The sequence below is a fragment of the Agelaius tricolor genome, unplaced genomic scaffold, assembly GCF_023055355.1.
Source record: "Agelaius tricolor isolate 1412-34295 unplaced genomic scaffold, bAgeTri1.0.p SCAF_8, whole genome shotgun sequence".
In the NCBI taxonomy this organism is placed as follows: Eukaryota; Metazoa; Chordata; class Aves; order Passeriformes; family Icteridae; genus Agelaius; species Agelaius tricolor.
Genome location: NW_027269268.1, coordinates 46,057,599 through 46,634,314, shown reverse-complemented (window position 1 = coordinate 46,634,314; position 576,716 = coordinate 46,057,599). Strand labels below are relative to the sequence as shown.

Sequence of the window (576,716 nt, the reverse complement as noted above, 5' to 3'; positions counted from 1 at the left end):
TTGAGCTACTTGGTTGAAAGGACCATGTTGGTTGTACACTCCCAGAACAATCCATGTACTGAGTCACCTCCAACAGGTGGAGCACAGCTGAGCAGAGAGGAGCCTGCCTAACTGTGCTGGTGTCAGCTGGGAAAGTCCAGGCCTAAATTAGTCCTCTAAGGACTTCACCTAAGATCAGAAAAATAGTGTGTAGCAAAGAGAAGGAATCAACCCTGAGCCTTTTTTTTCTTCACTTACAGCAAATTAACTCCTTGTTTTATATGGCTTTGTGTAAGCTTCTCTGAAGTTTTCTGATTGTACTGATGAGCAATGTCTGAATGTCAGTGTTTTGTTTACTGTTAATATGCATAAGTTTCAATAAAATTAATTTAGCTAAGAATAAAAATACCTTTCATACAAGATCTCACAGGTTTTGGCAATGTATTGATTTAATGTACTTAGTTCAGTGAAAAATCTGTTGATTTAAGCTATCTGCCATTAGTTTCAATTAAAATATATTGATCTGGGTAAATGTTGGTTAGTTAGTTTTGCCTGACTGTGAAAAAATATTTGCTTAAGCAAAAATTGTATGAGTATTTAGACATGTATTTTAGGTTGGGGACTCTCCTAGCACCAGTGGAACTGTTCAAGTATCAATAAATTTCTCTAAATATAAATGAAAATATTTTTTCTGAAATGAAAAAAGCTGATTACAGTAATATTGGGACTGGTATGCATATTAATTCAAGTAAACTTGCTTTTGAAAGAGTAAGCATTCAGTCAAGGATACTGTAACATGAAAACACTGAAAACTCAAGCTCTCTGTGAGGAAACCAGGCTTTCACATGGAAAGCCAGGCTTTCTTCTTTAACCACAAAGCCAAATAACCACAAAACAATAATAAAACAATTTTGGTAGGCATAGGTAGTAGGAAAACATGGATGCAGGCTAGGAAATGCAGCTGTTTTAAAGTACTATGTGCACATAACTCGTGGGATTAATTTTAATCCAAACCATCCAAAAATATACATAGAAATAAAAAAGTGTACAAGCAATAAGGCTGATACACCAGTCCTTTATTAGTTCTATAAAGACTGGAAGCCTTTGGGACTCTGGTCTGCAAGCAGGAGAGTATCCTCACTTTGGGATAAAAGATGGACATGCCTGCCTGACTCTGTCCTCAGCTACCTGCACTCACACAGATGATAACTACCCAGCACTGCCAGCCAGAGAGCAGGTTAAATCTATCCCACAAGGTTTGCTCAGAGCCTTGCAGCAATTCAGCTCTAGGGTTCAGATTAAAAACTCAGGAGACCCGGAATGCTAGCTGTATGTTATTCTTCAGAGAATACATATGTGCTGCCTATTTGTTAGCTCCTTACACTAGGGCTGTTTATTTTAGAGATGTTCCTGGTTTTAATATCATCTATTCAAGTTTAAAAAAAAATAAATTCCTGGATAGAAAGTAGCAGTTTTTTATCTTTTTGGGTTTGTCTGGGGGAACAGTACTTCCAAGTTTACCTCTATTTTCCTCGTATGGGTGTGTGCAGAGAAGAAATAATGTATTCATAGGTTTTTGTACCTACCACCCATCCTGTATTTCAATGTCACACTTTGTCTGGTAGACCTGCCTTGCCTGGGACAGTGTATCTGTGTATACACTCCTTTCACAAGCAGGAGACTGACAAAAGCACCAGCACCACTGTGAGGCACTCTCTGGATGGCAAGGTCAGTTGCCACTGCCACAACAGCACAAAGGAATGGCTCAGTGTTCATTGGTATCACACTTCAGGTAGGCACACACTCTCCTTTCTTATTTTATCACTCTCATTTCCTCAGTCTTTTTTTTTTTTTCTCATTAATTGGAAGCTTGAAAATAAAAATCTCTTTAACTGTGTGGTTACAGTTGCTGGCCAGAGGCTCCTGTAATTTTGGCTAGCTCTTTCCATAAAGTTGTGGTTTTAAATGAAGAATCCCTACTCATTGCCTTCTACATATTGTTCTTTTTTAAAATCCTGTCATAACAATAGTTAAACCCCACTACTATAGAAATTCATACCTGAAAACGTGATGCATATAACTTTCACATTGGGATAGACCTCTAGGACTGTAAGTCACATAGCAATTACAACAGCCATTACCCTGCAAAAGAAAAAAACTATGCAAGTGGGAAAATGAGAGATGAAAGCTGTAGGGAGACAGAACATAAGAAAATAAAGGTAGTATAGAATGTAATCTTACCCCATTAAGGAGTTGCAGCTGAGCCAATTATTAGAGATTGGGAACAGGTGTGACTTTAACAGGCCACAGCTGTAGCCAATGAGAAGAGTGTTATAAAAGAGTGGATTGGTTGGTTGAGGGGAGCTGGAGTCAGTTGGCTGCTGTGAGGACAAGAGTCAGTGCCTAGAGGAGCTGCCTACAAGAAACATCAAGGAGGTATGAAACTCTGGCAATATGGAACCCTTGCAATGTAATGACAATAGAACTCTTGCAATATAATGATAACAGAAATTCAGGTACATTCCTACAATGAAATGTATGGCTCAGTAAACAAGTCTTGGGGCAGGACAGGGCAGGAAAATCAGCCATAACACTGAGCAGTCAGCATCAGGCACAATATTTGATTACCAGCTGTTAAATGAGAGTAAGTTGAGAGCTTCATAAACAAAGTAAAATACAGATAAAAAGCTGTACCAAGGCACCCTATGATCCAACAATTTTTCTAGGGCTGGGACACTAACAAAAACCTTTGTTGATTTCCTTCAACTCTAATTTTAATTCATCATCACAGAGTGGAAAAGAAGGAAGGATCATTTTCTTCCTTGATGTTCATGTTTGCTTTTATTTCTTAATGTTCTTAGACATTGCCAGTATTGCTGAACTGGCAGAGGGATTTGCATCAGAACAAATCTCAGCTGGCTTTTTAACCCAATAATGTTAAGAGATTGCTTCTTTCCCATTTATGTGCCTATTTACCCAGAGCAAGTTAACACTGCAAAACCAGAAATCTTTCAAACAGGCATTTCTGATTTAAAATATACAGGGACCGTCACTCTCGCTCCCCCATTCATCTCAGTGGGAGTTTCTGACTGAATAATTAAAGACAAAGTTATCTTCAGAGGTTGAAGAATTAAGTCTGCTCTTGAAAGAATGAGATAATGGGTACCCAGGAAGCAGAGAACAAAGTTGCTTACAGCATGATCCCAGTCACTTAGGGGGTAAGCCTCAGAGACACAGAAGCACTCTCAACCAAAGCCAGCCCCAGCATCCAAAATCCCAGCAAAACACAGATGACAGAGCAGAATACAGAAAAGCAAGAATACTTACATTATAGGATTTACTTTAATCCATATCAAAAAACTAGGTCAGATGACTATCTGAACAGGTAAGGATGAAATGAAGAACAATAAGTGCAATAAATAAGAAAGAAAAGTTAAGGTGAAAGAGCAAGGCAAAGAAAATACTGCACTAGGCCTAAACACAGCAAAACACATCCACACTGCTGGTGGAAGTTTAATATGCAGTACTACATGTGAGCATAGAACTCAAGGAAGGTGTCCCTTGAGGTAGTAGAGGTGGCATTTATGTGACAGATTTATTGTATTTATTTTTTTCATGCTCACAGTAATAATACTTTGATGCCATCTATACTAGTTGCAGACCAGGAATACTGTATTTCCTGACACTATTCCAGGTAATTAATGGATTGTGTTTTGCCCAGCCAGCTGAGGTGATGTAGAGGGTCCTATTTGCTGAGCCAAGGTTCAGGCACAGAAGTTCTGCAAGGTAAATGAGTGGTGGGATCATCCTGCCTGTGTCCATGAAGGGTATGTATTTTATGACAACTCCAGACTTTATTAATTTGCACATGCTATTATTTTTTTTCCTAAAATTTCAAGTTCCAGGAAAGTTTTTACAAAAATTGAGAGAGCAAAGACTGGGCAAACATTCATGAGAAAGGAAAAAAATTATATACAGCAAAGCTGAACTTTGTCAGATAAGTGACTACTCTAATAAATGTTTGACTTTTCTCACCCACTTTCTGGAGAGAGATTCAGGCTTAAGAAATAAAGTCTCTAAATTAAGAAGCTTAATAATTTGTGCATTTAAGATGACTTGGTGGCTTGTGGGAGTGCTTAAGGTTTATGCTAGAAATTCCCTTGCATCCCAGGGATCAAGAGGAGGAGCTGATAAGATAACTCGAGGCACAGGAGCAGCATGTCTCACTCCACTGGCTCTGTCTTCAGAGAACATTAGCAGCTGGCATAAGGATGAGCCTAGCTCTCTCTGAAAATCATAAAAGAAAGCAGACAGCTACACTATACTGCCTCTAGTTACCACCACACACTTCCCCTATGCACTGAAACTTATTTCCATTGCTCCAGTGGCTGTTTTCAGGATTTCTCATCATGGTAGATTCATTGTCAGACCAGGAAAAGGAAAAAAACTGTCCTAATTAGTATCGATCATCAAATAACATACCTGAGATGGAATCACAGATGCCACACTGGGAACTGGAAAAGCCCTGAAGGCTTTCTAGAGGGGGTATAAGTGTATTTGATCTTCCTGGCTTTCTGTGCTCATTCTTGACAAGCAGTGACAAGTGACCAGGAGGCAGTAATTGGCTTCAAGACAGTTTCACTGTGACTGAGTAAGGAAGTGGGATCACATTTTTGCTGTGCAAACCCAACCTAAGGAGCAGCCCAACTGAAGAGACATTTTCTGAGGGCAAAATTCACCTGTTCTATAGATGATAGCTTGGTATGATACTCTAATAATATAACTACACTGACTTGTATTATTCTTTTCATCAATTTTAACCCCTAAATCCTTTCTAAAAGGACAAGTAAACAAGAAACTCCCATACCATTATCCCTTCTGTTTTAGGATTTCTTTTTCAAAGATGGGAGAAGAGGGACAGGAGATTTCAAAGGCTTCTTGCACCTGTTAGACCACACTGCATTGCACCTGTGAAGCTGCTTTTTTTTCTCTCTCCCTACCTGTGGAAGGAACATGCTAAGTGCAGCACAGCAATGTGTATTATACAGCTCAGTTACTTAGATACTGCATTTAACTAGAGACACTTATTCCCATCAATTAATGGTTAGCCAGTGTGACTGAACACCGGAAAATGCTCTCTATGAACATTTGTTTCAGTTCCTAGTGAAATTTGCCTGCAATCACATTCCTTCTGCCTACACTTCTCACAAATGAGCTATTCATTAGTTTTATGCTAGGCCAGGAATATGCACTGAAAGTGGAGCTACTCAAAACAATTTCCAGTTCAACATTGAAAAAAAAAAAAAGGAAAGGGTGGGTGGAAATTTAGTCTGTGTTCTCAGACGTGAAAAGGAGTGAGAAATAAAAATTGAAAGTGATTTTGAAATTTGTAACTAGGGCAATGGCAAGTTTCTAAATGGCACAGACTGTGAGCAAGTAACACTGTCCTTTGTGCTCCACTGAAGTAGGGGCATCATTGCTGGAATTAACAAACTGGCCCCAAAAGGTGTCTGAGGCCATCCAGGTGTTACAGGTTCAAGGCAATGGCTTGAAGTTCTAAGGTGAACCACAGGCATGCCAAAAAGGAAATACAGAAGTTATGTTCCCTACTGTCTTCCATCCTCTTCTGCCTTCAGACTGTAAGTGCTTCAGGACATAACTGTACATATACATGTTCTCAGATAAAAGCAGCAGAGGCAGGCAAAAATTATAGCGTGGATGAAAATAGTTGATCAAAATGTTTGAACAAATACACTTACAAGAGTATCTTTATCTTCAAATTATTCATAAAATGTCTGGCAAGAAACTTCAAGTTCCTTTCAGGAGGTTTTGCAGCCAAAATTTACCTTGAGAGCTGGGAATAATGTGTCAAGAGGAAGAGCTGTAGGAGGAGCATGGTAGCAGACCAAGGGTTAAGACAGCTGCAAGAAAACATCCAGGAAGATGGTAACACAGCAAACACCTACTCAGCAGAGTGTTTAATGCCAAAGACCAAGTTATGGCATGTAGCTGGTGATATTGCTGAGGTCAAGAGGCTGCAAACTCTTTTATGATGTTTATCTCTATCTTTCAGCTTCCTATATTTTGACTTTATACTCCATTTTTCTTTCCCCAGGCCTCACAGTAAGTGCCTAGTTGATGGCTATTCTGCTTAGCCTTTAAGAAATAAGGGCCAGCATTTCTGTGGTTTCTGTTTCCTGTGTCAGCAAATAACTCTGAGTAACAAACGCATTCTTGAAAATCAGGGTCTGTTCATGGACAATTTGCAAACATAAGAAGACTCAAAAATTCAATTAATAGCTGACTTGTTATGAACTATTATCTCCACCTCTTCTGTTTGCTGCTCAGCAGCTGTGTGTGGCCAGTTAGGGCAACACATGCCCCCAAAAACATGAGACACATTACTTCTGACCTTGTTCCTCCTATGACCTTATGGCACTGGCTTGCAGAAAGAATATGTGTGTACAAATATCCTGGCGTAACTTCAAGAGCGGTTCAGTAAGTAGTTCACAACTGCTGACCATCTGGCTGTTAGATCTAAGAGGGATCTATTAATGTTAGAGCTAGAACAGTGCCAAGCTGCAGCAGAAACTGCATGCCCAAAGTGCATGCAGGCTGCCCCGAAACCCTGACAGAAATCACTGCAATTGTTTTATCCACCCATTTACTCAAGTAATGTCACATTAGTGCTCATGCTGTCGTGTCCAGAAACACTTCACAGGAAGGAGCTCCATTATTTGATGGTACAATAATAGGCAGCCTCTAACAGCTTTAAATCTGGCTTTATGTCTTCATGATATACTGGAAAAGACAAATTTTTGTGCATTCTCTTGCTCCTTCCTGCCCTCTGAGATGATCAAAAGCAATGGAATAGATAGACATAGGTGCTGTTAACACAGTGACAAGCCTCAGGTGGAGGCAACATAAATTAAACGGAGCTCTGCATTGTAGGATGGTTTTACTGTGCCCTTGCTCAGCTTTAAAGGCTGGCGGAATAAGTCTGTGTCATCCACCAGTTTTGCTGCATTGGCAAAATATACAATAAGCAAAGAACAAAGGGTGGGGTGGGGTGTGGAGATACATGAATATATACAGTTTATGGGTGGATTTATGCATCATGGAAGCTGATGTACAAAGTCTATACTCAGACATCTCTCCACACTTCCATTTTGCTTGTGTCACAAAAGAAATGATCCTGAGGGATTTGCCAGTGTCATCATGCACGTCAGTTTACAAAGGTCTTTTCATTTACTGGAAGCAACCAGGAGTAAAAGCTGTGAGGAGGTTAAAAAAAAAGTATTGTATTGACATTGCTGTCAATTTTGCAAAACAGTAAGTAGTAATTTTGGAAACAATAAGATTTAATAATAAACTTTGCATTTTTTCTTTAAAGAATGTTTGGAAAACTGTCCAAACACACATTCTTTCTCTTATAGATACACTTAAATGTATTTGGAATGTGTATTGAGTCTCAGAGACAAGGCTAAATTTCATTTTCTAAAAATTTTCTGGTTTTTATTAATGAGTTGATTGGTCTAACTTAAAATATTACGTGTAGGTATTTTTCCCTCCTGTGTATGCTTCCAAAGAGCAGATCAGCCTATGAAATTTAGGAAGTTGATCTGAACTAAATCTGGTATAAAAACCTTTTGAAGTTTGCCCATCACTGCTTACAATGCTGTTTTGAAAAATAACCTCAAGGCTATTTAATTAATGGTTCATTCTTCTAGTCTTGCGGCCCAGGTAGATTAATACCTATGCTGCCCATGGATCAATGAGTTCTGGAGTTTCCTACAGATTAGCACATCTGTAGTTTAAAGCCATTTTGCCTTAGAAGGAAAGAAAGAAAGAACAAACATATTCCCATGAGGAACCTTTCAGGGATCAATTCATAAGCAAAGGAAAACATGCTATTCTCAGCAAGGAAACAATGTATTTTTTGTCTGCTACAGTGATTAATAACATTCCAGAGCTAGAGCCTATTTAAAGGGCTCCATCAATCCATGTAGGCCAAAAGCTGACCCATTTTAAATCCTTAAAATGCAATGAGAGTTGCCCTCAACATTTTTTTAAAATTATAGGAGTAAGTGGAACCTATAGAATTGCCACCAATTTCCTTCATCAAGAAAGCTTAGTATCACTGTTGAGAGCATTCAGAAATAGTGGCAGAAATCCTAGAGCTCTAGGGAAGCAGCTTAAAAATCTCTAAATCTCAGGGTAGATAGGGACCACAAAGTATCATGCTATTGGGTTCTTTATGCATACAACAATTCAGAAGAAAGATTTTTTTTTTTTCCCCAGTCCTAATTTCAAAATCCCCAACAAGGTTCTGCCTGTCTTCTAGCTTCAAGGTTCATAATCAGATAAAAAAAGCAAAGTTATGTCTGCCTCTTTCTGTGTAGCAGAGGTGGTAATGTTTTTCTGGAACCGATGAAATAAATTCAATATCTATAGGCATTTAGGAGCTCAGAGATTACATTTTAGGCTTAAAGTTAGTAGACTCAATCTTCAGCCTTAAGACTTCCCTCTTCCACATTAGCTGGAGATGAATATTTGCTGATCTTTGCTGGGTCATGGCTCTGAAAAGGACCAAATCCCTGCAGGTGATGTTTAGTCAGTAGCCCAGAGACTGCTTGATTGTCACAGATCAGACCCCTGAGCTCTCCTTCAGCAAGGTACACATTTAGCTTCTCAGATGGTGAGTAATCTTGCTGATATTAGTAAAACTACTCAATATGCAAAGTCACTTTGGGATTTTATTGGGTAGGGGACCTTCCGAATAAATAAATTCATAAATCCTCAAAGAACAAGAAGGCTGAAAAAATAATTTTTAAAAAATCATCAAAATCTTCAGTCAAAATAGATAAGAATCTCATTTTTTTGTATCTAGTGAAAAAGTGCATTTTACTGAAGACAAAAACTGAATTATTAATATACAGCCAATAGCCAAACATAAGATAGAGTGTATGCTAATTTCAGAGTTCAAATAGGCATTTATGATCCTAAATTTAGCCTCCCATTAAAAAAAGTACCTTGCCCAAGCTGTTTAAAAACACATCAAACCCTCTAAGAGTGAAGCAGAAAAAAACAGTGTAGTGTCTTCAGCCTCAGAAAACCAGGCAGCAAAAGAGCAAGTGGGCAGTGCCTGCACCCTCAGCATTGCATGGGCAGCCTTGCAGCAGGAGCTGGGAACCACCCATCCCACCTGATGGGACGACTGACAAATAAAGCCAGCAGGGCTGATGACAAAACAAAATCCTTGGTATAATATGGAACAGATGAATAATGAGACAAATTCTTGGGGTCCAAAATCAGGCCAAGATATTCTGCCATGAAAAAGGATGTGAACTAATGGGTGGGGAAGTGCAGCCCAGCTCTGCAGCCTGTGTGTGCATCTGGGCTGTAGCTCTTGCTGTCAGACTGGGGCTGAAGGAGGGGCAGCAAGCAAGGCAGCCAACAAGGGCTGCTTGTTCCTGTGCTCCAGCATGCATCAGGCTGGTCCCTTTGATTCATGAGTGCCTCAGATTTGTGTTTTCCACCCTCTTGGGAACAAAGGCTCCATGTTCCCTTTGCTCTCTTTTTCATGTGTAACTCATGTGGTGCTGTAGGACTCTGTCTTCAAAGGGTTTACAGCATCTATATGTCAGGCCCACAGCACTTTGAAAATTGGGGAGCTTAGGCTTATATGGCTTTAATGTTCCCCCTAGATATGGTCCTACACTGGCAAAATGCACTGAGGTTGACATCAACTGCCTGTAGTAACATAATGAAATTCATACTTGAATGGCAAGTACTTAAAGTGCTTTTTCTGTAGTATATCACCAATGAGTTTCTCACTCTAGTTATTACTTATTTCTAAAACCTTCATTACAGAAGCGGTTAAAAAATAACTTTCTCCTTTTAAAATGTTGATTTGTTTTTCTTGCAGAGAATGTGTTGCAAAATGTCAAGGTAAGCATTAGTTAAAGGGCTACTACACCATGCCAGCAGGAGCAATTTGCTTCTTATGCATATATTCCTGAATATTATTTTGTTCCCTTTCTTGTTGTGAATGGGAACCACTTCCTTACAGCAGCCAGGGGCTTTCCTCCCCCCTCTCCTGCCCTTTCTTCACCAGCTCAACAGCAGGGGCACAGTGAGGGCATGGGCAGTGGAGGCACTTGTAGCAGATCTGTACATTAAGATACAGTTGCTCTGAATAAATGCAGTCAGCAGGCATCATTTCAGTCTGAAAACTCAACATTTTCTGTGTGTTAAAACTATATTAAGCCATTTAATTGTTTTGTGATTACCAGAACACTTACCTTGTGAGGATATTAATTATCTGAGCATAAAAAGACCAAGTTTTTCTGTAAGGATAAAGCCATTCTTTTTTCTTTTTTTTTTCTTTTTTTTCTTTTTTTTTTTTTAAGTTATTCAAGTTTATTTTACTCATTCCAGCTAAATAGATCTTGCCTGGGAAAGAGGAAAAAAAAGAATGGGTCTAAATGCAAATTAACATTGCTGTTTAAATATCACAGACCATTTTCTCTGAGCCCAGTTACAATAACTAGTAATTATAAAAATTGCTTGCCTTGGGCTTCTGGCTAAGCCAATGCTAAACTTGTCCTTTTATTAGATCTGTCAGACTGAGTTAATTATCTTTATGATAATAGATGTGCCTTACCTCAAACAAAACAAATACCCTTATAATTAGCTTTTTAGTTAGAATTTTAATTTATTTATAAAGACTGTTTGTTTTGTTTCTTTTTTTCCTTTTACAAAGAAGTTTTGAGCTTTAACAGGTTACTAGTCAGCTTAGTAGTATTTAAGAAAAAACAAAATTACCAAAATGTTTTGGGGTTAACATTGTTCCCACGTAGCCACTGTGGAATCTGTTGGGTTATGTGAACATACAGGTGTATATTTGTGCAGAAGACAAGGGAGAGAGGAAGAAACAAGGCATGTTCATTTATTCCAGAGAAAGTTTTCTCTGAGCTGATTTTTGAAACAGCACATTAACCAAATTTAATAGTGAGGCAAGCTAGCAAACACTAATCCAGGCTGCATGTTTTCTTTTGAATCCTTTTTCTGAAGTCAGAGATGAACTTTTGTTAGACTACTGAAAATAGAAAGCACAGTCTGGTTTAATATATCTCTGTCTCCACAAAATCCCTTTCAATCTCTCTCTCTTTCTCTCTTCTTTTTTTCCTTCTTATCTTCCTCATATATTCTCTGAACTGATCCTGCAAGCCCTCCAAGCAGAACTCCTGGTAAGAATTGAGGGCTTGCAGAATGGCGTCTGTACTTTATTCAGCGTTTCAGATGCATTTATTCCATTAAATAAAAAAATAAAAAGTGTTCCTTGTGCATCAGGGCTATCTATTTTCAAAAAAAAAAAAAAAAAGAAAATGTTTTGAATTCGGGATTAGTGGAAAATGCAGTCTACAGATTAATGAATTAAAGAACATGGTTAGGAAACAAGTGCCTTGTGTATTATTTTAGCTCTGTCACACTGATAGGATCCAGATTAGATTTGTCAGAGGAAGCCTGTTTAAATTAGAGTCATAGTGTAACTTCTCTTGATCTGATTGTCCCCATGGGAGCAAGGCAGTCCTATCTGACAACATTGTCAAGGTCTCAGGTCATTAATATTTCTGTCAGAATTTGAGATCCAAGGATTAGTTGAGGTTAACCAATACTGTTTTATCATCTTATTCCCTCTCTATCGTATCTTGTTCCCTCTCTACTGAAGTAGCGGAACAGGCTTGATATGCAACAAATGTAAGGGGAATGTGGATAAAAATGGCAATTACAGTAGGAGGAGACATTACCAATATTTACTAGTTTTTCAATTAATAAAGTAATTTGAAAAGTAAACAGCTTTGCAACCAAATGAACGCAAATGCAGCTGTTTGGTAATGAAAAAACCCAAACCATTACTATGCACCTTGTGTAAGCATGCAAAAGGAAAAAAGGACCCACTTGAAATCAACAGACATATCTTTCTTCTCTCTATAACTTCTATATAATATATTGTTTCTATATAACTAACTTATAAGCACCTCAGAATTACAGGAAATACTACTAAACAATGAAAATGTACTATTAAATAAAAAATTAGTGATAAGCTAGCATTAAAAGCAACCCAATATCAATATATTTCTGTTTGTGATTAAAAAGACTTTATTTTTTTGTAAGTTAAAGTTTTTTGCTGAAAACATATATTTCAGTGGCTAATAATTAAAACTATTGTGACAGAAGGTTATGTTTTCCTAACTTTCTACAGTCTATTTGACTCTTCTAAATCACCATCAGGCTTATGTTTATTCTGTATTGTTGAAAGATGGCAAGAGAAATGGGAAAAGGAGACAAGAAATCAAAATAGAAATGGAAATGTTTTAAGTGTAAGAGTGGGTGAAATATAACCTCCCTCCAACAGGCACTGTCAGAAGTGAGGTCCTGTTGCCAGCCATGTTTGCTTGTACTTGTAGAAGAGGTGTTAAATCTACTGTTTAGGAAGACCAAGTTTATAATTTTTTGAGTCCTTCTTTAGTCTTTCACCAGCCCCCTTGCAATTTAGAGGGCTATGTGGCCACTTCTTCTTCTGGCCAAGGAGACAGGCAAGGAGAGACCCATGTCAGCTTTCTGGAGAAGCCAGAGCCCCTGGAGCCAGGTCTGTGCTGATTTCCCTGGCTGGCTGACAGCACTGGGGCAGGGTTTCTGCACACAAAGTCCCAGTGATCCTCCTCAAAACCGAATATAATTTGTTTTTCAGCACTTGTATTGCAGCTAGAAAAAGGTATTAGAGCTATAGATAACCTCTCCTCCCAGCCCCCAGTCATACCCAAAGGTGGCATTGTGTTCTTGGCAATGGTGAAAAAGGATTCTGATTCGGTGCTCCTACTGGAGTCCCAGAACCCTCTGCTGCTGAAAATAAAAAACCGATCTCTGTTTTTTTTCTTAGGAAGTCAAAGTGCAGTACCACACCAACATTAGCAAAAGTAGGTTGATGCTTCTTCAGTCACCCCTCATTCCCGGCTCAGTTTCCTGGTCCTTTGCAGCAGTCCTGGTGCCTGTCTGAGCCTTTACTGAGATGGTTCACAGAGCTGAACTAGCAGTAACTCATTGTCTGATTTAGTCTTAATTTCTGATTTTTAGCAGTAGCATGTGTTTCTGATTTTCAGTGACTCTCTGACCCAGCTCCCTGTGGCATCAGGTGAGTGCTGGTTGCAGGACAGGTGGGACCATGGGGCTGGAGGCAAACTTTGAATCGCTGCTGCTCACAGGTCTGTGACGCCAGGCATTGCTGCCACAGCTATGCACCAGCTGGGGCTTTCAGTCATTGCTGGGATCCTCTTTACCCAAGCCAATATTTTATCTTTCCTGAGTAGTTTCTTAAGAAAATCATTTTGATCTATCTCTCTGTCAAGCAACATAACACAAAAAAATACCTCACATAACACAAAACACTCTAGATAGATCCCAGCTTTCTGTACATTTTCGGTAGGTTTTTGCTTTCGTTTATTTTATTTCAGATGTCCTGGTTAGACTGGGAGAACACATTGTATGCAGGTAGAGAAACTGGGGTTAAATTACACTGTTGGCACTATTGGTTTTGCTTGTACTAGAGCAAAATTCTCTATTTTCTGTGGTCATATTTGTTCTTTCTTGTACAAAAATTATAACAGCTTCTATTCAAGCAATGATATTTTTCAAGGAGATGCTATACTTCAGTACTATCTAAGATTTAGATATTTTATACATAACCCATAGTAATAATAGAGATTATAATATGCAGTCTTTTTCTAATAGTCCTAGGGGACTCCACATGAACAGAAAAATATGTTGTGAAATCTATCAACATAAACAAATTCTTCTTTCTCTGCAAAATTTTTCGAAATTCTCATTAGTCATGATCACATTTGAAGATTCTGATTGAAATTGAAAGAATTTAATTTCCCTACAAATTAATGCACAATGCCCTAGAATCATCTGTTCTTACAATTATGTGATCAGTTATATAAATACAGAAAGCTTCTTACCATTGAGCAGACATCTTCAGGAAAAGGCATAGCTGTACTTGAGTCTGCTCTGCTCTTTTATGGGTCTGATGCTCTGTCACCATCCTGCAAGGACAAATACAGCTCAACATGGGCATGGCAGGGTTAGCTCTTAAAAATACTTTAGAATGGCACTTTAATATTTTAGTATTTTGAAGTGAACTTCCAAATGGAATGCATTTGTTGCATATTTGCTTTACAACTGATGAATTAATCCCTCCAAATATGAGTGTTCACTAAAGCAACGGAAAAAGCATATTACTGAGTTTGCAAATTCAAGTCTTCCAATGTTAGGAAATGTCACAGTTAAGGCTGCAACTTCAACTCCACCCCCTTGGACCAATGCATCATGATACAAGTTTTAATTAGTTTCCAATCTCTACTTTTCCACAGTACTACTGCTTTACTAGATGGAACACAGTATGCATCCCTTCTGGCTGCCCATAAAATATAAAATTATGAAAAACAGTGTTACACCGGCCAAATATTATTACTAAAATATCTTAGTGGAAGGTAACTGGTGTACATAAATTCTTTGCATTTGTATGTACTGTACATTATTGTGAAAGTTACTCTTCTCATGAGAATAATAGTGTCAATTAGGCTGTCAAGGATGAGCGAGCCCATCATGTGAGCTTTGACAGAATGCTTGGGTTGATTAGCTTCATGCAGTTATCATAGCTTAATATTTACATTTGAGTAGCTGAAATTTTACAAGGTCTCTCTGAATCTTTGCTGCTTACAGAACTGCATTCATAAATATTATTTGTCTTGAAAAAGAAACATCATCACATACTGTACATCACTTAAATATGTTCATTTAAATTGGTTGCAGGCATAGTTATCAAATCAAGATTAAAGCACCATTTTTCCTTATTATATGAACAGGCAAAAAATGAAGCAAGTCACACTGCTTAGGATTGTTGAACACAAGGCTGGATTTCTCATTCCTGTGTTTAGTTTCTAGGACTTGTCAAAAATGAGTGATATTTACTGCTTACACCACTGGGAAAAGTAAAATCTACCTGTGGAAGGAAAAAAGGCAGACTAGACTAGTCCTGTAGGCTAGAGTGCATATCAGGCTCAGCACTTGGCTTAATCCTTACAAGAAAAGGAAGGATTTACTAACCTATCTCTTGGACACCATGTCTCTTTTCTTGGGGTACCCTTCCTTCCAAGCAGACATCTTTCAGCTGGGGAACTGGACTTGGGAACTGATCTTCCCCTTCATGTAGCAATAATGGAATAAGGTGGACACACAAGGAGGTGTGTTATATACAGAGCTGGCAGCATAGCTCCTGCTTTGCTCTGCAGTCCAAAGGCAGAGCAGGGACCAGCAGGATCTGGAGTAATTTTCCCAATTCATAAAAGAGATCTTAATTTTTTTAAATGATAATACAAGGTGTCAAAGACAGATTTCCTTCAGAATGTCATATATCGCTCTCAGCAGGGCTTTTAGTTTTCAGTGACTTCTGTTATATATGCCATCTGCTTTCAGTTGCAGCCTTACCAAATCTCCTCCTGGATGCTATTTCAGGGCTGCATATCTTGGACATTGCAAGGTCAGAATTCTAGGCAATACTATCTCTGTGCCAAAAGATAAACACCTTCTCAATTTTCATTTGGTCTCTAGTCAAATTAACCTCTCATTGACTTCAACTCAGGACTCTGGAATTTCGCCCAAAATAATAGTTCTAATGAAATGAAAGAATATCCAGTATGAAAGATGATTCACAGATGGAAGCACAAAGGTATGCAATGTTTTAAAACATTGAATAAAACATATCTTGTCCCACGTGCCTCTTCCACATGGTGGCAAATGCACAGACTAGGTTTTCTATTTTGTATCAAGAGTTTTCTGAATTCTTTCTTCTGTTTGGGTCTTGTGTGTTCTCCATTGAGACTGCAGAGGATGGATGCTGAGCACCTAAGTGCCAGGCTGTTATAATCTCAGTGTCAGCTTTAGTCTTTCCTTACCTGGTTTGTCCATAGCATGAGTGAGGACTGCCAATGGACTAATCTAAAGCAAAGTAGTAAGTCATTCTCCCTCATACTGTGACATTGAGGGAGGTGTCATGGGCTCACTAACTGAAGGGTAGAGAAGGCTAGTAGCTCCTATGTTGGGTTTCCACCACATGAAATCCTGCTGTGTCAGGGATACTAGATCACTGTTATGGGAATTAGTAACTATGGGGAAAAAGACAGGAAGGAGAAGTGTATTTTAAAAGAAGGCTGAAAGAAACACCAAAAGAGCAAATGAATAAAACATGACAGAAGCAATCAGAGAGGTAAAGGAGACAAAGGAAGCATTAAGGTGAAAATATTAAGTGAATGATAGGGAGGAAAAGATGCATGGAAAGTAAAAATGGAGATCTGGGATAAGGTTAGGTTGTTAGGGACTTGGCCTGTTCAAGTCACCAGCTTGAATTTCCTCATTTCACATTTGCATTGCAGCCATGTCAGGAGCCCAGACAGCGAGCAGGAAGGTGGCACATGACAAAACACAGCATTTGGAAGTGAAAGAAAGAATAGATTTGTCTGGCACCTTTAGAAAAAACAGTCAGGAGAGCACTCTCTGATAAACTGTTCTTGAATATACTGCCAGAAATGTAAACATAGCAGAGATTGATCTGAACTCCTCATTTTTCACACAAAACCTCTTTCCACTTCTCAGCGATTAGGGTCACTAGAGAAATGGTGGAGGAGAGAGAGAAAGGCTGACATTAATTGCAGATTTACTATGTCAACTTCATTATAATATGTAAGAACAAAAGCCAGTGCTGTAAGACAAGTAGGGAAAGCACATATAAAAACTGGATAGGTCTGAGAAGGCACCTCTCAAACTCCACATCCCTTCCTGCTCCCTTCACCAAACAGTGACTAGGACAAAGCTCTTATTCCCTGTAGCTGGGAATAAGAAATTAGGGAACAGAGTTCTCTCCTCTCTTATTCAATATTGTGGACCATGCTAAAGTAGAAAATAACCAGAAGGGGATCATGGTAAAGAACAATAGCTGCATTAAACTCACCCATACCTTCCCAGGTCTGGCAATGTGGCCAACCTGATATGGGTACAAGGGATATATTAGTGGATGTAAAGATCTCTTAGTGGATGTTAAGATTAGTGGATGTTAAGATCTCCTTGTTCAATTCCCAAGACAAAAAATTACCTGCAATTCACAAATTACTTGAGCCCATCTTTACAGATGAAGGATATTTTCCAGAGGGGGGGAAAAAAAAAAAAAGTCACTGGATTATAGTTATCACAAAGCCAGAGGGGAAAATTGCACAGTAAAGCAGTATATTTATATCTACAGAACCGTAGAGAGCAAGCAAAACAAAATAAAAATAAAATACTCCTAAGCAGCCTAAATAGCATTGCAAATAAAACTTTATATTAAGAGATACATTTGCATAGCAGAAAAATTAGATGTGAAACTTGCAGTAACCACAGATCAAACCATTAAAAGTAAAAAGGGGTCTGCAGAAATCTTGATGGGTGATGAATTAAAAAATAATTAAGGACTTCAAAATTTGACCTAATAATAGGATTTGCATGTCCAGTTTTAAAATGAAACCCCATGGAAGCCATTTTCCCTTGATACATAGGCATATTTCAGTTTAACAGTAAAGGAAGAAATGTGAACACATTAAGGATGGAGTATACCATGTTAGAATCCCAGAAGGACTTAACTGAGTTTAATTTAGATTAATAGGATACTATATAAATACTTCTTGCCTGTTAAGTACTTTTTATTAAAATATAACCAATTTCTAATAATTTTCCATCATTCACACTCCAAAAGCATAAAGAGAATAACAATTTCAAAAGTAATGAAATTCTGTTTTCAGAAAACCAAGACATTCAAAGCTGGGCTTGTTTTTAAGAGTGTAGAAATGTCATTCATTCCTAATTTTAGTTCCTGAAAGGAAAGTTTAATCTTGTAGTTTAATCTAGCCTTAACTAGATGTCTGTGTTTCCTCTGCAGTCAGTGGAGAGCAACAAATACCTCCAACAAACAGTTCATCCATTGTAGAAGAGGAGACTGGAGTAAGTGGATTATGTCACTCTCTGATAGTGTTTATGAATTTCTCCTCATTAGCACTGATGTCATCCAGATGAAAATCTGTAACCAGGCTTGTACATTTACACACCTTAAAGGAAGTTAGGTGATCCTCAGCTCACAATGGAGTTTTCAAAATCTCCAATCTCACATTACCAATTATTTCAAAATTGTAGGCACATATGCCCTCAAGCACTTTTGGATGGGACACTGGTTCTCTTAAACCATCTAATTGGTTTAGATTGTGCATTTTCTACTGTTTAGAAAAATTATTAAATCAGCATGAGGACTGGAGGATATTTGGGAAAGAAAATCAGGCCCTAACTTATCACTGTTTTATGTTAAAAGAAAAGTAATAGCAGACTCCATTTTGCCAATTATTGTGACAAGATATATGTGATTTTTACTCTAGAGAAAGAGTACACTCTTCTTCTTTACCCTCAGCTGTGAGAAGTACTCATCACTGCCCTTTGAAAATAGTGAAAGCTACACATAGTGGGATCCAAGTTTCATATTGTATCTCATGGATATTCAGGAAATAGCAACTATGAACTACAGCAGACAGATGATAAAAGATAGAAGGAAAACCACAGATATTTAAGTACAGGGAGAAATGTAAAGGAACAGTGATCACTAGTGGCAGAGAGAACTATTTGCATGTACATTTTTCCCTTCAAAAACTTTTGTATCTGTACATTTTTTTCATAATTAAGTGGTATATCTTACACAGTATTCTGGGATGAGAACTATTATTTTCACAGTGAAAAGTGAGATTCAGAGAGATTAGAGACCTCAGCCAGAAAAACATTAATTAGTGTGCTAGACTTTACTGTCAATAGGAACCGTAAGCTTGACACATGCCTGGAGTTTTACTCAATCCAGACCATAATTCTCTTCTCAGTTCTTCAAGGTAGCTAGTAACTAAGATGGATAAAGATTGTTATTTAACTGTGTACAAATTATAGCATTTCCATAGAACTAGATTTATTATGTATATAATCCGATTGATTTCATCTTTATTTAACTCCCTTAGAATGCTATTGAGAATTAAATAATTCAAACCCAGTTTATTCTTGCATTTAAAATCCACACTGTAAGAGATTATTTTTGACACTTATGTGTGATAAAGATTTTAAGATGCACCTTTTAATAGCTCCATAGTTACCTGTTGTCAGCTTGAACGGAAAGAACAGAAAACAAACCATCATCACAATATTTCTGACAAAGCAAAAAGTCAGTGAATTTTCACTCTTGTCCTTTTCCAAATCCCCTGCTCCCAAAACAGAACTTAGAAACTGCTAAAACATCTGTTAGATGACAGATATTTCCTATGCAACTGTGAAAAGAGTCTGGTTACCTAATTGGAAATATATGATGTTTATTTTGCCTGTTGTTACTGATCCATAAGTGAAGTATCCAATAAACCTGTTAGAGGGAAACATCATCAAACTACTTACAACCACTGAGTCTCAGTAGCTGGCAAGTTCCAGTCTTGCCAAATGTAAATATTTTTGGAAGAGGATCCACACATCTGGACAATTAAATAATTTAAACCTCACCTATTACTCATTTCTTATCTTTGTATTTCTTCTTCATTGTGTTGTTGGGGGCTTTTCTTGAAGCAATGAAAATTCTCAAGGCAAAAGGGGATCTTTCTAATTAGTAGGCTAAGAGTAAGCATTTCATTAAAAAAGGACACTTTATCTGAAATATAGAAATATGGGGTAAAATTCTGATTTCAGAAAGGGAAGTAGTGTATAACTACCCATGAGCCTGATGTAATCAGTATGAACAAAATAAAATCTTCATTGTTTTGTACAGTTCCAAATACCATGGCTTCCCTTTTCACATGTATCCACCTATATTTAGGCACAACCCTCTTGCTTAATGTTAAGGGATTTTAACCAATGAGTTTTGGGGATCTCCCTCCAGTTGAGCAAATATCACTGATTACAGTAAACAGAATATGATGAAAGGGAAAGGTTTTTGCATCATTTGCAATCTTCAACAACAAAATATTGCTATCACTGTTTTTCCTAAGGCTCATTCTCCTGCTCAATATCTTAATGGCATGTGTTTTAATCCTAGCATTTTCAGTTTGTGACAGGGTTCAGCTAACCACAGTATCCTCAATTCAACACCACCCACGGTTTCTATCCATTTTGTACTGTCAGAAGCACATCAAGCAGCCTCTGAGAGTAATCACATCAAAATTGATTTTCATGGCTGAGAGAAAAATAATGGAAATTTCTCTAATGTAGAAAATGTATGTGTTCCTTTTGGTTAACCAAAATAGACTATGTATCAGGACTGTCAAAATTAAGTTTTCTTAATTCAATGCTCTTCTCCAGACTTGTGTACAAATTACAAGCCCTCACTACAGAATGTCTTTAAAATGATACTCTGTTGGACTGCCTCAATGTGGTTCCCAGAAAATGAACAGTCTACCCAAGTGATGGACTACAGATCATTCTCCATAGTAGATCTACAAGCAAATTAATCAAGGGATTATAGAAAGAGCCCCAGAACCTATATGAAATGGCCAGCCAGGACTCTATACCTGCACGGAGCCTCATGATGTTATCAACTGCTGCACAAAGCCAACAGCAGGGTATAGAGGCCACATATTACATCATGGGTCAGTTCTGTGCTTCTAAAACCCCCCAAGAAATGTGAGATTCAATGCACTATCATGCAAGCAAAGCTCAATAAAATTTTCCAAAAGAATACTTCAACAAGGATATTCTCTAAAGGAACAAGAACCTCTTAAATGTAACAATCATTTTTAATTGTTTGACAGCATTGTTGGAAAATCATGTTCAAAAGTTAGTTAGCAGTTCTGAATATGCTGCTTGTCTGTGACTGCTCTAAACCAGTTGTGCAATATTATGTTCCAGAGTTGGGTTTGCTTACCTCCTTTAAGTGGATTTGAAATGTTGAAGTGGATGTTCATGAGCTTACTCGTAGAGATTCTGGTAGGAGCCATAAAGAGAGAAAAGGCTAAAATAGCTCGTGTTATTTCCTGAGGTTATCTTAGAACTAGGTGCTAGAGAAGAGACTGGCAGCAGTAATAGCCAGGCACATGTATTTGGGATCCAGCAAAGGCATTTTCTGTGGAAATGCATGAGAATTTTCTGAAGGTAATTACAGATTGCCATAAATATTTATTAAAATTTGAAAATGGATATGGTAGTGACCTACATTCTTAAAACAGGATTAGCTCATTAATCTGAAAAGTGTTTTTAGTGGTGCATATGGAAAAAAAATAGGAGTGGCAAACTCTGATTTAGAAAGGCTTTTGTTGCTTTGCTAAGGAGACAGTCCAAATGAAACTATGATGTTATAAGTGAAAACTTGGGTTAAAGAACTTTATCCAGAAAGTAGTTCTCAGATGACATTCTGCAACACTCTATTCTGGATTTTGTCCATTGTCACTAACAAGTCAGACAATGGGATAGAAAACATGTTTATTAAATCTGCAGCTCATGTAAAGCTGGGAGGGATCACACACACATTTAAGGACAGAATTAGAAATCAAGATGGTTTTCATGAATTGAATAAATAGTCTGAAAAATATATGGTGCTGTTTGGTAAGTGGGAAGGATTAATGACAAGTCAGAATGAGCAGCTGATCAGTTCAGGAACTGAGGTCATAGAGGGTTAAAGGGTGAACATGGATAGTAACACCAAGCTGATGTGACAAAAGTTAATGTCACTTTAGGACACATAAACAAAAGTTTAACAGTAAGGGATATAGTATGGTTCTTCCTGCACACCTCCTCCTAGTCAGGCTGAGTTAAAATAACACCTCCAAATTTGGGTGATGTGCTTCAGCAAGAAGAGAGACTTGGAGAGGTGTCCAGAGCAGAGCCATCAGAATGAGCAGAGCCCTAGGAAACATGATCTAACAGAAAAGATTGAAAGTCTGAGTTATTAAAGTTAAGAAAAACTGTCAGGAGACCTGACAGGGCTGTTGCACAGTGGAATGGAACAATAAATTCTCCATGATATCTCACAGGCTAAGAAGAGGCGATCGTAAATTACAACACTGAAGACTCAAGTTACAATTTAGAAGTGATTTTCTAAATATGAAGCAGTGAGGAGATGACTGAGCTTTCACTGTCAGGGACCTTTAAGAACAGGCTGAGCAAGAATGGCAGAGGTTTAACAGATCTCACCCATAACCAAAGGGGTGGACCGGAGGAAGCTATTTCCAGCTCTATTTTTATATGAGCTGATGACTGTGCACTTAAGCGTCTGTGCACAAGTACTTGGACAGGTCTAACCAATTAACTTGGTCATGATGGTATGCAGCATCTCTTAGTGACAGAAACACCTGAAAAAAACATCAGGTGGTGTTGTCAGCTCCTGCAGTCTTACATTGGCTCAGCTCCTGAACTCATATAATAACAAGAAAACCTTTCTTCTCACAGAGAGGAAAAAAAAAAGTAAATTTCTAATCTTGCCTTTGTGAAGAAGAACTTGAAAACTTGTCTCCAAATAGCTTAAAAAATCAGATGACAAAGAAAAAGGGACAATGTTTCTACACCATTAAATTCTCATGGTTTTGGGGGGGCCTGACTCGCGGTTTTTCAAAGGAGTTGGCATTAATGGTAATGGGCTAATTTGAATAGACAAATTTAGAAATTGATATTCCTGAACTTCCTATTATAGAGAAGGCAATACTGCCTGAACAGCAGGTCTATTTCAGGAAATTAAAACCTCCCCATATCCTTTCAGATGACTTGATCGTTTCTACATTTCAGTCAATGTTACACAGGGGACATTGCACAATGCTTAACATGGTGGCAGAAAATTCACCTAGCAGAGAATTGTGAAGGCACAGTCTGCTGAAAGACTCTCCAGCTGGGAACAGACATAATAGGGGCACAAGGAATTAATTTTTGGGCAATCTCTGTTTGGAAGTTGTTGTCTCATTAACGGTACTTCTTCTACAGGGTGGGTCTAGGTAGAAACTGCATTCAGAGGAGCAGCTCTCTTTTGTACCAAGCAGGTCCAGACATCTGCATTCTCAAAAGACATATGAGTTAAAACATATTACAGGTGTCAAATGTGAGATTTGTTTAAGTGAGTGTTTAAGTGTTTCTTCCCCCAGAAACACAGAGCTCAGGATAATGTTTAAAAACCTAAATCAACCAACATTCAAGATCTTTTTCTCTTGAATAGTTGTGATCTTCATTATAGATTTTATTTTCTTTCTTCCACCATATATCCTTGCTGACTGTTTCTATTTCTACTTTCCTGGAAAATTGATAATTTCTGTCATCCCTTCCCCCCTCACAGGCAGAGAGAGGTGGGAAAACCAGTGCTGTGACAGATCCCTTTCACAGGATGAAAATAAAAATAGTAGAAAAGACCTTTCTGATTAAGTACTCAATCTCTTGCAGCACTTCCTTCATTATGGCTTGGAATAAATGTCATGCATGTTCTACAAGGCTCTGATTATTTTGTTACCATGATTGGGGCATTTTAAAATGCTACTTAGGCTCCACTGGACTTGGTCAGTCCTTACCTTATCAAAGCTATGGGATCTCCTCTTTCCACTTTCACAAACTTCTGTGAGGCTAAAGATGCAGACACACCACAGAGATGTCTTGACTGCTGCCAGCTTCTACCTCCTGAGAGTTGATTTTTTTTCTGTACTTTTATCTCTACATTTAAAAGGTCTTCCTGTATCACATATCTTCCCCAGGCATTGCTAATCAACTTGTCCTTTGGCTTCTTCTCTGCTAAGATGAAAAAATGAGTGCTGCAATTCTCTCTAAGTGAGCAGTATTTTTCACACTCTGAAGCATTTTCTGTAGCTCTTTTTTTGAATTCTCACCCAATTTTTATCATCCTTCTGAAAACTCAGACTTCTCAGGAGACTCCAGCTGAGACAGCCATTCCATTTTGCTCCTCTTTCTCCAACTACCATCAATAAGGCCAGAAGCCACTGAAACTCCCCTGACAAGCAATAGCTGTCCTGCTGCTTCCACTGCAATTGCTTGTTTCTTGAACTTTTCAGTTCACCAAAGAAAAGCAAGAGGATCTCTGGAGCATTCAGAAATGCAAAAAAAGGGAAAGAGAGATGTTCTTCCTTTGGTGGGGCAGGGAAGCTGTGTACACCCACATCATCTCTAAGCTTAGTATCTTCTTAGAAACAGCTGTGATCTGAAACCCTGACAGAAAAAGTACAACAGTGGGAATTTGGGCTCCACAACTGCAGGAGGGAGGAATTCTTCCTGGAAATCCTTGGAGCACAGCATTTTTCTCCCAGAGCTGGATTTACCCACTGAATGCAAATATGCCCTTAAGTTACATCTAAAAATGAGGATTCTCCTTGCAAATGTTAAGCACAGTTGTAATGATTCGTACATAAAGACTAGAGACCACAGAGAAACATCTATTATTGTTGCTGCAAAACACAGTAGCAACTCATGAGAGTTTTACTTTTATTATTCATGTTGCTATTAGGAGTTGCATTATTACTAGATCCTAGCTGGCACAGATGGCTGCTGTGCTTTGAGGTCTGCTTTAGTCATGTTTTTAGCTGCTTTTTTCTGCAGATTTTATAGGGTTTGGGCTGATTTTAGCTTCCTTCATTTGCTTGATAATTGTTTTGGGTTTTGTTTCAGTTTTTTTCTTAATTAGCGGGAATATGTTTATGTTTATAGTGTGCTTTATTCACTCTTTTTGAACTTGTGGTAACCAGAATCAGCGATGCAATTATGCCTTCTGTTGTTTGTGTGGGACTGGCTCAGGGCAGATGCTTTGAGGGGGGCAGCAGTTTTCCTGGAAGGTCAGTATCAATTTGCTGGCACTGCTGGACTGGTGTTTCTCACCTGTTGGTAAATCTCCACCTTGTAAATCACCTTTCCCAGCATCACTTCTCTTTACTGCTAGAGCAGGAGGGAACCTCTCACCCAAATGTTTCCACTCCCCTGGGACCCTCTGTCAAATCCCTACCTGAGCACTGGTGAGGTTTCACACTTGCTCAGCCATCACCTCCACTGCTGCTGTATTTTGCTTGCCTAACAGGTCATCTGCATGCAGCACCTTCTGGTTCCTCTTTCCTCCCAGCTGTTGCCTTAGGAATAAGGAGAAACATCAGGAGAGGGTTACTTGCTCTGCTGTACATGGTCAGCTCTCGTTGTGGGTGCCACCGAGCAGAACCTACTAGTAAATGTTTATGGTCTGTTAGGCAGAAATTCAGGCTCAGTCATAAACAGCTGTGCCTGCACTGCAGTTTGCTTTGGCTGCATCATCACAGCTCAGTGGTAAGAGATCTGTGTGCAAGTTCCATCATTCCTCTGAAAGGGAACATGTGAGCTAGGGAACGAGGTGCAGTGTGCTCCTATTTGCCTCCTGCTCTGCAGGGTCAGTATGTGACCCTCAAAGTCAGACCCAGACTGACTTCTAGACCTGAAATACATTGTTTAGTCATCATCATGTAACATTTCCACACACTTGCATGCCATACTGTAGTCTTCAGTTATTTCCCATAGTCTTGTTCTTTGCTAAATGTGTAAGGAGGATTCACAAAAAGCTTCAAATACTGTCCATGGTTGCACTACTTCTCTTGATTCCTCTGAAGGTCACCACCCCTTTTTGATAGGTAAAGAAAGGGTTTAAAATTCAAAGTTTGGAAGTAAAATGTTTGATTTTTTTTTGAAAAATGAGAGCTTTTCAGGAGTATGTGGTAAAAATTAGTTTTGAAAATGTGAGTGTCTCTCCAACTGCAGGAGGCAAGAAACTAATTACTAGTGTCATAGAATAGTTTTCAGTGTTATGACCAAAGGGAAAATAGCTCACTTAGGATGCACTAATTTACAGTAATTGGCTCCTAATCTTTTTCTATAGGATTTGAGTAACTCATCTTTAAAGTCCATGGCAGTGGTATGTATGCTGTGGCAGGGGGCTGGGTCTCTTAGCTTTTACCTGCTCTTCACACTAGCCTGACTAGAGTCTGTGAGCCAAAACTATAATCCCAGTTCCAGATGCCCCCATAATTTGGATCTGGATAAGAATTTAGCAGATCGGGCCATCTCTAATTAGATCAGACAAATTATTGGATAATTTCTTCTGCTTTATCTTTGCAATTCACTGGAGCAGTTAATTTCTCCAAAAGCAGGCACATCCTTTCTCATTAGGAATCCCTTTTTGGCCTTTTTCGTGTGAGTTTCCTATATTAAAAAAAACCACATGCACGCACACACACACGCACGCACGCACACACACAGTGTTTTGCTTTTATTATATTAATGTTACCTAAGAGAATATGACATGCTTAACAGAAAGTTGGCTTTAGGCATTAGGTAATCTGCCACTTCATAGAAGAGGAGGAATTACATTAGTCCATATGTTTTCATAGGACAGAGCTGGTGGGCAGCAAGGAAGAGCTGGAAGAGGAGAGGACTGATGCCAACTGATTTGAGTATTCATTTTGTGGTGTCATGGACCACAAAGTTCTGGCTTCTGTTTTTGAAGTTTCCGTTTCTCTCTTGCCTATGATGGAAGTGAAACAATCATTGGTTTCTAACTCTGATATTTATATTACCTTCTCTTTCTCTTTTGTATATTTTTGTCCACTAAAGGTATACCCCAAGTCATTATTTTGAAGACCTTAGCTGAAACGTATTTCAGCCATCCCTAAGGGTACCAAGAGATGCTTAAGATACAGAGAGGTCACAGTCTGATATAGACTAAACAAAAACAGGAGCAGGATGTTTGTGCCAGGTGGAAGTCCCAGGCTGTGGTTCTATGGTCACCCAGAGGCATGGTCAGACATAAAGCTCTGGATCCTGCTTCTTTTCAGTGCTCTCTTGCTCTCTTTCCTCCTATCCCTATAAAAAAAATCTACTGGAAAAGAAATCATGTTTTCACAAAATATCCCGGACAAAAGAAATCTTAAATACTTAACCTTAATACCTAAAACCTTAATACCTATTCTGCTTTGCTTTATTTATTGAATGAAAAATTGCATTTTTCATTTTGAAATGGGCAACCCCAGGGGTTTAGTCTGAGACTTCTGGGGGACTAATAATGACACCTATACATTTTGAAGCTGTTGATTGTGATTTTCTAGTTTCAAGTGTTAAATCAGCATTATTACTTAGGAAGTTCTGGCCTCTTGACTGAGCTGCAGAAATGTATGCCTCTCCATTGCATAATATTTTGGAAATGCATGCTTCATTGAAGTGTCATTGATTTTCAACTTAAGTGAAAATACCCTCATTTAATGCTTTCTTAAGAGAATTACAAAGGAGGCTGGAGAGGGTTTGGACAAAGTCATTATTAATTGCACATCACAAAATTTGGATTTATGTATTTTTAATGCAGAAATTCTTCACAGCTCCTAAATAAAAATGCTGTTCTAAAATTATATCTAATTTTATAAATGGAAAGACCCTATTTTGTTCAAGACTTTCAAATTCCTTTGCTTTGTTCAACAAACCCCTATACTTGCTGTGAGGGAATTGCTGATTGCTTTGTCAGCAAGACCAATGATATTCAATCTTTGATTTCTGATTCATTTGCTTCTTCCTTCCCTTTGATGATGAGAATAAACGTCTGGCTTTTCCTCTCCTTTCAAAAAAATTTCTCTCGCCTCTCACTTCCTTAGTAGTGAGAGCGTTTTATGTGAAGCATTCTGCCTGCCTTTTGGACTATCTCCTCCTCTTCACTGAGCTCAGAGCTGGGTAAGTACTTTACAGTCTTTCATTAGAGAAAACAGATTTTTTCCTTTTTCTGTCATTGGCTCTGATGTCAGGATGTCAGCTTTGCCTCTGACCACAATGCTCCCTGGCTTCCCTTTGGCTGTTTCCTTGAGCTCTTGCCTTGTCATTTCTCCCTGAGGTGTCCCAGTCCACTGCTGTTCTGGTGGGCAATGGGTAAGAAGTTCTGAAACAGGTTGAACGTGAAGGAGGCTGTGAGATTATGGAGGGAATCTTGGAGCAGGGCCCAGCAGTTGCTGTAATTTACACCTGTTGACCTTGGTGTTGGCATATAAATTTCTGCTAGTTCCACAGGGCAAGGCCACAGCTTAGTTATGAGCACAGAGGAGCACCTTTAGTGTAAAGCTCACCAAACACTGTGGAAGTGGTGACAGCACCCTCAAGAGGGGTATGTGGTGAGCAAAAGCAGCAGTCTGTTGTCAGATGTGGCAGCAACTTGACAAAAGCCAAGCAAGAGCAGGCTGGTTTCTACCTGCTACAATGAGTGTCAGCAGTCAGAGAGCCTGGGGATCCCCCAGCTTGGCCCTGGGAGCACCCACCATGTGTCCCCACCTCTACACTGCCCTCCGTGGCTTTCCCCCCACAGGAAGGTGGTCAAAGGGCTGGAGACCCTGCCCCATGAGAAAGCGTTGAAGGAGTCAGGTCCTTTCCCACTGTAAAAGAGAGAGATCATCACAATATTCATACAGTTCAAGGCCAGCTAAAAGGAGAGCAGAGGCTCCCTTTTCACAGGGAACAAAATGGAGAAGACAAGAGGCAATGGGTACAAATTGCACCAGGAGAGGATTTATCTTGACACAAGAAAGGAATTTTTTATGGTAAGAACAGCCCTTCACTGGAATGGCCTCCCCAGAGTTCTTGAAGGCTTCAAGATGTAATTAGACAGACTGTTAGACATAATCACCTAGGCTGCATTTCCCACAGGATGATTTTTTGAGCTCCTTTCCACCCTCTGCTATTCTATAGTTCTTTGTCATGGAAAAGTGACAAGGCACTGGCTCAGGGTGCCCAGAGAAGCTGTAGCATATTCTTCTCCATTCCTGGAAGAGTTCTAGATCAGGTTTAAGGTGTCTTAAAGAAACTCTGTCTGACAGGAGGTCTCTCTGTCCATTGCAGAGGGAGATGATCTTTAAGGTGCTTTCCCACCAAACTATTCTATGAGTCTATGAATCTATGATAAGTGATTGATTACCTTTATCTATCAATGAAGTGTTTTGGTGTCTCAGTCTGTGTAGTCTCCACTCTGTCATTTGGTCTTAACTCTGACTCAGGCTCCTGAAGTTATATCTTATTAACATTTGAGAAAATTCTAGAAACACCATCAAACTCAGTGCCAAACAAACACGTCAAAAGCCAGTTCTTGTCTTCCTGGCTATGATTTAAATCAAAACAACAGAGATACTAAATGGGGGAAATGCATTACCAGCATCTCTGATTAAAGGTAGAGAGGGGGGGCTCTGTGAAATCTTGGAATCATTTAGATTGGAAAAGACCTCTGATATCATCAAATCTAACCTTTGAATGATCAACACATTGCCAGCTAGGCCATGGCTCAAAGTGTCAAGTCCAGCTGTTTCTTGAACACCTCCAGGAATGGTGCCTTCATCAATGTTTAACAATCCTTTCCATGAAGAAATTCCTGCTGATGTCCAGCTTGAACTTCCTCTGGTGTAGCATGTCCTCTCATCCTGTCAGTAATTGCTTCAGAGAAGAGGCCAAACCCCATCTTGCTACAATTTCCTTTCAGGCAGTTGTAGAGAGTGATAAGGTCCCCCTGAGCCTCCTTTTCTCCAGTATACAAAGTCCCAGCTCCTTCAGTCTCTTCTCATATGACTTCATCTTTAGAACCTTCACTACTTTCATTACTCTTGTCTGGACACACTCCAGCACCTCAATGTCTTTTTGAAGTGAAGGGCCCAAAATGTACACAGGATTTGTGGTGCATCCTTGCCAGTTTGGGGAACAGAGGGCAAACTTTTCAAGGGCTGGGTAGCATGTCTGAGAAAAGAGTTAAAGCACAATGATGGGATAACAACCCTCTTATGATGTTAGAATTGTTAAAGCTTGTCATATTTGGCTAAAATGTTAAAAGCAGAGTTCACATGATGTGTAAAAATGTTACGCTATATTGTAGCTAATATGAATTATCAGATACTAATGGTTTAGCTAATAATAAGATCTTTGACCTGGGAAGTCTTGCCCACTATGCTTAATTGCTTTGAAAGCGTATGGGGTGCTTCCTCTGAAACACTGAGTACAGCTATGCTCTACCCACCTCAGTAACTACTGCCTCAAACTGAAATAAAAGCATGCCTCATTTCAGAGAGAACATCTTGCCAGATTTGGATTTGCTCCATCTCTGGACAATGAAGAGCTGTGAAGGTTTCCTTTTTGTCATGCACCTCACGGGACAACACAAATAACAAGATTTAGGCACAATTCTTGCACCAGGATTGATTAGCTGTGCTCCTAGAAAACCTGCTGATTTCATTCAGTCTGTAGAAGTATGAATATGTACACAGAGGTCTGCAGGTGAGGCCAAGATCAAGGGTGTACCATAACTGATATGTTTTATAAAAATCTCTGCAGTGTGAGGAAGAAAAATCTAAATATTGATTGCAAGGTTTGATCAGTTGAGCTTTTCAGAGGAAACTTCAATCTGATTTGTCATGATATTGATTTTTTTTCTTGCTTTTTGAGTAATTATTTTCAGTTATTCTTAGCTGATTGCCTCACCTTGAACTAGTATCAGATATCAGATTTAGGGGATTTTATTTAAATGTGAGAAAATATTCAATTTAAGAAGGATTATAAACTCAGATCTGAAAGTGAAAGCTTGTATGTGTCCTTCCAGGAAAAAAAGAAAACAGGAGCCACTTTCTGCTTTCCCGTATGGCAAGTAAGGCCATTCAAAAGTGTGGAAAAAGTTGAACATGTTTTATTGTGTTCAAAGGTGCAAGATAGCTTATCAAATCTGTAATTCATCCCACACTTTAAGTGCTATTTACCTAGAAATCATTTCCAAATATAGCCAGAACATTTGTAAATATGTAATGACATATCTTTATTGCAATAAGTATTCTGCATGATTCAGCAGGATATTGGGTAGAATATTCAAAGTTTGCAGCTATATCAGTAACAGTTGGTAAGTCTGGACAGATGACATTCTGCTCCTTACTATCTTCATATCCTGTTCTTTTTTTTTTTCTTTTCTTCAAACAGAGTGCATAAATTATCTTAAATGCCTCCTGAATCTTGCCCTCTTAAAAAGGACTTGTTCTGAAATTTGTGTCTATTTCCTCTTGTGCCATACTACTCCTATAAGAAGAGCCTGGCTCCATCTTCTCTACAAGGCATGTAAGGCCAACAGAAAGGTGTCCCCTTGTCTTCACTTCTTAAGGCTGAACAGCCCAAGTTCCCAGTGTTTGCATCAAAACCCTCAGCTCCCTGAGTAATTTGACTTTAGAACTTCTCAGGGTTATAAGGACAAAATATGATAAATTTATTTTTCATGATGATATAACTAGGATTTCTTAAATGATGCTACAGAAACTGATAAACATGATTGTGTTAAGAGAATTGAAAAAAAAAACCCCTTATATTATGCTCCTCTGATTAATTACAGAACTGAGAAAAATAGCATTTTAAAAAAGATTTAAGGTATTTGCTTGCAAAAGCATTACTCAGAGCCAGCTTTATTTTTTAAGTATGCAATTTTTCTGTCAGTCTATTATGTGGTACTGTGACTGGGTAATATATCTTGAGGCTTTAAAGACTCTTGGCATGACATACTCTTTGAGACAGTAGATCTTAATAGATCCTTCTGCATTAATCCTGACTAATGAAAAGATGAATAGTTAATTAAAAAAGCTTCACACAGACTTTGACACAGTAGACCATTTCAGCTTCACTGTGTTTTTTGCTTTGTCATAGATGAACACAACCTAACTTTTATTTTTCCATTAGCTCACCATGGTTGAAAAAGTTCCATTACAGTTTACCAGATCACTGATCTATGAACTAAACAGTATTTAAATATTTCCAGATTTGATTTAATATGGTGTATGATCTCCTGTGCCTTCACTGAAACCATATAGTAAAAGAGCCATTATGTGATATCTTCAGTCACTGATCTAGCAGATCATTAAGAAGTTTTTCCTTCTGTATGCATTAGGCTTTATGGGCTTGATTTTTTTCCTAGCATTCTGAGGGTGCTCTGCATGAGGGGAAGCACTTTGACATGGGTGGTTCTTCAAGTGCAATATGTACGGCTTGAATCTATATGAGCAGCCCATATTAAGTTAAAATAGGGTCTTTTCTGTCCAAAGAGAATCCCGCTTTTATCTCCTGAATTATGCAGCTTCTGATGACACTGCACATTTAAAAAGCACTGGCAGATGTAAAAGAAATTACAAGAGATTTGAGTCATGAGAATGTAGCCCTCCACTCCTTACTGAAGTCTCTCTCAATAAGCTTCACTTGTGGGGCAAACTCCTGCTAATGACCCATAGAAAATCAGGAAAGAACTTAAATAGCAAGGGTAATGTGACTGGTCTCAGACATCTAAAGAATTTGGATTCAATCACATCAAGATCTCAGTCATTGTAAGACTAATTTTTTGCAACTTAGTATTTAAGACATTTGTATATGTGTGCAGAATTTCTGTGCACAAATTCTGCACACGAATACATATAAGCAAGCATTATTATTATTATTATTAAACTATCAATATTGTATTGCAAAAATTGCATCAAGCTACTATCCTTGGTCAAGTCAATCACTTGGGATAAGATCATTTGCCACAAAAATGCAAAATGCCATTTGCCAAAAGTAGTGACCAGTTCCAGTGTTCATGGTTTTGAACAAACATTCAACCAAACATTTTTCCCTTCAAAATTTTGTATGGCTAGAAAATTTACCAGGTTCTCAAAGGAAACTGTAGGAAATCACAAAGAGGATGACGGAGGGAAAACATACCCATACTAAAAATTCTTTTTATAAAACATTGCTTAGATCAAATATGTAGATTAAGGGCCAAAATTTACTTCCTTTTTGGCTTAAAGATGTCTTCTATCTAGAATAACAGTAGTGTGTGGAATAGCTTTCTATACATCCGATGCTTCTCAGTGGAAACAAATGCCCAGGTTAGATTGGGTGAGAGTTTCTTGCGATATATTTGAGCAACTGTAAAAACATTCTAGGCAGAATTACCAAACTGGTAGAAATTACAAAGAAATCAGTTGTGGTAATTCACTTCCTCCAGAACTCCTGTGTGTCAGAACCTAGATGTTACTCCTTCATAGATTTACCTCAGCTATAATATTCTACCTATGGCTGATAGAAACAAATGCTCTGTTAGTAAAGCAGAACTTTTATAAATATGATAAAGATGATGCTCAAGAGAGCTGAACACCCACTAGGACTGATTGTTGTACTGCTTTGATCCCCAACTTTAAGGCTGCCTATACAGCTACATTTCACTTTATTTTGAAACTCATTAAGAAAAAGAAAAATGTCTTACCAGCAAGAGGTATTATTTTCCTTCCAGTAATGAAAAAATGCTACACTGGAAAACTACAGGGACACTGACCAATAAAGAAAGATCAGGAGAACTTCTGAAACATTAATGATGTCCTTCTGCCAAAGCTTGTAAAAATGTGCTAGAACTTTGAGTATTCATGAACATGGCAGCTTGAGATTTACCTCATCTCATCAACTCCCTGGGCTAAGTTTTCACTTACCCAATATTTTTCCCAGACAGGATCTCGGTGGGATTATGAGAGATAAGAGGGAAAGACAAGCATTCCTTAGCCAAGAGATAATTAAACAGAGTCATCAAGGCCAGACCTCTGACTGGGCTGTGAAATCTACTGCCAGATGTTGCAGATACATCTGTCTAAGTACTAACAGGATCCCTTTTATCACAATATCGAAACATTTCACAAATATTAATGGATTTTCTCTCTGGGAAAGGACTGTTTTTCCCTACTAGCATAGGACAGGACAGAGATGAACAAATAACAGTCACAAAGTGGGTATTTTTTGAGTTTTGCATTTTGCTTTATAACTTCTTCTATTTTTTTATACATAAGGGAAAAAACCACCTCAAACTCTATGAAACTTGAAAATCTAGAGACACATAGTTGCTTTCACATAGCAGACTCTTTCCTCCATTATTCTTAGCTATTAAACAATAGAGCATTGGCAAATGGTGCACCATGTATTGATCATTCACTTCAATATACTTTCAGGTCTACAAGTCTTACATAGTGTAGTGGTAGATAGATGTGGCCTAAAGACTGAAAAACTGAAAGAAAAATTTAAAGATCTTCTATACACATGTGCATACATACATACATACATATTTACAAGAATAAACAAAAAGATAGCAACTACAATTAAGTTGTGTATTAAAAATTAAATGCATATGCAAGTTTATGTTTTTGTATAATTTAAAATATGGCTGTATGTACTTATGATTACACACATAGGTACCTTTTATTCCATCTATTTCATAGCACATGGGAGTTGTCTCATATATTTTGAATAGCTTGGGTTTTCCAACCTGAACTTCCTGCACTAAACTGAATATGATGTGCGAGAGAGAAACTTCTGCTTCTTACATTACTTCAGCTTTTATGTATTGCTGTGGGTTATCATGTGCACAGGGACAAAGATAATAGGAAAGGAAAGGTAGGGAAATAGCTTTGTATCTTATACATTGTGTCAGAAAATTGTACTCTTCTCCACAAAGATCCAAGCGGGCTTTTCTTGCCTCCCAGACCAGTGGAGAAGAACTTGTAAGCATATATGAAAGCAAAAATAGGACACTTCCATCAGGTTTGGCATTAAATAACCAATAACTGAAATAACACCTGTAGGAGATCCGTAAATATAAACAGCCAGGTTCTGCACCAAAATGTGAAATCATTTGTTTAAATGTTTGCAACACTGCATTTCAGTAAACAAGTACATCATAATTAGAGATTTTCACTGAGATTGTACCAAGAAATGTGCTAGTAAGTGGTCTCTGAAGTTCATTCTTACTGACAGTGGAAGGTGTCCAGGTTGCACTAGTTGCTACTGTGAATAAAATGTGTGTGTTTTCTGTCACCTTCTGGTGTCCACAAAGAAGTACATTTTATTGCATTTACTGAGTTAAATCCACTTTAGACTCCACTTCAGACATGGCAGCCTTCTCCAACAGCTAAAAAGAGAATCCAAATGATCATATAACAGGGCACAGGTTGTCTTTAAAAGCTAAAGAGGACAGGTAGGGAAACTTCCCTGATTCAATAAAATCTGAATTGAAAACCCTCTGAGGAGAAGTCAGAGCAACTTTCTGCTCTCCTTGGGAGCAGGGGGAGTCTCTCTGTCCTTGGGTCTCCCATGAAGGTGCTGAGGTCATGTGTGTGGTGGATGATTGGGACATCTCCCCACTGACAGCTGTGGCAGTTGTCAATCTCTGCAGGGAGGGTCAGGTTACAGTGCATGAAGACTTGACTGAAGTACAGTAACCCATCCTGTGTTTTCTTAAGGATTGCATGCCACATTCAATGAAAGCATCACATGTGTCACATACAGGCAACTGCTACTGACTGAGTTGGCATTTCTACTGCTAGCTAAAGGTGGAAGTTCACATCTTAATTAATGATGCAACCCTTGCTCCACAAACACTTTTGGTTTAATAAAATTGTTACAGCTACATTCAGAGTTAGGATAAAATTTTGAAGATTCTAGATAAATTAAAGGGTTTTATTAATAATTTGTTAGGTACACACTGTATATAACCATGTGCATAGTTATTATATTCTAGATGAGCTCTAGATTTTGCCACTCTGTTCTTATTAATAAAATAAACTATTTGCTTTTTTGATCTTGTACTAAGAGTTTGGTTAGACCCTCTTGGGACTTAGACTATTGAAAATAAGGGGTTTCTTTGCACATTTGAGTACAAGTTTTACCTTAAGTGCATTTTTAAAAAATTCACTTTAGAATATTAATTAGTTTCTGGCCAGTAAATACATTAACACTTGCTAAGCATTTCCCTAACAACTGGGAAAAAAACCCCTGCTTTGGGTCCATTTAGCTGTCAGTAAACTCGGATGCTGACATGAGAATAATAGTGATATACTTGTGATGCTGATGCATTTGAAAAGTATATGTACTTTGGACCTTGTGGCTTTTTAAAATACACTTCCCAAGATTAGCTAAGTGTTTCCTCTGATGATGTATAATAAAATTGATGTTTAAAACTACTTTACCAGGTCTTTTGGGCACTGCAAATACTTTTAGCACCGGTATTTTCTGACTGTGTGCTGCCTCTGTGCTCTCTAGTCTTTTCAAATCAGAAGAGGAAAAACAGCCCAAGAAGAGCTGCATGTTCTGGGAATTACATAAAAGCCATGCTCATTGTACTCTTGGAGGCAGAGGTAGAATATTGTTTAGTGTATGCAGACTAAGTTGTCAATTCTTTATTTAAAACTTTTAATTGGTGCCAGAGAGGTTGAAGGCCTTGGCTACATTCTTCAGCAAAGCAAACACATAAAACAAAATAAGTGTGGTTTGAAGAATATTCAGTGCTTTGCATAGAAATATGCCCTAGTTTAGTCCTGATCTTTGATTCCCAAAGCTGTCCAGTTCCAAGAGGATCAGAAGATTGCCCACATATCAGGCTGTTAACTATTCTTTAGGTTTTTATCCTATTTTTTTCTCTATCTTTCCAGTTATTTACTGATTAAAGAATTCATACATTCCTCTTAAATGCAAATATTTTAAGACCTGTGTTAGACCTAACCCTCCACTGTGTTCCCATGGCTTTGACTTGTTAGAAGCCAAATCACATCAATTTGCTGGAGCAATGCACCAGAAGATCTGAATTGCTGTAAATATTTCTTTACCCAGATATAGTGCTCCAAACTGAACGGTATAGATTAGTTTCCAAAAAATGCATGCAGTACTTACTTGTTCACTTCTTAACATTCTCTTCATTCTTGTGCAAAGAAAACTCAGACAAATCAGAGGTTTCACTAATATTTTCTTCATTCAAAAAAATTCTAGATGGGATTTAAAAAGCATTTTATCAGCTAAATTAGACTTTGCCAGGGACACATGACTTCCATGACTTCCTTCCACTTCTTCTGCACAGTCAATAATGGGGCTTTTATTATGTTCCTTGGGAAAATTTGTAACAATTTTGTGTTTTATCACTAACAAACTTGTTGTTCTTGTCTAGATTATTTTTTCATTCAGTTACCCTTAGTTGTATCTTCCTACATTTTACTAAACACTTTTTTCTACCCTTTATAAATATTTCTAAAAATCACTTAGAAATATTTTTCAAAATAGTTTAAACATATTTTAAATAAAACAGATGGGTCTCAAGAAGTCATCTTTCACATCTCTTAGCCATATGTTTTCATAAAATTTTCTGTATTAAACAGATCTGCTACTCACCAAATATGCTCTGTTCTCCTTTTCAAATTGCTCCATCTTTGCAGACAGAAGATGCATTAATTTCAGCTCAGAGTAGTCATCAATGAAAAGTCATTATTCTTATGAAGTTCCTTTTATCTGTGTATCCCAGAGTTTATGATAGATATTATACCATCAATTCCTCCTGTGCCTCACTGGCAAAGGTGTGTAGGCCCCACTGGTAAAGCTGGAAAACAAAGCATCCTTTAGGACTATAAAGTACTATTCTGACTTGAATTTGGTCAGTTTGAAAATCCTTGAAAACCAGGCCACATTGTTTTCAAGCAGGATATCAAAAATGCAGGTCAAGGAAAAGAATTTTACAGCTGGGCTGCATTCTTCTCTTATACTTCCAGATTTAAAATCAGGTAGGCCCATACTTACACGTAAAAAAGTGTTCAAAACCCATGGTGTCAACAGGACACAAACACGTAAACACATTTATGAAGTAAAAGTACATTAGAGCCACAGATTGAATGGTTTGGAAAAGACCTCTAAGATCATGGAGTCCAGCCACTAACCCAGCACTGCCTAGCCCATGACTAAACTGTGCCCATAACTGCCACATCTACGTGCCTTTTAAATACCACCAGAAATGGTGACTCAACCAATCCCTGCCTGCACAGGAATACTCACTGGGTACTTACTATACCAATTCACTCATTTTTGCCACATGAATAAAATTATAACATTGTTTGTTCACAGAAATGTGAGTATCCCTTCATTTCTAGTTTTAGAGAGGAATTGAAAGGGATCAAGAACAATGGCCAGAAGACTCATTACAAATGGATTTTTCATTCATAATTTAAGTGAGCCAGAACTCTGAAAGCAAGCATTGAGAACAAAGTGGTCAAGGTTTCAAGGCTAACTACATTAATCCTTGGTGAATGACAAGCATAAATTCTCATCACTTCTAGCTGACAAACGAGAGAAATTAGGGTGATCCATCTCTTACTTTGAGCAAGCATTCCTCACCATCATAATTGATGTCCTGTGGTTATTATTGTACGTATTTTAAGAAATACCCCTTAATTAATTAAATTTTGCAGATGTTGCTTACTTTCACTGCAATAATTCATTCTCAAACAGGCTATGGATTTTTGACAATGTAAATCAAAAACCTAAAAATGACAATTCCCTTTCCTAGCTGTCCTGAAGAATTAAACAAAAAGAATTAAGCAAAATACAAAGTCCTGTCCTGAGCTCGCAATTCCTGCAATTGCTTCCCCATTTAAGCAGAGGTCTGTTTGCAGGGGAGCAGGCTAGAAAGTCACAGTCACCTCCTGCCTGTTCATCCATTAGGTCACAGGCTTATATGTCTCATGATTTTGGACCACGGGCCATCCTTGAAGAGCCTTAGCTAGAGTGTGACCGTGAGCTGTTCTGAGAAACTAAGGCATTTGTGAGAGAAGCAGGGCTTTATAAATGAGTTCATGTAGCAGCAGTTATGCCATACATTTAAAACTACACTAAAAGACACTAAAATACATGTTTGCAGAAGTCGTATAGATATACTATTGGCTGCTATAGAAGTGGAAGAAGACAGTTTTGAGACACATTTCCAGAACTACATCTAGCATCTGGCACACTAAACTATTCATTATCTAAAGATTATTTTGTCCCATGGATTTATCATAGGCTGAAGACTGGCTTATAAACAGCTAATATAAACAGCTAATATAAATATAAATGTACCATATACATACCGAGCAGTCAGTGAGCATGTTCTTAAGCAGCATTTAAACATTATTTATGTGGTTTTAATTGACTGAATTATAACTCTGTACATGGCTTTCAGCCATGACAGTGAACATTCCTTCAAAAAAACAAGATACAACCTAGCTGTCTCATAAAGATAGGGCTACCTGCTCCTTTATTCATTTCATGCCTCTGAAGATATTATTAGAAAAACATTATTCCTCCCTTTTTGTAGACGTGCACAGCAGAAGTCAAACAAGACCTAAGCTAACTTTTCATTTCTAAACCAACTGAAACAGAGAAACCAGCAGAATCTCTTCCAGGCTGGTATCACAAAATCTCCAATGTGACAGGACAAGATAAATAACAGGAGCCAAAGATGCCGTCTTGAGAAAACAGAGCACAAAGACTGTCTTTTAAATATATATGCCTTTATACTTCATTCAAATCATATCTTTGTTTTTAACTGAATCATACTTACCATTTGTCTCATCTTATTTGTTTACTTCGCTTTTGTATTAGAGTTGTTAAAATGGTTCATTATTTTAATAGCCTGACCTTGCAGTGTCTAAACACATTAACAGATTACCTTATTTTCATAGTGTTATAATAGAAAGCAAAATTGCCCTTTCTGGGTAAAAATCTGCATGTACAATCTTGCCCACAATTCATTCACTTCTGCCATGCAGCAAAAGTTCTAATTAACCAGGCCTCTCAGGGGCCTGGTTAACTTCTACTTGCACAGCTATATTGCTGAAAACTGTAATATGGTCAACAACTCCCTAAAAAGAAGAGGCTTTGCACTTTCTGGAATGAGAGAAGAAATGGTTTTGCATGGATCAGTAAAGATAGCAATAATTGCCATAAGGCTTACTGCAATTTATGCAGAAGAAGTCTCTCAATTGTTCATAGTGGACTGTCAGATGTGAGACAGCATGCAAATGGAGCAGATCATAAAAATAATTTCTAGCTTGGATTCTTAGAACAAAACTCTTGAAACCTTCTTTTATTGCTAAGAAAAGTAGGAATAGAGGAAACAATGTGATTGCTGGAAACACAGCAGAAGTGCATATTTTATTATTCATACTTTTTTAGAGAGCTACAACAAGCTAAATAATACAGTTTCCCAAGATTTATGCACAGCTATATCTTGGTAGAACAAAAGGTTCATAAATTGCCAGCACTGTATTATTCTTCTTTCAGTTTAGAAACAATTAAAATCTTTGTTGAAAGGTTATATATTTTTCTGTGTCCACTTGTGTTTAAAGACATGGAAATACAGAAAAGATTCTGCCCATTGTTGGATACTATATAGTTAAGTATCTTAATGACTTATTAGGGATTGTCTGTTTGATTAATTTCAAGACAGCAATGAAATTACCAATGACATTAGGAATATTTGGAAAAGGAAAAGGAAAAATATACTGAAATAAGAGAGTCTAAACTTTGGCAGTTATGGTAGTTATGCTATCATACAATTTTTGCAAAGCAGGGAATACTTGCTCAAGTATTCTCTTGAGCAGCCAATTGTTACAGCTCTTTCACTGAGCACCTCAGCAGAGTATGGTACATATAATATTGAATATAGCATTTCAAGCACTATCAGTCATTTTGTGTCACCTTCCCAATGGTATTCAGTTTTCCAAGACATAGGTCACTTAGGTAATTTTGAACATGTAGAAGTACTGAAGCATATCCTCCCAAGATGGCTACCTCCTACCTGGAATCTGAAAATATCTTTAAGTATTTTTTTAGCTACCAGCGTTTATCTATATGCATTAGATGTAGGACTCATCTCACCGAAGTTTAATAGTATGAAAACAACGATTTCTAATCCAGACTAGTTGCCTAATGCAAATATCTTAGAAAATCATCATCTTCCATCTGTCAGAGAACAGTTTATTCCTCATGCTTAGAGTATCTAACATGGCTTTGAAGTGGAAAAAAACCATGAAGGAATAAAGATTGTGTTAGTGTAAAGTTCCAGCACTTCCTGACACTGATAGTTTTACAGCATCTCTGAACCTTTTCCTCAGCAGTTTATAGGCTCTCAGAATCTTACTTCGCTCAAAGACCCTATTTTCTTTGTGAATGCAGTACAGGCTGCCTTCACAAGTTTCTAATCTCAGAATTTTGCTTAGGGACTTGGTATGTCCAAAACAGAAAGGCAGACACCTCTGGATGGACTGACTGCAGGCATTCTAGACATGCCTCATGGGTACCTCACTGAGACACCTAAATATGATGGATGATAAAAGGCTGGTGTCTTCCATTGCCCATGTTCTTATAAAGGCCTGCAACTGAGAGTGAAGGAGAAGGCACTGTGCCTAAAAAGGAGGGCTCCAAAATGTACACCTGCTAGTGACCTATCTTTTTTTTTAACCTGTGTTACGGAGCTACAGTAGACATCCCTCTTTCTTTTTCTTTTAGGAAAATAGTACTGCTTCACCTGTTCCTCATCTTGTCTTACTTTACTTATCTTTGGGAGGTATGCCTTGGAGGGATTTTCTGTGCTATTGAGTTCTTGACTGCTGAAGATCAGCAGCTTTAACATTTGCCTGTCAATGGCAGTTTTTGTAATCTCATGTTCCATACTCCGGAGTGCTGGACGTTACAGCCTTGACATTTGGCCTAAGATTGAGGACTTGCTATTAGTATTTCCCCAGGAAACTGACACTTGATGGACAGGTTACATAATCCATGCTTGGATACATTTCTTAGTGAATTGATCTCCATTTCAAATTGACATGGGCAAAGACACAAATGTAGTACATCACCATCTATTCCCCACCCATAGTGTATTTTAATAAAATGCAACATGCATCACAGCATAAGCTATGAAGCAAATAAATCTGCAACATGAAGTTTGAAACTTGCTTACAAAATACCATAAATGCCTTCCACATTTCCCTTGTGTTTGTTTACTTATGCAGGAAGTCTAGAAAAATATTTTGATGTATTGCATGCCATAATTTTTAACATTACTCAAAATGTTCCAGAAGACTTTTAGTGAAAGTTAACCCACATCAATCATGACCTTGACATGAAAAATTACTGCCAACCTTTAAATAAAAGAAGAAGGAACAAGCACTCTAATACTCCTGGCTGATGCTGAACTGCTGAAAACATTTAAAGTGTTATGCACATTTTCTGTCTACAGTGGAACAATATAAAAGGGAGCCAATCATTTATTACCTTGGCAAACATAATTAAAGATCTTTTATCTTCTCAACTTATATGATCCCAGAATGTGCACTTTATATAGTGAGAATTATATTTAGTAACTATTGTATTAGTAACTATAGTAACTCTTTCTACTTTAGATTAACATAGATTCCAATGAATTCCCTGGGAGCTTTTCAAAGTTAGTAAAAATGTGCATTCGGGCCATGACTTTGTCTCATACGTTGCACCTTCCCTATTGTATTTCCCCAGCTGAAGTTATCCAAACAAAAGGTGATACTAGACTAAGGAGGTTGACCTGATTTTCTGGTGTTCCAATTTATGAGGGAGCAACAAGGAATACACGCCAAGATCTGGTTGTCTCACTGGATCTGAATACAGAGATCTTTTTATCCACGGAAAGCACAAACAGCATGGTCTCCATCTCTGTGCCAAAAATTCAATAATGTGCCTACCAAGGTGGCATATGTCCTGTAGATCCTCCAAGAAAAGTGAGCTTTATCAGAAGTCTGAGACTTACATCATTGTGTCAAATTCCCGGTATCTCTGGAGAGTTTGGGTCAATCTGATATCTTTGGACACAGAATTACATATTATTCAAATGAGGAAATGTTTCTTTCCTCTGTTATTATGGAAAACTTCAGCCTTGAGATATTTTAGCTGTACGTTCCTCTAGACTGTATTCTTTATAAAACCTTGTTATTACAAATCCAGCTTATTTCAAAGCCTTGATTCGCAAAGCCTCTTTATATACAGATTCTGGTGGTTTTTTGAAGCACATCTAAATCATATCATCTAATTTATTCAAAGTTCTGACTGTGGTTTTCAGTCTCTTGCAGCATTTCAACAAGTTTTGCAAACTATGACATTTTATGAAAATATGGCATTTACCTGAGGATATGAAAACTGCTCTGCTGCTTCATCTGACTTGTTATTCTACTCTTGCAGTGGTCAGATTCACCTATAAATGTTCTATCACACTTTTAAATCATGCAGTTCTATATCTCTTAGGGAAATACATGAAGGCAATTTCCTTCTGCTCACAGTGGTAGCTTTACAGGCTTAGCTTGGACTCTCACTGTCAATGAACTAAAGGCATTTTAACTGAGCTAGTAAAAAGACAAACTGAAAATTCCCAGGATTTTTGAAATAGCTACCCCACAGTAGGAATCAATTGTATTGTTAATTTGAGAAAATCAGTTTCCAGAAAGTATGAACAATGGTCACAAATAAGAAAATAAATGTAACCAAAAGCAGATGAAATTAATCAAGGAGTTCTTTTCTGGGATGTCTTCTTACTGCCTGAGACATAAATGTAAATTTAGTATATGTCAGATGTGTAAATTAAAAGCACAAGGGTGAGTTTGTAACTATGAAACTTCAATACAATTAGCAAATTGAAAATGTTAAAGGAAAAACCTTATGAAGGAGAAGATGAGATCTGTGTAAGCATATTTCTCTTTATCTTATTTCTCACCAGCAGTTGCTAGTTCGACCAGAAAGCTACTGCTTGCCAGCATCTTAAAGAATTGGTCAGCCTTACAGCTCAGTTTTTCAAAGGAAAGGACTGGTAGCACAGTCACTAACCATTTTCAATCCCTCTTAGAGTTGATCAGCTTTGTTTTAAAGAACTTCAAAGTCTCTAAAGAGTTTTAGTTTTTTAATTTGTCTTCTTTTGTGGAAGATGCTTGCGCTGGTTTTGACTGGGATAGGTAATTTTTTTCATAGTAGCTGGTATGAGGATATATTTTGGATTTGGGCTGAAAAGTATTGATAGTGTGGAGGTGTTTTTGTTACTGCTCAGCAGTGCTGACACAGAGTTAAGGTCTATTCTGACTCTCCCCACCACCACCACCAGTGAGGAAGCTGAGGGTGCACAAGGAGTTTGAGGGGGGACGCAGCCTGGACAGGGGACCCCAACTGACCCTGGGATATTCCATATCCCACTGCACCATGCTCAGCACATACAGCTGGAGGAAGAAGGAAGAAAGGGGAAATGTTTCAAGTGGTGACATTTCTCTTCCCAAAACACTGTTACATGTGGCAGGGCCCTGCTCTCCTGGAGATGGCTGCAGCCCTGCCTGCCCATGGAAAGGGGTGAATGGCTACCTTGTTTTGCTTTCCTTGTGTAAGCAGCTTTTGCTTTACCTGTTAAACTGTCTTTATCTCAACCACACTTTCTCCAGCTTTTTCTCTTCCAATTCTTTCCCTCATCCCATTGTAGGGGGACTGAGAGAGAGAGTGTGGGACTTGGCTGCTGGCTGGGATTTAACAAAGACAATGCTGAAAGAATCTCTTCTCTCTTCTGCTTGTTCTCAGCAATTGCCTTGTAATGGCAAGGAGCACTTCAGGAGAATCTATTGGCCATGTTAGGTTATGTCTGACCACTAGACTGATGCTCTGAAGTCTATAACTCATGGGATTCTGTGCCATAATTTTTATTCCACTTCATTTACAATATTCCTATTTTTAGTATCAATGTGAGACAGACACAATTATACTTGAAGTTCAGCAGCATGTAATAGGTGTCTGAATTTGACTCTTGAATTATTCTAATCATCATTTTCACAATTTAACATCATTTACACAATGCTATTTGGTTTTAAACATCCTGGACTCGCAGTCCCATGTTTAAAATCAGGTATTTTGAAAAAAAAAACCCAACATAAATTACAAGGAAATGCACTATAGTCAAGTATATGTGATATGCTATGTTTAGCAAATACAGAGTAGCATGTGAGATTATATTTTTAGCAGCTGTATTCTCCATTAATATTTTTTTCTGAATGCTGAGAACAACCATCCAGAGTGAACTTGCACTCTTTATGGTTGTGGAAATTCGAAAAAGCTGCTGTAAATTTGAGTTTTCCTTTCCTAGCTGTATTTTAACCCAATTTCTACCAGTGTTTCATCACATTTCTATTGGGTCCTGTCCTTCAACAGCAATCTCTAGTCTCTCTGCAGCTGAGCTCCTCAACATTCCAACTGCAAACAGGTGGGGACCTGGAACCCTGAGTTTTTTCTGACAAGTTCTTTCATGATAACTAGCAGCAGTCAGTTTGAATTATTACTGAATTATTTTGCAGACGCTAAGTATCTGTCTGAAACTCAGTCTTCTAAGTACAGGTCTTCCAGTTTTTGTCTGGGATTTACTGCAGAGAAGAACCTTCATGTGTGGTGAAGTTAATCAGATGCCACTATAAGATAACTTTGACCATTTGGGGACTGGTTGTATTTATTTTGTTGTATATGCATAAAACAGCTGTGCAGTGAAAAATACAGTGAGTCTCTCAGAAACCCCTGTGAAATTTGCAGACACCTGGTAACCCTATAGGGCTGAGTGCTGTTATGCATATGGAGCTAGCCAGGCTAGAAGGTGTCAGCAAATCTCAGACATTCACTGCAGATATGTGCCTGGAGTTACAGGCATTCAACAGCCAGACTCAGGCTGCTACATATGTTCAGTAGCAAACTCACAATGGTGTGATAGCATAATGGGCAAAAAATATTCTATGAAAGCAAACAGGGACTCCTCAGATAGGTTTTCATCTGTTTAAATAAATAATAGACAAATTATAACACAAAACACATCCAAAAAATCCTCACCAAAATACTGATACATTCAATCAACTTTAGTTAGGCAAGCTACTGGGAGCAGGAGCAACCCAGAGGAGTGGAGATGGCCCCACCAAGTCGTGCTTTGCATAAGATTTACAGGTAGCACATTTTACAAGAATTTCCATTCTAAAAGTATTTTTAGCTTAGAGCCTTCTGGACCCCTTTGGAGTGCAACTTTGGAGGTCTTAACTGAGTCATAACTAGAATTGTATCTAAAACATACTCCAAGAGACTAAAATGTCACTGCTTCTTTCAAGTACAGATATGGAAAACATCACTACTATTATCCTCACAAAACCTCATGGTAAATTTTGACTTGCATATGTGTATCCAAGTACTGTATACATATATCCCATTGATGTCAGTAGCATATCACAGCTGAGACCTGCTGTGCATATCTGAGAGGAAATTTTTGTAGCTGAAAAGATTTCTTAGCGCCTAAAAGATAAAAAATTGTGATGAGATTTGGTCATTGTTCCCAGAGCTGTATAATTAGGCTTAAATGTTCTAGTTACAGTCTTGCTGTGGATTTGCATGTGTAACTCCTGGTGATTAAAGCGAAACATGAAGAGCAGAACTAAGCTTTTGCTCTTTGGGATGCAATATATGAAACTTTGCCCACTGAAATCACTAGGAGTATTTTCTTTTCTTTGCTGGGTCAGGATTTTCTGCCATGTCTGGCTAAGTGCTCAATAGATTCATTTTCAGAGACTCTATTCCCTCTCCCTTTTCTCCTGGTTAGATAAGATAAAGTATTTTCAAGAAAAAAGTAAAAAGAGAACTAACCCAAATAAATGCATAACCTCGATATCCTACTTCTCCCTGGTATAAAAGGAGAAAAAGAGGGTTTATGTTCCTAATGTAGTTTTATTCTAAATCCAATGTAAATATAGAATGAAATGTAAATCCACTGGGTTTTTGTGTGGTGAATTTTACAACATTTTTAATATTGATTCAACTATATGCTGGAAAGTGTCTTTCATTAAAAAATCCATAAGCATTTGAGGAAGGAGTTGAGGTGATGTCTTTGTGTCTGCTAAAGTTTAAGCCCCTCTTGTATATAGCCAGGTGAAATCCAGAAGTGGGCAAAATGACGTAAACCATGTCCTTCTCTGATCTCCAAGACTTTATTACATGCTTGCCTTTACACTTGTAACTCCTTGGTTATAGTTCAATTGAGTTCTGCCTCACTGTGTCACTGACTTAAGTATTTTTCACTTTTCTAATGTCAATAGCTCTTCTGTTGAGAGGACACAACAGGAAGTGGATGCAGGCAGTTTGAGCTCTGATGAGATCCTTTAATCCACCCCTAATCCCCCTCAATTAAAACTCCATTGATGACAGAAAAATCATTAAGTGCTGAAGAACAGGAAAATGAGTGAAAACAACCCTGCATGAGAAATTAGATACACAGCTTTTAGTAGGGACGTCCTGCTCTTTTCCCAGCACACCTCCTTTCTGTGCCATCCCTGGCAAGCCAAGCTCTTAACTCCTGCAGCTGAGCAGGTAAAAACCTATAAAGGACTATACCCTGGCTGGCAGCTTAAGTAATGCAGCGCTCACTGTTCAGGCACAGTTATGCACAGAATACCCAACCACACATCCCACTGCTGGACAACTTCAGGGGTTCTGGAGGCTTAAGTGAAAGGTCCATTCAGTGACTCTTCTCTTCTCTAAACACATAGCTCTAGTAAACTGTGCATTCTACTGATGCACTGCTGCTTACCTGAGTATTTCTGTAAATAATTTCTTGTGACAAAGTTTGTAGAGATAGAAGGAAAACTACAAGTAAAAATATTTTTTAAAAAATCACTTTGTCTATAAGTAAGTTTTAATAGTATTCTTTCCTATTCTCTACTGTAAACTACAAAGGGGTTTTATTGCTTGATATTTTTACAATTAGTGTGTCCATTTTCTGGTTTACATATTTTCTAGTGAAGTGGGGGGAAAATTAGGCCAAGAAAGCAATATTTAGTGTTAACTCTTCCCTTTGCACAACCCTCTCCTCCAAAACTTTCAGATGGTTTGTAGGTCATAGTGAAAGAGGAATCATAGTAGAAGGTGTACAAAGAACTAACAAGCAGCAGGTCTGAATGATATTTTCCTCTGGGAAACCCTGGAACCATATGCTGTAAATGTTGAGTACAGTTAATGTGGCTTGAAGCAGCATTAAATCCATTTACCCTGCATGAGCCCCCTCTCCCCAGAGTGCACACATGGGTCATGGAGCCAAAAGCAGTACAGAAACCAGCTGGACTTTGTTAAAGGTTCTGGTGGTAGCCAAAGGAAAGCTTTTGATAAAGGCTTTTTTGCAAGTCTATGTTGAGAATCTATAGCGTCGCAGTCTTGATTTCTCATGGATTCCCAGCCTTGATTTTCTTCCTTTCTTGGTTGGAAATTACCCTTTTTGGAATCTCAGATAACCTCAGAGACAGCAGAAGGGTATGAGGTAATTCATAGAAACTTAAGACCCAAACAACTGTGGTCTCCTTGGACTTATTTTGTTCCCCTGTGTGATTTTACACTGCAAGGGAGTATGTAAACTTCCATCTTTCTTCATCACTGCTTAAAAATGGAATGGCCTGGTACTTTTCCAGGCAATCTGTGTGTACCTATAAACTGAAATGCAGCTCATAAACATTAACCATGTTGAAACAATACATTCGCTGTTTGCAATCACATTATAAACAACTTAGATGTAAGACACAATTTGTAGGCATCTGTGATGTCCCAGCACATGGAAACCCAACCTCCACACCTAAACCACAGAGAAATTATCACATATATATTTTGCCCTGCACAAAAACTTTCAACCAATATGTATATCATCCCTATGACACTGTTTTTAATAAGTACTTCTTTATGAAATATTTGTGGTATTAAACCTCTGACCACTTTTACACTCCTTTAATGCCTCTTCTCTCTATTTCCTTGGTACACACTTACTGCTGTCTACTTCAAACTGCAGATTTTCATAACATCTTTGCTACGTGTTTAAGTGCCTTGTATTCTAATTCCCATGTAGTGCCCCTAGGGGTTGCAGTAAAAACAATAATTCACAGGTCCTGATCCTTCAGATACTTTCTAGTACAAGTAATATCCACTAATGCTGGTAAGCATGTCCAAGAACAGGCTGATGATTTGTGCACTTGGCAAACAGAGGCTCAAGAGATTCTTTAGAGGTTTCACTTGATAAACAGGAGAATGTTGCCAGGCATGTATTCCCTGACATTTATTTTGATACAACAAAAAGCTTTTGAAAGATAGGCAGTTTCCAAGTATTGAAGTACCTTGCAAGTTGCTCCCTTGGACAGCTGGGAGTCATCCCACTTGCTCTGCAGCCACCAGAGTCAGCTGCCAGTCATCAGCTGCAGCTGGAAAATTATGGGATCTGCAAATCTTCCACAACTCCTCCAAGCTCTATTTATAGAAATTTACTGGGATCTACACTCAGTGGTTCTGGTGCCATTGATAATTTTAGAGGGGACTTGGCTGGCTTCTTCTACTTCTTATTTGGAACAATTTTGATACAAGTAAACATAAGGTCAGAGTCAAGACTGTGCAGAAAAATTCTCTATTTTATTACACTGCAAATTTGTATGTTTTAGCACTTAGTGCTGTTGCACAGTAGTCCACTAGCAGACACTCTCTGTCAGTTTATTTTTGCATAGTGAAATAAATAAAAAAGGCAACGCTGCTGGTGTTTCACGGGAGAAAATGCTACATAACTTGATTAATACTCTAGACTGATTTATTTTCTTTAAGTCAGACAGAGAATTTAGTTACACAGTCCTTCTCAGGAGTCAGAGAACACATATGGGGAATGTGATGCTCAAATGGGTGCCTGAGGTGTCAGTTCCTTTATCAGCTCTATTACAGATATCCTGCTTCCTCTCCTCTCAGTTTTCCAATCTGTTAGACATGGTTGAAGTTCCTGATCAGTTGTATGAAGACACTGAGGTCTATAGGTAGTCAGGCTACTTGCCCAGATAAATTATGGTCAGACTTCACCCTGCAAAAGATCCATTTGCCTGATGGCAAGAGGATATTAGTCTTGATGTGTAGAATACCCACATAGTGTTCCTTTTCAATAATACAAATCTAAATAGCCTTAAAGAGTAAGCCTAGATCTCTAAAATGAGATGTGTTCATCTATTCAGCATCTGCTGTTCCTAGATACCAGGATCTTTTCACTGATTACAGGTTGGTGTCTTTCTTCCAACAGTTTTTGGATTTTTTTGTGAAGAACGATTTTGCTAAAGTCAGCATTTCTAGCATCAGGCATTTGTGACCAGCCCGAACTAGGAAAGCATCTACACAATTCCTTGACTGTGAAAAACACTACTGAAGGGAGAAGGAAGAGGTGTGTACTTGAGAGACGGGCACTGTGACAGATCAGAAGGCTGTAGGAAAGCCAGAACAGCAGGCACAAAAATAAAACATTAATCAGAAAGTCAAAAAAGTTAAAATTCAGGTCCTGTCTAGTGTCTTCATGGAAGAAAACAGCACCTTTTCCAGAAACAGTTGATCAGGCACATTTGACTCTATTTTCTGAGCTAAGGAAGACAGCCCAGCACTCCTTGCTGATGGGCAGCACAGTGGCAGGCTACCAAAGTCCCAGGTGCTTTTCTCCCTGTCACTGTAGATGTAAGATTGGAAGTGATCTAGACAAAATTTTGAGATACTACCATTCACACTTAATGAAATTAAAATGGTTTAAACTGTTCCTAAAATATATTCACTTGCTGAGAATAGAAACACTGGGTCACTTTTGCCTATGTTTGTTCTCATTTCATGCAAAGTTAGCACTGCAAGCCTCACAGACCCTGTACTCATTGAGCTGTGAGGAAGCAAGACCACAGTCTCAATCTAGCACCAACATCCTAAGTGAGATGTACTCCTTTATACCTATCTTGGTTTCCAAACCTTGTTTAACTCAGGTGAAATACAGAACTGTAACACTGCCCTACTTGTATTCACTGATTTCCAGCAAATTGGTCCTGTGAAATTTAGCTTGACCAGAGAGCAGAAGCTTTGGAGAAAGATCTTTCCCAGTACTTTGAGTTGAACCTTCCTTCAGGTCTACTTGATGAAATATAAATTCCACTGAAAATGTGAATCCTTCCAAGAACATCTTACATAGAAAAAAAATTTAATTGATATAATTCAAGAGGTTGCTGCCAAATGTGACTTGTTACTGCAGAAACATCCAGAACAGTTACTTAGAGACTGCTACTGAGTTTTCATGCAAATTCCCAGCTCCAAGTTTTATAGAAAAAAAAATCACTAAAAATAATTTTGCAGATTGTATGGCATCATTATTGTGAAAATATTCATTTTGTTTGGACTTGAAATATCAGAGTTGAGTGACGTAAAAACAAAATACATCAAAGAGCTTTGGATACTCTCTTTGTATACTAATTTGGAAAAGTAATTTTCATATTTCTTTTTTCTTCTGGAGCTCACATTCTTCTGAGAAAACTAATGTAAGTCAAAATTTTCTTGCCAAAAAATGTGGGGTTTTTTTAAGTATGCTCTTAGAAAATATTTTGTATTTTTTTCTGAAAAAATGTATTCACTGCCAATAACATTTAAATGGTGTCCAGCTATTAAGAAAGAAAATTATAAGCATCTTTCTAATATAAAGTCAGATACAAAGACTAAAGGGGGAAAAAAAATCACAAAATCATACATATAAAAACAGCATTAAAAAAAAAAAAGAATAGCTGCTTTATTTGTTCTTATGGATTGTGCAACTTGGCTCTTTATGAGTTGTTGAATGACAACTTAATTTGCAAGTGGGAGAGCAAAGAGAATAACGTGATAATTTATCTCCAAATGAAGATAGAGCAGTAGCATATACAAAATGTATCAACCCCCTTCACAGACATATTTTTTAAAGTCTCCCAGTAAAAAGTATTTTAGCATTTTTTAAAAAACAGTTGCATCCAACTGAAATGAATTTCACTTGTGCTTTTAAAAGCCTTTTACATGGGAAACTAATGCACAACTTGCTACTTGGTAGGGCAGAGTATGGGTGTATTTAAGTTTGAGAGGAGAAGGGGGTGTATGCAAGTCTAATAGTGCTATTGGGTTTTCAAGAATCAGAATGATCTAATTGCCTCCTAAAGCACATCTAAATATTCTGGTATTCAGAGACATGTTGTGTATTGTTAAATTTTTTCAGTAATATATAACAAGAACACAATAGCTCCAGTAAATCAAACTAAAATGAGTGATTAAGTACCTGATTTAATACTGTGCATTAATTTTAGTTCAGATGGTCCTTGCTTTGTTTTATAATACAATTGCATTCAAGACTACATCATTTGCATGCTACTGAAAGGTAAATTAAAAAATAATCTTAAATTATCAGGAATGAAAGTGAACAATTGTTAGGATACAGTGCCCATATATCAAAGACAAGTCTTTAATGAGCTTCTCAAATCTTATTTAAGAACACGTACTTCATTGCCTTAGAATTCTTGTTTTTTCCTAAAATCCAGTCCAGTTGCTTCCCTTCAATTTTCTAGACTCTTAGCCATTACTGCTGCTCCTGCAAACTCTCTGTAACCTCTTACTTAGCAAGTTTTAAATTCTCCTGCATCTATCTCAAAACTACAGGTGTACTGTATCATATCTTTCCAAAGGGTTCAGAGCCAAAAGGAGAATTTCATTCTAAATTACTTCTTTAAAGTTCTGTAGATCCACTCACCTATCTGCAAGGTCTTCTATCTCCATTCAAGTGATTATTCCACCTCTCAGGCTTTTATCTTGGCTCCTAGTTGTCCATTGCTCCATCTGAAACCCACAAGTGGCTTCAGAAGTAAGGCAAAGAGTTCAGAGGTAAACACATGGTGTATTAGTTATACTGGTTATAAAGAAAACAAAAATGGCCTATTAGAAAGAGGGCTGATGTAATCTTTCTGAGTGTTATGGCCGTGTCTCCACAGGGAGTGTGTCTGTGGTCCTGCCTCCCTCTGGTCCTGCTGCTGCACAGGCTAACGTGAGCAGAACGTGACAGCAAGTGCACCATCCATCAAGAAGAGTTTCACCATTATTGAAAAGAACCTGACCTGGGTTTTCAATAAGCCATCTAAGGCCCTTTCACTGTGGATTTCTTGAGCTGCATTTAGTTTTTTCCCAATGCTGGAAAAGGCAATAAAAGCCCCTTTTCATTGAGACAGTGGAAGGGCTCCTCCTGAAGCCTGAGGGTCCCTTCAGTGCCCCAAGGAATAACCACTCAGCTTGGTAAGAGCTGCTGCCCTCCACCTGCTGCTTCAGCATGATCCTTGAAATGCAGCAGAAAGGCAAATGCATTGGGCTGTTAAGCTGAGAAAAGAAGGGCCTTGTTGATCCAGTCTGAGTGCATGGGCCAGTAAGTCAGTACATATGTTCCTGTCTCTGTGTCGAGGAGAAAATTCTCAGTGAGTGCCAGTGATGGCTCTGGGGAGCAGCTGATTGCAGGGCAATCCATAATATGGTATAAAATGGAAACAATGCAGTCATGGGAGGTATATGAACCCTTAAAAATTTTGCAAAGAAAGATGCATAGAGATATATTGTTTGATGCTTATTAAGCTATATAAAAATTAACTACCTATTAACAGTTTTATTTAGAGTAGTACTGAGCAAACAGATTAGGAAAATATTCATATTCATCACAACTCATCATCCTCTGTGTATGGTCATCATCCTCCCTCTTCTAGGTAAAAAATATTCCTAGAGCAAAGCAGAAAAGAGAACAGTCCAGCACTCACAGAAACATGTCTCATCAGACTGGGGGAGAACACTGCTTCATGCATGGATCTACTTCCTATAAACACAAGGATATTAACACAAAAACACTGATGGCCTAATTCTACTGTTGGCTGTATTATAATAGAGACAACAATCTATACTGATACACCAGATCAAGAACTTCAGCTCTAAAACATGAGGCTTCCTTACTCTTGTAACTCTTTGGTAGTAAGGCAGCAAAACCTAAATGTTGTTCCTGTTCATATGGATCCCAAATGCCTTTTCAATCCTCCCAAGGGGTTTATTTCAGCCCTGTCCAGAGTGGTGTTTCTGCCACTGGCTGGTTGCACACTTCATACATGCATCCTTCTGCCTGAGCTTGGCAGCAGTAGCAGTCACCTGGTACTCACCAGTTTCCAAATCAGAGGAGGAAGGTGTCTCATTTGTGGAGATCCCCAGGTCCTACTGTGTTCAACTGGAGCCATGGGGTGCTGAGACTATCTGTAAGTCAGCCTCTAAGTGGAATGGCCATTGATTGATAAAATATTAAAAGCCTATATAATTAGTGCATAAATTTTAGGTATTTCCTGACAGTTCCTCCAGTCAAACAACATAAACTTTTGAAATTTATCCATAACTGTGGATATATATTTAGACATCCTTAGATGTTTCTTACACTTTATGTATCTATATTTGTGTAATGACAATTACTAAAGAAATAATATCTAGCAGTGGATACTATTGAGTCTGTTTCATAGAAGCAGCTACGTCCCTGTAAAGAAGCTGCCAATTTAGCTAATAGAAAGCTCTCTCATTAGCTTGTTTTCAGTACTTCTTGCTTGAGAAACTTCCTTTGTTCTCATCAATGTGACTTTGAAATGAGACTAAAGGGAAAGAAGCTGGCTGGAACAGAAAATTCTTACACTACTCTAAGCCTTCATAGAAGAATTTTTAAAGAAGACTGCAGTCTTAAAAATCACCAGTGTAGCTGAATGGTTTCCTATAGATGCCAAATGTTCAAAGTACCATAAATTTAAAGGTCATACCTTAAAAAACACGCAAGCCTCTAACCTCCTTAAAACTGTGATGTACTTTACTTTAAATTAAGGATTTTCTTTTTTTTTTTGTAAAACGTATCCCATATGACTTTTGCCAAGTTGAAACTTATTTTGCCACTCTTTAGCCTCTTGAGATTCCAATTCTCCTAATTTAATAAAACCTGTGAATGCAATCAGCAGGCTACTCTTCTGCTCCTACATCTCTAATAAAAGATGTTGTAGGAGTCTATATCCAGCAAAGATCCTTGTATCACACTTCTTGAGACCTCCTATACTGTTATCTTGCATAATGTGGCAACAAAAAAATGCTGCATACTTCTCTCTCCTGCACATGGAAAAACAAATTGGAGGTGTATGTGTGTAAATTCCTTATCTGACCTATATTAGAGAGGGAAGTAACAAAAAAGCTAGAACTGGTTTCCCTCTTTTTCTTGCTGTTGTAAATAAGCCTGTTGTTATTTATGTGTGTTTTCCAGCACTCATTTTCCTGTATCAGTTTCCAGTAAACCCACTAGAGATCCTCTAGCATCCGTCTTTGTTTCTCTCATGTTTATATATTAATCATTTCATATGACAATGCAAAATATTTCAGCAACAATAAAAGCTGACTGGGAAGCAGCTAGAGCAAGCATAAAGGACCAAATTCTAATCCAGTAATATTAATGAGCTGCATGCTCCTGTCCAGCAGGACTCTCTTTTAGCTTGGTGTACTGCCTTATAGACTTTAGCAACAGAATAAATGGTGTGAAGTTTCTTCTTTGTTTATGTGAGTCTCTCTTAGTGCAAGTTCATGACATCTAGCAAGAAAGAAATATGCCAGAGCACCTCAAAGGTCTTGTAGCACCTCAAAAGTCTCATTTGAAGACTGCCTGCTGAAGGAGGGAACAGGCTCCATATCCTATGGCAAAAGTCCTGAGAAATTAATGTCCCAAGCTAAAGCTGGCCTCTTTATCCAATCAATTCTCTAAGAAAAGCTGAAAGTAACATGACCTTCCTCTCCAAGGACATACCAGACCCTCTAGGGAGTCACAGATTTGTTTGGTGGAAGAAAGTCACACCCCAGCAAGGGGTCTGCATCCTCTCTGCTAAATGGTAAGTTAAAATCCATCAGTCATTTTAAATGTGTCATACACAGAACTCTACCCTACAGCATTAAAATAAACAGCATGATACTGGTTTTGTGTTATTTTTCTTTCATGTACTAAATAGTTTCTCTTAGGCACTCCTATACTACAGTAATGGGTTCTGCATAGTAACTTAAACTCAGTTAGACTTAAACCATATTGCAGTGCTTGTCCTTAAAATACCACAGCACCACGGCATTTTTCAGCAAAACACAAGGGAAAAAAGTGAGAATGAAAAAATATGGTTGCATCATGTTAGGAAACAATAAGCTAAATGCCAATCTTCAGGCATTTCTAAGTGATATCCTTGTGTTTATACTATTAGTTCAACCAACATTACTGTGCTTCAAACTGAAATAATAACAAGAACAGAACCGTTTGTTCAGCCTGACTGCTGGAAAAGGAAAATGACGTTGTGTGTAGAACTGCAGGAAATTATGTTGACTGATAACAAATATAATTATTTCTGAATTATTATGATTGTGTCACAATCATTCCATGAATGCAAAAGATTTTTTTCTTCACTCCTCCTTTTCCCCCTACAGCACAACTCCTTATCTTCCCTCTTTGTTCCTACCTTCTGCAGCAGTTGCAACACTGGCACTGTGCCCCAGCACATGAAAGCTATAGTATTGTGGATTATCAGACTTTTTGCCTGGAATAAGATGGATGCAGAAACACTCAGTTTAATAAAGATCCCATGTTATCTTTGCCCAGGCTTCTTCCCCCTGCTCTTTGAAGCTTTACTTGAGTATATTGTGTCACAGGGCAGCATAAAGGGTAGCTGCTTCCTGAGATGGTTTACAGGCTGCAGAATTAGTTTGGTTTTAAGAAAACCAACCTTAAAACAATAATTCACAACAGTGTCACTGTAAAAAGGCTAGTGATTAGGGGCTGAGGTGTCAGTTGGCTGGATGTAAAGGTTCATTAAATGGATTCTAACAGGAAAAGAGTAGAATATGCAACAGATTGGAGAAAGCCCCCAAATTGGTAAGCTATTTTAGGAGACCATAGCTGGTGATGTACACTATAGCAACTGAAGAGAGAGGAGATAGATTGTGAAAAGTAGACCTCAATGAGAAGAACTGAAAAAAAAAAAAAAAAAAAGCAAACTATAACTGATTTACAACAGCCTGTTAAATAATTTTAGAAAATGTTACCCAAAATGGGGGAATACTTCAGATGCTGAATTATGGTTTTGCATTAACTGAACCATAGGAAAATTTTTTGGACGAGCAATTATCATGACCTGAGATCTATTCCAAATATACTGGTGGAAAAAAAAAAAGTGACAGCTTCAGTTGTTAAAATCCACAGGCTATTGTAGAGAAAGCCTCAAACCCACTGCACAACAAGCTTTTAGCAGCACCTGGACTAAATACCAGAATCTAGAAAATACCCCAAAGTGAAAAAATATCCAAAAACACTGCTAAGATTTTGATAGATTCATCTGCAATGACTAAGCAGCAACAAATAGGGCAGGTTTACAGTGAAAAATTGCAGCGTGTGTCAAAGCAGAGTACCAGCTTCTGTGTGAAAAAGACCATTAGTTGGTAGCAGAGTCCAATGTCCCACAACATGACGTGTTCTAGTAGTCCCCAGCCACCCTTTTGCTGTGCTGTGAGCTGCAGGAGCTGGAGGATAGGAGGCAGATTGGTTTATTCAATTGCTGAGCTGCAGAAGGCTGGCAGTGAGCTGCTGCACCGGGGGGTGGTCACTCAGAGCTGTGAAAAGTCTTTCTGAAAAAGGCAGTCACGAGTGTCTGCACCACACAGTGTAACCAGTCACATCTCATCAGAGATGTCTGATGCCCTAATGATGTCTGCACTTCTTATTGACTGTGCACAAGAGAAAAAACTGCCTTAGACAAGGAGACTTTGTCCCAAGCACCAGCTCTGGACTGAGTCTACTTAAACAGGGTTTAAACAAACTCTTGTGAATTGTGGCTCTGCTGTTTTGAAAAGGGCTGTGTTTATCCTGGGCACTTGAGTGTCACATCTGTGTCTTTTCTTTGACTGCCAGGATCTGGAAGCTTGGGATCATAGCAGCAGCTCCTAATCAGGCTTTCCTACGTGGTGAATCTCTTTTTGATCTAACCCTGTTAAAAGGAGGGTTTCAGACAAAGTATGAGGCACAAGTCCAGCCACCATCTTTGAGACCCTGTTTTTTGTGGAAAAATTAAAAATTTCTGTATTTGCCTGGGATATAGATCTGCTTTGTAATAACTATTTCAGAAGGGGATGTGTTACAAAACTCCCATGTTTGACCTCTCAGGTTGTCACACAGAAGGGGAGCAACCACTGTCTGATCATCCCTTTCATTCCACAGACTAGTAGAATAACACAGACATTTTACATGAATTTTACATGAATCCATTAGGTCTCTGACCAGGCTTCACATCCATTCCTCCATTTATAATGCTTCAGCTACAAATATCCTGGCAACATTCTGCTCTTCCTATCTTCATAAAGATACATGGCAAATCTACTTTTCTCTCTCTTGCCTCTGTAACAGAGTGAAGCCTACAGTAGTGTACCCAAATTGCCTTGCTGCTTTGATTCCTTAGGCTACATTTTAGAATATAAATATCTTGCAGCTCACAAGATGAGCATGGGATTTCCAGTATGTATAAGCTATTAGAAGTGAAACAATATAAAACATTCTGAAACTCTTGCTCCAGAAAGTGATGTATTAAAACTATCTTAGCTGCAACTTGACAGTGTAGAAATTATCACAGGGCCTTATATAGGGAAACTGCTTGTAAGCAACATTAAGGGAGATGGGCCACTAACTCCTCAAATAACAATGTCTTAAAATAATGAAAGTGGAAAAGAAGAAACTTGAGGCATCCAAAACCTGCAAGCTTATCTTAGTAGATAAACTACTGTTACTAGCTACCTATTGAGCCAGCTAATGTTTAATTTCACTAACCTTGAGTGAAGGCCTGTGTAAGAGGCACAATCAGACAATAGGCGCAAAGGAAGAGATAAGGAAAAATGTAGAAAGATTAGCAAGGAGAAAGGCTAGTAGGAGATTTTGTCTGCTACAAAAAGAATTAGGTTCTTATTGGGGGGAATAAGACATAAAAGAAAGGACATTAGAACACACTAAAGACAAGAGATCTGAGCTTTACAAAGAGTACTCTGCAAAAGAAGTCATTAATATATATTTAAATATAAATATATATACACATATATACATTTTGCAGAGATATGAAAAGCTTTATGGCTTGAATTGTGTTCCAACCATATTTTCACTTTCTGAAATATGCATATTTTGATGTTGGCAATGGGATAACACTATTTGTGTTCTATTTATCCATATGCATAAAACTGTGTAAGATATATATTATGCTACAGCTAAGGCTTTGATACACAGGAATATTCCCTCTTTTAAATTATTACCATTTCTTTTTACCCATCAGGAGCTTCATCACAGCTACCTGCCTCGAAGAGACCACATTTATTCAAAACATCCTTATGCTTTATATTGATGTTCCAGGCAATTCAGAAGTGGGACATCTGTCTGTGAGCACCTGGCAATAGTTTGCTGACAAGAGTAAAGAACATAAAGGAACATTGTTCTAGACCCCATCAGAAGAGCCAAGTAACAGAAGTGGAAAGAGACTGGTTCAGGCTTCCTTTCTCAGCTGTAAAACACACAGAATAGGCAGTCACGGCTGCATTGCTGGCTAGTAATGAAAGCTTTGGGCTGCTACAGCAAGTTTTGATGTATCAGCCATCTCTGAAGCAAATCAGTAGCTCAGGCAATTTCTGGACTCTTTGAAGGAAATCTAAAGTTAGAATTTCTGACTGCCTGGATATTTCTTAATACCTGAGGCTGGTTAGTGGAAAACACGAGGCATTTGGAGTTTACTGGAATTTTCAGCATCTGAATATGGTCCTATCTGATAAATCCTCAAAGTGCTGAAAGCATACAGAAGGAAAGACTTAAAACAGTGGATTTCTTTTTGTCCAAATTGCATCAGCCATTGCTGTGGCAGAGAGCAAAAGGAGCTATAATGCCTAAGGAACACTTCATTATATTGTGCACACTCACATTTTGTCCTACATGTAAGGACCACAAGGCATGTTCTGATCCTAGTACATATATCTGTGTTTATATACTTCTCTATGTATGTAATATATTATTTGTATTTTATATAATGTTTTGAGTAAACTTGTGTACCACATAACAATTCTACTGCTGACATGCATGTATATACTAAAACAGAGATACAAGATAACGTTAATGTGTGTAATGACCAAGAACAGTTGTAGTAGTAGTAGTAGAGTCAGTAGAGCTAGGGAATTTTTTATAAGTTTTAGACTAAAGGAGTATGTGAAGAAAAGGCAACAATGAAGTATTCTAAAGGAGCACACTGTATGTGGGACACTCAAGCCAAGTATCATGAGTTTAACAATTGAAGCATTTAAAGTTGTTGGGTTGTTTGAGGATTTTACAGTCAAGTGAGTTTCAACCTGGACTGATTCCTTCATCTGTTTGAAAATCTAGCATAAACACCTGTGCTGAAAGAGAAGGAAGAGCAGGCATGGGGTGGGAAAGAGCAGTCTAGGGAGGAGGAACTCCTTCTTCCAGCTCTGCTTTGAAATTCCAGCCCTGGCAGCACCTGGGAGTTCTGTGCAGACAGATTATAAGAAATCACTTCTGTTGCTGCATACAACCAGAGCCATATGTGCATATCAGAGCATTATAAATAATGCATTCTTTGAATCTTGTTACCAAAACAAACAGACCATTGTTGAAACACCCTGCCAGCATCTATCTCTTGTTTCCACTAAAAATTTTCCTTGAACTTTCAACTTGTAACTGTCAGCCTTATAAAGAAAAAGGAAAAGGCAAAGGTCTCTGACAACTTGTTAAGGAAAAAACTTTAGTGGAAACTTCAGGGTAAAACATGTTTTAAAACCTCACCTGTTCAAATCATCCTTTTCTTGTATTTCAGGGTGTTTTACTATTAGCCCACTGGCTAATAATAACTTCCTGTGTGTTTATTGGAAGATGAATGTGTTTTATTTGCCTGTTTAAGTTCCAGAAATCTGCTCTATTTCAACCACATATGAAGATAAAATATATTGGTTGGTGAGGTATGAGCAGGTATCAGCAAGGGCATAGTCTGCTGGGATGAGACATTCATTCTTCCCTTAAGGGGATATATCCAGTACCTTCCAAGTTTCCACAGGTGCTTATGTTGTAATGAAGACAGATATTTCAATTTATCCAAGTTTTAACGAGGGGAAAATAGAAGTATTATGGTTAAAGACCCTTTCTGAAATTTGTATATTAGTTTTGGGCAAAGCCTTTAAGTCTGAGCCTAAGGTTAAATCATCATAAATGGATATGCTCAGGGAGTGGAAAAAAAAAAAAGAAAAAAAAAAAAAGCTGATTTAAAGAGAACACTGGTCATAGAGGACACATAGAGGAAAAGCAGGAAGGTAAGAAGACTCATCACCCCTCTTTCACTTGAAGCACATGTTGTGAAGCCTTGTGGGCAGCCATCCAAATTACTACTGACAGTATCCACTCTTCCATAGAGATGATCTGGGGGTGACAGAGGAGTGTCCCCCTTTCTCATTGCCACTGCCACCTCTGCAGATGTACAAGGTTTTCTCCTCAGGTGTGCAGTGCTAGCTGCAATTTCAATATGGTCTTATGTTACTCCCAGGGCCAGATAATATTCCCCAAACCAGTTATAGCTGCTTTGTTGCTGTTGGTTTATACTGCAGTATAAACAGTAGTGCCTCACTGTTGCAAGTATTTATATAGTCCCTATCATTGCTGAGCCCAAGTCCTTCCCAATGTTAAATGTGTTTATTCTCACAACAGCATTGTGAGGGCAGTGCTGTTAGCCCATCCAGGAGTAGGAATTCAGGACACAGGACAATCAAGGTCTGAACAAAAGCATGCAAACATCTGACTGCACTGATTCCAGTAGCGTTTATACATCTAACCAGAACTTCATGTCCATGCCTATACAGCCAGCACACCACCCCTACACAGTCAGCACACCATCCCTACACAGTCAGCACACCATCCCTTGACAAGTTATGGAGCAGGGAATTCAAGTCAGCTCCCACCACCTAGCAGATGTCTTTCTTTTCCACGAGGAATGTGTCTGGTGAAACACGGGAATAACACTGCATAACAAGGACACTGCCTGCCCTGAGGGGTAAATACTGTGGTCCCTTATTGCTGTGTAGATGATTTTCAGAGATGGAAGTGGAAGAACACTAAGGTAATGTAAAAGAGAAGTCATTGTGGAGTGAAAAGTTAATCACTTCTTCCCACAGTCTCAGAAATATCTTTGTAAAGTTACACCTCCTAGAGGCAACTTTTCCCCTGGTAGGAATCCTGGTAGGAGAGTTACAGATGAGTGATGGAGTTTTCCTGCTGTGCTGTGGGTTTTCTTGCTCTGGACAGTCTGTGGTTCTGAATTTTTCCTACCTAATGACTACAGGATTTGGTCTTTTAATTGGTTTCTGTGTATTAATTGCATATGAAAAGCTAAGGTATTTATCTTTGTAAAGCAGTCCTGAATGCTGAATAACCAACTATTTTTCACAAGGAGTTTTACTATGCAGCCTGAAAGGGAATGCAGATTTATACGATAAATACAACTGCTCCAAAAGAGATGAGATTTATCTTAGCAACTGGCTAAGTCTCTCTAGGATTCATCCCCAGCCACAGTCTATCAGTCAGTGTATCTCTCTTCTAAGATTTCAATGCAATAAACCATACTCTTTTATAAATGATAAAAGTTTTATTTTTTCAGAGACATGAGGAATTCCTTCATGTGAGAGTTCTTTATCCCTTAATGAATCACATTAATAGCAGTAATATTAATAATTTACTTTATATCCTAATCAGGATTATATCCAAATTATTAGGCACAGCCTTGAGCATAAATGAACTAGGGCAGGGGTAGTTTAGGGTTACAAGGCTAATATAGTCTCTAGACCCAAATAAATAAATAAAAATCTTACCAAGAAACAGCAGAATTTTAACAATTGCCGAGCCAGCAGGATGCTGGAATCTTTGCGAGTTCACCCTTTATGGCCCAGGAAAAATACATTGTTAAGCAATTTTGTTGTTCCTACCAGCAGACCTTGAAGTGGAAATTAACGAGTGGTGGTATTCTCTCACACCCAATCCCCTGTACATTTGCATTCATTTGCATATGAATGCCCAGCTAATTGTTTTGAAGTAACAATTAAGAGAACAATAGAGGAAAGAAAAGGGACTCCAGGCAGCAACTGACACCTGGGACTCTGTATTAAGAAAAGCTTTTACATATTTGAATTAAAAATAGACAAAGGAACAGAAACAGGCAGGCATAAAATTCATTACTGTAAGGAAAGTAGCACATCACATCCGCGCACGCTACCATGCTCCAGAATATGTTTCACACTCATCCAGCCAAGAGATGTACAATATACTGGATGGTCGAGGAGGTTTTTCCTCCTGGTGTGCATTTTAGAAAAAAGTTGTTTGCTCACATTCCCCATATGCCTAAACCAAAGAGTTTGAGTTCAGAAGGAAAGGATTATTTTGCCAATTTGGCATCAATTTCAAAGTGGATTAACCTTTCCTGAGAAGTTCAGATGTGCATGGATTCAGCAGTACCTTCAAACCATTTGCCTGCAGTTAGAACTGGATCCATTGGAATATGATAATAGAGGTTTCATTTCTGTATAACACCATCAGTGCCATCTGAAATTATTACTCAGGCTGCATTTCCAGTAGGGATCCAATTATCCGATTGTTGGTGCAATGTGATTTGTTAGAGGCAGTCCTCCCTCCTGGTAATGATGATGTAGCTTTTTTTATCTGGAGCAATTGCTGTTGTTAACTGCATCGCTGGCAAATGCTCAGGCTCTGCTGTCCCCTCCTGCAAAGAGAAGCTTGGGGTTGGGAAGTAGGCTAGGAATGGAGCTAGGCACAGTAATAACCCCTGCTACTAAAGAGGTTTATTGACTTCAAATTACTGATCACTAAAACCACTTTTGTACCCAGTAGGATCATCCGAGCCCTCCTGTAGAGAAAAATGCCAGCACACAGCAGAACAGAAGGAAGTTTGAGGCCACAAGAAAGGTCCACATCAGCTAAAGAACTGGGGAGCAGTGGGGCTGGAGAATGGAATAAAGCTCTGGATGAAGAATCTGCAGCAGTGGCTTCTCTTGGGGACACGAGCAAAATCCTGATAAGAGCTGCAGCCCAGGAATGGCTCACACAGGACACTATTTTTAACCTGAAGCTCCTTTCAACGAATTTTCTTTTATGGAGCAAAGAGGAGATAAGTTGTATACTGTTATAAATGATCAAATCGTGAGCCAAACTTATAAGAAAATTTAGCAAAGATTTATTAATTTGTCTGTGAGAACAAAGCTCGGTCGTCAAAACCACCAGAGCCGAGGGTCAGTGTCGAGCCCGGGATTGGCACTGGGTGAACCTGGATCTGACCTCCGAATGTCAGAGTCTCCCCCTGTTCAGGAATGCTGCCTTGCGCAGTGAGTTCTTATACAGTTTATTCTGCCCGAGGCAGAGATGATCAAATGTTCTTTGTGTCTCTTCACATGCATAACCGTGGCTTTACATGTGCAGGGGTAGACAAAGACTCAGTCCAGGCGTCCAGATGTTGTCAGAGAACTTCGGGGTAGTCAGCATTCACATGCATCAGGGTGGTGCCATCGATCATCTCATCGTGGTAGATGTAATCATCGAGGTGATAATCACTCTTGAGTGGTCCCTGCAACCCGGGGAAGCCAGGATTATCGCCCTGGAAGCTTCTATTCTTACGTTAAAAACCCCGATGTTATCTCAATGAACTAAATATATATGAATAAGACACTGCTCCTGGCCAGGGTGGTCAAAAGACACAGTTTGGATCTTACAATATTTTATACATTAATAGCATGAATTATCTCTATCATATACTACATATACTGAGTACACTTCAAGAAATTAAAACAAACAAACAAAAAATAAAAAACACAACCCCCCAAAAACATATAGATTAACTCTGAAAACCCAGGCTCATGACCAGCTATTTCTGATCCAGGTAAGACCATAGTCTGCAAAGGATGTCTGGGAGACACTCTTAATGCAAAGGTGAAAATTGTAATCTGATCATAAAGTACATTTCTCAAAAAGCAAAATTACTTTGCCTTGAATAGTTGTGAGCTATTCTGCAGGTAATAGCATCTTGGTACTCTGGTGGTCATGGGTGGCAAAACTCACTAAATGCACCAGGCCTTTTTAAGTGAGAGGTCTTATTATCCAGAACAGTGAAAACTTCCTCTTTTGCAATTAAATTATTAATTTTAAAAAGAAGATACGTACAATCACAGGAGCAAGTTATCTAGCTTTTTTATTGTCCTTCCTTAAATATCTGTAATTTCTGGTTTGTTTTGATAAAAATTATCGTGAGATAACACACATTATACAATTGTATATATCACACCACAGCTAAGGCATGTGAATGTACTGCATCATGTTTGAAGATGATCCTAATAATGAAATGAAATATTTATATCACATTCTTTAGTATTGTCATGTTCAAGTTGCCTGAATTGCTGGGAAATAAATGTCATATCTATACAGGACTACAATGGCTTTTCTCTTACTTGATCACAAAGATAAGTAAGATAGAGCCTTTGAAAGGCACATAGAACTTTCACTATAAGGGATTTGAAAAATATGGAATAATCCATCTCTACATTATTTTTTTAAATGCTCATCCTCTTTTAACTTTTCCTGTTTTCACTTTTCCTCTTTTCCCATTCTTTTCATGTACTTCTAATACATTAAATAGAATGTTATGGATTGAAAAATAAAGGTCTCTGTTAGGGATGAATTATTTTTTTCTATCAAGTCGTCTGAAGGTTAGACAGTCAACACCTACAAATTACACAGATGTGTCATATTCCTAAATGAATTGTATTATGCTGGCACACCTATGAATACTAAAAGAGATCTGCCACAAATCTCAGTATAAAATGCACCCCTCTAATTCATCTGGGAGTATACTGAATACAAGAATATTGTACCACTCTAAAAAGCAACAACATGCTGTGGGTGATGTTCTTAGCAATTAGTTCTTCATCTCTTTGTTGGAATAACAGCTCTCTTTCCAAATTTGCAAACAAGGGAGTCACTATGAATTGGTGACATTGTTACACAGCTTTCATATTAAAAGCCATCCTCATGTGTGGTGTATGAAATAAGTGAGAAAGGGAGATACTAGCAAGAGGAGGGACAACTGCCTCAAAATGTAATGCTAGATGTTTATTTTCAAAAAGTCCGCCTTAAAATATGATCTAATCCCTTATCATTTCCTGTGAACAATGTGCTAGGAAGGAGAGAAAGAGTTGCCATTTTACAGCAGCAATAAATGATAACACCTTGTGCAAGGGAACCAACTCTGGGACTGTTGACTGAGGAGCCAAGATAAGTGGCAGTGTGTTGATCAGCCAAAACTACAATGGGGACAAAGGGAAGAGAGTAGCTCAGCAGCCTCAAAATTTTCCTTCAAGCCTGGTGAGAGCAGCAGTGGACAATGTTCCACCAAAACCAAGGACATTGGTTGTTGGGATTGATTTAATGGAGGAACGATAGGGAATGCTGAGGTGTGTGAACTAGCAGGTCCAGAACCAGGACGCTTCTTTTGACATTATGGGAAGATAAGATGAAGAACAGATTGAAAATAATATTTTAGGAGTATTTACTGGAACAGGTGGGTAATGGAACACCTGGAGGTGGTAGAGTTTTAAGGGTGATTAGAAGGATTTTGGAAATTGATCAAGACTGGTGCTTAGGCAGGGCAGGAGAACATGATACCGTTATGACTGGGGGTTTTTCTAAAACAGAGTTATTTCAGAAGAGGATAGCTTAATCTCCTAATTTTATGCCATTTTAACTTGTTAATTTAGTATTCAGCATGCTATGAATTGACCTTCTATTTCATATTTATTGGTGAAGGCTAACCTAAATTGTCACAAGTTGTAATTTTGTGGTGGACCTGGTGAAAAGTAGATTCTATTTTCAACATTCAGCTCCAATGGCAGTACAGTAGTAAAATAATTAGAATGTATACATGAAAGCTGAAATAAAATTATACCCAGAGGGCCAGTGCTAATGCATATGGTACTATAGTAGAAATACGTAAAGAAAGATTATACACTAGGTAGTCCAAAGAGATTCTAGTCAATCTATCATGAACAAGAATCATAATTGCCATAAACCACAGTAAAAAGTGCACCTAGTCAGAGGTCACTTTGTAGCATGAGGAGGACAAAGATAATGAAGTGTGGTCAAATAGTAGAATCCACCCTGCAGGGCTTTGATTAGGGCACTTGCTAATTCTTTAATCTTTAATTGTGCATGTGTAAGGTGTGTGCTCTGCCAAGACAATTCAAAGTTGCATTTTCTTCTGTGTGAATGTGTGAATCAATATTAGTGATTGAGTGAGACAAGCTCATCTGTTCACTCTGTCTTGAAACATGACTTATGTGGTGAGACTACATCTAGTGGGAGGGCAACTGAAATGCTTATAGCCAAATGAGTGAGAGCTTGCCAAACAGGTTTTCTGATCTGTAACAAAAGCATCTGGACAAGAGCTAGTGCTAAAATTGTCATTTAGTTTGGGATCAAAGAGGTCTGCATTTACCATAGCTTCTGCTATTTTTGTTGCCTCAACTGCCTTGTAAAGTGAAAATCAGCTGTGTCCATATGTCTTCCTGTTGTAGAGCCATGGAAGCAACAGTTTAATGTTTTAAATGTTTCTAGACACCTGTGGGTTGTTGCTTACACATTTCAAAGAGAAAAGCAGGTATAATACAAGACTTAAAGAGAGTAGTTTAATACCCAAAGTTTATGAAGTTGGTATTTTCTGTTCTTACTCAAACTGATTTCCAGCGCTTCATATTTAACAGACAAATATGCAGCTGTGCAGAGCAAATGCTTAGCCATCCTCTGGACAATCTTGTAACTATTCCAGACTCTCAGATTCTGAAGAAGAAGAATAATTATTTTCTGTTAGCGGATGCTTTGCTAAATTATGCCCTGATTTACAGAGAAGGAGCAGAGGCAATCCCCCCAAAACCAAAGACAAAGTCAAACTCAGAGGGTGTATGGGTAAGAGGAGAACTACAAAAAGTCATTAAGTATGGTAGATTAAACGTTAACACAGCATATGAAACTCTCAGTCACTTTATATTAATTGACAGTTATTTGTCCATTTTATTTATGCCTGTAAGGCCATCCACTTGAATCATGGCATACAGAAAATCTGTTCTCTGAAGGCATGCTTTCTACTCCTGATGCTGCTGTGGTTTCTTTTTTTGCTTAGAAGAGAATACATGACTGATGATTGTGAATTAAATGTAAGCCAGTGAGTTGTCAGTGACAAATATGAATTACGTGCACTAGTACTAGTCCAGATGTCATTGCTACACTCTACTATTTTTCCTTTAGGAGCTTACAGCCCATAATTAAGGTTTAACTTTCTTTTTAACACTTTCAGATCCCAAAGTCCCACATAATAAAGTGAGTTATTTGTACATTAAAGTTAATTATTTGAGAAGAAAGAGGATGTAGAGACACTGATAAGTATGCAATAATTTTGAAAAAAATACTATTTTTTAATAAATGGAAACAGTAATTTTGATGAGTATAATAAAAAAGGAAAGGAATGCCACCTCTCAAGACATGACAGATTGTCCAGATTGTCATTTGTTTTCTTTTCAAAATGTTTATGGGGTGAAAATCTAAGAGTAATCTATAGCCACAAGCACTACTCTCTAGATGCATCCACTTCTGCTCTAGCAGCTTCTTTTTCACCTATTTTTAAACCGAGTTTCTTGAATCTATAGTATTAACCCCTATGTTTCCCAAATTGCACACAGCACTCTAACAACATGACTCCCACTGACTTTAATGAATCTTGCTGCTGAGGATTATGCAGTTGACTGATGGCTGCAGTCGCCATGTAGGGTATGCAGTCACAGATCATTACACTGCCTTGTCTCTCTTGCAAGCCATAAGCAGTAGCTATAGTCTCTAGGCAATCAGCTTAATTTGCAATGGGCTTAATACAAAATAGCATGAAACTGGAAGGGAACATTATACTTCCCCACCCCATGCTGAAAGGAGAAGACCTGATTTCATGTTATCTATCAGAATAAAGTTACCTTCCCTCAAGAAAAAAATAGTACTTGTTTGCTTTTGAGAAAAAGCTGAAATTTTAGCTAGCCCAGCTCCCTAGGGCTATTCCTCTTTCTGTGTTCACATGTTTAATTTTTCAAGTGAAAAGTTTTCAATTCCAGTCTAATCCACTATCAAAGAGTAATGTATTAAGAGAAAATGTATCAGACTTGTATGGGTTCTCATATTTTCCTGTCAAAAATGGGTAGGAAAGGGGCAATTGGTCTGCCTGCCCCCACTGTCACCTTGGAGGAGGAAGGGGAAGCAGTGAGTACATCTGGAAAACAACCCCATGTTCTCAGACAGAAAGCCTAACACGTGGCTGTCCGGGGACTCTGTGAGACCACCAAACTACAATGATGGTCCTTCCCTTTCTCTTTTCTTTTTTCATCCTAGTGTTTTTCTGCCATGTCTTGAAAAGAAAGTCTGTCTGGCAGCAACACTCTTCTCTTCTTTGTTCGCTCTGACAGGAGAGGAAAAGTATCAAGTAATGAATGAGGGCTGCAGTCATTTGTAGTTGGTGCATTAAATTCATAAAATGAATCCAGAACAAGTGTCCTGCTTGATCCTGACATTTTCACCTTGACATGGCTTAGTTGCTTCAGTAAAAGCACCTGAAGATTTGTATCTTCAGCGCAAGTCTGTGTTCTCATAGGGGGCTTTACCTTACCAAACATCTCCTGGAAATGCAATACAGCAGAGGAGAGTCTAGGAGGTTCTTGTGTGGCAGAGAATTTTCTGACAGAGCTGGTAGAGACCCAGCAAAGGGAGATGTCCTGCTGAACTGCTGTTTGTGAGCAAAGAAGGACTGGTGGGTAATGTGGTGGCTGGAGGCCATCTGGAGCCTGGCAGTCATGAAATAATACAAGTTTTTGATTCTCTGAGAAGGAAGGGGTTCAGCAGAACCCTTTGGCCTGTTTAGGAGGCTGGTTCAGACTGTCCCTTCAGGAGGCAATCCTGAGGAGTCCAGGAAGGCTGGACATTGCTCGAGAAAGAAATACTGAAGGCACAGGAGCAGGCTATCCCAATGTGCTCTAAGATGAGCCAGATAGGAAGAAGATTTGTCTGGCTGAACAGAGAGATTTAACTGGAACCTGGGATAAAAAGTAGAGTTTATGACCTTCAGAAGAAGGGCAGGCAACTTAGGAGGATAAAAAGGATGTCATGAAATTGTGCAGAGAAAAACAGAAGGACCAGAGTCTGACTAGAACTTCATCTAGCAACTGTCATGAAAGAAAATATAAATTCCTTCTATAAATACATCAGCAACAAAAGGAGCGTTAAGGAGAATCTCTAGCCTTTTATGGATGTGGGGAAACACATGGTGATAAAGGATGAGGAAAAGACTGGAGTATTTAATGCCTTCTTTGCCTCTAATAGAAAGACCATTTGCTCTCCAGGTACCCATGTCCTGAGCTGGAAGACAGGGATGGGGAGAAGAATGAGGCCTCCATAATCCAAGGGAAAATGGTAAGTGACCTGCTACACTACTTAGACACGCACAAGTCTATGGGGATGTGCAGGAATACACAATGGTACTGAAGGAGCTTTCAGAAGTGCTCACTGAGCCACCTTCCATCATTTACCAGCAGTCCTGGTTATCTGGGGGGGTCCCAGGTGACTGGAAGTTAGTGAATGTAACACCCATCTACAAGAAGGGATGGAAGGAGGATCCATGGAACTACAGGCATGTCAGCCTGACCTCAGTACCAGGGAAGGTTGGACTCCATGATCTCAAAGGACAACCTAATGGTTAGATGATTCTGTGTTTCTAAGCTGCTGTTAGATTTGAAAAGAGAATCAAAGTTTTTATTTCCCTTCTTTGTGTCGAACTCTTCTCAAATAATGAAACACCTTTCTTCAGATTGTAGTCTAAATCTCTTGCATTCTGGTCTCACATATAGGTTCACCAGCAGGAATAAAACAAGTGTAATAGGAGGCAGCAATATCCTTGTGCAGCAATATTAGCAATTTATTTAATTTTTAATTCAAAGTTGTAAAGAAATAGAAAAATCAATGTTATTATTGCTCCTAATGAATGATATGTGAGAAGTATAAGTTTCTGTTGTACAAAACAGAATGATCTTTAATTGGGATATCCTGTGAAAGCCTTGCAAGAAGGATGTAACTTTGGTTTCTGGCAATGAAATAGTACCAAATTGATCCAAAATATATTTAACATGAGTGTATGAGTTATTATTGGACATTATAGAAAAATTTGCAGAGAAGATCTGATAAATTAATAAAATTCTATGTGGTTTTTAATTTAAAAGGGCAGATAGGTGGTAAATACATACATATATGGTCATATCCCTCATGAACATAAAATGCTAATTCATGTGGTTTGTATATAAATAATGAGTAATGATTATAATAAGCTGCTAATGAGAATATGATTAAACTTTGCTCCTGCAAATAATATTATGTAATTAATTGGATGTTATTTAAGCATTAACGTCAAGACATATTCACACAAAAAAGTAAATGTCTGCAGGCATGTGTAGGCTTGGTGTGTATATGTCCAACCTTACCACATTTCAGAGCACTCTTGTAATTAGTGTGCACCAGACAGCACTGGGCTAGGTAAGTGCAATTGCACACACACATAGACATGCTTTAAGAATTGGATATGGCTCACAGTGTGAGGAACTGGAATTCACACAGCAAGTCTGTGCTGGAACAGTGAATTAAAGGCAGCTCTCCTGGATCTCTGGCTGGAGCTCTAGCCTTGGTAAGATCCTTTCAGACCAGGAAACACCTAGAAATATTTATGAAATTATAGTAGTTATAAATGAACAAATTGATTTTGGATCTTGCACAGTATAATTTTTCCAGCTGTTATAAATATTGTCTCGTCTATAATGACTGAAGAAATGTAAGAAGAAAATACTGGCCAATAAGAGTAAGTAGCTGTTAAGATTGTTCATGGGATTATAAGGAATGGATTAGAAAATATGCAAGACTGTTTTATGCAATACTCTGTACAACACAGAGCTTCTCAGGATTGCATTTAGGAAAATGATGATGATGATTAGGAAGACAAAACCCTTGGCACTAGATTGTCAGGAAAATCCTTCTGTCCAGTTGGTTTAAATGTGTGCTTGGGTCAACTTGCTTGTCTCCTGGAGTCACTTTTCTGGACATCACATCTTCAGGTTTTGCCTCTGGAGTCTTAGGGGTGTGCTCCTGTCATTTGGCAGCTTTCAGCACTGCCTTTCTATGGTGTCCTGTTGTACTTAGGCAGAATTCTCCCTTGCACTCAAAAAACTGTTTTAAAGCAGGAAATTAACCCAGCACTTCCTTTTAAATCTGATGTATCATTTCCCTGTGTCTGTCAGGGCTCTGTTACTGTGGGCTTTGCAAAAAGCCCCTTTGGCTTCTCCTGAGGTATCATGCACCTCCAGCTGTTGCATAAATACCTTAGCACCTTAAAGCTTGTGCTTGCTTATAGATTTATTTATTCTTTCAACTCACTTGAGATTCTCCTGCAAGTCCCATGCTGCATCACTGAGGTCTGTTTTAAGGTTTCAGAAGTATCTCAAGGCAGAAGGCAAAAAATTACTGAAAGTTTTGCAATTTTTCCATCATGTCTGCCAGCCTGGGCAGTAAGTGGCAATAGATACTGACTTCTTTAAAGTGCTCTGCTCAATGATTTCAGCTCAGAACAGATCCTGGGTTTGCCTGAAGACTCTCTGACTACTTTTCAGCTGCTGATTTACTCTGTCTTAGTTTCAATGAGCATAATAACACCTCTTGTTTGCAGCCTTGTCAGCTTTTTCTTCACCAGCCTCATCACAGCTAATGGCACTTTGCATTTCAGTAGTTCTACCTTGACTTTGCCCTCAGAGTGTTCTAAAATACGTCCTTAGGTTTCAGTTCTTCACAGACCCTGAGATGAATGCTCTGTTTTTCTCTATATGTTGTAAGTCTGTACTCTTATGAGGCTACTATCTATTGCCCAGAGGGGTGATAGATGTGCCACCCCTGGAAACAGTCCAGATCAGGCTGGATGGGGCTCTGAGAAACCTGATATGGTTGAAGATGTCTCTGCTCATTGCAGGGGGGTTGAACTAGATGATCTTTAAAGGTCCCTTCCATTCCAAACTATTCTGTGAGTCTATGATATTATGACTCTATGAGTTGCTCTGCCTTGTTGCTTAAGAAGCCACTGATATCCTTTTTTGTCAACAGCTATATACTCCAAGTAATAGCATGGCCTGCATCAGGATTTTTCTTATTGACAGCCTGCATGCCTCTAGTGCCTTAGGAAGCTCCTACTAAATATAATCAGTCCTTTGTCACATTCCTTAAGTCTGATATTAGCACTCAGATGCAATGCTGGAGCTGTGCTGCAGTTGGCTCCACAATTCAGCTGGACTATTGAACAGCAATAGGTTGCTGATTATTTGGTAACCCAATCAATATGGCAGCTTTCAGTTGGCAGCCTTCTTCTGCTGTGTGTTTATATATTTGAATCAGCACATAACTTTGAATTTGCCAAAGTCACTTTGCAGATGGTCTTCTCTGTATTGGAAATCACTGTTCTCAGTCACTGCATGCACTGCCATTTTCATTTTCTCTGGTAACAGTGAGATTAGGACTTTTTTTTCCCCACTTCTCTTGAGTGAATTCTTATAAGGCTGAACATTTTTATTTGTGTATTTGTACCCACTTTACAGAAAAATTATGCTGTTTCTAGACCATTGCACTCAAAATCCTTTCTCTTTTTTCTTTTAAGGTTATTTGAAGCAATATGCTTGTTCTGTGCAATCAGCTATCACTGTTTTGACACTAGGCATTTCAACAGTCCATGTTTTTTGGAGAAAGTCCTCTAGGATTCAGAACTTCTTCCACCACTGTCTCCCAGGGTCTCAGCCTGCCACAGGAGAACCTGGTTTTCTTCCAGAGACAAGAGTAACTCAGCCACAGAACAAGAGTTCCCAGATCTGCTATTTAAATGTTTATCTTCCTTGAGATTTCTCAGATTCAGGTAAAGAACTTACTCTGTCACTCCATACAGGAAATATATTACCTACCAAAACTCGCCACTGATTCATGTTTAATGTATTTTTCCATCGTGACAGTGTGATTACAACATGCTGACATCTGGGTAGAGACTCAATTCCCACTTCCAGTATTTTCATTCTTGTGTAAAGTCATTGTAGAAAGCAGCAATTTTATGGGAGGGCGTTTCTGGTGCTACTGTCATGCTGCCTCTTTGGTTTTGTTTTTATCCCATGTTTGCCTGCACACCAGACAGTTTGTTGCTGTGAGACTCTGTGGCCTGACTGTTGCCAGCATGTCTCACACACTGCCTGCTGAGTCAAATCATGGAGCCTTCCAAGTTTCCTACCTCACCATGACAAGTCGTGTCCACAGAGATGCTACAAACACAGCCAGAACTTCAGGCTGGGCTTCCCTGAGACACTCCTAAAATTCCTCACACCAGCTGCTTAGAGTATTTCTTCTTAGGACCATGACATTTACCACAGGCAGATGCTGACAAGTAGATTTTTCTGTAATGCTACTCCAAATATAATTATCTTACTTGAGAGATGAGTAATACAGAGCTATTTGGTCAAAAAGATCCAGCAGCTCAAACCACAAGTACTGGAGTGGAGAGAGTTGAAATCTCTTTTACAACTCGAGCTTCTATAAACTGAGATGAAAAGAGATTTCTTTTACTCAGACTCCCAAGGAGGTCAGAGAATGTGGATATTTGTGTCTATCAGTTTGTATCTCTCTGCTAATAACTTGTGACCTCATTAGTTAATTTCAGTCAAATTTGACTGAAGGGTACCTTTACCCTTCATTTTTGAAAATAATTAAATCTGCATTTTAAAATAATTAATTAATATAATTAGGTGATAATTAATGAAATAATAAATCTATATGTTTTATGAAATTGTGTAACCAGAAAGGGGAAAAAAGCACTCCAGCATTCTCCACATGGGAAAGAATTCCCATGTGAGCATGAATATCTTTTGCAAGCTTTAGACTAACAAATCTGCAAATAAGAAATACAATTTATCAATTATAAGCATTTTAAAATATATATACAATTAAGGCAAGACAAAAACTGGTGGGAAAACATGTTTCTTGACATGACTCACAATAGTATTGGTAAATATTGTCCTCTTCCTTTCAGCACTCTTTCCAGGTTTATCTACATGAGGGACTTGGGGACTGCTTGGACAAGTTAGCATATTAGTGACAGTATTCAGCTGCAAATGATGTAGAAAGGACAAGTGCAACCATTAGAGTACGAAAAATCTTAATTGCAGCTGGAGGACTTCTGTGTTATGTCCTCAGTCTTCTGTCCATCTTAGAGCATCTGAAAAAGGATTCATTTTCTCATTTTTGCCTAATAGAGAGCAGATGCACTGATATGGGATATCTTTTTCAGTGCTCTTATGCTCCCATTCCCAGTGACCGTGACTAACTGACACAAAATCAAACGGGCTTTGTTTATGCCAAAGACTTTTTGTCTATTCAGGCTGTTAAACCATGCTTAATGTCAATGCAACTTCACTAATCTTTTAACATGATGCCATACACTAGAAAAGGCTGCTTTCCTAATAGTATTTACAATAGATAATAATTCTCAGTAATTCATCTCACATAAAACTGGGCTGTGAATGGAACATATTGAATACAGAAAAACCCCAAAAAACACCCATACCTCGAAGAATATTTGGTGATGAGATTCACACTGACTGTTTTGAAGAAGGAGACAGTCAAAACAGCAACAAACATAGACCACCTATTTCAAGTCTGCAGAGCTGCTGAATCTGCTTTGATTTTCCATTTCTTGCCTCAGAATAACATACTGGAGTTTAACCTTCATTATATGATTATGTCTGTACTTCTCATGGTAATTAAGTGACCTTCCAGAACAGTGAACAAAACTTTCAGGCTGAGAGATTAATTCTGAGAGGTGTGAACTTTTCTGTTCATCCCAATCGATGTTAACTCTGGAGCCTTACAGATAGCTTACGTTTCAGTCTCATTAACTATTTCACTGCTGATCACTTTGCATGAAAGGCTCACTAATAAAATTGAGCCACAAATGAAGCTTCTCCCAAACGACTGAGAGCTCCAGACCCACCACATCCTCTTATCTGCAGCATATGTAACAGTAGTTTGGCACCAGAATGGGAATCTGCAGCATACTGAAGACCAAGACCAAAAAGGTGGTCTTCACCAAAATGTGAGGAAACAACAATAAATAAAATTTCATATTAAAATAAATAAAACAGGAGTCTCTGTCCTGAAATTATTATTCATGCTCATATTTAATTCAAGAAATACCTTTCTTAAATGTTAAGGAAGCTGTTATAGAATTTCTAAGCTCGCTCTATGGGTATGCAAGAGAAGCCAAAAACACTGCAGCACAGCATGGGTCCAGCTGGAAAAAGCATACATTGAGCCCTGATCTTAGCTAAGCAGATTAGTACCAAGATAGAGCCAAATCACTTTTACATGTTATTCTGATTAGAAGCTACTCAGAAAAGTAAGAAGGTGACTTTGTTCCCCACATGTATTGGGTTGAGCACGTTTAACTCTTGGAACTACTCAGCACTTCATAGCAGTAGTCCCTCAGTTACTTTTGGTGCCTCACTTACTAGGGCTGTCTCTGCTTTTAAATGATGCCAGGGTGCAGTTGAAGAGGAATGTGAAGCATCTGAAACAGCTCTTCTGTAACCCCTCTTGGTCAGAGGCACTCTGGCACTATTAGACACCCCCCAAAGCTCTCCCTTGGCAGCGCTGCCGTGCCCAGCGCTCACCCCTGACATGCCCCAGTGCCAAGGGCCGCAGGGCAGAGGTTTGGGACACTGACTGAAGTGTTTGGAGGTGCCCAGCCCAACATCACCTCAGCCAGGAAACTGGTGGGGCTAACCACCCAAACATTCCTTCCAGCTTGAGAAGAGTGCAGGGTGCTCATGGCTGGGATAAGGTCAGGCTGAGCAGTTCTCAGGTGGAAAGAAGTGGACGTGCTGAAATCTACGCACGGGCTTATGAAATTTCTGTTGGTGCTGCTGGAGTTAGTCAGCGTTATATAGCCCCTGGATCATCAGGGACTTTATGACCTGTCTTAGTCTATTTGTGTGCTAACAATAACTTCAGCTGCTAGTTTCATGAGCTCTGCTCTTTGCAGGAAACAGTAAACTGTGCCTGAAAATCAGTATGTAAAATACATTGTAAGGGAAGGGAATAAAACAGGGCCACACGCAAAAAACATGAAGTGACAAAAGGCTGTAGGAGATTAATAAAATTTAACTGGCTTACAAATAGAAAGAAATAGAATTGTTAAAATAAAACTTAACTGAAATGAGTTTTTTAAAAATTTTCATATCTCAGATCTGCAAGGTTGTTTTTGCTGACAAGTCTGTAGCTTGTTATTTTTATACTTTCGGGTTTCCATCTCTTTATATCAATCTAGTGAAAGCTTATTAAACCCTTATTTGAATTTTTGTATCTTTTTCTGCCTAAACCTTTACAGTGACTCACATAAAAAAGCAATATTTTAAAAATCTTTATATAAAAGCTAGAATAGTAACCCAAGTTTTAGGAATATATTTTGATTTTATCAGGCCTTGCTAAGCAAATGATTGGGAAATAAAGTGCTATTTCTCCTTGAATATTTAGACGAAGTGAATATATTTTGTGGCTTGTGTGGAGAAAAGAAGACTCTACTGACACTCCAGCCTGAGAAGTCTGCTTTGCACTTGGGTTCTTTTGGAGATAAGTTGTTCTAATTAACTGTTCCTGCATAACTCAGCTGCTTGTCAAATGTTGTTCTTTTCCAGTCTTCTTCATCAAATCTCAATGGAACAGATACTTCATCATCGTACATGTCCATATTTGTTGTTTTGTACTCACAGTGAGTAAATGTATTCAAAGGTTTTGTGAAATATTAGTCTATTCATTCTGTAACATCTGAATGAGGCACACCAGTTCAGCACAGGTAACTTGTTTTCACGTGCAGATTTTATAATGGGAAAGTGCTTGAGAAAATTTACCTTTTTCGCAGTTGTACGGTTGGCTTAGGCAAAGGTGTCTCATTTTTTTTTCCATTTTTTTTTTCATCCATCTCATGATTTAATACTTCACCTGCTGATCATGATCATGCTAAAATACTTGGGTGTTATTGAGATTAGGATTCCATGGGAATATTTCTCCATTAAAGAATGATTTCTATGTTTCTTAACTTTCTTTACTAAAATCTTACCAATGTCACACTGAGACTTTGTCATTTGTCTAGCAGCACTGGAATGACGTTGCAGTATAGAAAAATTCACTTTCTTTGGCATATTCTAGAAATTCATGAAAAGTGATGTAAATTTCATTACCTTAAAGCCAATTAGTTGGGATGGTAAAATGGGAGAAATGCCAATTATTTGGGGTGGTCACAGTGATATCCAGTGAATTTCCTGATTTCCAAGAGGCTAAAAAGTGTTCAGTGCTAATAAGATTCATACTTTGGTCAAAAGGCCTATCTCTGCATTTCTTCACAGTTCTTCAAGAATTCTGCAGATTTATATTAAATTTTTCTTTGGCATTTGGGCTGCCATTCAAACAGGTGTATCAATTATTATTTGTGGTGTCTGACCATTATTTGAAACAGCCTTTTCTTGTTCCATATTAGCTTCATAGCATTTCAGCTCTGGACAGTCTGAAACATGACATGGCTGCCTTTATGTGTGACATTATCTGGTGTCTTCTACAAATTAGTTACAGTGTGCTTCAAAGGAAAATGGACTGTCCTTCCAAAAGGACATACATGAGCATCTGTTTTTGTGAATTTCTTACAAGTTGTCTAATATTTCATCATAGGTTCTTTTTAGCCTCTGCTCTTAAACTGGCATAGAGGTAACTTAGTTGATGCTGGCTGTCATTTCTAAATTGCTGTGAGGTCAAGATTCTCATGTTCTCTGTCCTGTCAGGCTGTTCCAGATAGAAAATTTACTAAGTACATATTGATCATTTTCTTGTAGTATTCATCTAAAATATAACACTGAAGCTTCAACAGAAAGTACCAGATATGTCAAAAAGCTGTTAACAGAATTGTGTAGAATGCTGTGCAGTGGGCATTTTCCATACTGGGTTTTCTAGCTTTGAAAAACAGATTAAAATTTTCCCCATTTAAGGGCAATTGGAAGTAATTCCTTTTCCTATCAAATACATTTGCATGGGTCTGCTATTTGGTGTGACTGTCACAAATTTAGCTGATGACAATTTTTACCAGAATGCTTTGATTTTCAAAATATCCTGTGTGCACTTAAATTACCAGATAATACTGCTTCTTCAGGTTTCTTTAAGAGAGATTATTTAAAAAAAGGAAGTGGACATGAAGTTTTTAAATTACATTGCTACATTTTCCAGAAGTACTCAATATTGAACATGATTTTAAAAAAATTACAGTTGGCTGAGATATGGGTTTTATTGGTAAACTGTCCTTTTGGATAAACATATTTTTCTGTAGTTGCATCACTGGTATATGATGCTACTACATTTTAGTGTTATATGCCTAAATATGTATTAATAATAATAATCAGCAGCAGCATAATCATTTTTTTATGTATTTGACACTACGGTGTTTTATTGTTATATGCAGAATAATAATAATAATAATAATAATAATAATAATAATAATAATAATAATAATAATAATAATAATAATAATAATTATTATTATTATTATTATTATTATTATTATTATTTAAAATTGTATTAATAAAATACCTGTATTAATGAAGGAATTGAAGTACTTTTAAAATCCCAGTTATTTCTGTCTCACACCCTCATACAGAATTACACAGAATTACATAAGGGTTGAGATGGGGAACCACCTCTAGAGATCTAGTCCAACTCCCTGCTCAAACTAAGGTCAAATAGAGAAGGTTTATCTGGGCTGTGCCCAGTTGAGTTTCTACTATCTCCAGGAAAATAGACTCCAAAGCCTCTCTGTATAACTTCACTTGTTGTTTGACTATCCTTGTTAGAATATTATTAGAATTAGAATCATTATTCTTATTAGAATATCTTATATAGAAATATTTCTGTGGACCCCTCTGGGCCCATGAATGTGTATATGTACAGTTTGTTTGAATGTTCCCCAAACTGAGCCCCCCACAGCAAAGGTAAGTCTTCCTTGCTCCTGACCAGCTCTCCCTGGTGTCATGGACCTGGGATTGCTGAAGATCAGTTTTCCATTTGGGACTGAGGGAAGGAATGCCTCGTCCTCCCTCCTATCCCCTGGTACCCTGCCCTACTCAGCCAGCATGCTGAGCTACATGTTCCACTGTGTTCCTTTTGCAGCTGGTTGATCTGTGCAAACCCTTCTTGTTACTCTTTGTACCCCTTGCCAGATTCAGCTTTGAGTGTGCTTTTGTTTTTCTAACCCCATCCCTGTACACAGAGCCTCTCCAGTCAACTCCCTCAGGGCAGCTGCAGTACATGGGCTGCATATCTGTCCTTCTTTGTGAGACTTAAGCAGCCTTTTCAAGTCTGGTTTTCTTGATACACTCACCCCTTGAGAATCCCATGATATGTCGCTTCCAATTATAGAGGAGGAATACCATGATTTCTTTTCAAAGGATGAAACAGTGTCTCTAACATATTTGAGGGAACTGGCCACCAGAGAAGTTAAGACATTCTGTGGAGCATAATGTGCCTTCCAATAGGGTTCAGGGAATTTCACATTTTCTGCTAAAAGCAATGAGTGCATGGAGAGGTTTGTTTTCTTGGAAAATATAATCACCTCATTCGTCAATGAAAAATGAGGGGTTTGGAAAAATTGCATTTATTGTGAATGCAATGCCCTGAAATTAAGAACACTAACATCCAGCTTCAAGGGACTGGCAGCAAAGTGTGTTCCTTTCACAATGTAAAGTATAGCCCTTGGACAAGCTGCATTTCTACAGAATGTAAAACGAGCCTCCTACAGCACCTTGCTTCTGAGGTCACTTGTTCTTTTCACATGAAGATGCCACCCTGTAAGCTTGGGAAATCCTGTGTCACAAAATAGCTGTGGGCTGGCCAGAGACTATAAATTATGTTTTGGAATTTGGGGTGTTATCCAATATGAATGAGACCATTCCTTTTATATAAACAACTTTCTATTTTTTCCTGTCCATTATGCTGGAGCTAAATATAACATACTAATGGGCTCTGTAGGCTTGCAGTGGATTTCCTCTTGTGACTCAATACTTTTCTATTAATTTATTTTTTATGTGTTTCCACTCCTATTCCTAGCAGCACAGCATGTATCCTCACTCTAAGAAAGAGAGAAAGATAAAGAAAAAAAAAAAGAAAAAATAAAAAAAGAAAAAGAGAAAAAGAAAAAGAGGAAAAAAAGAGGAAAAAAAGAGGAAAAAAGAGGAAAAAAGAGGAAAAAAAGAAAAAGAAAAAAAGATAAAGAAAGATTGCAAACCATGATTTATCTTGTCTTTGAAAAAAACATCTGCAGAATAAAATGAGCCTCTTGATGCCGGAATTGTCATCAATGATGACTTTGACAAAATGAGCAATACATAATTTGCTAGCTCCCTTGCGAAGCTGAAACAGATTGTCGAATAAAACACTGGAGGAGATGCATATGGGGTGAGTAGACCAGCTTTGAATATGAACACATGCAGGTGGTCATTTAGTAGTGGTTCTAAGAGGCAGGACATCCCTAATTTGGAGGGTCATTTGCATTTGGAAATGCTCACTGATAAATAGTGATGTATTTCCCATAGTAAAGCAGGACTGATACTGCCAAAACTACAGCTATTTCTGTTCCAGTGTAACTTGAACAAACCAGATAGCCCAAGGCAAAGTAAAGAGTGGTTTACACTCCAGCAAACCTGCCATTAGTGGTGGGTTTGCAGAATACAGATAGTAAGATTTGAAAAATGCTCTCAAAAAAATAGAAAAATAGAACTTCACTCTCTGGTAAGAAATTATGGTTTTCTTGTAAGGCAAATAGAGCAGCTGTATTGACTGAAATGTTGTGTAAAATAGTCAACCTTCAAAAACGTTTTATCACAACCTCCAATTTTGCCACTACTCTGAATTCTCAAATTGCACATTCCACCATCAGTCACTTGACAGAATATGTATGTTCCTGTATCTCTCTTACTCCTTTTCTTGACTATGTGCCTGTGTATACTGTTAGATCATGAAAGATACTATTTTAAGATCATCTTTAAGAAATGTCGTGCTTACCATGTATAAACTTATGCTTGTTTGAATAAGGGTAGCATATGTTCATTTTGACTAGCATTTCATTGCGTTCTTAGTACTTGCCTGTGTCAGCCAAATAAATCAAAATGTTCCATTAAGGAATTATTAATCTACAATTCAAGAAAAGTTTCTCTGAGATGAACAGTTTTTGCTGTTCCTTCAAAAATCTTTTCTTTGTTTGAAGCCCCGCCCCCCCAAGTTGTTCTGCTTGCCTTCAATCCCAAGGAGATTAGGTGACACTGTGAGATTTTCAGCATGGAGGACATTCTTCCACTTTGGACAGAGGGTGATATCCAAAGGCCCTACTTCTGACTAGGACCTTCAGATATTAGTATGCTATAAATAACTAATGATGATGTCAGCTTGGGGACACTTAGCAATGTGTGAGAGCATGCTGCTCCTTCAGCAATAGTTCTGTAATCTCAGCCTTTTAGCATATTACCTCTAAAAGAACATAACTTCCTCTGGAACCTTCATTTCCATTTAACCAGCCTTGTCCTTTTCTTCAGCTATACTCCCCTTGACATGTGTAAAAGAAATACCCGAATGAAAACTTGTTCAGAACTGTTAATTACTTTTGACCAGACTCCTTCCTCCGTACCTTGGTTAATAGTGTAGATTGGAAAAAATAATGGCCAGATCTGTTATCCCAGCAATTATTGAGAAACGAAAGTGACAATTTGCTTACTTGCCTGAAAGATCAAACAGTAAAACCCTAATTTCAGTCACTTGGCACTGGATTTTATATATTGAAACTGGCAGGCACACTTTATGCAATGTCCAAGCAGAAATGACCTCAGGCTTTTATGGACTACAGCACAATGTTCTCAGAATCACTGTGCCTACTGACTGCCTGGCTTTTAGGGGACTCCTTTCTCTTTTTTTTCTTTTTTTTCTTTTTTTTTCTTTTTTTTCCTTTTTTTTTTGTGTGTTTTTTTGGTTGTTTGGTTTTGTTTGTTGTTGTTGATGATGGTGTGATGGTGGTGGTGGTTATTTGTTTGGGTTTTTGTTTTGTTGTGTTTTCTGGGGGTTTTGGAGGGGTTTTGAGTGCATCTTAACCATACATATATATAATCAGAAATAAAATTTGAAAAAAAGTGACCTAATGAATCATACATCATACAAATACACTGTAGTGTGCCTTGACACTGAGTGTTTAATAACCCCTCCTTAGAGACAGTAGAAAACTGCAGTAATTGAAGAAGGAAGAATATTTGACTCTTGAGTATGACTTTATGAACACTATAAAGTTCATAGTACACTAGGGATATTTTAAGTGCAGACCATTGGTGTACAGTAAGTTTACCTCTTTGACAAATGATTATTTTACCACATACTCATATAAGAATATTTTACTACTGCAGATGAATGAAGATAAAAAGCTGCAGAGTATTCTCATTCCCTTTTTTTTTGTGTTTCCTTCTTTCTTAAATGTATTCTACATGATGTCCTTCAGGTCAGGAAAAAAAAAGTTTCAGGACTAGTGTGAGTCATTTCAGTTTGCTAAAATCAGTATAATCAGATTTTCTTTGGTATAACATGGTGGTTGCTTTACACATACCTGCCTTTCCTCCACTGATCTGCACTCTGAAGTTGAAGAGCAGATCACTCACTAGTAAATTAACTAAAGACTTCACTAATCTTATCCTATAACTCCTACCTATGGGAGAGGTTCTTAGTTCATTGAACCTACATGAATATTGAACAATTTTTGGCTACAAACATCTGTGCACAGCTCTATATGGCTAGCTAAATGCTAAAATTAGAAATCTTTACCTCAGAAAGAAACAGAAATCTGAATGCATTAAGGAGTTCTTCTGCAGAAAAAATGGATCTGTACTTAAGCTTTGCACAATGCAGTCTCTTTGGAAGTCAAGTGATTCACAAGGCTATATATACATAACTAAAAAAGTTCTCTGCAGATTTTATCACATGGAAATCATAGTACAGTCCATTAATTGCCCTCTCTGATGAAAGGAAGGGTGAGATTTGTTATAGAATCAGACCACAAGATAGAGAATCCCAGGCATCCATTATATAATTTAGTCCTGGCATAGCACATTAAATTCTGGGAAAGGAAGACCATTTTACTGTAAAGTCAGCAAAATGCCACCGAACTAAAACCCTGCTGCCTGCATACCACTAACCATATCTGCAGTGAATAACTACTCTAATGATCACATTGGTATTAATGCTGCAAGAATTTTACAGTGGTCTGTGCTTTCACTCCAGCCTCATATAGGCATTTCTGTTGCTCCAGCAGACATTTTAAGCTTTGACATTTTGGTGAAATATTAAACCTCCTATTTACACCATCACGCCTTTTCAATCTGCAGCCTGGTACACCAAAGGCACACACACCTGTTGAATTAACATGCCCTCCTGCTACCCTTTCCCAAATCTGTTTGCCAACCAGGGGAACAAACATACCAGGGCAGAATTTCCAGGAGCTGGCTAGTGGTGAGGCTGTGGCTTTGGGCTCAGCCCTGAGCTAACAGCCCTGCCTGGCCTGGGCTGGGCCACCAGTGGCCTGGGACACAGTGTCACTCACAGGTGTTGGAAGAGGGCAATTTCTAAAGCTCAGCACTGACCACATGCCTTCAGCCAGAAAACAAGGGGACAAAACCAAAGTCCTGTCTTTTCCTTGCCCCCAGACAGGAAAGAAAGGTGAAGTTGAGCCATCCCTAAATGCATGGCAGAGCAACATGAAATTACATATTTTTTTACTGACTTCAGTGAGAAATTTAATACCTTTTTTGTTTTATCACCTGGTATCTAAGTCCTAGTGCTCAAAGATGGCATCACAGGAGATGAAGACATGCCCTGGCTCCTTTCACAGTCCAAATCAAGGTGTAGCCAGAGTCAGAAAGTAGAACACTATTTGGTTTACTGTGTGCAATTAATTCATTTCTGCAGTGACGTCTAGAATGGATTTAATGATTTTTGCCATGTTAATAAACTGCCTGAGAACATGCTGGGTGCTTTGGTCACCCCTTGAGCTTTTGGACTCACAGCCTTTGCTATACTTAGGCTGTATTTTCCCCCTCACAGCTGGCTGCACAGTGTGGAGCAGCTCAAACAGACTGCATTCAGCTGGGTATTTACTTAATTTACTTTTTCATACAAGCTCTGATTTAAGTAAAATTATGAATAAATTAGAAAGCTACCACATGGCTTTCTCACCAGGACAGCCCACGTTCTGCTGCTATTTCAAAGCCAGTGCTGTGTTTCTGTGCTAAGGTTCACAGGGAGGCATTGCTGTCTGACAGTGGGTCAGCTCAAAGTTCAAAGATCAAAACCAGAGCGTGTGTGGGTCGCTTTGAGAACAAATGCAGTACAGTAATGGGGACAGTACATCCTAAGACAACAAAGAGAATATTTGTTTTCAGCAGGCTATTTGCTGAGCAAGGTTTTATCCAAATCCATTAAAGAGCACAGCTAACAGCACTGCTGTGGCTGTGAACACCCTTATGTGAGTCCACTTCATTACGTGTTAGCCCTAAGAGGCCTCAGTAGACTAAACAAGTACAGCTATACTGGGGGATGAAAGGATCAGAGATCAATTTATAGGAAAAACAAACTCTCCCTGAGCCTCCTCCTTCTCAGAAGCCGGTGATTAGGCGCTGTGTAAGGCACTTCAGCAGTGATGCCAGCCAACATCAGCATCCTGCCCTACTCCCCCTCCGTGCATCCCATCCTTTGGAATGGCAGCAACAGGAATCCATCATTTCCCAGCAGCAGACAAGGCTCCCCTTGTTTGTGACTAGTAGACTGGGGGGGTAAAAAGATGCTTCATAACAGTGTTATTTTCTCTGTATCACAAAAATTTGCATGATTAAAACCCTCCTTAGCTCAAGCATCTACCCTGACAGCCTCCACATTATACATCTTTCTTCTTTTTTAGTAGGAAGAAAAGTCTGTAAGCTCGAGGTAATAGAGGAGCTGGATGTCTCAGAACAGACCTTTTTGTTCCCATCCAAAAGCACACACCTTAAACCTCTGTCATGCATTTGGAGAGTTTCCTGCTTTTTAAAGTGTTCAGTTTCTCAATGTGTTTTTTCAACAGACTGTTTCCTTGTAGAGGTTTTCCTTGTTTTCTATTTGAAAAAGTTGATCTTTTCTGCTTCTACTAGATTTTTTTAATTAAAACATCAACCATGTAAAAAAAACAAAAGAGAAAAAGAGAGTCAGAAAAGAGAGATGCCAAATGCTTGTAAGCATCTAACTGCAGCACTCTCTGCCAATAATAAAGGTATATTTTCCTTAAGAGTTCTAGGAGAAAGTTATTTTTGAAATACCTTTTTACAACACAACCTGCAGTGAAAGCCTTGTGAATTTATCACTCAAATTTTTTTTTTTTACAGGGCTGTGTCTAACCAAAATTCTTAAAAACATCTGAGTAACAAGCTATCAAGGTTGTTCATGTTAACAGCACACATAAAAATTCTTGACTGGATGCTTGCAAGAGATGTATTCGATTTAGTAGCTTATGCTCAGCATGGAAAAGGTAAGGTCTGTGTTACAAACCAGAGTGTTGCTTGTGTCCTCTCCCCTTGGCTGCTACCTTGAGAAGAATACCCCATGAAAGTGTAAGGAAGGCATTTGTTATGCTCAGAAAAAATTGGTTTTTCCCATGGTAAAAATCAAGGTTGGTGAGGACAATATGTCCTATCATACTTTGGTTTCTGGAACTTACCCAAGAAAATAACCACATATATTGTCTCCAAATGCATTACACAAGGTTCAGGAAAGTCTTATCAAAACCCAGATGTTCTCATGAGGCTTAAAATCTTAGTGCTAGTCCTATCTTGTGACAGAGTTGTCATTGCTTCATAGTGGAAATTGAAGTAAGCTTTGGGGCATCTCCCTTAGTCAGTGAATGTGAGCAGATTCACAATAGCTGAGAGGCTGAAAAATCAGTGTTACTGGTGTATTCCATAAGCACCACACATAGTGGTGATTGACCTACTTCAGTGCTTCTGTGAATATGAATGAAGCATTCTCAAATCCTTAAAATGCTGCCAAACATATCTGTGACGGGGTATATCCCTTTCATTCTGTGCCAGGATAGCAACCTTGATCCTTGGGACTTAAAAAATAACCTCCAGGACTTCTACATGCACTCCTATGAGTGAATTTTATCACAACCATCATGGTTATGTCATTATTAATATTAATATATTTTATTTTAAAATATTTTCATAACAGTAATTATTTAGGAGCTACAAGAAGTGGGGGAGTATTAGACAGGTTGTAGTGTTCACCTCTAAGTAAATATCCCTTTATAAATGAGTGTTAATACTCTAAAACATGACTACTCTCAAACACACTATGAAAACATCTTAAAACCAACAGCTCTTCTTTCACCTATATCTCAGAGTTGCCCTTTGAAATCATCCCTCATGGGAAGCTATTATGCTGCAGAAACCTTCCTGAAAGCTGCTCCCACACAAGAGGAAAAGCTAAATACATTGTGTAATACAACAGTGCAATTACACGAAAAGCAAACAGAGACTCTGGCACTCTCCTGCATGTTGCAGCCCCTGAGCGCTCTGTTCTGTGACGTGGGCACCTACCTGTTGCTGGCATGTCTTGACCCCTGCCTGTTTTCAGGGGAAATACAGTTGCTGAACCAACAAACAACCCTGCATGGCACAGCCCTGCGGGCAGGGTTCACCACGGCTTCAGCCAACATCAGTCATGTGGGCTATCCAGCCAGCAGGGCTCTGCCTCTGCCTTTGAACAGCCAGTTTGATCCCAGAAGCAAAGCTACCTTTATGAAGCCACCATTTTGCCAATTTTGTTGGAAAACCTTTGAGTGCAGCTTGTCAGACATTGGGAAAGGGGTCTTGATGTCGGGGATATATATTAAAAGATTTTTCTAATCAATGACTTCTACCACGATTCAGTTTGGTTTGTTGTTTGCTGAAACACAAAAAGAAGAAATATATATTTTTAGTCAAAAAAGGAACTAATTGGCTGCTTTAATGCAAAATCAAACACCTTTTATAATTGCTTTATGTACACATAAAAGTTCCCTACTAGCTCTGCCAGTGAAGCCTGTATTTTATCTGCATCATCTGCTTCTTTTGAGATCAGAGGATTTCTGACTCAAAACCACATACCCTCTTTCTCAGTATCTCTCTGTACATATATTACTATTTCCTCTTTCATATAATCTAACAATCCTCTGAAGATGTTATAATTGTACCTTAAGCATCTACATTATCTGAGTGGAAAAACCCTGTAAAAAATGGGGGAGGGTGGAAACATTTAATTTCAAAACCATGTTCCACAAAGCTCGGTTAATTTATGTTTCTGAAGGTTTCTTCTTTCTCACCTTCATATATGGGCATCTTGGTCTATTTAGCCCTTCTGAAATAACACAGTGGGTTTCCATTATGGTAGCTTGCAAACACTTTAGACTCTTTGTTTATGCTTGAACACCATTAGGAGGAAAGAAAGCCTTACTCTGTCTGATGCATTACTCTGACTAACATCTGGAACGTGAATGCTGCATGTTTTGCCAGTCTCATTTGGTATAATCCTAGTTGTAAATGTGCTAGATGTACACCTTTATATTTCCTTTCATGGAAATAGAAAGCCTATCCTTGTTTCAGCTGAAGAACTAGGCATCATTTGGCCCAAACATCTGTGAAGAGCTGGCCACATTAAAGATACACAACAGTCATTCAGTACAGTTGTACTACTAATCCACTGTTTTCCAACTAGGGATTTTCTGTTTATTATAAGGAAACAAAAACTATTTGCTCTGTCTCCTAGTTTCTAGGCTACCATAAGAAGTTAAAATGGGGTGTTCTGTAGAGGCAGTCACAGGGTGGCAGTGATCACAAGATGACAGCCATTAAACTGATGTATGGAGTGGCCAGAGATGACTGGAGTTGATCCTAGCAAATGGTACAAAGGAGGAAAAGAAGTGCAGTGCACAGCACTACGTTTTATTGGCTTTACAAGTCCTAGGATCTATGTCACATGGAAGAAGGAGTGGGCAAGCCAGGTGGAGTACTGAGGCATTGTCCAAGCCTGCAGGGAAGCAATTAGGAAGGCCAAAGCTCAGCTGAAGTTGAAACTAGTAAGTGATCTGAAAGATGAGAAGGAAAGCTTCTACAGCACATTATCAGCAAAAGTAAAGCAAAGGAAAACAGGAGCAAGCTGTGGTGCTGGGGCCCTAGTGACAGGAGAAAAAAAAAAAAAGACATAGTGCTTTCTCTGCCTCAGCTTTACTAATAAAATGTGCACATGCACAGCTTCTTAAGCCTTGTGTAAGACCTCAGCAGTGAGGCATGGCATGAAATACAGAGAGGTAATGACCACTTTAACAAATTGGATGGGAGGGGATACAGCAGGTGCCAGTGGTGCCATGGGAATTGGCCAATGTCATTGCAAGGTCACTCTGCCATCTTTGGAAGGTTATGGCACTCAGAGGAAGTTCCTAATGTCTGGAATAAGGCCAACACTGTACATCTATTTTACAAGGGCAAGGAGGAGACTCTGAGGAACAAGAGAATAGTCATCCTAACCTTGTGTAACACAACAGGGCTTAGGAAAGTAGTGGGAGCAAATTGTCCTGGGAGCTATATCCAAACACACAGAGGACCACAAAGTGAGCGGGAAGAGCCAACATGGATTTACCAGGTGCAGCTCATGCCTGACCAACACCAGAAGGACTAATTGCAATGTTGCAGTGTTGCAGTGTTGTGCAGATGTGGTTATACTGCTGCATACTGAGGGTTGAAGCACTTGACACCATTTCAGGGAAATGTGTACAGTGTGCTCCAGGGTACAGTGTGTATAAAACAGTGAGTGCCTTAGACTTCCCTGGTTTGTAGTCAGCTGGAACTATGAAGGACAGTGATCCCTGCCTATGCGTACTTGTCTGGCAAACCCTATAAAACATGGTTTAGAAAACCCCAGTTTTTCAAAATGGGGCTGGTACTTGGTTGTGCTTAGTTTAGCTTCTTATGTTTTGTTTCAATAGAAGTTGTAAATCTATTCTGCATATTTGGTAAATTTATTCCAGTTTTTTAATATGGTATGTCCAGGCAAAACAACAATATCTAAGTACTTCACATGTCCCTCTATACTCAATATGGTTTCCAGTTTTGGTTCCCTTACATTTTCAAATGCATGCAGTAGGGTTCATATCCACACCTGGATTAATTGTTGTGCAATGAAGTTGAAGAGGCTAACCCCAGCCTTGCTATCTGGTGGTAGTGCCCAAAAAAAGAAGATGGAATTTTACACTTCTAAGCAAAACAAAAGGCAAAGGCCAGGCTGGCTGTTCCTTCCCTTGCAAAGACTTCCTTTGTAGGTCTCTTCAGCCTGGGTGTCTCCAGCTGGTTCACACATCTTAGCAGCTACTCCCAGTTCCTCCTCCGCACCCTATTGGTGTACCTGTGCCCTTACAGTCCTGGTCTCATAATTAAGTGCTCTGGGAAGATGTACAGTTGGAGAGCTGCTGGAAAGCCTGGAAACAATGGCTGTTTTCCACTAGCCTTTGGAAATTTTTTCTTTACTCAGTGAAAGTTAATTACTTTGGCATTTTCAGATTTTTCTTCAATGTTTTGTAACTCTTCTTTTCTTATCAACAGTCACAAATTTGCAGACATTGGTTAATGCAAAATGCAGTTAGAAAAATATTCAGACAGATCTTAAACAATTCCCAACTTATGAAATGGATTAACTCTATTACACAGTATGAAATCTAACACCTTTCTGGTTCTCCAAATGATGAAACAAGACTGTTATATTTAGTATATTCATATGGCTGTGCTCAAAATGTTTCTACAGAAATTAGGGAATGATTTGCAATAATATCAATACAGTAAATGCAAAGATACATTATAATCTTCCGTTTCTAGATCTTCATTCCTGACCAGCATGCCACGGCAAATTACAATCGATACAGAGCTAAACTTAGCACTGTTGTGTCTGCCAAGTAGATGGCCAGATGCAGGGGCAGACCTTTCCAATTTAGGGACTCTCCATTCTAGAGATACAACTCTGTGTGTGTTCATCCTCTGCATTCCTGCAGGAGCAGCTCAAACCAGAGCTGTCAGCTGACTCAGCTCTGCTCTTCCTTGCTGCCAAGGAGAGTCACTAATTTCAAAGAGGACATGTTTGAAGCTTAAATATGAGTGGGGAAAAAAATCAAGGTTGAATTTTCTGAGAAACAGCAGAGATAATTCTATTCTCAAAACATAAAGTCATAAGGTATGTAACTACAAATTCCTGAGGGGATGAAAACTAGGAGGGATCAGGCCCTCTCTGAAGAAATTCCTGTACCAGAATCCAATATGACTTATTTTGCTAGTGTCAAGATCTCAGAGATGTATATTTCAGGGTGACACAGAAAAACTGTCAGTTCATGACCCAAATTAATAAAACCGATTGAAATTTGCTGTTTTCTAATGGCTATGCCCTAGAGGCCTTGTCTAAACACTTAACTAGTGCAAGTCAGTATAATTTTTGAAGCCAATAAAGTCTATAATGATTTATACTAGTGAAAGATTAGGGTTATGATCATTAGTACTTAAAAGGCATTCGTTTTAAAAATGCCAAAAAAAGATTTAGTATTTTGAGTGGCTGAAGAGGCTTTTCCATTCTTATGCAAGAAACTTTAGAATAGGGAGAGAGTAACTGAAACCTTCATTGCCATATCTCTTATATGAGATTACAGTGTCTTCATCTATCAGAGGTGTCACTGCTACTCCACCAAAGAAATTCAGGATTCATTCACCTTCAAAAATAAGCCTTATCCAGCAAGATGCTTACATTACACAAAATTAAAATGTCTTCTACTAACTGGGTCACTGTACAGGAGAAACCAATACAATGACTATAAAAAGGGGTCTTTGTGTACTGAGCAGAGCTAGCAAAGGTAAGAGACATGACAGCAGCATTCATAAATGTCTTAAGTCACTGAAGAGCTTTATCAGTGAAATCAGTTAACAAATGACATAGTACATAACTCCTGAAGATGTAAAGCATGCAGTTCCTTCTCCAAGTCGGGCTCATAAAACATGGAACTGCTCAGTGATATTTCTCCACTGGTTAAAGGACAATGGCACGGAGCTCTGCTATCCTGAGAAGCAAAATAAGAATACATGTGTGAGTAGAAAAGGAACAAAGCAGCTCTCCTGTGTGGTGGAGCATGCCCTAAGGCTATTGACACTACCAGAGGAATACTGAGCACCTGAACTTCTGCAGGAAGGACAGAGAGGAAAGCTCATTTCTTTTTTCTTTTTAATTCTGTAGAAAAAAACAGGAGTTGGGACTTATCTTTCTCTGTCCTGACTTCACAGGTCCATTTATATGCAATGAGAGGGAAGAATGGGGACAAAGTGCCTAAATTCATTTAGCAGTATGTTGAACCATTTTTTATAGCTAGAAGTAATTTTACACAGTCCTATGCAATGGCAGCAAACCACTAGAGTAAGATCATGATTTCTTTGTTGGAAAGTGTTGGTTGCCTCCCCATTAACAGATTCAGCACCTTGCAATGTTCAGGTCCAGTGTTAACATGAATTGTGAATGAAAATATTGACTTAGCTCCAAAATGTTTCCAGTTGCATTGGAGAAGGATGTCTTACAGCTGCCAGAAGAAATCCTGTGAGAGCCAGGAAGGAGTTTTGATAAATTAGCAAAGTCAGTTTTTAGCATTTCTGTTTTAACTCGAAAAAGGTTTGCTGCCATATGCATTTGTACTTTGGCAATGCTTGCTGACAGAACAGAGGCTGTCTTGGCATATTACTTGTCAGAGCAAAATAGATTTGGCTGTCATTTCCATAATAAGTATAATTCATATTGCAGCATCTAAAAAACATATGGAAAGAGATGAATTTGCCTGAAAAGAGCTTGCAGGGGACTCACAATTAAACAGGTACAAGGCCAGATGAAGTTATAATATGAAAAACTCCTCCTCCCATCATAATTATATTTCTTTTGTTTTCATTTGATGAATGGGTTAGCTAAGTATGCTACTTCAAATACGTAGGGCCCAGTTTACCCATCCTTGCAAAGCTCATACTCCTGTCATGCAATTCACCTAAGCAACTCATATCAAAGACAGAGCTATAAAAATGAATAGCAGAGCCTTCTGTGCAGATAAGACATGATGTTTATTTATTCCTAGTGTGTGCATGCAGTATTTTGCCAGTGGTTTCAGCCAGTCTGTCCAGTAGCTATTGTTAGAAAAACACCAAAGCCAACTTTATACAGCCTACTTTTGACTAGAGGTGGGAAGCTGATTCTTCATGCTATGCAACTCAAGTTTGTTCTTCTCCCACTTAAAATTGAGGAAGAATAAAGTGAACAATGTATGAAAGAGTTCTTACCTGACTACAAAGTACCTTGTAGACAACTTCTGATATAAGAAAGTATATGGTCCCTTTGTATATTTTATAGGGGCTTACAGACCTAAATCTCTTTTATATTTGTGTCAACAACTGGTGTTAATTGTTACACTGATACAAATAATTGCACTGATAAAAAAACCCGAAAACCATAATCCCACAGCTGGCAGTGGCATCGGGCCAGGCTCATACAAGTTTTCAGTGACACAGAACTTACTGCAAAATGCTCTCGCACATAGTTGAGAGCCATATTTCTCTGCCACTATAAACAAAAGAGGGTACAAATGAGAACCAGGCCCACACACAGAGATACAAATTTACAATTTCTTCATTGTCTTTTGCTTCTTCTGCTCTTTAATCTAACTGGTTTTGCAATGTACAAGGATTTATAATACAAAGAAATGGGGACAGATGACATTCCACAGTGCTGATATCTGGTATACTAAGATTATGTATTTCAATAAAACGGAATAGCTGGTTTTCAAAAGGCACAGGTAGATAAATAAAATGTGATCCCTATATCCCAACTTCCAAACGTTAGAAATGTTATTCAGCTTTTACACAGAGGCTAGAAATCAAACAAGTTGGATTTGTGCTATAACTGTGCTATAAATTCTTTCATTTTTAAGTTTATACATAGACTATGATAAGTATAAGGGGCAGTTGAAGGAAAAAAATAAATCACATTTCAAAAGTGTGTGAATTAGAAAACTTGGGTCCACCTTCAGAAGGAATGAATCTCACCTACCTGCTGTGCAAGCTAATTATGTCTTTAAGAGTTTCCGTGATACCGTTTCCATTGCTAAAGATACAGAGGAGTACTTGGAAGAATTCTTAAAATGCCTCGGTATGAAAATCCCTTAACATTGTCAACATTTAAATCCCTTTAAAGATCTGCCCAAGTCACTTCAGAAGATGCAACAAACACCCAAATTATGTAGGACTTATTCTATAACAGGTTTTGTAGCCTTTAGTTTTCAGCTGTTACTTCGAAGTTCCCTGTAAAACATAAAGGAATAAATGTTACACCAGCCTGCTCAGTTCCATCAGGCTGTCCAAACCATCGTTTATATCAAGGAAAAGTAAAATCTAAGGTCTAGCTGCCTGAGTACTTTGGTGTACGATTCTAGGATGATGGAAGTTGATGATCTCCACTTCAATCCTCAGGTATAGGCACTTTCATTGCATTAAATATCTAATTCCTCTCAGAGCAACTATTTCACAATTCCACTACAAGTGCATAGAGGCAACCTCACTGTTCCCTCACTGTCTTTCTCCCTCTCAATTAGCACACTGCACTTGAATGAAAGAATAATTAGGACACTTGCAAACAGAAATGAAGAATGTCAAGATAGCCTAACAAGGTAGAGATGAATAACATGAGAAGTTTTTCAAGAGAGCATCATATTAGAAAAAGCAATTTTGTGAAATGCAAATTTTCATTCTAAAATGGAATTTAAATACTGTTCAAGTTGTTTATGTTTCTACACAGTGGAAACTGTAAGTTTTGATCAGGCTGTTAAGACCTTACTTTTAAGGTCTGTCCTCTAAAAGAACTCTTATATTTTGCAAAAGTATCATGTAGAAGGTGAAAAAGAACCACTCATTGATTTAAAAAAGCCACATTCATCCTGCAACACCTTAATGGTGGTTGAAGGCTTCCGTGCAAGCTCTAAAGCAGTATAATCCTCATTAATATGTAAAAACTTTTCTTCCCAGAGATATATTATTTTAGGTCAGGAAAAAAAAAATTTAAAAAATTCTACCAAACAAGAAAATCAGGCATCTAAAAATAGGTATCTAAAAAAACCCTGAAATCTGAAACTTTTCTTAAACTAAAAGTATTGAGGATAATGCTTTGCAGAGTGTAAGAGCAAATTAGCTTCCACTTTGCATAAAGATACAATGCATAAGTTTTATACTTGAGTTTGCAACATTCAGCAAAGGGACCACTTAGCCTAATTTTGACATTCTATAGAATAACAATGGCAAGAAGAAGTAACAAAAACTATCTGAAGGTTCCTGCAGGTGGATATCCACTTCATAAATGCCACAAATAATAAAACCAGAAGTGCTTGCAGAACTTTCACACAGCCCTGAATCAGTGCAATGAAAATTGATGCTCTCTTACTCTTCTGTTTTTGTTTACCTGCATTGTAAAGCAATGTTAACCACCATCCTGAGTGTACAGACTCCTTACTGAGTGGAAAAAGAGTATTAATTTGAGCTAGTTATATTACCTGTAGGAAGTTTGAAATTCACTGCTATCAAAATTTCAGCTTCAAAAAATGTAACTCTCATGCCTGTGTATGAAATTAGCATAAATATCTAATTTTAGTAATTTTAAAACCTTAGTTTCCTTTGATGAATGCAAAATAAATCAATATGATTTCCATAATGATGGGTGTGAGAAAAAGCAGTCTTCCTAGTCAATATATCTGACAAAACATGATCTCCTCTACAAGATATTGTTCTATGTCTAATGACTCTCAGTCTTAGGATTTGTCCAAAATCCAGAAAAGCCAGTTATCTACAACAACTTCACCAGTTCCCAGTGACCAGCAAGGGACTGCAAAGTCAGCTTTTCATCAACTTGCTCTACCTCAAATATTTCAAAGTGTTTGGCAGATATCTGTCTACTCCCATGCCAAAATTCCCTGCTTCCAGCACCAGGCCATTTTGTTCTTTCCCTCCCCTCTTTTTTAGTGCAAGGAGAAATAAACCCAGAAGAGATGAGTTATCTGCAGACCAGTTCTTGTTAGACCTCTGCATTGCAAATTAATTGTTTTGGTGCAGCCATGCACTGTTAAATAGAACAGGACAGCAGCCTGAGGTCAATCTTCAAATTGAGGTCAATCGCACTCCTGTGGGGCAACCTGAGGTCAGTCTCAAAAGTGACTTTAAAATATCCATACTGGCTTACTCATGGTACAAGAAAAATTCTTTTTTTGCCTCCCAGCCATCCAGTTTATTTTACTTCAAAAAAATCAGATATTTGATATTTCTTGGAATCAGTAATATTGTTTCACTGTCAGGACCAACATTAATGCTGAGAAAATAACTTAGATTAGACACAAATCAATTACAGAAGGGTAAGTTTTAATATTGTCAGTCACAGCAGCCTTCTGGGGTTTTTCCTTAGTAAATTAAAAGGCTTTCCTTTTCCTCTAGAACCTTCTTATCACTCATTTCACTATCAGAAAAACACTCTGAAGATAATAGCAAGAGATTCTTTTAAAGGAAAATATATCTAGTTTAATTTCATCTCCATTTTAAGAGGGAGGATTGTTCTATATTATTAGTTATTTGGGTTCATGTCTGTCCATGCATACACAAGTGATAACAGCAACATTTATATAAGGTGAATTGCCTGAGAACTGTGATTTCACTTACTATGCTCAACTAAGACTGTCCCAAAGAAAGGACTATTCTTTACAGCTGTGCTTACATTGCTTGTGTTTTGTATGATGTTTGCTTGTAAACTGGCAATTCACTCCTGCCCTGTCTCGTAACTCTTTATTCCCAGGCTCTACCCTTTCTTCAGGATTTGGCAACGTTCATCATTTTGATTATGTCATCCATTTGCTCAGCAAGTAATTCACTATCTTCCTTTAAGAATCAGGATACCATTTCAGGGGTAACTTCTAACATTTAAGGCACTTAAGGTGCCAGGTCCAAATTACTTACTGCTAATGATTGATGTCTACTTTCTCTCTTGACTCAAGTCTGGACTCCTCTGTGTCTGTTCCCACTGTGCCTTGTGTGCAGTGTGGATGTGAGAATTTCCCAAATGCAGTAGTACCCCTAAACAGATCCCCAGCTTTCATTGTATTTCATTCAAACAGAGAAATTCAAAATGCTCTCATCAGCTCTATCATCTCTGTGTGGGTTTGATTTCTCAGCTTCAGCTCATTTTCAAAATATAACGAGGCATTGATTTTGCAAGCCTGTTTTGTAACAGTCCCAAGATGCTGCAATCAGACATTTTTCTATCCTATAATCAGAAGAGAGGATCTAATCTAATTCACCTTCTTTGCCTTATAATACCTGACCACATACCTGTTGAGTCTTCACAGCAAGGTAAGGCACCAGAGCAGGGGTGCAGCTGTGGAGCAGGGTCCTGCCAGCCTGGTTCCCTGCTTCCAGCTGAGGGTGCTGAGGGTGGAGGACCCCCAGGCAGGGTGTCATGCAGGGTGAGCACAGCCTGCCTCTCCCACAGCACTCACTCACCTCTGGAATCCTCAGCAAGGGTCAATCCTACACCTGATGTAGCTTTTCTCTCACCCACAGCACAAGTCTCTTCCAAGTGCTTCCCCAATCTTCTCTTGAGGCTACTGAGGCACACAGCATTGTTCACTGAGGAGCTTTACAGGTCTGTTACCTACAGGTGAAAGCATGTCACGGTCCCTTGATCCCTGTAGAGGAAGAGAGAGTGAGCACTCAATTCCTGCCTGTACCTTTCCTACAGCATTCATGAACTTTCAAGGTGCCTCTTTCCCCACATGCAGGTCCTCTCTTTTCAGTAAGAAGACCACTCTGTTTTACTTTTCCTGGTACAGACCCTGCCACACAACACTTGTGACTCATAATTCCCTTCTTCAGATTTTTCTCTGTCTCACCATACATTTCTGGAAGAAGAGAACAAGAATGATGCAGAGTACTCAGGGGGCAGTTGGACCATTACCACAGAACTGTAGTGTTGTTTTCCTGTTTGCTTTTCATTTCTTTTCTAATTTCCCCTTGAAATCCATCCTTTTTCTCTGACAGTTGCTGAGCAGTGAGCTGGTGTTTTTCTGGAACTCTCTGTGACAAGACCCAAGGTCTCATTCTTTAGTAATAATAGGCATGTCAGAGGATATTATTTAGTATGCAAATTTAGGATTATTATTTTCTCTCTGCTCCACTTTATCTGTATAGAATTTTTACTTCCATCTTGCTTTCTAGTCTCCTAAGGCCATTCTGCAATTTTTTAGAGTCAGCCTGGACACTGACTCCCTCAGCTCAGCTATTTTTGTCACCTCTATGTTTGCTGTGCCAGGTCACTTACAGACATGTTGTATAGCACAGTTCTTAGAAGAGCCCTCATTTCATTCCTGAAAACCAAAGATTTAGTCCTGCCTTCTGTTTATGTTTCTGTGATTAGTATCCATCCAAGATAGGACCTTGTCTCTTATGCCATGGCAATTTCATTCTTTAAAATTCTATGATGAGGGACTTCGTCCAAAAATCTCCTTTGTCCAAAAATTCAGGGTCATCCTTAATGATTTGCTCATTGTCCTCTCAAGTGTTTTCCATTGTGTTTAAAGGCCAGGACTAGCCTTTATGGAAACTATACTCTTTCTTTCCAGTAAGTCACATCCTGATTTCCACTAATTCCATCTTTGATCATGTCTTCTGCTAATTTATCAAGTGCAGATGTCAAGCTCACAGGGTTGGAGATCTTCCCTAGAAACATCTTTAAAATTTTGTGCCACATTTACCACTCTCCCCATCTCAAAAATGAGTGAAACCTTAGGGTAAAGTTTACACACCACCATCAATAATTCAACTATTTCATCCTTTAATTCTCTAAAGGCTCTTGGGGGAATATCATACAGTCTCAGTGATTTCTTAGTGTTTATTCTAACTCTTTATTGAATTACTTCTTCCACAGTTTCTTCTGTTTCAGGCAATCTCTTGCTGAGTCCTCTCAAAGGGTTTAGGGCTCCCCTCAGTCTTCCTACAGTGAGCATCAGAGCAAAACACTTATTTACCATCTCTGCCACAACCTTGTCCTTCTGAGCTCTCCTCAAATAATGCCATCACCAGCTGACCTGCAGAGCTGGCAGTGTTTCCTTCTGCTCTGCTGGGAGAAGGATTTAGACCTGCCTTGATGTAGAGAGAAGCATATTGCCTATAGATCCTATGCATATTTGCTCAAAAAAGTGGTTACTTGGGCAAGGATTTCAGGAAGAGAAAGGTGGTCTCCAGTTAAGACAATGGAAGAATGGTCTGGAAAGCTGGATTTATGTCACTGTCATATGAAGTGAGCAAGTGATTTATTCCAGCCCTCTGTTTGCGTTATTTGTGTGCTCCTGATTTCTCGAGTGACTGATTTGATAACTCTCGTACACAAGCAGTGCAGTGCAATTTAGAATGTATAAAGTGGCACACCAAAAATTCAGAACTCATAACCTCAAATCTTAGAGGACTGGGGGGATTATTTTCAACTCTCTGTGTCTCAGTTCAGCACACGCAAAATGGAATAATGCTACTCCTCACCTCAGAGGGGTTTTGTGCATATAAATTCATTAAAGTTTGTAAAACGTTCAGGTACTATAGCAACGGCACCATAATAAAACCTGGAAGGGACACAGTAATTATCTTCATAGCAAGGTTTGGATACTGTGCAGTAAATAAGGCATGGGGGACATATTGAGCAATAGGAAGAGAACTAAAATTGAATATTTGCTTTTCAGTTAAGCTCCTTCTGTCCTATGCACAGACTGAAGCACAAATAGTTTAGAACAAAATTCAAATGTGACTGTATAATTAGACAATGTCATAATACTCACACCCACTGGGGCATATTTAGGGCCATCCAAGGCAATTCTTAGGGTTTGGCAAAGACACCAGCCATTAAAAATAGGGTTTTACATTAGACAAAAGGTCAGGAAACTGTAATGAAAGGCAGTCCAATTCTCTTCTGCTACTCCACTGAATTGCAATTTGGAGGGGTAATAAATATTGCATACAATTTTCAAAAGTACTTTAGAGATTTGAGAGCCTAAACTCTATGAGTGTCATCATAAACCTAAGCTGCTATTACTCCTGCTAGAGGAAGCTCTGCTCGTTCCAGAAATGGATGCATTAGGATGATATGTCAGCATGGCTCTCCATGTGGAGAGAAACACCATGAGAGGAAGCACGTCGTAAATTGTCCTTAGCCAACGTGTTTGGGCTAGTACCCTTGCATACTGAGCAACTCAGTGTAAACAAGTAAGGTATTGACACAAATTTGATTAATATAATTGAGTTTGACAGAAGTTGCTGCAGATTTACAGCCAATTTTTGCTAACTTTACTCAAACTGATTCTCAGATTACACCAACAGCTCTCCTGCTTAAATTGGTAAGGTTGCTAACAGTGAATAACATTCAGTGTAAGGGGTTCACACTCTCTACATTGCAGAGAGAGGGGAATAGAGAGGAGTGAGCATACAGGGGAATTACAAGGAATTACATTCTTTAATTGTGCTATTTAACTAAGTTGAGCAAATTCCTTCTCAAAAAACTGAGCAACTGTTAAAACATTAAATTGCATACAGAAAAGTAAAATTTCTTTATTTTAAAGTCCTATATGAAATGTCTATTTATATGTATGATGCTGTGGTTGACAGTAAAGACTCCATCGATTACCACAGGGCCTAACTTTCACCCATAAACAGCTTAATCTACCTTGAAATTATGAACTCAGCTGACCCTGCCAAAATTTCATCATGGAGTTCAAGGAAGGCAGGCATTTTGAGAATGTAGGAGGCAGCAACTTTTGCTAGCAATCTAAGCAGGAGACATAATTTGTATTTTTAAGAATATTTGCTATAAATAATAGCAAACCATTTTTTATTTGTCAGAATTATCCTTATGATTTATTTACTTTTGTTATTGTGTTGTTAATTATTTAATGTTTAAGGCTTTAAAAACCTACAGCAAATAGAAAACAACTCACCATCCTAGTAAACCTCATTAGAGTTCTGGAATCCACTTTTTTTTTTTCCTATAGGACTGCATTTGTTCTACCAGCATGCACATATAGTTGATTTTTATGGCACAATCTGATTTGGGCATTTGTTATTGACACACACACAATCATTTTAAGTGCAGTTAAGTACACCATCTGCCTTTTCTTTCTGCCTGTGTCTGTGTAGCCATACACAGGGATCTGCTATTCCAGGGGTGTCTGGTGCCTGTTATACCTGCACCAGTTGCACTACAATCAGCTGAGTAGGCATTTCCCTTATGAACCCTGATTTTCAGTGTTTAAAAACTAATTTGAAATTGCATAAAGCTCAAACATGGCATGCACATTTGCAAACCAGATGTGTTTCCGTTTATTCTTTTACTTTTAAATGCCAAAAATGGCAGGGTTTAAAGAGTCCATCCAAATAATGTAACATTTACAATCAGCAAAGCAGATCTGCTCTCAGTTTGGGGGATGTGGTTGAAAGATGTTTGGAAGGGGTCTTACTTAGCCTTTTGGTCATTATTTGTATCTCTCTTCCCTCAGCTAACTGCTACCAGTACACAGCATGAACTGCAAGCCACATTTAATGAAGGGGCTTAGGCAGGTCTGTGACAAACCACTGGCTTTTGGCAGAGAGGGAAATTGTTCTGATTTACCCAGCAGCTAGACAGGCTTGATTCTATTAATCCCAGGGTAGAAGTTAAAACAGTCTTTATGTTTCTCTCTGAATCTGAGAAACCTAAGGAGAGAGATAGAGAAACCCTCCAGAGACAAATTCTGAGAAAGAATTCAAATTCATAAGAAGATGTAAAAAGGAAAGAAGAAGAGGGGGGAATGAATTAAAAACGTTTTCATTTAAACAAAGTTTTCCAGTTTTTCTGACCATCTGAACTTTATGTTTGGAAGATCCACTGCAACAACATCTTTAAATTAGGTGCTCTAAACCTACCAAAGGTCTACTGAAGAATTATCAGTCATATCCCCACTTCATCTGCAAGTTCCCAAGGCATTTCTTTTCCCAGGTTCTCTTGTAAGTGCTTGTCCTGGGGCAATGAATGCTTATCTCCTATCAAATACTCCACTGCAGTCCAAGGCACCAGCTATACCCACCTCTCCTTAGGAAGTCCTGTTTGCAAACCAGTCCACTGGTTAAAGCACTCAGCACTCAGCCAGGTTCCTGCGCACAGCACAGTGGGGAGGGCAGCCCACACCACCTTTGGTAAGTGTGATACAGAGTTTCAGCCAAACCCTGAAGTTCTAAAAGAATTTCAAGAGGCTTCTTTGCACATTCCCCTCTAATTAGAGAGAGGTGTGTTTGAACCACTTCATGCTGAGGAAGGTATTGAGCCTGGGGATCTTGTTTCCTCAGAGAGTGCTCTGATCTTTAACAGGAATTGAGGAAACCACCTCTCCCTGCCTGAACATTAAGGGAAAGAGAGACCTGGGTCAATTCTTTGAAGAAATAGTTACAGAAGACTTCTGTCAGGAGAGGATTCCAGATTTGTGATCCCCAGTTCAAGAAGACACTTGGCCATTACTTGGAGTGAAGCTGTGGGTGCCACAGGAGGGAAGTGGTCACACTCCCAGGTGTCACCTCCTACCTGCTTCAGCTTGGCTTAATCAAGAACAACAAGAAATTCAGATAAATGTGAGGGGCGGTTAGGCTCTGCTCAGATGTCAGGCATCATCTATAGATATTTTTATTACTGAAAATAGTCAGTTTTTCAGTTTTGTTCTATTTTCCCCTTCCTCTTCTGCTATTCCCTGGCTCCAGTGTGATGCTGCTGCATCTTCAGCCAAGGGCTGCCGATCCAGCTGTTGGCCTGGTTCCCACAAAGGTCAAATGCTGGGTGATTTTTGTGTGATTTGTGGGTCACCAGTGTTTACCCTGGTAAGCAATATTATAGGTCTCACATCTGAGGCAGTACCTTAATGTAAGGTGAAAAGTGTTCTAAGAACATTTTTCCTGAAAATATATCTTCAGTAGGGGAGAATATAAGCATGTGATTAATCTTGAACACATTAGTAGGTCTAATGAAGTCAGTAGGGCTACTCATTGACATGAAATTAATACATAAAGTCTTCATAGGATGAGAGTATATATATGAGGAAAATTGCTTTCTCATCTCATTTCACAGGCATCCAGGACCAGTTCTTGCTCTTGTGATGCCTTCTTCTCACATCAGCTGCTCAACCAACCTCTTACTTTCCAGCTGGTCTGCTTATACCCTTCTATAATCTCTTGTGCTCTCTCTCCACAAGTGCCCAAGGTGCTAAAAGGGTCCTTTTTCATTTCTACATTGGTCACTTATTTCTTCTAAAAGATGTGGTCAGAGAGATTGTTAATAGTTCTTGACATTGACATAGAAACATGAAGAAAAAGCAGCAACATGTTTAATTCATGTTAACTGAGGTCAGAAGTAAGAAAGGGACAGGTGAGTTCAGACTCCAGTGGGCCACTCTCCAGCCTTTTTGCTTTATGAGTCTGGACTCTTTTGATTTTATTTATGGACTAATCTTTATCAATATAATCAGTATTGGCTCCTCAAGGACATACCTGTTACTCACATGAGACTTAACTACTGTTTAATAGAGTGTGGGGTGCTTAGGGGGAGAGATGTACAGGAATGTCTCCTCATTGTGTTACTCAGCACTGAGTATATAAAGCAGAGGCTTACTGAAAACAAAGAATGTGGAAATGAGGAGAAATTAGGAAAGCAAGAGCAAATAAAAGCAGCTGAGATGCAGGAAATCTGGAAAAGGCACAGTATCATAAAAGATGGATGGAAAAATGACTTAATATTGTTGCCTGCCTTAAATCTTCCACCACCATGGTGATTGCCATAAATCCCATCCTTGGAGCCTAACTGCATTGTTTAGTCTATAAGGAACATCAATGCCTATTACCAGGAATTCTGCTCCTTTGTGCTGGAATTCTGGCTGTTGCACAACTAAGCCTTGCACTTTGTCAAGTAGCCTGAGACTTTCTTAATACAGAGAAAAAATCATGCTACAAATGACACAAGCATTGAAAAATTATCAGCATTGTTGGGAATGTTAGGACACTTCCTGCAATGAAAAATAAAATTGATATTCATATCCCAATCATATAAGTGAGCAGTTTCAGCCATTTTTGACTGATATTGCAGAGAGAATTTAATTCTGAAGTGTATGTATATATATATGTATATATATATATATGATTTATATATAAAAATATATCTATATCTTATATATATATATAAGATTTTCATTCAGAAATTGATAATCTACTTGGAAACATTTTTTAAAAAATATTTTGGAAAAGCAGTGTGAAAATTTAACAGTATTGTGAAAACTATGTCTGGAAAAGGTACATGTGGGCTTTAAGCTACAATGTGATAAGTCAAGGTACATCCCAATTCCTTCTCCAGCAACTGTTCCTTAGGTAATTTTCAAAAGTCTTTGCCGTACATAAAATTGTGTCTTATAAGTTCACATTTCTGGGCTGCAGCAACAGCTCTCCTTGAAAATTGCATTACCTATTCATGTCTATCTTTTCACAGTAAAAAAGGAAAAGGTAGATGGCCATAACAATATAATTTAAAGAGAGGAAGTATTTGTTCCTGTTATGGAAACCGTTTTATTTCGAATTGGTTTGAGCTAAAGGCAGCAACAAGATTGCTTAGTATGGTAAAGCCTACCTATGTTTATTTTCTTTTCAAAACCCTTTATTCTTCAATTCTATGAACAGTTTAAAACTATTTTAGAACATAAGTTAACAATATTGGCAAATAAAATATCATTATGATGTACTCACCTACAAATCTCTCTTTATCAGTTTCTCTAATGACCCACATTCCAACCATTTCTTTGTAGGATTAGACTGCAAAATGGATATCATTCAAATATGTGAAGAGTATAAATGTTCTCAAGGAAAATATGGTTCTTGCTGTGCAAAGACTGCAATGTTTAGATACTCCTTACATTAATGTGAATCATTTGGCCCCATTAAGCTGTACCTCTACTTCACAATTAGTGGAACAATAAAAAAAAACTAAAGAGGACTCAAGCTGATAATGAAAAAAAAAACCCAGAATGTTTGGAGAAGTAACAAATAGAGCCAAATGTGCTGTCGGTGTTCCATATATTCCATGTACAATGTTTCCTAAGACGTTGCCCACCTTGAGGAATGATAACAATTGCTGAAGCTCATTGTATCACTGTCTCCAGATTTCAGCACTGTTCCCCTGAAAATGTTATTAGGTCTGAAAGTGCATAAGTGGACAAAAAAGGAGGAAATCAGTGTTTTTAAAACTAAATAAGAAAGTTTTATCATTATGGTGTGCAATAAATAAACAAGAACAAGATCCAGTCATCACACATTCTACACCCATATATAACAAGACTCCATACTTTATTTACCAGAAGTTGGACCTCATATCTAATTCCCCACCAAAAAGGTTGTTTTCATTTTCAATTTAGTTTCAATCAGGTGAGAACATACACATTTTCTGTGAACATCAACTTGGATTTCATCACAGTGGTTTCACACATGTGCACAGGTTTTCAGTTGAGCTCACACGGGCACAGTAGCAGATAAGCTTAGCCCTGAGATCAACGAAAGAAAATTCATGTTGAGTATTACAGGATAGCCAAAGGAAGCAGCTCTCAGATTTGTTAATATAACACTATGTATCAGAAATGGGATTCAAAGGGTGCTGTGTGTCCAGTCACTTCGGGAGCAGAACAGATCCTCTGATTTCTGCGCTCAATTAGAAAAAGCTCATTTGTCAAATGAATTGCTTTTCCACAGTGTACTTGAGGACTGAGACAGAGGAAATGAAATATTCACAGAAATGCAGACAATTCATGAAAAGTCTTTTACTTTCGGATCCTGCAGTCCATTTTGGAAAGGAGCAAGAAATGTAAACCATGCTATTGTGTGGCTCCTGTGTAAATTAGCTCTATGGGAATCCAAAATAGAGCAGAATTTATGCTAACAACAGGCTGAGGGAGATTACTTGCAAACAACAAAGGCAGCCTGGCCAGCAGTTTAGGCCTTCTCTTGTTAAGAAAATTTTCCCATCTGTAGCTAAATCAATTAGTTATACCAGTGCAAACCCCTGATAGAGACATGCTGCACCAGCATGAATTGGGGCTTAAAGCCATTTAGGTTAATTCAATAAATCCTTGTCAGCATTGCTTTGAAGCAAAGGATACCATAGAAGCAAAAGTTTGTTTGGGGTAAAGAGACTGAGTGACATGTAGGTAGGTATCAAGCTGTCATTCCTCTGGCTCCAAGCATGTGCAGCTGAGTGAATACATGTGGCAGGTTGGATTTGGATCTCATCTCAAGCCTATGTAATGAAGAATGACGCTTTTTCCCTTGCAGCCTTTTCTATTTAATAACTGGTCTTTAACTAATTTTCAAATGCTTTAATCATGAGATGCAAGAAGACAATTACACACGCTGACCCTCAGCGCCCCACGCCTCCTGGAATAACACCAGACTGTCGTCTTCCTCTCCAGCTCTCTCCTCCCAGCCCTCCCCATTTCCATGTGCCATGGTGGCCCAGTCTACCACTTGCTTTCTCATCTGCAGGAGCACAGTGTCTGAGGAAATTATCTGGGACTGCAATCCCCAGAAATGCTGCATGAGTTAATAGCTTGCATATTCAGAGGTGTGCTCTGGGGAGGTCATCCACGCTGCTACAAGAAGAAAGAGCAGCTACAGCCAGGCATGCTGCAGTCTCCCCCTCATTAGTGCTGACACTGGTCACTGGCTGGGGCTGGGAGAGAGGCAGCAGGGTGTCAGAATCAGATCAAGAGATCTCATTTTCTCTAAGCTCTATTGTTCTTCCTTCCCAGCTGTAGAAGAGAGTTTGTTTAAATTGACTGATTGTCCAGATTTCCTAAACATCTGATGTTGTAGGGAAAAAATAATTCAGAAGTGAATGGATTATAGAAAATTATTGCATCAATATTTACGTGTGTTACCTATAAACCATATATTAAACTTTTCATCTGGTTCTCACAAAGTCAGTTCTTGTTCCCTGGACTTCATAAAACAATGTCTGCAGAAAAATATATGTATTTGAAAGCAAAAAACTATTCTAAATTTTTAAAGCACAAATGCTCTTTTTAGGTACTTGTTACAGGCCAGTCCTCTGCATGTTGCCTACATCAGATACTTGCTGCTGCCCTGGAACATAAGAGTGAAAGCCTCCTAAGACACAGTTCATGTCCCTGCTATTACAGGCTTCATAGCAAACAATTTTTCATAGCAAATCAATCTCCAGTCTGACAATAACAGATATTTTTTCCCATCAGACAGATGGTTCTGGAATAGAGCCCCCAACTTAGTGACCTGGTACCTCTTCCACTTTGCATTAATCTTTCTCAAGCATGTTTTACCAGGGCTGTGCACACACCCGCCATGACATGGCCTCCATATATGCACTGACATTTTGCAATTACTTCACCTCAAACAGCTTCCAACTCTTTTCCTCACATACTTTTCAGAGTGTTCCTGTTGAGTGATCCTGCTGCATCCCTACCAGAGAGAAAGCAGTAATCTGTGGTGTGGAGACAGGAATGTGTGCCTTGTGAGACATGGGAAAAGAGGGACAGAAAGAGGAATTACTAACAAACAAAACACAGAAGGAATTTCATTTTCCTACTCACCAGTAGCCAGAGAATAGCCCCAAGTCTTTTCCTTCTCTTCAGTTGTTTCCAAAATATAGGCTGACAGTCCTTGGCAGAAATTCCTGTTGGGCTGTGACTGCATGACCTTGAACTTTTTGCTATTAAATTTTTTCCATTACTTTTTACTTCAGTCGTTAGTTATCCATCTCATTCACATGATATTTTGATCCTCCTCTACACAGGCAGTGCCACCCAGCATTGTGTCACCAGCATAATTTTTAGTTCACTGCCACTTTTGATCCGCAATTTCGAAGTAAAAATACTAAATAAATACAGAGCCTTGTTTTTTTTAGCCACATAACCTTCCAGAAGTAACCTCACTCCTTCCTGCCAGTACCTCTTCAACACTCAGTAGGGACATATTCACTTCCGTCAATTTTTACCTTTTGTGTAAACTCGGCTCCTTCCCCTAGTTTGACTGATCATTAGTCAGTGAGAATGCAGAAAAAAAATTAGTTGGATAGCTACCAGCTGTTAGATGGGTCTTTACAATACACAGTTTTTGAACAACATTTAAAGTAAAAATAATTGATGGTGAGGAAATAAATATATTTATAAAGAGATTAAATGCATCTTCAGCCAAGGGAGATTCCTCCAAATTCATTTGACTCTGCTCTTCAGTGTAATTTTTTTTTTTTCCAGGAAAAGAACCCCAAACAATCAACGTCATTGGCCTGGGCTTCAGTAACAGGACAGCTAGTGAAGACAACTTAGCCTGTGGAGTTTAGGCAGGGAAAGGGCAGAGAGAGTTAGCATAACTTCATACCAGTTAAAAATAACTGTTGGAACTGAGAGTGATTGCTTTGTTGAGTGATGCCATTTACCACAGCTTTAAATTACTGTGGAATGGTTTAGGCATTAGTTAACTGTCTGCCATGAATCCCATAATGGATCTCTTAAGTCAGGGTTAAGGAATGGTTAACCATAGCCTAGTTAATGTTTATACAAGGTGTTCTTCATGTCTGATTAGTTTTTTATCTTTCCATTATTGTAATTGTGTGATAATTAATTTAATTAATTTACTTCCTTTTTATTTTTTTTTTATTTATGTATTTTGTGATTTTAGGACTAACAGGTTTTTCCTGGGAAAAACTCTTCTGTTGCAGAGCATTCCACCATTTCAATCAATTGGCTGCTTCTGTAGAGCTTATATTCTCAAATTTTCAACCCAAAAATAATGTGTACTTAAACTTTTCCACTGGAATAAAGTACAATGACAGAATAGAGACAGTGCTTGATTGATTGGATTTACCAAGCAGCAATAAACCGTTAAAGAAATATACCACTGAATGTTGATTTAAAAGAGAGGACCACAACTCCTTGAAAGATAATCATATTTACTGAGACATTAAGCATTAAAGAAGATTGTACGAGACAACTGGAAATATTGATAAACACAAAACAAACAACTGCTTGTAAAAGGTAAAGCTTTACAGATGGTATGGATGCTGTTTGGTATTTTGGTAATGTTTTGCACTGTCAAGCCTGCAGGGAACATCATGACCTTGTGCCATGCACCCTGCTCTTTTAATCACTTTCTTAGGAAATGGCAGAACATGACAACCCCACTGAGAAATATGAACACAGAAATCACGGACCAGCAGAAATCACAAACTACCAGAGATCTGTGTTTTACTGCATGAACCCATGCACAAACTCTGAGTTTGTTTCTTGGAGAAAGAAGGAACAAAACCTGGAGAGGAAGATTGTGTTGAATAAATATCTTCATAGACTGAGATGTACTTCAGAACTGCCATAAAGAAAGACACAAAGTCAAAAATAGGAAACTTTTCATGGTTTAAAGTTGTTTCCTTATTTTATGCAAACTGTAATTCTGGAAAATTGTCACCCAGAATGTGAGGTACATTTCAAGACACCCATTGTCAAGAAAATAAGGTTGTATAGCAACAGGTGCAGAAAAGAGTCACATCATCACATCAGGGGACTGGGATGATTCATTCTCATTGGTGTGCCAAAGTGAGTGCTTTATTTATTTATTTGTGGTAAAGCAACAACATATACTAAAAAATCACATAACATTATGAATTAAAAATGTAAATGAAACGTCCACTATATGTATACCCAAATGGCTGCACCAATCCATCAAAAAAGAAGTTAAAAGATTTTAAGGCATCTCTTATTGCATGAAAAGTGTTTTCACCTCTTAGCAGGCATCAGATTTACTATCACGGGAAAGTAGAAAGAGCAAGTCTGTGAACAGGAGCTGATACTCTTATTCATTTGGGGATTTTTAGTGCAAAATTCAGATAAAAAATATTAATAAATACAAATTTCACCTGATATGCATTTATCCAGAGGTAAAATTTCATGGATAAGACTGTTCCTCTTCTGCCCGCTTAAAAAAGTTCCAACAGTGAATCTTTAGTCTGGCAGATCTAATGAGCTCCTTCAGCTCATGGATTTGAGCAGCCATTTGAGTGCTTTATAACAAGCTGCCTGTAAGTGTTCTTAGCATGTGATGCTAAGCTATGTGGGTGCAGGAGCAGCATCAACTGTATCATCCAGCTTGCATGGCATGGTGATAATCCAACAGCCCTAGTGCTCCCCTGGGAAGCAATACCAACAAGCCACTACCACAAGCAGGCTATGAACTTTAACTATAATGTTGAGCAAGAAAATATTTCAAATAATCGTCACAGAAAATCACTGAGCCTCAATTCTGGTGCAGCATATAGGGTAAATTGCAGGAGCTTTTGCTGTATTGCAAATTTTGCTATATTGATATATTGCTTTTGCTATATTGCAAATTACACAGGGTACAGCTCGTTGGAATAGTGTTAGACAGACTCTCAACGTATGACCAGCAGAAAGGGGAGATCCTCCCTAGACACACACACACCCCCTTTCTGTCTTGAGGCTCCTGGCTGTGTGTGGCCAGCATTTACCACCAGAGCTTGTCTGAACAGACTCAGCTCACTAGAAGACTAAGTAATGGAGTTATCTGCCTTACCTGTTAGTGGATGAATCCATCCACGGGAAAGACCAAAACCCACCTGACCCAGTGGAAGGGAGAGGTCAGGATGAATGCAGCTGGGTACAGAAGAGGGACAAGGAGACAAAAGAGAGAACGATCGAGAGCTCTTGTAGCCCTACATGGTTAGGCTCACATCTGTTGGCATCATTGTAAGCTAAAACCATAATAATTATTTACCTCAGATTACTAACACCAATATTGAAAGAAATGACTGGTTATATGAAAATCTACCATGGTATTAGGTGGAATTCAAACAATCTTTTGGTCATTGGTTGAACTTTCAAGACTATTTTAAGAGAGCCTGTGAGTCTGTAAATGTCAAAAGCTCTGGACTTCAAAACTCAGCAGATCTGAAAGCTGGACATCTGCAGTACAGTTTGTTGCCTTATACTACCAGGGGAGAAACAAGTTCTATTTTTAGTTCACCTTGTGCAAGAAGTGAAGTTATTACAAAGATGAAAGAATTGGTCTTACTAAAAATAGTATGCAAATGAAGCAATGCTTCCTACTAGCTTATCTTTTCCTTTCACACTCGTAGCTGTGGTCAGTAGCAAACACTTTTCCTGAAAATAGCCATGGCATAGACACAAGTATTGTTAGTGTTCTCTGCACTCAAGAGGAGGAAAAAGGGAAAAAAAACAAAATGACAAAGCAGTGTGCAATGGAAAATACAAATTACATACATATTTATTTAAATGAAAGATAAAATACATCTGCAGCTTCAAATAGTCTCTTACTTTGTAGACCAAGGTCAAAATAAACATTCTGAAGAAAAATCATTCTTTCAGACATGAGAAGGACTACCTTGGTTTCCAGCATATTGTATCAAAACACGAGTTAAATACTTACATGGTCTCTTATGCTCTTTCTTGTCTCTTTCTACCTGAGGAGGAATAACCAGCAATATGGAATTTTCAACCTCAGCGCTTTTTAACCTATTGATTGTCCATCTTTTAAAAGAGATTGAGAAAAAAAAGCATATTTTTAGAGAAAATTAGTGTCAGGATGGAGAATAATTGTATTTAGCTTCATCTTGATTATACAAATTAGAATGGTCTTGTTACAAACATCTACTAATAAAACAGTGTTTGGCATAGAAATATTGACACACGCTTGACTATAGTTCTGCTGGCAGTGCCATTATAATAAAAGACTAGGATACAATGCAAAAATGGAAAAGAAAATTCAGCATAGGCAATTTCTGTTGTGTTGGTTGGCTGCTGAATAGCTGCTTTAGAGATTGACAGAACAAGATGGGGCTTTTAAATGGGACAAAGACTTAATTCAATAGAGAAGCAATACAATACAAAACAAAAAATGGAATTCTGTTCATTTACATGCAAGCTAGTAAGTGGATGAAATATTAATCTTCTTTCCTTAAATTTACAGCTTTACAGAGAAATTTTGGGTTTGCAGTGTTTTTTCAAGTTGCTATCATATTCTACTTTTTCTTTGAGATTCAGAATTTTTCCCACTTCATTTAGAGACCAAACAAACTGCCTGAAATTGTGAGCTGTTACGTGCCCAAGCTTTATCAATCCTCCTCCATTATTCTTTCTGAACTCAGCTGAGTCAAGAAATGAGTCATGGTTTTGTCATATGGCTCAGCTACTTCTGAGGACATCTCAGTTCCAGAAAGAAATACAAATTGCCCTTGACATTCACAAGCCAAAGAGAATACTGAAATGTGGAGAAACTCTTCATCCCACCAGTGTTTCACTGAGAACACTTCCTAGGAAATCAATATATACCTACACTGCAAAACTTCAGTTTTCTCCATAGTTATCTACTCTTCTTGGGACTTCCTTTTAAATTTGTAATCTGGCATCTTGAATTATTTCTTCCAAAAGTTTGGCCATTCCTGTTCCCTGTTTTCTAACTTTAGTTATTTAGCAGATTCTGTGCACTAATGAAATAATTGAATTTTGTCTCTGATACCAACAGCAAAGGAGTCAGGCCTTCAGTGAAGTGAACCACTCTAAATTCACTTGCTTGAGTTGTCACCAGTGCTGATACATGTAATGCTGAGTTAGATTAGAAGAAGAGATTGAAGTAAGTAAGGGGAAAGAAATATACAGAAAATTATGTATTTCTAGGACTAGGAAGCAGGCAATTTTCATTTTCAATGAGAACATCAGGAAAGAAATGGGTGTTGTCACTGTAATAAATGTAGCACATAGCCCCTCACAAGGTTTCAGGTCTTTGTGAGACAGATCTGCATGATCAAATAGAGTGATTTTCCAGGTATAAACCTATGCCCTTCACACTTGCATTCAAGCTTACATCATTATCAAAAGAGATAAGGCAGCAGCAAAGGAAACAGGATTAACCATGAAAGTCATTAGGTTTTAAATTACTGAAGTAAATAAACTTCCCGCACTGTGACCCAGAATATCTAACTTTTCCTTAAAAACTGTTACCACAGAAAACTTATCAGTCATTTTAATACTTTCTTCCATCAGGCCTAGAGTAAACACCAAGTGTAACAGCCTGGTACCTACAGCTGTGATTCAGAGACTCATTCTCATATATATATATATATATATATTTATATATATATATTTTTATATATATATATATATATTTATATATATATATTTATATATATAAATATATATATAAATCTGCACAGTTGTCACTGTGTCGTTCCATTCAGTCTGGAAGAGAAGAGAAGTGGCCCATTCCATGGGAAAAAGGAGGACTGCATGCTGCAGTCAGTGACCAGAATGATCGTGGATGAATCTGCACCCTTGCACTCATGCATGTCTCACCAGCAGCCCTACCCACCCCCAGTCCCTCACTGTGGGACAGGACACACAAGGACTCACATCCATCACACAGCTGACACACATGGCCCCCCGACCCCCCTCATGTCATATAGCCTGGTACATCCAAGTTGTTCTGCATTATCAAATAGCCCCGTGTCCTGGGATTCTAGTTCAGAGATATAAGAGGGCATACTGAGTGTGTCCAGCCTTTCCTTCATGTCCAGCATGTTCTTGTAGGTGGTCTCTGGTTTCTGAGCTCAGATGAGTCAATCTTTTCCTGCATCAGCGTTCCTTGAGCTCAAGAGCATAACATTCATTCTCTCACAGCCACTGCTATATTAGTACAATGCTGCTATATTTCCATTTTTATTTCTATCCCCTTTGGGCTTTCAGTTCCCTGCAAGCATATGAAAACATTAAGAATGATAAAGCTAGTTCTTATATATCATTTTCCATGTTTAAGCATAGAAACTAATGATGCCGTAAGTCCCTACAACAGTGCTTTTTAGAGAGTAGTAAGGCAAGAACACCTTATTGGAGAACCAAGAAGGTGTGAAATGACATTTAGTTAAGAGACTGTAGTGTAGATTAAAGAGACATTAAAGTGCTGGTTTTCAGCTAAGAGCAGAATCTAAATTAAAATCCCAAGTTTGCAGGGGAGAAAACAGCACTAATTTGATATATATAAATGTAACTATAAAACCAATCCACTAGGTACTTATAGCAACACTGCAGTCAAGACAGTAGTTGGAATGTGGCAGAAGGAATAAAAGACTTAGCATTTATATTGTTAAGAAATGAACTCAAATGGTTTTTTATGAAGCTCATCCAGTCACTTCATTGGATTCTACTGGTCTGCTACGATGTACCTCCAAGTTGGGTCTCTGGATTTGTAAGCTTTCCTTTGTGCCTGGATTGCCTCCAGCCATCATTTCTGGGTCTAATTCATTCTGTTAAATAGAATATTATGGGTTTCTTGCTTTACTTGAAAATAGGAGACAGTATTAAAAAAGAGAGCTCCTAAACTGATTAAAAACCTCCCTTCCCATACCTTTGTTCTTGAAGGTCATTTCACTTTTAGTCTAAAGACTTCAAGCTATTGGAAGCAAATAGACAGTACTCACCACATGATTTTTATGTATTTTACACAGACCAAGAGATGCATAGCTTTATGCAAAACATTCAACATCTCTACCCTCTTCCTCAGAATCCCAAAAATCTTACTTACCTTTGAGTTCCAGGTTTCTCTTGCTGGAATGCATTACCCAGAGCGAGTCTTTTAAATGCTGTGCTTTATTTCTTTCACTTTCTCCAGTGTTTCTGTTATCTTGGAAGTCCTTAACTAAATCTATTCCTGTGTGATTCCCTGCTTCTCAAGCCTTTTTTTTTTAACTTAACCTTGCCTTCAAATATTCTCTTTCTTTGTTTCAAGCTCCTTAAAACTCTAGATTGTCATCTGCAGACAACTAGAGAAAACCTGTTTTGCTGTGATGAACCCATGGCATGGTTTAGGTTGGAAAAGAGTAATTTTTAATAACACTTTTAATGTTCATATTCAAACTTACTATCCTGCCTCCTTGATCCCAAGGAGGAAGCAGAAATGGTATTTTAAACAATGGTGCAAATATGTTGCAAGACCACAGACCAGGACAGGATTTATAAATGCAGAGACAAATTACCAAATAAAAGTAATATTATTATTCACTGTGGTCATTCTGAAACAGGAGGTGCTCTGTAGTACTAGGTATTCAATTGTTTTCTTTCACTGGATTTTTTGTTAATTGACAACAATGATGATTAATAACAGCCTGGCCAATAGTGTACTTACACTCCAGAAGATTAAGTGCCACAACATCTAGCAAAAGAGAACAAAACAAAAACACAGACATATGGGTTGTTAAAATGGTATTTTATTCAACAGTTCTGATACTTTAACAAGAAGTACATCCTCTGCTTGTAATGGATAGTCAGATGGTTGAAACAATTAATCTGGGTTCCCTGTATAAAAATGAAAGAGCCTGATGCACCAGAAATCATTAGGATTTAAAGTAAGTAGAACCTTCTCTGTTTCAGATTTCAAAGGACGAGGTTGTTTTTCAAGCTGCTAAAATAGCATGGATTGTTATTACTGCTAAAGACAGTCATCAGCCTTCTTGTTCCTTCTAAGCTAAAACACACATTTCCCGCTTCGTTTCAGACAAAGTTTCATGAGTTTCTATTTTTCTGGGAACTTAAGATAACTCTTCTGGAACTCAATTTAATTTTGACATCCTATTCATCTTCCCGCTTATTTCCCATCACTGACCCTGATCTTATTAAAAAACCTCAGAGAATGTCAGCAATTGCAGGGTGCGGTTTTTTGACAAGTTACTCTGGAATGTGTTTAATGCCTTAAAATTGTCATTGATTGAAACTAGCAATTCTAAATGAGCAATTGAAAACTAATTTCCCTCTATTATTTATTTCTGTTTCTCTCCAGCCATATATTTGGCACTCCTGGGATGATTTCAAGACGGAGAGCCCAATGCCCATTAGGGACACATCTTTCTTTATCCTAGTGCCTGATTTAGCCTCTTTCAGATTATAAGATCAGTGGATGCTTCCATGGCACAATGGACCAACTAGGGCCAACTGAAAAGACTGAGCACAGCTCCTGTTCCATGGAATAAGGGCACTACAAAGAAACACAGAGCTGATCACATCCTCTGCATATGTGTGTGCCCTGGGTGTAATATATAATATAAAACCTAGTGAGGAGTGTCAGGACAGGATAAGCTAAATACAAATATCTAGACAGTGGTGTTTCCCTGTGGTAAAGTCATTCACCTTCTAGTGACCTGCAGCTTGGACTTTTCAAGACTACTCTGGATGATTTCTTTCCATAAGTTTGTCAGGTGCTTTCTGAAAATATGCAAAATTTGGCAGTAACCACATGGACCACCTATGACAATGAAGTCCATAGTTTGACTGTTCACAGCATCCCAACATTTCCTCTTTTTGTGTCTGAGACATCCTAGACAGTTGGATTTTATGTCCTTTATTTTGGTATTATATTACTCAGTGAATAATAATTTTCTACCTGTCTCCTCTTTCCATTTATTTTTCTTCATATCCATCACATCTGTCCTCATTAGGTCTCCAGGCTAAACTGTTATTGCCAATTTTAGCCATTTTTCATGCAGACATTGGTTGTCCCATAATCTTTTCTTTTTCCATCCTTTTTAATATTTTCAAAACTGAGGCCAGAGAACAGTGTGTAATATTAAAGCTGTGGTCACAGTAGTTTAAACAATGATATAAAGAAGTTTGCTGCTACTGTCTTCCTTTTAGTGCTTCCTGCCATCCATCTCATTTGTTCAACCAGCACAGAGAATTGAGCTAACATTATGAATATAATGTCTAGATATTTTTTGAAACACATGTCAAATTGCATTTATAAACTTCAAATATATCTGTAATTTTATTGCTGGGTGGAATTGACTCAGTAGAATCCCTTGGCAACAGTCTGCCATTATTCTGGTCTTCCTTAAACTGAATAGCTTAAAATCCTCAGCAAATTTAAGTTAATTTCTAGAGCTTTTTATGCATAAGCTATGAATCATAGGCAATTTTCCCTTTTTGACACGGATTCACTTGTGAACCCTGATTTTTTCTTATTTCTCTTTGTTTCTCAGTCTATGGAAGGACTATGAAATGTCTGTGAGCATAAAGATGGTGTTAGGAAAGTCAAAGCTCACCTGGAGCCAATGCTTACAAGTGCAGGAAGAGTTCCTAATGCTGCATTCATGGTTAAAATAGGAAAAGGCTAAATGAGAAAAATGTGAGGTTTCCACCTTTAAGTATTCACTTTTAATATTCACTTTCTGTTGCATTTTGCAGTTCAAATGAGGTTTTTGAATATAGGTACGTTAGAGGCTTCTGTGCTGGTTTACTGGTAGCAAAATTTTGAACCAGATCTTCTGGTAGTACAGAGCTGCTTTTCTCCTCTGGGATGTCTGGCTTTCTCTCAACTAACAATCATTCATTACATCAAAAAACTTAACCTTGGCATCATATTGTGTCTGTGACATCTTAATTTACATCCTAATTTACTACTGAAGTATCCTCTCATAATAGCCTCTTGGATCTTGCTGTTTGTCACAATGAGGTATTATAACTAACTTGAACAGGTGGCTGATGTCAACAGGCAGTGCAGGCATTTTTCTGTGCTGGTGCAGGGTAAATATCTGCACAGAATCCATACTATCTGTTGATAAGCTTAAATTAATCAAAAAATTTAACTCTTTTGAATGCTGTCACATGCTGTACCACTACTTGCTCTCCAGAAAATGCTTTATCTTTCCTGCAGACTTTGCCCCCTGACAATACATAGTTGGAGCACAAGTCTTATGAGGAGCAGCTGAGGGATTTGGGTTTGTTTAGGCTGGAGAAAAGGAGGCTCAGGGAAGACCTTATCACTCTCTACAACTACCTGAAGGGAGGTTTTAGCCAGGTGGGGGTGAGTCTCTGCTCCCAGGTAACAACAGGATGAGAGGAAATGGCCTCAGATTGCACCAGGGGAGGTTTAGATTGGACATCAGGCAAAATTGCTTCATGGAAAGGGTCAACAAACATTGGATCAGGCTGCCCAGGGAAGTGGTTGAGTCACCACTGCTAGAGATATTTAAAAGACATGTAGGTGTGGAACTTGGGGAAACATCTAGCAGTGGGCCTGGCAGTGTTGGGTTTACAGTTGGACTCAATGATGCTAAAAGTATTTTTCAATCTAAATGAGTCCATGATGCTAAAATTCTAATTATCATTCTTCTATAAAGTTTATGATATGCCAAATTCATGTTTGAAGCAACAAACTCCTCTTTTTTGGCTTCTAGTATTTGTAAGGCAGTGACAGTCCTTAGTTCAGTTGCCACTTTTCTGGGATTTATTTAAGTAGGAAATAATTTGCTCACCTGACCTTACTATTAGCTAGTTTACTTTTTTTTTTAGCTTTTAATATATTCTAGCTTTAAGATTACAGCATGTCTATGATTTCAACTGGAAGAACATGTCCAGAAACCTGTGATTTTCTACAACTTTTACAATTTTTTTGTCTTTATTTTAAAGACAAAAATAAAGTCATCTTTCTAATTTTAAATGCCATTTCACTGTTTCAATTTTATTTTTAATGAAGTCGTTATTGCTTCCAAAATCTTAGTTATTCAGTGGATATGTGCAGAATGATAATATTTTTTACCAGTGGTGAGTCCATATGCTTGCATGGTTCCCAATTAGAAAATAAAGAGCAGCTAACTTAGAAACACAGCTGCAGAGGAGTAGCCATGTAGTATCTGCTTTCCCTTATTCAAAGAATGACATGCTGCCAAAAGGAGACTGAGGACGATAAACATTCAAAATAATGGAGAGAAAAATTTAAAAAAAATAGCAAATTGAAATACTTACCTGTAAATTTCATACTGATTCCTTGTGGCTTTTATGTAGTCAAAATCCTCAAAAAGACTTTTCTCTTTCAATAGCTTATTGAGTTTTCTGACAGGGCAGGAGGGTTTCATCTGAAGTGCTAGTAGAAATGTGAGTTCTACTACAGCAGTTTTCTGGTTCTTTTGCCTTACAGAAACCCAGCCAAAATCAAGAAATGTGTCTAAATCATTCCCAAACTTCAATAAAGGTTTGTTTCCATTTTCCTTCTTACAATGTGCAAGAAATTCTTTTGTCTGGACTGCTTTTTCTATCCCGGATTTTCACTATATCTACCTTTGAACAGAATATTTTGGATCTGCATGAATTACTACATTCTCTTTATAATTTGTACAGACTTTTCTCATGGTATTAGGTAGCAAATGCAAAAGCATCAGAGAGAACATCTTATTAGGAGCTAAACTTTAATCCTCTGTAAATAGTTAACCGCAGAGCTGTGTGTATTATTTTGACAGATACATATACTAGGCCTCAAAGCCACGTTAGTTGAAAAATAGTAACATAAATCCATCCCTCTGAATACTTCCCATATTATTTACAGCTTAATACAATACCCAAATGCATTCTGTGAAGTAGGTCCATGCTGTAGCTAAGGTTTATTATTACAGATATACCACACAGGCATACCCCAGCTATCTTTCAGGTGGGGAAGATTCAGCAGAAAATACGTGGGCAGGGGTTCAAGGAAACAAGTATCTGAGGATGTATTTTGACAGTAAAATGGCATTGATGCAGCTGGACTGCTAGGCAGATTCTGCAGTTAAAGGTAGACTGGGTAGGTTATATATTAATGTCAGTGCAGATAAACACTAAGAAATGAAAATAAAAGGGAGGAAAGAGAAGGATTACCTAGTGTGGTAGCTCTTAATATTTTTTTTTTCATTAGAGATGCATTGATATTCAGAAATATCCAAGGACTGGCTTACAGGCTGCTAGTGGCACCTGCCAACAAGCAATGACAAGAATTGCTTGTATGGACCACCAAGAGCTTACAGACCAGTAGCTAAATAGCAGTGAACACATGCTGAATCAGGAATAAGTCCAAGGTCTGGAGCTTCATCTTTAGCCAATGCTTTCTGTTCTTCATGTTCATATCTCCTTCAAAGCTGTTGAGGGAAGCTTTTCCAACCCTTTTATTTCCTCTTACTTTTTCCTCTTGAAATAAAAATATTGGTCCTTTCAGCATGGGCTACAGATTCTGTGTCCTTAAAATGACCCATTGCATCAGAAGCTCCCCCAGTAGTGCCACAGGATGCCAAAGATAAATAATTCTCAAAGATACCAAAGATAAATAAATAAAGGCAAACATAGCATATCACTACACAAGGAAAGGAGAGGCTGTGAAGGGACATTATCTAAAATACATTAAAGAATGTGTGCACATAGATGTTAAGAGGAAAAAGAGGGGCTTCCTCAGCTATCCTGTACCAGCCATTCTAATGATCCATTGTTCTGGCCTTTCCTTTAAACATTTAGTTAATTAACAGCTGAGTCCTTTGGTTGGTTTTTTGGGTTTTTGGATAGTCTTGTGTTGGGCAAACTCTAAATGTTGCAGCTAAAAATGTTGCATCATACAAAGACAGATGAGAGCAAGCTAGAGCAAAGCTAAAAGTACTGGGAAGATCAAAGGAAGTAATAAAATGGAATATTTATCTTTTTTTTAAATATTCACTTGGGGCCAAATAGAATGATATTCCACATACATAAATTCACTGTTGAATCAATGCCATGATGAAGCAAAACTGTCTGATGCTTGTATCTCTTCACAAGCTTGGTATATACCACACTGTCACTTGAAATGTTGACATCAAGGACTTTAAAGGTGGATTGATAGTCAAGATAGAGACTTCTCTAAAGATTAGTGACCTTTCCACCAAACCCTCCCTTTCACAATATGACCTAGAGCACTCATAAGAGCAGAACTCTGCTTTGTGCATGAAAATTTTATAAATCAGATCTAAACTAACTCCTACGTTCATTTGGAAGTAGCTACATAGCCAGTGCTATATGGCTGCCTCCAAGACTGAAATTCATGGATGGGAAGGGGTGCTGGTCAATAGCAAAATTCCTTAAAGGTCAGTTGAAATGTTATTATGTGATGCAGACCTATGACAGAAGTTGACTGCTCTGATTTTGCAAGATTTTTCCAGCTATGAATATTTATCACTAAAGGTTCTATTCTAAGCCCATAAGGTCTCTTAGGTCGTAAGCTGTGGCTTTCCCTTTGGCAGGGGGTAAGATAAAGGAGAAAAGAAATGCCTGAATGCATTATAGGAACATTAAAAGATGTATTTATGAGTTATAATTAATAATTATTATTTTGAGTGTTGGGAGTAAACACTCTTTTAAATGCCACTAAACCCACATTTGCAGGATGTAATTCTGGTCTGATTTGCACTATTCAACTTTAATTTAACAGAACAAAGTTACTGTCATGTACACAAGAGCAAAAGTGCAACTACCTCTTTATTCCTTAAAAAATCCTCCCTGCAGGGAGATACTTTCACAATAAAGCAAATTGGTATGTCCATTTGTGTCTGTATCATAGGTGATCTGTTTATCAAAAAATGAAAGAACATTTCCTTCCAATTTCTGTTTTCCTTGTGATTGATATTAATTAGGTTTTCTGCAAAGCACAGCTTATCTTGAACTGAACCCAAAGTACATGAATATGTTTCTGTGCAGTAAGATTTTCTTTTCTTGAAATGAAGAATGGGATGAAGATGCTTATCTGAGATCAAACAGGCTTCAGGTAGAGTTTACATCAGCAGCACTTTGAAATTCATTGTTAGAGTATAGTTGGTATCAATAAGGAATGAAAATGGTATCCTGGATTGTGACTGCATTTATTAACTTATTTCCAGCAACTAAAAAGGGAAAACTGTCACGTACCTGCAGTCATAGTCTTTTCTTCATGAGATGAAAGAGGCAAGTACAGTTCATAATGAAAATTAATGGAATTCCTGAGAAAAAAAAAATCACAGTTAAAAATAAAAGCTTGTGAATTTGAGGTCTAATGTTAGTAACAGAGTTGAACAGAAGTTTGCAGTGTAAGGGCTGAGAGTTTACTCCACTGCCCTCTTTGCCTCCTGTCTGTATGCCATGGGCAGCTGTTCTGTAGGAATGCCCAGGAGATCACCCTGGCTGCACCACTCAGGTGCTGAATGCCATGCCTGTGCATCCCACTGCCAAGCTACCAAGTCCCATTTCTCAAAGTGGAGCACCACACTTAAGACCTTTCCAGTACTTCATAGAGCCTGTTAATACCTAATATTATAGTAGAGTCTTACTCTGAGCCTCATGTTTTAGGAAGGTTCTAGGTACAGATACTAAATCTCTCTTTTCCATAGGACTTACTCACCAATATCCTCTGATGGAGTATTGTGAAATAGATTCAGTGACTTAATTTAATCTCTCTTTACACCACCCTGATGTAGGTTCCTTTTTTCCCCTTCAGCTTCCCTCTAATCCCCTGTTTAGTGGTTCTGCATCTCCCTTCACCCCTCACTGAGCTCGTTGTGCCCACACAGCCCATCCAGCTATTCCCTCTCCTTCCCATGCTCCTGTGCAAGCCTTGGTATTCTCAAATCACTTCTCTGCTACAGCTTCACCACTCTACCACTGGCAAAATAGTTTACACTACTCTGTTGTGTACAAGTGAAGCTTATCCCAGTAGTGACAGGTTTAAATCCCAGGACAGTTAAACCCTTCAATAGTGTGGTCATGTATGACATGTAACTAGATGGATGCATTACCCAGCAAGCATTTCTCCTGCTCCAGGATTCAGAGAGAAAAGCTTTTGCCAGCTTCCAATATCATTGCTTTTCTCCTTTGACATATTTTTCCCCCTTCTCTTTTTAGCAGCATCCATTTGTTCCATGTACCAGTATTTTCACCATCACTCTGCCAGTTATGGTAGTTACTAATTTCTTAATAAAAGAGAATAGCTGCAAATTAGGGCTGCCATATGGCTTTTATTACTAGAGAATGAGTCTTTTCCTATCCCTTGTTTTTATTGTACTGAAGAAATGCTGAAAAAAAGAAACAATATGGTTTGTGTATTTTTTTTGGTCGCAGAGTCCCAGAAAGGGCCGCTCCACTTTACAGATGAAAGAAGTGATTTAGTTTCCATGCTAAATCACTCTTCAACTTCTCCTAAGCATAGACAGCCAATTGTGCCTAATCGTGTGTGGTAGTTCAGTGATATGGACTACTGTTCATTGGGGATTGAGCTGCTCATTTTAGTTAGGACCACAAATTGAACTCAAACCAAGGTCCCAAAGAATAAAGCATGTGTTTTATACATTAAGTCATTCCTCCTTTCTTACTTGGCCCGTGAAATGAATCAGGGAAAGATTATTTTCTGGGTAAATTGGTAGTAAAACCCTGATGCAGACAGTTCCACAATTTGATTGCAGCCTGACTTCCACTTATTGAATATCACATCAGGCAGTGGTTCAAGGGTTTCATATGACAGCTTTAAAATCTGCAAAGTTTTCAGAGGTACTTACTACATTGTGATCAGGTCACAGATCTAAATGTCAGTATTGTATGCCTGATTTGCACATTTCAAAACGATTTAGTAATTTTTTCATTTTATCTGCATGCATGAAGTGATTTGGAATACAGAAACAATTTGGAATCATATTTAGTTTGTAACAGTTCAATTAACGTAAGTGCTGAAACATGCTTCTTTCTTAGTAACTAGTTTAATTGGTTACTATTGCAAGAATAGGTTTTGAAAGAATGCCTAAAAGGCCAGGGGCAAAGTAAAGCCCACTCTAGAGAATCCATGTTCCTGCATAGGCATGTGTGAAAAAGAAATAGCAAACAGTCTTTGGGGCCACAGTGCAGTCTGTGATTGCCAGTGGGAAAAGGACACGTAGCCTGAGCAAGAAATGGGCCTCTCAGCAACTGTTTTTCTTTGACATAGTTACCAGCATAACCTCAGCTCCCTTTGGCTAATTTTATTACTGTTTAATAAGCAAGAATGGTAGAGCACAACAAGGTTACAAAATCTTAATGGTTCATTATATAAATCATATATTTAAACCTTGATCCAAGAAGTAAGTACAAAGATAAGGTAAAATAATAGAGTAGTGTGATTTATAGGACGTTGCCATGTGCCAATGTCAGGAAGTGTTTGTCCAATTAATTTAAGGAAACATCTGCTTTTCTTTTGAAAGTCTGACTTTTATTTTGCTAGAGCCAGGGATCTATTTTTTTAAAGGATTTGCACTTTGAAGCTTTTTTTTGCTTAGGTTTAAAAATAAAAAGGACATGACTCTTCAGAGATAGTAAATCACTATGAACATTAATTCTCTTCTGTTACAGTTGAATAAGGAAAAGAAACTGCATGGAAACCTCTCTATCACTGCAAAGGAGTGCTTGGGATTTTGGTGAGATTTTAAAACTTTCTTTCTTTCTCTCACAAACCTGCATCATAGCTCAGTGCAATGAAATAATGAATGTCTGTGCTGGATTCTGGGCAGAGGAGAGGACTTGGGGCTGCATTTCTATATCTCAAACTCTTTCAGCCACAAGGTTTTTGCTGCAGTAATCCAGCTGCAGTTTGCTCAGAGCACTGACTGTGCCCACATTGCTACAAGGAAGAAGTGATGTCATTCCTCCCTGAGATCCTGGGAAGGAGGAAAAAGAATAATGTCCTTCTCTGTGGGGTGGGAACTCTACAGATCAAAACTTCCTTTGCTACTTTAAGAATGGGCAAATTACTGAGTGCCATTTATTCAGCACACAGAGGGCTTATACATATGTTTATTAAATAAATGAGCATGTGCTCTCCACTTTAGGTAATGACAAACACAGCTATTGCCAGGGGCTGAGGTAAGGTACACCACAGGAGCAGGTGCCATTACATCTGATTTCATCCATCCAAATTTTAGGTCTCTAAATCAGCCCCTGTCCTTCCTGCATAATAATGAAATCAGTGCCTCAAGTGACAACCATTCCCCCCTAACCACTGTAAAACTGCATGGGCTGTGAGAGCTGGGAAATGGCACAGAAAGTCCCCTGGCTGGGGGCAAGTTTGGAACCCAGCTAGACTAGTTCTTGTACAGCCAGTGTACAGCTATACATTCTGGAAGTGTGTAGGCTATACACTCTGCAAGTATACAGCCAGTCATTCCTTTAAGTGAGAGGATATCTTGACAAAAAAAGGAACCAATATTGTTACTATAATCAAAAGTTAGGTATACTCTAGGCTTTCAGATAGTATGTTAATAGATGACAATGATGTAATGTTGTGAAGATGTAGTACAATAAATGATGCAGGATAAACTCAAATCTCTACTAAATAAACTTGGAAAATGAGGATTATATAGTATGTATATTTAATTCACTAAATTCAATAAATGTGTATTACAGTTTCTTAATTCAAGAAAATTAATTAAGAAACTTTATTGCAAATAGGTATTAGCTGTAGGTTGCACCTACATCAGATGAATTTAACTAAAATAGTAGTAACACAATTTTGGATATTGTTTTATAGATTATTTCTCTTTTTATTCATTAAAGAAAAAGTTGAGATGACTCTCAAGGAAAGGATGAAAGTTTACTTTTTTTAAATTTTTTCTTCTGTGGTAAGAGACAGGTTCAAGAAATCTGTTGGTGGGCTGCCTTTAGGTGATGGTTTAGACCATAAGACTGGAGAGAAGTGGGCTTCTGGTAACTGGAGCTGCAGGGCTGGGGAGGAGCAGAGATGGGGCCATGGGTCCATTAGCAATGATGGGAGCTTCTTCTTCTTCTTGGGGAGACTTTGCATAACTGTCAACACAGATATACCCAAATGCACAAGCTCACACTGAAAACTTTCTTCTATCAATGTTATCAGTTCAGTTCCTGGCTCAAGCACAAAATGAATCCAGAAGTCAACTAATCCAGGAGCAGTGACCTAACTTGGACCAGACTGAAAAATCTGTCCATTTTTCAAGAGAAGTAACCCCACCTGTTTCATCAGGAGCTGTATTACGAGATGGGTCAAAAGAGAACCATTAAATGAGAGCAACAAAGTGCCTGTAGATAAATCCAGGCAAATACCTGATGAATAAGAAGCTCTTGTGACCCCAAAGATGAAGACAGATGTCATACTGGAAACAAAAGACAAGGAGAAAGTAAGGAAGAAATGAACAGAGCTTTCTCAGCCTGTGGTCCTGGAGCCTCTCAAGTTACTTTCACCAGAACTCTGGGGGATAATTAAGGATATTAAGTATGTGTGTAGTGGGTTACATTTAGTTACAGAGGTGCCCACACCTCCACTGGAAAATTCTTAGGGACTGAAAGTCAGCAAAAGCTAAAAAAATTGCTTTAATGAATTATGTTCCAGCAGCCTGCTTTCTCCCATAGCTGAACCCAAGTTTTGATTGTGCTCCTTGGCCTAATATTTGGCCTTTGTTTTCTTATGTAAATCAGGATGTTTAGTACAAATTAGCATTATTGAAAAACAATTGCCATCCAAATTAAAATTCTGCCTTTCATTTTACACCAAACCTGCTGGGCTTTTTTAGATAAACCCTGCATCAACTTAGCTATAGTGTTTATGACTAAATGGATTCATTTTTTTGGCACAGTAGCCCTGTTTCTCCAATTGCATAATGCCATTTGCAATTCTTATCTATCAGACCATCCCGAAGGGTCATCTGGGGTTGTTCCTGTGAAAGGTATTAAGCAGCTCCTTTCAGAATTTGTTCTTCTTATTCAAGCTGGGAATATTTTCAATATTTACAAATATTTTCAATTTACAAATACTTGCACATATATTCAAACATATGCATGTGTTTATATATACCTATGTGAGTGTGTGTATATATTTACATACTGTTAGTATGTCCCACTAGACACTACTAGTTTTATTCTTATTTACTTTGTTAATTGCCTCCATTTATACACCTGCAATTTACCCAGATATTATTTGAAGCGAGCACTGCATAATAAGGAAAGTACAAAGAGAGGGAAAGTAAAAAAATGTATTGTTTTATAAACAATATAAACAATGTTACATAAAACAATACAAAAGGATGCCAAAAATAAATCCAGAAGAGGTTTTTAATTTCAGATATCCAGCCAAAATGGGCTGGCTGGAGACTGTGCTTTGCCCCAGTACATAATTGCTATGAAGTTCAATGAGGAGTCAGGAAAAGTCCTTTGTTACATATGCCCTAGGAAAGTATGTTTTAAAAAACTATATAAATTTTGTCTTTTCAAAGTAATATGATGAAAATGATGATATTGTAACTCTGAAGACTTCTGATGAACATTTTATCCTCAAAGAGCACTTAATTCACAAAGGAACATCTCTCTAGCAAAGTAACCCAAAGCCTTGAAAAACAATATGAGCATTTGCAAAGATTTTGTAGTATCATCAGAGAGGTCTAAATTTGTAGACTGCAAAGCATGAACATCTTTGGAACAAACTTGTCTTTGGGATCTCAGATAAAGCACTTTCCTAGAGCCTGTTTTTCAGCGATTTCATCAAGGAGGTGATTTCATCAAAAGCTGAAGGAAAGCTAGTGCAATGCTGAAGTAATAAAAATACAAGGAAGAAATTGTAAAGCCATTGAAGAGTGCAGCAGGGGTATCTTCAAATCTTTAAATACTTTCTTCCTTAATAATAGAAAATCAGTAGAACTGAGCAATTATCTCCCTTTACAAATCTGAATAAAAAGATTTCTTAAATGGAAGTAGATCGATCTTATTAAATAAATAGTATAGTGTCACATATTGTAAATGCAAAGTCAAACATCAACAGAAATGACATATGCTACTTACCCCTGAAGGGCCTGGTACTAACACCCAAAAATAAACAGGGAATTTTCAGTGCAGAGCCTGTATGCAACACAGTACAAACCTGGACTCTAGAGCAAGCGTTAGTAAGTGTTACTGTGGGTGTCCTGGGCACTCCTGCACGACCCAACCATGGTGCTCCCACCATTTTCTCCAAAGCTGTAGTAATTTAAGGTGACCTAGGAAGGCTGTGCTGAGAACCCACCCAGTGTTGCTACATGTAACATGAACTATTTCAGTTTAGAGACACTATTGAAAACAAACAATCAAACAAATAAATACATTCTTAAATAAAGGAGATGAAAAAAGTCTTAAAATGTCATCACTTTTAACTGAATGGGTTGAAGGAGACCATGTACTGGTTTAAGACCAGGGACTGGAAATGGCATTTAAAATATTGCAGCCAGCTATAAATTTAATCACAAAGTGAACATGTGAAAATGGGGGGAAAAAAAATCAACCCCATTTTCAGTTGTCAGATATGAATGGAGAAAGGGGTTCATAGCAATTTGTTAGTTAAAAGTTCCGCTTACCAGTTCACATATCTTAGACTGGCTGATGCACCATCTTGGATTTAAGGAAATGACAATTTCCTTCATGTTGAAGTAGTCCCTGTCTATACCAGCATGTTGCCAAGCCTGGGACTTTTGGATCTCCAGGCCAGTTTCCATTCCTCAGAAGAAGCCAAGATGGTGTAGAAGTGCTTTGGACTCTACAGCCTTGGGGACTAAGGATATTTGCAGAGTAATTTCAGTGGATGCTAGTTCAGTGTGAGTGAAACCAGGCACTGCTGCTTTCCATCTTTTAGCTGGCCATGGGTTCATTGGGTTAAACTCAGGGGGTCTCAGTCTGCCCATTACTAATAGTTCAAAGAACACACAAATCTGTTTTCTAAATAGCATCTTAAAGAACAATTATTTCTTTTTCAGGCAGTCCTGAATTCAGTTACTGTAACTGCAAAGCTACAGAAAACTGGTTTGAGACAAATGATTAGAAATGCTCAAATTACCCCGAGCTAAGTCAGTACTGTGTATTTCCTAGCAGTTTATGGTGTGAACACAGTGAAGAGCCATGACCACAGAGCCCAAGGCATTCCCTTTGGCTCCACTCATGATGGTAGCCCAGTCAGGAAGGCTTTTTGCAACACTCTCAGGCAGAGCACAAGTGAAATCAGAACTTCTCGCTGGCCTGCAGGAAGATTCTTCTGCAACATAAGGATGTAGATATAGCCTAGTCCTTGTTTGGAAAGAAAACTATTATTGCAGTCCATGCAGTCTATGTTTTATGGCTTGTAGGTGGCAAATCCCAGATGAGGGGGTCTACATGCATATATATATTTTATATATCAGGGTAATTATATGTATATGTGCATATATATAATCCTGCTTATTTGATATGTATGCAGGCATGTGCATATATTGGCTGAAGAGCAGGCATGACAGAAGGCTTCTGAAGATTAAACACACCTTAAAAGATTAAATGTTAAACAAGTCTTACAGTCCTTGTAAAGGAACCAAAGATCCATAAGACTTTCAGTTTGACCAAAGGAATATTTTCCTTGGCATTACCCCAACCTGTGTGAGCAAAATGGAACAATGAAAATATTGCTCAATGTTTCCCTCTGCACACAAGAAATAAATAGTTTCAAGGACTAGATACTGCCCTTGGCAGTATAATATAATAGAGGCAGATATAACCAGGAGAGAGAGAGAAAACATCTTCTGTTCCTCTGAGAAGAGCGACTTTAAGAGGACTTTACAATCCACTTTCCCACATTCAGAGGTGCTTGAATTGACAATATTACCTTTCTGTGGCAAAGGACATAAACTCTGGCACTGACCATCCTCCTGCTTCACTATGTCCTCATTATCATCAAAAGCTATGACTGATTCCTTTAGCTATTCCACTATCCAGCATAATAACAGATGCATTTCCATGCTCTCCATTACTCTGCATCTTTCAGAGATTCAGATTATTGCCTTGACCAGTTAAACCCAACTTTTTTTTTTTTTTCTCTATCATAAGCATTTTGGAGTGTTGAACATACTGATTTCCTGTCTTGTAGAACTGTCCCATGCACACTGTGTCAGAGAAAAAAAACCCAACCCTAAATCTAAAGAAGAATAATGAAATCCTTTAATTAACATTACTATTAGAGAATAAGAATAGCATCTGTGTTAGATACGATAAATGCAAATAAGTCAGAAGAATCTCCAGTCTCATATTAAGATGTAAATCATCTATTTATTACTTTGTGTATAAATGTTCCATTGCTATTTGCACAGTGATTAAGAGTAGTTTTCAGAAAATAAATCTTTTTCTTAATAGTGCAAAGAATGAGAAGAATGGAGAATAAATGGGAGTTTAAGGGGATGCTAAAGTTCTCCCATGAGCTTGGATGAGATTTATGTGCATTATGAATAAAAAATGTATAGGACAGCACAGGATTCACTTTATTGTGGGTTCCTATTCCATTTGTCTAGTCTAACTGTATTCTTTGCCTCCCAGACATATAGTGGGTCTGGCATTGTTGAGCAAGTGAGGGAATAAACTGCCAGTCAGCAGCTATTGGAGGCAGCTTAACCCCATGCAATCTCATCCGACAAGACCAGTGCCATGAGACCTGGAGTAAAAGCACAAATGCTACCTGCAAAGCTGTTTCTGCAAGGAAGAGGCATTCTAGGAGTCTCACTACTTTATTGAGCACTTTTTATTGGTATGCCTTTTCCATTCTCAAATGAGTATGTAATTTCTTCAATTATATATCAGCTTCTGTACAATGTCAACAGCTAAGTACCAGAACAAGCAAGAGCCAATGGGATTGTGATACATGTCTGATATGGCTCTCCATGCAGTTTCAGAGCTGTGAGACTTCATGCTTGATGTCCATTCTCTATCTACTCTCATTAATGTTTCCACATAAATCTCTCTACAGTTGCCCAGCTGCAAATATGCAAAGGTCCAAATCTGAAACTACTGACTCTGCATTTGTTCGACAAACAATATCTGAGGGCTAGGAAATAATACCAATACTATTGAGCCATCACAGTGGAGGTTTTTTCTCTCATTTCCGGAGAGGATGGACACTCAGGTGCTTCTGCTTCCTGCCTGTGTTGTTTCCTCCTGGCCCCCATTCTCCAGTGTTGTCTGACCATGTTAACCCACTTAAAGCAAAGTTTGGTAGCAGGGTAGAAGACTTCAGCATAGACCGATCTAGCACAGCACATTTTATTTCAGGAAATCAAGGGAAGAGGCAGAGGCAGAAGCACTCTCCATTATTGCTGCTACAAAACCACCTCAGATTATTACAGAGCAGAGGATCCACACAGGATAGTGCTGCAGTAAATGAGCCTGCACATGATCTACTTTTCAAGGAACTACTTGTGGAAGAAAAATAGTATTTTTTAGCCACAGAATTATTTCAGCTGTTCATTGGGCATAGAACAGCCATTATTCCATGGTGTCCTCTATAGTTGTATGGCCACCCTCCTGCCAGGGTACTGGGCACACTCCACCAGGCCCCTGGAAACCCACAAGTGCTTCATAGTTGCCTTGTGCTCCCTGAAAAGAAAAATCTCATGGGCTGCTGCAGCCAGATTTGCCATGTTGTCGTGGCACAAAGATGCAAACCCAGGACTTTCTATCCTCTCTAGAGCAAGAAAAGGCCTATTGCCTACCCAACCCCATGTCACCCTAACCCTCTAGCACCTCAAATTTCCACAGCTTGGTTTATGAGCTTGATCAGCAGGGCCTTAGTATCACACAGAAAAAAATAATAGAGATCCTGCCTGGACAGTCAAATGACTCCGTCAGAGACCAGGAAGGACTAGATGTCACTGCTCTGCCAGCTGTGGCCCCAAGAACCCTGGGACAGCTGTGGCCAAACACTTCTTTTCCAGATAGCTGGAGCTGGGAAAACCTAGATAATTTTCTTTTCCCCCCTAGGATTCAGAAGAGCTGTGGCTCTAGGTTTTAGAACAGTACTTCTGAATGCTCTTCTTCCTTGGACCACACAAAGTATGGCAAAACTTTGATTCCATGTGCACCCTTCCTAAGTGAGAGAGCCACAAACACAGGCAGGGATACTCACTCCATACAGCAAGTGAACTCCTCACCTTGCAGGGAGGAACCCAAGAGGGTGGACAGGTGTCAGCAAACAATCCCACTCCTACAGTCCACACACAGTGGGAGCCAAGTTCCTCACAGAGTTTGCCAGCAGGTTGTCACAAGACAACTCTGAAGTTGAGACTGGAGGTTCCTGAAGAAGCCATCACACTATTTTCATCCAAAATGTCAGCACTGCAGAAGAGCAATGGCAGCACTTCAGCGCTGCAGTGACGTTTTGTACCCTCTGGCACACAAGGTATGTAAATAAATGGGTTTCTGTCTAAATTCCATTGTGTGCAGATTTGTACCAAAGAATTGTTGTGATGTGCATCATTATGTCTCATTATGTGATTGCAAGTAACCTTTTGTATAGCAGACACAATCCACGTAACATGCTGTGTGACCAGTTTACAAAGCAGGGCTCCTTCAGAAGGGCGAGTAATTAATCATTATTCAGCAACAGCACTCACCACTCCACACTTGCTGGCAGGAGTGTATAACCCAGGGCATGCTTAGCTATGACAATAAATTATTCATGCAATAGAAAACTAGTTAGCTGTGGTATTGTTCCAGTAAATGGTTAAAACAAGAAAGCACTCCGTTAGTTTTCAAGTGTGGGGCTGATTTTTTTTTTTTAAATAAATTTACTGCAAACACATTGCATAAACAAGCATAGGCCTGAGTTGCAAATGCAGCAGGAAAGAATTAGTATAAAACACCAATGTGTGTTTTTCACAATGCCAAAGTCAATAATCTGAGGATGAGAAGATCTCTTGAAGGTATAGTGCAGTAACTTTATGGCTGTAATAATTTTATTACTTTATCAAGTACTAATTTAGTAGAGAATGAAACACAGATTGTCAAAAATAAACTGCAGCAAATATTTTATTTGATGAAAAGTCTTAAGAGAAATTTGCATATTCTGCTCTTTAGGACATGTTTTACTTCATACTTAGCTTTGGCTTTCATTTACATTACACCTGGCGGACAATCTACCATGACGCAAATAAGGCACATGAGATTATTTACCTTCGATCACTGCCCACTATTTACATAAGCCAGGGTTAATGCAAAAGGCTGATGAGGGTTAGAGTTTAATCACTGATTTTGGAGAGACTGGATAGTACCTGTTTTCTCTTCTGTTGCCTTTTCTCAGGGCAGCTCAGTTCCTTTCTACTAGCAAATAGCAGAAGTCAGTATGAAAGCAAAAACCCTTCTATCCTCCTGTACTTCAACATGCACGCCTATCAAAGGTGCATTTCATCTCAGATCTCACTGTTTACCAAACCTGTGAGCATAATTTTTTCAACTGAATCATTGGTAATTTTTTACAAAAATATTCCCCTTTATATGAGAGTATTTTTCTCCCAATTAATTCCATTTGAATTAGGAAGAGCTTAATTCACCAGGTCCAGTCACATCATAAAGATTATAGACTTTTTTATAAAAAAGAATCAGAAATGCCTTTGCAAAATTATTATTCCAGAAGACTCTTGAAAGGAAGCTGCAATAATTCAAAGGAATCTCAAAATCTAAACATGTTTTGAGGAATATGTTTCCAGCTGCAGAATAAGTATGTGTAACTTCAAAATTTGTCATTGAAGAAAACAACCTTTCACTTTGCTTTGTGTTCATAGGCTGCTAAGATTTTGGGTTGAGGTTGTTTGACAATAAGAGCATCATTTGAGGAATGAACACCAATCAAGAGCAACATTTAAGATTTATATATGTATTCCAGCTGGTTTCCATAATTGCATTGCACAGACACCAGCCGTTCAGCAGAGCACATCATGTAGCAAAGGATGAGTTGGCTTTCTCTTTTTCCCAGCAGAGCCATGTGAGGGGAGCAAGCGATGGGAAGCAGGGGACAGACTCACTTCCTCTCATGGAGGATTTCATTTTCTTCTTTGCTGAGATGACTAGTCTCCTTTGCCCTGAACAAATATACCAGCTCCCAATGAAGACAGGCTGCCCTATATCTATCAATAGAATCTATATAGAATCTTTTCCCTTAGGGATTAATTCAACTTTTGATTCAATCTTTCTGAGCTTTAAATTATGATGTTACAAACCTCCAAGGAACTACTGTACTATTTGTGACCTTCTTTATTACTTTCTGCTGTTTGATAAAGTAGAGAAAATTGATTTATAGATTAGTTTGCTTGTGAACATTGAATATCAATGGTGAGAACATGATTTGCAGAAAAGCAGGAGAAGTTGGCATTGGTTAAAGTTTAATATAGCAATTTATTAATTAATGGTGAAGGACAATAGAATAACTGCACATTAATCTTCAAAGAGATCCTGGAAGCGCAATGTGAAATAATAGCTATGAATCAAGGCATCTTGCAAGAGTTGAATTTAAAGTTTTCAAAACATTTTCCTCAAGGAATAATTTTGTCCATTGCTTCCACTTCTCTCCCCTAAAACTCTCTCTCTTCCCCTTAAGACCTGATGGCCGTTTTTGTGTTTTCTGTAAGCATTAAAGGTTAAAGGTGGTAGGAGAGGCAGTTTTCCAAATGGAGCCTAAAATTAGGTGTTAGTTTCTGTATTTGGAATCTTAGGCCCCAATCCAAGAGTCTATTTTTATTCAAAGCAGCCGAGCACTTGACTTCAATGGATCTAAAAACACTCATGCTTATGTGCTTTGCTGAATCAGGACAGACTTAAGCACAAATGTAAACGCTGTGCTGAATTGGGGCTCTATATATGTGGCTTGATTTTTAAAAGTGCTGAGAGACAGCAGGTCTAATTGAAGTCGATGGGAGCTGCAAGATGCTCAGCGTTTCTGAAAATCAGGCCACTCATTGAGGTGCCTGAATCTGATTTCAGGTGCTCAGCTTGCAATATTCACTGTGGGGAAAAATGGTGACCCAGGATAACAGGCAATGGAAAGCCCTGATTTTACGCAATAGACTTTAATAATGTAAAAAGAGATGGGAGGCAATAGTTTCCTGGAAATCTAATGTGGAGTGCTTTTTTTGGCAAGCGTCAAAAGTGCTATGCAAAAATATGAAATGAATAAACAAATGAAATTAGAAAGCCTAGTAACTGGAGAAATACTGGGCTAAATTCATTCCTTGAGGAACAGCAGCAAGACTGATGAAATACATCAGGAATGATTTGGCCTACTACGTTTTGAGCATTAATTTGATCAGAGAGTCAACAACGCAAATCCCGCAGGGTGAGGAACTTCACTCTACCACCCTTGCGAGAGCCAAGCAGAACAGTTTGGATTAGCAAATGGTAAAAATGCAAAAGCTAAACATTTTTGCAAGTTACAGAGCATAAATTAAATAGCAATGCTAGGAAGAGAGATGAGGTGGAGGCTGGTTGTTTTGAGAAAAGCAATTTTTTCAAGTGAATTCAGTAGTCATCTCCTTAAAAAGCACAGCCAGGCTGTCCAGCAGCTGCTCCTCACATGGCAGCTGGGTCCCTGCTGAGGTGACATTCGATGAGAAGACTCAGCCCCAGGTGCTGTGCTGTGTGCCCCCAGAGAAGGATGCTGTCGCAGCAGAACAGGCCTGCAGCTGTAAAATGGCTACCTGTGAATGAGCCCTGGGCAAACCAAACAAAAGCCATTCTTCCCCTATTTCTGTGCATGTAAAGGAGAGGGGTATGAATATCCTCTGCCATCCTTGGGCCTACCAGTTGCCTGCCCAGTGGCAATGCTGCCGTGGAAACCCATATGGTGCACACTGTATCATCCTCAAAGGAGTCAGGACAGCCACACTTGTCACCTACCTGTCTGGTCCTCCTGATCTGTCTGCTGAGACAGGGGCCGGTGAAAAACTCTCCTGACAGGCTTATTTCCAGAACAGGTGTCTATCATCTCAGGATAGAAGATGCCAACCATTTTTGCACTTCTCAGTCCCTACTACCTGCACTGGGATCCAGCATGGACAGACAGAAAAGTCCTTACATTCCCCACCCCCTTCTAACTCAAACCACAACTCTTAAACTCACTGAGAATGTTTTGAAAGTTTTCTTACATGGTTTATGGCACAGGTCTTCAATAGACTTGGGTACTCATGGCAGAAAGGTACCACTTTCTGCCATTAAATATATCAAAATGTGTGATGCTGTGCCCTGTACAAAGTGCAGTAATGCAGGCATGCTCTGGCCAATAATCTGAAGTCCACTAGAAAGAATAACAGAAAACCCACTACACAACCAGTTGTGGGGGAAAAAAGCCTGTAATAAGAATGAGAAACAGAAATGGATTTGAAACATTCGTTTCCCTTTATTTTCTCAGTGAGGCTGATGTGTACTGCACATTAAAAAAAAGGAAAAAAATCACAGGAATTTTCATACAATGATTTAAACCACAAAAGTACATGTAGAATCGGCAGGTGGAAAATAGCCCAGCTTGGGCTTAACTACTATCTCACTTCCCCTGTTCAGCATAGTCCAACCCACAACTTTACATGTTCACCTACTGTACAAATCTTACAGTAGCTCCATCAGGTCAGTGGTTCACATTATTGAAAATGTCTGTCACATAGGTACAAATTTAGAATGATCACATTATATTACATGGCTATTCTAGTTCATTTATAGATCAGATCTTATACTATAGTGATTGAAGTTCTCATTACAGCCATTAAGGACACATAATCATTACCTACTGTAGGCTTACATCTAAAGGGATGAGAAGGAGGTGCAGTTGTGTTTGTTCTTTTTTTTTTCAACTGACCCAAGTATTATTACCCCAGAGGCACAAACTTTCCTCTCAGTGCTGCTCTTGGTGATGGCAGCCCAACCGCTTTTCAGAGTAGTTTAGCACAGATGTCTTTCTTTAACTTTAGGTTCCCTCTGTTTGGATTAGTATTTAGATAATTTTCCATTCTGTAGGAATTACTGAGTTACAGCTCTAGGAAAGACCACAGTTCCTAAGTACCAGTTCTGTTACCTGTATTGTGGATGTGGTACTTACCACAGCATGAAAACAACAGTACAGTCTTCTTATAAAAAACACACAGAGCTATACTGCAATTTGCCTCTGGTGACAATGTGGTACATGTGCTAATTTGAAATGTTCTAGGGGAAGAAAAAAAGAAAAGTAAACACTGAGTTTATATTTTGATGGATTTCCTACTACAGTGTCTATGAAAGATCCAAATAGCTTTATTCAGCAATCCTAGCTCTATTAATTTCATATGTAATTTGTAAATCCACAGAGGAAAGCCATCTTCAAGATGAAAATGTTTGCCAGGCCAGTGAAAAAAAAAATTGACTCACTTCATTATGCCTGCTTGGTGAAAAATAAATAATGCCCCCACACAAACCCCACACCAATTTCTTAATGTCAGCAATCTAGGGCAAAAGAGAACGTTTTAAAATTTAATGACAGAAATGTAAAGGCAAAATAGGCAATGCATCTGGTCCTTGAACACATAATATGATATACTAAATATTGATTTCTTAAAAATAATTTATTGCTTTTAATATTTTTCTTTACAACAGAAGATACTCAAAATCCAGAAAGGAAAATTGTAAACTTTTAGTTTGGCATTCACACAAAGTTAAAATACCTGCATTTTTAACCTACAGAGCAACAACAAGAATTATGCAGAGTAAAGGATGTTACATTTGTAACACAGAACTTCCAGAAAAGTTCTTTTCTCTTTTTTTTTTTGTTTTATTGCTATCTATCTACTGAGAAATAAGAAGCCAAAAAATCAAGCAAGCATCCGACAGGACAGACAGTGGAATCTCTCAGAACACAATATGCTGGTGATAAAATGAATGCAGCCATCAGAATCAACTGCACTGGTATGGGGGTAGAATCAGTTTTCTAAGATTTGGAGTGGGAAGGTAGATTAAATAGTTAGGTGTGCCATACCTTTAAGAGGAGTCATGAATGCCAAAGAGTAATAGAATAAGAAATCTATACATTCACAAGCAAATTCCAAACTTTGCTGATTCAGTAGAGACTCCGAGTTCAGATGAAATTCTGATGCTCAGAATAGCAGTAGTTTATACTCTTGTGGTTTTTTTCTTTCCTGAAATTTCTATTTAATTTAACAGAAGCAATGTCATTAGCAACAATGTCATGGGCACATTTGAGGCCATGCTAGTGCATAGTAAAAAAAAAGGAAAAAAACCAAAACCAACCCACTGCTTCTGCAAAAGCGGAATTTCCAAACAAAGCACTTGCTTACTCCAAACTGACAACCATCATGCATCCTAGGTATAAAATTTCCACTGGCCTTTTTATTCTTTTAGTCATCTCATAATTTATAATAAATAGGATAATTATAACTGATAAATATGTCTCTTTAGTAAACAAAGGAATGAAGGATTGGTATTTATACAGGATGCATAACTGTAAAAAATATAGATAAATACCATCATTAAACTCTGCCAATGAAAATATTACTGGCTTCAAGAACAGTGTTTAGACACAGAATTACAGTAAAAATCATACTGTACTTAGTACCTCAGCATATTTTTATCAAACTAAAATCACAAAAATTAAAACAAAATAGTATTTTAAAAAGATTTTTGACCTCTAGTTCCAAAACTACTGTTGATACATAAAATAAAAACATTTCTTAATGATTACCCATTTGAGAGACTTTACATAAAATTATGATATTTTCTAGAAAAATTTAGATGAGAAAATTTCATTCCCCTAACAAATTCAGTGTATAAAACTGCAAAAGAAAATCAAGCAATGAGAAAAATGTGGAAAAATACTGCAGAAGGTGGTTAATATCTTTTGGGCTAGGATAATTCTTGACAAAATTCTTATATAAGCTCACCAAAGAAGGGATGAATGTGTATAATGCATTTTTGCACTCAGACACACATGCACACATATGCACACTCACACCCTCACCCACACGCTTTTCTCTTTTTCTTTACAATCAAATATATATAAGCGTAAGTTCAGCTTTCTACATATGTTAGTGTACAATAATTGTTTCACCTCATATAATTACATTTGAGTATTCTTGATTAAGAAAAATTCAGCAGTTTTTGAAAAGAAGGCTGCATTTACAGTGCATAGCTGTAACAAAAAAGAACATCGTCATACAGTATGTACACAAATAAAAATACTCCATTTAACATTTGTGTATACTCAACTACTTTAGAGAATGTAGCAAATAAACTATCTGTGCACACACCCAGATAGTTATATCCAATTCTCATTAATAATGTAACACCACGTCCGCTCATTAGAATAAATCGCTGAACAAGCTGCACATTTGACCATTAACAAGGCTTTGAAAATTTTGCTGTGGAAGATCAATGTTGTAGACATTTACATGGGTGTCAGAATTAAAAGATGAAACTTCAAAATGTTAGGGAAGCTTGAGCCTTTTAATTTTCTTTTCTGCAAAAAAAAAAAACCCACAAAAAAACCCAAAAAACAAACCAACCAAAAAAAGAACAATCTTAAAACAAAGCTAAGACAGATTGCAGGCTTCTGGGACCTGTGGTTTCTTCTGGATTGTCATATTATCACCATGAGAAGAAGCTTCTTTACAAAAAAAAAAATATGCAGTGTCTGATCCCCAGACATCAGCAGCCATAGTTCTCACACTGGGGTTTTTTTCTCTGTTTGTTTTTGTTCTTTTTTTGTTAAAATGCACTATGTACAGATTTTGCAGTTCATCGTTGTACGTGTATCTCTGTGGAACTGCTGCCATGTCTCGTGATTTGCATTGAACTCGCCAGGAACGCCCGGCTCCCCCGCCACCGCTTGCCCACCAGAGCGCAGCTGACACCCATGGCCATGCGTGTGCTTGCTGGGCAGCACCCTGCCCCTCCACTCCTCGAGCAGCTGTGTTCATGTAAACCATGGTTTTGAACAGAGAGTGTAAAGTAGGAGAAATTCCTAAGTACGACTTTTCAGTTGTCCATTATTGAAGGACGTGATGTCCGTGAGGTATTCGCCATCCCTTTGTTTTCCTCGGATGACATGCTTGTTACCTACGCAGGCTCCGCTGTGCCTCTTTGAGTAAACTATCAAAATCCATGGAGTCATACTTGCTTTTAGTAGAAGCAGGATCAAAATCATCTGAGTTTGAATCTGAAACCCAAAAGATGCAAGTTTAGGTAAGAGGCAAGAACTACTTATTTTCTCTGTGTATCAGTACAAACAAGATGCTAAAGAAACAATACACTTACAACCACAATTTTAGGGGATGACAAAAGCATAGCAATGACCATTACAGAAGCTTTAGGCATTCCTGGTAAGAAGCAGCACCTAACAAAAGTGGTACACATCATCAGCAGTGGGGAAGAAGCACTAATTGCATATACATTTAGAGCAGGTTAACTCAAAACAGTTTCCTCAAGGACTTGAGCACCAAGACACTCATGTATATGTCTCTAAGTAGTCCAGATAATCTTGACAGATACCTTAACCAAAACTCCACCTTTGTCTTGCAACTGCAGTTTCATAACATGTCCAAGACTTAATTTTCCTTAAGGTTCTGAAGAATGCCAAAGCAGTCTATGAGCAGCATACAGAGGACAGAGCCCACCTTGCCTTGGGGTCTTGTGGAATTCTTTACACCTGCCAGAATATGTGGGTTTGCTTCAATTTATCTTTTTGGGTTTGCTTGTTTAGAGTGTGAGCAATTCTGGGCAGGGCCTCTGCAGGGCTGCATGAGCAGTCTCAGGTGGGCTCCTCAGCTTTCTGCATCACATGTGATAAGCCACAGCAGCAACAACAGCTCAGCCCCTGCAGCCTGGGATACCTGTTCCAGCCTTGTCAGCTGCTCAGGCACGGACATCAGTCTGTTCCCAGCACAGAGGAGGAATTGTACATTTGTGGCCACACAACTCCAGTACAATTATTGACATGGCTGCAAGCAATGAATTTCCTTTTGGAGTCAACCCTGCTTAACACTGACTCCCACCAGTTCCTGTGTCACAGCTCCTTTATGTGAGTGCCCTTTTCTTGCCATTTCTTGTGTTGAATTAATCAGAACTCCCCATCTACCACTATAAGACACACTGCGCATTAAATGTTCATTACAAGTTCTGCTAAGACAATATCTTCTCACAGAGGAGAGGTGTTAAACTTCTGACTACTATTTCAAGTGTTTTCTTTCTTCTGTATCAACCCAAAGCTGATTAATTCTCTCTGTCCTGGTACCAGCTCATGAATTTTAAAGTTCATCCTGCCATTTCCTTATGTTGCTCTATCAGATACTCTGCAAAATACAGGGAATGCAGTCTGAAGTACAGAAGCTCAAGCTGTCAGCAGGACGAAGTGAAAACAGTCTGCTCACAGATACTCTGGGAATCCCTCTCACAATGGAGAGAGTTGACAGGGAATACTCCCAGTGATGAATAATGTTCAAGAGGGTTCCCTTCAGACAACTTACTTTAAACCCCAGATTTTCTGAGATACAGAGATGACCTTGGCTTCCATTGCTGAAGATAAGTCAAATCAAGGCAAGACTTTAATCTGGTTTTACTGTTTTTATCAGCCTACATTTCAACAAATGCCTTGCTACCTTTTATATTTTCTACATCAACCCTGTATCTCTTCAACAGTCAATTGCCTTTTCTTAGCTTTACATTATCTGTTTAGCCACTGAAGTGAATTATAGCATATTCATTGTGAACAATGCATATAATCTTCATAATTTATTTTGAAAAGACATCAATTGCTTAGAAAAAATATATCTGTATTCACTTCCTGCATTGTACAAAGCTGAGGGCAGCACATACAAGATTTCATTAGCACTGTGTTACAGGGTTATGAGAGATTTTAATGACTGTGGTCATTTATTCATAACAAAATCTACAATATCTGATTAATATAGATTCAACAGCAAAAATGTGCCTTGCTATGTAATTCAGAAAAGAGTATTTTCCATGCCTTTAGTCTATTTATACAGGCATTAGGAAAGGTTTAACATTAAATGAATACTTTACATTTTAAAAGGTAATTAAATAAGAGGTGAGTTTATCCTATATTGTAATATTACAGAGGCTGTTTTAGTAGTCTCTTTACACATATACTTAACATTAGTATTCCTGCTGGAAGACTTTGAACTTCTCCAAAAATCCTTGCAAGGGGAAGCACCACACCCTGACTTGGAGCATAGGACAGAATCATAGACTTTTGCCCAGGCAAGACTCAGACAGACCCAAGTGTGTTGTCACAGCCAGCATGCACACTTGGGACTAGAGTTATCACAGCATACTGGGGGCTGGACACTGCTATGCATAAAGCCCCACATCAGTGGAACTTCAAACACCAAGAGAATTGCTAAGCTTTCCACAGGCTGGAGCCTCTGACATCACAACTGGAAGGCCCTGCAAGGAGACACCTTCATACACATAGATGCTTATGCATAATTTTAGAATCACCAGTTGAGATCAGTGGTTTTTGCCACACTAAGGGGTCAGATTTGGCCACAAGCTCTTCTAGCTTTCAAACTTGAGCAACTATGAATTGTGTTTAATGAGTGCCCCTGGCAAACTCTGCCTATCTACAACAGAACTCATAGCAAAGTAAGAATCATAATGAAGTTTTTGGGTTGGGGCATCTACTTTGTCCTCTATTTATCTCTTATATACATAAGTGAAGTACTGGAATCAAACAGTTACAGCAATAAACAGTAAAGCATATGGGAGGTTTCTGTAGTGCTATCTTTTCAACTTAGAAGTGTATTATTGAATATTGGGCACTTATTTTTGATAATGATAGAAATGGGCTTTAAAAGAATATTCACAGTTTGGAATATTTGAAAGAAGCCAGCTCAGATTAGTAGACTTTTAAACTTCTTACAGCAGTTGAAAACCACTTTCTTCAACACCCCTCCAATCATTTAAAGGGTATCAGCAGTAAAGAAAAAAGAAGCAAACCCTAAATTCTCATGAGTTACAAGATTCCTGTTAAGTACTTCAATTCACATAGAGCAAAATACCTACCTAGGTCTGCATAGTTAGACTTGCAAAACTGCTTGCGTCCACAGAAGTACAGCTCAAAATCAGGCTCATTTGACCTGCGTAAAGTGTATCCATTCTCAAGAGCAGCGAAGGCGTCACAAGTATAGCGGTAGGTGATGAAACCATAGCTGTCTCTGCCATTGAAAAATACAGTTGTGAACAGAAGCTGAGAAGAGTTAACACACATTAGTGTAACCCCTTCCTGAAAGCAAGAACTTGCCGGAGACCCAGCAGCCGAAATGCCAGAAATACTGCATCCATTTATCAGCATGATTGTCCTGTCATGCAGCTAAATACTTATTTCTGGGACAGGAAATTTTAACTAGCAAGATTAATAAATAAGGATGAAAGAAAATAAGTAAGGTTTTGAACTCAGCATGTCATCTGTCACAGGACTTATACTGGTAACTCCCATACCAGTAATCTCACTGCCAAAATTTTTTACATATGGCAGCTCTCAAACAAGAAGTAATCTCAAAAGTTCCTACCCATCATCCTGCAAATTTACTGTGCACTCCTCAATTTCACCAAAAACTTCAAACCGGTCCCTCAGTTCAGTTCGGGTTGTGTCAGGTCTGATTTTACCCAGATAAATCACACGACGTTCTTCCTGTTGATAAAGAGCAACCGGGAAGGTGTTCTTTTAACAAATGTGTAATAGAGATGAACCTTTACATTCATGCATGCAAAGACACACACAGATGTGCAGAGGATGCATAATTATAGAAGCACTCTTTTGTGGAAGGCCTACTGCATCTTGCACGTACATGAAATAGTTCTCTCCTGGAAAGCATCTAAGGTATTTAAGTGACCCTACATTTGTCAGGTGGTGTGCTCCTGGAAGGGCTCACTGATTGCTGTTACTGTTCTGTACACTGACAGATGCTTCCCTTTGTATCCTACTGCACCTTCTTCCCTCTCACCTTTTCTACCTGCTCCCCTCAAGGACTGCAAACTCTTCCAAACTAGGAACTCCCTTTCTCTTGCCATGTACAGAATACCAAGCAAAACTCATCTTACTTGAAGAGTAGCATAAAGTAACACAATAATTGCATAAGTGTACCACAGACATAACAAAATGTATTACAAGCATAACATTATAAGCTCATATGACTCATTAGCTGATTCATCCTGCAATCCTGTTTCACCATAATCCATACTTTTAAACAGAGGGAAAACTTTTTAAGATTGTCACCCCAGCCAAAAACTAAGTACTACACAGACCGTAGCTCATTCCCTGCTCGTTGGTGTGATGGGGAGAAAAAATAGAAAAAGGTGAAACACCTGTATTAAGATCAGCTTAATAAAAGAAACAAAGAAAGATATAATAATAGCAATAATTTTAATGACAGTGGTTGTAATGAAAAAGGGAGACAGAGGAATAAAACCCAAAAGAAACAAGTGCAGCACCTGCTGACCAACACCCAGCCTGTCCACGAGCAGTGCTCTGCCTCTCCCAGCCAACTCCTCCTGGTTTATATACTGGGCATGATGCCATATGGTATGCAATATCCCTTTGGCCACCTCAGGTCAGCTGTCCTGGCCATACTCCCTGCAAGCATCTCGTGCACCTGCTCCCTGGCAGAGCATGGGAAACTGGAAAGTCCTTCATCCAGAGTAAGCACTACTTAACAACAATTAAAACATCAATGTCTTATCAACATTAATACTAAATCCAAAACACTGTGCTGTACCTACTGTAGCTACGAAGAAGAAAATTAACTCTATGCCAGCAGAAACCAGGACTGGGTCCAAAATATGCCTTTTATTAAAATAAATATTTCAGGGGGAATGGCAGGAAGTAAAATATATCCCACAGTCACCACTGCCTTTTGGTTTAGTCAGAATAAAAACCACCTGACTGAAGACCCCCTAGGGTCTTCTACATGTTCTTTCAGCACTTGGAGCAAAGCATCAGATATTTTTATAACAATCAAACCATGGTTGTATCATTCCCTCCTTAGTGCAAATGCTCAGCCGAATGAGGGAAGGACCAGAAAACCCTTTAAGAGTCACTTCATGAATTTTAGGATAAACACTTTTCTGAGGGCAGAGCCATTTAATGAGCTGCAAGAAAAGAAAATGGAAAAAGAAGATCTTTAAAACACTGACCTTAAGGTAACCAGGGCAAAGAAGCACCAGCTATACATGGCTTGGGTGCTCAGCCTTCCTGTCTCCAATTGCCTCTGGCCTGGCACTACTGGCCCTGCTGCTCATCCCTTCCACACCCACACAGCAGCCCCATAAATCCACCACCACCACATTCTCAGCTGGCGTAAATCTGTCAGTCAGCGCAGCAATGTCAGTTTAAACCATCAACTTTGGCACCTGAGACTTGTGCAGAATTTAGGTGCCGAATGCCGAAGGAGCTACACTGACTGCTGAGAATTCATGACTATCGTAACCTGGAGGTGCCTAAAGGCTAATGGCACCTCAACTGTGCAACGCAAAAGGCACTAGGGACCTAAATATAGACTTGCATTCCTGCTCAGAAACATTCTAGCCTGAAGAGACAGGTAGTTTATAGTGTTACAATTCAGATATAGCATGAAATGTATCTTTTCCATGAGTCCCTACAGAGGCATAAAGCACCACTCACTCTTGGACCATGGACAATACAACTGAGATCAGACCAAAACACAGTTAAACCAGAAATTATATTGATGTCGCTTCTTTACTTGTTTGAGTATTCATTTGAGATAAAGAGACCATCAGAATTCTTAGTTTGGGGTGCTGGAAATCTTGTCTTCCTGTTCCCAGGAGAGCACTTTGCTCTCAGGAACTATTTAATGCAAAATAAATAAACAATTCCTGCATCAGGAAGCCAACACTAAAATATCTGTCTCCCAACAGAAACTCTTACTAGCACATTCAGTAAACTATTTTCCCTGACTCTTTTCCTGGCCTCACAAATCTCAGGGGCTAAGATCCAGTTAATCAAAGCTCCTGAGAAATGAAAGTTTAAAACTGCAGAAAACAGAGATTCAAGAATCAAACATTCCTACCCAAAAGCCCTACCCACTAAGGAATGGCACAAGAATTACTTGTGTCCCTAATAGGTCCCTGGTCAGCCCAGTGGAGTCCTTGGTTGCTCTACCAAAGTATATATCAGCTCTCCTCAATCAGGGGGACCTGGTAAGGATCTAATTTAGACACTTGAAACTACTGCTTCTTTTGATTATGTAAGGAACCAAGGTGAGTGCCTTGATAGTCCTCTGTAACCATGCTGGGACGGACACATCCACTTTTAAATGTCACACCTTCCAAAACACAGGGTCCAAAAGCTGCCCTTGTTCTCTGCCACAGCAGTGCAGTTTGGAGAAGCTGGCACAGCTAAAAGAAGCACTTGTGCTCATGGGCAGCCATACATTTAGGGCACAAGTGTACTTTCCAGACAGCTGCTGCTTTTTATCTCTGTCTCCACTGTGTCCCAGTCCACAGCCCTGACCTTCCTGACAGAGGAGTTTGGGCAGGGCTTCTGTGAACCAGGGACTGTGGAGTGCAAGCTACAGAAATCTGCATTTCTTCCATTTCCACATTCTAATTCTGCTTACTTTCACTATGGTTGGGTGCCATACACTTCAAAACCAGGAAAATCTGCATATGCAGAGTAATTACTTTTTCAGACTGTTTTACCAAATCAAGGATTTAACCGCACTGAAACACTTGATAAGAAACAATTCCATTGATACTTGCTATTGAACCTAAATGACTGACCAGATGGAGCAGAACATAACACAGCAGACAGCCTAATATACTTTAGCTGAGATAATACATCTCAACTGAAAAAAAACATAATGTTTCACTCACTGACATGGAGATTATTATATTACAGTGTGATGGAAATATCTATTGCACACTCTTCCATAAGTCTGTCTGCATGCCTGTGCAATTTTTCCTTCTTCTATCCCTCTAATAACCTTTATATCTCTAATATCCCTTTAAGACAACTGTAATAAACCAAAAGTGAACAATTAAAAAAAAAAAAAACTGTTAAAGTACTGTTAAGGGAATAAGTTAAACCTGCAAAATCAAGGAAATTCAGATTTAAAGCTGAAATGCACCATATGTCCTCCAGTGTGCACATATGAGGAGATGGGTTCAAGTATTTTTTTAAGCAGAATGCCATGATGGAATAAGATACCCAAGAATACAGGATTCACACAGATTTGTCTTTGCCTTGGTTAACTTTGGATTATTTAAAGCAACTATGAACATTAATATTCACAGAGATGCCTTCCTTTTATTCCCATTAATAATAAGAGCTATAGAAGCCTAACAAGATTGCAGCACACCCCTAAATGTTAAGGACCTTTTTTAATAATAAATTACATGTGTAAGTCTATATGGGCATATTAAGTAAAATGTTTACTGCAGTTGTTAGAGGATATGATTGATGACTTGGAAACCTAGAGAAGGGCAGAGAAAAGCTTTTATTTTCAATTTAATATGGGCAGAGGGGACCTGCAGGAAACACCAGAAGCTACTTGTTCATATTTCCCTCCCAAAAGTGTGCATGATTTATTTTGTATCATAAGCATTAAGTGTGGCTCCTTGATCTGCCAGGTTAGAAAAAAGAGAATAGTCCAGCCAACTCCTTCAGGCCTAACATCTCTGTCTTCTTTCATAATCTTGCTCGTTCTTCATGGCAGCAAAAACATTTGAATAGAAAGCTGTGGCAGAAAATCTTGGACTGACAAGCAGTATTTTAAGTCTCAGATGAAAATCCTAAAGCATTAGAATAACAAAATATGAGAAAACAAGACTGGGATACACCTTACACATCTAAGGGTCAATACAGGGACTGCTCATCCTCTAAATATTGACTGATGCTAAGGATCTTTTTGTCTTGCAAAAGATTCCTCCAAAACTTTATTTTCTTTGTGCTTCCTTATTCCTAAGTCTTTATTTCATCTTTATTTCACTAAACACAGACCATTAGATGCATTACTTTTCCCTTGGGTTTTTTTGCTTCTTCCCCCAGCAGTTGTTATCTTTGCCTGCCTGTGCTGCTGTTCCCATTTTTCCTACCACTTTTTGCCTGCATGTCTGTGGGGCACACCTAGTTCTCCAAGAGCCAGGTAATGCTTTATGTGAAGCTGAGAAAAGAAATCCAGGAGCATTTGAAAGCTGGGTTCTGTTATGGGCTTGTAAAGGCTCTGCTGCACAGGTGTCTGGCTGGGTACACACTCCATGTCTGTGCTGCCTCCCATGCCAAATGACTTCTCTGCCAGTAGAGACTTTAAGCCATGAAGACTTTTATCCTTAGAGCTGAAGGCCAAATACCATTTTGAAAACATAATGGGATTGGTTGGACAGAGTTCCAAAACCAGAAATGTTATGGGTGGAGATAAGCCATTAAAGCCTAAGCTTCTGATGTAATAATAATGAGAAAAAAAATTCTTTAGACTGAGTAAAGAAAAATTAGTATTGCCTGTAAGTATGAATGGCAAAAGTAAAAATCACAAAATCTGGGGAAAAAAACCCAAACAAGATTATTATCTTGTTCAGAACAGTTCAGAGAAACTCCATGGTGACTGCTAGAAAAATAATGATGGACCAGTAAAACTCAAACTTTAGGTAGAAACATATACAGTAAAATTAGAGTATCTGGGATCTAGGCCATCAAGATGAGCAACAACAAAAAAAATCCAAACTAAATATACAACATACATTGAATCCTTCATAAGTGGAAATGCATTCTATTACAGGCTAACTCTGATTTTAGACTTTCGAGAAGGCAGGCACTCATTTATGAAACCACCTTTCTCCTGCCTTCCTGTTTTAGAGCAATTTATTTTCTTTGAAACCATGTGTTTCTTTCTGATACAGTGGCCTCATAGCACATTTATCTTTTTATGTCTGTAAGCTCCCTGGGACTGCAACTCTCGATACTTGTCTCATAAAGGCTGCCAGCATTTAGGAATGAAAATTGGTAACATTAATTGTAATTTTCTACTTGAGTATAACCTGATTTTGCTCTACCTCTTGGCAGTAGCCAGTGCACACAGTAGATGAGCTCGTGAAGGATGTGACTGTAAGTCAGTAGCATGAATAGAGTGGCAGAGTAGCAGAGAGCCACAACACCAAGCTGCTCATCAGACAGCTTAACCTCCAGCCCTGGTGCACCTTATCAATGAGGAATCACCAGCTAGTGACTCCAGAACTGGAATGTGCTAACTATTTCAGGTGGCATGCTTCAAAAAGTATTTGCCACATGATCTAATGAACTGCAGGAGTAAAAGCCCACACGACTCAGAAATTTCCTGGAGTGTATCAGAGGAAAAACGGGGTCCAGAGGCCTCTTAGCAAATCACTGTGGTCTGCCTTGGTTGGGGGTCAGATCCCAGTTTCTACAAAGCACTAAGCAGACTCTGCTGTCCTGCAATGCTCCTGAAGTCATAGTCCATGTGTCTCCACTATGATCTGGCTCACATGGTTAAGCAAGTCTTGGTGGCAGACCATTCTTATGTTCAGTGAGGATCCATTCTAAAAAAAACCCCATGACCCAGTGAAATAAAACAAAAAAAGATCAAACTAAACTGTGCTAACATCTGGTCAGTTAGGAAAGGAATCACAAGCAAAAGTATAAATCAGTCAATGAATGAATGACTGACAAAAGTATTTTTTTTAACTCTCTAAGTACCTTGTACACTCAGCCCATATTTTTCAGGCATGCCAGCTCAAAAATTAAGACCTCAATCCACAAAAAAGGCACTGAATCTCCAGTAACTGGAAGGGGGCGAGGGGGAGGAGAAGAAAAAGAAGACGAGAAGACTATCACAGCACCTTTTGAAGTCAAACCACCTGTACACAGTTTTAAGTCTGGACAGGAATTCAGGAATCTATACAGAAAAATACTATCCCAGGCTTCTAGCTCTGAATATTCTATGGCGAAGGTGGTGCATGCAAGATTGAAGGGGCAGTGTTCAAACATGCATGTGCCATACAGCATGAGCATAGGCTTCTAAAACCTAAGCCTGTGCTTCTAACCCTCCCCAGCATTCTGTCAATATGTCTTCACATCTGCCAAAATACAAGCTGCCTGCACAATCAGAGGGCACTGCTTCACATATGGTTTTGACAGATTAAAAGATGTTAAAATATTATTTTTATTTTTCTCATTTCTTTTTCGTAGGTTTCCCATTCCTGTTGTCCCACAGAGACTAATTCTAGATACTGCTTCCACAATACCTAATGACTTTTGGCTCTGTCACAACTTCTGCTCCTTTTTTACTGTGCATCCTTTCTACAACTAACTCTAGAGATCTCAGAGCAGTTCTTCTCATGAAGAAAGTCACCTGCCCTGTGTAATAACTGAGGCATTAGTAGTGCCCAATCTTTGGGCCACTCTTCTAACAGTATCTGCAAGTATGTGGCCATAAATCATATCTGGCAGCATGAGAATGGGCTAGAAAGAAAATAAAAAATTCCCCAATACAGAGAGCAAAGAAATCTAAATTTATGGGACTGTAGAAAGAGCTCAAGAAAAGAAAGAGAGGACATTCTTGTGGCTGAACAATAAATGAGTTGAGTCCCTCAAGACTGAACACAAAAGAGACCCATAAACCAAAAGGCATAAGAAAAAGAGCAGAGAATGCTAGAAATTATAGATACAAATTTTGTCACTGAATTCATGAGATCAGAGATCCCCTTTCTCTGCTGTCTCCTAATCCTTACCTGTTTTCACAGGGTATAAAATGGCACAATTCAATACAAACTTTTAAAATAAAAGTGCTGATAGACTTTGGATAAAGGAGTTAATAGGACTTAATCTACAATTCCTGCAGAACTCACACAGATGACTGGATTTTAGATTTTTTTGCCGTGTTCTCTTTATTGATATTTATTTTTAGTTTTGATTTATTTATGCCTATTAATAAATAATTCAATTAATTAAGTTAATTAAAATCAAAATGATCACTTTAGAAAGAAAATAAATTCAACCTTGGCTTTGAATTCTCTAGAATTTTTAATGCAGCATGATGCAGCATATCTGGAGCTTTTTAAATTTCTTTTCTTTCCTTTTTCCTTTTCTCTTGATTAGCTACTTGCCAAATATTTGTTTGTTTTAAACTAAATCAAATTTTCTACCTCCTCAGCAGGATTCATGTTTATTTATATGGGTAAGGTACAGTAATTGAGAAGTAGCAAGATACACCCATGACAGAAGTCTACTTGAATCTCTAATTTGTGGTAGCTCTAAGAGAGAACAGCAAGTGTAAGTTACGATTGCTGGAAGGTAGCGTTCATCTCTAAGCAGATGGAAGCCAGATATTTTAAAACTAACTGCAACAATTGACTTAAATATGGCCCTGTCTGAAGCCAAACAAAATTATTCCACTGCCATCACAGCATTTCACAGCAGAGCATGTTATAGCTCTAAATCTTGTGCTTTACAAAATACACTGATCACCCACACTTTGTAGATAGGACACCTGAAATGGAGAAAAGTGAAATGATTTGCTGAAGCTCACTAAGAACAACAGCAGCAGAGACATAAAGCAGACCATAAAGTTGTCTGTTCACTCCCAGAACTCCTCATTGCTGTAGACTATGCCAGTCTCTGTCAATCTCTACACACTCCTGCTTCTGTAGGTGCATTAGGAGAAATGCTGCCAAACGTGTGACAAATCACCTTTTGCTACAAAGTCCACTAATGTCACTGGGAAAAAGACCTATTAATTTTGGTGACCTCTGGACAGAGCACTAATGGAAAACCTGGGAACGAAGATGAAGTATCCTGGTCTGTACCAGGTCATGCAAGAGCCAGAGCACAGCCAGAAGAGCTGTGTAGGTACAACCCAATGGAAAGAGCAGGACACAGAAAATCAAAATGTTAAGGTGAGACACCAAATGGGCTTAGCAACTTTTACAGCAACAGATTTACAGCAGCTCCCAGTTTAATTTATCAAAATGCAGTTGCCACTGGGGAACTCAAAAGGGGAAAAAGCCACCCATCCATTTAACAGCCATTCTTCCTTCTGTTCTACTGCTACAGCAGCCAAGATAGTTGCTTATCCCCACATGGGTTATTTTCTTTGCTTCAGGTATTTTAGCTGTTTCATAGAGAACACTGATAAAATAATTAAATAATACATATTCATTACGAGAGGGCCAGTGCTAAGTGACATTTTTAAATTGCATCTTGTCTTCAGACTATTTTGCTAAAAATAACTTAAAAAATTAACAAAATCACAGACACTGAAAAAATTATAATTCAAGACAAGTCTTTGGATCCCAGTTTTGAGTTCTGTTGTCTGCACCCTCTGTATAGACAATTACAGCCACTCTGAGAGTTCAGCAATTGGTACATCACCTGACTCCTTATTTCGTGTATGTCTGGTAGGTGAAATACAGTATAAAAGGCAGGTTCACTCATATATCTGTATAAGAAATAGATTAGTTCTCTTCTATTAGTGTCCTGTCTGGGATGACCCCTTTGTCTAGTAAGTTCTCTTATCTGTTCAGCGTGAAAAACTTGGAGAGTTGCAATTTACAGAACCTGAAAAAATTAGTAGTGTGACACCAAAGCAGAAATTATTATGAAAATACATATTTGCTTAAAATGAAAAATATTAAGAAATACACGTAAGCAAATTTTTGTATTTTTATAAAAGAGAAATAAAGTCTGAATTCTAGCATTAGAATCCATGAAAAGAAACAGAGATCTATTTCAACATGAAAGTTATCTTTACAGTGCTTACAATTGCTTTCTGCCTCTGTCTCTCCCTTTGCTTGGCCCTTTCAGATTCCCGTTTTTCATACTCTTTGCGGTATTCTTCCCTCTTCAGCCTTTCATGCTGATATTCCTCATAGCTGTCATATCTAGGAAACACAACTTAGTCATCAAATCAAGCACCTGTATTTGTGAATGTAAAATTAGAAATACAATTTCTGGAATGCTTTACTATTCGAGGCAGTTAGAGAAAGGACAAGAGGAAATGGCCTCAAACTCCACCAGAGGTAGTTCAGGTGGGACACCAGGAAGAATTTCTTTGCTGGGAGGGTTGTTAGGGATTGGAATGAGCTGCCCAGGGAAGTGGTGGAGTCACCATCCCTGGAAGTGATCAAGAAATGAGTGGACGTGCTACGGTTTAGGTGATGTGGTGGTGTTTAGCCAAAGGCTGGACTCAAAAAACTCAGAGGTCTATTCCAGCCTTAGTGATTCTATGATTCTACAATTATCTCCTGAGGAGCAGCTGCAAAGCACACCAAATGCAGGCCGAAGGCACTACCTGGGTCTGCGACTGCACGGCGATCTGGACCGCGATCTTCCACCTAAGGGAGAACTTCTGTGTGCTCGGTGTCTACAGTGGCTGGACTCACAATAGCAACAAGATCTGCAGGAAGAAACACATTCACCTCTGTCATTCCATTTGAGTCTATTGACACCATTTCCTACCTCTTCCCTGAATTAACAATTTCTTCAAAGCTACCAGTGGGATTTTCCAGTGACAGTTTGCAATCTCCTAGTCAACTAAGGGGCCTCAAGTGATTTCTCCCCTCCTGGCCCTTCAGTAATTTTCCTTATTGAGGCTAACACAGAGCAGACAGTCAGCCATTGTCAAGTCCATCTGATAGAGGCTGTAGCAAGATTGGCGCCAGGCAGCTCACAGATAATGGGGAAGGTTAGTTGTGTACATCTCTCACCAATTGCTCTGCCTCTGACCTGACTGCCTCCACTCAGAAGGTGTAAACCTGGCAAATTCAACGGATATTGGAAAAAAGTGTTTCTGCAGCAAACCTGTAACCTTCAGAGTTAATCAGCTCAGGAGCAATAGAATGAGTTGCACTGGATTAAGTTATTTCTTGCTTTTTTTTCTTTCTTTTTGGTAAGTTTCTTATTGTTTTTCCTGTTTGTCTTATTAGCTACAATGATCATACATGAATCTGCTGTACCATACCTTGAAGAGGATCTACTACAGGGTGACCTTGATCTCGATCGGGAATATGGAGAACGGGAACAAGACCTGCGTTGAGGAAAGGACCTTGATCTAGACCGTGTCCTTTGGGATCTTTGAGAAAATAAGGATTTGGGTGGAGACACTGAATCTCTGCATGGAGAGTTAAAAGAAGAGCAAGAAGGTGATACATCAAATAATGAATAGGCTTGTGTCCCATCCCAAGGGTAGCATAGTTTATCACTTTCATCTTCACTGTCATCAAACAGACCATCCATTGCTAGTCCTGAATTTATAAACATAGGTAGTTTGGAGAATTGTTCATTACTGTAATCACTGTCCTTTAGTTCTCTGCTCTTATCTGCTTCTTCATCAAAAACAGCTTGGCTGGGGTGACCAAAATGCTTATTCAGTTCAGCCCGAATTTCCTGGTCTTGGAGCTGTTTTCTGTTATTACCATGGGATCCCTGCTTATTTGTCTGTAAAGTCTCTTTCTTGAAATACTGGTCTTGTTCTAAAGAAGAACAAATCTGACACTGCCACCCAGGTGAAGAATCCTTAAATTCTGGTTGTCTGGAGTCCTGAAGTTCCTGGGATATTTTAATGTGTATTTCCGACTTTGAATTCACAGATTGACAGTAGTCATGGTCACCAAACAGCCGCAAACTGGGCCGTTTTGTCTTTCTCTCCTCATGTCCACTGCACGGTACGGTAGTCTTGTTAAACTGTGTGTACAGCTCAGACTGGTCTGGACCCTTCTTGGTTGGGTTATTTCCTGGAGAACCGGAAGACTCACTACAGCGGGGCTTTTTTGAAGGTGGTACAACAGTCTTGCATGATGACTTCAGTTTAGGTGAAGTCCTAAAAGGATTATCTTGGTTGGCTTTATGAGGAGGGGTCGTAGGTGGAGTTAGGCCTACAGGGAGTAAAAGGAGGTACAGAATGATTTTAAGCACACATACAATGTTTATAAAGGTGGCTCATATGCTTCTTAAAATAGATACAAAGCAAGACCCATTTTATATCGCTTCAACACTGCCAGTACTGAGAATAAAACTACCAAAGGTCTGGTAACAACAATAGCAACAATACTAATGCATCGCCATCAGTCTTCAGCATAATTTCTGTCCCTCCCCTTCCTCTACGACATCCGCCCCTCTCTCTGTAGGTTTTGATAGAAAAGATCAAGAGATAAAATTCCAAAGACGTTTTTGTTAAATACAAAACAGATTTTGATGTAAAAATGAAAAGTCAAAAGACTGTCACCATCAAAAACATAAAGAACCTAGCAAAGAAGAACCTGGATAAAAGCACAGCCAAGAGAAATAAATGAGTGGTACCAAAGGATGCAGAACTTAAATGCAATGAAATAGAGCCATCCTAACTCAGTGGCAATGACTCTTTGTTTCCAGAGTTCATTAACCATTGAGAATGTATGTCTAACACACTCGTTGAGGGTAATTAATACATTTTGCCTGAAATCTGGTTCTGCAACTGAAACCCAAATGCACAATAATACAACCACAAGTGTACTGAACCTTCGCATTTAGAACTAAATCATGGTGAGAATCATGCAGTAGGGAGTCAAAATGAAACAGGTAAGTCTTGGTATTAGTTATTAGGTTAGTATTAGTATTAGATTAGTATTCAAGGACTAAATATTCTGCTAACTAACAGGATTATTTATGTAACTGTAATAGATTGTATCACTGTGATGAGACAAAATTGCAGGAAGAACTACAGCACATTCCAGTAATGCCTGGGAACTGAAGCAGCATCTTCCCATTATTTTTATAAGGGTAGAATATAACTTTCAATATTTTCTATAGAAATCATAGAATTTCTTTAGACTTTACCGAAGCATAATCCCAGACATCAGGGCAGAGTAACAGCAAAAAGCAGACACTGTTCAGGAAATCATTTCTCCTCAGGAAGGTACTTAGTATGTTAGGTTTCAAAAATTTGCTTCTGTCCAATTGACACTAATATAATTTAGTAACATATGCTTAAAATGTAACAAAATAAACGGAGATTAGGGAGTTCTCCAAGGTAATCCAGACCATCCCTAAGCAATCCAGATGCCTCATGCTGTCCAAGAATACTTTTAGCCCAAGCAATGAGCTTTCCATTAGTTCTTAAGCAAGAATGAAAAGAGAGGGCAGACAGAGTTACAGGAAATGTGTGTTTCAAACATGGTTATAGAGCTCTGGTTTGTATTTTTAAACATGCAACACAGCTCGGCAGATCAATGCAAATGGAACATGTTTTATAGTGTTTTGCTGTAAAGAAGGAAAAGTGTCCATCAATGGACAGTGCTCCCTAAGGAGCATAAATGGAGACTGGGAGTCCCACTGCATTATCTGCAATGAATTTCTTTCAGAAAACAAGCAAATAGAAGTACCAAGGCATGAATACTTAATGTGAGAGACACACTTGATTTTGTCTGTTTGGAAAAAATGGTTATGAGCTACCCATGGCTATGCAAAGACTTTGCCTAATGCCACAAAATTCAAGGAAACTGAGGCAAAGTTTATGGCACCTAAAATATTAGTTACCCCAAATTTAAATTTAATACTAAAAAAAAATTGTGCAGTCATCACTGGTAAATTATTTCCTCTAAGCCCTCAATTTTTTTTTCTTCTTCCCAAAACTTCACTTGAGACAGCCCTAACTACTTCTTAACTTATGCACCTCCTCACTGACAAATATATTTGACTACCAAGTGAACTTTTGCTAAAATTAAGAGAACAGTCCTATTCAAAAATCTGCAGTAATAATTTCAAAGTTAAAGCTTCAGGCTCAGATTGAACAAATACTTCAGTAAACAACTTTCTAGAAACAAAATTTTAAAATGACACTTTTACTTGTGAAATTATACAGTCTATAAGAAATTCTGGGGTTAGTTACTAGGTTTTTTGATGTAGTTTTAAAGAAAGAATTAAACAAAAATACAAACACTCCACAATGAACATGTATATTTAAGAATTTCAGGTAAAGAAACCTCAGAGATAATCCAATATTCAAAATAAAATCTTATTTCAAATTTCACTTCTTTAAAGCTTGTCCTGGAAATAAGCAAGTAAAACATATAGTATAACATTTCCAGAAACCTGACAAAGAGCCCAATAAACTTCAGAAAAGGGGGGGGGGGGGGGGGGAAGTACCAAAAAAACCCTCACGAAAGTACAGCCTGAGCTAAATTTACTGGCACTTCTCTTGCTGGCAGAACAGGGCTGGGACAGCCTAAGAAAGGGCTTCCTCATGGCATTCTGGCTTTTTTCCTGGGTTTCAGCAGAAGCAGGAAGTGCACAGGCAAGTAGAAACAGATAAAAGATGGAAAATGTTCATTTAACCTTTGAACAAACCTACACTGGGGGATGGAGGAGGGAGTGAAGTTTTGAATACACGTCACCACTCCAAGTGCACCTCCAGAGTGCCCCCTGACCCATCTCCAAATGGTGAATTCTGAGAAAACCAGCTGGCTGCACACTTGTTCATCTTCACCCTAATCTGTGGTAATCTTCACTGAGGGCTATGATCCCACATCAGTGGCATTACAATATTCTGTAACCACTGGATTATTTCACACGCACTGATTTCTCCCCAATGTGTACATTTAGGCACTGACAGTACAAGGTATATTCTGTACTCTCTCTTGAACTTAGCAGGTTTTGACAGATTTATGGAAGGACAGATGGCCATTACAGGCTGAAGGCTGACAAGAGGCAGTTCAGAGCATTGTTAACACACTTGCACAAACTCTCAGCAGTGCAGCACTGTGCAGAATGTAATTCAGACTATAGCTTTTTTATTGCTGCCTATTTTCTTTTGTCAAAAGAGCCTGCTGTGCACAGCAACAAATGGCTGCCATTACCCAGAATGTAATGGGTGTCAGACAAATCACGTAACACAAACAATCAAGAGTATGTAGGTCATATTTCAACAGAGCACAACCTTAGCAATATTTATGATTACTGCATTGAAATGTGCTCTATAATAAACAAGTACCTCTACATCACTCACACTTATGTACTTCTGCACAGCAAATCTGTTAGAAGTGGTACATACTCTACAATCATCCCCCTTAAACAGTCTTTTTTCTTTTTAAAGTAAAAGGCAAGTATTTTTTCATGACATGCTATAAAACCATTTTCTTTGTAGGGACTTTTCCTTAATTGAATAGCTTTGGTAAATGGTACGTTTGCACTTTGCCTTGCTCTGTCTATATACTACCAACTCACTCCGTGATCTTGTGCTAGAAAACAGCATATATCAAATTGCCAGCACTGCTGCCAAAGCAGCACCATCCTCCCTGTGTCTGTGCAACAAAAGCTGTTTGCATATGTGCCAACTCTGCCACCTTGGCCAAGCAACTTCTTTCCAGAAAGTCTCTGGGAGGGTGAAACTACTTTCGATACATTCCAAAACTCCACTTTAAAGAAAACTTGTAAAAAAAAGTGTTACTCATTTAGCTCAGCTAGGTTGATAAGTAGAAATTTGGGGGGGTGCCTTTGCATTAAAAGTGACATCTGGAATTCTTAGGACTGATTTTCACTACTGTTTTACATAGACACCGATATTTCTAAATCTCTACGGTATCTCAGCATTCCAATGTTTGATGATGTTTGCTGTGTTTTGAGGGGGCTGATAATTAATGTCTTTTGGGGAAGACAGCCGTGGAACCTTTCTACATGTGCACTGGGCTTTTGGGAGGCATTGAAAATTAATTCTTTCATACCTATGAGTTTGAAAATGGATTGTCAAGGGAAACATTATTTAAGGCCACTTTAAAAACTGACCACACGATAACAGCTCCATTCAGTAGAAGAAGAGCGTTGGTATGGCACTAGATTGCAGAAGCTAGGAATATGTAATAAAATTAAACCGTCATCATATAATAAAAAACTACATGCTTGTTGAATATTCAGTTTAATCCTGTTGTCAGTGCTGGAGAGAATAAACACAGATGCCTGAAAACATCAAATAATTCACTAGATTTTATTCCTTCTGGACAACTCTCTCCATCTCACATCTCATTTTATCGGAAATCATTCTGAGGTCAAAGAAGTTCTTAGATGACAGATTTTTAAGTATTTTTTCTGACAAGTAAGAGGTAACACAAATCTAGAGGTGGGCAAATAGCAGGTTATCAGTATCCTCAATGATGGTCACAAATTCCAAATCACTCTTCAACTTGATTGTGCACATCAGCTTTTCTGATGAAAGAAAATATAGCTTTTTCTGCCATTTTTCAGAAAAATCAAGTTTTTCCCCCAAGACCAGTGAGCAGTTTTACACTACAATAAATTATAGGGATCTGTATCAAATTAGAGACTTTTCACCAAGAGGGTGGAAATAGCCCTCTAGTTACTGAGTGAGCCATAAGCACTTAAACCAACTTCATGTACTTAAATGGTGGCTTTGAGTATTTAGGTGTGAAAGTTTAAGACACAGGGAACAGAGAGAGATTAATTAGATGATAAACATGCTATCTAACATCTGGCATTCAGACGTTTGTCTAAGACAATCAAAAGTCTAAAACAATGGGGAGCCCTTGACTGCCAAGAGAAACACTGCCACCTCCAGAAGGTGAGTCATCCTGGTGAGTCTGTTTGCACAGTCCGTCCATCCCTGCCCCACCCTCCCCCCTGATTCTGACTGCTAACAAAGAGAAAAGAGGTGACACAGAGCCATCCCAGATTTCTGGAAGACACTGGAGAGGTTCAAGCCCACAGCCTCTTTAAGCAGGGCACTGGCAATGCAGATGGCTGTGGAAACAGAGATGCGCCTCTTCTGAGTCCCTCACTCAGAAGACTCATCTAACACAGGAATTTCATTCACTGCATTATCATTTCCTAGGACTCCCTCCATACCATGATGTTCTGGTCCAGCTTCCTCAGAATAACACTAGAATAATCAACTTCAAGAGATAGGACTTTATACAACAATGGACTTCGGACACTTACAGTGTATTGAAAGAATTCTTATGTGTGGCATGAAAACACTTCAAAGAATATTTGTTCCTTGTAATTTGACAAATCAATGTTTTGACAGTTTTAGGGAGGACAAAGTTACACTCATGACTACTAACAAATCTGTTGTAAAGCAAGATATAGCACTGGCAAGGGAATGGCTTCAGTTTGACTTTAGATACATGAATCCAAAATGTGTGTGTGACGAAGATTGATGGCTCATGTGGGAAATGTTTTTATTTATTTATTTTTCTGGTCTATAGTTAATTCATCAGTGAGGGAAGCAATGTTGTTTTCAGCAGAGAGATCAAGGGAGTTGCTATTTATATTAAAATACTTTGTGCTTCGATAGTGCAAGCAGCACTGCTAATGGTCTTTTCAATTCAGTAGTGAGATCAAGGTAACTCCTATTTAAATTATAATAAATAGTGCTTTTATGGTGCAAGCTGCCCTATATAAGGACAATGAGCAATGCGGTTATCTGGATATAATTTGGAGTTGCCAGGGTTCTCACTAAAGAACTTAAAGGTATTATTAATCACTACTGCCACTACTTTTTTCCTTATTTTATTTTTGGTTGTTTTTTAAACTGAAGTTTTAAAAATTGGGTCCCAATTCTTTCTTTTCCCAATCCCATGATTTACACACACATGCACACACACAACATGCTGTAAGTTCTTCAGTACTCCAGGCTGTTTCTATTATGTACTTTGCTTCCAGCACAAGCAGACTCAGGACACAAAACTACTGCAGTACAAATTACTTAAAAAGCAAGACATGCATATTTTTATAGGTTTACATACATACATGAATATAAAAATAAAAACTAATACACATAGGCAGAGATTAAAAGAGCTACTGCATGTTCTCCTGAAATCTTGTGAAGTGCAACATGAAGTCCAAGAGCCACCATTATGTACACTGCTTGGTAACACTGCCCAGCTCCCTGGCCACACAACACTCCAATTCTTATTATTCCTGAATATCATCAGGTTATTTCCTAGCTAACTTCTTTTACTTTTAGAGGGGAAAAGAAATCACAGAATCATAGTAGAGCATTCCTGTTACATATGTGGCCAGTTGTGCTGTTTCCCAGCTTCTGCTGCTTTTTTTTAATGCACCAGTTCTCCTGATTACATTTTCCAAGCATCTACAGAGCTGTTTTGTTTCCTCCTCTGTGCACGGCTGATGGAGCGGAATGAATCTGGTAATACCAAGACCATTCCTGTTGCCACTATGGACAAAATACCAGAGGACTATCCAGGGGTCAGACTGACTCCCAATTTCTGTCTAGTCAGCTGATGGAAAAGCAGGCTGCTGACTTTTTGGCTGGGAGAAAACACTGCTTCCTTCAGTGATTTCAACGGCTGCTTGTACCACTCTGCTGTAGTCACCTCATCTGCCCCTTTCTGTTGGCAGCACTAAGCACTGACTTATCCATGTGCTTACAAATGGGCACCCTCGTGCAGACTTCTTGTCCAGTAGTGATGGAAGAGGCTTCTCCATGCTTCACTTCGTTTCACTTCACTCCACTTCACTTATTGGCACTGAACAGGATTATCCTCCTGCATACAGTGAATTTTGCCATGTTTATGTTGGTCTTGCAAAATGAAGATGTATAGGAAGAACGCTTCCTTTTGCTGTGAGAGGAATGACTAAGACTGCAGGCTTCCAGGAGACAGCAGGGAAAAGTGTTCATGTTTTAGTGCTGAACTAAAACATGAATGAAAAAATTACCAAAAAAGTACAATGATGGTTGTAGGAAGGTGATAGCCCAGTGTACCTACCCAAACCCAGCCTGGGCCTGCTGCCACTCAATTCAGGAGCACCAAGCTAATTTGTGGTACCTGAAGACCTTTTTTGCAATACACCCCTTCCCCCTCAATGCTAGAGATCAGATAGTTTACAACCTACTGCTATCCTGAGAGAAGCACATGCCAAGTACATCTCTTATTTTTCAATATTACACAACCGAGAAAGAAAATGGTCTTGGCAATAGCTCAGGTGGAGCTCAATGTGTTCTTTTGTGCTCAGCTCAGGACACTTGAAGAAAACAGAGGCAAAAAAGAGTTCAGAGGAATGCCATAAAACAGATCTGAGTTCTGAAGGAATTGACTTCAGCAGAATGAAGAGCAGACGAATTAAACGAATGATTAAATGGGTGATGCACGAACTAAACCACTACATGATAAAAAAATCCTACAAATCTTCAAAAGGTACAAATCCAGGGATCAGAAAGGAGGAGGAAGATAAAGGGAGGTTGTGTGAAGTGTGTTAATGGAAGAAAAAGAAAAAGCAGGAATACAAAATGAATACCACTTTTAAAAATTACCTCTAAGCTATGGGACAATTAGTTGTTCAGTGGTAGAGGAGAAAGGTGTTATTTGTGATGTATCAATCTAGAAATGACAAAGCACTGAAACATGCAGTCATGTACAGCCCTAGACCGGCCTGGAGACAGACTGAATGACATAACTTTTACATCTGTAACATCTATTACACTGTGCTGTGGGGTTTGTCTTTGAAAGATGGTGCTCAGCAGTACACAAATCTATGGGGAAATGGAGAAATATAACAGATAAATGGTTTCATTCATATTTTCTCAGAAATTATGCTCTCCTGTGTAGGTTTGGAACCATATTTTCAAACATGATTCTTCTCAGGTAGCTGGATAAAAATGAAATGCTGAACTGCACTGAAGTGAATCTACTGGAGACTTCTGTGAGATCTCAGCATATCTGTGCTATATTAAAGTAAACACACACAAGCCATGCTTTAAGGAAGAGCCATCATTTTGCATTTCTCACCTGCAGTTCCAGAGAGTTCCACACTTAAGGTTTGTTCAATAGTCTTGTTCTCAAATGGGGAACCCTTGGGATCACTGGAAGACAGGGCACATTTATAAAAACAAGCTGAAATGGAGTTGCTGTAGCCAAAATTTACTGAACCCCCCTCCCTTTTATAAATGTTTGCACTTTTTAGTACTTACTTTGGTGACTCGGGTGTCAATGGAAGTGATAAACTTGTTGGTTTGGCTAAAGGAAAAAAGAAAACAATTATGCAATATTTAAACACTCTGTAAAGTATACTGCAAACATTTCTTTATACTTTGGCATTGGAATCATGTGGTAGTCGGTTAGGGCCAAGCTCTAATAGTTCAATTGCCATTTCAGTGTATCTCAGATAGATAAATAAAGAGACTCATCCTGATTCCTTATTTACTAGCACCAAAGGGGCACCTAAATTTCAACATTTACATCAATTACTGTACCTCTGAAATACACTACACAACCCAAATGACAAGAACCTTTCAGAAGAAGAGTGGTACATGTTAAAAATCAATGAAGAACTCTACAGGATACACTGTGAAAATGTTACTTCTCTCAGTGTTAATTTAGACTACAATTCACGTTTTATTTGGAAACAGGAGCAGCAGAATAACTACAAAGTAACAGAACGTTATGAATATTCAGTTAATTTTACTTCTACAAGATACAATTTTATATACAGCACTGAGAATAGGTTGTTTCTATGAGGCCAGAGTCCAACCAGTTACAGTCCAAATTTTTGCAAATTATGCTGCAAACTATGACAAACCATGGACATAGTCACAGATGGTTAAAAATGGGGTTGAAGCTCTCAGCACTACAACACCAACATACGCAAAAAACAAAGCTCTGGCTATAAAAATGTAAGTCTTTGCAGCTTTTACTCATGCAAAATTGTATTTTCTCAGAGCAAGCCAAGAACCAGGATGTTGTAATACAACTAAGATGCCTTTAAAATTAAAAATTATAGTACTTGCAAATTTTACTTTACAGAAGTTAGATTGATGTTTTAAACACAGAGAGCATTGTAGCAAGAACAACAGCAGGGGATCTCTTCTGCAGATTAATTACTTAAGACAAAATGTTCCCCTTGAACACTCCTGCACTGCAGATCTTTTGTCCAGAGTGTCACTACTGCATATTTCATATTCATTACAGGCTTGGAGCTCCCATCAACGTTAAGGGATTTTATATGCAAATTGATTACTTTTATATGCTCTAGAGCATTCCTGAAGTAATATAACATTTTAAAAAATTAATTCTGAAAAGCTGCATATTGTTTCTTCTCCTCCCCATATGAGAAAAGGAAGCTCAGGTGTTCACCTCAGGTTCACCTTCCTCAGAAGTCACTGCTGGAGTGAGGAGATGCACCTCAACGAGTTATTTGTCTGGTCCAGCACAGCCACTGATCTGTGCATTACACCAGGTGCAGTAAAACTGAATGCAACCTGACACATCTTTGTGTGCAATTTATATACATCTAGGAATACTAATGTTTGCCTGTGGCTACCTAGAGGTAAAATTGGCTTAAAAAAAGCAGATCTTGCAGTAAGGTTCTGGAATAAAGTTTTATACAAAGGCTTTCCTTTTTTTTTTTTTTTTTCTTTTTCATTTTTCTTTTTTTTTGGAAATAAAAATCTGCACGCTCTTAACCAATTTAGGCTAAGGAAGCTGAATGTGTAAGAGCTATTTACATCTCTAAAAAGTCTCCATCTAGCTCTTATTAGTCCCACATATTAAATTCTGAAGCACTGAGGCACAGTGCAAATCTGCCAGAGCTGGGCACAGAACCAAGGCATTGTCTCACACTCCCATGTATTAATTTTAGGCAGATATCACTGAGCTCTCCCACTGAGAAGTTCGCATACCAAAACCCATCAGTTTTCTTATTGCTAGGCAAGAACTTGACCAAACACTCTTTCTGCAAAGGATTCATACTCACATACAGCTATTGATAGTGTAAATATTTAGCCAAGACACTGCATTTTACATGGTGCCTGTTTATTAGAGTTTCAAGGTCTACTGTAGTGTGGGTTTTTGGTTTTTTTTTTGGTTAAAAAGAGTTCACATCAAGTTGCTTGTCCCTGTAAATTGAAAACATTCAGGTTCAAAAGAACTACGTTTCCTCATGGGCAAATTTCAGTGCAAAACCACAGATGATCTTTGGCATGAATGCGTTTGTGGACATTCCCGTGGGTTTGCAATATGTTTGCAACAGTAACCCTAAAGGAAAATAACATTTGACTTATCCTTTGTGAGCTTTCCCTAACTCTGAAAGAAAATCTCAGACTGTGATAGTTTTTTAAAACAGAAGGAGCCAATTTTCTTGTACCTTTGATTAAATGTATGAACCAATGACTGCAGGTCTGCAAATATCAGTTAAATTTGCAAGGTTGATTCTGCATGAATTGACTGTCCAAGCTGAAAGCATTATATTCTTGTATTTGCATTATATGCAAATCCATTGATATTGAAGTTATATATTGGTGTATGAGGCAAATTTGCTGAAAAAACATTGCAGAAGCCTGTAAATTAAAGCACAGGAAAATTAAAGAAGGTAATTTCTCTGTGCCTGCAAATTCACCTGCAAAACCACTAAAACTACAGTCATCTGTTAAGCACAGTTGTTAGCTATATGTCCCTTTGGACTTTCCTAATCTCTCCTCTGTGCTGTTTCCACAGCTCAGTGTGCCCTGGCTCTTTGAACTGAATCTACACAATTGCTCAGCTGGGGGGAAAAAAACCAGCTCTGGTCTGAATAAAAAGACTTTATAATCTGTATGTATGCTTGTGTGCACATACATCTCTGTATGGGTATAACATACATGTGCATAAAGCATGTTATATATGATGCACCTTATCACCTACCACCTTAACATCCAACAGTGTTAATAAAGCCCCCTGTAACTTCTGGCAATTCTGTTTTTCAGTACCATTTTAGTAACAGACCCAGGTTTGACATGTAGAGTTCAGTCTGGATTCTGCTGTGAAAGCAGACTGCTGAAGCCGTGCAGAAGTGGCAGTTGGCATAAAGAAGCTGTAGGAGCAGTTGGATTTCCTTCATATGAGAAATGTTTCATTTCAAACATATGAAATTGTTCAGATAATTTGAGCCCATCATGGAGAAAACCCTTACTTAGGATGTCAGAATGTACAGCTGCAAGAACAATATTAAGTGACAGGAACGGAAGATTATTCTTATTAAGTTTGCTTATACTTTCTAGTGCAGAATGAGAAAACAGATTTGATAGAGGCTGAAATGCAAGAAAAAGGGAGGGGAAAAGAGGAAAGAATATACAGTTTACAACTGTTGCTTTGAAAATACCAAACAACACATTTAGGGTCACATCCTGATCTCTGTTGCAGACAAGTAACTTCCACTGACTTTAGTGGAGGTATCCAGGATTGGCACTGATGTGTCTGAGATAGGCACAAAGCCTTTCAGATGCCAGGCCAACATCAATACATAGATGTATTTTAAAGTAGCAATAATTTTAAAAAGCTCCCTTTGGGTTCGTAAGCTTTTACAGCTTTCCTTTATCATGGGAAAACAGACAGGGAAAGAGAGGGACAAAAAGTGAGAGAGGAGGCTTAAAGTTCTTGCATCTCTGTCACAGAAGCTACTTGTGATATAGGCCAGTTTTTTACTCATCAGGGGATACTAAAAGTCAATACAAGTGTTTAGTTTTGACCATAAAAAATCCAAAAACAAGAGAAAAAGATCAGAATAGCATCTAAACTTTCAACTATTTACAAAATAAAATTACAAACCAGCATTCCAGCTTTAACAGGAATGACACATTTATTGTTTTCTCTGTAGCAGTGAGAGCACTATTTATTGTCTCTTAAGGGCTATGTGGCAGGTTAACAATGCCCTCAGTTTTACTCCAGCAAAAGAGAAAGAAGCTCACTAATGAACTGGCCTGCCGAACTTGTTTAGGGGTATAATGATTTCTTAGTGCTACACTTCTCTGTGAATAAGTATCTCCAGCTAGCTTGGTATACTGCCATGTGGTATTTGTTAAACTTTTCCTGAGATCCTTTTCTGAGGCTTGGGGCAATAAATAAAATGATAAATATGTCTAAAAGCTAAATCTAGCTAACTAATTTTAACTTCATTATAATGTTTACAAATTCTCTTTAAACAGAAGTGATGTTGGATTTCCAATACTAATCCAAAGGACAGAAGAAGTGCTGAGGGTATTCCAAACCATGGTACTTCAGCTTCCCAGGGTTACTGCTGGTACCAAAGCTGTGCTCTGCAGTCCCACACCTACCCTGCAGATGATTTGTCTGAGACTGCAGATGGGGCTTCCTTTTGGAGGTGCATTTCTCTTTGCTGCTGTTCCTGTTCTCTGCTGGTTTGGTCTGAGGAGGATCATCATTCGTAGTCAGATATTTGAGAAGTTCAGAGCAGGGGCGTCTCTGAGGCTTTTGCTGTTGACAAATGCTCTTCGCTTTACTGCTCCATGAATTCTCAGTCTTAAAACAGGGTGAAATAAAATAAAATAATAAAATAAAATAAAATAAAGTAAAGCTAAAATTAGTGAGCTGAACCTTATCAGAATGGATATAGGTTTTCTGAAGAGATGAGATTTTCAATGAAGTGTTCAGCCTAAGTGTACTAGATCTATGAGCTGTGAATAACTGTTTGCAGAACAAGGAAAGAAAATTACATTTAAAATTCCTAAATGACATTTATGCAGCTTTTTATTTCATTTCTCCTACATTGCAATGTTCCTATTCAGCAACATGTAACTAACAAGACCCTACAGCGCCTTTAGTGTGAACAAAAAAATAAGCTGGTTTAAACCTTAATTTGCTGCTGATTGCTTGGGCCCAGTATTCACAACTCTCTTAAGTACTCCTAAATGGCCCGTTTTCAGTTACACTGAACGGCAAGACAAACATTGTTTAATACTGCCTGCTAACAGAATTATGTCCAAGCCCCCCGCCCCCGTTCCATCCAATCAATGTCTAATATACATCTTTTGCCAAGAATCCAGTGTCATTTGTCTTAGCTCAGACAGCTGGGAAAATGGCAGTCCCACATCCTGGAGTCACCCATAAACAACACCAGACCATCAGCAAATTTTATCACATCCCATCCTACTGACACTGTGTATCAGTAAAGTAGGTAAGGTAACTGACGGTGTGACTACAACGGAATTCTGCCAAGAGAAGGGACATAAATGAAATATTCAGAGCATAAAAAAGCTCAGATGATTTTCTGGAACCCAGTCTACAACTCACATTTTTTAAAAATTAGTTAGAAGATAGTAAGCACATACAATACATTCAGATCTACTGCTTGCTTGATTGCTAAAAGCATAAAAGACCTTGTAACATTTTCTTTTTTTTCCCTTATTATAAAAATTAAGTTTGTACCTTAACAACCACAGGGCTTGTTCTGATCCTGTGATTAGTGTTTGCATGGTTTTGTGTGCTGAGACCACTGCATTCATTGTAATTTAGCTGAGTGTTGGCTGGAGCCAGCAAGAGCTTCTTAAGCTACAAACACATCAAGGAAAGGGAAGTGGAAGGAAAAGAGTAAAGTTACACATCTTTATCAATTAAAGTATCTACATTTTTGCACAGTTACTTTAAGTTAGTTATATCAATTTCAGCAAGCAAAGTACAATAAAACAAAAAGCAGGACTTGATATTCCTCAGAGTAAACAGATTTCATTTCCTTCTGGCTTGGCAGCACATTTCTGCTCCCTTTACTGCAGTATACTGAGGGGCAAGCAGAACTGACAGGGATCTTGGGTCTCTGAATCCAGGGCAAAATGAAATTCTCAGCGATCTGTTTGACATGAAGAGGCCTCTGATCTATACAGAGACATAAACTTTAACAGAGTAATGGATATAGTGTCAAGATTCAGGTATCTGGCTCTGCTCCCACTGAAGCCAGTGATAAGAGGCTTTCAGCAGAAACAAAATCACATCACAGACCAGATTTACTAAGCAAAATGCATATAATGTTTCACCCACATCCTCATCCAAGATTCAGTTTTGCCCTGGTTAGCAGTAAGCTGGTGCTTACTGGTCAAATCAATGTTAAAGACACAAAATCAGCCCTGCACCGCAACAGACTCATTGGGCCTTTCTTCAGAGATCACCAAAAATGATGTCTAAACACACCCAACAAAAAGAGCCCCGAGAAATGAAATATGAGTTAAGAACCATTACCCTGACTTATCTGAACAGAATGATAAGCAAAAGTGTCAGCCCCATTAGGTTAACAGTTTCAATAACAACCTTTTCAACAACTTTTTAATAGACTGCCATATTAATCATCCTATGGCTATTTGGTGGGGAGGGGGGGGGGGGGGTTTCCCCCGCTTAATTCTCAGTTCTTTACTTGATTTTCCTCTCCAGTCTAAATGAAAAGCCCAGACCTTACTGTGACTACATCATACCCATGCAGCGGGTGGCCAGAGGCACATCCAATTCCTGTTAAACAGTAGGAAGGGTTCTTACTAGAGACGGCTCTTCTGCCTCCTGGGTCGGAGGGGCGCCGTCGGGCACTGGGGAGGGGCTAGCGGCATTTTCGTTGGTCACATCTCCGTCTGTCAGTGCATCAAAGGAAGGCAAGCCATCTTCATCCACAGGGATGCTGTCCAGTGTTTCTGTGAGAACAGCTAGCAAGTTTGCCTCGCTCTCTTCATCTAGTTTCTGTGGGAGAGGACGAAACAAAAAGAGGAACCAGGTGAGAAAAGGAACAAAACGATGCCTCTGTGTGTGAAGAAGCAGACAACAAGTAGTTAAACTGGCCCTTGGAACAGCAACCTGCAACAGAATCTCAGACAATGTAATTAGGTACAATAAAATGATCAATTTCTGTTCAAAAGAAATCTCTTCGCACCCGTGGGGTATTGCTAGTTTACTTTTCTTCCACAATTCTTTCTTTTGTCAGGTGTTAAGAATGATAAGTGATCACTCAGGGATTGTATTACAGGATGAGCCTAAGATGCTGACACCTAATGATGGTGTCAGCCCAGGCTGTCCCTTTCTTTTGCTCTTCAACACTGAACACCAGCTAATTGACGTGCCAAAATTACAGGAATCAGACAGCTAATCAGGACACCAGAAAAACGAATCACCAGAAAAATACTGAAAACTTCATTCACATAGATGGTCCAGTGTAAGCAAGAAAGGATTTCCCTTCCACACTTCTGCAAATCCTTGCTCCAAAACAAAATAGCTTATTCCTGAGTATTCTGGTGTAAGAATAGCCAGCAGCACTCATATGGTAAATGACAGGTTGTTTGGGTTTCTTTTAAAGAAACATATTAGGCAGGTTGCCTTTGAAGTTGTCCTTTCAAATCGTGTCTTTTGAGTGCTCAATACACTATTGTATGCATTTATCAAATTCTGACTGCAATTATAAAAAGTAGATTAATTTCTAATCAGAAGTGCCTGTAATGTTAATTTATATCTTATTTCAGCAGCAAGAGTTCTTTTTGTCAAATTGAGTAAATTTAAGTGCCTCCTGATTTTTAATGAAATATAGTCCCTACTGTATATTAAGATACAGATTTTTTGAGTGCTGAGAGTTAGAACTGAGAAATAGAACTGTAAAAATCATTATATTTATTTTTCAGAGAGATTGGAAATTGATCTTGACAGATCAATTATCTAGGACTCCTAGGCTGATCCTAGTGCTATTGAAGTAAATGAAAAGCCTTTCACTGATTCAAGTGATATCAAATTGGGAGTTTCTCCACCAGCTTCAGAGCAGCTCATCATGCTCCAGGTCCCCACTGTGAAAAAATTTCAGCTAAGTTCAAATCTCAAAGTAAAAAAGTGAACTAGCAGGACAAATAATACCAGCAAGACAAACAAACAAGCAAAAAAAGAGAAGTTAATAAAAGCAACAGCAAAACATTGCCAAGTTACACTTTGGAAAAAAAATAATCAAGTGAACCTGGGTATCCCCTTAGCATGACTTTTTTCAGTAATACTTTTATCTAGCAGACTCTGAACAGAGATGATCATAAACCACGCAGATAATTGCTCCTGCTAGGCTTCTCTGCCAAATCACACCTCACAGCTTCTAACATAAAAGCTGTCTTTGAGCTAGAAAGCTAAGGCAGACCACTGTTCTGGTGCTTATGGCATCATCTCCAAGAAACAAATAAATACTCAGCTAATGCTAAGGAGAAGCATTTACTTGAAAGGCCAAAAGGCACTTATCCACTGAGAAAAAGTATCTAAATTTTGGTATCAGGTGATTACCACCATACTAGGGAGACATATGCACACAGCTGTGATAATTCAGTGTGTAGAGAATGAAATAGGCAGAAGGGAGCCAAATGAAACCATGCTCCGAATACAGCTTTTCACAGCCACTTTCTGAGAGGAAAAGAGAAAAATTACTGTGTCACTTGTAGAATAGTAAGAAAAGGCATATTGGTCAAGAAAGTGTGTACCAGTGTTTTTTCCCAATGGCATTTCAAGTCCCTCACAGGTGGTGGGATGAATGGTGTGAGAGCCAGCCCTCGAGCCTACGGTGTTGTCCATGGGCTGGTTTGGCTGCCTGACCCCAGCCCTACACCAGGAACGTTTTCAGCAAGTCCATCTGGTGGGGCACACTGCTGAGCCTTGCGGCTCATAAAGCTGACAATGAAGCTGGAAGTGTTGCTATTTCTAACAGGGAATGCCTCCTTTAATAATAGCATGCCAGAAGAAAACCTGATATTTGCTGTTAGCTGCTCCACTCTCATGCTTTAAACAGACATTCAAGTGCACTGACATTCAAGAACAGAAAGTTGAGCGGACACCGGTCCTCATCACAGCAATTTCAATTAGTTTTGTACAAGTTTCAACATTCAAACACCCCAGAGAAAGCAGAGGATGTGACAAAGAGGACTCTGTTAAACAATTAATGTCACTTTCCATTATTGCTTCAGTCCCAATTTACAGAGCAAATAAATCAAAGTCACCACAGATGAAGCACACTAGCTGGCTAACACATGTCTATTCACAAACGACATGGCAGCAGGAACACATTAGTCAAGAAAATGACATTGCTAGATAACCTCTTAAAGGTTTAACTATGCTATTGCTAAATAATTGTCCTAAATCATTGTTTATAAAGAAACACAATTATTAGATACAGCAGAAATTGTGCTGAGGAGAGATGCAGAGGGAGAAATGGTTGGGTACATCAATGTCTGAACAATAATCACTGAAGCAGCAGCTTCCTCTTTTGCTGTTGCAGTCTGAGTCTTGGTGTTGACAGCACTGGGGAGAAGCAACACCATGGCCAAATGCAGGCTCTTTCACAGTTTCAGCAGTGTCACTTCAGAAGTTCACATTTCAGACTGGCATTCAACCTGCTCACCACACGGGCTCGGTGGAACAGGAGGAGCTGAGCACCCCCCACCTCTGCCAAGGCCTGAGGATGTGCTGTGTGCTCTCTGGAACTGACTCCACCATGTCCCTAACTTCAAGCAGGATCTTACAAGAAGGATTTGCTTCTCTTTATAGGAGCAGATCCTAGGTATTTAGACCACCTAAATGAACTACAGTAAGAAGAAGAACCAGAGGATAATCTCAAATGTAAAGCCGCATGGCAAATGCAATTATTAAACTGTTTTGAAAACAATTCATAATGACTCCATGTTGCTAACTTGCCTTTTTAATGCAGAAGCAGTTATGCATCACTTCCAAATCATGCTGTTATGTTAGCATAAAGACATTGGGGCCAGATATGTTTTGATCCCTATAATTTTCACCCAGACGAAGGAGGCAAAGAACACAGGTATGCCAATGAATGCACGTACTTCTGTGTTTCTGACAACAGAAATTTCCAGCATATCCAGAATGCCATTAGCTCTGAAAGGAAATAAAATCTGGCATTTATGTCACTCTTTATGGGTGAATGCAACAGAGGTAAACTGCCAGAACATCAACCAATCCTCAAACATGAGTCCATCTAGGAGTCCAAAGACCATGGAAAGTTTTTAACTGTGCTCTTCTATGCTTTTACATGTTTTGCTCTAATATTTTAATACTTCTACAGCACTAAAAATAATTCTCTGTCTGAAAACACTGTAATAGTTGTGTAACATCTAATTGCATTTCTGCCTTCAGTAAAATGTCTCCAGAGATATTCTCTCTTTGGTCAGTGAAATGAGTTGATAATTTACCCACGCAAAGGTATTTAAATCCTCTACCCCTGATGGCTCCTTCTCTTCTGCTTATTCTGACTATTGATGGAGCTGGGCTCACCCTGTGGTTAGCATTTTATGCCTGTAATACCTGTTACTTGTCAGCAATCCACAGAGGCCAAAGATTGAGCTGTAACAGAAGTTTGTCCATGCTGTCACTCACAGGCATCCCTTTAGGGTGTGTATAGGGAGCAATGCTGTAATTAATCCTTAAATTTTCTTCCTTTAAAAAAATCATGCAACATTTTAAAATCTCTGTCATTACCATCAGATTGGGTTAGGGAAAACCTAGGAAAACTTGAAATCCACAAGTCCAGGGGCCCTGACAGAACACATCAACGAATGCTGGAGAGAACTATGTCGTCTCAGTATGAGAGCATCATAGTAAGGCTGCTTCGTGGTCATATTTGAAAGGTCGTGGAGATCAGGAGAGGTGTCTGAGGGCCGCAAGAAAGCAAATGTCACCCCAGTCTTCAAAAATGGCAAGGAGTCATGAGTGGCATCATGAGTGGTGTTCCACAAGGTTCAATATGGGGCCCAGTATTGGCCCACTCAACAACAACGAGGCCAGTCAGCCTCACCTCGATCCCTAAGAAGGTGATGGAGCACCTCATTCTGGAGGCCACCTATATCCACATGGATGACACAAAGGCAAGCAGAGGTAATCAAGCATGGTTTCACTAAATATAAGTAAATCGTGATTGACCAACCTGACTTCCTTCCATGATGGAAAAACTACCTGGATGGATAAGGGGAGAGCAGTGGATATTGTCTACCTTGACTTCAGCAAGGCTTTTGACACTGTCTCTCACAACATCCTCATAGGCAAACTTGGGAAGTGTGGGCTGGACGAGCGGACAACGAGGTGGACTGAGAACTGGCTGAATAGCGGAACCCAGAGGGTGGTAATCAGTGGCATGGGCTCTAGTTTGAGGCCTGTCACAAGTGGTGTCCCCCAAGGTTCAATACTGGGTCCAGTACTGTTTAATTTATTCATCAGTGACTTGGATGAATGTTCAGATGCCTCCTCAGCAAGTTCATGGATGACATAAAGTGGGTAGAAGCTTTGGACTGATCTCCCAGAGTGCTGTGCAGCCTTTCAGGAGGACCTGGGCAGGTTGGAGAGACGGGCAGGAAGGGACCATTTGAAATTCAACAAAGGCAAATGCAGGATCTTGCACCTGGGGAAGAGTAACCCCAGGGACCAGCACACACTTGGGGCCAAACTGCTGGAAAGCAGCTCTGCAAAGAAGGACCTGGTGGATACCAAGTGTCCATGAGCCAGCAGTGCCCTTGTGGCCAGGAGGGCCAGTGATACCCTGGGGTGCATTAGGGAGAGCATTGCCAGCAGGCTGAGGGAGGTGATCCTGCCCCTCTACTCAGCCCTGGTGAAGCTCATCTGGAGTTCTGTGTCCAGTTGTGGGCTCCTCAGTACAAGAGAGACATGGAGCTCCTGGAACAGGCCCAGAAGAGGGTGACAAAGATGCTGAAGGGATTGGAACATCTCTGTTACAAGGACAGGCTGAGGGAGCTGGGCCTGTTCAGCCTTGAGAAGACACAACTGGGAGGGGAGCTCATCAATGTCTGTCAGTACCCCAAGGGAGGGTGGCAGGAGGATGGAGCCAGGCTCTGCTCAGTGGAGCCAAGCAACAGGACCAGAGACAGTGGGCAGAAACTGATGCCCAAAACTTTCTACCTGAACATGAGGAAGAACTTTACTCTGTGAAGGACAGAGTACTGGAACAGGTTGCCCAGAGAGGCTGTGTAGTTTAGTTTCTGTCACTGGAGACATTCAAGAACTGTCTGGACACAATCCTGTGCCACATGCTCCAGGATGGAGCAGGGAGATTGAGCAGGGAGATTGGTCCAGCTGACCTACTGTGGTCCCTTCCAACCCATCTATCTGTGTTTCTGTGATCCCTTCTTGAAAACCCTGAAGCCAGTGTGCAGATGTCCTGAGTCAGGATTATCCTGTAGCTCTTTTCATCAGCACAGATATGCTGATCCATTCCAGAAGAGGATCAAGCCCATCTTTTAGAAAATATTTTCAACATATTAATAGTATCTCCAACATCTTCCCTTTGGGTGACTTCTCCTCTCCCTTTCAATTGTGATTAGTGCATGCACAACTTTTGCTGACTTTATCTCAAGGAATGAAATCAGCTAATGAATGATGATGCTCTGAAGCTTCTTTACTGACAATTTGAATAGCACATGGGCCCACTGTGATTCATACCGAAAGATCAGGGTTGAAGCTGCATTATTAATCCACAGCCCCAAGGAGCTGGGAGCAGTGGCAGCTGGCCACATCTTTGTAAAAAGCCCAGGAAACTTTGGGACAGATCCACAGCTGGCAGAAGCTGTCACCACTCCAGCAGCCCTGCTTGGTAAGCAATTCAGAGCAGCCAGGTGTACACCAGAACTCACAAGGGATCACCATTTCAACATATCTACTCATTTCTCCTCATCAGCCTAAGATCTATTCATAGCACAATTAACAAAGAAAATAAAATATTTTCCTCCAGCTGAAAATATGAGTGATCTAAAAATACTAATACATTATGGCTCTATCTTCAAACAAACAAAATTGACTTGTGAGCACATCAGGGACTTCCAACAGAACTTAATTCCTTAATTACAAATTTTGGAGTAAGGATGTCCTTAAGATTGTTTTTTCCTTAAGAAACAAGGGGTACAGATTCACCCTTTTTTACACGTAAGGACGCAGAGGCACTGAAAAGCTCATTAACACCACTCAGGCCCTGAGCACCTCCCGTCAACAAACATGCAGGAGTAGGGGCAGATGCTGTCTCAGCCCCACAAACCAAGCTTTGCCACAAGAGGATAAGGAGCCACAGGCTGGACAGAAGCACTGGGAGAGTAGGAGGTGTACAAGGATTCGGATGCAGGCTGGTTGGTATTCCTTCTCCTGACAGAGAAAAATGAGAACTGTAGTCAAGGACCATGAAATGGAAGAACTACAGCCCAAGTTTCCCCTCTTCTGGTACAGAAGCAGTCAACCTGCCATGGCATGGCACAGACAGAGCTCTCATGTTGATTTTGCTGCCTTTTCCATGCGTTGTCCAAGGCAAGCGTCTCCTTTCCCTCAACTTAGAGCCAGCTGTACCCAGGGCCAAAGATGAATTAGCGGTCCAAGTGGTGAATCACTTGTTCCACCTTACCTGCTCACAATCAGTCCCATGCCCTTATATATTTGAAGAACTTTCTAAGCTTTTATTTTACTGTTCAACTGCTTTGCAAATCCTTAGGCATCCTGTATTGTCTTACAGTAAAAATTCACATGATGCATTTGCATTAGAACATTTTTCCAAGGTCTGTTAGTCTGGTCCCCAAGAGACACTCCCATAATTGAAATGCTTAAGTCCAGAGCTATCAATTATCTTTAAAAACAAAATGGAGTCCCACTAGGAGAAAATTACAGCCAGATTTCTTTATATGAAGTAGAAATATGGGGATTAATTATCACCACCCCTGTGCAAATGCCTTTAGGGTATGGAAAGGAAACAAGATATTTTCTTTTCTTGAAGGAGACAGCTATATTCATACTCCTCACATGCACCTGCAGGCAAAGACCACTTGAATCCAGAGCTTGCCTTCTGCTTTCAGCAGCCCCACCACCCTTCATAAGGAATGTGGATATACCTCAATTGTAAGACCAACCATTTGCTCATATTTAGGTAAAAGCTTCACTCCAGTTGGATTTCTCCAGATACAGACTTGAAGTAATGTGCTGTACAACCCCAAATTGAATATTGTGATTCCAGGTATTATATATATATATATATATATATATAAAATATTATGATTCAGGTACTGCAATGCCTAATTTCCAGAGCTAGGTCCCAGAGAGGCACAAATCCCCAGCATCACTCCCAGGAACATTAGGCCACCACTGGAGGGACCTGCTAAATGTCCACAGGCTGAAGGAGATGGGAGCACCAGCAGCATCCATTTTCCCGCTCCCCTCTTCAGGGTGTAACAACATTAAAATAAAATTACATAAAATAACATAAAATAATAAATAAAATAAAATAAAATAAAATAAAATAAAATAAAATAAAATAAAATAAAATAAAATAATTTTTATCATCATCATTATCACCATTTTGCTTATATCTCAGAAAGTTCTTATGTGCAACTTGGTAACTGAACTCAGATTGCTTTCTCTCTGTGAGATGCTCTCCTGACACTGTAAAACTGTGTCAAGCACTTGGTATTAAAGCATCACAACTCAAAACCACAGCACAGACCACTTGCAAATAGGCTTTTCTTTAAGATCATGCCCTTGGATCACTGGAAGTAATGCTGCCATAGCTCCTGTGAGATAACTACCTTTACAAGTGAAAAATCTAACCTTTCTGCTCTAACCTAAACATGTCAGTTTAAAAAAGCCTTCTGAATATTCCTCTACCACAATGTCACCTTTTTTTATTACTTGTAACAAGTTCTTGCAGTTCAGGAGTTTCCATTACAGCCTGGAAATTAGGTTTATAATAAATTGAAGAGCTACTAATTGACTTACTCATCTCATGAACTTGAGGATCAAGCTAGCAACCCATGCTTTACATCTTTTGACCAAAATTCATCCACATTTTGTAAGCCATTTCAATTTGATTTGTGTAAACTGCATCCTTCCCCTCCATCATAGTAATCTTTGATTCTGGAGAAAAGATAAAACAAAAGCAATCTGCAAGCATGCTGTTGTGCTATTGACTGTATTAGGGGGACAAGATATTATGCTGGATTCCATTTCAGTGGTATCCCAAATATCAAAAATGTATAGTAAGTGAAACCACAGAATCTTTGCAAACACAGTCAATTTAATTCAGTATCTATTTAATTTAATTCACTCTATTTAATTTATACTTGATCCTGAGCACAATATTGAGAAAACACTTGAAAACAAATCATCTTATCATCAGTTTGGACCTCAACATTTGCTGACTATATAGACCAATTTGCTGATTACTAAATAAATGCTCTAACCATGTTTCTTACTGGGTTAGCTCATCAGGGGGGCTTTTTAACTTCTACAGGACTTGACACTGTAAAGGACCTGCACGTCTGTAGTACTGAGGCACACCATGGACTTACTATTGTGCTGCTTTGCCCAGTGCTAACAAAGTCCACCTGGTCTTCATGGGTGGGGAACTGCAGCAGGAGAACATCTGGCATGTCTTGTCCAGCCCTCAACGGGCTAGGTTTGGGCTGAGCTCCACCATGAAGCACAAAACTCTCTGTGTTTCTGGTGGGTAAACCAAGAGCAGGGAAAGTGCAGAAGTGCAAAGGAAAGAAAGCACCTGATGAAGAGCCACAATAAAAAGAAAAGCTGTAAGTTTTTCTTCACTGTGCAAGACTGAAGCCAGGGAAGCTGGGCTGGAGGTGAAGTTTCCTGTCTGCCAGAACTGCTGGGGCAGCACGGGTGGGCAGAGGAGCAAGTGACCTGGATAAGGGGATGCAGGACAGGTAGCCTGACCTGCATGAGTAGCTCAGCCCAGCATGCAAGAGGTTGGGCAGGCTGTCTCTGAGCTCAGCACTCAGAAACTTCGCTACTTGGAGCAGCAAATGGCACCTCTTACCCATCCTCCCTTCCCCACACAGAGACAGTGGCTCATGCTTGTAACAAGGTCCTGAGCAACAACCCAGACAGGGATTTTTAATTATTATTATGCACCTAAATAATATAGAGGAGGGTAGAGAGCTAAAGATTCTGGGGCCCCAGTCTGGACAAGCTCTAATACGGAATGGGTACTGTAGAAAGAAGGAAGAAGAGGAAGGCAGGGTACAGCACAAGGTAGGGAAGGCATTTGAGACTCTCCTGTTGCAGAGCTTTCAACAACAGTGTCAGCAATATTTCAGTCCAAATAGTCAAGCACTGCTTGCTCAGATTTATTTATGTACTTGATTTATAATCCATGCCCACACTAATCTCTCTATGCACTGACATAAGATTTTTCAACATTCATATACCTTTGTAAGGCAGCATAGCATATCCTGGAGGAAAAAAAAAAGCTATATATATTTTGCAGTGATGATTTCACACATGTAATTGATGTAAAAACTTGTTTGCCCTCTTTATCATGACAAATATCTCTAAAAACTGCACTTGAGTGTCAGTGTGTACTCTTCCTTTGCCAACAAGAAGCACTATCTTGTTGCTTTTGTTCATTCTTTATCACAATGTTGCATTTCCTTTAGTTTTAATTATATTGGATATGTCAGGATGTCTATTATCATCCCTACTTCTATCTTGAGATTTAGGACTCTAAAGAGATACAAATTTAAAGGTAAAATTGTACATAATATAGCAGAGAAGAGTTTACACTCTTTAAGATTTTTAAATTCGTTAAAAATGAGATTTTTAAATTTCATTCATTTACGGGGAGACTAGTTTTGTTCAAATGAAACGCACAGTAAAAAATTCATTTTTAAGCTACAAAATAAGACACTTCTATCTGGTGCTTTTACTGTTAGAAAATTGGAATTTAATTTGACCAGGAAATTAGCATTTGTAAAGTATCAAATTCATTAAACGCTTTTTATGATGTTTTAATTTCTCAGCGTGTTCAGCTTCATCAAGCCTAACACATGCCCATTGAACAGGTATGATAAACACAAGTCACGTCTCACAGGAAGAAAAGCACTGGTTTTCCTTACAGTTGAATCATGAGTGGATGAGTACATCATTAATACATCTGGACCGCCCATCATACTTTATTGGAATTTAACTGGATGGCAGCTATCTGGTTTGAGATGGTCAAAAGAGTTTACTCAGATACAACACAAAAACTTGTTTACAAGCCTAAAGATTAATTTTCTCTGTGTATTTTACCTGTGTAGCTCTACATTATTTTTAGGTGGCACAGCAATGTCCTTCAGTGTCCTCCTTGTTTGTATATACTAGCAGACATGTTGACTGACACACACACGGCATTTAGAGAGGTGTTTTAGATAGATAAAATAAACCTCAGGTACCTGTACTCTAAGTGTCCTAGGCTGAAAGCAATAAAGACTCCTTTATAATGAAATACCAAATGAGAATGTGCAGATCCCACAGTAAGAAACACACTAGCAGGTATAGGGATAACAGCACAGACAACAGGTGACTTTTGTCAGGCTCTTCAGAGCGCCTTCACAGTCCCACAAAAATAAAAAGAAAGCCTCTCCCAACAAGCAAATAAGTCCTCAGCTCAAAAAAGCAGTGATTGAACAGTGCAACCTGGTAAACCTCTACAACCACCAAAAATACCCTTCAGGATGAGGAGATGCGTCTGAATTTTCCACTGGTTAAACACTTGGCTATGTTACATATCAGTTACATATCTCCTCAATTTTTCATTCAGTGCTAAGTCTTTATTGTTCTTTTAACCCAATTTTGTATATGCAAATAGAATTGTAAAGTAGAGATGGATTTTTAAAACAGAAAACATTAAAAAAAAAAAAATCACAGAAGAGCTATCTGTTGCAGTCTCCTCTAGGGCATGTCCACTGTTGGCTTATTTCTAAGTTTCCTGGACTAAGTTTCCTAAGTTTCCTGACGAGTCTTCACACATCCTATTAATAAAATGGGGTTGACAAATGTAAAACTAATTTGCTTGTTTACATTACCATGTCCATTTCCCCCAGCCAGTCTGGCAGAGTTATGTAGTGCATGCATACTGTGGTGCATACTACAGTTCCCACTGCAGTTGCCTCTCCTCTATTTACTCCTTAGTCAATCCTGAATTTATTGCTCATTCTCTGCTGGTTTTTTAAAAGTCTGCATGCCCCTGATCATGAGCTCTCCACCTGTGTGATGTAAAAGACTGCAATTTTTTTTAAGTGAGGCACTCATGTTATCCAGTCCCTTTTCCACCAGAAATGGCAAAAATCAAACTGGGCATATTTTTTTTATCCTCTTAAAAGATGACACTTGGCAGTCAAGTCCAGATGTACTTACTTACCAATGCACTACATAGCATTATTAATTAGGCCATAAGTTACTTTAGACAGGACTTTTTGTTATTTCTTCACACAATCTCTTTCATAACCATGTCCTGTTTTACCACTGGGCTTTGAGATGCTGCCACAGCACCTACAATAAATAATTTGGGGTACTTCTATTTAATCCTGCTGGTAACCAAAAGACAAAGAACTTAGACCCAGATGTTCAGCTGCAGTAAATTAAGGCCTCTCCACAGGTTTCAACAGAGCTATGCAGATTTATGCTAGCTAGGGACCTGGTCCTCTGCTCTTAGTGTATTTTGATGCTTAAGCTGTGAACAGCAGCTCCTACATAGTGTGTCTCCACCACCCTGTCCCAGGACTAAGAGCAGTCCAGCAACAGCCCAGCAAGGGCTAATTCTTTCTCCTTACCAAGTGAGTTTTGCAGCTGAACATGACATTGCTATGACTAAGACACTGTTTAAAAGTGGCTTGGGCTCATCTTGCCTACAATGTGGTACATGCTGGCCTTGCATTCCCTACTGGAAATACACTGACATTATTTGTTCATGTCAAGTGTATCTTCAGTTTAAAAGTTATCCTTGCTGAAGTTAACACTTAAGTTATAACTTGAGCCTATGTAGTGGCTAGATGCACAGCCAAAATCCCACAGGATGTACCTAAAACAAGAATAATAAGAAAATTGAAACCATTTGAATACTAAACCAGAGATGGGACCCTGCAGATCACTGGGTTCAACACAGTCTACATTCTCCTGGCTGAGATAGCCTCCCTTTGTACTGAGATATTTTTCAGCACCCAAACTGATTTGGGAATAAAGAGGGGAAGGGAGCTGTGGATTGGAAAGAGGCCAAGATGAGAGTGTCTAAGCCTTGCTCAGCTGGCTGAGAGGAGCGGGTGGGACCACTCATGTTTAGGAAGCCATGAAATCCTGTTTTGTAAAGGTACATGAGGATTACACACACCACCGGGGGTAAGGAGGGGAAAGAAGGGGAGAGAGGAAGAGAAAACAGGGAGACAAGAAAGTAAACATGGTTGCACTTGATTCTACACATGAAGGAGTAGGGGAAAGAACACTCCACCACAAAGTATTTTAAGTACAAAAGAGCTAGCTACCTGTAAATGAGCAATACTGCCAAGTCTTATTCACCTGAAGCACCAAAACACCAGAGTGCAATGAGCACCACAATGTTTACAACTGCATCTGGCCTTGCCCCGTTTTGATGGCAAAGAGTGCCATAAATCCAAGTGCTGGGGGCACAGGGAGCACAACACCAACTCCAGCTTGGCTTCCCTTGGAATCGAGCAGGACAAACCAAGCATCACCTGGCAAAGCTGGTGGAGTTAAACAAGGACAGATTAAGTGTAAGTGAGAAGGAAATCAGGCTCTTTATTTCTGCCCCTCCTTCCTTGAGAAAAATTACATACATTCCTTTTTCTTCAGACACATCAATAGCAATAGCTTAAACTGCCCTAATCAGGTTTCACCATTGGCAATGCGGAAATGTTTATTTCCATTAGGCTGAGTCTATAAAATCTTCCTTTCATTCCTGTGCTTCTACCATTCCCAAACAGGAAAGCCTGACAATTTAAGTCTCTGACAAGCAAGCTTAATACTGAGACGTTTGGAAAAAAAAAAAAAATCCATACAAAGAAAGCTCTTAAGACAAGATAGGCTGAGTGTTTGCACCACAAATGGTTTGTTTCAGCTATCTCTTTGCCTCCTGTAAGGCGGAAATCAGACAGCTTACTGGCTTAGCTTGTTAGGCCAGGTTAAAGGGATGCAACGCTGAAAGGCTCTTACAGAAGCTTACCCTTGGACCAAAAATAGCAGGCACTAGAGAATTATCTTAAATACTACCAAACTTGTTCTGCACTGTGAATGCAGATAACTGTAATATGTTTCCATTTTTGGTAGTTTTAGAGCTTTTTTAAGTTATGCTCGCTTTAGCTGACTATTTAATTAGTTTCTGATTCTATTTGCTACTTTTTCTCTCAGAGATATAGCCTGAGGGGTACTTTGCCTATGAATCCTTTGTATTTAGCAGTGTTGCTATTGTTAACATCTAATGAGCTGTTGGATTTGCCAAACACCCAGTATAGGTACAAACGCTTCTTTGAAATAAAAAAGTTTAACACATAGCAAATAGCAAATCAAAAGATACTCTAACGTAGCATCCTCGCTCTCTCATTGCGTGTCTCATCAAAAGAGAATAAAAATAAAAATCTCCTTTATTACATTTAATTCTGAAATTCAAAAATGCATATTTGAGTGAGACAGTTTTAGCTCCTTGTCCGTGACTTTAGAAGAAAACTAAATGATTTTTAGTACCATAAGAAGACTTGGGCATATGACTAAAGCTCCACAGTCTGACAGGGATCCCCACCAGCTGAACTGTGGAGTTAGCAGTATTTTCTTTGGAGTAAAACTGCAAGATCCTACAATTTTTAATGAAGCCACCTCATCTTTAAAACACAAAAATTGATATTTTGGTATGTTTTTTAGGCTACAAGCAGTTTCTTTTTAAGGTCTGTTAAGCATTCTGTCTGTTATTCATGTGCTCCTCACTGAAAACCATGACAAGATATCAAAAAAAAAAAAAAAGAAACTCCAAAGCAAAGCACAAATGTTCTCTGTCCTTACATACATCTCACTCGTGCTGCAGCCAGTCTGAAAGACATCACCACAGAAACCAGTCATGCGGTGTAACACCCCTGCTGCTGCTGTTGCCTCAACTTTGCACTTCTGCAGATAACACCATTGTGGGTACTCGCTGTACGAGCTCAGATCAGAACATCACAGGATTGAAGCAGCAAGGGCCTCTGCACACTGATTCCTGCCCACTGCCTTCCACATGATGCCCCCAGTACTATGCCAGTCTTGGCATCCAGATGATTGCTGTAACAGGAGCACCAAATGGAAACTGATTCAGACACACATTTTAGTATGTTTTCCAGTACTTCTTCCCTCCCTTACAGCTCTTTAGTACAAGTAATTTTTAACATAATTTAAAAATCTCAGCTTGAGTGAGGCCATCTTCTAGATAGAAACTCTGGGCATGGTCAGGCTAAAAGCCATCCATGCAGCTGAACAGAAGTTCAGCTTCCCTTACTGGGCAGACATCACATCTGACTGCCTTGGAGCTGTAGAGCCTGTCCCCTCAGACACAATTTTTCTTTGACTTGCTTTTCAGGGTTGAGGAATGTTTTTACTTTTAAATAGTGGTGGCATTCACAGATTCCCTCACCAGATATACACCCTGTGTCTTTATAAGCTCACACATAGTGGCATAACCCAGCCACATGTCTTGCAACAGCCATTAAAACCCTCTATATGTCTGCATTTGAGAAGCAAGTTTTCTTTTTGAGTAAAGAGTTAAGTTCACAGCCTCTCTGTCAAATAAACAACATGTCTGTTGTCACCTGGCTACTGAGCAACTCCTGTCTTTGAAAGTGTGCACTCGGTGATTTTAGAGATCTACCTCTCAGCCTTTCCTTCTGCCGTCATGCAGCAAAAATCATGCTCCATCTTCATGATGATGATTAACACTACTATCCAGCTCCTGCAATTTGAATTTTTAAGTAGTAGTCTAGCACTACCAAGGAAACACCCCCATTGCACTGAATGATCTCCAGTGACATATCAAGGGAAAGTATCTGCAGAAAGTACTCACAGTTCAAACAGACAAGATCAAGAAAGGAGGATTATAACCCTTGCTTTATAGAAGGGGATTTGATGCTCACAGATTAGGCAACTTCTCCAGGCCAGAGTGCCTGTAGGCCGTAGTCATGGTGGGAGAGCAACACCACCACTCCCTTCCAAGCAGGGGACATTTCACCAACAACAGTGCACACATTCCCCATCCCTAAGTACTTTCAGCTGAACTTCTAGTTGTCAGAAGAAGACTGAAAAACTGGTTGTCAAGAGTGTTGGAGTCACAGCCCACAGCTAAGAAGTTTATTTTGTACATTCACAGAACTTGGTGAGTTTGCCATTTTTTGTACAGAAAATGACACTATAATATTTGCTCACTTAACACTAGCATTCCAGAATGGAAATTTCCAGACAAAGTTGACACAGAGAGAGTAGTGAACAGACACACAGAAAAAGGCTGGTGTGTAAGATATAACTCTGTTACCAGAAAGACAATGGTATCTCTGTGATGCAGTGGATGTGAGGGAGAACATCAGGGCTACAGCAAAAGAGTCAAGTTTGGACCACTGGAAAAGACACAGTCATGACTGAGTTCAAAAGTGAGCATGAAGGCCATCCATTTTAACATGAAGAGCCAGACCAATCCCCTAAAATGCAGGAGGAAGAGGTTATAATGGAACAGCAGCTCAGTAAGTTTCTTGGAAAAACAAACGGCCCACAAAACATACTGCTGAGTGGGGCCTTCTCTTTGCATAACTAACTTTGGGGATATAAAAACCAGAAAACATCCAAAGCCTGTAAGGTAAGTCTTTACCTGTAAAGATAATCACACAGACTTGTTTGTCCCAAGGAAAGATATGAAGGAGAAAGTGAACTGATGATTTGGCAGAGCTTTCATCTTGGAAGATTCTTAAATTACTACAGAGCTATGTAGGAAAATATTTTACTTTAGACTTGGATGGCCCTTGGAATCAAAAATAATCACAAAATCAGTCCTTGTTGATCCCCACCAGGCCGCCATGATGGCAGTTGTACTGAATAAGGCTCCCAAGCTGTAGAGCCTACAGGAGGGCAGAGCATGGAGTGTCTGCAATGTGGGAGGGGAGGGGAGAGGGGAGGGGAGGGGAGAGGGGAGGGGAGGGGAGAGGGGAGGGGAGGGGAGGGGAGGGGAGGGGAGGGGAGGGGAGGGGAGAGGAGAGGAGAGGAGAGGAGAGGAGAGGAGAGGAGAGGAGAGGAGAGGAGAGGAGAGGAGAGGAGAGGAGAGGAGAGGAGAGGAGAGGAGAGGAGAGGAGAGGAGAGGAGAGGAGAGGAGAGGAGAGGAGAGGAGAGGAGAGGAGAGGAGAGGAGAGGAGAGGAGAGGAGAGGAGAGGAGAGGAAAGGAAAGGAAAGGAAAGGAAAGGAAAGGAAAGGAAAGGAAAGGAAAGGAAAGGAAAGGAAAGGAAAGGAAAGGAAAGGAAGCTGTTGTGTTACTGCCTTGTTTTTTACTGTATATTCTTTCCATTCTTCTCTTTGCTAGTAAAGAGACGACACTTTCTTGCTACAGCAGTAGCTCAAGATGAGGGATCTGCTGCCAGGAACCTTTGGAGCTGACAGCCTGGGATGTGGCACTCCTTTACAGACTTTTGTATGTAAGCCTGTGTCATCTACCACAGCCTGCAAAAGGTCATTATGAAGTCCAAAGAAAGTCAAACAGCAGTGACGAAGGAAGAAAGTGTCTTTGGCACAGTATCAGGGATAAAATGCCTTTCTCAAAGGTATTTGTGGGATATCAGGCAGAGTGAATTGGAATTAGGATGAGGAATTGTGCCATTAACACCAGCAACAGATTAAATGGTGATGATTTTCCTTGTGTATAAGGTGTAAGAAGACAAGTTAGATATTGTGTGTTTATTGAAGCAAGAAGGTTAGAGATAAGATATAATCTAACCAAATCATGGAATGCAATATGGGAAGATAGTCAAGAGTCCCCGAGTCTGAATCAGTGGGTTTGTCTAATATTTCTAGGTACAATTACCCCCGATGCAAAACAATTACTGGATTTCAGAGGAGAAGACCAGGTGAAGTGGCCCTGATCCTTCACTAGCTGAGTATCTTTAAAACTGGAAAGGACACCTGCACATATCCAAAGCATTCAAGCAGCAGGAGGAAGACATCTCCAGGAATTTTGGAGTGTACAATTTGGGCACCAGGAATTGCATTTTCTTTGCACAGAAACAATTCAAATGGATTCAAACATTTAAATATTTTCTATGTTTCCATTCTAAGTCTATGAGCATTTTCACTCCTTTGCTATTTAAAAAAGCATGTTATTATACTACAGTACTGTCTGTGAAATGCAGAAGTTTGTAATGAAATCTGTTTTTCTCTTTAGAGGTCACTCACACTCAACTCTTATGAGTTGACTCTCTAGGGACAACAGTAGTGAAGACTAATGTGGACTACCTCCAAATCTCTACAACTTCGATTTTCACAAAGATTTAAATTTTTTTATTTATTTACTTTTTTTATTTGGAATACACCAGCATTGTTGAGGGCAGTCCTAAAGAAATAACAGCACATTATGAGCCTGAATCAGAAATGACTAGAGAATATAATGGAGTTCTGCACAATACATTTGAGGGATGTCTTTGTAAGAGTTCTTTTAAAGACAGATTTTGGGGAGGAATTGGGAAAACCTAGCCACTCTGTTGAAAGGGATAGAAGGGCAATGAATTCTACTGTAGGATCTCTTGCTGACTCAGTGAAGACACATTTGTCATTCAAAGACAAATTAGAAAAGGGCATGGATCATGCTACATAGATGCTTCCTCTCAGTTATCAGCCACGTACAGGCAGCTTCCAACACATCTACCTCCAAGTGCATCTGAAAAAAAGCCATCTCTTCTGGTGGATGTGGACAGAACGCCTTTGTCAAAATATGAGTTTGAGCAAATACGGCAAAGCGGTTTAGCACAGGGAGGATTTGTCCCTGCAGAAATTGACACAAATTCCTTTAGGACAGGGGCAGCCACCCCGACCACATAGCTGGGATTGCCAGCAGATAGAATTAGGGAAACTGGAAGGTAACACAGTGGCCTAATGTAAACTCTTAAATCTGCTGTAAACATAGCAGTAACATTGGCACACAATAAAACTGGTATCTGTCACTGCACTCCCAGAAGCAGATGTAGAGAAGGACAAGACACATGAGTGGATTTTTGCCATCTCTGTGAATGTGGTTTGAGGAAAAATCCAAGCTGACAGAAACTGTGGCAAACAGGTAGCATTCTAGTGATGGAGGGTAGCTGGAGTGATCATGCAGGAGAGAATAATGGGAGATCAAGAGGAAAGGTCCAGTTTGAAGTTCCTGCTATGTGTATAGTGCAACTTGGAGTAGCAGCCCTGAGAAGGCAGCATTCCTGGATGTTTCAAGCTGGAAAGACCAATACCCACAAGAGCAATTTATTAGTAGGTTTCTGACATGCGTATCTTTAAGAACATGCATCCATCACTTTCAAAGAAATGGTTTAGGAAATGGGAGCTATTACAGGCTTAAGTTTAGGGGCATGTCTCTTTCCTTCTTTAGCTGTGGGTTTAAAAATCAAAGCTTCACAAGTCTAATCTTGTGAGAGATCCTGAAAGAGAAAACCTCTCTGCACATCATGGGGCTTCCCATAACAAACCCTCTTGGGTCTAGATGGAGCCCAGAAATGCAGCTCAAGTACATCTGGACAGTGTTCACAGAGCTGCACATGCCAGGAGCAGTTCTGTAAAGTGATGCTGATGGTCCAGCAGAGAATTAGCCCCCTGTGGTCCATTACCTCTGATCATACTGGACTTGAACTGACCAATGTGGAGACCCTGGAGACCCTGACATGATTCCAGTTACAGTGGAGTGCAGATTCCTGGAAATCATTTGTGTCTGTACAGGATATAGCCAAATAATCCTTCCAGCCCAGCTCTGAAAACACAATACAGATATGCTAACTAACTCTGCAGGAACCTCTTTGGTACAGTACAGTCATCTTCAGCCAGAGCTCATAGCCCAGTACAATCCCAGCTCACTCTTCCAGATCTGCTCCAGTATCCCTTCATCACTTTCTCTGTGTGCCTGTGTTCCTCTGAGAGAGAGGTTTGCTCTCTCTCAGAAGAGAGCCTAGGAGGAACTTTAATATTGAGTGAAAGCTAATAAATCCCACCCCCCGCCCCCCCAGCACTCACCAGCACAATACAGAGGCATCCATATGGCCTTGCAAGAGCTCACCCTGATCTGGGTGAAGAGCACTCTATCAGAGCTAACACACCCTCTCAGACCAGTAACAAAGGGACTAGAGCATCTTCCAAATGATAGCATTTCTTAGCTTCCTGGTCTTCTGTCTGGCTTTTGTCCAGTTGAGTTTTTTAAAATTTTTTAAATTTACTTTTCTTCTTCATCTCAGGTTTGGAGATAAATAAGTCTCCATGTTGGGACATACTATTTAAGGAAGCTTCTCCTTGTGTTTGGTAGTTCCACATGACATTGGCACAACTGCAGCTCTGAATCTGTGTTGTTTCCTGGACTAGGCAAGCTCAGCAGGCTGTAGCTGCCTCCAGCTGCCTGGGAGGAAGAGGAGTCTGGTTAAAGAGCAGTGCTCACAGACCTCCAAAGGAAAAGTAAGTTGGGTTTACCTTCACTCACAAACCCCAAGGACCAGCTCTTTTCTTCTTTCACTACCTTTGCTCCTTCCAAGGACTTCAAAGTGCACACCATAAAACTGGGATGGGCTGGCCACTAGTACACACAGACTCTCCCCCTACTACAGGCTTTTTAGACATTATCACAAAACTAGTAAATAAACACTGTGTTTAATAACTGAAGGGAAAAAAAAGAGTATGTCCCAGCATCACAACCAAGGAACTTCCCATGCCAGCTACTAAAAGGCCACATGAAAGTACTGAAATTACCCTTAATTCATGATATGAGACTTTCAGGAGGGTTAGGTATCCAGTGACAATGTTTAAAAAGTAAACGCACAAAGAAATAATATGCCTCCAGAACTGTCACAAAAAGATTGCATAGAAAGTTATGCATTATGGATGATTTAGCAATATCATAGATAGCAAAGGCTCCAGCAGAAAGAGTGAAATCATCCCTATCTTTCCATTTGTCGGCAGAATTTTAACAAGGGGCTCCTGGGAGCTCTTGGGGGCTCCTCCATGGCTCAACAGACAAATTAACTCATCAAAGGGAAGGTAGGGATGATTAACTAACAAGAGCCCCCTCCAGCCCATCACTGGTACATGGTTATTTCACCCAGATGGTGTTCACCTACCTGAAACTGGTAATGACAGTCTCAGACCGGATTTACAGAAAAACATAGATAATAAGGTGCCGCAAGAGTGACATGATAGGAGTTATTGGTCTGTGATGCTCCAGACTGCGCCAGAGGCAGCAGAGCTGGCTTGCAATGTTAGTCTCTGTTTTGTAACATTATCCTCTCCACCCAAGAGATTACCTGCTGCAAATGGGAGACTTGGTCTTCAGAGAAGCATTTGACCTGACCCTTCCTATAGGAGAGCGGGATCAACAGCAAAGAAAATGACAAGATGCAGCAACACTCCCATCACATACAAGCAGAAGCACTTTGACACCCTTTCATTGGAAATGGATGAATGTTTCTGCAGTGCTAAGGGAAAAAATCCACAAGTTTTTTTGGCTTTTTCCCAGATGCAATTGTTGTGACAATTGCCAATGTTTTGCCTGATATCTTCATACTAATGTGAAGAGTGATTGTTGGGCTTTTAAGGACAGTCAATACAGCCAAGAAAATCCACACCAGTCCTGGTGAGAGAAAAAACAGCAAAGCAAACACAAAGCCAGAAAAAGAATTTCAAAAATGCATATGTTTCCCCCAGACAAGTGAAAATAAAAGCCTATTGCTCCTTTGTGTACGCCTGGAGGGTCAAATGCCTAACAGAGCACTTCCAAGCAGAGGTCAGGAAGCATGCACTTATGTTTTGTTTATGAAAATAATTGCATATGCATCCATTTCAACCTGACAACCTTACAGTTCCACTAGTCCAACAATAAGCCCATGAAAATGGACAAGTTCAGTACCTGTGGAAACTAAGATTAGGCCAAGTAGGTTTCCTTATATGAAAATTTGTCATGAAAACCAAGGCCAGACTTCGAACCTTTAACTGCCACCCATCTTCCTCTGAAAACTAGCATTTGGCAATAACAAGCTTCTAGCTATATAGAGGCATGTCTCAAAGAAATTCCATAGTTGCTTAGGACTACAAGCTAAGATTTTCAAAACGGGATCAGAAATTCCTTACCAGTACTAATAAAGTAATTTCAAGGAGGGAAGAAACAGCAGCAGAGGAACACAGAAATATTTCCTCAGCTTCTTGTTCCATGTTGCTCCTGAACGGGCTGGGTTGGGCCAAATGGCCTCGAGATCCCTTCCCACTTCATCCACTCTGATTCTGCAAAGGCCTCCCCTGCTCTAAGTTCATTCTTGATCCTTTACCACCTACAATGTCACCTGCACTACCTGGCTGCCTATGCCTCAACCAGAAGCCCTCTTAAAGTGGATACCAACAGACTAAAGATCCTGTTCATTGGTCTCAACACACACGGCCTGGTAGAGTGGAGAATAACACTACTAGATCTACCTAGCCAAGTGATACATATTTACAAGCAAAATAACCCCAAAAAACAGCCCCTAATACTAGAAGAGTTCTAAAACTCTTGTAATACCTGTTTTTCACGTCTGATCACTGACTGCCCTGTGGAAATGTGCAAACCTGAAGCATTCTCACCAAAGCACAAATTCCAGTGAGATGTCTCACTTCCATAACATTTATTACCTAAGGTCTCCGATGCACTTCCTGAGTCATTATGTAATTGCTTATACAGCAACATGGGAGAAGAAAAACTGGATTTTTGCAAAGGTTTTGGAGTACTTTGAGAAAGAATTTTCTGTCTCCAGGACAGAATACTTGTTTGTCCTCCAGGAGAAACTACCATTCTAGGAGAAAACTCCCATTGTTTCTTTTAGCAGCTTATGTGGAAGTTCCTCTGACCAACCCAATCCTCCAGATAGCCCTTACCACCACCTCCCTAACAAGAGGCGAGAAATTTTTTACCCAATTTCTCTATTTTTATTCAAGTCTATCTCCTGTAGGAGAGATCTGCAGTCCCTCACACTGTTTGATGGCGGCCCCTCCAAATCCTGATATGATTTTGTATCATTGAGCCTTCAAGCAGCAGATATGGCAACAGCCAGAAGCAGAAGTTCTCGCTGCCCATTTGACACCTCCAGCCCTATAATATGCCTGGAAGGGATGATCCTCCTAAACTCTGTGTGATAAGCTGGATGGCTGCGAGCATTTCAGGCAACTAAAACCTGTCATAAATCAACAAGGCAACAACACTTGCCAGAGGCTGCCACCGTGGCTCCTCACTGAAAATACTCTTCTTCTGATTATCGTCTTAGTGATTAGAAGTACCCATTATGGACCAGCACCCCATTGTGTTACTCACAGTAAAGCACAAAAGCACAGATGTGTGTGAGGAAATGGAAGTATTATTCTAGTGCATCACACAGCTCACGCTTCATGACAACACCAAAATCTCAATAGGTTTTGGGTTTGTGCTTTCATAAACAAAACCCAGTGATTACTGCATGTGGTAAAAAGCAAACTCCAATCATGGCCCTTCAGACTCATCACCGCCACAAAGTGCTAATTAATTTCTCAATCATTACGAAGCAAGACTGTTGCTCCGTTGTGTCAGAATGGAAAATTCAGCCAGAGCAACCAGCTATGCGTTGCAAAGGGGATGATTTCCACCGAGACCTGAACCCATCCTCCACGGCTGAGTGTGCCTGCACACACAGTCAGAGCTCCATGCCTGCCAAGGCTGCAGCCCCACTTACAAAGGAACCAGGATCCTGTAAGCACCTGCACAAAGCTACCTAAATAAAAATTAGACACTGGAGAACAAGAGGCCTATAAAGCTGGCAGGGGGCACTCCTCCAGAAAGGCTGCAAATTTCCAGTGCATCTGAGGATTACCCACAGTAGTACAACAAAAGCTACAAATAGGTAAGTTTTCACAGACACGCATAAACTCTTCTTTGTATTTTTTCCCTGTTCACAGGAAAAAAAAACAGTTCATCATGATTCAATACCAAAACTTTCTCCCTGCACCAAATATGCTCTGTGCAATTTCCTCCTCCTGACCTACACATGCACAATAGGTTAGTGGCACTAAGGAAAAGAATTCCTAAATGAAGACTTGTGATAATTTTATCCTTCTGTAATGGCATGGGCCAGAGTTAATATTAAGTGGGATGGGGCAGCAGGGAAAGAGCACGCCAGGGTTAAGATAGACCATTTAGTAGCAATTAGCAATGATGCATTGAGCAAAAATAGCAACAATGGAAAAAAAAAGAAAAGAAGTTACACTAGAAACACAACCATTAACGGAAATAAATTTAATTTAACCAGTTAGCATTTGTCTATGAAAGGCAAACTTTCTGTTGCTGTTGGTAAGCCAAGGGGGAATTAAAAAAAACCAGAAGAATCTTATCAGAAATATTTACTTCCCACTAGCAATAACTCTGAGATTGTTTTTTTAACAAAAGACAGAGCTACTGTCCCACATTTTCGTGACCCTCTCTGCAGTTCCAGGGAGAAAATATTTAGTTCAACATTATCGTAAGCTAGAATATGGCTCTATTTATGTGACAAGTTGACAACATACAATTTCATGCTTGTTGAACTGATCTGTGTTATATATTCACTGTGAATATTATGAAGCCTCACCATTATAAATATGAAACAGTATACACTTATTCAAAATAACCCCAGCAGTAGCAATTTATAGCTCGGTTGTTTGTGCGCTTATGAAGTCCACACGCCACCTTAAGAAGCTGCATCTCACTAAAACAGATGTGGAGTGTGACTGTGACCAAAGTGGATTTAAGATGACCTCTGTGAAAGGAGGCTATTACATTTTTGTTTGTATGGCAGCTGACACCAGTTCATATTTAGCTCTGCAGCCAGTGGGAACACAGTGTAACACAGTGTCCTCAAGGGCTGGTTTTAACACAGGCCAAGACATCCATCTAATGACCTAATTAGCTCACTACTGTTCTGGTGAGTGCTAGTCTTCCCTCTTAGAAAAGGCACAGGTGCTCTACAGAGCAGCAGCACAGTGAGCATCTCAAGCCATGGCTGCTCTACGTGAAATGTCTCCTTAATGGGACCATGAAGTGGATCAGTCACATTTTCTTGATTGCACGCCTGGGGAACAGCCTTGGTGGCCACACACATCATACAATAAACTCTCAGAGCAATTGGTTTTTTGCTCATTCGGGACTTTGTTCCTGCCTGAAGGCTTCAACCAACATGCCAGGTGGTTCTTGCATTAAAGCATTGTAGTTTGTCCAAGCAGGAAAGAAAAAAGGAGCAGCAGCACACCTTGGTAACACTAGATACAGAGAATTTGCATAAACTCTTTCCAATTACATAGCAGCTGGTTCGAGTAAAATAAATTCCACTTACTGCTTGAGCCTTATTAAATGTCAGCATAGCTAATCATAGATTATCGTTTACATACATCATCCCACATAGACAGGATGTTATTGTGCTGGTCTCCTCTTTAGCAGATGTAGAGCTCTGAGTCAGGGCACAGACACTGGTAAAGGTAATGCATTCAAACACACAAGAAATGTGACACTGCTCCATTAGGAATATAAAAAGTCCATCACTTTTGTCAAGTGTCTGCTATTTTCTTTCCCTGGAAATGAGGGTCGTGTTTCACAAGTAGGCTTTATGATACATTGTTACCTTTTATCATCCTTATAAAGTTCCCTAACCCAAATCTGCATCTTTTGCCTTTTATGTTTATCGTTGTATTAAACCTATGACGTTGTCTGTTTCACTACTAAATCTATCCCATAATCACATAGTGTACACTCATTTCTCCAGCACCTCAGTAGCTCTTATCTGTTCTTTTTTATGATCTCTTATGAACTCTTAGGAATAGCAACTTGCAGGAATGTTTGTAAAGTCATCTCAGACTGAACTCAGCCTTCCCCTTTTTCACCATACAATGATACTCTCTGCAATGAAATCCAATTTGCCATAAAAGCAGCTCATTACAGGTTGCATTTTAGAAGGACACAAGTTCCCAAATACCCAAATGCATGTGCTTATCATGTAAAACATTTAATCTGCATGAATCTGAATTTCAAAAAAGCCTATTTATTAGAGCAGGAAAGCACATGTTGATACGACTTGGTCTTGTGCTGCTTCCAGATTCACCAGTATGCTCTACACCACTGCCCAGAGCTATTTTGTTCATGCCCTCTGGGGCCTCAGACAGGCTGATATGTGGTGCACACAATCACAATCCTTTCAAGCACTTTGATAAGTTTTATTCTGCCATTATGCCATCTAGAACATTAAACACAATGTTTAAGTTCTATGTTAAATCATGATCAGCTCCTATTAACTGTTCCAAGCTCCTCATTTTTATCAACAGTTACTTTATTAAATCCTTAATAATATAGATGGAACAGTTAGTTAATTTGTGTGTTGAGCCATGGATGTTAATTTGTAAACATAATAACATACTGCAATCATTTGCATAATAGCATTTTAATCTTTTTAGTAAAAGCTGTAATTCCCTACAAAGTACGCTGCAGTAGAAACTAAGTGACTATTGGTAATAATAAAAAAGGCCTTAAAATTCTGATCCTATTATAGTGTTGGAACATACCCAAACTGCTACCATAATCTCTGAAATGTTACTGTTCTCTGATTTAGGTGTCTGTGTCAAGAATAAAAATGAAGTATAACTGGTAGCAGTAGACTATTTCCTAAATGTAATTTAGTATTCACTAAGCACCAGCACTTTGCAAATAGCTCTGAGGCTTTCCTTCAAAGTTCAGAGCTCTAGTTATGCATATTGTGTGAGGTACACCATGCAGCTCACCTCCAGCCTCTGTTGTGCTGAATAGATGGCTATGATAAATCATGCTGATTTGGCACTGAAGGGCATCAGCCATCAAGGATTTGACTACTACGTCTTTTCTTTCCCTGAGATTGTATCTCCTTGAACTGCCTGCCCTGGGCTACTAGTTTTGGAGAAAATTAAAAAGTGGAAAAAATGCTAGGGAAGGCTACTACAGAAAGTCTATATAGACTCAGTTCTCTGGAACCCATTAACACCAGTCACAAGACTGGCAAAGAAAACATTGGTGGTTGTTTAAAAGTCAGGCCAAGTCATTTTACGCAAGATCTGGTAATTCATTAATCAATCTGGCTGCAAACCTTGAATGAATAACCTGCAATGGTGAAAGAGACTGGCAGCACCACAGAACATGAGGGATTTTATAATCTGAACCAATGCAAATTACCTTGGTGATGTTTAAGCTTCCCTCAACACTCATCATCTCCCTGATACAACCTCTTCCAAATAAATAAGAAATCATTTATCTCCATGCATTTCCCCTGCTGCCAGGGGAAAGACAGTCTGCATTTCATTGTGTATTTCTTTCTCTCCTCACATTCTCATTCCTTGTAATACAGCCCTCTTTGGCAGTCTACAATAAAATGTAGTTATCTTTTTAGGCTTTCCAAATTTGTGACACATAGAATGGCCTTGAGAAGTAATGTGGGATACACCTATATAAAACAATTAAAAACTAAGTCATCAAACACTGTAAGCATTGCTTTGGAACGTAGATTTATGTAAATAAATTAAATCTGCATTAGGGCAAGCAATGTGGGTTTTCTGAAGTCTTTTTGAAGGCTAAAAAAAGTGTTTTGACAAATACGAGATTTATGTTTTTACACAGGTTCATTGTAGTTTAACAGGTTATTGCCTATCTACAGGCTGAATTTTCTCTTCCCATCAGCTGAGTTATTTGTAAAAAATACCAACAAAGAGAAACACCCACTGTAGATATCTTCCCTCTCCATAATGCTAGGCATGGATCATAAATAATTTTAAATATGACTAATCTTACATGATATGGTACAGTATATTTCAAGAAGCCTCAAGGGACAACAGTTTTCATGAACAAAAAGCCTTCTCACTCATGACACATCAAGTTGTGTGTTTGTTCACAATTTCACATAGCATTGGCTTTGAGAATGAAAATTTAACCATTTTGATTTTCTGAAAGTAGCCAAATTAAATTTTTTGCAAACACAAATTTTTAAAGTGTAATTCTTCACAGAAACAAATCATAAAAGTGAATGGTCCAGCAAACCATCTAAATAACTGGTCTTGGGTGACTTGTTAACTATTTACTTACATGAACTTGTGTCAATAGCAGCCTGAGGGGCAAAAACTTCTTTATTTTATCATTTCAAGCAACAAGCAAACAAAATTAGGGGAAAAACAGAAGTGATTGAGCTGCGAATACAAAAAAATCACCCAATTCATAATGTACCTAAGTACAAACACTGGTAAGGAGAGCCTCTGTGCTGGGGCAGTGCAGGCTTGACTGGGGACTCGTATCGGTGACACTGGCATGTGAGCAGAAGGATGCAGTGATGAATTAGGTGTGTCTGCAAAATATTGGTGTGTTCTAATCCTCCAGTGAAGGCCAGGATCTCATCACACCTAAGCGGATGAGAGCAGGGATTTATACTTAACACTTACATACTATCTGGACTAATTGGACCTTTATCTCACTTGGCTCCTGGTTGCTACCATAACTATTAATAATTTCTAGTCTGTGAGACTCCCAGTGCCACTAAGCTTGTGGGTGCTCAGCTCAAGTGAGCTTTCAGGAACATGATTTGCAGAAAGATTGAAAATTCACTTTATGAAATACAAACTTTTCTTAAAAAAAAGTGCATCCGAGATACTCAGGAACTTTGTAAAGGGTTTTTGGACACTGTCCCTCACGTAGACAATGCCCCATGTACTGCATTAATACCTCAAAGGAGAGTGTGTTTCATTCAAGGCTAGATTTGGCGATGTACTGTACAGCTTGTGCAGGTAATGCTGCTCGTGTACTTCCCATCATTTGCTGGTCATTCTGGTTCCTTCCTTTCCACCCCAAATAGGCTGCATTTCTATTTTTGTACGACAATGCCTCATCTGGAAGCTTAAGTCAGATAAAACATACTACTCCCACAATGACAAGAGAGAAAAAAAAAAGTAAAAAAAAAAAAAAAAAAAGGTAAAAAAAGACATTATTTTCTTTTTTATAAAGCTATTGGGGATCAATATGGAAAATTATACTGATTATCAAATGAGAAACTGCAAAAAACTTCCATTCTCTCAGCTAAAACAAATAGTTCCTCACAGAGTATGTGAGATAGTCTCTGGAGGAAGAAGACATCTTCTTCTGATCTTGAGCACCCCCAGTTGTCACATTACTGAGCGGCAGAGGCAAGAAATAGTGCAAAGTATCCAGCTGCACAGTGGAAAATGGGGACAGGGTTAATGCACAGGAGGAGAAAATAACTGTTTCATTCCCATCTTCCTGGGCCAAGCAACCAAGAAATGTAAATACAACACTCTAAGAAGCTGAAAATAGTCTAATTTTGCACTGCAGTATTGTAAAATACCATTAGGGCACAATTTGTCCCTACAGGTAAGTATGGGCCAAGCTGTGATGAGACAGCAATGCAGCCTGCAGCTGAAGTCAATGAGTGTGAGGAGAGAAAACAACAGAATTTGTGTGTCAGGAAAGAAGTAGCATATTTAATTTCCAAATTATTATTTCTGACCTATTACTTGCTGTGTAGATTCATTCCCCCAGCAGCATTGCCCCTGTCTCTCCACACATATTCCCCTGTTTCTTCACACTGGGGCAGCTCATCCTCAGACAGACCCAAACTTGCCCATGAGATGTTGCTCCTGTCACCATCTCCCAGTGAGGTTAACTACCAGCCTATCTGGTCATCCTGCAGTTTGCAACATGCTTCGATTTTCAGCACAGGAATTGTTTCCTACACAAGGTGTGTAGGGGAACGGTCTCTACCTATCTGGGACAACTTTATACTGAGCAGCTGTGGCCATCAGAGCAGACAGGCAGTAACACATGGGACAAGAAATGAAGCCAAGTTCCACTGGTTTTACTGAAATAATTTGTATGCTTACATTTGGTAAATACGTAATCGCATTACTTATCTGGAATCTGGAATTACTTACACTTTGAAAGTCTGCATCTTCAACTGACTTTTTCTAAAGGAAAATGCTTCTGCATTTGGTTTTTGATGAACGTGGAAAAAATATGCATCCTCAGTTATAAAAAAAGCAAAACAAGTCTCCATCACAGTTGCTGCAAATGTGGACCCTGCCCCCCTGCCGCCACCAACATGCCCTACCCTGCCTGAGGCAGTACAACTGCAATTCAAGAGCCAGACAGGATTTGGAAACTTTGTAAAACAAAGTGTGGAACATTATACAACTAAAGAAAAAAAAGAGGTCCTGAGCACAAGGCTTTGCAGAGCTGATTGGATTAAAATAAAATTAATTCCAAATTACTTGGATTTAAATTACAGAAACTAAACAGAGAAGACCAGTTTCTGCTATCAGTTACACTGGTTTAAATCCAGAGCAATTAATCTACATCATGGAGATCACTGAGTTTAGAGGTGTATATAAAAAAAGGAGAATTTTATTCAGGACATCACATCCTAGGTAAGCATTTTACTATACCATTTCAGTTAATTTTTTCCAGCCTTTAAAATTCTACCATGATAATCTGGGGCTTTCCGGAACCAGCGAGCTAGCTGTACTTCCTGGAGCTGTGCTACTTGGTGTGTGAGAAACAGCACCCATAGCTTGCTTTTGTACAAGGTCTTCCTGCCAGCTAATCAATTTACTGTTCAATTTCCCAGTCAGTGAACGATCTATGGCCTCTCCTATCAACAAGGAGGGAAGGAGGTTAGAGTTTAGGAGGGGCATGGCTGCCTGAAACCACAAGGTGGAGAATTATGAAGGCTTTACACAACAAAAGAAAGAAGACCCGAGACAGAGATAAAGAGACAGTAACCCTCCTCTCGTACACCCTAACCCTTCCCAGTGCACAATTGGAAAGAAAACAATTAAATCTCTCCTATCACCCTCTGACTTTTACTTTTAGATTGCTCTTCACCAGGAGATCTATGAAATATCAGAACCCTGAGCTGGTCCCTGAGCTACTGACAGCCCTCACTGCCTTCTCTGCCACACTCAGCCTTCCTCTGCCCTGAACATAAACAAACTGCAGATCTCTCAATTTGTGTGCAAAGTAACTTGCACAGTAAGGCTCTGAGTGGTAAAAATCTTTACTAGAGATGTTCCAGCTACTCATCAGCTAGCTGCTGTGCAGCACTCTGCTTCTTGCCGAGGAATTCAAGTGCAAGACAACAAACAAGCTTCAACTCCTGTTTTGCGCTGTAGCTGACAACAGTGCAACTCCTCATCATGACACCACAGGGCAGTGTGCCCTAGGTACTCTTTAGCTGTTTCCTCTCAAAGATCACAAGTTTCATTTAAATCCTTTTAAGGCTTTCCCCCACACACCCTTCAGATCGCAGGTCTGGTTTTGATCATGATGATTAATGGAACCAGTCAGAATCTGTAATACACCAGCAGTTTTCTTGTCTCTTAATGGTGGAAAAATAGTAAACTGTTGTCCACCAGGCTAATAAAAAAAAAAGAAAAAAAACCAAACCAGAAAAAAAAGCAAGCAAGGACTTTGCAACATGCACTTGCATCATCTTGCCTTACCTCGAATATATTGGCGGGTTCATTGCTGTACTGGTTGGAGATGATCTCTGACTGGTCGCTGTACCACTTGAGTCCCCCCAGAAAGCTGTCTGCATCCAGGTCATTCACATCTAGTTCAGAGAGGTCAAGTTCTGGGAGATCTGGGCAAAGAGGCTGGTCTTCACCAACCAGAGCAGCACACTGCAGGATACAGCAACACAGAAATAGTTTCATTAATTACCGGGAATCTATTAACTAATATCATGTAATAAGAATTAAGCCTCAATTAAGCTATGGCACAGGGTCACTAGGATTGACTTTGTTTTCTGAAAAAAGAAACACATAGTATTTGGTCACTGTTAGCTCTAACATAGGTATGTAAAGGGGCAGAGAAAACAGCAGGGCATAAGCTGCCTTCTCTATCGCATCTCTGTCCAGGAAAGATGACCTTCCTTCTCCCTATACCCTCCCATTTGATAATTATCATATTCAAAGCTTTAAATCCAATAGCAGAGGCCAAAGCATGGCCTTGTTCTCCTTTCAGAGTGAACCAGTGCAGGTAGAAGTTACAGATGAATACCTCTGGGCAAGGTCTGTCACGCATTTCCTGATACATTCAGGTTAAAAGAGGCACAGCCTGTTACAACCTTCAGCCCTGGAGGCTAGCTCAAGCTGGAGACAGTCACACTTTCACTTCTACAGAACATTACTGTAATCCTTACAGCCACTCATGACAGTGGCTACCATATGGGCATAAAAAAGTATGGGTTAGTGATGCTGCTGTGCTCTTTTCCTGATGCACAAACCACAGCCACCCAGTTTTGCATTAGGTCCTGGCAACCAAAGTATGGCTTGAAGTATCCCTATATTCTCCTCTCAGTGATGGGCATAGTTAGTTCATGCAGCCTTTCACCTGCTTGGTGTGAACACATCAATTATCCTGGCTGGATTCCTAAATATCCCCAGAAAGAAGCTGTACTCAGAGAACCAAATGGATTTTCCTCTTCTAGCAGCCTCTGATTCAGTAATCCTAAAAGAGGGTCTGTGAAACATTTTGGTTGAGGCCGTAAACAAAGTCTAGTCTGCAGGAATCCTCTTCAGCAGTACAAAATGTTTTTGTCTGCACAACTTAGGAAGAGAGTGAGGATAAATAAAAACAAACCTAGAGTAAGCATCCTTTTATATGCCAGTATGAAGCTAAGATAGGGTATTGACTGACCTACTAAGGAAGAAAAAATTAATAACATACATCCACTTCAACACAGCAATTGAAATGTTAAGAGTATCCACCAAAACCATTTCCTAATTATAGAAAACATGTAGTAACAGTTTGGCAAATAGCTGAGTCCCATATGTCAATGCTGCTCAATTAAGCAATTCCTACTGCACTGCTCCGTGGATCCTTGTAACTCATCCCCGAACATCTACGTCGATACGGGCACACTGCAAAGCACACGTGGAGCTGCAGAGGCACCTGAATGCTTAAAAGCCATCTAAAGTCAACTGAGTCTAAGGGCATCTACCGTATTTCTAGCACTGCGTTAAGGATGGCCAACAGCAGGATCCTGTCAGCTCCGCAGCTCCTGTCAGTGACTGGGTGGTTTGAATGATTTCCCAACTTCTGTTTGGACCGAAGTCAATGGAGAAAGCGCCGATCTCCGAAGGCAGATGTCTGCAGGGCACTAACAGTGCCCATGGATGTGAGTCGCTCAATGCTGGTTATGTCACTCTCGCAAGGACCGCCTTGAACAACAATGCAAGCAAGAGCTGCTGAAGGTGCACTTCATTGATGGTTTTGTCCCTGGAATCTCCGTGTGTCTGCAGTGCACGGGCTGGATGCAGCAGCGCAGCCGTGAGCAAAGATTTTGTCTATTGGCACAAAGACTCGGTGCAGCTGGTGCGAGCTATAATTTATCAGACAACTTCTACGTCTACCAGGACACTACAAGATAATCATAGAGTAGGCCAAGGGGCAAGGAAGCTGAGAGGCTGCAAAACGAGGCTCTGAAACAGCAGTTGTTTTTCTTCCTATTATTTACGGGGCCGTAGAACTATAAGAAGTTAAAATCCCACATAAGTAATGGTAACTTTTTTTTTTTTTAAATATGAATTTTTTTACCATTATTTTGAGTGTAAGACAAGAAAAAACCAACCAAAACTAGAGAGTTTCCTCTTCTTTAGTGCGAGACACAACCTTCTGGCAGCAATCTTATAATACGGAGATGACCTTTTTTGATGCTTGGCCGAAATCTCTGATCTCATTAAAGGATAATCTAGTTTTTGACTGAAAAGATAGATTCTCAGCATCATTCTCAGGTTTGTGTTCTGGAGGTCAGTAGCTTATAACTGATGCCATAGACTTCTAAAGTATCCTGCTGATCTGTTACTGCTTTCATTTATAAAAATAGCTTCACCCTGTGAACCACCTACTTAAACATGTTTACTTTTGCTAATCTGCATTTTTAAGTTCCTACAGTGGGCTTTTGAAGCAACATAAACAATGGTATTAAAAGAAATCCTGCTTATCGCAGCCTCCATTTACCTATAGAGACTGCAATGTCACCTAAAAATGTAACTGCTGAAATGAAGTATATATGCCTTGCCAATGTTGACATGATAATAAAATCAATGTTTCTGAATATGACATTATGCTTCTGAGCACACAGAGCACATTAATCTGAGACACATTAGCAGCAAGTGCTCCTGTTATTAATTTATATTTGGCCTTTGGATGATGCCAGATTTAACACTCCCAAGTCCTAAAACTGTCCTCATCTGACACGCTGATATTTGCTGTTTGCCTATACATCTGTAACAGGTGCACCTGCATTGCTAGCACACATTTTACTGTCTTCCCACTGTTATTTGATATGATAGTTATTCCATAACTATAGCCCTAATTTTACAGTAACATTTAGGAGGATAAAGCAGTCACTAAACACAAAAGGCTAATTACTGTGTGTTATTTCACTCCAACAGACCTTTTTTCTCTTAGTTCAGACGCAAACAGTAAATTAGCTTAACTGCACTGATGGTAATGAATCATTATAATTAAGTATAATTCTCCATTAACCTTTTGGCTGTTTTTGTGCCTTTGAAGGTAAATTAAAAAAAAAAAGAAGAAGAAGACTGGACTTATGCCATATTAATTATATTAATGAAAATATAATCTTTGTTTTATTTTTAACAAGTTTTTCCAAGTGTCAAGGGGATGAACTCAGGAAAGAGAGACTTGACAAAATGTGTGTCATGTGGATTCTCTCTATCAATCTTCCCAACCTTACTGTACATCACCTTCATTAAGCTGTGAAGCACTGGGGACGCTGATCAGCTACAGTGATGCAGGCCTTTATTAAACAACACGCCGTCCTGTCATTATGTGAGCGAGAATATAATACATTTAACATTGACAGCAAATATTAATGATTCAAAGAATGAAAGCTGCCTCCAGTGCTTGCTGCCTGCATTATTTTAGCTCAGTATAGGTGATCCCCTGAGCCAAAGCAGCACGCAGACGCTAGTGTTGCTACAGGAAGTGCAATGCAGGAGCACACTGGCAAAATCCTACCCACAGTTAATCTATCCACCACACAATTAACACTGAGATCAAACTCTTTTTTGGTTCTTTTTTTTTTCTCTCCGCACTATGAAGAAGTCATTGACATAAATTATCTATTCTGTTACTAGCTTGAAATTACTGCAGGAACTAGCGATTAAAATAAATCTTCAGTATTTCCTTATAAGCTGGTTCCTCAATCAGTTCCTAGCAGCATTAAGAATAATACACGATGGAAAAATGAAGCTATGGCAGCTGAGACCCCATGCTACAAGCCAGACAACAACCCACAGGATACTCCAGCTACTCAGAAACAATTAGGACTTTGGAGCCAGAAAGTCATCCACTTACTGCCTTGACTCATAATAGCTACAGGACATATGAATTATCCATATCTATTCCACTTTACCAAGAAATCAAAACAAGATAAGACCAATTACAATATGCAAACACAAATCTGTGGATACAATGGCAAGCTGCAAATATTTAAAACATGACAAAATGACTTGAGAATCCACACACATGCTCCGCCAGATAGGAAAAATTTACTGGAGAACATGGAAACGGTTCACTTTAGATGGGTAGCTCAGCTCTCTACAGCATGAACATCTTATTTAAAAAGCATTGCCTGTAACCTGTTTTTCCCTCCCCCATTGCCCAAGGGAAGCATTTTAAGCACTTATTCCAAGCCTGAATCCAGAGGATTAGTTCCTTTGAGCAGGTCTGTATTTGGGATTCCTCTTCATGGGGTCCAAAGAAAGTTTGCCTCGCTTCGCAAGTTGCCCAAACTTTCAGGTAATGCTCCATTTTGCTGAATGCAAATATGCAGAAATCCTCAAACCTCACATTATACTCCAGAGATTACCACGGGGCTGCTTGCCTTTTTTATTTTTTCCTTTATGAATTGTAGCCAGCAGAAGCTGTGGATTTGATGTATTGCCGTCTATTTTTACACAAGCAGCAGCAGCGGCGGCAGCAGCAGCAGTTCACAGTCCTGCATAAACTCTATTCTCATGGTTCATCCTGTTGTCTCTGCTGTACAGTGGGATTTAACCATTTCTTGGACTACTCAGATTGACTGCAAACCCTGCTCTACGGGGCATTAGCTACAGCGTCAGTATTCCAACACCACAAGTAGCAGGGAAACGTCTCCTTCCAGAAATCTCTTTTAAAAGCATCTAAAGCCAAACAACAGGGTATTCACTCCTGTGTGCGTGTTTGCATTCTGCAGCTGATAAACAAAGAAAAAACCTTCGACAGAGCACAGTGAAACAAGGAATTAAAATATGAATCCATGAGTTAATTAAAACTTTTTTTTTTCTTTAAGAAATATTCATCTTATTCTAAATAAACATGGCATTTTTCCAACCAGGCCACTGAACGCCAATGGAAACGCCACTTCAGACACCGATTCATATCAATATCTTAGAGCATAAATATTGCATATGACAGGAAAGCGAGCCAGAGGCACATGAAAATAGTTTCCAACTGCAGGAGATACTATACTGATGACAGGAGCTCAGCTTTGATTTGCTCAAGGCATCGCAGAGTAACCTTAAAATAGCAAACTTAGTGGAGTTAAGATAAGATAGGGACTTGTTTGCAAAGTGCGCTGCCTCGGCCGTCCTGCCGGTGCCCCGCCGAGCCCACGGCCCCGCCGGCTGCCGGCACCCACGGCCGCCCACGCCGCGCTCTGCTCACCTCGAGATCGCTCCATACAGAGTCCTGGTTGCACATGTCCCACGCCATCCAGCTGCGGAGCGACGGCAGGAAAGCTGGCAAACTACAGTCCAGAGGCAGGCAGGCAGGCAGCAGACACTCATGCAGGCAACGAGACCCTCTCTGAGAGTGAAGCGAAGGCACCTGTCTTACTACTGTTCCCCGTCACATGACAAAGCTATTAAAAAGTAGGCTGGGCTGTCACTCACCCAGCCTTCTGGAGCCGCTGCTCCAGCCCGTGACGTCAGCCAGGGGCAGACCCAGCCTGAAGTGAAGTAAATCTTCGCAAAACCCGCTCAGACCAAGGCGGCCGCGGCAACACGCTGCGATTCAAAGCAGATCTCCACGCCACACCCCCGGAACGCTGCTCCTGCCGTAGCACAGCTCCTATCCCTCCCCATCTCTTTTAATTTCTTAGCTTGCTTCCTTTGTCTTCCCCCCACAGCCCAGCACACAATAGGCAGAGCTGCGCTTATAAGAAGGAAAAAGTGAAGGGACTCCCAGCCGAGCCACAGCCTGCGTGCTCTGAGCAGCCCGAGCACCTCTCCCGAGCCTGCACCGCTCCCCCGCCTCTGCTGGGAGAGGCTGTCCCAGAGTTCGGCAAAAGTTACACCACCTCCCAACATTTTATTTTTTTGCACTCGAGGATTTTGCACCTCCCCGAGTATTTTGGTTAGCTTATGGTTTCTCATGGACAATTGCAACTCAAGTTAGTTTTTGCACGGTAAATATCTCGGCAACCCCACCCCCCACACACACCCCCCAGCCCAGCATTTCTCTGACATGGACTCAGCATCTATAAAAAATGTGGCTACAGTTATCTCACCTGCTCCGAGGGGGAAGCCTGATCCTGTTCCCAGATGGATTACAGTACTTGGAGCTGCTCTTTAATCACTGCCCTGTCTCCGTGCATTCCCCACCAAACCATGGCTGTGACAAGGAGCTGCCTCCGTCCTGCCCACCGCCGCCGCGACCCCCGCCCGCCTCTGTGAGCTGCCTCGGGGCGCACTGCTGCACCCGCCCGACCTGAACACAGTGTTTATTCACTGAAAAGAAATTCATTAAAAATCTCTTGTCGTGTGAAAATCCAGACGCACTGCTAACACCTGTCTCCCCGTCAGAGCCCTTCCCAGACAATAGGGGCTGCTGCAGGTGCAACTGGTTTACGATGCTCCTTTGCATTGCGTACACAACAAATTCCATGTATAAAGCTGAACTGTAAATTGTTGTCCAAAATAGGGAAAGAAAACCCAAAAATAAAGGTCTTGTTTAACTATCCCCACCTGCCTGCTTACTGTCTTAAGCTGCAGTTCTTTATATTATCTGGGTGCAAAAATTCTCGTGAAATGTAAATGCTGGCTTCCTTGTGCTGGGCTACCAGTGAAAGTTACAAAACTATAGCTTATCATCCTCCATGCCATGAAATATTCATTTTCATTGTTATTTGCAAACTTGAGTATTCTAAAGACTAAATGAATTCAATTATTATACAAGGCTATGGCAATTTTGCTGAGAGGAAAAAAAATAAATAAGAAGTACAATTCTTGAAATAGCCTTTTCCCCACAGACACTGGAACCTTCAGAAATGGTAGGAGGTCTCAGATATATTCTTAGCTTATTTATGCTTCCTTGTAATTCATTATTGCCAGTCCTGATAAAATGTACATTTTTCTGAGTTTGTGCTTAAGTTGCAAATCATATCACACTGTCATATTTTCACCAAGAACTGATGACAAAAATGGCATTGTTTTTACTTTACTTAATTAAAATAAAAAACACCAAAGCAAAATACCAAATAACTAAAGAAATCCTTTCCTACAAATAATTAAATTAACGGTATTGCTTTGCTCTTAACAAAAAAAAAAAAAAACCCAAACTAATTTCCTTCCCAATTATATGCTGATTTAATGATAAAACTGCAGTAAATTATTAAGATCTGTGGCAAAGGTGAGTACCTCTACCCCCTGAACAGTCAACTGTGAAATAATACTGGGCACCTGCCTGCCTGGAGTACAGTTGGTTCTTATTAATTATTATCTGTGGATCCATGGTTGGTGGAATCCTCTCCTTCAATACCTACTTATAATTGTGTTCATTGACTGTGCCGAATCCATCATCTGGGTTTGTTTTTTTTTTTAAGTTTCATTCACACCTTTTATAGAAATGTATTTACACTGGAACATTTCATATTGCTGTTTTGGATATTGTGACCTGCTCATGTTGTTTCTATTTTCTACATTTCCACTTGAATGCTTTCCCTTCAAATTAGCAAGTTAACTGATAAATATAAACTGTGACCTTAGTGGTGCTCTCACCATACAAGCTTTAGAGATTAAAGAACTTTTCTAGTGCACTATAGATGGAGCAACCAAAAGTAATAATTACAGAGCCCCAGAGCTTTTCTACGGCCCTGTCCACATTATAGCTTGAACTTTGCTGGCAGTTTCAGCGTTACCTGGAAGAGACAAAGCAAAACTCCAACTTAAAAAGACTGAGATTTCAACAAAGGTTCCACATTGGTTGGGAAGAATTTTACTTATTTTTAACTGAAGTGTGTAACCCCAGCCATAGTATAAACTTACCCGCTAGGATCTTTTTTCCCCATGTTTTACTGTGGGTTTTGAGCACAGTGCCCCAAGGAGGAGAAAAGCAAGGAAGACAGCTGCAGTGGTGGTGTAGTTTGGAAGCACACAGCCTCCACATATGCAAATGAAGCCTGTGAAACCCAGCCAGCACCTAAGCTGCTTCCTCAAAGGAAACCTTGTCTTCTGAACATTCCCTAGAAGCTTTAGCAATGCTCTTCCCTCTGTTTTGACAACACTAAAGAATTGCACAAACATCTTTTGTGGGGCAATATCTGAGCGCATACACACACGATATTTGGTTCCATAACAAACACACAAAGAAACCCTCCTTCAGCTGACAAAGTCTGCAGGTCTGTTGGACACAAACTGCCCTGGTGAAATGTCCTTTATCAGACCACCTCTTCACACACTGCATTTCCCCTGTTTTCAGGTTAGTCTTTACCAGGTCTCAGCAATCCCCAAATTTTGCCTTTTCTTCTTTAAGGGCCATGATTCAAGAAAGTTCTGGTATGCCTTCCAACAACATTTGGGCACTAGTTCCCAAATTCTGATACGTTTCTAACAGGACTGGAAGGTATGGCTGCCTGCAACAACAGGAAATACAAATCAAAGACCAAAACCTTCAAGCCCTCTGTCCTTGACTTTTTCCTAGATTCAGCAATCATTTTATCCTCCTCTTTCACCCACATTTTTTAGCTATGGGTCAGGTTTTTATTCCCTGTAATTTAGGTTTCTCAAAGAAGTTACTGATTTTGGAGACCTTGTGACCAAAAATTAGTCCCTTAATTATGGCACTGAGGAAGAAATATTTTCTTTCCTTGCCCCCAAGACTGTGGTATTCACTGATTTTTGGATAAGTTTACTACTTTCCTAGGGGAGTAAGGAAAAGCAAACTTGTACATAAAAATAGTACTGGAGTTTCAGACAGATGAGGTTGGCAAATCAGTTCTCACATCAACTCAACCCTTTCTGCTCAACTCTCCAAGAGTTACAGCAAAAGATCAGCCAATGCTGTATACAAAAGAGCAAATTGCACTCCAAAGATATGTTGGTGTGAATGGTGTTCTATATAAAGTATGTGTACTCTATTAATTTTTTATTAAAAATCTTCCTTCTGTGCATCTTTACTCTTAATTTTTGCGCAGTCCTGTATTTGTTCTCCAGTCCATTGTCTCTGTTCCACTTCTATACTATTTGTTTGGTCTTTTTTCCCTCCTTTCTTATCTTCTTTTCCTTATTTATCCAGTTCATCCTACCCAGAATACACCCTCAATAGCATAAGCCAGTGAATCAAACTCCTTGAACTTCTGGGTTCATTGATGCAGTAATTCTACACTGGAATAAAGCCATCTGCCCTCTCTAGTTTTATTAGGGCAGTTACGATCTGGGGGTTTTTTAACAGAGAAAACCAGGATAGGTCTCTGTACAAGCTCTCTGAAAAACTCAAGGGCCAAGTTCATTCCTGGCCCAGCTCTGGGTCATGGACTGCTGTCTGAGGAGCTGTATATTCGAGAGTCCAAAATAACTTTCTCCAAACAGCAATGCGTTACTGACATTACTGACACCAGGCTGAATTCTGCCACACCTGCCTCCACAGACTGAGGGCTCAAATAAAGAGCACTGAATGCCAGGGGAAATCACTTGCTTGTTCATGTGGCTGGACCTGACTATGGCTATTTACTATCAGTGCAGATTACCTGATTATCAGCGTTAACCAGGCTTGCAGACATGCGACTCTTTGTAACTGGGAGTTTGTAGTGAAACCTTCCAGCAGTGTTCAAGTGAAGCAGGAGGATCACAGGCACCCAATACAAGAAAATTTATAATTCTTCTTATACCTCCCTGAACATCAGTCTCTTTATAAGCATGTTTCACTTACTCATTATAAACAAGAAAAACTAACCCGCTCCAGCTGATTATGTAAAAAATATATTTGTCACTTGTTTCCCTCCAACATTTGAAGCATTCTCCAGAACCCTCATTTGCTATGATTTGCAGGAAAATCCAGCTTGTCAGGCTTGCTAAAAGGAATATGAACAATGTCTTTCACTTGGGTGTTCCTGTTTTTCAGAAGGGCTGATCTGTAAAAGAGTATCTACCTTTAAATTTATGACCTCTATATGTTTGAGAAACGGAGCCATGTAAACACATCCGTTTCCTGGGGAGGCTGTGCTGCTGTCTGAGCACAGACACCCAGGCAAGCCAAGGAGACAGATTCCAGTTTTGCACTGTCTTGCAGGTTGGCAGAGCAGGCAGGACCACATCAAAATCGCAGACCGTTGCAGATCTTCATCATCTCTCCTTTACTCACCTCACTGCTGATATTTCCTTGGAACAAAAGAAGCCATAAAGTTCTTATTATTCCCTTATCCTTCCACACATTCAAGTCCCTGGGAAGAGACCAAAACCTGCTCATATCTGATGTTATCAGACCAAGGAACTGGTTTTGGACATTCCTGTTCAGGGCTCTGGAACATCTGCCCCCACTCAGAAGTTGTGCCCTTCCTCTCCTGCCTTGCTGGGATTCTCATGCCCTTCTGACGACTGGCAATTGTCTTCCTCAGCTTCAGCCACACAGGGGAAGCTTCAGGAACACCCCTTGTATTTGGAACACTCTGCAGAGCTCTGGAACACCCCACCCAGACCTTTTTCATTACACATATTATCAGCCACCTGGCACCCTTTCCCCTAAGCACCAAGAGAATGACCCTGGAGCTTTTCTTCCCTGACTTGTTCATAGAATGCCAATCTAGTTTTTACTGACTTTTTCTGAGAGGGAGCTGGAGAGGATGATTCTATAAACTACCACCAAGGATTTGTTATCTTAGGGTACAGAAAAGATTCCTTGGTACAACCAATAAGGAAGTTCATGGAAGCTACCAGCCTGCAAAACTACCAGCCTCCACTGAGGTGGCCACCCAGCTGCCACATTGCATTTGGGGTTTGCTTTGCCATCTGGCCACTTAGGCACCCAGACAGGGCCTCCCAGCCTGAAGGGGAGCTGTGATGCCCTGGCTGCCACAGCAGTGCAGAGAGGTTAGTGTGCTCTGCCACGCTGAGGCTCACAGTAGCTAGAGGAAGGAAAAAAATCTCTCATTTTCATAACATAGGCTATCTCCCCTCTAAAATGGCTGGTAAGGCAACTGCAGTGGAGCACACAAGGCTGCAGCACAACACTGGAGAGAACAGTAACCTTTAAATACTCTAAAATCAAATCTTGTTTTACACAAAACCGCTGTGGTAAAGTCGATGTGAATGAAGCACCTTTGAGTGAAGGAACAGAGGGAAAGGCAGTGGACAGTTTTAGTGCCTCCTAGCAATTCTTTTTAATAAACTAGAGATGACAGACAGCCTTACCAACACATCTCTCATCTTCAAATATGACTTTCTTCAGACAGAGCTCAGTGGAACTGAGTCAGCCTTTTTTCTTGGGCCTAGCTCTTGGCATTTTTCATATTAAAACAAAGTCTAATGCAGAAATAATTCTGGACTGTAGTAATCTGATGGGATTTCAGTAGCACAGGCCACAGATTTGCTCTGCAACAATTTTAGGCAAACAAAATAAAATTAAGATATCCCACAAAACACCTAGTGTGTGGGATTTTTTTTAAATACACTTACAGATCAAGTTACCTGTTATAGGGTTATGCCTGCCTGTGGAAGAGTGTGAGCCTTTGTGGAAACTCCTATCAGTGGAGAGCATAGCTCTACTCATGCACCAGCCAGCACTCACTGCATGGCCTCTGAAGCTGCCAGGCTTCAGCAAAGGTCCCCTTCCCCGGTCCCCACAGCCCCTGCACCCCGTTTTCCTCAGTCAGCCAAGGACAAGCCAAGCAGAGATGGCATCACCTCGTTGCAACACCCCACAGTCTCATGCAGACCAGGCTTCTGAAGGATCAGCTTTGCCTGACCTCTTAACTAGTAGTTCCTGCCAGCCAAAATTGAGCCCTGGAGTTATTTTTAGCCAGAACCCTTCATGAATTGCAGTTAACTTGCGATATGCAAACTAGTGACTACTGCTAGAGGAATCCCTATGGGTTTCATGGTTCCACTCACTTCTCAAAAGCCCAATTAATCATTTTTCTTGGAGCTGCAATATTAATCTAAAAAAGTTGCACAAATGGCAGGAGATGTCATCCTCCCTCCATCCCCAGTTCAGATAACTGAAATAAAGGAAGATAAGCATTTAGCCCAGGGCTTATTAGCTATACAAAGTGCAGCTGTAAACCTTTAGAGGCTGACCCTCCTCCAGCGATGCTTTTGACAAGAAATTTGTCAGTACTTTCACCTCTGACTCAGGGCCAAACATGCCAGTGCAGAGATGGAATGAGAGAACTAGCCACAGAAAGGTATGGGCGAGTTACTATTTTATTTTAATTTAATTTTATTTTATTCTATCCAAATCACTCGCCTCAATACCTGTATGAGAAAATGCAGTAAAGTAAAAGGGGGGGTTGAAGTGGCTGGAAGGGGTGACTGCTCTAAATCCTTTGGAAGGGAATGGAAATCTTTAAATGGATTTAGGCAGGCTTTGAATCAGACCTTATCACAGATGGTGGGACCAAGACAGTTCAAAGCGAAAACTCCTCCACCTTTTTTTTGTTTAATTTTCATACTATTCAGGCTTCCCTAACTTTCCCCTGTGAATACAACAGGAATAAAGCACATAGATTGCATCAGCTATCACCATGTTAGACATCTTTGTTCCCAAGAAATTTAGTATTTGCTGAACATCTTTGCCCTGGGACACTGATTATAAATTATTTTGTGAGGGGGTACCAGGAAGATTCATGCTTCCTCCCCAAAAGAGCTATAACTGTACTTTCATTACTTCATGTCTATGAACAAATAAGGCAAGTTTGCTACTTCTATGTTTGTCCCAAATGGATCTCTACCATTGTAAAACTCCCCAACAATCTGGCTCAATTAAACACTATTTGTTGTTTCTGCTCTTTTGAACTCCACATGTGGAAGTGCAAGTCAGGGCAATGCATTTAACCAAAAGCATTGAAAGGACTGTGTAGGATTCACACTGAAACAGAGACTTCATCAGAGTCCACCATTCCCTTCTGCCCACTCCAGCCTCCCCCTTCTCTCTGAGAAACAAAGAACCAAGTAAAAACAGGAAACTGTCAGAATGGAAGATTATTTTAATTTCTGTTGCAAGTTGTTATGTAAAAAAAGACTTCTGATAAAAGAGCAAACCCACACCAAAGAGCACTTCATCACAATATTATTACCAATTTATTAAACCAAGATTGCACAGACTGGAGAAATGAGTGCGACACATCCCCAGGGGTTTTCTGGAGGTAGACCTCCAGCTGTTTCATTCTCACATGAACTCTGGTTTACAGGGACATGGAAAAATATTTGCACTTCAGTTCAATGCAGCACAATTTTATATTGTTTGCAGGTTTTCTTTAAGGAAGGGTAGAAGCATGCACAGCAAGCTGGAGATGTACACTTTGGGAGATAGGGCTAACCATCTTCCAGGGACAGTGGGGGAAAACACATGGTAGTTGTTAATTTATATCCTGGACAATGCTGTAAATCGAAGCATCGCTGACAATTCCTGCCCAGTAAACATGCTCAATTTCATCTCCCGTAAAAAGGCGAGCAGGCACTAAATAGCAACACATTTTGATTTTCATTTAGCCACTTTAATGATAGGTGATGTTAGTGGAAAAGATCATTTATCTTCAGATTTATTTTATATGAGATAAAAGGCCTTGCCAATTTTTTAAAATTCATTTACACAAGTGAATAAATCTTCCCAAACAATAAGTAGGAAAGTCATATTTCTTTAACTTTGCTAAAATTTGAAAATGCTGATCTTGGAGTGAAATAGACAGCACTGGCATTTTAATCAAGAACATAAAGACTCCTCTTCTAAACAAGAAGCACAGCTATACTTCAGAAAAAAATCTCTGATTCAGAGGACAGCCTTTTTTAATGCATTTTGTCAAAAATCTCTGATAAATCAGGAGAGTGCAATTTTTATGTCCTCTTCATTTTTAGATCAGTTCCAATGTGAAGGCTACCTAAAAATAGACAGAACCTAACCTTTCAAATATCTATACTGCTGCATACCACAAACACAAGCTTTCAGTGCCTCTCATGGCTTTCAGGAGCCTTGTGCTGTGCCTGTCTTCTCCTCTAGCACATTATCCCATGTTGCCTACTGCACCCAGGCATGAGACAAGCTGCAAGTTGCAATGTGCAGTGCACTGCAATATGTGGTATGCAACCATTTGAGACACACAAGCAGAAAGATCATGGAAACCAGCCTCCCCTTTTGGCTATTGGATTTTTGCCACAAAAAGGACACTGACAACATTGAACCTAGGAAGTGGGGATGTGAAAATGAAGCTGTGCCGGCTGCCCTGGCAGCTCTGTTCAGAAAGCACAGGCTGTCTGGTTTGCAGAACACCACTCTTAAAAATATGAAAGGGAACAATAAGCTCTTTTATTGTTTTCTACAGTGCTTGCAGACACAGTTCTACCCATCTAAAGAAGAGATTTTGCAACAGTGCACTGAAGTGAGTGACTGGTGTAGAATTACAAGAAAACAGAATACTCGGTAACTATTTCTTTGCATTACACTTTCAAAACTGTGATTCTGCTTGGCCTTAACAGCGTAGGTCAAATTCATCCCAAGCACAATCCCAGCAATTTCAGGTCAGTGGTACCTGAAAAATCAATAGCATTTAAGTTGATGAAGTTATATCAAGGGGAATTTTGGCCCAGGCTGTACAAATACTTACTTTTATTGTATATATTCTTCACTTGGTATTATGCTATATTTCACTGTTCTCTAATGGTACACACTTTACTGAGCGGGTCCTAAAGCCACACTAGGAGCTGGAAAAGGAGAAAGCTGTACTAAAATCCAGTTGTGGGGCTGCCTTGGAGGCTTTGAGTGACTATGACTTTTGCTTACATGAAATAGAAAATCACCCTTGTACCAGTTGTTAGCTAGCTACTCCTAGCAGGAACGAGCTCGTAAGGACTCGCTTTTCTTTGTTTACTGTCATGCTCTGCCCTGATGGAGTCAGAAGTTTGTCAAAGCATTTTACTCTGTCAAAAAATGAATAAAATAACTTACACTGATAAAATAATGAAATAAAGCAGCATCAGACTAAAGGAATTCCTTCAAAGAATTTTGGATGGAAAATGTCTTACCTGCTGACAGGAAGGCAAGAATAGCAAACAAAGGCATAGGAATAAAAGCTATTCAATAAAATATCGATTTCATTATCACCACCTATTCAACTTAATTTTCTTGGCATCCATATCCCTAATGCAGGTTTGTGATAGATCGTACAATCACTTTTTAATTAAGCCCTACTGTGCCTTGTATTAAGAACAAGACAGTATACATTATGGCACAATATAGCTACCAAAATATTTAATGCTCATCCTTTTCATTTTGGTATTTAAAAGTTGTTCTCTTAGGAGGTGGTATCAGTATTTAACAACATTCTTGACAGTAAGTATAAAAACAAAAAGCTTCATACTTAATCTAGCCATGTCAAAACTGAAACTCCTTAAAATAATTGCTTTCTGAATATATAGTATTTCTATTGCATTATTTTATTATTTCTCAGCTTTCAACATCTTAAGATGCAAAACTTGTTCCTTCAACATACTGATGAGATGGGAAGTGGCACAAGGATAGAAAATTCACATTTGACCAGTTGAATGGTACATGAAACAGATGCTATAATATTACAAGAGATATTTAATAAGAAGCTGTAAAAGACTGGCAGCTTTCTGGGTTGGTAGTATTTTTTGTTTCAGGTCTCTTTTGATGTGTTGCAGTTCTGCTGCTTGTGCTGGGGCAGATCCTCTGTAAGAACACTCATCTTCCACTGGGGTACTGGCACTTTCCAGAGGGCAACATTCACATTAATTACTAAAATGTACCCACCTTCTTCCGAGTAAGAAAAAGCTGTTGTTGCATGTGGTTTTAGTTTTTAATGCCAAAAATGAATCAGTAAACATATTTACATTATGGTATAGTACTTCTTATTCTGTACCCGTAGTAACCAAATTAATCTCAAGGCACTGCTGGCATTAATTCAATCTGAAGCTCATACTTGGGATTTCACATAGGTGCCTTCATCCTATTCTTCTTCTCAACTAATAAAATGTTAATATATGGCAAAATATTTATTTCTGGTTCAGTTCAAGTTGAGGTGTGCAGTACTTTGCAGAAACCTAATTAATATGAATCATACATTAGAACACTCTGTTTAGTATACAAAAAAAATGGTGCTAGCACATGAGGATGGAACAGAAGCATTCATTTCTAGCTGTAACTTCTCTGTCTCTAGCATAGGGAAGGCCAGTTTTCCTTACCCTTCAATCTCTATTAAAAAAAAAAAATCCCTAAGATACAGTGTAGTTCTTCACTGAAGAACTACACTAAACAAATCACAAATTATTAAAAATAAAAAAAGCATTAAGGAGATCTTGGAAGATGAGATACTGACATCTCCCCCTGTACCACCATGAGTTTGGTGCACACTAGCAATGAGCTAGTTCCCACAGTAATCCAGAAGTACTGTCTTCAGCAACACCCACTGATACAAGTTTTCCCACTGGAACAGCCTTCAGCTGAAAATACCCATCCAGCTGATAGGGAAAACTATCTCCACACGCCGGGAATTGTGCCTGAACTGCTCAGGAGACATAAGCATCTCAACAGCTGTGGTGCTGTCTAGATCTTCTCTAGGCCTCAGCAAGAAGAAATCCACTTCTTTTGTCAGAACTTAATTTGGGCAGTCTGATACCCCAGGCAGGCTACTATCCCAAAATCTGCTCTTTTACTTAGGTTTTGCAGCAACAGTTCACATTACTTGGAGCCTTTTTTACCTAGCTGTTCCCAGCCCCATGAATTCCTAGGAACCCTAGTGTCCCCAAGTATTTTGGTGTTTTCAAAATGCCCAGCTAAGAGAAATTACTGCACTAAATGGTGCCCAACTTGATCCAACCACTGACAGAGCAACAGGGCCACATTCTACCATCCTTATTCACCACATACAACAAGCAGTCCCATCAGAAGGGTGAGCTGATGTGAGGAGCTAAGGCAATGCTTATGGACGAGCAGAGGGAGTGTGGGTGAGCTGTGGCTCACCAGGTGCAGATCCCCACTCTGAAAAGAGTCACCATCATGCCAGTGCTGCTCTCCATGCAAGGTCAGCCCCACACCCACCACTGCAGTTCACAGAAGACCCTGTGGGTCTCCACAACAGGCACATCACTCAAGGCTGTATGAAGAGAAGCCCAAGCCTGGCCTTTGCAGAAGGACCCACCTCAAACAAACCTCCACAACAGGACCGCATTGAACGCTGGAGTTCAAAGAGCTCCCCTCACCATTTCAGGTTCTTGCCTTGGTAACTGAGCAGCAAAACTCTCAGGGGGGCCCTAGTGTGCCCCTGGGCACTCCCACAGGGCTCCCACTGGCCTTGAGCCCTGCCTGCATACTGCATCCAAGGGCACAATGCAGTCCTTCACTTTTACCGACTGCTACAGAGTAAGAATTCCTAGAATGGCTCAAACACATAGCAGTTCAAATATGGGTACTTTCAGACTTCTTTTCTATTCCAAATTATGTGCTTTGCCAACTTCAAAAAAACAGATGGAAAATACGTCCCTAAATGTGCACCCTTGTGATCATTCCAAAAGGAAAGCAGCACCAAGTAGCTTAAAACGTTTGCTAGAAAAAATCTTTTCCATATCATGCAAATAGCAGACAAAAATAACTGCTAGGCAATTTATATACATACAAATATTGGTTATTTTAAACAGTAATTTGTTATTGAGGACATCTCACTGAAATATTATAATATTCAATTTCCTCTGCATTTGCATGGAAAAGGAGCTGGAGAGCACATGATCATTCATTTAACTATTACATAAATACGTCTATCATAAGATCACACGGATTTCAAGCCAGAGTTCAAATACATGTTTAATGCATGAGAGTATGATGAAGAAACTTGTGAACTCACAGGTCTCGTAGCACAATCTCAATCAGATACAAGCTTGGTGTAAATGTGTACAGTATCGTGTGCTTTCCAATAGCACCATGTCTCCAGGCAGCAGTCTGACATCAGCAAAGGAGACAGGTGGTTCCCTTTCCAACCCCGGAGGGGTGAAAAAAATGAGTTAAGACACTGTGTAAATATAGCAATATTTTTTCCTCAGTGTTTTGCTACAGTTTTCAACCCTTAATGAAACTGCAGTGCATGAACAATTCTCATAACATCTTTGCTACAAATCAGTGAGTGGATGTCATGTCCTAAGATATTTATAGCCTTAAAGGTAGTGGTAAGTGATACTGTTTGGCAGCCTTGGTTTAGAAGTGCTGAAGTTATTTGCCTTTTGGTTGCGTAAGAAAGGAGCTTGAAAAAGCCACAAAAACCCAGTTTCCTTGCTCTAAATGTATCCCTTTCCTATAGCAGATCACTGTTAATAATAATGCCTGTAAGAGTGACAAGCAACAGTCAATCACAAGCACAGAGCAGGTCACAACTGCTTTTAGCTAGCTCAACTTTGTAAACTCCAACAGAGTAAGATATGCTAAACCCTGCACAATCCCTAAACCCTCACATTACAAGAGTTTACACGTGTGGTAACCTGCATATAGAATAACCCAATTTGGCCTTTTTTTTCCTATCTGTACATAAATAGATACTTTTTTTTACACAGTGACAGCCTCTGCCTCTTAAACCATTTTCTTTTGTTGCATTTCCTTAGAAACACAAATCTTGTTCCTTGGCAGCAGTCGCTGTAAGTGCTGTACCACATGCCCAAACTAGTTCTCACTCACAGCTTTAATTCACAGTAAGTGGCATGAAAGGAGGTCAACACTTCTCAGAAACCACTTTCAGTTCTTTGCTGCTTCAGTATCTATTCTATAAAACCATCCGCCCTAACAGAAAGAAAGTTGTTTCTTTTATTGTGTCCCTTGCTTTTTTATTATTGTCATCTTTATGGAATGGGCTGCAGAATATATCTGATGGAATAAAAGAAGTTTATTCCTGAAACCACATTCCTTGTCTCCCTTTTGCAAGATCCTAAAAACATAAGTAAAAAAAAAAAACCAAACCAAAACAAAACTTTCTGCTGCAAAAACAAAATGGCCCTTTCTTTTTCTGTGCAAAAAGACTTTAAACGAATGGCATCTTGCAATTCAGTGTCAATCACCAGGTCTTACTTTCAGTTCAATTTACTTGCTTACAGAATGATTATTTTTTTATCAATCCAACCAAGACATCATGGAGGTTGAAAATCAAACAGCCTTCTTTTTGCTATGATGCATCACTGGCAAGAGGAACGGCCTTGCTGACAATATTTTCCTGTCACATTTGCCTCTACAGCTTCACTGCCTTCTCTGTGATCAATGAAAACAGATTTTGACCTCATCTATTTCATTTCAGACCATATTCTGCCCTGAGGCACACGAGTACAACCTATCATAGTTATAGTGGCAATTGGGGCAGAATTTGTTCCTTTCCTGACAATTCAATATGTGATTCATGAACCAGAATTGAATCCAGTTCTCCTTTCCTAGAGCTCCTCTGGTTTTTGGCATCAGTAAAAAAAGCAGCAAAGATGAATTTATGTTGGTCATATCAGCAGAACTGGCTGGGTAGTCAATAATCTGACTGCACAGCAAGATGGTACCTGACCAAAAGTTTGTTACTGTATTTTATTTACACATTTTATTCTGTAGTCTGCTTGCTTGCTTCACTTCTCCCTCTGTTGTTTAACTGGGATTAAACTGTTGTTTAAGTGGGATCATAAGATTTGGAGAAACACCTCCTAGTTTTGACCATTTCTGATTGGCTTAATAAAGCAAACCTAAAAAAAGATAATCCTCTCCACAACCATCACCTTAAAAAACACACCCCTGCTGCTAGACATGGAATACATGCTGTATTCACAGGGTATGCAGTTGCAGGCAATAACTGGATGATCAAGTTTCTCATCAATCCCCAAGACCATGGACCACTTTTGAAACTACAGGCTCCATTTCTATTCACACATGACTCTATGTGCCAACACCTGCATGTGCTTTTTCACACAACACGCTGCACAGCTGAGGCGAGGACACTTCAGGGGACACAGTGTCACACAGACACACAGCAATGGCATCTGAGATGGGCAGCACCCCAGCACACCTCTGCTCTGGGGCACTCCCTCTGCACCACCCACACAGTAGGAGAGTCTGTTCTAGACCACTCTGGGAGTACTGGCACTCCAGAGCCAATACCAGGAGCTCTTTTTGAACCCTGAAGTCCCCAGCATCTCAGTGTCTCACTCAGGACAACAGGCATTGCATGCATAGATTGTATAATGATTTTCTGTAGGACTCAGTTCTCAAGCAGAGGCAAGATTTACATCACTTTGAAAACCACATGCAAGACATCTAATGAATTGCATACAGGAGCCTAATCTGTAGTAAATTTGATGTACAGTAAAAATAAACTCCTTAATAGAACAAAAGCACTAATCAACATATTGCATATTAGGCCTGCAAAGCACCAATTATGTGATGAAGAGAAGTAATACTACATAGTTCCAGTTTCCTCAGTTATTTAACTATTTATGCTAATGGAAATCAAGGAAAACAATGCCTATGGAACCATACATGAAAACACACATGAAGGATTTCAGCCAACATTTCAGTTTAGATTTGAATGTAAGGAGAAAAAAATTATTCAACAACAAAATAACAAAAATATAGCTCGGGACCTCCAAGTCCTGCTGCATACTGCTCTTGTATTGGTTATGAGAAAACAATTTTTGGAAGCAAATTATTTTAATTTCCCTTACCATTTAAGAAAAATGCATTCAAAGCAAAACAAAGAGCCTGATCCTGCCCTTCTGCAACTCCATCAATAGCAGCCTTACCACAAACTCCAGTGAAGCAGGATTTATCCTTTCCCATGGGCCATGCTCTGAGTCCTTAATTCAACACCTTATTCACCAACTTGTTCCATGAGATTAGCTGTGGTTTCAAGTGTTGTTCATTCAGAGCAATGGGTCTACAAACACTCTCTTTCTCTGTATTGCCAAATTGAAGAAGATATGAACAATTTGGGGAACATTACCAAAGACTCAGAGAGAACGTCAGTATCTTCTGTGGGGTTTTCTTTGGAATGAGAGAGCTTCCTGAGTTTGAAAATCAGGCTTGTAATGAAATAAATAGAACTCCCTTCTCTTCCTTGTTTTTTTTTAGGTAACATGACCTAAAAAAGGATTTGCAGATACACTGGGAGAGGAGAGAGCAATCTTGCAGTTATTGGATTTTTGTTTATTTTCTGCATTTATTTCAGAGAGTTTCTCAAAATTTTCAAACATCTGTCAATCTTATAAGGTTCACCTTTTCCAAGTGCAATGTGTCTAGCTTAATTTTCTTTTATTTCTAAGCATATTTATTGCACTTACTAATAATCACCTGAATGCCCACACAGTGCTTTAAATGGGGCTGCAAATATCCCCTTGATCACAATCAGCAAAAAGCTTCTCCTCCTAGGGGGAAATAACACCCAGCACAACTTTTCGATCTGCTGTTTGCTGTTTTTTAAAACTGCAGGAAAACTTGTGCCTGCAGGGCTGAGCCCTGTTCCAGGGCAGCCAGGCAGACCAGGAGGGGTCTGTGTGCCGCACCGGAGTCACGCTCAGAGGCAGAGCACCAGCCTGCCAGAAGTGCTGATTCACTGCAGCCACTGAAGAGGTGGCTCAGTAGCTAAGCTGGGGGGGAGAAATATGGCACAAGAGCAGGGGGGGCATCTCCATTGGTACAAAGAAATAAACAGGAGAGAATGCCAAAGCTGTTGCAGAGCCTGGATTCCTTGAGATTTCTGCTTAATACGCCCGTGTTAGTTCATTTATTGGAACAAAACCTGTTAATACAGCTCTAGCCATAGGGGGACAAAAATACTTGCAAATGCACAGAAGTCATGTAAATCAGAACTGCTGCTCTATTTTACAAGGAATTTTCTCCATTAATTAATTTCATGACTTAGAGCAAATGAGCATGGTTGGAAACAGGGGACCCTGCTGATACCAATCTCACAGCATAGGATACTTTCCTTTCCCTCTCTCAGATATATAGCAGATGTACACCCTGGCTCAGATCCAGGTGTGGCTGGGTACTTTTGTGCCTAAAACACCACCTTCTAATCTGGTTAAGTCTTACTAGTAACTTTTTCTGGTTTGGAGTTAGAAAATATCTCATAAATCCACCAGGATTTTAAAATCCAAATTCTCGGAGTTGTCACATTTATAATTAGAACGATCTGATACGACTGGCATTAGTGTGAGGTAGGAACATATCACAGAGGGCCAAGCAGACAAACTAAAATATTTCTCACCATTAAAAAGGGAATTCTTCCAAGTAGAAATGTCAGTTGAGTCACAAGGGCTCTGTGCAAAAGTAGCACCTCTTCATTCTCATACCTACTCTTAGAAAGTCCTGTACTGCTGCCTAACTTAGCCCAACAGACCACACCACCTACCAAAGCCCTGTCAACAGCTCTGGCTCCCTGTGCTAACCCCAGAAGAAGATTCTTCCAAGAAGATTACTTTTCTGTAAGTGCAGGTTGTTTCAGAGCTACCTGTAACACCCCCAAGCCCTAAAGACAGCATCTCTTGATACTGCACACAAGAAGATATGCCTCCACACTGAAAAAAATTATGTTTGATAAAACACTTTGTCACAGTATTCCTGGATGCAGAACTTGTTGCAAGAGTAACCTTCCTGCGTGCTGATGAAAGTACTTTTCAAGTTGTTTACCCCCATACTGGAGAATGAGAAAGTAGGAAAGAAAGGGAAGAAAGGAGAGAATGAGGAAAGGATGGAGAGTACACTGTTGTAGTTACTGAATCAGCAAACAAGCCAGCAACAGACAAAATGAGAACAGCTGTAAGGAACCTAGCAGCCACCAGCATTTTGAGGGAAACAATAAAGAGGAGCCTGGAAGACAAGAAAAAGCCTGGATGCAGATACTAACTTTTTCTTTTTTTTCCTGGAAGAGGATTTATGATGCTAGATTTTGGTTGACTGCTAATACCCACACCTGGATAAATACAAATGAAATTAATTTTACAGCTGCAATCTTTCCACATTTTGAACATGGTGATTTGCAGTACGAAACCCTATCATGAGGTGTCAAAAAGGAACATAAAACATAACATGCAATATTTTTTGAGAGACATCAGTTGTAATTACATGAAACCAAAGCAAGCTGCTCCAGGGAGAGGTGGAAGGAGTCACACAGCAGAGTGCCTGGCCTGCGGTGCAGATGGCAAAGCTCAGGCCAGGCAAATACAGTGGGAAGGCCACAGGAGCTCACATGTATCAAATAATAACAGGAATGTGTCTTCCTTCTGCCACCCGGTCACTGAAATCAGTGGGAAAGCAGAACAGAGATGAAAATGCTGTGGTCAGGTATTAGGTTAGACCTTCCTACATGACCTGAGATTACAACCATCATCCCTCATCCCTCTTACTTCCACATGACAACCCCCATTCCTCATCCCTCTTATATCCTAAACTAAGTCACTGGTCTCAAAAGTTTTACTAGCACAGTATGGCCAGTCTTCATTCTAATGTATTTAATTTTTTCTGAAAATCAGTAGTAACTGATCTGTAACACAGACTTGGCATTAAAACACACCACTGATGTGTGAAGAGATGGTGATACTCCTCAAAGAAAATAGGAAAAATTTCAGAATACTATGTCTGAGAAACAAGGTGTGATACTTATTTCAGAATTAGGTCAGGAGCAGTTTATCTGCTCACAGTCCTTCCTCTCTTACCCCATGACCAGCCTGGCATATTTTCCTGTTTCAGTGCTTGGGAGAACCCAAAATGTTGCTGTCCTTTAGTCTCTGTACCACACCTACAAAATACATCTCCAGGAACGTAATATTTTCCTTGTTGGCTTCTGCTGATGAGGGTCATATTATTAATGTATTTGGCTGACCTTCGTGCAGCCAGACTTTCCCACAACAGGTGTGGAGACCTACAAACTGGTCACATTTGTACCAAAAAAGTATCAGGTCCTTTACAGCATGAAATCCATGATTTCATAAAATGGGTCAGTGCTGAAGAAAAGTCTCTTTTCTGGGAATTAAAATAGGCAATTTGCTTTCTGGTATTTCACCTGCCTCCCATATTATCACAAGCATGACAAATTAATGGATATAGCTATATTATAGCACCACTATGCTCTACACTGCCATGAACACTTGGAAGGATATTGCCCCTCTGAGAAGGCAAACCACTGCACCAGCTTTCCTGGATAAACTAGGGGTAAACAGATGCCTTTCAAACTACGAAGAACGGCAACCAATTTTTACAAATACACTGAGGAAAACTCTTGGTAAGGTTTGGGTTTTTTCTTGCTGTGGTTTTCAGTGTTAACAGTTTGGGCACCTGGTATTAATCCCTCCCATGTTTCTCAGCTCTGTGTAGAAAGCAGAGTGCAGTGCTACAGCTGCAGCATTTTGAAGTCTGCACAACACGCTGTACATGCCATTGCTTGACATTTTATTGACAACAAAGGCCCGCAGCACAGCAGAGCTTTTGGAGATGGGATTAACATAATGAACTCCATCTTCATGGCTTTTTCATGGCATTTCTTTATGAGAAAGAGTGAAAAAAGACCCAAACCAGAAACAAACAATTTTTTTAGTCTTTTAGGACACAGTCCGCTCTGAAATGATTGTATAGTCCTGAAGGACAGAAAAGTCTGCAAGCGAAGGAGCACATTTGTACTTGTAAAGAGAATACAACTGCTGAAGAACTAGGGTGAAAAAAAGATACTGACCTTTCTATAGGTCTAGAAGAGCTCAAATGTGGAGCCTGGACTAGTACAACACCATAGCTGATCGAGTAAGCCCCATCATGAGATAGTAACATGAACAATACTGAGCCTTCCACATGGGACCTTCTACTACTCAGGAGTGAGCTGAAAGGGTCTTTCAGCAATGCAAACACCAAGATTTTAAAAGCCCTAAAAGTACATGTACAAACCCCAGCAGATAATGCTTATTTCAGTCTCAAGTCAAATGGTCCTCATGCATAAGTAGTCCAGACAAACACAGCCTCTGAACCCAGCCTATATTTACCAGCTGTCCAGCCCATATTTGCAAGATGGCCCTAAATGCAGGAAAGAGAGTAGCACACTCTGAGCAGGAATCAGCAATTTTGTCTGCAAACTCTGATCTTCCTTTCTTAAAGCTTCAAGAAAACTCTTCAATGAAAAAGTGCTTGGCAGAGTTTCCATCTGTTCTTGGCTGGACTCGCTAGCCAAGTCTGAAGCACACAGAGCTTTGCTTTAATTTTTTCCTGGTATGTAAGTAAAACTCTACAATATTGCTTCTTTTTACAGAGTGAAGTAGAGCAATCACACAGCCATCAGTCCAGCCTAACTGAAGCTGCTAAAAAATTAATTTAGAAAATTAGGAATTATAGTTTCTGATTTTTGCAAATTTTCTTTCTCTCCTTTCTTTCTTTCTTTCTTTCTTTCTTTCTTTCTTTCTTTCTTTCTTTCTTTCTTTCTTTCTTTCCTTCTTTCCTTTCTTTCTCCCTCTCCTTCTTTCTCTCCTTTCTCTCTCCCTCTCTTTCTTTCATTCTGTCTTTCCTTTTGGTCTGTTCCTTTTTTGAAGTGCTATATCCCAGCCTTCCTTTTTGTAGCCTTCTACAAACACCTAAAAAACCTACCTAAGTATCTACATGAGTAACTTATTCAGAACCTTTTCCAGGCAACAACAAAAGAACACAGCAATTTGGTATGACCTCAAACAACAACTTAATCAAATTAATGTTGCAAAGGTGCCTTAGCAAGAGATCAAAGAAAAAAGATCACAATAGTCACCAAATAACCTGTCTGCAACTGAATTCTTGGCTTTAAGCTAACACATTATATCCACTCAGAAATTAAAAGCTGCAACCTCAACATGCCCAAAAATGAGGCAAATTACTCTGGTCACTGATGAAATAATGGGTATTGAGCACCTGCCCTAAAAGTTCTGTCAATTTGCAGAATCATAACTCAATTTCCCTAGGAAGTTCTGAGATGCTTTCTGAAAACCAAACTCCACCCTGGTTCACAACCTTTGTTTAAGGAAGACAAGTAATTTACATTGTGAAAAAAGGCTGTGTTCATTTTCCTGCTGTACTTTTCTGTGACCTGAACCCTCAGTTATGTAAGAGTGGGAAGCATGGACAATTCATTCTTAATGCTAGCTCAGTCCTGGCCTCTCCTGGGCACTGGCTGAAAAGAATACTAAACCCTGCTGAATCATTTACAGTAGCTTTATGATGTGGATTATCATTCAGCAAGGACTGACCTGACCCCATCACACTCATTTCATGCAGCAACACAGACTGGACTCCAGAATCTAACAAATGCCACCCACACTGGCACCAACACAAGTCATGCATTCATGCAGAAGGCTCACCCTAGAATAAAGTTGCTTTAAATTTATCCTGGTACTATGCCTTTAGTAATTGTCATATCCCTGCCTCTTCTGTCAGCATAGGCAGTGATTTAGAACTATAAGCTATCAGACATATATGCAGTTTTTTATTTCAAGCAGTTTCCCCACTCTTACTTTCAGAAGGGTAAAATGAGAAAATATAAGAAAAATTATGAGAAAATATTTTGTTAATCAATGCTTCCAGCATTTACACAGATTTCTAATGCCTCTGCTAAAATAATGGTCCTTTATTCTGCTTCTTCCTCCAGACAGAGATTCTGGTCACAAGGCATGGGAACAATTTACCTTCTCTTGGACACACGAGATACTGGGCTACAGTGCAATGCAAAAATGTGAGCTCCTCAGTCATGCAGGACCTGGTCATATGGCTGCCCACTGAATTCCTTCTCTTGCCACCATCATAAAAGGGAGTACAAGATGCTGTTGCCATTTATATTCCACTGATTACACAAGCTATTTTCATGGCAGGACTCTGCTACTGCATTCCATCTCACAGGCTGAACAGATTGAGCTTTTTTAGTGGATTCTATTAAAATAGATGTTCGTTCCAATAGGACAAATTCATCAGGTAGGGAGCTTTTACAATGAGTCATTTTAAGGTAATCTTTGTACACATCCTTTTCAAATAGCCTGAGCTCTTTGAATGATAAAAGTGCACAAAAACAATAGTGGCTGTGAGTGGAGAAGAAACGTTTTAAAAGCTGGGTTTGTTAAATGTTAACCCAGAAAACAAAACTCTGTCTGATTTTAGATTGGATCTTTCTATGTGTATTCCCATCCCTACTGTTTTCTTTCTACTTTTAAACTAAGGGAAACAAAGGGTTTAATTGCATTTTTACTCATAAACTGTCATTATCAATCATTTATGTTGTCTAGTGAACTTTTACACTAAATAAAAAGAGAATATAAGAATAAATCTTTTAAAAGGAATCAATTTTCTGCACATCAATCCCTGCAGGCCATGTGCTCATTAGTCAATAGTTTAAAATGAAAACATCTGATCAAGGTAATACACCTGTTAAAGGAGCATAAAATTCCAAACCCAGTGGTAAAATATAAAGATTATGAACCCTCTTAAAGGAGCCATCAAAGTAAACTATTACACAGATACATCTGCTTCATACCAGCACCCGTTCCATCAGTGCCAGTCACGATAAATGAGCATTAGGACAAACGTTTCATAGAGCATCTGCAGAAAAATAGGTTTTTTTCCAAAAGTGAGTAATTCAGCTCAAGAAAAGAAACAGATAATGATTTAGCCTTGTGTGCACTTTCTAATAGAGAATCTCCAAGCAATGCAAACTATTACTGATCTGAGCTCATCACAAATCTGCACATTAGCAATTTATCAATCATGTTTTACAGACCAAGCAACCCCCATACCTGATAGGCAAGGTGAAGTGACCAGCATGCCTGAGTGTGTTCAGACATGAGCTCAAGCATTGACTAAAGCTCACAGGGAATCAGCACTGTCATTGCTACTATGATTATTGTTGTTACACAGTTCAACCACTTGTTTCCTAACTCCGGTGGCTCTGTCTCTTGCAGCTTTGCTGGAAGAGGGAACAAAGGCCCTCATCAGCACAGGCATTCCTGCACTTTCACAGTGTGTCATTCTGCCTACCTCTCAAGCAATACAAATCCCACATGGATGCTCTCTGCCAACATACTCACTTGTGCATGTGCTGTTGGTAGAGCCAAGGTGATTTTTTGTTTCTCTTTTATTTGCCTCTTTTTTTTTTTTTCTTTCTTTTAGTTTTTAATTCAAAAAAAGGGTGCTCAGGGCCCCATCTAAAGGATTTTTTTTAACCCCCTTCCAAAAGCTTATAGGCCTTTTAAGTCTCAGTTGTAATTAGTCTCCACCATGTTTGGTAGTGCTTGTGATCACACTTGGGTTTGGTGAAATGGAGGGAAGGGTTGCTACCTGATATTCCTGCTCCAGACTTTCTCCACCTTTTTCCCTTTTTTCTTCCCAAGGTTTTGCAGACAGGAGAGGAAGAGAAATATGGTTTCATGCACAGGGCCAGGGGAGCAGCATGATTTCTTCTTCACACAATACCTTTCTGTTGGCCTTCCTCCTGGCTCCCAACCAAACCAGCAGCCAAACTTCCTCTGGCTTCACAGCCCTGGGAAAGGCTTTCACAATGCTGAAATCACACACTGATTTCATAATCCCCCATCTTCCCTTTGTGCAAAAGAAAGCTGATACATTTATGCCACCCTGCTCATGAGTCCTGCTGGAGGGGCACAGGGTGGCTGCAGGCAGCTCCCAAAGGGGGACAGCGAGTGTCTCATGCCCAGCAGCGCCTGGGCCCACGTGGGGAGGTCACTGTGAACCCCATCCCACCAATGTTTCCCTTTTTACTCCAGAAGCTGCTGGTGTAATGTTACACTCTGTGTTACTGCATAAGTAATGCCACTCATTTGACCAGGATTTCCAGGTGTGGAATTTAAATTTTTCACACCTTTGATGTTACTTCATGAGGGGGACACAGCAGGCCCCAGTCCCCACCAGGAGCCCAAGCTTTTTAACCCAGGATCCTCACAACACAGCTTTCAACACATCTCTGAAGTGGCTGAACAGTCAGGGCCAGTCATGCTTTATATAACACTGCATTTTTTGCATTGTTTTTGAAATGCCTGGTGCAGGTGTCAGCCTGTTTAAAGGGTACAGTCTGTGTGCACACCTCGCCTTCACCGCGAGCGCATGAATTGTTACCGCTCGAAACGCATTGCCTTGGCGCTGCTGACATTTATGTAGAACGGTGAGGTCTATTTTGCCAGCTATGACTTCAGCGTCATTCTTAATACCTTTAAAGATCAACCATAACAAAACAAAAAGGCTTCTGAATTTTACTGGCACGTGCTGACACAGGAAATATGAAATACAGGTACCTGTCATAACTGATCCTTCATATTCTGAAAAAAAAAAGGAGAAAAAACCAAACAAAATAAAATTTTAAAAAATATAATAAAAGAGCAACCGTAGAGAACTGCTCTGAACTGCAAGGCCACATTGAAATAGAGGAATGATTCAAAAATAGCCTTGTCTGAAATAGAGCACCCAAGGTAAGTGTGGCAAGGGAGCGCTCCCAGGCAGGGCAGGGCAGGTGCCTGCTGCAGGTGTCACTCACAGGGTGAGAGAGCTGCTCTGGAAAGAAGGGGTTAATATTAGCCATGTGTTATACTCAGCGATGCCTTAAATAATCATCACATGGCTCCTGTAATCTGTTCCATGCTGTCAGCACTGGGTTAGTCATAATAATATCAGATAAGAGCTGTTCAAAGTGACATACTAACCAACATGAGAGCCACATGACTTTCCAGCTACATGGCTGCCCTTCACCTGAACTTTGGCTCAGATAGTTTTATACCAGCACAAGGTGTGCTGGCATCAGAGCCCCTTCCCTGCATGGGCAGGGGAAACCACCTGCCCCCCAAGCACCCCACAGCCATCCCTGCAGAGGGGATGTTCTCCTGCTGGGACACCCTCTGGATATCCTCCTTCATTTTTTCTAAGCTGGCTGCAGAGTAAGAGAAGCACTTTTGGCACGGGGCATGCAGGGTGACTTTTCCTTTTTTTAACAGTACTTCCTGCCTCTCCCCTGCCTACTTTGTTGTAGGCAGCCAAGCAGAGGAGCAGAGAGGCACAGCAGCAGGAGGGACCCGAGCTGGGGAGGAGGAAGGAGGCAAGAGCAGGGGAGAGGAATATGGAGGGGTGCAGGTGGCACAAAGAAAAGCAGCAAGGCTGTAAGGCTCTGCAGCAGGGAGGGCAAAAGGGGGCAAACTGCAGCAGTCAAAAGAGGGAAAGAAAATATTAGAAGCAGAGAAATTGGTGTGAGAAATTGTGTTAAAAAAAAAAAACGACAGAATGACAGAACGCAGAACTGGTTGTTGTATGCCTTTAAAGACATACCAACAAAAAAAAAAAAAAAAAAAAAGAAAATGCAAGAGCATTCCAGCACTGAAAAGGTGCCCACGGCCAGCCCCAGAGATATAGAGACAGCGAACAACTTCCTCTGTACCTTATGAACCAGCTCCTACTCATCACTTAGCTGCCACGTCAGCCCAGGGGGAGTTAATGTGATCTCTCCAAATAGCTGTCTGCTGTTTTCTTTTTTAGGCAAGAGAGTTGCCTTTTTTGTTTGTGGGTGTAAAGTTTCCTGCACAATCATGCCTTGGTATTCCAGAAGGCTAAATAAGTACAAATAATTAATAACAGCAAGCCCAATCCAGCAGCAGGCTATAAACTGGTGCTGAGCAAACCAGGGAAATGGTACAAATACCCTGTTTATAGAAGAGATGAAGGGAAATCCATCGCAGCATTACAAGAGATGTGAAAACATCTTTCTTGAAAGTATCACGTGCCAGAGCTCCAGTGGCACAAGACTGCTCGTGTCCTACGGCTCCACTCTCAGGCTCTACTAGGGTGCATCTCAGTAAACAGCAAAGCTCCAGCAGCTGCCAGCCTGGCCACAGAGTGTGGAGCAGCTCTCTGGAGAAGGCAAGGGGGACAGCTGCACCACCAAGAAATGAGAGGAGCTGAGCAGGCTAGTGCAGAGGATCAGCCTGGGGAAAGGGCAATGGGAGGAAAAGAAAATGTAGAAAGGAACTGCTGTGTGAAGAAAGGGAATTCTGGGGAAAAAAGGTAAAATGAGTGAAAAAAACTGGGTGAAGAAAAAAAGAGAGGAAAGCACAGTGTTAGAGAGAGGCTAAAAGAAAAGGGGAAAATAGCGTCAAAATGTATTTTGCTTTATTTTCCTGAATTATATCTTCCTTTATAAATTGCCTCACACTCTACCTGTATGCCCTAAACCAGCAAGTTTTGCCCCCTGAGGAGGAGATCTGGATTTTGAATCTTACTGCCAAGTGTCCAGTAAGTGTTCATCTCTAACATTAAACTGCCCTGAGCCCCCAACACACTCCCAATAAACCCATTTAAGCCAAAAAAGGATGGTGTCAAACAAGCTTGGTGAAGCTAGGGCATTCCAAACAGAAGAGAGAAAAAGGCAAGTGTTTGGTGCCCATGTGCCTACAGTCAGCTCAGGCCAGCTGCAGAGGCTGCTCATACAGATCTTGTCCTGAAGACAAGGGGTGGCTGGATTAGGCCCTGGCTTGCCAAGAATGATGATCAGTCTCTCACCCATCCAGCGAGACACCTTCAGCAGAGAGAAAAACTGCATAACAGAAAGACATTCTTTCCCTGGCACTTGCAAATCTCTTGAGCATTACGTAAATACCTGCTCTCCTGGGTACTGGAGTTAAGGAAAAGGGGCATTCATATTAAGACTTACATACCGAGGCTGGGTTGCATACAGTCAGTGGACATAAACTGGCACCTCTTGGCTCAGTTAAAACTTGAATCACTTTATGGACGTATCTGTCTTGTTCTCTTCTCTGCACAGGGAACAAAAACCAACTGTGCTCTTAAATCCTTAAAATAAATTGAACAAATCTAGGGCCATAAATTTGTTTCCTAAGGTTAGGTGGCCTCAGTTCCCACATTGTTTTTGTGAACAATCTCCTCTAGGATACAGTCTGGGTACCGTGGGGAGTCTTGCTGGTGTCATCTCCGAAGCCAGCACTCTTTATTTTCCTACCTAACTGAAACCTGTATGTGTTTTCTCTTCTGCTAATGCAGGTCAAAACCACTGTTACACAACAGTGAAATGGCTGGAAACAGCTCCCTGCTTTAAGACCTCTAACCCTAGGCAGGGTGCTAGGATGCACTCACATCTCCCTTCATGAGAGGTAGAAGGTATGTTTGCCCACTTCTCTTACTGAGCTGTGCAGAATTTTGTTCCAAATGATGCCATTTATTATTCATTATTATTTAATGGGACCAAAGAATGCAATATGTGTAACCAAGAAATGTGCCAAGTAATGTTCTTTCTTTTAATGGCTAGATCAAAAGGAAGTTTATGAGGCTGGTGCTGTCTAAGACGGTAGTCGCATTTGCCCCTAGTCCTCTGCAGCACACCTTACTCAACCACACATTCTAAATCTTTAAAATCAGGGACCAAAAGGTGTGCTAGACATCTTAAGTTCACTTGCCTTTATTCCCTTTTTTCCCTTTTCAAATAAATGCTTTTGGAAGACATTTCTCTAAGCCAACTTGCAGTTGAGTGCTTAACATAGCATCTCGAGTACTCAAACAGTCCTTGGAGAACACTCTTCCTACTCTCACTCTAAATGCATGCAGTGGGTGATGGAAAGGCTCTTAGACATGCCAGAAAAGGGATGGTTTTCTGATTTTTCTCTTTTCTCCCTGAGTTACCAGCTGCATTGTCAACAGCCAGATATCCCCCGCTCCCCTCCCTGCCTTGCCCCCAGTAAGATTTGTAAATGTCTCTAGAAAAGTTGTAAAACTAGCTCTAGCAGGATATGCATTCACACTAATGCTGAGGACTCTCAACTGTGATAATTTAGCAGATCATTAATCCCACTCTCTAAAGGAGGCTGTAAAGCAGAACTAAATATGCAAATCCTCTTGTGCTTTAAACCTGCATCTGTCTGTCCGTCCATCCAACTATCTATCTATTGTAGTGAATTCTCCTAAGATCACGCTGTATTCTAATCCATTAATGTAGCTCAACTGGAGCATACAAGATTAAATAATAATTTTTAAAAAAAGATATAAAAATAACAGAGAGGCCTCTGTACAGTGGGCAATCTCTCAGACTTTATGATCTCCACTGCACGAGCAGAAAGGGGGTGCACCCAGTGCTGGGGGTGAGTAAATTAGCCTTTTATCACCACCCACTGACATTCAAGCACCTATTACTGTAAGGCACAAGTGCAAATGAGGTGGGTGGCCTCTTTCTAGTCCACTTCACTGCACTGCAACACAATCTGGCATGACCTCCAATTCCTATTCAGGACAGAGAAGGCTGTGGTATCAGGGGGTTTGGGTATTCTGGCATGACTGCAGGTGGTATGCTTGCACAGTAACTACCTGCACAGTGCCTGGGGCTAGACATTTTGCTCACATGAGCAATAAACTCTCTCAATCAAATGTAACTAAGTGTATAATTTACTATTTGCAGCTATTCTAGCATGGAACTATTCCTGCTTTAACTTAGATTCTTTTAGGTTTTTCTTCTGGCTTTAAATCAGAATCCTAAATGAACATTTAAAAATGTAATGATCTTTGCTCCTTAAAAATTGCAGTATCAACGTCTATGGGGCACCTTCACAGCGAGCACTGCAGTGACTTTTAAGATGCAGCACAAATAAGACTGCTAAAAATGCAAAGCAACATTGCAGGTGAGAACTCAACAAGCAGTCCTGGACCCTACCACACGTATGCCACGTCCAGGTGGTAAGAGCATCCCCCATCTCCTGAGCAGGTCTGCAGAGCAAAATAGAGGGAAAAGAATACGCAAAGCTCACAGAACCTAACCCAGTGGAAAATACCAGTTCCTGCTTGAACCACAGGAGCTCTGGAAGGCAAGAGATGCCTTATTTGTGTTCAGGGGAAAAAGGGGCACTGTGCAGATGGGGAAGACCCAGCTTCAGCAGTTTGTGTCAGAGAATAACAGATTTATTCTTGGTTGGAAAGCCCTGTGGGGAGTTGCAGCAATCTTAAGGCTGGAACTAACACTATCTCTCCAACAGCCACAGGACTCCACTGCTGTCTGGAAGTGCAGCTGATGCTCCCATATGGGATTTAGCTGCTGGCAGAGAAACTCTCTGATTTGCTACAGAAATCTCCACTCTCCTCCCTCAGCCCCTTCAGTGAGGAGAGCTACTCATCTAGGGAGACCTAATGGACTGTATCTGCCTCTTACACCTTTATAACTCTCCAAATTCCCTCACTGAAAAGCTCATGTCTGGAATATTCCTGAGAGGCTTTTGGTCTAAGGAACTACTTGGGCCTACAGAAGGTCCACTTCTGGCTCCCCACTGCTCCAGCAGAATCTGGCACAGTGCTATACAGAGCTTGCCACTGGACTGGATACATCAGAATCCAACAGAATAATGGCTGAGAACTGTGGATATACCCTGATGTCTTGAACACAGAAGAAATTACCCACACATGCCGTGGGGCATTTGTGTGCATGTGGGCACACGAGAACTTCTGTATTTTCTTATATATACAATAAACCTGCAAGCACTCCAGAAACCAAGCAACATAATCTGAAATACCATCTAGACTTTTTTCCTTCTCTCCAGCCTGCTACAGGCAATTTCCTCTTCCCACTGTTCATGCCAGATCCCCTGGGTTCAGCTGAGCTATTTGAGCTAGACCAGGAGCACAATTTGCTGTGCCCACTGGATGGTCCAGTGACCACTAGGCAATGGAAGTAATGCAACACTTGAATCATTTCATGTCAGACAGACAGGACAACACAAGCAATTGCTTTACAGTGCCATATAAAGGTAAACAAACAAATGCAAATGGCTATTGCTTTTGCTACTGAAACCACAGATTAAAGTAATACACAAATATGGGCCTTTGGCATATTGTCACTTCTAACTAATGAAGCGGGACATGACTTTTGTTGGAAATGTTTGATAAGACAGGAGAAGAAAAAAATGTATATAAATGTGTGTGTATATATATATATATATATATAAAAATCTAAAAATACACAAGACACAGCTAGATTCACAGGTAAGAAAAGGAATAGTAGAAGCAAGCACTATAATTAGTTTTGAAATTCATTTCAATATAGAATGACAATAATGCTAAACCAGCTCCTTAACCTCTGCTCCAAACAATGTGGCTATTGTCTCATGGTAATCCCATGGCTCAGGTCAGGAAGCACTGGGCTTTGTCAGCAGTGATGTATGAGCTCACATGGAGTTTTGTATCTTTGCACCTTGTATCTATATACACACAAAGCAAATAATATCATTTGTTTACTAAATGCTTCATACTGGGAAGGAGATTGGTACTGGAGAGGGAGATAGAGAGGCAGAGGGGAAGGGAAGGGAAGGGAAGGGAAGGGAAGGGAAGGGAAGGGAAGGGAAGGGAAGGGAAGGGAAGGGAAGGGAAGGGAAGGGAAGGGAAGGGAAGGGAAGGGAAGGGAAGGGAAGGGAAGGGAAGGGTCTGATACATATGTGTGCATATATTTTCTCCTACCAACTAAAATCACAATAGAAATCCAACCAAAGTTGCAATTTTTCAATGTTTAAACATTATTGTTGTTTCCCATTGTGCCTGGGTCTATTCCAATATGAAACAGCTCAGAAATTAAAAATAGGAACAATGGGGACTTAAAAAATTAAATCCTCACTCACAATGCACACAAACACATTAAGCTATTTATTTTTATGATATGTGTCAGCTCTGCATTGAGATAATTTCACAAATAACTCTGAATGTGTCCCATGCTCTATTTCATGCATGGGGTATTCAGAAGAACAAGAGTTTACTAACCAGACACCATTATAACCACAAGAAATTATAGTGTGTTTTGGGGTTTTTTTCCTGCAATAGTTCAACATGATTTTAATTATATATGAAGTAAAATTTGAATAATTAGCTTTATAAAAAGCTGCCATTTACTTCAGTAAGTGTTTAGCTCTTTTCCTCAGAAAATGAATCACATCCATCCAAAATTCACACTCACAACAATGAGCTGCTCAAGAACACAATGCAACCTATTCTGAAAGCATCTTCTCATTGCTGAAGACAAGGAGTTTACAAAGGGGACAGTAGAAGTAAGCAAGCAGTCTTACTTGGTCTGCTATCTAAAGGATCAGCCCCAAATCCATCTACTTGGTGCTTGTGTGCCACAAGCATTATATTGAGGGGGCATTTTATAGATTACTACAACATACTGCAGAGAGCTGCATGCAGTATGGCTGAAAGCAAAGTAGAAGAGCTAATAATTCTGCTCTTATAACACCAGCATAAAATGTACCCCTGCAAAGGGAAAGATTAGCATTAATTGCCTGTTGTCAAATTTATCATTTCTCACAATTTATTAGAAGTTTTGTGCATTGCAGCACCACCAGAACAACTTTGTGAATACTGCAATACACCAATCTTTATTCTCCCTTTGGCAAATTAATGCAGATATTTTGCCTTATGATAATTCCTAATTAATAAGTGGTTTAGGAAAAAGTCCCACTCATTTGGAGCTCCAGTGCTACTATCATTCATTTGAAATTCAACTCTTAAGTTAAAAAAAATAAAATATATGCAGCTCTCTTTACCACATCCCATTTATTGCAAGAATACTTAATATTAGTAAATTGGTCCCTTTGGGAATCTAAATGTAGGCACATATAATAATACAAGTTGAAAACCATAATTCTATCATAATCATTTCTCATTCTGCGTTGTTGGTTTTAGGTTTGGGGGGGAGGTTTTTTTGGAGGGGAAGAGTTGTTAATTCAAAAAGGAGACTTTTGCACTGAGGATGTACAGTAAGATTTGCCTATTTACATAAACAGTTTAAGTTTGAAGTGCAAGCTCATTCATGCACAAATAACCCTTTCACATATTAAATTCTTACATGTAAAGCTAGAGAGTTAAAAAATCTTCTGCACTACAGATTCAATTCAGGTAGTCTGTACAATTTTCTGCATAAAAGACCTTTAGGTCAGCCTGAAAACCACTTGTGAATGATTTAAAATATAGAAAAAATAACACAAGCCTGTAGATCAAAGCCCGGGGCTATATTTTCAAAGGGTGTTTAGTGTAGGTGACTCATGTGCACAGTACGTTCTTCCAGTGGTAAAAACAGGCAATTTTAACTCATTCTGAGTCTGCCACTTAAATGAAAAAAAATTATGAGGTGGATTCCAGAGTCAGCTAAAGCTTCCCACATAGCGCACTCCAGTGAGCAGGAGAGAAGGGGATGCGCAGAGGAAGAACGACAACCGTGAAGAGGCTTAACCTGATTTCCTGGTTTGTATTTCCAGCCCTGCTGACGCACGCCCGAGAGGGCTGCTCGCAGGGATCTGCGAGGTGTCACTGCAGGGATCTGTCCCCTGCCACCCACTCCTGCACCCTCAGCAGCACAGGGAGCATCTCCAGCCTGTGGCCACCAACGGGGGCTGCAAACCACCGCTGAAACCAGAGCGCAGGGACGGCAGCTGGCCCGATGCGCTCCTCGCAGGCACTCGGCGCTCACACTTTAAAATAGCCAGGTTTTCCACAGGAGGAAAGGAGGGGAGGAGAGAGTATTGTCTTTCTTTAAAAGGATAGTACATTAGTGACGATGTTTTTTTGTTAGATCCCGGTTTGTCTAGTTGGGGAATTTATGGACTTTTAAAAATAGATTTTGCCAAACAATTGTGTGGGCAACTGCTGACTTGCAGTCTGCAAGATATCTTTCCGTCAGCCTCAGGAAGATTAAAGCAGGTTCTATTTTCATCACAAGGGAGCTAAGGATGTAGGCACAAAGGAGAAATTCACTTTTTGTCCACATCAAGCTGAGCCTCTTGCCAGACGATGCAGCATTCACTGCAACAATTGCCAACATAATGTGTTGCCTTCTATAGCTCCTTCAGGTTGAAGAATAGCCTTGTACTGCTACATGTAGAGAGCAGGAGAATTTCCCAGTCCCTGGGTCTATAGTTTAACACCAGGACAATTTCTTTCCTAATTTTGCATGCCAAAAAGCTGACAGAAAAGTAACATTGGCATACAAAGGAGGAACATCTCCCTGCATCACATGTGTGCAAGAAAGGAAATAGAGATGAAAATAAAACATCCTCTGAAAGATCACAGCATTATGTATTTTTGTATATTCATTCATTTAAGTCCTGATTCTAATCTCAGCAGTATGATGCTCAGAGAGAAAAGCAAGACACAGCCTGGTATCTACCCCTCTTAGATGGAAAAGGGGGAAAGGAGCCCTGCCAGCATATCTGTACAAGACAAACCTTGCACTAAATAGGGCAACAGGGATTCAGGAATGAAAATGATCTTCTCAGTCATCAAATCCAGACCCCTGGTGTCACAGGCTACAATGTGATGCATTCCCTCTTGGAAAGCAATCACCAGCTTCCATAAAAAAAATCCCCTGCTACCATCAGCAGCAAGCTCTTCCAGAACTTCACTGTTCATGGTCTGAACTTTCTCCAATTTTCAACCTGCCTTTACTCATGGCTAGTTTATACCCTTTTATTCTTGTGGCAACATTGTTTTGTAGCTTGAACAGTCCTTTCCCTCCCTGGTGTTTATCCTTCTGAAGTATTTATGGTAAGCAATCAGATCCTCTCTTTGCCTTTGTTTTGCTAGGCTATCTGAGCCAAGCTCTTTAAGTCTCCTCTCACAAGACAGGCTCTCCATTCCTCTGATCTTCTTGGTACCCATTCTAAACCAAATTTATCATTTGTGCACAAAAAAGACCTGAATTGTACATAGTATTTTTGATGGGGTCACATCATGAAATAAGCCATGGAAATAACATAAGAAGAGATATTGTACCAGATCTCTAGGATGTGTCCTGTTATTCTTGATTACATAGACTCATAAATGTATTTGGCATTTACTGCCTGAAAATCAAGACATAAATATATTAAAACACAAGTATTTAAACAAGCAAAACCAGGAAGATTTTCCTTTGCTTAGCAAGGAAAAAGCCATTATTTTACCCTGAACCAAAATGAAATTTCAGAGAAAAAAAGTTTACTGTGCAGTCTACTGAACTTAAACCACAGCTGTGCACCCATGAAATATCATCCCCCTGTTTATAACAAAGTAAGGGCTCTGTGCCACAGTTCCTATTTCAAGCCCTGATATATTTTGCATGAAGTGCAAAATGTAAAAGCAAACTTGGGGAGAAGACCAGCATCTCTATGTCAGCAGCTGTATCTTTTTCAGTTTGATCTGACCTGTTCTGCTGCTGCAAGAGCAGCACAGAGACCAAAAAGCAGAGCAACTCGCCAAATTCCTGATGAGGCAACTGAACCTCCCTCACTTGCAAGAACATGAGAAACAGGTAAATTTAAGAGTCTATTACTAAGGGCCCCAAGCACAAAACTAAAGTAAAACCAGGCAGTACCATACAGGTGGGAATCAAGGTATGCCAAAAGTCAGCAGGATTTCAGTAACATCATACATATGGCTGCAAACACTCATGCCAGTTAATTAGCAGTGGCATTAAACGAGAAAATGGACACTGAGCAGGGCATTGGGGTTAACCTTACCCTATGTGATCTGTGCCATATGATCTTTTATTCCATCTGCTATCAACATACTTCAAGAGATTAATCCAATACTCATAATTTTGAATGAGCAGATACCATTTTGTTACTCCATATCATACTTCACAAGTCTCAAATATTCAGTGTCTGATTGACAGCTTGAAGAGGTGCCACAAGGTTAAATGATAGCCTATCAATTTTTCAAGGGCAAGAAACCCTTTATGAGACATTCAGAGGCTTTTCCTTCTAGCATTTTTCCATTGTTTGCCTAACCTAAACCTCAAGCGTACACCAGAGTTTAAGGACATGCTGCTGTAACGGAAACCATCAGTCAACAATAAAAAACCATCTCAGAAAGATATACCAAGTGCCCATTCTGAAAACACACATCAATTATGGTAGTCATACGAGATCCTGTAGGCTCTGTTTCTGTGGCAGAGCCACTGCCGTTAGTTACACCATGCCCAATGTTGGCACCACTCCTGAACTCAAGCACAGCCCTCCCAGCAGTTCTAGAGGGGACTTCCATGGGCACCACTCACCACAAAGGTACCTTGCTGCTCTACAAAAAGCTTTACACCACACCAAGGACAGCCAAGAGAACTGATGGCTTTGCTGGCCACGACAATGCAAGGGGAAGATGAAGCTATGACAACCCCTGTGCTCAAGGAGCCACTCTACTGGACTGTGAGCAAGGGGAGCCAGACAGAAACACACAGCCAGGCACGAAGCAGTGCTACTTTTCCTTATAGGAGGAGACAAGTGATTTCCTGGCATATGTGCAAGTGCCTTGGAAAGTACCAGCAGGAATGTATGAACATGCCTGGTAGCTGGCAATGGCTGTGGGCGTGGGACCCCACTGGAAGGGAAGCTGGATGGTGCCCCTTGTCCACCCAAGTGGGAGTCACTTCTGGCATGCTGGGCACTGCTTCCTGCCTCCTCCTGCCTGGCACCCAGACCATATGGGGCAGGAGCTGGGCAAACATCAACAGCAGCTTTTTATCAGCCACTGGAAATAGGGCCAGTTAGTATCAGCAAGTCATTAATCTGGTGTTATGGTGTAGGTCAAAATGTCCTTCTGTTTAGACCTTATTGTCAAAGTCTTCTGCTTCTTCAGCAGCATGATTTAGTGTTTGGAGCGATGTAACTTCATGTCACTGTCACTTTTGCTGCATGTGTTCTGCTCTTTGCCTCTGAGACATCTTGACACATTGATATACAAACCAGAGATGCAAAGATGGTTGTAAATACTGCGCTAGGATCCATTCCTAGAAAGTTGAAGAGAATCTAACACAACTAATTGCACACGTACAAGGAAGAGATTGATGTGAGAAATTCATAAAGAAAAAATATTGCATTAATAAATTAAGAGCTGCAATGTGTCTAAAGTTCAGCTGTATTGACTGCTAGAACATCTGAATGATTGCTACCATTACTGTAGATACCAGTGCCACTTTGCAATATGGCCTCTCGTGTGTGCATTGTCTTTCCCATCTCTGCAGCAGCATTACAGCTTCAAATGCAACTGTTGCTGAATTGAAGCCAGAGTGCCTGGAAGGCAAGTGCTGTATTTTATACTGCTATGCTTCTGGTGCTTAATTGGGTCCTAAACTAAATATGCTGAATATATACTTAATTAAATGTGCTAAAGAAATATTCTAGGTGCATTTAGAAAAGATTTGTTTGGTCAACTAAGATGTTTTGCAACTGTAATTGCATTATTGTTATTGGCATTTCTAAATCACTCTCTGCATTTCCTTTGGAATAAATGTCTTAGTAGCTCAACAGTATAATGTATTGCTGTGCTACATAACTGGAGGAACACATTATATATTCATGTACACTTGGCTTTAACCACTTACAGTATAAAAATGAAGTAAAGATTATTATGCAGTAAGTTTGCTGAACCATCATCCTTTTAAACCATAAATATACTTGGCATATACCACAACATCCACCCAGTAAGAAATTGGGTAAACAGAACTCGCTTATATTTTGAAATTGAATGGACAGTTAAAACTGAATTAACTGGGCAAATAATAGCATTTCAAAAATATAAAGTATAGTTCACAAACTATGGTATAACACAGCCTATTTCTCTTGCAGTACAGGCAAGAGAGAGTTAGTATAATGTTAATACTACATGTTTCTTACACCTATACATTGATTCAAAAATCAGGTTTTGATAGTGGACTTAAATAGCTAAAATTATAAAAATATATAAACTCCCTTTATATTAAATTTTCTCAAACATCATCAACATTGCAGCAGAGCAAGGAAAATCCAAATCCATTTTATCAGCTTCTAAATGTAACATATGTTATCTCTGTGATAATATCTTCTGTCAAACTGTATCCAGGACGTTTACCTCCTCAAAAACCACGATCAAAAACAAAACCAAGGAACACAGGGCATTAGAACAGAAAAGGGATGGCCTTTAGAACAAACTGACTGTACTTAATGCGGATGGGGGAAAAAAAAGCATGTTTAAATTTGGCACTCTAGCAGCTTTGTAATGTACAGGGATTTTTCACTGTTTCTGTGTATTGCAGTCTTGGTAATAGGCAAATCCCAGGCATATGCTTGCATAACATAAAACATATTTGGTTTTAACATTAATAATTTCTTTAATTACTTTTCATCACTTGTGTCATATTTGAAATTTTCCCTTATATCATTCACATTTTATAATTTTTAATCTCTTGAGAACCTTCTCTTCAATAATTCGGGGTATTTCACATGACATGAAATACAAATAGCTACAATATCAATTAGTTGGCAAGATTCAAGTTCAGAAGACACAGGAAGCAATCCTGCTGGATGTGGTACATCTCTTGACAACTGATCTGATTTTGTATGGTGTCTGAGGGAGGGGGACAGGCCATGCCCCAGCCTAGCAAAGCTTTTAAGCACACACTTAACTTTGAGCATATGATTACTTTAAAGTACTTCAACAGGATTATTCACATACTTAAATGCTCTTCTAGATGTCAGACCTTATGCATGGCACACAGTCTGTCTCTGCAGGGGCTCCCAAAATCCAGAGGGTATGTGGGAGAGGAGGATGAGGCACCTATAGGTATTTTCAGGACCTCATACAGCACCTAGGTGAGACAATGTAAAGATGTCTTTTAATATCAGTTGGAAGCTGCAGCTGCTTTCCATTGCCGTGATGGGTGCCTCCAGGGTGTTTTTTTTAAAGCCTATTAAAAATGTATTCATAGAAAGCCATTCTTTTGTATAAATAGAGTTATTGATCAGAAATCTCTCTTTTCAACACACATTTTATCCAGACAAAACCTATTCTTCTTATGAAGCTACTCACTTCATTGTTTGGTACTGGATGCTTTTCAATAATTTTGGGATGGGGAGGCGGTACTTTGCCAAGAAAAGAAAAAAAAAAGTCCATCAGCTGTATAGAGGAAAACCTTGCCTGTGTTATGATTTGCAGGACTTAAAAGTATTAAAAAACAAAAGAAAAAGACTTTTTTTTTTCTCTTTTGCTTAGGACAGGACTATCAACTCCATAATATTTCATGGCCAGCTTTTGATTCCTGATTGTTCACAGCTTCTCTGTTACATACCTGTGCAGACCTTGGCAGACCAAAGGCTGGCTGGAGCTGGGAAAGGGAGCTGCCCTTTAAATAGACAGCACAACTGCATGTAGGTTGTTCAGGGATTTACTTAGCAACGCCTGTAACTATATTAATGGGAATTTAAGGTGTAAAGGGATACCAGCAATCCAAAGGGGGGGAAAATATCTTTGGTGTTTCTTCGGCATCAGGATCAACACAGAACAGCATGTACACAGTGGCTTTCACAAGTAGAATGAAATATAAAGTCCTTTTATCTTAACATTCTTAATTTCTCCCAATGAGAACTACCATATTGAAGATGGTTCTAAAAAAACAAAGACATGTAGCCATTGTTGGTCAAGGTAGTTTAAAATTAGGCCTTATTCGTCTGTGTCAACATTTTAAAGTAGAGTATGAAGGCATTTGTTAATTTTGTACTACTGAAGATTCCTGAAACCTGCAAGGATCTGTAAGTTCCTTCATTCTGTACAGAATGTGCCAAAAGACCATGTTGTATTCCCAACACTGAGACACAATCCGAGTTTTGCTGCAGTCTTGGTACTTTCACTGTGTGTCACTGTGCATCAGCATTAGCTGGGGAACCGAGAGCAAGGCTAACGGCAGAGAGAAAAGCAGAATCAGTGATTTTTTTTTTCTGAAACATTACATCTCTTTTCCATATATTAGGAAAAGGTTATGCTCCTTTTGCTCGTAATTATAAAACAAGAATGTTAATACTACAAAGGTTCAGCATAAATCAATTTCAAACTGCTAAATTTATTAGGCAGTGCTTGTAATGAATTATATGAAATGGGTAACAAATCCAAGGCTAGGATTTTTTGCTGATGCTTTCTAATTGTATCAAAAACACTAGATAACATTTATGTTTCTGTTAAGAACTGCTAATTTTTTTGCACCTTACAACCCTTGGAAATACATTTTCTTATCTGAGTGAATACTAAACAAAACTGATTTATACAACTAAAATTGTGTTTAAAATTAATAAAAATTACTTATGATGGCATTAAAATCTCAAACTACCTTATATTTAGAATTTTTAAATGTTCAGAGGAGTTATTTTAAAGGCTATCCTAGATTAACAGTTGTTACTACTCCTGTTCTCATAATTATTGTTGCTATTAATATTAGTAGCATCATCACAATAATAAAAAAGAAGGGCTAAAAAAAAAAAGAAAACAAACCCAGAAATCCTTGAAGTTTTCTTGTTTAGGGTCTAATTAATGCTAATTAATGCCTACTAAGGGGGTCTCAACAAATTAATTAATACACTGTTAAGAATGAATCAAAAGAGCGTGGTGATTTATTTACTATAAATTATAAATTCTGTAAATACTATAAACTCTACAATGATATTTTAAAGAATACTGATATACTTATATTATACAAATACATACGTGTGTATATATATATATATATATATATGCATTTCTAGTTTAGAATTAACACTTGAATACAGCAGTTCACAGAAAATCCCTTTAATTAACAGATAGTCCAGCATGCTGGTAGGCTTTCCTATCTGAAGCAGATGGGAAGGCAGTCCTTTATAAGAAAGAAAGGAGGGGTAGGAAGAAAAATGTTCTATCTGATGTCATGTTTTACTGCAATACTTTCATTCATATGTGGCTATTTAAAATATATTTTAAAAGATAGAGGATATTTCTGCTAAAATGCAAAGGTCTAGGTATTTTTAGCTTGATGCACAGGAGTTGTGCAGAAACCTCAGGAGCTCTAATGAGAAGATACCTAACCAGTTTGTTTCAGGGATGTGTCCAAAACCCAAAACTGCTGTAGCTTGTGTCCCATTATTGGCAGTTATCAGTTGGGCAGACTGACAGGAAGAAAATATGCAATATGAAGAAGTCTTCCTTCTCTGTTTGATCAGAGAAGAAACGTAAATAAATGGCACCATGGTGATTGAAAGGGTGGTATCACACACCATGTGGTCACACAGAATGAATTCTGCAGAGAGTGAGAAGCTCCTCTTTTTTACAATGAACTAGGCAAGCAAATGATGGGACACCTGGTCATTTAAAATGCAGCAGGATTGGAATGTCAGGCCCATTCGCCAAATTGCTGCTGCAGTTTGGAGCCAGAAGAAGTAAAATGTGTTTCCCTTATGCATTTCAGCTGTTGTGCTGTATCAGAAGGCACTCTGGGCTGGAATGTGAAAACAAAGCATTGCACTGGATTGTTTTCCCACAGTTCCTACCAGCTTTCACACTGCAAAAACCCATCTGACAAATACTGCCATTAGTGCATTACCTTCGAATTAGGACTAATAAAGTCCTGTCCCAGCTTGATATAAAACAACACCTACTTTTTTTGTTATTGCATAAAGTACAGTGTTAATTCCAGCAATTGCAGGGACAGATGACAGAATTGTGGGTCTGGTTAAGTACATCCAGCATGTTAAGTCCAGCATGTACTGGTAATGAAGAAAAGCTTGCAGTTTTTCTTTGTTTGCCCCAACTCACATCAGCAGTATGCATCACCCATACAAGTCACTTCCTGCCCTTTTTTTCAGCAATTGTTTCAAGTCCTCAAAGCTGACCATATGAAGAGTGCCTGACAGAGACCACTAGCACCTCACACAACTTTCTCATTACTCCTTATCCTCCAGTCAGAACCACTGCATGACACGTTGGTGCCCTTGGCATCTTCCACCCCATGCTTGATCTGTCTGGGCTGCTCCCATCTCCTGCAGCACCTCTCACCTGGCCCTGTGGCATCATCCTGTGTACTCCTGGTGCCCCACTCAGCTTACACTTCATATGGCTCTGCCATGTCTCACCAACACCTGGTTGCACTTAAGATCAGAAAGTACCAGTTAAGTCTCTTTCCATACACAGACACTGCTCACACACTTTTTGTAGAGAAAACCTCTTCACTATTCAGCTGCATGTTCTACAGGCGAATATCCAAATGCAGGGGCATTCATCAGAGGGAGTTACGGGAAACATTTGCACTAATTATGCTTCTGTCTAAATTAGTTACTAGTCTTAGATTATAGTTAAACTACCAGAAGGATTTCTAAAACAATAGATTTTTTTTGCTACTTAGTGGTTTTTATCAGACAGATAATGGGAGACAAGAAATAAATAAACTCAGGGAGGTACAATTACATCATCTTACTCTTTCAGCATGATAAAGAAAATGGTATTCACTTCCCTCCCCAGAGTGCTATGAGGCTTATTCCATTAAGGTTTGTCAAGTGCTTGGTTGGAAGGCCTTGTAAGTGCATGGTGTTATTAGTAAATATTAAGCAGAAAAACCAGATTCTAATTATCAGGATAAACAAGCTAAGTTCTGCTTGGCTAAATGCACCTGGGAGAGGAACCCAAGACCACCAGCATGCTGTAGTACTGTGCATCCTTATCAGATCCAACTCCTTTCAGCCTCCAAAGGATCAGGTTTGCTCAGGTGCAAACCCACCAGAACTAAAATTCATCATCCCTATCTCTCCCCAAACACTGAATAAAAACTTCACTCCCACTTCAGGGTGTATTATGAACGTTAGACTGATGTAATTTATTTTTCAGGCATCTCCATACCTGCTGATCACCCCGTACAGCTGGGACAGAAACAGAGCACATAGGTAAAGCACACAGGACTCTGCTCCTTCACATGGTGGGGATCTCTGCCTCTCTGAGTACAAGGTTCACAGTCTTATCTGTCACTAGGCTTGCCCCTTACATCCCAGCACCAGAAGAAAATTCCTGTTTTATGGTCTTTCTGTCTTTTGTCACATGAGAGAGAGAAAAAAAATATCACCCTGTAAACATTTCACTACAAATAAAAGAGACATATAAAGCATTTGTGTTACACTGCATGAATGAAGCATAATTAGAGATTAAAGTGCCCTCAATATCATGTGTGGGTAAAGGTCTAAAATATTTTTTGCATTGATCACTCATGATTAAAACTAATGTCATCTGGTAGCTTTGTAAGTGGGTTTTTTTTTTAGCTTTGCTGTCAAGTCAAGCCTGTGCTGGGCACAGCCATCAGGGGTTTTACATCTTCCAGAGCATGCTATGCAGTCTGATGGCATCTCTTGCATAAAAGGCAAAGACTGACAGGGATTCTAAGACAATTGCTGCAGTAAAGAAGCTTCTTTCACATCAGGAGGAAAAGGTGGGGATGGATAAAGCTCTGGAAAGTAACAGTTCTGGTGGACAGAATAGGAATCCTAGTAAAGATAGAAGGTTTTTCACAAATTGGGTCATCCAGATTTTGGGGAGTGATAATTTTGCCAGCTTGAAATGACCTTTAAAGGGAGCCAGACAACCTGTGCCTACAGAACTTCTCCCAAAGACTGCACACAATACAGAGCCCCCAAACTGCAGGTGAGGTGTATTAGCCAGTTCCTAGCCATGCATTTTGTTTGAAAGGAAAACTGCCTTCATTGTGCTCAACACTAGCAATTTCACCACTGCAAAGGTAAAAAGTTTTTTCCTACCCACAGTAAGATCAGAGATATTTTGAAAATGTAACTTTTGTATTACAGTGGCCTCTCCATTGTGGGACTACTTACTGAAAAGCAACATTTGCAAGACTGATGGTTTGGGCTTTCATACAAAAATTCCCAACTAGAAACTGGACTTGAAACACCAGCAAAACAACTGGAAACAACTGGAAGCACAAAACATTAAGCGTGATAGTTTGCAACCTTTCTACCTCTCTTCCCCCAAATCTATAACAACAGTCTGAATTCAAACAAACAAACACTCTGTGAAGATGTAACATCAGACTCCATCAATAATCTGCACTGAGTAATTCTCAGAATGGAAGACTTTCAGCCTTTCCAAGTGAGACGGAGGGAGACTGGAAAGTCTGTTTCAGGCACACCCTGGTAGCCAAGCTGCATAGAGAGCTTGGTTTTAAGAGAGAAATTGCCCATTTATTATGTTCTCTATTCATATAGTAGCTATAGATTCACTACAGCCCTTGCAAGCAAGCCCTTGTTCTACAGCTACAACGTGGTTAGGCATGAGCTGAGGCATCCTGAAATGGTGGCACCATCTCCTGCTTTTCAGAAACCACCTTCCAACACTAAGCAGCCTGAATTGGGAGTATGGACTGAATTGGAACCATGCAATTTTTAATGCGTCTACTTATTGAATTTTTAATCTGCAGATTATTGACTGTATGGACTGTAATGGCTTTGAACAACAGGGTGAGTGTGTATGCCAGACATCTGAAGTAATTCTATGTGAAAAGAGATGGCAAATTGCTGGAGCCTTTAATTACACAATTATTTAATAGTATTAAGGGCGGGTCTGAAAAAACAGAATACTCTCCCCCTGCACATTTATCTACATCTCAATAAAATGAAATGCGATTTGTGTGAGGGGAAGGAGCAGTGGCTCTGAATATATATTCTGGTATGCAACATCTCAAATGGGTTGGTATGAAAAGATGCATCATTAAGAAGTGATGGTTTCAGTCCATAGGATTTTAACACTTTTTACTTCTGTTCTCCTATAAACCCTCAAAATCAAGAAGCCATTAAATGAAAAGTGCTTAGTTTTCTGACCTGCCTTTTTCTACACATATGAGGATCATAAAAAGAATGATGCTGTCACTGATCCCCACATCTGTCTGCATATTGTGTGCTTTATAGATATAGGGCCTGCTATCCCTGCAGAAATGGGAACTCCTAGGTTTTTTTGGGCAGGCTCCTGACAGCACATTGAGCACACAAATCAGTTCTCAGCAAAGCAGCAGCAGCAGCCATGGGCTGGCCTCTTCGCTACAGCCAGCCTGTGTCATGCCAGGCACTCCTTCTCTCCCTGGCAGCAGGGCACTGCTCTTCTTTCCTGTCTTCGTGATTTTATTTGGAAACAAAAAGAAACAACATCCTGTCATCAAACATCAGTAAGCCATAATTATTTTACCTATGTTTAACTTACCACAGTGAATGTTATTACTATGTGAGGATCACAAATATCAAGGCTCCAGGAATGTCACATGAGAATGTCATAAGTAAGCCTATGTCTAAAATAAACACTCAGAAGAACCCTTCTCAAAATCACTCTGTGTACATACATGCAAATGCATGTTACTAAGGGCTGTTCTTTACAAGATTAGAGAAATAACTTGTAGAAGAAGTCTTTTATTTCAAAGGCAAAAACAGCAACTGTGCAGAGCTAATATTTTATCATGACTTCTCTCACTCAGACTGGTGCTGTTGGAAGAAGCCCTGAATACCGGCAGGCTACAGCTCAGCTGAAAGCCACTGCAGCTGCTCAGGACGTGCTGCCACCAGAAACAGGGCTGAGGCCTGGCTCTTCTCTCTTTCATGCCACCGGCGACGAGCCTGACTCGTATTTCTGCTGCCCTTTGCCAACAGCCTCATCTCAGGCAGGGAACTCAAAGCTCCGTGATAAAAAGCACCTTTGCTAAAATTTAAATAAACTGTGCCCAGCAAATGAATTTAAAATGAGTGAGTGTCAGTGGCTGTTTTAGATAGACACATTTTTACTCACTGCTGACCAGCTCATGCATTTAGGTCCAGCAGTGTTGAAAGAAGACACAGGAATATATACCTCACTGGAAACAGAAATGGCACGCAGCAGGACAGGGCTTGTCACTGCCAGGATGAGCCAGGGAAGGGAATTTTACAAATTCCTTTCAATGTCAGGTCCTTAACTTTGCAGTGTCAGTTCTGTATGCTGAAGTTTTGTTTCATGCCCTATATATATTCCCCTTTCATAGAGAGAAGGCTGGTGACTGTGCTTACTATTCTTGGAGTGCTGTCGTGAATGGGTGGAATACTAAGAGAACCACATCTGAAAATGTACGCTCACAACGTCTTATCAGTATTGGACATACATAATTTTTTCTTGCAAAGTTTTTGCTATGAAATTGGTTGTCACACAAATTCATGTGCTTCTCCTTGCTGTTTTTTTTTTTTTTTAAGCCTGCTACATTACTATATTTTTTGATGTCCATTTTAATGTTCCTTAAAGATAAAGCCAACCGTCTATACTAAAATTTCATGCACCCTTTTCTTTGGTCGAACAGAACCGCATTCTCACTACACAGTAGTATTTCACATACATTTCGATAACGGGGTACACTCCACACGGTTGAAAATATCTACCTGTAAGCATGCAATATTTCTGCCTTAATTGAATGTAAATGCAACCTTCCCCAACACTCCTTCTCTAGGTGAAAAGAAGTGTGTAAATGTAAATATAAAGCACCACTGTATAATTTGCTACCGTGAGAAGTAAGGATGGTTTAGTCGAATAACTGAAACACTGGCCCTCACTTTGGTCTACCCTTGGAAAACAAATCTAAGAGTTTCTCTCAGTGAAAGTTATTGATGAATTGTAATTTATTGAGATAATAATAGCAGCATTTATCTATTTGATACAGAGACTTCATGTAATTGTTTACAGGAACAGAATGTACAGAAGTTCGAAGTGTTCATGGAGAAACACAACCTGGAAACTCGCACTGATGGCCCACAAACCATACTGTTCTTTTAGTGAACTCCATTTTTCAGCTGAAAATCACTACAGATTTTCAACCCACTATAAGTGAGACAAAGGCCACATTAGTTTGCAGTTTTGTTTGAAGACATGAACTGTTATCGATTACATGTAGAAATGCTGAACAATGAACCAATAACTTTGATCAACAGCATTTTAATCTCTTGAGTTGAGCAAGGTGCTCAACCAAGCCTTTGCTTGCTCTTTGCAAGACTCACTTGGAAGCAACTGGCTCACAGTGCAAAGAGCTGCAGCCCTCAGAGCTGAGATCTAGATGAGCAATGCAGAAGAAACCACCAAAAATATCCCTATTTAGTGTGCTGAGGGTCTGAAAATGAGGATTGTTTTGAGCATTGTTCATATTAAAGTTCTTTGTGGAGGCTGGCTGGGATCACACCAGCTTTGATAAAGCAGGGCTAAGAAAAGATGTACAGGCTTCAGTCACAGAGGAGCAAAACACAGATGCCTTCCAGAAAAAATTTTGAAGTACACAACTTGGAGTAGAGCTGGCCACCACTAGGACCCAGAATGACAATGATGGTGATGATGATGACAAGGATGATACTAATAACAGTAGCATCACCACCTGCAAATTCTTTATTACAGAATAAATACTAAAGTAACTAAAGCCATCTAACATACAAGTGCAAGTTGTTTTCTTTAAAAGCAAAGAAGGGGAGAGCTACCTCTGCATCACGATATAGCTACTCTGATTTCAGAAAATAGCTACATTGGACACAGCAGTCAGCAAAGCACCTGAGAGAAATCATGAGAAACCAAAGAATTAAGACAGCTGAAGCACAATGGAAAGATACAGTGCTCTATTAATAATGCTTACCTTCAAAGAAGCATGATAGGACCGTGGCATTTAATATCAGTGCTTATCACAAGCATCTCAAGAGATTTCAGCTCTTTTAATGTATGTCTTACAAAAGAAACACAACTAAAGAGTGCTGACTTCAATGTTTTCCTACTGCTAACAACTGCCTTTCAGGCAAGATCCCATGAAGCTTTCCTCTTCCACATTTAACTGACTGTGGATTTCCACGTTTAATTGAATGGGATTCAATAGCAGGAGCAGAGAGAGTTCAAATTTTCCCTTTGGGGATTCGCTCAAGAGAAATTACTCATTCATGCCATGACATTTTGAGGGAATATCATAATGTCGTTTTGGATGCAATGTCATAACTTAGAAGAACAGAAGAATAAGATGGAAACATCAATTACAATAAAAGAAAGGGTCTAAAAATTCATGGCTTGCCTTGTGCCCCTGCTTCCACAGGGAAGTCCCAGTCTAAAAATGGCTGCTGTGCACCTGAAGTCACTACATGCATCCACTGGGTCAGCACCATCACCTGTGACATGGTCACCCGCAGGCTGTGCACTGCTGACTCCTGTTCCCGCCAGCCACTCCAAAATCCTGGGGGGCAGGACAGAGAGCAGCAGTGCTATGGAGACCAGTATGGCAGGAGACTGGTATTGGCCAGGTATAGCCCTTTTCCACAGCACATTGTAAAACAGAACTGATGTGGACATGGTGGGTAGAGAGGTATGATGCTATCATGGGGTGCAACTAGAATGCAAAACCTTTCTATACACAGAAACACGTGAATAACTACATGTGTACATATACATGTTTGTATGCACAAAGGGCACAGACAGCTATTTTTCTGGTTCTACATCATGTGCTGATACTGCTGATACATTAGTAATACCATTCTACAGTATAACATTGCATCCTAAAAACACAAAATATAATTGTGAAAAATAAGGCAGATGCAGAGTTGTCATGGGAAGACTTGGAGTTTGAGGCCTTTAATACAGGGATACAACATCTTAGAGACAACCCACTAAGTCCTCTATGTCCTTTGTGAAGACAAAGGCTTGAAACCCCTTCCAGAAATACTCCTTGCATAGCTGATAAGCTGGGACATAAAAGGGCAGAGGAATGTCCTATAGGTTATGCATGGCTTGATGAAAAAGTTGACTCAACACTAGCCTGAATGTAGAAGACTGTATCATAACCCTCTCTCTCTCTGTGTCTTTAACCTGCTATCTGACTTAATTAAGTATAAATACAAATAAGAATAAATTGTTTTCATCATGATTAAATATGTTAAAATGAATTCATCTGGTTATGTGGTAATGAAACTTCAAGGAACAAGAGTTTAAGTTTGTAAAAATTTAAACCAGTGCTAAGTGATGCCTTTATGTTTGGTGTCGGATTTTAAATTACTGATTCTTTTTTCATACATTATTTCACCTACCATGTAAATTTTCACTTTTCATGTACTACAGCTTCTATGCCAACATTAAAAAGGCACTAAGCATTTTGCCACAGTGTACTGAATGGCATCAATTAGAAAAATTTCAATGAATATTTGTAGAAAGGCTCTTTCCAGGTTGAATGGACTGCCCAGTCCCACAGCTACCTGTCCTGACTGCCCCACTGGCAAGCCAAGCAGTGGGAACCACCTGAGGAAGAACATGCTCCTGACCTCCACGAGCAGCTCTTTGCAAAGAGCTTAACCAGGAAAGTAAACTTTCCCACTAGGATTTTGTCTTCAGGATATTATAATTATTCAGTTTTTCAGTTACTGCTGCCACTTCAATCTATTTAGCAGTAGGCTTTTTAGATTACAGTCCATTTATTATCAATGTGTTTTTTGCACAGAAGGTTACAGCAGTTTATTAATCCATCAATGGGCTCCCTAAAAGTATGATCAATGATGCTGTACGAAATGCCATTCTTTATACACTTTAGGAGGTTTGGCAATTAGCACTTCAAAACATTTTGACTGTATTGAAGGTTTAAAAAATACTTGTGGAGGAAAAAACCCAGAATCATATCCCTGAAGAATTTCTGCTGAATTAGAACAAAACATTGTAAATCTTACCACCTGACAGCACTACTTTTATGAAATTATTCAAAAATGCATGTTATTTGCAAAAGTTATAAAAAAAGCGTTAGAGTTAGGATTTGATTAATGAGAATGTGTCTAGAGCAACTCCATACTGCTGTGGCTTCTGAGAGTCATGTTTCAGACGTACCTAAATGCTGGGAAGCACTGCTATTTTCCAAAGCATCTTTTTAAAAGAAAACAATCTGACAGGGCTGCTTGCTCAATACAGTGTGGCTGTGAACTGGGAGAGGCTATGGAACACATTATGGTTCACTTTTCTTGGATGAAGAGAGGCTCTTCAATTATAGAAGTGTAAATGGGTGAAGATTGAATCACGGCGGTGAAAGTCCCATAAATACATGTCTCATCACTCACTGCACACACTGTGCAGATACAGCAGCAAGCAACACCTTGCTGCAAGGTGAGAGAGAGTTAATGTTATCCACCCTCCTGCACAGCATTCACGTTACATTCGAAGGACAACACACTCCTCTGAGCCTTCTTTTAAGAATAACACTTACTGTAGCACCGTGCCAAATATTTTGGTTGATATTTAAATAATTCATGAATGCTAAACTCATCTCTTTTTTTTAATAGAAGAATAAAACCGTCATATTCAGAAGCTGACCTTTTTAATCTGCTATATACACCCATTAACAATACAGAAAAACATATCCCCAACATAAAAAGCTTTGAAATATCAATTTAAAGACTACTTTCTGCTATATCCTTTATTGTAAATGCTACCAAGAAAAAAGCAGAAACCAAAAATCAATTTTTAATATAATTCTTCCTACCACAGGGCATCGGAAATATTAATGGTTTCTATATCTACATGGCTACTCTTACAAGCTCTGCTCTTCCCACATTCACCTTTAAAACATGATTAATGTATGTTTGCATATATATTTGAAGTACTTCTGGATGTAAATTAATTAACAATAACACAATATAAACAAATTTCCCATTGTTTGATTACCCAGAATAACAGTTTGATATTTATATAGCTGATGCAACTTCGACAAGAGAAAATGTTGCACATTTTTGATTAGCTAACTGGATTGCAAACAAACCAGGAATCCAGGCAGGAACCAGACTTTTGAAGCTGAGTTTTGAAGCCACTGTTGTTCTGCAGAACTCAAGTACCTCTAGTACTACTTTTTGGGAAATTTTTCTGCCTTTAAACTTCCAATGGTCAAGGAACAACTCATTAAGCTGAAGAAGTTCCACTGAAAATATGCATCACAATAAAATTATCAAGCAGTAGCTAAACTGAAGGAGTGCATATGAGCAATGATTATGAACAGCCTTGTGCAATCTGAGTGTAGAAAAACTCCCTTTCTTTTTTCTGGTATTTCTGAAAAGCCTCCCCTTTCCATCATAAACCCATACGCACAGACACATCTGCATAATTTTTATGTTCCATATTCTAAATCAAATTTCATTTCATTGCTCCTAGTTACTCCAGTTTCCAGGCTTTCTTCACCACTATTGCTCAACCCACTCCATCATGTTTTTGGAGATGAGGGTGGAAATTTTCTCTGTAATCAACAAAGAGAAGTAGATGCCTTTGAAAGCCTTCACAGGGGGAGGCCTGGATTAGGAATCTAATTAATTAGGGATTAGGAACCTAAATTACATGGACTTCTATTCTGTTCATAATGCATGTATTTACTTCAGGAGGACTAGTTCACTGTGTGCTTAAATCATGAGGGCAAGATATAATCTAGATATTCTCCCTAGGTTCACATCATGTCCTCTATCACAGTTTTCATGAGACATTTTTCTTCCTCTCTTTCCAGATCAGCACTATGGTATATATGTGTGTGTTATTAAAATTATACCACATGCATATCAGTAAAATCAACCTCAGCCTAGAAATAGCCCACTGGACTGAAAAGCAGAAAAGACAACTGGAGAACACTGAGGGGCTGTGAAACCATTGCAGAAAATCATTAACCCATGTTTGCTTGGGCTTTGGGTTTTTTCCTTTCCCCTTTTTTTTGAAATAGCATCCACCTTTTCATATTGTCCCACACTCAGAAGTCTTGGTCAATCTACTTGGCTTGTGGGAAAGACCAACCCCAGTATTATTGGAAAGATCTATGTGAAAGTATCAGCATTTCATAAATATACCATGGTATTGTTACAGTAATACTGCAATATTACAGAAGCATTAAAGAAAATTCTCTTTTTGCCTGTAAACACATCATTTAAAATCCACAATGCAAAAGCCTCTTTTCCAATCAACTAGAACAGACTTGGCTCCACAAATGCAAACTGGATAACTATTACTCTTAACATATAAAAAAGAATCAATGACATAATGAATTTTTAATATCATATGAAAATCATGAAAGCATGTCATGTCATTTTAAAGTGATCTTTTCAGTTTTGAAACCAACAGCAGAAACCTACACAGCCATGAAAAGTGGTTTTGTTCCTTTTTAGAGATGGAAAAGAGTAATCCCAGGGATTTACAACTAATTGTATAGTTTCAGCACTGAATAATTGGAGTAAGTAAAAGTCTATTTGAACTATCTCACATTTGTCAGGTCAGTGCTGTCAGCTGCAAACTCCACTCACAGGGTATCACAGTTGCTTTCTAAATACTGCTGCATACTGCAAATACTATTGGAACACCTTGGTGCATCATGCTAAGTTAAGAACAGACTTGTCTCCAGTTTTAATGATAATCAAAATGTAGATTTTATTTTTGCCATGATTCCTGTCAAGCTGCAGGCATGGGAATATGCCTCTGGGAAATGCTACTGAGCCCCTGTAACAGAGACCTATCTCAGACAGTAAGGGAGGGAGCAAAGTGTTCCTAAAACAATGTGGAAAATGTGAATTCTCTCAAGAGAAAAAAGATTTAATTCACTTTTTCATGTTAATCATTGCTACCTATTGATGTCCTAAACCTGCTGCTGAATATTAGGGAATCAGACTAAAAAACCATAAGGTAAAGCTTTCACCAGCATGTACGTGAGCATTAATTGAAATGCCTTAAGGCAGAGGAAAACTGCTTCTGAAACATTTACATGAGATGAATAGAGCTTGGATAAGGGAAAAAAAGGGGCATTCACAATAGTTTTCCTTATAGCTATCCCCATCAGTTAGTCTTTAAACACGATGACTTTTTTTTACTTAAATTCTCAGAACTAAAGCCCTTTGTAAAGAACTGCAAGATCTGAGAAAATATAGCTGGATGAAATACCCCAGAACTATTTTTAACAAAATAGTGCTTATAGGATTGGTCTTTTTAATGGCAGGGTTAAAAGGCACTGGTTTGGGTTTTTTTCTATTGGAGGCTCTCACAGAGTGTTTGTCAGGGAGCCTTTGGGGATATGTAATTTAGGTACATCATCCTCTGTGTACAGTACACAACACCAAACATGCAATTATGACTGAATCTTAATCCTCCTTCCACTCTGTCTTCTGAATAATAACCTGTGTTATTATAGAAAACCATTTTTTACTGCAAATGAGGTCACATGCCAGGATAACCTCCCCTCATTCCATTTTGTCTGCAGTCCTGGTGAGCCACATCAAGCCCCAGGTGACACGGGAGACACAGCATGGGAAGCCTGCCCTCAGGTCCCCGTGGGGCACGGGGCAGATGCCTTGCTGCTCAGCAGGGAAGGGTGGTGAGGGACTGGCTGGAAAGCACTAACCCCCACCCCATCCAAGCAGTCTTTGGGGAGGAAATTCTAATTCTGGAGGAAATTCTAATTTTCTTTTTTTCAGAAGTGATGTGTCAGTCACTGAAGCGTAGTAACTGCTATCTGCTGGCCTCTGATAACAGGCAGATTTTGGGACCATTAAGCTTTGGGCAGCCTAGCATAGGTTGGTCTCACCCATATGCTTTTTAAGTCTGCTTTTCTAGTTACTCCCTGTCACCTGTTGTGTCACTAGCATGTGCCACATACACCCCCATGTCCATGGCACAGCTGATGGGAATAGCACTTCCTGTGGCTGGAAGCTGCAAGGCCAAAACTGATAAAACTTCTTGGGGGCAAACTTCTGATTACACAAAGCTTTCCATAGGTCCTGGCACCAGGATCCCAGCAGGGTCCTCTGCCCCCTGGGGAAACAAGGCTCTGAAGTTGTAATCTGACTAAAAAGCTCCCAGCAGGGAACTCATTCCTCTCCCAACCATTGCCCTCCCATTGTCACAGAAGTTGGGATTTGACTCCTGAGGGAGAGTGGCCAATTTCTTCTCTGAATTTGTTGGGATCACTTTTTAACCCTGGCATCTCAGCTTGCCTTTTTCACCTCGATTAAGGAGCTATCCCTATCGAAGGCATCGTCGTCAGGTAATACCTTGTAGACCATCATCACACCATCTCACATCCTCCTCTTGGACAAAGTAAGTAGATTGAGCTTCTTAAGTCTGTAATTGTAGGACCTATTTTCCAGAGATTGAGTGAATTTGCTACCAACTTTAATGCTGTCAGGATTTACTCTCAGAGCCTCAGCTGGGGTAAGTTCTGTGCTCAGAGGTCAGAAGAAAATGTAGCTAAACCATTGCTGAGATTTTCTGATTCCAAATATCTCCTGCAAATCTCTCCCTGTACACTTACTATTTTGCAATCTGCTTTAATTAAGGCTTAGCAATCAGAAGGAAAAAATCTTTGAAGTTTAACAATTCAATAATGTGTGAAAATGTTAAATGCTAAGCCCTTTTGTATAAGCCTTATTCTCTTCGTTAACAAATTTTCAATATATGAAACAGTTTGTTCAAAGCAAATAAAGAAAAAAAGACTGGTGGGGATAATACCTTGTGGCTAGCACACTTCTTAAATTCAGTTATTTACCAAATGTTATGTTGGTGACAGTGGAGTGCCTGGCAAAAGCAGCAGAGTAAATCATATAAAATTATACTCCCATGCAACCTTAAATTTTGCATTTTAATTGTCTTTAAACAGATCCTGCCAGTGTTATAGCCTAAAATATGCAATATAGTTCTAGATAACAGGAAAACAAACAGAGATCAGAAAAGAGCAATAAGAATTATGGTAGGATTTGTTTCCTCCCAGGGCAGTGCATTTTATGCCTCTGAAATAGTGAGTGGGCAAAGTGGAGCCTCTCTGTACCCCCAGCTGGACTGGTCCCTAAGTACAATTCCTGTCTGGAGTGGCTCCTGGCAGGGAAGGACATGCAGGAGTCTATATAATGGATAACATCATGGCTGAAGAACTCCAAGTTTTATAGGCATGTGACAAGGCAAACCAAAGATCTTAATAATTGAGAATATTTAAGGGGCTGCTTTATTTCCCCAAAAGTTGGGCATAGAGCTGTAACAATATAGTACACCTAAAGCATATGGAAGGAAGTACAGTGCACTAACTGTGGGCTACATTTATAAGGATATTTTGGGACTTAACTTTTTTTTTCATGTTTTGGTCTGTTTTTGTGGGTAAGAAGGTACTTGTGCAATCCTGCCTGGGTCCTCATGAAACATATGCTACCCAGTCTAGTTTTCTAGAGCACCTGAGTACTCTCACAACCAACTGAATTTGATACATTGGAAGAAAAAACTTCAATACAAATGCTATCTTGTGTATCCTAAAAGTTTTACTGCTGAGAGACAGGTGTTTGGTTTCATTGTTCATCAAATTTGTATTGATAACTATTTAAGCTATACTAATGACTCCCACATATAACTTTCCTAATAATCTACAAAAAGGCATGAAATGTACTATTTGTGGTAGGACCCACCCATGAAATCAGGCATGAAATCCAGAATTTTTTAAGTAATACTATCATAAATATAATAGTAAAGTAGGCAATATAAATGCAATTGTACCATAATACTCACAGAGTATATATTAATGCAACCACTAAACAGAATAGTACTGCCACAACATTAATACATTCTAGATGGTAGTAGCAGAATTAATACACATTAGGTTGCAACATTTTCCTACAGTAATTACTGTAATACTACATTATCTATAAGAAACTGCCATCTGCCTTCAAGAACCCAATCTATCCACCCTTCAGAGCAGCAGGAGCACAGCTGGCTTCTCTGGAGACAGAGCTCCAGCTGAGGAGCAGCAATAGGCATTCCAAGAAGAGCCAGAGGTTCACAGGCCAGTGTTTTGGTGATCCTGACTCTTTGGAGCTGTGTAGGTACCACTGACATGGGAAGCTCTTTGGGAAATGTTTGCTGCTGAAGCAGTCTCTCCTGGGAGCTGTGGATGCCTGGGACTTTTATATTCTCTAAGTTCTGTTCTCAGCCAAAAAAGTCTGATGAAAATGCTGGAGGACAGGACAGGAGGAGTTTTGCTTTGTGATGGTGAGAGGCTAAGGCGTTTTCAGATTAATTTACCTGATTAATGTTGATCCTGATCAATGAAGATGATGAAAGGCCATAAACTCCTCCAGAGATACTCAGGGCTTTTCAGCTTACAGAAAAAGCATAAATATTCATTTTCCTAATAATGTAAACTGAAAATCTTCATTTGACCAGTTTTAAGGGCTGCCCTAAGTCCTGGCCAGAAGCAACCCTCATTCCCTTTGAATTCCAGTTCTCAGGAAAAATGAAATGACAGCCTGATGGATCTGATGAATCAGCCCTTTTGGGACTGAACTGAATATCTCTTGCTGCCAAACAGAGGGTCTTTGTTTCTCACTGCATGAAATGGAGAATCTCAATCCCACAGAGAGTATGTTCACAATGGAATAGAACTGCTAATTAAATGGATTTCTGATAACCCCAACTGGAAAAGTAAAAAACATTTTTCACAAAACTACAGGAAAAATACCCTTTTCAATATAAAATACTTTCTACTTGCAGAAAGTGTGCAGAACATGAAGAGACACTGGGACAAGGCACACAAAAAATCTAGGAAGGTAAGAAATGTGTTACATGACCTGGAGAGACAGGTTCTCCATTCTAGCATGTCACATTCCCATGTGTGATTCCAGTTATTTTTATGTCCCTCATTTGTAACACATCCAAATCAGTAACTCAGGATTTTTAGTGCCTGCAAAATCTTGTGTGATATTAAAATGCTAGACATGTGCAAATACCATTAATTACTAACTGAAGTAATTTTTCTTCTGGGTCTCTCAGAAAATCTTTCTACTTCTATTTTCTAGATGAGTACTTCTTAAATGGGCACTGCATTTCCAGAGCAGAAACGTGATGGGGCTGGGTCAGCTCAGGCATGGGAAGGGCTGTAGAGAAACCTTTATGATGGAGGACAAAGCTTTGCTACATCCCTGATTTACCCCTTGCACTGACATGTCCTTCTCCACTTCCAAAAGGACCCTGAAACACATCTCATTTCTTTCTCCTATGAAGAGGCAAGTGACAGAAGCAGCTAAGTTGAGTTCAGGGATGAGGATAATATGAAGTCAGTTTGCCCTTTCCTTCTCTTCTCAGTGCTCCCTGCTAACTACTGTGGAGTGTTCGCTGTGTCCCAGCCACATCCAAAGGATGCCTCTTGGCAGGGAAACTACTGAGAGAAAGTGCAAGCAGGTGAGCATTAGGAAGTGACTGAGTTAGGAATGAAGTTGCAAAGGCAACTAAGTCCCTCTGGACTCAGGTGGCATCTCTCCACTCCATCCCTGCTCCATATCCTATTGTAAAACTGGTTCTCAAAGGAGAGAAGCAGAGACAGCATGGCAAAAGAGAGAAAGACATCAACTAAAGCAACTCTGAACAGTATCTGCTCCAAGAGAATTCTGCCCCTAAAACTATCACTGGCAAGCCTGTAAAGCATAAAAGAGTCCCAGGATGCAAACTGTGTCCTTCGTACCAAGGAACAATGCTGGCTGTTACTCAGTTGATAACAACACATCCCAATATGCAAGGAGAGCTCATACTCTGAAATAAAACGTGCACCTGAACTAGAGTAGCTCCCTACCATGGTACAAAAACACTCAGGAAGGCTCAGGACACTTAAAACTGTACAGGATGCTGAGCTGCTCCAGGCAGCCAGTGGGACAATCCCACATGCCTCATGCTGCACAGCGCTGCAAGGATCCCCATGTGGAGTGCCCCTGTACTATCCAAGTTTATCTTGTCCTTGGGAGATGAGGTGAAGCACACACCCATACCTAGCTCAGGAAGCTCCAAGTCACCCCTTGTTTTCCCCTCTACTTAAAGTGCTTATCAGAATCGCAGAATATTCTGAGTTGGAAGGGATCCTCAAGGATCATCAAAGTCCAGCTCTTGGGCCTGCACAGGACAGCCTCAAAGATTATGCCCTGTGCCTGAGAGAGTGGTCAAACACTTCTTGAGCCCTGTCAGGCTTCCCTTGGGAGACTGTTCCAGTGCCCCTCTACTGTTTTTCTAATATGCAATCTAAACCTGCCCTGAACAGCTCTATGTCATTACCTCGGATCCTGTCAGTGGCCACCCCAGAGCAGAGATCAGTGCCTGCCCCCCTCTTCCCCTCATGAGGAAGTTGTAACTGCACTCAGGTCTCCCTTCAGTCTCCTCTTCCTCAGGCTGAGCAAGCTGAGTGACCTCAGCCATTCCTCATAGCACTTCCCCTCAAGGCTCTTCACCATCTTTGTTGCCCTGCTTTGGACACTGTCTAAGAGCTTCCTATCTTTCTTATTTTGCAGTGCCCAAAACTGCACACACAGGACTGGAGGTGAGGCTGCCCCAGCTCAGAGCAGAGCAGGACAATCCCCTCCCTTGCCCAGCTGGCCATGCTGTGCCTGATGCCCCCCAGGACAGCACTGGCCCTCCTGGCTGCCAGGACACTGCTGACTCACGTCCAACTTGCCATGGATCAGGACCCTCACATCCCTTTCTGCTGCACTGTTTTCCAGCATCTCATTCCCCAGTCTGTACATAGATCCAGGGTCACCCCATGCCAGGTACAGAATCCAACACTTTCACTTGATGAACTTTATGTGGTTGATGATTGCTCAGCCCTTTGATTTGTTGAGGACTCTCTGTAGGACCTCCCTACCTTTGAGGGAGTCAATAGCTCCTCCCAGCTTTCCATCATTTGCAAACTTGCTTAGTATACCTCCCAGTCCTGCACTGAAGTCCTTTATGAAGATGTTGAAGAGCACAGGGCTGAGGATGGAGCAGGGATGTGGAGCCCCACTAGTGACAGGTCACCACTCTGATGTCACCCCATTCACTGTAACCCTTTGTCCCTGACCCATGACCCAGCTTCTCACCCTTCACACCATGATGTGTTTATCCACCTGTGTTGGACATTTTGTCCAGAAGGATCCTGTGAGCAACAGTATCAAAAGCTGTATTGAAATCCAAAAAGATTGCATCAACTGGCTTCCCTCGATCAGCTAGGTGGGTTACCTTGTCATAAAAGGAAATCAGATTTGACAGATTTGAAGATGGGAAGCTTCCAGGTGACCTACAGCCAGTCACATCCACAACACACAAAGACCCCACTTCACCAGCTCCTTCTGAAGAGAGAAAAAAATCAGAGGAGAGAGAAGGTGGGCCCATTTAACAGACAGATATAATTAACCATTCCAACAATTTATCAAGGTTTCTCAGGCATTTCCAACCATGGCAATTTTAAATCAAGGTTGGATGCTTTATTTCTGAAATAAATGCTCTTGTTCAAACAAGAATTATTTCAGGGAAGTTTGATAGTATATGTTGTAAGACGAGGTCAGGCTAGATTATCACAGTATTCCCTTCTGGCATTATAATCTATGAATCTATAAAAGAGAAAGGATTTAATTGATGAAGTTTAGCCCCATTAGCCCCTCATTACCGGATGACATTCTCATCATTACTCTCTGACTCCAAATGATTATAGATCCAAATTCAACCTTTTCTCTCCCATTTTATATACATTTTATATCTATGATATACACACATGGTTTCAAGGGATTATAAAATCCACCCTTTACCCATCCCCTGCATTAAGTACATGGAAAACATTACACATTTCAAAATTATCCTATTTGCAGGGCTCTGACACGTTTCTTTTTCCTCAAAAGAAGGGGGTTTTGTTCAGTAGATTTCCAAAGCAAAAGGAAGGAAAATTGATTCAGACTGGACAAAGATATCCAGGAATTGCTGTAATCTGGGGGTTTATGGTAAATCAGCTGCAAATGCCATGCCCAGGTAGATGATATAAGTTACTTTTTTTTAGCTCAGTGATAACCTTAAGCAGACATCCTCATCTGGATATGGAGATGACCATAACACTGCTACCAGGGAATAATGATTTACAAGTCATGGTTGAAGCCTGGCTTACATTGTTTGCATTTCATTGTTGAAGTCTGGTTTGGGATATCATGTAAATTCTCATCAACAACTTTCTTATATCCATTTTTAATCCCCTCTCCCCCTCCAAGTTTGCAAAAGAAACCAGGAATAATGGAAAGTCTTCAGACAGTCCATTAATTTTATACCCATTTGTATCAAGTAATTACAATTAATTTCTCTGGCATTTACATCACTTTTTAACTACTTCTCCTTTCCAAATTCCATCCTCAGGTAAGAAAGAGTACTTAAGAAACTGGAGGAGGTTTAGTGGAGGAGATTTTCATCTGGCATCATTACAGGCAACAAAAGAAAACAATCTGTTGAGTTCACTTCTGTTTGGATTGGCCTGCTGCTGAATAACTACTGTAATTTAAGGATATCTGAGACACTGAATATTATAGATAAAGAAAATGCAGATGAAATATTGAGTTGACAGAAGTCAATGGCAAAGCTGTTAAATTTTATTTCATTCCAAGCACAGTCTTTAGCCCACCCCTTCTCTTTATTTCATAGTGCTATTTTTATTTTTAGTAAATAAGAATTATTAGGAGCAAGTGTGCAATATATATTTTTAAATGCTAAAACAAAGGTGTGTGGAGACAATTCCTTCAGGTACAGATGGAACTGTCTTCAACCTTTGGAAACAGAGGCTGAACCTTCCTGATGCTCAAGAACAGTCAGCACTAGGTGCCTCATGCCCATGGCTGCCTGGGGGTTAAAAAGGCAAAAGGCAGCTCTACAACAGGATGCATTCACCAATTGGAGGGCACACACCAAAAGCCTTGTCTTTATTTTTCTCTTTTCCAAATTAGAAGTGTTCTTTCTCTCTTTCTCAAATGGGCAACTGAAGAATGAATCCTTGCTCCATTTTCAACAGTTTGCTTCTCAGAAGAACAAAGCAAAGAAAGATATTTATAGCTCAAATCTAAAGTAAACCATACCTGAGAAGCCGGATTAGACAAAAAGTCCTTTTTTATCTGAGGTTTTTGCTACAGATTAGGGAGGATTAAGAAAGCACCCTGCTCTCACTGTCATGTGAATGACTGCAGCAAAGTGGAAGTTTTAGCAGGCTCCCATTAACACTAAAGGCCAGGAATGCTTAACGGTAGGCACGAAAGAAGTTTTTCTACCAGGCTGTGTCACTTCCCAAGAGCTGACAACAGAGAGAGTTCAAAACAAGTAGTTTGGGTTAATAGTGTACTTGCATGTAAATACATAAAAGCTTCAGTGCCGTAAAGCTAATTTAAAAAAGGATATTTCTCTTTATAGTTCCCCTGAGTATAATAGAAGCTATGATATTCTTTCTACCATAATGTACATTTCATTAAAGAGCTGGAGCTATAATTGTCTACATCAGTACATGGCGGCAGACTGGATAAATTGTCCACATAAATTGCTTAATACAACTCTGAGCCCTGTTCCAGAGCACTGGTGGCTCCTACAACTGCATCAGAGAGTCCTACCTGAGGTTATGCCTCCACCTGCATCTCCACAAGGCCTCAGGTGGACTGAGAACAGCCTCTAACCCCTAAAACCACCTGGTGCTGAACTCCACAAATAACACCACATTAAACATTAAAACTCACTCCCTATGTTCCACAATGGACATGACTGCATGCCAGTAATATTGCAGATTTATGTGACAATTATGTATATGAAGTGATATGCAGGCTATAATCATTCTTAATAAATCAATAAAGCCAACTGAAAAATTAAACTGAGCATGTGTGGGACATCTGACAGCAAATATATTTCAGTCTCTTAAGAGCTGTCATTTCCATTGCAATTTACTGCCTAACCTACAAGAGGGTTAAATCAGAAAAGTGAACAAAGCAAGAGAAGAGGTCCCAGAAAAGGAAGTACAGTCATTGAATTGCAATTCACCAGGAAATCAGCATGGGAGGAGGGAATTTTTTTCCTAACACGGCTGTTACTTTCTTTTAAAGCCAGTTTTGTCTTTAACTTGAAGCTAACATTCATTGATGGCAATTTTAGGACTGTATGAAAATATAAAACATACTACAATTGTAGACATGTAATTTTATTGGTTTAAGTTTTCTGTGCACTATTCCTCATAAAATATGAATGCATTCTACCCAACTTAGTGGGTAGGATGCAAAAAATCTCATTTTAAAGCCAAAGAGAAAAGAGGGAAATCTTAGAGACAATGTGTAGACTCAGCACTATCACAACTGAGTTTTTTCATCTTAACCACATTTTGACATTCTACAACATGTCTCTGCATGAAAGACATAGGTTGTCCATTTTCCATGGAAACAAAACCGAGAGTAGAATCATTTAGAATGCATGGTCTTTCCAATCCTACACAAATGCAGCAATGAACAGTGGGTACACATACACAGTACTTACATAAACATATTTATAGGAATGCTACCTCAGATAAACACCTCTAGCGAACATGTCAAAGTTTGCTGTTGTTAATTCACAGTGTTTTAAGCCAGAGAGCAGTAACAAAGTAGGCAGCATATGTACCACATTCACATGTACCAGGATATGAAATGCTGCGTCGGGAGCACCTTTATGAGGCTCTGTATTCCCTGCCCTCTTTTGTGGAAGTTATCGCTGTATTAGATGTTGTTGAACATATTTGATATGAAAGCATTGTCTGTTTGCTACCAGTATCTAACAAGTATCTCCCCTAGAGTTACCAGCAAGGTGCTGATTAATTAACTGAAGTAGTGAAGCTGAATCGTACAACAGCTGTTTGGAGAATTGTCATTACCTCAGTCTCTTTCCCCATCTATTCATTCCCTTGTAGTGCTACTATGAAATTGTAAATTTGGGAAACGTTCTGTTGTTCCTACCTTCACTCGTCCACGCTCCATACCAAAGGGAGAGGCAGCTGGTCAAGGCTTATTTATAAAAAGAGAAGAGAAGAAAAAAAGAAGGGAAAAGAAGAAGATAAACTTCCTGTAAGTCACAGCTTGCTGTCACTTGTCAATAGCAGCTGACAATAGATGGTCCTCCAGGCAGAATGTCAAAACAGGAATCACATATATCCTCTGCTGATTGAGAAGTTCAGTGATCTGACAGCCCTTCCCTGGGACTGCTGTGCATCCCAGGGAGGCAGCTCAGCTCTCTGGGCCAGCAGTGGCTCAGATAAGGGTGGCTCAGTAGCCACAGCCCACTCCCATGGCGTAATGGCACTTGGCAGAGGATCCCAACCTGCGGACCTCAGCTGCCCCGCCGAATAAAGATGATTATTCAGGAGAGTATAAGCGGTATTAAGTGGCAGACGGAGGGGTGGGGGAAAGTGTTGATAAGACACACATTTCTTGTTGAAACACACAGGATAAGCTTTCTGCACTTGGAGCAGCTGCAGATTCCAAAGGAGAAGGTGTGATGACCATTTTTTTCATTATAGCCTGAGAGAAATTAATGCAAGGCAAGGTTTGGCACACTCTCCTTGGGCTGATCACCTGATCAAGCTTGGCTTATTCCACTTGACATGCTCAGCCGTGACATGCTAGAGATCGAAACGTTAACACCAGCTGCATCTCTAACTGCTACTCTCTGCAATTTAATTTAATATTATGCTTCTTTACATAGGCCTTGCTTTATTATGCTTGAGAATTATGAAGACTAGAAATTACACATGTGATTAAACACCATCTAATCACTCCGTGTACTAAATAAGCCAAACTGCATTGGAAAATACATCAGGTACAATTTTGGTGTGAAACAAATGAATGCAGGAATGTACTGCATTGATATAGATGGAGCATCTGCCTCGTGATAAAATTAAGTCTTGTGACAGAAATAAATCACTGTAGGGGAGAATGCAAACCATTATCCAATAGGATTTTCTCTTTTCTTCTTATGTGACAGGAGTTATTGGATTCCCCGATGTTACACAGCCAAGTGCATCCATGATATGATGATAAATCACGAAGGCTACACAATTTGAAATTTAACAGCTACTTATTTTTGAGATGTTAAGATAAAGGAAAAAAAATACTTTGATTCCTGCAAGTAACTATTAAATTGGGAATCTCCTTTTCTGATAATCTGATACTCTGTTACTCTGTCATATCATCAAACAATGCCAGCAACCAACAGTGGGTAGAATAGATTTTGGACTAAGATGAATACAGGAACCACTTATCTTTCTTTTTTTTTTCTTTTCCAGTATTCACAGTTTTATCTAAAGAACACCATTTAAAGGTTACTGTTGACATAAGAATGTACTGTTCTTATTACATTTTCATTTTTGCATGAATATGTACTTGAATGCGGGGGGGGGGAAAGGGTTTTGCTGCTACTTTCCACATTTGAATGAAAAAATCCATACCCTATGTTAAAAATACAGAATAAATAATGGAACTTCAACATGTATAGTGGTTGATAAATGTGATTCACAAAACATACCTTCATGTTTTAATAGCTTTCCATTGTTAGAAGCATGCTATTAATTAGTGGAAAAATGGATTCATCTATCCAGGATGTACTTGTATTTCTTGCCTTTAACCCTTTTTTCACTGTCTTGACTTAAGGCTGTTATCACAAAACATTACCAAGTGCTGGAAGGGATGTGACTGAGGGAAAACAACTAAGAAGGATGCATTCTTAAGCAAATCTGTGAGGAATGCCACTTAAAACAAGGATCACAATTACATAAAGCATGAGTTTATGATTACTATACAAATGAACAGATGAAGGTAAGGAGTATCAGTATGGCACTAAGCAAAGTGCCAGTTCAGTTGCCTTAGATGGAAACACAGCAATAACCTAAACCCAATGGTCTCACAGGTGGGCAGTCGTGTCACCCTTTGGGCACAGTGTCTGAGCTGAGCGTGGCTGTCACTGCACTTTCTCCAAGCAGCCTCTCTGCAGCCTGACCTGAGACAAGCCGTGCTGGGAGGGAGGGAGGGAGGGTGGAGGGGAGAAAGCACTCAATGTTGATCACTTGTAATTATGGTAATCTCCATCAGAAGCTTTAACTGCTCTAAACTCTGGCTGTCTTCAGACAGACCTAGCTCCATGAGACAACACCATAAAAGCCTTTACAGAAGTGCAAACTGCTCTGGTTTAATGAGCCTGTGGCACACAATCACGGGCACTTCAGGCCAGGGAAGGAGGTGCCATAACTCTACTATGAGCTGAGGGAAGTCAGACCATCAGCAGACCCCTTCCTGCCACAACACAGAGCAAGCCTCAAATCACAGGCTAACCTAGGGCATTTCCTCACAGAGGAAGCAAGGAAAAACCAAGATGTTTATAATTACCTGTCCCACACTGTCTGAGAAGCACCATGATGCAGAAGTGAAAGCTACTTATTATTTGACATCCTTTGGCTGACAGGGACATGATAACTGGCACTTGCTGATGTACCTCTGGGCAGGGAAGGCATCAGAGCAGACAGTTAAGCATTCCTGCAACATTCTATGCTAAGAAACCCCAATACACACTGATTTCTGCAAGAGACGTGGAGGAGGAAGACAGAAGCAAGAACACCAGCCATCCAAGGCTTAGTCTGGCCATGAGGAGTTTGCAGCCAGGAAGAGAGTTTTGCCCAATTTTCCAGCACACAAGCAAATTCAGAGTAAGGCAGTGAGCCCATGCTGTAAGGCTACCCTGCATCCAGCCTGACAGGACACAAATCTACTCTCTTGGTCAACAGCTCCATACAGTATGTCGTTCCAGACACATGGCATAGGCAAAAGCAGGTTGTTTAGATCATGTACCATAGCTAAAAGCTGTGATTACTATTCCCAAGAAGAAGTGGAATTTCTCCAGCCATGTCTGCAACCTTTTCTTTTACCTCTTTAGCAGGGAAGTTTGACAGTTGTGTTCAGAAAGAGTGGGTTTAAAGTGACCAGAGTGCAGTAGATGATCCTATTTGTATCACTACAGGTGTAAACCTTCCAATAACCTCACAAGGTAACTTATTTTTAACCCTGAAATAGTGGCATAGCCCTAAAAGCCAAGTTTCTTAGAGTTGCAACACCAAAGCCATCAAGAGTTTCAGACCTGACAGAGCAAGAGCAACGCCTGATGTAAGTGTAATTATCTGTCTAAAACACACACAACTCCCAAAAACGTTGTTTGTGTTGTTGTAGCACAAATATTGAAATCAAGCACTCAGAAAAGCAGGGAACACAAAGCTTGAATATATTCTTCAACCTTACTTTTGTCTGTGCTTATGCCTTTCAATAATTTGTATTTCTTTAATTAAACTAATAAACACCATTAAGAAATCTCAACAGGAAATATCATAGGCTGACACAAGAACATTATTATCATGCAGGGTTTTGCACAGAAAGAAACCACAACAGAAAACACTGAGATTTTTAACTAATGCTTGCTGAGTATTATTCAATCTCTTGGGGGGTTTTGTGTGTTTTGATTGTGGTTCTTCAGCTCTCTGCACTGACTACCCCTTGCAGTCACCTCCCACGGCTGCACCACTATGAGCCCTGGTGAGTGCCCCAAATTAGCCATGGCTGCAGAGAGATGGAATTGTGCTGCCATGGATGGAGTCATGCTGCAGTGACGCTGTGGTGGAGCCATGGCTGCAGTCACCCTGCAATGGAGCCATGGCTGCAGTCACGCTGCAATGGAGCCATGGCCGCAGTCACGCTGTGGTGGAGCCATGGCCGCAGTCACGCTGTGGTGGAGCCATGGCCGCAGTCACCCTGCCGCGGAGCCATGGCCGCAGTCACGCTGCAATGGAGCCATGGCTGCAGTCACGCTGCAATGGAGCCATGGCTGCAGTCACGCTGCAATGGAGCCATGGCTGCAGTCACGCTGCAATGGAGCCATGGCTGCAGTCACGCTGCAATGGAGCCATGGCCGCAGTCACGCTGTGGTGGAGCCATGGCCGCAGTCACGCTGTGGTGGAGCCATGGCCGCAGTCACCCTGCTGTGGAGCCATGGCTGCAGTCACGCTGCCACGGAGCCATGGCCGCAGTCACGCTGCCACGGAGCCATGGCTGCAGTCACGCTGCCACGGAGCCATGGCTGCAGTCACGCTGCCACGGAGCCATGGCTGCAGTCACGCTGCCACGGAGCCATGGCTGCAGTCACGCTGCCACGGAGCCATGGCTGCAGTCACGCTGCAATGGAGCCATGGCTGCAGTCATGCTGCCACGGAGCCATGGCTGCAGTCACGCTGCCACGGAGCCATGGCCGCAGTCACGCTGCCACGGAGCCATGGCCGCAGTCACACTGCAATGGAGCCATGGGTGCAGTCACGCTGTGATGTCATTTGGTCCCTGGGATCCCCCCCATTCTGACTCCCCTTACCATGGGCGAGTTTCCATGAATGCAAAGCCAGCTAAATTAGAGTCACCTCAAAGCTTAGTCCCACCTCAGAATGGGGGAAGTAGTGTCAACCACTGAAGTGTTTGGACTTCCAACATGACTCTAAAACCTGGGATAGCAGGATATTGTGTTCGCAGGCAGCCTACAAGCCCTATACCAAAGTAACTCAGTTCCAAGACCACTCTTACATCTACTAAATTTAGGCCACTAGCTCAGGAGCAAAGATGTGTTTTCTTGCAGATCCTTCATTTAGATAGCTTAGAGTAAGCTCAGCTGGAAGACTGGATGGTAAGATGGGCCATGGTGGAAATTGGTGTGAGATAACCTTTTTAATCTACTATAATCAATATATCAATGGAAAAATCTGAAGAGCAAGAGGAGAGAAGATGAATACATGCATAGCAAATTGCATTTGAAATTATTTCCACAGAAAGTTTAAGACTAAATTTGTTTTAACACCCATCTATAAAATCAGGGCATAAAGCAACCAGTATTTTATCACCAAGAGCATTCAAGTTTGGTTGCCCTTCAGAAATGAGGAAGATCAGACTATAATAGCTTTATATGTGAAAACAGTCTTTGATTGACAGAATCTAATCATTTGAAGGGCAGCAAACCCACATTAGGAAAGCAGAATTCTCTGTTCAAGTTCTGGCTTGCAACATCTATTAGCATCTTACCATTTGTCGGTATGAGTTTTTGCTAACTGAACATATTATTATTCCGTTACTGTGGTAGAAAAATAGCAACCTTTCTTTTCTATGATAAAAAATATGTGGGTACTTTTTCTGTAGTTTATATATCTTACACTATAGGTCATTTTTAAAGGGTTCTCTTTTTTAGGTCCACCATTTATCTTTCTATTCTGAGAAAAAGCTAGTTTGTTTAGCACAACAAGACCTTCACATAACTTTCTGGTATCAATTATTACAGCAACACAGCAACTCCCATGTGAAAGGTTTCCTGTAATGTGTCTTGTGCAGACAAATAAACACAGGGAAAAAAAAAAGACAAGGTACATATAACCTTCTTGCTGTCTATCTTACAGAAATACCTACAAGCAAAGAGAATTAACAGGAAGTTTGATTGTAGAAACAAAGCCTCGTAGTGGCAACCCAGCATTAACATTATAAAACTGCATACCAAAAAAATCTGAAACAAAAACCATGATGAAGCATGTTTTTCAAAAAAGGATTTTGGGTAGGGTGTGGGGGTTTTCTACTAAATGTGTATAGGAATAATAAGAGTTGAAGGAGCCTACACAGAATCTGGTGTACATGAAGAGATGTTGAGACTGGGAAGAGGCTGTTTCTTGTGGTGTGTGTTTCTGTTGTTGGCTTTCTGCTGGTGTCCCCCACAAACAAAGCAAAACCAAGCACAAGTGTCTCATTCTGGGAGGACAAAGGATTTAGGTTGACTGCGTGGAGTAAGACTCTGTTTTAAATCTAGCAATTACCCCAGGATACGAGCCCCTCCAGGCTGACACATTGTCCATACATCAGGACCCATCAAGAGGAAACCAAAGAAAGGTGAGGGCATCTGCCACAGGCCAAGTTGGAAGAAGCACAGAGACTTCTAGCACAGGAGAATACAAGAAGACAATACATACTGGTTTTGTGAAATAGTACTGGGACACTGCAGGTTTGGGGCAACAGCTTGAAATTCCAGTATTGCTGAGCACACAGGTTACACAGGAACTTGGAGCCTGAGCAACTGGGCTGGCTTTGTGGCATACATTTCATGTGAAACACGCTGCAAACTCTACCTTTTAGAACAATTATTGCCTTTTTAAGGACAATTATGTATTATGTACGATGTATAATTTATTCCGGAGGTTACTGGTTTATAAAAGAGTCGTGGGCAAACTGCCAAGTTATCGTCTGAACTGTAGTTATGAGTAATAACAAGGGTTATAATTTACATTCCTACTCTGTTTTTAAGTTAATGAGCTATCCAGTATGAAACCCAGCACTTGGCTTTTTGTTTCTGTGCTTTCTTATATTCATGAATCCAGCTTAGTTTTATAATTTGCCTCTTAAATTTGTGGCATCCTAAATACCCTTGACTAAACTGTCAGGGGAGTGACCATTTCTGTGAACAGAGACACCACTGTGTGCTGACCCATGGCTCTTACACAAAGACCTCGACATTTGTACTTGCTCTGGTCAAAAACAAAATACTACCAAGACAACAGGAATATGCCGTCTTCTTTAGCATAAAAAAGTAAAAGTTCTTCTCTGGAATATTTCCACTTCCACTTGGCCACTAGCCACCAGGACAAGGTGCTTCAATGCAGCATTTCATCCACAGTGCTGTTCCTCAAGTAGCCTGGCACTCAGCTGCAGCACTGGGGATGAGCCATGTCCTGGTACAGGGCTAATGGAAGTACAACCTTCTGGCCTAGGGGAAAGGATGCCAGTGACAGAGCCACATTGTCACTGGACTCAATTTTCCCAGCTGACCAGATAGCTCTTTTATATTAAAAACATGGAATACAGGTTTTCAACCTGCAGTGAGAGACTGCAATAACACACCTGGTGCACCATCTTTTTCTTTCTGGCAATGGAGCAAAAAATACAGTTGAACAACAAAGACGAGACTGAATTCAAGGAAATAACAAACTCACTGAACCCAGCTGAGAAAGAGCTACCAAGATGTCCTGGCAAAACATTAAGAGATAGAATTGATATGAAGGACAAGAACAGAAGGGCAGAAAATGCATAAAGGCTTGTTGTTAACAGGGCCACTTATGTCTGTCACCAGAGAATAATATCTATAAATCCTGAGCCAGACTTTGTTGAATGTAAGCCTGGCAGGATCACCAAGCTAATTTGTCCTTCATACCCACGGCACTGCTAACAGTAGCCCAGTGGTACGTCTGCTTCCCATAAGAAACTCATAATCGCTTCCTCTTCCCCTAGAAGAAGTAACAAATTATTAAGTCCTTGGCACATACAAAAGAAGGAGTAATTAGATGATGCCAGGCTAGACTTTTCATCAGTGATCTTCCAGTCATGGTTCTAAAGTGCTACTGCAGAGCCAAGTATTAATTATCTGAAAATTAGTGCTTGGTGATGGACCAAGTCTTTTCTCATCCTAACTCAGCACCACCAGTGTATGAAAGAAATGAGACCAAATACTAGTCAAGAAAAGGAGGGCAGTCAATGGAAGTTGGTTCACTTGATTTTTGCTTATTCCTCTCTCTGAGGCTTTGCTTTATCCTCTCAATCCAAGGACTCAGCTGACCTACCTGAGTCAGGATGGGGGCAGCTGGAGGATCCCACTAAGTTAAGGAGAGCCAACTGCAGGGTGTGATTCTTTCCAACTGAAGACCTAAAGACAGCTCTGCAGGTGCCACATTCTTTCCACTGAATGGGACTTCCTTCCTACTCAGAGACTCAAAGACTGCTCTGTGGTGGAATGGACCCAGGTTTGCAGCCTTCCCTTTCAAACCTGTTGAAGCCATTGTCTCCAAGTTAGAGGTAAAAACTGTATCTCAGTCATTGCTGACACTAAAGCAAGAAAATAACTTCTTCAGGGGAAGAGACAGATGAATGCTAGAAGTGGAATTCACCTCTATAGAAAAACAGGCTTTCTTCTCCAGCTTTCCCAGTGCTGTGGTAGCCCTGTGGACCCATGGCAAGCCTGAAGGCAAGCCTGGCCTCAATCCTCCTATTGTTTTACATTTTCACAACACAAGGTGAATGAAGGAAGCTGGATGCTTTCTTCTGCAAAATCTGTGTTCCAGATGTTACACAGTTAGTGGATTACCCACTGTCCTTTTTGTCATTTTGCTTTAAAAGATTTGCTAGTCGCTATTGCTGAATTTCCATGGGACAAAACCTTCTCTTTCTATGCAGCCTTTTGCAAGCAAAGCAGTCATTTTAGAGTCCTACAACCCAGGCACAAGAAAACAAGAAAAAAGGATTTTCATGAAGAAATGAAGGATCACAAGCCTTCCAGAAGATGAGGTCAAGAGCTTTAGGTTTAAAGAACTCACTAAAAAAAGTACCAAATCCAGAATATTTTTCTCTGCTTGCTAGGTTTTGAATAGAGACTCTAAGGCTTTGGAGGTTTCTCAAGAAACCTCCACACACAGTCAAACATCATTAAATACTCACTAGAAACCTGGAAAACCCTTCCAGACTGGAACCTCAACTCTTACACCATGCTTGTAAAACAGCACAGTGATGAGGAAGATCTACCACAAAAAGAAAGAGCTGCCACATCCTCTGGCTTCATCACCACCAAGGGAGATGCAGGAGCTGGTCAGCTGATGCTCCCTGAGGCTTTCAGCCTCCCAGCCCAGTCCTGTTTGTTAGGTGCTCACTGTGGGTGCTGCTGTGGGCTCCTCCAGAGAGTCATTTACAAGAGGACACACTACACCTGGCAATAAGCATATGAAAGGCACAGGTGACACAGTCTGTATTAGGCTAACATCTCTGATGAACCCCAACTGCTTCAAGGGAAACAAGGACACTTTGACATGATGGAAAGATGGATGAAATATGGCAGCAGCAAGAGCAGGAAATCATGGGAATGAGGGAGGAGAAGGGTGCCCCTGCATTTTGCAAACTGATGATGTCCACTAGGAGTGCAGCTGGCGGCTCCTTCATCAGAGAAACCCTGAAGCTACTATCATTTATTTGGTTTCCTAAGCAGTAATTGCTTGAGAAGCAAGTTGTCATAAATAGCTCCCTGATGGTCCTCCCACTTCGTGCTGGCTACTGCTGGAGCAACAGAGAATCCTGTCCTGTACTCCTGATGTTTACTTTTAAAAGATAAGAGCAACAGAAACACCCAAACCATTCATGTTGGCAAAAAAAGGTTACTAAAATGTTAACAGGTGCTTTTAAAACATAAATATAGAAATATTTATAGATTATAAAGATATAAATACAATCTATATTAAACTGAACTGCTTAGCTTTTGTTCCTCAGCACAAAAGAAGCCTGTATTCATACACACATGTGGCAATATATGATACTGAAAATTAAATTAAAAATATAAACTTAAATTCCTCCCATGATAATTGGATAGTACAGATGTATTAGAACCCATCTTATCCCCAGTCTGCTTAGCTATAAAAGCAATGCAGTTCATTAGGCACTCTTCTATGTTACTCAAATTACAATATGGGAATTTTTATGTCACTTATATCACTCCTCTTTAGATAGGTTTAGTAGGAGGCTGCCTAAATATTAATGTTCTCCACTGATGTTCTTTATTATCCTAAACCAGCTTCAGTGCCTGACTGCAACAATCACCCCCAAAAGCAGGACCAGCTGCAGAGTGATGCCACTCTTTTAGAAACTCATTTCAAACTACTACCAAACATTTTGCCACTTTTCAGCCTAGGCAACTACTTGGGATTTTGCTTTTCATTACCCAGGATGTCTGGATCAAGCCCTTTGTTAATGGCTTACATGACTAATTTAAGTTGGCTTGGGGGTCAAAGAAAGAAGATACTTGGAGACCAGCTGTAAAACCTAACAAGGAAGCAGATGGAGTTTCTGTAACTAGGAGTACCCTGATACTGCAGGTCAGACTTCGCTGGAATAAAGAAACACAGTTAGGGGTAAATGCAGACTTTACATCCAGCTGTTGTGGCACAAGTAAGCAGGGGTAACTTTGGTAGCTTTATCACTCATATCATGGTACTGCCATTGCAGGGGTAGTGTCCCCACACTCTTAGAACAGACAAAGATATTAGTAAAGAAAACACAGGAAGGTGAATGCTTTCCAAGTGAAGGTAGTGGCACAGTGTCTCAGTGGTGCTCACTGAATGCCCTTTGCTGCTGCCAGTATTGCCCACCCATGCAGCCGCTCCTGACCTTGTCCCTGGCATCAGCCTGGCTGCCTGCTTACATCTGGGACAAAGATAAAACATGCTGCCCTGGTCTTACAGAGTAGCAGCTTGTTAAGCAGTGCTCATAGACTACCCCAAATTTCCCTGACTTCAATAATTCTGTGCAATTGTGTTTGAACTGCTGGGAAAAATATCTGAAATGAAACCATTTCAAGTTCTCTACCCCCACCCCCCCCCCCCCCTTCCAGCAGTGCAGCTCTGTATCCATGCCTCTATAGATGTAGAACAAAACAAGATTCAGCAAAGTGTTTAAAATGTCACAGGTTACTTCTTTCATATTTCTACACAGATGTGAATGCTTTGCAAGATGTAACCAGGCTTCTCCTTCACACCAATTTATGAAAACTTCAATTTAAAAAGAGGGGAAGGAAATCATGCCTTATGCTGCCCCTAAATGTCAGTCAACCTTAAGACTAGGGAACCGGTCTCTGCTTTTCAAATGTCAGTAAGACTTCTCATAAAAAAAACATGGTTGAGATGTCTGTATAGTTCACATGCTGTATGATCTCATTTTCAAATATTTCTGATCTTTCCATTCTTTCACGGTTTGGCTGTCAGAGTAAACCAATTCACAGTTCCCTCCCATCTGCAGTTCCATCATAGAAACAGTCATGTGCCCCCTGATATCTCAGTCTTCTAACACTGGCTTTTTTTTCCTCTCCCCTTTTCCCCCTGTTTTAAACAATACCCTAAATTTAGCTTTTACACCTCAAAAAGAATGCTATAAAAATAAACAAAAGATCCAGGACAAAAATTGAACATAAAAGTGGTTGAAGATATTGTTTCTTGACAAATAGCCTCTCTAAACATTGTAAATTGTCCAAAACATCTTAAACCTTTGCTCTATATCTTCCACATAGGACTGCAAATGAATACAACCAAAGAACTTCAGGCTAATTGAAAAAATCATTCACTTGAGATACAGTAAGTTTCACACTCCAGTTCTATGAAAATATACAGAAACTTGACACAAGTGACATCCTCCATGAACTAAGCAACTGACTAATCAGCAAACTCAAAAGGAAAATAATCTGGTTTTTCCTCCTTTACATTGCTGAAATTAATAATTCACATGAGATTAAAAACCAAAACCAAAAAAAGGTCAAGATATACTGATGTAAAGAGTGACACTGATTCCTTCTCTGCCTCCAATACTGTTGCTTCTCAAAAAGAAAACTACAGTATTGACTGGTAAAGCTGGTATAAGGACCCAGGAGCTGCTATTTCTAAACCCCTATTATTCAAAGATTGTTATCACAGTTTTCCATTAGCAGAAGTAAGTAAAAGCTTTGCTGTATAACTGACAATGTTATTTTGAGGGGAAGGGGAAAGAAGGTTCAGTATTGTACTGCAAGACGTATCCTATAGATCTTGACTTTTTGTAAGATTTTTGGGCCTTTTTTCTTGAGGCCATTTAGCATTGACTTTGCCTATTACTAATTTTACAGCCAGTTGGAGCTTCTGGATTTTACAGGTTACTGTTATTTACATGATATTTTTAATATTATGCACTCTGTCCTCCCAGATCCTATTTAATAGATTTAGTATATCCTTCAAAAATGTCAGACACTCACATTTCAAGCCCTGTCCTTCCACTGCTTCATGATACAGTGAAAACAGGCCACTATGCTGTGATTCCCAAAAGTCTGTTCTATGCTCTAACAGCATTTACTTTCAGACTCTCCTTTTATGCCTCAGTAACTGAATTTTTCACTGTCACTGGTTGCCTCATCCTTCTACTCCCTTTGAAGCAGTAGGTGAGTACACATATGCTTGGGCATGTTTTTCTCTGCCTCATATTGAGATACTATAAATGTAGTCATACAGAGAAGTACATCACACTGTCCATTTTGAAATCCCTAAGAAAATAATATCAGAGATACTGACATCATCTTCAGAAGATCCCTCCATTATCTCTTTTCGATGAACACAGCGTGGGTCATCCTCTCAGCACAGCAACAAGCTGCTAACGTGACAAGACAAAATATCTCATTTTTGAAGGTTTAGAATCAACTATTGATGAAGTAATTCCAGTTAAAGCTCAGTGTATCTTGTGTTTTGCACTTAAAAATACATATAAAAATGTACATCAAAACTCTATTAAATAGCCAGTAAAAAAAATCTACTTGGACAACCTCCAGAAAAAGAATACTGAATACAGACATAGCTCAAGCAAACAAACAAAAGAAGGCTCAACAGAAAAATTCTATTAAAAGTACCAATTTATATAATGGAACATTATACCACTTTTTAGATATAGCATGAGTCAGGAAAGGAGATGGATAAAAAAGGAAGCAGAGGGAAGAACTGGATGGATGAGGGATATGTAACACATGGTCCAGGAAGGGAGATGCCAGATCATGGTCACAGACAGACTGCAGGAACTTGGGAAGAGGATTGACTCCAGCTTGAAATCAACTCTTTCCAGGTACATGGAAAAAAAAGCCCCTGAACTTTCCACAGCATAAAGCAAGAAGGGCAGTCCTGCAGCTCCTGTAAGAAAATCCTTATGCAGCTCAGATGTATTTATTGTTTACTTAGGCAATCCGACATTTCCTCCCTGGAAACGTTTCTAGAGATTCCGCAGTTGCCACCTCTGTAATCAGGCAAGGCCCTTGAAACAGGGCTTTCCAAGCTCTGGTCCACAGATTCTTCAGCATCTCCATTTCTAAGGACGTTATGAATGATTATTACCAAAGCTGAGACTACCAGCTGTGGTCTTAATGTTTCTATGCAGAGGTCAGTATGTCCAACAGAAGTATTTCAGAGGTATTGGTATCAAGGATGACCAAAGCCTATCAGGGTCTAGAATTCACAAATTTGTTTACTCATTCATTTTGCCTTGCAAAAATTTGTCCAAATACAGCACCTGAAATTATATTCTCATTTCACTGGAATATCAGTTGCTAAATAATTTCTTGCTTTTTTCTTCATTAGGTATATTTCCTCCCCTTTTTCAAGCCATGACCCTGCAACTATGCCTGTGAATTTGGTGCTCTTGGACTCCAAAGAATTTCTCATATATCACAAAGGTTTCACAGCACTGGCTCTGACATCCTGTGATTATTTTGCTGTGCCAGACACCAGAAAAAATGTTGGCTTAATAAAATAGCTATTTATTATTGTAACTGTTGAATGTTGAAACAACAGCAGCTGGGGTACATTTGGGCTTCTGAAAAAGTTTCAACAGATGTCAAAAACTGCACCTCCAAAAATACAGGCCATTTCTAAAATAATGAAGTCTAGCCTTCTGTGCACTGTTTTGCATAAGCTAGTAATACAAAAACTTCTGTAAGGCATTTTGAAATTAATGAATGGAAAAAGAGACATAGTCCAAATTTTAAACTGTGTATTTCATGATGAGCAACCATCATCATCTTACACAGGAGAAACCCTGAGAAACAAAACAAAGGGAAAAGACATCACGACCTCCAAGCCCTGTTCTAGCTTATCTGTGTCTCACTGCACCAATGCTCTCAGGATGCATCTTCCCAGCAGGAGACACCCAACTCCCAGGGAGCAATAGGAGAATCCATCCCTGCTGTCTCCAAGCTGACCAGTTTTCATACTCAGCTACTGAGACTAACAGACTGTATTTGTCCTTTTTTTTTCTGATGTCATTAAAAATGAAGAAAAATCAATACAATTAAATACAAAAATACAGAGAAGGAAATTACAAAATATAATGCTAAATATTTAAATAGAGTTGACCGCTAAGATCTTGAAGGTTTTATTACTCCCAGCTGAGTGTAAATGGATCAGTTACTTGCACAAGATAAGTAACAAAATTGTCTTAACTTGGCAATGTAAACTGGTAAGTACAAACAAAACAACAACAGTAACTGAATCATATCCTAATTCATCCTTATGCTTCCTTCTGATTCACAGCTTTTCAGCTGCAGCAGTTTCCAACCTGAATATTCAAATGGAAATAATACACCACAAATTGTGGTTTATTAAGATTCCATTTTGCTTGGGCCATCTCTTACCCCAGGTGACCTAAAGAAGTTAAACACGTGTGTCCCCAGCCTTCCCAGGTATGTGCTGTAGTGGGCTACATGTAGCATAAACCAAGGACAGAGAAACACTGCCAAATATTTGTTATGCCTAATATTCATGTACGTTTATTAATCTCCTATATAATACAGGCCAACAGAACAAACAGGCCAGCTGAAGCTAATCTGTGTATGTTCTTAGTATATGTAAATAGTCTTTTTCTCAGTTTGTTTCCTTAAAGTATGGAGCCTGCAATTATCTCACACAGGGACAAAGGCATAACATGTTACTTAGTACTTTTAATAATGACAAATTCAGTCCTGGTGACAAGGGAGTTTAAACCTGCCTGGCTATAAGCTGCAGAGTAAGATTTTCCAACAGACCCCAAGAGAAATCTTGTCCTATGGGCTCACTCATTTTAAACCTCTCTACTTGTTCTGTCCTGGCCCCCCTCAAAAACAGAATTCCTTCTGCAGTCATTCATTAAATCACTTTCTGAAGACTGTTCTTCAGGTATTAAATCAGATAAATTAATTCCACTATTAGAAACACTAAATGTGAAAACTGGGACTTGAGGAGAGAACAAAAACAAACCAAAATAAAAACCCAAAAACTAAACCAAAAACCTACAAGGCACATCTCTGCATTTCATTAACATTAAACTTCAAATAAACATCTGCGAAACTGTTGATACAGTCGATTGCACATCATCATCTTCATGTCATGGTTAAATCATTGTATTTTGAGAGTACAGCAGCTATCTAACTAGAATGGGAGATTCTGAGATTAAACAGCCTTTTTCTTCTACTCCTTCTCTAACAATTTTTCATGTTTTGACAAGAATAAAATGTCACCCAGATTTTCCTGGGACTTTTTTTTGTCTAATCTTCTCTGTTTAACTTAATTTGACATGCCTGTAATACCTATTTAAAACTGTCTCTCCCTCTGTCTAATACCTCAGCCTTTAACAGATGGATATTTTCTCCTGCACCTAGTTACAGGCAGAGCATCTAAGAAAAATACAGTGCATATGGTACAGGGTGAAGTAGTGGTTGAAGCAGTGGTTCAGCAAAATCAGAGAGCAAAACTAACTAGTCACAAAAATGCTTTAAGAATAAAAAAGGAAATGGGAAGGAAAACCTGGGATTAGGATGCTTCAGATGGCATGGAGAGCTTATTGGATTTATTAGCTATCTGGGCTATGTCTGTATGCTGAAGGTCAAACTGGGTGCTTGACAATCACGTCTGAGCTCCATAGCACAGCTCTAGCATGACCCCTCCAGCTGCAAGCTATTTTGATGTACTTTGATGCTCCAAACTTCTGCTCATGGCTATATGGAAACACACCTCATTGTTTTTTGTGCCAAGACACAGCAAAGCTCTTTCCCCAGATGACTGTGTCCACCATGAAACAAATTGCATGTCCCCCAGGAAAATGGTGGCAGTAGATCTGGGGACTTGTTAGTCCTCAAGGGATGTGGCTGGCCCTGCATGGCAAAGCAGGCAACTTCTGCTTAGAACCCAACCCTCAGCTGGACATCTATCCCACATTTGCAGCTGGGCAGACCTTCTCCTGTGAGGGTGGAAAGACAGTATGTTGAAAAGCAGAACAAGAGTAAGGACTAACAAAGCAGGGTGAAGAACCAAGGGCTGTGTAATATTTGCATTTACCTAACCTAGCACAGCTAATTTGGCTTACAAGGGTAAGCCATTACTGGTACAGTTGCTGTGCTGTGGAAATGCTGTGGTATGAGCAATACCTGTTAGAGTGTCAGCCTCTGAACCTCTCTCATCTGTGGTCTGTCCTTTTAAATATTCATGGCTTGCTTGCTCCAAACATACATGCTAGTCCAAATAACATTCATGTGATTGATGTAATCTCCAAAATTAAAAGGCATCTATTCACTGTGGCATGTGCTGCATCTAACTTTTACCCAGGATGTGACTATTTGCTCTCACATGAATTTCAGCAGGAGATAAAACTGAAAGCAATAAATAGCTAGAGATGGAGCCCTGAAGAGCCCACAATTGGCAAAGCAATGTCCTGCCAGGATATTGACCTTTTATTTTTTGTAATGAAAATAAAATAAAACGGCACTAAAAAAATGTGAAACTGTCATTTTAAAAGCATTTAATGTCTCTAATCTCAATCTCTAGCTGTACCACCCAGTGTTTTGAAAATTTTTTGGCAATCATCCCCAGTGCCATTTCAACCCGTCCCATGAGGTCTCACAGCTTTCTGGCTCCCTGTGGGAATGGCAATCCTAGGTCTCACAACCAAATGTACCCAGGAAACCTATGCAGAACTAATCCTTCCTCTCTCTGTGCCTGTGGACAATGTCCCCGCTGCAAGGGGGGAAGTTCAGCCACATCCCTGTTTCACACTAAACATCCCTTCAGAGGCTGCTGCTGAAGGCTCTTTTGTTAGTGCTACAAGCACAGGAGGAAATGGACTTCATATCACAACTTCATTGTATCCAAACGGCCACAAAGCCACTGGATCATGGAAACTTAGCTTAAATTCAGACAAGGAACCTCAGGCTGAAAGTTTGTGCAGCCCCTTGCTGCTCCTCATACCAACCCCAGTTGGCTTTCGACACCCGTATTTCTTGCACAGTGTTATTTGAATTTGTTCCTTTGTAAATCATCTGCTTTATGCTTACATAATCACAATAGCAGCACTATCATTATCAAGCTGAATTTCATGTGGTACACAGGGAATTTTATGGCTGTTTTAATAAACATTATGCTGGTTGGAAATTCCATGAAGAAAACCATTTTTCAAGTTAAATACCCCTTTCTTAAGTGCCAGGCTGCTAAGAGGGGCAAGCACACAGAAGCCTCACTACAGATCTGATTGCCATGAAGGGTGCCTCACTACCCCCTGGAAAGGCAGGTGAGCATTAATTCAAGCTGCAGAGGAAGCACCAACATCCAGAGCTGTGCTACAGAGGAGCCCTGGGTCACTCTTTGTCCCTCCAAGGACCAGTACCTTTCCATGTGGGGTCCTTCTCTACCTCTGTCCCTGGCCAGTTTCCAGCATGGAGCAAGTCGTTCATTGCTCACTAACAATTCCAGCAACAAAGCCAACTGGAAAGGGTCAGTCCTAAGGGAAATGCTGAAGCCATACTGCCTCTAAATCACACCAGCTAAATTTAGTTTGAATATTTGTTCTAATACAAAGATAAAGCAGCAAAGAATGTGATACCTTTCTGTTGTGAAGCTTTCCAGGCATGATTCATCATTAATTTCTGACAGCATTTAAATGTCCTTTCTTCTCCTGCTAAGTAATATTATATATAATGCTCATTTGATACTTAGAGATTTATAGGTTCATGCATAATGACATTTTTTCCAAAGTCTTACAAAGCCCTTAATTCTCTCTAGTCTTAACCAGGCCCTTCCCAATACAGCAAATTCAACCTGCCTAACCCATTCTTCATGTTCTAGTCCAAAACTGACAAGACAAATGGAAAACAGAAGAAAGAACAGTGAAAAAGAGCCCTTCTGGATATCACTGGGAGCACCCCCTCCTGTAGTAAAGCAGAAGAAAGTGAGACAAGGCATGCAGCTTTTATTCACTCTTGCAGAAAACCCTGCCCACAAGCAGACTGCCATTTAGCACTGGAAGCATTGTCTTCTACTGAACAATTACTGGAGACAGAGCTGCCATGGATGATATTCCCCAAAAGACATATTAACCTGTAAAGCACAAGTGGAGCCAAAAAAACCAAATAATCCAGGTTCCATTTCTCCTCCTGAGATACTAATAGTTCATATTTACTTTAATAGAAAGTGAGATTAAAAATCAAGAGAGAGGTATTCATGTCAAGCAGGAAGTGAATCAGACCCTCAGATTATCCTATTAAACACAAAAACCCGGGAAAATGCTGTCAGGAAACAGCATAATACAGGAGGTAAATATAGCATGTTGGGCTTGCATTGAAAGGGAGGCTTGTAAAATAAAACCAGCATTGCACAAAGATCTGATTAGTTCTCTAGCTTCTATTCTTAGACAATCAAGGCACAGATATGACCAAGGCAATGTGTTCCGTACAGTCTGAAGACGCCATCTTTCAAATATTCAACTTTACTATCATCATTCACTAAGGTGACTTTTTATGAATGACTAAAAAAAGCAGGTCCTACACACTTGGATAATTTGCATATGCTAATGTACTGTATTTAGAGATGCTGCAGGAAATTTCAAAGAGTTGATGCACCGGTCAGAGTAAACACCTGAGCTACAGCTGCAGATTTGGCATCATTATTGTGGGTCACAATGTTTCTCCTTGCTGGGGAGTTGACGCAGTTTTCCTGCACTGAGTGCTTCATGCTGGAGGATGCGTCAGCCCACCAGGAGAGCCAAGGCCACGGGCTCACCAGTGCCAGCACCAGGCCTACTGCTACCACCAAAGGGAGGGGGGATACAGCCCCACGGGCTCCCTGCTAAATCCCTCCTTTAGCCTTTCAGTGTATGGCACACAGAGAGCAGAATTCCTTTCTTTTGTTAAATTAGGAGGTTTCAACTAGGTCGAGCCGGTTCCTGTGAGTTCTGGCACGTGGCACCCCAGGCTGCAAAGCCTCTGCCACCAAGAGTCACCAGCACCCACCACTGGGACCACCCACCCCTGCTGTCTGCCCCAGGGTCACCCTCCTCCTTTGCAGCCAAGGGAAAACTGGGTTTAATGGAGATTAACCTTCCCACTACTGCCACTGAGCAGTTTGCCCACCGCTCACACACAGTGAGTCAAACAGGTGAGTCTGGTCACTTTTAACTCCCCCAGTACTCTATCCCCTTCCCAAACAGCTGGTGCAGGATACAGGGTCACATCTGGACATACTGACCAGACATTTTGCTGCCATTGCATGTGAGCAAAAAAAACAGCCTTTCTCTGATATCAAATCCCAGTATTACTGAGGGAAAGTTTCCTGTGAATATTATTAAAAGTAGGGTCTTGCTTTAACAAAAAAGCAAATAAAACCCAGACATGAAGAATTATTCCATATTTTCTACAAAAAATGAGCAGTTAACTGCCCATTTTCCTGCTTTGTTTCCTATTTTACAATTTTCTTTACAATCTTTTTTGTTATGAGAGGGGAAGGGAAGGCAAAGCCCAAAGAATAAAAGCTGAAATACTTTATTTGGGGTTGCCAATTCAAGGGACTTAATAGGTTAATATTTTCATGAAGTATTTTTTTTAATGAGGCATTAAAAATGTATTTATCAGAACTATCAATTTTCAGGCACAGAATATGATGTGTGGTTTTCAACCTATGTAGTCATGACTCAGGGATTATCAATGGAAGAGACTGTTAAACCATTGAGTCTTAAGTACAATTAACAACAAATGACCAAACTGTAACTAAAAAACTCCTCCATATTCTCTTTGTACAAGTATTACAGCTTCAGTTCAGCATAGACAAGGTTTCTGGTGGGTTCTTTTATTCCATGGTCCCTCAGTAAAATTCAATCCTCACTTTACTGCATACCAGGCAAAATCTGTTTGCTGATCTTCAGGGTATTATGCAAAGCATTTGGAGAGAATGACAGGAGAGAGAGACTGAATTTTGAGGCATTTGTTTGATCTATTGCTTTGATGATTTAGGCTGATTTGTATGATGGGTTTGGGTTGCGTGCTATGGTTTGCATTTTACGCAGTACTTTTCTACAGCTGGATTCTCAGTGATGTTCAGTGTCCTGTATCTCTTAGTATGACACACAGATTTCAAATGAATGAAAAATTCCAATATTTAGCACCTGCTCTCTGGCAACTCATACCAGAATTTAAATAAGAACTGAACTGGCTGCATTTGAGGGTACTGACCACTTCAAAATCTGGTCTTAAGTTCGGCTTTATGCGAATTTAAGCATCAAACCAACATTCTGAATCCCATCTGGGGAATCCAAAAGAAGACAGAATAGTTTTCCATGTGTGCCTGCTATGTGGTCTCAGGAATTGCTCTTCTATGAATAGAGAACGAAAAGTCTTGGCCTATCTATTTTAAACAGCTGATAAATAAAGAAAGGGCATAAAAAAATAGAAATGCTTTCAAGATTGATTCTCTGACTCTTGCAAAAAACCCTCGCTTCTTATTTTCCACATTTATTTTTTATAACAACTTCTTTTCTTCTTTGCCTTCTGTTCCATAATATTAAGTCAGAAGCAAAATGTTCTTTTGGTCAAAAGCTATTGTTAGCATGAATTCTACAAATCTAAACAGATGGGATGAAGGAGTCTTCTTTTTGGAGAACTGATTTACTGCTGGATCACTGAGAAGGAGCATCTCTATTCAAAGAGCTGCACTTCTAAGTCAATGCCAGGCTTCATTACTAAATTCCATGTTTAGCTTAAGAGGTTTCCACATAGTCATATCCCAGCAGAAGCACATCTCTCATGCTGCTAAAAGCAGCAAAATAAGAGAAAAATCTGCTAATCACCTGAAAATGAGAGACATCAATCTATGCAACTTAGTTTACAAGGCTTTTGCAAAAGAAAGCAGTCACCAGAGTAAACATCTGTGATCAAACACTAATTTAGCACCAACAGAAAATTGACTTCAAATCATCTCTTTGCCACTGTAATTGATTAAAAGTCAAATGAAAATTGATAACATGATTTTCTATTTGTGAGTGTGTATGTGGCACAAACTCTCAAGAGCTCTATTGGCTTCATATATTGACTTTTTTCCAAATAAAGCCTCTTAAGAGTACATTAGTCAGGCCACTACTAAACTTAAAACGCAGCCTAATTACAACAACACATGGCATTAAAACACTCTTGAGACTGTTGAACTCTGGTGTAAAAACTAAATTATGAGGAGAACTTTGAACTCAAGTAAAGCAACAAAATGCATGAACTATTCCATTCTTGCTGAGGTTTTTGATGATGAAGGAAGCTGAGCGTTTCACTCTTATTTTACTTTTCATGTAAAACTTCCTTAACATTTTATTAATTCTTCTCCAGTCTGAGTGCCACATACTACTGCTCTTTCCTAGTGTAAAGGTGCTTTTTTTTGCAGGTTACAGATATATGTATCTTTTTTTCTTTAACAGATTATTTTCTGCATCACAGAGCAAATGCCACTTTGTATCGACCCTTGAAGAGAATGTAGCTAACAGAGAACTAAAATGTTATTTCATCTACTCTATGGACAGTGATTTTTTTAATATCACATGTAAATCCAACAAAAAAAGTGTTCTGTCCCAGAAATATGTTTGCTTTATTATTGCATATTCCTAACTGGACTGAAAATGGGAGCAGAAATGTCTTGCGAAGAACATCAATTACATTAATTCAAATTTTCAATTTCTTCTCTATTGATGGGACTATGAATAGGTAAGAGAAGTAGAGAAAAAAGCATATGAGAGATGTGAAGAAAGAAAATTTGATCCCTAAGTAAGCCATAATACAAGAAAAACAAAACAAAACAAACCATAGTAAAAAGCTCTTTAAAAAAAAAAACATTTTCAAGGCCTTCCAAATGCCTTTATTTTACAGTCCAGATCTGTTACACCACCACAGTCATGCCACTGGCCAGGGATCCACATGTAGGTCAAACAAACCTATAGCAGAGAGGTCCTCTGCCTTTGCCTCAGAAGATGAGGGAGGACAACAGGAGGACTAAAATCTCCAACTGCAGATTTGAGTTTTGGCTGCTAGCACTGATCAGAAGAGAAATGGGGAATCCACAGATCAAAGAGATCCCATACCAGATGGCAGCAGTAAATCAGTAAATAGCTCAGAAAGAGCTGAAACAGGAGGAGGAGGCTTTGACAGCTTTTGAGGTGGACTGGCTAAACTTAGAAGAAACTTGAGGTTTGAAGAAAGAGCCAACGTGGTGCTGCTGAGTGCAATGGTCAGCTACAGTCTGTGAATGATGCTGTCATTGCAGCAATTTTTACTTTAATCCTAAAAAGATGGAAAGAAATATGACCATTTGATAACAGAAAAACAAAAAAAAACCCTAAAAAACAAAAACAAACAAAAAAAACCCAACAAAAACCCCCAGACAAAATCAAAACAAACAAACAAACAAAAACCAACCAAAAAAGAACAAAAACTAAAACACTGAACAAAAAACCCCACAAAACCACAGCTCATCACTAATGTTGAGGAGTTTTGCACAGTTAAAGTTCCAAAAAAAGCATCAATGGAGATTCAGTCAGCAATGAGTTCCATCACAACAGTACCACTTAAAACTCTCCATGAGTATGATGCCTACAAAAAACTGGCAGAGTTAAGCTGCTGGTGAACTGGTACTGTATCCATCATGCTTCCCAACATGCTTATTGCTTCCCCACATTTAGAGCTTCCTCATACTTCCACCCTAACCTTCTCTGGGCTTGTCTCCTCTGGCTACCGAGGCAAAGGCTGTCCCAGGGCCTATGGGCACAGAAAGGACCATAGAGGCATTCAGTCCCTGGGGTGCCTTGGCAGCCCAACTCTCCAACATGAGCTCAAAGAGAATCTCAAAGTGACTGAACAGAAGAGCAGATCTCCCCCAGTCCCTGTGTCCAGCACTGAACCCCACAAACACCCTGGCTGCAGCAGCAAGGCTCTTTGATCACTACACCACAGCACTTGCAAAACTTGCAGAATTCAGGAGGGGCTCTATGAGAAATCACATGCAGGTTTTTCCAAAGTATCCACATATATCAGAAAAGCACAAGCTGGGCAATGGATAGCTGAATTCAACACTGATTTGGGCTGCATGGTTATTTTCAACAAAAACGTGCTGTGCCTAAACTGCAATGTGCCACCAAAACCTGCAGAAGGTTTTGAAGGTTGGACAAACTGTTGTGAGTAGGATAGAGGTTTTGTATTCCATATAGGTAGAGCTTAAGGCAATGAAAATATAATAAAGTGTCTTAAAGGTTGTAACTTCCATGGCTACAAGGCATATTCCATTAGTCCCAAGCAGGACCAGCAGGAATTTGAGTTTATAGCATGTCCTGGACCCTTCATTCCTCACCTCTGCAAACAGCTGCCCTGCCCTCTGCTCCCACTACCTACACAGGCAAGTAAGCACATTAGCTGATAATTTCAGAGGTAAGAACAAGTTTGCACATGCAAATGTTATCACCTGTCTATTCAAGTAGGGCAACTCACACAGACTTGAATGCCTGTGTATGCTTTCACATTTGCACCATCGTTTACCTTGGCTCTCAACAATTATTATTCAGCATTTCAAGTGCCATCTGTGCTGCTGGATAAGTTAATGCCTTCAAGTATATTGAAAACTGATTTTCTGAAGTTTTACCTTGTACCAGGCACAGTCAGAATCAGAAAGATGTTCTCTACAGATGCTGACATGTATTTAGCTATTTTTCCATAGGGATTGGTGTATTTAAATTTGAAATATGTATATCCAAGTTACCAAACAGCAAACAGGCACAGATAATGAAGGGAAATCACTGCATCACAAAAAGAACTTGTTCTCTGTGGATTAAATTCAAATCCACACACAAGGGAAACATTCACTTGCTCAAGGAGTAATTTAGTCTTATAATAGTTAACTGTATCTTGAGACAAAACCCTATTAAATAAGAGAAAATATCCCTAAGTTTAATGTGCAAATGCCTCAACACTTCTTGACATCTACATCAGTCATCATTAAAATGAAAATGTGAACTATAATGACTGATATCCGCAAGACACATGAAGCTGACTATTCTAAGATGCTTGGTGACAGTTTAAACTAGTCAAAGTGACACATGGGAACAGATCCAGACTAACAAGTCTCTGCCCAACGTCTTAGTGTAAATGTCAGCATGGAAGTAGAGTCTGCGAAAAAATATTTTTAAAAGACTTTTTTCTCTCCTTTAAAAATCAATCATTAACCACTGTTTGCTACTAAGTCATGTTTTCAACTAAAATCATAGCTGGTTGTATCTTAGGGGGATAAAGCCATACAAGCACATAAAAAACGCCTAACCTAAGTTGCAAACATAGGTAAATACTATACAGCAAGTTTTCTAAACCAAAAAAAAAAAAATAAACTGAAGGGAAACCACAACACATGGACAGCTCTGAAGTATTTCAAGTCACTGAATAGATAGACCATGATAAAGCAACAAAGTGGGACTCCCCTTCAGTTTCCTCTCCTGATGCTGAAGAGCATTCCTGTTCCTGACTGCAGTGACATTATTTCTATGACAGTCAGGCCTGACAATGCAAGGCACTGCCAAAGTCACTCGGACAAAGCCAGAAATCCATGGACTGGGCACCCGAAAGGTTTAGTGAATGAGAGAGGTGGGTTAATGCAGCCTCAGCACCAAAGCCAACAACACACACTCTAGGACCTGGGCAGATCTGAGGCTGTCTGGAGCCTGTAAAAGACTTGAAGTAAGAAGTAAAGTGAGAGAGAAACATTCCAACCCACCCCGCATGGCAGGATGCCTTTCCCAGTGGATATCCACCACTAGCACATCTCAGCAGCTGCTCTTCCCCAGGATGGAGGAGAGGAGCTGAGAGGCTGCAGGGAAGGCCCTACCATGTCCCCCATTGTCCTTCTTCTCCCCACTCACCTCGAGCCAGAGCTCTGCACAGTTTAATAACAAACCACACACATGTGCAATTCTATTAGCCAGCCTAAAGCACTGGCATTAGATAAGCTTGTGCTCTGAATCCAGTCACTAAGACACTGCCAACAAGCTCAGAGGTTCAGAGCCTCTTTTCTATGCAGGTCCATTTGGCCTGGAAATAGCATACATATACACTGACTTGAGCTTAACAAAGAATGTTAATTTGGGTCAGTGAACTACCACTAATTGAATTCTAATAGATGTCACCATAACTCAAGTGCTCCAGCTCTCTCAAGCAAAATGGCAGAAGACTGAAGCAGGCACTTCTGCAGCACCAGGAGAGAGAAAGTCTGTCCTTCAGCTGCTTGGTTTCTTCCCTTTCCAGTTTTAACTACTGCTCAGATGTAATAAAGAGTAAACGAGATGCTGGTTTGACAGCTCCCTCAAAAGATCTTCAAGAGCACATTTTAGGTTTTAAAGGTGATGCTTGTTCTTTCCAAAACTCAACAAATCTTGAGCTACTCCATAGACAGACATAGCTGCCAGGATTTTGAATACACTTTAAAAGCATAACACACCAGTTCCCAGACCCTCTTTCTCAAGATTACTTATTTGAAACCCACTGTTTTGAATTCTTTTTGCTAAAAGCCAGCATCCCTGCAGTGTGTAGGAGTAGTAACCCCCAAAGCACAATTTTTCTAAGGCTTGTGGATCCTGGCAGTGTGGAGATGCTACTGGCCAAGCTGCACAGAGACAAACACCCAGCCACTAGGAGGGCTGTATTGAGAAGGAAAAAAGGAGTTTATTTTAGCTGAGGTAAGCTTAGTGTGATTCACACTAGCTTAACCATGGCAATGCTCCTTCTTACAAGGCTCATCTAAAAGTAGGAGATTTACAGTCACCAGACTGTGAGGGTGCTGGTTTGTGCCTTGGTTAAGATAGAGCAGAGAACACAAGGTAAATTTTCCACTGGCTTGCATCCTCTATAGTCAGTCATCCCTGTGCAAAATGGATGTGAAACTGCTGCAGAAGGACAATGGTGGCAGTTTGCACAGCTACAAGTAGTGACACAAGAGGCAAGCTGGTGGAAAATCAGACCCTGTGAATTCTGTCCTCTAGGCGGGTCTGTGGTAGCAGCTGGTCACACTAGTGATGCTCACCAAAAATATTATGCAATGGCCAGACTCCAAATGTAAAAAAACTCCAAAACTGAAATGTCAATCTAAATTCACTTTGCATGGTCCTACAGGACAGGGAGTTAGACCTCCAAGCACTTAGCTGAACCTCAAAAGCATAGGAGCCAAATGAGCACAGAAAATATTTGAGTGGGTGGGAGGGGAAGAAAAGAACTTCTATTTTATTTGCTGAGCAGAAAAGAAAAATCAGCAGATTAAAGATACACAGCTTCAAACAGGCACTGCAGAATCTTTTCAGAAAACCATCCTTTCTCATTCCTCTGCCCTTTAGCCACATGTTACCACATGGCATCACAGAGAGAAACAAAGCAGAGAGGCAAATCTGACAAATTAATTCTCAATTTGGAGCAGTAGGTAAAAGCACTAAACCTATATTCAGTGGGACACATGCATGCACACAAAGACCATTGCTATAAAAAAGGCTTCCAGGAAGGACAAAGTTGTATGGGGGGTGCATGACAAAGTTTTTGTAGCGAGGAGGGGCTACAGGGATGTCTGTTCTGAAATGCAGCCAGAAGCTTCCCCCACATCAGACAGAGCCAGTGCCTGCTGGCTCCAGGAGGGACCCTCTGCTGACCAGAGACAAGCCTGGCAGCCACAGCTGTAGCATCTTTGGGATAACATAGTTAAGAAGGAGATAAAAACTGCTGTGCAACAGCAATGGAAGAGAAGTGAGAATGCAGAATGAGAGAAAGAGTTCTGCAGACACCCAGGTCAGTGAAGGAGTGGGAGGAGGAGCTCCAGGTGCCAGAGAAGATTCTCCTGCAGCCCATGGTGAAGCAGCTGTGCCCTGGAGGCCCATTGAGATCTCCAGGGGTGCAGAGAGTGCCCTGCAGTCCCTGGAGGAGCCCACAATGGAGAGGGTAGATGCCCAAAGGAGGCTGCAAACCTTTGGAAAGCCCACCCTGGAGCAGGTTCTGGCAGGACCTGTGGAAGAGTGGAGAGAGCAGCTCATGCTGGAGCAGGTTTGTGGGCAGGACTTGGGAGATCCCTGCAGGAGCAGCCTCTTCCTGAAGGACTGCACACCATGGAAGGGACCAAAGCTGAAACAATTTGTGAAGAATTGCAGCCCAGAATTTTGAGAAGTTCATGGAGGACTGTTTCCCATAAGAGGGACCTCAACTGGAGTAGGGTGGAGGGTGAGGAATCTTCCCTCTGAAGAGGAAAGAGCAGCAGAAAAATGTCTGATGAGCTCACCACAACCCCAATTCCCTGCCCCCTGTGCCACTGTGGGGGTGAGGTAGAGAATCTGGGACTGAATGTGGCCCCAGGAAGAAGTAAGGGATAGGGAAAAGTTGGTTTTAAGATTTGCTTTTACTTCACATTATCCTACTCTGAAAGATTTGGTAATAAATTGAGCTAATTTCCCCACTTTGAGTCTGTTTTGCCCTTGACAGTAATTGGTGAGTGATTTCTACCTGTTCTTATCTTGACCCAGGAGTCTTGTTATATTCCTGTTCCCTGTCCAGCTGAGGAGGAAAGTGATACCTGGCATCCAGCCACAGCCAACCCTCAACAAACGTGATGCCTGGAAAGGCTCTGTGTCATTCCCAATTAGAGAGCCATCCCTTGGTGGGACACATGCAACTGGCTGTCACCTAGGCAATGACCTGATTTTGCAGTTTGCATCAGGGGTATCAGACATGGACCCTGCAAAGATTTCTGGTTCCCCAGAGAGCAGGATGAGCACCCTGCACACAGGCCCCTCTAAGTCCTTAGTTCCTGTTGCTCCTTAGCATCTGGAGATCACCTTAGCACACGGGTGTTAGAGCTGGCAAGCACTGTGAGTGCAGGTCCCCCCATCCCACTGGGAGCACTGTGCCACCAGCCCTCTGTGATGGCATAGGACCATCAGAAAATAACACAACACTGGCTTCTGAGGACACACAGCCTGCAGTGTGTCTCCACTGTAAGACACAAACATAGCAAAGGCCATTAAATCAAAACCTGGGTCCACCTTTGGAATACTGCCTAGAGTTAGCAGGACAGAGACAGTATTCTTCCAAATTCTGCTTTGCCTTTCTGATATGCCACAATTTAAAGAATATTTACTGGAAAACATGCACATGGTAAGCAACACCAGAGCCATTATAGAAATTAACCCTGAACGCTCCCACACTGTTACCTTTCTTGTGTTATTAATCCCATACCATCCTGTTCTTCTACTCTGTTATCCCTTATATTTTCCATGCTACAGTTCCATATTTTCTTCTTCATGTCTCCCTTTTGGCCAGATCCCACAGCCATCAGTTCAAGTGTCTTCCCTTCCCATCACCCATTTCATACACCCTCCAGTTAAACTTCCCTACCCATGTGAAAATGAATAGCCCTCAACTAACTACAGATAATGTTCTTTAATGAACAGGTCATATAAATTTGTTTATTCCAGTAAAAAACTCATGGCTTTTCCCAACTGTCTCACACAATGAGCTCTTCTGCAGCCAGTGTCCACCAGCAGTCAGTGGGTTCATCTCTGCATTACTGCAGTAAAGACAGATGTAAAACTAAGATCTCAATCATCTGCAGCTTAAAAAAAAAAAAAAGTTCTGGCAGTTTTCATCAGAAGAACAGTTTTAAGCAGCCCTGCTGCATAAATGCTGGCTTCCCTTAACTTTTACTGCCATTTCAAGGGGACCTGTAATATTTTGTCCTGAGCTGTTACACATCACTGCAGAGTTCAGCTGAATAGCTGTCATATTCTGCACCAACACAGGAGGTGTCTCCGTGGAGAATAAGATAATCCTTGTGTCGCTTCTATATTAATTTATATAATTTGTAAAGCTCTTTGGGACTCTGTAAGATGAAAGAAGCTACATAAATGTAAAATATATCACCATTATTGCTGTTTTCCAACCAGCATCTCCCATTATATAGTTGGTATTTTTCTCCCATAGTGTATGACCTTGTATTTTATCTAAATTAAATCTCATCTTGTTAATTTTTGCACAGTTCTTTAAACTCTCAATACCCTTTTGTTATCTCTTTCTCTCTCTGTGCCTTCCACTGTGTTTATGATCCCTCTTAATTTGGCATCATCTGCAAATTGTATTGCTCTATATATTGTTTAGGAAAGTATTAAACAATATTGTGATCAGCACTGACCCTTGTGAAACCTCCCCTGATATTTTTCCTAAATTGACATTTTAACATTTATAATTAGGTACAAGAGGACACAAGAAGAAGTAACAAGCAGCAATTAAGGAAAGGAAACTACAAACTGTCACAAAAAAACTCTGACAGTGAAATCTATCAGAATGTACAACAGCTTCACAAAAGAAGTGTTGAAAATCCCAATATTTACTAAAAATACATTAATAGTAAATAAAACACTAAATAATAAAAACACTTAGCACGTGGTGTATATACTGCTTGTCAGGTTCAAGCCTATTCACCAAAAATAGCTAGTTTGGGGAAATGGTGAAAATTCTAGAAGACAAAGCACCCAAGTATATTTTCTTTTCCTTTTTGCATATGTAACAGCCTCTCCCCAAGCAGCGTGACTCAGGGACAAAGCATTCCTGCAAATAAACCTGCACTACCAAGGGGATTCGTGTGTGCCTGAGAAGAGGACGGGATGACCTAGCACTTTTCATTTTCTCTGCTGCTGTACCCTACGCATCCCACTATACACACTCTATGGGATAAGCTCTCAGTCACCAAAACCCACCTTTACAAATCCCTGTTCTCTTGAATGTTTTTTATTCTTTTTCTTTCACTGGGTTGTTTTGGTTTTTTTTTTTTTATACAATAAACATAGAGGGTAATTTCAACCTGCTGGCAAAAGATAGGACTAAATCCCTTGTGAAGTCAGCCTTGAGAATCGACATTTTGAGACTCAACAACTGCCAGGAAGACTCCTCTTAAAAGTGTTAGTTAATCCATTTATTCTCTCCAGCCAGCGAGGAAAGAATGAAAGCAGGGCAAGTCGCAAACCTGTGCCTGTATTCAGGAGAGATCTCAGGACCAAATCCACCGGGATGAGGGGAACTCTAAGCCTGCTAATGGGTATACTACACCAACATCTGCCCCCCCATCCTTTGACTGAAGCAATTAAGAGAGATCTTGGACCAAAGAACTGGGCACTGGGTAGCATAAAGATTTCTGCTACAGCATCTTCCAGGGGTGGATGAGTACTCTTCCATTTCAGCCCTCGCATCTCGGCCCTTTCACCTGGGATGATCACCTTGTTCTCAGGCAGCAGCAATTCCAGAAAGCACACCCACATAATCCAGCAGCCAGTCTGCAAATACACTCAAGCAGAGACAACCAACCCTTCAAATTAAATTCTCACTCCCACATTCTGCAAACGGCCAGAAACAGAAGTACTCCACCCCAACAAAAGTCTTTCGTTTAGTTAGACGATATTTCAGTTATCTCACTTCCTACTCCATTAGAGCTTTCCACCTAGGAGTGTAAGTAGCTCAGATGCTCCACCAAGCCATGGGCAGCTTAGAATATGATGAAGTTAAGTGTATTACTAGTATAGACCATCTCCACTCAATTGCTAGCATACTTAAAATTAAGCATATGGCCCAGTGTTTGCCACTGCTCACAGCCTGAGCACTTAATCTCTTCAGAAGTTATGGCAGCCACTTGGTAGCTTGATACCTACATTGCACTATGTGGTATCAATGGAGTTTATTTCTGGGTTTACTAGAAAAATCTGTTCCACAAATAAGTAAAACTGTAGCAAAAAGTCTTATGCATTTCCAGTCCTTTCAAAGATTTAGTAATAAACACCTGTTGTTGCTCTTGAATTATAAAAGTTCCATACCTTCTTGGTGATTTCTCATGGGCATCTCCTCACAGCACTAATTCCTTCTTCACCGTACAGACAACAAACTCCAACCCCCTTCACAGCACAACCAACAAACTTCAGCTCTCTCCTCAAGCAGCTAACCCACTCTTTTGTGGCACTCATTGGACACAGCTGTGGCCTATTAAGGGCAGGCCTGTTCCTAATATTTGGGGATTAGTACAGCTGCAACTCCTCAGGTGTGAGACTACCTTCTGCACTATTTTTATTTTCTTACATTCTATCCTTCCACAATCTGTAAAGCAGGATTTATGTTCTAGGTGCACTTATGCAGATAGAGAAAAATAAGCAGGCTACAGGTGGGAACAAAGAAACCTAGAACCACAGCATATGAGGAGCAAAAACAGAGAAAGAAAGGAGAGCCTAGCATGGGGCACAGCTACATGCCAGTATAGTTTGGATGATTAAAGAACAGAAAGAAGACTGAATACTCCAGGTACTACCCATCTCACTTGAAAAAAAAAAAAAAGGATAAGAGTCATGTTCCTACTCCTGCAACCAGGGAGAATTTCCATGAAGCTCTCAAAAAATGGACAAAAAAGGGGATGTAAAAATGGCTGGTCCAGGCATTCTGATGGAAGAATAAAGCTAGAAAATGGTAGAACTAGAAGGCAGGGGCGAAAAGCTGAAAAATAGAAGTATTTTGAGATATGCCACGGACCTACTACACTGCTTGGCACTCCTTGTAAACTCTGTCTTTGCTAAAAAAGGGTTGGCAAACATACACCATTCTACCCTAGACACTACAGGCACTCAAGTGAGAGCAGATGAATGCTTGTGCTTTCTGAAGCCATGTTATACTTTGATTTCCAGAGAATGAGCTAAGGGATGGAAGATTTCAGTGTTCTGGAAGACTGATCTGAACAGCCGCAGCCATGCAACCTCACTGACCTCTCCTGGAGTTCATGTGGGGTGAGAAATAGGTCCTGGTCACTGAGGAAAGAGGACAGTCATCATGGCATCTTGAAATCTTGCTGTCCTTGCAAGGCTGTAAGGCTGGGCTAGGCATAATGAATGGGTGCAATGCCTTTTCTGCTGCAGAAATCAAGTCAGCAAATTACAGGTCGTGGTTACACTTCCAGATCTTTTGCAATCCTTACAGTGCTGCCATCTTGTGTTTCCACCTGTGCCTCCCCATCTAAACCCCTGCTTTATTTAGTTCTGAATAGCTTTTCTACTCAGTGATGTAACAGGCACCACTAATGTTTCAGAAGCCACTTACTCTGCAAGTCTTTTTAAAAAGAAGATATTTTTTTCACTTCCATATATTACCTCAGGTTCCGTAGAAGTATATGTGATAAATGTGCTGAATTTAAGAACTAATGCCACATTAGAAGGCATTGATTTTCTTTACAGTAAGATGAGCATCTTTGGGAGCTGGATGGAGGTAGTGAACTGAGCAGACACAGCATGATTCTGGCAAGGCGGAGCATTTGGGGAATTGCTCCCACAATAGGAAAAATTTGTTTTAATTAGGTTGGTTGGTGGTTCCCAAAGCAACGTGCTGTGAGTGGGAAGGAGAAATGAGGATGGGACTGTAAACAGCTTGTTGTGCTCTCAGCATCTGAGTCACAGCGCAGAGAGAGAACTTGTGCTCCTGGCTTGGAGGCCAGAATAGTCTTAGGAGTGTGAGGAGGTACAAGGGAGGTGATGTGTAGAAGTCCTTTTCCTTTTACTTTACTCCTCAATTGCTTATAAAAGCAGATGAGGTTTTGTTTTCCTGGACAAGGGAAAAGATTCGAGGAAGAATATAATAACAAGCAATTAAGGCAGCAAAAATATCCAGGAACAAAACTGACCAAAAATAATAAAATTAAAAAGTGAGTGAGGGAGATTTTGTCATTCTGTCTTAAATTATGTTGAGGAGGCTGAACTCAATTTTATTGAGAAATCAATTCTAATTTGGCACTCCACATGCTATCTGGCAGAGGACGCAGGTAACATTCTCCATTGAAATCTGCCAGCTAATTTACTTCTGCTGACTTTACACTAGCAAACAGAAGCAGGAAAAAATCGTGTCGTAGAGATGACATTTCCCACTAAATATCTCATACTAATATGCATTCTGAGTCCTCCTACGCTTGCTTTAGAAACCCATCACCTTGCAATGGGAGACAACAAGCAATAAAAACCTCCCCTGGAGAAAATGGTCAGAGCACTTGGCTAAAGGTCCTGCACATATCCTGCCGACTGGGCTTGCATCTCATAAGTTTATCTGGAAGGAAGGGCTTGGGGACATATCAGCTGCTGTAGGAGATCAGCATCATCTGTCCTCCAATTAAACTGACCGTGGAAGTCCAGTACCAGCAACTTTTATAGACACTGTGTCCTGCTATTGATTGTCAAAAGGCAAAAAAAGCTTTTAAAGGATTGTGAATTATTGACAAAAATGTGTCCATAGGTATTTCAGAAATGTACTGCATAAAATTTATCATGGGTTGCGTGTCTGGGAACACAAAATGTGCTGTTTAATGCTATGCTTTACTGACCTTTAAGCAGTGGCAGCTATCCTAACTGTATTCACAGCTTCTGTGTATTCACTCAGCATTTATATAAAATATCATTTATTTTTACGAGGTTTATGTCACTGAAAATTTTACTTGCACTGAGAAAACTATTGCTGAGTGGATTGTTCATAGCATTGTTTCCAAACATCAATATAAGCAAGAGGTGTGATGTTCTTGAACTGCATGCTTAGTAGCACCTCCTTAGTTTATTTTCTGAAGTAGTTCTTACTTGTGAACAGAATTAAATGGAAGGGGAAAAGAAGGAAAAAAGAAAACATTTTTATTCTTTTGTTTGTTTATTGCTTTTAGTTTCATTTCTAATGAAACCCGAGCATTCCTACCTGCCCTGCACAATTGCATTTTCTTTTTCAGGAAAGGTTTCTGTCTTTAGTTAAGTAATATCCATACAAAAGTCCCAAATTTAGAAGTGCACAATGACTTACATTTCCTCACTCCATTTATAAACCAGGTTCAGTGCTCCATAAGGACCCAATCTCATCCCCTCCCTCTCAGTAACATTCTTTAAGTCTTTACAAAGATCCATTTTCCCTTTCTTATTCCCAGAAGCCTGTTAAAACTAGGGCAAGATGGCCTAAAATTACTATTTTCCTCAAAGTCCCAGAAAACCTAAGGCCACGGGCACCTCTCCTGTCCAGCAGAGCTGCAGCTGGGTGAGAACACAGGAGCGATGCTGGGAGCACTCAGGCACCCCCTCATCTCCACCCACCTCTGGAGAACCTCTGCCTCATCCTTTCAAGGACATGCTCCCACTTAGTCTCACCACCTGGTTCATCAGGAAGCTGTGGACTTTTGACCCAAGCAGGCATTTCATGCTTCCAGAACCTGATGCTGTAAAGACTGAACTTTGCCTCTGAGAAAAGAAATAGGGTAAAAAATGAATATAATGACATTGTTCTAAATAATTGATGTTGCAATCTCATGCTATTTCCTTTCGTATCACTGCAATCTTCTTAAAAAGATATTCTCAAGCTGTTTATTATAGCAATAACTATAATTTTCCCTTCTCTTTTAGCAACAGTGCTTTACCCATAATGTCGCCTACTGATAATGTATTAAAGATATAAATAAAATAACACAGTATAGGTGGTACAGCAACATACAGGTTGTTAACCAGCCAAACAAAATGGTTTAGAACTGGATTAGTTAGATCTGAATATTTGAGTGCTTGTTGTCTTTTGATTTATCCACTGTTGGCTTTCTGTCTATCTCTATCTGCATTTGCTCTGACATTGCAACAATGCTGTACATAAAACCTAAACAACATTCACACTTTTCATTCATTCACCTCACCAGAAGGAAGAAAGGAGATGCAGCAAACAGCATTGAATGACCAGAATATAGAAATCCAGTCCCCAGATTTAAACACCCTCTTGTCTCCCAGTTTTTGTCACAGCTGGGAAGTTTTTCCAGAAAGCTGTAATTTCCTTAAATACAAAAATCCATTTTAAAAATTTCTCAGTCTCTTCTAGGGTGGACTAAAAATAACCCTGAGTGCAACTATTACCCTCTAACCCCTAGCTTTGGTTCAACTGCATATGCCACCTCAGGAAAATGGCCAGCAGCAATCAGCACTGTTATTTGTATTACAGCAGCATCTCTAAACCCTTGCCAAGAGTAAGTCCCAGTGAGATCATTTCTTACATGAATTTAATGCAACAGATAGGCCCCATCCCAAAGACTTTAAATGGAAAAAGAGATTTTCACATGTTTATGCCCACATCTCCACCCAAGCAGGGAAGCACACCCAGCTGATTAGGATGAGACCATTCACAAGCCCTCCACTCAGCCTAGGTGACCAGTTTGTATCAGCTCCCTAAAACTCTGCAAACAGCACCTCCTTCACATGGTGATGGTGCAGGCTGCCTGGCAAGAGTCCCTACCTGGAGACACTATCCCCATTAAATTTCTGTATCTGCAATTCTGAAGTGTATTTTAAGACAAATGCTGTCCTAATTTGCTGTAGGCACTGAAGACCAACATGCATTTTAGTGGAGAAAGTTATATGTTTTAATTGCTTTATGAAGACAAAGCATATGCCATGACACAGTTAAATGATTAACAGATTCCTACGAATGCCTTTGGCATAGAATATCTATACATTCATTAGCTGGAACAATTCATCTTCTTGATAAAACTAAAATTAGTTATACAGCAGGTTTACTTTTTATGATTAATAAATGATAAAAATCTAAATTATCCATCTGAAATTACTGTTTTCTTAGCTATTAATCTCACATTTATCAGCTCCTATAATTTATGTTACTAGTTGAAAAATCTATATCCAAAATATTTTTAATTTCCTACAAAAACCAAAATGTGGAATATGAAGTTTTACCTCTTTCATGTTGTTATTTTGAAATGAATTCTACATAAGGTACAAAAAGATGTACTATTTGATGACTTTATGATAAAAATCAAATCAAGAAAATATACAAGTGCACCTATACAGTGAACATACCAAAAAAAAAAAATTTGCTTGGTAATAATGTAGTTCTAACAAAAGATGTATCAGCTCATTTGGATTTTCCAGCTCTCTATAGTTATTTTTGCCAAGAAGCAAAATCCATCTCATTTTCCAGAAAACCAGCTTAGGGCAAAGCAGAGCGGATAATATGGTAAAAGTTCAAAAGTACAGCACTGTCTGTGTCCTGGAGACAGATTTGACACATCACAGGTTTAGCTAGAGGGAAGGGGTTGAGAACATATACTTCTGTCAGCTGTTTAAAATGTTGAAGACCTCCTGTCCTCCAATTAAAGTGATCAAGGAAGTCTGCAACAGCTTGTGTAGAACAACTGTGCAGCATTCCTATTGAGGACCAAGTTCAGTCATGTAATTTGCGGTGTCAAACAATGAGCGTTCCTAAGTCCAGTAATATTAGAAGAGAGGATTCTTCTCAGAATCAGAAAAGCTAAGTTTACCATTTTTTACTATCTGGCAGCAAGTGGGTGGGGAGAAAGAAGAATGAAATGGAGGCATCTGGAGGAGTGCCCAGATAGGTATGGCCTTGTGTGGCACTGCCTGCCCACAGCCCCCTGGGGTGGGTGAGGGCTGGGAGTCAGCTGAGAGCAGTGTGCCAGGATCTGCTGGAAGGAGCAGCAGATGCCAATGATAACTTGCTGACCAACTGCCCTCCTTCCCAGCTCAGCTTGAGATTCAGGGCCTGTGAAAATCCCCCAGCAAAACAAAAATGATGAGCCAACAGCCACAGCAAGAGGAGTGCTGAATTCCATGCCACAATGTTGTGGGAGATAGGATTGAGAGAGATGTATGATTCATCAGTCAGAACTATTTAGGGGGAAAAAACTCAACTGCAATTTTTTGTAAGGACATGCACAAATTCCAGAAGTTTCATGAACTCTGAACTGCACGTTGGCCACACATCCCCATCTGAAATACACTGGAACATATTTTAAAGACCAGTCACACAACCAAAAATGTTTTATTTTCCTTTGAAGATAATTTGTTCACCTCTTTCAGGCATGCCTGGCAGTAATTTTCTATGCAAGTAAAAGACTAAATTAGCAAAGAAATGTAAACAGGTTAAACTCTGCCTGGGATAACCTGGAAGAGGGAGGTGAAAGTTTCTTCTAAGGCGCCAACTATCTGCCTCCAGAGCTGGCATATAATTGCCCTGAGTCTGACAAAAAGCAGACCAGCCACAGTGCAGAGCTCTCAGGGAACATTTAAAATGTGATAACACCAGAGAAGTGAGTACGTGATGGCAACTAGTGCTTTCTTATGAATTAAAATATAATTCATAGAAATTAAATATAGTTTATATGTAAAATGGAAATAAATATGGTTTGTATGCCTGAGAAATACTTCTTTAATACAGATGTTTCCTTATAGATTTTGAGAGAATAATAAACAGAGAAGTTATTCATATAGCACAGTCAAAAATATTACTTGATTGTTTTTGTCAGTTGTCAAAAAGCCCCTTGCCAGGAATAAAAATTTTTAGAAGATCTGAGTAGGTACAGAACAAAACCTCCAGCACAGCATGAGCCAGGAAGCCCCCAGGTTTCTATCAGCAAACCAGCAGCTCATTGCTCTTTACAGCTTCCTGAAGAGGGGAGGTGAAGAGAGCTGTGCTGATCTCTTCTCCCTGAGATCCAGGCCAGAACCTGAGGGATTGGTTCAAAGCTGTGGTAGGGGAAATTTTGACTGGACATTAAGAAGCATTTCTTTACCAAGAGGGTGGTCAAACACTGGAATAGCTTTCCTGGGGAGGTGGTTAATGCCCCAGGCCCAGCAGTGTTTGGGAGGCACTTGGACAATGCCCTTGGTAACACACTTTGAATTGTGCTCAGCCCTGAACTGGTCACGTAGCTCAACTAGATGGACATTGTAGGCCCCATCCAACTGAGTCTTTATTCTATTCTATTCTATTCTACTCTATTCTATATTCTATTCATCCCATTCCACCCTGTATTTCTATCAAGCTAGAAAGTTAATAAAGGTTTTTCTTACACCCATGCTTAAGTGGTTCATTACACAGGGATGGATTTAATCCTGCCTCCCTCCAAGGCTTTGCAGAAACAGTGCCACCCATGTACAGATTTTTCTGAAACAACACTGGTATTAAAAGATGAAAGTATAAAAGGTGGCTCTGGATACTCATCCTAGTAGTTTAAGGGGAAAACGCAAAGCCTGAATGATTCTAAGAACAAACCCAGTGAAAAAAGCTGGCAGTTTAATTAATGTTATTCTGAGACCCAGATGTCTGCCCATCAGCACACTTCACATTCATACCTCAGGATAGCACAGCCTTCTATTAGCATGTTTAAAAGAAGCTAAGTGGTGTCCTGGAAAACCAAAATGTAGAGTTTGTATCATTTACAGGAATACACACATGCACATTTTTAATAAAAATATGTCACAGAACAAATAATCTTCAAATGAAATGTTCAGTTTTACTATCAAATGTCTTTAATGTTAGAAAAACATAAACTGAGCTTATAAATAAAACTGCATAAATGCCTTGGTACCAGCAATAAATTGAGAATAATTGACCTTGTCCTATCAAAGGATGAGTGTATCTTTAGATCTTAAGTGCTGTGAATGGTTATGAACAGGCGTAAAGTACTGAGCAATGGCAAGCTAAGCACGACACACACAGTGCATTTCCCAGGGTATTAAATGGCCAAGGTTGGTAGAACCTCTCCCTTGGTTTAGTCTTAGGGTGTTTGATTTCTAAAACTACAGTCCATACAATATCACACATTAGTCCTATCTCTCTTTACACTAATTACGTATTTTATTATCAAAAAGACACCTCGTACTATCCTGGTGCGTATATGTCTCTTTTCTTATGGCTACGAGCCTGATACCAGCTTTTAGAAGGACTGGCACTGTCTTGCCTCACGAGGAAATATTCCCCTTCTGCTCCACTTGGTGATGAGCACCAAGGACAGAACACTTCCTGTGGCGTGAGGAAAATAAGACAAATCATTTTGGCCTCATGGCAGAAGCCCTAGCCCTCATCCCTGCCAGCAGCCTGGAGTGGGATCAGCCTATCCACCGCTGCCAAAGGCCAGTGGCTCATGGCAAACCAACATGGCCTGGGAAGGTCAGAGGTTGCCCATGTAACATCACAGTCAGTCAAATACCAGCACCAGAGCCTAATGACCCCAAGACACAACTGCACTGCCAATGACTAACAGCCTCCACCTTAGGTATAAGACTCATTTTCTCACAAATACTCCTAGATAACAGTTCCCTTCATCAGTATCACCCTTGAAGTATGATGTATATATTTTACATATATGAAACCAAATAAAGCAAATGCCAAAACAGCAACTGTGGGCAGAAATGATAAAGAATTTCCAGTTTATATGCTTCTGCTCAGTTGCCAATCATGTTGTGAAGCCTCCACAATATCTTTTGTCATGGTAACCCATGTGGATGGAGGGGTTGGAAGTCTATCCAGCCCACCCACCCCTGGACCCTGGGGCTTGCAGCCATGGACCTTAAGTATCACAACAGGCAATAAAATACACACACTTAATCCAGCAGTAGACCTTTTTACAATGATTGCCTTGTAAACTCAATATTCACTAGAATAATAAAAACTTAAGTTTCAGAATTTAGTGGTTTAAGATAACTGGATCATGTCCATTCCTCATTTGTGTAAACCCAAAAGAACCCAAATCAACCAAAAATAAACCCAAACAAAGCAAAACAACAACAACAAAACCCCAAACACATACACAAAAAAATTTAATCCACTTCACCATTTGAAGGTATTTCGTTTTCACAGCAAACATAGCACAATGGTGCTATTGGGTACACTACACCTGAATCTTGCATTCTTTGAGCAACCAAGATTGATTTTCCAGTACTTTCACATCCATTATCATGGAGGAACACAGGGAAGACTTGTGAAATAATACAAGAAGTAGCAGATTATATTCCATGCTAGAATCACCAGGTGTTTAATAGTGCTGCTTTGGCAGCAACAACTACCAACACAGAACAACAGTGCCACTGTGATCAGTAAAAATTAAAATAAAAAAGAAAGAATCTGCAGGTTCTTTTGCTTGTGTTTCTATCATCACAGAATGGCATTTATGTCCTCGTGAAACAAGGAAGAAGTAAAACACAAACATTTTGATGGCTTAACGTTTTGTATTGTTTTAGTTGATCTGAGAGAGCAAATACTCATGAAACTATTGAATTAGGAACTGGAAATTTTACAAGGTTTAAGAAAGGCTACTCTAGACAGAACATGAAGTAATATGAAATTTTTACATATTACTTCACAGAGGGATATCTAAATCTCCTTTTCCAAAACATTCACTCTTCAGCACTGCCATACCTTGAAGATTTGAACACACTACATGGACATGCCCATGCAGATGGACAGATGCACACCTGCACATATAATCCACACACATGTACAGTGATTACCCAGTATTCTTTTCCAATTAATATTAATTTTATGGGCCATACTGAAAAGGAGAAGAGAGGTTATTGTGTCTCTTGCACTTTATACCATGTGTTGCTCTGTTCCCAGCCTTCCAAAAGCCTGAAAAGCTCTCATTTCATACAAATTACTCCTGCTCTCCACAAATGTTTATGAGAACTAAAAATTGAATGAAAATGGCAAGAGATGTCTGCTTTTATTATTCCATAGGAAACGATCATCAAACTGCTGAAGGCTCTGAAAAAATGTCTGTTTTCCATCAACTGCATGCCTATCTTGATGAAAGATCCCAAATTATTCTGGAATGACTTACATCTTTCTTTCTCTGTACCCCTCCTTCTGCAATACAGACAGCATATTTTAGGCTATATAGTAACTCAGCACATCAAGGACAAAGCTTAATGTAAGCTTGAGACAGAGGCCATACTCTGATTGAGCCATCAATTAGGAAGAAAACTGTGGCTTTCAAGATCTCAGTATGTCAGCAGAAGGATTCGTAGCTCTGATAAGTTGCTGGGATCGGTGCACTGTTCCTTTCTCAGAACATTTGGATTACTGTTTGCTCTGCCTTGCAGAAGAAAAATTTGCTTTTAAACTAACTGGAGTTACTCTGTCATCTCAGAGAGCACAACTTTCCCTGGATGGGTAAATGTGAAGGAAAATCCATTTGTTTCTATAAATATGCAGGACTTTTTTCTTCAAATATTGACATCTAGACCCTTATAGATTTCTTAACCTTTAGTCTATCAGCACAGCTGCGGTCACCCAAATATGTGCCTGGTCTGTGGTAAAACTCTGCTAGCTTTGTGACAGCTATAGATCTGTCAGATGTCAGAAGCTGTTCCCAAGGAAACATCAGGAAAAGGGGTTATGGGAAGTGTTGAAAACCTGTTCTGAAGGTCTGCTAAGAGGAGCAAGAAAGCCCACCTCTCTCCATGAAAAAATCAAAAATAGATATAGACCACTATAGCAAAGTCCAAGATGATGAGAACAACAGAAGACAAAAATTAGAAGTTCAGTGACAAAAACAGAATTATCATTTTAGCAACGTTTGGTTTTTTTTCACTTAAGAGAAAACTCTCTTTTTGCAGAGAGAGAATGTGATCGATTTCCAAACTGTATATCCCCTTGAAAGAAAAACTGTAAGCTTCTTCCTTCTTTTACTAGTAAGCTGATGTTTATTCATGTGCATGGAGCTACCGCACAGACCTCTCACAGCATGACGAGTGTGCTGGCTGAAAGGTATGATAGATGACGACTATCACCAGAATTTTTAAAGCAGGATGCTCAAGCTTGGCTGCTTAACCTATATTTAGCCTGCTAAATAAGCGGCCTGATTTTTCAAAGTGCAAAGTGAGAATTGCCATGTCTGTCACTTCCAGAGGGAGACTGGCACACTGGCCACTCCACGGTGCTTGCCATGTGACACCACAGCCTGCCTCTGACCCCAGGACCGTGCCGCAGGTACCCACCACCACACACTCTGACGCACAGGTCTCACATGCTGAAGCCCAAGAAAACTGAAATGTCTGTTGGCTTCCCAGGATACTCAGCACTTCAGAAAACCAGGACACTTATTTAGGAGACTAAATATGGATATAAGACCCTAGTGCTAAAAAAAATTGGCCCATTTAAGAAGAAAGGATGTACGCCATCACCTTGGAGCTCCCCAGCAGACAGGACTGAAGAGAAGCTCTGGCTCTTGCAGCACTCACTCTAAAATCAGCTCCTTTCAAGACTGATGCTCTGCCCTACCCTGGGACTTCTGAAGACCTTACAGCGTGAAGAAGTATGGGATGAGTTACAATCAGAGTGAGAATTGGATAACCCTTTCCCAGGGGCCTCTCTAACATCTCACTCAGGTGTATCAGAATTGCAGTCCCTGAGCCAAACATCTACTACAGCTGCCATCCCTGTGCCCCTGCTGAAGGGAAGCTGATCAAATCAGCATTTCTGCCTGGAAGAGAGAGGGACATTTAAGCACCCATGCAGGGGTAGCAGGGCACATTGTCTCCTAAGAGATAAGGTTCCACTTTTGTCCATCTCACAGCTGTAGGTATGGCACCTACAGCACACGAGTCCTTCCCTCACGTGCTGCCACCACAACAGGTGCTTCCTGACCCAAAAAGGAGGCAGAACCACCTGACTAGAAATTAATTCTCACCATGGCATGCTTGGTTTGTAGCCAGGTATCAGAGGAAAATTACTTCCATATTTTCCCAACTCACTCTTCACTCATCTGACCCAACAGAAACAGCACAAACCAGGAAAACAGGACAGATTTGCAGATCATTTAGAGGTGTACATAAGTTAGCTGCAGGTACCTCCAACACGTCAGATCTCTTCCTGCTTTCCCCTCATTGCCTGCAGGTCTTCCACTCCCTCACCCACTTGTGGAGCCCAATCCTTTGGGGCAGTGGCAGTCTCCCATGCTGTGCCCACACTGTGACCCTCTCCTCTCCTTTACCTCCACACACCTGCTTTCCCAGCTTTACAGAGAAAAGGGATCATTTGGCTTTGATATTCACAACATCCTGATTTTATACTTCATTTTGCCAGTGATGCAGAGAGATAATCAGAAAGGCACCATGACACAAGCCACAAGCAGCACTGCACAGAGTATACTCTCCTCTGAAAAGATATTTGTATTTCCTACTCTAGAACAAAGTCATAGGAAGGGGAGCAAACTAAATCAGCTTTTCTTCCAGGGTAAGGGAGCACACTTTGTAGCATTTAGACTGCTGCAGTAACTCTTACCAAGCTGAGACTCTTGCACAGCTTCACCTGATAAGAAAAGCTCAAAGCACCACTTTTTCTGAATTTGGTATGATCGCATAACCAAAACATAGTCATAAGTAACAACAACAACAACACATCTTTTAAAGCTCCTTGTAAGAAGCAGAAAGGGAAAAAAATCATTTGGTTACACAACTCTTGAATATTGTTGACTGACTAATTAAAATGCAATAGAGCAGAAAAAAGTGCACAGACGATGTTAGGATGCAATGTAGAGAGCAATCACAACCACTCAGTGGGGCTTAGCAGGTCTGAAACAGTATCTAATTCTGCAAACTCCAGAAAGGTACTGCATAATGTAAACCCTATTGCTCACTCTAATGAAAAATGCCTGCTTTTGGATTGAATTGCATACACATCTATTGTGAGTCCAGCATGATAAAGAAAACAAGCATTGTGCACTTAAAGATGTTGCCTCATTAAAAGAAGCTGAAAGAAATCCATTGTTACAGTTTCTATGACAGAATTAAGAAACAGGGTGACAGGTGGCCTATTATTATTTTTAGATGGACTAAACTTGCATATATACAGACACAAGGCACATATTTCCTTTGATATTACAGTAGGCACCTGCAACTTGTTATTGCAAGGATCTTTATTAAGCAAATGTTCATTTAGTAATGCCTGCAGATTTATAAAACTATTTACTTGCCCTACAATTTGGAATACATAGCTTTGGAATCTTACAACTATTCTTTCTCAGAAAATAAGAAGATAAAGATAACTGGTAGGAATATGCTTTCAGGCATTGTTACAAATAAACATACACGTTTCACCTACACTTACGTTAAAAAGTTCAGAGATTTTTAGTGCTGAGATTTAATCCACTTGCAAGCACACATCTTTGTATCACTAACCTGCCAGCTAGCTTCCCGTCGCAGCCCTTTTATCCAGCTTTCTTCTAAGTCCTTATTCTCTCTCGTGGATGTTTCATCCATAGCTGGTGGAGGTTGCACAAACTCGATTGGCCACTGGCTGTTACACTCTCTTTGTAAGCCTTTACCGAGGCAGCAGCAAGTGCAGTTCGGTGACAGACTGTCATGAAGAAAATGTCACACCACGGGTGGGGGGAAGCAAGGGGGGAGAGGGAATGGGAGGGGAGTGAAAGGGTCGACACGAAGGATCCACACGTGAAAGGATCTGGGGGAGTGTGGCCGCGGTCTGACACATCCCCGCCAGTCCGGCAAAGGCATCGCTGCAGCCAGGGAGTTCATAGGCTAATGACAGAGGGTTGGTGACATTGTGGAACAGCCCTAATTAGATGTAAAGTATAGCAGAACTGCTAATACTATCCAAAGCCTTTCCCAAAAGTGTCTTTTTCGTGTATTGCAATAATTGTCTCATTTGGTGTCACTATAATTAAGACTGCATTGGGGGGTGTGGATTCAGGCGAAGGAAATACAAATAGCTGCTGGGTCTGTTTAAAAGAAAATATTTCAGTGTGTCTGTTTGAAAAGTGCTTCCTGAACTGCTCTGCAGCCAATAAACATGAATAATAATACAGGCCATTTTGATAGAAATGGGTTCATTACCATACTGGCTGCTGAGCTCTTTCAGAGCGCAGGTTCAGCAATGCAGAAATGGGTTCAGCAGGACACAAGTATTTCAACCCCAAACCAGAAAAAATTAGTCCCAACGTAAGCTATTTAAAAAAACCTGCTTGCCCTTGCTCTCTGTGCATCACACTAAGAGATGCCTGCCACATAACCTGAACACAGCCAGGCTCTCCTTATGATGTTCTTTATCAGTCCTTCACCAAGCACCCCCATCTTTCATCAAGAGACAGCTTAGTCTCCCCATCAACTCCTTAAAACATCCTCTAGGATTTTTTTACCAAACTAAAAAAACAAAAACAACAACAAAAAAAAAACCCAGAGTTTTTTTTCTTGCTACTTCATTATAGCATTATCACAGATTAACTGAAAACATTGAGCTCACTGCACGTGAAAATCAAGGTTTCAGTCAGTGACAAGGAACAAACTCTTGTTTGGAAGTACTGCTTCGGTACAAAATCAAATATTAATTTTTAATTATGGTTTTAGCTGAAACAACTCTTTCCTGTAGAAAAAAATACACTGTGATAACTTTAAAATTCATAAAGCTTATGACTATTAGGATGAGATTTTCTTTTTAGAATGTTGACTCTCTGTCATTCACATTGTTTATTTACTAAGCAGACAAAAAAATTGATTAATTTTTAGATTCATATTTTCTCCTGGGGATTTTCATTTGCAGATCCCAGCCATCCTCCCTGGGCTGAGCCAGACCTTTGCACAGGGCTGCTGAAATACAAACAATAGCCCCTCCCTTTACACATTTCTTCTAGGCTGCCGGAAAACATTTCCATTTTTCTCAGGCTTCACATACACCACTTGTTCAAAATTTGGGGTCTTCCACAGCTTTACAATGTCTTTTCCATAAAGCTAAGTGTGCCAAACAGTACTTAGCCTATGCTGCTCCATACTGTGGCAACGTCCTTGAGCCTTCTTCTTGTATCTCCCAATTTCTCCTCTGTTGTTTTCTTTTTCCTCTCCTTTCTCCTGTTAGTTAAACATTCAGAGAAGCTTGGGCAGTGCGGGTTTCTGCTGCATTCAGTGTGACTTTTGGAATTGTGTTACCGGAAGTGTGCCTGGACACCAGCTCCTCTTACACATATGGATTTTATTTTTAGATCCAGCAGCACAAGGTAAAGCAGTGCAAACACCAGAAGGAGCCAGATGCTTGCACAGACACAGAGGTAGCATCAGGCTGGCAAGCAAAGAGATGCAAAGGGACTTTTCATTCATAAATTATTAGAAATGTGCTGTCTGGTGCAAAAAAACATTAATTTTACCTAATAAAACAGAGACACCAGGCAAAGAAAACCCAAAGCCACTGACCTGGCCCTGGTGGAACCCTGTGCCTAACACTAACCACCCTGTTCAGCAGCAAAAGAGTGCTTGATCCACATGAGCAGGGTGACAAAGGGCCCGCAGTACTGGTCATGCCAAAACCTTCCTCCCAGATGATAACAAAATATAACAACACAGATAACAAATCCTTGAGATTTTTAAAGAGTGCTGGCATTTGTGAAAGGCAGCATCTAAGCAACAGCTGGTCTGATTTTGGAGAGGTACAATAAAAAAATTAAAAAACAAAGCAGGAGGAATTCTTGTTGTACTCTGCATATGGCACAGACAGATGCAAACCAACATACCGACATCCTCATACTGGGCCAGAAGCATAATTCTAAATCTAAGATGGATAGAGCACAGAAAGGGCTTGGTGATAATTGTAAATATTAGCAGTGCTCCCAGTCTAAGCTCCTCTGGACTGCAATGAATTATTTCATGCTTTTCCCTTGTCTTTTTTACCACCATGTAATAGCCAAAATTGCACATGAGCTGCAAAAATAATGAAGACGTTTATTGATGGAAATCAAACTACCTTTTTCACCCACAGTGTCTTTGATATGTTAGAGCCTGAAGCAAAGAAAATATAATAAAAACAATATATAGATGAGAACTTCAATTTTTCGCCACGTATGAATCTGTCACTTATTTGCTAGGAATCAAATCTAACTCCACACAGTTAAAGAAGCTCCATACATCATTCTCCATAATCCAGTACTCAGCTCAAATGTACCTTGCTTGAAGTTCATACAACACACTTGATTTTACACTAAACAAAACATCTCTGGATATTACAGCTTTGAGTCTAAAAGACTTTTGCTGCAATTCTATCTCCAATAGTAAGAAACAGTGTGAGAACAGATTTATCAGAACAAGATGACAGGAATGCTTCAGAAATCCATCCTGAGGATTGGGTTTGACTCTTAACAACAGGCTAATTTTTTTTTCAGATATCCCCAATTTATCACTGTGATACCACTATACAGCTGGCAGCTGCATGAAGAAACAAAAGTGAGAAAAACATGAAGGTGTTTTTGAATACTGAACTGCTACCCAAGCGTATCCCGTTTTTTCAAAACACTTGAACTGTGAAATGGGTGCTGCTTCTGGGCAAGGACTGGCTTCTCACCCTCACACAGCCCTTCCCTGCCTAGCAGCCAAGCACAGTAGCACAACCTGTGTTGGATATAGTCAGGATGGTGCATCTCCACCACACCAAGGTTGGCTGGAGATCTCCAATGGTATAATCAGGAATTAAGGAAAGGATTTGGGTGCCTCCTGGTGATATCAGGGCTATGAAAGGTCTTTAGTGGAGAACTGAACTCCACTCTTAGGAGATGCAGCATCATGCTGGATACCATTATTGATACCGATACTGATACAGTTATTGGAGAGATGCAAGGACAAACACAAGCTCCCTCAAAAACTATGGTGAGGTCATCTCAGACACAGCACAGAATGGGTTCACAACATTTCAACAGATTTCTTTAAAAGTATTATGTTCTCCTTACAGTCCTAAATATGCCCACCTTTCATTTCCTTCTCCCTAAGCAAACATTGTCCTCTGATCTCTGTTACCAGTTCCACATGAATTAAACCCTGAATTTTACTACCTGGTATGCATGAAGATCTAGCTACAGTTTTGCTTTCCTGCCATGCATACCCATTGCAGCCTCAGAATAATCCTCATTTTTGAGTTTTCTCATCAGAGGATGATGAAGTGAACTAGTGAACTTACTAAGGGATCCCTGGGATACCTCAGTGCAGAACACTTCCATGCATTTCTGCCTCTTGGATCACAAGTTTTCAGCACAGAGCATGCTGTCAGTGCCAGACTCGAGGCTGGCACCTTAACTCATGGAGGCATGAGATTTAAACTAAAGAGACCCCTCTAGCACTTTCTAGGAAACTGAGAAGGAAGAATTGATAAATGTCTTGAAGTATGACTCCAATCAAGGAGCAATGCATGGTAATATATGAAAGGGAAAAATCCTGAAGTACATCTTAACTTTTAAGTGGTTTGTGAGGGTAAAATATAAGTAAAATCCAAGCCATAGCTACATAATTTCCTCCACAGCCTGTATTAAAGCTACTCACACAGTGCTCTTACTCATCAGCCAGGCTACCCTTAAGATGTCGGCAGAACAGCCCAGAGACAGTAAAGAGCATTCCACAGGGAACTGTTGTGAAACTTGCAGTACTCAGAGGTTATGTCCCAAAAAGAGCAGGGACAGTTTCTGAAAATGATATTCATCTCTACTGCATTGTGGAACGTAAATGCCACCTGTCCATACCTGATTAAGGTCTCTTTACTAAAGGTGAGAGAACAAAGGCACCTATGGAGAGCAGGTCACCTGACTTTAGCTCAGGCTGACATAAACCACCCCCCATGGACATGCCTTTGCCAACAGTGGGAGAAACTGAGGGGACTCCCAGACCTGCACACCTAATGCCCAAGTGGCCCAGTTGGTGCAGTAGAATCTCCAACTCTAGGCTCCATGCAGAATTGGTATCTTTGTGGATAGTTTACAGTCACCTTGTCTCTCTAAACACCATGCCCATGTACTGTGCAGTGCGTATGGCCAAGACTGAGACGCACACACACACTTACAAAAGTGTGCAACACCTTTCTGGCTATCAGTGCAAAGCACAGCATTGTGTGAGGGCTGCTATGGGACAATGAACTCCATCTCAGCCAGACTCAATTCAGAATCTCCTAGGTACTCAGAGCTCTACCATTCCCACTTTCCTCCTGGCCCCTGCTACAAAGGACTCAAGCTTCTTCTCCCACATATCTGAGATCACACAAAGCTCATATCTCACTCCCAAACTTAAAACTTAGCTTAGAAAGTGAAAAAGGAGACTTGATTCATTCCCCTTCAGTGAAACTTGGGCTCATGAAATCCCCATATCACTTCTAGAAGTATAGGTTAGACAATTACCCCCAGCAGAGGTTTCAGGTGCCAGTTGCTGAAGGCAACTCCCTCCTGATGGAGCCCTGCACGCTGCTGCAGCGGCAGAACTGCAGCACCTGGCACAATGATGGTGTGGCAGATCAGCACAGCTTAGACCTACCTGTTCTCACATTTATTGCTGCATGTGCTGCCTAATTTGATTACCTGTTGACAAGCTAAAAATAAAGTTGCCATCAGAGCACCACACTGTGTGGCATTCCACAGGCTGACAAAGAACTGCATTTTCCCTAACTTAACCTAAGTGTCCTTCGAGTGGAGGAGCTTGCTTTGTCTGCTAACCACTCAAGGAGGAGCTTCTTTCTCTGTCTTGCCTATCTTGCAACTTTCAAGCTCCTGCCTGAAAGAATTACTCATTTGTTAGTGCCAGACTGTCATCTCTTTGAAAGCAGAGCCATGAGATCTTAACAGACTGGATGTACATGGCTGTTAAATTTATTAGTTAAGAAAAACAGCAAATGACAAGTGAATAAAGCACTCCTTGGGACATTCGGACTACGGATTTCGTATAAATCAATACCAAGTGTTATAAAATGTCAGAAAATACCAAATGAGGAGAAAGGAATCAATAGATACCTTCTAGATTAAATGAGTGATGAATATTCTTTACCAACAAAAATAAATTAAACTACAAAAACCCCTATGCTAAAGCATTATCCAGCCTCTTATTTGAAACCCCAATGGAAGTTAATTCAGGGATAAGGCTGAAAACTGCCCTTAAACAGCACCACTGAGGGAAAGGGGGACAGAAAGAAGGAGCAGGAAGAGAACAACTAAATTGCTTTGACACAAGTTGAAAATGAAATATTGAGTCAAACATGTTCCTATTCATCCTGAATTCCCTTCATTTTGCTGGGCTTGAGTCACAAAGACAGTGGCCATCTCATTGTAATGTGTCTGCACTACGCTCTGACTCTGATTCCAATACCTGATTTCTGATGTCCATACAATATTATAGTCCTGAACAGTTTAATGATTTTTTTAGATATTTTGCCTTTGTGGTTCTGGATCCCACCTCTATAGCAGGCTCTGGAGCCCAGCTGCTGTAGCATCCTAGGCCAGGCACCCAATGGAAACCCTGCTGTACAGTCAGAATAGTAAAATAGAAAACAGAAGACTTGGGTTCACACACAAAGGGTTTTTTTTAGCAGCTGTGGGTCTGCCCTCAACACAGGGCATCACTTCATCAAGGTACAAATTTCTGCTTCTAACAGGGCTCTGTTTACAAAAGCCCCGTGTTGCACACAAATCATGACCTGCCATAAATGAATGCATTAACTTTTTCTTTTAATAGTGGAAGTAGAATGCACACAGAAAAAATCTGGTATTACATATAATGGAAATACACTTATATATGTCTTCCAGACTTCTGCTGAAGACTATATTACCACATACTCCTCACTCCACTTTGCAGAAGTAGGTCGAAGAAGGTCAATGAAAATAGAACATGGAAAATCCCTCCTATGAAAATTGTCAGAAAAGAAAAGGTTGTTTTTTTCATTTCAGTTTCAGGAAGAAAAATGATTAGCGCCCAACACGATACAATTTTCTAGAGAAGGGAATGGTAAAAGGAGCGGGTCCATTCTTTCTGATTGTCAAAAGAAGGCAAGGACATAGAACAAAAGCCAAAGGTGGCAGATTCAAATAAACAAAATCAAAGGTTTTTTTCAGAAATATCTAATTAAAGATTGGAACTCAATACTCAAAGTAGTGCCTGAGGGAAAGAATGTATCAACTTTCCACAAGTGTTAATGCAACTGTAATACTAAGCAATTCAAACAACACAGACACCACTAACAAAGCTAAGTTCTTCACAGTACATGCCAACCTGGAAAGCTGGAGGTTCACATCAGGACCAATGCAGGATGACATGTCTGACCACCCTGATGATAACCCAACCCTTGTCCTTCCTTGGCTGAAAACAGCTGGTGCTGGCCCAAGCTCCATCTACTCCAGGTGTACTGGAGGGCTGAAGAGGTTTTGCAATCCCCATGGTCTTACGGATCAACCCTGGGTCCTGTTGCTTTATGGGTAGGCAGCTATTGTACTTGGTGCAGGCTACCCTGGAGATGTCTGCTCAGGGTGTTCTCAGGGTTGACAGCTTTATCGAATTTGTAATCCTCAGTGCAAAGAGACCCAAAGGTAAACATCAGAAATCAATCGCATTTCTCTGTAGCCTTCTCACCTAAACACCTGTTCATTATCTGCCACTTAAATCTTTCCAACCTGCAAGCAAGACAGGTCCCAAAATCTCAGGTATGGTCAAAAGAGGCTGAACAAGTCCACGCAATTGCCTTCAAGCTTGTGATCCTGCTCTGGTAAGACCTGAAGGACTCTGTAAGGAACAGCAGAGCTAATGTGAGCAACTCTCCCACTCCAGGGAGCAGAAGGCAATGTTTTCAATTAGTAGAAAGAGGAACCCTTCATCATCTGAGGGGAACAGGAGCATGAGCATCTATCACACTGCAGTGGGCTTTGGGAGATCTGCCTTCCTTTGCCTGGGCAGATGGATCAAGCCAAAGATGCTGCCTCATTTCTCAGTAAATCAGAACCAGTAGAGAGAATACAAAAGAGGATGCTGGCACATATTTCTGCATTGAGAACGCTTATCAGCATTTCTCATAGAAGTCTAGCAAAGCAGATTTGTCATCAAGATTTAGGAGAGGCTGACCAAATGCAGGAGCATTCAACTCCCCATTCCTGCCATCCTAGCACAGCCACAGATTCCAGCTAATGCAGCAAAATGGCCTAAATTTCACTCTGCCCTTTCCTGACCTTTCTCAGGAGATCTCCTCTGCCACTGAAAGAATTTCTGGACAATGCTAATACTTCCCACTGCATGGGCTTTGCGTGGCAAGGTTTTGGTCGTGGAGGGACAACAGGTGTGGCTGCTGTAAAAAGCAGACAGAAGCTTCCCCTGTGTCTGCCAGAGCTAATGCAGCTGGCTCCAGGATGGACCTGCTGCTGGTCAAAGCCAAGCCCATCAGCAATGGTGGTACCACCTTTGGGATAACATGGTTAAGAAGGGGGCAAACACTCCTGTGAAATTGATGCCTAAGCTTTTAATATATTTTTCATATATTTGTAGTTTTGTGGATTTCTAAAACATGGATGTAACTCCCAATACTTTCCTACCCCTTTTCCCCTACATTCCAGAAGAATAAGCTAGCCTTCTAACACATATTATGCTACATTTCTGAAATATTATTTAATCTTGCCTCTTTAGCCAAGGACATCTTATTTTCTTTTACCTTGTATCCTAGGCATAATAATTATGGGGCTAGAAACTCAGGGGGAGTGCCTCCAAATGGGGCAGAACCAAAAGGGGGGATTACTTAACTAACTGCTCTTCTATTAGACACTATTGTCAAATATTATAATTTGTTAAGCTTATAAAATTGTAGAAGTCATCTATCATGAGTGTATTTTGCCATATTTGCACCTGGAGGCCTCCAATTAAAGACCTGCTTTTACATTACTTCCTATATTAATATTGTGTCAAAAGAATCTTGTTTTGTTTCTAGATTTTGAAAGGCATCACAACAATGACCAGAAGAACCTATGGGAGGAACAGCCCTGCAGACACCCAGGTGACTGAAGAAGGAGGGCAGGGAGGCACCTGAGCAGAGATTCTCCTGCAGCCCATGGTCCAGAGCACAGTGAGAAAGGATGTGCCCCTGCAGCCCCTGGAGCTCCACAGTGGAGCAGAGATCCACCTGCAGCCCATGGAGCACCCCGTGCCAGAGAAGGTGTAAGGAGTCTGTGATCCTGTGAAAAGCCCAGGATGGAGCAGGCTCCTGGCAGGACCTGTGGAACAGTAGAGAAGTTCACTCTGGAGCAAGTTTGCTGTAGGACCTTTTACCACTTGGCCATCCATGCAGGAGCAGCCTGTTCCTGAAGGATTGCACCCTGTGGAAGGAACCCACCCTGGAGCAGTTAGTGTGAACTTGAAGCAGGTCACAGAAGACTGTTCCCCATGGGAGGGACCCCATGCTGGAGCAGGGGAAGAGCAAGAAAAGGAGGAAGCAGCAGAGCTGAAGTGTGATGGACTGACCACAACCACCCTCATACCCCATCTCCCTGTGACTCTGAGAGGAGAAGGGTTATATTTCCCCTCCTCCCAGTTCGGCTGAGGATGGGGGTGATGGAGGAGCTTGGTAGGCACCTGGCATCCAGTCAACCCCCCAAGATTACAGCTGGCTTCACACACATGCTCTCTTAATCCCCTGTGACACTATTCCAGTGCTGCACATATAGTAGCCCAAATCCTTTGCTGAAGCCTCCTTAGTCCTCCTAAAGCACCTACAGGGAGACTTTTGCAGATGATCCCTGAGCAGCTGGAATAAGAGACCTATTTTGTTCAAGCCCTACCTGTTGTTTGTTATTGCAATAAGCCTTCTCAGTGGAAGCTGAACTGAAAGCACGCCAGCTCACTGGTGCTGCTTGCTATTTCAGGCAGTGTCATGAGCCATACAGTCTGCTGGTATTTGTGCTTCAGTTTCACTGCATGACTCCAGCCACTCAGGATCTTTATGAAAGTAATACATTCCAGCCTAATCTACAACTAAATTAATGTCAGAAGTAAGACAGTGCCCAAGTGATCAATAAATGGAATTTTCCCTATAGAAATATTAGAAGCAACTCACATCAATAAGCCTCAAATTTATGGGGCAATTCAGCTCTTCCATTTACAGCTTGAATAACTGGCCTTTGTATAAGATATTACATTACTAAATAACGTGAGCTAAAAGGACCTTCTCTGGTGCAGTCCCTGCCCTGCAGCAGCCACAGATTTCAGGGGACATCAGCAGATGTAGTGAAGTGTCCATCTGAACCACACTCCCTTCAAAACCAGGACAAAATTATTTCTAAATGCATTATACTCAGACCCACTTTAGTTGCACTATAGGCAACTAAATGCATTATACTGAGACCCACTTCTGGATTTAAACAAAGAGTGTTGATGCTGAGACCTTTGAAAGACAAATGAATGACACTAACTTTGATCTTACAACCATCTATATGGTCATCTTTAAAATGATGTATCAGAGACAATATCCTCTTGAATATTCTTGTTCTTATCAAGAGAGTCATATAAAACTAATCTACAAGAAGAATGGTGTCTATGAGAAAAGAAGAATCCTTCACTAGAAGGACTAAGAGCATTCTATAATTTCTAATTTTTATGATTGATTTTGTACAAATTAGAAGACCTGATAGAAGACCTGAGTGCAAGAATCTGCTTGGCTAAAAGTAAGAAAGTACAGAAAAACCCTTCAGGGCTTTTCTCCCCATGATATAATTTTAGGTGATACAGCTACTGAGAAGAGAGAAAACAAGCTGAAAATGCTATGGCAAGCCATTCATTACAAACCCCCACACCCACATCCACATAAACAAAACTCCACATACAGTCCTCTAAACCCTTCTTATGCAGTCCCCGTTCCCTCTTGCAAACCTAACAAGCATGCTGCTCAGATTTAACAAGTAAATAATTACTGACTGTGGTGAAGGGAAGCATGGGTTGGTGTGCCTGGTGCTCAGTGGAAGCCCACTAGGCTGACACTGCCAGGGCAACAAGCAAACTCAACCCTTCCAAAGGAGGACAGCCCCTCCTCAACCACCCTGCAACTGCCATGGGATCCATGGGGAAAAGGGCTGGGAGTTTTCCAAAAAATGCTCTTCAATCTGTAAGTTTTATTTTCTTGGAGGCAAATACCAATTCATTATCACTAGCCAAGTATTCCAGCTTTATTTTGATCAGATCCACCTATTCTGTTTCATTCTCTGGGGTAAGTTCACCATTTTCTGCTACATCTCTCTGGAGATCATAAAGCTTCTTGGGAATCACAGTACAGCTATTTTCTCCTCTTCTTTTCCCCAAATAGATGGCTGAACTTAAGACTCCTCGTAAATTCTTTGAAAATTATTCTTCAAAATAAAAGTTAATAGTAATTAAGGAAGGTGTTTGACTCCAACACAATGGCTTTCTGCTTAGGAAACTTGAGGAGCTCAGTAAGGTCACCAGTGGCTGTTTTTCATTTCCCATTTATTAAAGGGCAACAACTGCTGTGCCTTGCTCAAGGTAGAGATTTGTCTTTCACACATTCTATTCTTCTCTCTCATTTAATATGCTGCTTTTATTTAGGCATTATAATAAAAAGCAGGCAGTCCTGCAAACTAATAATCTTCAGTTGCTCCACCTGATCAATGCTGATGTGGTGGAGAACTTCCAAGTGTCTTCAGATTAATTTCTCACACACCATCACGGACACTTGAGCAACAAATAGCCTGCTCTATTCTTGATAATAGAAGATTAGTAACACTAAAACATACAGAACAGAGGAAGGGAAAATGGTAGAAAATTTCCAAGTCCTAGCTTGGATCAAATCTTGAGGCAGGTTTCCTTGTGACAGGTGAAAGTTCCTGCAGCCTTTGTGTATGGCTGCAGGAGACACCCTCACTTTGTGAAAAGGAAAGAGAACAAAAATCAAATTCTTTGTCATTTTCCTCTCGCGTCCTCTTTAGAGAGGAACTGGAATGAAATTTGCCTGCTTTTCTCCCCTAAGTAGGCCTCTGTGCAAGCACTGCCAGCACATTTCCATGTGACACCAGCCCTCAATGTGATGACTATTGTGGCAGTGTCAGGGTCTGCAGGAATTTGGCTGCAATTGAAAATTACTCCTTTTTTACTTATTTGAGGATGCAAATGCTCCAAAAAAAACAAATAAAAAAGGAATCCTGACTTGTCCCTTTTCCACCAAAGGGTTATTGGGAAATCCAGCTAACAGTACACAAACTTTGACTGGTCTCTGTGGTTTCTTTGCCTCTCCTTTCACTGCAAGACATGTAAAAATAAGTGGCCATAACAGTAGTATTCATCTTAATCACATAAAGCTTTCCTCCTTTCCACATGAATGTGTCTGGAATCTTCAATCTTTAGTATACCCCAACCTTATATTGTAGTGCTATTAAGAACTATTAAAAAAGACAAGTTTTAAAATTACAGTTTTAATGATAGAAGGATGGACTAACAAGCCCCATGTCAAGAAAGTTACCAGGATTCTGCCAAATGACAGAGGATAAAAATTCTGAAGAGAAAATGGTAAGACAAAAAGATTTGAGTGAGATTGCTTTGATTTCTTAATTCACCTAAATCAGATATGCTGCTTACTTACAGCTAGAGGTAACCCCTAAGTAGCTTCCCACCCTGTCTTTCTCCATTAGCCATCAGGTCTCATCTTTCACCTTGCAAGGGGATGTCACTAAAACAGTCTTCTACTTTAGGCATCAGGAGTGGCTCAGATCTTCTGCCTCACACAGAGTTTTGTTCTATAAAGGTTCTTATAGATATGAACCCCTTATGCTAAAACCTTTTTCAGGACTGTGCCTGGATTTGTTATAAAGCAATATTGCTTTTATATATATATATATGAGAAATATATATGCTTATATATATAAGCTCTTTCTAATACGCTTGCACATCTTCTGGAGATGCTTATCACCCTCTGTGGCTTCAGGAATGCTGGGAATCCATCAGAACAAGGGTGTGAAGGTAATGTGTGAAGCACATCTCAAATATGGAGTAGCAGTGTCTTAAGCAAGGCTTCTTCATTTTTGTTTATCACAGAAGAGGCAGCACTGGTCAATCTAGATGGGAAGCCAGGTAAGCAGGCTGGCAAAGTGAAAAGATTAAGCATTTTTTATCATCAGTGCAACATGGAGAATGCATGCACAGTGCAGAGGGAGAAGAGAGGATGAAACCTTGTCATAGCTCCCTCTTCACACAGCTGCATTTCAGATGGAAGAAAGAAGACTCAGATTGTTTATTCCACATGTTCCAGCAACCCTCAAACCCATGACTTTAATCTCCTTAAGGCATCACTACAACATCATCTTCCTTGTTCTCCTTCATCTATGCGAATCTGAGCAAATAGACACTTCTGAAAGAAAAGCCAGGGGATGCTCATCAATTCCTCACTTTTATCTGCTCCTCTCATTTCTTCCTTTATTTGAAATACTCAATTTTGCTTTGTCTGAGTGAAGTCAAATTGTCCTTACCTTCCAGGCCTGTTCCTTCTGTCCTGTTTTTTTTGGTACCTTTTCCTGCAAAGGCAGCAGGCATGCAGCTGAGAGCACACACACGTGTGCACACTGACAGCAAAGTGGCCTCATTGAGTTGGGCAGCACTTTCTGATCCTGCTCCAGGAAAAGCATGTCAGCTGTACCTGGGCTTTTGGCACAATGACAGTATCAGACACCACCAGCCACCTCCTATGGCCTCACTGCAAACACCCTTCACTGCTGACACTAACCCACTGAACCATTCCCTGAAGTCCATTTTCTTTATGCTTTCTTTTACGTCTATGTCCCTTCAGCCTCCTCATCTCTCTTTATCCTTATAGCCACATATCCTCCCTCCCCCATCTTCTCCCCAAAACTTCTCAAAATAAAACAAGTAAAAGAAGAAAACTAACAGAAAAGGAAGGTAGTTTTGATCTACTTTCTAAAAAACATCAATTTATTTGTTTTGCCTGCATGCTTTCCTGCCACCCCCTCCCAGTCTGCCCTGTCTGTTTAAACAGAACACTTTTTAGAAGAGATTACTTATGAATTCCTATCACTGCAAGGAATAATTCAGTAGGGCCATCATTTCAGACATGGTTTGTAGTTGCTTTTTGTAGTTGCTGCAGTTAGATGATACTATGTCCACTGCAACTATAAGGAGAAGATAAAAAGGCACAACTATAGCAAATGAGTGGAGAAAGGATGAGAAAAATGGATAGGCAGCATCTAGTTCAACCACTAGATTTTTATAAATCCTTTGAAAGTAACTATTTGACCCACAGAAAATCCCTGGAATTATTCATTCATCACCTGATAAATAACTAGGATTATAATAATTATGTGACTATCATAAAGTTATCCCTCAGCATCTAAGGGACTCTAAAGAACCCTCAGGTGGCATACTGGGGAAGAAAAACCTACAAAGAGAGCAGGTGGGCTGCTTTTGGGATTCACTGAACTGATCCAGCCTTCTTGGTAAGCTACTGTCCATACCTATCATGAACCACATAAAGCACATTCAGAAGCGCTAAGGTGCCAACAGAGATACCCCACCAGTGGAATGGCTGTACAAAGAACTGTGAGCAGAAGAATGGATGTTTCATTACTGAAGAGCCCTGCAGGTACTCACACTTTAGCACCAGGCTGAGCACAGGATGCCTGGGTGGCCCAGCTCCAGGGCAGCTGTGTGCAGAGCTGCCTGTACAGACTCACAGCCCCAGTGCTGCCTGTACAGACTCACAGCCCCAGTGCAGCTGTGTGCAGAGCTGCCTGTACAGACCCACAGCCCCAGTGCTGCCTGTACAGACTCACAGCCCCAGTGCTGCCTGTACAGACTCACAGCCCCAGTGCTGCCTGTACAGACTCACAGCCCCAGTGCTGCCTGTACAGACTCACAGCCCCAGTGCTGCCTGTACAGACCCACAGCCCCAGTGCTGCCTGTACAGACCCACAGCCCCAGTGCTGCCTGTACAGACTCACAGCCCCAGAGCTGCCTGTACAGACCCACAGCCCCAGTGCTGCCTGTACAGACTCACAGCCCCAGAGCTGCCTGTACAGACTCACAGCCCCAGTGCTGCCTGTACAGACTCACAGCCCCAGTGCTGCCTGTACAGACCCACAGCCCCAGTGCTGCCTGTACAGACCCACAGCCCCAGTGCTGCCTGTACAGACTCACAGCCCCAGTGCTGCCTGTACAGACTCACAGCCCCAGTGCAGCTGTGTGCAGAGCTGCCTGTACAGACCCACAGCCCCAGTGCTGCCTGTACAGACTCACAGCCCCAGAGCTGCCTGTACAGACTCACAGCCCCAGTGCAGCTGTGTGCAGAGCTGCCTGTACAGACTCACAGCCCCATGCTGCCTGTACAGACTCACAGCCCCAGAGCTGCCCGTACAGACTCACAGCCCCAGAGCTGCCTGTACAGACTCACAGCCCCAGTGCTGCCTGTACAGACTCACAGCCCCAGTGCTGCCTGTACAGACTCACAGCCCCAGTGCTCCCTGTACAGACTCACAGCCCCATGCTGCCTGTACAGACTCACAGCCCCAGTGCTCCCTGTACAGACTCACAGCCCCAGTGCTCCCTGTACAGACTCACAGCCCCATGCTGCCTGTACAGACTCACAGCCCCAGAGCTCCCTGTACAGACTCACAGCCCCATGCTGCCTGTACAGACTCACAGCCCCAGTGCTGCCTGTACAGACTCACAGCCCCAGAGCTGCCTGTACAGACTCACAGCCCCAGAGCTGCCTGTACAGACTCACAGCCCCATGCTGCCTGTACAGACTCACAGCCCCAGTGCTGCCTGTACAGACTCACAGCCCCATGCTGCCTGTACAGACTCACAGCCGTGCGTGTGCGTGGCCAGCAGGGACTGCGCTGCCAGGGCACCCGGTGAGCACCAGCCCAAGGAACTTTGTCAGCTGTGCAGCAGCAGCGACAGGGACCAGCAGCAGCAGGGGAACTGACTGCTGGCATCTGGTCTGTGTCAGCAGCAGCAGGGGACCGGCTGGAGGGCAGCAGGAACTGGGGGATTTGATTTTATTCTGGGGCTGCTTGAGTGCCTGGGAGGGAACAGCAGCAGCGCCAGCCTGGGGAAGAATCCTGCCCCCACAGAGTGACTTTCTCCCGAGACTGACAATCCAGGGACTCTCCTTTTGTTCTCATTTACTTGCAAATAATGGTTTCCTTGCACGCCTACCAAACAATATTTACGCAGGACTGGATATATAGCTCTCATTAGAGCAAATGCTACTACCTAAATAGGGCTATTTGTGACTCTGCACCTCGAGTTTCACTCATCCCTGGTTTGAAGTGCACTAAAAGCACATTATTACTGCTTAAGATGCAAACTACTATGCTGAAAAATATCACGTTTTACCTTCAGTGAAGGAAGTTAAAAATTAATGGTTAGTTGAAACTAAAGTGAACAGTAAACAGAAACTCCTTGTGACCATGTGCAAGCTATTCCCAATCTATAATGAGGTTATACTTACTATATAGATTAATTATTCTTTTTCTTCTATCTTAATTTATTTTATGCTTTAGGAAACCAACATGTCCACTAACCACTCTGTATGTGATAAAGAAACACAATAAAAGCAATTTCTCTCCTAACCCCCCCCAAAAAACCTTCTCAGTAATGCTTTTTTGAATCCACCATACCTTCTCCTAATGAGGTTTCAGTATGCCATAAATAACACTAATGAGACTTTGTCTTGCCCATGTAATATATTTCCTTAATATAGCTTTAGATTTTCTTATGTTACATGGAAAACTAACAGTCATGGAAAGAAATGTCCTCCAACAGCACATTAAAACCAAAAGTACAATTAAATATAAATGAATTCAGTAATTTAATTGCACTATTGTCATTTTTAAAAATTTAGAAGAAAACTAATGGTTCAATTTTTTCTATTGGTAAATAATAAAAGTGCTGAGGGAATCGGATCATAATTAAATAAACATTATAGTGACTATACATGATACAAAGACACCTTTTATTGCCAGGTAAACTCTGGGCTAATGAAGATGGAGTTCAAAGAATTTAGCTTTGCAAGCTGAGGCACAAGTCCTGCAAGTGTTATGCAAGCAGTCCCAGGTAAAAGACATAAGACTTGACCCCAGTTTTACAGAGCTTATAGTCTAAGTGCCTATTTCCAGCCTCTAAAATGCAGATGCTTTAAATATCATCTGCAAAATTCAGCCTGCTAAGCAGAGGTTTACATTGAAACAATCTTTAGGTTGATAAGCAGTATGTATTTATGCCATCTGCTGCTCCCATCATTCCCATACAAGCAGACCAACATTGTCTAGCTTGATTTTTTTCTCCTCCAAAAATAACAGCTCACAGGGTTTTGCCCCTAAAAAAAGACAAAGTGTATTACTGCAGAAAAATTGAATTTTTATTTGGGGCAGTATAAATTCGAAGCATATTCTGTTTTCAAATATAAACACATCTGTCACCTGTTTTCCCTCAGAAAGCATTACAGGACTTGTGCAAAATTTCAGTGGGAAAGAACTAGCATACCAAATTATAGACCAAGCATCTGAACAAATGATTAAACCAGGATGGAACTATATGGCTAAAGATTAGTGATAAAATTACTTACATACTTCAGGAAGGGAAAGAGATTCATGCAAACATCAGCCTATTCATCTCATTTTACTAGCATGTAAGGCTTTAGAACAACTCTTTCAGAAAGAAATACCTGAAAGAAGTGTAAACAAATGGCAAATGGCATGAAAATCAAAGATTTATCAAGAGAAGACTAAACCTAACTAAAGCTTCCTTTGGTGTGATTAATTCTTAAAAGAGTATAATGACCTTATCTCTCTGGACTCCAGAAAAGCGATTTTTATGTATATGGGAAATACTTAGTTAAAACAGAGAAGATGAATTTAAAACAGTAACTGTAAGGTAAACAAGAGCAAAAGGGAAGGGCAAGAAGACACACACACACAGCTGGGGCAAGGCCTTCTCTGGGAGCCCAAGCACAGCTTCAGCTTCTGGCTCCTGAGAGGGATACAAACCTCACTAGGTGCAGAAAAGGATTTTTCAGAGAATGCTAATATGCAGAAAATAAATGTTTTCTCAAATAAGGAAATTCTTCTAGACTGAGACACACTTAATGTGAGCTTATTCTTCTTTTTATATGCAAGAGAGTTTTTCTGCTTTTTCCTAGCTAAATCTGTCGATTGAACAAAAGAATATTAATCCTCCACACAAATGTTGCCTCATTTTTTTAGCTTTTCCCAGTTTAGTCTGTGTTAAACAGCAAAACTCCAACTGTTTATGGCACACCTATGTGGTCTATTTTAATGGGAATGCATAAAAGACCCCCGCAAGGTCTTGCTTTTGCACATCTCCTAAAAATTCAGAAAGTTTTATGAAATCACAACAAAATGTTGGGACATCAAGCTCTGAAAGCTTCATGTTTCTTTCTAAACTTCTTTAGTGCCTGAGCTCACATTCCACAGTTTTGAACCAAGAGCCTTGCTGGATAAGTGTGTTTTTCCCATGTGTTTTTTCTGAAGAAGAAAAATTACTCCTGACAGATCCTCATGAATGCTTGCTCAAAATCACATTTTATTTCTACAGGTACAGGCAAGAATCAGGCTATCAGAAAAATCCCACAAAATTGCAAAACATGGGTCAAAATAGAGCTATGCTGTTCTCAGAAGAACTTTTTACCCTCTTTAAGACCTTAAGCAGACAAAGCTATAACTGTAATATGAACTACATTTTTTTCAAGACTCAGCAGTCTGGTGCCAGTGGGTGCTTCCAGCTAAGGAAGAGGGATTTTGTGATCATAAAGTCATAGTAAAATACTGAATTTACCCTGTAAGACCAAATTGCAATCCATGAAATCAAGTAAGAGAGAAAAGCCAACTCTAAGGGCAGCTAAGAGAAATGACAAAGGGAACAAGGCTGATCAATATTAGGATTTTGATCTAGCTCTAGATTGATAGAGAGATCATTCCCCCTTGTCCCTTTCTGGCAGGCAATATTAGCAGAAGTGATGTCAAATATTGTCATTTCATATCCAGACAATTGGCATTACTACCTCATTCTCAAAGCATCATCTTGGAGAGGCATGCCTGGACATACTTTGGGCCACAAATCCAACAGGACTTCTCTGAACTGAGAGATGCAGCTGCACTTTGTCAAACTATTTTGACTCACTTCCAGTTGGAATCAGACTCAGGATAATGGTCCTTGTACTTCATCGAGATTATTTATGATGCATCTCTTTTTATTTTCCCCCACAAGATATTGTCTTTATTTTTTATTTTTGCATCACTGCTGTCTTTCAAAGAGCGACTTCTGAAAAAAGATTAATGAGCCTTACTACTGACTTTGCTGGAACTGGGCTACAGTTTAGCTACAGCCAGACTCAGGGCACCCCAATAACACCAGCAACCAGGAAGAAATTAGCCTCCACATGCATTTAACATGATGACAGTGACAGAAACCAGACAGTTTGATATTCCCAGTAAAAATACATCATCTCTTCTGCAAGGACTACACCGGTATAAAATGTCCATAAGGGACCCTCTTAACCCAGGGCTCTACACAGCGGAGAATCTTTTACCAATATACAAGGTTCAGATTGCAAAGGGGCACTGAAGACCACAGAAATCCAGAATAAGTGCTGTGTTTCATTGGTTGATGCTTACAATAGTCCAAGTGCTCAAAAGTTGAAGGTCCTCTTCACACTTTCAAGACTACACAGTTTTTCAGCTGTGTTCACATCTCTGCCCTGTTAAATTCAAACCAAGCCAGCTACAAACCATGCTGCTCCAGCAGTCTGTGCTGAAGACCCAACAGCAGACCAGCCTTCACCATCAGAACCCAACATCCACAGCACCTCAGGATTTTGACCCCATCTAGGACATGGCTTTGTGCTAAACCTGCACCTCCCAGGGTCAAGTGCCTTGGAGTTTGACCTGCCCTTTGCACATAAACCCTAGACACACCACTTATCTGAAAACTGGCCAAATTCTCTTTCCCAGGTCAGAGGCTGATATTGCTTCAGCAACCACTGACAAATATGGGGTATGTCAATAACAGAACTCTGACCCCACAAACACACACAATTTCATGTGGCAGATTAAATGGAAGTCCTGCCAACATAGTATGTTTTCATTCAGTTCTGTTTCCTAACATGCCAGGAATACTGGCTCCTAATATAAATAATAGCCACTTGATGTACAAATATCCAGGATGAACAAGAAAGTCATATTTATCCTGCCCTTGGTGGAAGACATCTCCTGTGTAGCAGCAGTGATGGCCTATCAGGGGCAAAACCTTCTACGGTCAGTGTGTGTCTTTGTCAGGCACTCGTTTATGAAGAATTCAATTGCATGCTGCTTCAACTTAAATAGATGCATACAGTACATATTTTAATTTAAGTGTCATAAAATCTTTTAGGCTGGCTTTAGTCTCGTAACAGGATCATTAGATAATACTTTCTTCAGTAAAGATTATGGCAGATTTATTTCTGCAGCAGTATTTGTGGGCATGCCCTCCCTATATTTTTGACCATCAGATATTCCTTTTCCTGAAAGAAAAAAATCTGTTGCAAAATGTTCTCAGAACCTTAGAAGTTCAGCATACCCCTTAGCTCATCACTGTAATATCTCCAATACAAATAAGACATTACCTATGACACTGAATTTAATGCATCCACAAATGTGATAACATACTAACTTTCTTGTGCCAGACTCTGGGCAAATTTAGGAGGAGTCCTGCAGATTCACTGAAAAAAGAACAGACAGTGCTGCACTTCCAGAATTTTAACAACCAGTTTATTCTTCTGCTTTTGCACTCAACCGTCTGTTATTTCAGACAAACATGAGGACCTAAAATTACTTACACCCTTAAAACAAAATGCTTTAGGAAGTTGAAGAAGAAAAAACCATATTGAGAAGATAAATAACCATATTGAGAGAAGTGCAGAGAAGAGCAGCTCCAGAGTGCAGAACTCAGCTTGGGTTTGGTCACCAGTCACCACAGAATCCAAACACCATCTGAGAGTAGGAAACCCTCTGAATCCATGTAAACTTAAGGGAAATCTCCTGAGACTGTTCTCGTTCTAATGCTTACATTACTCTGCTTCCATTTTTCTCAGAAATATCATGAATAAAGTCTTTTTCAAGGTGCTGACTAACCCAAGGGTCACAACAGAAATCCTGACAAAGATATGGGGGTTAAAAGGGAACAAAACCAGGTATTTTAGAATTTTGCATGAAAGTTTAGAAAAGTCCTAGCATCAAATTTTGCATATTCCTTTTTTTATTATTTATACAATTTCTTCCTTTCCACCAATGGTTCCAGATAAAGCATTATACTGTAAAGATACCAATACAGTCTTCAGTTTTTTGTCAGATCTCTCATAGCATTATGATTTTGGAGAAGATGAAAAATTTACAATGTCCATCTCTCATTTAAGCAGTTTCATATAAGCATAATATATACATAATCCACCAAATTGATGGCAGGTTTTTTAAGGTCCAGATTTTGAGCCACATCTGCTATTCGCATCGTCAAGAAAATTTAAATCAGTGCATCTCTAGTATTTCTGCTGGGTGTGCTTGTGACACATTGCAAACATGCCCTTATCTGAATGTGAAATGCCTGTTATCTGGTAGACAACATGTATTTTATCATGTTGGATCAGAGCCTGCTCTGTGAAGTAGAACCCCCATTTTGTAAGAGCACATTTCTGCTTCCTACAGATAAGAGAGAAATCACGAATTATGTTTTTTCCTGTGCTCTGGCAAGTAGCTCCATTGCCTCTTAATGGTTCTCCACACAGAAACCAACAGGCAGGACTAATGCTTGGGATTTTTATTACCAAAGGCAAAAGAAGATGGAAAAATTGTAGAAGAGAATCAGGTTGTGGGGACAGGAAAGACTTATAACCAGAGGCCATTAACCTTCCAAAGGAGAGAAAAGGAAAGTCACGGATCCAAGACAAAGGAAGACTCATTACTCTCTAGGATCCTGTACCACTTGTATGTGTTGGGTAAGAAATTACAGGGGCTTTTTTAATTTCCTTTTTGCTCATGTTGTCCTTGAAGGAGACCACTGCTCTGCAGCTGAAGCAGACAGAGCTTGGGAGGTGGGGCACTGGGCACCCAGATTACAAGAGCTCTTTTGTTTAGGAAGGGCACCAGTGTCCTTTATCTATGATACACCCAAGAGACTTTCTGCTGGACAAAGTAACACAACAATGCACTGGGAATGCCAAATATACTAAAACTTTCTTCCTGAAATTACTTGACTATATGAAATTCTTTATGTTCCTACCCTGAAAGAAATCCAGCCTCTGGTTTTACTGAATCATTAAATTTTCCTTTGTCCTTGATGATACCAAAATTCTTCAGTCCTTCGGGATAATAGTTGTTAGTTATCCTAACAGGGAAGAACTTCCAGATCTCAAAACAGTTGTCTGTTTAGTGCCAATCAATCAACTACATATCCACAGGGCTCTACAACTAACATTTTACAAATTCAAGTTATTAGTACTTGCATTTAGCTTCAGTGTACTTAGAAATAATTAATCTTTTCAACAACACTTTGATTTAAGCATGTTGTATTATTCACCCTATTTTGCAGGCTGGAAATGAAAATGCTACAGTCTCCAAGGATGCCACAGGCAAAGCTGGGAATGAAGCTTGAGTAGCTACTCCTCACCCACCCACCATCTCACTTTTAAAAAAACAGAAACCTGACTGCCCACTCCCTTGAATCTTAAGTTTTGCACCCATCCTGCAAGCAACCATACATTATGCAAAGCAGGCAAGAACTCAGCTCCGGACTTTTAATTTTCCTCCATCTGGGGACCAGTCCTGCTTTTCTGCAATCTCAATGCAAATCAGAAGTGTATCCATTGGAGTCATTAGCATTGCATCAGTCAAATCACCGCCAGCAATATCAAAACTACAGTGTTTTATTTAAATAATGAGGAAATACAAGCATTTTGGAATAGGCTATCATATGCGTGCAATCAGAGGAAGACTTTCAAGGATTTTTAGTGGAGAAATGGGATCATCACTTATCAGTGCTAGAGTCAGCCTTTTTCTTCAAAAAAATCTAAGGGTGCAGAAATATAATCAATTCAAATTAGTATTGATTTCTAAATAATGTGGAATTAAGTTAGACATTTACAAACTGTAAATCACTGTTATTTAGTAAGAATCAGCAACATATGTTACATAGCAATAGACAGAACCACTGATAGATTGGAGACAGGAAATGTGCTTCCATAAACTTGACTATGGCACTGACATTGTAACCAAGTTCATGTCTTACATTTGAAATAAAAGGATCTGAGAAGAAAGTGAGGTCTAAGCCAAAACTGACTGCTTCTCATAATCTTCTCTAAACAAAATTAGAACTATATCAAAAACCAAACAGAAAATCCAGACAAACTCCCAAGAGGTCAGGCAAAATACTGTGGATTTATTTCAGCTTAATTGAGAGCAAAATTTTGCATCATGCCTGTGATGTACTCATATGGGAGTCTCCAGGGAGATGAAGGGAATAATATCCAATCAGGAAATGGTGGTATAGAGGTGTAAATTGGTGACCTCTACAGGGCTACACTGCTTGACTGTTACTAAGCTGAAAGTAGAACACAAATCACTGGGACTTTTATTTTCAAGACAATGATGTCTCATGTATTCAGAGAAGGCCTCTTACAATAACTAAATCTAGAGGATTGCAACTATTGTCATTTTACACTTTTTATGTGCCTCTGTGATGTCTGCTTTCCAAAGCTGATTTCACTTCCTTTTAAAAATTTATGTTGAGAAATACCACTTATAGGTAGCTCCTGTGAAATTGTATAATACGGTACAAAGCTTTGTCCAAATACTGAGGGTGATTTAAGGTTCCTCTTGGAACCATCCAAACAGCATGTGAAATCCAAGCCACTTCCAAAACATCTGCTTTTTTGTGGAAGAGGAATAAGAATAACAGTCTTTTCGATGAAATATGCAACCAAGAATCATGAAACAGAGGCTCTGAGTGTGTTATCAGCAGTGCTGTAATACAGTGCTAGGTGCTACACTTTCCACAGAAAAAATACTCAGTATTTCTATGGGAAACTCATTCAAGGCAAGCTTTTCAGGAGCAACTGAAGAATGTGCCTCCAGTTTCCAAAACAAATGCAATTTTCCAAGAGTTTGTTGTTTATCTTTGGCTAAAACATGGAGAAAAGTGTTTTCAATCACCTGTGTGACAGCTTCTTCTGCCCTGGTTTTCCTGTCCCTGAACAAAAGCAGGATACCACTATATGGTCGTCAACGCATTTCATTAATTCCTACCTAAAAAGGACTTTGGATTTAGGATGCTGGAGAACTACACAGAACCTTCATAAAGCAGGGGGTAAGTGAAGAAACAGAGCTGCTTATGTATTCATTTCACTGCTTGAAAACTACTGTTAAGGGACAACAGTCATGTCAAACACACATCAAGAGTTGTTATGAAACATCGGGAGGCAAAACTCCGCACTCACTGTGGGGATTTAGGTTTGTCCCAAATTCCAGCTCAGTGACAGTATCTGCAATCCCAGACTGTGTCACAGATCCTCCCCACTTCATAAACTCCTGCCGTACATATGCATGCAAACGTGTGCCTGCATATGAATTACGCACACAGTCCTGTGCTCAGTTTATATAAGTAAAAAGTGAGCTGGGAGCAATTTGCAGGGGACAAACCTCCCTTCCCCTGCTGCCTCTTAGAGAGATTCTCACAGAGCAAGTGAGCACTAGGGAAACTAGTGCAAAATATGTTCTGCCTCTGAGCATTTGGCTACTCTCATCTCTTTCTGGAATTAGAGTTATGACCATCTCAAATATCCAGATGAGAGGCCACGGAAAATGTTTTAAAGAAACACAGAGTTATCACTACTTACACATTCCAGACTTCTGTTCAGCTGCAAATACATTAATGCAAGCAAGAAAAGAAGAGTGTGATGTGGGAATGGAGACTGTCTACAATTTATCACTGCTGTGCAGACATGCCCTAAGAAGAGAGCTGTGCTGAAAACCCAAATATAGGAACATCTATATTAGCAGCAGTTATTTCTGATTTGGTCTGAGGGACTTTCCAAACTCAAGGGGCTCACAATGAAGGACTGGCCAGCCATGAAGAGCCTGCAGTAAAGCTGAAAGGACATGTAAATTGCTCTGATATCCCAACAGACTTCTGCTGTTTCAGGGATGCTATTCTAATCCCAAGAAGCAAGGAGTCCCATTTTCTGCTTTGCTCATTATTGCAGCAGGTTCCTATTTGGGCTTTATCAGGGGATTTTTATCTGCCAAATTACAGCTGATAATTCAATTTGATGCAATTTCCTAAAAATGCTGAGTCTGAAATGGATCAGATTCTCAGCTGGGAAAAGTCACTACTTCTGAGTAAGATCCAAGCATGAAATGGGTTAAAATTCATAAAAAATAAGAGTATATTCTGTATTTTATTAGGGCATTAATAAAGAAAGGCATACAAAAATTATAGTTTTCTAAAAGGTCAAAAGACAGCTCTCTGCTCCTTAGAACATATTTTGCACAATATTGAAAAATGATGAATAACTTGGGGAAATAACTCAACCGTATCTTCTTCGATGCCTAAAAGACTACCTTTGAGCTGTTTGGGAATTAAACATTTAACAGTAAAAAATGAAAAAGCCTGTCAATACTTTGTGAACCAGCCAAACGAGCAAAAGCTGTCGAAACTGGCTCTCTGAAATTGCTCCCACTAAGTGTTTCACAATTTTCCTTCAAGGTTTTCTTATGTACAAGTAATTCAAAGCAGTTTTTCTAAAATCAGGTTCTGTCTTGCAATACTGTACTTATAAGTCTTTAGTCTTAAGTAACTGTTTTATATTACATATATATATTTTTAAAAATTGTGGAGTTTTTCAAACTCTGTCTTTTCCTCTGCATTCAACTTTGGTTTACAGGACTGGTTTACAGGATTCTCTCTGCTTTACAGGACTTTTCTCCAGCTCTAAAACCAATGCATTTTTCCCCATCTAGTCTCAGCATTTTTTTCCAGCCACAGAGTATCTCTTCCCAACTGATCATAGGAGCAACTCCAGCCTAGTGCTCCAAGGGCCAACATTCAGCCTTAGAAGTGGAAAGAAAAAAGACATACACTTTCCACAAGTGAAAAAAAAAAATCCAAAAGCAAGCTCTAATCTCACTATCTCCAGTTGTTCCCAGTCTGTAGTTTAATTTACTGCTGGGTTAGCAGGGTGTTCCACAATGCCTCTCATAATTACTTTCTCGAGGCTCTAATTCAGCTGCAATTACCCACTGCGGAAGTTAACAGAATTGGATCACAGCTCTGCTAAGATCCAACTAAAGCACCTGAGCGAGCAGCTGGCCAGCCCCCAGAGCTTCTGCCCTCACTAAGGTGAATCCAGACCTTACTGATCCATGTGGGGGGACAATCTCCCAAGGGACTCTCCGCCTACCCATCCCAGACATCTTGCCTCCAAGTCCAAAGAATCATTTTTGCAAGAAAGGAAATATTTATGTATAGTTTTTAGTGTGGACTAAAGAGTTACACTAACAAAGCAATCCGGCAGAGCTTCCTTTCACACCCACAGCTGACCAGCTGGGTTCATGGCTCACAGCTGGCCAAATGATCTAGATAATTAAAGAAGAAAAAAAACCTCTCTTTGTTGTTCAGGGATTTCAAGTCTGTTTCATCAAGAACATTATGTCCTTGATCTATCTCTGCTCTTTTTTGACTTTTTTTTTTTTTTTTTTAAACTGCCAGATTTAAAGGCCGCTATGACTCTATGGAAACTGCCTATCAGCCATCACGGGCCATACCTACATAAAAGAAATGTCAAGACAGGAGGCTCTCTAACAAATGCTCACTAGAGTTCCCTTTACAAAAGGCCATATACTGTATAGGGCAAACGTTTATGGGCAGCTCTGAAATGCCCACTCTGGGAAAGGAGGGGTAACAAAGCAGCAAGTGCACTCTGCATTCAAATAGCCCATTGCTCGGCCCTGCTCAACCTGAAGTATATGGATCACTGCATCCACACCACACCCTCTAATGTGCTTTCTGCACCACATGTGGGGGTCTGGCCATGCAGTCAGAGCCATCACAGTCTCCACAGATCCTATGGAATTCAGCAGTGTCAACACCAGTGTCTGCTGAAGCAGCTACTTGTCGGCAAAGGACTGAAAAAGGCAATGGTACGGATTAATTTATCTCTGCAATCTGCTTTGACTGTCACTTTGCTTAATACCCAGAACCCCACACAACTTTCAGTACAGGCCCAGGCTTACTGCATTTCAGGAGGACACAAGCTTATGGCACAAAAATGTATTTACTAGATGATTTAGCAAAACCCTCTTCACACATTTTGACTGCAGAAGCAACATCCAAAAATGTATGCTCTGCTGGCAAACAAGAGGAAACCTGCGCACATTAAAAAGATTTCAATTACAGAGCAATTGCAGGGGGAGGGGAGGAAGAAACTGACTTATGAATTTCAGTGTGAAAAATGGCTTGTAGCAGGATGACTTTGCCAGGACAACATTCCCTGTAGCATATCTCCATAGTTAAGTGGTGCAGAATTGTCAAGTAATACAGCGCTGCTAACAATGCTGTCATACAGACACTGTTTAGTCAGCAGCTGCACCTCTGTGACACTCCACACTTGGTGAATGCTTAGGTTCCCAAATGAAATGCGATCCCTTGCTAATGCAAAAGACAGCCTAAACCACATTACCCCCCACACACACCCTACTGACCTTAAATTCAGTGCCTTTCACGATTAACCTTCCTGCAATTGAAAGATTTACCATAATCCCACTTAGCTATTTTCAAAGTGTACAAACTCTCTGTGTCGGCGCTGTTACTGCAGCTGACTGCACAATTTCTTCCAGTTTTCAGAAAGCAAACAATACAGTTTCAGACGCACTTGGCTTCCATCTCCACCACTTGACCTCCCTAATTTAGAGCACAAGCCCCCAGTGTGGCAGTGGTGGTGTCTTTGTTGAGCTGCTGCTCCGTGATAGCTATATACATGCATACATTACTGCTGACATTTAAAAACATTCCAAACAGTTTGTGTGAGTACATGGTAAACAGATGCTATGGGACTTTTTACCCATTATCAGTCATCTCTGAAGACTGCAGTGAAGTGACAGGCTGTTTGAGACTCTTCGGTCTAACAGTGAAAGATTTATTTTTAATAGAATATTGATATTATGGCACAAAACACCAATTGGTGTTTACTTTTTTTCCCTCCTAGAGCTGCAGTTTATGGGTTTTTTAAGCTTTTGCAAGCCTCTGTTATATCTACTACTCTATTTTTAATGAAAAAAAGTTAGAGACTTTTATGAACTCTCTGATTAAAGTACCTCCATCTGAATGTAGATTAAAAGTTCCAACACCTGAGAGCATTAAAACCAATGAATATTTATACAGAAAAACAGCAGATGAATGCACTTTAAATCTTCAATGCAAGTCTAGTCATGGGGTTTATCTTATTTTAGGGCTTACTTTTTATTAAAATGAACTCTTGCATATTTACACTACAGAAATAAATTTTATTTGCAAGCACAATACAGTAAGACTCTTACAAATTGATGGCCTTGGTGAAAAGAAAATGTACTCCTCAAACTTATCAAGCATATATTTAAGAGGACTTTTGTTGTATGCTGCTAACACAATTTAGTAGGTGCGTCCATTGGATCTGGTTCTGATCTCACACTTGTTTAAGTCAAGCAGTGTCCATGGAGCTCTATTAACCACATCAGTGTAACACAGTGCTCTTTTGACAACGACCATTGCTTATTGTTATCCCTGGACTTCAATATTTGTGTTCTACCACATGCACTTGGTTGCTACAACTACAACCAACTCACACTGTACCTTGCAGTTGCCGTCTTCCCTGACAGAAGAAAACCAAAGTGAGTAGGAACCAATCACCAAACCAGTTTTTCCCAGCAATGGTATGGGACTGCAAGGTCACCCTAAACCCTACAGCCTCCATGAGCACTGACTCCAAACCTGCCTCACTCAGCACATGTAGTAAAAGTCAACATCATCACTGACCCAAGTCCCATGGCAAGCAAACTACCTACAGAAAGGGTGCAGCAGTGCAAATGAAGGTGAACAGAGACCTCTGCTCTGCACAGAAAGGAGCTCCTAGGCTCTCTGCATCCTTCTAGCGGCAAAAATCCCACTCACTTACTCAGAGATTTGTTCCTTATTTGAATGGGAAGAAATACATGGTTTCAGGGAGCTGCAGCACAACTGAAAATGAAATCTTGATGCAGCCCAAGTACCTTTCAGCAAACCCCTTTTCTCTTCAGATCTTGTGCTTTGTAAGAAGATTTGTTACACTGTCTCCAAGCCTATGCTATTCTATTTTGATTTTAAATGTAACCTTAGAAATAAATGTTTACAAATCAGCTCATTGTGTCTTTGTTTTGAAGCTTAAAGCTTCACTTTGATTGCTGCCTTTTTGACATTTTGCATAGGAAATATGTTTGCATGTTCACAGCACTATTGAAACAGCAATTAGATCACCATATTCCAGCTGTTACAAGGTTTTGTAATGCATTTTCCAATAAACATTTTGAAGAAAACAGAACTATTTTAGTATGTCAAGCAGATACGTTCAGGGTTTTCTGTTTAGCTTTCTTCTGTCTTATGTTTTTTTGCATGTTACCATACTTTTTTACATTCTTCTATTTCACTTCCTTTTAATTCACCCAAATAAGAAGGGTCAGGTTTTCAAGAGTGGTAGGTGGTTGGAGGAGTTCTGATTTTGGGGACCTGGGAAGCTGAGCCAAGAAAATTTTCAGAAAATCAATCTTTTTGTCTTATGATACCAAGCACTCCAACTGGGACAGCTTTTAAAACACTTGCTATTAATTCTCTGATCTTCTTTAAGCATTTTTATCATTTCCAAGAACTGCCTACCTACACAGTTTCCTTCCGTCCTTCCTCAATAATTTTTTTCCCTTCAAAAAAGAAAAAATACACTTTTCTTCCCCTGCCTGTTAAAATGAAATGTCCAACTCCCATGCCACTGAAATGATTTCCAGCCATGCAAGAGAACATGTGCATTGCACAGCAAGGCAAACAGCATCCAGGCACAAGGGGCAAAGGCAATGGGCCCTGAGCCTTGGTGGCCAAATAGATCAGACTGAGCCTCAGTTGTGAAAACCTTGGTCACCTTTTCTATCTCAGTTCATGCCAGTCAATAAACAAACTCATGATGTACACCAGGCAGCAGCAGTTACCTTGCTGAAAGGCAAACAAGATCTGCAACCTCTTGCTTTATGCTTAGGATCAGATAACAATTAAGGAATTTTTTTCCTTCTTACCTGGTGTTTAATACTTGGTGGTATAGATGATTAAGCCCAAGAAATTCTCATTTGGATTTTTTTTTTTTCTGATTCCTGACCTCACATGTCACAATTTTTGCCTTCTCATTTTCTTACACAAGAATTGCTCTGAAAATTTTCATACTTATTGCTCCATGCAATAAAAAGAAAGTCTTGTTCTAAATTTAGTCAACTAATTGCAACTGAGATGGCTGATTTATCCTCTGTTGTTTTCAACTGATCACTTTGAATTTGATATACTCTAAGGAGATTGATACATCGATTACATTTTTTGGGTGTTGTATATAGTTTTCAGGGTGTAACTGGACTCCCTTACCTGATGGTAAAACTTTGGATAAGTACTGAGAGGAAGTACCAAAAGATTTGCCAAAAGACTGTGCAGCTATGGTGGGAAAAAATCCTCCTCAACCAATTCCAGTATTTCAGAGTTGGTAGTCAACTATTTTTGTTGATGGCAAATGTAATAGTAGCATTAGGACAATGAAGACTTGCAAACCTCTTGGGAAGTTGACCTCCAGATAACTTCCACACTTGCACAGATGCTGGCAGTGATTCCACCCACACAAGAGGCTGGTACATACAGCCCAAAAAAAGCAAAGCCTAGGTCTGCATAGGCCAGAGTTTATGACTGCCCACTGCTTTGAGAGATTGTGATTGCTCCATCCTATTCTCTCAATTAGAAGTGCAAACATACGAGAGCTGCAGCAGGAGAGTTTATTTTAAGTTTCCCTCTCATCTTTAAGGAAAATGAGTGATTATAAATTCTGCAGCTGCCTGTCTATCACTGGTGGGACAGCACTGAGTTGGGGCCATTTCAACCTCCCTCGGGTTTCAAAATAATTATGCATGATTTTGTCACATCAAGATGAGTTTATTTGCAATTCCCAAGTGTCATGCATGTCCAATGCAACCTTGCAGAGCACTCCAGTGCTGATAACCTAAAAATACTCCTTGTAAAAAAGGTTTGCTCTTCATATATTTCACCCAGTTTGAAACTAGTACCTTAGCTGCCAGTTAAACAAAAGTATTGATTTTTAAATTGCTCTTTTAACCTACAAGGTACTTCATGGCTTCTGTTCAGTGTCCCTTAACTTTATGTTCTTGGATGTACACTTGAATCTGCTGAGGGAAATCTATCACTTGTCCTAAGTCTCACTGGCAAGTGTTAGGAAGTGACAGCTTTTCCTTAGGAATTCTGTCCTGGAAATGTAACAGGTAACAGTAAAAAAAGTTAAAGCAGTCTAACAGTATGTGTTTTACAGTAGATTACAAGGCTCTTTTTATTGCTCTTACTGTGACAACTCCTATTTACAATAATGTTTTATTATCAATTAGTTATGTAAAACACTCAAAGACATGCAGAACAAATGACAATATAACCTAGCAAATGCATAGTAGTGAAGAGACTTTAACTCTTGCATCCCAATTAAGGGAATCAAAATGGTTTCTGTGGCTGACAGGTTCTCCAGGTTGTATTTTCAATAGCCTGACTATCAGAGTAAAGTGGGAAAAAGTCTGGAGGGAAAAAAAGCAAATCTGAAAGGTAACCCATGCACCATTTTAACCTCACAGGAACCAGTATCTTTCAGTTGAATAACACAGAAGAGTAGCTATTAAATTATTTAGGCCATCTTCTGGTCTAAAGGACTACTCTAGATCTACTGAAACAATTCTTTGTGTCATCTCAACAACAGTCCCTGAATGCTGGGACAGAGCAGAACACAGCGTTCTCTTGGTTAAAAAAGGGATGAGAAACCTGAACTTGATTATGAAATCCAGACAAAGATGATCCATGTAATACAGTCAGTTCAATTCCTTCTCTTCCCATGTCCTACACCTGTACATACTCTTGCAATTTTACTTTTCTGAGCCTTAATATTTAATTAAAAAGAATTGGAGATAGACACCTATCAGGAAGATATCTGTAGAGAAGCTTAACAATCCCAGAAAAGGACCTGAAACTCTGAGAGAAATTGTCAGGACCAGGCTCTAGCAAAATACTGCATCATTAGCCAGGACAGTCTATATAAATGATCAATAATATATTCAGCCCTTTTACTTTCTGAAATTATTGAGAATGAAACATGACCCCTGGAATTTGTACATCCCTAGTCATTGATGCACTGATTGTTGGAACAACAGCGACAAGGAAGCATCACCTGGTGACTAACGCGTTCATCGGGAAAGAAAGCAAGCTGCTGCCATTTAACACTCAGAACAAGACAGGCTTTTGGTTTTTCTTTGGATGTGCTAGAACTAGAAAATGCTGAGCCAGGAAACTATGAGACAGCTCAAGAGAGAAAAGACATTAGAGGACCAGAGGAATTTGACAGAAAATGGGTCCCTTGCTCTTGCGTGCTACTACATGAACATTACACCAGCAGGGCAGCCTCTAAAAGGTGAACTATTTCCATTCAAAATATTTAAGATTAATACCAGTCTAGTGTAGAGGGATAAGTTGCATAAATGGAATTCAGGAACCTCCAAGGCAAGGATTGATGGGTAAAAAGGTATGAGAAAGGAGCAGATGGACCAATAGATGTGAAACTAAGTTAGTTACAAGCAAATACAAAAGTGAAGTGTGTGAACATTTCTGAAGCCTTCAAATGGAGGAGGTGAATCACACAGACCTTAAAGCCATCATAACGAATTAGTCTGTCCCAAAAGTGAGGAAATTACTTGATAGCAAATTACCTGAAATAATGAAAAGGGATAAGAAGTGAAGTCACCTATGGGAACAAAACAAAAACCATTTCTAATATCCTTGACACTCCTCTCTTACTGAGATCTCATCTCCACATCAGGTTCAAGCAATTCATCTTCACTTCAGAAGCTTTGCAGTTTTGACCCTGCCTGCATTTTGATGTCCTGATTGCTGGTCAGGACATCTTCCTGCTGCCTTGGCTAGCCCATGTTCTCTATCAATGTCCCTTCATGTCTCCCCCTCTTCCCCTCCTTCAGAAGCAGCACACCTTCCCCCTCTTTTGTGCCACACTCCTCCTCAAAGTCATTCAACAAAACACAGTAGGAAGCTTTTTCATAACACACCAGAAGAAGACAAAAATCCAGAAAAAAAACTGAACTACCTTTAGACCAAATCTTTGTCTAATCAACTAACACCTTGTAAAGATACAGGACAACCTCCTGCTGTGGGGTATCAAGCTCAGTGCCTGCCAGGATTAGGTCCTTTAACTGAAATTTGTCATGTGCTCAGGGATGGGGAAAAGGAAGTTCTGAGCTCTGAGGGGCTCAGGAATCCATATGTCTCACTATTAATCTCTCAGTACACTTTCCTATAAAAAACAAAAAAGCAAATATTCCAGCCAGATCCAAAACACTCCACAGAAGAAAGGAATGGTTTAATTTAGTACTTTCCATTGTACAAAATGAAAAATTCCAATAGAATGCTGCTACAAGAAAGCATTTGCTAATAATGCTTCTTACTCACTTGTTTAGAGAAAAAAATTGGCTGTTATTAGAAGAGTTTCAGAGACATGGAACTGCAGTCATATGAATGCAGAGGCTGGAACCTGGCATTAATTTCAGTTTGCTGGTTTACTGCATCTTGTAAGTATCTACAAGAGAGCTGTATTTCTACACTCACTATTAGAAAACCTATTACAGAAAAGTCATTTAGGATGAACACCCCGCACTCATAGCCATAGGTGTCTTCTTCAGCTAAATTAAAAACCATAGTCTTTTCAGGTCATAAAAATCATCAAAATTTTAGTTACAAATTACACCATAGTAAGTGTCAGCATCTTTTCCACAGATTTAGCATTGTTTGAAGATAAACTGAAACAGATCGGTGCAATACTTAATTGACCTCTCAACAGCATCATTGATAAAAGAGTATTAGTAGTCTTTGGCAGAGACTTTATTGATAGCTACTAAGATGCCATCCAGCAATGCTTCTAAACAGAGTGGATCAAATTTTCTCTGGTGCCCTAAGGCCTTTTCTATTGCTCTTGTGGCATAAAGAGGCTTAAAGACAGCAGACCTCAACCTCAGGGATATTTCCCGCGTAACAAGATTTCTCAGGTAATAAATAGCTGCAACTACCTCTGTTCCTCAGCATATTAAATACATGAAAGAAGAATGATGCTCTACTCTGTGTCTCTCCTGCCAACAGCTCCTAAGGTAAGGGTTCAAGCAAAATTCAGATAGTCGGATGGTCTCAGCCTCTGGCCAAGCAGAGAAGCTACCCCAATCAAAAGAAAATCAGAAAAACACAGATAGGGGCATATTTGTTGCTGCTTCTTTTTGTGTACAAAGGGATGGACAAATCAAGTAGTGAAGCTGCAGTCACAACCTAAAGCTCTGCTGTGTCAAAACTGTGTTGTCTGGACAGATTAGGTTGCTAGATACTACTTTGATCCTAAGCCCTCTTGAACACAGTAGGGCCAACAAGAATTGTTTAAGTTCCTAACAGAGGATGAAAATGACCCCAGTGATGTTACTGCTCTCAACAGAACAAGGGCTAAACAGGATGATGAATACCTCATACCTTTGTTTTTTTCCATAAGACCTGGTATTTTGATTTTTGCAGGAAGTCTATTAAAGCCATACAATAGATGTAAAAGATGTTTATGCATTCAACAGAAACATACCTGCATCTGAATCTATTCCTGCATGTTTTAACAGAAAAATCTGATGGTACAATACTAGCATTCAGTTGTAATTCACTGATTCCCAGCAGGATGAATGAATATCTTTCAAGAAAGCCCTTGGAAATGCTGATGACTAGTGACTATTGGTACAAACCAGTTTTACAGATCATAGAAAATCAGTTACTCATAGAAAGCATGACAGATACAGAATATTCCTACTGTAGATGGGGAAAAAATTGTGCGCTATGATCCGTAAATCGATAAATATCCAACAAATCAGCAACACAAACAAGATGAGAGAACTTTATTTCATCTTCAATCAGAGAGTAAGATATATATACACTGGGTGAGATAGCAATAAAATAGCTACCATGCTAATTTTCCACCCATCTAGTAATATAGATCCTTTACATTCCAATACATTTTTTTCTCTCCTTTGTGATCATATTTGCATCTGCAGAGCTTTCGAGCCCAGGACACAAGCTGTGCAATATGTTAAACTGGTGCTGGGTTTGTTTTTTAATAAAACAGAAAAATAACAACATAATGCTTTAAAAATCAATATGATCTTTTACATTTAAAGTACCTTAGGATAATATTTTAAAACCAAAATAACAGCAAAAAATGGGCTGGATTCAAGTGATAGAAAGCAAATGCAGAGGCATACTAAAGAAGCCTACGCATACATACAGCCCTCTACCTACAAAAAGGACATGGATAGGGTTTTATGCAGTAGGGATTTAAGGAGCACTTCTGCAAGAATTGGGCTTTTTTTTTCACATCCACAATTTAACCTTCATCTAAGAGCTGTCATGTGTCCCAGCTTCCCCAGGCATGACCTCTTTTTCCTGAAAGTTTATTTCCAAGTGACAAAAGAGGAATTTGGCCAGATGCCTTGGACATACAAATCTCTACAGACACAGATGCAGATGTCAGAAGTCCCAAGCAAATGGTTTCAGAGCATGTGTAGGCCACCTGTATAGGCCCCTGTGCCCATTACTCTATCCAAAAAATGATACATAAAACTAGGGTAAACCCTGCTCCCTTACTCCACAGGGAAAAAAAATACAAAAGCAAAACCTATTTGTATCTGGACCCACAGCAGCAAAATTCAAAACTTTTGTTGTGTGCCAGCCATATAAAAATGCAAGTTTGAGGGGAAGAGACAGAAATACATGCATAATTTCCAGATCAGAAGGGGCAATATAGGAACCTTTAGTAGGCAGATGCAGGATGTCATTTATAGCCCTCCCCTATGACAGCAGACAGCACTGCTTTACTGTGTGAGAGTCTCTGGTGCCTTCTGCTTCAATCACCCTTCCAGAGTATGTAATACACACATCTGGAGACTTAGAAACCCTCCTGCCCAGCCAGCAGCCATCTTCCAGCACTGGGATGGCTACAGATCAGCTATTCCAGTGGCAGAAACAATGAGAGCATTTTTATCTTCAGTACTTATTTTTAAATTACATTATTAACTTGTCTAGACATTATTACATTATTATCTGTGCCTTTGCCAAGACAAGTTGGAGAGCACAACATCTTTGAGGGCCCTTTCAGCATGGTGTTCTACAGGCTACAGTTCTGTAATCTGTACAGCATCCTAAAAGTAGTGAAAAATCTCAAACTCTTTACAATTTGGAGCAACATAAAATGATTGACATGCTTATCAAAACAACCAGCTCAAGATTTTACATTTGCTTTCTAGTTGCTCAAGTATTTCTACAGACACTACTTAGGAAATAGCATATGTTTTGAGAAAGTCATTTTCCCACTGTATGCTAGCTTGCATGCGTTACCATTTGTGCTTTTCTTTAAAAAGAAATGGGAGACTACTGAGATATTATTGTACTCCACATTTACCCAGCTACCCTTTTGTAACCAGACAAATTTGTCATTCTGTTGGAAAAATAAGTGTTTGATACTTATCATAGGCTTGCAGACTTCAGCCACAGTTACTATTTAAAAATGCAGGGTAGCTGAAGAGCCCTTTATTATTTATGTTTGCTGTGTCTTCACTCATACTCTACTCCTTGCTAAGGGGATAAGACCAATGGAAATAAGGGCCAAACTCTTAGACTGATAAACACAGTATTTTCCAAGCCTCTTGCATAGCTGACTGCTGGGCCTGCCTGTGTAACCACAGTGAACTCGTCATTTGTGAGCTGCTGGGAAAGCAGGACATTCCTGCTGGGACACCCAGAGCACACTTCCCTCTGACATCCTGGCTCCATGCACAGCTGGGACCTACCCAGAGGATGGTGGTGGTACCTGCTCAATGTGGGAAGAGCCTGACACTGGTGCAACAGCCTGCAAGGAGCATTGCTTCACCTGACACAGCAAAAAAGCAGCCTGTGCTGGCGTGGTGGCAGCTGCCTACAGCCCTGCTGAAACAGATCTTGATCCCCTCCCTCCCAGTGAGCTGGGGGAGGAGCATGGGATAAGGCAGTTTTCAGTGCAAGGTTCTGATTTGGTCTATTCCTCAGTGTTATACAGAACAAACAGAAAGGGTTTATCTGTTTCTGCATTTGATAAAGTTGACTAAGTTCTTGGTTATAAGTTTACATCAGAGGAAAGAAAAGTGCCAGGAGGCTATGTAGAAAGACTTAAAAAAATATTAGACATCTCATAAAATAGGTCTGTTTCAGGAGAAAGATGCATCCATCATGTGTCTGCATATGGTGCTCAACACGAGAGCCTAGATCAACCAGAGCTGCCTGGTCCATGACAGCCCCCCACAATTCTTCCAACCTGATTCAAGAAGATCAAAATAGAAGTCCAGAGTGACATAGATCATGTAAAATTGCTTCAATGTTTTTTAGATAAAAAAGAGGAATGCTGGGGGGATCTAGATCTCCTGCCTTCAGCTAGCTGTAGCATGGGCTGACAGCTGTAAGCAGAAGATGAAGATTTTCTTTTGGGTGGTTGCCCAGCTGCAAACACTCACTGACAGAGGTGAAAGGCCCCTGACTCACATATTTCCAGGTCTTCAAAATAAGCATTTGTCAAAAAGTGGCATATTAATTACCATGCTCCTTGTTCAAGGCAAACACTGCATTCCTTGTCCTCCAAAGTCCCTTCCAATCCCCACTTCCACAGCATCTCCCAGTGATTAAGTTGGGAAGTAGGGAAAGCACTCATGGTGCTACCAAACTTTCATTTGCTGCAGATAGAGCAAAGGGCAGACAAAACTTTCCTGCTGAACCATGCCCCCACAGAATCCACCCTCCCCTCTGCCTCCATACCATTCCAGCCATCCTAAACACACAATTTCTCTTCCAGCTCCAGAGCAGGCAGCACATCTGCCCCCACCCAGCTTCCTCTGCCTACTGCCTGCTCCTCCTTCTCCCAACAAGGGCAGCCCAGCCAACATGGATGTGCTGCTTCCTGCTGGGAGGAAAGGAGGTATCCCTGAGAAGTCCCTCGTGGCACCAGCATGTGCCATGTGCACTGGGGAGCTGGGTTATCTTATAGTTCATATCTCTTATATGGCTCTACCTGGAGCACCCCCCAACTTCCTTATGCTTAGCCAGAAAATATCACTACTCTTTGTGACTCCCTACAGCTCTTCAGTCACATGCCAGGGAGAGCCTTATCCCTCCTTGCTCTGTTTTACTGCTCAGGGGCCTGCTATCTTCTGCTGTGGCTAACTCCACCAAGCTGCCAGCAAGGAAGGATCCCAAAAACACTGCTTACCTCAACCTGCAAGCTCCCAAATGAACAACTTTTGCAAGGGGCACTGCTAATGTCCAGAACCATCTCTATTGTGGCTGGCCTTGAATCAGTTTAGGAGAAAGGACTCATGAAAAACAGTATCCATCACTCCTGGAAACTGCCTGGCACAGTGTGATGAGTTCAACTGCAGACCACATGCATTTTCTGGCTTTGAACAAATAGCACAAGTCAATTCTCTATAAATTCAAAATGCATATTAGAACAGGGAAACATATTTTAAGTGGGTTTCACATCCTTCCTCTCTTTTTCACCCTAACTGCTGGAGATTAAGCCTGCCACTTCACTGTTTCATTCTTTTGCCACATAACGAGACATGAAGAGAGTTCATTGCCTTTTGTCTCCCCCGAATCACCTGGATGTGACATGAGGAAAAAAACCTGTGCCTGAGCTGGGATTTTTGAGAACTAAGGGATGGCAGCAGGGAGGGGGCATATTGGGAAACAGCTTTTTAATTGCTCTTCCTGAAAAATGCTGCTGTAGAGAAAATGACTGGTGGAGAAAGTAAGACAGCCACCATACTGCAACCCACTCAGGGAGCTGAAGAAATAAGTGGCATTTTTGTACTCTGAGTGGCCTAAACAAATAAATTACAGTCTTGATAACCTTTTATTTCAGAGCTGTGCCATTTGTGCTACTCCAGTTGGACTGTGTCATTCCCAGGATAAATCCTCAATTGCAAGGGCTTTAAAATTGAGCTATAAAAATTTCCTCTGGGCAGAAATCTGGCAAAATGTAGCACAATGAAAAAAAGAAGCAAAGGGAATCAGTCTAAAAATAGAAGTGAGTAAAAGAACTTGGGAACCTTTAGGTGGACAACAATTTGTCAAACTTTTCTCCCTTGCACTCTGGTAAGCAAAAGAGAGGGTGGAGGCCACACTGGAGAGACATGACAGCTTGCCTGCAGCTCCTGAGAGAAGCATTTCACTGCCAAGGTTTGGGAAAACAGGACAGTGGCCAACATGTCCCTGTGCATGAAGGAGGTCTCAGACTGGGGAGGATAAGGCAGGCTGAAATATGCAACATAGCTGCTCAGCCCCAGGTGATTACCCTATCCAAAAGCAACCCCAGAAGCTGAGTGACCCTCCTAAACTTAAACTCAGCCTGCCTAAATCTCACCTACATTCCTGTTGCTTCATACTTGCTGCCTCCACATTTAAACCTTGCTGTGGTTCTCTCTATCCCTGCTGAGATGCCTTCAGAGACACCCTGCTTGGAAGCACTAGGCATGAGGCTGACTCTGTGCTTTATTACCTCATAAAAGCTTAGTTTCTCTCCATAGCTTAGTTTTTATGTGCAAATTAAAATAACTTTTGTTTAAGTTTGCTGCTACCAGAACAATACAGACATGGCTGGGAGAGCAGATTCACAACTAGGGGGAAGTAAGTCCACTGAGCGTTCACCCCATGACAGCACCCAGGGCAATGCCTAAATTATCTGTATTTACAAGAATAGAAATAATGCCTTAAACGTACCAGAATAGGTGGCAGCACTGAAGAAGGGTGGAAATTACAGTGAAAAGTGAAAACAAAAGAAAAGCCAAACCTATAAAAGCCTGTTCCTCCTGCAAAGCTGGGCAAACTGTCCTTGAAATGGAAGAGCTGCTTGGAAAACGTCACAGAGCCCCACAGCATCTCACATACCACAGCACCACACAGCCATGAGGGGGCTGAAGGTGACACTGTCCAGCCTTGCTGATATCCATCCTATTTTTAAAACTGCCACCAGAGCTCAGGTTGGCTTATGACCTCCAGTCCTCCCATGGCTCCTGAGGAACCATGCACACAGGAGGGACAGACACAGTGGCAATAGCTCTGCCTGCATGCAGAGGCAGCAAGGCACGGGCCAAACGTGGTGCTGTGTCTGTCCAGATGTGCTGTCACAGTGTTAGGCTCTGACTAATTTTCACAACAGCTTCTTAGTATGCCCACAACCTGATGGAAATGCAATTTCTGGTAATGCAACAAGAAGAGCTGCAGGAGCAGGAGCTTGCTTGACCATGCACACCACCTCTGAGCAGCGTTTCAGCTTCTTTTGGGGTATAACATGAAAAAAATTAGGAGCTGAGCTACAGTCAGTGTTTAAAAATAAACAAATTGCCAATGTCAAAGCCTCTGCAATACTGCAAGCCCAAGGTAATGTTTTTAATAAAGGGGAAAACAACATTCAGATTTAAAACACGTTTTGGTTCTAATAACTTAAGGTGTCATTATTAGCATATGCAAAGAATATGAAACAAACAAACATTTTCTTATCTTCAAAGCATTCCTCTAATAATATAATGTTTCCTGCACGTGAGGAATAACACATTTAGGTGTTGGCCGCCAGAGTTAATGACATCAGGCACTGATGAAATGTCTCGGCGTGCCCCAAAGTTACGCAAAATAAAGAACTACTGATTTGAATTGCATCCAACTCTGCAACTCTCTATCTTCAGGGCAATCCAAAAGTAGATTTTCTTGAATGTTTTTCATTAAATGCCATCGTGCCATACTAGATAAGAGATTCTATTTGGACTAGCAGCTACTTCCAATTTTCGCCCCAAAATAAAAGAGGGTTTATCAATTCCAATCAGTTTTATCCAGAATTAGTTGTCAAGTTTCAATAGCTGGCATGCATCTGAAAACATAAATTCAGCACCAGTGTCAAATGACTAATGCAACGTTATAGAAGAGGCCTGAATGCATAGTCCTGCTGGGATTGACCAACTGCATTTAAAATATCAGCACTTTTATGTTATAATAGCTCCTATTAACAACAGTTGGCTGACATTAGATATATTCAAGCTAAGCATCAATTAAAAAATTGCTTATCTGTTTGAAAATCTGGGAAGTGGGTATGGGCTCTCACATGGGCAGAAAGTAATACAAACGAAATAATTGCTGTGGTGTCCTGGGACTGCATCACTTTGACTAACAGACATTGCTATTTTTCTGCCTTCTTCAAAACAAGTTCTTACATATATATGTGTGTCCCTGTCATGCTAAGCTGCATTTCTTAACCATCATCTTTCATTTTTAAAATAGCATCACTTAGAGGCCCTACAGAAAGCCAGGGGCAGAGGGTATTACACAAACAAAACGTACTAAAATGATTGTCCCATATAGTTCACAGTGCACACAGACATGAAAGGTATTCTGCAATCACCATCTTTATGGGAAACTGAGGCACCACTACACTCAGGGTATTGCCCAAGGTCACAAAACCAGCCACTCACCTCTCCTGAACCCAGGACCATAAAGCTACACTAGCAATAAGTGCTGATATCCAAGAGAACTCATTAGGGACTCATAAACGAGCTCAAATAAGTGCCAACCAGTTTAAATGTTAAATAGGTCATTGCTAACTCTGATCAAAATGCTTTATTCTTCATTGTATCTGAGAGTGATCTAAATTAGAAATACAGACATATTCCTGAGAGCAAGAACACATGGTTCCCTACCCAGCCGCCCTAATCACTGCCCGCCTTTACACTCCACTGGATGTCTGCCCAGCTCTGGCAAAGTTTTGGGCAGCACTTTAACTCAGAGAGGTGAGAAAGGTGTGGAAGATATCCTGCTTCCTCCCCACCTGCCCCCCAAAGCCAACCTTCAGCACACCACTGCAGCCACACTCTTGAGGGTGGGCATGCAGGTGGAAAACCATACAAGAAAAAAGACAAATCAAACTCTCAAACACCTCCATGGTCAATTTTTCTGACCAGTCAGCTACATTGTAGAAGTGGAGATGAGTTTTTTTCAGGCATCCTTTAAAATTAAAAAAAGCCAGTCCCAGCTAATTTGTCCAAGGATATTGAAGAGGTTTTGAGGAGAGTGCAAAGGGCTCTCTCAAGTGGATCAAGCCACTTCCCTGTAATTATTCAGTAAATATTCTGGAATGCAAAGTTAAGGAAATAATTATTCTTCTCTACATCTCATATTGGTTTCCACCTTCAAGCAAGACATCAGTCTTACAATACCAAGGCAATACCAAGGAAGTCCATATACCTGATAGACATCCCTAGGTTCAAATTTAGGGCCTTAGAGTTGGCCACACTGCCTCCTTAACCATTGTCAGCACACTGTAGTCAGTGGGAGCTAAGACTAACAAGGACCTGACACACTTTACCAGCAGTCTCTGGCAATTCCTAGGACAGTCCATGTAGAGCAAAATCCTCTCTTTGTCAGCCAGGAGAGGTGTCCAAAAATAGTAGTCAACCACTAGCCTCAGTTGCACCATTGTGTGTGAGGAGCCTAGTTTCTGGTTGTCTGGTTGAATCTCACATTGTTCAATCCATTGCACACATTTCTCATTCATTAATGTAAGAACAACAAGCTCACAGCAATAGGATCTTGCCGCTAGAAGATGATTTCTTGCTTTCAAAAATAACTATCTTAGTTTCACCTTCACATTGTTTTTATAATACAGTAGGAGATCTTCATCCTGTCAAGGTTTATTTTCATCCTGCTGACATTATTTCTTAATTAAAAGAAAAGATAAGTAAATGGATTCAACCAGGTGCTATGACTGATATGAAGCACAGTTCCTCAGGAAAATAAAAGGAATCAAGTCAGAGAAGAAGGGAGTCTGCCTGGCAGTCATTTCATATAGCCAGCCATGAGCAGTGGTAGGTGGCCTTAACTGGCTCTCCTGGTTGTTTGTTCTGCAGTTTTGCAATGTCTTCCAGCTGTCTTTTCATTTTCTTTATTGTTGTATTTATTTTTTAATGATTCTTCACTGAGGAGTTTCAGCTAAGAGAACAGAGAACCAGCGGCAGCAAAGCATCATTTCCCTCCTCCCCATGCGCGGGGCAAGTGAGGATTTTGCATTTCATACATCATTTACAACTTGTGGATGTGAGGCTGCCACCAAGCCCATCGTGGCACAGACAGCATTCCAGCACCAAAAACCTCAGCTGGCAGCCAGAATTTTACTGAAAAACACTGTGGGGAAAAGTATGTTATAAAGAACTGCTGCTTTCGTAAAGTCTCACTCATAGCAGAAATAAAACATTTTTAGTTTGTATGAATATTCTCTTTCATAACAAATCAGTGTATGCCAAAATGCTCTATGTCTTAAAGGAAATGTAAAATGCATAATGCTTTGCTCCTCCAGAAATAACTTACATTTTGAATGTGTTTGAAGTGTAACTCTTCCTCCTGGAGACCAATATAAGCACAGCATCGTACAGTACCATTTCAAGACAACTGAAGAAGTATTATAAACATGCTGCTTAGCTGGACAGACAGAGGCCAGCAACAAAATCAACCAAGGAAGAATAAACTACAAAAGTGAAATAAGTTCTACATTTACAGAGTTTCCTCTAACAGAGAGACATTAATGAGCAGCTGAAGACTATAAACAGCACAGGGAGAAATTAACAGGTTTTGTTAATTGACTAAAAGAAGGAGCTTCTCTGGTTTCTGGGAGCCAGAGTTTGGGGCATGGACTCCTGGGTGCTCACAACAGTAGGCAGTGGAACTGTCAGCTGAAACTCTCATTGTGCTGGCATCACTAAGAAACCACATTGAAGGTGCACTCCAGGAAGAATAAAATGTGTCAAATAAGAGAGTTTAGGGGGAAAATCTACTCAGGGAAGAACGTAAGGGAAGAAAAAAGCCTGTTAAGGAAACTACAAACTTTCATGGAGGTGGTGATTATTTTGCTTTAATTCAGGCCACAGAAATGTTTGATCCTCTATATAAATGTAAAGCCTTGAAACGATCTGTCCTGCAAGGCAAATCTACTAAATAATGCAGAGTTCCCAATGGAAAAGAAACCTTCTTCCATCTACAGAGGGATTTTTAAAGGGCCACATCAGAGATCTGAGCTTTTAATTGTATCTTGCATTTAAATTTAACAACAGACCTATTGTTTTCTTTCAATAGATTAAGAAAAAAGGCACAATGACTAACAGCATTCAAAATGAAGGCAGGATAACAAGGAAGACAAAATTAGAGGCAAAAGCACTTTCAAACTGCATATCCTTAACTCTTCTTACTGTGCAGGCAGGATCTCACCCTTAGATGCTGGGTCGCTGATGGTCTTAGAAAGAGCAAGACCACTTAGGTTAATAGCTGAAAATGGAGCAGATCAGTGACTATGCAAGAAACCCAAGCATGTCAAAGACTTCTCTTAGTACAGCACAAAAGACACAACTCCTCCTGTTTCCTGGGGATAGCTGGAAACAAGGGATGCCACCATTCAGTGAGAGAACCACTCGGAGAGCAAGGACAGGTTGGATGCTAGCTGGCACTTCTAGGATGTGGGCAGGCAGACACCCAGGGGGTGCTCTGAGCAGAGAGGCAGGAAGCAGAGCTGCCCCATTGTCATCCCTTGGGCAATCAAAGCAGGCAGGCTGACCCTCTGAGTCTGCCCTGCCTGTTAGGGATCCCCAGAGCAGCAAGGGTGGCGTTTGTGGAAGGCCAGTGGTGCCCAGCACGGCTGTTAGTCACATATTGTGTCCTACCAGGTGATGCACAAGCAGCCCCAGCAACAGCAGCAGCACAGACCTCTCCAGGCCCAGCAATTCACCACTCTGTCTCCTCTAACATCTGCTCATGGAAAGGAGAGAGGGAAGAAGCAGGATAAAATTATTTCACTTTTGCTTTCTGCCTTTTTCCTTCTATGATATGAATAGCAAGGCCATGGTTTGCAAAATTGTATATTATTTTGTCCTCCAGTTAACCTATATACCAGCAAGCGTGGGAAATCCATTATGAGAATTAAGGAGTTTAAAGAAATAAAATGAGAAATTTAAAAACAGTGTTGAAATATGTTTCCACACTCAGAGTTTGTGTTAGTATGTAATAAAATTTATTATATACTAAAATTTCGGCACAGAAGACTTTGCAGGATGAAAGGAACCTAGCATTCAAATAATTCATTTCATCTGATACTCATAGCTCTTTGATTAACATCACTTCAACTGGAAGAGAAAAATTCCATCTTTTTTCTTCTTCTCTCTTTTTATAGTATTTTGCACTTCTTTTTATGCAACAAAGTCAGCTACCCTTTTATTTACAATCAGATCCACTTCCATGTTGAAAATCCTTTCTGTCTGAAACTGCATGTCTTTTAAGAATACAGGAGAAGCAGGGAGGAGGGACAGTTATGTTGGTTCTTCTGAAAAACATCCATAAAAGGATGTATTTGGCAGTCAGAAAAAGAGCTGTGGGGAAATCACTGCTGGGACATGGGAGCAAAAGGGGACACAAAGGCACTGGGGGCACTGCTGGGGCAGGGAAGAGGAAACAGAGCTGGTGCCTGGCATATACTGATGGTGGGAGGACCTCTGACAGCTGTTGCTGGGGAACCCCACAGGCTGGGGCCATATTTTCTGTAGGGCTGTTCAGAGAGTCACTGTCCTGGTGCTTGACTGATTTTATATGGGAACTCAACAATTAATTATAAGAAACAAAATTAAGTGAGAAGATAATTCGTCAAGGTTTCAGTTTGCTAGGTGCACCATAAGCACTAGACACAACAGGCTTCCCAAAATTGCTTCTTTCATATGGTTTTCTTCAGGCTGATATTGCTGGACTCAGGCTCCCCATCTGAGCCAGGCCAGCTCAGTCCTTCCCTTCCCAGAAGGCTTGGGAAGAGCTGTGTCCCCAGCCTCTGCCCAGAGAGAAGGTGCCCATCACTCTGGCCACTGAACCTGGCAGATGCACCAGACACTGCCCTGGGATGGCTGCCAGGATTCCAGTGAGTTCCTCAGGACTGTGAGTTACATCAGGCTGCTTTTGGCTCCCAGGATCCAGAGCACCTAAGAGGTGACTCAGTGCCACCTTCCTCTCCAAGCCATGTACAGAGATACAGGACAGAAGGAATGTTTTTTAATGAGCCAGTAATAGACTGGTCACAATTAAAAAGCAGCTATGTTTGAGTTTGTGTGTACATATATATATATACACACATATATACATACATAGAGACATACATACCTACATCTATCTGCAGAGGAACCCTTAATAAGATCAATACTCTTATTGAACGTATTTACCTCTGTGTGTGCTTAGCCTTTCCAATAAAAACATTCATATAAAACACATTGAGTTAAACTGTGCACTCAACACACTATTTTGGATAGTGTATTGAGTGCACAGCACCCCTTCAGACATCCTCCTCATACCTGAAAGGTCAGGCTATAGCATACTTCTTCATTTTCACATCTGAGTCACCAAATGAGAATCACCTCCTGTATGAGAAGATGTACATTTCAGGTTTGTCACCCTCCAGATTACAGAAAATGGCTCCTTAAATGTAGCTGGCACAAGGCAATCTGTCACAAAATTCTTATGATATTTCCTTCCTCCTTTTTATCTGCAGAAGTGATTAAATGCAAACTAAACTTTTTCTGGTAAATCTTATCCTTCCTACGAGTGGAACTCCTTTTCATTGGTTCTTCTTAGATTTGATTTAGGAAAATATCTGGGGGGTTTGTTTGTATAATCTTGCTCTTGTCAGACAAGGCCAGCCTGCCTGTGATACCAGAGCTCTCGTCTGTCTGCCACTCTCACTTCTCTTTCACAGACACTTCATCCCATTGGAATCAATAGGTAAGAATCAATAAAATGCAAATGCTGCACTTTATCCTGGCTGCTCCAGACTGTCCTCCTTCAGCCCTGGAAATGCTGTGGCTCTCCCTTCAGCCAACATAAGGCAGTGTAAGGGAAGAGGAAAGAAAGGTCCCAGGTAGCCCATGGCCAAGAAAAGCATCAAGGCTTGCTCAGCTCTCAGCCAGCATCAATTGGCACCCAGGTATCTTTTTTTGCTGGTACTCCACTGTTTCAGGAACCAGCTGTGCACTGCAACAGCCTCCCAGGGAGTGGCTTTGCCAGACATCAGCAAGAGCAAGGGCACTGGTGTACTTTCAGAAAAGCAAACCCTGGGAACTGCTTCTCTAAGCTCAGCAGACTTCAACCCTTGCCCAGGCCAGATGGTTTAAACCAGTCATTGCTTCACCACTGCCATGAGGCCAAAAGCTGTACTCATCCATCACCACATCCTTAACCCCAGCTCCCTCCTCAGTCTATTTTTGACAGACTGCTGCCTCTGACAGCTTCACCTTCTGCAATTTTCAGGCCCCACAAATCACTACTGGCAGAGCAGAAGCTCAGTAAAACAACCCAGTTGTACAATTCCCTCTCTAAACTTGACACCAACTGTACGGACACCTAAATAAGCCAGTCCTTCAGCCTAGGATTTCTGGAGAGATCACCACCCACAAATCATGCAGGGCATGATGGACTGTGGCAGGGGGCTATGGCAAGGCTGTGGGCAGCATTTCTTGCCACAAGACAAATCGGTTTGAATACTCACTCCTATTATTCCAGTACTTGTTTACCATTAACTTAGCCTGGTTTATTTCAAACAATAATATAATTTGTATGGGCATGGTGCATTTTACTTCACTGAGAAGTTAAGGTCTCCAGAGACTCCACTAAAATCATACTGATATTGTCAGCAATGTAATTGCCACATGGTCTCCACAGACTTCTATTGAAATTGCTTTCCTCTCCTAATCTCAAGCAGTAGGAACAACATCCCAACAGAGACTCCAAAGACTTGCAATGGAGTCATGTTCCATCATAAATGGTCTCATAATGATCCTCTTTAGACATCCTTTGAAACTGCCAGGAGATTGGTGCTGCACAGTATTTATTTTCCACGACGTTCTGGAAAGGACATTAATGTTCTCCCCCTTGAATCCTGGAACTCACGTCCTATTAAAAAACTTTATGAGCAGTAACTACTGCTTCACTGCAGTCCCCCACAGAGCCTTCAGTATATATATTATTATTTCACAAACTGCACTACTGAGTTGCAACTGAATTAGGAAACATACCCTTTACCCAACAGACTGGAACAGATCCCAAGGATTTGTTTTGCTCTACAAGGCAATGACAAGAGGAGGGGAGAAGGAAAAATATATTCTTTCACCCAGAAAACAGACTATCTCCTTGGGAGACACATTGGCCCATGCGCAACAGCCCTAACAAAAGGGTTAGCAGCACACACAGTGATAAAAGTTGCTGGATTTGTACACTGAAGGCTGCAAAGGTTATTTTCCCCCTTGTTTCCTTTGGTTATATAATACAGACAGCAGGCCAAACACACCTGAAGCACTGTGATGCTAAGAGAGGGGATTTAAACCCCGCAGGGTATAGGAGGAGGCTAAAACTGCACGATGGAAGAGAGAACCTAAATCTGGTCCACCTCTCTTTATCTTTGACCCCTCTTCAACTCAGAGAATAAGAAATCAAAGTTTCTGAGCTTCTGGATAAAGTTCTTTTTCAACAGGAAAGCTGAACATATGCTCAGGTTGCAGCACAAAGCAAATTCTGCAATTAGTTTTTGAAGTTCTTTGTCTCAACAGGTTTGGTGTGCGAGTATCAGCAAGGTTTTCAATGCTCTACTGGGGTATTTCATATTTCAGAGAAAGGAACACACAGAATCATTAAGTTGTAATAGAATCATTAAGTTGGAGAAGACCTTTAAGATCAACAGGTCCAACCATTATCCAGCACTGCCACTAAATCATCTCCTTACACACTACATCTTTTAAATTACTTCCAGGGATAGTGACTCAGCCACCTCCCTGGACAGCCTGTTCTAATGCTTGATAACCCTTTCATTGAACACTTTTTCCTAATATTCAATCTAAACCTCCCCTGGCACAACCTGAGGATGTTTCTCTCATCCTATCACTTGTTACCTGGCAATAAGGTGAGAGCAATCCTCACCTTACTACAACCTCCTTAGGTCATGGAGAAAGGAGGAGGACCAGAGATGAGGCTTAAGGGACAGAACACTTAGATTCCTGTCTTGTCTCTGCTTGTTCTAGGATTCATGTGGTGCTAGTACTTGATGGCTTTCAGAAAGCCATCTCAGGTGCCTCTGACTGCCCTTTTACAAAAGTGTTCAAGGATAACCACCTGGCACATATGACACAGGAGATGAAGCTTTAATAACACAAAGGAAACTAAGAACACAGAACAAATTATTCTACCTTCTGGGATATCAAACTATTCCTATATAGCAGAAAATGGAAGAAAAATCCTTTAGTCAGTTTATACTTACCCCAGCTATTCTACTCTAGCAGTCATGTGCTGGAAATCTCATATAAATGTCATCTCTAGCCTTTGGCAGCATTTGCCATGATATTAGATGGTACAGAGGCATTTCATACTGAAAAAAAGATTTTTCTGAGTTAAAAATAAGGCTGATCAGGTCATTGTGAAAAAACCCACCATTATAAAATTCCATTGCATCCATGTCACAAACATGAGATACCCTCTGAGTCAAAGGATCTTCTGGGAGAGTAGCAAGGACAGGATTTTTTCCTTTGCTTGGTATGTAGTATAAGAAACTTATTAAAATATAGCTGCATGTAAATGTAAGATATAATTACTACTAATAACAATTATTCGAGCTCTGGGGAGAAATGGATCAATGGTCTTACCCTGGTCTTGTCAGCACCTGATCTTTACCATGAAAACTTATGAGGCAATCTACATTGTGAATTAACTGAGTCACAGCTTATATTCACTAGAGAAAGAGTCCTGATCTGCTGCCATTTCACAGTGCAGATCTTAAAATCAGCAAGCATTTTAGTTTTATGGCTGAATAAGATCTACTGCTCAGCACTATATGCTTGTATAATACTGAATATTGTAAACTATACTCTGGCTTACACTGGTCCACTGCAGGGTAAAAAAAATATTGGCTACACCTAAAATTTTACAGTCCTAAGGCTTTGGTACAAGCCATTTTGAAATAATAGAATATTTTTGTCACGAAATAGTTTATTGTTTTATTTTTCATTCCTAGTCAAAATTGCATCTTTTCTAGCTGTTAATGAACCCTGCCTAAAGTAGACATTTACATTCAGCCTATTTACCTGATGCATAATGCTTTATGAAAAAATCAGCTCTAAATGATACAGCTAGAATTTTATTACAGACTTTTGGTGCAAATAATAAAGTTGTTCTACAGCTAATGAACTGCCCAACAAAGCAAGTCTGTTAGTTAGTAAAAATAAATGCTTTTAAAAACAATCAAGATATTAGAAAAATATGGGTTTCAAAGAAGATTTGTTTGTACATTTTATATTAATTGACATATATTACTTTCAGATTTTCTGCAATTCTAATAGCATGGAAATAAGCAGCAGGAATGATGACTTTCAGGATAACTAATTTATATTAAAAAAACAGTCACAGGGCTCAAACAAAGGCAGAGTTTGCTTTCCTGGGTTAAGGGTTTCCACCAGTAATTCATATTTGAAAATACAGCACAGTTTCTTCTCCTGTAATCTCCTGCACTCACTTAAGAAGCTCCCCTGGTCTTTCCACTTCCTACTCTGCTAACAAGGATCATGCCAAGGAGGATTGCTCACATGCATGTGTGTGTCCAGCCAGGTATGATCCACAAGATTAAGCTTTTGGGGGTCATGGCCTCTCTGTAAGTACTTTAAGAGATGTATGCTTATAGACCAGTTAATAATAACATGAAGATTTAACTTTCTAATTATCTGTAAGAGAATAGTTTTCCTTGTTTCTAGACAGAACAGACCATGAGATTATGCTACGCAATTTCTGTTAACCACAGACTATCACATTTCACACAGATACTCTACATTCAACCCAAAATTTCAGGTAAATTACACTAGTTCAGCTCTCAGATGACCAGAATTTAACGTTTGATAAACAGAAACTGAAGCTCAGTCAAATACCAAAGACCTTGTGCAAATAGGAGGAAATCAGGTTAGAGCCTGGGAGCAGAAAAAGAACTCAAGAAAGGTGACAACACATTCACATCTGTCTGATCTGACAGACTCCTTCCAGTCTTCCCATGATGATACACAAGACTGTGTCCACGTCAGTCAAACACAAACAACGAGGCTTGGGAATGAAAACTGCTACCTCCTGTTTCAAAGCCCCACCTGCAAGTGTGGACTACATCAGGCTTCAGAGATAGACAGTTATTAAAACATTAACAAATCCAATTAATTGTGTGAGGAGGAAAAAAAAGTCCAGCTTCTTGCAGGGGACCGGCTGAAGTCCTGACGCACAAGACTTTATTATAACCACTTTCCCGAGGTGGGACTTCAAGGGTGATGGATGTGCTGAAAGCAGCGAAGGTGACCCATTTCTGCCCACAGCATCCAAAAGAAAAAGAGAAAGAAGTGCTCCCAGCACAGAGCTTAAGGAAAAAACACCCATACCTCACCGTGGTTCCAAAGGACCGTAGGTACTCTGCTCCAGAAGGAAATAATTTCTTGCAAAAGGACATTCCAACTTCATCTCAAAAAACACAAGTCATGGAAAGCCCTGCACCTCACAGCAAACTGCTCTCATCCCTCTCAATAAATGTGTATTATTCAAGGCTGAGTTAGTCATAGTTCAAATTTCAGGCCCTGGATTTCTTTGTGTTTTTGCAGGCACACCGAAAAGTTGCTACCCCTGATTTCCAGCTGGTATTGCTTTCCAGTGCATGCTTCCCCATTCTTTTTCCAGCTGTATGCAAGCTGCTCCTTATCCTTACTTGGAGATCAATTACATGCACAAACCTCAAAGTTATACACAGCTCACCCTGAAGAGACCAGGAGCTTTGCAGTCAAGGACTGCAAGTCCAGATGTGACTTAGATGAGACTTAAGGTGATTTGCAGGGCAAAATCCAGGGGACAATGACCACTGACTTCTGAAGGGCCAGGATTTATCCAGGCTAGTAGTCTTAATAGAAAATTTTCAAGAGTGGGTATTTCAATCAGCATCTTGGCAAATTTTCAGCTCAGGTAATTATGTTCTGCTCTCTTAAAACTCCTTTGAAGTTTCACTTGGTGACCTTAAACCTCCATGTCCTTTCCTGGACCTGCAAAGACATGAAACTATGAGGGCCTATCCCAGAAGCAGCAGCATCTCAGGGATGCACCAAGGGCTTCTCCCTGGGCCGATTTTGAGGCACTCTGAGATCAGAGGGAGGAAATGTTAGCTCAGAGACAGAGCAAACTGCAGAGATGTTCTTAAAAAGGAAACTACAATAAGCTTAACAAGAGATTTGTGAACAAAATACATTCAAAACCTAACTTCTTTCCCTGGAAAGACAAGTGTTAGCAGGTTTCCCTTCCCATTAACAAAGCAGAAGTCTTCAGGTTGTATTTGCACAGTAACCTTCAGAAATCTTCACAAAGAGCAGGAGATTAGCACCACTCACACACAGATTGCTCAGCTGTAAGATGGCAGCACCTTATGTCCTCGGCTGGGAAATTACGGCGCTCTGTGCGTACACAATTGATGCCTAAGTGCAGTTCTTTTTCAAGGGCAGTAAAACCTGAGAGTTGCACGATGAGCAAAATGAGAGATGTAGCAATGTAAAAACATCCAAAGGCTTTGCATAGCTTTTTCAGAATTAATGTGTACAGTATAAATTTATTGATGCTTACTGCTGTTTTGAACTAATAAAACATTTCTTTAAGAGCTGTATATTTTCATTCTAAATATCTTTTCTCAGAGTAGTTAAAAGTATTCTGTAAGAAAATATACTCTTCAGTGCATAATCAATCACCTCATTTCATGCAATCATCAAGGAATGTCTCAATTATTAATAATAATACAGAACAGATTCTATTGTAATATTCATAAATGCAACACTTTTTGCTGGACCACCACTAAAAAGTTCAAGCAGAAAATGAGTCCATTTAAAAAAAATGAGGTATACTTTTATTTTATTCCTGGTGTTAAATTTACCTTAAAAAAAAAAGTCACTTTAACTATCCTGTGTTCAAAACATCCTCAAAGTGCGTCTACAGAGAAAACTGTTTTTGCAGTGCAGCAAAAAATCTCCTGAACACTTCTGGTGATTTTTTTCATGTATATCAGTTGTCACAGCCTCAGTTTGGCATCAAAGACTAGTGACAAGTATGTCCTGAAGACACCCCTCTCTCCTTCCCCAATGACATAGTGCCTAAACAGTTGGCTTATCACAAACAGCTGTCTCATAGATGGTTAAAGGCATGTGAAGTTAATGCTATCCTAAAAACTAAACTCCCTTCCCATGCTATGATTCGGAAAGAATAAACACTTCTTACTATTTAATGTTTATTACCTAGGGAAGCCCACCATAGTGTGTTTAAATTAAAAAAACCAAACCAACACACAAACCACGAAATTTTCAAATGAAGACTCCCTCAATTTCAACAGCTTTGGTCTGCACAGTTCCCTGGAGGTGTTTTTTTTTCCCCAAAGCAGTAAAATATGCCCTTAAGCCAGTAAACGGTTCACTGCCTATCTGGGGAGAGAGATTTCATGTAGATTTGGGGTTGCAGCAAAATCAGATCCAAATGAAATGTTAACTTGGGCAGAACCCTGATATGCACTTCTGAGCTGCTCGTCTACCATCATTTTCATCCTCTGCAGCTGCTTGACTGTTCTGGGCTGAGATGACAGTAGGAACCCCAAATTCAGAGGGAGAGACAGGAATCACTTTTGGCATTCTATCCCTTTCCTCACCCTTTCTGCTGGGAAGCAAAAAAAAGGAAAAAGCAAGTTGATATGAGAGTGAATTCTACTATTGTAGCCAGGATTCAGAATTCATATTCATCTCTGAAGCTTGATTCAAGAGGAAGTATCTTGAAGCAAGAAGCCTCCAGTGTACAAGTGTTTTAAAAGATGTGCTCAGTAGTTTTGTGTATTTTTTACTGCTGCCTCAGAAGAAACTCCTGCCAAGACAGTACACTTTTAAAGAAAATGCAATATCTTCCCTTAGTAACTCTCACTCCAGTGGTCTTCTGCTCTCACACCCAATCTCATCCTGCCAAAACATGAAAAGAGCACACAGGACATACAGTCCTTAAATAACAAAGATCATGAGCAACTCACAGTGTAAGTCCCACAGGGCAAATCCAGGTGGCCTAAACATGGACATAAGTCATACATTTTGGGCCTCACATCCATTGCAGGGCCAGGAAGAAAAGCAAGTCACTTGAGGGACTGCCAAGTGCACACAAATGCTCCACATCCATTATGTGAATTTGCACACCCTGCTCCTTGCTGCACCTCCAGGCACTGTCTGAAGACACAGCAGCACAGTAAGTCTTGCTCTCAGGAGATGATTGAGAGAAAGGTCAGCAGCACTTCTGAGTCACACCTGTGGCCTGACCCATTCCAGCCCAATGCTTCCCACATCTCCAACTGCTGTTCACCTTTGCCTGCCATTATCACAGCCCATCTTAGCTGGGAAAAGGAGCAGGATCCTATTCTCTTAGCCTGCAGTAAGGGCCCCACTCCCCCTCACCACCATGTAAAGAATGGTCAATAGGAATAAATCTTCCCCCAGAAATGAGACTGCCATCACCAATGAGCCATACCTCTAACCAGATCCTCAAAAAATAAACTTACAATCCCTTCAGTTCCTTTTACACGACTGAGCCATCTTCCTGGTTAGCAAATAAAGATTAAAAGCCTTCAGTTCTGCAGGGGTATGCACCAGGAGAAATAAATATGTTGCCACTAGAGAAACTCTGACCCTTTTGGAGCACTATTAGGCTCATTGCTAGCATCCATAATAAATACAGTGCTCCTAAATTTTAAAGGCCCATTTAAAATATTCCTAGACACAGTGACCATTTAACAAGTTTATACTGAATAGCGTAAAAGAAAACAGAACAATTTGGTTTCCAAACACCCAGCACTGATACTATTGACATTTAGCTCCCCCCCAGCCTTAACCTTATCTTCTTTGTCCTTGTCTCTCCCATTATTCTTCCTTTCTTTGTTTACTTGATCTTACTTTTCTCATCCTGTCATTTACACAGTAACATTATTTTAACGAGTACATTTGAACAGGAACTACACCAATTACTACATCATCCATTTTTGCTTAGCCTTTATAAAGAAAAGGAGAGGAAGGAAAGTAAAAAGATTAAACCGAATGCAATAGTTTCGAGTTCCTTGCAAAGTGCCACCGCATCTCAAGTTAAGCCTGCTCTGCAGTGAATGTATAAAATATATTCAGTGCTGTATAAGTAATGACATATCAATTAACTGTGTCACAAGGTCTAAAAATATGCAAATTACTGTACTTCAATTAGAAAAATCTACATCCTTGGAGAATATTGTAAATCAGGAAATTTGGGAGACATTAAGAGTAATCAGTGAAGGAAAGCATGCACTTTCCCCTGTATCCTATTTTTATACATACATAATGAAATAATTATAGCTACACTGTATTTATGCCTCTGCAAAAATATTAAAATCTTAAGATCTTTACAATGATAAATTTAATCCACATTACGTTTGCAGACAACATTAATTATATGAAAAAGAAATCTATTATCATTCAATATAACTAAGTTGAAACTAATTTGGACATGTAAATTAGACATACGATTTTTCCATAGTAGCAGTATATTAGAAAACAGACTTTTTAAAAAGAGATATATTAATTGAAGAGGTCACATGTGTGAAAAAGGCAAGCATGTTTCATTTGAATCTATGACAAAAAATACATATTGAGAAAGAAATGTTTATACTCATTTTGAGAAAAAGAAAGTTTTAATGTTCTAACAGCAGCTCTTCAATGACTATTTTTCTGTTAGGAATGCTACATCATACCCAAAGCCTATCAGTCTAGGGTGTGCACCTGCAAATGTGTATGGCAGTGTCAGTTTTCAAAGAATGGGTCGTTCACCACTGTAGCAGCTGTGGTGATATCTTTTGTTTGAAATTCAATTTGCATCTGTTTCAGAAATGCCATAAGAACGCTTATAAGGAGCAAGCACATGACCTGGATCTGCAGTGGCTCCATTCCCCACATACCACTGTAGTCTTCCAAGGACTGTATAGATGAGCAGGAGACAAATCCCAGGACTGCTGCAGCAGAGAAGGAAAGGGCTGTCCTTGCCTACATGTTGGAGAGCCTCTTGAGAAGGATATTTGTTCTCTCTTGTTCACCATGGAATTTCTCCATCTCCCAAAAGTGCTGATGGTGACCACCACATGATGAGGACCCTCTGAGGCATTCAGTGTCTTTTGGGACAATGCTGAAGTCCACCATGCCTGGGTCACCTCCCAGTGAAGGCTTGCTGCCCAGGTGGCAAGCGTTGGGAGAGCAGGGTGGGAGCTGCCAGACATGGCTGGGACACGTGCAAGGTGCAGCTACACAAGCACGTGGGCTTCTCTGTAGACACAATCACACAGGGAACAGGCACACAAAGGCAGCCAAATTCATGCATGTATCAATTGCAAAGATGAAGCAGTCCAATGTTCCAACACTGAAAGAGTGGGGTTTTAAACACCACAATTATGGTCTTGCATTTATCTGAGGAATAGGGGCACCCAGTGGCCAGTGCAATCAGTCAGAGGTAAACAGGCAAGATTGGGAAAGACCCAAGAACAGAACTGAGTCCTCTAACAACCTCTGACTTGGGAGCTGAGGCCACCAAACCCTGACAAAAGGTGCTCAGAGTACTGTACTTTGTAAATGTCAGAGGACTACAGAGCTCCAGAAGGCTCAAGGCTATGTGGGATTATTCCTGAGGTTCTCCACAAGTCACTCAGGAATCAATTCTCCTCTTAATGAAGGTGACATATTTCATCATTGACTTTGAAGAAAACAGGGACCAGCCCTCCAAGAAACCCATCTTAAACAGCTGCTACTGACCTGTGCACACCACCAATAATAAAATAGTATCACACACCTGTCTAGCTCTCATCAAAATCAGAGCTATAAATGGATCTTAAAAATGTATATAGGCCAGTTTTACTTAAGCAAAGAAGATTTCCGATAAACATGCAAATAGGAATTTAAACAGCAATTTAAAGACCACGAATTCAATTCTCATTACTTATGCAAACTATCATGGTCTTGTCATGCTTTATTTCTCTGCCTTATCATTTTATCCATGGTATTTCCCCTCTGTTGCTGTATTTTCTTTTTTCCCTGTCATCTACATTTTCTGGATGCATTTTTAATGTCCTCACCTCCATATTTTAACCTTTCAGGTAATACAGGATTTACAGCAGCAGACAGGGTACAGGCATTCATATGTAAGGAACGGCACCTCCTGTAATTCCTTGATACATAATTGCAGGAAACAGAAAACTTAATGATATTATCGGACAAGTAGTTTATCATTTGAACCTAAGGGCGTTTATAGGCTGCAAGCAGAAAACAGATAAGACAGATTTACAATTGCATTTCTACATCTTAAAACTTAAAAAAACTTTAGGTGGTTATTTATAGGGAATAGCTGTATCTCCTCTAAAAAAATATTTTATTTAGTTCAATCTGTGTTAGATTTATTTGCCATATTTCTGTTTGTCATTATAATTGAGGAAAATGCCAGAATAACCATCCTTCCTGAACTGTAGGACAGCTATCAGATAAGGATCAGAACAAATTCTAAAAAAAACCCCTCACGAGTTATGATTAACTCTATGTAAAAAGAGGACAGGCAAGGGGAAAAAAATACAAGGAAAAGAAAACCATAATCACCAACTACCATTCCTATGGGAAGGGAAGGGGAGGAAAAAACCAAAGAAAAAAAGCAGAACGAGCGAGAGACAGAAGTATATGCTGTAAATCTAGCACACATTTTATTACCACCTATGTGCTGCTACACCCCAAGACCTTGCAATTTAGTTGCCTATTATTTGCCTTTAAACATTAGCAGAAGAGATCTACCATTTTTGAAAGGTAATTATACTGTAATGCAGATGGCAGTAAAACAATTACACAAGATAAGCCCTTGCAATGATCTTTACAAAGCAGACCAAAAGTAGCACTGAATCATAAAGGACCCAACGTGGAGAAGGCTGCATTGCAGCACTCCCGCTCTGCTACAGGCTCCCCTGCAAAAGTGGCAGTGCAATATTGCAAACAGCAGAAGGAGCAGACACAGTGAAGGTTAAGCACTTTGTAAGTTTAAAGGATTCTTAATCCCAGACTAATCCTTTACAGTCTCTATTTGGTGTAGATCCTAAAATACTCCAAGTGCTACAGAAACACTTGTTTGGGTGGTTTTTTTCCTCCAGTATAGAGTTTAACTTTTACACCCTCCTGCTATCTACAAGCTCTGTTGGCACACTGTCTTTTTAACAGGATTTTTCCTGCCTTCTGAAAGTTGTTGAGAAACATGAGTGAATGCAACTGCTGAAGAATCATTAATTACTATTAATAGATGTCTCTGGAGATGAAACAAACTATAACAAGTAGTTTGTTTGACTGTCACATCAATGCACCTGGTATTTTTATGACTTGTTAGTGACTCAATAGAGATTTGAGATGGCAAAAGGTGTGCCTCATCAACCCATGTTGACTGAGATTGCCTACCAGTTCCAAACAGATCCTTCTTTTAAACTTTGACCAGCTACTCAACAGATCAGGGCACTCTCCAGTGATACATTACAGATAGGAGCTAGCATCAGACATGCACAGAAGAGAGGACACAGAGGAGATAGGATCTGATCTTTGCTATTTCTCAGTGCATAAAATAACAGCCTATCACCTACCTTTTGCAGGTCATTTTTATCAAGTTGCAGGCCAAAATGAAATTTGACCTCCATTTTCCAGCTAGCCCAGAGATGATAAATGTAATGCAGACAGTGTAAATGAATGGGTCTCTACTAGGGAAAAGTTGGATTGGTGAGAATTATTAGTGGTGAAGTTTCTGCCCCTGTGCTTTCCATTTAATTTTTCTCCTACAGTTTTTGTCATCCTTTTCCTGTACTTTTCTTCCTCTTTCACCATGGTGTGACCCCTTTTCCATCAGGAAGGATAACATTTACTGCAGCCATGCTCTGGTCACTGCAACCATTCTTCTCCCTCTGGATAATTAAGAGTGCAGGGCAGCAGGGGGCTGAGTCTGCAACCTCACCCAAAGGACTCAAAGGGACAACTTGTATGTTTCAAGAGAAGCTAAGCCAGGCTAAAGCCAGCAGATACTTACTTAGAGCTTTATAGCACCACACTTGTATTATTTCTGTATTTCTTGAGGAAAAACACCAAAATAAAACATATGCAAAGTTATGCCCACTGAGGACAATCTCCTAAACCCACATGTATCTTTACTCACACACAGCATCAGGGCTTGGGCTACAACCTCTTCAGAGCAATCTGCTTTCCATTACAGGTTAGTAGAGAAGAGGTCCCTGGCCAGAAGTGTTGGCTACAACCATGACTGCAAAATAAACTTCATCAGTTTGTAACAGATTGTTTTAAACCCTGACCTGCCTTCCAACAAAGGCTGTTCCACTTTGCTAGCTGAGTGTGAGTCAAGGCTGACAGTCCTCTCCCATTAATTGCTTTGATGAAGGAAAGAAATGAAAACTAATGGTGGACCTGGTGGACCCCTCCATGTGGCTGCAGTTCCCATGCACAGTCACCTGTCCCAGAAAATCTTACTATTATCTTGGATATCCCTCTCCATGCTATTTGAAAATAGTGACTTACTGCCAATGTAAATCTGATATTCCCTTGCTTAAGAAAATGTGGTTTTATTATTAAAGCAAGATGCTTCACTGGAGAAAATTTAGCACCACAGAGAACAGCAATGGATATATTTCATTATTATTATTGTATACAGGGTGCACTGGTTGTAAGAGGAACATCTGTGCTCCTAATTTTATTATAACTTCCAGTATTTACGATATCCAGTGAGGCAAGCAGAACACACCATGTGTGCATCTAAAAGACAGAGACAATAATAGATACATGACAAACTCCTGAAACTCTGCACAGCTCTACCTTTTTCTCTGTGACACACAAGGAGTCACTACACACAATGGGGCCATAAAAACCTGAAGGAAACCACAGCTGAATTCACTGGGCCAAAGACCTTGCATTTCCAATGGTCTCCCCCTCTGGAATTCACCCTGAGTGAGGAGATGAGATTGAGCACAAATACTAAAACTATCAAGGCTGCAATTCAAAGCTGGCAGTGGATCTTCTACATCACTAAGTGCTGAACAGTGGAATGGCCCCAGGAGTGTAATCCTGAATTAAACTACACAAATTCAAGTACCCATAAGCAAAAGATGTATAACTGAAGCAGAGGGAATTAGAACTAGTTCTTCCTCTTGAAGGGACCAGATGCTTTACAGGGATATTGTAGTACCTCTCTACCATGGTGACAGATGCCTTTGTGGTTCCTGTAACTGGTGGCAATGACAGTGAAAAAGGTATGCTACTTTTATCCCACTGGACTGAAAAATACTATCTTTGAATCCTAAGGTCTGGAAAAAGGGGAGAAAGTTGGATACCAGTTATGTGACAAGCAAACACGTAAAGTAAAATGCCATGGAAAAAGAACAACATATTAAAAAAAATCCTTTCCCACTACTGCAGGAAAATGAGGAGTTATTGTGGGAGGGAGGGAAAAAATCCTGTAAATACAGTTTTAACAAGTCCTTGAGGTTGGCCTGTTCCTCCACGTCCTGTCCCAGAAATGTATCATACAGCTGTTTGCACACCCACTGATCTGAAGCATATTCCTCACCTCTCACATCCCAAAGGAGGCAAGGCAGGTCAGAAAAGTGTACATTTTAAACAGCAGTTGGAAAATTTTTCCCACAAGTACACACTCCATTTATCTGCTACTGAATCCCACAGCCTGTGTGCTTCCCAGGCACATTCCTAGCTCCCTAACACTCATCCAAAAGATGCCCAGGAGCTGGGGTGGATAGAGAGGAGAAGAATGGTTGGCCAGGCTCCTATCCAAATCCTTGCAGTATCTCCTTTAGCCACAGTCAGAGGCAGTCTCTTGTGCTGGGCAGCCCACATATCTGACCTGTAGAGCATTTCTTGTGCTCTTATGTAGTATACCAACCTCCCCAAGGAAATTCCCACTGGGTCTTCTAACACAAACACTACACTCACAGGAATATCTTGCAGTCACATATTCGAGCTGCAACCTGATTTTCAAAGTGTAATTGTTTGCCCAAGAGCTTCTATACTGCAATTATTCAGATAGAACAGCAGCCAAAGAGAAAGTAGAGCCATATTAAAATATAACATTAGCTGAGAAAGTGGAGTTAAACTCCACCTAGGTAAAGGCATCAGGGCAGGTGAAAAGAGGGAGGAGGGCATCCAGGCAAGGACCAAGGCCAAGCCCTTGTCTGCTGCTGCACTGACACCTCTGTGGTGAGGTCCATGGGGTTACCCCATGCAGTCAGAGGGCGACTCTGACAGCAGCTGCTCATTCCTTTGGAAATGGAAAGGGAAAGAACACTGTACACTGGAAAAGAAAAACAGAAAATGGAAAAATTTAGAAGCAATGTCTATGAAAGGAGACAAGACTCTGTAATAAGTTGGGTGGCTCAAATTGTGCTCTGACTGTGCCTTTGGTGCCAGTGAAGGTCCCACGGTACCAGGATGAAGCGGGAACAAGGTCCCCCCAAGGCACACGGGGTCTCAGTGAGGTGAATGATCCCTGACCAGCACAGCTATGCAGGTAAGGGCAGCAGCACAGAGCACTGATGCTGCCAGAGGTGTGCTTCAGCTGCTGCTGCTCCTTCTGCAGGGACAGGCAGGCACTGCTGTAATAAGCTACCTTGTCAAAAAGCGCTGTTCTGCCAGGACAAGCTATTTCCAGCAGTCCACCCAGGGCTGCTTTGCTGTTGCAGTGTGTGGGTATAGCTGTATCAGCAGCCTGCTCCTAATGGAGACAGAGCTTCAAGGCTGCTTTCCACATGGAAAAGGGCAGAACACAGGGCAGACATCTTGGCACTTCACCACCTCCTAGTCCTACACCCCATAATGCAAAGGAACCAGTTTCCCAGTCATTTTCTGATGTTTCTGGCAGAAACAGGTCATATCAGGCATATGGCTGTGAGACATATGGATCAGGATTTCAGGCGTTCTCTGACACAGAAAGAGAGAGCAGAAAGTGTCAGTGCAACATTTAATACATCCGTGGAACTGCCCGGTGCATGACATTGCTCAGGGAAAAAAAGTGAGACAGAAAGCTGATGTCTTTCAATAAAGATTGATTTGAGGAGAATCACAGAGAGCACATCAAAACTGCAGAGTTGTTTTACAGCTGCAAAGAAAGACCAGGGATTTACAAAGCTGCTGGCCTTGACCATTGCTGGTTAAAATCCACCATTGCAGAGAAGGCAAGTGACTGTTCCTCTGTTTCCATTTGTGTATTTTTATTTTTTAAAAAAATGCATTCCAGGTATGTGTTGCACAATGCAAACTTTACTAACACCAACTCCACAGATCCAAACAGCTGCATTCAACACATGGAAGTACAGTGTGTCCAACACCTTTTCTCTTGCAGGCTTGCCCCATCATCTGCCTAATATAGCCCTACAATCCAACTGCAACAAACAATATGAAGATAAAATTAGCTATGATCTCTGTATTGTATGATTCATCACAAGTCTGCTATCATCATAGAACAGCTGGAACAATTTGAAGCTAAGCACTTCAGCAACAGCCTACAGCCTTGCTTATATCAGGATTTTCCAATGCAGACTAGATCAAAACTTTCTGATCTGGCTATTTTAAAAATATTTCTGAACAGAAAAGTTGCAAACTTAGTTTCCTGCACACATGAAGAAAAGAAAATAAATACATTATTCCATGTCCTTTACAGTCTACAAACTTTATTGAGAAATGTCCTCAACAATTTGAGACACATTCCTCTACAGGAGTATTTTGAGATAGGAACAGAAAGAAAAGCAGGTTAATCCCTCCCTTTGAATTTTTACAGATCATGCAGATGCTAATATCACACTTACAAGGTCCAAGCATTTCTAGTATTAAGAAAATACCATTTTTTTCACCTGGTGGTATTTTGCAAGTAAGAAAGGGCATCAGTGGAACCACTGCAAAACACTGCCCAAGTGGCACTGAACAGACTGAGCTGTTTCCTTTTAGGCTCAGATTGGCATTGCCCCTGAGCAGCTGTGATGCAGAGACTTCTGCTGCCCTCCCAGACAGCCCCCACACATTTGCTGTCCAGAACTGGTGAGTGTTAAAAAAAGACTCATCAGATCTGGCAAAATCCCCAGGAAATTTTGAGGCTGGCTCCTAAAAGGGCAATAAGACAACTTGGTGAGTGGAGAATTGAGTAAGATCAAGACTTGGAGAGAAACAGCAGGAAACAAGTGACTGATCCTGCTGGGGGCTAAAGTGCCCTCTAAACTTAACAACTTCCAAAGGATCAGCACGTTGTGAGAAGGGCGTCACTTCACAGATCAACCTCCTCGGCAGGATTTGTGGGTGCTACTATTCTTGGCACTCTCATGGCTTCATGTATAATTTTGTGTAAGTACATTAACCTTGTTGTGGCTGAATCCACCCTCTGTGCTTTTCCCTCCCTCTCCCTCAAAGAGCTTTCTGATCTTCGGAAAAGTCAATATGGGTTGTAAGATATCTCATTATCACTGGATGAAAAATGGAGGGCAAGATTCTGCCATCCCTCCTCATTCAAACATCCCCAGTTCTTTCAGCTGTGTTAGTAAATGCTACTGGCCATGAATAAAATGCTACAAGGTAGAACCTTTAGCAGAGGGAAAAAAGGATACTAAATGTCAATGCTAGAAACTTCCCACATCTTAAAGAAGCGAGGAATATTTAGAAATGGAATTATGCATTGAGTATACAATTCTTAAAAATATCTAGAAGTCACATTCCCATTAAAATACTGCAACACACACAGAGAGACAAGAAAAAAATCACTCTCTGTTAGAAAGAATGCTCTTCAGGCAATAAAATCAAGGCTCCAACATTAAGCAATGAAAGAATTATGGTTGCTGATGCAAACTTAATTTGGTATCCTTTGCGTATACATTATCATACACTCTAATTTTGTTAACATTTTTTTAAGTGCACTTCTCCTTCACAGCACAGGATGGATGGTGCTGAATTAATAAAGCAAGTATTCAATATTTTGTCTTATCATTGTTCAGGGTACGGCCTTATGGCTTGTTTCCTGCTAGCTATTCAAATAGAGCTCTGAAGACAAAATTATTAATTTCCTTATGGGCTTTTCTATAGCACTCATCACTAAAATAAGTGAGGGTTTCACAGCCACTTCACTAATCTTCACCAAATCCCTGAGAGTTGAAGGAACTATTATTCTGCTTTATACATTGGAAGCTTAGGCACAGATAAATTAAAACCAGACGTACCCACTAATTTAGGAAAGTCTGCCTTAAGATGTCCAGGCCATGATTTTTCAGAATCTTTAACATTATGCAGTGCTTTGTATCTTCAAAGTGTGAGTCTCACTGCTTTCAGTCACAGCTTCGTTCTTCTGCAAACCAGGCCCTAGGGCTGAGGTTGGGCTTCCAGAAAAATGTGAAACTTGCAAAAGTCTGATTTATGGGGTTTAGCATCTCTGAGAAAGCTGTGATAGGAGAGACTACCCAGTTCCAACAGAACCCAGTTCCAGAGGCCCAGTAGCTGAACAGTAGGCAAACCAGCTCCCTGTTATCACTGCCATTCACCACCAACTTCTTGTACCTAATTCAAGGGACAACAGTCAGGTTCACAGCAATCCTGGCTTGTACACCTACCTTTATCTGCCTTGAACAATTAATGATGCTTAAACCATGGGGAAACAATGGGGAACCATGGGGAAACAATGTGTCATTATGGGAACATTATCATTACAATGTGTAAGGGGATAACAAATATGGCATTAATAACTTTGGCTGATGCATTTCTTAATTCTAAAACTTATTGTTTTGTTGCAGATTGTAGATGCATTTTTTTTGTCCCCCAAAAAGCAGAAAACACCAGAACTGCAGCATCAAGTGGCTATCCTCCCACTTACTCAATTTGGGTTTTAAGTTTCAAGTTCTACCACTTGGATTTGTGCAGCTTCTAGGGTAACTGACAGCAATAATATATTATCCTCACTGATGTGGACAAACACTTGAAAATGGATGACAAATACTCTTACAAGGAGAATTTAGAGGTATTTGGGAACAGCAAAAGACAGATGAGCATGACCTTCCCAGTTTCTATTCCTTATGATTCTCAAAGGGATCCCAGACTCCTTCCTCGGACTAATCACTCTCTTTGTCATCACTTTCCAACCCATAATGGTTTTACATCCAGTTAACTGTCTCTTCCCTTTCCCCCTTACTCATCCTTTTTACCTCACCAAACCCTGCTGTGTCCTCCCAAGACACTGGCTCTCCTTTCTCCCTTTTAACACTTATCCCAGTCACAGAATCTCCCCGTTTCAGCCTCTCACACATTCCTCTCCCATGCTTTTTAACACATTAACACAACCTCCTTCCTTGCATCAGGCTCTAGTCCAAATGATCTCTTTACCTTCTCCAGTTTCCTTTTCCAGCCAGTTCCAGTCATGCACAATCCTTTTAGAGAAAAGGTAGTTCCCCATTTATCCACACAGTGTTACTGGACTATCAATTTGAGTTTCAGGTGTAACTTTTTCTTTAGATACAGGATTTCCCATTCTTGCCCAACATCCCCAACTATTAGTCTCTCTCTTCTAGTTGTTTTTTAGGGTCTTCATCAAGTCACTCCTCCAACTCCATACTATGTTTCTCTCTTTTTCTTCCAGCCCCATTCTGCCCAATTCCCTGGCCAGTTACCCTACCTTCCCATCCTCCACCCATTTACTGAGGTCTAGTTTTCCCCTCTTTAGCACTTCCTGTTTTATTTTCTGTATTACCTCACATAGTCAACTTGTCTTTTTTCAACTTTGAAGCCTGGGGACGGGTGCAGCCCTAACAGGTAAGGTCCACCTGAGACACCCTTGTCCTCACCAGTTCCACATTCACGACACTTCATGCAGACACAACGGCTTTTACCAAGCCCAAGCACAGGCAGAGAGATTCAGCTGCAATGTAAAGAAAACCCTAACAGAATCTTCAAAGGATGTATTCCAGTCTTTTTCTTCTTTAGGATTAAAAAACTGATTAAAAATGGACCTGAATTCATGAGGACTAAAGGAATATCCTTGATAAAGGAGACTACCTCCCTGTCTGTTATCAAACCCCTGCTCTGAAGCACAAGCTGCTTGGAAAGTCCAAAGTGTTTCTTAAAAAGAGTAGAATAGCATGGTTTTCAGCACTTCAAAAAGTTGTTCACTTTATACAGTACTTGCAAGGAAATTTTGCCAGAAAGTGTTTTGGTAAAATGGTTGAAGTTCCAAGCAGTGGAAAAAGGGATCCTTAAGGACATAATACACAGCCTTAAAAACCACCTGTCCTGTCACATTTCTGCCCTCCTTAGAATAAATCCAATAACTTCTCATTTCAACCAAGGGAAGCAAAGCCGGGAAAGAAGCCAGAGATATACTTTGATGCAAATAGGGTCAGGAGACCTTCTTGGACAAAATCCTCTTTCTTCCATTTTCCTGAAGATGACCTGAAAGTCACCAATGCTAATTCTGCTCATTCTACCTACAGATGCAAGATGAAAGGCATCAGCATTTGTTGTTTTGACTAAAGCAATTAACTAATATTCAGGATTCGGCTGCAGCTTCCATTCAAAAATATATTGCTCAGGGAATTGTGTTTGGCTTGAAGGCAATTCTGTTTCATCAAGGGTACTGTACAAGATACTCCTTAGTAACAACAAGCAAGAATTAAACGTTTTCCTACTTCTGTAGCCCAGCACCTTCCTTTGGGCCTTCGATCATGCTAACAAGTGCTTTGTTTCTGTGGGCTGGAGTTTTTTTAAGCTTTCCATCATAATTACATTCTAAATGGGGCTACTCCTGTTGCCCTGCCTTGTCACCAATGCCTTGTTATGCCTCAGGTGCTTTTGCTCATGTCAGCTCATGCACTTGTGAACACACAACACACACACTCTACCACACCAGACCAGCAAAACAGCACAGACCCAATTTCGTTTGCACTTCACTACAAACACTGTGTATTTTTCAGGAGGCTCTGACTCAGACTATGATAAGAACCTTCTAAAAACTTTCTTTTCCTTGACTGAAAAAAGTGTCACCACATCCACCAGCTCCCTCCCTCCAGGATTTATCACAAGCCTGGCATAAAATAACATCAGACTGGGCCCTGTTTAGCCATACAGAACACAGGTAATTCCAAAAAGGCTACAGGCAATGTGACTTACCCAAAACAGCCCAAGTTTCTCATCTGAGCCTCTACCCTAAAGATGCCCATGTTGTACTTACAGACATTTATATCACAGATATGCTGCTATGTGCTTCTTTTAGACACAGTAACACTGAAGACATGCAGTCAGAAAAAAAAAATCTGTTAAGTGACTATTCCCAGTATTTTTAAAGTCTTAAAAAAAAACCAAAAAAACAAACAAAAAACAAAAGCAAAGAAGAAAAGCTTTTAGTTCTATTTAAACATGTAGATGACAAATATGTTAAATAAAGGAATAAGGCCATGCTCTGAACAGACTCGCAGCCATTTGGCTGCAGTGATCTGTCTGTGGGTGCCAGCAGCACTCCGCCAGCCCCAGGCAGGAGCCTCAACTTTGCTGCAACCTCCAGCCTGGTGTGAGCTCCTTGCATGACTCCAGCCTGCTTAAAACAAAGCTAGCAAGGATCAGAGGTGCAGCAGAAACTGCCCTGACACCGTGGCCTTTTCCTGATCGCCAGAAGCACAAAAAGGGTCGCATTTTGTCAGGCTGTGGTATGAGGCTGGGAGGTTAACAAGAGAAGCAGGGGAGGGAGAGTGCGGGCACAGGTGGGCATGTGGATGGCACTGGGTGCTTCAGAGCTTCCTTAACTTAGCACCTCACAGCGAATTTTCATTTGAACAATTCAGTGAATTAGAAATATGTCTTTCTTTAGAGTCTTTCTTTTTTTCTATGCCTCAGAGTATCCAGTAGCAGAGTGGAGAAAACACTGACATACAGCCTAGAAACTTCCTTTTAGTGGGTTTGATACGAAGAAAATACAAAATACAGACCTGCAGAGCTATGTGACTGAACATAAAAAGGAGCAGCTCACTGAACACTGTAGCTATCTAGAAAACACGCATAAAAATTCAGAGAAGAACCGAATGAGAAGCAATAGCACAATTTACTTACAATCTGGAATATCAGCAGGATTTTAGTTTGTTTTTTGTGGGTTGCTGGGGTATATGGTACATTACAGTAGAGCATCAGCACTAATTCTACATGGCAGCTCCTCAGAATACCATCTGCTTCCCCGGTAACTGTTAATATAGTTGTAATTATCTACTTCTAAGCACTTTATTGGGAATATCATTTGCAAATTAATCAACTACAGACCGGTAAAACAAATGACATGCTTGTCTGAAAACAACAGCATTATTTCAAATTATTTTCCTGAGGGTTGGGAAATACCAGCCATAGCCAAAACTGGAAACAGGGCAAGGAAAGGTCTATGTTCAGCTTAAAAACACTCATTCTAGCTACATTCACCATGAATTTGTGGGTATATGAACAGATGACTGGTTGTCAGGATCACCTCACTTCTGAGTCTCTTTCTCACTGCTTCATACAATCCAAGTTCTTCCAGGACTTTTCTTTCTCTGCCTTGGCATCTTTCCTTGATTCAGGCTACTCCAGCCTCTTTGCCCTTGATCTCTTCCCTTCTGCCACTTTTGCACAGCTCATACATCTCACTGCTGGCTTCTATATCATTGCTTGCTTTCTTCAGCAAGGAATTTTTAGCTCTGAGTACCCCATCATCCTAAGATAATGTCCAATCAAAGATCTGAGATATAAAGTCAGCATGGGGTTTGTTCCTCCAAATCCCAGTTACACACTCACCATATTGCAAAACTGAAGGCTGCAAAATGCCAGTAAATACCAGGCTGAGCTGCACCTTCCCATAGAATGAAGTAACCTTAATTATTTGAAAGATGTTTGTATGAGGTATTATTAGAACCACACAAAAGCACTGTCCCCACTGAAGTTTCCAATAAGCTATTAGGAAAATGAATTTAGAGGAGCACAATAAGCAACCATGCTGCTATCAGTTTACTCATGCAGCTACCATAAATAGCCCTTTCATGATAATGCTGTTGAGCCAGAGATTTTTTAAATCACTTAACTTGTAATTCTTGAAATATTAGAAGCCTTGCAAAGTTAATGCAATATTGTAGCTCAATGAACAAGCAATACGTAAGGCATGTTTTTTGTGGCATCTGTTTGCAGTGTCCTTTGTTTGACAGGAGGTCTAAGTGAAGCACTGTCAAATGGCAGACAGTGGGGTAAGCTGATCGATAATTGTGGAGTGCCATTTCTACATTCATGGTTGAAAGCCCACAAATAAAAGCAAACAGGTTATCTGCTCTGTGATATAAGTGTCCTCAGATCACTGTATTCAGCATCTCAGCACTTTTCTTAGGCTTTTCCCATCAGTGCCTCTATCATCTATTAATGCAACAATCAAGGTTAAAAGCAAAAAGAAAGTAGATTGTTTGGGGAGAAAAATTAAATTAATTTCTTTGGAGTGATAACTTCTGTGTATTGCTTCAGCATGCATAGAAACAGCTCCCCAAGCAAAAATCCTGGTTTTTGACTTAAGAATTATGGACCTATTTTATGTTTCTTCAGCTGTACACTATTCAAGGACACAAATGTAACTTTATTAAATAACAGTTCAAAGTAATAAGAGTTTATGTCTTAAAAAAATTGAAGTCCTTGAACAGAAACCCACTCAAGAATTGAAGCAGCAGACAAACAACTCAGCTGGTAAACCTCTGCAGCTAAAAGGGTTTCTGTTCCTCCTCATCACTGTTCCAGTGAGCAAGAGAGTTGTCACCGACCATCAAGGCTGAACAGCTACTGCTAACTGCTACTTTTGTGCATGATGAACCTTTTCTTAAGGGTTACAGATACTTGACTCCAACAGTAGGCATTTCATAGTAACTGTAATAAAATGGTATTCTACCTGTGGCAGTCCATTCATAATGAACTGGAACTTTGTGTATGATTCATCACCTCTGCTTTCACTATTTCATTTAACTTCATAAAATAGTCTGGAAAATTGGTGTGAAACTCCATCCAAACCTTTAAAATTTTTACATTGTTTTACAGACATACTTACAAAATGCATTCGATTTTATTCATAGAAGGCTACGTTCTTTAATGTATGATAAACACCTTGAAAAAACCTAACTTTTTTAACAAATCATGCAGCTCCTCTTGTAGATAGCAGGCTTCTGTGAATGTCAGCTAAAGAAAAATTTTTGGCCAGGTCCATGAATAAATGGCTCAAAAGTTACCATCTGCAAAGAGCGCACAACAAAGATCTTTGTCTTTAGCAAAAATGGATGGTTAGAGTATGTGTTCCTTATAGTATATAAAATTTTACATTTTGGGGGGAACTCACAGCACTCTATAGAATAAAACAGAACAAAGTCAGATCTTTATTATTTTCAAGGGCCTATGTCAGTAAAAATTAATTAATATTATATCAATTAACTATTTTTCACATATTGCTGAGACTGAAGCTCTAGCTTTTAAGCACAGACTGCTGAAGAATAGCATTTCTAAGTTAAAGACTTCTGTGCAGAAGTCTAAATCACATCTTATGTCACTTACATGTGAAATCTTCCGCTCATTACATGTGAATTAGCAACCTCAGTGATACCTCTATTTCTTGCATTAAATATGTCTTCCCAGCTATTGTGCATCACAACCTTCTTTTCTCTCATCCTAAATGAACTCTACTACTTATTACATCCTCACTTTTCTTCCTCTATTTAGTGCTGTGCTGAGGCACTAAACAGCACTGCATGCCAGCAAGCAATTCTTGACCTTCTTTCTCTTACCCAAAGTAGCACAGCGGTTAGGAAAACACCTCCCTAGGGAGTCAAAATTCCATACAAACTTAGCAATTCTTTTTCTGATATATTTATTCATAGGAAACAGGTCATTTAATAATATGAATGTGGTTCTCAAGCAACCCAACTCTGAAAATTCTAATTAAAATCTTCAACCTAAATGGGCATTGGAAAGAAAGGAAAGGGTGTCCCTATTTTCTTGTTATTTCTAAAGCATCAACAAAAATAAACAAGCAAAAGAAACTGGAAGAAATGTGAGAACACTGGAGATCTGACACCAGCCCAGCAGAACAATTCAGAGCTAAGATAAATGCTCTAACCTTAATGCACCTTCACGGTGCCTAGTCATCTGCAGAGATCTTTGAACAACAAGTGCTTCTGCATAACAAGCGAACAGAAATACCTTGAGTGGATGTAATAAGGCCAATCAAAGTTGCAAAGGCAGCTTGAGCTCAGCGTGCTTGGGGTTTTGTCCAGTGAACATTCAAGATCCCTTTCCTGTGCAGGGTTAATTTTGCAGAGGGATGCTGTGGGAGCATCCAGGGGCACAGCCCACAGAAGGAGCTGAGAGGACGGCAGCTTGCCCAGTCTGCTTGGCCAATCCATCCTGCGCCCATTTCCAAACCTTTTGCTTGTGAGAAGCACCAATGTGAATTGGGATTTGCCACACTGAGCTCACAGGAGTTCAGGTGGCAGAAATAGGCACATTATTTCTAAGCTTAACGTGAATCAGTTCTGAAAAATCCTCCTAGTGGTATTCTCTAATATTTCTTTGCTAGTAGCTGGGATTTTCTGCTGCATAGGACATCTCTTCTGTTCTCTTGAGCTTCTGCTCACTTTATAGCAATCCCTTGAAGGCTCCCTGAGGTTGCTCTTTGTGAGACAAGACATTCTGAGTGGGCACAGACATCTTTGCTAGCTCTCACACTGCATCTTACTCATTTCCTTGCTCCACTGTGGTTCTAACCTTCTTTCAGATTAAGTGCAATTTACATCTCTTTAACTAGACATATTGGTGTTATTACTATTGCAGTCCTATTGATTGCAATGCTACACTTAGCATCACTGTTCCAATTTTATCATCCTTAGTCATTCTTGCATGACTGTGTATTTATGTACAAGTTCTATTATTTAAATTAGTATATAACATTAGAAAGGAAGCATGACAGAATTAAAACAAACTGAAAAGCACAAAAGAATGATACCAACATGCCGAAAATAACACCCTCCTTTTCTTGGATATATCAGCACTCAGTTATTTGGATTTCTCTTTCAGGAAGAGAAATCTTTATTGGTTACTTTAAGATATTATAGCCATAAAACAAGGTAATCAACCTTGAAAACAGGGAAATGGTTATTTTTAAGTTTCATATTCTGTTCTACAGTACAAAAAGGCAAAGAAAATGTTCTGAGTAGATGCATCTTTAAAGTACTACAAAGATTTGTGACAGCCAGTGTTTACCAGTGACAGAGTAAAGCAAACACTGCTTAAAACAAAAAACATTGCTTCTGCCATTAACTAAGAAATCATGAACTTATAATCTGGAAAAATAGTCTAGAACTTCCGTGGACTATGCAAGATAGCAATAATGTGTCATGGCATCAATCAGACTCCATCACCCCATTAGGTATATACAATACAGGGGAGCAAAGACAATCCGTACTCTGAGCCAGAGGCCAGAGGTTTCATACAATTCCCGAAGTACAACAAAACAGATTTTTCTAAATTTGTGACGTGCCAGCTTAAGCCTGCTCCCACCTTTGCCTCAACTCTGTCTACACCATTCTCATTCCTCCTTTTACAATAAAATTCCAAAACTATATGTCACAAAACACTGACTGAACCTTTTCCAGGAACCCTGATCCTGACATGGTTGCTACTACTTTTAACTGCCCTGCAAAGCTAAAGAAAAAGCTTATGACACACAGGTTTGTTGACCAGTTTTAATAACAGTACCTGTGTCCCTCACAGAATTGTCTCAGTAGAGCTCATGAAGAACCAAGCAGAGACTACTCCTATTCCTGTAACCTAATACACTCATAATTCCTTTACTCCCTTGAAAATACATACCCAGCTTTCCACTGAGGCCCACAGTGACTTATCTTAAAACAGTGCCAGTCATTCAAAGAAGAAGCAGAAATACTTTGCCTTTTGGAATTGTTTTTTTTTAAATGGTCATTGAATATTTGATAGTCCAAATAAGAACATGCAGATATGGCAGACAAAAATTCAGTAACTGCTATAATCAATAAACAGGTCATTCAGCAAATCCACTCTCATTAATTAAGAGAAGGAACTGTTACTTCTTAAGACAGATGCAAAATTACAGTCACATGTACTTACTTCCTGTTGACATCTTGATCCAAGCTGCATAAAAATAGTATGTCTCATCTCTTTTAAACAAACATAAGCCCCACTTATGATCAGTAGGTGGTCTGACAGCATTTTAATGTTAATGAAAAATGTGCTTTCACAGCCAACAAGGCCAACCAAAGTCAGTCCATGAGTAGTCTCAAGACTGGCTTTTGCTTTAAAGCCCTGCCATTCATTTCAACGTGGACAGTTAGAAAGCTTATGCTCATTATTGCTTATTGCTCACAGTGGGGCTGGGGCCTAACAAATGCTTGGGATTTCCATTTACAGCCAGAAGGGAAACAACATATCAGCCTTTTTAAGCTGTAATAGGTGGTTTTGTAAGGCACCAACTGGAAAGAGAAACTGAGATGTCCAGAAGGTTAATTACCAGCTAGCTGCCTGCGTACTTAGAAGTTTTCTAAGTACACTAAGACCTGACAAACCACTACAAAAAGGAATAATGAATAGATGTATAACTACAGAAGTATAAGAGATCAGACCCTCCTCCTCATGTTGTCTATCGCTCTACTAATTTTCTCATTCCCAAAGCACATGTTTTTCACAGAACCATAAGGAACTACCACTTGAAAGCATCTTCACCAAGATACAATGAAAAGCCTAAACAATCATCCAATGACCTACTCAGCCTCTCCTAGCATCTACCACATCCTTGCACTGCTCTTCCTAGCAGTGGCTTGGGACATTTGACATCAGGCTCATCCAGATGGGGTGCACACCTCTGGAGAGGCAGTTCATATCTGCCTCTTGGCATGAAGAGTTACGAGATGCCCATGCACATCCCATCAACTCTTCCCAAGCTTGCCAGGACCATGAGTAGGACTGTGGGGAGCAAAAAGCACCAGCTGCAACAAGTGGAAGAGACATTACAACACCTTATTCCACCACTGTCAGCTTTGAAAAGAAAGCCTTGTTCTGGAAAAGAGATAAAATGTTCTCAGAGAAACTTGTTTCAGTCCCTGATAATATTTGTAAACTTATCCTTTCAATTCCCTCTAGGCAAAACAAAACAAAGTAACTCCTAACTCCCCCAAAAAGAAAGAGAGTCATAATCCCATTTTTTAATAGCTCAACAGGGAGAGCCTTTCAAAATGGAGACACACTCAGGAGATGAATTCAAACAGATCTAACCTAGATGCCGCCCATGACAGTCCAAAATCTGGCCTGACATAGGAATGATGTAGGTAGCATTTAATAGTTTGGTAAATCAGAAAGACAGCAAAGAGCCGATCCATCCAATCCAATGAATGTCAGGATCGGGATTTAAAACTCAGTCCAGCACATAAATAAAAGACAGTGTAATGACAGAAGTAGCAGAGGAATATGTTCTCCACAAAGCTAGTACAGGTTAGCACCTTAGCTGTGCAATTATCCTCTAAGCTATTCATACTTTGAGAAATTCATCAAAAAAAAAAGCACATGACAACTACAGAGGGTGTTCACTAGTTTAGGACATAAGCAGGACGAGTATCTGCAGGCACAATGCAGGACAACCTATCCAGGTCTTGATTTTAGAAAGACATTCATGTCTGCACAACAGACAGCAAGATTAGTTAATAAAAATATATCTCATCATACAGCAGGTCAAAATGACTGATGTATGACAAAACAGATTTGATAAACAGAGTTAGTAATCTTCACAAAGTTAATTTGGCATTCATAACAACTCAGAATTTTTATTTGCACTACCTGATGGAGAGCAGTTTGTACTATTATTATTAACAAAATACCAACAACCAATTCAGCCTCCAAGTCAATTCTATTTACAGTTTGTCATTCCATTATAGCAAAGCAGCACTGGCAGAGACACAAGAAAAAGACTTCATAAAGACCATTTTTTACACACAAGCACAGACAGGCAAACACAAACACATTTTTTAATATACAAAGGAGGTACTACAAATTAAAGAAATATTGGACAGCTAAAATGGAGAATTATATAGTTTTACACTAATTCAAACAGGGCATCAAAGTGTGCACTGTAGAAGTACAGTCTAGACATTGAAGAAAATGGACTCCATGCCATCACAACCTCATCCAACACAGCAGACAGTCCCAATGAGGCACTTTTCTGGGCTATCTGCAGACACCTAACAGCAGAGTAAGAGGTGAAGTATTTTCCTATAAAGGTAAGACATTGGATTTTCTATCCACAACCTTTTAACATGTTAATAAGACATCAGGTATTAAAGTAGGAGAAAATGTGCAGTGGGATCCAATTCCATAACCTTTCACTAGTAAGTCATATTGCATGCCATCCAGAATCTTCCCAGAGGAAGGTTAACACTCCAAGAGTCCAATTAGTTAAGGAAATATGCTTAAGTTGTGTTTTGCCACTGAAATACAGCCACTTTCATTGCACAGACAGTAGCTAGAAGGGTAGCACTTTTCTGCCATATGCATAGCATATGCCTCTGTTAAGACTCAGTGAAGCACTTGGGTTTGTCTTTTCTTTTACAAGAATCACAAACCAAAATCCACTAATAAAAGAGCAAAATTTAAGGTTTAGTATTAATCTTATTCAGAACTGTAACTTGGAGGCTCCAACAACTCTTCTTCAGCAGGGAATCAATTCAGGATTTACGCAAGCAACGGTTTTGGCAAAGCCTCACAGAGTACAGTGTACGGAAGGTACTCTTCACAGACTATCAGGAGATCATGATGCCCTTGGGAGTCTCTCTAATTAACAATAAACTGCTTTTACAATTGAAAATGCACCCTCAAAGGCTGGTGACACTATGGATACGTCAATTCCTGATCCACATGCTTCATTGTTTGCAATGTCTTTGGAAATCAAGGGCAACAACAACCTAGAAAATATTTTTCAACATTTGGACTGTTGCCACCAAATCAATAATGGTGGAACAAAATGAATTACAAGATTCCACAGCTTCAATCACAGAAGAAGTAGAGAGTAAGCCAAAAGGAGAAACCACAACTTGCATTGAGAGACTAGTTGGACAGAATTGTATGTAGACTTGGATCTAATTAAATGAGACTAAGGACAAAAGGGAGGCAAAATCATTTGATAGCCTGCATGGAATTGGTCAACACAAAAGAGTACTCAGCTCCTGAAATATATAAGTAATTTCTCTTGATCGAGCCAGAGGATTTACACAACCTCCATCCTGAAGGACAGACAATGAATGACACAAGGAGAGGAGAATGCTTAACTCTCAAGATTATTACAATTTTCTTGAAAAGCTTTTCCACAGAACTCGGGTTTTCAACACTCCAGGAACGCATATTCAAAATTATTTAGGGAAAACTCAAATTGGAGAAGGCTGTGAAATACGTATGTGAAACACAGCAGTTTTCTCCAAAAAGAAATGATGTGCACTGTTTTGATATGTCTGCACTAAACATTTCTGCCTTGTCAAGCCTCAGCTTCGTCAGCAGCCAGCTTCTCTTACTTGCTCTCCACTAGCTTCCCCCTGCAGCAACAACAAGCTTGGAATAAGCAAGAATACCATATTGGACAGCAGCATGCTTGGCTCAGGTCAGAGGGGAGGAGCCCACATGCTGGAGATCCTGTGGGGGGCAAGAAACTTGTACAGATCCCAGGGTTGTCTAGCAGAGAACTGGATAGCTTTCTCTGTTCACAGACACGGCCCTAAAAAAGATCAATGCAGCAAAATGGATTTACGAAATGGCTGGATTTGTTCCCCAAGTATCTTTAAGCCATCCCTAGAACTACATACTCTGACTTAAATTCTATGGTCAGCTTTAGCATCAGCTATGGCCTTAAAATACTGCATTTTTCCAGTGCTCTCTAAAACTTTTTAAGCGGTGGTGTTGAGGATAGAGCGCTCGTTTTACTATTGATGCTGCTACTGTAACCAAACCTATGTCTGGAATAAGGAAGTGCAGCACCACTGCTGACCTGACGCTTGTGGGAATGATGACTTGTGCTTACACCTGTATAACTACCGGGTACACTGGAGAATGTTACATTAAACTTTCATGGCTGGTGCTCAGGGCAAAGAAACCACAGCAAGCTACAATACAATCTGCTGCTTTTTCATGAATGCAGGGGAGCCAGGCAAGCTCATTACCACTCACAAACACAGACAAAAAATTCTTATAAGTGATACTGGACCATTTGAAACACACTTCCAACCAGTGTGTTTCAAATGGTCCAGTATCACTTATACAACAACAGCTGGGGACAGCAATTTTAACCTTGCATTACTGAGTTGTGATTTCCAAACATGATTTTCCATCTTCTGCTTCCATCTTTTCCCTACAAAAAGAATAAACTGTCTAAACAAGGTTGGCAGCTTTAAAATCAAAAGTAACAAGCAAAGTAGTACCTTATAGACCAAACTAAATCCATGACTCTCCAAATATCCTTTACTCTTTCCAGCTGCATTCATTGAAGGATACAGCTAGCTCTAATACAGGAAATTAAAGACCTCCAGTAAGAAATGTATGTCAGGTGCCAAAAGCATTTAAATTCTATCTTTTTCCAATTCATGAAGCTCACTGTAGCATTGTATTGTTGCATTATTAGATTTATGCATTTAGCAAGCAAGCATATTATAAGAGTGGCTGTAAGTAATTACTCTTTTCTAACAGCAGGAAACATAGTATTGTCCATGCTATGTCATTTTTATGAGAAAAATAGTCAGTTTTTTAAAAAATACTTCAATGCATATAAAAACATTCAAACATCTCATTTATTAATAAAACATAGTCCTAACTTGTGGGAAGAGCAAGGCAGACAGACTGAAGGTAAGTGACATAACTCATTCATTACAGCATATTGATTGTCAGACGTCATCCAGAAAAGCTTATTTTTGTACTGATGTCACATTCATTTGGGGATTATGTCTTGTAGGACACATTTTTTAATGACATTTTGTAAACTGGGACATTCAAAGATAATTTCTTATACTTTGTAACTTTTTGCTTTGCCCTCTTGAACTGGTCACCATATGTATGGTACGTTCTGTCAGGAAATTATGGTCACAGAAGATTTGATTAGTCTAATTGCTTAATGGTTGTACCAGTATGCTAAACTTTCCATGTGGAATCTTGCAGAGAATGTTCTCAATCCCAAAATCCTTCTTTCAGGACATCTACCAAATGCTCCTTGTTGGAAGTGTCCCTGCACTGGGAGTGCTGGCACTCACTCTACAGAGCTCTGCACTCAGTAGGTGGCTCTGGTCTTTCTACAGACAGCTTCATACAGATCAGAAAGAGCTTTGCATATGAAAGATGTCTGGGATAGAGCCTTACACGTACTATATGAACCTAAGTACCTAATCCATCTGCTTCTCACATTCATGACTCTCTGTAAACATTTTAAAGATGGTACCATCAACCTACGATGCTCTTTTTACTCACTGTACAAACAAAGCTAAATAAACTTTATGAGTTACCTGTATTTGGCATGGTGCAACTAGATCCCCAGGAAATTTTTATACATTTTCTAGTTTAAATACAAAGTTTAAACCCAGTTACTAATGCAATGGCACTTGTGGTATTTGAAACACAGGAAGGGACTCCCTTCAATTTTAGACAAAATAATGTCTATTTAAATAGTCAAACCCTTGCTCACTTTTCTCATGCAAGAACCTCACTGGATGTAAGCAGGTTATGAAAGAATGTCAAGACTGAGTGTATCCAGGCTTGCCTCCCCAGGACATTAGACTTTATCAGCTTCATAACAACAGCTTAACACAAAATGGTGCAGAACTGCAGCCACATGCTGCTTATCTCTCAATGCTACAAATTCTGAACTCTACAAAAACTCTGGTGCGATTTCCATCAGCTGATCTCTGAATCCAATGAGCAGATCCTAAAGTCTGTAAAGTCTACTGTGGTCTGCTGGAATGGAAGTCACCACCAACATATGGCATGATTATTAGTGTTTCACACAGAAAAAATTCCTCAGGAGACAACTGAGTAAATGTTTCTTTTTTCATTTAATTATCTGATCCTCATTTGATTCACTCTCCTGTCAGCAGTGAAGAGCAGCATGAAAGCAAGACACCCCAGAAACACCCCATTGGCAAGGCTAAAGAGCAGCAAAAAGAGGACAGAAAGTTGTGTGTGATGACACTCTGCTTTTACAGATGCTGCTGAAATGCTATTGCTAAATACCTGGGCAGTTTATAAATAAACCCTTCCAAAAGCCTGTTTTACACAATCACAAAATAAATTAAACTATCCAAAATTCATGCTGCTAATTAAAATAGTCCCTGTAGGAGGCCAAAGTAGCTACAAGGCTGAGGTAAACATGATGCTTTTTTTATTGAACAGCAGTTGATTAATTTTATATCCTATTTACATATACTTGCTAGTGTCATCAAAATCTGGTAAAACCCACAATTTTGTACTCATCAGTTAAAGACCCCAAACAGATACTAGTCCATCTTTTAGGACACCAGCAAGCTCTCTTGCTTTTATAGAAAGCCAGTAGCATTACACTTCAATTCTAAAAAAATCTGCCAGCATAGGAAACTAGAAGTAAGACATATGCAGTCCTTTACATATCTGGACCAGAACATTTTATGCCAGTCATAAAATTAGAATTATAAGACTTATGAGATACCTAGAAGGGCCTATAAAGGGTTAAATGGACATTATATTACATGGTCTCCTAATAGAAAAGTGGTATTCATGAGAGAAATAAACTGAGCACTTACCATGGTGCCAGGAGCAAGTCACTTAAAAGTCACTTTTATTCAGAAATGATCATTTAAATTTTAATAGAGGATAGAGTTTCATTTTAACCAGCTGTTGAAGATAAATTTTGCTCCTGACAATACAATTTAGAAAAAACTCAATACTTAACATCCAAGTCACCTAAAAAGTCAATCTAAATACACCTCCTGACAAGTGACAACCTTGTCATGGTTGGTTACACAGCTTGTATCACAACCTTCTGAGTTCATGGAAGCCCATGAACTGATTGAGCTTACCTGGCCTAAAAAATGAGCTATGGATACAGAGAACTCTTTTTTTTGTGCCTTTATAACAAGAATCAGAGTGAAAAATTAAAATCTGGACCATGCAGACCTCCCCACCTTGCATTGGCAGTCAGCACGCAAGGCACTGGTGCATTTCAAGGTCTTGCAAGTACAAGGTCTCATTAGATACAACATCTTTAATAAAGTAGCAGCAAACCACTCTCAAGATTGTCTTTTACTCTATATTCCAAATAGCAACTGAAAGCAGTCACAATGCCCTTATTTCCTCTTGGGTGAGCAAAATGAATTGGACCCTGGGAAGATGTCTGCAGTGTAGACCCCTGACCACAAAATTTTTTGCTGATGCTTTTTTACTTTAACCTATGGTTCAGCTTTTCCACCATAACTTAATTATTTCATTTCCCTTTCTACTCTGGACAGAAGTATTTATCAGACTGACATCTGGCAGGGAGGTTGCATCTGCTCACTGGTCCTTTCTTTTTTTAAAGAGATGAATGAAGTGCACCAACACTTGGAGCAGTGCTTGCTGCTTAGTAAACACTAAAACAACTGTGCAGGAGAATCTCCCATTACTTTTTCAAGCCTGCAATGTGCTGCAAAGACTTCACCATTCTTCTTTCCTTTTTGCTCACTTACTGGCTTGTTTGCAGAAGTCAGTGGTTTCCTCTCCCTACCTCTGGGCTGCCCCTTCCCTTGGTTCCACTGGCTGATGGAGAACCTGAGGATGTACCTGGCATCATTTTATGAATACTTAGCTGCTGGAGTGATTACCACAGGTTCTGGTACACTGCCTGTCATGGGCAGTTTCAGTATCCAATATTTTCCTTAAGAGAGAGGCTCTAGCACAACGATGAGTTGGTTCTGGTGAGCTCGTGTAGTATGCAATGTTACAGATCAAAGCAGGTGGCCAACAGTGGTCCTTCCAGGCACTACCAGCACAGACATACATGCAAATTTCCCTCCAAAACTATGTGCTCTCACACTTCAAGGAGAGCAAGAATAAAACCTTCAAGAGATGACAGTGCCTGAAACCTGTAGCATTTTATCAACACAGATTTTGCCCTTATCCTTTGCTGAATTCCTTTAACAAGCAGAAATTCCTGTGGATGAGCAGTGGAGGTGAAGTGACTCCCTGACAAGAGGTCTGACAATGGGTCTTGTGCACTAAAACCCAGCACCAGGAACTCAGTAATGCTGAGCCAGCCCTCTCCACACCCCCAGCTTTCCACAGCCAGGTCCAGACTGTGCCTCACTTCCTGATATTCAGTTACATCCTGTCAGCTCTGGAGTGAGGCCAGGATTCTCCAAAAGAATAAAGAGCAACTGAAAGTTAGAAATAGAAAATGTATAAAGTTCAGCAGCTGGATCACATTACATATTAAGCAATCCCCAAGCCAGCACAAGAGGCTGCATCTAGTCAGCTTCCCATGGTCAGCTCACTCAGGTAAAGGTTTACTCCATTCAGGAGCAGGTAGTGAATGCACACCCAGGGGACCAAATGATGTTCCCCCCTGTGCTGCAATGGCAGTGCAACCCTCATGAATAAAGAAATTGCTCTCTTACTTCAGGGTAGATCACATAAAAAGGACTTGCATCATGTGAACAGAGACTGTGGCATTGCATGACATGGAGACTACTAATTTCAGGAGCTTTTGGAATGTGACATTTCTCTACAGCACACTGAGTCCATATCGTCTCAACAGCACATGATCCAACACCCTTTAGCTTTACCCCTCCATGGTTCAGCTGCCACAGTGGAACACATAGTAGGGCTGGATTTTAAATGATGTGAAGGCAGTCCTTAGGTAAATTTTTCAGTGCATTTTCAGAAACTCTGTTTTTTACACCCCAGTTTTAACTGTGACCATCTATTCCAGTAGTGTGGACAGCACCGGCCGCAGCGGAGCGTGAGACGAGGGTGCCCTGCTGCCCACCCCACTTGCACTACTCAGCTCATGGAGGCCAGCCCTGAGGTGTCTGGAGAAACCTGCACAGCCAACTTCAGGGCATCAAAAGGTACTTGACAAACACAGGAAGAAATGTTTTAGGGGCAATGCTTGCCAACTCAAACTATGGCAGGCACTGCCTGGCCAGCAGGCCACAGGTGGTCAGCAGTTCACCACAAGGATACTCCAGGCACACAGACAGGTAGAAGCATGGCTGGGTCTCAGTCCTGAATGCTGTAAACCAGCCAACAGAACCTCCCTCAAATCAAAACACATGGTTACAGCAAATCTGAAAGGGACAGAAGCTTTAGCTCCCACCAATGTGATCACAGATTTTGCCTAGAAAGGCTTTGTGCACACTTTCTCAGCCAAAATCCCTCTAAAATCTTGTGGCCAGAAGGCAAGTGGTGAAGGTATGCTGAGTTACAGACAAGCTTTTGGACAAGAGAGAGCATATCTGGAAGGCATGCATGGTCTCTCTTCCACTTTGGATTGCACTGCACTCACAGCAAACCATTTTAAGGAGGTGTCACTTTACTAGAAATCTATGGGATGGTGATTGCCCCAATTAATCTTCCTGACTCTAGCATAGATTAACTTTTAAGATCAGTTCTCAATATAGGCAATTACAGTTCACCAATTAGGCAGTAACACACAACAGTGCATTCTGAGCAGTTAGAGCACAGACCAGTACTACAACGTGCAGTCCTTCAGGACAACCAATTGTAACTGAACTATGAGCACAATTATCTTTTACTTGATTCTTATCATAGCTGCTATTAAACAGAGTTTTTAAATACAAATAAAGAAGTCAGCTATACCCCTACATTGTTCAGACTTTGTGACTCATTCCGAGAAAAAACCATCATAGCCTTACCATAACTGCAATATTGCAAAGATTAAGAACCAGCCTTTTGCCTGAAAAAAAGAACTATGACAGGAAGCATATTATTGGTAGACATAAGAACTACAACAAGAAGCATATTATTGGTAGACATATCCTATCACTGCCAGCCAAAAGGAAAGCTCAAATAAATTTTGTGAATCCACTTCATAAAGACACCAAAAATGCCCAGCTCATGTTCCCATACATGAAATACATTTAGCTTTACCTCTAGAGACTATCACTGTTCATCTAAACCCTGGTGCAAAAATTGGTTCCCAAAATACATCCCAATAGTGACCACTCAGATTTAAGTGCCCTTTGAGGAATTCACAGGACAGGATAATAGCTACATTTTCACTCTTCAGATACGACAGGAGGCAATCGGACAATCTCTCACTCCCCATCCCCACCAAACCATACCAGCAGGACACAGCCAAGCCACCACACATTTTCTAATCTCTCTAAAGGCTTGACATTTCTGACACTGGACTTTGGAAAGCAACAGCTCAAAAAACATGTTAGAGGGATCTCCCTAATAAGAAGGTGAGGGAAAAAAAATGGAAAATATACAGGCATGCAAATTGCATTGCCTTCTTTACTTTTCTGCCTTTTTTTTTCTTCAGCTGGTGCAGGAGTCTGCATAAACAAGAGCCAGTATACCATGATGCTCAGCAGCCTGATTATCATTACAAAACCTTCTCTCCTCTGTAGCACTGCATCCTCATATTAAAAATAATGTTCCTATGCTTAGACTTCTTATTTTTAGTGTACTAGAAACACATAATCTGTGAGCTGTATGTATATTCAATAGCACTGTCAAATAAATTATTATGGCATGTGTACTTTTCCCTCCTTTTCTGATTTATAATGGATTTTAGCATTGTTAAAACTGCAGTTAGTCTGTCTATAGTCTCATAATTCTTCTCTCAGTCAAATGAAACTACAGTCTTGCAATTTTTAAACCAAATTACTGCTAAAATGTGTAGAAATAGGAATTTTAATAAGACTTCTATGTTACCAACATTTTAGCTCAGAAATATTTGGAGTCAGTCTGTGAATAGGATTAGCTTCTCCATATTTTTCTTCTAATTTTACATATAAATGAAATACAGATCTCTCATCATAATTAAATTTGAACTATTCAAGATTATGACTGTGAAAGTACTCTACATGCACATCTACACAGATTATTCAAAAGTCAGTAGATTCTGTAGCCTACAAATAGAAGATGCCAATCTCAAAGTCTACAGTTCTTCAAACCCCGACTCCCAGAAAAACTAAAACACAAGCAAGGCAACTGCTGGGCCAGGGAGAAACTCAGAACACAAGCTTGTGCTTGGAGGCTTGGGATTGTGCACATTGTGTGTCAGCAGGTAAACTAAAAAGTATGCTGGGTTGTGATGGATTTTCAGATCATTTCATTAATAATGATGATCTGATTGATTAGGATAAGCAAGACTTGGGATTTTTCCTGCATCACTAAGGTCAGTAATAGATCTGCCATTGATTTTAATTAAAAATGAGATGAGGTCTATGCCACTGATGAAGTGCAATAAATGAAGGCAAGCCCATCAGAGTGGAAAGACACAAGAGCAGAAGCTTGAGTGGAACAAAAGCATTGAAAGATAAATTGAGAGTAAAATCAGAAACAACATTACTTGTCACCAATGCCATTACTTGTCACCATCTGCTCTGCAAAAAAACAAATAGTTCTTTATCTCAACATAGCACTTCATGTTGGCCTTTATGTTCATATAGTTAAACAGGAAAAGACACAGATTTTCATCAGGATGGTACATACCTAATCACTTGGACACTGTTACAGCTAAGATGGCCTCATTTCATTCCTCCTAAATCTAATTCCTAGTCCTTTACTTTTTCACTAGATATGTATCTTACACAAAACAGCCCCAAACAACCTAAAAGCCAGATAATTCCTTCTGTACTCATACATATAAACTTCAAAAATGCTTCACAGATTCAGGTTCTAGAAGCCTCAAGGACTTCATGTCCATGATTATCTTTCCTGATGACATTGCCCAGCACTGGATCCAGCTGTTTTTCCACTCTATCTGCTACTGTTTGCAGCTAACAAACCAGCCTTGTATAATGCAGAATATCACACCACGACTGCCCAAATGGAAATCTAGCAATAAAACTGGGATTACTACCACTGTCTCACATAGATAGTAGTCACCTGAACAGAGACTGTTGTATCTAAGTGTCTGTCTCTGTAGTACTAATTACTCAAGTTTCTGCTGTCATCGGCAATGGGAAATCAGGTTCTAAGAAAATTTCCACCCCTGAAAGTGACTCATTAGCTTGAATTTCAGCTTCTAGCAAGTTCTGGGCTTAGCAAAAGACAGGTGGCATCTATCCAAACAAACAGCAGTGGGAGAAAGAATCTTTGTTTTAGCAAAGCAAAACATGGTTGTAAGATACCTGCTCATCCAAAACGTGCATCTTAGGCCAACTCCTACAAAGCTTCCACTCCCTGCAGCAAGCCATTTTCACCCAGATTGGGAAGGGCCCCTGTAGGAGAATCCTGCCTGGGACGTGATACGTTTGTATCTCATCATAGTCACAGTGCCAAACTGTGCGCTTCAAGCACAGCAACTCCCATATTGTGACAAGGAAATAAAGTTCCCTATTATGGAAATCCTATATTGTATTTAATTATGTAATTATATTTTATTGTATTAGCGAGTGGTTGGGCACAAGAGCAACTGCTGGGATTCTTGCAAATTAGGAGCACAGAATTCATTCTTTCCAACAGCTGATTATTTTTTATGATTCTAAAGGGTTTTTTCCTAAGCTATGGAAATGTTTCTGGTTTTGGCTTATTTCTCTTAAACATTCCCCAGCAAGAGTGATCCCCACTCTTGAGACCAAAACTCACAAGCACACAAAATTTCATCTTAGTAGAGTCACCAGGCCAAATTAAACCCTTGCATACACCCTAGTAATTTATGCAAATGAAGGGTGGTGATGTTTACATCTAAGTTCCATTTGACCCCCACCAAAGTACCACACCTAGGGTTTTGTTTCATTTTTGCACCCAGTAAAGTGTCCACTGCACTGCAAAGTGCTTCGATTCAGTGCCTGCACTCAGAAGACAGTATAAAACTTCTAAGCATCAAACACAAACTCCTCCTGAACAAAATGGTACTACATCTCCATGCCCTCATGGCTGGCAAGTAGCACATGCCACCATCCTCCCTTTTAGCCTGGGGCAGGCTTTTCCTGACAGTCCCTGACTTGAGCTCACACCTGGCACTGAGATGGGAAGGGAATGCAGGCAGAGATGAACAGCACCTCCTTATTACCTTACCTGCTGCTTTCTCCTGTGGCCAGCACTTACATGCCAGAAATGGGGAATTAATTTCAGCCAGGAACTGTTTAATAGCAGGGCACATGGAAAAACAGAGATGTTAAGGCTGCTTGAATTCAGGAAGGAAAATGGGAACTAGATCTGTGACGCACAACCTACAGTAAATACACTCAGCCCCACTTTGTTCCACTTCCAGAAAAACTTCCTCTGACATCAGGAACACACACATGCTTCAGGGCTACAGGAGAGCTACAGAAATATGATCTTACAATAAACATAAAGACATTTATATGCATACAAAACAAAATACTGACCTGATAAAACAAACAGTAAATAATCTTTTACTCATTCTCCTTTTTCATGACTTAGCATAAGTCTGTGTTACCGTCAACTCTAAAAACAAAAAATGGAATGCATAACTGTTTACAAGATAAAACATGTAGAGTCCTTCCTTTTCCTGAAATTGTTCATGAATGTGAACACAAGTAGAGGGGTGCAGTGAAATAGGGCTTCATAGGAAAATTCTATCTTCAGAATGAGAGATACTGACCAGCTAGAGAAGATCATGACCAACATTTTCAGCATGGAAATGAATGGGATGCTTCTATAGCTCAGAAGCTATGAAATCCTGGCAGCTAGTTATGTGCTTCAGTGTGGCTACTCCAACTTATTTCACTCATCCACCATCTTTACCTTAGAGACCTTCCAAACACACTGTGTTTGGCCCTGTGCTCATTTGCTACATGTTTTTTAGCACTCCTGGTGAAAACATGGGTAAGATTCAAATGCTCTGTATTGTAATAATAAACACTACTTAATTGTCAAGTTAATTTCCACAAGAAATATAATATTATTAATTATCCTACTTCTCTCTCTCACCTCCTTTGTTCTGGAGTGAGCCTCACAATGAAATTCTTGACTTCTGTTCACCTTTTGACCACTGTCTGACTCACATTTACACTGCTTAAAGAGCTCATGTAAATCTGGACACACTCTGCCTATCAGGTGGGTATGCTTTTCATTATTACAGCCTAACAATCAATTAAAATCACAAAAATAGCAACTTCACTTTGCCTACCCTAACACAGATTTCCTACAGCCATAACACATTTGGCTAACATTTGTCTTCAGCTTAGCATTCAGCAAGCAATTCATCTGCTGACTTTTTTTGTTAAGCAATCTATCAGTGGGTGCCTGGAGTTGCTTTTCTTTATCTCCATGACATGATGATATAGACAGAAATTACTGGATTAGGAAATATTTCATTCCTGAAATGAAGTTAGAGGGTCAGTGTCTAAAATTAGTCATTATAGATCTCTGCTAGGAGATTAAATATTATCAACCAACTGAAAACCATTGATATAAAATATGCAATTATTCTGCAGTATGTGATTACAGTATATTCTTCACATCACTTATTTTCACTCTGTAAGTGCTACCAACCTTTTTATAAACTGAAAACTAGCAGAAGAGGTACCTAAACTAGAAAATATGCCACAAGAAGCGAACTCACAATGGGATTACACTGGGGATTTTCCATCTCGAGGTTTCTGGTGTGAAAAAGGGGGAGCATGTAAGGATCTTATGTAAAACTCTATGATTAAAAGAAAGAGAAAAAAAGAGGAGAAGTAATCAAGATCTCTGTCTCCTTCAAAACCAAGCAGAAAGGCAGTTTCTCTACATAAAAAAAATCAAAATTAATATACACTACCAGGAGGGGGAAAATACTAAATGACATGTAACAAGCCTTGTTATAACCCTGTTTTGACATCATAATTCCAATTAAATAGTCCCAATAACTCTAAAAAGCATCTTAAAATGTAATAGGGGGTACAATTTAACATCAAGGAGATGAGAATCCTGATGGGAACATCATGGAGCCTGACTGCCTCTGAAGGCACTGGCTGTGGACAGGCACTACTGATATCATTGCAATGTTCAAAGCTGGAATGGCTTACTCTGTTATGTAATTAATAACATATGACAGACATGCAAAGAAAGATGTAAGATCAGCTGGTTTTATCTCATGTCTCAGGCACTTCACTCATATCTCTGAACAGATTTATTATTTACTTGCCTGTTAATAAAACTAGCAGCTCTACCAGTCAGTACTTTTTTCCCCTAAGCTTTTGAACTCCACTGAGATTTGGAGGCAATTAACATTCACCAGTAACAGAGCAATCAACACAGGGATATCTAATGGGACTGGACAGAATCCAAAAACAGGTATTAGGATAATAGTGAGTCACTGACATAAGGTTATGATGTTAATTTTGGAGGGGAGAGCAACAGTGAGTTTTCAATAGCAGGTCTGTGATTGCTGTCACATTAACATAACATTCTTTTCTATATGGCTGTCTTCTGAATCTGAAACGTGTTTAAAACTGAAAGTAGCTGACAACACCGAGAATTAACTCTCTATTGCCTATTGTGAAAAAGCTTGCTCAACTAAATTACTTACACAATGGTTTCCAGATGCTTTTCTTCAATGTACAAATAAAAATAATAATTTTTAAAATGCCAAGAACTACCAGGGGCTGTGCATGGTTCATGTATGACTGGTACATTCTGAGAGAGATTTAGTTAATCCAAGAATCTTTAGCTTAAACAGCCTGGGATATTCCTGGAAACAGCATTAATTTGAGGTATGGCTGCTACCTCATCAGCTCTCAATAAAGAAGGTTTAAGATGGAGGTTGGATCCCATAAAAGGCTGGGCACCTACAACTAGGCTTTGCAAGGCATACATTCCTAGGAAGTTGGTCCCAAGAGGGAACCTGAAATACAGAGGTAGATACATTGACCCCAAAGGCATATAGGGGGCATCCTCAAAAGAGCACTAGAGTGTGAGAAACCTCAGAAGACTCATAGCAAGCACATGGCCATGTAACCAAAGAGAAAAACTTACTGCTGAGTACACTCAAGGCCTTATCCCCTCCCAGAACTCCCTGAAACAAGGCACCAGGTGGCTACCTCCATCCACAGCCCAGAACCTTCTCCTGAGCACAGGCACCTACTCCTGTCCTCAGAATGGAGCAGCAGCAGCAGCTGCACACAGGACTATCTAGCAGAGATGTCAGTAGCTCTGTTACACCACACACTGATGGGAATGGCAACAGAAAGGTGGGACACCTGGATCCAAATCTTTTCCCCAACTGAGAGCCCAGATTCAAGCATATGTCTGCTGGGATAGCATCATTGCCAGGAGGCCACAGGTGACACTGCTGATGGATGAGTACCTTCCTTTGGCAGCTGTGTCACTGGGGAGCTAGGCACCCAGGATTTGGAGTGTCAGGAGCCACAATATAAAGGACAATCTACTTTTGTAGCACCATGATTAGAGTAAGGGGCATTTCAGATGGGCACTGTTGGGATTAAGTGGCCTTGAAGAGGAGTGAGTGCAGACCCACGTGTCCAGATTCGTTCTGACTGCATATATTTCACACAAGTTAAAGGACAAAACCAAGAGGCCAAAACAAGCGGTATTAAACAGAATTCTTATTTTTCACAGATTAGCAGGTCTGAGAAAAAGGCACTGTGCAAATGTAGCCTCTTCTAGAAACATATGGCATTTGCTATCAGCACCATATGTAGCTTCTGTACTTAGAGAAAGAGCATCCATTCTCGTAACATCTCCGCTGTATTTATTAAGTTATGCTTTGCCTTCCATAAACATCCACTGTTTTTGCAATGTTATGTTCTCTATACAAAAGCCACCAGAATTTGCCAAGTAAAAGCTAATAAAAGAACAGAAAGGAACGCGGTGTTTGGCTTATAGGGTTCATTTCACTCCATCCTCCATCCAAATGCGGGCATCGGGGTGGGATACATCAGACATTTCACTCAGCCAGCAAAGAGCAGCACACATAAACTAGCTAAAATGACAAAAATATTTAGCCTCTCACCATGAAAGGCTGGCACAATAGCATATAAAACATATGGATTACAGCTTTACTCTCATAGTCTGAAGAATCATTTAAAAATTAAAGACATCTACACAGCATTAGACACACTTCCAATTGAAGCTGCCCATATTTTTCAAAAGCTGAATGTGCAGCCACTTCACTGAAGGACTAGACATCTAATGCTGAATGATAATGGGAATTAAGACAACTTCTGGTTTTGGGAGTTGTGCTTTTATGGTGGCCTAAGCCCCACCAAAGACAATAGCCACATGACTTTCCTGGCTGTTTGAGCCTTGTAGGGATTTCATTCCAATTCCCAAAAATCAGTGAATGCCACTGCTTCTTCTCTAGCCTAGACACCCCAGCTCAAGCTGGGCAAGAGGTGAGGCTTTTGCTCTTGCTGAAGCCCAAGAAATTGCCAGCAAGAAGGGTTCTTTATGTGGAGCCATTTGCTCTTAATAAATACTCAGCCTTGGAGGCAAGTTTTAGAGATTTCCTCAGTCTCACAGCAGCCTCCAGCTTCTTTCTTAGGAAACTGGGGGTAGCCTGATGTAAAAACACCAGAATAATTTAGGCACACAAAGCTCAAATTGTGTTGAGGAGACTTACATACTTGAGGACACCCTTCAGGTCCCACAGCATCCTGTATATCCTACTGGTCACACCTCTTGGGACAATTTTCACCACCTCACCCATATCTTATGTTCTTTACTAAATATATCCTTTCTTGATTGAGACTTGAGCAAGAGAAAATGCTCAGATTCCCATTTATTTTCGTTGTTAATTCCTATCTCTTTATTGACCTGCATATAATCCAAAACTGGGGGTTAGTATTTCATACTTCTCTGTTACTCCTTTCTCCAAAAGCGTATTTCTATGCTTGCAATTGTTTTTTAATAGCTCTGTCTGCAGCCTCTCTCATGCACAAAACAGAGCATTTAAACATAAATTATTCAAGAAGTGTCCAGAAAATACTGACTATTGTCGGCCTTGGGGGAAAAAAGTCACTTTAAATATACTCTGTCTTCATACCCCTCCACTGGCATCTGCTGCTGGTCTGAGACATGGTGCTAGGTTTCAGAGACCTTTGATTTGCAGTACTGGCTATTATGAGCTTACATTAATTTCAACCACCAGTTTACCCAGTACTGTGTTTTGAGCAGGGGCTCAGGCTGCTCTGAATCAGGCTATAGCACACAGGCTGCTTCCCCAACTCTGGAGGGGAGAATATGCAATTTTTATTTTCTTCACATAGCAAAAGGTAAAATAACTGCTCACTACCTATTTCTCTGCTGCAACAGTTAAATATTTTTCTACAACAGCCACAGGACTAGAATATTAAAGGGCTAAGTGCAGTCATCCAATTCTTCAGCGTGGTCCCGCCACACGTCTCAATCACTGGCTTCCCCCAAAGCCACAGTGGTAGAGATTAAAGTGCTTCTGGTCCATGGTAATCCAATCAGAGCTGGAAGGCCTTTAATCTCTGCCATTCTGTAGACAAACATTTTGGCAAAATGCCTTCCTTACAGTATTCCGAATTCCACCTGGGTTGCACTCTTGCTTTGACAGGATTGGGATCTGTAGGATTATCACCCCTACCCAGAAGGGTGAAAATTCCTGCCTCTTCCCTTGGATTAAAAAAGAAGACACCCAGCCACATATCCTACATGGACAATAAACAGTTCCCAAGTTGAATACTAGGAAGCAATGAAAATTCTCTGGACAAAGGAAGATTGAGAGAATGCACTTTCCAATATGAACTGGGGACAAAGGGGGTTTTACTGTTCACAGTCCCAAAGGATTCAGTGCTCAGGTCAATTGCCCCCTCCTGATACAAGGAAGGAAACCACTATAACACAGCTGTGTTGAGTGAGTGAGTCCATTTTTTAAAAATGAGGTGACAACCAATTGAAATTCTGGAGCAAAACCAAGTCTCTCCAGCCCAGGGAATTTGCATTATGCCCACAGGCTAGCACAAGACTGTTCAAATTCTGCCCTGTCACATAGATAGGATGTGGCATGATCTTCCTTGAAATGTTAGATTTATGTACATCTGTTTGTGTCAACCACATTACTTATAAGCAGTAGAGGAAATCTTAGCCAGAAAGGCTGACACAGTCATCCTAAAGAAAAAAAAAAAACCAAAAAAAAAAACCAACTTTTTATAAATAAAAAAGGTATTTTTTCACTGTGATGGGGTTCTGCAGTATTGACTGTTTCACACCTTTTTTTTTGGTGGAAATCACTGATGAGATAAAGGATTTTCACTACAATCTTAATGCTCACATATTATCACTACCTTCACATATCACTCCCTTGGACTTATCCCTGTACAGTGAGTAGGAAGGGATCATCATGCCTGCTTCTCACTACAGAAAGAGAGACACAGAATTAGCCTGTCTTTTTCATTAAAGGGGGGAAATCTGGAAAGGGAATCAGTAGGGGACAAGAAAAAAAAGCAAAAAAAGAGCAAAAGAGAGATGAAGCAATATTATTTTAAAGTCAATGTATAAATCTTTAGCTGTACAACTCCCACTTGCATTAAAGGGATTTGCACAGCTAAAACCTCATGCATCAAGTTGACAATACAGCCATAAAGATGTGAAATCTGAAGGGGGGGTTGTTATGGTTTGGGATTTATTAAATTTATTTATTTGGAAAATAGGTTTTTAAAGTTTTACAACAAAAAGTGAAAGCAGAAACAACAAGATGATTCCATTAAGCTCACACAGTTGGGACTTGGACACCTTAAAGGATTTTTTCCAGCTGGCAACTAAGTATGTGTCCCACCTGCTCTTTAACAATGAGTTATTTGCAACATGTGGGCTAAATCTATAGGATTAATCAAGGGTTAAAATGCCTTCATTGTCCCAAACCAACCCCTTCACAAGGAAGCTTGATGGCAGGGAGCCTGAGAGAAATTATCTAAGATGCCTTTGCCTTTTCCACCAACACTTTCCAGTGATTGTGCAACAGCTGGAAACTTCCATGCAGTCAACAGTCTTTACACAAGTTGTGCATCATCCTCACACCAACTGTCTAAATTTGAGAAGATAAATTTATGTCCCCCAAGCCCAGCTCTGGTGGTAGACAGAGCCTACCAAGACAGGAAGACAATGCTGTTGTGCCTATGGGCAAGTGGAGCTATAGCTGGGCTATAGAAATCTGAACTGGGATGCTCAGTGTGGCTCCAGAAGAATGTGACAGCTGGGAAGCTTGTTCCCACTTTCCATCTGGCTGACAGTTGGTTCCCTGAACCTTGTGTCAAACTGCTGGCTACTGGCAGAGCGACACCATCGCAGCAGTAATTATTGAGTAAGACCAGGGAGAACTGGGTGTCATGTTCAACTACAGCACTGCTGCTTCACAAGGTGCACAGGAACACACTGTGCATAGGAACACAGGCACAGGGACCTTTTTTCTCTGCAGAAGTGGAAGAGGATATCTAGCTCAACACATTTACTGGGAGCACTGCTGCACCACAGGGTTAATATTAGTGACAGGTTGCAAGTAAAGAACAAAACCAAGCTCTGTACTCTCTGAGAAAGTGGACCCAGCCAAAAGTCTCTAGAAAGATTTTAAAACTATGGCAGGTTATAATAATTTTCTGCTTTTGAGTCACTAAGTCAAGTTTTGTTAAGTACCAAAAAGGCAGAAATATTGGTCAGCATTATGCTGGTAAGATCATGTTAATGACCCACATACCATTCCCACTCTTCTCAACTGCTGTCTGGTTCTTGATTATCACTGCCATTACCCATCCCAAGCTGTGCATCAATGAACACATTCTTCCAATATGACTCAAGTGACAGACAGTACTTTCCTCACATCCAAGATCAGCAGATTTAAAAGTGAACAGGTCATGTCTTAATCCCACTGAAGCTGATGGAGTTACACCAGTTTTGAACAACAGAGTATCTTGCCTTAAGTACTTAGACTACAGTGTAAGCCTGCTTCCAAAGCATAAAAGTCCTCCTGTACAATTTTCCTGTTGTCATCCAATGTCCTGATACAAGTCTTTCACTATGGCATAAAAAGCTACCAATCACAGAACATATATTGCTTGCCAAACTTTCAGCAATAATTTGTTCTAATCAATAATTTTCATGTAAAATTAATTGGCACTCTCTTTGCTACTTTTATCTCCACAACTTCCATTATGCAATTTGGCCTATGAATTTACTTAAAAAAGAATGATAACATTTACTATCATGATGAAGAGCTTATTGACAATGAGGATTTTTCACCCAAGTCAATAGAATGCAGATTACTGTTTAAAAATTAAAAGTTCAAAGGAATTGCTTAAGAAGCCAAAACTGTAATAGAAACTTATCAAAGCTAAATGAGAAATAAATAAGACAGTATGAAAACTGTCAGAGCAACTTAGCATCCCCATTCTATTTGTGCTTCATTTTATTAGCTAATCAAAGTGTCATATTATTTCTACTGGCATCTATTTACTGCCATGTAATTTTGATAAGGGCACCATCTGTATTTATAAAAGCATTATCTTAATAGCTGTCTAGCAATCTACAAACATAGGTGATATTTAACTTTTCTAAGGGGATCAATTTTAAACCAGGCAAAAGGACTGATATAAGTCAATAGGCTCTGCTAACACATGCAGGGTCCTGTCTGGATCTCCTGCTGCTGTGTGCCAATGCAGCAGCCTCACACTTACACCAAGGAGGTGAATTTGCTTGACACACTCTGCACTCTTCTTTGCTTTATTAAGATGTACAGCCATGAATTTTGTTTAGCAGGGCTTAGAGCTGCCCAGATTTTAAATCCCTGGCAAAAAAAAGGAATTGTCACAGAGAACTATTTTCGCCACAAAGAAAGTTTAAGTGATACTGCTAATTTAAATTCTCTGCGAATAAGGGGCTTTCCCCCTCTTTAAGGATTCAATGGATAATTCAAGGATATCATTTTTTATCTGGTAATATGTTTATTTGTTCCCACCTTTTGCATTGCACTGGGCCTATCAGTGGAGTGAGGGCCTCACAAATGCACCCCAGGTCAAGTCTCTCCCATCCCACAAGTGCCACAACCCCTCAGATTCCTACTTTCTCCTGGCTCCCAAGGCTCACCTTGACAGCGGGGCAGCCCAGCTCTACAAAGGAAGAAGTTAAGTAACTTGTAAGTAAACCCTGCACTTGGGTTCATTCCCGAGGGACAGAAGATACCGTTCTGATTCCCTCCTTCCAGATGAGGAGCCAAATTCCACCTTCTAGTCAAGTTTGAACACAACAGGACCAATACAGCTTTAAAGATGCAATGCATAGGACTTTGTGCTTTGGGTGGTCTCAAGAGGAATATATGAGTCCTGATGGGGATCACTGTACACAGCTTTGGTACCCTCTTCACCCTGACTCTTTCTGCCATCACACAGGTGTTGTCATCTTATTGCAAAAGTTCCCATACCTCCCCGGTGATTTCTCTGAGGAGCTCCTCACAGCACTGACTCCTTCTTCACAGTATAGACAACAAACTCCAACTCTCTTCACAGCACAACCAACAAACTCCAGCCTCCCTCTCAACCAGCTAACCCACACCCTTTTGTAGCACTCATCTTATTGGACACAGCTGTGGCCTATTAATGGCAGGCCTGTTCCTAATCTTTGGTGATTAGTACAGCTGCAACTCCTCCGGTGTGAGACTACCTTCTGCACTATCTTTATTTTCTTACATTCTATCCTTCTACACACAAGGGCAATCCCTGGCAGCTCAGCTCTGCACAAGAGGTGATGCCAGCAGCAGGCCCATGGCTCCTTTCCCACCTTTCTGCTAAGGCACTGCCAGCCTTACAGCTCAAAATGCTCTCTGAACATCTCTTTTTAAAGAATTTGAGCAGAACTTAAACCATCTCATTTTTAAGCAGTCACTAAAGAAGGGACTTTCTAAAATGCTAAAGTAGAACAAGGCACCTAAACTCTGAAACCTCACACAAGAGTTAGCTACAGAAGACTCTGGATTTTGCTCATTCATTCTAGCTTTAACCTATTGGTTAATGGGATGGTGAACTAGGAACTTCTCAGGATTAAATCCTAGGGGATCTCAAACACATTGTCTAAAAGCATGGCTGGGGCAAAAGAGAAGGGAAATGCAGTCCATGCACTACATGACAAGTACATGTCAAATATTCTTAGACTGATTTTAGTACATTCATTTCTAATATATTTCAGTGTTAATTGCCATCTCCTATTTGACATAATAATTATACAAAACTGAATAACTATAAAATTGCTGCCTTATATTGCAAATTAGTAATTATAGTAGTAAACATTAACAACATGCCATATATAAAATAGTGATTTGTATATTGAAATGAATTAGAAATAATTGGAATATGTGATAATTAAAATTATGCAAACATTAGCTATCTAATTGTTAGGTCGATTTTTTTTTTTCATTTAGATTCTCCTTTTAGAGGTTGATATCATTAGCCAAAAATTTTTAAATGTGCAACTCAAAGGCTTTTTTTTAAAATCCGAGGGGGAATGAAGAAATTAAATATGCCCTGATTGAGCCCAAATGGGGATTTGAGGCAATACTCATGCATACAGCTATCCATGTAGGGCTATGAAGAGAAAACCTTCAAGAATATCTTCCCAAACAAAGAGGAATCCTTTTCTTGTCCAATCTGCAGAATGTGTCACAACCCTTACAGCTCAGAAACTTGTAACCAGAATCACTCACTGCGATGCGCAGTGACAGCATCCTCAAAGACATCTTCTTGCCACTGTGACCTCTCAGGACTTTAGTGCAGAAAACTACATGAAAGCAGCTGTGGAATATGCACCCCAGGCTGCAGCTGGCTTTTTGTGGATCTGTCTTATCCTTTTCCTGTAGGAAGCACTTAGGTGAGCACTAATGCGCATCCACCTCAGACCCTCTCTTTACTACAGCAGTTCTGTACCTCTTGTCCTCCTGTTCTATGGTGTGTCCCTTGCTAAGGAAAGACCTCTTTCTCTCTGTTGGTCATGACAACATTTACAAACACAGGGTAAACTTCAGAGACAGGACTTTGGAAACTCTTACCTTAGACTTCAGGTGTATGTTTGTAAAATGTCACAGCTGCAAACTGGAAAGGAACATACAAAAGTTGGGCCAAAGCTAAATGAATACCCAGCACAACCTTCAAATCATAATGGTAGTGTCCAGTACTGATAGGCACTGAAGATCTGCAATACCTATCACCCACACTGGGAGTTTTAAGGACTGCTTAGATTCAAGCTTTGTCAGAAGGAAAATAGGAGGAACTTCTCTCCTGGCAAAAATTTCCAGTTACTTTCAACACCTTCCTTCATATTTTTGTATCCTGTATCTTTGTCCTCTTCTCCTCCTCTCTCTAATGCTCATCTCACTCCTAGCTTCATTTTTGCAGTGCTGTAGAAGCCCTACTGGAGAGGAGGAGTTTGAGACAAGAAAGCTGCTGTAGTGTGCAAGCAAGGAACAAATTAGATTGCTAAAATTATGTGGTAACTCTACATTTATCTGCTAAAGAACATCTTCAATACTAGTGTAAGACTGGAGAACTAACCAGAAAACAGTCGATGCTTTATCAGCAACTGAGCAGTGAGAGGAGACCGCCACTTTATGAAATTGTTTTCTTTGATAAAGGGAGTTTCTTAGTGCTGTAAATCTAACTCACATGAGTGATCATATAGCCACAAGTACAATGTTCATTATTAACTAAATAAAGAGTATGCACCAAATCAATTAAAAACAATCTTTAAAAGAAGGTACATAATTTAATTGTACCAACATCCAGCTCTGCTCTAATTTATCTTCTGGTCACTTGCAAGGGATTTTACTTAGATGTTTAATCTAACATTCATTGCAAAGGGTAATTCTCATGAAATTGCTATGGCATCTCCTGTATCACTTAATGCAAATGCTTCAGTGCCTCAGCAATGGAGAGGAGCTTTTTCAATAAAGACACACATCACAGTGCAGTATGAAGGGCTCTCTTTGTTCAAGTTGTTTTAAAAGCAGCAAAATGTTTCACAGTAACAAGACATTCAGATTCTAATACCAGCTACATTTAAATGACAAATCACATTCCAAATAGTGGATGTGCATCACATGTCCATCATGCAGCTAGAAATTTGGGCTCCAGACATGTTTTGCATATAAAAGCACCCCCAGACTCATGAACTTGCACAGAAACACTAGACACTATCAACTGATGTGTGGCATTAAAATATGCTTCTGACATTAAAAAAATCAAACAAACAAAAGCCCAAAACAACAACAACAAAACAAACCCAAAACACTTATTCCTGGCTCCTGAATCCAGATTTAAGACCCTTAAATAAGCAGCCCAGTCATTAGGGTCATGTAGCTGTCAGCACCCATAAACCAGACTATTTGTTTACATGTATAGAGTGAATTTCATCAGGTACTAAAGCAAAGACAGACCACATGTACCAAACGCAAACAGGAGCTAAGCTTTTTCAACCATCTATAAAAACATGGTGGTCATCCAATGGGAGGGGAATTGCTTCCTGGGGAAGGAAGATTGACACCAAAAGGGAAGGTGAGAGCTGCAGGAAAAGGCTTCACAGTCTGGTATACCTGTAGGAGACAACAATAAGACATGCACATTTCTGGGCAGTGGCCAGATGAAATGTTAAGGACTTGTATAATAAAATGTCAAGCCTGAGCTCTCATTACTTCTTCAAAACTGTTTCACATCAGAATTACTTCCAATTTAGATTGGCTTTGTTGCTTGGCACCACATACCCAGTTTGAGAATGCAGTGAGCTGGGGCTGGTAGCTCCCAAGGCCATGGGACATACAAACACAGCTACAGCTGGGGACAAAAAACATGCAGCTCCATGACCAACTCCTATTCCTGGGGAAGACAATATTTTGCACAAAGCAAAGATCTGGCTATTATAATCTGCTGTTCAAACATATGTAGGAAAGAGGTTTTTTGCATAACATCCCACTTGACATGAACTTCTTTTTGGGCTGTTTAGCAGGGGTTGGGAGGACGCAAAAGAGAAGAGAGAATTGGAACAAACAAACACAAGCTTCAGCCCTGAGTACTGATTTGCCATCAGCATATTACCAAAACCCTGATGAAACAGCACCTCAGTGACAGGCAGCAGAGGGGGTTTCAAGGAAATCTTGCTGATAACTGCACATACATTTTCTCCATCTGCCAATTTTCTCTGGAGAAGGAGATAGTCTGTTCCCTTACTCCAGTACTCCTCATTATTAGAAGCAAACAGGTTGGGTTTTGTTTGCTTTGATTTTAATTAAGAACCCTACCAATAATGCTGTCCATCATCTCAGAAAACAGTTCAGGAGGACATCCACTTCCTTTCACAGTTATTTTTCACCTTTAATCTTTTGCTGAATGTATGAAACATCACAGTGGGTACAGATTCCCATATTTAAAGAATACCGATGTAAGCAGTTATAAATCTTTTTACTTAGAAGCTCTCTCTTCAGGTTACCATTACAATCCATCTGCCTAATAAATGTATTTATAAATGTGCATGTTTTCACACCTCTCTCACCAATATGGTGTCACTGTGCTTGCTAATCATGATACAATTATTCAAGACCAGCAATGTAAGTCTGTGCTTTCTTCCTTGATACAGAAAGCTCTGTACCTGTTAGCCAGCATGGGTTTTTTTATCAAAAAATCCTCTTAAATGTTTTCATTCTCCTGACATAAGTGAAATGGTTATGTTACAGGGAAGATTAAAATCCGTTACCCTGTTTGTTAAAAATAAACCCCATACACAAACTATAAGTATTACCCTACTAGGGAAAATACATTTATGGTCATGTTTGCATAGTCCAAACACAAACTCATCAGTAATTTGAAATCATTACCAACCTTTAGTTTGTACAATGGAGTAAGTAAAAACGTTAATTTAAATATCTTTCCACACAGAAAAACTCTACTGACATCAGCATATTACCAAAACCAATTTTCCTACATCAACTCACATCTTCCCCTAATTCTGTAGCATAGCTCTTGGGAGTTGCTACAAGGTCTGTGTAAACTGAAAATCTAAATAACATTATGACGGCTGTTACAGAACTAATTTATAATCTAATACCCTAGTTGAATTTAATATCCTACTTATTTATTCAAGCAAAATATCTGGAAAAGATATGTCACATCATAATGCAGTTTTTATGAAAATGGAAAAAATAAAGAGGAACTTCAAGTATGCATAATAATAATCAGTAGGGACAGGTACAAGCAAGAACTGTTGCCTGCCCATCACATGCACAAAAGCTACAGTGCCTTAGTAATTGGACTGTTTGTTTCAGAATTCAATTATTACCAAATCTAGTATTTTACATTAGATGTGCAAGCTGAAAACGCTTCTTGTATTAATGCTATTAGTTCCACAGTACAGCAGCATGTAAGTGGTGGACAAACTGCTGCCTCCTCATCAGCCACCTTTAACAGCTCCTTTTTTTAACTGAATTGAAGAATTGAGCTTTATAGCAGTATTTCTAAACACGCCATTTTATTATTAACACAGTCATACATGCATTGTAACTTTCAACTTAATAAAAATAGACTGTGTCAGTGAATATAAAATTTACCTCTTAATTTGCCTTTTCTAAGACCTTCCAAGTGAATACCTCACTCAAATATAGTTTTGTAAAATTATTTAGGAACACAGCAGGACAGAAAACAAATAGGCTAAAATCATTCACAAAACATTTTGCTATTGAAGTGTCATTGCTGGATAAACCCTGTTAGCTATTCTGGCAGAAACAGCAGTTTATAAAAACTTAGTAGACCTGAATAGCATATTTATATGGCAGAGCTGAATGCCCAGAAAAAGGACAGCATCCATTCTTAGTGAACTTAATACCCACTATGGAGGCCTGCATAAATCATATTACAACAAATGCATAACCTTGCTGCTTAACTTGAGCTGTGCTGCAGTCCAGGCTTTCAGTCTCCACCTGGCATTTAGCAGACCAGAGGCAGTCACTGACCACCATGCTCTGGTGATTGCCAGGGGGCATCAGTAGCACACATTACAACAACAACAAAAAAACAAACAAACAAACAAAAAAACCAAACAAAAAATAAAGTAGAAGAAACCATATATATGTTGTTTTAACCCTCTCGAGTAGTTAAATTCCTTCATTTAAATACGCAATTCACTCAAGGTGAAAGGTTGTACTGAGGCTATTGTGAAAATGTCATTACCTTATTCACACAATTTGTTTCTGTGTGCTTATGTGCACCCAGTCACAGAGCAGGTGAAATTCACCTATTTGGAAATCCAGGGCACAAAGACAGAAACTGGCCAACTCTGCTACCCTCGATGGTGTCACTGTGTCAGAGGACACAGGATATGCTGGTTGAGTTTAACAATCACATCTCTCCTGCAATAGTGTTTACTCTGAGTAAAAACTCTCAAAAGAAGATGAAAAGCTGCTGTCCAAGACAAGTCACAGAGTGACAATTAGATAATTCCTCTTCACTTTTCTCCAAAAACCTGCAGTTTCTTATCAGAAACACTTCACAGAACTACTGATTAGAGAGATGCTACATCCTACTCCCTATGAATATGTTCCTAAGATTTCTCTTAAAAACTATCTTATTGTTATCTTCCTTCAGGAGGTCAGAGGCTTGTCAAGTAATTGCCTTCCTACGATGTTCCCTCACATCCTCCACCAGCCCCTAAAGGCCACAGGATTGGCAGCCCTGGGCTGCTGCCTCCTTGAAGCCCCACAGTAGCCAGCCCCAATGGCAGTAGGAGCTCCCCTCTGCCACTCCTGTGCTCACACACCCTGTGGCAGGTTTGGTTTAGCTAAGAAAAGAAACAGGAGGCCAAAGAGCCTGGTCTGCAGGATCACAGCAATCACGCAATGGGCGCACGGGCAAGAGTGCAAAGAAGCACAAGAGCCACCGGCACTGCTCTTCTCACAGGGCTCTTCCCTGAGAAGAGTTGGACTCTGACAGCCCCATCCTCCTCCCACATCTTCTACACTGCTTCAGAGACAGCAAGACAAGCAAAAAAGTTTGTCTAAACAGCCAGGAAAGTGGCAGAGTACTAACAAGGACAGGCTTTGCACTCCTATCTCTCAGTGAGGTGAGGTTGCAGCAGGAGCCATAAGTGGACTACCCAAAAATGTTTCTAGCTATATCAATATTTTATGTGCTTTATTTAGTTAAAAAAGATATATCTGAGGGGAAAAAAAACCTGTAATATGAGATTAACTTCCCTTATACTTACTAAAAATAAACATTATGCAGGGACTTCATTTGAGTGCAGTTAGTTATAATACATTTGATGTAAAATCTTTTTCCATCAACTTTATAAAAATAATTCTCAGGTTATTAAGTTACTTGACATCCTAGAGAAGGGCCAAACAAATCTGGAAAAATGGGGGTAAAAGTGGAGGGCGGGGGAGCCTTTTTTTCTGTTTCTTTACCATATTGCTTCTCTTTGCATTTCTGAACTCTACCAGGTAGAAGTAGTCCCCAGAACACATTGAATAATTATATGGGGAATCCTCATAAGTTGTCTTTAGGCAACTTTAACTTCTTTTTTTCACCAAGGGTACAGCACAGGAGGGACTCATAAAATGGAAGATCCTTAGCTCTTGGTCCTTCAGGCAAGCAATAAACTGCCCCCGGCCATGCACAGCAAGAAGCTCCTCTTCTTTCTTTCAACAAAAGGCTAAAATCTGTCTGCATTTTTCTTCACTGATCCTTCACTAGGGGAAGTTATTTTGGACAGCAGCATGGCCAGCTGCTCTTAATTATAAATCAGGTCTCCAGCATATGTGCACAGTACAGGGGGCCACTCCAACAGTCAGGGAGATAAAGGTGGACAGGTGAGCCAGCCCTCCCAGGAGCAAGCACGGGCACAGGAGTTGAAGGGGTGCAGCTCTGAACCCACAAAGCCAGCCCTCAATGAGTTCAGCTCCTGCATCTTCATCAACCCTTCCCATGGGAAATGCTCCCATATTTATTGCTGCTGGAGGAGAGTAGGGCTCAAAACCTTCACTGCCTTACCATTTCCTTGCCAACTTTTTCTCATTTGATTTTAAGACATTCATTAACAGCCAGATTTATGGGGGTTTTCTTTTAAGTAAAAACAAACAGGCAAATATGGCCTAAGGATCAAATGCATCCCATGAAGTTCTACACCATGGCCTGAGGCCACTCTCTCAACTCTTTCAAATATTTAAGGATTGCAGAAAGGCAGGAACCTCAGGAGAACATCTTGCCCAACATACCAATCACAGCATTATTTCAGCAGAGAAATATCTGGTAATAAGAGAGTCCAGGTTTTTCCTCAGTGGGTGCCTCAAGCACTAACACTCATGGTTCAGACTCCAATCAATCAGACTCATTTACACTAAGTGGTGCTGAGGGCCAAGGAACTCCCACCGAAGCAAACGGATTGCCTCAAAATCCTACCACATCTTTAGGTTTTCAGATGTGGACTTATGAAAGAATTTAGTCCATGAGTTTGAGTTCACAGCTTAAATCACATAGTTCTATTTTACTGGCTTTATGAAGGTTTTCACTCCTTTATCTTTTCTTTTCCCCTAAAGGCTGATGACTTTAAAAGAGGAAGATTTTGATGCTCTCCACTGTACTCTGATACACCTGCATCCAAGTTCCAAATATTAGCAGGTATGCTTGTTATCCTTTTTATATCTTGAGGGTTTTTTTCATCCTTTAGCCTTAGAAGCAGACATGAATGAAAACTTGAGTCATGATCCTTTTTGTTAGCAACATGGCACCACACAATCCCTACAGTCAAAAAATAATCATCCATTTAGTCAAGGAACAAAATAAAGGAGACTGCAGCAAAGAGTGTCAGACAGAAGAGGAAAAAGCCAAAGGGAAAAGGGCATTGAACAACACAGCATGGAGAAAGGATGCAATATTCTTAATACCTTATAAGCATTCACAGTGAAATGTGCAGAAAGCACTGGCTACTGCAGCTGAGGTTCTAGCTTGGTAAGCAGTGTGTTCGCTCCATATGTTCAGCAGGCACCAACCTAAGCCATCTGCTTCTTGTGTCTGTGGTAAAGGGAGCCAAAACATACCTGATTTCTGACACCTGCTCCAAATGGAAAACACCTACAAAGAAAATAAAGCACTCCTCCTTGGTGGACACAAACCTCTGGAGAGTGTGTGTCTGTGCTTGTGTGTTGGGTGGGAGAGAAGAGTTCATCCCCCTGCATTGCATAACATGCCAGAAAAATGCACGACATCTTCTAATAACTACAGGGCAGATTTTTCAAGTCAGGCATGTGCAATTGGGCTAGCCTAACTTAGGCATGCAAACAGCAGATGTGCATGCACAGATATCTGACCTGCACACACACACACACAGATAATTCATATTTCACAGCTATGACAGTACTGGGGCACGGGTTTATCTTCAAAAGTTGACTCTTACTTGTGGAATTTTGCATCCTGATAGCAAGGAAAATATGTTCATTTATGTTATTCAGCTATTATTCTGGTATTCACATGGAATTCAAAGCAGTCACGTAGAGCAAAAATGACCTAATGTTTCAGAAGAAGTAGGAGCAATGTATGGTAAGGAAAAGATTTAAATCAATCTCTACCCACTATATTAGCAGCACTGCTGTTTATATAGCATTGTACCTAAAAACAGGCTCAAGAATTATTATTTTTAGTATTTGAGAATTAGATCACGAGAGAGAACAATTTAAGTGGTGCACTGAGTGTTTTATGAACATGCAGTGACAAGTAAGATTGCTGTACATGAGCAAATATGACAAGTGAAATGAAAGAGCCAGGAAATAACAGAACTGAGAAGCACAGCTGTTCAAGGGCTAGATGGATCTTACATCTTTTGTCCTGTGATGGTTTGGCTGCCATTGGCTGATCTCACCAGAAACTGAGGAAGGCAAATAATGAAAAAAAAAAAAAAGTATCCTGAAAGCTGCTGAGAAAGGAGTAACAGATTCAGGCTCTGACCTGACAAAGTCATGGAGCCAACGTCCTTTTGAAAATCCTAATATAGAAACCTAAAGATGTGACCTGATTTCAAAAAGTACTGAGCACTCAGAAGATCCTATTGACTTCAGTATAAGTAACTGCAAGAGCATAGCATATCCTTTCAATTGCTAGTAATTCCATGAAACATGTTTGTCACCTACAAGATCAATGGGGTGGGTAAGTATCTCACAAGATCAAGCTAATCTGGCTGGGAAATAAACCAATTGCTACAGGATTTACCCTTTGTTTCTCAAATGTAGGTTCAAGACAAAACCAAAATTGCAAGTTCTGCTCAACAAATGGTACTGACTTGTGAAGCTTTAATGACACTTAATATATGAGTAATCAATACATTTACAGACATAAAATGCATCTCTTAAACTCTTCACAGTAAATTTAATTCGTGCACTTCTATTGTTTGAACATTCTTCAAGATTTTCCTTCATTAATACTGTAGACTGTTCTGAATGTCAAGACTGCAGAGCTCAGGTCAAGAGTTTTGGAACAGATAAATGAACGAGCAAATCCAATTTGACTAAAAAAAAACCAAGTTATTTTTCCCCCAAAGGAGAACCAATGCGGGCTTCTCTCAGAATGACAAATAGTTTCTATAAGGATCCAAGTCCACTTTTACTTTTCTTTAATTTGTATATTTATATCTTTTAAAACAAACATGCTGGTATATGCATATTAACCAATGGTTGTTGTTCTTAAGGAGAAGAAATCCATTGTCAAAGTACTAACAATATATTGTAATACCAAAATTCAAGTCAGCTTTGAATGCTTAAATGGCCTGATACCATCTCACCACTACGCAATCAGCCTTTTGCATTAAGCTGACATCAGAGTGTTACTGAACTGCCCTGTTCTATAAAACTTTTTTTATTTCATAACCACTGATTTGCTACAGAAAAGACTCCTACTCCTATCTTAACAAAGCCTTCTGGTGTCAGGCTTCAATTAAAATTTCATAATAAACATACTGCTTATTTTAAATGTTGCAAATACTTCATCAAAAAAAAGTTAACAGCATTATATTATAATCTGGAACACCTTCTTCATAGTTATGCATTTACCAGTGTAATGCTGCACACTGCTACATGTACAGAAACACATATTCATGCACAGTTGAGCAAGTCAAAATTGAAAGGTAATCCCACAAGTTGTTCTGTGCAATCAAACCTCAATATAGCTCAGCTTTTTTTTTTCCAATATTGGTTCTGAAAGCAGAATATGTTTCTGGGTTTGACTTTTTTTTCACTGGTGGGGGGAAGGGCAAACAGTAACTTTTGCTTTTAAAACACCACTCTTACCTTAAACTGTACAATTAAGAGGGTCAGAAGAGATAGGTTTACAACAGAGGCTCCTGAAAATCAGATTTTACATCAGCCAGTGATCCTCCTTTTACCACCTTGACCAGTTACATCAGTTTCCTGTAAGCTATTCTTACTGGCTATGCACCTGTGCAACTACCTGAAGAATGCATAAGTAACCAAAAACAGGACAAGGAACATAGGCAGCATCTGATCACCCCACTGGAGCCTGACCTCCACTGCAGGTCTGCCTTTTGGATCCCTAACTTTGGAGAAAGACAAGGGATGCAGCAAGGGATGAAATAAGAGAGTCAATGGAAACTGATGGTAAAGGCGCTACCTGTAGAGGACCAAGGCAGACTGGGAGCAGAGACATTACATTGCCAATAGAAATGTAGTTCAGCTGCCTGTCAACAGGATTTTTTTTTTCTTCTGCCTGTCTCTCTAGATAAAAAGAGCAGTTATCATATCACAAATAACACTCTGCTACTGCAGTTAATCTTAAAATGGAAGAGCCACATCCCATTCATCAGCACACAGAAGCCAGAGAAAACAAATGGTGGATCTGAAGCTCCTAAACACTGACCCTTACCAGACTAAATTCTAATAGTCATACAAATTCAATTTTACTCAGTGAGAAAATACTACAGGGCTGCTACAGATGATTTTACAATCACCTGGCAGCAACGTGACTGAGTGTCCATTTTGCATTAATCTCAAACAAGCACAGCTAGAATTGTTGCTTCAGCCAGGAATGTTGGATGGGAGACACATCCACTGTGACACATGGATGTAAAGGCAGATGTGGAGCTTCCTGGTGGCCATCATCACCCTCCTGCATTACCAGGCTTCACTCCAGCCACTGCTACCAACATGGTCACTTTAAGATTATTGACCACTCTACTACTTTCAAAAGAACAATTCAGTCCTAATAACCTTTTATTTATTCTTTCAAATGCCAGCTTCTATAAATTTTAGTGCCTCTCCCTTATTTTTGGTCAATTCCTAGATATCTTTATTTAACATTTTAACCTTAAAATAATTCTTACTGGAAAGAGCATCTACCATTCTTTTGCCATCCTTTCTAATCTACCAACACACAGGATATATATATTGCTGGCACAATCATCTCCATAATTTGTAAGAATGTGAGAGACATTAGCTCTGGAGACTGAATATTTAGCCATTTCTTAATATCAAGTCTTGAAGTACAGACACAACTACTGAATGTCAGCACAAAGCTTTTTTTCATTCAAACATGCAAATTTTTCCATTAATAATGTTTAGGAATAATTCCCATATTTTCAGAGAAACCTAACTAATTAAGGTAGTTCTGTTTGCCAGCATCAAACTGTGACACAGGTATTTATTTGAGAGCTGCCTCATGTACACTAATGAATGAAATCCCCTTCACCATTTTGTTTGGCTGTTATGTGTTTTCAAACAACAGATGCATTCGTAGCCAAATACTCATCCTCAGCTCTTTGATACAAGCTACCCCTCACATAAACGTTGGCAAACTGACGTATCTCCTGCCATTTTAAAACTCTGCCGTCACTTGCAGAAAAAGATTCAAAATTGTTCCTGTTGCACACTTTTCAAAGCAGCTGGTGAATGACATGCAGTGTACTCTCTCCTGCTACATGGAATCACAGAATTATGAGCATCACAATTAGCCAGAAACATATTCATTCTCATCTTCCATTATTCTGTAAGCAGAATAGTGTCTCCAAAATTTTCTTTAGCATTATCAGCTGTAAATGAGGATACACTGTCAAAGTTTAAATCACATTATTCTAGTATGCTTTTTCTTTTTCCCAGTATTCTTTTCTTGTTTGTATTCCTGTAATGAAAAACAACTATATTAAATTATATAGTAAAAAAGCTATCAGAAATGTTTTGCCATTTCCACAGTTTCAGGCAGCAGTGGTGTCAAACAAAAATACATGCCTTCCACCAAATCTTTGCTTTCCCAACTGAAAGCAAAGTGATTGCTGGCAATACTTACAGCTTTTGTCCTACCAAGACATGTCACTAACTATAGGTGAGGTTTGGCAAACATGCTGTTGTAGTGGGAATTTTTACATACCTAAGCTAACTGCCCTGTACTTTATTTATCAGAGTTCCTTCTGGCGTCACAACACATGCAGGAATGTATTTTAAAAATAAATATATAATCTTTTAAACATAAAAATTATTAGACTCAGACACTACCCCTGCTCTACCAAACTCTGTGCTGAGCCAATAAACTCCATATTGTGCCTTGTATAATGTTAAGCTTACAGTAAATTCCTTAAACAAAGAATCTGAAATAACTATCAATCCTAGATGCAGTCTTTAGCAGTTTAAAGCTTTTACAGAAACACCCTCCAAATAAAAGATTTGGGATTTCAGTAGAAAATTAAAGACATTTTAGTACATATATTTCACATGGAAACTGGTAAAGAAAGTGTTTCAAAATCACTGCAGACATGTAAAATAGGACTGTTGGGACTAAATGCATATCATTTGGTTTTTAAAACATCAGAAAGTTCACTGAAAGAAAAGACACTGAAAAAAGGGCTTGAAAGCAGTAGCTTACAATTCCATGCAATTACATTATTACCCCTAACACTTCCCCAACTTTATTTCCATTCCTCCAAATAAATTCCCTAGTTTTCAAAATTGTCTAGCTGGAGTACTCACAGTGATGTTCTCAACAGGCTTTTTGTTTGTGTTGTGGGTTTTTTTGAAAAGAGTGTTCCACTCCCTTGTTCCTCATTTCTGCTCTGAAATTCTTGCTGATCTGGATCCAATACTTGCAGAGCATCAGTTTTACTTTCCAGTTTGAGCACAGTTAGGTGAAGTTTCCCTCTAGAAAAATCTTTGTAGCTCAGCACAGCACATCAAAACTGGAGCTGGAATCCACCACTTTTATGCTGCTGAGCTTATAGTAAAAATTTCAGAGAACAAAAGTAATGCATGTAGAAACTTCAGGCCCTGTCAGAAGATGGCTTACTACTTTGTTCCAAAGCAAAGCTGCACTGAAACCTCTGCAATAAAATGCAATTATATGTACAAGCACTTAATACTAACAACGTGTGCAGTAAACCTTTCCACAAATTTTCCTGCATGTCATGCACATCCCTAGGTGCCTTACAAATGCAAGGGCAGTGGTTTTAATAGGCAAGATCTCAGATAGGAATCCCTATCACCAGTTTTTCCCAGTGTGTAAGTTAAGGCATTCCTAGGAAAACATAAAAGCACAACTTTTGGATGACTACATGTTTATTCAGAAACTGTGACTCAACTCCCCTGCAATGAGCAGAGACATCTTCAACTAGATTAGGTTGTTCACAGCCCCAACCTGACCTAGAATATTTCCAGAGTTGGGATCATCCCTCTCAGTAAACTGTTCCAGTGCTTTGCCACCCTCCTTGTAAAAAATGCCTTCCTTACATTTAATATACTCTCTTTTAATTTAAAATCATTACCCCCTGCCCTTTTGCAGGGGACAATGAGGAGGACAGCAGCCTCCTCTGTGGTAGACAGAGAGAGAACAGGAAGGAAAGGGCAAATCCATTCCAACCTCTGAATTTATTCCCCTTTGCTTCAGTTTCAGTTTACCCTATGTGATTTGTGAGATGGGTCAGGAGGGAGAAATAACATAGGAGACAGGCAAACAAGAGGACCACAAGAGCTGAGCCTCCCCAGCAAACTGGGATATATCCCTGTCTGGGGGGTTGGCATCATCTCACATGAGCTCATCTGCAGCCCAGTTCATCTGACACCTCCCTCACAACACTGGCACTGACAGCTGTTGATGGTAAAGAGGACTAAAGTGAAACAAATGGATATTTTAACTGGTGGGCCACATCTGCCTCTGCATCAGGAGTACATGTGTAAAATGCAGCAGATCCCACACATCTGCTAGAAGGAATAATACACACAAGCCACACCAATTGCATAGTCAAAAGGAGTCCCTCCACCTCTGATTTTACAGCCTACTCACAAGATTAAGCACAAAAATCCTGCTAAGGGATATCCTGTGGATTTGAACCATCTCTAGGAACAACATATCCACAGACCAACAAGCAGATCCATATGTAGGTTTTCTCCCATTATGGTGAATACACTATAGAGACCAGTCTCAATTTAGTATTGAAACCAGATATAATTTGAAACTTTATTGTCATTGAACCCATTTCACTGATTGAGCCAATTTCACCATGATTACTTCCCTGAAAACCCAGCACACAAGAGAACACCCAGGAGAGAGCCAGGAACATGTGCAACAAAAGGAGTTCAGCACTCTTCAGGAAGATCTTGAGCCCAACAAGTTTCCAGTGCTATCCATCCTACTGCAAGAACTCCTCAAAGAAGTCTGTGTATACCACATAACATCTCTCCAGCTAAGCAGCAGTTGTGATAGTCAGGGAAACAGAGCCCTATGCCTTCATTGCTTGAGGTGCAAAACACACAGTCTATGTGCTAACTTTACCTCCTTTAGATATATTAAATTTTACTTGAAATGGATACATCTCAGAATAAAACCATACCAGCAGTGAGCATGTGGATTCATGAACAGGCTTCTGTTTCTGATGTCCTGCACAAGACACTGCCCTTTAAAACAGCAATAACTACAAGATGTCCCTCCTTGACAACTGCCATATAAAAATAAAACTATTAACACACTGACAAGTCAAATTGAACAGTGATGAATAAATACCTAGATAAATACATTAATTCCAGTAGGATGCTTGCCTCCTCTCACCATTCTGAGATGATGAATAAAGAGGTAAGTAAGGAATCTCCCCAGGCTTTTCTTGTACCATTACTTCCTACAGCTTCTACCATTAATCTCTGCTCAAAACTAAGTGATTCCAGCTTTTTATTTCTCTCTATTGGATGTTTTTCCACAGATCTAGTTACTTCTAAGACATATTTTCCTTTCTGCCACACAGCTATTTTGAAACACACAAACTTCTGGTTTACACAATTATCAACAGAGACAGCTCAGTTCCTGCAGGAATGCACCAATTAAATATAAACAACAGACAAAACAGCATTTGTACACCCTCTCTTTCCTTCTCACATTGGGTATTGCTGTGTATTTCACACACAACATTTTCCACATAAAGCCTACTCAAATGCCACCCTTCCAGGAAAAGATTTCTTATTTCACAAAATGCTTTATAAATTACTTTGATTTATGTTTCAGCTATTAACAAAATCAGCAGAAATTCTCTTCCAGACTGGATAATCAGAATATGGCATGTAGGAGAGGTAAGTAATAGTCAGCACACAGTCACAATTTAGGGTTAAAAAAGAACAAATATGGAAAAACCTCGCTGCCCCAGACTGCTGAGTATCTGCAGAACTGGAGAGGAAAGAAGAGACAGTCCTCTAAACCTTCAAAGTTTACAAATTCCATCTTGCATTAAATACAATGTTTTCAGTACAAAACAGTACTGAACATTAAGCTTTTGTGTCTGTTAAAAAGCTCTCACCCATATGGCAGCCACACTGTAGCACTGAAAATGTATGTGCTCATGAGTTAATTATCAACTCTACTTGATAACTAATTATAAAACAGATGCCCCGATTTATCTATATACACACATACATAAGTGTACCCCTGTATGCATACAGGTATTATACATACATGCATATGTAAAGACCCATGGAAGTACCCACTGAAATCTCCACTCCAGGTCTCATTAAAATGTCTTGAAATGTTTAGCCATTACAAGCTTGGATATCCTATCACTAAAAACTGCATATTTACACATTAAATAGTACAATTACAAATGGTTTATTAAGTAATTGTTCATTAGAAAGTCTTCAACCAGGAGACATCTGAAATTATAACTATTTTAAGCCAACCAATGGATGAAATCTGTGGTTTATGAGTACTGCAGAGCAGCTCAAGGCTGCTCTGAAAATATGACACATTTCATGCTTCTTATTGAAATATCTTTTGTTCATATTCAATGCAGCAAGTCCTATGCTCAGATTAATTTGCTTTTTGTCAATTTAGGCTATCTTATGCACTGTTGTTATTTATGATTTCATCTATTTATTGAATAAATAAACTCAAGTTCTACGAAGCTCATATCAGAAATCACTGAAGTTTTAATGAAGTAAACTTTGAAAATACACACTCTTTTGTTTGAAACAAAATTTAAAAACCTAAAAGCAGGAGCTGTAGAACACACTGCTTCTCTATTTTCGGGAACTATTTCTGGATTTTCAAAAATCTGTACCCATTCTCTTTGGTTTTCATGCACACAGTCCCTTAGAATAATCCAAATAAAACAATCCTTCTTGATAACACTTACTGGCACACAGAAGCTCTACTCAGTTTCCATTTTAGAAACCACAGTACCACGTTTCTATTTTCTCTTCCTGAATCAACTTAGGACTCAAGACTCATAAAAACCTGACTTCTTAATTTATTCATCAGCTCAAAGAAAAAAAGCTGGTGGTAAAATAATTAATACTTGTTATATCTGATCCACTATAAAAAGCTTGAATTCATGAGCACATAACAGTCGAATATACCAAAAATATGATCTGAATCATACCCCTTCCCAAATGCTGTAATAGGACAGGGCACAACTACTGTTTTAAAGCTTCCAAGTTTAAAATTGTGTCCCAAAATTGGCAGTAGAAGCTCATAACCCAATGTGGGTGTTTATTATCCTGCTTCTGGCCCATCTGGAAAGCAGGTTGGGTGAATGGAGGCTGACAGCCACCCTCTTCTCTTGAAGAAGAACCACCTTATACCATCTGGGATCAAACACTTGACTTTGTTCTTCTGCATTTATGAGAAAACAAGCTCCTCCACCATGTTTGGTCCTGCTATATAACACTCATCTTAGATTTCTTCATAAATGCAGTAAGAACTGTGCAAGTTGCAAAGCAAGTGAATGGTGACCAGGCCTTAACAGCAAACATTTCATCATGACAAAGGAAAGTCAACTGCCTCTCCAAAAAATGTTACTCCAGAATTAGAAGAACCAGTAAGAACGGGTAGACATTGGCTTCAAAGGGAAATAACTTCCTTTGTGTGAAAAAGGTGCCTAATCATTTAGGGGTAAGCAGAACTCTAAATAAAAAGCAGCAGGGAGATTTGCAGCATAAGGCATGTAATAATACAAGAATCAAGTTCTTATCTACTACTTTTAACATTAACGATGAAGCAATGGCTTTCATGGTATTGTAAGGTTGGAAAAGACCATCAGGAGAGGTTAAGGTTGGAAAAGATCATTAAGCCTGGTAGCCCAGCAACACTGTGTTCACCTCTATACAACATCTCCAAGTGCCACATTCATATACCTTTAGAACACTTCCAAAGAGATAGTGAATACACAACTTCCCTGGACATCCTGTTCCAATGCCTGACCATCCTTTCAGTGAAGAAACTATTCCTAATATCCAATCTTGGCTTCCTCTGGGAAGGAAGGGATTCAGGGATTTTCTTCTCGTCCTAATTCTTGTTATCTGGGAGAAAAGACTGACCCTCTCCTCACTACCACCTCCTTTCAGGTCATAGAGAGCAATAAGGTGCCTCCCAAACCTCCTTTTCTCCAGGCTAAACAACGTCAGCTCCCTCAGCTGCTCCTTGTAGGGCTTGCACTCCAGACCCTTCACCAGCTTTGTTGCCCTCCTTTGGACTCCCTCCAGCACCTCAATGTCTTCCTTGCTGTGAGGGGCCCAGAACTGAACACAGGATTTGAGGTGTGGTCTTACCAGTGCTGAGTACACTGGGACAATCATCTGACAAAACCAGAATTGCGTTAGGCCATCATGTTCCCATTGTTTCAATCAGAGACAGAGCAAACTCAGATGAACTCACCACCATCAATTCATTCAGAGACAGAGCAAACTCAGATGAACTCACCACTACTCTCTGGACGCAGCCATCCAGGCCATTTTTACCAGCAAACAGTGCACCCATCTAAGCCAGAAGGAGCTAATTCCCCAGGAGAATGCAGTGCAAAACTATGTGAAGACTTTACTGAAGTCCAGCTAGACAACATCCACAGTCTTTCCCTTCCCATTAAGTGGGTCAGGCTGTAACAGAGGGAGACCAGGTTGGTCAAGCAGAATTTGCCTTTCATGAACTCATGCTGGCTAGCCCTGGTGACAGCACTTACCATACAAATACATATCATGAAAATAAATTGCTAAAGAAACATATGAAGAATATAATTGTCATGTTATGGCTAGGAACAGTGTTCTGGCTGAAAGGTAAAAAAGTTATTTTGAGGTGGGCAAGAAAAGGGAGGCATAGCTTATAGAAATTAGGTGCCACAGAGTGTCTAAATGGAAGAATTATCAATCCAGATCATGATGTGGCAGTTTCTAATGAGAAAGGCAGGATGCAAAAATAACATCTCAGTACAACTATTAAGCTGGAATAGATGCTGTTTACTGTATTAATGTTGCCTTTACTGGTGTAAAAAAACAAAACCAGAATTGTAATAGGCCATCGTGCTCCCATCTTTTCAATTACAGAGATAGAACAACCTCAGATTCCAAAGCTAACTACAAATCAAAATTGTGTTATGTTATCTACTGAGACACAAATGGAAAATAAATACTGTTAACTGTCACTTTCCATTAGGTAACAGAAATTCAATTACATTTCAAACAAGCCTCCATGTCAACAGAATAAATCTGTTTCATAAATGAGCAGGTAACCATTTTTTATTCTAACTTCCCAAAGGGAAAAAATCAATTTTAATCACAATTGTTCATTTTTTCCCATATTAATGTTTTGAAGCAATGTACATCATCTAACCTAATAAATACCATTGTATAGCACTAAGGTTTAGGAAAAAGGGGCAAGAAAAGGAGTTATGAAGAATTCTTAAATTCATCTCCTGATACATTGTGCTGTTTTGGCAGTGAAGGCTCATGTTGCCCAACTGACCTACAGACCACCAGCTTTCCTAGCCTGCTGATTGCACCAGAAGATCAGAAACCCAAGAAAGCATCAGTAACTACTGCAACAATCAAGACTTTATAACAACCATGTACCAGCCACCATAAAAAGCAATGAGTTTTATCAGGATGATTATACATCAAGAAATTGAGGCAAGTAGTAAAGAAGCTTTTTGGAAAGAAAGGGCCTCACTCTCCTCTCAGATGTGAACAAAAATACATGTAGGTGGGATGAATTTCTTCAGAAATACAGGACTTTTGTGGATTCAAGAGTATACTCTCATCCAAGACACCATCAGGGTGAGGATAAGACAATCAAGAAATTTGAAATTGGCACCTATATTTCAAATTCCTGTGTATATCTTTATACCAGATCTTGGAAATATCCCATTTTACTTGCATGAGAGCCGCAGCTAGTCAGAAGCCTGCCCTGAAGCAGAGTAGGAGGCAGATTTGTCATTGGAGTCTTGAGCACCAGACATTCTCTCTTTTGAAACACAAGAGGCTAAAAAAACTGGCTTGACATAAGAGCAAGAGCGCTGTGACTCCAAATTCACATCTTGTCCTCCTAATGTAGACAAGAAGAACAAAGCCCTCGTTGCCTGATGTGGGTAAATACCGGCCCTGCACCCCCCTTTGACTGGGAAGGGAATCCAGAACTGCAATTCAAATGTGTTTGGCAGCCGTGGGTGCCCGCAAACAGCATCAGTTGCAACAGAGACAAGGAACATCCTCAGCTACACGACTGCCAACTGGCTAGGTGTCACATTAGGTTAAAGAAGGAATGAAAATACTCTCAATGCCATAAACTTATTTCTTTCTATGGAAACCCATTGTGGAGCTCACAGAAGTCATAAAATATGTGTTTCTTGTAACACAGTGGAACTTGTTCAGGAAGTAAGATTTAGCCATTAAGAAGCAGTGGTCAAAATGTAATTAAATTGGATCCCTCTCAGAGTCATCACATCAACAGACAGTGCATTAAACTTGAAGTATGAGAGGGGCCTTTTTCCTAAATGAGAAAATTAGGTAAAGCCAAAAGGGGAGAGTTAGGAAAGTAAAACCCATAGAAATCTACTAAAAAAGTATCTTATTAGAGTCACAGGAGGTTTGTTTGCTTTTTTTAAATATATATATATATATATGTATATATTTATACATATATATAAGTAAAAAGTCAAGAACAAAATAGTATGGCTAAATAATAAAGCACCCCAAAAAAACCCAAACCAAACAAACAACAAACAATCAACAACAACAATTTCTAAAAAAACCAAAACCCCAAAAACTAACAAGAAGAAAAGCAACAGACAAACCCAAATGTCACCATATTGAGTGTAAAAACAGATTACAAGGGTGAACAGAGTCCCCAAACAGTCAATTACATCATATCAGTAAGCTTCTGGAAGTACAGCTTTCAGCAGGACGCTGTTCCTATTAAGCTGTGCAGGTATCAACAGTTGGGTTAAACAAAGCAATTGGCCAGGAAGCTAAAATTTTCCTTGGAATCACTATCCATCACAATTAATAATACCTGGAATGGACAACTCTCCATCACACTGCTGTTGTCAGAGACAGGATGATTAAAGAGGGTGAAATTTGACAAATTCTACTGTCTACTCCTTTCAGGACCAAGAGCCTTCCTCAGTTTCAAATCTGTTTGGAAATTTGACCCCACTTATAGCCCATCTGTCATCATATGATTCTCACAGCAGAAAGAGAGACAGCATTTGAAGGTCAAGCAGAAGAAAAAGAGCCTATTTTGCATGTGCTCCACCAAACTGCATGAAGTTTGCAGTAGTATTTTTATCATTTTTAAGAATTTAAGAGCAGTTGAGCTGGTTCAGAACCAGGCTGAACTCTCACCTGTTTTCAACTGTGTTCTCAGTGTCCAGTCTCTAAAGAAACCAGAAATGGGCATGAATATATACCACCTCCTTTTGAAGTCCTTGCCTCACCTTGGCTATTTCTAGCTGATGGAATGTTCTGTTCTTGATGTTTTTTGCCTATTTTGTTACTCTCTACAGATCTCTCTTCCAATTACTTGCTCAGTATAACCTTGAACCATCATAAACCTTTTGTGCCCAAGAACTCATCAGGTTTTCACAGCACATGTTTCCTAAACAGCATCTTAAGCTTAGCAGTTTCCAGCCCCAAAGGTGGGCTGGGAAACACTGCACGAGTTCTGAAAGAAGCAAGGACCAAGAGAGTAGGGCTAACACAGCTGCATTATTTCCAGCCTTGAGGATGAAGTTGTGCTCAATCCACATTAAGGTACACAACTTTTTACTCTTTAACCAGAAAGAGTATTGGTTATTACCTACCACAGAAGTTATGAGCCCAGAGTGTAAGAGAATTCCTTATCCCACCAGGAGTGCCCTGAGAACCCACCTATAAGTCTGAGTGAAGAAAAGAGTGAGCTAAGGAACATTAAACAGTCTCTCTAGAAGCTTCTTCATATTAATTTACTTAGAAAACTTGGAAATGCAGTCTTGAAAGTCAAATATTCTGGAGGGGTGGAGAAGGTCTCCAAGAGAATTCAGTCCGCCTAAGATTATGTTCTGGTCTCAAAGGCAACTTACCTCATTGAGGACACCTTGGAGACCAGCCCTGGTAGCTACTATGCATCTCTGTGAGTATTCAGCGTGACCCAGTCATTTATAGGTGCATTCCTGCCACGCTTTGAAAGACCAACTAATGACTGGAAATAGGAACAAGGAGGAAAAAAAAACAGTGCATGAAGAAAGCATGTCCAAACGATCAATACTACAAAAGGCACAGTTATTCATATTTACTAATAACTGAAAGCTGACATGCTCTAAGTAATAAGAATGTGAAATCTGCTGACTACAGAGAACTATTTAGGGTAGTCAAGATTACAAAGGATTGTGAGGAACTCCAGAAGGACCTTTAAAAAACTAGGTAATTGGACAACCTGACAGCAGATGAAATTCACAGTGAAAAAAGTGCAAAGTAGGGTACACTAGAAGGAACAAATTTAAAGCCACTTGTACATACTGATGGGTTCTGAATTAGTTATAACCTCTCAGGAAAAAAGATGCAAGATTCATCACGGGCACTTCAATGAAGACATTTGCTCAATACACATGAGGGGTCAAAAAAAGTGAACAGGATGCCATGATGTATTGAGAAGGGAATACAGAATATGAAAAATATTAATATACTGCCATTTATATTGCCATCACTGCAAATTAATGACATATTCTCCCCTTGAATACATTACCTCTGTCAAGAAGGACATTAAAAAATAGTCCAAAGGACATCAAGGATAAACACCCTCCTGTATCACAGGAAAAGAGGGTTTCTAAAACAGCTGAAAGTTTCCTTGCAGACGGATTATCCCACTGTCATTTATATCAGCCTGGATCCTCTGAAAAAGCACACAATAGCTAACAACAGAAACAAGATACCAGGCTAGGAAGACCTTGACCTTCGTTTCCAGAACAGTGCCCACGCTTTTAATTAGCATCTTTAAAATAATTACCTGTTTTTCAGAGAACACAGCAACAGAGGCAGGTGACTTAGTGACCATGCACACAGGTAAGGCTGAGGTAGTCCATGACTTCTTTGATCCAGTCTTCACCAAAAAGGCCCTCCAGGCCTCAGCACTGAGAGGCAGTGTTGGAGGAGGAGATGCCCAGCAGTGGAAGATGACTGACTCAGGTATCTCAGGAGAACTCAGCCCATAGGTGTTCACAGCACCTGGCAGGCTGCATCCAAGGCTGCTCACTCGCAAGGGGCACCTTTGAAAGGAGAAAGACAGGCCCCCAAGAAGGCAAAGGCAAATCTGGCACCTGTCTTCAGACAGATATAGGAACCTCCTGAACAGAACAGAAGCCCTGTCCTGCACTTGGGAAGGAATATACAATACAGGCTGGGCTTTGCTGGGAAGCAGGCCAGTGGAAACTCTTGATGTGTATGGAGCTGAACGGGAGCCAGCAGCGTGCACTGGCAGCAAAGGCCAGCAGTTTCCTTGGCTGTGTGAGCAGGACTATGGCCAGCAGAGAGAAGGGACAATTCCTGCACAGTACTCATCAGACCACATCCAGAATACCACAAACCCCACCCACAAACACAAGAAACACATCAATGAACCAAAAAATTTCAGCAGAGGGTTTCGAGACTGCTTGGGGACTGGAGCACCAGACCTGTGGGAAGAGACTGAAGGAACAAGGCATGTTGTGCCTGGAAGACAGATGGCTTCAAGGGCACCTACCAACAGTCCCCTAGCACCTGTGAGGAAGGTCACTGAAGGGATGAAGTTGGGGTTTTTATGGCAGAGCATGACGGCACAGAAGACAACGGGCCTAAGGTAAAATAAGAGAGGTTCAGATAGGATGTGGAGTAAAACCTTTCCCTGTAATGACAGGCCACCAATGGAACGAGCTGGCCTTAAAGGCTGTTCAGTTTGTTCAGAGACTTCCAAGATTCAACTGAGTCAGTATCTGAGCAACCTGGTCTGACCTGGCCACACTGTATGAGGTTGGACAAGAGATCTCCTGAAGACTCTTTCAGACCAATTTACCCTTTGATTCCCTAAGTATTACCACCTCTGGAGGTGCTCAGAAAGCATGTAGATGTGGCATTTGGGGGACTTGGTGAATATGGCAGCACTGGATTAATGGTTGGATTAAATGATCCCAGAGATCTTTTCCAACCTGAAATATTTAAGGATTCTAAGTAGTTCTTTCTTCTGTCACAATTACAACATGGTGAAGGAACTCATTTGTAGTATCCAAGTATCCAGAAACCCAAGGAAATTACATTTCTACATAGCATCAAATCTTATGAATTTCAAACTACAGCAGCAAGCAGATCTCTGGACAGACTATTTCTCCTCAAGTTTCTATCTGTTCTCTTCCATCTACTGCAGTTTTATATGGCCCCCATTAACCACAGCATCTCAAAATCATCTTTTTTCACTGCATTTCAGAACCATAATTATCTTTACAATGAAGAAATTAGTAAATTCACTTCCATGTGTTATTGCTTGCTGTTTCTCACTTTTCTTGCTGTGGATCATTAAGTTTTCCATTGTCAAAAGCTTGTACCTTGTACATGTTGACAACAAAGGCTCGTTCATAAATTGGAAATTTTGATATATAGTCAAATAACACTCTAAATTACAAGACAGAGTAGAAAAACCATGGAATCCAGAAAACTCAAAATCTCATTCACACATTTTCCTTATTTTATTTTACTCTGATGTACTAATTTGTATTAGTGATAGCTTAAAGATGAAATGTCACATTTAATTTTTGATTTCTTTAGCACTTTAATGGTTTTGAGGTTTTATCATGCAAATCATAACATTGAAAAAGAATGGTTTTTTAAACACATTCTCTTTTTTTAAAAATAGTATTACTAGAACACAAACACTGTTTCACAGAGTAACTCAGCAGGAAACATTTTTCCCCTATTTTACCTTCATACCTATAATTCATCTACTTTCAAAATTCTGAACTTCCTACCTGTATCAAACACAATTAAAATTTATGATATTGTATAAAAATGTGGATTTGCTTTGACCTGCAGAAGTAGTGACCCAGCAACAACGAAGCTGTGCAAGTGCTGTTTCCTAGAAAACAACACTTTATTGGCACTAAAACTGGTTTGTTCACCCACTTTCTTCTCTGCATTTCCTCCTCTATCAGAGTAATTCATAAATGAAAGATAACATTTGGCTTACACATCTGTGCATGACCAGTTTGAGATGGGGTCCCAAATCCCCTTAGGCACAAGCCTTATTTTCAAAAGTATTCAGAACTTAACAGTTTTTATTCTTGAATGTTTCTGTTGCCTGTGCTTGACTCAAAAGTACTTGAGGATCTGCCTGAAAACAAGGGATTTCCTGCACAACCTTTCCATTTCTGTTGCACCACTTCCTAAGAAATTGTCCTCCATTTTGAAAGGCTGAAATAATTACTTACACCCTTCTCTTTTTTATTCATTTTGTACATTTTCTTCTCTATGTTTCATTGCTCACTCTCTCTTCAAATTGATTTTTTTATTTACAATTCTCACTTTAAATACTTTTCCAACTTCTCTTTCCTAAAAACATAGGCAGTAAGTAATGTAATCAACAGTGACACACAAAGAATTATCATTCTTTTTCTGGAATTAATGTGCCAGCTGTCCTGGCAGGTAAAATTCCACAACATGGCAATTAGTTTACTTAACAAAGGTTTCTTCAACTGGTATGACATCTAAAAACTTTATGTTTGCTTTAAGGGTTGGGTTTTTTAAAAAGAAATTAAATATTGAAAAATATTGCAAGAGCCAGGGAGTTCACTGTACAGATCAATCTAGATTGGGAACCAAAATCTGACAGCAGTTATGTAAAATTTCTAAATGTGAGAGGACACATATGAGGGAGGGATATATTCAGCTGACAGTCAGTAAAATGGTAACACTACTGACAAAACAAGAGGAAGAAAGACCAAAAGCAGTACCAAAGATGGGAACCAATGTAATCAAACAGGTATCAAAGACTTTGAGGAGCAAGACTTTTGAATCTGACAGCATTAGAAGTCACTTGAATTTTACTTGATTTGTCAAACTACTACTCCTTTTGAATCTGTTCCCCAATACACCACACCACTCTGCCATGATGAGCACAGCAATTCCTCAAGGATCTGACTGTTCTGATATGTCAAGCCCCAGGCTAATTTTCTATATGGGTGATACTGTTCTTTTCCCAGTGGAAATCAAGAGCTAATTTAAAACAAGGAATAATTTTTGTTAAGATTACTGAACCCATAGAATACCAAGCTTGAAGTTCTTAACAATCCTAGTAAAAATTGAAGTGCTGCTGAATGCATCAATTAAATGCACAAGCACACAAATATGCTAGATATACGCAGACATACACCTTTATGCATACTGATTGTGAGAATGACACACCAAAACTGATTTCAAATTATTAAATCTAGAGTTCATGAAAGATCAAATTCAGATCCATTTATTTCTTTATTCAAGAATAGATAGTTTCCACAAAATTTTAAGTATTACAAAGTTAAACAACGGAGGCAGGCAAATAACAGATTTTCATTATGATAACAAAGGAGATTAGTAAAAAGGAGTATCTTCTTCAGCCATAAATTGTTTTTAGGTTAAATATGAAATATTATCTGAAAAATTCTGAGAATGAAAAAGCCAAAAAATAACCTTAAATCTGAGGATGATACAATCTGTTTCGCCTCTAATACTATACTTCTATTTTAAGCAATTGTCAAAAAGCCTGTAAGTAATCAAAACCAAGAAAACACTCCAGCCCCAAAAAATTTTCGATGCTTTATTTGGAAATCTTCTAAGCTAAGCATTTTATTATCCATCTAGAGTTCCAGATGAGCTAGGGAAGCTCTTCTGGAACTATAGATGGATAATAAAACCCTAGTATATGGCTTAGCCTTTCTGTGTCACCTAGTCAACCTCTTGATTAGAAGAAAAGCTGCATCAAAAAATGTCAGCAAGGGTTAACACCAAGAATCTAGTGGGATTTACTCATATAAAAAGATACTGACTTTTCTCCAGTTACGGCTGTGAAAAATAAAAATTTAAACCACAATTACTTCTGCCCATCGGGCTTAGTTAAGATATTTTGTTTCGACACTAAAATGAGAGGACACAGAGCTAGAGGACACATTTACAGGGGGTTTTCTACTGATGAGTTGTTAAGGTTTGCTTAGGTCTGTACAGTTCTCTATCTTCAGGCCTGGACTCATTTCAGTTCTACATACTCAAGCAGACAGAGTAAAAGGGGAAACATGATCCATTTAAGCACCCACACACTGCATTTGGTCAGGTCCTGCAACTAGAACATAGAGGAGTGGTTTTGCATAGTGTTAACACCACAAAAGTAAAAGAAGTATATTTTCCTCCAGTTAAAGTGGGGGAGAAAATTAATTAGAAAACACTTGAAGATAGTGCAACCTGGTTGATATTATAGTTATGACAAGTAGGCCTGAAATAGTCAAATCTCCCATCTTAAGGAAGCTCCTGATTAATTTGGGAAGATGAACACTCACTCATGTCTCTTGCAAGTGATTTTGGCCATACTCATCAGTTATTTTTCTTTATTACACCTCAAAGATAAATATTCTGTGCATTTCTATCAACTACTATGATTCTGAAAGTTTTACTCTTTTTGATACATTAATTGGCCATCATGAAAAATGGAGCAGAAAATATTATTCATAGAAGTGCTACTCTGCTGTGCATTGCAACTCTAAAGCACTTCACAGGCTTTCCTCACCCTCCACAGCTTTCCTGTCAAGCAGATAAATACTAGTTGCCCCATTCTCAGGCAGAAGAGGAGGAACAAAAGAAATAAAAAGACCTCAACTGCCAAAAGGTTTCATTAAATGAGGTGTTGCAGTGACCAGTTAACATAGTACCTTCCAGACAGAGATTTTAGATAGCTACACAAATCCATCCACTACTTTGACATCTAAGGCTGTCTCTGCAGGTTAGCAAACCATTACTGGCATCTTGGTTTAGGTCAGCTAACAGAATACAACAATATTAAAACTTTAAGGCCATCTCATCCCTAATCCTGAGTAGCAGTCATTATGTCATTTGTTCTGTAGAGCAAAAGATACAAATGACCTCAGACATTCTAGTTAATTATTTATGCACAAGGAGTAGTATCATGATTGGAAATTATGCAGAACCGATTAAATGGACCACATTTTATTATGGAAGAAAATTACAAGCAAGATTTCCAAAACACAGTTATCTAAAAATAGTCTTCCAATTCCTTCATGAGACACTGGACTTTCCAAACTGCCAAGTATGCAGAGGTTTTCCAAATTAAACACCAAATAAGAAATTCAGAACTTTTTTCTACAGGTCACTTCTATGAAAAACTGCCTTAAGTAATGCTGGTGAGGTAAGAAAAACTGGGTAATGAAAGCAAAGGATCTCAAAAAATAAGCACTGACATGAACAATTAATCTGCCTTAAAAAACTTGACTATAAAGACATTGCTTATATAATTTAGGATGTTGGAAAACATGAATTTGTGTTGGGCCATGTGCTATACAACATCATTTAATTTCTTCTGTCACAAAGAGTATCATTTACTTGAATTACAGTTGATGGCAGAAGATGCCAGTTCCCATTAACTACACAAAGAATTCAACAGTAGATATTACTTAATGCTCATGTATTTCTGTAGGAAAGCTCTTAGCCACCTGGTGCTAGGAGTCAGAATTTGTCAACCAAAGGTGTTCATGCAAAAATGTATTAGTGACTAATCACCTGAGACCAGCTAGGGTTAATTTAGCAGAACAACTTCTAATCTCCACTTCTTTCTTCTCTCAGTGGTAAATGGACCAGTAGAGACAGCATTGTAAAAACATGCTCCTGTTTCCTGAAAAAAATATCCTTTTTTACTAGGTCCATCTATCACAACCTTTTACCTTCCAAGACCATTATGAACACCACATCAGTCAAGGAACCATCCTTTGAATGTAAGACAGCATTTCAGCCAAATGCAGCAAATTTCAGAGAGGCAAACAGTCAAGGGGGGGAATGGGAGATTTAGAGAGGAGGTAAAGCACAAGGGGGAGAATCCACAGAACAGCAGTCATGTTTTTAATACCCATCATGGGGTAACAGGCATGTTCTAAGAATGGCCTGCAGGATGAGCAAAGAGCAAGGCAGGAGCATGTAAGAAAAAATGGTTCGATGCAGAAAATAAATGCCACTGAGAAGCGCTCAAAGAAATTAATCCTTACAGGGAATGTCTGGATCATTGTACCACCATGTTCTGAGCTGCAACTTGGCTCCTTGTGGAAAAGCAGATGAGCTGCTTCTGAGAAGCAGCAAGAAAAAATCTATAGAATGGGCAAGAAAAGGGGGGGAAATTCTAGGACAAAAGATGAGGAGTTAACTCCCCCCCCACAAAGACTGATGGAGATATATACTACTGACTCAAAAGGTATAAGAGGCTAGATGGAAGAATCCCAAAGGAATATCCATTGCATCTTCTCTAGTGCTGATCAAAAGCACTCGGGGTCATGGCTTAGCAGGGAGCATGGCAGTGCTGAGTTAATGGTTGGACTCCATGATCTTAGAGGTCTTTCCCAGCCTTAACTCTGTGTTTCCAAGTCCAGAGCCTGAAGCTGAAGAGAGAATGGCAATAGAGTATATGAACCCTTAAAAGAGATTTGCTTTAAACACAGGGGAGGAAACTGTTCTAGATACAAGGTTTTTAAACCCACACAGATTACAGAATTATCCAGAGAAATCTCCCTGTTCTACAAAGGCTATAGGTAGCTTTCCCATCTTGAATCCAGTGTCATCAGTTGTGATTCTCTGCTGATTTCTCTGCAGAAATCTAACCAATTTCTGATAATTGGTTTTCAGAGAAGAGATAGAATACAAACCTATGTATTCTGAAATGTATTTAAGCACAGGTAAGACACTACCTCAATCTGGGACAGCCAGGTACATGAAGAGAAAAAATCTGGTTGTAACCACAAGGGTTCCACTGCCATTAGAGGAACACCACCACTAACTTGAAACAGTAGCCCCCTTGGGCATTTCATTGGATCTTGTTTTTAATGGATTTTGCTATCCAATAGTTTCAAAAATGCAAATCCATATTAATGAATTGTCTTCTTAATGCTTCTTCCATCCAATCACTGAAAAACAAAGCACATTATTAAAATGAACCACACAAGTAAAAATGAAAAGGGCCCATAGAGTTCTGCTGAAAGTCAAAGCTGGACTAAGCTCCCTACTTGGCAGAAATTCATCTTGCTTACCAATTCTTTTACTTATAATTAAAGCAGCTTCCTTATTACACTTTTTCTAAGCATGGCTGTAGCTTAACCATGCAAAAATTACCTGGCCTTTTAAAAATCACTTCATTTATCAGTTGGCCTGTTTTTGTCATTGTTTTAAGAAATTCCCTCATGGCGTAGAAGAAATGCTTTCAAATCCAAAGAATCCTTTGTAAGGGAGAAACTAATTGAAAGGAGAAGAGAAGGAGAAGCAACATAACAGCTTCTGTTTGTATTCTAAATGTGAAATACAGTTTCTAATATGCTTTCCACTGAATAAAGTTCTAATACCATACAGACATATCCAATGTCTTCTTCATGAGGCAACCAACAAAACTTTCTGCACCACCACCTTCCTAAGCAACAATGCAAAAATGTCCTTCTTCCTAAGGGACAGACATTTTATTGCAAGAAGACTAATTTCTGAAAAGCTGCCATTTTGTCTTTCGTTCAAATAGGAAGTGAAGCAGTTGTACTTGAACTGCACATGTCCCACAGAGACATTCATTCTTTTGGAAAAACAAGAGGTTCAATTGTTTTGTTGGAGTTTTTTTAACAAAACACCTGGGAATTTTAGCCAAACAACTCTGAATCTAAATCCAAGGTTCTGAATACACACCCCCATAAAGTCTGACTTAATACCATAGAAATGGAGATACCAAATGCAATTTAATTTTTTGCAGACCATTGTAAAAAGGCAGATGTAACATTTACACTCCAGTATAGTAAAGCAATGTATACCCAATGCTATGAACAGTAAACAATAACTGTAATGCCTGGCCCCAATGTTAGGTGCTGATACTTCGTTGCTTTTGGCACCTGCTTTGGTTCTTGGAAGTCCCCTTAAAGTATCACTGTACCTTTTCCAACCTTGTACACCTCTTCCAAGGGTACTGATGCTGCTATGCCCAACTTGACCCCTGAAGCTTCACCAAGACAGAAGCAGCTGTAATGGGACACAGGAAAAGGTGCTAGGACTCTCCTGGGATGGGAGTGGTGACTGCCTATCTCCTTTAAAATCACTCAGGATGTGGCTGAGCACTTTCAAACTGTGCTGTTCCCTCTCTTCTGGCAGGACAAGCAGAACAAAAGGCATTTCATATGATGAGTTACACAAACCCCTACTATTCCCACCCTGCATACTGTCTTGCACTACTTTTCAAATCAATATTCTACTGCTACTACTCACACTTTGTGCTACCATGATACTTGGGTTAGTAACAGTACTATGGAACCCCAAAAAGTATTTTTTTTCACTGTCACATGAAGTACAGCAAAGGCAGCATTCAGGTGATACACAGGCTCTGTTCAGGCTCCCTGAAAAAGAGGCAGTTCCCCCATAGAAGACACATTTCCTTTAGGAGAATATTATGGAAAAGGTTCTAGTTTCTAAAATTTATTCTGTTATAAGAGTGAGAAGATAAGAAAGAAGTTTTACATTTCATTTACAAGTCAGTCTACAAGTCTCCACCCCAGAATGAGTTCAGGTCCTTCAATTCCACTGCAGAAACACAGCCCAAATCCTGTGCTCCCTTCCTTGGGAGACTGCTTCTGGAAGTTTGCTAGACATAGCCTTAATATAGCATCATACCTTTCATGTGATAACTACCTGTACCTGACATTCACTGTGAAGATGAACTATCTAGTTTACAGGTGGTTTTCTAGCAAATATTTTCTCTATTTTTCTCAAAGGCATGAAATCATGTGATAGCACTGCCAGGCTATGAATATGCAACACAATTTTACTTTTTAAATTTTGTATTTGCACGGCAGATTAATTCTGAATCACTTCCATTGTCTACTGGAAGTGTAAATACAGTTTAGGGCTAACAAGGCAGCATGAGTTGATTATTGTCCCAAAGCAGACAATCTAGTGCCAATGTAATGCCCAAACCTGCTTGTTTGACATCTGCATGTGCAAGTCATAGGATAGGACCATCCATCATGCAAAAGCATACGTGCAATTTTTGACATGACTTTACATGAAAAAGCTGGTCCCAGAATTCCCCAGAGAAATGCCCAAGATGGTGACTGCAAAGGTGTCTCCTTGACAGATACTGTGGAGAAGCAGAGACAAGTGGTGCTGCATGACAAAAAATCAAGGAATTGTTTTTACCTGGCCTTGCCAAGATGCCTCAGCTCTGAGCTAAAAAGGATGAGCACATTCAGCCTTGGCTCTCTTCTAACAAGCTTGACAATTAGTGTCCTCTGATTAGGATGCAGGACATGTATTTACACTGATATCAAACTGACTATATTACTGTTACTTACAGGACACTTGAAAATATCATAACTTCTTCATCTATTTGAAAACAAATGAAGGAACTGTGGTGTTTATCACAGAAGTGCAGTATCTAATATGTCAGTCTGGAAGTTCTTCCCTCATCAAGTCAGGATGTGAAGTTAATGGGCAAAGGAATAGGTTTAGAGCAAAATTTACATATTCATCTGCATCCTGTTCACAGCAGCACCATAAGCAGGTTTGAGCAGCACTGAAATAAACCTCCTTGCACCCATTTACCCCAGCCTCTCCTCCCATACATGATTCTTGTACTTGAATTTAAACAAGATGAACATGGATCATACTGGCACCAGATCCATGGCTGGCTTTCCAAAAGATAAAAGACATGCAAAAAACAGCCAACCCAGTCCATTTGGGCTTGTAAACCTGCAACATGAACACAAGCACTCAAGAGCTCCACTCCCTAAAGGTTAATTTAATCATAAACCTAAGTAGTTTTCTAAATTGAGGCCTATGTTATTCCTTAAAAATCTGAGACATCCTAGGATCCTAAAACAAATGAGCATTTTTCACTTCAGTTGATTTCATGCTGCTAAAAATTCCCTTAACCACCAATGAACTAATGCAGGAGGATGTGTGCTGCCATACCGACAAAAATGCACCACCATTTCCTTTTTAATGGCATATCAAATATTTTGCTTTGTGTAGACATCAAGATTTACAAGGGGCTTTTTTTTACTTACATTAATAGTAATAGTGCTAAAATCTTAAGAACTAAGTAGCATTATATTTAATTATCCTTCCATAATTACACTGATTAAATACAGCGTAAGGGACCATAAAGATAGATAAAACATTATGGCTAAAAAACTTCTCAAAAATGACCATAAAATTATTATTAAGCCTGAGGTGAGAAAATTAATATCACAAGCATGATTTTATAGGGTTTTTTTTATATCACTTCCCCTTCTTAGAGTATCTCATCTGCAGTGGCAGCAGAATTTTCTCCCAGCAGTAATGGAAATGAGAACTAACTATAAAAAATTTTGCAACTTGAAAGGGAGGTCAGTTTAGACCTCCATACCAAGGGAGAGTATTTGTGAACTTGATGCTTCAGGCAGATGCCAAAAGAAAACATATTAAAACGCCTCTGAGCTGCAAGCACACTGGCTTACACTTGGGTAATATTTGTTTTCCTCATTTTCTTTTCCTTTCTCATCTTTTACAAACACTCCGTATGTGCAAACAATCAGCACAATATAACAGTCACATCTATTTTCTAAGTAATGATCTAAAAAGAGATTTTATAGGTTTATTTATACTGGATGACCAGTAATATTTTAAGGTTTAAACAATCCCAAGAAAAATTCTGACCAAGAACTAATATTAAGGCAAAGAACTGATACTGGAAATCCGCAATGATTTCAAAAATAGAAAAGATCAAATTACAATGTTCGCATTGAGCACAAGGAAAATAAAACAGATTTTTCTGACCTACGTATGGGATAAATCATTTCAAGTAATAATTTTCCTGATTCTTTGAATTATATGTTTAATTAATTTTATTACACATAATTACCAAAATGTATCATAATTATCTGACACATTTCAAGAAATATGGTCTCATTTTACTTAATTATATGATTAATTAACTATGGTAAGTAATTGCTGAACTTCAACAAAATTACATTTCTCCTTTTCTTTCAAAATTCAGAAATCATCCACAAGTTCTCCTGCCTGTGTCTGCTTCCCACAAACAGCTTTGTGGTCATCAAACATACATTTGTTCTGCAGGAATGAAGTGTGCAACCTCCTACTTCTGTGCCCTTTTACTGTGTTATATTCACTGACTCGCTCTCAGTTCTTAAAAATAGCTACAAATGTTTTTCCATAATGGTTGGCTTTGATACAGACACGCCTGGTTGTCTTAAGAACCATCACACTCTCTGGAAAGTCTGTTAGTACATTTCCCAGCCCTCTGCCTTGCTCCTGGTGCCTGCAGTGCATCCACACCACGCCCCTGAAGGTACAGGGCAGCGCAGCCCCTGGCCTGGATCCCGGGTGAGCATCAGGAACAGCCCCAGTGCATCGCTCTCCCGTGCATGTGGGCTGGCAGAAAGCACCCATATGAGGCCATCGAGCAGGAATGAGCTGAAGACAATCTGCAACCTCTCAAACTCATCCTAGGGGCCAAAGCAGGCAGCAGTTGCGTCACAGAACTGGCACAGCAACATCTCTGCTGTGCATCACCACTCCTGCGGCTGCCCTTAGCTGCCAGTCATTGTATGAGCCAGGGTCCAGCATTCTCTTCATGTGCACATGAAGAGAGCTCAGAATTGCATCATAGAGGAAAAGTACTAAATCTTATTAATCCAAACATCTAGAAGAAAAAGGAGTAACAGCATATACTGTATCATGGGCCCTGACAGATATAAATATACATGTGGGGAGTTGTACATCCAAACCAAAGCTAGCCAACCAAGAATAGCACAGAAGGAATTTATCATAATTCAAGAGCTAGCTAACAATATTCCACAGATAGGTAATTTGTAACACTAAAAAGAGCCTTAACTTGTGATATTTTAATACAAATTGATTGCCTGCACTTCTGATGTGTTAGGATAATTATTTTACAAAATCATTTCATCTCAACTGAAAATGCGTTAACACATCCAGACCTCAATCAACAAAATGTATTCCTGCATTTTGACAGAAGTAGCAAGTCAGTTATTAAACAGAGCTTTCCTATTTTTTACTAGTTTTATGCCACTATTTAATACCAGGCACACAATCTCTGGATTTGAGTTGCATGCTAGACACTCCTAATCCAACTAGTGCCGCCAAGAATCGAAGCAAAGACTGTCTAATGCAGCAGGATCTTATTATAAGTCAGTCCCAAATGACACTGAAAAAAAAAAAAAAATCAATCTTTTTTATTTTAATCCCCATTTTCCCCTAAATAACAAACTCTGATTCTTTTACAAACTGATGAGGTGCCTTTTCTGCAGGCTGTGGGCTGACTGGTGAGCAAAATAAGGAAATGTGTATGAGAAGCTCAAGTGGCTGGCTGGCTGTGAAGCAAAACAGAAACCAGAGGCTGTCCACATCAGTGCCTTGCCAGGTCAGTCACACAGACTGCTCTGTGTTTAATGTTTCCCTGTGCAAAACTGCCTATCAGCATCTTACTTGGATATCCAACACAAGTGTTTTAATGCATTCTTAGAATTAAGGACATATTTCCCAACTTCCTTGATGGATGATTCCTAATAAGGTTCTTAAGAAAAAAATACTTTGATGATAAAGGATAAATTATGGAAGCCAACGTAATTGTCAACCTTGTACCAGCCATGGCTAAATTTCAAAAAACTGGAAAACAATTAAATTCACCATAGACCAAGTACAGAAACAGAGAGAGATTGTTTACACAGCATACAAATCAAGAGTTTTTCACTTATCCTCAAACTGGATTAACCTCCAGCATCCACAGACACCCATCCTTTCCCATACCTAGAACCCCCTACTCTCATGCTCAGGTATCAGGGAATGTTTTTCCTATTCCTCCTCCTTCAGAAGTATCAAATTCAGAAAAGCCATCACACACAGTCCTCTGGAGATGGCTTCATACTGCAAAAGTGATCGCTTTTTCCAAAATTCAGAGGTTGCAGAAGTGATTTAGAACTACATCTGCCTTGCCAAATGTGTGCTGTGGATCTTGAACAGCTCAAACGCTTTTGGGAAGGTGGAATGATTAACAGTTAACATCTCTCCCCATTTTAGAATTCTGCATTTGAGAGACAATTATACTTTCTCACTGCAGCATATCTGAATTAGTAGTAAACACCACAAACCTCTCCTTACACCTCTCCCCATTCAGCCTGTGAAGTGAAAAGCAAACTAGTTATCAGGAACCTTCTCTTGTATGTGTTAATTGGAGGTCTAATAGCTATACTGCTCTTTGAGAATGTGGGAGATTTTAGGCACGTGTGGTGATATTGATGTCAATATACCAAAGGGTATCTATGAGCCCAGGAAAAAGGGGGACCCAATAATGGAGAAGGGGAAGGCTGCATTCATCTATACATTAGGACCTCAGTTCCATCATGTATTCTCCAAACAGTTAGACTGTTTCTAAATCTTTTTTACAAGCCTGGACTGCAGAGTCTGCCATCAAGTTTATGAAACATTATGAGAATAATGTTTATTCTTTACTTAATAAGTAAATACTGCTGGATTTATTTCTGTTCTGTTTGGGAATTGTCATTTTTGGTACTTTGTTCCAGTATCTAGACATGTTCTGTCAGGCAGCATTTTCTGATAAACATATTGTAAGATATTACCCATTTGAAAATATGTGTACAAAACTAAGAGGGAGTGGTGAAGGCATGATTATACCCAAGTTCACATCAGTATTCACACACAGTATCATGATCTTCAGGAGTGCAAGAGGTACACATCCACCAATTTATCCTGTAGCTGAAGTTCCCATACCATCTTTCCCCAAAAGGGGAAAGGCCTTTCCTGGATTCTTGGGCTTATTTTCCTGAGAGCATTGCCAACAAAGATAACAGATGCTGGTGGACTGACCCCCTGCCATAGGCACCCACCCAGCTAAGGAAAAACATTTGGACAGGCAAATGTCAGAGAGTGTGCCCCATCCCTACCAACCCCACCCAGCACACCAGGCAGGACAATGTGAGGGAAGGACATTCACCTTGAGTAGTAACTTGCTTTCTTTCAGTTTGGGTTGTTCACCAGACTTCTGGATGTCTGTTGTTCACCTAACTTCTGGATGGGAAATGCTTGCCAAAGGGCTGCTGTCCCTGCATAGAGCAACCCTTCATCACAACAGATCAGCCCTTTCTCAGACAGAACAGCTGCTCAGCCTGACCATTTTCTCTGAACCCAGCACATCAGCCTGCACAAGCATCTGCAAACCAGACACAACAGGACAACTGCTAAAGGATGCATCTGACAATTGCATCAGCCTTGTCGACACTGGAAGGGCACCTAAATCTCTCCTTGGAATAACCAAGGTTGGATTGCAATTGGGGCAGACAAAATGTGACAAACACATGCCATCCCATAAGGTTTCAGCCTCTCCATTCCGGTACTAGGCTTCCTTAAGCAGTTATCATACCTCACTGACAGAGGCAAACCAAGCTCAAATCAATATTTCTCTCCAAATTTAACAGACTTTCCAGACCTCTACTCTTGCCTTCTCCCATCCTCTAAAACTAGAGAATTTGTTCATATTTTAATGCATTAAGGCAAGGGTTTGTGCCTAAATTTATTACAAAGGGTCCTTGATTTTAACATTTTTTATTTTTTTAATGGAGGTCATTGGTTTGGGGGTTGTAGTTTTCAGTTTGATTTTTTTTTTTTTTTAGAATCCTTCTTTCTTCCACTACTGCACAACTTTAGGGCATCTAATACTCTTTCCTAAAATATCACTTGACATCAATATTTCAAAACATATTGAGAAAAATGCATGTTTCATTACAGTTAGACCACAATGGAACTTGTATAGAAGTATTTCTGATACAAAATGAACCTTTGTGATTAATGTTAACAAGACATTTCATATAATAATAAGGTGCCATAATGGTTTCAATGTTATTTTAAAGTGTTACTAAACCATCAATTGCTCTAAAAACACAGTGAGGTCTTGCAGCAGAATTTAGATTTAAACACACACTTGTTATAACACTTAACATATTGCACTGTGTGAATCACAGTAAATAAGCCCAATGGGAATGTTTACTGAGACACAAAGAAAGAAGATCTGCATAAGGAACTAGTTTATCATAAACAATACAAATATTTACTCTGTTATTTAATGTGTGCCCAGCATGCCTATCCTTAATACAGCATTAGCTGACATCAGGCATATGCCATATGCACAAATAATTAATTCAAATTATGTTTTCTTCCAGTGTGTTGTCTCAGAAACGAGCTGAATTAATGCAAAGATATATTCAACAGCAAATACTGAGATGATCTCTCTATGTAACAATGCAGCCATGTCTGTCTTCATGATCACACAGTTTTTAATAGTTCACTCTCATTGTTATTCCCAGCCAAGGGCTGATGGTATATGAAATACTCCTGAAGTGTTCCTCATATAATCACAGGATAACTAATGCAGTGATTTTAAAAACTGACTTGGTTAAGCATTTTTTTAAAAGTCTTCACAGAGCAAAGTCTTCAGAACACATCCACCTCCTTTAACCCAAAAACCCCCTCAAGAATAAACGTCCAGTAGATTGTCCGCAGCAGTTTTCCACAGTGCAGGGACAGGTAAGCTGTCCATATACACTCGGGTGGTGTCCAACAGAGAGACTAGCAGGGTATTTCTAACACAGACAAAATAAACTGTGAAGGCATTCCCGAAAGGGATCACTTGGCACCTTTCTGCCATATCCTGTCCTCATGCCATTTCAGATGCAATTTGCTTATGAGAAGTTACACTTAGGCCCAAAGTGCTACATGAAAGAAGTTATAAGCACTTAACTCGTCTTGAAAGGCACGTTTCTGCATCATTCCTGTAAAATTTTATTCACATCTTCTCTGAGAGCTGCATGTTACCCCTGTGCTTTTCTGTGTGGTGCCAGTGCCAGCCCTCCACACCTACTAGCTCTCCTTTTCCCATCAGCTTTTCAGCTGATCGTGGAAAAGAACTGACTGCTGAAAAAGGAATTTCTCCATCCCAAAATTAGCTTGGAGAAATGCCATGTACAGCTGTTGGAAAACAGCTTGGCTTTATCACATGGGCAATCCAAATAATACTGCAATTCAGTCCATTCAGAAAGATTCAAGGAAAGGAACCAGTGAGATTAGGTAAAGAGACAGTCTTGTTAAGCATTTGCAATGTCCCTAATGGAATGGACCCAATCTGATGTTTTGTGTGTCCCTCAAATTAAGTTACTAATCATACCTCCTCAAGTTCAGTCCTGCTCATCTGGAAGCTGTTCACATTTCCCACACAAATGGAATTCCCAATTCACTCTACATTATTCATGCATTTAAACACACAAATTTATAACAACACACTAGTGAATCCCATAACTTTTCAGTTTCATGCAGAAACTGGTGAGAGGTTCACTCTGGCTCTGTCACATATCTAGATCTGATGTGGGACACGGAAGATCTGGAGACAGAATCTTACAGACAGGTACTGTCTATTTAGGTATCTCAGGATCCTTTCTCTCAACTCCTGTGAGGTGGTCAGAAGTGTTTGTAGGTGCCTTACTCACACCTTTACAAATTTGGCCTTTTGAATTTATCTGTTTCCAGGGACATGCTGGGCTTCTTGGCAACAATTCACAGCTCATCACTTTGGTGGGGCTCCCTGTGGCTGCCCAGGTACAGCCTGGACAAAGGAGGCCAGGATTAGTAACACACCTTTTGCTACAAGAGTAGAACAGACTGATGGCAGGGCACCAAAGGGATGGTGCAGGAAAGACCACATTTTACCCTTATTTTGGCATTACAGTATGACATACAAAAGAAAAAAATCAAGAGTTGGTTGTATATAGTTCAGCCAGACAAGACCCAGAGCAGGCACTCTTAACGGTGTTAAGATGTCTACAAACACCTGAGTAGCATAAATAGCAATATTTGAAACATGTGATCATGCCTGAAACTAAATACAGAAACAAAAAGTAGAAATTACTTTCCTTATATTTAAAACTGCCTTACATTTTAACCTCCTGATCACAGCATGAAAAACTAAATCAAAGGAAAAGCTTGTATTTTATGACACTGCATGTTGAGCAACCAACACAATATCATGCTTAAATGAAAAATGTATTAGAAACAAACACAGCAGTACACCAAGACCTACGACACTGTTTTTAGCACACAGTTCTAAAAAATAAATATTAACATAAAAATTTGAAGGTGTATCTAGTTCCCAGTTTTACCATGCTTAGCCCCAAGGAGACACACTTATCCATTTATTGTTTGAAAAAGCTGCCAAGACTAATACAGAAAATTTATTTTAGACTCAGCTTTATTTTACTCTCAAGACAGTAAAGTATAAACGACCTTTCACATGAAACCAAAGGCACTGGAAGTACTTTCACATGCACTTGAGTTCTTGGAGGTACAAGCTGTTGCTTGGTTTTCTATATTAATGTTTTGAACCATTAAAGGGTGTTTTACCAATCAAACATGGAATACAAAATAAGAATCCACAAGCACAAGAACCACTTTACAAAGCCCATCAGAGCATGAAACTGATTTTGACAGGTCAGACATGATCTATCCAGCTGCATGATTATAGCAGGACAATGACTGTGTTTAACACCAATAGATACAACTAAGGTTTCCAAGGGAGACCCTTTCCAAAGGACACCTTTCCCAAAAACAGTACATGCTTAAGGTGACCAGCAGGTAGTTGTATCTGGTACATATGCAGTTCTAACATAAATTATATAAATATGTTAAAGCAAGCAAAATATTCTATTGTTTTACCAAAATATAAGTACTTTATGATATGAAAACCAACAATAACAATTTTCTTTCACACATGATCAAGCAAAAAGAAGAAATTAATACAACAGCTTTCCTTAGCCAAAGTACAAGGGGTTATCATAGACAACAGCAAAAAAATGTCATGCTGAAGCTATAAAAAATACCTTGCTAGTGTCCTTTTAAAGTCATAACTTATTATGGAAAATCAGCATTCACAAGCATAAATTTGTTTCTCTATATAATTCACTGCCCAGTGACATTTGACTCCTTCCTAACAAACCTGTATTTAAGAGGAAAGTTATAAAGCTGAAAAAAATGGCAATGACTAATTCATGGCTTGGTGCTCTATTAGCAAATAATAAATTCACCTAGCAATATCCAGAACCTAGTCATCTGCCATTTTTTATTTTTTTCATTTCATTTTCCATATCTTGCATGTACTCTGGGGCAGTCATACATAGTGCCTTTACCTTGCTTGCAGAACACTGATGATTCCTCATTGCACTTCAGCATTTCAGGCATCATCTTTACTGCATCATTAAATGCACACAAAATAAATACATCTTGTAATGTAGTGCAGAGTGTAGTACTTAACAAAGGCCCTCAACTGTTTCACAAATAGCTATCAAGTTTCTGGTGTTCAATGTGTTCATCTATATTTCATTATCTAGGAAGGGATTTGATTTGCTTGGGAGTATTTTGGCCTTAAAATGCTCCAAAAACACGTTCATCAAACTCAAAGGGGAGCTTTTGAATTGTATTCATGGCAAGGAGATACATAATAAATGGATCCTGACAACTTCTCTCTCTTTTGCCACTTAATGAGTAACCATCTAAGTTAGGAAGAGCCCTGATGGAAGACAAAAATATTCCAAAGTAAAGAGACTCTTGAAGAGATCACTTTATCATTTGAACCTTTCCTACCCCCACAGCAAGTCAGACACCCAAGTGATCCAAACTGAAAGCCAGAGAGAGGAGGAAAGGCAGTTTCTCAAAGCAGGCAGGTACTAAGTCACTTAGAGCTTTGCAAATTGCAGAAAACACACAACATTCTACCACTTCCTGCATTACACATTTCATACATTAATTCAACAACAAATTATAATCAGTCTCCAGCAATCAAGGCATTGATCCAGTAAGAACCATGCATCAGCAGCAGTGTCAGCCATTGTATATTATGGCCTTCCTTCCTTGCTTCCCCAGAGGTTCTAAGGAAGAATGAAGATACTTCAGCCAGTTTGCATTTCCTAGAATTTGAGGGAAAGAAGCAAGATTTTGTTCCTATTCCATTTCTATGCTTGCTCCTGTGAGAGAAGAAGCAAGAGTTCTGGATCCAAAAATGGGTGATGATCCCTATCTCCCTTCAGCTTTCTATGCAGTCTATGCTAATACATCTGATATTGCAGTTTACTGTTTCTTTTCTCTGTATGTCTTAAAATTGACAGATATCATGGTGGTACACAAAACTCTAATAGCAAGTATATAGGTTCTGGAAGAGCAAAAGTTCAATATTCAAGCAAAAATAAAGAATGCCCAAATAAAACCAATTCTGGCATCTGACTGTGCCCTGGTATCCACTGGAATGCCCAAATAGAAGGAGCTCTCAACTCCCCTCTTATACATCAATGTCACTTCAGCAAAAACAGACTAATTTATCTATGCTGCCAAGTACAGAATCCCCCACTCAGGTGTTGCAATTTGCCTGTTTTAGGACATTTTAAGCAACAGCATTGACAGCAGCACAATTTCCAGCCCAGGGGGCAGTTTTCAGGGGGTCAGAGATGGTGTTTGGTTGCAGCACAGTTTCACTCAAGAAGGACAAAGTCTGCCCCATGGCACACAGCTGTAACTCACAAAGAGAAGCAATTCCAGTCCTTAATTGACTTGCACACAGGTGGCAGACTCCAGTTCAACAGCCAAGCCCTCCCTGGAACAACCCATCAGCTTCCTCCACTCTCCTGGAGTGGCACCATTCAGCTGTGCTGCTGCTGAGATGCAGTGGGAAGGTGAAGAGCCCCCTGGTACTTGAGAGGGTTGTCCCAATTCACATGCTTAGCATTTCTTGAGAAATCTACAAACCCTTCAACCTCCTTGCAAAAGAGATCAATAATTCACTATACTGCAAAATTTAATTCAGTTCATGTTGATAACAAGAAGATACAAGAGGGTAATATTTAATATTTTTCTGTCACAATTTCTGGATTTTTTTATTTAAATATTCCTACTGGTACTACCTTACTTTTTTTTTTCTGGCCTTTGCAATAAGATTTCTGGCAATATCTCTCAAGACAGGCACGTACACCTGACAGTTTTAATAGGGCAACTGAGAGAAAGTTTCACCAATAGCACTCAGTACTAACCTAAAAATCTTTTTGCCTTCTTTCTTTCTTATCTTCATCACTGGAAGCATGCAAAGTGAAGTTTGATGCCAATATTTTTATGCATGTTTTCTAAAAAGTTACTTTAAACATTATGAGAGGGGAAATAATTTTAATTAAAATTAAGCAAGTGTCAGCCTGGAAACTGCACAAACACGTCTTTTTTAATGCTTTCAGCTAACTTAAACTCAATTTGGTAGACAATGAAATTGTGGATATTACAATATGTAACTGGCAATGGTATCACTGGGTCCAGTAAGGGTACAAAACTGAATACAACTTTCAGACTTTTACTTTTGAATTCTAGCATAATGCAATTGAAGGGGTAGCAACAGAAGGTTAACAGCAGTTCATCAGTAACCTCAGGAAACTGCAGGCAAATTCAGAAGTTTGGGGGTTGTTTAATGGTTTGGTTTTTTATAACTCTTTCTTCCTCTCACCTCAGATTCCACATATAGTCTTTCAGTGTTAAAATGTTCATTCTTACTGGTTTGGTTTTTGCTGAGAAAATTAGTTTATTACCAGTCCTTCACAATAATTTTTCATGATACTCCTCTGCAGGAGGAGGATAACTTTTAATGTCAGTGTGAATATGATTCTGAATATCTGTAGCATTGAATTTATAGCACACATGTGGAAAATCTTGTAAACTGCCCTTCTCTTGATAGACTGTGCAGTAAACTGTACAGTATTTTAATTAATTTCTTAATTACAAACCTAAAGTGTGGTAGTTGAAATCTCACATGCATGCAGAGTCGAGATTGTTGCTTTAGCCAGACTAACACAAGGCAGATCAAGGCAGAAATGCTCAAAATATGGAGAACCAGCTGGAAAGATAGATACTGGCTCTTGCCTGCTTTTACTCACTTCCTATTTTATTCCTTCTCTGATAATTACCAGATTACTTCTTCCAAGCCTTATGTTTTAACCTTCTAAAAGTCTCAGAAGCCTGAAATACCACAACAGAGGAATTAGTATCAAACCAGGGACATTCAGCTGACTGAGTTACTTAGCAGTTGTACTTCATGATAAAAACATGGTATAATGGTTTGTGTATATTTGGTGTCACTGATTGATCCAGGTACCTGCTGTCACAGATGCACATGAAGCAGGACATCCACTTGCCATGAGCAGTGAGTCATGCAGAAATTTCCATTTCTGTTACATGGCCGCAGAGCAAATACAATTTTCTCTCAGATTTTACTCATTTGAGTATGAGTTCCCATTGCTGATCTTTATTCTTGTTGAATAGGTTGAACACTATGGACTTATCAACTTGAACCATCTTACAGTGACAAGACTACATATAAGAATGGCACAGAAGACCAGCCTCTCACTCCAGACCAAGTTTCTATCTCATGTTATTTTCAACAGTGGCCAGATGTGTAGGCCCTTTGGAAGAAAATATGGTCTTTCCTCCATTCCTCTGTGAGCTTGTAACAGTTGGAGGTAAAATGTTTCCTGAGCTCAATGACATTGCTTTAATTATAAAATCCCCAAGCTCCCAATCTTCCTCAGTTCCCATCCAATTTTCTCCTGAAAGATAAGGTAGAAAATATGATTTGGAAGACGTTCTCTCAAAATACTTAGGGTTCTTCCCTGACCTCTCATGTGTCTAACAGCTTGGACCTAGGTAAATCTCAGCCCAAGTATTTCAGAAGGACAAGAACAGTTCTTAGGTCTGACAGAAGAGCATTCATGTGAGTCACTACAGCAACAGTGGCTCCAAGTGCTGCATTTGCACATTCCCCAGGTACCCACACAGATTAGCTAAGCATGGCACCAGCATGGAGCTGAGTCCTCTGCAGCAAACAGAACTGATGGAGCCTGAAGAGCACAGGCTCTCTCAAACACTGTTACAAAGACAGATTTTAATATATAGCAATTAGACATGCCAACCACGACAATACTGAGGGCTATGGGAACAGGTGCCAGATGCAGAGCCACTCCTGCTTTTGATCCTGCAGAGGTAGGACTACGTGGGCAGCAGCACAGCCCTGCCTCTGGCTGCCCTGTTTGTGCCCTGCCTGCCCCTGTGCTACCCCCACCATCCTCACTGCCAGTCTTCAGCTGCTTTATATTCCCCAGCCACATTTAAAACATGCACCATGCCCTTCCAAGCAAGGCCCACTACCTACACTCTGAAAAGATCTGTGACTAGCTTAATACTTCATTTTTGGATGGCTAAAATTAGGCAAAAGTCTGCCACTCCCTTCTACTTCTTTTAAGCTTTTAATACATTTTATTCTGCTCTTGTGCAAAATGTGCCTGCTGTAACAGCTTGCAACCAAAGCAAAAGTGTAAGGCATCAAGATTTTGGAGAGAGGAGTTCTGTATGAGCTGAGGAAGAGTCAGACTCCTGTACAGCTGGGAGATGACACCAGGGAGGTGGCTGGGGCTGCTCCTCCACAGAGCCATGCAGCCACTCTGGGGCTTGGCCTTGGCTGCAGCAGCAGCAGCACACAGTGAGGATGTGCAGGTACCACACCTGTTGTGCTGCATTCAGAGAATTCAGCATCCTCCCTTTACAGCAGGAGCATCCTGTGCAACTGCACAAACAGGTTACTGCCCACAGCCCGTGGAGTTTTGTGGGGTTTTCTTTAAAGTATCCTTACTAGCCCCAGAGGGTCCCTCTGACTCCAGAATTGCTTTGCATTTGATGCAAAGTGTAGCACTGCTGGTTGATACTACAGTAGTACATGCCAGACATGTTGGGTTTTTAAAAAAATGTTTTAAAAAGCAGTAATAATGGTGTGGTCTCCTGAGAATACATTTATTTCTGCAGTATAAAATAAAATTAAATTCTTCAATCTCAAAAACTATTAAAAGGTTGTATTTAAAATGCATGAAGCATTAAAAAGACATCAAAATTAAAATAATCTCATAAATCTCTTCATTTAAAAGACTTATTAGAATACAGATAGAGGCAGAAAACAGCTGCCCTGCAGACTAAAGCAGTAAATTATTACTATTTTAACTTTTTTTTCATTTTCATCATTGAAATTTTCCTCACAGAATTACTGCAGTAGTATAAAAAGACCAACTGCCCCTATATTTAACATGTGAATAGTAAATTATTTTTCAGTGGACTTCACAACAGATAAGCTGTATATTCTTTCAAATGTCAGCAGACTATAGGATCGTTTCCAGACAAAGGAGGTGGGGAATGTTTTCAGAAATCACTATTGCATGCAAAACTATAGAATTAATCAGCAATTCATTCTCTTTGACACAACAGCAGCGGGAAACTGCAGCAATTGTGATCCAGCACTCCAAACTCCTCCTGCACTCTCTTGGCTATTAATTTTTAACAGAATTTCAAAGTTAGGTATATTTAAATGTTAGCAGGCTGACTTGTGAATTGCTAAGCATATAACAGCTCCAGGAAGTTTGCTTGTTTAGGGGCCTAATAATCATGTTAAGAATTTCCATTTAGTCAGGAATTAAGTTTCTCTTAAAAGCAAAGAGCCTTCATCTCATTGGGCAATACTGAGATTGGTACTAGAAGGTTCAAGGGCAAAGGAGGAAGACAAGTGAGACAAGAAAATCAATCAGTAATATTCAACTTTTTAAAACTGACAGACAAATTAAATTTTTCAGCAAGTGCCCTCATTCCTCAGACCATCATTTGTCAGTCTTGATGATACCAGAGCATTCCTTGGAGTACAATTAAACATTAATGCTGATTGCTCCTCAAAGTAGCTCAATCCAGGGAGAAGGCAAAGAAAAAAACCCATGGGAAGGAGAGTTCACACCATTTATCCTCCATCTTATCAGTTTTCCAGTGGTATGATCTTGGAACATCCAGGCTGTTGATATCCAAGCAGATTACAGAAGGAAATGCTAAGGATGCAGAAAACTAGGGAAATGAACAACAACCAACAACAAAGCTAGCAAGGGGGAATGGAGGAAAGAAGTTAAATCAAAAGGATAAAGAGTGCTCCCACATAGTAATTTGCTGGTTTTGCTTCACTGCAAATTATATCATATGATATTATAAACCACTTTTCCTGACAGCAGTGTGCATTACTGTGCACTGTAACTTCCTTCCTGCTTACAAGAGATAAGATTAGTAAATGTTTGCTTTATTAACAAGTTGAAATGCTATTAAACCAACTTAATTGATGGTACAGTTACACAGACTCTGCTTTTTGTTTATATTTTTTAAAACTTACACCTGCAACAGAGGTTGACTTCTCTCCAAGAAAAAAAAAAAAAACAAACCCCATCCGCTGTTCTAATTTCTTCCAACACCAGCACCTGTTTGGATTGTGTAAAGATCCTTAGCTGTAACTCCAACAAGGATAACAGAAGTGCTGAAGGATAAAAACTCCATGTATGTTATTTACCTTTCGTATGCTAGACTACCATTATGTTTGGTCAGTGAGTTTCATGTTTTGGGCTTCAAACAAAGCAAGTAGTCAACCAGAAGGCATAGTTTAAACCCAGTGGATTAGTGCATCATCAATAAAAAAAACACTTCTGCCCTTCTTTTACTTTAGCCTAAGGTTAGGTTCCCCATGAGTGGCTCTGGATGCTTCTGTAACCTTCCCTGCAAAATGCTTATTCAGAAGAACATTGTGTGTACAGCTGCTTCAGGAAACTGCTGATAATGCCAAGCTTAAATGTACATCACTAAGAACACACCAACTCTTCTGCAAACCCAGAGAAGAAGAACTCTAAGGGGAACAGAAAAACCCTTAATTTAACTGCCAATGTAAACTGTAAAAGATTATGGTGCTGCTCATCTGACAGGGTTCCTGTTCCACTTTGTTGGTCCCCTCATCCTACGCCTGAACCAAACTAATCATTGTTATTTACAGCAAATAACACACAATTTAAAAGTTAATCTATTTTTTAAAAGCTGCAAAGCAAGTCAATTATACAAACCTCTAAGTGTAATTCCCACTTAATATAAATATACCAGATAAATTACAAGCCAGATCTTATTTAGTTAGTAATACCTTGACAAGCAACATTATTAAACCTTTAATTTATTATGTCTTCAATTGATCAGTCTCTTACCTGATTGTTATAGGAACATAACGATCGGTACACAGTTGTCAAGACTGTCATGTACACAGGATAGTAAAAGCCCAAAAGACATTCAGTCTTTTCTTCATGAAATCCATCAAAACCTATTTTTTATTTACAGACAATGATCATATGCAAGCTAACACGGTCAGAAGAAAGACAGTCAGTAATTATGCTTCCTTCCAGCATTTTTTCTTTTAGCGACTTTGACATAATAAATTTTGATGTCTGTGGGAATCTTATCAAAATTACAGTCATAGGACTGCAGGCTCTATTATGTTAGTCCATATGATGGGAGGTGGGAAGCTGACTGGCTCACAAGAAATTTATTTTGATTACATGACATTATTTTACATTTCAATCACATGGTGACCTGGCTGGTATAGTGTCAGAGTGAAAGATGAGTTTGTATTCGGGGATTCAAATGTTACAAGAAAAAAAAAATCCTAGCAGTATTTCTTATGACTTATGAGATGAAGCAGTAGAAATCACTTGATGTAGCAAATTGTAAGTTTGAAGGATTTACACAGCTAGATCCTCTGTAAACTCAGGATAGTCTCATTCACATCAACAAAAAATACTGCCTGAGAATCTGATGCTCCATCATCTCATACACTACCAAGGTTCTGCAGAAAGTAAACTTCAGTGTTAGCAAAATGCCTCCATCCTTCTTTATTATGAAGGAGAAAGCCAGAACTGAATACCGATGCCCAATCCTTAGCATACACTAAAAATGAAATACACTTTCCTTGTGGGCCTGTGAAATCACCTTTTCATCCACTTGTATACTCAGCTTCAGTGAATGGGAAACCCATCAGAGCTGGAAATGGTCACAGCAGTGAGGGTTCAGCCAGAGAATTCCTCGGCATAAGGAATTACTTTTTAAACTAAAATCTGAAATGCAACTGTACTATATAGTACTCTATGCATACACACAAAAAAAATTTCTCTCTCTGTAGATACACACACAGCTACACACATGCACAATTTTATAAAAATCCAGTGAAGTGCAGCCTGTAAGACCAAATGATTGCAGTCCCCATTGTCAGGCTTCTGCTGCAGGAAAGCAGAAGCTGTCTGTAAAAGGGAACACAGAGGTATTTGCTAACATTACACATCCTTTTTGTAAGGCATAACTGTGCAAACAGTTTAAGGTCTGCACACTGTTAAACCCTTATCCCTGAAGATGCTGTGAGAATTCCAATTAATTTTAGACTTCATTTAGCAACTTGAATACATTAGGAAAGCAATCATCACAACATCCTGCAGAGTACTTCACACAGCTCTGTATCATATGAAGGCTCACCCTTAGATAAAAGGTGCAACAAATACTCAAGGTAAACCAATCTCTCACTGGGAATTAGCAGGGTCTGGAGGTACACACCTAGGTTTGATGGTTTCACTCAGACTCTTGAGAGAAAATCAGAGAAGTGGTATCACAGGAACAGGTGTTCCTAGTCCAGGCCCACACTGGCCTCCACAGACCGATTCTTGTGACAGGGGGTCAGTCCCTGAGGCTGCTCAGATCAGTGTCTGCTCCTACACAGAGGCAGCAGCTCAGCCACTGTGGTCCCTGCAAGGCACCTGCAACCAGCCTTGCACACAGAGTCAACACAACAGGTCATTCTGAAGGAAGCACCACGTATCAGCTATGATCTTTAGGGAATCTGCAGTGGTTTGTACTTTATAGCATATTCTTCTTCTCAGTGGGGCTCTCTACTGCATTGCTTGAAACCCCAGCACACACAATCAGCATTTCACCTAACATACTACAACCACATACCCAGCCAGGCAGTTGGGAGCACGATTTTTTACCTCCACTTTTCTGTCTAACAGGAGCTTATACTGCCTGTTGGCTTGACTTTTCCAGTTTTTTTTATTTTTAGAAAGAATCATAATAGGAAAAAAACATAGTGGAGGGCCAATCTGGGAAGACAGGAAGATCCCAGATGGTGTTAGTTGTCATAGATTGACTACAGTGCCATGACAACTCACAGCAGCTGAGCTGAGGGCCTGCTCCACTCCATTCCATCACATTGAATATTATGTTACATTTTAATGCATATTTACTAGGTTCACATTTGTCCCCCTGCTTCAACAGTGAAGCTTTGATTTAGCTCAATGCATCTGTGAGGCTGAAATTCCTGGTTATCCAAACTCCTAATTGTCTTCTGGTTTAGGACACTCCCATGAGACCCTCAGATAACCATGTTTCCCATGTATAACACAGCAGTCCTATAACCACATTATAATCCAGTTTTGTCTCACCTATAAAGGTCAGGGCCATAACACAATTTAGCAGTGAGGGTAAAATATGATTTACTTCCATCCACAGGCAAGACCAAATCATGTTATAACACTGAGGGTAGGGGAAAAACTATCAGGTTACAGCACAATCCTCCAAAGTCATTTTGCCTGTTACAACCATAAACTCTGCGTTAGCACCTGATAGCAGAGGGAGCACAGTACTTAAGCAGGCTATCTCAGTTCCTGGGAAAAAATATAACTCTGCATGCTGTTAAGGGAATCCATAATTTCGACTGCTGATAGTGCAGAGAGTGGCCAAGACCTCTACAAGCCCCATCTACTGAAATCAACGAAGCCAGAAGAGGCACCAAGGTCATCAATTAATTGTTTGTGTATAATATTTCATGATCTCATAACTAACAACATAAATATTCATTTCACTCCTGACCCCTCCAACCAAAACCACTGAGACTTCCTACATGTGCTAGAAGACTACAGTGGACCTTCCTGGAGCACTCAGCACTTCACCTGCTCTTAGCTGTAGGAGGCCCCACTGGGACACATCAGCCTAAGTTACAGATGCCTACACTCCACCTTAGGATCAGACTCAACAATGCAAAACATAGAAATCAATTCCCATGCAGCCTCTCAGCTTTGTCACACCAAGAAATTCGCAGTTGTGGTGGGGGTCTAACTGCCTTCTCATACCTACCATTTCTCTTCAAAGAGTTTTCAAAGGAACAAAGCAGCAAATTCTGAATCTGAAACTAGCCTAATCCACTTCTGACTGCTTTCACCCAGGTATGAGCCACCATCTTGCTTTCATGGACAATGTGTCAGGCCCCATTCTTGCTGCTCAGCCTGCTTTTTCAGCTCTGCAGGAAATCTGGGACCTCAGCTCAGTTGCCTCTGCAGTGGCATCTATCTGAGAGCATCTCCACAAACCTGGGTCCAACACGATATATTTGGAATGCCTGCACCTTTCTGGGCTAGCAAGTAGAGGCTTTAGGTATCTCAGTTCAGGCAACTGAATGATACCTTGATGATTTCTTCAAATATCTAGCTTGTCAAGTACAGTTTTAGAATTCTACAAGTCATTCTAGAGGTCTTAACAGAGGAGAGACATGACCTTAATACTTTCAAATGGTAGTCCACTGACCTGGGAACAAGGCTGAAGCAAAGACAAATCATCAGAATTTCAAACCTAGACTTCAAAACTGGAAGAAAATTTCATTCTCTACCCTAAGACCTCACTACAACATTTCCCTGGACCTTGAAAAAACAGCTTATATACAGACTCTAAGATAAACATAGCTAAGTGCAATAGTGGGTAAGTATATATATTAAAAATATCAGTCATAGATCCAGCAAAACTTCTCTTGCTGTTGAACCTCAAAAATCTGTTTGAATGAGTGCTAAAGAACATAACGTGGGAAAGAGCCCAAGCACATGGGCAACCACATTCATTTCAGGAGACTGTAAGTCTACTCTGGTCTCAGTTTGTAACCCTAGGCAAGTTAATTAACTTATCTGTGCCTCAGTTTCCTCATCAGTAAATCACAATACCCACTCAGATTTGCGCACTGGCTGGCTACATTACACTTTCAAACCACATGGACCCATCCTACCAGGCCTGCCAAGGTGACAAGGACCATATAATTGAGTAGATGTGTATGGGGCCACTTGGGCTCCTCAAGGTGTGCAGAAACAGCTCTTCATTTTCAGTTTCTGTTTTAAAATCTTGCTTGCTCCCTTACAATACTTCTTTGTAGCTGCTTAGTATTCATTCTAAAATACATAAAACAACGGAATCAGAGAGATCTTAACAAAATTTACTTAAGATGTAATTCTAACAAAGTTCTTCCTCCATGCAAAGTAACTGGCAGTGAATGTTTGGTAACTTTGACATGAAAAAAAGGGAAGAGATAAAATGCTTTTATGCAAATTTGATTTCCCTATAATAATCTAGAGCTATTCTGCTAGAAGGAATTATCTCTGCAGGCTGGCAGCTGCAGTAGGCAGTGAATTAAAAATGGCTCTGTATATGGGAAAATCTGTTCTATAATCAGTGCTATTCTTAGAGAGGACATCAATCTCAGCAGCTCCCACGATGCTCTCTTCATGTGAATGACATACCACTATGATGTAGAAACTCCCATTACATCACCAGCATTGATTTCCTGAGCACAAGGAATACGCCACTAACATGAAGGGAAATTTTTTCAGGAGTGACTGTATGGGTTTGTATTTTCCATTTAAAAATCTGCAGCAGTAAGTAACCTTATAAAAAAATTCAACAATAATTCATGCAACTGGACTTGACCTGCACATTCTCACTGCAAGGCTCCAGTTTCTGCTTGCTGCTCTTATACCATAAGCTTCATTCCCAGGTCACAAAACAGGAAGATAGCAGATATTGCACATCTTTTCTTTGAACATTAAAAAGGCACATGCCAGGGGAAACTCTCTTACAAAGTAAAGCTGCTGCAGTTCTACACATAAAACACCACTAAATGATGCAGCTGTGTGACCACCAAACAAAACCACAACATGCATCTATGCCTCCCAGATCATATTTCAGCCTGAACTTGCATGCTGGGTGTATGATCCAGTCTCCCTGCCAAATCAAAGGAAGTTATATGGTAAATAAATGACATCTCCTATGCACAAAACAATGATTCCCAGCTACATCTGACTCTAGTGTTTCCTCAGTAATCTTTGTCCTCATGCTTCACACGTACAGTAATCCTTCTTCTACTGTGTCACATGCACTGTAAACCATCACAGCTTGAGTGATGGATTTGAAAATTAAACAACCTAGGGGGGCTCACTGTTTTTAAAAATCATTTTATGTATCATTTTACAATAACTTTAGGTAACCTGACATGAATGCTAAGCCATTGGATCTATTAATTCAAGATTTACTCTCCTGTGTTACAGTCTTCCCTGACAAACTGACTTGCAGAAATGTACAAACTGCACTGAAAAAAGCTAAACACAAAATATATTGAAAAAATGCCAAATAACCTCTCCAGCTCATGGGACTTCCTCTGATATTCACATCTTTGGTACTTTCATGAGGCACAAAAGTTTCCAAAACAGAAAGCATTTTTTCTTCAAAAGATTAAATCTCCTCAAACATTGAAGTGAGATAGTACACTTTAACCAGAGAAATGGAATTTGATGTTGCTAGTTGGCACTAGAAGTCCTTAAAAATCATGCCCCTCCTTTTCTTACATCATGAAACTGTTTGCATCACCTAAACACGTCACTCTTCTGTTGAATAAATATCCTGAGAGTTATTCCATTGCTTTCTTGTGGGGGCTTGTCATTATGACAGCCTGGGCACGCTGCCAATGCAGGCACATGTCCCTCCACCCCTTAACTCTCAGATGCCACAAAGAGGCAGGCTTTCCTGTTCTGTAGGGATATCATTGAACACTCTGCACTTCCCTGGAAACTCCAGGCCTGACAACTCTGTGGGGTTAATCTAAAAAACAGCTGCATCCATTTGGTTCATTTCTCTGTGTAGATAAACTGCAAATTGCATTTGAAAATAAAATAAGTAATTTCTAACCTTTCAGCTGGCAGCCAATATCTTGGTAAAAAAAGGACATAATTTATGACACTGATGATGTATGGCTGCTTTCCAGAGACTGTAAACCAGTTTCCAGCCTGCTTTAATGCTAATTTAACAATCAAAGAGTTTCACAATTTAAATAAATGTTCAATAAAATGCAAGTTTTTGAGTGAAGTTGGTCCCTGGATTGGCATCACAAACTCGGTGGTTCCCAGCCACTCTAGAAACATGTAAGTAGCAGCAGTATTTTATTCCCTATGCTTGGAACACTATGCTCCTCTTTCCTTCTGACCTGTAAGTCCCTGATTGGGGAAAAAACCCTCTGTGCAAGACAGGGAGTGCCATGAGTCACATCTCAAGTCAGGTTAGTCAGGAAAGCGTGAGCAGGATGTGCTCATGTGGAAGAAGCGAGAGATTCTGAACCCAGAGTTTGCTGATTCCAAAGGATCCATAGCAGGCTGGAGGAACCCAGATGTTCCTTTTCTACTTTTTCAAAGTCCAGTCCCAAATGAAAACCTTTACAGGATCCATGCTCCTTTAACTACCCTACCCTGATTTACACTATTTAAAATACCTACATCAAATCTTCTCTATTTACAAACAGGGCAGGACATTTTGACACCTCTGACCTATTAACTTGAAGTCTGCTCTTCACCAGACTTGGAAGTTGGGCCCAAAACTGAGGTCCAAAGCATACAAAACTCATTGTTTGCTTACAGTATTGCCCCAAACCTACAGCTGCTATGGAGGGTTGAGACAGAGAATCAGGTCATTAAACTGCAACATCTTGCCAAAGGGTATAGGTGATGCCCTTTTCAGATAAGCTTCACAGTCATGCTTTATCTGTAGCTTCCAAGTTGCAGGACTGTGTCTCACCTGTGACTCTGGTACAGGGCTCTGTGCTCTGCAAGGGCCACTGAGCACCCAACACCCCTGGCTGTGCAAGGAATTAAGGCTGGGCAAGACCAGTGAGGCCAGTTTTGATGTTTCTGATGGTAGGCATCTTATGGATCCTGATCAGCCATGTGAAGACTGCAGTAGTGCAGCTCCCAGAAAGGGCATCCCCCTAAAGCAACTGGATTTACCATAGTGACACAGGTGGCCACACCACAATCACCTCTGAGTTTAAACTACATCAATATGACAAAAGTTGTTTCTCTATACATCCTCTGAAAGGCAGCTCAGCTAATTTCCAGCTTCTGTCATTGCAGCATTTCATTTCCATGTTGAATTCATTCTTACTCTAACAGGATTTTCGCCCCATGCATGACAACCCAACCTGCAGTGGGCAAGATTCAGTGGTGACAGATACGTCTATAAAATTTGTAACTTAGTGAGACCTTAAATATTAAGGCTTAATTAAGAGAGGGTCTGTCAGAGCCTGATTTAATTGGATACAACTTCTAATTTAATTTAAAAGTAATACTTTCATTTCCAAGTATGTCTAGGGGAAATGCAGCCCTCCTTTTAGGGGGGATCACTAAGATTCTGGTAGCAGTCCATTAGCTGTCAAATGGAGACCTGCTGAGCTGCCCATCCTGCACTTTTATTTAACTTACTTTTGTCACCTGCATCCTTACTGCTTGAAGATGCACCTCTACACATAAATAGCATTATTACATTCCAGTGACTATCCAGTCCTGTGATGTTGATGATAATATGCTTTTTTGCTCCTCAGCTCTAAAAAGCTTACCTAGCCAGGAAAATTCAATTTGTTGTACCTTTTAGGTCATCACCATAACAGAATTCTAAAACAAATCAGTTACCTCTATGCACGACCAAAATGGGTTGAATGGACCCGTTTGCTCAACCATCTTACCAACTGGGACAAAACATTAGAAAGAACAAGCCCAAGGTCCATTTGCTAAATTCAAAAATAAAAAATATTCTTGTAATTGAAGTAGCTATTCTACACTACTCACTGGGGCAATAAATAAGAAACACAGCTCTATTACATTACTTTTCTAAAGAGAAACAATACAAATATGATTGAAATTTAAGCCACATTAGATTCTCAGGCTTTTCCATTCTATGAGGATACTGCCTGAGATTTTCTACTCAGAAGCACAGGAAAAGCAGAGAGGTCACACACCAGCACACCACCTAAGATTACCTGGAGGTGAAGTCCTGATTCTGATACAAAGCCTTAGGTCTCACATAATAGACAGTCCACAAAATTGACCTAGTAACTCAAACACAAAGCATGTACTTCCTAAGCTACTTGCAGGGTATCTTTTAGAAAAATATTCTACCCTCATTAAAAGATGTCCACTGACACAGGAGTTGCTACATGATGAAGTAATTAGGTTTGATGATAAACTGAAATGTAAAAATACAGCACAAGTAGTTGCAGTTTTCTAATTTCCGCTACTGGATATTAAGAGCTACAAGTTTATTTCAAGAATGTAAAATTTCCTGGCCAAAAAAACTCTCCTTATGGAAGGAAGGGTAGACCTGAAGAAAATACCTTCTAAAAGGTATGGAGCTACATCCACACCAACACAGCTATTTTTAAGATTTTAATGTAATATATACACCTCAAATAACCAGCTTCTCTACTCACTTTTGTCACTGGTACTTCTCAAATAAATTCTGGTCTAAACACAGACATAAAAGCCTATTGCAAGTGCTGGCCCTGTGTTTTCCCCTTTACTGCTCACCTTTGGCAGTAAAGGGAGCAAGCTTCAGTGAGTGAAGAGAGAATCCACAGGATGCACTACCTAACCAACCTTCATCTATGAAGTTCTAGTAAAGTTCTCATCCAGTTCTTCCAGGGAGTGGCCACAAATAAAGGCAGCCCTTTGCTGATAAATACCAAGATGAGTAACCTGCTTCCTCTCCTCTGTGCTAAGGCTTCAGTAGTTCAAAAACAGCAGACCACAGTTGGCTCACACCAATCCAGCTCAAAAAGGCTTGGTGGTGCCTCCATCTCAACTCCATACTCAATGATTAAATGACAAAAGAAAACGCTTTGGGGTCCAGCTGCTCCTTGTCTCAAAGTTCATGACTGTATGCTCTGAAGTGGCACTATGCAAACCAAATTTACAAACCTTTGTCACCTACAGCTCCTTTACACTCCCAGCCCAAAAAATGCCCAGGCGGCAGTTCCAGCGTGGAGGAACAGTGACACCTAGTGCCCGGTGCCGCTGCTCGCCAGCTGCGGGGGCCCCGCACATCTGGCCACCAAGCGCCTCTCCTCCAGCACCTCACCATTGCTCCGAGAAGCTTCCCACCGTGACTGCCTGCGTGCCTTTACACTCAGGTTGAAAGACAAAGGAAGGAGACATTATCTAGATGCAAGGATCGGCAGGAATCAGGAGCAAAGGACAGGCAGCCTGACAGAAAAACAGGTCTTGGAACTCAGTGATTTATAGACCCCCATCTTTCAACAGTGTAGTGATATCTGGATAAAATATCATTAGAAACACAAAGGTTACAAAGGAACCGTGGTGTTTTATATTTGTATGAAGTGCTCAATCTATATTTCATGTTGGAAAAGTCACCAATTTTTGTGACTGAACTGCACCCTTGGACTTTACGGAAGACTGCATATTGCACCACTGTGTGTATGCTCAGCTCTCCAAAATTACAAGGTGACAATGATTTGCTGAAAACCAGAAATCCTTTACATTAGAGTTTTTCAATAAAATAATATACCTTTGAATAGTATCTGTACCATAGTTAATTATGCTATATTTTAAAAAGGTTAAGATATGATATGCAGTCTTCTTAATTAAAGTTTAACATACATTAACATTTCTAGATGAAAACCTGCCATTCTGAGAACAGTTTTAAATTCTGCTTTGAATTTTTTTCCAGAGCACTGAAGCTATCATATAACTGAAAAAAGGACTAACAAAGTCAGATTCTTTGGTAATTAATTTTGTGTCCTACTGCAGACATATGAAATTCTATCAGCATTATCTTGACAGGCATGTCAACTCTTCTGAAAAATCCCTATCCATTATTTTATAGGCTTTATTACAATTTTGCATTTTTATTAGATACCCAATCTGTACAATACAAGTTGTACTTTATGAAATTAAGCATAATATAAAGTTAGTTATTAATGCCAGGAAATAACAACAGCATTGCCAGTATAAAAGGAGCATAAACTGCAAAATAATTGGGTCAGATTTCGCACAATATCTTTATTGCATCAGATCTACAACACTCTATTGCACAATTGCTACCTTCTTTGCAGCTTTGCAATTCATATTATATGAATTGCAAGTGTCTGAGAGGTATCATAACTTCCCTAATATTGCAAAAAATAATATTGGAAACCACAAAGAGCAAGAAAAAGAATGAAAACCTCTTAGCATTTGTAAATGATTAAGTAGGCATTCCTGCTATCCTAATACACAGTACCAGGTATTACAGCAATCTAATCAAAATTGGTCAGCAGGACTGTAAGTATCTTTAGGTTGATCAATTCAGTAAGGAAAAAAATGTAACTCCTGAAAACCCTGATCTGTTTTCTATATATTGCACTTTCTTCCCTTAAAATTGAACCGTCTTTCCCTCTTTTTATTCTCACTAGTAACAGCAGAATTATCTCTTCTTTCTCTTTTTTTTTTTCCTCTTCTACACCAACAAAGACACTAGCAATTAGCAGAGAAGAGAAAGGGAGTAAAATCTTACAATTGCCAAACTAAAAGCCTATAGATGCACCAACTTGCTGAAACTGTGTCCGAACTCAATGGGAAACACTGTTTCTCTTACTAACCTCATATGTGAAAAAACAGCATTGGAAAAGGGATCTGAATGACAAGCTGACTCCCATTCTCAGGTGGAACAGTGTGGATGAGGGAAAAACCCAGCCAAATACCTTTGAATGCTTCTCCTAGAATGATCTCCATGGCATTCTTCCCCATGCAACAGCAAAGCACCTAAGCACATGCTTTAGCTTCACAGGTTCAAGGTGTTAAATGATTTTATTAGCGCCACCCCATTTTTAAATCTGTGCTGAATGGCCTTGCCAGAGGATTCCAGGATCATGACCAAGGAGAAGAAAGAACACAGGGAATATCTGGATGTCTCTTGGATTCTTAAGTGGTACCAAAGCTATTTCTGTCCAAGCAAATTAAAAGGAAGCAGGGGCTGTATGTGACAAAACTGATGCTAGAAAAACAGATGGTCTGCACTGCCAGCAGGCAAAGACTACTTCACCCACTGAAACTACTCTCAAGGCAGAAAAGTACATCTGAAAATAAAAATCAAGACACAGTGTCAGTTTTAGCACCCAACCTCATCTCAGTATGTCACAAGCACAAGGGAGATTTGCCATAAAAACATAATTTGAGTATCATCTCTCATCATTCAATACGATTTTTCAACTCCTTCAAAATTGCATTGAAAAATCTATATAATGTGTGCTTAGATTAATGAACTGTTTGAATCTGGATCAATACCCACTCAAAGATTTGAACTGTTGACACCTGCTGAATACAGCTGTAAGAATGCTTCATTCAGCTTATAGCCAATCAGTACTTTGTAACTACAGGGGTTCCACTTAATAAACAAGCAATCTAATATATGACCTCTGTAGATTAATTTCCTGAGAGCAAGTAAATAATCTGGATTCAAAATTTCCATGATTATACACATAATTACAGTATCACTTACCAATTAACACATTGATTTAAACCTTCTTGGGATTATGTACTTAAGTATAAAATAGGTGATTCAACCATCACTCAAATACTAAGCATCTCTTTAAGATGGCAAAGTCATGAGCCACAGAACACTATGCATCTAATTTCTCTTGTGGAGGAAAAATATATTATGGTAATAGAGATTATGAGGTATATCATAATTATGTATACTATGGCTAGCTGGGGCTATTATGCAATAGCTGGACCATACCTATAAACAACATGAAACTGCTCTTCTTTTGTAGAAGGAGCAAAGCTTTTTATATAAAGTAGTTCATCTCAGTCTCCCACTGTTCTTTACTTAATAATAAAGCTGAGTTTGTGTTTGGACTTACGTTTTTTTATTTCATACGCACACAGAGCAACCCTGCCATAGTTACCAGTTGTCTAACAGATATATAAACAAACAGATTCACCTATGATGGTTTATTACTACACTTTTAACAAGGACAATAATTAATGCAGATTTAGATTATATAGTAGTTCTTGACAAAATTGCCTGTTTTAAACATTATTGTAGCTTTCTATACAGCACCACTGCAGTACATGAAGACAAATGAAAACCACTACACAACTCTTGCAGATCTTAAGTTAAAATATTAATTCAGGGGGCAAATTACAGCAATGGTGAGTCTCCAAGAGACTATTCTTCTAAGGTATATTTCCTCTCCTATTTTGTTTTTAATATGAAGATCTTTTATCCACTGTTCAGTTGAGTATCTGTCATTCACATATATACCTTGAGGGGAAAAAGAATTCACATCTGGAAGCAAATCTTTATGTTCTTCCATTTTTTCCTTATCGCTTTCTTGTGAGTAATCCTTTCACACAGAAAATCAGAATATATAATAAACAGCCACATTTCAACACATGATATTGCTTGCAGTTTCAAAACTGTACAACAGAGATAAGTAACCTCCAGAAACAAATTTTGAAAATCTGGTAAAATTAAATGTACAATACTTAAAGAAAAGAAGTAATAGAAATACAAAAATTCAATAGCAGTTTTTAAATGATTTTTACATCGATCTTTCAATACTATGCATATTTCATAGAATATGCATATAATAAAAGCACAGAATGGTTTGGGTTGAGAGGGACCTTACAGATCATCAAAGGCAGGGATACCTTCCACTAGACCAGGTTGCTCAAAGCCCTATCCAACCTGGCCTTGAACGCTGCTAAGGAATGCTGCACCAACAACTTCTCTGGGCAGCCTGTTCTAGTGCCTCACCATCCTCACAGTAAAGAATTTCTGCCTAATGTCTGTTCCAAACCTATTCTCTCTATGTTCAAAGTTATCACCCCTTGTCCTACCATAACATGTCCTTGAAAGAAGTCTCTCTGCAGATTTCTTATAGCATCTCTTAAAGTAGTAGGAGGCTGCTATAAGGTGTGCCCCCAGAATATCTCAGCTCCAGGCTGAACAACGCCAATGATACATGACTATCGCTGAGAATCACAAATACCTGATAGTATAAAAAAAAAAAACTTGAGATAGTTAAGCTCATCTTCTGATTTATTTCCAGGAAGTACATCAGTAGTAAAAGTTGTAGCATCATGCAGAATTTCCTATTATCCTTGAACTTTTTGGCAATACCCAGATAAATAATGTAGTATGTGCATACCCCTAAAACATACATATATACAACAAAGCCATAAAATTATTCTCTGTCTCAACCACTGTAATCCAGCTTGAAGGGATTTGGGGTGTTGTCAGCAGCTATTAAGTAAAAAGGGAAACCAAAACCAGTAAAAAACCAATTTATAATAGCAATAATATATCATTTCCTCAAGTATTAACTATTGGATAATGACCAGTAGTGACTTTAAAATGTCTATCATAGCTTAGGTATGGTGCGATGCTCACAGCAGTTTCATAGCTAGAAAGTAAGGAATGCAGTCTTGCCATAAACACTCACACTGCTACAAAGCTAGTTTGCACACATGGATTTCTCCCTCCCCAGTGTTATCCCACTAGGCAGCTTTATAATGATCCAAAAAATACATGCCTTGACTAATAGTGCTACACTGGAAGAGAAAACACCAAGCCCAGTATGCTGAATCAATTTTTAGACAACACATGTTGTAAAGATGTTGGAACATTCACCTCCCGTATCTCCTCATGAGAGACAATAGCTCTTATATTGTACACACTCTTTAATACATTTCACTGCATACCACTCTGAAAATTCCTCACTACTGCTTCCCCCAACTCTACTGCTATCTATAACTGCAGCCACTCAGAAAAAGCAGTTTATCTCAGTAAGAATCCAATCCACTTCCAGTAGGAACTGTGAGATGCTGAGTCTTTCTGCTGACTGTGAAGGTTAATAGATCAACACTGAAGTGCCTGGAAAGGCCCTAATTGGATGAACTCTGACCATGAATGAACCTCCTGGTTGCTATCACAGGAGCCAAAAGGCAATAAAGAAACAAAAAAGGAAAAAAAAAATACATTAATTTGGACACTGGCCTGAAATCTAAGAGATTCAGACTGTATTCCTAGTTCTACCAGTCTTAGTTTTATGTCTGCAACACTGTGCCACCCTCTGCAGAGACAATCAGGCTAATTCTGAACTGTAAAATCCTATATATCCTCCTGTAGCAATCAGAACATCGACATAATTAAACTGCCTCCACAAATGAGCACCAGCTCAGATGTGTCAGCCAGCACTTCACTGTGCTGTGCAGACATTCCCAGCTCAGGACATCAATCCATTTTGTCCACACCAACAAAGCAGACACATCATGAGTATACATGCAATGGTATTTGGGAGAGCCTCAGCTACCATGATTTTAAAATAGCTATGGAAGCTCAGGGGCACAAAATTTGAGTAAAGGCAAGGAAAATGCAAATTCCTAGAAAAACAAATTGTTCAGAGCAGAGATTCACAGAGCTTGTAAGCACATGGTGGACTTAAACAGCAAACTCCAATTTTGACAACTTGAAAGTTTTTTTGCGGCTGTAACTGTCTGAGTTCCCTCTCATTTTCAGCTGTGTTCTCTAAACAGGGGAAAAAAACAACCACCAGCCATTTATCCTCTCCATTTACAAGATGTGGTTGCACAATTTCGGATTTCATTTCTACTGGCTCAGCAGTAAGGCTTCATAAATGGCCCCATAAGATTGTCTGCTCTATGAGTATTTTAATAGAGTGCTCCTGCAATGATCTGAGTCTTAATCACAAACAACTTGACAAATAATGGGCCACACTGTCAAAACAACTCATCTCCCATTTGAGTACATATGTGAGAATAAAAGTAGCTGCTGGATGCTAAACACTTTTGCAAATCCAGCCATTTAATTTAGGTACCCAAATGGGAGCTGAGCTCTTTAAAATCTGGCCAAATATATGCTTGAAAGGAAGAAACACAGTGAAGCTGTGTAAAGTTCATCCTTTCTTCCAGAAGAACAGGTCTGGCTTCTTCATGCCTATGAATTTATGAGGAAAAACCCTTTCTCACCATCTGTGATTACAGGTCATGAACATTTCTAAGCTCACGTTGATATTCTTAACTACCTCTTTGAAAGAATTATGGAATTACCTATTTAAACATAATCAAAGAGAATGGCACAGAGAGTCTACAAAGTGCACGTACAAATACACAATCCACATTTGCACTAGAACTTCTCTAAATGTTTCTCTCACCTGTTCTTAGGGTTTTTTACATCCCTCAGGCCTTCCACAAAACACAGCAATGATGAAAACTTTTTTTCTACACCAGCTATCACAAACTAGTTCACAATGGTGAGCATGATAATATAAACAGAAAGAAAACAAGGAAGTTATGAACAGAGAAAAGCAAAATGGTTCAGCGATGAACTATGCAAGCAAATCAGTCATTGCTTCAGCTGCTGGACCTCACAGCCTACTTCTCTGGAAGTGTAGCAATCAAATAGACTTTGGAAAGCTGACAAACAGAACTCAGTGTGAATTTTTCCAAATTTTCTGTATACAAAAACCCTACTTTTCTGTTGCAGCTTCCCTTTGATATAAAGCATCATTAGTTCATACAACAACTCACATAAACTTTACCATTTTGTTCTCCTTCTGTTATGGGAAATCATGGGTTTTTTTCTTGTTCTGTGTCATTCCCATGAGTTGAATCTCTAAGAAACAATCAATTTCCCATTTAATTCTTCAAAATAAGATGCCAAGTTTCAGGAAGTCCTGGTATGATTTGTCACATAACACTGCTCTCTATAAACAGGAAGCAATTTCACCAAGCAGGATGACCTGCCTCTTCAAGAGTTGAGCAAGGCAGTGGGATACTTCACATGTAGCCAGAGTATGAAACAACTTATCGAAAACTATAAAATAAGGTAAAGCTAAAAAGAATAACTATTCCAGTAGCAAAGCACATTCCCATGATTAAAATGGAGCAGACAGCCAACAACATGATCCCTAAAAAAAAAAAAATCTGTGTATTGGAAGATGTTTACTCCCACAGCCTTCTTATAAATTATATTAAATTCTCTTACTAAATAAACTACAGTTCATGTCTACATCTGAGCACATGGCTAACTCTTTAGATGATCCAATTTCTATTGCTGATAGTCAAGAAGCTGCTAATTCCTTTTGTCTGGCAAAGCCCCAGTTCCCAAATAGCTTACTACTGATTTTTTATAACACCTCTATTGACAAAACGATGCAGAAGCAAGTTTAGATTGCATAACAACTCCCCAACCCGCCTAGTTAGCCAACCTATCCTCCAGCACAGACTTAATCCATAGCATGGGCAGTCACATGCCAATACCTTGGAACACTAGAAATGCTGAGTACATCTCTGCTGTCATTACATTGCAAAGGTTCTAGTGTCATTATATTGCAAAGGTTCCACATTGCCAGAGTTTCATACCACCTTGATGTTTCTCATAGGCAGCTCCTCTAGGCACTGACTCTTCCTTCTTCTCACAGCAGCCAAGTGACTCCAGGTTCCCCTCAACCAACCAATCCACTCTTTTATAACACTATTCTGATTGGCTACAGCTGTGGCCTGTTAAAGTCACACCTGTTCCCAATCTCTAATAATTGGTTCAGCTGCAACCCCTTAAGGGGTAAGATTACTTTCTATACTATCTTTATTTTCTTATATTGTATCCCCCTACACATCTCTTCCACTCCAAGTGTTCCAGCAGCCTCATGGCATTGCTAATAACTCCAGGTATAGAAAAAATTTTAATGGCTTCATATATGCATGTGTGTATGAAAAAAAAAAAATTAAAGTTTAATTTAATGAGAAAACACACCTGAACCTCGGTCTCTTAGAATGGGTTTGCTTTTCGTGGTTTGCTTTTTATTTTGTATTAAAAATTTGGCAATAACCTCAATATTAGGCATCTCCCAGTAGGGAGACATGAGATTTAACTGCTGTTCTGTTACCATAGAATGCATTTTCATAGGACTGTTCTTCACTGCACAGTAGTTTCTCACCAAAAAATCATCCTGCAAGCCAGCCATTGCTACTAATATCCATTGTTCCATCAATGGAACAATGGAACACAGCCTAAAGGACTATTAAGGTCTCTGACCTCCAGGCCAGTAGGTCAACAAGGCCAGGCAGCAAAACATCATCTTTAAGCAGCTCTGATCTGTCTTTCAGTCCTGGCTTTTTTTTCTGTAAAATGTGATTAGCATTTGGAAGAGAATGGAGGGAGATACCTCCTGTCTTTTGAAACAGAAAACCTACAGATTGAATTAATCAGTTCGCCCAGAGCAACTTAAAACAACAAGGAGTAACAATGGTGCTGCTCCTCCAGCAGGTGCTGCATGGACACAGACTTTCTCCTGTAGCTGGAATCATGGAAGGAAAAAAAATCTGTCTAAAGGATGACATACCACCAACTCCTGTAGCAGATTCAGAAGGTTCTCTGCTTCTTCTGGCCCCTAGTATAGAGTTTTGTTTTTTTTATAGAGCTTTTGGCCAAAATTCTCTCAGATGCATGGAAGCTATGGAAGTGTGAATTAATGTAACCACTGCTTCTGCCAGGAGGCTGAACAACTAGAAAATGGCTTTATGCTGAAATTCTGGACTTGGCATTCAAATAAAGTGTGCATTAGAAGCATGTTTTCAACTAAATCACAAAACAAAACATTTTAAAATAAGCATCTGAAATTAATTGAGAGTCCCTACTGTCAACTCAGTCAATGCCCCAATATTTTGAGTGGTTTTTAAAGCCACAGCTTTGTGACAAAAGAAGTACACAATTCAGTTTCACAACTAGTTTTTCATTAGCCATAATTTTTAATTGCCATTGAATTTGCAGTTTTTGAATGCCCCTTACTGCCAACAATCTAATGACCTCTCTTTTTTGCAGCACAACCAAGAAAGGTTTTGTAGAAGGAAATGCGCTTCTCATACATTTGAGATCTCTGAAGAAATCACTGTGCATGCAGGCACGAGAGATCATTGTGAAAAAGTCTTCTTGAATTGCAGAAAATTCCCTCATCAACACTGCTCTGGATGAAGACTGGAAGTGACTTGGGTGGTAGGAGAGGTGGGTAGAAATAAGGTTAAAAAAAAGGGAGAGGAGAGTTATTCAAAGGAGAGATTCAGTGAAGTCCTGCAGGGATCTATTCCAGATCCATAGCTGTTGCTGTCCAACATACTACCAAATAATCCAGAAAAAGCATGAAATGAATGTTATTTTGAATTCAAACATCAAGGTTTGTAGATGTTACTAAGTTACTCAAGAAATTAAACTACAGAAAATATTTGACAAGAGTTACCAATGACTAACAATACCATGATCAAATGAAATCTATTCTTAATAATTGATTCAACAATCCTCCATGACTTAAATGTGGATGAGATCTGAAATAGCTGACACACCACATAACAAATTTTGGGGTTATAGTAGAGACCTTATGAAATCTAAGCCTGGTGCTCAGGGATAGTCAAACATGCAAATGAAACTTTAGAAATTTTTAGGACAGGAAAGAAAAAAGAATATTATGCCACAACCTAAACAAGATGTTCATCTGTATCTTGAACACTGTGCACAGGTATGGCTGGCTCTTCTCAGAAAAGGCAACAGAACCCAAACACAAGGAAGGATGACCAGCTTGATGAAAAGCATGGAACAGCTGCAGTGTGAAGAATGACTAAAAAGAGAAGGGATTTTAAGCATGGGAAGAACTAACTGAACATTTATGAAAAATGCCATTTATGTCTACTAATTCACATGTGAAGGAAGTAAATAAAGAATGATTTTTCAGCATTTCCTTCAGAAGAAACAGGTCATCAAATTAAATTAGCAAGTGAAAGGCTCATGAATGAAGTGGTTTTCTTCCTACAAAATCTAGCCAAGTCGTGTCATCAATTGCCAGAGGATGAGGTTTATGCCAAAAATGTTCATAGGCTACAAGTTCAGTTGGATCAATACATGGAGGTGGAAAAAAAAGGCATGCAGAACCATTCAAATTTAAAACCTACAGCTAAGGAAGTCCCAGACAACTGGAAATCAGAATATAAAGATGAAATTCCAAAATGGGTTTCCTGGTTCTTACTCCCCTTTCACCACTGACCTTTGCTACTGGTTATCAGCTGAAACAAGATACTGTAAGATCCTGGCTACAAAAAGCTCCAGTCAAAGCCATAAGGTCTTCCCTGAGTCCCTTACTGAAGAGAGATGTTTTACACAAATTAATGATCTCTTCCAAATTGCCCCAATTCAGCCAGCACTCCATCCCTCATATCAGTACCATACCTGTTCTAGTTACTTCACCCTCTGATCAACATCATAGCTAAGTTCCTCTGAATAGCAAGAGATGCTGAAAGACAAAGTTGAGAAGAAACATGAGAAATTTTATGCTTTCCTTACTGGCAGTACTACATCAACATAAAATAGCTGCTTCTCCTTCATTTTCCCACTCTACATCCTTTTGCTATGAAAACACTGCAAATAAGATTAAATTACTCTTTTACAGCAACAGTACATTTGCAGAAGTTAGGATATGACATGACAGAAATTAAGTCATTGTCAGATTTGGTGCAGGTGTCGTTTTTCTTTAGATTACATACAGTATTGCAGCTTTTTCCCTCAAAAACCTTACGGAGAGATTTTGAATAGACATCACGGGTTGCAAAAGCAGAACAAGCTTCTCATAAATTTCTACTACCCAGGCACTATAATAAGAGCTTTTTTTTGCCATCTACCTCATTTCTTTGCCAATGGAATGCAGAATCATCATTAGTCTTTCCAGCATGCAGCCAATTAAGTTCCAGTGAATTGTCTCTTCCAGTTTCAGGTGTGTGCAGATAAGCTGTTTTCCCTTGCAGCTCTCCTAAGGGGCATACTTACCTTTTACTGAACAACTACAATCGATGCAGATTTTAAGAACTTCTGCCAGAAGATGCACAATATTAGTGCCACTTTAAAAAATGCTATTTAATCACCAGATATCAGGGCAGTGCAGAGTGTGGTGCATAGGAATTACCTATTCAAAGACATGTTCTTGCACCAACATACTCTGATGTAGGCTGACTTTGTGATTTTCCTTGAATAGGAACTCAGCATCCAAAGGTGCTTTATATCACTGTAAGTTTAGATATTACTGTGGCATATAAGACATGTCAGAAAGCTTTTGTGGTTCACAAGGCACAGGATATTCTCAGAGCACCTCACTAGACATGGAAGGATATGCTCGGAGCACCTGTTGACAAAAGAAATATCACTAATCACTAATCACAGGAAGCAGAGAGGGTAATAAATACAGACTGGTAAAAAAGATTACAAGATATTTATACAAGGCTGTATAGACCTCTATTCTGACTCAACACAGCTGTTAGGCCCTTGTGACCAGGCACTTCAAAACTCAATACTCTTCCTTCTATGATGTGGAAGTTGAGAGTACATCATATTCCATCTGGCTCTGTACTGTCAGTGCACCTTCACCTTGCTTCCTTCAGCATCCTGTATGTGTAGCACACAGGCAACCCATGTATGTATTTCCCAATATCCTATAATTTCAGTGACAGTGAGCTTCTCCTAGTATGTCTGGGGTAGACTGGGGTTAAAGTTTTTAAAACCATAAGCAATTATTCAGGAAACTAAAAAGAGCCTTTCCAATAGTGACTTAGATTCCCAGAATCTTAATCCTCATGAGAAATAAAATAAGACAGGAGTATCCCAAAACTAGTCATTTTTGAAAATATGGCCATTTCTTCAGATAACAGCTTCTCTCTTCACTTTATTCGTGTATTTTTCATCTGTTTGTTCTCCTATCTCTGTCTTCTTTTTTAACCAACCTAATTATCTCTTTTCTTCATCCTTTTAAGAGAGATGCATCTCTTTACACATTTACGCTTTCCTCTATAACACCTGGAAGACTGTGCCTACATGAAAAAGAAGAGATGGTGGTTTGGATTCAAAGGCTTTTTTCCACTGCAGTAATGTTCTAGAAACCATTGTTACATTGGCTCCAGAGGAGTGAAGGATGAAGATTCATACAGTGATAATTGACACGCCCAGCTCATGAGCTGCACACTTACCTTGATCTCAATGCACTGATGGCATGGGAGACATGCTCCCTCTGCCTGAAAGCCCTGTGCACACATGGGATCCACCTCACAGACAGAATGCCAGCTGGAATGGCACAGTTATCCTTCCCCTTTCTCTGCAGTAGGACAGAGCATATTTAAGTTACTATGAAGAACTCTGAGGCTGCCAGTGAAGTACACTGGTCCAGCAGTATGGCATGCTGGACTGCACCCCACTTGCTTTAGATCTCCACAGAGATCCCAGGCTGGCTCCATTTCCACACTATTTCAAGAACTGTCACACTTTGCTCTCACTACACTTCAAATTTAAAGGGCAGCAGAACACTATAAAGTGCAAGGCTATTATCCCTGGGTCGTTGGAAAGCCCACCAATCTCCAAACAATCATGGGCTCAGGTAATAGAGAGCCCATTTCTGCAGGCTATTATAGTGTGAAGGAGGGGTCTCCTGAGCCAGCACACAACTCATGGCCAGTTGGCAAGCTCTCCTACTCACTGACAGATTCCTTCCCTGAGGCCAGCTGGCTCAGAAGGAGGCAACAACAGCGATGCTCTAGGGCTTCAACATGGACAATCATATAAGACAGAGACAGAGAAGACCTAGTAGGTCACAAAGTTCCTTTATCTGCCAGTGCACAGAAAGATTTACGTGCTAAGAGCACAACCAGTGCACCACCACTTGAAGACTTCTATTTTCATGTCAAACCTTTGTGATCAGTTCTTACACTTGGATAACCACGGCACCTTGGCTACACTGATTCAGATCACCATGGTCTGATGCATCAGAATATGGAAATAATACCTCCAAATGAATACAGCAATTAGGCACTGCCAATATATCTTGCTTAGTTCAGGAAGAACTTAGTCTACAAAGCAGAAGATCTGTAAGAAACCTAAGTGAACCAATCTTTTTTCAATAAAACTATGTAACCAAAAGAGGACACACTCAGAAGCCTGTAGGTTAGTACACTGCTGCCACCACTACAAAGACTTGATGTTTATGTTCATAAAGTGTTACTGCCAAGCACCTGTTTGCTCAGATCACAAAGACCTCTGCTTTTTGTCTCTAATGCCCAAGAAAATGCTGGAACTGTTTTTACTGAAACAGTATTTGTTCCTCCTACAAGGAGACACAGGGTTCAGCCCTTCCTGGCCTAACTTGCTAGCTGCTGCTCTGCTGGTTCAGTCATCTCTGGCGTCAAGTAACACTGTTCATAACACTAACAAGGTGCCTCAGTTATACATATCCTGAAGTAATTCTTCTGCCAGTATACTGTCCTTTGGCATGCAAAGTGACAACTGATTTTAGGACTAGGGTTTATGTTAGAAAGCTTGGGGCTGCTCCCATATTAGGCCATGCCTGTAATGGGATATTGATTACTGACAAGACAAAAATTCTGGTCCCCCAAATATGTTGAATTTCTTCACTTCTCAGCCTAAGAGGCAAAACTGTTCTTCCTCTTTCATGTGTCCTTAATCACCTCTTCTACTGAAAGTGGCTGCCCTACTGCTCCTCACAGCTGCCCACTGACACATCTGTAATGCTGCCATAACAGGCATTCCTCTGAACTTGCATCCCTGTACTAAAAGAACAGCTTCTTCTCACAAGTCCACTGTACCTGAGGGGAAAAAAAAGAGATGTCAGATTCTTGAAAATGGTGTGTATTAGAAGTAACTCCTTGATTTTTGCAAAAGCATCAAAAGGACAATAGGGACACGGTAGTGTCAGATGTCACGATAAGCAAAAGCAAAAATGTCTAACACCGATCAAACACTGCTGCTCAAAGAAGAAACATCAGCTGGTTACAGAGAAGCATTACAAACCAACTGGATTATATATAACATAAGCAAGCTTGCAATTCTGCCCTGTCCTACCTCCAGATTCTGTCGTTTTCAGCAGAAAGGCTGACACATCTGCAATGGGATGCAAAGGTAACACAGGGAATTGTTACGAATTCCTAAGTGTAGATTCTTTGAAGGAGCACAAGGTGTTCCCTGCAAACTACTGCATTTAACAACACAGCAAGAGAGATGTACACAGAACTGAGCTCTGGCAGTGTGCCTCCACCTTCAGGAACACTACCCACACCTGCCTTCAGCTCCTTCTGCAAAAGACACAGCAGCTATGGAGCTAATGGATTTGTAAAATAAGGAAAAATTATAAAGATTCACTACCCATGTTACATTCCCTTCTACTGTTCATTGCATTCAGATCACAAGGAGGCTGTAAAACAAGTTCCTGTCACACTACGGTGACCTGTGACCTTCCTGCCACTGGTATTGTTTGTTCACAGGGAACAACATGCTATCTGCACATGAAGCTTCCCCTTTTGAAAAGTAAAAGGATATGAAAAGACATGATAAACATATCCCTTCAGCAGTAAATGCTAGTGGGGAGAACAGAGCTAAACAGTAGCAATACCCCTTCTAAAACTACAAGCCTGACCTTAAAAAGAAAGTCCATTTGAATGCTTTTTTTAAAGTGATTTAGCACACACTTGCAAAAAAATACAAGCCCTTTCATAGAGCCACTGATCCTTATATACAATAAAACAATATGTCATCTTTTCTCATACTGAAGTTAAAAAACCCTTCACAAGTATTTCTTCACTATCAAGAGCTACCAGGTCTCTTTTAGGTTCAGTATAAACTGAGACAAACTTTAAGCCTTTAATGCTATACAGTGGAATCACTACACACATATAGATCTACAGACATGTAAAATTAAAACATCTGATAGGACACTGCCTTTCAACCTTTGCAATCTTCTACTTACCTGTTTTCCAGAAATTCCTGAACACTGCAAACTGGGTTCTCCTACATCACTAAGATCGTAAAGAAAGAGTGGTTCTCACCAAAACTTCTTATTTCTTACACTAAATTCCTGATTAGTGTATATGACAAAAAAAATTTAAAAGCTGCACTTTGTAGAAGCTATTGTGCCTTCATCTACAGAAACAAGCTGTGCTCAAAAACTGCTTAGCTTACAGTATTTCCAAACCACCCACAAGCTCCATGGAATTTGATACAGCAGATATGCATAATACTTGCTGCACTTGAGACTACTATAGGAGATATGCCTGCTGAATCAGCCTTCAAAAGCCAGACTAATCATAAGCCGTGGATAGCACGAAACTGTTCTCATGAGGGCACAACAAATTAAGTGTGCACAAAAAGTCTGCTTCACTAATGGATCCAAGGTATAAGGCTTTGCAAATTCACCAGAAGATGATCACCCCAAGTGGAAGAACTTTGGGTAGGCAGGAAAGGCAAATCAACTGGCAGCAGAATAATCTTCTCAGCTGGGCAAGGCACAGGGAGCAGCTGCTCCATCAACCACCCCACTGAACTCATTTCCCAGCAGTGGTTAGAGAAGCAGTTCTGTGAGTCGGAATTTTATAGGCATCAGCAGCAGAAGAAATCTGGCTGTTCCTCTTTCAACAGCAAAACAGGCAGAAGGAAAATGGCACACATCTACATTACTGAAACCAAGAATTTGAAGACCTGTATACCTCAAATATTCCTTTTACCAACTTACAACAAACTAATTCACCTGTCCCTATGCAAGCCCAAATTCCAAATTACTTGGTATGGTAGGAAATGTTACCAAGCCAGACAACCAGACTGTGATCATTAACAGACACCTCTATGTAGCTTCAGAGAGTACTTCTGCCAACAGTACTAGCATGGAGGTAAGAGTGGCAACATCAGCAATTACCTCTAAAATGCCCATTATAATGTGTCTGAAGGCAAACATGATAAGAGCGGTGCTCAGTTCAGCTACTCACTGTGATGAAAGCATGTTGGCTGTGGTACCAGTAAAGGCATATTTTATGTCACCTTCACCCTTAGAAGTAATGCATTTTAACAAGTGCATTAAAATTCAACCACTGGCTGAGGGTCAGTCACCCTATGGACACATCTCTTTCTACTAAGGCTACCAAAGAACTGTGTATAGACCCCTGGTTAACACTGCCCAAGATGAATTCCACTCAGGCATGTACACTTCACCAAATCCAGCTGCCAGAAAAGCTCTCTGACACCACAGCAACCTTCTGCCTCCCAGAATATGTCTAACATGCACAGCCAAACCATATATAACACTTCCACAATGTTTTAGAGAAAACTGGGGACAGCTGCATGTGTGCTTATCAATGTGACATCAGGCTATAACAAAAGAAGTGAGGGTTCTATCTCCTTAACAATGTACTGATTCAATTGGTCCCAATGGAAATTAACCATTCAATACTTTGCATAAGACATGAGCACCCTCTGACAGAGAAAATGAAAACCATTGGAGTTTCCTCCCCTTTGTGAGGCTGCTGCCCAGCATGCTGATGTGCCACTGCCACTGACAGGGAATGCACCAGCATGCTGCTGCAGGCAGGCAAAGGCCTCACTTCACAGACCATCTGCATACACCTCCATAAGGAGCCCATTCCCCAGGCTTCTGCTGGAGACCTGGAACATTCTACTACTTCACTGAGAAGGACAAGAAAATTAGAGCACATTTTTTCATTTGTAAATTATTCTAACTGATTTAACACCATATTCCACCACTGTATTATTGGCAGTAACCATACAAGCTTTGTGGTCATGATGCAGAACCCAGCTACAACTGTCACAGGTCCTGTGCAAGGAACAGTACACAGGTGCACTGCTCCAGGCACAGATTTGTTAAGATTCCAGTTCTTCCTTCCTCCAGGCAAAAGAAACACGGACTGATATGAGCAGCAACACTAAACACCCTCCCTTTATATTGGCAGATGCCAGAGCTGGGGAGTCCATTTTCCTAGGTACCCCTATTTGCTTGAGATGGCAGAGTGCAGAGTGGCTACTCTCCATCCTGCTTCTCCATCCTGTCACATACACAGCTCAAGAAATCTTTTTATGCCTTCCCTCTCTTCTTGCAAAAAGCAAGTTACAAGAGTACTTTCATTTTTTGTCTCTTTACAGACACACCGAATAGATGGCTTCCCATCATGGCCCTGCATGTTTATTCTAGTAAATTATTCAACTTATTCTGTGTGGAGCAAATTAATTTCTACAGCAATTCAGCTGCTACTCCATCTACAGCATATATACTTGCTGCAACAGATTAATTCTGCCATGCAACATCATCTTTCGTTTTCTTCAGCATCTGCACAGACCTTTTATTCAGATAAAACTGTTCTTCTCCCCTTGACCCCCCCCATTCCCTGCCACAACTGATGTTTCTTGGACATAATATAGTGCTTTTTCTTGGGAGTAAAAAAATATTTTCAAAAAGTTGATAAATTCTGTGAATCTAAAAACCATTTTACATTTTCTAAATCCTCTCCACTTGATTTGCTCATACCTAATTTTCACAGATATTCATTATTTAACTCCCAAACACATGGGTTGCAATATATCAAATCCTAAAAAAAAAGAAGGGATTTGAATGGAACTATTCTAAAAGCAGGAAATGAAAAATGAGGTCCAATCTGCAACGCTCTGTCACTGTCATTTAGCCACATGGGATCTACTTACTTGTACGGGGAACCAACTGCTTAGCTGCTTGCACTGACCTCCTGAGTGGTAAACAAAGTTACCCAAATGTCACAAGATTATCTGCTGTCAAGCACACAATATTTGCATCCTTTTCTAGTATGAGAATATTCCAAAATTAACTTGGTTCTTTGTGTAACACTGCATTGTCAAGCTCATAATGCAGAGTTTACCTGCTATAAACATGAACAAAGTTGATTTTTTTTTTACCTAATCAAGCAAAATAGAAAAACACATGCTGATTGGATTTTTTGTATACTATTAGATTATCAGACTGGGGTTGCACTTTATTTGTTTACAAAAGTCTGAAATTGAATCAAATAGATTCACTACTTTACCTTGTCACTTGTTCATATAAAAACTTTTGGAAAAGTCAATGGTTTTAGGATTTGCTCATAGTTTATGTTCCAAGGTGACCTTCTCCTGTCTGATTTAATTGAGATTGCTTTCTCAGGGGCCAGACAGCATTTCTTCAGTACACAACTGTTGATATACATAAGACACCTGCTGTAAAGTTAGACACATTGTTTTAGAACAACACAGAAGTTCAAGTTGCAAAGGAATACACTACACTACACAGTGTTTGTGAAATGCTCTGATTCATTGCTTTAAAGTATATATAACCACAAACAAATTATTATTAGTCACTTTAATACTTCTCTCAGTGTGTATTAGAAGTAACTCCTTGATTTTTGCTGTTATTTCACCTGTTGTCCTATGACATCTCTCCAACTTTGCTTGCCTCACTGAGGCATTTGTTATATTGACACAAGTCTTAGTCATACCATTGGTACAAGTATGTGCTGACTTAGTCTCAGGCCTCTGTCAAAGCTCTTTCTAAAAGAAGCTTGAGCTGGTCTGACACATTCCCCAAGCAACTCCACTTATGCCAAAGAGAAAACAACTGCTGTAAGCAGCACCAGGTCCTCAGGAACACAGGTCTCTGCACTGTGTTCACAGCAGGACCAATACAGTAGAGAGATTAGAAATTATTGTTTCAATGTCTCCTTGCACCTCCCTACCTGCCTGCACTCACCTATCATATCTTCCAGGATATTTGCAGGCTGAGTTCTATCAGGCAGTTACTATCTCTCATTTGACATTTGTGCCTGTCCCATTTTAAGAGGGTGCCCAAATATGCCTGGGTCTGCTACTTAAGAACACAATACCACTAAGCAGAGCTGTGTTGATCCATGAAGGAAAAGACACTTTTTGCATTCTCCTACTTTAGGGACAACATCACTCTTACTTACTCTTTATCTATCAACAGCTCAAACACTTTGTGTCCCTTCCATTCCTTTTTATGCCCTTCTTCACACCATCTTAGTGCCTAACACAAAACAGTCCAACACACTCTCCTAATTTGCTCTAGGTTACATATCTGAACATGTTTGAAATGCAACAGTGCAGGCATTGTGTAAGATATATGTCAGTATTTTACAAACAACAACATAATTCACTGGTTTCCATATTTTTATTACGCTTCTCTCCACAGGGACAGCAGAACTCACTCTCCCAGTGGGAAAATCACTCCTGCTGTTGGACACCAGCAGCAGTTCTGGAATCTAACACTAACAGCATTATCAATTTATGAGTTTAGGAACACTACCAGAATCTAGTAGTAGTGCCTCTATTATTACAGATGGCCCATTTGTCCATTTTTTTCTGCATGGCTCTTCGTGTCTTTTCTTACATCCTTATTAGTGTTTCATGAGAGCACTTACCTTCTCTCACGTAACACAGCTTTCAAAAGGCTCTACCCAGCTACAATTCCCACAGTGAACAAGCTGAAACCCACAAAGAGCCCCTGTTGTCTGCTCTTCCCCCATGACCCCCATGAAGACAGGCAGTCACCCCTCTCTGAATAGGGGTCTGAGCTGAGCCACCCACCCTCTGCACCTCGGTGTGCAGGGCTCTGTGTGTGCCACACGCCCCGTGCACACACCAGCCCCACTGCAGGCTCCTCTGGGCAGACACTCTCCTGCCTGCACTGTGACACAACAAGGTAGGATGAAAAGAGGAACATTATGAAGGATATAAAAAAATAAAAGCCTTCACATCTCAGAACGACCATGTCAGCAACAGCACAAGTGAGAAACCTGCGCTCTGTCTGCTTCCTAAGACAGGAGATGGAGCACAGGGATGAGGACAGCTCTGCTCCAGCCTCAGTGACCTGCAGTCACAGCTGCTGGCATTCCCTCGCAGCAACACCTCAGCAATCAAATATCCAGCTGTAGCATGAAGATAAGGAAGGTGGAAGCACCCCCCTTTCGGGTGAGAGGTCTTAAAGCACCCTTTAAAAACAGTGACAGCCAGGCAAATAAAAGCATTTGCTATTTGACCACATCATGTAATAGATTTGGTGCAACCTCAAGCATCCTTACATCACTTCTCTCTTGTGTCCTTACACAAGAAAACACAGGCACCAGGATGAGGCAGGTAACTTCCAGTCTCAACAGATACTCCAACTAATAAGGAGCAGACTTCTATACAGAGTCTGAAAACATTTTTTAAAATTGCAGCATTTCATTGAAATAGCTCCACTACACACTGACAAGTGAAGGAAGTCTAATTTTCATACAGGCAGAGGGGTAGGTCCTCAGCAGAAGGCAGCCAACTCCACCTACATCAGCTGTACTCTGGCCTGATCACCAGATTTTAAACTCATTACAACCATTTTATAGTTCTGCTAGCTTGGAACAAACTATTTTATTTTCAAATCTCTAAAAATGGCGACCTTTATTTTAAAATCTGTTACTGAATGAGAAACATTGTAACTATTCCTAATTTTACTCAAAATATTTAAAATTACTGCCATCCTTAATCATATTTAGTACAGCAAAAGGGAAAAAATATAAAACCAGTTACTCAGAAAAAGAAGTATATATATTCTGTAGACCGCTCAAGAGATTTAGTTCATGTGTGTTTTACGACTGCTTTTACTTCAAGATTTGTGTATATATATGGAAATTACTGATGAAAGAATTGCATTTATGTTGCACTCAGGTGAAAGTCACGCTGTGATAAAAACGTGTGTTTCTTTATACATCAGAGAACTAGAATAATAGGCTATTACATGGGCAATATTTGATTCATGATTTAAATTACATTTATGATTTTCTTATTTTTTAATTTACTTGTTTGGATTTTTTTAACATGAGTCCTTGACTTAAAATAGATTGTATTAGTAAGTACAATGCCTGGCAAAACAAGGGTCTAGATCTCACTAATATGCTTTAAAAACATCAAATTCCCTGAGCTAAGTGATCATGCTAAGTGTGTTTCAAGTAATTTTGGTTTAATTTCTGATTTCTACAGGTAAATGGTACCAACCCTTAGACACTTCAAAGAAGGTAGTTTAGACAATACCGGAGAGTTTCTCAACATCCTTAATGTTTCATATCTCTAATATTTTTTTCATACACAGAAAATGAAATTAAATACTCCCAACCACTTTAAATAAATAGCTACAACAGAACATGTTGACTGCTTGTGGCTGAAGTCACAGAGACAGCTTTGTCTCTCTGCAGACATGTAGTTCTGGTTTTGCCAACAAAATTTCCCATGCCACCTTTTCTATCCACCATCCTAAATTTCCTCCTCAAGTATTCCAAAAGGGAAGAGATAGTGAGCAATGAAAGGAGAGGAGGAAAGGTAATCCTGCAAACCTGAAGGACCCTTTCAGTTTTGAAAAGGGTTATTAAGGCCCCGGAATTAGCTTGGTGAGAGCACTGGGCTAATAAAGCCAAGGTCACAGGTTTGACCCCTGTGTGCGCCATTCTCTGAAGAGATGGACTTGATGATGCCTGTGGGCTCCTTCCAACTCAGAATATCCTGTGTTTCTGTAACACAGTGTTCTTCAAGTTCACAATAAAAACACTGTCCCACTTTCATATGTGCAGCAAATTTGCTGACAGAGAAGCATGTCTGCTTTTTAAATAATGAAAATGTCTTCAACATGTTCCTGTCACTGGAAATCACTTCTTGTGGGAGCCATTGTCAAAATCTACCCACATGGAGACTGGATGTAGTAAGGCAGGGGTATGGAAGGAGGAAGATCATAAAAGCACTCATTAACCTAAAAGGAATAAATTGATATGTTTTAAGTCTTTTAAACTGAAACACTTTTACTTCTGTTAATCCAACGTGTTCACTCAAGAAAAAAGAGAGAACACTGAAAAATATGGAAGCATGAGCTTTTTGGAATTAAAAATGAATTTTAATGTTAGCATCAGAAGCAAACTCTTGTCTGCCAGATTAAATCAGAAAACACTGCATATCTCCACGATATTCAATATATCTATACCCAGGTCTGCCCCAAAAAAATAAGTGTAGAAGTACAAAAATGTGCATGGAAAAAGTGGACAGACATAAAACAGCTGAAGCTGAAAACATCAGCATCCCATACTACTGATATAATAAACCAGCAGAGAAGATAGACAGAGCAAGGCTAAATTATGAAGGTGAAAATATGCATTTGCAAGCCAAAGTTTGAGAATGAGTGGGAAAAGGACCAGGTTTTGTCTTTGTCCAACTACAAAGGGGGAGGGTTCCCCAGTTGTACAGTGTATTTTGCAACACATCAGGTAGGTTCATGCAGAAGAAAATAAGCAATCTTGGTAAGAAAATATGACAGAACTAAAGCAAGTTAATTATTTGCCAAGGGCAGAGAACATATCAACTCCTGTGATTTAGTAAGTCTCATTATGTTGGAGCCTGCCTTGATCCAGAAGCCAAGAAATTATGTGACTTGTCTTTTCTTATTTCAATTTCTAACATTCCTGATCACATAGAAAATTGAAAAAGCAAACCCAGCAGTTCAAAATCTTGAAAACAATATTAAAAAGTCCTCAAAAATCATTAGAGACATCATGATTTTAAACAAGCTGATTTTAGACTGCTGATTTATCAAAAGTGAACCATGGTTTTATCTGCTTTCTGAATGAATCATGGCTATTTATGAAGACACTGAAAGCTGTTCTGAGCAACAGGAAAAGGAGCCAACAGTGAGGCAGACACAAAAGACCCAACCACCAATGAATCATTTGAAGGTATCCCCAATGCACATAATTATCATACCCATTAAGCAACATTCACTGCAATTAAGTATTGTTTGGCTTAAATCAGTTACCTGGAATGTCTTCTGATCAGGCCTGTTCCAATTAAGTGGCACTTACTTATTACCCTAATCATGCAGTATCAGTTCAAAGCAGCATAGTGCAGCTTCACCTTGAAAACAATCAGCCTAACATTTGGCAACCAAAAGCAAGAGCCCTTGAGTTTGCAAATGACAGAAAACGTATATGTAAGTATAGAGCATCATTACATTGTCTTCTCTGATTTGTTTTTATTTCTAGAATTCTCCTCACATAATTCTTAGAGCTGCTACCAGTTGAAGAAGACCTGTTTAAAAACAAAAGAGAGATTAAACACAAACTAAATGCCACATATTGTGTTATTCCTGAAGTTGCTGGGGAGAATAAGAAATACAGAAACAGCAGGGCAATGCTTAAAACTCTCATAGAATCATTTAGGCTGGGAAAGACCATTAAGATCATCAAATCAAACTACTAACCTAGCACTGACTGCTAAGTCCACCAATAGATCATGTCCCTAAGCATCACATATACAGATCTTTTAAATATTTCTAGGGATAGTTACTCAAGCACTTCCCCTGGAAGCCTGCTCCAATGGTTAATAACCCTACCATTTCAGTTTAATTTATAAAAATGGAAATTTCTGCACTACCAGAGAACTGACTATACATGACTCTTTTAAACATGTTTTGCAACTCTTTAAGTTAACTCTGAGTTAGTTACTTTTATTATATATATATCCTGTTTCAGAGAATTATGTATTTTTTGCTCATTTGAAACCTGTGTGCTTCACAATACAAAAGTAGTCATCTCTCTTACATTAAGAACTTCATTAAGGCACCCATATGAAAGTTATTGTAGAAAATGTTGTAGATGGAATTTCTAATGCTTCACAGTAGAGCATTTAGGATTACTAGACAGACAAATACATCTAAATTAACATAAATCAGGCATTTCAATGTCTATATTTATTTTGGCTTTAAGCTAGATTAATAATTTTAAAATATTTTGAAAACCCTAGAGCTGTTAACAACCCTTTTTCCTTCAGGTAATGTGAGTCCATGAGCCAGCCATGCCCCTGTGGCCAGGAGGGCCAATGGGATCCTGGGTGCATGGGGAAGAATGTGGCCCAAATTTCAAGGAAAGTGATCCTGCCCCTCCACCTGGCTCTATCCAGGCCACATCTGGAGCACTGCCCCCAGTTCTGGGCTTCTCCAGACAAGGAAGACAAGGAGCTTCTGGAGAGGATCCAGTGGAAGGCACAGAGATGATGAGGGGTCTGGACACCTCTCTTCTGAGAAGAGACTGCAGGAGCTGGGCCTGTTTTGTCTGGAGCAGAGAAGACTGAGAGGGGATCTCATCAATCCATACAAGTATCCCCAAGGTGGGTGGTGCCAGAGGATGGTGCCAGACTCTTTTCTGTGGTTCCCAGCAGTGGGACAAGCAGCAATGGCCATAAACTAAACCACAAGTTCCACCTCAACATGAGGATGAACATTACATTGAAGGTGCAGAACACTGGGAAAGGCTGCCCAGAGAAGCCAGGGAGTCTCCCTCTCTGGAGACATTCAAAACCCATTGGATGAGCTCCTGTGTCACCTGTCCTAGGTGACCCTGCCTTGGCAGGGGGGTTGGACTGGATGGTCTCCAGAGGCCCATTCCAGCCTAATGTTGCTGTGCTCCTGTGATCTGGACAGTAGACAGGATGAAGGTACACACTTGCACACCTGTAGTCACTAATCCACTACAAGGCTGAAGTGCTACCTATCTCTGTTGCCTTTGTTATTTGAGCTAGTTAATTTTAAACTATCTCAAATGTTCCTACACAGCACTACATATTTTAGGAGAACTTTAGTAAAGTCTGAAAGGCACCTTAACTCTCACATCCATGCACCTTCAGAAAACAAGCCTTTGACAAATGTTACCCTAAATCCTCTGGGCTCAGCTCTAAATACAGTCATCATTGCCAAATCAAAACTCTTCATGGTGTGGTCACTGACAGCTTACAGGGAATTATTTCAGGCTGTTTTATCTCATGTATGTTTCACACAGATATCAGGACAGGCTGTTCAAGTGTTCAGTTTCAGCTTACAAAAATCTGCAAGCAAAATATATGCCATCAAATCAGATTGGGAAACAGAGCCCTGCACTGTGGAACTACATAAGAAGCTGACCGTGCTAGGTTTGTTTCCAAGAACTTATACAGCAGTCTGTGTAAGTTTTCAAAGTCCTGCCTGTGATTTACAGACATCTAAGCATACATCATTAAAAAGAGACATCAGTTACAATAATCAATTTCTGTGACCACTGGTGATTCTCTGCATAATCCAGCCTAGCAAGGGTCCCATCCAGCTTTCCCTGAAATGTGGTTGCAAGCTGTCTTCACACATTAAATATCAGAGGCATGCATGTCAAGAGACATAGATTCTTGTTGTTTAAGATTTGGTTGCTCAAAAAGCTCAAAAATTCAGTAAAAACTAAACAATTAGTTGTTGAAAGTGAACCCTATTTAAAGTGTCTAAAGCTGAGCTTCAAAAATGTGATCATTCAAAATCATTACTTCCTTGCAAATGGGCAGGGGAAAAAATAAAAATCACAACCTCAACACACATCTACAAAAAATTCATTCACTATCTATAGCTTTTCAGTGAGGAAAAATCCACATCTACTGAAAAAAGAAGCTCCCAATGTTTTCATCTCAAATCTTTCCCAGAAAAAGCTCTTCATTCTTATTTACATAGTAGCTCTCCCAGTTTAGTGCTTTTACTGTGAAGAGGCTGAATTCAGTGAGTCTCTGGAGGCTGCAGCTGACCCAGGCTACCACCCCTACAGACCTTTAGCTGCTCATCATCACTTCTTGATGGTCACCCAGCATGACAGCACATCACCACTCTACCCAAGCTCTTTCAAAATGAATGCAAGTTTGCTTGCTGTTGTAAAGATTCATAACAATAGAATTTTTTCATTGTTCTATTAGTTTAGGTCATTTTGAAAGAACCAGGTTAGGGATCAAATGAGTGAGCAGTTAAGCTTGACAATTTGGGTGTAGAGCCTTCTGTCCCAAAGTCACACTAACACAATGGGGCAGCAAAGGTGAACAACTGGCATGGTAACTTCCTCAGCACACCTGACTGCAGATTGCACCACACTGAAACCACTACAGGCAATTGCTGATGCTAAAATACATGGATTTGACTCTTCCTTGATTGCTTGCTCTTGAGCCTGTTTGGATAAAATAAAGTACTAAGTTGCAGATCAATTCACAGAAAATGTAACATATGTACAGGGTGGTAGACTGTGTCCTGGATAGTCACAACTCAGTTAACTCAGCAAGTATTGACAAACACAAGTTCCTCAATGTGAGCCCTCATTGTGACACTGCAGCAAAAAATGAATTTAAACCTTGAACAAAACAAAGTGAAGCTGGTAAATTAATTCTTGCTGTAGCACTGACAGCATTGTAGAGACCAATACTGAAGTACCATCTTGTGCTTCTGACATCTGATTTTCCTGAATGGAAATCAAAAAATTGGAAGGAAAACAGAGAAGTTATGCAAATGTACTTGAAGTCTGCAAAAAATGTCCTCTGGTAAGAGTCTTAAAGAGGTCATTTTGATTAGCTTAAAAAAAAAAAAATTACACACTGGTGTCTTGAGTTAAAGTACTTTTTGTAGGTAGAAACAAAAACATACTGAAGGGCTTCCCCACCGACCAGGTCAAGTCATAAAGAGAACTTTTGCCTAGAAAATTAATTCTGAGTAACTCTAATGAAAACCAAGACCTGCTAAAGATAGCAAACATTGAGAATGATCAACCAATACAATAAGTAGCAAAAGCTTTACTGAATGCTCTCTGCCTTCTTTCAGATAAATACTTATATTTTGTAAAATATTTTGGTCAAGTTAAATTCCAACACTAAGCACAATTTTCAATTCAATAGAGAGATAACTGAATAGTAAGTTGTGACTGAATCACCTGGTCAAACTCTGGCTAAATCTGTGGCTTTATGAAATCGTATTATTCTCAAAACCAAATCTCCACCATTTCCTCTACACATGCAAATGTGAAACATGCAAATTACAACCATGATCAGTTCTTAAAACAATTCTTAAAAAGATATCTTTAATTTGCTGTATATTTTCCTGCTGAGGACAAGACAGCTAAAGAATTTATCACCTTAGCTACCTTGGTTCTATCATTTCACTCCGACAGTGTTATCTCCTTGTCTCCCACACAAGAGTCATGCTGTTATCAAAGTCTTTCTCGCTAAACAATTATTTCCTTTTATGATTTCTTCTGGCTGGTCAAAGATAAGGGCTTACAGTGAGGTTGATTAGTGTTGCAAACAAATAGGAGTAATACTAGAGCAGATATAACTAAGCTGAAGTAATCAGCACTATTAATAACCTTTTGATTTCTAATCAAATACAGCTCTGACTTTTGCTGCCACTTTGCTTTACATCTTCTAAACTACAAAAGAATTAATATTTTATAAAATATTCTCAATATGCCAGTCCTTTTATTCTCTTGTTTGCTTTTTGTCTTACACTTAATAATCTTCACTAAGAAAAAATAAAAATAACAAATCTTTTTTAAAAAGGTCCATACTTTATACTGCCTTTCCTGGTAACAAGATTTAATTATATGTTGCAGTATGAAATTCTGCATTTTTTTAAATCTAGTGACATTTCTGAAGAGAGTAAAATCACATTTCTTCATATTTGCATTAGAAAAGAACCCAACATAAAGACACAAAACCAACCAAACAACTACCCTTGCTTGAGACATACAACTGGCAAAACCCAGTTCATACAGTTAACATATGGCAAAACTATATCCAAAAATAGGAACCTTACATGTCAGGCCTTAGAAACCTGCACTGCAGGTAGTGCTGCCACATCCTTTCATAATCCTGGGCAACTACTAATCCAACAGATACTCATTCTGCTCAAGGAATGGGCAATGTCCCTTACAGAAAACACCTAAAACCACTAGAAATACATCATCTCCTCATCCTCTGCAAATCCTGATGGGCAACATACTCTTCCAAACATGCAAAGTCTTTCACTGGGACTCTCTAAGAGGGATTCCATCCACAGCACCAAGTAAGCCCTGTGGTTCAATCTACTCATGGGAGAAGCTCAGTGGTTTCATGGACATAGATGTTTGTCATCTCCACAAGTATAATTGTTTTATAATGGTCTCTCCATGATCTTTCCAAATATTCTTTTTTTCCCCATGCGAAAAGAAAAAAAAAAAAGGCAGCAAAATATATGCATAACAATCTCTTTTTGTCCCGCTTGCATTGCTATTTTACAGTTGCAATAGTCTTAGGAAAGTTGAATGCTGCTCAATGAGGTTATTGTTCATTCAGACATGAAGGTTTAGTGGCAATTCCAGAGACACTTCTGCACACTTGGGGTGTCATTGCTCCATACATTGTGCAGCCCCAGTATGTGCACAGGGACAACATCCTTGCTTCAGGATGCTCTAATGAACAGATTTCCATTTCATATGACAATTATTTGCAATAAGAGTAACAGAAATCAAACAAGTTTGCTTGTTTAATTTTTGACAGCAATTTTTGTAATTTATCAAATTTAATTTTTTTAATTAATTTTAACATCAATTGCTGCTGTTTGTTTTTTTTCCATATTTTCTATTTATTTTATACAACAATCAAGAACAAGAAGAATTAGAAAGGAATCACAAGACTAAAACTTTCTTCATGTGAAAAACTCTCTTTTCCACAAAACTAGGTTGTCTACCAGCAGACTTAAAAATAGACAGACATCAATGTTAAAGGTAGAAATGACTATAATAAACACAAAAGGGAAAGTGTATCTGAAACATGGGAAATATTTTTCAGTTTTCACCTAAAGAATTCCTTTCAGAGATGAAAGTCAAAGATGAAGAAAACAAAAAATTTAGTGAGACATGTGTTAAAGGTTGGCCCATACAGATGTGAAAAGACTGTGGGCATCCTTACAAAATGGTAAGATAGCTATATTAATACACAATATGCACCATGATAAACCAGTCATTTTTATTTTCCATTTTTGCCTCATTGTATTGAGTAAGTATTTCTTCTTTTCATTTTTAACATTGTTTTGAAAGCTAATGTGCAATTGAAAGCTTCTTTTTATCGTGGATATACCCAAAATTTTCTTTATAATGTTGTTTGTTTGGATCTGTCCAAGTTCATGTTCATAAAAAGACCCAATTTGTTTTCTAAAGGTATCCTCTAACCTCACAGTAAATAAATTAAAAAATAAAGTATTAATTTAAAAAAAAAAGAACCAATTCATAAATGACCCCTAATTAACTTTACTTCCCAAAAAAGCCACACATCTGTTTTCACAGTTGGACATGATTCAACCACTGGTAACCAGAAAAAAGCCCCAGCGTGTTAAAATATTCTGGCCAAAAACTGACACTCCAGCAACGATGGCTACTCTGCCAGCACAATCTGAGCAGCTGTTAGGACAACCTTTATTTATACTGAAAGGGCATGAGACTTCCTGATGCTATTACTATTAAACCAGCAAATCTTATTGGAAAGACACCACTGGTTGAAAATGGACAATGCAAAAGCACAACATGCATTTTACCAATCAAGCAGATTATAATTATGTGAGAACAGTGATGTATAATAATCCACTCTCTACCCACTTTTCTACAACAGAATCTGCAGGGCTCAGCTCCTAGAAAAAAATTCTTTTAAATTATTTTTAATACAGCTGTTATTATGAGCGTCAGAAAAATCAATTAACAATGCTGCCCTAACTCTTTAGGAAAAAAAAGGACTTAGATAAATAGAAAAAGATTATGCTATTTCTTTTACAGCATTATTCTTATTCTGTAAGTGACATCAAAGAGCCACAACCCCCTCCTGGTTTTTTCCCCCCTCTTTTGGCTTTGACATCCCACAGAGAGAAAAGTATTCCTTTCACTGTCTCTTGTATAGCTGGAGCATCCAAGCTCTGCATATTGTTATCACTTTCTATCCTTGAATATGAATTATTTTAATCCTCCAACAATTACCAGTCTTTTGGATGAAAATTAAAAAAAGATGGGAGTGCAACCTTACTTTTGTTTTGCTAATTTATTTGGTCAGTAGTTCATTCTGTCATTGTTTCAGTGTGTGCATGTCCTACTTACATTTTTTTTTTTTTACCATTACATGTTTACACCCATCTTTTTTTCCTTTTCTTTAAACCTGGAGTTTCCCACTCTCAAATATATGTCATGGAAGGCTTTCTGTAGTAAGTTTGCATTTTAGAGCACAACCTATGCATTTAATCACACAGCTTTTTGGTTGGGAGAAAAGTAATCATCTTTTATTTGTAAAACCATTTTAAAAAGAAGGAGAATGAACTGCCACAGGAGAATTGACCAGGTCTCCTTGATCTCCTCACTGCTTTCTTGCTCCCACCACCACAATTACCATCAATACTTGTAATGTATTCAAAGCATGGCAAGTTCTTGACAAGCAAGATGGAAGCAAAGTTCTCTGTCCTCGAGGTACAGCTGTTGAAGGCCCTAATCCAATACGCCACACATCCATTTATAACCTGTAAGCAGTTCCCTTGACTTCCAAGGGTTTACTGTTGAGCAATTAAGTGGTCTGCTGGATCAAGGCCTAAGCAAACTGAGACATGTAGGCAGCAGGCAGATATAATAAGAAGTATCATGAATGACAAGTCAAAGTTGAGCAGATATATCAATTCACAATGTCCTGTTTAACTCAGAAAATATAATTTAAAAAAGAGACAGAAAAAGAAAGGAAATGGTTGAAGTAAATTAACTCATTGGAGTGAGTTTGTGAGTTTTACAATCCAAATAAACCTCTGACATTGTGAATTGCTCAGTCCAGGGAGCCTGTGACAACTGTGGATATGTTTTATGAAGCCAGGCACACATTCCTAAAATGAACTTCCATCAACTTTTCAGGAATCATTAGACCAGACACACATTCTAAGCTTCAAAAAAGTTCACTGCAAATCAAAGTATCATAAGATTGACCTGCTCTAGCCCAAGTCAGTTTGCTCTGAAAGACAAAAAAAAGGACCAAACAAATAAACAGACTTATAGTCAAAATGAGAAGGCAAGTGAATTTTTACAACCAACAGCTGCCTCAAAAATAAAATTAGGAAAAATCTCCATCTTAAACAATCAGCTCCATGGTTTCAAAAGAAGGCTAAAAGGCTGACTACAGGACCCTGAATTGCAAGCTATACTATTCCCATTCTGCCTTTTTTTTTCCCCTTAATTACTTCAATGTTTGGTAGAGTGAAGCAAATTAGAAAATACACCATTAGTCTTTTTTTAATTATTAGAACAATAAAAAGCTATTGTTCATCTGATCTACAGACTGATCCAAGTATGGCAGCAGACACCAACCTAAAGAAATAAGCAACAGATGAATAGAGTGAAATGCAGCAGAGTGATGAATGGGGTTTTAGTCAGTTTGTTCCACAGTTTTCCAAGTGCAAAATGAGATTACACATTTTTAATAATTAGACAACAATGGCTTTCAAGAAACCAGGTAGATGAAAGCCTACATGATCCTCCTCAATGGGCTCATGACTTCAATGAGACAAAGGGGAAAGCATGAGATAGCAAAAAAGTTCTTGTTCAGGGAACCAACCCAGCAAGCATCAAATCTAGCATCAGTAATAAACAAAAAGAGGTGGTATTAATGGTAAACAGGGAAAAACTAAATTATGCAAAGGCTTTAAAATGACAAGAGGTGTAAAGTCTACAGTATTAAATGAAACAAAGCATGGACTTCAATTTGTATTTTTAAGTAAGGGTAAGAGTGTAGGTAGGGGCAATCAAGACACTTTGTACCACCAGGGCTTATATTGTATACAGAATGGATGGATACATTGGGGTTACTGTGAGAAAAAGGCTGATTAATTCACAGTGACAGAAAATCATGTAGGTGGTGACTTTAGGGTCAAAGCTTTAGGGGATCAGAAATAAACAAATATGCAAGCCAGTATGTAGAAAATCATCAGAATTTAGAAATAGCCTCTTTGAAAGGAAGGGGTTGAAAATGACACTTGGATTACATCCTTTAGACATGAGGAAGGTCTCTGCAATGGGAAGAGACTGAGTGTGATTCTGGACTGTTTCTCACACTGATTTTGTCAGTGGATTGGTATTTTTCCAGGCATGAATAACTCTGTATAATACAGAAGCAGATCACAGCAACTGACAGTGGAAAACTTCCTTTGTGAAATTCACACTAGGAAACTCATTAAAGTACAAGATATTACCTCCCCCTACAGTGGAGACTGACAGCATTCACTCATTCTAGCAACTGCAATAATGTCTCTTCTCTTCTTTATCCTTCTAATAACCAGAACATAGATCATGAGGTCAAAAGTGGCAGAAAAATTTACATCACCTTCAGCATACAGCCTACAACACTTACTCTTAATTCTTCCCTCCTCCACAATTTCCGTCGTAATCTACTAATTCCAGAGTATTGTGAAACTCTCTAATCAGCAGCAGCAGCAGCATGATTTGTGGTTCAGTGCTACCCTTCTGGAACATTTGTACAGGTGAATATAACCAGAAAAGTATGAGAAAAGCTTCATACAAGGACAACAGAGGGAATCTACAGTTTAAAAAATCCATATATTTTCTGGCATGTATTTTGTGAGGGGGATGATTAAATATTCTATAAGCAATTAGTAAATTGTCAATAGAATTCAATAAATGTTGTTTAAAAAAAAAACTAATTATTTGTTACAATAACCACCAACTATTGCCATTTTGTTTGTGAAGGTTTGTAAACTACTTCCATTTGAGAAGTAATTGATTCCATTTTTATCATTTGCTCAAGTTTATGTGGTTGTTCACATCCAAAGAGATGATAACATCTATTTGCAGCAAATTATACATTAAATTCCTCATTCAAAGCTGTAATGGAAAACAAAATGCTAATTTGTGCTGTAAACGGAAGTACAGAATCATAATCACTCATTGTTAACATTAGGAACTAAATTGCTCTTGCAAATAATAAAATGGGTTAAAAATGTGGAGAGCTTTAGCAAGCCAAAGTACCAGGGCCTCTTATTCACTCGTGTTATATTACAAGTGATGAAATGAACCTTTCCTCTTCATGCCAGCACAAACTGCCCCTTTTTGAGGGAAAGAATAATGGCCTTATGATTGCAACATAAGGGTGCATGTCGGGTGACCTGTTCTATCCACAAGCCTCCAACCAGCTTCCCAAATACGGGCTTCCATGCACTCTCTGCTAGACAAACTCAGCTGGATGCAAGGACTGTCTACACAAGCAAGTATTGTAGAATTGTAAAACTGGAAAAGTCAGAGAGCTGGGGGAGGACCTGATGTCTACACTCCATGCTCTGCACCACACACTTCAAGGTATGGTTTGATAATTTAACTCCACCCTAGATCTGATCTCATCTCCTTAGCTGAATATAAATTTGTAGCTCAAATGTTCTAGAGGTACTCCTGGAACACATCTCTCAGTCCAGCTTTATCCAGAAGGAACTCTGATCAATAGCAATGAGACCAGCCTAGGACACTAACCAAAGCACAGCAGCGTTGGGATGAGCACAGCACACTCCTGCCCTCAGGAAAAGTGCTAGCATAGACACACCTCTCATCATTTTGGGTCACAGTGAGTTCACATGGAACTGCAAATACCCAATTTCTCCTTCCAAAATTAGCACCAGTGTCACAAGTGCTATAACCAGAGCAAGGGTCACTCTCCTATTAATCTGTCTTCACCTTAATTTTACCTTTAGAGAGGAGACAGTAACACACAGTGATGTAGCAGAAGGAGAATCTTAACTGCCACTTGTAGAGAGCACAGAGCCTAAGACAAAAAATACCATAGAATTATTTGGCTTCTGTCCTTTTTAGCAGTTTTACAGCCCTATAAGTTTTAAATGTACAAGGAGTTTTGCCCACACAGCAGACAGACACATCATAGGAAATTAAAAAACCACCGACACATTAGGACTGTGCACCTGCTCTTCCACATTTCATTAAGCCTCCACACCTAAATGTACGTCAGGTTCTCTCCTCTGTGCATCCGTTGTGCTGGTATCCCTCAGTGATACCTTCTGGTCATGGCGAGACAAACTGGATCACAAGCATCCACACCGCCTCAGGAAAAAACATTAAAAAACCCATTAACTTTTGGTGAGTCAGATCAGATCATTAAAATCTAAATTATAAGTGCCAGATAATATGTTAAAAAAACATGTAAATGTTTGTAAATAAGCTGCTATTTGTTATCAAGGCTTTCCTAGCTTCTATTGTATAGCTCAAATCCATGTAAAATAGCTGATTTGCCAGCCTTTTCTGTTATTAGTATTAAAAAAATATAATTATGTTATCAAAAAATGAAAATTGCTTTTTAGGTGACCAAAAGAAAGTTCCACTTCTTCATGTAGTAAATCATTTTACTGCTGCCCTTTTATATTTAATACCCTTCTGCAGTACCCATTTATCTCTACACTAGCAAAGTGTACACATTGATTTCCTATGGTCTCTCTGGAAGAAGGTTCTGCTTCCCTGATGATGAGTACAAAGGGTGGATGACCCCATTCTCATTCCAATGCAAACCCTGCACTTTTACATTTCTGCTTAGACCACATGAACATTTGACCAGCTAAGAACTCCCTGCCCTCTTCCTTCAGAACGCATTGCTAGAACTACTGACATTCTCTCCTGAACAAAACTGTATTTTTGAAAATCCCATCTCATGTATAAAGCACTGAACAGCATTAGTTCATCGCAGCCATAACTGTAACTCACAATCTGCACATGAGTTTTTCCTCTAAAATTAGATACAACAATAATACCTTGCCCATTTTCTGCATGGGCTTTAAAGTTGTGCTATTGTGCTCTACTGTGTAACTATTCAATTGCTGTTCTCTGGGGCATGAGGAAATGGTTCATTCCGAGTTTAAACTGTGCTTTTTTTGTGAGATGAACCTGCCATCAGAATACACTTTTCAAAGCTACTGTGTGGAATGAGCAATTTAGGGATTAATCACTGAAAGAAAGGGAATCATGTTTAACAACATTTTTAATAAAGTCCTGTTTTACCTGTTACCTGTTTTTAATAAACTACATCTTTCTCATTATCCTATCATTTATCATTTGCTGGGATGTCAAGAAAATAGGTGTCTTCAGTTTCACTTTCATTTCTACTGCTATTTTTTCAGCTTTGTGCACGAACACCCCTTGGAGTCAGGAAAACTTCAAATCCAGGATTCAGTCTTTTTAAAAATTACATAGTATTTTCTGTTAATACTAAACCAGGATTGCATTTTTTTCTTAACTAATTTAGTTTTGACAGCCTTCTTTTAATTTGCACAGATGTTACAGGCTCTGTTAAAATGTAACTTCAGTTGAATGATTGTATTATTCCATTGGTTTTCACCATCAAATAATGTACAACTATTGACTGAGATTTTTTCCATTTAAGAAAAACATCTTCAAAAACCATAAAGTGCACTGTCCAATCTTGTACAGATTGGTATCTCTCATACATAGACATACTCAGTATATGCTCTACACGTGCAGGGCATTAACACAAATTAATCTAGCATAATGCCAAACCTGCGTAGATTTCGTGTTCTACTACTCAAATAACATTAAAGAAAAAAAAAAAAGACCAGAAAATATGGAAACAAAAATAAGTCAAAAGGTTGTTTTGGTCGATTGCCCCTGAGAAGTGGCCACTGGTCATACTCTAAGTAAAAGAATTTTACTGAGAGTAAAATTCATAAAAGCAACATACTAATATACTACACTCAGTTCAGCTCCTCAAAAATACTGGCAGAAAGCTACACTAGGGCACTTCTGTCCCTGCTCATGTAAAGACAAAGAGGCAACCCACAAGGCTGGCTCTTAGCTTCATCTTTCACTGACTTACTAATACCCACAGAATACATTTTGCCCAAGTATGTTGTACAGTGCACTGCTATGTTTGAAAACACAGGACAAAGAAAATGGTGCCAGTTACTAAGTCCACGGCTGAGAGTTGCAGGGAAAAATCTCTGAAATAATGGCATCAGTCAGGCAGCACACTCCTCATTTTACTTCCATACTGCAAGGATTTTGACGTCAAATTAAAATAAGTATCCAAATGTATGTGTTAGTCATAGAATTTCATTCACAAAAACTACATTTCAAATTATTTTCAAGCACTTCCCAACCACATAGATTAGTAACACAACAACGTATCCAATCCTTAACTGGAGAATGAAAAATAATTAATACAAATAATGCTGCTAGTTCAGCATAGACAGGTTATACCGAGAAATATTACTGCTCTTGTGAGGCTGAGTACCCCTTGCAGCACTTAGAAATAGCTGTTATTTACTCATGACTACTAATTAAGAAACAGATGTAAAGAAAATTTCCAGAAGACACATTCAGGAAGGTTCCAGCAAAAATAAAGAACCAGAAGTGACAATCTAAAAATGAAGAACACAGAATAAATCAACAGGAAATCTGAAGGATATTTCTTCATCTCAGTTTTATACACACTGGCAAGACAACATAGGTAAGTTTATGCAACCACAGTTCAAAGTTCTCAGGATTTAAGTCTACAAGTTTGACTGCTCTGGAATTTAGCATAATGGTTAAGTCCCTGTACCACAATAACTCTAAAAACAGACAGCAAGATTCAGGGGAACACTCAATCTTTTTGAAGTTATCCTTAATAATGTGAAGTCTTATTTGTAACTAATATGGAGCCTTATATTCGGGAAGACTATCTAAGAAATTGATTCAAAACAGACTTCATAAAGTTTCTAGACATGATTTCTCCATTACAAGCATTTTTGTGATGCACTTTGAAATTTAATATGCAATGGAAAAGCTCCTTCCAAGAATATTACCAACAAATCATGCATATAAGCTTGTGCTTAAAAACGAACTGCAATAATGCACCAAAATATAAAGGTTGAAACACATCTCTCAAACTCCCTGAATTATAAAACAAACATCAGAGCTCTCTTCTCACAGCTGCCAGACAGTATATTATGCTTCTAGAAGTCACTGTTCTGTTTAACCTGACTGGTTCCATTGTTGAGTTGTATTTTGATTACTGGTACTCTCATTAAAGCCTTGAGATGCCAGGAAAAGATCCTCTGAGAAAGCTATGGCTGAGCCGCGATTGATATTATACAAGGGATCCTTTTACCTCGTATAAGATGTTGAGAGTGCATCATATTGATTTGGAATAAAAAACTATTTTTCCAGTAGTCAACCCATCTTCTCATATCAGCACTTTTTTAAAAGTTTTTCTGTTTGCTGTTTTGTTTAAAACAAAACAAATTCTATTTCGGCTATGTTGCTAAATTTAGCAAGAAGGTTTGAAAGCTTTTTTTTTTTTTTTAACTCAGTTCAGGTAAAAACAAACAAACACAAATATGGCTGACAGTCAAGTCTGAGCCAAGTCTGCCTTTTTAAGTGCTAAAACTTGTAAGGAAAATGTATTTGCAGCAAAATCCCATATTCATTTTGATTTCATATTCAGACTAACATCTACCGCTAATCCTCAGCTGATGAATTTGACTGATATAAATGGTAACGTAATACGCAAAAGATGAAAATAGAAAGGAGCCTTGAGCACCAGAAAGAATATGTGTCTTAAAAATTCCTCTCATCTTCACCCTGGAAGCTCTTGCAAGCTCATCTGTTCATCCGTTGTAATGCTATGTAATGATTACACCTTCTCCTTCGAAACACCTTTCCTAATCATGCATATTTAATTCAACTTTGTGTATATATCCTACAGTTTATATAGTCCTGCTATAAATAGACCTTCTGCATTCTGAATTATCTCCCGCGTTTTCCCTTAGATACAGTTCAACACTGCTATTTAGAACAGATCAACTCTGGATTTGCCAGCAATTCTTCCTGCTTCCATTGTGATATGGCTTGCTCTCCTGAAAGGGGATGTAAGGGAACCTATCATTTCACCATGACATTCTTTCACCGAACTGTTTCGCTACAGAATGAAACTAACTTTAGATAAAGGAGCTGGTTTAAACCTGATTTTATTGTCTGCGTTCCTAAGCATTTTCCCCCTCTGATGGTTTCAAAGGAGTCTTCCCTGTAACTGCCTGCCTTTTATATCAGGCATGAGCCCTTCTTAAATCCCAGTGACTTGCACGGGCTCGCATTTAGCAGGACAATAACGCACGTTCTGTGCTCATATGGGCACACCGGCACCGGTGTGTGTCCTCGGTACGTGCGGAGGAGCCCACGCCCGAGCGGGCTCGGGAGCCCCGGCCACCCCGAGCCCCTGCGAGCGCCGAGCTCGGCGCCAACTCCCGCCGAGGCGGCCCCGGCCACGCCGAGCGCCGGGCCCGGAGTCCGGGCAGCCCCGCCGCGCTTCCGAGCGCCGGCTCCGGCCGCGCCCTCCCGGCCCCGCCACGGACCGGCCAAGCGCCGCTGTCCCCGCCGGCCGCGGGGCTGCCAGGGGGGCTCCGGGTGGCTCCGCCGAGCCAGAGGGGCTCCGGCGCGCCCGGAGACGGCGTTTCAGCGCCGGCTCTAAGCCTGATGCGTGGCTGGTCCCCACACGAGTCCCCCTCTCTTCGGCGCACGCCAGCCTGACTTGCTCCCCGCCGGGAAGGCTCTGCCGGCCGGGGCCGCACACCCGGCAGGCGGCTGTCCCCGGCACGGAGCGGGAGCTGCCGCGATGGGCCCGGCGGGCTCCGCTCGCACCGGGACACAGCGATACGTCTTTATTTATTCGGCTGCCTCGGACGAGCAGGCTGTCAGGGCTTCGAGCCCCACCGCGCCCGGGCTCCCCGGCCGGCCGCTGCCCAAGGGCGGCCCCGCTCCTCGCCGCTCGCAACTCCTGGAGCAGGGAAGTGCGCGCGGCGTCTCCCTGCCTCGCCGTAAGGTGTACCCTCAGACTGTTCACTGCTAGTTTGGGGGTCTCAGTCGCCTGGAAATTGGGGTCGTAGGGCTGCACGCTTTCCCCTGAGCTCAGCGGGCTCTGTCCCCCGCAGGGGAAGCGGGGAGGTGACCCCCCTCGTCCCCCCGCGGGCACCACCGCCCGCACAGCCCGGGGCGCCTCTCGCCCGCTCCGCGGCCCGCTTCCATCCGCTGCCCAACTTTTCCTGTCACGCCAGCGCCAGAAAACCCCTTCCCCACGCACGCACGCACACACACACCGGTGTAGTTTATAAATGACAGTTGCCTGTAGACTTTCACCAGACAAGCAGCGGGGGCAGCAGACTACAACAGTTATTTAATTAAAGGCGCTTCGGAGGCTCCCAGAATAGCTCTCTACCTCTGAGGCGCGATTTCTGGTTTCCCCCCGCTCTCCCCCACCGCCTCGCCAGCCGCCCCCCGCCGCCGGAGCCCCGGCGCGGGCGGGAGGGACGGAGCCGGCCGGCGTTACCCGGCTGCGCGCTCCGCATTGCACAGTCATCAAAGTTAAGTGCGTGAAGGGGGATCGGGGGGTGAATTACAGAGAGAGATGGGTGAGCCGAACTATTTCCACCTAGGCAGGATCCGAAATTACGGATCTGGACGCGTATGCAGCCATTTCTGCGGGAGGAGGCAGCGGGTGCGGGGGGGTCCCTCTCGCACGCAGCCTGTCACTCGCACCCTGCTCCCCCCGCCCGGCTGCCTCAGCGCGGTCCCTCCGTGCAGCCGAGGGCAGGCTCGGGGCACTCCGATCGAGTTGCCCGGCTGAGCCCCGAGTTGCTCCCGGGCAACACAGAGCCCTCCGCGGGCTACGGCTCTCGTTCCTTAGTCCTCCTCACGCTCCTCTTCCTCACGGGAGGGGAGGGGGCAGAGGCAAGGGGGCTGAAAGGCACACGGGAAGAGGCTCTTTTCTCTCATTTCTTTCTTCGGCTGATTTAGCCCCCCCACCCGCAACACACATGCTGAACAGAAACACTTCCAGACCCTTCCTGCACACACTGGCACCACCTTCGTTTTCCCCCGAGGAGCCGGGCGGGCGCAGCGGCGGCGAGCGCGCAGCACCGGCCACCTCTTACCTGGTTGTAGGAGGTCTCCCAGGAGGAGGTGTAGTTGTAAAAGAAGGAGGAGAAGCAAGCGTCTTCCGACAGCCCGCAGCCAGCCATCCTCTGGGCGCAAAACCTCTTCGGGAAGGCACGAGCAGCCCTCGCAAACTCTTGCCTCTTGCGCGGTCGCTGCCGCCGCCGGCGCTGCCCCCGCGGAGCGGTGCCGACAGCTTCGCGCTGGCGGCGGCCGGCGCGGTGCGTGCGGGGGAGCGGGGCTGGCTGGCTGGCTGGATAGATGGATGGATGGCTGGGTGGAGGGATGGAGGCGCGGGTACCGCGTGTGTCTGAGCGTGTGAGCGCGGCCGTTCGCGGCGGCACCGAGGGGCCGGGGCCGGTCACGTGCGCGCGCTCACTCCGCCGCCGCCGCCGCCGCCGGGGACGGGCCGCGCTACAGAGCCCGGCACCGGATCACCAGCGCCGGGCGCCCTCGCCATCCCCGCCCGGCCCCGCTCGGCAGCGCGGCCCCTGCGCACGGGAACGAGGAGGCGCCTGCGGAACCTGCGGCCGCACCGCGGCGGGGAAGGAGCGGGCAAGTGGCGACGCGCGTCCTCCCCCGCCGCGCCGGGGCAGCGCCGCCGCGGGCGGGCCCGCCCTCCCGGCCGCGGCCCGGCCTCCCCGCCCCGCCCCGCGCCCGGCCCCGCCGAGCCGAGCCGAGCCGAGCTGTGCCGAGCCGTGCGCGCAGCCCCGCAGCCCCGCGCCGCCAAAGTTGCGGCTCCGTCCGCAGCCGTGTGGGCACGGGCTCGACACCGGCGCCGCAGCCCGGCCGCTGGCGGCCGAGAAGAAGGGGGCGGGAAAAGCGATGGGAAACTTCTCAAGAGCCGTCCAGGCAGGTGCGGCTTCCGCTGATTGCTCCTTTCGGGGGGTGTTCGCCTCAGCACCCGGCCAGCCCCGGGGCACGGGGGACCCTCCCGCCCTGAGGAAGGGTAACACTGACGGCCCGTAAGACGTCGCTAAATTGCTCATCGGACACGGCGAGGTCATGCAAAATATCATGATCTTAAAGTGTTTTCTAGGAAATTAGCAGAAATAGATTGGATTACGTTGACTCCGCTCCTTGAGTATGCTTTATGCTGCTTGCAGACCCAGTACCTCGAGCAAGTACCTCTGACAAGGGAACATTGTCCTCATCAGTTAACACTGATATCACAAAACTCAGCTAATTGTGAATGTAAAGCAAATAATACAGACGGTACTTTTTTTCCGAATAACTGTTTTGTTTCATATACAAATATATGGTTTTAACTTCTAAAAATTACTGTATTTGCTTCCAAAGCTTAGCTGGGAGAGAGGGGAGTTTGGTGAGCACCACCCAGTAGTCATAACAGCCCACAGCCATCAGTAGAAAAGACTAGACACATTTTTGTGGCACAACTGATCAAAAGTCCACTGAAAGTCCTCACTTCCCCTCACCTGACACTCCTAGGAAGAAAACACCATTTAGTAACACCCATGGAATCTTTTGGTCATTCCACTTGTTGAGAAAACAACTGTGGCATGAATATGGAAAGTATGGAATCCTGTGAAACACATTCGAGCATAGTAGAAACTCCCCTTTTTCACATGAGTTGACTTTGTCCAAAAGAAGTCTAGCCAAGAATTCATAATCCAGAGGAACACTTGTGACAGACAGCTCTGTCCCAAATGAGGTCAAAGAGCCTTTCATCCTGCCCTAAACCAGTTAAAAGTACAGCATGAAGAGTCCCAGTAACAAACTGTAGAAAGCAGATCAGAAACAAGGTGTTCACTATGCTCACAATGTTTCTCAGATTGCTCCAGTATTTGCTTTCAGAGACTTCATCCTGTTTAGGCTGCTCATCAGTGACCCACAAAACTCACATGGCCTAAGAATTTATTTCAGCTTTTCAGACAGCAACAATTAAGGCATAAAATTCCTTGTCACTTCACCATCATTCTTGAATTTCCCATTGTCTGAGGGGTCAGTGTTCAAAGCATCTCGCTTCTAAAATTTTAAGCAATTTCATCTTCATATTAAGTCTTAGTGCATTCTATTCTGACTATCCTTTTCCTTCAAACATGGTTCCTCATCCTGCTGATAACCATTTGGTCGAGCTCAAAATCTCTTCATTTGAATTTCAGAGAGTTCCTCTGGGGGACCATCACTGGTAGGAGGTTAAGCTTAATTGCACAGTGATCAGTTACCAGTGGAGATCCTGGTGTAGTCTTTGCTGGTAGCTGTGAACTACTCCCAACCTTTTCAAGGCCTCAAAGAGTGCACTTCTGCTGGCAGCAAAACAAGACCTGAAAACTGACAGTCTTATGTGTTACTCCTGCAGACCACTTGTAGTGTTGTCAGTCAACCAGCCATTCCTGAAATGGACAGTAATCTCTTTGTCTGTTGTGTGAATTAGCTCACTAACATCATTGTCACCATCATGGTGGTCAAGTAAAAGAACTATATGCTACTTCTATTACTACAAGTGTGTAACCAAACATAATAAAATCCACAAATAGCTCTTGTCTATTATCCCATCCCAGTGCACTAACAGGTCCATGGAAAAGATGCTAAAAGTGTATTCAGTTCTGTAGACAGGAAGAAGTATAGTGGAGATAAACTCTTGTAAAGAATTTAGGAAAATGGATTGGTGAGGGGTGGAGGCAATAGCAAAAGACATAAAATGTTTGAATAACAAAAGTAATCTCAGGATAACCATTAATACTGCATTGATGCTGGGAAAAAAAAGGCCTGGTGCAGATGGAACTGAGAAAAATCACTCAAATATCTTACCAGGGTACTAGATAAAGACTGTCAAAGCACTAGAAAAGCATCTTATTAAATATAATCTAGAACTTAATTTTCTTTGCTCTTTGCTTCCATGTTTTCACCTTAAAGATTTTCAAAGTCCAATAAGATAGAAACTTTTCTTGGAGGAGTAGGAGAGGGGTGGAATGTATTCCCAAAACAGACTTTGCAGGGAAAAAAAGAGAATCAGGATGAAACTTTTAAATTAGACTGGTCTTTCCTTCTCACAGACAGCAAGAGGCTGATGCACTGTGTTTGGTTTGGCTGGAATACAGTTAACTTTCTATGCAGTAGCTGGTGTGGGGCTGTATTTTGGATTTGTGCTGAAAACTGTTGATAACATAGGGATGTTTTTGTTATTGCTGAGCAGAGCTGACATGGCATCAAGGTTTCCCTTCTGCTCCTCATCCCACCCCACCAGTGAGGAGGCTGGGGGTGCACAGTGAGCTGGGAGGGGACACAGCCAGCACAGCTGACCCCAACTGACCCAAGGGATATTCCACACCCTGTGGCATCATGGTCAGAATGTACAGCTGGGGGGAGAAAAAAGAGGAGACGTTTTGAGTGATGGTGTTTGTCTTCCCAAGTCACCCTTCTGTGTGATGGAGCCCTGCTCTCCTGGGGATGGCTGGACACCTGCCTGCCCATGGGAAGGGGTGAATTAATTCCTTGTTTTGCTTTGTCTCTACACATGGCTTTTTCTTTATCTGTTAAACTGTCTATATCTTAGCACATGAGTTTTCTTACTTTTACGATTCTCTCCCCCATCCCTCTGGAGGTGGGGAAGGAGCAAGTGGCTGTGTGGGCCTTTGTGGCTGGCTGGGGTCAGACCATGAAATGCAGTGAGACCACACTGGGCCAAGAACTGTTTGAGACAAGAAATAGATCTTATCTTGGTATCACCAAGTGCCAGAGACCTCCCAAAGAGGAAACTAGTATCTCCTTGTTACAGGCAAAAGCCAGAGCATCTTCCTTTTCTTTATGCAGAGTGATCTCTTTAGAAATTTCTTGAATAGCAAGGAAGGTTTCTGGAGGTCTTTTGGTTTGAGAAGCACATGGAGAATTTGAGATAGAAAAGCCATTCCTGTGTGACTTATATGTTCCATGTAAGAAGAGAGATTATCAGAACAATCCCAAGGAATCAGGGTTCAACTCAGCTGTAGCCACTAAACAAGGATTCTGTAACAGAAGATTCTGTAACAGAAGGTTCTGTAACTCCATGGCTGTACATTTTGTTTTGGTAGCTTAGTGTCCCTCCAGTAATGAGTGTAGTATCTAAGCTGACTGCTCTGTTCCCCATATTTTTAAAGCTTGTGATCATAAATATTCCAAAATGGTTTTGAGTACTATTATTGTATTCACTGCTGTCATTTGTGTTAGCAGATGTGTTAACTTTACCTCATTTCATTAGTTGAAAATCTCTTCTCAGAGGGGAAGTCTATAATATCAGAAATATTCTGAAATAAAGTTAGAAGCTGTCCATCTATCTTATTTGCACATAAAAGAAAAAGGGAAAAAAGAAACTACTTTCTTCATAGCCTATTCATAAGTTCATAAAAAGTCAATTAAGACAGTCCATAAAAATTGAAGAGGAAAGGCTTTAGAAGTCCACTGATAGGTTTTCTATTAGGCTAATATCTTAAAGCTTCCTTAGCACTTTCCAACAAATCACTTTATTTGGCTTTTTGAACACCTCTGGAGCTAGGGATTACATCTTTTTAATATTTGAGGAGATCAACAGTGTAAGTACCAGACCCTTGGAAAAGTCAAGCAACATTGTTAGACAATGTTTATACAAGCAATTAGCCCCAGAGGAGTAAAAGCCTACTTAAAACTGAAATAAGTGGAGATTTCAGAGTGTTTAGGTGCCTATTTAACTTTAAAGATAACTTGTGTCTGTAATACAGAAATGTAAGATTAGACATAATTGAGAATCAAACTACAAGTGGATGAAATACAGAAACTGTGGTCACCTCTAAAACATCTTTTCAGTGTTCTTTTTTTCCACTGGCTTTTTACTGCATTCTAGGTAAAATCCTAATAGCTTTTTTCACCTTAATATAGCCTACACAGCCCAGTTCCAAGCTGTCTGTGAGACCTGGAGTTCCCAGAACAGCTTCTGCACATTGGATTCAGCAGCCTCAGCCACAAGAGCCATGGGTGCAGAGTTTCCAATATTAGGATAACAGCTCAAGATTATTCAAAATACAGCTTTTCTAAAGTATCCTAGGACACCATTCCCAAACTTCAGCCACACAATACCATTAAAAAAATACTTGTGGTTACTGCGCAAAACAAGTGATACCCTTATTTCAGAAAGCTCAGTTACACCACAGTCACTGGCACTGTCTCCAATCCCAGAGCTGAGTTCAGGCCTCAGCTTTTGAAGAAGAAAATCAAGGTCTGGAATGCAACTCATTTTTTTAAGTTTGCTAGATGGTGAAGATTGCATAAGCTGTTGTGCTTCATCCAAAAGCTAAAAAAATAATTGAAGCTAGATGACTGCTAAGATGGGATAGCAGCTCCAAGGAAGAAAAAGGACAGTAAAAAGCTACTTTTTTTTTTCAGTGCTGCTACATAAGACCATCAGAAATGAGTAACAAGGTTCTCTAAAGCCATCTAGATGCAAAGACCAATTGAAAATACTCCACTGCCAAGAAAACGATGCATTTCTCAAAATGTTTTGATCTCACCATCACTCTATTATTTGCTTTGCCTGAGTTCAGATTCAGTTGCTTGCTCTTCATCCATGAGCTAATTCCATCTAAGCATTGGGTCATCATGATAATTGAAGTTACATGAAAAAGGCAACTGAATGAAGTAAAGCTGATTATTCAAAAAAAAAAAAAAAAAAAGAAAAAAATGACAGGAGTTTTAAAGCTAGATTACATGAATTTTGCTCATCTCAAAAATGCAGGAAATTATTTTCCCTGAATTTTGCAAGATCAAGTGTGCCACTGATTAAAACTTTGTCTACTGAAGTGGAAGAGCAGAACACTGATGAGTTTGATTGTCCTGCAAGCAAGATATTTTCAATGAGACTGTTAACAAAATGAAGCCACTATGATAATTTAATTCCTAGTTCAGGCCTTCCAGCAGCTTTTCAACATGAGTAATCTCCATCAGTTCAATACCCCCAAAATTATAAATAACAACCAGTGAATACATGCCATTCAAATGTCAGCAGGCATGAACTTATGAGGTAGTTCATAACTTTTATAGCCTCATCACCAATTAACAATGTAAATAAATTGCTAAAACCCTATCAGATTATAATTTCCCCAAAATAACATTCCTGTGATTATGTTTGCATGATTATAGTTATGAAGTAACTAATCAGAGCTGGGGGGAGAACCCTAGAATAACCCAAATTAGCAGGAATCAAGATGGTTAGCTTGTCATGAGTCCCTGCCTCCAGTGTAAGTATCTTTACATCTGAGAACCACCCCCCAGCCATTCTGCCAGCTTCTGGGCACATTTGGCTCATTAGCAAAGTACTGAGTGATGAAAAAGGAGTGGACTCAGCATTATTTTATTGGCCACAGTAAAGATGTTGTCTAAGGAGGGATGTAGTGAAAGGTGTGAGGAGATCTCCTGAGCGCTCAGATAATAAAAAAGGTAGGAGGCTACAATTAATTCAGCACATTATTCAAAGTGAATTGATACAGCAGTAGCACCTTCCTATCACAAACTGTTTTACAGATTCAAACAATATTTAGCTACTCCTTTGGCACTACATGCTGTATCACGTGGGAAGGAACGTGGAGGAGGGAGGAAAACAGACTCCCAGCCACACGTAGTAGAACTTGGGGAAATTGCATTTAACTGTCTTTTGCACAAACCCAAGAAAAGCTTTGATCAATAAAGAATTCCATTTTTACACAAGAAATACCACAAAGAGGCAGCAAAGCCTCAGAAATAATTGATAGATGTTTCAAAGGGTTTTGACAGAACACTAAGTTTCGATTTCTTTAGTGACATCACATTTGAGCCAATTACGAAAAACAAACCTTGTTAGGAGAAAACCTAGGAACACATTTGTACCAGAAATGGTTTTGCAGCTTGTATGCCCATGTCCTTTTCTTTACATATTGGCCAAAATCAAGGGAAGAATAAACTGGGGTTTTTTAAGCAGGTTTTTTAATGTTGAAGTTTTTTAAGTAGTAAGAACAAAGATTTGCTGTTGACTTTGTTCCTCATTTAGGAAGTTCTACTTTGAGTCTAGAAAATCCAGCATTTATAGAGTTGTTTTTATGATCAAATTACTTTGCTAAAAATAAAAGCAAATTAATTTCTGAGACCTCACTGTACCTAATGAGAGATCTAAACTTTAGTCTCACATCAAGACATTAGACTACAACATTTGGAAGCTTAAACATTACTTGCAAAAAGAATATCCATTAGAGACAACTATTTTGTGAAGAACAAATGTGATTGAGATCTCAAAGGAAGATTTTCCTATTCACTTCTCCTTCCATAAGTCTCCTCAGAAACAAGCAGGATTTCTGTAGGCTGCAGAAGAGTCAGAATGACCACATTACTGTTCAACTTTGTATTTGACAATGCTTGAGAATGTAGAGAACAGACATTTGAATAGTGTTTGGATTTATATAGCAGCAAGTCCAGCAAGGAGCCTGAGAGCAAAAACACGTTCACTGGCTTGCTTACAAGGAGAAACTGTTCATTGTCCATAAATTTACAGAATATTAAATGTCAGTTTTCAACAAACAGGGTACATATTGTGAACATCAAGACTGGAATTTTAAATTCTTGCCAATTCTTGTATTTGACTTCTTCTCTTAATCGAAGTATGTGTTTAAAATATGTAGAAGTAGCAGTAATTTGAGTTTACTTCCATTATATGGTATCACCAGTAACACATTGGAACAAAGCTGTCAATGCCCTCTTGGACAGCTGCTTAGACAAACATGTTGTGACTCACACTGCTTCAAATCTGCTGCTGCTGCTGCTGCTGCACAAATTGTAAGCCTTTCTGTACAAATTGTAAGCCTTTCAGGAAGGGTTCAAAGGGCATTTATTTCTTTAAAAGAACAATACTATCCCTGTCACAGTAAAGGCTTATCAGTTACTTGTTATTCAACATGCAAAATGAAATAACCTCAAAGATACCATCCTAAGGTTTGAAAGGTCAAATTAAGTCTGTGAGTCTTTAAAGCAGTACACAAATTTTGATAGCAAACACTGGCATCTTTATAAAGCTGAAAAGGTTAATATTTTTGAGGTTAAAACTGGTTACTAATATAAGAAGTGGTTTGACTGCACAGCTGAATATTTAAATAGACCAAAACATTCAGGAAATACATCCACCAGCACCCTCCACTCAATGGAGCCTGGTAAGAGCTGATGCTCTAAGTGTTTATTGTTTATGCTGCTGGAAGCAATGAGGCTGGGAACATTAATGGAATAGGCTCACAAAATAAACACTGAATTCAAATGGAAGGCAAGAGGCCTACTTTAGCTAAAGGAATAAGACCAACCCAAAATAACACATGTTTAAAGCCACAAGAAATATTTATTATCAGCATTAATTTGTGCTATGTTTTATTTTTCTATACAACAAAACTACTGCATAGCTTTCACAGCTGGAAGAACCACTCAGAGCTGAGATGTACACAAATGAAAATTATTTTATCGTCTGTCCAACATACATTCAGTGTTCCTGAGAAACCACTATATTCGAGTTGAAACTGCAAGATCAAACACCTACAATCAGCAAAACTAGTCTTGTTATCTACAGGAATGTTATTTTACTGCCGTTACCATATTTAGTTTAATCCCTTGATAGTGGAAGCTTGGATCTCCTTGATGCCAACCACTTATCTCAAACACATCAGTTCCAATTAAGAGGCAGCCCAAGCTTGTCATTTGTGAAAGGAAAAGAGAAGAGAGGGGCAAATGCTCTCATAATGGTTTCATTCTGGTTTTAAAGCTGCCTGTTTGAAGCTTAAAAATATGAGACACTTGTATTACTGGGAACCAATGCTCAATTCTAGGAACAGTTCCAGGAAGCATACATACCCCAAAACAAAGCTACCAGTGTCAGAGGTACTAGTAGAAAAACGAACTAGGCTGACCATTTTTCCCTCTGCTTCACATAAATCTAATGTCACATATATAGTCATAAGGTTAAATAAATTTAGGTCAATAAACTACAAGAGTAAGTTAAATAATTTTGAAAGGTCAACAAACTACCAGAGTAAGACTATACTTCTAATAGTAAAATATGTTTATTATTAAAACCCTCAGCTGTTCTAAAACCAAGATAAATGTCTAATCTTCACGAACTACAGTAAGTGAATAAATTTGTGTACTTTACAATATAACCCTCTGCTTTCTACTGTTATGGTGTGCTATGGCTTTTTATTGCTATACATTATTAGCAATGAACTAGAGCAATCTGATTACAAATTAATAATTGTAGCTGGACTGGATGGTAGGAAAACTCTTTGCCTTTTGACTTCTGCTATGGTATCTTTTCAAATGAAACCAAATGGTGAAAGCTAATGTCAGCATTTTTGCTTTAAACTCCATTTCTTATGGCAAATAATGAGCAGTTTTCAGTATGCACCATGTAGCAGTGCAGGATGCAAGTTACATGTCACAAACCAATGCTGTGTCACAAGCCCTGATCCAAAAAGGGAGGTGGTGATCAGACAAAACTGACCAAAGTGATGCAGAACATACTAAGCCAGGTTGGCCCACACCAGCTGCTCTCTACCTTCCATGAGTGGGCAGAGGTACAAAGAATGAAGACATTCCCATAAACCTCAAGGGAACGTCAGCACCTGTCTTTAGTACTGCAGTACCTACAGTTCTCCCAAAAGCAAGAGTTCAGGGGTTTTATGGCATCAGAACATAGCAAAGCATGGACTCACCATTTATTCTGTTCCCTGACAAAAATTCTAATCTAAACACAGTATTAACTGGTCACTTCTTTGTATCTCCATAATGAAGGTATGTACCTAACCACGTGTACATAGCCATTAGTAACTACCTGTGTCTAACAAACCTAAACACAGTTATTGTCTCACACTGATACTAGCCCTTTACTGCTCTGAGGTATTACACAGCAGCACAATTAAGACTGAAGACTTCCTCTTTTCAAAAAATATACTCCTTTCACTTAGTACTGTTTTCTTGTCATCTAATCCATATTCTGTATTTCCAAAAGTCCCACATTATAAAGTTTATTATATACAAACCAAGTATTTTCAAAAAACATCAGAATGTCTCTGACAAAAAGATCACTCTAAGTAAACAACACATCACTTTTCCTTTTAGATTGTTCCAAAGCAGATAACCAGTTAATCCTAAGGAGCAGTTCATCTCTACTCCAAAACACATGTACACCCTTGACTAGCAGTCTGTACACTCTAGAGTGGTGTCAGTAAGGCAGGGAACACAGCAGAACAGCAAATGTTGCAGCTGCTGAGGGCAGCTCTGCAGTTTATTTGGGAACCCTCGCTCCACAGATCAGCAAAAAGAGCCCCAGTTGTGGCTTTTCACAGAACAGAAGCTGAATTTCTATTTGACACCAGCAAACTCTTGATTTCCAACTTTTCCCCTTATTTACTGGCTGCATGCTGTGTAAGTAGGTAAGTATAAGCAGCCAGAGCTCTGACAATGGGCAGAGCTCTGAGTACTTCTAATGTTTAAGAGGGGGGCAGTAACCTCCCTATGCTCATAGATAAAGCAGTCTAATTTCTCTCCCTCCTTATTGGTCTCCTTTTGTTTCTCTGGGCAACCTTTTTTGACATTTTTCCCATCAGAAAAAAGGGAACAAGGTTTTATCTTTCAACACTGAACTTTAAAAAACCCAGAGCTACTCTCAAACCCAAGTTCCTCTGCGTGCATCTGCTGTACCCCTGAGACAGCAGTAGCTAAGGAGGTTGCTCCTGATAGTTCCCCTGTAGGAGTCAGGAAACATCTTACTTCAAGAAGCCCTGCTGTACCTGTCACTACTCCTTCAGAGATAGGTAGTGACTCCTTAGACATCTGGCTCCCCTCCCACTGCTATATGGCTCTAAAATTACATCAAAAGTGAGATTTGCAGCAACTCTAAGATATCCACAGTGATTCAAGTGAGTCTGTGTTTCTGCCCTGAACCCCTGAATGGCCTCAGTTGAGATCAGTACTGTGCAGAGAACAGACTGCAACTCCAACCCTGGGGCCATTCTCCACTACTCAATTCTTAGCAAAAGACTCTATACACAGCACACACAGTCCCCTGTAAGAAAATGCTTTAGTCCTAAACTCAAGTATTGCAAGTGCTTTGTGATTCAATACAGGGGTGTGTTTTTCAGGAATACACAAGTATCAAATGCAATAGGTACCCCAGGTGTCAAGGTTTCCATGTCATCCTGAAGCACTATCCCCCAGATTCCAACAGCATCCCAGCAGGAAAGCTGTTTCCCATTGCTTGCAGGAGGGATGGGGGCACCCAGCCTGCTCTGTCCTCAGTGACAGCTGGGACACCACCAGCCTTCCAATTAAGCCCAGGTGTCACCAGCTTAATTGGAATGTGGCAGGGTTGCAGAGCTGTCAGAGGACGTGAATTTGGCCAGTAGTATTTGCATTCCTAGTAGCAGAGTGAAAGAGCCCAGGTCAGCTGTCACAGCCCAAGCTGAGCTTGTGGGTATGACAATTTAAGGAAAAAGAAAACCACCAAAAACAAGCCAAAGTCTTTCCTGTGTCAAGTTCCACTCACTGCCATAGCCATCTGCTCCCCCATCCCCAAGGACCTAAGCTAGAGCAGCTGATGCCAGCTGGTTCTGGGGTCCCTGAGGCGTTTCAAGCAGAGAACTGTCTGTGGCCCTTGCCAGACCTAGGCAAAGTCATGCAGAAGGTGGTTCTACACCGTTCAGCTGAAGGCTGCACACAAACACTAGAGCAATTCTTACCTGGGGAGCAGCCAGTTTTCAGCACTGCACAAAGCAGCCCCCTCTGCTCACCACACAGAGGATAAGCAGGTCATCAGGAAACCCCACATATCCAGCCCAAGTCATCCTACTAGAGCAGCAATTTGCAAAACCAACATTTGCACGTTCAGGAATATTAGTTTGAAAAGCTGCTTAAGGAGTTCAGAATCCCTGTTTTAAATAAAACCTCTTCTAACTGCAGTCAGAAAACACAATCCAATTTGAAATTTTATGCAGAGTGAAGCTCCTTCCTTCCTACTGGAAATGATTTGGTAGGGTAACAAAGTCCAGACTCATCTAACATTCCCTCTCACTTAGCAAACCCAAGACAGACTCCCAGGTCTCACTGGATTATAAATCCACTCAAATTTTAATCTTCTGACATCTTTATCTTCACTATTACTATGTTAGGTCCTAGCAAAGTTTTCAAAACTTCTCACCATCATATAAATTAAAAAAAAAGTTGGAACTGGAAGAAAATCCTCCAAGTATTTAAAGTAATTTTATAGTCCACTGCTGATTTAAATAGGACAGGACACCCCAAACATCAGTGCTTAAAATTAGTCTGAGGTTAGTTAGCAGCTCTGCAAACGTAACCTATTTTTGCTTCAGCCTTACAGCGGCACAGCTCTCTTCCTAAGGGAACCAGTTTCAGCAAGAGCTGATCCAGCTGCTCCTTGCCAGAAGGACCAAAGCTCAGTGTATTCCAGGGGGAGGGAAAAACAGAAATCTGATCAAATATATTAAACCACAGAATGGCTTGGGTTCAACCAGACCTTAAAGATGATCTAGTTCCAACAATCCTGCCATGGGCAAGGACACCTTCCACTAGACCAGGCTGCTCAAAGCCCCATCCCACTTGACCTGGAAAACTCTAGGGACTGAGCACCCACAACTTCCCTGGACAATCTGTTGCAGTGCCTCACCACCTTCACAGTGACAAATTTCTTCCTTATGTCCAATCTCAATCTACCCTCTACCAGAGTAAAACCCTTGCCCTTGTCCTGTTACTGGTAAGAGTTTTTACCACAGGCCCTGGTAAAAATCCTCACTCATTCTTCTAAAACCTCTGGAGGTATTTTAAAGGTTACAATAAGGTCCCCTTCCTTCTTTTCTCCATGCTAAACAATACCAACTTTCTCAGCCTGTCCTCCTAAGAGAGGTGCTCCAGCCCTGTGATCAAATTTTACTATAAATTCCTCATGGGATTATGCTGTCAAATCATATTTCACAAAAAATCACTACAAAATTACAATGGTGCAGTGTGATTTGATCTACAGTGTCACTTATGCTATTGCTTGTGTTGATCCTAAACAGTACCTGAAAACTTCCCAGCAGAGCAATTTCTACCTGGCCACACACACTTCACTTTATAGGACACGCTACTACAGTTCTGTCTGAGAAATACTTAGGGCTATGTTGGAAGAAAGCATTCTCCTAACACATCTGCATGCATTCTGAGTTTTCCTAAGTAATTTTAACAAGTTTGCAAGGGACGAACATTGTATGCATCATATTACATCATCATTGTGCTGCTTAAACATCTGTACTTTTAGTATTAAAATATTAAACTACTGCCATGTCAAACAGCAGTTTAATGGGAGACTAAATGGGCTTCTCATATTACAATCAAAACAATAGAAATACTGACATACTGTGGCACAAAATTAGTATAAATAGACTTTATTGAAGTCAGTACCCTTGTACTGAAGCCAAAGATTGTGTCTACAGAAGCACAAGTTGTAACATTTCACAACTTCTAAAAGGAATGTCAACAATTACAACGATCATGCATACCATGGTCGATAATCACATTTTTAGAAGCATTTTCAACCATTTCTAAAGAAATGCTTATAACATTGTTATATATAGAACTACTTTCAACAAACTGCAAAACATTGATTAGCTTTTCCAGTATGAGCTACAGTGTCAACACAAAAGGGAGGCATAAATGTTTAATTTATGAAATCAGAATGGAATATTTACTGTAAAGAAAAATTAAAAAGCTTTCAAATAAAGGCCATTATTGAACCAAAGTGAAGAGCACAACTTGAACTTTGAATCCTTTCATCTCTTAAAGCTGTCCTCTGAATAACTTCAGTTCAAAGCATAAATTCAGTACTGTGAGTATTCCTTGGACTGAAGTTTGGCAATGATGCGATCCAACTGTCTCTTTGCTTCGCACTGTGGAAAATTGCTCATGTCATAATATTGAGGGGCAATTTTCACCAGCCTGTCAAAAAAGGAGAAGCTCGTTACTGATACTCAAACTTTAAAATAAATTTTACAGAAATTTTACAACTGTAAAGGAAGGAAACAAAAGTTATCCATTATTTTCAGCTCATTCTGCAATTCTAAGACTAACTGAAATTTACACACATGCACACATTTAAAATGGCAGTGCCATCCTGAGCAAGTGCCCAAGTTCAAAGCAAAAAGCACGCACATGAGTCTCACGAGATGCTCCTGTCTGGCCATGTGCCCCTTACAGACTCTTCCTGCTGCTTCAGTACCTGCCACGGCAACCCACACAGCCAGAGCCTCTGCTTACTGTCAGAGTCCCTCAGCCACAGAAGTGTACACACACAACCACTTGTGTCAGAGTGCAGCTCTGCCTTAGCTGTTTTAAACTTAGAAGTACAACCAAGGCCACAGGATCCTGCTTTAGGTTAGTGTTTGTTGAACCAGGATTTCTAAGCAGGGATTCAAACACATTTTCCATTAAGATACTACAGACAATGTAAATATATATGTTGTGCTTTCCAGCTTATGAATCTTTAAACTCTTCCTGTACAACAGTAAAATTACAGCAACTGAAGAACTTCCCGTGTCCCCAAAGCTTACTACAACCTGGTAAAAAAAGTACAACCTTAAAGACAGGCAAGATGCTTCAGATCTCTGCTTGTGTGCAGAGATTCAGGCTTCTGATTTCCTTGATATATTTAGCTGATGAATAAGTATCATAACATGGGAAGCTGTATCACTATTATCATCTCTTTCCTTAGAATTTTAAGAAAGCATGAAGTACTGTTCAGAGCCTTCTGAAAAAATCAGACAGAAGAAGTCTTAGATCTTGAGAACAGAAGCACTGATACTGAGTTATCTCCTAACTAACTCAGGTATGCAAGTGGGTGCTAGGACATACCCCCAAACCTCACAACTCCAAGCAGCTCCAGGCTTACTAAAGTAACTAGTTCTAAGTCAAGCTGTGCACTGTACACAGAGTCCAGGCATCAGAGGTCTAACACAAAACTCATGAAAAGGCACAAGTACCCATAAAGAAAAGCTTCAGTCATCTACAAAGTCTCAGTCCATACCATTGCCATTCCTCAAACCATTTCTGTAAAACTACCTTCAGGAAAAGTGAAAAGAATTACTTCAACTTAAAAGAAGGGAAAAAAAACCACCCCAAGAACTCTACAGTAGATCATATTTGTTGCAATACTTTGGCTTACCATTCTGGCTTGATGTCTGTACATGTCCGGATGTAATTCTTCGTTGTAAGGACAAACTCATTATACAGCACCCATTCTGGTTTGTGATCAAGAACAGTGGAGGGATGCAACTGCACCACCTGGTTATCTTTCACTGTTAAGTAATGCCCTGTTCGCTCCAAATGTGCCACCTAAATAAAAAGACATTTTTCCATTAACACAGGCAATTTTTAAATGAAGCAATTTCAAGCTGATTGTTAAGTGTTTTATACAAAACAAACAAAACCAACTTCCAAACCTCATCTAAATTTGGCACGTTACTTGACCACTTCAAGTATTCAAGGTTTTTTATAGACACAATCAAGATGCCAGATGTTTTTGCTATCTACCATGGTACATGTATATTCTAATACACAATTCAAGCAACATACAAAAATAATTATCACCCAAAGAGAATAATCATTATTGGAACAGCAGCAATGCAAACACAAAGGAAGGGAATATATACTGGACAGGTTTGCAACATCTCACAAAGTCAACTGTGGTCTACAACAGACATCTGCTTCAAGCATTTCATTTGCAGTAGCCACTGTAGGGCCAGTAAGCCACAACATTATTCTTTTATGAGAGAGGTCTCACTACAGCATGAGCTTCAGAGCTGGAAAATGTAGGTTCAGCGACACACTTGTGCTGTGACCTTGGTGAAAATCAATTAACCTCGCTCTGACTAAGCTTCTTCCTCTATGAAAGGGAATAATGCCTGCCTTGCCAAGATGCTCCGATACCCAGCTCATTAAGATTTGGTAAAGCAGACAGTTATCCTTTGAATGATATCCTCTGTACCAACAGCTAATCTAACAGAACAAGTAACTAAAATTAACTCTTTGATACCAGTAGTTGAAAATAACCTCCTCTCATTATGTATATATACACACACACATGGAGTAATAAGATTAAATAGGTTGGGCAATGGCTGAAAGACATCAAAAAAGACATTTATAATAAGATCATTAGCTGTTTTCCTTATTAAAGGAAAACAGACTGTATACTTCCTTGTTTTCTTGAATTCCTAGGTATATTTCACCTTTTATTTTTGCCAAGTCAAGAGCAAATTCCACCTATTAGATTAAAACCCCAGGCCTTCTAAAACAATAGCTACCTCAAGTTTTAAGCCAGAATATCTCTTTACTAAGAAATTACTTACTTTGAGTGTACTTCTCTTTAAAATGTTATGACATTAATATCCAGAACATGTTTTAGGAGTAGAACAAGATATTTCAATAGTTTGCAAATTTTGTCACACAAGATTTGAGAGATAACAGTTTATTTCAAGTCTGGGAAACCAGAAGATATTCCTTTAAATGGAGATTAACAGCACACTGTCTGTAATGATTTAGGCCTAATTTTATTTAGCTCAATAAAACATCTGTAACATTAAATATCAGTATAGGTGCAAACCAGACTAGACACTCATGTGTCACAGGCCTAGCACAAACACAGCACACCTTGCTGTAGGATTACAATTTTTTTCAAAGGAAGGTTTGTTTAAAAATCAATTTCATTTTTCAGATCAGAAGTACACAAGCATACAGAAGTATCTATTTTACCTGTTCTATTTCTTTCTAGAAAAGGACAGAACAATGCGTTATTTAGGTTTTATTCTCGAAAAGTGTCCTGTTAAATTCAATACAATTTATCTTTGCCACCTCAGTCTCACTCATATGTATTAAAACAGTAAAGTCTTATACTCTACCTTTCCCAAACATAATTTTCTTTTACATGTCATTTGTAATGGTAGAGTTATGTTTCTTATTGACTTTGCATAATTCTGAAGCATACTCAAAGAAAAATAAATGCTACAGAAATGTATCTCTTAATTAGCTCTTAATTTCCAGGGAAGGACAAGAATTAAAATAACCCCAATTACAAAGAAAATGTTTCCTTAGACCATTGATATCAGGAACAAGCCACCTTTAGGTGGTTATATATATACTATTGTGACTGGCATCAATCCTGAGGTAACAGTGAGCTGCAGTATTTATCCTCTTTAGCTGTTTCTACAGAGTGTGCTTGCTGGCACACACCTTGGTAAAGAATTTCAGGGTCAGTGATGGCAACTCTGAGGGGAAATACACAGTGAAGCTATGGCTCCAAAGCAAGCCACACTGATCTGCCAGCTGCTGCATTTTCCTGCTCATTCCTGGCCTGCACTGTTCCAGCACAGATGACTGAGCCCATTCTTGCTTCTGCTTTGTAAGTGGCCTGCGAGGTCACTGAGCTGAAAGAATTTAGAATGGGCTCAGGCAGGCACCAAGGTTGATATAAGAAAGCAAACAAGGACAAATGGGAGGCTTCCATTGCTTCTCTGAAAGCCTGGCTTGCAAGCATCATCAATGCCTGTAGGAACAGGGGTGGTTGGACCAGGTGTCCTCCAGAGGGCCTTTTCACCTCATTCTGTGATGTTTGTCAGAGTATAAAGAGCATGAGTTTCCACAGAAACCACAGGATCATACAGAGTATGTCAAGGAAATAGGTTCATTTTTGATGAGAATTGGTAGCAAGCAAGAGACTATAGAACATACCTGAGCCCTGAGATCCCCAAAGAATTAGGCTATTTGAACATGACTAAAAGAATGGGTTAAGTGCCAAGCCAGCCCATGTATCTCTGCAAGAGACTACTCTGCAGCCCCTGAAAAGCCCACAAGGCTGATGATTTAGAGACAATTATAATCTTTCAATGAACGTGACAAACCCAAACAGAAACAGTGGCACATGCCACAAGAGGAAAAAAATGTTTCACTTCAAATTCTCACCACAATTTTGTTAAGAATTACACACCCTCCTCTGAAATTTTAAGTATGCTTGTGCTTATTTCTTAGCTATCATGTCATGGAACCTAGAGGGTGAAGTCGGGGTCTTCAATCAAACACTGAATCCAAATGCACTTGGAAGGTCAAAAGCAGGTACAGTATTACAAGATCCAGCCCTTTCAGATTTAAGGCTATATACATTGTGACTCGGTAGTCTTGACAGACAGTTTAGAGAAATGATTGGTCTTTGTTCTTTCTGATAAACCAATGCCAGCATGCACCAAAGGAACCTTGGCAGTTGCCTGGATTTCCAAAATTTCTGCTTGAAGCACACGCAAGAGTGTTTCTGAATCTATTAAAAAGTTTTACAGCATTCTTCTGCATTCCTAAAGAGCAAAATGAATACTATTAAATGCACCACTGACCACCTTTGTGTTGTAAGTTTATTTTATTAACATTCTATTATTGTAGGAGCCTGATTATGTAAAGACTTCAAAATATACATAATTCCATACAAGAAATAAGCACCAAAGACTGAGTAGCATCAGGAATGAGATTTTAATTAGAAGGCAAATCATCTGACATCCAACTTCCTGTACAGTATTGCTAATTTATCCTCTGTAGTGACCATGATATATATAGCCTGTGTTTGACTATGCCACATCTCCCAAGAAAGATTCCAAGCTTGATCTGTATATCTTTCTAGCCAAGAGGGCCAATGGTATCCTGGGGTGCATCAGGGAGAGCACTGCCTGCAGCATGAGGGAGGTGACCCTGCCCCTCTACTCAGCCCTAGTGAAACTCATCTGGAATGCTGTGTCCAGTTCTGGGCTCCTCAATACAAGAGAGACATGGAACTCCTGGAGCAAGTCCACAGAAGGGCTACAAAGATGGAAGGACTGGAGCATCTCTGTTACAAGGAAAGGCTGAGGGAGCTGGGCCTGTTCAGCCTCGAGAAGAGGGACCCCAACAGTGCCTAATCAGTATCTGAAGAGAGGGTGGCAGGAGGAAGGAGCCAGGCTCTCTTCTGTGGTGCCAAGCAAGAGGACAAGAAGAAACAAACAGAAATGAAGTTCCATTTGAACATGAGGAAGAACTTCTTTACTCTGCAGTAGCAGAGCACTGGAAGAGACTGCCCAGAGAGTTTGTGGTTTCTCTCACAAACAAATATCTCTGGGAGATATTCCAGAACTCTCTGAACACAATCCTGTGCCATGTTCTCTAGGATGAGACTGTTTGAGCAGGGAGGCTAGACCAGATAATCCAACTGTAGTCCCTTCCAACCCAACCTATTCTTTGATTTGAGAACACAGGACTTGCTTCCACCTTTAAATTTTGATTTAAACTATCAACTATCAGTTCTTGTTCTGTCTTCAATACTAGATTGAAAATACAATGATAAAAACCTAGGTTGCTTTTGTCAACTGATAAAAAACAAAATCACTAAGAGGAAGATGACCCATCCTGAAGTCATTTGCCTTTTCCAATTAGTTTCCTTATCATACTTTCTGTGGTATAACTAATTTTTGCTTAGTTTTAACCATGGTTACTTCTGCTACTATTAACACTTTAAAGATTCTAAGCTTAGTTTTGAATGGGTATCAGAGATAAGCCTCCATTAAGGGGTTACCTATTCTTGTGACTTACTTTGATCCCCACCTAACAGTAAGCTACAGTATTTATCCTATTTAGATTTTTCCATAAAGTATGCTTAACAGAAGTAGGAGAAATAATCTATACCTAGTTCCATAAATTTATTACCAAATTATAAATATATTACACAGTACAATATGCCAATTCCTCTCCCTTTGTAAGACAGACTATGTTTGGAACAAAGTAATGGAGAAATCAGTGCTTCTCTTTTTTAAAGACCACCCCTGCTATATTTTATATATCCTTTGCATATTCTGATGTGTGATAGAGAAAGTTATTTTTAAAAGTTTTGCATTATAAGAACTAGAAGAAATCTGAGACACAGCACAAAAATTTTAAAAGACATTTAACTTGTCAATATCTATCTTTCCATAAGTTTTACTATATACAGAACTGTTGACAGTTTTAAATTATTTTACTATTCACTTTGCTTGTCTATGGTAGATTTACTGGAATTCAAATTTGCATTTAAATATGAAGGTAAAGAGATGATTCATCACCAGCAGAAATTCCACATTTATCTGTCTCTGACATGCAACTGAAGGCAGGTATACAGTACTTAGTACTGACTACATAACCAGTACAATTACAATAGCCAGTACAAGCCTATACTGTCTGACATAAACTACATATCTTGATTAGTACAGAAAATTCTACAGTGAATTTTTATGACTGGTTTTAGGACAGTAGGCAATTACCAAAGTTTAAACCATGCAGCAAATGAGAAGTATTTCGAGACAATGGCTACTACTGCATTTTCTACTTCACACTGCCTTTTTAAATTTAGAAAGTTTGAAGAACCAGCTTCTGCTATGTGTTGTCCACACACCTCAGTACTTTACATGCAGAAGCTATCTAGAGTACATGCACACATTTCTCAAGTGCCCACACTTGGAATTCCACCATGTTCTCTACTTAGAGGACAAAGGATGATGTATGCATTTCATTACTAAGGTTTTCTGAACAAGAGCCCCCAAATGCTACAGCCTGAATATGAGCTTGGAGAGGGTGTAATGTGTATACAGACTACAACTGTAAGTACTTCAGCTGCTGGTAAATAACATCTGAGTTTTTAAAATTTTTCTACTGAAGGTTTCTTAAAGAAACATGGAATTCACCATAAAAAGTTCAGAGCCAAGGTCAAATACATACCACGCTATCGTGAAGGTTTAAAGAGCTGAAGAAACTCAAACTAAAATAGACCAATACTTGGAAGCAGAAGAGCAACAGCTGAAATGGCTTCCACTCCAAACCGCTCCAACAGGTCAGCTATACCTATATCCTGATACACCCCAAAAATTCTACTAGGCATTTTGTGTGAGGGAGGCAGTAAAGAACCTACTGACCATGGAAGCCCAAGCAGACTTCTTTAATTTTCATCTGCTTTAATTTTCATCTGCATGAGCCTACTTACTACTGTATTCACAGCAAAAATACTAAGATCTTTAAATCCTACAACACAGAGACCAAAAATCTACTTGCACCAACACTGGTGCAGCTCCCCATGCATGGTAATAGGTGTTTTCTAATAGGAAAACACCAATTAGAGGAAGAGTTTTGCTCCAAGTAACATAAAACAGAGAGCACACCGACTTCCAAGTACATGGCCTCCCCACAGGTCCAACTAAGTGCAAGAATGCATTGGGTATACTGCCAAACAAAAGTGCAGCTGTGACACTCAGACCTGCCTGGGGCCCAAAATGGAATGCTGGGCAGAACTGTTCTTTGTCTTTCAAAACATTTACAGAATTAAATTTGGAGGTGGGAATGTATTCTGAAGCATTTGCCAAGAAATATGCAGAAAACATGTCCCAAATTCAAGGACTGAACACAGTTACAGCCTACTTGCCTGAAAGGTTACAGCAAGTAAGGCTTTAGAACCATTTAATTATTTAAAAGCAGCCAACAGCCTTAATCTCGCATTTGCATTACACTGAAATGCAGTTGCTGACATTGATATTTCTGTATTCTGAAAACCCAGAACATGTTTTTGCTGCAGACTGACTGGCTGAGCCCCAGAGACAACACTTGGCAGGGGCGGTTTAAGGACAGGGTGCCCAAGTCTGTGCCCCAGTTGGGGTGTGTAAGTGCAGCGCTCGTCAGGCCCATGCCATCTTCACCTGCACAGCACTGACCAGCAGGCAGTGTTCGTGTTTGAACACCACCAGAGTGCAGTCCAAGGGAAAAATCAGGAAATGCAATGGGCACTGGTCAGCCTCCTAAAGATAACAAGATTGTACTCTCCAGAAGTGAGGTTTTAGGCTCTAGCAGAGATGTTGCAGAGACGTGTCAAATGCTTTTTTGCTATGAAAAGCATTATCACAACAGTCCAAAATCAATGAGCATGGAGATCACACTTTGTATCTGCAAGAGCCAGCAAAGACACTCTAGCAGTCTTAAGGATGAATGTTGAAGAGAAAAAACACAGCAGGATGGGACTAGGGGGGGAACCAAAAAACCCCAAAACCAAACAAAAAATAGACAAAAACCCAAGCAGTCTGCATTCTAGATTGGGGCATTGCTTAACCTGAAATGCAAAGCATGCAGGTGGCAGCAGTGGAGACTGGCTTTCATAGCATCCTGGCTCAATTGGCAAATGCATTTCAAACAGTATACATCTTGAGATTACAGAAGTACTCCAGTATCTGACTCATGTAATTGAAAATTGAAATATAAATATGGAAAAATATACAAATGAAAATACTGTCTTTCTGTAAGTATCATGTTTTCATATTTACATATCACTGTACTTCCCCTTTTGGCATCAGATTACAAATAACTTTAGAACTACATATTCTTAAGTTACTTTGAAATGTTTTATGTAGTTACTTCATGAATGCTCATAGCAGAAAGGAGATTTTGATACTGATAAGACTGCCTTTAATTTTTCTTCCATATGACTAAAGAATGTGCTACTTGAGTCATCACCTAGCAACTTGACAAAGACTACATAGTAACATAGCTAGCCACATGCAATTTAAGCAACATTTATTAAGCTTTAGCGAACTATAACAACAATACTAACATTATGAGCCACATAAACACTGAACCACTTTCTCTATGAGAATACACACATACCTGCATGAAATACCCAGTAACTAATGCCTTTCTTATGTTGATGTAATAGTCTCGACTGGTAAAATCTGTGCTTCTACGAGGCAAATTAAATCTATCCATGATTCGTGACAGCTGCTGGCGTACATTGTCTGCAGACATCAGGGACCTGTAGTTAATGAAGTTGTCGTAACACCACTGAACCGACTCATGATCTGCAACATTAGAAAACATGAATCAAAATTAGAACAAGTAAATCAAATAGCAACTAACCGATTCATCAGTCAGATGAACCAGAAAAAATATCCATAAACTTTTATAAATGGTAACAACTCTTGGTTTATTCAGTTGATTTCCTGCACTAGGTAACTTGCCAAAACTCTTTTATCCAGGAAGCACGTGGTCAGGACAGAAGAAAAGCAGGGGTTTTCCCTCCCTCACCAATATAACATAAATACAATCACTGCTGTTTTACTGAAATACCATACCACTAAATATTGGACACTTAAAAAATCCCACCCTGCAACTAGAAAAACCATCTTCCAAACTTGAAGTGTAAAACGTAACATGATGTCAGGACACTGCACAGCCTTTAACTGCAGCATGCAATGAACATACAAGATAACTGTACATAACTACGCTGTATCTGAGAAATGAAACTCTACTTCAATTAAACATTCAAAAGCTAAGAGCTATACAGTCTGCTCTCAAGGTGTGACACACCTCACAGTAGTTTCAGTAAATGTGACTGGTAAAATACAGCCACTGTAAGCGAACTCTGTACTCCAACTGCTGTTAGCTCTGAGAAATCTGATGAAACAGCAAGCCTCAGCCATTCTGTCAGCATCAATACCTGCATGTTTCACATCAAAAAACCTAGTTCTCCCAAGCTATTCTCTGACTTTTCAAGTAATGCTCTTCTAATCTTTGTCAGTTTAATAATCCAACAAAGCCAGTCTTAGGAATTAAAACTTAAGGTAACTCTTGGAAAGAAGAGACTCTTCTAAATTTGCACTGAAAAGAATGAAGGTTATGGAAGTCAAGATAAATCCAAGTTCTTTCTTGCACTTTACCTTACAGAATATATTTTAAATGAAGTATGAATAAAGCTGTTGAACAGTTATGATTCTACTGTACAGTACCATCGCATACTACTTGCTGAGCCAACTGAACTATTCATCATGGATAACCCATAAATGTTTTATATTGTTCTATATACAAACAGTAGAAGCATTTTGTCTTTTGATTCCAGAAGACCATTTACAATTTTACAAGATGATTCCTGAAATAGATCCATCCTTTGGTAACCTGAGTATTAAAGCAGTGGTTTCCAGAAACATGCACAAATTGTCTGCCAGATATTCTGCATCCTATTAATGAAAAAGCTAACAGGGAAAAAAAAGCAACACACATTTTTATTTACAGATGTTTCATAAAACTTTCTCAGCTGTTGTTTGTATTGTAAACTGAATGTATTTGTTGACTTTTGCACTTATTTTAGATTGTCATATAATGACAGTGTTAGAAGGTTTTATACAGAATTTCTAAATCGAATCTGTAACAGGAAGGGGCATTAAGCTGCATTTCTTTTTACTCAGGGTAAAAAGACTGCTTGTTTTTTGTTTGCTAACAGGAAAGTATAACTGGAGCTCCTAAATCCACATGGCTGGCAGTTTATAGCCATCTTTTTATTTGCCACCAATATAAGTCAGTTTAAAAAGTGGGTCACTTGCTCACTGTTGAAGAGAACTAGCTTAATCTCTTCATTCTTATCTTCTTTAAGCTGCTAAAATACACTTTGGCTATGTTGAAGAGGATCATATATTTTCTCTAAATTCCATCCACAGAAATTACATAATTGAAACATATGTATCATACAGTTCTATGTTACTTCTTGTTGATGCATCATGCCTTTGCCTCTCAATCTATTCCAAAGCCTTATTACAGAATTCCTAACTACATTAAGAAATCAGAATTAAAAAGGTTTTTTGTTCTAAGGCAATATCCTTCTCCAAATTCATGTTTTTTTCTGCACTGCTCTCCCTGAAAAAAAAATCACTAAGCAATTATGCCTATTTTTTATAATTAATGTTAAATAAACTTCCAATATTTCTTAATTAGAGGAACATTTGCTTCCTTCTGTCCAAGGTTACCCAGCATTGATTTAAAAGCCTGGCTTATTTGCATGCTCATCAGTTTATTACAAGATTGCTTGGGTAGTTTTTTGGTTTTGTTTAACCCCCAAAGGAAAGTCGCACTTAAATAACAAAACCCAAGCCCTTCAAGTGTCCTTGGAACCCAGAAATGGAAGTCGGCAGCACAAAGCATAAATAATTTTACTAAAACAGACACAGACTTACTTTGCTTGAAAGCATGGTAGACATTCAGCAACGTCAAATGATCTCCATCTATGTGGGCAAACCTCATCTTGGCTTCATCTGCTGCTTTCTTTGCTTCCGTGGGGCGAACAAAACACTGTGGGACTAAACAAGGTTGGTATGGGCCCAACACAAACGCCCATATCGATGAGTCACGCATTCACAGATAGAGGAACAAGGCCTAGCTAGGTCAGTGCACAGAGCATAGGGCAGGGCAGGATGGCCTCCAACTGCATCTTGGACTGTTTACTACCTTGATTTGGTACATCAACACCTAACCACATCTGTAAGACAAGAGGGTTTCAAAGCTACAGAGTACCTGATTATTTAAATAGAATTATATGTATGCATCAAAATCTCTAGTCTGAAGGCCATCAAGGTTACTTACACAGACTGGAAGGTTAAACAAATCTTAGTTCAAATCCAGTGCTGATAGCTCTACCAGGAGCTAGAACCCCATGGAATTAAACACTTTAATTACAAATCTGCTTTTTCAGAAAGCCCCTACAATGTAAATATTTCTGAAACTGTAGTGTACTAGCACAGTCTAAACCAACTTGAGGTTTGATTATCACAAGTCTGTTACTAGACAGAACACACCAGTCAAGTCTCTTCCCACATGGTATTGCTATCAGCACTGGTATACAGAAACATGTGAATAATGAAGGTATTAATAAGTCTAAAGGCTGTGATGGTAGCGGTAGTGGTGGAAGGTTAAACCGTCCTTTGGCACTACTTCAAATAAAAAATATAGATCAAAAAATGCAACATGAACTTTATCATTAATATTCTCTTACATACATCTGACTGGTCTCACTTCCATCCAAAAATCATGTGTTACCATCTCTTTTCCAGCCACAAACTAGCAAAGACCACAAATAGTATTGCAGCCTACTTAATTCATGGTCTGTCAACATTCTACTAATCTGTAAGATTGATATCAATCCACAAGATCTTGAAAGTAGTTATAAAGAGATCTGCTGGAGCAGGGAGGTTGCACCAGGTCACCCACTGTGATTCCTTCCAACCTTACCCATTTTGTAATATACTTTATAGAGCTCCACACCAGAAAATAAATCAGTTTGGTTGTAAGTATAATTTTTAAGAGATTAAATTTCAATAACATTAATGATTAAATACTAAAAATCTTTTATCGTTTTCCAGCTGCTTGGGACTACATTAGTTTTCTCATTAACTGAAGCCCTGCAATCACATGAGAACACCTCTGCATATGACATATCCCTATCAAATGAGGGCTTTTTTATGCAGTGTTATGTAGTTTTTCTTTAGTCTTAAATTTGCATAGAAGCCCCAAAGCATGAGCTATTGTGAGCTGAATACCAGAGATGCAACTCGAGTAAAAAAATTCACACTGTAACAGTGAATCATGGTAACAAATCAACAAAGACCAATGCATTAAAGAAAATGGAAATGCAGGCATGAAATAAACACCCTGTATAATGGGTCCTGCATTTGAAAAAAAGAGATAACATCAAGTGTATTTTAATTTCTAATTCATACTATTAAAAGCAAAATCCAGATTATTCTATCACTGTCTTAAATCAGTCTTTTGAAAAGTAATAGTACTTTCCATACCACAGCATGACACCATGGCTCTTATAAAATGTAGTATAATCATTTAATCTGCTCATTTTTAATGCTATTTTTGCTCTTTTCTGTCACCTAGTTTCCCATTCAGTCCAAACTAAATACATGGATTCCAATCAACAACCTGACAATCTTTATGTGCACTTAATGCACCAAAATACACTATCTATTTATGCTGCTGGTTTAAAGTGCTTACTTTGGGAAACAGCCCTCACAAAGACCAGGACTATGGGTTTTTTAAGAGTAATGTTTTAGTTACAACTCATACATTAACCAGCTTCAATCCATTTTTCATTTTTTCCCCCAAAACTTATTTATCATTACATTAATTATGGTTTAAACCGAAGAAGATATCGTGGCCTGGGGAAAAGTAAATTGGAAAAGCAGTAAGGCAAATCAATTGAAGCCACAGACAAAAATACTAAACTGACTTGTTCTATAGTAGATACTGGGGGGAGAAGGGGGAAGAGAAGAGAAAGACAGGCACCAACCTACCACCACCTCCGCAATTAAGGCTACCATTTATTTACCAATTAAAGAAAAATATTATGATTCTGCCCTGCCCATCTGCTCTGAGTCTGAACAATCATAACTCTGAAACAAACATTTTAACTTGTGCTTAAAAATGTTCATATAAATATACTATAAAACTAAACTGAAGCAACAGATTTTACACTTAGTCAAAACTTTTTTTTTTTTTCTACCCAACCAAGTAAAGCATGTCAGCAATACACCTGAACTGTGGAGAGCCCGGTAAGTTATCACATCCCAAAGATAAAAGTGTTCTTATGAACCTGAGCACCCCCATTTTCATAACAGATTAAAACTTGCTGCTTGTCTAGTCATAAAACAAAGTCACTTCTACACAATGGGGAAATTAAATACAGGGTTTGCTTGGTAACATTTTCCTCTCATTAAGCTCTCTCAGCAAGCAGCTCTGCTCCGACACAGAGCTATTCATGTAGCAGCAGCAAAGTACAACTGTACACCTCAGTTAATTCTTATAAAGACACAGCTTCCTTCCAAGTTTCTTTTTTCCCTTTCAAAGTACTGACTGTTCTCCAGTTTTGCCATTTAGTAACTGAAAAATGTATCATGTACAAGCTTATGATTTAACAGAAATTATACTCTAATCCCTTTGGGAAGACTGTGACTTATCAAAGTGCAGAAGAATGCACAGTATGAAAGAGATTTTACTGCCTGAAAAAGTAGTGGTCGAGATGACATTGCTGGGCCTGACTGTGAACCTTAATGGAAATTTCTCTTCCACTAGCCTGGCTTCCCATCCCCAACTAATCATATATATAGATTTTTAACTGATGTTAGGAGCAAACACTTAGATCATTTTATGCCGTAGTTTTCAACATTACTACTCACTAGCTTCAAGGTCTCTACATAAATCCGTAATAACTGAACCCATATATGAAGTTTTAAAAAGCAAATCTAATTTTATTAAGAATATATTTATGTTATTTTTCTGATGTGGGAAAATTAAATTTTCCCCAAACCGACCATCTGCAATTTGTTTAGTTTCTCTTTTCCTGCTATTACCTGACAACATGGCAGTAATAGATAGGACCTCATTAGAACAGTTGTAGTCACAGCTTGCAATAACCATTTTAGCCAGCTGTGGATCCAATGGAAATTCAGCCATCATGGATCCCAACTCAGTCAAGTCTCCATCATCATTTAAAGCAGCCAGATAATTTAAAAGCTCTAAGGCTCTCATCAGAGTTTCAGGAGCTGAAAGAAAAAAAATATGTAAATTCGCATATTACCCAAACGCTCTGAATCAGCAAAAACCAAGGAAGCACAGACTGTTACTAGGTATCTTTTTTTTTTTGGTTCTCCATTCACTAGCGTCCAAATGCAAAACTGTTGCCAAATCCAGCAATACACGCCCAAGCATGAATGAATGGGGGCGGCAGGGAGGGAACACTTATTTAGAAAAGCTTTAAAATTAATCACAAGCTTTGAATATTCGAAGATTACTGCTCTTCAAAATTCAGACAGCAGTGGCATTGTGAAATATTCAGTACCAGTAATATCACTTCTTCCTGCAGATACTTTTTCCCTTGTTCCATACTAAATAAATCAATAGTCCCAAAATTTCAGCCGTTAACCCTAGATACCTACAGCCTTTCAGAAAGCCACTAAGAATGTTCTCTTTATCTTGCATTCCTCACACAGCCAGTAGTAACCACAAAGAAAAATAAAATTAAATCCAAAAGTCTTTCTGCTAAGCTGTCATACATGTTACACAGAACAAAGACTTTAACTGTTCTGTAGAACTATTTTAAAACTTACATACTAGGTCAGATTTTTATTTAAGGGGAAAAAACAACTAATTCACCTATTTATATATGACAGATTTACTTTTCTGATTAGCAATACCACCCAATTATTTCTGAAGCATATATGAACATTTAAAACTTAGAAGAAAGATGCATAAAAACTACAGTTAGAACCAAACCATGTATTGAGCTTTAAAAACACGACCCCATTTTATTTACAAACAGTTGTTACCTGATTGTACAATTAGAATGTGCAATCAAGGTGATAAATAAAAACCTCAAGTAACAGACTTTGTAATGCCAAGAATTTGCTCTTATTCTCTGAAGGCAAGGGGCTTTCAGTAGCTTCCTTGGTTCCACTAAAACCTCTTACACAGAAAGAAAAAGCTTGCTTGGATATGACACAGAGCACTAAATTTCAGGATAAACAAATGACAATTCCTTACAGATTACAATTTAAAAAAACAGAAAAAAACAATGAGAAAATTTATTCCATGTTGTCATTATATAAAATAGTCATAAAAACAAAGATTGTAAAGATGGAAAGAGATACCTGGAGGATCCATAAAATCAAAGTGCACCAAATCATCTATACCAAGCTTCTTGAGCTGTAATACTACAGATCCTAAGTTAGACCTCAAAATTTCAGGGTATGTGTTGTCCTGGGGGGGTGAGGGGGGGAAAAAAAAAAGAAAATTTGTAACACTTCTTCAGATACTTTATACTATATAAGTATTCAAATTCTCGTTTTGTTTAAAACCACAACACTCAACAACCTGAATCAGACATCCTTATAAACACAATGTAAAAATCGCATCTTACCTGCATTTCAGTTTTGTAGGCTTTCTCTGTATAAAGCCTGAAGCACTTGCCTGGTCGAGTACGACCAGCACGGCCAGCTCGCTGCTGGGCAGACGCTTTACTGATGGCAGTCACCAACAGAGACTCCACTCTGATCCGAGGATTGTACACCTATTTCAAAGTGGAGGCAGAGCAGGACAGAAGGTTAAAGAATAAACAATGTTCATGGATAGGACAACTACCCAAACTGCTTTAAACTTATTTTTAAACACAGCTTCTGCACAAGTCGTATGTATCTGAAAACGAAAAAAAAAAAAAAAAAACTGGCTACAAAAGACTGTGGAGAGCTTCAGATACAACTGCCTAGAGAACAGCATTTTTTATTCATCTGTTAACAGCAACTCCTGCCAGGCTCCCTGTTCTTAAATGTATTTTTAGATAGGATTTTCATGGCAAATGGAATGTGTCCAATTTGTTCTACAGAGTGCTAAGCACTCATGGTGCTTAAAAAATCCCATAAAAATGCTGTCTTGATATAACTACTGATGTCTTAAGTTTTAGCTTTCATATTTTCCAGATTCTGTACTGCCTTAGTGTGTAACTCTGAACTTCATATAAAGTGTTAGCAAGTTCTCTTCACACTTTAGTTAGACAAAACAATCCTTTTCCAGCCTGAGAACCAAGGACACCATTACACCGTTACAGCTTCAGGCCCAAACAGCGTAAACAATGGCAAACTGAAGAAAGCAATTTGGGAGGATGAGACTTCATAACCTGAACATGTAATTGGACAACTAACCCCAATATGTAAATCAACCAAAACTTACAAAAGTGTGAAAACTCAGACCAGGCATCCATCTTGGGTAGAGCCACAGCCAGGTTCTTGTACTGCCCAAGGTGTATCCTTTGAAGGCCTTTTAATAAATACCTACTTTATTCCTCTAACTCTGCCCAGCCTCCGTTCCAGGTAGCCTCTCAAGGCTACAAGGTTGAATAATCATACTCAAGATCAGAGAAATCTAACATTAAGGTTTCATGCAACTGTAAAGAACAGACTGATGACAAAACTGTATTTCAAGGGTACATGCAGACTATGACAGTACAAAATATCTGCTGGTATTTACTGTAAAACTTCCACTGCAGTCATATCTAAACAGCAGCACTGCCAGCTCAATAGGGCTCATGGAAAAGAATACACTGAAAACAAAGGCAGTAGTCAAACAGCAGTGTCAGCTGAAGACATTTTCAGCCCATGTTTTAAGACCTTTCTGGTATGATTCAGTATAAAATATGTACAGAAACCTTAGTTCTTATACTGGAAGAATGCAAAAAGAACTATTTGTGAAAAAAGTTCAGCCTTAATAGTGATTGAAATTTGTGCATAAAAATACACTGGCTGTACTCATGTTCTGCTGTGTGTCTGGCTCATTTTGCAAAAGTTAAAAAGGCTGAAAATGTGTACACTATTAAAGGAAAAGACTAAGAAACCAAGTTATAAAGAAAGCTACATTTAGTGAAAAAAACAAATGAAGCCAGTGACATTCATATTTTATTTTATGTAGTTACTGGGTTAACTGTAGGAAAGCTACTTCAGTTCCTCTAAACGATGAAGTTCCAAGAACCACAATACAAGCTTGATTACAATCTTCAGGGCTGCAACAGTACATGATAAATACTGACATGAAACAGCAGGGATCATTTCTTCTCATTTTAGTGCTGGAGTTTTCTACAGTGACTTAGAAGAGAAGGCTTCTAGAACCACTTTTATTTACTTTCATACAATTTGTTTTACTTGAGCATCTTCAAGCATAGACTAATAGTACAAAACTGCCCTTCCTAAAGTATCTAGAAAAAACTATATTCCAAGTCAAACACCAAATTCTCACATTTCTTTCTTTTTTAAAAAAAATATTCTAGCTAAAGTTCGCAGACTAAGTGCAAACCGTAAAAATTTTAAGTTAAAAAACAAAACAAAACAAAAAAAAAAATCCAAACCAACCAAATTCAAGATTTCAACCGTAAAAAGGTCTATCAAGTGTTTGCAAAGAGAAGAGAAGCCTGAGCAAACCAGATTCCATCACCTTTCCTACTATAAAGAGAAAAAAAATGGTACTTACCTTCTGTTTTGCAAAGCCAGGATCAATCACAAACACCACGCCATCTATTGTCAATGATGTCTCAGCAATGTTAGTGGACACCACAACCTGTCAAAAAAAAAAAAAAAAAACCAAAACAAAACAACAAAACCCCAAACAACTAAATGAAACTACTTCATCCTAAAGATGAAGGGCTCCAATTCTGTCTCTGCACAAATAACTTTCAGTAAACTTTCCATCACCTAATCAATCACTACCAGAGCTCCTCTCCAACACTTTCACAGGATGATCTGAAATCAACCAGAGGAACTTCTAGTGAAAAGAAAGCAGTTTTCATCCACTGTTTTTTGCTCCCCCATGAGTATATTTAACATAACACATGTTAGTTGAGTAAAAGAAGAACAAAAATTTAACCTGTGAAACCACTACTCAATTTTTTTTCACATATTGCTAGTACAAAACAGCAAGTTATACTGGAACTCTTTAACATCAAGAAGTAATTCTAGCTTTTTACCTTTTTCTGAAAGCCTGAACACGGTAAACTGGTTAAATAATACTAAATTAAATGTTATAACCAGAACAGGATTTTTTAAATTTGGTTTGAAATAAAGCTGTTACCAACACATTCCAGCTACAATTGTGAAAATATGTATTTAATTTCTACTGTCTTTTTCTATCACCAGATAGTCAAACACCTTTACATATGTTTAATGTTACATTCTTAGCCTTTCAGAAGGTTAAGTCACATGCAAAAATTAAAGCAAAGGTGACTACCAGAGTTCCAAGGCTTGATTTGCCACCATTTAAACTTTTATGTCCAGAGACACAGTGTAACAAGCTGTGGATACCATTAGCTCTCATCCCAACAGTGACCACACTGAATCAGGTTATTACATGCTATTATCTCAGGAAAGATCCAAAACCTGCTCAGGACTTCATCCTAAGTGCTCACCCTTCACTCCCTAACTCAGAGCATTCTGTCATTAGTGCTTTCAGTTTATCAATTAGAACCGGAGAGACCCCTATACTTAGTTCAGAATTACAATGAGGCCAGTGACTGCTGATTTCCCTTCCTGCTTGCTGATCACTTTGCCAGTCAGCTACTTATCACACTCAGCTTGCCTCTTCTTAAGGTCTAAGCTTGCCCAAATACTACAATATATTGAAAGCAGTATTTTAGGAAAAACACTGACAATTATTTTGGAATTACAGTGTTTCACCCTAAAATGACGTGCTACTTAGAATTCCTCAAACAAACAGAAAATACTGTGCACATCATTCACAGGTGACCTGCACAAATTAGTCAGGAGATAACAGCTACAAATATCAGTGCAAGTCAGTGCAAAATCTCAATACATCTTCATTAAGAATTTGTAAGGCATTAAATATACAAATTAAACTCATACTCTCACATTAGAGCTCTAGTCAATCCACATTTAGCTTGCTGCTATAGAGTATACCTCATTTAAATTTTGTGTTTTTCTGTTTCTGCTAATGTACAGAACCATCCACACCCAGATTTTTGAGCAGAAACAAAAGGTTTTTATCCTGCTTTTAACCATTGATTTCTATTAGGACACTTCAATATCAGAAACTCAATACAGTTAGTGTGCTTAGTCCACAGTGGTACAACAATTTAATTTGTACCTGAATTCACTCAATCTACAGAATTTTTCTAAGGTAGAAGGAAAAAAGTTATTTATACAGTGGATTCTATTGCACATACAGGTATCATTTGTTAATGTCACATTGCTTAAAAATGACAATGACTGTAAAAAAAGAAGAAACTTTAAAAAAGGCTGAAGAAATAATATCTTTCAAGTCTAAATCAAAGTACAAAGCTATTTGAACATCAAACAATTGAAATTAGCACTTAACCATATAAAATAATGATTTATAATTAACCTTCCGTATAGTTTTGCAGTTTCTGAGATTAATTTGAAAACTTTGTTTTGAATATTAAAACATACATAGTATCTACATCTAAAAACGTATCTGTACTGCATATGTATTAACTAGCAATGCTTAAGGCTGCTGAAACAGAAACTAGAATGCAAGTTGACAAGAAGGGATAGGATGACAAGGAGCCTTTAACATAGGACAATAGAAATGTTAAGTCATCTTTGTCTTTCTCAATTAAAAAAACATTCTTAGTAATTAATCAGAATATTTGTCTGTAATCTTAAACCTTCTCACAATAACAGCTGCTTTCTTAGCTCAAAGAGGAAAAAAAAGTGCAAAGTTGTCAAGGTGCATCACTACCAGCTGTTACCACCACTACTACAGCAAAATGCCAGACTGCTTCCAGCGTCTCTCACTCCATGAAGTTAAAGCCCAGGAGATAGTTAGACAGTTACTGCAAGCACTTCACTTACACTTGTATGACCATTAGAGCCTTTGAAAGGATTCAGATCAGCTACTAGCTCCCTCCTCAGCAGTGCTAAAATCTAAGTTCAACTCCCACAAAGGACAGGATGAAAACAGACATTTTCTTAAATAGACAGGCACAGCACCACTTTACAGTTTCATTTTACAAACCTTGATCACTAAGACTAACTAAAACTAAACCAACATTAAAAAAAATTACAACACAGATGCACTTTCACTCGTAGTTAGATTTGTTATGGGGATAAAAAGTAAAATGTGGGAGCCAGAATATTTCAGCCAAACATGAAAACTAACATCATAGGTCTAAGTCTGTTGCCCACATGCTGCGCCTGCTTTTCCCTATAGCAGGCATCTTTTGGGAATAACAACTTTTCTTGTAGTAAAACAGCTGCTACACCAAGAGTGTCCTCCTCTCAGAGACTGGTACTGGCTCTGTCATTTCAATGTAACAAAAACAACACTCTGCACTTGTTATCCTCTTATGCAGAAAACCAAAACCTGCCTATTCTGAAGGGCATAGTTTTAAACATGAGTGAAAATTTAATTAAATGCACAGCTATCACTTATTATTTAAAAGCAATTCCATTCATTTAAGTCATTTGCAAATACAATTTTGTTGCAGCATTAGTTTCATGATTTGAGACTGAATGCTTTCTGCAATCTACTTCTGCAGGAAGGGGAAGATAATTTCACTAAATTGAATAACTGATTTATTCTTCCAGAACACTAGAAAGTTGTCACTAGTATTATACACGCATTGTACTGCACAAAAAACAAAAATAATCAAGGAACAAACCCTGCCTAGAGCACATAGTATGATTCAGCTTTGACCTTCAAAATCTTAGCTTTGTGACTGCCAGTTCTGCAGAGCAGGAGTTTTAGTTTTAGGAAGCTTTAATATGACTCCTTTCTAAAAAAACACATAGCTTCTACTGTGGATTACTGGAGCATTGACATTAGAGTTTTTCAGTTTCTCAATCCATTTTGCCTAATGAAAGAACCTCAATTCCTCATTTATTACTATCCAAAATACAAACCTTGAACTTCAACATACTTGTTTTAACTTGCACCTTCTCATAAACCTTAAGAAACAGATAAAACCTGCCTGACAATCTACCCCTAAGAGACAGCCCAAATTGTCTCAAAAAAAAAGGAAGGAGAAAAAAGCACATTTAAAAATAATTACTTATGGAAAAAATCCCATCCTCCACATAAGTCATATTTCACATAAGAAACTTAAATGAATGCCATTTCTATTCAGTCAAATCAAACTGTTAGCACAATATCCTGGCCCTATTCAGATGGATGACAGAACTTTGATCTGTACGGAGAGACAAATTTCAAGTTACCTAAAAACTGTAATGTGATAAAATACTGGATTTTTAAGGCTTCATTAAAAATACCCTTGTACTCGTTGCTGTAGAAATATATTTAAAGGAGCTGAAAGGCATATTTCATGACACATGCAACTATGAGTAGCTACTTCCAGAACAGAATACTAACACAGCTTAATATTTACCTTTCTTCCTATTGCTCCATTTTGTTTTTTTGGTGGGGGAGGTTCAAATATTCTTTGCTGTTGCTGTGGAGGAAGGGTAGAATACAATGGAATGATTTTTATGTCACCAACTTCAGGACCTAAGTCATCAATTTCACGTTTTATCCTCTTGCAGGCTTCATCAATCTCCTGCAAAACAAAAATACTGGTTAGAAGAGAACTCCATGGAAGAGGAAGCATATTTAGAGCGCCTATGACAATCAGATTAAGTATACACCCTGAAGAACAATCACAATAACTTCTACTTTAAAAAATAAAAAATCAATCAAGGTGCTTACTGAATCTGCAATCAAATTTCCACAATACTTCAAGATGTTTCAGCCTCTATACTCTAATGAACAGCGTAATTTGCATTCAACATCCTTTTTCTTTTAGTCATGTTTCCTAATTAAATCTCTACAAATTGTACTAAAATTGAAATCTCTCACCCTGGAATATTAAACTGCACTCATGACCTTTTCAATTTTCACAATCTGAAGGAAATTGATGTGCAAGATATTTAAAATAAGCCAATTAAGCTTTAATGTCACGTATCACTAATGCAATTATATGGAAGATTTGCTTCATTGTACCTAATGAGAACAAACACCTTTACAGTATAAACATGGAAACTCAAAACCAAACCTCTCAATCCTAGGCTTCAGATCTTACTTCAGAATTAAGTGAAATTCCATTTAAGCTTAAGAAAAATCAGTGAAATTCTCTGAAGATGAAAGATGTTTTATGCTTTTTTCTACAATAGTATTTTCTAGCCTATTTTCTGCTTACCATACAAAACAGTTCACCACAGCCCAATTGTTCTAAGTTCATTTCATTTTCAAACTACTACATTTAAGCCAGCTAGGTGACCAATCCTTATGACAAGATCTAAGTAAAGCTGGATTGCACAGAAATTTAGGTTAATGAGTAACACCATTTATTACCTCTAACTTAAAAATCCCAACAGAGCCTTCACTAGAGTAACTAAGAGACACGCTGACCAACTCTGAACCACGGAGGGGAGAATAAAGTCATGACAAAAAGCAACAGTAGACAAAAGCAAAAAAATTTACTACAGCATTCTCTGAGAAAAGAGGAGAGACCTCCCTTACCACATTCACTAGCCTGAAGCTGAAGTGAAACTTTCGACCCTAAAGCAAATACACAGAACTGGTAATCTGAAGGTCCTGTAAAAGGACTGCTTTAAAAGTGATTTGAAAGGCAAAAGCAATCTCCATTTTAGAAATCATAAATTCAGGTAGATCTACACCAAATCTGGATCGTTCACTTGTTTTTAAAGAGACATTTACACTCTCAGCACAAATGCATTGAGTATGTTTTAAAGAAGCACAGACAATACTTGTTCTGTATTGACCAGTATATACAATTTAATGTAAGCATGGCAAAAGCCAAATCAGCACTGGATAAGCATTGGCATACCAATTCAGGATTTTCCATGATTCTAACTGTACACAGAACCACAGACAGATGATAACCAAAACTGGTATCCCCAAGCAAACAAGATAGAAGGATTATGTGAAGCAATAATAGTTTCAAAGAGTTAAGGATACCTTTGAGTGTTCAAGATTTGTTTGCATCACATGAAGATATCTAAACCCAGAAATATGACACATATAGTTGAAGGCACAATCCTATATTTAATCCTTTAAAGAGTCAGGAAGTCTAATTCAATCATCTCACTTTATTCAAGTATGAAAGGCTTCTTAAAAACAAACAAACCATACACTTTGAAATATTTGCACACCATCTACTCCAAACAAATTCATTATAAAACCCCTTCCTGGAATAAAGATTATTGCAACAATCTGCACAGAAGAAGACACTTCTTCTCAGGCAGAACAACAAGGTGGAGTGAACTTGGATTGTATTTGGATTATGTCTGAAAGAGCCCTCAAAGCGCTGAACTACCACACTGAGTATCTGCGATAGTGGGTAAGGGGGTACAGGAAGTAGGAACAGACACAGGATAAAATGACCCATGATGCCCAGTGCATCAGCACCAAGGACCTGCTTGAGAGTTAAAGAGAACAGGCTTAACATACAAAAAGCATCAGACTATCAGCAATGCTGAAGTTACTAGATTGATCCTAGTTCTTCACAAACAAGGCTTCTTCAGACTAGTACTTGAGAAAACTTCTCAGTAAAATAATATTCAATGAACTTGTCCATTGATGCACTCATGCTAAAAAAAGGTGACTACCAAAAGGTAAAAAACAAGCAGGCCACAAAAAGAGGAAAGACTACACTAGCATTTGCTCATTTTTCTCAAGCTGCAAGTGTCACAACACATCTGTACTTCACAAAACCCAGTAATCAGACTTGTCCCAGGCAGTCATCTCAAGTACTTTAAAGCTTCCAGAAACTTGCTCTTGATCCCATCAAAATAAATTTACAATACACACGCAATAGCTCTAGTTAAGCTGCAACACTATGGAAACTAGAATCAAGCAGCAGTTAAGAACCCCTCAGTACTACACTATGAACATTAACATGGAGTCCTCAACATTCTTCCACACCTTGGAAAAGCTTCCAAAACAACTACAATCAGTGAAGAGAATCTATTTCTTTTTATATGTACTAGTGATCAACAAGAGAAACAAAGCCACCTCAACATCCAAGTGACAGTAAACAATTTTTATTTTGAACTTACAGCTAAGTAAAAATAGCTTAAAAAAGAAAAAAAAAAACCAGCAATCTGGAAAATAATTTTATCAAGATTATTATTATTAAATCAAATTTATGCTAATTGAAATGGTGTTCCTTCCAACAAATGTGTGTGATGAAGACTGATTCTAGACAAAAACCTGAGCAGGCGCTTTGTTTTCAAATAGCTGGTGGGCAACAGGCAATATTTAGAATATCTCTCAAATTAGGTGAATTTAATTCAGGAGTTTAAGTATCAGTAAGCAACTTTAAGACCCCAAAAAGCTTCAAGATTTCAATGTCAACTTCCATTTGTGCAAGACCTAAGTCCGTATGAGAATCAATACTTAGCACTGTATTGTTTCGAAAACAAAGACCAGGGTGCACAGTTTCCCTTCAATTTATAAGTAACAGTAGTGCAGCCATCAATATTTTTACAGAACACTAAGTAGGTTACTTTATGCCTCCTGAATCTGATAGGAATTTTAGTCCGTCTTGAATCACTTTTCAAAAACAAAAGACTGGTTAATGGCTAGTGCCTAAAAAAACCCCAAACCCACCTGGATTCACCAACTTTTACTCCTCTCACTGAAGCTGTGTTTTTTCTGAGCAGCTAGAAAAGGTCCACCAAAAAGGCAAAGGTCCACCAGCCCAGAAGCAAACTTTTGCATATGAAGCCTGCTAACAAAACAAATGACTCCTAAACTCTCAGAATGCCAGGACTGAAACCCGGAGTACCCTAAGTTTTCCTGTGGCTTAACTTCAAGAGTACCACTTACAGGACTAATGGTTACATCTTCACCTCATCATCATCTTTGATGCATACTAGTAAATCCTTACCAGACTGAAAGCACAAACAGGACTTTGTTCATGTCCTGAACAAAGTATTACTAAGTAATATTCATCAATATTCACTTTTTTTCCCCTAAAGAAAATACAACTTACAAAAGCCTTATTACTAAAAATCTTCCAGGTATGACTTTTAAAGCCTGTCTGTGCCAGTTCCTGGCTCCTCAGGCTCTGTGTCAAAACACATAGCAAAGAGAAACTTGGAAGTAATTGAACCACAAACCAATACCTTATCAGCTGCCTCCAATAACACATTTCCACTGCTCTGTATCATCTCACTACTTCAATACCTAACATACCCTGGCTCTGCATCAAAAACTAAGGATTTGAATGCATTATTAGCAGTTCATCTAAAAGGAGCTGTATAAAATTAATCACACGAGAGACTGATTTTGCCTATTATGCACATTACTTTTTTCTGCTGTTGAAAATGAAGTCTTTATTACATGTTCAACCTGAATGCTCAGTAGAAATTCCCTTCCATTACTTTTCCTGATAGCATTTTTGCAGTCAAAAGTAAGGTGTTCATACTGGAGACCATGAAGAACAGAAAAATATTCTAGGAGCAGTTGCACATCTTATTGAGTTAGTGCACCATGTCTTTAAGAAGCACGTTTGTGCTGAAAAAAATACATGATTCTTACTAGCTCCATTACAAGCTCCATTCAATGGCAGGCAAAAAAAAAAACAACCCCAAAACCCACAAACATTAAAAGAAACCCAGAATGACAAGCTGCAATGCAGTTCACAGAATCACAGAACAGGAGGCTGGAAGGAACCTAAAGGATCATCTAATCCAACCTGTCTTGTCAAAAACACAGTCTAGGAAAGACGGCCCAACACCCCATCCATCTGAATCCTACAGGTCCAATGTTGTGGAACCCACCACTTCCCCTGGGAGTTTATCCCAATGGTTGATTATTCCCACTGTAAAAAATTTTCCTCTTGGTGTCTAACCACAATCTCATCAGGATTAACTTTTATCCATTACCCTAATCTTTTCATGTGGGTCCATGTAAAAAGGGAGTCTCCATGTATGTTGTGGCCACACTTTAAATACTGGCTCATGATGAGCCTTCTTCTCCTAAGGCTGAACAAAGCCAGCCCCCTCAGCATTTGCCACTCCTTTGAAAATATTTGTGGCCTCAAGTTGCTGAGTTACATTGCTCTTGCAAATCCAGCCATCCTTGCCTTCTGTTTGTGTGCCAGACTCATCCGTGCTGCCACGGAGAAGGTACAGTGAAATTACACTGATAGTAAACAGCAGTTACTGAATGAGGGACCATGAGTTACCCCAAACTGAAGTGATTCCACTGCCAGCATGCCCTCTAACTCACAGGCCAGAGTGGGCTATGCAAACAGCCAGCGAACCTGCTGGCCAGGCTCCATTCAATCATAAGGTCAAAGCTGTGTCCCATCTTTACAAAAACCCTTTCTACAAAAAGATGGTGACTAGTGATGTCATTTAAGCACATTCAATGGGACAATTTGAGCATGTGGCATACAAAATAGCATTCAATGATTTTGTAAACATGGTCCTTGGGAACATTATTACAGAATCCCTTTCTTCAGCTGACCTTGTATTTGGTACACCCAAAGAATCTCACAGGATGACCAAAACACCTTCCTCCTTTTAGCATTTGAAGAAAATTAGTATTACTGCTCTTCTTTCAGTTCATGCTGCCCAACTCCCCAAATACTTCCTATTTGAATCTAAACAGGACAACTTGTGCTAACTCTTAGTACACAGTCCTCCTCTTAACCTCACCCAACCACTACCACTGACACCAAAGGAGTCGTCAATTTTTACTTCAATTAGCACATAAGAAAGTCTCTATTTTCTTGTAATTACAGAGTTCAACCAGTCTCACAGTGATGAAAATATTGTGCCTTTAAAATAAATCCTCATTTATTAAACTTTCTATCAAAAATGTTTTGTAACTCTTTTCTAAACCACCAGTTTTACCAGTATCATTTTAAGCTTTTCTAGAATACTGAACTTCACAGCAACAATTTTAAGTATATTTATCAACAATCAAGAACACTCCTGATCTGTACTTCGTATCTCCAAATGCAGCTTAGATACTCCCTCATAAATGTGTAACAATGCATTTGGCTTTATAAAAAAAAGGGTGACAGAGAATACAACTGGCATTTGTAAATGCCCATGTTACCAGAACAGGTAAGACAGTGGTTGTGTCATTATTTCTGTCTTTCCCACCCCACAAGTTTCATCTTTAGGTATGTTACACCTACTCTTGAATTACTGATCTTAATGGAGTGTAAAATCTAATACTGTTTTAGGAGAACTCCAGTAGGAAATAAACCAGTTGCCTCTCAGATCTGCAAGCTCAACAAATGTGTATCTACACAACTAGACTACCAACCTTGTAATCCTAAAGACTGAGAACAAGTTTGACAACACCTATTGTCTAAGAAAGACATGTTGACTGAAATGTAATTATGCTTTTCTCTTGTGAAACAAAATCCCTCTCAGTTTCCAATTTCGCCTGTGACTGATGACAGGCAACCTAGCTTACAGCTATCCAGGTGTAGTGGGCTGATGCTGGCTGGATGCCAGACACCCACCCAAGCCTCTCTATCACTCCCCTCTGCAGCTGGACAGGGGAGAGAAAATAGAAGGGTTCATGAACTGAGATAAAGACAGAGAGGTCACTCATCAAATACCACCACAGGCAGAACAGGCTGGTATTTCTCTTGATTCTCAGGAAGAGAAGCCCTTCTGCTCCAACATGAAATCCCCTCACAGGAGACAGTTCTCCATGAACTTCTCTGACATGAGCCCATCTTGTGAGTAACAGATCTCTGCCAGCTGCTGCATCATGGGTCACTCTCCACGGGTGGATGGCCAAGGACAGACTGCTGCAGAGGGGGCTCTGCTCTCCACAGGCCCTCACCTGGTCACAGCCTCCTGTCAGACATCCACCTGCTCCAGCATGGGTGTCTTCCATGAGCTGCAGGTGGATTCTGCATCCTCATCATAGATCTCCATGGGCTGCAGGGGCACAGCTGCTTCACCACGGGCTGCACCACAAGCTCCAGGATAATCCCAGTTCTGGTGCCCAGAGCACCTCCTCCCCCTCCTTCTGCACTGACCGTGGTGTCTGCAGAGTTGTTCCTCTCACACGTTCTCAACTTACTCTTCTCTGGCTGCAATTACAACTGCTCAATACAGATGGGTATTTTTTTCCTTCTTAAACATGTTATCACAGAGACATTACCACCACTGGCTCAGCCTTGATCAGTGACACATCCATCTTTGGAGCTGCCAGGGATTGACTCTGCTGGACATGGATGAAGCTTCTAGCTTCCAGCTCCTCAAAGAAGCCACCTGCTACCAAAGCTTGGCCATGAAAACCCAATATACCAGGTTATATCTTTTTTGAACACTGGCATTAAACACTGAAATGTTCTTGATATAACAGGGGGCTTGTTTGTTTTAAAAATCTACAAATGAGCTTTCCTCCTTACAAAGCTTGTAGGACAAGTCCTGTTTCAAAATGTTCATTCCTAGTGTATTTTGCTTTTAAACATTCTCTTCTGTTATTAATGTCCATTAATAAAAGCAGTTCATACAATGTAATAACAGACTTTTGCTCCTTTCAGGATTCAAGAAGGAAATTTTTACTGAACACATGTTCCTACACCATTAACAACAATTTTATCATCATCCAGTAGCAGGCTAATACAATTAAGATTCCTTTAGTTTCCAAACACATTTAAGCTTCTTTTAATTTTCTGGGCATGACAACGCTGAATCTTCCTCACTATCTCCAAGTTTCATCATCTTCTCTATGTCTTAACTAATCCGTACTAATTAACTGCTATCCATCTTAATTCCCATATGAAATTACTTCAAAATCATTTGGATGAGAAGACAGTAGCCAAAAAGGAACCCCATTCTATCACAAGCCACTGCAATTACACCTCATTTTCAGCATCTTAAACTCTCAACAAGTCACACTTGCAGCATTTCATCTAAAGCATGTTCCTTTTCCATAATTTAATTTAACTGTGTATATGCACCTTTCTGGCAAGTAAAACAAATAATCTTGCACTCTATTGATACTGTTTTGAAGCATCTAAAAGAACTATAAAGCATTTCTGCTTAGCATACATCAATTTTAGCCTAGCTACTAAGCCTAATGAACCTGAAGCACATAGTGGTAATAGTACGTAGAGCACACTTTCCCATTCTTGAGAGTACAGCAGGTCACACCACGTTAGATTCAACAGTGATACACACAGAGACTCTATTATGATGCTCAGCAGAGGCCCCAAAATGTCATTAATCAAAAGGCCTAAAGTATTTCTAGGCTTCACTACAGAAGCTAAACCAGACTTGAATTTCATGCTGACCACCCAAACTAAGACTAGGTCCAGGCAGAGTCAACTCCAGTGCCCCTGGGCAGTACCATCAACTGACACATGGACAATTCTAGACTCCAGAGCACAGGATGCCAGCTTACCAAGGCATGTTTTAAAGTGATTTGGTAATACAGCATTAGATGCTTTTATGCTCAATTATATAAATACAGTTATGAGCATGTACTGTGTGCAGCATTTTATTCAGAATTTGCTTATAATACATTATGTCCTGCAAATCAACCCCATGAAAATCAAATAACCTGTTCATACAAAAGAACAGAGTACATCTCTAGCACTGGCAGGTCTGGAGTCTAGAGCCATTTGCCAAAGGAAGACACTCACCCTATGCCCTGCAGTGATTGTTTTAACAGGTTACTTAGAGTAATACATAGCACATGATGTAGCAAGCATGTAATTCATAAACCAGAAGGCCATGTATTTGTGCTTTGTGAAAGGCTGAAGACCAGCCTGATTTAGCATCTTGCTAGAAAAATAAAATCTGCTGAAATAGCAGGACAGTAGTGTTCCTTTCTCTTGCCACCAATTTTCACCCTTCTGCAACAGCTGTTTCACTAATTCACACAGTGAAGTACCCAGCTAGTCTGAACTACAACTTCAAACTAAAACCAAGCAGGTAGGTTTCAAAGCCACTATCACAGAAAGTACTTCTTCCTACCTGTACTTGAACTTACAGCAATACTCCAATCAAAGAAGCACAAATGTAAAAGTCAGAATATTTGCTTTTATAGTGAGAGTCATTGCTTTGGTTTTTTAAGGGAGCTGACCTGCCAGAAGACACTTTAATCAAATGTCTTACAACTCATGCAAGAGGCAACACATCTTTATGGCTGGAAAGTCTACTCAAGAAACCAGGGTACCTTTAGCATCACAAGTTACTTCTACCACATCCCCCCTTGGCATAGTTAAGGTTGTGTTTGCTTATAAGAAAGACACTGAGATGTTCCACATCCCTTGAAAAGTATTTCTTCAAGAGTACTAATTGAAAGAAGAATGAGTGGAAAAATGTTGCTAGCTGCACTTCCCCTACTAAAAACACATTCAGGTTGACTAAGTCCAGCAAACTTGCAAAATGCCTACAGGTTTTTAACCTCTTTTCCATCTCAGTTCACCAATACGGACACTAAAAAGAGCTTCAAAGAAAGACCAGGACTAAAAAAAATACCACCCCAGGTTATTTCAAGTAAAGTATTTAAAATTTCCAGAGAATCCTCATTTCCTGATGCAGTTTAGCTTAAGTGCTCCTATACAATCCTCCTTTGCAGGGCAGAGTCTATTTCTGAGACCTAACTCCCTGAACTTCAGGTACATGAAGTCTCCAGGCTAACACTGCAAGTTATTGATAAAAAACCAAAACCTGAACATTCTTATTAAAGCTACTACTGATAGCTAAGCAGCAGAACCAAATGGTTATTCTTCAGATAAGTTGTACAATACATGTACAGATGTGAACAGAATTATCTTTTCAATAAAAACCAAGGACGCTCTCAGGCACCCCAATCTTTGGAGTTCACATCAGGACAAACCTAGGTTCATTCTCTGGGTTTCTGCTTTTGAAGTACTTGAGTTGATGAGCATTTTGATTTTAGAAACGCCTTGCATACCATTTACATTACAGAAATGTACAATGTCAAAGGACCTAAAGCGTATGGCAGGTAAACCTCAGGTTATCCAAACAATAAACTAGAAAAGGAAACTGTTTTAGTCTACACAAGTCACTTGAAGCAGTTTCTGTATGGAACAATGAACAGTAAACAGAAGAAAATACCTCTTGTCCAGTAAGAAAGAGTAAGAGATCTCCTTCTTCTTCTTCACACATGTGGATTTGTATCACTGTTCGAATGGCAGCCTCAAGGTAGTCCCTTTCAGGTTCTGGAGTATAGAATATCTCCACAGGATGGGTGCGACCCGGGATAGTTAGAAGAGGACAGTTATCAAAATAGATCTGAAACTTGCCAGCATCTAAAGTAGCACTCATAACTATAACCTGTAGAGTTGGAGGACAAAAAGTTACTCAACATTTAGAACTTGTGACATGTTACGCATGCAACGTGTAATTTTAAGAAAGTAAATTGCTGACTGTGACATAAGAATGCTTTTATTACCTGAATATAGCACCCTTGTTATAAAGATTCAAAAAAATTCCAAGTCAAATACATAAGGTTAAGCTACAATTGTATTGTTTCTAGCAGCTTCCTCAATACAGAACAGGTGCAGAATTTCCTAGGGTTAGCCTTCCAATATACATTATCACAGATCAAAAAACAATGATAAAAATCAGCTAATGGTAAGCACACAGATACTTTATCCAGTAAGACTGCAACTAGAACAGAGATGCTGTTGGACTTCATCATTACTGACCTTCAGATCAGATCTTTGTCTTACAACTTCCTTCAAAACTCCCATCAAGATATCCGTAGCCAGTGTCCTCTCGTGGGCCTCATCAAGAATTATAACACCATAGCGCTCCAGCAAAGGATCGTTCATTGCTTCACGAAGCAGCATACCATCAGTCATATACCTGAACAAACAGAAACCATTCCAACTCACACTCTGCTTATAAGGTTTGATGCAGAATCCTCTTCCATATTCACCAGGTTGCTTGAACTAAGCTTTTAATCAACTTTTTAAATGTACTAACACCAGCAAACTACTTCCAGCACTGTAACATGCCCATTTTAAGTTTTCAAATAGAAACAGAGTATAAGTGGAATCTGGGATTAAGGGGGGAAACCTTAAAAAAAGGGGGGGGGGAAGGGGAAGCAAGGTTTAGTAACATTTACAATAGTTTGTAGAGTATTACTGGCAGACATCCACACCTGAGCTCAAGAAACAGGAAAAGAAAGGGGAAAACACCATCTAAAATCCAAGATATACTCTTTCTGCAATTGTTCTCCTTTTCTGTCTCCAGATCATCTGTTCACTTCTTGCTTTTCCGGTACTGTTACATTTTTTTCCACATTATCTTTATGCCCAGTCCTTCAACTACTTGTACGACCAAAGAGAAGTCATCTCTTGATAGAAAAGCATTGATCCTTGAACCACACTGTGATGTTTTTAACAGAGCATTCTGAATGTAATCTACAAATGATGTATTAAATGCACCTGCTTTCCTGGTAGCACAGGAATCTATAGCAGCTGACAAGTAAAACACTCCTGACTAATTGTCTCAGAGCCAGGTATAGGCCAGTTTTGAATCTTCGGAAAGTTCTCTTTACTGAAATAAACTACTGAACTTCACCAGAAGTAGAGCAGAAGACACCTGAGTGTCACCCTTGTTAGAAGATACCACACATAAACCATCAGCTGAATGTACAACAAAGAGAAACCGCATGCTGAAGGGCTTTATTATGAATATCACCTTAATAATATTTATTCAGATCACCTCCTTCTTTATGGATCATTTAAAATTAATTTCTATAGAGTGCAGTGCCTTCTTGAGGAGTAGTCAATCATTTCCAACTCTATTCATGCCTCATACCTCTCATTTCTCTCAGCTCATGCTACAGCTCCCATGTCTTTCCCACTCAGACACAAAGCACCAATCCACAGAGTCACTCCCTTATTACTCCTTTCCTAACTTTGCTCTCATCCTTCATTACCCTGTCGTTCCCCCACCTCCAAGAATGCTGTTACACCTTGACAGCAGTCACACTTACTTCAGGATGGTTTTAGCACTGCTGCAATCCTCAAAGCGAATGGAGTAGCCAACCTCCTGGCCCAGCATGACGTCCATCTCATCAGCCACGCGCTGTGCCACGCTCATGGCGGCCACCCGCCGGGGCTGGGTACACGCCACTCCCCTCTTCGGGCCAGGCAAGGAGCGCATGTAGTCAACACACCACTGAGGGATCTGGCAAGAACAAATTCAGAGATCAACGCACTTCAAATGGTCACACAGAATCTGTAACCTTTAGACTGAATCCCAAGTCAGAATTCCACAGAGACATCGACTGCGAACACCAGCCAAAGCAGAAGAGACTAGACTAGAGATACACTAGTTAGTTGGATTCAGTGCCACTAAATAAAGCATACTCTTGTTAATATGTACATAACTACCTTTGAAGTTATCAAGAAAATACATAAGTTCAAGGTACATTTTACCCATGTTAGCTCAAAACCTTTTACACGTACTTAGCAGCCAACATGTTCCAGAGCAACCAAAATTAGCCCTAACACACACAAGATTTGATATCAGCAGCACAATTAAAGTTCTACAGTAAGCAAAATTTATTTTGTGTCTTGAAAAAGTAACCCTTATTAATATGTTTTATGCAAAAGTAATTATTTTAGTAATAAATAATTGTCTTAGCCAAGAAGTGCAACAAATAAAATGAACAGATAATTATGTTCCTTAGGTTTTTTACTGTTCTTTGGAAATTTCATCAACCAGATATAAAACCCCTGTTTTCCTTCCTGTTTTAGCACTCCTTTTATTTGCCAGTCTGTAGTTTTCTGATCCTATTAGGAATCTGGAAACAATAAGAATCAACCAAAATAAGATTTATTCAGAATTCCTATAGTCAGTAACAGTTTGAGGGAGATTATTCTCAACATGTTCTCAGTGTGACACTTTATGAGGAGACATCTCCAGGCCAAACTAGTTCCAAGCCTACAGACCAAAAAAACCCCACTTGTTCTTAGTAATTACTTTCCAAGTATTCTTAAAAGCACAAAGAGGAAAAGAAAACATACTCTTTATACATGGAATTCCAGTGAGGAATAAGAGAGAAAGCAGTATAATTTAAACCAGGAAAATGTCAGTTCTTCATTATTATATTTTCACAGCAAAATGGACATAAGTCAATAGTAAGACATAACCAGAAGCAGGTCAGTGTAATCTAAAGCATTTTTTAGTGAAGAATATACTTCCACTATAAATACAGGAATAAAGCAAACAGAAGCAAAATATGACAGGAGCCTACTAGACTGCTGTGAAGAACTCAAATTTTTGAAAATCCTATTCAAAACTAGAACTAATAGCAGTTCTTGAACACTAACAGCAGCAACATGAAATCTATCTTGTAACATATACATGCCTCCCCTGCTTCCCAAGTCACCAGTAACAGCTCAACTAAGTATATTAGTATATGTAAGTATATTAGGTGAAGCTTTTTGACTTAAAACAGAGCAAGTCCTGAAATAAATTTTGAACCAGCAGGTCTGCCAGGCCACTGCAGCATGAAACAAAACCAATTTAAAAGTGATTTTCCAGTAAGCAACAAAACCTTCAGCAGTGGTGTCAAATGAAAGAAAAGGGCTCCACAAACTTCCCTATGCTAAGCTGATACAGACAAGCACCCAAAGACTTTTCCTGTCCAGCTTTCAAAGACATACAAAATTTGGGGAAAAGGGCTGTGCCATACTGCATTTTTACTTCACTCATGTCTGGCAATATACTCTCATTTGGTTATTATGAAACCTAGACTAAAGTTAATCTCACTGACAGAAAAAAACCCACCCTATACCATCATCAAAATCCCTGACTTTCCTTACAAAAAGGTCATTTTATCAGTACCAAAAGCAGGAGGAATGGCTTTAGCACCATTTCATCTCAAGACTTTCTCAGAGATTTTCAAATATGACTTCCATAAACATGAGGAGGTAGTGACTACACATACAGTGGCCTCTAAGATCAACGATGAATGGACTAAGGACTGTTAAACACTACTTCAAAGCCAAAGGAACATCATCATTCTAAGGAATGCACAGTAAGAGACAGAACAGCACTGCCCTTTCTGGCTTTTTTGAGCCTCTCCAACATCTTGAAAACTTCCTCAGTTAAAAGTTACATGGTAGAATTCTCTGAATTTTCATTATTTGAGAACCTGTATCAGTTCTCCTGCACTCTAAATGACAAGAATTAAGTTATATTCCACATCACCTTGTTTCTGGACTTGGCCAAGAAGCCCTGCTAAAGAAGTGGCATCACTTATGTTATACCAATACACAAAGGAGATGCCACTCTACCATTCTCTTTACCAAAGTGAAATTATACCAGAACCACACACATGATCCCAGATTTAAAAGAGAGTGAATGCTGCAACTACAGTAAGTAATTACTCCTTCCTAAGAGAAATCTGGCACACCCATTCCACCACCAAGCCTGTTTCCAGTGTATTTAGGAAAACCACTTAACTGCGAAGGTTAAGTTTAAATTACAAATCAAAGCACTGCAAACACTAAAGAACTGAAAATTAATGCCTTGGCTTCCAATATACTTCTTCAGTACTTTGGGATTTAAGTATATGTAAAACAAGTTAGAAAAGTTTAATCTTCTGTTTTTTCCACTGTCTGAGCCAAGCATTTCCAAGCCTGGGTGCTCTACAATACTAATGGGAAAAAACATGCACATAATCATAGAATCACAGAATCACAAAATGGTTTCAGGTGGAAGGAATCTTAAAGATCATCTGGTTTCAACCACCCTGCAATGGCCAGGGATGCCACCCACAAGACCAGCCTGCAACAAGCCCCATCCAACCTGGCTTTAAACACTTACAGGGATGAGGCACTCCCCAACTTCTCCAGGAACCACATTAGCATTCTACCACTCTGACACTGAAAAATTTCCTAACACCTACTCCAAATCTCCCCTCTCTCAGTTTAAAAGTAATTTCTCCTTGACCTATCCCTATCTGCCCATGTAAAAAGTCACTCTCTAGTTTTTTTTTTAAGTTCTCTTTAGGTACTGAAAGGCCACAATGAGGCCTCCCTGGAGCCTTCTCTTCTCCAGGCTGAACAATCCCAACTCTCTCAACCTGTCTAAATAGGAGAGGTGCAGATAATTAGGGAAGGGACTTGAAAGGCAGCAGCTCACTATCAAAAACATATCTACTACTGTATAGCCTTCTATTATCACAATGAAAGAATATATTAATTTTGGAAATAATATTTTTCAAATGTTGCTTACTTTAATTTGTATGAAGTTGACAGTAATAGTTTATGTACACCTGCAGTTTGAGCATTAAAGGATTTCTTAATGCAGAGAAGTATTCATCTTGCTCAGATTGATGAATTTAAGAAAAACAATCATTCCCAAACAGGTTTAAGACAGCAATTGACCACAAAAATGATGTGACACTACCATATGCAAAATGAAGTTTTCATTAGGTGGCAGCAGGGCAATTTTTAGCGGTATGTCCCTAGGGAGATGCTGTCAATTGTTTCAAAATGTATCTGCAACTTCACAGAGCAAATTCAGAGGAAGCAGGGAAGCTTTCAAGACAACTTACATGCTTCTGGTAGCTAAAATCCCATTTTTGGAAAGATGTGTAACACTACTTAAACCCTTTCAGAAACTAAGGGTTAAAGTAGTAAGATAATGCAGGAAAAGCTTTATGCCTGAGGAATGACATTGATACAACCTTTAGATCTTCACATTTTCAGATCACACAACAAGTAATCTTGTTTTCATAAATGTAAGCACCATTTTTTTAACATAATATTCAGGCTACTGCATCTCCCAAATCACTACATAATCAAACCTTTCTGAAGAATTCTATACAGCCCTGGTCCTGGCTTATACAGTTTAAAAAAATACAGAAAATGTCATAATACAACCTGCTAACATAACACTGGTTCCTAGAATGTGCGGCAAGGCCCTGTAACTTTAGGTATTTAAGGCACAGCTATAAAAGATATTAAATATACGATGCCCTCCACATTTTCTCAACATCCAAAATTGTATGACCAAAAGTTTACTGCCTGTACGACTTAAAGCTAGCTATAATCCATTTTAAAAAGACTAAAATATTCTTCTGTTTTTATTTTCTGCCTAGATAAAAGGATTTTATCAGATTACAGAACAAAAAACTCTTTTCCATTAGTTTTCAACACAGACTTTAAACAGCAAACTAGAGGATAGTTTTGAACAAGTTTGCCCTGCTATAAATACCCAGGTGTTCCTTGTATATTAGATATTCCCTGTTTACTGGTCCTCAAAATTTTTCTTACAGCTAAGGAGGCTCTGCACATCTGTTATCACTGCTTTTGGTGCTGAGGAAGACTTTTAAAGCCATCAGTCTACCAAAAAAAAAAAAAAGTGATTTTCAACTGCAGCACTAAAAAGCTTTACAACCTCTGAGAGGTTTCAGCACCAAAGAAACACAAGACTCTACCTTTCAAGTTTGAGTATCACTAAAAGCTAATCAGATGTCAGAACCGTATCTGACATTTCGACTCCTTTTATCTGTAGCAGTAAGTTTCATAAAACATGAACAAGTTCATACTTTGTAGCTGCCATCTACACAGACAGCTAAATAAATTATTTGGAACCACCACTTCAGTTTGTGGATTAGTACACTTCTGTCCTCCCATTAAAGCTCTATCTTCCTCTAACAGAAACCTAGCAATTATAAAGCTCAATGGAAGCTGGGGCCTGGAAACAGTACTGGATTTTTTAAGAGGAAGAAGCTGCAAAATTCTCTTCACGTTTTGCACTCATTAAGCAAATGTAATATTCATCACATTAGTTTTGCTGACAGTTTGTGAAGTATTCTTACACAATTTATTTCTCACACACAACCATGACCTTTAAAAAAATGCAGTATCATATAGATATGAACTCACCTGTGTTGTTTTACCAGACCCAGTCTCTCCAACCAGCACAAATGACTGATGCCTAACCAAAATATCCGTAAATCTTTCCTTATATTCCCAGACAGGAAGTTGTAGCCTTTTTTTCAGGATATCATAATATCGTGGGGTATGTGGCAGATTTGTGAAAGGGTTAATACTGTGTGGAATCATTGCTGGCTTTATAGCTGGTAACCCAGCAGATGCATAATAAGTGGAGTTGGATGTAGGTCGCAGATCTTTCTCCTTGTCCCTCTCTCTGTCACGATCTCTATCTCTGTCACGGTCCCTGTCCCGATCCTTGGAACGGTCATCTCGGTCCCTGTCCCGGTCCCGATCTTTCCTAAAATGGGTTAAGAGACACAGGAGAAAATGAGACACTTGAATGTTTAAATGCAGAGAAGGAATTTGAATACAAAGCAACCCTAAAGGTGCCCAACCCCAATCTTCAAAGTCTTGTAGGCAGCTACCTGGAAGGATAAGCACCAAGGAGTAACAACAGTACGTATGATGCATACTCAGCACTAGATAGACATAGCTACACTTATTGTACCTAAACACAGCAGCAGCTCCTCTCATTACAGGCAAGACTGAATAAAGCTATCACATGGAGAGATGAATGTTTTAACTCTCTTCATCTAATGATTATAAACAATCAGCTGTGCAGTGTAGATATCTCACCTCTCCCCATCCTTACTTGCTGCTGCAGAAAAATAAGAGGACACTAGTGTTTTTGCCTACCTACCAAAGGAATTATACCCATCCAAAAAAACTAACTCAAGATAATAAGCCATGGAAGCAAAGTTTGATTTCATTATTCCACAATTACTCTGTAGCTTTATTTTTGTTTCAAGTCTTACACAAAATTCTGACTTCATCAACTTTGGTTGTTGAGTCTGAAACTTAAGACTTAAAACCAGCTACTACAGTTCACAGAATCAGAATAATCTAGGTTGGAAATGAGCCTTAAGATCATGGAGTTCAACTGTTAACCCAACGCTATCAAGCTGCACAGAATCTTCTCCAGTATCACCTCCTACCACACGCCTGAACAGCACTTATGTATTTGCATTTGTTCCAAATATTAAGTAGAAAAATTCACTGCATGTGCAAAAGAAAAACAATATTCTCAAACTCTGACCTCAGTCTTTTCGAGAGTTTCTGATTCTGCAAGTACATGTACTTGTTCCTGCACATAATCCCACTCTTCCTACAAACAAACTTACAAAAGAATCCTTAGTTTGACCCAAAACCTACAGCTTTTTATTAAAAAATCCCAATTCAGGACTTGGAAACAAGTCCTGCTTTACAAAAACAATCAATTTCATTTTAAACTAGATCCAGTTAAAAAGACTAATGGCACCTTTGCCTGCAAAACTGAAGACATCCTCATCTTTGTCTCTTTTTGTACATTAACTGAAATCCCATCAGAAAGGCAAAACAAACTAAGTCAACACCAGTTTTATGGTAAATGCACACAAAGATATTTCTAGGATATATTAAGCAAAAAATCAAAACCTTGCCTCCTTCTTCACGAACACTCAGGCAGGTCTAGAGACCATGTCCAAAAAAAACTCTTGCCAACACTCCTCTCCACAGCTTTTTGGTTTTAACCATGCATTTGGCACTCAAATGTAACTACTGAAATAATACCAAATTCTGACCTATAGAGAAGATGCAGTAATCAAGATTGTATTAGCACTGATTCTATAAATTTTAATTTCAATGTGCTGTGCTTTGGAAACCATTACCACTACTCTTCCAGTATAAATGAATGTAATGTATGCAGCCTTTTTTTTTTTCTCCTCAGTACTCTAGCTTTAACATTACTTGTAACACAGTCAAATACTGTACAAGCTGTAAAATGCCAGGTAGATAGTGCAGAACCCAACAGGTTCATATTCTCCATAAGGAAGTTACCCTAGGAACTAGGCTCCATTATGCTGCTCAGAAAGCTCTAAGAGTCTAATAGCATTTATCAGACAGCAACAAAGCTCTGGGCTTGGCTGATGAGCTGTTCACCTTCTACACAGCTAGAGGTACCAGGACATACAAGTGCATGGGCAGACAGTAACATCACTGGCAGGAAAAAGAAATAAAGGTATAAAAGCAATTCAAGAATGGTAAAGCCAGGGTAAAATTCAACAACACACTTCACTAAAGGCAGAATAAGTCACACTACTAATGTGCAGGTTGGGTTTTTTACAGTATTCTTTTGTATATGTATGTTTCTGAAGGAAACATATCCTTCACTGGTATCTCCAGTTAAAGTGGAAACAAACCACACCAACAAAATCTATTCCACAACCATTTACCTCAACAGTATCATGTCAGCAGCTTCTGCATTACAGACCATCAAGTGTACCTACCCACAAGCTTCAGCCCCCCTGAGGCAGCCCTAGAGCTAAAATGAACAGATCCCCACTGCTGCCTACTCTTCCCAGGTGTCAGCACAAGCATTTCACCAGCCTTGTGAAGAACCAACCTTCCCACCTGCAATAATTTTAACTTGGATCAGGATCTCTGATCTGGCCTCCTAAACACTCTCTTGTAGCACTTATTTTGTGTTGGTAGTTACTAGCACGGGCTTAAAACAAACAAAAATACCTCACAATCAAACAGTGAATTAAATGGACTACAAATACAGTCCATCATGGAAAGTGCCATTAATCCTCCATTTCTCAGTTTCTTCATTCAACTCTTACAGCTTTTATACTGTACAAACAGAAGGGAAACCTACCAAGCTCTATGTACATTTCAGAAGTAAAAACTATTTCTGTGTTAATGGAGTTGAGTCTATTTCTTTTTTCAAAAAGTAGAAGAGAAGTGGGGCAACCAGATCCTACCACAGAAACGACATAACATACAACTTGCCTTCAAACTTACTCTTTAACACTTAAAATTATACAGCAGCACTTTCTTTCCCTGAAACTGTTTACCAGTCTTCCAGTATTACTGAAGCTTAGCAGACACACAGTCCCTTGGTCAGCAAGGAAAAAGAACAATGACAGTTATGCTGCCATATTAATTTCCTTAACTTTCTAAAAATGTGGCTTGGCAGTTCTTATAAACTGTCACATTTTAGCTGCTTTTTCATTATTGCACAGAGAAAACAGAACCCAAACACAAAAATTTACACTAAAGTAATAATTTAATCACATTTGTCTTACACCTGAAACCTGTAACAGCCTTCATGATCAGAAGGGCTGGGATTTTTTGCTCTGCTTCTAAGTGCAAAAGTCTGGCCTGCTATTTGCTTTCACTTCCCTACATTCACACACATATGAACAACGTATATGAACATACACAGATGAGCAAAAGAAGCTCTATAGCAATCACTAAATAAGCATGCTTTTTTTGATTAGAAATCATATAAAAAAGAAAAAAAAAGGACTCAAGGTAAACAATGACCATCACAGTGAAAGTTTAAGCCCATCTAGGAGATCATTAGTATTCTTCTCCATTACTAAACACAGCAATATTTGATGCAAAAAAGGCAATACAGCTAAAGGAATTTCTGTTCTATAGAGAAGTCAACCAAATTCAATTAGTCTGAATTATCCATCCCACTAGACCACTAACTCTGACATTACACAACTCAAATATATTTGAAAAGAAATTAACGTATTTTAAAATAGTATGTATAGAATTCACAGAAACACTGTAACCAAAAACCTTCCCTACAACTTCTATTTTTCCAAAATGTTTTTTACTTCACAGACAATACTTCAAGTCTAGAAGAAAACAGATGTCATGCAGATGTTTAAGGTTACACCAACAATTACAAAGATGTTGGCCAAGTAGAGCTCATGTGGCACGGCTGCCATGTAGAGCTACTAACAGAGGCCTCCATTAAAGAGGAACTGAAAAATCCAGGTTCACTTGAAGTAACTTCCATATTTGTCAGGTAGTCCAGTTTGGACGCAAGCGCTGAATGTAAAGTGGTAACCATGCAAGGAGCTCATCCAGCTTAATCCAGCTCCACAACCACCCAAACTGCAGAAAGGCTCTCTCAGCACAGGAAGGCAGGTACACACACGCTTTTAACAAGACTCCACACATCCTCCTTGCGGTCTTGCATAAGCTGCAAAACCAAACTACTCTAAAATAAACCAACCATGTAGCATTAGTATGACTCGTGCTAAGTGAATTAAGATTGGAGGTCATCTGAGAAAAAGTCATGCTCAGTAATTATGCTTATAGTGAGTTTTTCTCAGTCCTATATCATGTAATGCTTTTACCAGCAGAGGAGGAAACAAACAAGACCAACATTTCCACAGTTTTTAGGTGCCATAAAGGGCAATGTCTTCTAGTTAAACACCGGTGGGAACTCACGGCAGTACATACAAAATGGTAGGACTAAGTGCGCAGAGTAACTTTCATGATAAGTAAAAACAATGACAAATAAAGCCACACCAAAACTATAAAACCCACCAACAAGGAAATACTGACCTGTGATTATCTTTACAACCAGTTGGAACAGTTTTACCACGTTTAAATAACGTCCCGTTTTGACATAACCACTTGATAATTTTACAGAAGCCTCTATGTACAGAAAAACTGTGTATGTACAGCATTTCTGTACACTCAGAGGAACTATTTCAATCGCTGGGAAATCCTACAAAAATGCATTAACTAACGCAAATAGCTCGATATATTTTTAAGAACGTGATTATGATGATCCTACAGAGAGGAAGTAAGAGTTGAATAATAAATGCTTGTTTTATTTAGCTGAGAAAAAATGAATCTAACTCTACGGGCTAAAAACTGAAGCTGTATAAGCTTACCTTAAAAAGGCAAGTTTTGCAAAGGCTGTTTGTCAGTGAATATTAACTGCTATATTAGACTTAGAGTTATCATAACCTTTGAGACCTGAAGGATTTCTCTTCGATAAATAGTCCAAAACAACGCTGATGGACTTAAGCAATTGTTTAATTCACGGAAGTCTCCTGCGCTCCATAAAGAAGGCCAAATAAACACTGCATTTCTTTGTACTCCTTGAAACTTCAGAAATTTACTTTTAAGAGCTGCCTGCCTTTCCTCCCCCTCCTGCGCAACTAGAGAAGAAAAGATTATGCGTAAAGAAAGCTCTAAAGCAACGCTGAATTTAAGAACAGCATCAGCGCATTGTCTGTGCTCCGGCAATTACATTAACCTCAACAAAAATATGCTGAAGCGTGTGCAGTACGGTCCTAAAACTTCAACCTCCGCAAAACTAAGAAAAAAATAAACACTCCCTTGCCCCCTACCTCAAAACCCACCTCACCATCGATTCTTACTCCAAGCCAAGCACACCACCGAGGGTGACTGGGTAAAAGACGTTAACAAAGGAACAACGCTCCCACCAGTGCAGGCACTAACAACACGGGCTGCACAAACCTCGTGCTCACCTCTAGGCCCACCTTTGCCAGACCCTTCAAGCCAAAGAACAAGTAAACAAATACAAAGAAAGGCGGCAGAAGGAGTGGGAAGGGTGAACCACAAATATGAAGGCGAAGCACCGCAAACAAAGCGTGGCGCGGGGCCGCGGGCCCAGCAGCGCGCCCCCCCCGCCACGGGCGCCCAGCCCAGCCCCGTGCCCAGGCGGCCGGGCCGGCGCCTTCCTCCCTCCCTGCCCCCTCCCGGCGCCGCCGCACGAGGCTCTCCCGCCCGCCCGCTCCGCCGCCATCCGCCCCCCCGAGGGGCCCGCCCGCCGGGCCGCCCGATTCCGAGCCAGGCCCAGCGCTCCGGGGAGCCGCGACATCTCGGGGCCTGCTCGGCCGAAGCGGATCCGCTGCAGCCTCTCCCTGCCTCGCACGGCGGCCGCCCCGCGCCCCGGCGAGTTCCAGCCCCAGACGGGCGGCCGGAGCCGAGGAAGGGGCGCGGATGGCGCGGGAGCCGCCGCGATCCCCCCACCCGCCCCGCCGCGGCCCGCGCCGCCCGCGCCACCCCTCACCCGTCGGTGGTGCGTTTCTTGCTGGAGCTGTAATCGTCGCCCAGATCGAGGCGGTGGCGCTTGGACATGGCGATGGCGGTCGGTCGATCTATCTGTCTGTCTGGCTAGCGGTCGGTCGGTCCGTCCGGGTGCGGCGGGCGCGCTGCGCTCCCTCCCCGAGCGGCGGCACGGCGAGGCACGGCCGACAAAATGGCGGCCGGAAGGAAGCGCCGGGAGCGCGCGAGGCGCTGGCGCGCGGGCCCGTTGGCCAAAGCCTCCCCTGGGCGCGAGCCCCGCCCGCCGCGCGCGCTCCCGCGGCGGCGCGAGGGGAGCGGGCTGAGGGCGCGCCGGGAGAGCCCTCATGGCGGGATCGATGGATCGCAGCGTCACCGGGGTGGAAAGGAGCCCTGAGGTCATCCAGTGCAAGCGTCCAGCCAGCACTACCACCGTAACCACTCAGTCACATCACCTGGTGCCAGACCCAAACACCTCGAACACCTCCGGGGATAGTGACTCCACCACCTCCCTGGGCCGCTTATTCCAGTGCCTGAGCACCCTCACACTGGAAGATTTTTCTCTAATATCTAATCTGAATCTCCCTCGTCTCAGCTTGAGTCGATTTCCTCCGGCCGTCTCGCTGCAGGCCCAGCAGAAGAGGCCAGATGCCACCGGGCTGCAGCCTCCTGTAGGGAGCCATGAGGCTCCCCTGAGGCTCTTCCAGGCAGAACAGCCCCAGCTCCCCGCGCCGTTCCTCACAAGACTTGGCTTCCAGAGCTTTCACAAGCTCTCTGCCCTTCTCTGATCACACTCCAGCGCCTCACACAGTGCTCGCTCCCTGTCCCTCTTCAGTCCTGCTCGAGGTTACACCCTTTGCTCAGCTGCTGGAATGAGCGCTGGCTCCTGCTGCCTGGCTCTCGGAGCAAGGGTGCTTTCACACAGCTAACAAACATGAAAATAGTCAGGAGACATCACCTAGCAGCAGTGACCTGTTCCACAAGTACAGCCAGCTCAGCAGGTGGGGCTTTGCCCATAGATTCCAGTTCCAAAGATTTGTTGGTATTACTTTAATACAGTTATTAAAGTATTTAATGTAGACAAATCCAGAGGTTATTTTCTTTAATAGAAGAACATTTTTCTCCCTAGTTTTAAATAACATAACAAAATGGCACACACAGCTGTACTGGAGTTCTAGATGTTAGTGTAATAAAAGTAAGATTTTTCTGCTTAGAGTTATCAACCAAAATAAATATTCCTGGAAACTGGAGTTTGAACTTTTCCTGTGAAGCTGGAAGAAATTTTTAAAGTTATACTACAAAAACCATTGGAATATCTATGTCAGTGGTTTCCAGAGGATAAACACTACAGAGTAATTCTCTCTATCCTAAATATCAAGCTTACTTGTTATGCTGTGGTAGTCTACACAGACCTGCATTGGCTGAATGCAGCTAAGGGAAGACTTTCTACATATCTTTCCAAGTGAGTTTTAAATTATGTCTATCTTAAACAAAAGCAAGTGTACATTGAAATAGGGTACTTGAATAGGACACATTCAAGAGGGGAGAAAATAGTGGCTAGGTCTCCCTGGAAAGTGGGAAGAATGGGAAGAATATAAAAGCATTACATGCATTAGTTGGGATGAGAAGCTAGTGCTGGGAGGTTCTGAGAAGGCTGCAGGGGTGCAACAACAGGAGTGTGGAGAACTCCCAGCTGTGTTTCAGATCTTTATTTCTCCTCCCTGTGCACACCAGCATAAATCTACTTATGGTCTTGCTCTAGCTTACCCTATGGCCAATATCAGGGAATTTTCTGCTTTAGGAGGTAAGAAAAAAGCAGGTGTCTCAGCTGGTATGAAATCTGAGGCTACAGCTCAGAAACAAATGCAGAAAAGAGGAGAAGATTTTGTGCTAGTTGGGGTGAACAACTACTTGTGTGCTATGCCCCAGGCATATCCCACAAACCAGTTCACTCTGTTAACAATTGTTAACTTCACAAACTTCTGAATTCATCCTCCATGCAACTGTGCTTTGAGTTATCTGACTGCATAATAACTGATCTGGTCCCACCCCAAAGGGTTTACAACATAAGAGCTTCCTCCTGAAAGCACACACATGCCTTATTTTGCTAATGCAAATAATCCTTTTAACTTCAAAGGGATTAACAAGGAAGGAGTAGCAAAACTAAGCATGTAGGTAAGTGTTTGCAGGATCACTGCCTAAATATGAGACAAGAGAAAAAAAGAGTGGTAAGCACAGATTGACATAATGGCAAAGTGATAAACATTACGTCAAAAGCCTAAAGGATGAAAGGAATATGTAAAATAGGGCACATTTAAGCATATTTTCTGCCTTTTCAAAGGCATTTGTTAAGAAAGAGGTTTTTATTTCCCCCCCAAGGTCTTTAATATCCATGTACAAAAGTAAAAATCTTGGGTTACTGAAATAGAGCACATTTGTATGCGCTTCCATTTGACTATCCAGTCTTTTACCCTCTGTTTCTTACTGCAGCATGATGGGAGGTGCAAGTTGGAGACAGAAAGGACACACACTCAATGGTCCTTGTGACAAACAGCCTCAAGTTTATTCCCACTACTCCTTTAGAGGAGCTCCAATTTCCCTGCTTTACACGTGTCATTCAGTGAGGTCTTAGCACCATCCAGCTCTCTGGCCAATGATACATCTGCATTTAGATGACATTGGCTGAGCGTTCCTGTGTAGATTTGAATCCAACCTATCCTTGCCCACCCAGGGACTGTCATGCTACATCTTGCCCTAGTTTTAAAATCACTGGTATCAGAATCCTGTTAGCCAACTTACAGTGAATATTTCTTTACATTTGGCATGGGCGTATTTATTATGCTATTGGGGTTGAAAGGAGAATTAACACTTAAAACTGAAACAATGGCTTAGGGGAATAACATCATGTATGTTTTTTTCCTGATTGTGCATTGCCTTCTCTCTTAAAGAATAAGCATGGGTCTCAGACCAGCTGTGATTCAGTGACCCAAGAACCCTCACCTGTGTGGTGTGAAGTTTCTGACAGAGAAGTCTGATGTCACAGTGTTACAGTTTAGGTTATTATTGCCTGAGGCTAATTACTTCACCCCTTTCTAGAGATTACAGAGTCTGTAAAGCACATGAGATCTATGCAGTCTAGCTTCTTAGGCAAAACTCACCTTCTTCACTGGTTTAAGCCACAACAGGGGATGGTGAAGAGAAACCACAAACCTCTGTTGCAATGGAAGCCATAATACTGAGTAGAGTGTTAAGACAGCTAAGAAAGGTTAAATCTTCTAAAAGTTGTGTGTTAGAGCCCTAAAACCTGTGTATTATGTATTTCTTTTATGGTATGGCTAGTAGAGGACCCTAAGCTACAGCCTATGTATGCTCCCAATGCCATGGACACACTTGTGCTGCCATTTTCTTAAATTTTTAATCATTTCCTTTCTAAAAACACATGTAACTCCTATTTTAATAGATATACAAAACATTATGTTTAAAATTTTCCTGAAAATAAATTAAAATATTAAAATTAAATTCTTATTATAATTATAATTGCAATCGCTGTTTAAAAATTTATGTATGTGTATAAAAATGGGTAATACCCTTAGAAAATTATCCAGGACTCTTAAATGCAAATGTGACAAGCTCTCATTCTATTCTCCCCCACCAAGCCCATGTGAATAAATGGATATTATCCTCATGTTCTGTCATATCATCAGGGAAAGAATCCTTGAGACAAGAACCCACAATCAGAGCATGTTTAAAAAGTCAGACTTCCACATCGTTCAAATTAAAAATATGAAGATGAATGCATCAACTGATCTCAATTTCTGCAGTGAAGAAAAGAGGCAGCTTCTCTATAATTACAGAAGCTAAACTTTGCAACACTTCAAGTATATATAAATCAGGACTTTGAATTGCTCTGGGAAGTGTGCTGTAGGAAGACAGCATGGCAACAGCACTATTGCAGTGACAGCAAACTTTATCAGCCATACAGACACGCTTCTGAATTTTGTGAGTGATATTAAACATTATCCCATATAGAACACACCACTGTGACTGAATCTGCAGGTCAGAAAGGTCTGAATGACTTCAGTAAAGTTTCATAAAGAAGAAGAAAAAGAGAGAGGAAAAGAAAGATTGCAGCTTTTGTATCTACTAGAACATTAACTAGAGTAAAAAATCACTTTTTAAAACAAGCTCCATTCTGTAGAAGGAAACATTGTAGACAACCAGCTGCTGTTCTAAGCCCCTCAGTCACCTGTTGAGGCCTTATGATCATCTTTAATCCCCTCAGAGAAACCCTGCAAGAGCAGGTATTCATTATGTGCTTTGAATAGAAATCAAAGAAATAGTGTAAAAGCAAACCATCACCCCCAAGTAAATTAAATTACATGTCTAATTTATATTTACACAGAATTTACACATTGTTCTCATAACTTCCAGGTCTTCATGGTTAAAGTGGCATTGTTTAATGCCTTCTGCATTTGGAAACATCTGAAACTAAAGGTTAATATGTTGCATGTGAAGGCAGTTTATCTTTTAAATTCCTTAAAATCTATGCCAAGTCTGAAATCTTGTGAGAAGATCCCTAAATATAAGGTGTTTTTAGGAAGTAGTAGCTATTTCACAAAGAACTGTTTAAAGCCAGACAAGATCACAATTTCAAGCATGTTGCTTAATCTTGTGCTAGAATATTAAAAGAAAAACCAATGCAAGTTTTTCAGCTGGCACTTCTTTTGCAAAGATCTGATTCTTTCTTGTATTTCCTTTACAAATTTTTACAAATATCAGCAGAAGGGAAAATGTCTACATTAGTATACATTTTTCATTCAATTTGTGTTGAGTACAACGATCTCTTTCTTATTCATTATTGCATTAGCTCCTTAACACAATTTTTAAAAAAAGTTCTGTCTTTAATACATATGTAAAACATTCATATTCATGCCTAAGATTAGCCATGCTGGAACTGCCAGTGGTACCTGTTCACTCTGAGCATGTGCTAAATTATTAGGAAATTTATTTGCTAAGTTCCTGCTATCTGTATAGAGCTTTCACAGTTTCAACAAGCTAAGATTACAAAAAAGCTAATGAGCAGTGAGACAGATGATCTCACAACATGTACCTCATGGGCTACTAACATCTAAAGTGGTAAATACTAATCCTTATTTTCACAATTAGTTCCACACTAAATTGCAAAATAATAGCCATAAAAAATTAAGCACACTAAAAATCCATCATATCCTGGAACCGGTCTGTAGCTGCATAACCTTCCTTTTTACAGCTTCTTATCATGAACCCCCAGCCTTGCAGAAGCAAGGTTATTTTATTAGCGTGCATCATTTTTCTATTGCCAGCTCCCATCTGGAGTAACAGCCTTAGTATCATCTGAAAACCAGTGTAAGACTCCTAAAGAAGCTGAAAGAAGACACTGAGGTTTTGGGGGGAACATGTGGATTAATAAACTATCACCCTGTAAGTGTAATGATGTTGTCTCTAATGAGCAAGGCTGTTCCCAAAGGCAAAGGAGAAGGTTCTGCTAGAGCTGCTCCTTGTAAACATGAAAGAACCAACACAATGCCCTGGTGAGTGATCTTTGTAGATAGAGCAACTTGGTCTCTCAGCTGCAAAAACAGAGAATGCTATACCTGCAGCATTTATTAAAATTATGACAGCCATATCTAGGTTGAAACAAGAACTGCCTTATGTGCCCTTAGGCTTATTTTTGTAATTAGAGTAGTGGTGACCTTGTCTTCTACATATTCTGCCTTTGCAAAGGTGAGCTATGTGTTTGGCCTCTTTCTTGTCTTGTAACTGGGCCTGACATAGGCACACAGGACAGCTGATTTATACATATGCAGGTTGGATTTATTATGTAAGTGCTGCTCCCTGCCCAGATCTGGAAAGTACCAGGAAAGAGGATGGTGGGGAACAAAGTCCTGCTCAGACTCTTTGGGCCTGGACTGCAGAGCAGATAATTTGTTCTGAATGCAGCACCTTGCTTCCAGACTTCATTTTCTTGGGTCCCATCTTGATCATCAGTGAATATTTCCATATTGTAGGAGATTCTCCAGAAAAGAGAGAGGCTGGGACTCATCTGTGCTTCTTGGATGTTATTCAGAGTACATGGCCAAAATAAAGTAATGCTGACTCAAACTTGGTTTTGCATTCCATGAATGTGAAATATCACTCTGTTGTGTATGGCCTCCTATAGCACTCTGTGTAGTATTTTCATGTACTATATGAATGTGAAATTCCACTATGATAGCAGCACTTTACTATTACTGTAATCCTACTGTAATCAGAAGAAAGGCAGAATTAAGGGTATCACAGGTAAAGAAGTGATTTCTTCTGCAACTTAAACATTTTCTTTATGGTACCTTTTGTCTATGCAACTGTACATGCAATATCTAACACACAGACGATTTTTGTGTTATGTTTAACATGCAGCAGGTAGCTCCCTGAATAAATGAGGCTTTTCAAGATTGTGCTGTAGCATGACCTAAGCAGTCCCTGGCCTTCCTGATGCTGACTGCTCTGCAGACCCTCTCCCTCACTATGGCATAGTTGTTTGGTGCAGTGCATCAGGCTGTGAAACCTGATATGGCTAAAAAACATCCTAGCAACAACAAAGGAAGTTTCTTAGCTTGTTTGGTTTCCCAAACAGATGGAGTAGCATGGAGACAAGCAACTGGAGACAGGACACTGTCAACTGCCAGAACACCTAAAAAAATCCATGACATAGCAGTCTGACAGTGCTCATAGTGAATAAAGTTCACTTGAATATGTCTTTGGAGAATCAGGACCAAAGAATTGTATTTACAATTTTTTTTATAAAAGCAGTTTTTTAATATACATTTTTACATACCAGATGACTGATCCTACATTAAAGTGACATCTTCATTGATTTGGATACATTTACATGAATCAGATTAGCTCCTCTCATTCAGCATTTTTTGCAGAAATATTCATATATTTGACATTAACTTAATTTTTCATAGATTCCAGTGGAAAGTGGATTAATAAATGGAAGAAAATTTATGCTGGAGAATCCTAGAGAATTCAATTTCCTTTAAAAGAAGGCAGTGCTGCTTAGCACCTTGTGTGGGAGAGTGATGGGGTAAGGACTGAATCTTCAGTACAAATGCCCTCTGAAAAGCATTTATATTCTATGACAAGCACACAGTGAAACACACTGATCTGGGAACAGCAAAGTAGAAAAAAACATTTCAAATCCTCCAAGACATAGCTAAAACACTGTGGACCTTGTAGAGAATTTTAAAACAAATGGGACTATATGTACTCACCCTTTTAACAGTGTATCTATTTGGACACTCAAAAAACTCCTAAATAAACAGAACAAGAACAAGAGTGTCTATTGATAGATTTTCATACAGAAGAAAGCTCTAATATCCCTCCTACACATCCTTTATCTCTAAAGTTCTCCCATAGGTGTAGTTTTTATAAGCTTTTTGATCTACTTTTGTCAAATGAACTGCATTAACAAAGACCTGCTTTTTGCATTGGTTTAAGTTAACCTTTCTAATCTGGACAGAAATGACTTAGGGAATACTTACATAAATTGCTTTCTTGGAAGATTATGGTAGCAGGAAAGTATTAACAGTCCTGCAGAGGGACATTGCTAGGAAGATGATGGTAATAATGTCTTCTAATCCCCAGGATGGATCTAGGAGAGGTTTGCTGCTTTGTGATTTATGAATAACACTGCACAATAACCAGTATGGATTCTGCAGGTGGTCTGCTGTAGCTTTATTTGTAACCACAGCATCTACTGTCTCTATTGTGATTGAGAGTAAATGTCACTCTGGTTTAATGCCATGGTGATGAATACTTTTGAATTAAAATGTTCTCAGTAGCAAATACAAAAAATAGCTAAGAGACATGTCCATAATCTGCTCTTTCATATCTTAAAAAGAAATCACATTCCTGTGCTAATTCCACAATAGTTAAGACTGAGACTGGTGTCACTGCTTTCAAAAACTTCTGCTGACTTGATCCAAAAATTGTGCTATTTCATAGGGTCAGTATGTGAAATCCTAATTTATTTCAGCAGGAAGTTGTAGTTTGTCCTATGCACACTTGCATTCACAAAATCATCCAGTTCTGCTCATGGCTATCATCTGGATGCTCCCTGGAGAAACACCACTTCTCTAGGCCTATCTCAGTTCCAACATTTTGTTCCCCCATGGGGAAGGAAAAGAGTAGAGTGTATAAAAGATGAGAATGCCAAGGGAAAAAACAGCAGGGGCAAAGAGAGAGAAGAACAGAAGAGCTGACAGGGACAAGAGAAAGAGCAGCAGAAACAGGAGAAAGAAGAAAAATGCAGCCTTCTCAGCCTCTTCTCAGACATTCTACAGGGATAAAGATTTAAAGTGAAGACAAAGAGTCACAAGAAGTAATACTGAAAGACAAACCACTTAAGGAAAAGGAAAACTATCACCTTTCTTTGGCTTAAGGCCCCCTATCAAGCATTTAATGTGGAAGCTTGTGTGTCTTCACCAGCACACTGGTATGAAATTGCAAACCTCAGACCCATTTCCTTTCCATTGTTCCTCTGTTATTCTGGTGTTCTAAAATGCATATAGCTGATGGCTACATGCTGCCTGTCCTCAGCAGTCCTCCTGCCTGCTGAATGCAAAGGCTTGCACAGGCTGCATAGGTACACCCACAAACCAACATTTACTTTCAATTACAAGTAATTTGCAAGCTACCAACTCTAAATGACAAAGGAGGGAGGAGCAGAGTTAATATTTCATTGGAGGGAAAAGAAGAATATAGAACAAATTTAGAAAGAAGGTTTCAGATGAAACTTTGGTCAGGGAAAGAGCAAAGTGGCCATATGTTCTAGGTACAGTAGCACAGATCTCCCAGGAGATGAGCCCAAATGCTATTTGGAATGCAGCTCTGACTTTGTCATTGAGGCAAGTGAGAATATGAAAGAAAGAAACAGGAAAAGAAAAATTCCTAGTCTTAAATGCCACCTAAATCTAATTACCCTAAACTGAGGCAAGATCAGAGTGTGTTAGCCTAAGCTCTGACCTTGCTCTTCAGTGAATGCAGCTTTCTGAGTTTCATCATATTTTCTTTTGAGGTGCCTTTGATGCAATAGATCCCAGGCTGCAGTAATGCTGCTCTTGGTGCTCCTTCCTTCCTGCCCATTTCTCAGTGTGGTGTGCCACACTGAGCTGCTGCACTGGATTTTTTATTTCTTCCATCAGCTTTCATCTCAATTCAAACAGATCTGCTGCTGTTGTCAGCAGCTCCATAAACCAGCTCTGTGCTGGAATATTACAAGCACTTCTAATTATGAAAAGGAGATAAGTAGGGGTTTCTTTATCACTTGTTACACTGGTTTTGCACCTTTGAGATTAAGGCTCCCTCCCAGCATGCATTCTGTATTTCTGGGTATGTCTTGAGTGAGAGAAATATATTTTAAAAATTGCCACATAATTAAATTTAGGTCTTGCAACCAACATTACAAACTGCCCTTCTTACAAAAAAACTACCAAAACTACTCAAACCTTCAGGTCTTTCTCATCCCCATCAAAGAAGTTATTAAGGAAAACAAAAACCAGATTTTTATTTGCTCAATAGTTATTTTAAATATGCTCAACTGGTAGTGCCTTGGCCTGCAAATTGACTTTGTTATCTTATTTTCTTAGCTTGGAGGAGAACTGTGGACAATACATTCATGCTACCAGATAAACTTCCTACAGGAAAGATCTTCCTGAAAGTGTAAGCAGCCCAAGTACAGTCAAGAAGCAAACCAACACAGTAATAAAAGTTATGCATTCCACAATAGTTCTCTAAGAACTAAAGGTTTTTACATTTCAAAGTCCTAATGCAGGAAACCTACTGCAGGAACTAATTAGGTAACAGTATTAAATAGTACCAGTTTTCCTAAGCCAGCTGTGAAAAGTGAAAATGTGATTCATTCAGACACTGTCAGTGAAGAACACTGGCCAGGGCATGTCTGCAGTCTGTGTCCAGCTCTGAAGGGCAAGTGGACAAAGTAGAGAGGATCCATCTGAGGGTCACCAAGACAGTTGTGGCATCAAGGAGTGGTCAGCCATCAGGAATGAGGGAGGAGGGCTTGTTCACTCTGCCAAGGAAGAGCTAAGCAGTAATCTGTTAGCAGCCTACAACACTTGAAGGCGAGTCACAAAGGTGATGAAGCAAAACTCTCCTCTATATTAACAGCCAGTGTAACAAGGATCTCAGCTAGGGAGGTTTGGACTTGGCTAGGAGGACACTGTAGCATGGAGCAGGTTCATACCATTATTTCCCCAGGGACACAGTGAAATCCATCCTCAGGCTTTTCAAGACTTACATGGATAAAGGCACAGCTAACCTAATCTAGCACTGGCAAGAGTCCCAAGTCACACAGGAGGTTAGACCAGATGATCTCCAAAGGTCCCTTCTGACCAATATTTTTATGACTCTGTGAACTAAAAATAAAACAAAAAGTCAGGAGTGCTTCAAGATCAGTTCAGTCATGGCAAAGTAAATTAAGCAGCATCATCGAATTATTGCTTGGCTGGTGTCACTGACATTTGTGGGGAAGTAACTATATTTGAATTGCATAATTCAGAATCTTCAATGGCAGTTTCAGTAAGAGTTCTAGTAATGTAAAGTACATGGATTTTAAATCACATTACCCTTTCAACTCTAGAGATGTAAATTGCTGAGGAGTACTAGTGGATAACTTACATCAGAGATGTCCAGGCCAAGTTTCACTTTTACAGGAACTGCATTCTAGATCAGTTTTATCATCCCAGCACTGTTCCTTAGAGCTAAATTTATTTTTAAACAAAAGCACCGAGCAGACTGAAAAATTTATGTCCTCTAAAAAACAAGGCTTTCCAAAGAAATTCTCCATAAGTGAACAGAAAGGAAAAAGCAGCCAAGGAAAAAAAAAGGAAAACACTGATTAATGAGATTTGCTTGTTCTAGGGTATGATCAAACAGGCCAGCACTAGTCAGTGATAAAAGAAGGCAAAGTGCTGTGCAGACTGCTAGATTCATCTGCTTAAAATTCACATGGTCTGAGTTCTAGAATAATTTGCTCCACACCATCTGGCAGACATAAGAAGTGTGAATATATAGTGAGGGAAGGGCATGAGGAAATTTTCTGCATTTCAGTAGCTTGTAGAAATGCTGTACTGAGGTTTGCAACTTATGTTCAATACATTAAATGCACAGGTAAACTGTAAACAAATCCTTATTTTTAAAAGACTTAAAAACAAACTTACTACAGTAGTATAGTACCACTCTTTGTAGCTATTTAGGCTCAGAATATAACACAAACCATGAAATGCAATGAAGCAAGTCAGTACAAGTATTACTCAGAGGTCAGTATGAATTGTACAGTGTCATCTATGCCCAATCCAGAGAGGATGACTGTTGTAGCTCTCAGCTAAACCTCTTAGCTTCACTTTTAAGCTCAGATTTTAAAAACTTCTGCTTGCAACAGCAAAAACCTTCTGTGTGGCTCAAGGAGACACCACAGAAGAAAATACTGCTGGTAGATTGAAGCTGCTGTGGGATAGAGATATGTAGAATGAACACACAGGAAGGAAATATGAAAGCCACTTTCCTAAATGTGTTTCTACATTGTCACTCCAGAGAGCATACTATTCTCATACATTTTACTTTCATAGTTTACTGTGCAGGCTGGGTAGTCTTTTCTAGTTTTGAGTAAGGACCAAACTGCTTTCAGCCAAAATGATGGCTGTTTGACAAAAGTATACAATTTATCCATCAGCTATTTTTTTACACTGTAGAAACAATGTTATTGGTATATTTTTAATTATAATGATTTTGTGACTGTGTGCGAGTTTATTCCCAAATAATAGAATGTCAGTTATCAGAGTGAGCAGTTCCCAAAGTTTGTCCTGGCCTTTAGTCACCAAGGAATTCTTAGAGAGCACAGAAGCTCATACTGCATATGGATGTGTACCTGTTGTTCTCAAATTTGTGCTTAAAAACCTGTAGCTAATAAGACAGAGAGGAGCAGCTGAGTAGCAGATTTCTCTAACATGAAGTGTCTGTGATGGTGAGATCCTGACAGATGGGCTCAAGAGGATTCATTTGGGACAATTTTGGATGTTCCTTTCCATCCCATCTAGGAGGCTGCTTATATCCCATGGGAACCCCCTGTATGCCTCTGCCACCATCTGCCCCAGGTGGATTGTAGCTGCTGTTCTGACTATGGCACCTCCCACCCTGCTCTCTCTGCCCTTGGAGTGTAACTACAGCAGTGTAAGGAGGGGAACAGGCTCAGCTAGGTATCCTGACTAAAGCTAGGGATCCTGAATCCCCTAGCAGACAGCTTTAAGGATTCCATCCTCCATAAATCCAAAAATTTGGACCAATAGAATGTATTAATTCAGCCATTATATCAATACAAGCTTATTAGCTGACTGTATGCTGTCACATTACAAAAAGCAAGAGTTAACCCTTATAAACATCTGTGTCCCAAGGGTGCTGCTCAGCTCCACATCTTGGGTGACCAGAGTGTTTCTGCTTCCCTAGGCTGCTGCCAGGGGTATTTAATTACAGTGATACTGCTGTCCCAGTGCTATTACAGCACTGCAAGGCAGTCATAAAGGCTGAGAAAGCATTCTCCTTCCAAGCTTCTGATGTTAAGTGGCTTATAAAGTTTCCAAAATGTGACCTTTAGAGCTGAAATTTATTATGCTTGCATTATACCCAAGACAAATTTAATTAGGCAGTTTAGAAGAAAACCTGTTTACCAAATGTTAAGTCATCTACATGGTAAAGAAGTATATTTTAATTGCTAAAATAATTCTTCAAATGCAGGGGGAAATTGTACAAAAATAATTTTTTTTTTCACTTTAGGCCTGCCACATGCTGAAGGGTAATCTCATTTCATGCAACCCTTTTTCAGATTTCCCTGTGTCGCTTGCAGTCAGTTTTCTCTCAGAACAGACTCTGATGGTAATTTCCACGTTTGCTCTTACTGTCTCAAGCTAGTGTCTGCAACCTACTCTTGCTAGAGCTATCACAAAGCAAGTGGTGGCCAAATAGCATTCTTACAGTGAATAGCATTCACTTCAGCTTAGAGTGGGGAAGAATGTCAATATCTTTGCAGGGTCAGCCTGTTTGTTCTTATTAGACAGCTGGCTTAAGTTTTTTGTGTAGAAAAAGATGACATTTCAGTGCTTAGTAAACTCCCCTTTAAAAGCTAGATCAAGACAGTCATGCAGGAAACTAGTAATGCACATAACAATGCTTTGACTTTTATCACTGGTCAAGTAAAAGAAAGGGTTCAGACCCTTTTTATAGCATTTTTCTGGCAGGTGTCAATAGGGTACTGATACAGGTTTGTGCATTTAGCCAGCAGAAGCACTATTGCCTGCAAAGGTGGCAAGCCAGAAGGGAAAATGGGCCTGGGAAGAAACTGATTCTGCAGTGCCACAAGGTGTGGCCAGCTGGACACTTGGGGTGAAGGACTAAAAGGCAGATAGAGGACATGGAGCAGTAGCTCCTGATGGTTTGAACAGGAGCCTCCATCACCTCTACTGATGGACTGAATGCCAAGAATGACAGAGAAATTTATAGGAGTGGAGTAGCTGGTAACAGATGCCCTGGAGAAAAAGAACCCTGAGGGTGATGCACTGTGGAGTCAAGATAAAACCTAATCAGTTACCTTATTTTTATCTGCAATAATTATTAATAGTTTCTAGGCTGTTTTCATCAGTCTTATAAAACAAAAGCCTAGGGCCTGAAAAGCCTACTATGGCAAGACTTATTTACTTCTAAAGTGTTATTCCTTATCACAGTACTGAGTGTCTGGGGAGTGGTGTACAATCATTACAGGAGAAACACTCTTCTCTGGGATCAGGTGCAGTAGCAGTTTCACTCACTCTCTCCATGAAAGCAAGGGACCACCAGTGGATTGGGCAGACAGATTATAAGACAACTGTTCAATATCTGTACCTCATGGAAGAGGATGGAGTTGGAAAAATGAAGAAGCAAGGGGGCAGGTGAAGATCAAGAAAGAGAGTCAGAAACAAAGGGGAAAAAAAGAGTAAGGGAAGCATGATAAAGGATAAGGATGTTTCTGTCAAGGAAAAAAGAGAATGGAGAAAGCTCTAAAAAGAGTAAAAAGAAACATTAAAGATAACAAAGTGGGTCAGGGAAAGAAGATGTAGAACCTCAGGCTGCTGTGTTTTGTGTAGCTCTGTGTATGTTATGCAAATAGACTGTTTTGCATATATAAGAATAATTACAGACATCAGTTTAAAAATAAATTAGTATCAATTATAAGTATTAACTAATAGTTCTTTTGAATTTAATCCTTTGTTTATCTACAAGAAAAGTTTTCAACAGATACAACTATGTCTATACTGCTCCTCCCCAGTCTAAGAAGGATGTGCCTCCTGGGGACAACTGATTGGCCTCCAGGACTGATGCAATTTGCAGCCTTCTTGATGAGGTTGCAAATTATTCCACAGTATAATAATAGCATGATTTAGGGGCAGGAATGTTTCAAATAAGGGTTTCATGGATGGGTCTAATGGCTTGTGTACACACAAA

At 39.8% G+C, this 576,716-nt stretch overlaps 2 protein-coding genes across 3 annotated transcripts; both read right to left on the bottom strand.

Moving 5' to 3' along the window:
* Positions 1–136,314: 136,314 nt before the first annotated feature.
* PPARGC1A (PPARG coactivator 1 alpha) lies at positions 136,315–504,549 on the bottom strand. Of its 2 annotated transcripts, none has more exons than XM_071432614.1 (13): positions 503,944–504,549; positions 200,235–200,414; positions 169,206–169,400; positions 168,111–168,233; positions 167,000–167,204; positions 162,884–162,929; positions 162,702–162,775; positions 153,926–154,838; positions 153,257–153,361; positions 152,726–152,846; positions 143,507–143,628; positions 143,001–143,152; positions 136,315–140,136 (listed from the first exon to the last, which is right to left on the bottom strand). In XM_071432614.1, exons 1-13 carry the CDS (start codon positions 504,028–504,030, stop codon positions 140,033–140,035), a joined length of 2,427 nt encoding a protein of 808 aa, XP_071288715.1. In that variant the 5' UTR covers positions 504,031–504,549; the 3' UTR covers positions 136,315–140,032. The 2 variants fall into 2 exon arrangements, with proteins under 2 accessions (XP_071288715.1, XP_071288716.1); XM_071432615.1 differs by lacking the exon at positions 503,944–504,549 and adding an exon at positions 205,471–205,680.
* Positions 504,550–517,337: 12,788 nt separating this feature from the next.
* On the bottom strand, positions 517,338–562,367 carry DHX15 (DEAH-box helicase 15). The gene is made up of 14 exons (XM_071432613.1): positions 562,156–562,367; positions 556,215–556,563; positions 551,303–551,496; positions 550,005–550,164; positions 549,412–549,630; positions 539,706–539,873; positions 535,820–535,906; positions 533,724–533,873; positions 533,455–533,563; positions 532,159–532,350; positions 528,982–529,104; positions 526,646–526,836; positions 519,126–519,295; positions 517,338–517,903 (listed from the first exon to the last, which is right to left on the bottom strand). Exons 1-14 carry the CDS (start codon positions 562,221–562,223, stop codon positions 517,786–517,788), a joined length of 2,298 nt encoding a protein of 765 aa, XP_071288714.1. The 5' UTR covers positions 562,224–562,367; the 3' UTR covers positions 517,338–517,785.
* Positions 562,368–576,716: the final 14,349 nt, after the last annotated feature.

Excerpts from the sequence above, each read along its gene's own strand:
- DHX15 (XM_071432613.1), bottom strand. The coding sequence starts at position 562,223 with ATGTCCAAGCGCCACCGCCTCGATCTGGGCGACGATTACAGCTCCAGC. Across the intron at positions 550,165-551,302 it reads AGTGCTAAAACCATCCTGAA|GTATATGACTGATGGTATGC; the intron begins GTAAGTGTGACT and ends CTGTTTGTTCAG. Across the intron at positions 532,351-533,454 it reads TGATTTTATGGATCCTCCAG|CTCCTGAAACTCTGATGAGA; the intron begins GTATCTCTTTCC and ends TTTTTCTTTCAG.
- PPARGC1A (XM_071432614.1), bottom strand. The coding sequence starts at position 504,030 with ATGGCTGGCTGCGGGCTGTCGGAAGACGCTTGCTTCTCCTCCTTCTTT. Across the intron at positions 200,415-503,943 it reads GGGAGACCTCCTACAACCAG|TGTGCTGCTCTGGTTGGTGA; the intron begins GTAAGAGGTGGC and ends TGTATCCTGCAG. Across the intron at positions 152,847-153,256 it reads CCGTGCAGTCGCAGACCCAG|ATATGACAGCTATGAGGAAT; the intron begins GTAGTGCCTTCG and ends TGTGTTTCCTAG.